At 36.1% G+C, this 576716-nt stretch overlaps 4 protein-coding genes, 4 long non-coding RNA genes and 2 other non-coding genes across 15 annotated transcripts; 6 read left to right on the top strand and 4 right to left on the bottom strand.

Annotated features, from left to right (window-relative positions):
• The first annotated feature begins 83811 nt into the window (after window positions 1–83811).
• LOC116598133 lies at window positions 83812–104586 on the top strand. The gene is made up of 3 exons (XR_004288965.1): window positions 83812–83888; window positions 102792–102795; window positions 104576–104586. It is a non-coding gene; the product is annotated as an uncharacterized LOC116598133 (long non-coding RNA).
• On the bottom strand, window positions 97150–133472 carry LOC116598132. Its single transcript, XR_004288964.1, has 3 exons — window positions 133380–133472; window positions 125341–125535; window positions 97150–97721 (listed from the first exon to the last, which is right to left on the bottom strand). It is a non-coding gene; the product is annotated as an uncharacterized LOC116598132 (long non-coding RNA).
• A 57945-nt stretch (window positions 133473–191417) lies between these two features.
• Window positions 191418–203415, bottom strand: LOC116598130. Its single transcript, XR_004288962.1, has 4 exons — window positions 202736–203415; window positions 199398–199540; window positions 197703–197777; window positions 191418–192487 (listed from the first exon to the last, which is right to left on the bottom strand). It is a non-coding gene; the product is annotated as an uncharacterized LOC116598130 (long non-coding RNA).
• Window positions 203416–229761: 26346 nt separating this feature from the next.
• Window positions 229762–230051, top strand: LOC116599848 (60S ribosomal protein L39-like). The gene has a single exon (XM_032359808.1). The coding sequence runs from the start codon at window positions 229762–229764 to the stop codon at window positions 229978–229980; it is 219 nt and encodes a 72-aa protein (XP_032215699.1). The 3' UTR covers window positions 229981–230051.
• Window positions 230052–246505: 16454 nt separating this feature from the next.
• Window positions 246506–246610, top strand: LOC116600444. Its single transcript, XR_004289649.1, has one exon. It is a non-coding gene; the product is annotated as a U6 spliceosomal RNA (small nuclear RNA).
• Window positions 246611–253088: 6478 nt separating this feature from the next.
• METTL15 (methyltransferase like 15) lies at window positions 253089–443197 on the bottom strand. Of its 5 annotated transcripts, none has more exons than XM_032356439.1 (7): window positions 443096–443197; window positions 437663–437949; window positions 414682–414813; window positions 355014–355150; window positions 293360–293551; window positions 290751–290929; window positions 253089–255357 (listed from the first exon to the last, which is right to left on the bottom strand). In XM_032356439.1, the coding sequence occupies exons 2-7, from the start codon at window positions 437930–437932 to the stop codon at window positions 254912–254914; spliced, it is 1356 nt and encodes a 451-aa protein (XP_032212330.1). In that variant the 5' UTR covers window positions 437933–437949; window positions 443096–443197; the 3' UTR covers window positions 253089–254911. The 5 variants fall into 5 exon arrangements, with proteins under 5 accessions (XP_032212330.1, XP_032212329.1, XP_032212331.1 ...); XM_032356438.1 differs by lacking the exon at window positions 443096–443197 and adding an exon at window positions 440907–441832; XM_032356441.1 differs by lacking the exon at window positions 443096–443197 and adding an exon at window positions 440907–441841 and having other exon boundaries at window positions 255146–255357; window positions 290751–290885.
• LOC116598129 (cytochrome c oxidase assembly protein COX20, mitochondrial-like) lies at window positions 308611–308941 on the top strand. The gene has a single exon (XM_032356443.1). The coding sequence runs from the start codon at window positions 308614–308616 to the stop codon at window positions 308929–308931; it is 318 nt and encodes a 105-aa protein (XP_032212334.1). The 5' UTR covers window positions 308611–308613; the 3' UTR covers window positions 308932–308941.
• Window positions 443198–443248: 51 nt separating the features above from the next.
• Window positions 443249–524905, top strand: KIF18A (kinesin family member 18A). 2 transcript variants are annotated; one of them, XM_032356435.1, is made up of 17 exons: window positions 443249–443361; window positions 453007–453378; window positions 455445–455602; window positions 458951–459055; window positions 460163–460273; window positions 461703–461900; window positions 464413–464589; window positions 465983–466057; window positions 466266–466375; window positions 471308–471470; window positions 476648–476812; window positions 480890–481011; window positions 486016–486260; window positions 515097–515538; window positions 516326–516430; window positions 521869–521969; window positions 524452–524905. In XM_032356435.1, exons 2-17 carry the CDS (start codon window positions 453054–453056, stop codon window positions 524532–524534), a joined length of 2685 nt encoding a protein of 894 aa, XP_032212326.1. In that variant the 5' UTR covers window positions 443249–443361; window positions 453007–453053; the 3' UTR covers window positions 524535–524905. The 2 variants fall into 2 exon arrangements, with proteins under 2 accessions (XP_032212326.1, XP_032212327.1); XM_032356436.1 differs by lacking the exons at window positions 443249–443361; window positions 455445–455602 and having other exon boundaries at window positions 453265–453378.
• Window positions 524906–540878: 15973 nt separating this feature from the next.
• On the bottom strand, window positions 540879–544234 carry LOC116598131. Its single transcript, XR_004288963.1, has 3 exons — window positions 544062–544234; window positions 541999–542189; window positions 540879–541201 (listed from the first exon to the last, which is right to left on the bottom strand). It is a non-coding gene; the product is annotated as an uncharacterized LOC116598131 (long non-coding RNA).
• A 16256-nt stretch (window positions 544235–560490) lies between these two features.
• Window positions 560491–560594, top strand: LOC116600425. The gene has a single exon (XR_004289638.1). It is a non-coding gene; the product is annotated as a U6 spliceosomal RNA (small nuclear RNA).
• The last annotated feature ends 16122 nt before the right edge of the window (window positions 560595–576716 follow it).

Here is a 576716-nt window from a genome sequence, read left to right as displayed (position 1 = left end):
TACCCCTGGGGATAAAAATATATGTTTATAAAAAATAAAAAATTTTTAAAAAAAGTGGTTGGTATGAAAAAAAAATAAAAATAAATAAAATAAAATAATAAAATAAAATAAAATAAAAATGAAGTTTTAAAAATAAAGTCAAATGCAGATTCTAATGAACTATTAAACTCCTAATAGGACTTTTTGAGACAACAGATTAGGGATGTAGATTTCAATTCCTTTTCTATAAAATGCTATGGCTATGTTAATCCAAAATTTGTACAAACCAAAACATCTAATTCTTGTTATGAACAGGAAAGAGCATTGTTTAGGTACTTACTATGTGGCAGGTATTAAAGTAGGTACTAAAGGCTATGGCAGTCATTAGATAGAGTAAGCTCTTTAAGGGAAGGGATGAAGTCTGATACACTTTTGTATCCCAAGTGTCTAGCACCTTGCTCTGGAATGCTTAATGAATAAAATAAAATAGATAAAAATTCTTCCTAGGTTTAAACAACTTGATTATAGTTTTTTGTTATTATTTTTAAGTGTCAGGCAAGATGCAGCTTATTTTTCAGATGGATCTTAATTGGTCCTTGACTCCTTTGACACAAGAAAAGAGAATCTAAAAAGTTGGCAAGATTGGCCTTGGTAAGATACAAACCTCAAGGCATATTTGATAGATCAAATTCTTTTTTATCTTACTTAAAATAGGAGTGTTCAAAAGAATTTGCCCTTGGGAGATTATTATTGAGACACTGAAATGCAGCTCAAGAGGTTGACTCTTGAAAGGACAAGTAGGACAAGCATGGTCCAGCTTTGCTTCCTATGGCAGGTCTCCTAGAGTGCCCAGATTTCAGAAAAACCACTAGAGGTGCCAAGGTGTAGCCCAGAGACCTTGTCTGGAACTGAGAAGATATGGGAAACAAACCTGCAAATTTCTGTGGAAGTAAAGAATAAAAAACAAAATATTGTGATTTTTTAAAGTGGTGGCAGGGAAAGAAGCAATTAAAATATATGAAAAAGCTCAAACATGATATTCTTCTGAAATACAGAATTTTTTAAAGTGGTAAAGCTTTATTGTTGTAAAGAAACTTACTACACAACGTGTTCAATTCTATCTATGTCTTTATCTTGTCCTGAAGGGATATAGAATTGAATAACCACAATGCGATCACTCACTAAGACGTAGGAAACCTGAATCACATAACATCCTTGCCCTAAGAACAGTCATTTATATGTTTAAGATTTTTACCTCATCAATTCCAAAAAGACTTAAAGGAACTTACTAGCTAATACACAATATAACAAATTTAAGAGTTTCCCCTTAATTAAATACAATATCAAGACAAAGATGCTCCTGTGCATTTTTTTTTAAATTTTTTATTTCTTTTCAGCATAACAGTATTCATTGCTTTTGCACCACACCCAGTGCTCCATGCAATCCGTGCCCTCTCTAATACCCACCACCTGGTTCCCCCAACTCTCCACTCTCCGTCCCCTTCTAAACCCTCAGATGGTTCTTCAGAGTCCATAGTCTCTCATGGTTCACCTCCCCTTTAAATTTCCCTCAACTCCCTTCTCCTCTCCATCTCCCCTTGTCATTTTTAAATAGGTTAAGCAAACATTCTGGTATATTCAATGAAATTTGGCTCTAAACATTCTGAAAAATCTGACAAAAATGCAAAAATATTGAGCTATGGCCGTCCCACATTCTGTCAATGGGTAAGAATTAAATCTAGGTAGAGTCAAACTTCTCCTGAAATTAGAATCAAGGAGGAATTTATCATGTAAAACTAGGAAGAGAAAGGTTGCATAATAATAGCATGGGTGCTATCTTTCACCTCTGTTCTAAAAAGTCAGAGAAAGGTTAACCAATGGATAATTTTTATATCAAACCTTTACAAAAACAGAGAGTATCATAAACTAAAAGTATCTAGGGTATCTCTGCAGAATATAAATAATATAGTTCAAATACTTTGCTTGACTAAATAAAGGGATAGAATATAAAGTCTCTACTTCCACAGGTACTTGACAGTTTATTTAAATGTCAGCTACCTCAGGAGAGAATTTGGCTAGTGATAAACTCATTAAATATCTTAATAATTGTCAATGGTATAAAAATTCTATACTATTAATTAAAGACAATGGTAACTAACAAGTATAGAGGTTTGGGGTTTTTTTTCAGTTTATCAAACACTTTTTATATCCATTATCACATTATTTTTTATTATAGCCCTACGATCAGTAATTAGGAAAGTATCAACATCATTCTTCCTTTAGGGACAAAGAAGAAAGGCTCAGAATTGTTAGGTAAGGAATAGGTAAGGAATCTGGTAAGGAATAGTCAGAAATCAAATCCAGGTTTTGAGTTCTATTTTATGTCCCTAAAATTACATGTCCCTTTTACTATGTATTTTCTTGTCATCCCTAGTTAAATATCTATCCAAGTATCATTGTCTTATGAAACAGGCAGGTTTGGTGTTGGACCAGGTAAAAGCCTCATTTCAGCAAACTTTAGTCAACAAGGTGAAAGAAGATGGGAAGAAGGAAGAAGGACATGAAAATATAATTTGCTGGGATATAAACCAGACCCTGCCAAATACTTGTAGACTACTGTAAGAAAGAAAATTGTCCCCTTCTCATTGAGAAGACAGAGTTTTATATCATATAATACAGACCAAAATATTTTCTTAAAATTGCCTAAGGTTATTAAAACTATCCATTTTTCCTTTATGAACTTCATTATCACTTTTGTAATTTTGTAATATATTTTTATTGGTCAGAACCCCTCATAGCACAATGGATGGTAAACCCTCTTGGGGTAGACAAGATTTTCTAATTCTCTTCCATTGGTTAGGAGCAAAGGGAATCTCTGCCATGTGATGAACTCTCCCTCCAGTGCTCGTAATGTAATTCTGACCAGGAAACAGGTGATTATTTATTCCACCAGTAAACTTTCAGAGATGAAGGCACAGTTGGGAATTTTTTGTCCTAAATTTAGATTCTTCTTTCTATATATACACTCATTTATGCTGCTAGGTCTACCAGGATGGGTTAGCTCCAAAAGACAACTCTAAATATGTGAAGCTTGAAGGGACAATAGTTACTGATAAACTGCTCTTTAAGGCCTTTCCTTGCTATGAATAACAAAACCATTTTACCAGTGTCAAAGGATCTAGTCTTCTTAGGAGGGAGTATGGATATCAGGCACATGGAGCCTAGGTACTCCAGTGCTATAATGCTAGAGGATTAATTAAGGATTGATTCATGCATGTTGCTTCAAGACCATTAGGTAGACAAACCAACTAATTTTTTTTTTTCTCTTTTGACAAGGCAAATAGTAGGATTAACAAGGTCAAATGGCTTGGGAATATTTATGAACATTCTCCCTGATAATATGAAAGTCCTTCTGAATATCTAAGAAATCTTTAAACAAAGTCATTTTGGATGATGGAGATTTTCAAGGTATAATCCAGGGATATTATAATTATTTTCCCACACTTTACTGGTGATGTCATCTGAGGCATATGACATCAGTATTTATTTGGAAGAGAAATCATGTAATTAGCTTGATACTACTGAGTGACCTGATAATAAAGTTAAAAATAGATTGCACTAGAAGAGGTTACTGTAAGATTTATAGAGCAATCATTTATTAATGCAATAAAAATTTATTACATGTGTGACTATAATGTATGAGGACCAACCTTAAGTGTTAAGGATACAGAAGTGAGCCAGACAGATGAGTTCTTTGCCCTCACTGAGCCTATGGTCTAGTAGAAAAGACATGTAAAAGCAGCACAGAGAAGCAATGTATTTAGAATTGTGCTGAGTGCTTTCATAGAAAATTAGAAAGGGGCTATTAGCAGATGAGACCTGCAAGACATTACTTAGACTGTGTTTCTGGAGATCTGAGTGACAAGACAGACCTCATTGAAGAGTTCTTTTGAGGGAAAGGCTAAAACAATGAGTAGGAGTTAACTAGGTGAAGAATGCAGGGATGTGCATTTCTCCAGGGGTTCCAGGTCATGCATCAGGGAGGTGAAAAGATGCACTTTCCAGGGAGAGGGGACAGCAGTGTTTGATGACACAGTGGGAAAAGAGAGCAGCTTAGAGTGACTATAAGGAGATTCAGCTGCAAGTATTGCTAGAGCTCCTGCAAGGGATTGTTACAGTTTCAACTGAAGTTGTGGGAGTGCAGGTGGAGAAAAGTGGATGGACTATACAGGACTGGGAAGTGATAGGATGTGAAGGGGTAAGATTCCTAGGTTTTGTATATGAGTAAATCTTTGGAGGGAGGTGCCATTTACTGAGATGGGAAAAAGTAAAAGACACATAGGGCCCAAAAAAAGTCCTAAAAGAAAACTATAACTATATATATGCATGCACACATATTCACACATGTCCACACACAAACTATAATTTTGCTTGGAAAAACAAAGTTATAAGAATATTGTATGCAAAAAGAAGCAATACTAGAATCTTAAAAGTGTATCAACACATAACCAATCGATTTAAGGGTCCTTTAACAAATATTAATGGGTAACTTGCTTTTTAAAGTGCTATTCTAATATGGGTATTTGTTTAAAATTTCTCTAGAACACTTCGAAGTATTCTCAGACTAAAAGAAAATAGGAAAGGACTTAAAAACCCCATGTCAGATACCAGCTTTCCAAATGAAAGAGATTTGGTCTTTCCCCTCTCTGAGAGGAATGGCAGATGTGGTCTGAAAAAGTTAAGATTGATCTGACCAACTAATATTTTTAATTATCTTGGGGTGTAGCTCCCAAAGAATGTCTCCTATTGAAAGTAGCATTTATACTTCAAAAGATTTCACATAACCAGGTAGCTATTTGACAAAATGACCAAGACATGGAAAGTCTTTGGATGTTAGGTGGACTCAAGTTCCTAGAATTTGGACATGAGTTAAAAACAGCAGTAAAAGTTGTGAAAACTTTACAATTTATAGGAACTTCATAGTTTTCATCTCCGTAATCTTATCTGATTATAGCTGTTTTATCTCTCCTGGGAAAAACAAGATGATAAGCTAAAAATTTTATGAAATGTACCTGAATTCTGGAACACTATAACTAATGTACCCCCTTAAAACTTATAAAAAACAAGTAAGTTGAGGATAAAGACATTTTACTCCACACAGTGGATAGCAAACTTGCAAAACCAAGAAACATTTTTTCCCAAGAAATAGCCCAGGCCAAAATTTATTTAAAAGACTGAAACAGATTAAAGGATGACACATCTACAGTGACTTATTAAGGGAAACCCAGGATTTCAAGAGCAAGGTCCCTAACATTAATGGTGGATGCCAAGAAAGATTTAAAACCTACTCTCCCACAACACAGCTGTTGGTGCCTCCATCGTCAATAGTTCTAGGCTAGATGGACAAAAGGTCTGCTCTAAATTGGCAATCCTTATGTTCTTATTATGCATGTTTCATCACTGCTCTAGAAGAAGAAAGACCATCACCACCAACCAACATCTTCCCATTCTGGTGTCATCTAAAAATACCTGCAGACAGTATTACCCTGCAATTACCTCACACTCCTGCCCATCAGCCATAGCCACCTCCTACCTCCCGCTCACTAATAGCACAGTCCTGTATCACCTCCCACTCAGCCAAGCAACACTACTGTAGCTGCTTTAGATACACTCATATCTATATATATAGTCTCATATATAAATATATATTCAGACATATACTCATGTGCACACAAAAATGCTTTTACAAAAGAAAAAGGGAAAGCTAGTTATGTGAAAGTAGCTGCACTTTTTTTTGGAAAAGTTAGTGTGATATGCCATTTGGGAAATAGTTCCTGTTCTATCTATCCTGTAGATAGGCATTTACTAATCCCAGACAGGGGAAGAATTTGGTTTTATTAACCTCTGATCCTTGAACAGTTGGAGTCTCCATTTCCTGAATCTATTTCATTACACTTTATATTTCTCCTTTTAATTATTATAGCATAATAGCATAAACTTAATATTTAAATTTAATATTTAAAGCATAATATAATTTTTAAATCAGTTTGGTACATTAAGATATTTTTATGGATATTGTACTCGGCATTCAAAAAATATCTCTTCTACTACTGTTGCTTTTTACTTTGTTTTCCTTTACGATTATTATTATTATTATTTACCCTTATTATTATTATTACCCTTTATTATTATTATTACCCCTGAGGCATCAGTATGTCATTTGGAGACAGAAATGAGTTGGGCAGAGGACTCAGGAGCAGAAGCAGAGACAAGAATGAAGAGATGGTTGTTCTCTGACAGCAGCAACAGACAAAACCTCTATTAGCACGATCAGAGCAACCAGGGCTTACAGTTGGGAGCAGGCATCCTGTGACTCTTCAACTAAGCTGCACCTAGCAACAAGCCCAAATGAACACCATGGAGTAGCACCTAGGGCTGTGAGGAGTAACTGAGATCACAGTTGGGGAAGCGCTTTGAGGGTGAAAGTGACATGGAATGCAAGGGAAGGTTCTCATTACTGCTTCATCATGTCATCTGCACTGATCATCCAGCAAACTGTAGACTAGGGAGAAAGGACGGGACTCCTTGTCAGAAGCCTGGGACTCAAATCCTGACTGACACTAACTTGCTCAGTGGCTTTGAGCAAATCTCTTTGAATATCTGAGGCTCAGATTTTCCCATCTGGCAATAAATACCTCTCCCATCTGCCCTACAAAGTTACTATAAACATTTAATTAGAATTGTAGGTGAAATGCTTTAGAAAGTGTAGCACAGAATATGGCTGTGTGATTATGACTGAAAAACTCCCCCTGGATACCATCCCTGTTCCCAAACTAAAAAAAGTATTTGCCAGTGTCTCTGCTCTGACCTTGTCTTCCCTGTCACAGTTAATGACACCATCTCAGTAGAATGTAAGCTCCATGGGGGCAGGTATTTGAAACAATGCTAGGCACATAGTGGGCCTTCAGTAAATACTCACTACATTCAAAAAAATCTAGGGGCACCTGGTTGGCTCTGTCGGTTAAGCAGCTGTCTTCTGCTCAGGTCATGATCCCAGGGTCCTGGGATGGAGCCCCGAATCAGGCTTCCCGCTTAGCAGGGAGCCTGCTTCTCTCTCTCCCTCTGCCTGCTGCTCTGCCTGCTTGTGCTTTCTCTCCATCTCTATAATAAATAAATAAAATCTTTTAAAAAATCTATTCAATTGTCCAAATGAGGACTTGTCATCTCTGATGCATTCTTGTCCTTCATTCTAACACATCCAATGAATCACTTCCAAGTGGCTCAGACACCTGTCTACCTCAGTCTCTTCCACTCAGTGATGTGTTGGCAAATGTTTAACAACCACCTCTCAGGGGAACATTTCTGTAATTTGCCAATTTTAGTGGTATAAAAGTTCCCACTATGGCCAATTTCAAGCCTCCAGCATGACACATTGAGTTGGAGAGAGATGTCTACAATCAGCTCTCAGGGCTGGTATGAAACATCTCCAGCTCACCATGGCTTCCACTGTTATCCTAGTCAAAATCCTCACCCCTACAAGTATGGCTTGATTCTTGGATGGTCCTCATTGTACCTCCCATCCATATTCCCTGTAACATGATCTTTCAAACACATAACTCTGATCATGTTGTTCTGCTACTTAAAAGTCTTCAGTACATCCATCCCTCTTGCTACAAAAAATATGCCAAATACTTAGTATGTGAGACAAGGCATTTCCTAAAAATGAAGGTGGCATACTGAGACCCTCTTCAATGCGGGCCCAAATTCTACCCACACTGAACAAAGTTTCTTTAACACCCTAAGCATTTGTATTACTCTCTGTTTTTGCTCATGCTGTTCCTACTTCCTGGCTAGGTACTTTTCTTTCCTCTCCACCTGGAAGACCACCTACATATTCTCTAGGGCCAAATAAAAGATCATTTACTCATCACAGCTTTCTTTGATTATGACTTATTTCTTCTTTACCCTTCACTTACCTATCATCCCAAGCAGAATAAACTTCCTCACACATAGATCATTATATCATTATATCCATAGTCTTAGGATAACAAACATCAAGTTTTCCTACATTTCTCTCATTTCTGCTGGTCTGTGGACTCCTCTAAAGCAGGTACTGTCTTTAATGAGCTCTCAACAGATGTTGAATCACTTAACTGATGTCTTTCAAAGCACTGCTACTCAGGTGCTTTGTGGGTAGACCAGTAGTATTAACTTCACCTGGGGCTTCTCTGGAAAGGCAGAATCCCAGACCTACTAAGCAGAATTTGTATTTTAAAAATATTTTCATGGGCACACTGGAGTTTAAAAAGCTATACTAAAGTTTGAAGAGGCTCAAAGAAAGACAACTTGAATTGAGGAAATATAGCAAAAACACCATTCGTAGGTAACTAATCTCTTAGCATGGGTGAAATAGTTTAAAAGGTGAGATTAGAGCAATGGTTCTCAGCTGAGGACAATTTGCATTTCCCTTTCCCCCATCAGGGAGTATTTGACAATGTCTGGAGACATTTTTGGTTGTCACAGCTGGAGAGGTACTACTGGTATCTAGTAGGTAGAGGTCAGAGATGCTGTTAAATATCCTACAATGTCCCTGACAATGAAGAGCCCTCTCGTCCAAAATGTAATAGTGCAAAGTTTGAAAGCCCTGGAACAGACAAAGAAAAGACAGGAAGCTAATGAAAATACACAAGCATACAGTGATGAATCATCACTGGTGTTGGGGTGGAGCTAGGTCAGCTCAGAGGAAAGTGAGAAATAGAGTTGCTCCTAAATAAATTAACAGAATTTAACAACGAAGGCCAAAAGAGAAGGAAGCAGAAGAGAGCTCTCAGTTTTCTGTTTTGAGTAAATGGAAAAATGGCAGCACTACTGCCAATGCTGGAAACAGCTTTCATTTCTCTTTTCAATAGAATAGATGCATGGAACCAAGACTCAGAAGGATTTAGGCAAGTCACAGTGATCCCGTCTCACTAAACTTACTTACTGAGCACCGAAGTTCTTAGGAGTTGTGCCCTCTAAGACATCTGACCTGATGTAATCCTCCAATAACAACCTTTAAAATAGCTATTGGTAGATTTTCCTGCTGAAGAAACTGAGGTTCAGAGGTTGCCTAACTTGGTGAAGAAGTAACTAGGCCCCAAACCCACAACTTCTGACTCTCAAATCTAATAATCTCCTCTCCAACAGATATAACAAATGGAATTTTATCAGTTGCCTCTGATTCGCCATGACATGGATGACTATGGGAAAAAGCATTCAGAGGCATGTCCTGGGCCATCATCAAAGGATGACATTATCAACTAGAGATGCCTGTCATGGAATAGGAGGGAAGCTGCATATTTATGATGTTCATTCCATACTATGTGAACTCTGAGTCACAGACTGTAGACTCAGTCTTTCATTCATTGTAAGGGCCAGACATACACATTTGATATTAAAATGATTATAGTTCTAACAATTAGTGAAGATTGTTCCTATAAGATCACAAAACCCATACTCTATTTCTTCTTACAACCAATGAAAATGAACAGAAAAAAAGGCTGCATTCAACACACCTATTCATGTCAATTAATATTGATATTATTCACTCTGAAAAATTATTCATGTCATTGAGCAAGCACAAAGCTCCAATCTTGCCTGATTTTATAAAACCTTATTACTTAGAAAATCTTTTTTATTAAGATAAAACCAAAATTATTTTCAATATCTGTCAATAATGATGATTAGAATCATCAGCCAATTGTGGGGTGAGGGGAGAGATCTGAGTCAACATAAAAGAAAGGGGAAGGTTGAAGATATGTTCCCTTTATGCTTCCTTGTCCCCTTAAACTTGCACCCAAATTTCCTGCCTAACAACCCGTATTCATAGTTCTGGACTAAACAAAAATCGTATTTCCTTTTTTTCTCTTTTCCTTGATCCTTCTGGATAGAATTAGTTTTTCTTATCTGGGTTCTCATAGCACAGAATACAAACTTCTGCATAATACACTATATTAATGATTTATTTACATGTTTATATCTCTACTAGGGTATGACCTGCTTTGAGTCAGGGGCTGTTTTGATTCATTTTGTAGCCTTAGCATATAGAGCAACACCTGATTCCCAGTTGGTGCTCAATTAATGCTTATTGAATTCAATTAGCATACAGTCAGTCCCAATAAATGAGTGTTTTAGATTGACCTTTTGCTGCATTTTTTGCTCCTTTCAAATAAATTTCATCCTCCTAAGCTGTTTCCATTGACCTACGCTGTTTAAATTGTTTAGTGAAGAACAAAAAGAGATGGGTATCTGGTTTCTTTCACTTAGCATGATGATTTCAAGGTTCATTCACATTGTAGCATATATCAGTACTTCATTTCTTTTTTGTGGCTGAATAGTAATCCACTTTACAGGTATATCACATTTTTTAAATCTACCTGTCTGTTGATGGACATAAATTTGGGTTATTTCCATTTTTTGAGTATTACAAATAGAGCTGTTATGAATATTCAAGTACAAATTTTGTTTGAACACCTGATTCCATTTATATGAAATATCCAAGACAGGCAAATCTATAGAGACATAAAGTGGATTAGCTGCCAAGACCCAGAAGAAAGGAGGAATGAGGAGTGACTGTTTAATGGGTACAGAATTTCTATTTGGGATGATGAGAAAGTTCTGGAACTAAATTGTAATGTTGGTTATACGACATTGTGAATTAATGCCAATGCTTACATATTTTAAATTTTTTAATGGTAAATTTTATGTTGTGCTTTTTACCACAATAAAATACATATATGTGTGTGGATATATATATAGTGTGTGTGTGTATTAATATTTTACTATATATATACATATATATAATTTTTTTTTAATGGACAGAAAGTCAACACAATTGGACCAGGATTAGCTACCAGGAGCAAGATCCTCTTGTTCATGAAAATCAATTTTTCTTCATATCTGCAGCTCCCCTACATTTGCATGCATAAACTGAGTTACTATTTCTAATGCTGATGATACCCTTTTCTATTGCTTCTGGTGGTGTCAGTGCAACAATTTTGTATAGTAATTTTATAATATATGACAGGAACTCTAACAGTGTTCATGTCATTTAAACTTGGAACACTTCTAAGAATTTATCTTAAAGAAATATTTCACAAGAATAATAGAGCTATGTGCATAAAAATGTTTAGTACAAATATGCCTATAATAACTGAATGCTGAGAGGAAATATTTGTCCAATTGTTATTTAACACATGTAACACTAACATCATAAAACATCTATGGGAACTATTTAAATATGTTAGGGGAAAAGAACAGAATACTAAATTTTTAACTTCCTGGGAATATAATTTATGTAAAATGTATTCCAATGATTGACATTAGAGTTGCACATTGAAATGGAAAGTGTAGTAGGACTTAAACAATGAATCTTGGAACATTGGGAAAAAAAATAAATAATAAAATTACTTCTTTTCTGCCCTTTAAAAATTCCTTTACTCATCTATGAAAAACCCACCGCAAATATCATTCTCAATGGAGAAAAACTGAAAGCTTTTCCGCTAAGGTCAGGAACACGGCAGGGATGTCCATTATCACCACTGCTATTCAACATAGTACTAGAGGCCCTAGCCTCAGCAATCAGACAACAAAAGGAAATTAAAGGCATCCAAATCGGCAAAGAAGAAGTCAAATTATCACTCTTCGCAGATGATATGATACTATATGTGGAAAACCCAAAAGACTCCACTCCAAAACTGCTAGAACTTATACAGGAATTCAGTAAAGTGTCAGGATATAAAATCAATGCACAGAAATCAGTTGCATTTCTCTACACCAACAGCAAGACAGAAGAAAGAGAAATTAAGGAGTCAATCCCATTTACAATTGCACCCAAACCATAAGATACCTAGGAATAAACCTAACCAAAGAGGCACAGAATCTATACTCAGAAAACTATAAAGTACTCATGAAAGAAATTGAGGAAGACACAAAGAAATGGAAAAATGTCCCATGCTCCTGGATTGGAAGAATAAATATTGTGAAAATGTCTATGCTACCTAAAGCAATCTACACATTTAATGCAATTCCTATCAACATACCATCCATCTTTTTCAAAGAAATGGAACAAATAATTCTAAAATTTATATGGAACCAGAAAAGACCTCGAATAGCCAAAGGGATATTGAAAAAGAAAGCCAACGTTGGTGGCATCACAATTCCGGACTTCAAGCTCTATTACAAAGCTGTCATCATCAAGACAGCATGGTACTGGCACAAAAACAGACACATAGATCAATGGAACAGAATAGAGAGCCCAGAAATAGACCCTCAACTCTACAGTCAACTAATCTTCGACAAAGCAGGAAAGAATGTCCAATGGAAAAAAGACAGCCTCTTCAATAAATGGTGCTGGGAAAATTGGACAGCCACATGCAGAAAAATGAAATTGGACCATTTCCTTATACCACACACGAAAATAGACTCAAAATGGATGAAGGACCTCAATGTGAGAAAGGAATCCATCAAAATCCTTGAGGAGAACACAGGCAGCAACCTCTTTGACCTCAGCCACAGCAACATCTTCCTAGGAACAATGCCAAAGGCAAGGGAAACAAGGGCAAAAATGAACTATTGGGATTTCATCAAGATCAAAAGCTTTTGCACAGCAAAGGAAACAGTTAACAAAATCAAAAGACAACTGACAGAATGGGAGAAGATATTTGCAAACGACATATCAGATAAAGGACTAGTGTCCAGAATCTATAAAGAACTTAGCAAACTCAACACCCAAAGAACAAATAATCCAATCAAGAAATGGGCAGAGGACATGAACAGACATTTCTGCAAAGAAGACATCCAGATGGCCAACAGACACATGAAAAAGTGCTCCATATCACTCGGCATCAGGGAAATACAAATCAAAACCACAATGAGATATCACCTCACACCAGTCAGAATGGCTAAAATCAACAAGTCAGGAAATGACAGATGCTGGCGAGGATGCGGAGAAAGGGGAACCCTCCTACACTGTTGGTGGGAATGCAAGCTGGTGCAGCCACTCTGGAAAATAGCATGGAGGTTCCTCAAAATGTTGAAAATAGAACTGCCCTATGACCCAGCAATTGCACTATTGGGCATTTACCCTAAAGATACAAACGTAGTGATCCAAAGGGGCACGTGCACCCGAATGTTTATAGCAGCAATGTCCACAATAGCCAAACTATGGAAAGAACCTAGATGTCCATCAACAGATGAATGGATCAAGAAGATGTGGTATATATACACAATGGAATACTATGCAGCCATCAAAAGAAATGAAATCTTGCCATTGTGACAACATGGATGGAACTAGAGCGTATCATGCTTAGCGAAATAAGTCAAGCAGAGAAAGACAACTATCATATGATCTCCCTGATATGAGGAAGTGGTGATGCAACATGGGGGCTTAAGTGGGTAGGAGAAGAATCAATGAAACAAGATGGGATTGGGAGGGAGACAAACCATAAGTGACTCTTAATCTCACAAAACAAACTGAGGGTTGCTGGGGGGAGGGGGTTTGGGAGAAGGGGGTGGGATTATGGACATTGGGGAGGGTATGTGCTTTGGTGAGTGCTGTGAAGTGTGTATACCTGGTGATTCACAGACCTGTACCCCTGGGGATAAAAATATATGTTTATAAAAAATAAAAAATTAAAAAAAAAAGATTTTCAAAAGTCCCCATTGTTGTTAAAAAAAATAATAATAAAATTTAAAAAAAATAAAAATTCCTTTACTATCCCATCTATTACTCCTTCATTCATAAAGTATTTTGAGCAACTACAATGTGTCAGGCATTGTGCAAAGAGTTTTGGCCACCATGATAAAGAAAGTTAGATTCCCTGCCTTCAACAAGATTTCAGTCTAAGAGAATAGAGTAAATGATTGCAAGCTAATTATTAAATTGCAATTGTGACAAGTGGTCTGAAGGAGATGTACAAGGGGTCTAAGAATATATTCATGTTCCATTTGAGGTCTCTTGGATATTCAGTGTTAATATCTAGTAAACTACTAAATGCAAGTGTCTAGAGGTAAGAAGAGACAGAGGACCTATCAATACAATGTGGAGGATTATTAGTCTTTTGATGGTAATTTAACCCATGACAGCTGCTGTGACTGGCTAGAAAAGAAGCACAGAGAAGCTAAGAAGTTTTAAGAATAAGATTCTGGGGGTGCCTGGGTGGCTCAATGGGTTAAAGCCTCTGCCTTTGGCTCAGGTCATGATCTCAGGGTCCTGGGATCGAGCTCTGCATCGGGCTCTCTGCTTGGCAGGAAGCCTGCTTCCCTCTCTCTCTCTCTCTGCCTGCCTCTCTGCCTGCTTGTGATCTCTCTCTCTCTCTGTCAAATAAATAAAGTCTTAAAAAAAAAAAAAAGAATAAGATTCTGAAGGATTCCAATAAACAGAAGCAGTCTAGAGTGGTTGTCAAGAATAGGGATTCTGGAATTTTGTTTCCTAGGTTCAAATCATCAGCTCTGAGAGTTACTTAAATTATCTGTATGTCAATTTTCTTATCTATTAAGCAAGGATAACTTCTCATCAGGTGTTACAAGGATTTATTGATATAATAAGCACAAGGTGCTGAGATGAATGCCTGGCATATATTAAAAGCCACATAGGTGTTGGCTATGTGAAGTTCAAATATAAGATGAGACTCTCCCAAAAGATCCTGAAAAAGAACCCAAAGAAGTAGAAGGAAAAAGTAAGAAGAGTAAGATAAAAAGACAGTGAAAAAAAAAAAAAAACCAGTGGATTAGAGTGTCAAATATTACTGCAAATTTACATACAATGAGAAATGGAAAACCTACATTTCATTTATGTTACAGAGATGTTAGTGAAACAGAGGACAGGGATGCAAGACTGGTGTCATATAAGGAGGGAATTCTGATTTGTTATCTCCTTTTCCTAACAAGATATAATATTGTTACTATTTTTTAAAGGTGATAGAGGGGTTGGGGGTGGACAAAATGAGTGAAGGGGAGTTGGAGATACAAGCTTCCAGTGATGGAAAGTATAAGTCATGGGAATAAAAGGCACAGCATAGGGGATATAAGTCAATGACATCGTAATAGCATTGTATGGTGACAGATGGAAGCTACTCTTGTGGTGAACATAGCACAACCTATACTGAAGTTGAATCACTACTTGAAACTAGTGTAACATTGTGTGTCAACTATACTTCAATTTAAAAAAAGAGAGATATTAAGGGGGAAGCAAAGAAAAATTCACAGAGTTAAAAGTGACCAGCATTCTGTCATTCTAAAATGTTGTGACTCTGACTATATATTTATTTTTAAAGCGAGTTTTATACTTTCTTATATTTTCATGTTGTTAATTAAAGTCCTTTCATTTCAGCTTTAAGAACTCCTTTCAGTATTTCTTATAAGGCAGATCCAGTAATGATGAACTCCCTCAGGTTTTGGTTGTCTCAGAAAGTTTTTCTCCATTTCTCAAGGACAGCTTTCTGGAGTTCAACATTCTTGGTTGGCAGTTTTTCTCTTTCAGCATTTTGAATATATCATTCCATTCTCTCCTAGCCAACAAAGTTTCTATTGAGAATTTCACTGATAGTCTTATGTCAGTTCCTTTCTATGTAACTAGTTACTTTTCTGTTCCCAGTTTCAAAATCTTCTCTTTGTCTTTGACTTTTCACAGTTTGATTACACTGTGTTCTGGCGAAGATGTCTTTATGTTCAGTCTATTTGAAGCTCTTTGGGTATCATAGATCTACATGTTCATTTCCCTCCCCAGCTTTGGGGAGTTTTCTGTCATTATTTCTTTAACTAAGCTTTCTCTCTCTCTCTCTCTCTCTTTTTCTCTTCTCTTCTCCTTTTGGAAAAAAAAACTTTCAGTCTTGAAAGATAAATAAGATCTGGAGGTCTATTATACAGCACTGTGCCTATAGCTAACAATATAGTATTGTATACTTAAAATTTGCCAAGAGGATAGATCTATGTTAAGTATACTTATCATACACACACAAAAGTCATGATAATAATGATAAGGAGATAGGAAGAAAGTTTGAGAGGTGTTTATGTCCTTGGTGGTGGTGATGGTTTTGTAGGTATAACATATTTTCCAAATTCATCAATTTGTATACATTAGGTATGTACATATTTAGCATGTCAATCATACCTCAATAAAGTGGTTTAAAATGTAAAAAACAAACAAACAAACAAACAAACAAAAAAACCTTCACAGAGAGCATATAAGACAAAGTACCAATATGGCCTCTAATCCCAATGTCACATAGACTACAATAGCATATAAGAAACTACTCATTAGGATAGTAATTGTGATGATGACCTTTTTGCTCTGCCACCAGGCCTAAATGCAAAGGCTTTAATATTTCTAATACCTCCTTTAAAGGCCAGACCCTTAATTGCTATCCTGGCTCTTCCCTAAAGCCCATACAATTCTCTTTGTTAGTGTCCAGCTGATTGAGTTACAGAAGAACTGGACAGATTTATCATCACAATTGCTCTCCCTATAATCCCATTTGGACCAAAATCTGACTAGAGGGAAAGTGTGAGAATTGAGACCCTTTTGTTAATAATGAGGAATGCTTTGGGCTTTTCTAGTTTGAAAAAGAAATTCTAACCACTGATTACCAAGAAATAAAAGGGGTTACAAAAAATGAGAGTAGGAAATAATGGCTCTGATGGTGTTAGTAATGGACAACACTCAGCATAATGGTGCTCGAACCTAAAAGGGCTCTCAAATAGCCTAGGATGAGCAGCCATGTAGAGACAGGTAGTAGCTAGAAACATACAGTCCTGAGTCTCTGGGTGGGGCCTAAGGGTCCAGCGTCAGTAATATCAGTGGGACACGCTAAGGCAAAGTATCAAGCACTAACAGATCAGACTAATCATACTCACTGTGGAAATGGAGTCTAAAAAGGCACAGAGGCACAAGACCTGATCCAAAATTTTCAAAGGGAAAGGAAGGGAAGAGAAAAGAAGATGGAAAAAGGAGGGAAGAAAGAAGAGGGGGAAAGAAAAGAGAAGAAAAGAATTGAAACTACGAAGACCTTAGACTGGCTGGCAGCTTGAGCAGTAGAGAGCTGCTTGTTTATTATTTAACCTGTTTCCTCCTTTGTAAAATGGGAGTGATGTTGATAACTACTTCAGAGGATTGCTGTGGGAGAATTAAATAACATAAGGAAAGTACCTAGCAGATAGGCACATTAGATGCTGGTTTTCTGCCTTCCTCAATGACAAGTATTGCTCCAGCAGCTGCCTGGAGATTTTACACTGCTATTTTTGTTGAGGAAGCCAGATCAACCTGTTGGGCCTACTGAGAGAGAATAAATTTTAATTTTAGAAAAGACTTAACCCAGATAAGGAATTGGCTGCCGTGGCTTCAAAAAACCTAACAATCTGCCCCTGTGGCACTTGGCTCTTCTCAGCTAACAACACTTACCCCTCCCCTGGCACTCCGTTGTACCACAGACTCATGGCAGTAATGTTAGCCTTACTTACAGCCATCCTAAGAATCTCTGGATGAATGGCTTAGAAGTTCAACTTTATGTTATCCTGCTAATGATCATGCTTTGTTCTTACATATAGTGCCCTTCAATTGTGTCCTAATTTTACTCTTCTTATCCTTGGCTTCATAGGGTCTTAGATGAACCAGTAATTTTATTAATTTTCCTGATACTCACACTTCTTTCTTAGAGTTCTATCTGGGCTACAACCTTATCTATTGATATTCATCCCATATTATCTTACTTCATCATCATGGCTGATTGGATCAAGGGCAAACACTTGCCCAAGACTGGCCAATTACATTTCCTCTTCTATGCATTTGGAATCTAGATGCTAAAAGCTTACTATACTTTGTAGCAAGCCAGGCAGAGAGGTCATACAGAGCAAAAATTGGGGATTAGGGGAAGTGCAAACCATTTGTAACAAATGAGTAGAAAAGATCAATCTGCTGGGAGAGAGGATGAAAAATCTGCCTAGAGAAAGTGATTCCAGAAACATAGCAAGGGCAGAGGGAGCGGATGGCTGATGATTTTCCAGATCTCTTGAGGCTTGGCTGTAATTCCAGCATTTTATTTATGGATAATTTTCCTATGACCACACAATGTGCTCCCTTGTTCTTAAAGTTATATGAATGTATCTCTTTTGTTGTTATTTTTTTTTCAAGACACCAGGCCCAGAATCCTATCTTTTAATCAGTCTTGGGGTAGAGTGTCTCCTGTCTTAACTCCACCTCCCACCTGCCTAGAGCAGTTTCCTTCCAAAGGCAGCTATTGGCCTCCAGGTGAGAGGTTTGCATCTATCTCCAGACCTTTTATTACAGAAACTGCCCACCTCCTAGATTTACTACTGTTGTCTGCTATATTGATCATTCCCTACAATAAGGCTACGGATGATGAAGGGTGGGATCACATTTTCAAAATAAAATGGAAACTGCTGAGAGTTTTCAGAATATAAAAAGAGAGGATATATAAACACACACATACACATGCACTGTAATTTTCCCATTCAGGAGGGAAATGTTGAGAATTCCAGTACAGTGGCTTTAGTTCTAAGTCCAGGTCTGCCACATCCAAAATAACGTGACTTTAGGCAAACACGGCCTACAAAAATTCAGCTTCTTAGTCTTAAAAACAGGAATATTACCCATCCCATGATTTTACTGGAAGGATTAAATGAGAAAATGAGTACAAAAATATTCTGTGAACCATTCTACGCTGCACAAAAATAAAACACCATAATTTTCTCAATAAGAAATATAGACCTAAGACTCAAAGACCTAAGATACTATTTAAGTATCTCAAATAGTAATACCAGTAAGCTCAGAGGCTTACATTTTTTATTGAGATATAACTGACATATAACATTGTATAAGTTTAAGGTGTGCAACTTATTGATATATTTATGTATTGCAGTGTGATCATCACCATAGTGTTAGCTGATAACTATATCACATTGCACAACTACCATTTCCTTTTTGTAGTAAGGCAATTAAGATCTAGTTTCCTAGCAACTTTGAAGTTTATAATACATTATTGTGACTATAATCACCATGCTGTGCCTTAGGTCTCTAGAAATGATCTATCTTCTAGTTAAAAGTTTGTACTCTTAAACAACACCTCTCCATCCCCTCTCCTCCTATTCCCCAGTAACCACCATTCCACTCTCTATTTCTGAGTATGGCTTTCTAAAATTCTACATAAAAGTGAGACCATATAGTATTTGTGTTTTTCTGTCTGGCTTATCTCACTTAACATAATACCCTCAAATTCCATCCATGTTGTCACAAATGGCAAGATTTCCTCCTTTCTTGTGGTTAAATAATATTCCATTGTATATATTAGAGAATCAGTTGTAGATTCCTTAAGGGAACCACATTTACTTTGCAAACAGCAGAGACTCTCTCTAACCTTCACCTTCACAAAACATCATCTTCAATGACATATCAGCCACTGCTATTTTGCAGTTTACACTGAAATGTGGAGTAGGGAGAGAAACTGAGCTTCTGTACTGATACGTAATATTCCTGAACCAAACAAACTACGTAAAAATGTATTTATGAAGTTTCATTAGGCAGTGATCTCTACGACCTGTTCAGTTATTCATGCATTAATCCAAAAAGAATTTTTCAGTGGCTTAAAGTGATCTCAGCTCCATAATAGGCATAATGAGGAAGAGAAGGAAATGATACAGTTCTTTTCCTTAGAGAGCTTTTGCTCAGAGTGAGAAAACAAGATGAATTCACTTTAATTCAGCATTCATTCAGACATTCATCACTCATATATTCAATCACTCAATCAACTAATATTAATTAAGATTCTACTCTGTGCTAAGAGTAAACTGCTTCAGCTAGAGAGATTTCTTTAAAACATCTCAGTTCCTATTCTCAAGCAGCTATTAGTATAGTCAAAGACAGAAGTAAAGAAATAATTACAATTTCTTCTTTTCTTCCTGTTCCTTTCTTTCTCTCTTTCCTTCCCGCTTCCTTTTTTCCCCTCTCTTCTTCATCTTCCTTCCTTTCTTTGTTCAATGCAACCACTATTTTTATAGCACCTCTACTATTGGACAAGCACAGGGCTCTGTGCTTGTGATCAACAGGATAGATAAATGCAAGAATAGGCTGTGATAGCCTCCAAGATGGCCCTAAAGATCCTTACCTCCTGGCATTCACACCCTGTCATGCTTATCTGTGAAACCAATAGGATATCATGGAAATGATGGTTTGTGACTCTCAAGATGGCTCTTAAAGGACATTGTCATTTTTATCTCACCTTCTTGGATCACTTGCCTGAAGCTAGCTGCTGTTTGGTACAGATACTCATGGTTAGGGCCACACAGCAAGATACTCTGGCTTCTTGCCAAGAACTAACAGTAATAGGCTAGGCATGTGAGTGAGCTACCTTGGAATCAGATCTTTCAGACTCACTGAAACCCTGAGATGACTGCAACCCCACCTGACATCTTAATGGCAACCTCATGAAGACCCCTAAGCCAGATATGCATGGAAAATACAGACGTTAGAATATAATTAAAAGTGTGAGTAGCAGGCACATTATGAGATAGACCATTGTAGAAACAGGAACAGAGTGCACACATAAAATCATGTTCCCCAACTGAGCTCAGCAAAATTGAAGAATGCATCATTGAAGGAGGCAGAGTTAGGTCTTGATAACTTAGTATCTGTCACATAGTGAGACCCCCATATGTAAAGATATACAGTTGTGAGGAAACTTGGCAGCATGCAGTTTATAAGAGCGTCCACTGTTTTTGAAAGGAGAGGAAATAAAATTGCTCTCTAGGCATTAAGCAATGACAGTCACATATTTTGAAATGGGGTTGAGATATTCAAAATGAACTTTTAAAGAAAGAATGACTCCCATATCTATGAAAAGACTAAGAATATTAGCATATATGAAGAAACAATCGTAGGATGTTCCCATATGATGAGTAAGGCAGTAAAAGGTCAGTGCCTATCTAAGTCTTGTCTACAAGTGTGGGGAAGGGAGGATGTCACCAGGCTACTACAAGTACCCTGTCTGCCTCAACAGTATATCCCAATAGCAGAGACAGTGGAGACAATGGTAGATACAGCAGGTTATCCAAACTTGAAGTTACAAAGCACATGAGAAGTGTATAACTTACCTCACAAGATTATATGACTATTAAGATTTCATTAAAATGTAAAGTGTGGATTATAAGGGTATAGGTCTCATATAGTTGATATGACAAAGTGCTCAGAACAGTATGTGGCACAAAGTAGATGCTTATGGGAACAAGATGAGTCTAGGATGCATCTTTGATCAACGGCTCATGTGAGTAGGTAGGTAGATAAGGAAGGGAAAAAAAAATAGGAGCAAATATTTCAAGATGATGACGTTGAGGTGCCTTAGGCTGTCCAAATATATAAGTTTAGTGTATATATATACATATACATATGTATGTATATGTATATGTGTGTGTGTGTGCGTGCGTGCGCACATGTGTGTGACTCACTAGTGTCACATGTCACACTCTGAAAAATCTTTTTTCAGAAGAGGTAGCTACTATGGAAATAGCAATTACTATAAATAATACAGTTTACAGATAAAATGAAGACCCTAATCAAGGAATATAGTATCAACCTCATAAGACTATTATAATGCTTGAATAAGACAGTATACATAAAAACATTTGCACAGTGGCCTGGTATAGAGTAAGAACTCAGAAAATGTTCATTATTAACACTCTTATTATGGTTGTGTTGTTATTAATGTGCTTTGCCTAAGGTTAGACAGCTGTTGAATAGGAAGACTGGGATTCTTTTTTTTTTTTAATTTTTTAAATTTTTTTCCATGTTCCAAGATTCATTGTTTATGCACCACACCCAGGAAGACTGGGATTCTAATCCAGGACCATTCAATTGCAAAGCAAAGGCTTATCATCACTGTGAGCTTGTAGGTCTGTGGTCCCTACAATGTAGATAGCTAGGAACAAAGTCCTCTGAAAGATATACACAGACTGAACCATACAAAGACCTTAAAGTCTTAACATTTGTAGCTGGACAATCTGGCTGAAAAGAAAAGAAGTATTCAGTGTGGGATGAAGATCGCCTTGACTAGAACAATGAATCATAAGCTTGATTTTAAAATTCAGCTGGGTGAGGGGAGCTGGAAGAGTGCCCTAGGCAGGAAAATCAGGGTGAGCAAAGTTCTAAGGTGTGAAGGAATAGGAGACAGAGAGATGATACAGAGAAGCTGTGCTAGAAAGTGTCAGATCCCCAAACAGATTTGCAGACCAGTTGGATGCTAACCTAACTATTCAAATGTTCTACAATCAAGCCCAAGGACTACATCTAGGTTTGATTTGGAATGAAGCTTCAGTTGTCAAAAGGAAAGCAGCCAGAGCTGTGTTTGCTGGGTGCCGCTTGCAGGAGTTACACTCGTAAGAAATCGTGGGAGGTGCACATGGAACTCCCCACCCACTGGGGTTGATAATCCGAGCTAATTGTACACATTTCCAAAGCCTCCCGTGTGAGAAGGAAAAAATAAAAATGTTCTCTCAACATTTTTGAAGTTCATAAATGTGGCAAATGTTCAATAACTATATTTAACTCCTGTTGCATATTCGCTGGCTCTTGAAATATATTAAACCAACAATTTCAGGCACTTGGCAGGACAGACACTCTTCCCTGCTCCTTTGTCTTCCACCTTTCTAGGAGACCACCCATGTCTACCACTGTTTTGAAAATCTGGCTCAAGATTAACCTGTTTTAAAAGCTGTCCCTTGGGGTGCCTGGGTGGCTCAGTGTGTTAAAGCCTCTGCCTTCAGCTTAAGTCATGATTCCAGGGTCCTGGGATCAAGCCCCGCATTGGGCTCTCTGCTCAGCGGGGAACCTGCTTTGCCCCTCTCTCTGCCTGCCTCTCTGCCTACTTGTGATCTCTGTCTGTCAAATAAATAAATAAAATCTTAAAAAAATTTAAAAAATAAAAAAATTAAAGCTGTCCCTGATGAAGCATCCCTCCCACTGAATTCTTCCTTCCAGTGCTTAGCATTTTGGTGCTGGGGGGGAGGGGGTGTTAGCAGGGGGAATGGAAAAAAATGGAGGAAAAAATGCAGAGTTCCAAACATCCACAGGCAGAAACTCAGAGATAAACAGTCAGAATCGGTTCCCCTTTTATTTGCTCACAGTGAAGCTTATACATTGCTCTAGGTTCTTGCCCCTGAAACTAGGGTCTTTATACCAAAATCACAAAATCATCATAAACCCTAGGTGCTTGTAAGAAATTCAGACTCTTAGGTTCCACTCCAGACCTACTAAATCAAAATCTTCATTTGTACAAGATGCCCCAGGTGACCTTTATGCATATTAAAATTCTAGAACCACTGTGCTAATGTAGACTTACCACACTGCATTACAGTTGTTTGTTTCCTTGCCTATCTCTCCCTACACTGATTTCCTCCAAAAATGAACTGCATTTTATGGATCCCTATAGCCTAGCACCTAGCCAAGTGTCCAGTAAGAAGTAGGAATAAAATAGCTACCACATATTCCATACTTATTATTTGCCAGGTGCTGATATATATATACTTCCCATCATTTAATCTTTACAACAATCCTATGAGAAGGTCACTGTTATTTCCATTTTGCAGATGAAGAAATCCGTGCTCAGAGAGTATAAGTAACTCACGTAAATTCACAGAATTAGAAAGCAATAGAGCTGGCATTCAGATGAAGCTCTATCATACAGCACAAGACCTGATCTTAACCACTATTTTATACCACTCCCCTAGATGCTAAACAGATATTCATGGAATTATACAGCTTTTCTGTGCACAATAACAGCTGAGTCTTTGCTTCTTCCTGTCATGAAGCGAAAGGACTAGGGCTGCAGTTTTAATTTGCCATGCAGTTTCCAAAGTGCAGAAACATCATGTCTGCCTTCACAGAAATGGCCTGTAACTATACTAGGAATTCTGCACCCCCCACCCTTCTCCTCTTGGAAGATCTGCAAGTGTTAGTAAGCCCTGCAGACAAGCAATCCGTCAGGCAGAAGGCAGCCCAGAGCCCTTAAATAAAACATTCGCGCAGCCTTCCGCGGAGAGCACGGAGACAAATACCGCGGATGTGAAAGGTGTCGCTGGGATTACCAATGACGTGCTAATGGCTGCTCAGGCAATCTCCGTGCCTCCTGCGCTCTGAGTCACCCGCTCCCTTTGGAGCCTGCGCTCACGTCATTAAGGGACTGAGAGCTATTCACACATCACTGACTAAAGGCAAGCTCGAGCCGGGCCTGCACCCCACTGGCCCTCTCCAAAGGACTAAGGTCATGGGCAGGAGGCCCTGGAGCTTTTTATCATGGCCACAATGAAGAGAGAAGGAAAGACAAAGCTTTCTCTCTTACTCCCATCCATTCTTTTAGCTGTACTTTTGCAAATACGAACTTTCCTCTTGTTCTGGAATACGTTGGAAATTCTTTGCAGGGGCCAAGCAGAATCTTCAGAAGGACAGTGTACTTTTGAGAGTCATTCTAAAAAAACTTTCTGATGTTATTTTAATTCCATAGACATTTCATTACTAATCAACCCTGGAGGTTTCAGTTTCTAGAATACATACACGCATTTCCTCTATTAGATTCTTTGTGTGACTGGTTGAATTTATTGTAATTTCCTTTGTTTGTTCTTGCCAAAATGAGAGCAATTTAAAAGGCTAGGAAGTTTAGTGTAATATATCCTGCAACCACATTTTCCACTACCCTAAGTCCTTTGAAATAAAACATCACTTGGTTTTCCCACTATGCACCTCTCCCTGATATAAAGTCACATGTGTGCTATGGTCATTTTGTTAATACCTGTGACACTAGATATTTCCAAGTCAACTTTTAGGGAGTCACAACTTGGCAAATCTAAAAAGTACTATATGTAGCTGCGATTTATAAGTAGTTTGAGAACAAAGATCAAATCTCAAAAAAACAGCATGGAGTAGAATATTTTGGGGTAGGGGAAACAGGTAACAACTACAAAATTATTTTTTCCTGAATAAACCAGAATCTGTTTGATGGCCACTTTTACCCTTTCTCAAAAATAATCTATTGATTTATATAAATTTGAATTCTTCAAAGGTTTTACCTTAGAAGATAATCTTCCTGATTGGCAGAAAATAAAACTATTCATTATATAAAGCAAACGGGTTGGGAATACATTTTAACTCAATTTACTTTTTATGCTAATATCAAAATATGTGAAATTAAGCATTTAGTTAACAAAGAAAATATCACGCTGATCAGTTATCAAAATGACTTTTAAAAACAGAAAATTTTTTTCTGGATTTCTCAAGCTCTGATAGCACTGATTGCATTGTTAAAGCAAAGACGATCATGGAGTCAAGAGGGGGAAAAAATGGCAACATGTTTCCCACTTGTTAAAATAAGAGCCAAGTTTAATATGGACACATTTTCCCTAGTGTGATCCACAGAATATCTCCTTTGTAAAAATAAGACATCTCTTTGAACAAATACAATTTTAATTTATAAAAGAACTTTTACAAAGGCATAATGGGATCAACCCTGCTTCTGATCATGGGGACACAATCAGTTTATTTAAGGAATTTGGAGAATCTGGTATGTTGAAGAGCCATAGGGCATCTTTTATTATATACATCGCAATTTTGGATCTTTAGGTTGGTTTAAAAAACAAACACATATACATCCAGATTGTAAAATTCAATTCTTTTAGAGTTATGTTTATTACAGAGGATCACCAGAATTTATGTTCCATTCTGTTTTCCCTAGTGATTGATAGGTCCTGAGGAGAAAGTCATGTTAACATGCAGCTTCAGACTGTTCTGATGTCAGCTTAAGGGTGATGCCCAAGTGGTTGAGTCAATATGAGAGAGTGATTTTGTACAACTCACTGGTTGCAATAAACTAATTTGAAGAGGGTCCTTGGAAATACACTAGGATGATGGGAAAATGAAGAATCAACAAAGTTATCTTGACATGGGACACTAAAGCATAGCTACTAGAAACTCAGGACACTTGTCCTCTCTGAATACCTGAGAAAGAAATCACCACCAAGTACTTACAATGTGTGACAGAGTTCTACACTCTTATTCCTATAAATGTATTAAATCCTTTCAATAATCCTGTAAGGAAGAATTATTATTCGCATGTTCCTTGTGAGTATAGAAAAGCAATTCACAAGTCATTGGTAGTAAATATCTCAAACCTACTTTGAGGAATGTGCATGTATGTGTGTGTTTTTGGGTATGGAACATGGGGAGGCTGTTTACAGAACTTCCTGGAAGCAATTACAAATGTTTCTCTTGATAAGAAACCAATTTTATTACAATAGTTGCCTAGAACATTTTTTTAAACTTATTTTAAATACATTAGCTCAGGAGAAGAATTTTCTAGCTGCTTAACTGTAAATAAATAAATAAATAAATAAATAAATAAGAGGCACCTGGGTAGTTCAGTTGATTGAGTGTCTGATTCTTTTTTTTTTTTTTTTTTAAAGATTTTATTTATTTATTTGACAGAGAGAAATCACAAGTAGATGGAGAGGCAGGCAGAGAGAGAGAGAGAGAGAGAGGGAAGCAGGCTCTCTGCTCGGCAGAGAGCCCGATGCGGGACTCGATCCCAGGACCCTGAGATCATGACCTGAGCCGAAGGCAGCGGCTTAACCCACTGAGCCACCCAGGTGCCCCTGAGTGTCTGATTCTTGATTTCAACTCAGGTCTTGATCTCAGGGTTGTGAGTTCAAGTCCCACATTGGGCTTCACACTGGGCATGGAGCCTACATAAAATAATTATAATAATAACTGAAATTATCTTCAATCTATTTTGTCACTTACCATCTTCTCTACATGTTTTATATCTATTCTTTTAAATAGGGAAGAGGAAGTACCTGGATAAGCAAATGCACCTATATCTAGTCAGAGCACCAATAAAAAAAATTAGATAAAGAAACTGATTATAATTGAGACTTTGTAATAAAGCGAAGTTAGGTTCTATTTAACTCTGCCCTTCATATCTTAATGATGCTGCCAAAGGTTATGCTCTCTGAGCATCAGTGTCCCCGTCTATAAAATGAGTAAAAACATAATATTTATTCATGGAATGATTATAAGAATAAAGAGAGATATACTTTAAAGACATTGTGTTGTTGCTTGATATATGTCAATCTCTTCTTTATTGTTTGCTGGGTTGGTTGGTTGGTTTTCTTGCTTGTTTTGGATCCAGTGGCTGCCAAGTCCCAGAACCAGACCTAAATATCAACCTATAATATGGACTCTAAGAAAAGCAGATCCTTGACCTCAGTGAGCTAACATTCTGGAGAGGCTCTCTCTAAATCAGAGTTTCTCAAAAAATGTCACTATTGACATTTTGGGCCAGATGATTCTTTGTTGTAAGGACTATGCTGTGCTGTGTACTTATCCTTGGCCCATTAATGCCAGTGGCACCTCCCTTCCCAGTATGACAACAGACATTGATGAATGTCCCCTAGGAGGAGATTAGGGACAAAATTGCACCTGGGTGAGAACCACTGCTCTAACTCCACATACCAATAAGTAACTGATATCAGTGAAAGCTCCCTATACTATTCTTGGTCCAAGCCATCCAAATTTCCTGGTTCCAAAATGAGTGCTAGGCTATTTTTGGTTTCCTGGAAAAGTTTATGACACAACATTTTCATAGAATTCAAATAAGGTCACACTCACACAGTTGTGAAATTCAAACCTTTCCCAAGCAACTAATTATTTTCAGAGGAAAAAAAAAAAGAGTATTAAATTCAAATGTTTGGGAGGCTTTGATATCTATCAGATCCACTAATGAAGACAGTTTAAAGGGCACTGCTGTACACAATATGACTTTTGCAGGAGACATCTTAGAAAAGCAAGTATCTTGTGATGACTGGAGAAAATGTTTTGCCCTCCCATCTATAATGATCCATACATACCCTTCACCTGGGTTCCAGAAGTTTCACACAACTTAACATGTTATCAGTCACCTGAAACTAAAACAAACAAACAAAACTAGAACAGAACACCTTTGGAAAATTCCTCCATTATTTAGGATCATTTAAGTGTGAGATGTATAAAGTGGGTTTTCTCTCAAGTGTCAACTCACATCAATTGGTAGTGGCTGCCTGGAGTGCTGGGTTCAGAGAAGTTCTAAGACCACACCCATTAGCAGGAAAAAAATGTCATGTTTGATTAGTGAAGTCTAGTCTGTCCAATGAATAGAAGAATATATGGTATATACCTGTTTTTTGCCATCCTTGATCCAAATACCTTTTCCATGATGGTGCCCATTATTTACATAAACTGGTTAACTCCTTAGGTGATTTCTAAGAATAGAGTTGCTGTATCCAGTTATATCCAACTCTTCAATGTTATAGATGTTATCTTACTTGTTTCTGTTGAACGACTTTTATAAGATTTTTTTTCTTTCTAATGTATTATATGAGGACCAAGTAAAACTAAGGCTCATATCTCAAGAAAATGATTAAGGGTAAGGTAAGGCTTCTCTCATGATTTGTTGACCTTTCTTCAGCTTTTCCTTTTAGAGACTGGTATAACCTAAGGATATAGATATACGCTATTAATATAATTTCTAGGTCCTCTAGGTTAACAGTGTTTTATTAAAGTCTTTATATCCTTTCCTTCCATTTAATACTTACTTACTAATTTATTCATTTAGTAAATATTTAAGGTCATCAGTGTACAATTAAGATGCCATAGGATTGCATCAGATATGAATTCTTCCCACAAGAATTTAAAATCTGGCAGAAGAGATAAGAAATGAAGACATTGTAAGGTTAGAAAAAACAAAATAATAAATACCACTGCAGAATTTTGTTTTTTTAAAGTATAGGGAGACCTGAAAAGTTGAGATTCATTTCCAGGTGGGAAATCAGCAAAGAGATTGCCTTTGAGTGAGCCCTAAGATCCCGGTAAGATTATACTGGCAGAGATAGAGGACATAGTAACAAAGAAGACATTAGTAAAAGGACAAAAGTGGGTAGTTCCGGGGCATAGATAAAAAACAGCAAGCAGTTCTGTTTGAATGGAACACAGTATTAAAAAGGAAGTAGGAAGAGATAAATTTGGAAAGACAGAGTAGACTCAGACCTATACTGAGTCAAAAATCAGGGTAGTTACACAGATAAAATTTCAATTATACTTAATTGGAAGAGAGAGTTGGGTCATAACCCCCTTCTTTTTGTGTTCATGTCTCATGAACACGATTCAGCTGTTAGAAGAATGGGCTGTTTGCCCATTTACCAAAGGAAACCAAGAATCCTCCACTATGCTGACAACAGTATTATTTTTATACACTGGGAGTGGCCTTAAGAAAAGAATGGATTCTCTTAGCTAATTACCAGAGACATTATTTTTAAGTATACTATATAAAAATAGAAATCATTCTGTTTGGCACTTATTCTTTCATTTTAAATGCAGACTTAAATGTTAAATAACTCTATACAACAGGACAGTTTTTCAGCTAGCTTAGGGGACATTTGCAGTCTGTTCTTAAAAAATGGTAGAACCCGTTTGAATATTCTTCGGGGAATATTCTGAAGTAATTTTACAACTAAAACAGCTAGAAGATAAAATGGTAATAACTACCATTATTGAGAGCTTACTATATGACAGACATTGTATTTTTTTACTTATTCATTCTGTAAGTATTACCAAAATAGCTACTATCTAGAATATGCAGTGCTAAGAACTGAGGATAGAATGGCTGTCTAGATTCCAGAGCATAGATTCCACTAAGTGAGTTAACTGAATGATCAGAACAGTAATATATAATTACAAATTAATATAGCTATAAAGGGACAATAACAAGATGCTCAGAAAATTCATTAAAAATGAATCTGACATAGGTTATGAGGTAAAGAAAGGGTGAATCGTGAAGGTCAGTATATGAAAGAAGAAATAGCAATGGGAAAAGCATTCTGATCAAAGGAAACACAAAAGCTCTGAGGCGGTAAAGAGCATGGGATGTTTGAAGAATTCAAAGAAACTTTGTGAGTTGGAAAACAAAGAGAGAGAGGAAGAAGAATGCATGACAAGAGACAGGCAAGGTGAGACAAGTATGGATTTAGGTATAAATCTATGAACAAAGAAAAAAATGAAAGTTTAAGAGTTTGGGGAGTTTAGAAGAAGGGAATGTGATCAGATTTTCATTATAAGCACATTATTTTCACTGTAACATAGAAATAGAGAAAAAGAAGACAAAGGTGCTGGTGTGAATTCTCCTTCCAAGGCTATGATAGTAACCTGGGCAAGAGCTGAGGGTCTAAAGTTAAGAAGAGTGTAAGAGACTCTAAGGGAAAAGATGAAGAGAAGTAAATAGCTCTGATAGGTAGGTGGTGACCTTGGCAGAATCCGGGGACAGGGAAGATGGAGAAAGTGACAGCGCTTAAGGATGAGGTTCGAGAGTACACTACTGGAAATATGATGATGCCGGCCATCTCTAAGAGACAAGAAACAGTCAAAGTGGTCCAATCTCATAAGGAAGGAGCAATAATCTCCTCATAGGTCTCCTGTCATATGGTGTGGTTATGAAGCCCATTTTATAGAGTAGAATCTGAGAATTCTATAATAAAAGTACCTTCAATTTCTCTATTTCTAAATGGCAGTGCCAAGATTGGAGCCTAGGCTTACATGACTCTAAGTTTTGAGATTCTTTTAGATTAATATGGTGAGTTAGGGTTTTAATGTGCAGACCTCTGGGATCTTGAGCAATTACTTATCTAAATTCTTGAACAGACAAAAGCATTCTTTAGAATAAGAAGTGCGCATTAGTGGGGAGACGGTCTACCCCATTTTCCTGAATCTACTTATATGTTGAAGAAGAATAACTTAACACTGCTTTTTCACTTATATAGCATGTTGCAATAATTACTTTAATGCACAACTCTTTAGTCATATTTAGGATTTTATATAGGAGCCATATCATAGTCGATTTCTTTTCATTTTTAATTATTAAAGTATAATTGACATATAATGCTATGCTAGTTCCAGGTGCACAACATATTGCTTCAACAATTCTATAGATTACTCATTGTTAATTTCTGATTGCATACTCTGATGTGTGTTTGAAGATCAGTAACCTGTACGGTTGCTGGTTGTTAGGGTAAGGTGATCTTTTCATGTAAAACCTTCAATTGCACAAATCCACATTTAGTAGTAAAACTGTAATACCAACTGTCTAATATAGTCCAGGAATTAAATTGTTTAAAATAGTGAAGCAGTAAGCTGGAAAACAAAGAGAGGTGGGGAGAAGAAGGTGCGTGAAAGATAAATGAGAGAAGGCATGGATTGTGGTATAAATCTAGGAACAAAGAGAAAACTGAAATGTTTATTAAACATTCAATAAATATTGAAAGTATTATAAAGAAGTGTTATTACTATTACTATTAGTAATACTACTACTACTACTATCAGTAGTAGTAGTTATTTATAAGATCTGGGTCTGGCTGACCTCTAGGTTGTTCCCTTATTGGAACTGTCTTCCCTCTAGAAATGCCCTATTGTTTTCCTCTATCTACCCATTCTTCTTTTTATTCAAAGCCTAGCTTAGACTTCAGAAAATTCTCTAAAAGACAAATCTCATATTTTAAGTCCTTTTAACAAATACGTGTGTATTCCTGTTCCAAGTGCTGAGTAGTACTTCAGTCAACAAAACAGATAAAATTGTAGCACTCCTAGATCTTACAATCTAGTGAAGAAAAACGGTCACTAGATCAACAAATATGTAAATAAATACCATCATTTGTTGTGGAGTATAAGTGTTCTTTAAAAAATAAACAAAGTGAAAGATACAATCGGTTGTGGTGGTATGAGGGTGCTGTTTTATCTAAGGTAGTCAAGGGAGGTCTCTTGATTACCTGACATTTGAATAGACAACCAAATGAAGCTATAGCGTAAAACAAGTAGAGAGGCAGATGACGGAGTCTGTGTGTTTGGTTCCAGAAACAGCAGGGTGGTAGGCATGATTGAAATAACAAGGAAAAGAGAAAGAGGTGGGAGATGAGGTCAGGTATACAGGCAGAGCCAGATAATGGGCGAAAAAGGACACTGACAGTTATTCTGGATAACATGGGAAGCAACTGGAGTATCCTAAAACAGGAGGAATATAATCTGAGTTGTTTTATATTTAAAATATAATCACCCTGGCTGAAGTGTGGATAACAGACCATAGGAGAGAAAGGGTCTAAACAAGAGGTTGTACAATATCGAGGGAATACATGGTTTTGGGTCATCTCCAGAATGATAGCATTGGGAGTGGTGAAAGATGGCCAGATCCTAGATACATTTCAAAGATGCAGAGAGATTGCTTAATTGATTAGATGCATAATAAATGTATAATGTGAAAGAAAGACAGATAATATGGATTGAACCATGGTTTGGAGGCTGAACAGCCAAAAAAAAAAAGAAAATTGGGTAGCAATGTACTGAGATGAGGAGATTGAGAGAGGGCAGTTTTTAGAGGGAAAAACAAGAGTTCAAGTTTAACATTAAGATGTAGGTGGCTATTAGAAATGGAAGTGTAGATGTCCAAAAGGTGGTTGGATAGAAGTGACAAATTCAGGGGAGAAGTCAGGGCTGAAAACATAAATTTGGGAGTCATCACCCTAAAGGTAGTGTTTATAGCCAAGGACTTGTGTAATCAACTAGATGTGAACCAAGAAGAGGTCAGAGGAGCAAGCCTGAGGCACCCCAACACCGGGAGCTGGGGAAGAATAGGCACAAAGGACACTGAAGTAGAAAGAGAACTAAAGAGAGTGTTATCCTGGAACACATGATTCAAGAAGTAGGTAGAAATTAATTTTTTTCAAATGCTAGTGATGACAAAAGAAATAGTTCTAGGTCTGAGGGCCTCAAATTTTAAGTGTCACTTTTCTATATGATTTTTTTTTACTAGTTCATAGAGAATCAATTTCAAGACTCATATCTAGCAGCCATTGGGCCAGCTCTTATTCACAAATATATTTTGTTTAGCCAGCTCAGATTTTGTTTGTTTTTTTAATTTTTTTAATTAATATATAATGTATTACTAGCCCCAGGGGTACAGGTCTGTGAATCGCCAGGTTTACACTTCATAGCACTCATCATAGCACATACCTTCCCTAATGTCCATAACCCAAACACCCTCTTCTTCCCCCTCCCCCCTCCCTCCAGCAACCCTCAGTTTGTTTTGTGAGATTAAGGGTCTCTTATTGTTTGTCAGGCTTTATTTTAAAAAATTTAATCTCAAAGCCTTGATGTTGGTCATGTGCTCTGCAATTAACTAAGGATCGTGATGTTTTGTTTAAAACAGGTATATGTTTCTGGGTCTTGCAGGCATTTATGGTAATATCACACACACACACCAAAACACATTAATTATTGTGCTTAAACTTACCTCCTCATAAGGTAAATCCAAAGGTATGCCCTTTGAAATTTCCCATTCTGTCTACTTCTGTGTCTATGGCCGAGAGAGTTAGGGACTCCAAGAATATTCTATGTTCTAATTCTGGCATTTTGAATATGTTGCCATATCTGGCAAAGGGAACCTTGCTGATGTGATTAAGTTTAATTGGTTGACCTTAAAATAAGGAGATTATCCTGGATTATCTAGTGGACCCAATGTAATCACATGAGTTCACAAAAGCAGAAGAGGAGAGCAGAAAGAGCAGTCAGAGAGCTTCAATGTGTAAGAGTTTGCTTTTGCAGGCTTGAAGATGGAGAGGGCTACATGGCAAGGAAAATGTGACCCCAGACATACAACAACAAAAACATCTGTATTATGGCAACAATTTGGATGAACTTGTCAGAAGATTGTGCCCCAAAGCTTCAGAAAGGAAAACAATCTTGCTAATACTTTGATTTCAGCCTTTGAGACTCTGAGCAGAGAATCCAGACAGGTTGCTAGATACTGGACTTCTGACCTATTGTGAGACAATAAATGTATGCTGCTTTAGGCCACAGAGTGTGTGGTAATTTGTTACACATTAATAGAAAATTAAGGATTTAAAACAGTATCTTTAAAGTATTAATATTGAAGTATATCTATGGTTCTCCTCAGTCCATATTTTTTCCAGAAATACTGCTTAGATCATTCTATGTGATTTTCATCCTCTAAATTAAGAACTCTTATCTGTACCATCTAAAAACATATAATTTACTTGTTTGGCTATTTAATTCTCATACTATTTACATTTTCATGTGTGTTTTTATAACTTCTGTTAAACAGACTGAGTTTCTTGAACACAGGTGACAGGTCTTCTATCCTCAAAATTACTTCTGAAAATCTGATTTGGTCAGGTCACAGCACTACCTAAATTATTGTATGGCTTTCAAATGTCATTAGCATAAACAAAGTTTTCTGGGTGTAACCAATAGAGATGGTAGAACATAACCTGGGTCCCTCCTACCTCTCTACTTTCGACTCATAAGACATCATGGAACCCTCCTGCTGGATCTCCAGCCACAATGGCCTCATCTCAGTCTCTCCCCTCCTCCCCCAAAAGATTAATTCTACCTAATTTTTATTTATATTTATTTTTAAAATTAATATATAATGTATTATTTGTTTTAGGGGCACAAGTCTGTGACTCATCAGTCTTACACAATTCACAGCACTCACCATAGCACATACCCTCTCCAATGTTAATCACCCAGCCACCCCAAACCTCCCATTTCCCTCCACTCCAGCAACCCTCAGTTTGTTTCCCAAGATTAAGAGTTTCTTATGGTTTGTCTCCCTCTCTGGTTTTATCTTGTTTCATTTTCCTCTCCCTTCCCTTATGATCCTCTGTCTTGTTTTTCAAACTCCTCTTATCAGTGAGATCATATGATAATTGTCTTTTCTGACTTATTTTGCTTAGCATAATACCCTCTAGTTCCAACCTTGTCATTGTAAATGGCAAGATTTAGGGTTTTTTTTAAGACTGCTTAATATTCCATTGTATACCACATCTTTCTCCATTCATCTGTTGATGGACATCTAGGCTCTTTCCATAGTTTGGCTATTGTGGACATTGCTGCTATAAACATTCGGTTTTCACTTAGGATCGCTACGTTTGTATCTTTAGGATAAATATCCAGTAGTGCAATTGCAGGGTCATAGAGTAGCTCTATTTTCAACTTTTTGAGGAACCTCCATACTGTTTTCCAGAATGGATGCACGAGCTTGCATTCCCACCAACAGTGTAGGACAGTTTCCTTTTCTGTACATCCTCGCCAACACCTATCCTTTCCTGACTTGTTAATGTTAGCCATTCTGACTGGAGTGAGGTGGTATCTCACTGTGGTTTTGATTTGTATTTCCCTGATGCTGAGTGATCTTGAGTACTTTTTCCTGTATCTGTTGGCCATTTGGATGTCTTCTTTGCCAAAATGTCTGTTTATATCTTCTGCCCATTTCTTGGTTGGATTATTTGTTCTTTGGGTGTTGAGCTTGATAAGTTCTTTATAGATTTTGTATACAAGCCCTTTATCTGATATGCCATTTCTAAATATCTTCTCCTGTTCTGTCAGTTGTCTTTTCATTTTGTTGACTGTTTGCTGTGAAAAGCTTTTTATCATGATGAAGTCCCAATAGTTCATTTTTGCCTTTGCTTTCCTTGCCTTTGGTGATATTTCTAGGAAGAAGTCACTGCAGCTGAGATTGGAGAGGTTACTGCCTGTGTTCTCCTCAAGGATTTTGATGGATTCCTGTCTCACATTGAGGTCTTTCATCCATTTGGAGTCTATTTTTTTGTGTGTGGTGTAAGGAAGTGGTCCAGTTTCATTCTTCTAAATATGGCTGTCCAATTTTCCCAACACCATTTGTTGAAGAGACTATCTTTCTTCCACTGGACATTCTTTCCTGCTTTGTTGATGATTAGTTGGCCATAGAGTTGAGGGTCCATTTCTAGGCTCTCCATTCTGTTCCATTGATCTATGTGCTTGTTTTTGTGCTAGTACCATACTGTCTTGATGATTACAGCTTTGTAATAGAGTTTGAAGTCTGGCATTGTGATGTCCCTGGGTTTGGTTTTCTTTTTCAACATTCTTCTAGCTATCTAGGGTCTTTTCTGGCTCCATATAAATTTTAGAATTATTTGTTCCATTTCCTTGAAAAAGTTGATGATATTTTAAGAGTGATTGCATTAAATGTGTAGATTTCTCCAGGTAGCATACATATTTTCACAATATTTTTTTTCTTCCAATCCATAAGGATGGAATGTTTTTCCATTTCTTTGTGTCTTACTCAATTTCTTTCATGATTATTCTATAGTCTCATCTCTCTTATTGGCTTTGAGGGTCTTTGCACATGTTCTGTTCCCTCTCCCTGAATCCCTCTTCCCTCTCCTCTCTGCTTGGTAGATTCCAACTACTCCTTTAGATCTTAACTCAATGGTCACTACCTCCTTTCCTTACATCTTTTACTAGGCCACTGAGCCTTTTTATAGGTTATCACAGTATCACTCCTTCCTTACTATAGTTGGAATTTAATACTTGAATCTGAGATAATCTGATTAATGTCATGTCACCCACCAATAAATTCCAAGATGTCAGCTACCATGTCCATTTTTGTTCTCTATATATTCTTAGTGCCTCACAGGGTGCCCGGTACATAATAGTTGTATTAAGAAATTATTTCGCAATTAAGTGCATATACAGGTATGGTAGAATAATGTCATACCATCAAGTTAGTCATACTCTCATCTCTGAAACCTGTGAATACATTAGATTATATGGCAAAGAAAAATTAAGTTTGCTTATTAGCTAAACTTAAAATAAAAGGATTATTCTGGTTACCATTCTCTACATGGCTCAGTTGGTTAAGCATCTGACTCTTGATTTTGACTCAGGTCATGACTGCAGGGCTAAGATCAAGCCCTGCACTGGACTCTTCTCTGAGTGTTGAGCCTGCTCAAAACTCTATCTCTCCCTTTCCCTCCACCACTTCCCCAACCCCTTTCACCCTTTTTCTATCTACCTCTCTCTAATAGGAAGAAAAAGTTTACCCTGTTTCATCTGAGTGATACCATGTAATTTACAAGGGTTCTTAAAAGTAGAAAAGGGAGGCAGAAAAAAGAATCAGAGAAAAATGTCCCTAGAGAAGAGCCACGAATAAAGATGCAATGTTTTGGGCTTTGAAAAATGAAAAAAGAGAGGTGGAAGGTTGGGAAGATGGTGGAGTAAAAGGACCCTGAGCTCACTCAATTCACATTTAAAACTAAGTATCATCCATATTCGAGTCAATAAACCAAATAGTGATCTGAAGACTGGCAGAAAAAAACTCCACAACTACAGACAGAGAACCTGTATCTGAAAGGTTAGGAAGGTCAAAAATGTGGAGGGAGGCTGTCCACAGAAGGAAGGGAGCTGTGTATGTGGAGAAGACATAGAAATGAGCCCTTGCATGAGGAGCTTACACAGGGAAGACTAGTACCCATAACATTTGGCTTTAAAAATCAAAGGGGCTGAATTCCATGCAATTATAAAACCAGTGGGACTTGGAGCCTGGAATTTTAAAACTCAGCTGACTCAGCACAAGGTGAGCTGAGAAGGTGAGTGATAGCTGGGTCACTGCCCTTAAAGAAACAGCCTGCACAGAAAGGCAACATAAAAATGGCAGTTTACACACAATGCTGGGGGCAAATGAGAGACAGATATGTTCATACTGATTTCAGAGCATGTTGGGGGACTTCTCCAAAAACAAGGGAGATAGAAGGCACATTTTCCTCCCTCACTCCCAGCATAAACACAGAACCACCTGCAGGAAGCAATGATGCAAACACTTATACCTAACCATCTAGCATGTACCATGCCCATGAGTTCTGAGGTCTCACCCACTCCAAGTCTGCCAGCTTTGGCCCTGAGCTCAGGGAAAATTTTATTTAAACTGTGCATGTGCCCCACCCAGCCACCGTACCATGGCCAGCCACTATACCCATCTATCACCACACAATATGCCTAACCTCATACCCCTATCTACACTAGTGTGTAGCCCCAGAGAACCAGTGCTTTGGGTAATTTGACATATAACTACAGACCCAGTACAAATGTTGCTAATGCCATTACCCCACTCCCAAGTTCCCTACCAAGCTTGAGGTATTAGAGGTGGCCTGCCTGGGTCCCACTATCACCACAGAGAGCAAGCACAGTCCATAACTGGTACAGAGTCAGTGCAGACAACGGCACTTAAAGGAAAAGTGACTAAGATACAACAGCAGGGCATAAGTAACACACATAGGATATTCTCCTGAAGTTCAGGTTCTGGTGAAGAGGGGACACTGCACTGCAGGGCACTCCAGACTACTTCTTCATTAACTCACTACTTTCAAGAACAGAAGACATAGCTGACTTTCTACATACACACACACACACACACACACACACACACACAGGCACAGAAAGGCAGACAAAATGAAGAAACAGAGAAATTTATTCCAAAAGAAGGAATAGGACAAGACCAATGGCCAGAGATCTAAGCAAAACAGATACTACTAACAAGCCTGATAGAGAACTTAAAACAATGATTATAAGGATAGTCATGGGACTTGAGAAAACAGTGGAAGACATGAGTGAGATCCTTAACACAGAGATAAGGAATAACATAACAGAGATAAAGGGCTCAATAAATGAAATGATAAACATGCTTAATAGAAGCAGAGTAATTAATTTGTGACCCAGAAAACAGAGTAATGGAAAATAATCAGCTGAACAAAAGAGATAAAAAAGAATTATGCAACATAAGACTAGATTGTGGGAACTCAGTGATTTCATCAAACTTATTAACATTCATATAACAGGAGCCCCAGAAGAAGAGAGGGAAAAGAAGCAGAAAATATATTTGAAGGAATAATAGATTAAAACTTCCCTAATCTAAGGAAACATATCCAGATCCAGGAGGCACAAGAACTTTCATCAAAATAAATGAAACAGACCCACACCAAAATATATTATAATTAAATTGGCAAAATATGCCGATTAAAATTTTTTTTTTTTAAGTAGCAAAAGAAGTCAGTGACTTACAAAAGAAAACCCATAAAGCTAGCAGGAGATTGTTCAACAGAAATTTTGAAGGAAAGAAGAAAATGGCATGATATATTCAAAATGCTGAATGGGAAAATCTGCATCCAAGAATACTTCATCTAGCAAGGTCATCATTTAGAATAGAATAACAAATAAAGAGTTTCCCTGACAAAAACTACAGGAGTTCATGACCACTAAATTAGCCCTGCAAGAAATATAAAGGAGATTCTGAGTGGAAATGAAAGACCAAAAGTGACAGTACAAAGAAAACACAAATACCGAACTTTTGTAGCAACATGGATGGGACTGGAAGAGATTATGCTGAGTAAAATAAGTCAAGCAGAGAGAGTCAATTATCATATGGTTTCACTTATTTGTGGAGCATAACAAATAGCATGGAGGACATGAGGAGTTAGAGAGGAGAAGGGAGTTGGGGGAAATTGGAAGGGGAGATGAACCATGAGAGACTATGGACTCTGAAAAACAATCTGAGGGGTTTGAAGGGGCGGGGGGTGGGAGGTCCGGGTACCAGGTGGTGGGTATTATAGAGGGCACAGATTGCATGGAGCACTGGGTGTGGTACAAAAACAATGAATACTGTTATGCTGAAAATAAAAAATAAATTTAAAAAAACCCACAAAAGCAGTAAAAATGAATATTTCTGTAAAAAAATCCATGAAGAAACTCACTAAAAAGGAGATATAAAATGTAATAACATATATCTAAAACATGGGGAGGAGAGTAATAAAGAATAGATTCAAACTCAAATGACCATCAACTTAATATAGACTCCTGTATGCAGTAGAGGTCATATACAAACCCAATAGTAACCGTATACCAAAAACCACTAAGAAGCATTCAAATAATAAAAATAAATCCAAATGTATTACTAAATAAAATCAGCAAAACATGAATGAAAGACAAGAACCAGAGAAAAATCTTCAGAAACAATCACAGAAAAACAAAATAACAATAAATGCATTATATCAATAACTACTTCAAATGTAAATGAGCTGAAAGCTTCAATCAAAAGGCATAGAGTGACAGAATAGATAAAAGAAAACAAAGCCCCTCTATAGACTACCTATAAGAGACTCATTTTAGACCTAATGACATCTGCAGATTGAAAGGGAAGGGAGGAGAAATATCCACCATGTTAATGGATGTTAAAAGAATACGGGAGTAGCCATACTTATATCAGACAAAACTGACTTTAAAATAAATATTGTAACCAGAGACCAAAAAAAGGACAATAAGATATAACAATTTTAAATATTTGTGCACCTAACATATAAGCACCAAAATACAGAAAAAGTTAATAACAAATGTAAAGGACCAAATCAGTAACAGTAACAACAATAGTAGGAGACTTTAACATCCTACTTAAATATCAATGGACAGATCATCTAAACAAAAAATCAACAAGGAAACAATAGTTTTGATGACAGATGGAACAGAAGGATTTAATAAATATACTCAGAACATTCTATCCTAAGACAGCAGAATACACATTCTTCACAAGTGCTCATGGAACATTCTCCAGAATAGATCACATATTAGCCCACAAAACCAGCCTCAATAAACGCAAGAAGATCGAAGTCATATCACACATCTTTTTTGACCACAACACTATGAAACTAGACATAAACCACAAGAAAAAATTCTGGCAAGACAACAAATACATGCCGGCTAAATAACATGCTACTAAACAATGAATGGGTCAAACAGGAAAGCCAAGAAGAAATTTAAAAATACAAGGAAACAAATGAAAATGAAAACACGGTAGTTCAAAACCTTTGGGATGTAGCAAAAGTGGTTCTAGGAGGGAAGTTTATAGCAGTAGAGGCCCACCTCAAGAAACAAGAAAAATGTCAGATTAAACAACCTAACCCTACACCTAAAGAAGCTAGAAAAACAAAAACAAACAAAACCCAAAACAAGCAGAAAGAAGGAAATAATAAATATTAGAGAAGAAATAAATGATATAGACTAGAAAAAAACAAAACAAAACAAAAAACAGTAGAACAGATCAGTAAAACCAGTGAATCAGTGAAACAGAGCTAGTGATTTGAAGAGTTTAGCAAAATTGATAAACCTCTAGTGAGATTTATCTAGAAAACAAGAGAAAGGGGGAAAGAAATAAGAGAGGAAAAATAAAACCAGCATCATAGAAATATAAGCAATTGTAAGAGATTATTATGAAAAATTATATGCCAACACATTGGACAACCTAGAAAAAATAAATTCCTAGAAACATATAAACTACTGAAACTGAAACAGGAAGAAATAAAAAATTTGAACAGACTGGTAACCAGCAAATAAATTAAATCAGTAATCAAAAAAACTCCCAAAAAACAAAGTCCAGCACCAGATAGTTTCATAGGCAAATTCTACCAAATATTTAAAGAAGAGTTAATGTTATTCTTCTCCAATGAGAAAAAAAAAAAAAAAAAAAAAAAAAAAAAAAAACAGAAAAAGAAGGGAAATTTCCAATTCATTCTATGAGACCAGCATTATCCTGATTCCAAACCAGATAAAGACATGACTTAAAAAAAAAAAAAAGGAACTACAGAATGAACATAGATGAACATAGATGCAAAAATCCTCAGTAAAGTACTAGCAAACCAAATTCAATGATACATTAAAAAAAATCATTCACCAAAATCAAATGGGAGTTGTTCCTGGGTTGCTAGGTTGAGTTGATGTTTGCAAATCAGTCAATGTCATACATCACATTAATAAGAGAAAGGATATGAGGTATATGATCATTTCAAAAGATGCAGAAAAGCATTTGGCAAAGTACATTATTTATTCATGATAAAAAACTCTCAACAGAGTAGGTTTAGAGGGAATATACCTCAACCTAATAAATGCTATATATGAAAAACCAACATCTTATATCATCCTCAGTGGGGAAAAACAGAGCCTTCCCCCTAATATCAGGAACAAGACAAAGATGCCAATTCTCTACTTTTCTTCAAAATAGTACTGAAAGTCCTAGCCATAGCAATTAGACAAAAAAAAGAAAAAAAATCATACAAATTTGTAAAGAAGTAAAATGTTCACTATTTGCAGATAATATGACTCTATATATAGAAAACCCAAAAGACTCCACAAAAAAAAAAAACCTGTATAACTGATATACAAATTCAGTAAAGTCGTAGATACAAAATCAATGTGCAGAATTCTGTTGACTTTCTATGCACCAATAATGAAACAACAGAAAGAGAAATTAAGAAAATAATTCCATCTATAATTGCACCATAAACAATAAGATACCTTGGAACTGAAAACTATAAAGCACTGATGAAACCAAAAAACTGAAAACTATAAAGCACTGATGAAAGGAATTGAAAACAACACACAGAAATGGAAAGACATATCATGCTTATGGATTGGAAAAACAAATATTATTAAAATGTTTATACTACCCCAAAAAATATACATATTTAATGCAATCCCTATCAAAATACCACCAGCATTTTTCACAGAGGTAGAACAAAGAATCTTAAAATTTGCATATAACCACAAAAGACCCTGAATAACCCAAGCAATCTTGCAAAAGAAAAGCAAAGCTGGAGGCATCACAACTCTGGACTTCAAGTTTTATTACAAAGTTGTAGTAATCAAAATATATGGTACTGGCACAAAAATAGACACATAGATCAATAGAACATAGTGGAAACCCAAGAAATAAGTCCACAACTCTATGGTTAATTAATCTTCAACAAAGCAGATAAGAATATCCAATAGGAGAAGGGCAGTCTCTTCAATAGTGTTGGGAAAACCAAATAGCAACATGGAAAAAAAAAAAAAAGTCACTGGGTCACTTTCTTATACTATATACAAAAATAAATTCAAAATGAATCAAAGACCTAAATGAGAGACTTAAAACCATAAAAATCTATAAGAGATTTTTAGAAGAGAACACAATACAGATATACCCTCTCAGTAACTTTTTTCTAGATATATCTCCTGAGGCAAGGGAAACAAAAACAAAGATAAGTTAATGGTACTACATCAGAAGAAAAAGCTTCTGCACAGCAAAAGAAACAATCAGCAAAACTAAAAAGCAACCTACAGAGTGGGAGAAGATATTTGCAAATGACATATTTGATAAGGTATTAGTATCCAAAATATATAAACAACTTTACATAATTCACCAGCTAAAATACAAATATTTTCATTTTAAAATGGGCAGAAGACAGATATTTCTCCAAAGAAGACATCAAAAAAGAAAGAAAAAGGAACCCTTGTGCATGTTGGTGGGAATGCAAACTGGTGTAGCCACTATGGAAAACAGAATGGAGGTTTCTTAAAAAGTAAATAGAACTACCCTACAACCCAGCAATTACGTTACTGGGTATTTACCCAAGAATACAAAGAAGTAATTCAAAGGAATACATGCACCACCATGTTTATAGCAGCATTATTTACAACAGCCAAGAGATGGAAGCAACCCAGCTGTCTACTGACTGACCATTGGGTAAAGAAGATGTGATGTGTATATACAATGAAATACTATTCAGCCATAAAAATGATTAAATTTTGCCATTTGCAACAACATGGATGGATCTAGAGAGTAAAATGCTGTCAGTCAAAGAAAGACAAATGCCATATGATTTCACTCATATGTTGACTTTAAGAAACAAAACAAATGAGCAAAGGGATAAAAGGAGAGAGAGACAAACCAAGAAACAGACTTTTTAATTATAGAGAACAAACTGATGGTTACCAGACAGGAAGTGAGTGGAGCGATTGATGAAATAGATGCTGGGGATTAAGGAGTGTGCTTGTGCTGAGCGCCAGGTGATGTAGGGACATGTTGAATCACTATATTGTATACCTGGAACTAATAGAACACTGTATGTCAACTAACTTAAATTAAAATAAAAACTTAAAAAAAAAAAATGGGGAAACAGGGCCTAGATCCAAGGAATGGGGCAGCCTCTGGAAGCTATAAAATGCAAGGAAATTATTTCTTTCCTAGAGCCTCCAGAAAGAACACATCCTTGCCAATGCCTTGATTTTATCCTAGTAAGACCCATTAACCTGCAGAATTTAAAGATAATGAATTAGTACTAAGCCCCTATGTTTGTGGTAACTTGTTACAGCATCAATAGGAAACTAATACAGTAACATAGACTATTGCTTTGCCCACAGAAATTCAATACAATTCCTGATTGACTTTAGCTCAAAAAATATTTATTGAGTAAAATGGAATTGTTAATAATTTAGCATACTATGACAAAATATATGTAATTTAGAGTTGGAAAAATCTTTTAAAATATTACCTCTAGCCTCTTTCTCATAATGCAGATGAAAAATTGAAGTTCAAGGAGATAAGGTAATGAGCAAAAAATGGCTAGTGGGAAAGCCTCAGGGAGACCACCTATGTTTTAAGATAGTGAGAGGAAAAAATGGTCAAAAGAGAGGAGAAACAGCTTTGGATAATCTGTTCTACATATGGTGATCTCGAGGAATAACAAATAGTACAGCATTTCTCTGCCTTGCAGACCAAAAGTCAAGGAGGTCTCTACCCAATTTTTTAAAAGAATACTCAATAAAAAATACAATAACAAATAACAGATTGGCTGCAAGAGGAGAAAAAGTACTCTTTGAGTAGGATTCGCCACATGGGATTAGTGGCTGTCTCATTATCTGTTGCTTGAATTAAAAAAAAAAAAAATTGCTCACATTATATAAATAGATACCTTTACTCTTTGGAACAAAATTATGTGTGTTTTGGGTTGTAAAATGAAATACTGAAAAGCCAGAGTGCTGGCTCCTATGCTACTAACAAGTATCAGTGGTTTCTTTTGCATCATAATATACTAGGCCATTGGTTCATGTCAATAGTGTGACTTGCTTTTTGCAACAGAGTTTATTTTAAGTTGTACCAAGACCTAAATACATGTCTTCTGTTGCTAACCAGATCTAGAGGATTTTCAACAGATAAACAACAAGCTGGTACAAATTGAATACACAAATAATTCATAACATCAGTGCCTTTGATGTCAGCATTGGACTTCATTTACAAATTGTCATGAGAAGGAAAAGGTACTGGTACTTTCAAATAGTGGACCTTCTTAAAAAAAAGAGCCATGGTGGAATATGAATATTCTAGTTTCATTTTTTTCCTTTAAATCATTAAGATATTTTAGCCCATCCAACTTTAATGGAAAACATAATCCTACCAGAGCACAGGTATTTACAAACCTCATTAATATTACTAAAATTTATTCTAGTTAATAGAAAATGCTGTGCAAGTGCAAATCATCACTAAAGAGGCTGTGTACACATTAGAGAAAAATGACTAATAGTAACATATTGTTCTAGGATGTCTTCCCCCAAGCAATGCAAAAAATATCAACCACTCAGCGAGGCTTTATTTAGTACCTAATCTGTTTTCAAAAGTATCCAAGCCTAAGAATGTAAAAGAAACAGGTGCTCTCCACATTTACAAAAACAACTACTTCTAATGGTTAATGTTTATCAAGAATTTACTATATTCCAAAAAAATTTACCTGGATTAGTCATAATCTTCATACCAACCCCGTAATGTGTAAATTTCCATTTCCATTTTACAAATGAAGAACTATTGAAAAGTTACAATGAAGTCTTTTACCAGAGGTGACACAGTTATTATATTTAGAGTCCATTTTGACTCCAAAGCAAGTGTTCCTTCCACTCACACTGCCATGTCTCTTCAGAAATGGTTCAACACATTGCCAAGAACCATAGGTTTAGGAGGGTGATCATAAAATAACTTCTTGCTGTCTTTGAGAATCAGTAAGAGCATGTTAGTAAAACACCAACAATTCAGATTCAGATGGCTTGGGTTCAAATTCCACTTTCTCCAGTTGGGAAAGTTGTTTGACATGACTCAGATTTTATTTCTATGATCTCACTCATAGGACTTTTATGAGGAAACCCATATGCCACATCAGCTTCCTTATAGTATTTTTAAGATAACACTACCTTCTTCATTGTTTATGTATTATGGAGTAACATATATACAGCACTTAAAATAGAGCCTGACCCATAATTGACACTCTGTGAAGGTTAGTTATTGTTAGTGTGAAACAAAGCATGAGGGGGTAAAATTGACAAGGCTGTTTGATAGGTAACATTGAATGAATAAAACAAACAAACAAAAAAGAAAAGAAAATAATAAGATCAATTGTATTTTTTTCCTTTCCCAAGCTTCATTAAGTATAAGTCCAGTTACATAGTAGTCCTTGAAAATTAATCAGATCAGTTATTGGGCCTGTCTTCAAGGGGCTTATAAATCTATATACATTTACCACTGGGGATAGACTAGAAAAAAAAGAGCTTGTTATTGGTCTCTGAAAACCCAACTAAACCCCAAAATCTCCCAACTCAAGGCCATCTGTATTCATTATCTCCAGCCTACACTTCAATCACCCTCTCTGTTTCTCCTGACCTTCTACCTGAAACACTGGCTTTCATTATCTATTCATATCCTCCTGCCAATCAAAACTGCCACCTTGAAAACTACAAAATCCTTTCCAGTCCATGCAAAGAGACCATTTCCAGTTCTCTCCCAACTGAATCCCTCACACTCAAATGTAGTCCTAAAGTAGTTTGCAAAATACATGTCACTTTTATCCTACATGCCTTCTGATATCAGGGCTCTTTCCCATTGTCCTTTTGCCATATAATGACTAGTTCTTCCAGGCCCAGCTTAAACAGAATTCCTACACAAAGCCTTCTATGACTTGTTAAATCTCACTCCTCTGTGCTCATTCTGTAGCTTAAACTTGTGTCTGTGCTTCACCTATCAAGTTGTAGAACAACTGGTCTTGATTTCTTGTCACAGACAGTCATTAAACATACAATACATGGCTCTATAGTAGTTACTCAGGCCATTTCATTAACTTCTTCCACACTCATATTCTATGCCACAAAAGTTAGAACTTGGCTTTCATATACTACTTAATAGTATTGTTACAGGAAAAAGACTCATAACTTGAGAAAAATCATAATCAGGAAATCAACAAATCATGTTTGAAGTGATTTCTATCTTTCTACCTCAGTTGTCTGAGGCTCCAAACTTCATACCTAATTGCAGGAAAACAATACTGATCTAGACATAGGTGACTAGCTTCTCTTTCTTTCTTTTTTAAAAATTTTATTTATTTATTTGAGAGTCAGCACATGAATGAGGGGACATGGTTCAAGGGAAGGGCAGAGGGAGAGGGAGAAGCAGACTCCCCACTGAGCAGGGAGCCCAACTGGGATTACATCTAGGACCCTAGAATCATGACCCCAGCCAAAGGCAGACACTTACCTGACTGAGCCACCCAGGTATCCCAAGTGACTAGATTCTTAATTACAAATCTCTTTCATATTCTTTCTATCTCCTGAACTGTGTTGTCTACAGTGATAGTACTGAGGAGATAATCACTAAAAAGTTGATTTATATTATCCACCCTACAGTTGGTATCATTGGAGACAAAAATTCCCTGTGCTTAGAAACTAGAATTCCAGAAAGGCATACAAATGCACAGATGAGTGAGCAACTATTACAAATAGAAGACTTTGGGGAGCCATTTTTAAAAAGGATTAATTCTGAATACAAAAGGAAATTACCCTGAAGAATAAGTATAAATGCAGCATGAATGTTCTGTATATAAAATGAGCACATTTTATAAAAAAATTTAAGGAGCAATAAAATCCATCCTTACATTTTATTATTTTACAACTATCTTTTTATATGATAATAATAAGAATATGACTTCTAACCATTGTTTAGCTCATTCATATAGAATTATCTGGCAAAGAGTGGCAGAAGTCAACTAAGCAAAAGTGTATAGGTTTATGCCTCATAACACATAGAAGGGAATCTCAAGTAAATTCTTCCAACAGAGAGGAGGAAACCTTTTCTAACTTCTCTGAATCTTCAATAATTCATGGTGACTTGCAAATTAAAACTATGCTCTTTTCCTGTTCAGCTGTCTGGTCTAGTCCAAAGCAGATTACAGGGTAACCTTCCAGTATTTCTACTCTCAACTCTTAAGGAGAAAGCAAAAGAATATATACATAAATAGGCATTTCTTTATCCAGTTATTTACTCAACCGGTATCAAGCATTTCTGAAATGCAAGGCAGTGTACCCAGTCAGTAAGAATGATACAAGGAATATTAAAGGTAAATAATAGTTAACAATTACTGAATGCTAAGAACTTCATATGAATTATCTTAAGTCTTGTGACAATCCTTGAGATATTGGCATTTTCCTTATTTTCCAGGTAAAATGTAAGGAATCTTCCTAAACTTCAGAAAGATTAAATGACTTTCTCAATGTTGTATTACTTATAAAATAGTAAATCTAAGATTCAAATCCATGGATGTCATATTACAGGTAAGAGGTTTCATGGAAGAGATAACACTGCATCAGGCTTCGAAAAATGAACAAGTACATTAGTCAGATTATATTAGGATATCCTGTGATATCAAACAATCTCAAAATCTCAACTATAATTTCTTTTTCTTCTTGTATTACAAATCCACTGTGGCTCAGCTGGATATATTTTTTTTTAGTTCTGCAACTAGTTTGATAGAACATGTTCTATTAGAACATATCTGTCTGAAGACAGAGAAAAAAGAATAATTGAGATATCACCTTATACCAGTCAGAATGGCAAAGATTACAAGACAGGAAACAACAAATGTTGGAGAGGATGTAGAGAATGGGGAACCCTCTTATGCTGTTGGTGGGAATGCAAGTTGGCGAAGCCACTTTGGGTAATAGTGTGGAGATTCCTCAAAAAATTAAAAATAGAGTTACCCTATGACCCTGTAATTGCACTACTGGGTATTTACCACAAAGATACAGATGTAGTGAAAAGGACCATATGCATCCCAATGTTAACAGCAGCAATGTCCACAATTGCCAAACTGTGAAAGGAGTCAAGATACCCTTCAACAGATGAATGGATAAAGAAGATGTGGTACATATACACAATGGAGTATTATGCCTCCATCAGAAAGGATGAATACCCAATTTTGTATCAACATGGGTGGGTCTGGAGGAGATTATGCTGAGTGAAATAGTCAAGCAGAGAAAGTCAATTAACATATGGCTTCACTTACTTGTGGAGCATAAGGAATAACTTGGAGAACATTAGGAGAAAGAAAGGAAAAGTGAATTGGGGGGGAACTGGAGGGGGAGATGAACCATGAGAAACTTTGGACTTTGAGAAACAAACAATTTCAGAGGGGTGAGGGGTGGGGGGATGGGTGAGCCAGGTGGTGGGTATTAAAGAAGGGCACGTTTTGCATGGAGCACTGGGTGTGGCACATAAACAATGAATCTTGGAACACTGAAAAGATAAATTTAAAAAAATAAATAAATAAAAGAATAATTGACAGAACCATAGAATGGTTCATAAAGCTGCTACAAAGAAGTGACTTAAGGAACCTTCATTCACGTTTCATCAGACAAATCAATTTACAAGTCAAGGCTGCTATCAATGAGGCATGGAAGTAGAATTCTCTTCTAAAGAGAGACAGCAGTCCTTGGGAATTCTATTATGGAAGGTTAGAATTGGGAAATAATATTCTAAATAGAGGAATATTCTAAAGTTGACTCCAATCTCTATAAAAAAGTAACTACTTAAGTACATAAAGAGAGTCAATATGAAGAATTATTTCAGAGGTTCAAAAAAAGACAATGGTTTAGGAATATTTGCAGCCTGATGTGACACAGGATTTTGTTGTTGTTGTTGTTGTTTTAATTAATTTGCCAGAGAGAGAGAGCAAGCACAAGCAGGGAGAACAGCAGGCAGAGGCAGAAGCGGGCTCCCCACTGAGCAAGGAGCCCAATGTGGGACTTAATCTCAGGACCCTGGGATCATGACCTGAACCAAAGGCAGATGCTTAACTGACTGAGCCACCCAGGCATCCTTGACACAGTCAGTTTAAAAGGGGAATTAGAGGGCAAAAGAAAAGAGAGACTGACTTAGGCTTGCAGAATAGGAAATTTCTCCTCTCTACCGTGTGCTAAATGTCTGGTAATAATAACTATACAATTTAGCTAGGAACACTTTCTAAAGAGATCTTCTCTGATCTACTTTTACGACTTTGAGTGGGGCTGGGCATCCAAAACCACCTGTCTAAGCTTAGATCTGAGTAAATTGGCCACTCACTATCCACAGCATTGAAGTAAGAAAGGCAATTCCTCTATTAACACCATTTTCCTCTAAAGCAACCTACACAGCTGAAGTGATTTTCCCTGGTGAACAACTGAACCCCTGAAGGGTTGAAATTGCCTTAAGGTCACTTTCTGAGTTTGATCCTTGGATCAAGAATAAAACATAGGCTGTTTTCTTTAATTTTACAGTGAGCTCTCACTTTCAAGGAGACTTCATCTAAGTTCTCTATACAGTGCTACAGCATCCTGTGAATACAGCAGAAATGTTAGGCAAACTGAAATTTGGTTCTGACATCAGATAAATCTGCACTATCCACCTGATGACCAATGACCTGGGACAGGCTTCAATTTGTCTCTGTATGTTAACAGCTTCTTTATCAAAGTCAAGACTCTTGCCTGGGGCTTTTTGAATCTCCTTCAGCAGCGTAGTTATATTTTAATCTGACATATGAGAAACCAAAAAAGAATAACACGTGTCATTAGAAATTCAATTGGCCTCTCAGAGCTTTCTGTGGCCTCATGAGAGCGCAGCAGAGCTGAGACTGAAGGCTATATGACCCGGGTGCCATTTTACACTTTCTGGTTACTTACGAAAGAAGCGCCTGAAATGTGTGCTGCTCTGTGGAAGAATAGCTAAAAATTAACCTTCCAGAATCTCTGCATGATCCAACAAGAGTAGAAACTGTTTCATATAAACCTCGAGGGATGAGAAAGCAATATTGGAGAGAAAACCAAGTGCCCAGGACACTGGACTTTTCACCAGCACTTCTTCTAAGTCTGAAGGGAATTGCTTTATATGTTACAATGGTTACAGACCACAGGGGGAACCTTTTCAAATTCTAACCCTTCCTTCAGGTTTATCAAACAAACAAAGCCTTGGCCAAACATAGATAAATAAATAAGTAAATAAGTGTTTAAAGAATAAAAGAAGTGCTCTCTTAATCTGAATAAGGCCCTCCGAGCCTTATTTATAGATGCGTGTTCAAATCAGAGATTATTGATGTAGGGGCCTACTTAGCCAGACGGACTCCATCTCGGTTAAACAGCCATTTTGTTGTTTGTGCAGTAAAACTTAAACTGGCCCTGCCCCACCCCCCAGGAACTTACTTAAAAGCAAGTCTGGGAAACCAGTAAAATATGGTTGACCAGTCCCTGATAACAGATAAATACAAGGATGGGTCAGGTCAGGTGGAGATAACAGAACCCATAATCCAAGGACGAGTCAGGCCAGTTGAAGACAATCTCATTGGCCAGGCTCAATCACATGGCCTTTGCTCTATAAAAGCTAGTCTGTGACACTGGGTAGAGGGGGTCGCTCTCTCTGTAAGAGATGGCCCTGGCCGTTCGGTTTGATTTTCAATGTTTGGTGCGAAATAAAGCTTTGCTTGAGCTTCGCTTTGTATCAGTCTCGCTCCTTTGATCATGGACCCCATCAATTGACCCATGCAGTTGAATTAGAAACTCTGTAGCCTTGACTTGAAGCAAACCTTGGAAATACCATTTCGAATCATCTTCAGGGATTCTTAGCAAGCTCCAACCCGATGCATTTCAAACATTTTTCTCTGTGTCCCTGTGAATGATGGAGAAAAGGGAGAGCCTGGGTTGGAAGGTCTTACTCATCCTGCCTCCCCAACTCTTCAATCAAGAGTGTACTGCTTTTACAAGAGTGTACTACTTCTATATGTATCACATATTCAACTTCCACGAAATGTTTCTCTTAAAGAATTCTAGGGCTTTGGGAGAAAAACAAAACAACTTGAAAACCTCTGCTTGAAGTAGGAAAAATTAAAGAGAGAGCTTAAAATGGAAACAGGTTCTAGTTTCCCTTAGTCCACCAGGTCTGTTGGGAGCAGGGAGGGGTGGGAAAGTACTAAAATGATTCTTGGGAGAAAAGGCAGCAGAGCAGGAAAGAGGAAAGAAAATGAACTCATCACCATACTACCCTCACTGCACACAAGTTGCCCCTGGCAGCAGCTCAGAAGGGGCTCACTCTTTGCTAAATTGTAGGTAACCAGCTGGGCTTGTCATGCCCACTTAATAGCAGTACTTTAAGAAAGTGTTGTCATTTCCTTGTCAGACTCATTTCTCTATCCTCTATTATCTTTTCAAAATTGTATTACAAAATATTATGAGCTTCCTGTATCAGACACTTTGGGTCTTAGTCACTCAATTATTAAAATTGTATGATTTTTTAAATTGCCATTATGTGTGGGCTGTCTTTACCAAAGCGACAAAGCAATTGAGTTAACCCAAATGGTGCTATGATTGCAGGATCAGAACATGGAAAATTATAGTGTTGGAGAGAAACAAAAAAAAAAAAAAACAGCTATTTCACATCAGTGCCAATAAAATCCTGGGAAACTCACCATGACACCATTATGCTAGGCAGAGCAGAGCAAATGCTCACAACATATTACCACGCTGAGTAATAGGAAAACAATGCCATTTAAGGCTGTTAGTTCTATACCAAGTTACTCGTCTCTGGTAACGTGATGTGCTCCGCATTCCACAAGAGCGACTCTGACCGCTGCCAGCCACTTTTCAAAGCACCTGTGTCCATCACCACAGTCTCCACGTACCTGTCATCACAGCTGCTGACATCCAGGATTGGGTTATCTACTTCTTTTTTTTTTTTTTAATTTTATTTATTTATTTGACAGAAATCACAAGTAGACAGAGAGGCAGGCAGAGAGAGGAGGAAGCAGGCTCCCCACTAAGCAGAGAGCCCGACTCGCGGCTCAGTCTCAGGACCCCGGGATCATGACCTGGGCCAAAGGCAGAGGCCTTAATCCACTGAGCCACCCAGGTGCCCAGGTCCTCTACTTCTTTCAGTGGACAATCATAAGCAAAACCCCAGAGAGACTGGGTTGTGAGGGATTCTTCCACAGGCCAGACTGGCTCTGTGATATCAGCTCGCTCAGCTTGATGAGCTACTGACAAGGCGCACCTGAAAAGGAGGGTGACTCCTCGGGTGTCTGCCCAGCAAGAGGTTTTTCAAGAAGCCAAGCAAGATTCCTGTTTCCCAGTACAGACCATGTTCTCATCATTTAGGGTCCTATCTCCTTTGTTTCTTCAACATAGATAACTGGCTAACTTAATACCAACTTGCAAATTCAGCCTAACTCCCACATCTAAGGTCGATCTTGATGCTTGTCAGAGAAAATGACCTACAATAACCTGGGCAAGGAGCTTAAATTCAGATGCCCAGAGGGACACATGGCATAAAAAAAAATGGAAAGATATTATAATAACTATGATAGTAGGGGTAGTAGAAACTGTGGTAAACCTGAGAGTCTATGCTCATCAGAAGGCTGCAGCACAATGCAGCTCCAACAGACTCTTCCAGAACAAACACAAGACCAGCTTTGCCAAAGCTTCCAGTTTGTTTTTGAAGATATCAGAAATACAGATTTTTTATATAAAATAGGACTTTTTAAATGGGCAAATTTTTTTTTAAACAAAAACATGTTTTCCCACTGTGTTAGTTTCCTATTGCTACTGTAATAAATTATCTCAAATGCAGTGGTTTAAAACAACACAAATGTATTATCTTAAGTTCTTCAGGTCAGCAATCCAAAATATGTCCCAATGGGCTAAAGTCAAATTTTTGGCAAGGCTACACTTTTTCTGGATGCTCTAGGAGACAATGGGTGTTCTTACCATTTTCTGTGTCTAAAGATTGCCTAAATTCATCAGCTAATGGCTCTTACCTTCATCCTCACGACCAGCAATATTGCACCTTCTAATCTCTCTGATACTCTTGTTTTCTTCTCATAAGGACCCATGAGATTACATTGGGTCTGACTGGAGAATCTAAGATAATCTCCCTGTCTCAAGATCAGAGTGCCTTTTGCTATGCAAGTTAACACAGTCACAGGTTTGGTGTGTTAGGACTCTCAGAGAGTCATGATTCTGCCTATCACACCTGCAGTTTGCAATGGTCCAGGCAACTTAAAGTGTTCAGAGATTTGGCCTCACATCAGCCTTGAGCTGGTTCTTGTGCCCTGTATAGCACACCTTCCTACCCTTAAAACATCATCCAGCCATAAATATCATAAAATTATATTCTTTTTTTTTCCAAGATTTATTTATTTGAGGGAGAAAGAGAGAGTATGCACACAAGTGTGGGGCAGGGGCAGAGGGAGAGGGAGAGAGAAATCCTCAAGGATTCTCCCCGCTGAGCATTGGGTTCAGTAAAGGGCTCAATGGGGGGCTTGATCCCAAGACATGACATCGTGACCTGAGCCAAATCAAGAGTTGGATGCTCAACCAACTGGGTTGGATTCCTGGGCCTGACAGAGTGCCTCAAGGATAAAAGAATGGGATACTCAGGGAGGCTGCTCCGAGGATACATTTTTCACTGCCTTCACCAGAAAAAGAAATTGACTTAGCTAGGCTCAGATTTTGACTCCATTTATGGAACAGAAAGTATTCCAACAATGGCTTCCAGTTGAGGGACGTATCTCTTCCACCAAATGCAACACCTCCCAGGACCTCCCTGCTTATAGCAAAAGCCTCCCTGTCTCCTTCTCTCAGAGGAAATTGGAAAATGCAATAGCCAAACAGGGGCCAGATTTCAGTGGACACAGAGAAAAGAGAAATGAATATCGCTGACATTGGGTTATGTTTTCTTTTTAGAGCGGTGACGAGTTTCCAAAACTTGACGCTCAAGGCCATAGGTTAAATTTAAAGGAGTTGTAGATTTCCAGGCTTTGATAAAGGCCATGGAAGAATTTAACTTTGCTTTGTGATAGGCGGTGGGTCATCCTTCCTGGCAGAACAAGAGACTGAAACCCAACCAGAGACTACGGCCGACACATCTTTTTTTTTTTTTTTTTTTTGTCTTTATTTTTTTTTATTTTTTTATTTTTTATAAACATATATTTTTATCCCAAGGGGTACAGGTCTGTGAATCACCAGGTTTACACACTTCACAGCACTCACCAAAGCACATACCCTCCCCAATGTCCATAATCCCACCCCCTTCTCCCAAACCCCCTCCCCCCAGCAACCCTCAGTTTGTTTTGTGAGATTAAGAGTCACTCCCTCCCCTATCCCTGGCTTCTTCTTCCTCCTTCCTCTTTCTAATTCTCTTCTCTGAGAACTGCTTCATGTCTTCCTGTGAGAAAGGAGTAGCTACAAAAAGGGAGTATTTGTATTTTCTCCATTTGAGAGTTAGTTTTGTTAGATGAACTTTGACCTGTAGTTTCTCACCCAGAACATCGTTGTGCTTTCCCTAAAGAGCCTGTGGGACCCTATGAATAATGGATACTGGATCCAGCCCTATGTCCACAAATAGCAGAGACTGTGCACAGAAGTCATAGACGGCTCGACCCTTTGCTGCATCTGTATCAAAGACATGTTTGACCGCATTGTTTTACTAAACTGTCAACATGTAAACAATCAAGGCATTTCACTGTAAAATTCAGATAATCAGACTCTCCTAAAGCAATCAGGTGATCTGACATCACCGGACCCACATTCCTGCAGGCTGTATACTTCTAGCACGAAGTAGTGACTGGCCTTCTAAACAGGCACAGTCTCTCCCATTTTACCCAACTACCTGACTAGCCCAGTAGACATTTGAGTTTATAACCCATGCAATATAATGTAATAGTTAAATATTTGTCATTGGGCAGGACTAGGTCTGATTCCTCACACTGTATGTAACAGATCTCTGAGGCCATTGCTGAAGCTGCTGGTAAGATAGCACATCTTATTTCTACACAGTAGGAAACTCTAAATTCTTTTATAACATTTGAATATTCTCGCCCTGAGGATTCTAAAAACATGCGGACCATTGCTTGGTGCTTTAAGATTGCCTTGTCATCTACAGATTAGTGATTTGAAATTATTTCTCTATCCAATTACACTTATTACATCTGGCTCACCTCCACCGTTCCACGATGTAGCATTGTGAGTGGGTGTTACTTTTTCAGTTTAATACTTGCAAACTCATGGTGCGGCCGAGATGGTCATTTAGTGCTGAAGGATACAATAACAGAGCCAGGTCACCTCACCTACACCATTCCTGGTGTCAGATTCCTGGGGTATGGATTCCATTTCAGACACCAGCATATGCTCAATACCACTTTCAACACAGTCCTCAGGTTGGGCAGGAAACTTATCAGTGCCGTATACATATTTAAAATTAAAAAATAAAATGTTTTCAAGAAACTGTTTATTGGGCCATTTTATTTTCAGGATGCACAGGAAATGTTGGTCTTACCAATTTGAAATAAATGTAATTGACCTTTTAAACACAGAACCTGAGTGATTTGGATAAAAGAGAAACAGTTCGGCTTAATTCTATCAGCTAATAAAAGCAGAATGTCCCTTCTAATAATTATTAAAAGACTGGATATACGGCGATATGAAGATGGAAGAATTAGTAACAGGAGTCCAGTTACCGTATCCCAGAGTGAGACCATGAGAGAAGCATGACATTGCTAGGCAACGCTGTGCAGTTAAACAAGTTTTCACTGGCTCAGTGTGGTATAGTAGGTAGGAAGCACGATTCAAGAAAAGCAAAGGGGAAAAGGATGCAATTATTTATTTTAATTGGGTGGGGCATGGAGGAAACAAAGGCAGATATAGAAGTTAATCTCAGCCAAATTTTCAGTATATGAAGTGGGAATTCTGGAAAAGAATTCTAGAAAACCTTATTAAACATTTACTGAATTAAAGATTTTTAAAAATTGGGATTGGAGGTAGTAGCCAGGTACTGTGCTTTACATACATTAGATTATGGTAAGAGTAAGTATACCATTTTATAGAGGAGGAATAAGATTCAGAGAGATGTTTCACACACCCAGGATTTGAAAACTAAAAACAGAATAAACCAGGCTCTGAGTACACTCCTTTGTGATTTGAAAGCTCATGCTTTCCCCACTATTATTCTATGCTGGGTTCCTTTATTTAAGAATGACTTTCACATGGGGCTCCTTAGCTTTCCTAAGCCTTCAAGACTTTGATCATAACAGCATATTTTGTCCAGGAAAATGCATTAGTGTGAATGGTCAGTTGTTATCCATCCATCCATCCCTTCATTCATTTAACAAATGCTATCTTCTCTCCCAAGCACAACTTTAGATACAGGAGAAAGAATAGCGAGGAAAAAAAAAAAAAAAATGAGTCCCCTGCTTTCTTATATTGAAAGGGTTTGAGGGACTAACAATAAATGAATCCAAAAAGTAGATTATTGTATCTTAGGTGGAGAGATATCCTATAAAGAAAAATAATATGGGGCAAGTGGCAGTTGGGTTAAAGAGGGTGATCCGAGTCAACTTTTCTGATATATTCTGCGACTAGAAAAGATTATTAAGCTCAATTTTTCTGCTATTACTGTTGTGATTATTTATATATTCATTTAATTGTTCAGTTTTCTGTTTCTTTACTTCTACTCTGAGGAATTATGAAAATATATTTCCTTTTTAACTCCGTGCCTTGGCCTGCTAATGTATTACTCTTCCTAAGTGAATATACTAAAACTAGGATTTCGAATGTTTTGTGAAAGACCTGCTGCACTTGAGTCATCACCTCTTAATTGGTGCCCTGCTTCCACTCTTACCCATTACTGTCCATTCCCCACACAGCAGTCATGCTCATTTAAATGTAAAAATCAAATCATAACATCCTTCTGCAGGAAAACTCCTGATGCTGTCCCATAGAACTTAGAAGAAAATCTGCTTTCCTGAATGTAGGATCATGGTCTGGCTTCTACCACTTCTAAAACCTCATTTGTACAACCTTTTCCCTGTTACTTCTACTCTATCATTACGCATGCTATGGTTAGGGTTTTATTGTAACAATGGTACATTATTGAGCTCAATATCCAAATCAGTCATCTTAAACATCCTTTCAAATATTTTCTCTTTCTTCTCTATTCCAAGAACAGACAAAGAAACCCCTACAGAATAAAATTCTAGCTGTTTTGACTAGAATTCAGAATTCTACCTTTACAACTCTTTCCGCCTTCCTCCCCTTTTCTCGCCACTCAGACTTACGTGGAATACATGACTTATTTACACCTCACAATATTCTCCTTTATTCTTTTACTTCCATCTCTGAAATAATTACTCACTCTTCTGCTACTCCCATTTCCAATTATGTATACCTTATCTAAATTTTTAAAACCTGGCTCAGCTATCATCTCCTCCAATATAATCTTCTTTGATTCTCCCAAAGGAGCTGAAACTCTTCTTCATCTCTCACATGGTACATTTCAGTTTCTAATTTCTACTGCAGTTTTCTATGTTTGTCTTATTTTTTTTTTATTTTTTTCTAACAGTCCATAAGTTTCTTGTATTAGGCAGGGTAAATGATAGCTGTTATGTTAAATAATTCTATAATCTCAGTGGCTTAACAAAATGAAGGGGTGTGTGTGTGTGTGTGTGTGTGTGTGTGTGATATACCACAATCCAGTGTGACTTGGTAGGGATAGGGCAGAAGGGAGGTGGGGAAGGAGACTCTGCTCTTCTCAGTCATTTGGATTCAAGCTGTTCCTTCCCTCTGGTGGCAGTATCATTTTGGGGGCCTTGGAATCCTCTACTTGATCCTCTGAATCTCACTGGAAGAAAGAGGAGAGAGCATAGAGAAACTGTACTCTTGACAGCCTTATTCTAGGGGTGACACATCACTTCTCACTTTCCATTCATGACCAGTGGTTGCATATCTTCACCAAAGTACAGGTGAGCTAAGAAGGTAAGTTAGTAGTGTGAACAGAAAGAAGTGGAAGTTTGTTTAGTGAACATCTAGCCAGTTTCTGCCACAGGCTGCAATTACAGAGTCAATCAGAATCTCCCAAAGACCTACTGTAGTGCCTTGAACTGTAGTGCCGATATCTACCCCCACCATGAAAAGTGAGGATTAATATGGCGAAAGGAGTTGGCAATGAAGCTTTCTTTCCATATCCTCTAGCCTTGCTTACCCTGTCAGTTTCAGATTTCCCATCCTTCTGTGTGGAGAAAATTTGAATTATAGCTTTCTGGTTTATTATACCCTCTTGTTATAAGCATAGAGTCAGCACCATATACAAATATTCCCTGAGCCAGATCTTCCCCTTGTGCCCTTCTGCGGTGCCTGAGCCAGACCAATTATATATATAAATATACACACACACACACACACACACACACACACACATACACATACACACACACATATATCAGTCACTTGTGTTATGATATCTAGAGAAAACATCACACAGATTGTACTCCTGTGAATTACTAAAATGTGATGAAATTGAAAATTAATTAAAAATTAACTTTAAAATATTTGTAACAGCTAAATACTACTAACCTACTCTTTGATAAAGAAGAAATCATGAATGAGGTGCCTGGGTAGCTCAATTCATTAAGTGTCTTACTCAGGATTTTGAGTCAGGTCATGGTCTCAGGATCAAGCCCTGTGTGGGGCTTCATGCTGGGCATGGAGTCTGCTTGGGATTCTCTCTCTCTCCTTCTTCCTCCACCCCTCCCTCTACCCTCACTTGCATCATGCTCTCTTTCTGGGAAATTAAAAAAAAAAAAAAAAAGAAAAGAAAAGAAAGAAAGAAGAAATCATGAAGGGAATTTAAAACAATTTGAACAGAATGGCAATAAAAGTATAACATGTCAATATTTGTGGAATTTAGCTAAAGCAGCACCTAGAGGAAAATAGATAACTTTAAATATTTTAATCAAGAAAGAAGAAATATGACAGAAAGGAAACAAACAAACAAACAAACAACAACAAAAAAAAAAAAAAACAGCTCAAGGGATGCCTGGGTGGCCCAGTTGGTTAAGTCTCTGCCTTTGGCTTGGGTTATGATCCCAGGGTCCTGAGTTCAAGACCAATGTAGGGCTCCCTGCTCAGTGGGGAGTCTGCTTCTCCCTCTCCTTCTGTCCTACTCATGTTCTCTCTCACTCTCCCTCTCCTAAAATAAATAAATAACATTTTTAAAAAGGGGAGAGGGGGGCGGGCAGTCCATGATACCAAAAGGGAGCCACAATGAGGAACACTTTCAAATCAACATGTATAAGGGTCCCATAAGCTACTGGACACTATGGAAAGTTTGGACACTATGGAAAGTAGCTGAGTATAAGCTATTTTGCTCAAAAGGGCTACTAGCCAAAGTAAAGTATTGTCCAGAAAGATGTTATAAGGTGTATTTCTGAGAGGTAAGATGGGAAAGGTCAAAACATGCCATAGCAGACCAAGTATCCCCAACCAGGACCCAGTGCATTGGGAAAAACCTTGCAGAGCTTCTGAAAGATTATATAGGGGTATCTCTATATATATAACAAAAGCCAACAATTAAGGCCCTTAACCTCCTATAAGAAACCACCAGCCAGTAGAATGTTAAAACAACATCATATAACAAAAGCTTCTGAGGTTCCTAGGTGGCTAAGTTGGTTGAACAACCAATTCCTGATTTTAGTTCAAGTCACCATCTGGAGATTGTGGTATGGAACTCCATCTGGGGCTCTGTGCTCAGTGCGAAGTCCATTGGAGATTCTCTCTGTCTCCTTCTGCCCCTCCCTCCACTTGCTTGCTCTCTCTCAATGAATGAATAAAATCTTTTTATTAATTTTTATTCTTTCATTTAGAGAGAGAATGTGTATGAGAGAGAGCTCAGGAGCAGGGGGGGAAGGGGGAAAGGAAGAAGCAGAGGAGGGAGCCCTATATGGGGCTTGATCTCAGGAGCCTGGGATCATGACTTGAGCCAAAGGCAGACTCTTAACCAACTGAGCCACCCAGGTGCCCAACTGAATGAGTAAAATCCTTTAAAAAACAAGTGAAAAGCTTTTGTTTTGGTTTTTAACTTTTTCTCTAATCTCTCCCTCCCTATGCCAATACCAGAGAAACTAGAATTAAAATAGTAAGGAGGGAGAAGTGTAAAAGCAACTGACACTCCTCTGCACCCAGGCTGTGGCCTGAAAGGTTACCAAGAAGGTGAACACTAGAAGAAAGTGAAACTGAATTTTTAAACTACTCTAAACAAGACTGGACTTTTTTATATGTGAAAGTGACCAAGAAACAGTGGGAGCTGCCATAGATGTTATTAAAGGATAGGAAAGGGGACAGGGTGGAGAATGTTTGAAGGAAGCAATAGAGAAAATAACAATAAAACTTCTTCATGTTTATATCCTGCAGAAATCAGACTGTTCAGTAAACCAGTTTTTATTAAAGACAAATGATCCAAGCATTCAACACAAGAGCTAGGAAAAAGAAAATTGCAAAAGAGTAAATCCAAAGAGAAAAAGGAAGGTAGTAATAAAAATATTAGAAAACAATGAAATTAAGAATAAGAGGAGGAAAAATATATTGTTAAGTAAACCAAGAATGGGTTCTTTAAAAGAATAATAAAATAGAAAAAAAAAAAACCCTGACAAATTTGTGGGAGCAAAGATGAAAATAAATAATTTTTTAAAAAGAACTAACTGTAAAAAATGACAGAAATTTTTAAAATTATGTAAAACACTATGAACAACTGAACAACCATACTGAATTACATTTAAAAATATAAATGAAATTACTAAATGTCCTGGAAAAGATACAAAATGTCAAAATAGGCATATGATGAAACAGAACTCTTGAATATACCAAACTCATTAAAGAAATTATGATAATAATTTTTAAAACTTCCTCTTCCACTATCCCCCCAAAAAGCATTTTAGACCAAGAGAGTTGTGTGGGTGAGTAAGCAAACTTTAAAGAAACAGATAAACTACCAAACTTAAGTTATTGCAGAAAACATAAAAGCAATAAAAGTTATCCAACTAATTTTGAAAGGCTATAGTATAACCTCTATATTTAAACCAGAGTAATTTATAATAAATAGAAAATCTGGGTCAACCTTATCTATAAATATGAATATGAAAATCTGATTAGCTAACTAAATTCAACAGCATAGTTCAAAATAAAAAAAATAAGGCAAGCAGTGTTCATTTCAGAAATTCTTGGATGGCTAAATATCAACCAAGAATTTAATTTACTATATGGTTAAATATCAACAAGGAATGTAATTTACTATGCACTTAAGATGATAATTCTTATAGTCACTTTAATAGATACAGAAAACATTTGATAAATGTAATACATTTCATTTTAATTTAAAAAATCCTCTTAGAAAACAAGAAATAGGAAAAAAAAACTGCTAACTTGATAAAAAATAATGATAATAATAATAGTCTGCCAAACTAGACCAAACATCATTCATATTGTAAAATTTTAATTTATATCTTTTGAGGCTGGGAGAAGAAGAGTATGTACTATCATTTCAGTTGTTTAACATGGTCCTAGAGGTCTTGACTTACATAATAAAATGGCAGAGGTGGGGTAGGACAGGAATTAGAAAGGAGGATACAAAAATGATACCATTTTTTAAAGACTTAACAAATAATATATGTACAGAAAAGCCAATAAAATCAAAAGGCAAACCATTAGAACTAATAAGATTTGACCAAAGTAGCCAGAGACAAAGTCAATTCCTCCAAATCAGTAACATCCATCTTTGTCAGTAATAAGCACCAAACAATACGGCAATAAAAAAAACCAAACATGTATAGGAATTAAACTAATAAAAGCACTCAAGTCTTCTGTGGAGAAAATATTTAAATTTTTTTAAATGACTTCTCTTGCTTCCCCCCCCCAAAATAAACGTGAATATATAGAGAAGTAAGTTTCATTCATTGAGATAATAGCACTGTAAACATGTTAAGTCCCCCAAGTGTTATATAAATTAAATGTAGTTCCAATCTGAATAGCACTGAGAAATGCAACAGATTTATTCTAAAATTTGTAATGAAGAATAAACATCCATGAATAGATGAATAATTGGTAAGTCATAGTAATCACAGTGTGGTCCTGGTAGGGAATTAACAAATTAGAACAATGGCATGTGATAGAAACCTAGACACAGATCCCTTACTAAAAGAATCTGCTATACAATAGAGACAGCATCAAAGATCAGGGGAGAAAATGTGAATTATTTAGAAAATGGTGTCAAGAAAAAATAAGTCATATTTCCCACTTCAAACATTACATAAAAATTAAACTCCAAATCAATTAAAGACCTAAATGACAAAGGCAAAATTATAAAATTATAGAAGTTGAAGTAGGAAATTATTTTTGTTACTGTAGGATTAGGGAAGGATTTCTTTAAAAAGACTATAAATTACAGGCAATCAGGAGAAAAACTGATGAAATTACATAAAAATTAAAGATTTCTGTTTAATGAACATCATTGTCAAAGTTAACAGATGGGTGACAGACTGAGAGAAGATATTTGCAATATCAAAATCTGACAAGAGATTAACATCCAAAAAATACAAAGAACTCCAGAAAATCAGCATGAAAACCACAAGAGACACAATGCTTAAATGGTCAAAAATTCAATCTATAGAGTTCATGGAACATGGTAATAAAGGATTAACTGAATAGGCACTCAATCTTACCAGCACTTAGAAGAATCTTGAAAGCAGTAATGACATACCACTTTTTATCCAAAAGACTGGTACAAGTTAGAAAGATGGATATGTAAAGTGTTACTGAGAACATCACAAATGAGAAGGATTCTCATTGCTGTAGGGTATATCCACTATGAAAAGCTATGTAGGTTATAATTTAGCAATTCAGCTCCTGAGTATATAGGCCAGATAAAATTTTACACCAAGTCCATGAACAGACATAACCAAATTGGGTAACAACATAATTCTACCCTATATTTAGACTAATAAAACTGATATTTTGAACAGTCCTAATGACCATAACAGTTCAGCTCTGTGGTCGTAAATATTGGGTTCATTCTCCATTCTACAAAATACCCTCAACATTCCCTCAAGAGAAACAATTTTATCATCTCATCTAATCATAACATCAGTCTCTATATCAGTCAGAATAGAATAGGTTTGTTCATTTGTGCTGTTTGTACACTCTGTGACATGCTGGCTCTGATGATAGTAATCACTCTGACTCTAGAACCTAGGCTGACAGAGCTAGAATTATCTGGAACATTGCCAGTCATAGAGATAAAGGCAAAGCACATGCTACATATGTCTCCAACTGGAAGTGGCATGTGTCACTTCTGCTCACAATTCATCAATCACAGTAACATATATAACTAAGTCTAAACTTAAAATTGTAGAGAAGAATAATCCTCCATAAGAAGGTCAATTAATATTGATGAACAGCCATAGTCTACCATAGTGTATATTCATTGCTGCACCATTTATAACAGTCAAGGAGTTTTACTTTGTCTGTGTGTCTACCAAGAAGGGGAATGAATGAATAAACTGGGATATTGCTTCATGTAGTCTTCAGAACTGATGCAGGTTTCTCCCACTATCTGAAAGTAGAATGTTCCTATGAAATCTTTTGCAAACTAAAACAGCATAAAGCAAAGAAACAATTATCATCTCATAAGGGCAAAATCCTCTTCAGATTTCTTTCAGTTAGTGAAAACAGGTACCAATGTAGGGATTTTTGGTTTTTTTTTTTTTTTTGGCAAAAGCAAAGTGGTATAAATAATAGGAGATAGTAGGAGATACCTGTAATATATTTCACTATATCAATGAAAAGTGATATATTTAAGTACTAAGTTCAAATTTTTAAAAAGAAATAATCAGGAATTAAATTTATAATACAACACAATGTTTGTGTTTTAAAAAAGTTATTAATGAAACAACAAAAGATGTTTTTCAAGGACAAACATATATCCAAATAAACATATGGAAGGTCAATTGAAAGGAAATACAATATACCCATTAGATTGGGATGGGTATCTATGAGGAATAGGGAAAGTAAGTGGATGTTGAGTGACTCATAAGAATAACAAACAATAAAGTAAAATAATAAATAGTAATAAATAATGCCTTACAATAATTGACGGCAATGTACCGTGAACTGAATATGTCAAATCAATTCTGTTCAATAGGTATTCCTTAAGAAAGACTTGTAGGTCCCCTTTCAAATACATGACTTAAGACAGATAATTTCACATATATACCTTCTCGACAATAAATTATCAGATGTGTTCTTGTCTCCATCAAACTCTTAAGGAAATGAGACAAAAAGAGTGTAGGATTTTTTTTTTTTACAGGACAGAGGAGTGTCATAAGATGCCTGGTATGGGAAAGGTATTTAATAAATGGTATCATTTTTTATACCGACAGTGCTTTGTTATATATGTTATCTTATTTAATCATCAAAGTAAAGGATATTAACTATAGTTGGGTATATCAAGAAGCTAATGGAAAGAAGTAGTAAGTGAATTGTTCTAAATTTACACTGACAGTTAAGAACTCAAGTTATAATAAAAATTCTCAACTTGTGAATACTTTTTTAATCTCAGTCTTAGTTGACAAATAAAAATGAAAATGTTTTAAGGGAACACCATGATGATAGACATACATACCATGAAAAGAATCATCCTATCTAGTTAATTAACACATCCATGTTACACAGCTCACTTCTTCATATATGTATGAATACATATTTGCTAAGAAGATTTAAGCTCTGCTCTGTTAGCAAACTTCAATTATATAATACATTGTTGTCAGCTACAGTCATCTATCAAAATTCTACTGACACTTTTTACAGAAATAGAAAAAACAATCCTAATATTGGTATGGAACTATAAGAGATTCCAAATAGCCAAAACAATCTTGAGAAAGAAGAACAAAACTGGAGGCTTCAGACTTCCAATTTCAAACTATATTACAAAGCCATAGGAACCAAAACCATATGATTTGGTGGGAAAAAAACCACATAGATCATTGGAACAGAATAGAGAGTACAGAAATTAACCCACACATGTACACATGCATGGTCAGTTAATTTATGACAAAAGGATATAAGAAAATACAAAGCAGAAAGGATAGTGTTTTCAGTAACTAGTGTTGGGAAAACTAGACAGCCATATGTAAGAGAATACAACTGAACCCCTACCTTACACCATACAGAAACATCAACTCAAAATGTATTAAAGCCTTAAATGTAAGACCTGAAATTGTAAAACTCCTAGAAGAAAATATAGGGGATTAGCTCCTTCACATTATGTGGGCAGTGAGTTTTTAGATTTAATGCCAAAAGCAAAGGCAACAAAAGCTAAAATCAATATGTAGGATTACATGATACAAACTTTTTTGAAGTTTTAGAACTCAGTTTTTGAACTCATTTTTATCTAGCCCTCATTTGACTCTTAATACTCAGTCTGACACAAGAAAAAAGAATTCCTTATAGCTCTAAGGGGAATGTGGTTTGAGTCTGAGATTACAGGAGCCTATAGAAAGCCCTTAACCCTCAGTTCTTCACATAGTTACATCAAGGACAATACAACTATAGCTAGTAAATTGACTGGATGGACAAAGAAACAACATCTAGAACTTTTCTTTTTCTACACTGTGTAAACATTGTCTGAAAATAGTTTGTTCCAGTACAACTTCTCACAGGCACAGTAAAGGCAACATGGTTAAGTACTTCACATACCTCAACTATTACCACATTTGTAATAGGGGGAGAAAAGTGAATACTGCAAACCTTTCAAAGCATGGTGGCAAATTTAACAATAAGGAAACGTTTTCTTCAGTATATAGTAGATACCTTCAAGGTGACATCTACATTAAGATGTTAGATTAAGTGGGCCAGACACAACACTATGGAATGGCATATAATTTGTAAGGAATAAAAGATAAAAGCTATTACATTATGTCAAGCTGGGAAAGATTAGTTGTTTACTGGAGCAAGAAAGAACCTTAAATTATAAATATATAGGAGAGTGAGGTCAAGGCAGTAAATAGTTCTACTCAACTAGCCACAAGTGCTGAGGAGCAACCGAAACACTGTAGGTCCAATTTAATACCTTTAAATATGCCACCAAAATCTCTACTAGAGATTGCTCTACTAGATCAATCAGGAGTCATAAAACTACAGCCTATGATCTGTTTTATAAGACCCATAAGTTGAGAAGGTTTTTTTATATTTTTAAAGTGTTGCTAAGAAGGGGAAAAAAATGGAATAGAAAGAAAAGGGGAGGAAAGAAAAGTGACACAGACTTTTCCCACAAATATGATTCATAAATTATAAAATATTTGGTACTTAATCCTTTACTGAAAAAGTTTGAAGACCTCTGTTCAAGATCAATGAAAGAAGGGGCATGTTTCTAGGTTGGCAAGAAATAGCATGAAAACCCTAGAAGACTAACACAATTGTACAATTTTATTTACCCAAAAAACAAGGTTCAACAACCTATACCAAACTAATGTGCTTGTTTACTAAGTAAACTTATTGATTTTTGGGCTACAACAACAGAGTTCAGTCATTGTCACAGAGACAGTATGGCTTAGGACAGCTCACATCGTCACTATTTTGACTATTTAATATTAAGTTTTCTGACTTTGAAATAAAGGACAGTAGTAAGGCTCTTGCTATTCACTCTGCAATGTCCTTTTTCATACTGGTAGATTCTGCTCCTCAGAAGCAAGGGACACATCAGCCTTTTCTAAAAATACTTTAATCATGGTGGCTATTTTTCCTTTAATGGTTTGTTGTCCTTCTAGCCACTGCTGTTTTGTGCTCCATCATGTTGCTCTAGACTTTGCTACTGGAAACACAGACAGTTGTGAAGACACAATACTTACTGACACAAACATAAGGCATGCTGATCCCATGATTGGTAAAATTCAACCAGTTATTTCTACCTCAGACAATAACTGATTAATATCTTTTGGTTGAAACATTATATAAGAGTTGAGTTGAATAATCCCTCTGTAAATAAATGGGTGTAAGAGAAATATATACTATAACAATATGATCACCTTTTTTACATTAATTTTATTGAGGACATTGCCATTCATGTAGTATAATTATATATTGAGTGTCTCCTTTCAGGGTTTTTTTTAAGAGGACACTTGAGACAATGTCCCCTTTTCAAGCTGTGTCTGGTGAAACATGGACCCATGTACAGTTTTCCTGGGCACTCCAGAGGACAGATTTCTGGCAACTTCTAAAGCACATATTGCCAAGACCAGCATATTCTCTACAATCCGGAAAGCAGCAACTCTGCCCTCTCCACAAGGCCTGTATCTCATTCCTGAGGGGAAAGAAGGTGGTACCTTCCTTAGGTACTCTCTCTCAGCCATAGGAGTAATGGCTGCTCCTTATATAAGTTATTCCTTTGTTTTTTGGAAGTTATTTTTATTTCTTACTACCCAATGTCTTGTTACTTCATCCTCCGGATAGAGCTAATAATATTTTATCTTGAACTTTCCCTGTTAAAATTACTGGGTGGTTTCTGCCTCTCTTCACTAGACCTAGACTAATTCACCTCTTGTTTCTTTGACTATTTGTTTATTTAGAAAATTAAGAGTTAAATTGTGTATGTATCCACTTACATACATCCACATATACACTTGTATAATGTATGATTTAATAATAGAAATATGTTCTTTTACACATCATTATATATTCTATAATCTTTAGATAAATGAATTATTTTTCAAATATTATTTATTGAGTTTACTAAACACATTTAAACAAATGCATCTATGAAATTATGCTAAATAATAAGTAATAATTATTATAAATAAGTATAAGCAATTAATTATAAACATACCACATTAATATGTGTTTAGTTTTAACTACCAATCCCTGAAAAGTTGATAATCCAGGAATGACTATTTCAGGATTTTAGTACTACCTCCAGGGCTGCCACATTGCACAGCTGGCTCTTGTGCCTTGAAGTCTGGTTTTATTAAAGTCTTCTGACTCATTGCCGAGGCTCTTTCTAACATTGAGCTCACATATGCTCTTACCACCCGCGTTGTGCTAGTGGCACCTGCTATGGCTGCCTTGACTACATCCTTCTCATCTGCATGAGCAGTTCTGTTTCTTGCAGGAAACCCTGTCACTTAGGCAGGAAAGGGAATGGATTTCTCCAAGGATGCTGGAGGAAAAGCCATCTTCAAGGAGTAAAACAAACCCTCTTCTATGGTGTTTCTTGTTTCTCCTTGAAATATATTCCCTGGCTACAACAAAGGTGCCAGCTCTCAAAACAACACTTTTTCCTTTCTTTTTTGTTTTGCCCCCCCACCCCCGCTATTGACTCTAGGAAAGGGAGTGCCCGACAACTGTTAATATCACCAAATTCAGCAGTAGCATAGTTGGAAGTTCTAAATCTTGTGTCTGAGAGAAGGCATCAGAGGAGTTGGGTAGTCCTTAATACATCTACATCTAAGTCATAAATTTATTTATTTTTTTATTTTTTTTATATATATATATATATTTTTATTTCCAGCATAACAGTATTCATTATTTTTGCACCACACCCCGTGCTCCATGCAATCCGTGCCCTCTATAATACCCACCACCTGGTACCCCAACCTCCCACCCCCCGTCCCTTCAAAACCCTCAGATTGTTTTTCAGAGGGGCACATGCACCCGAATGTTTATAGCAGCAATGTCCACAATAGCCAAACTATGGAAAGAACCTAGATGTCCATCAACAGATGAATGGATCAAGAAGATGTGGTATATATACACAATGGAATACTATGCAGCCATCAAAAGAAATGAAATCTTGCCATTTGCGACAACATGGATGGAACTAGAGCGTATCATGCTTAGCGAAATAAGTCAAGCAGAGAAAGACAACTATCATATGATCTCCTTGATATGAGGAAGTGGTGATGCAACATGGGGGCTTAAGTGGGTAGGAGAAGAATAAATGAAACAAGATGGGATTGGGAGGGAGACAAACCATAAGTGACTTTTAATCTCACTAAACAAACTGAGGGTTGCTGGGGGGAGGGGGTTTGGGAGAAGGGGGTGGGATTATGGACATTGGGGAGGGTATGTGCTTTGGTGAGTGCTGTGAAGTGTGTAAACCTGGTGATTCACAGACCTGTACCCCTGGGGATAGAGTATTATGCCTCCATCAGAAAGGATGAATACCCAACTTTTGTAGCAACGTGGACGGGACTGGAAGAGATTATGCTGAGTGAAATAAGTCAAGCAGAGAGAGTCAATTATCATATGGTTTCACTTATTTGTGGAGCATAACAAATAGCATGGAGGACATGGGGACTTAGAGTGGAGAAGGGAGTTGGGGGAAATTGGAAGGGGAGTTGAACCATGAGAGACTATGGACTCTAAGTCATAAATTTAAAACCAAGTCCTAACTCATGATCAAGAACAAGGATATACATCTCAGCATTTTTAAATAGAAAAAAATAGAAATACATTAAATGTCCTATACTAGTCAATTATTCAAATAAATCAGGCTTCCCTCCACAATACACTGGCATACCATCATTAAGAATTAGGTCACAGAATAATTTATCAGATGACACAAAGAAATTATTCTCATGTATTATTAAATTAAAACAAAAGCAGTAAACACAAATTTTATTTTTTTAACATATATATACCAACAGACAAAAACATGTACTCAGACCACCCATATAGGTGAATAAAAAAAAAATGGACAGTTGATTTCTCTGAGTAATAGAACTATGACTGTACTACTGTACTACCTTGCTTGTGCTTTTCTAAAGTATTCAAGCTCTCTTTAATAAATTTGTGTTCTTTCCATAGTTAGAAAAAATACCTTTAAAAAGGACACAAAAATGGTTGAATTAAGTCAAAACTTCCAAATTCCAGAAAAATCATAATCCTTGATATAGTTGTGGAATAGAAATGCATTCTTGCTTGCTTTCTTGGTATTCATTTTAATAACAACACTTCCTGATCAAGATTGGTTGCTGACCTAATGGAAGCAAAAAGCAATTCCATAGAATCAAATGTTTTAATAAGTTAGTTTTAGTTGATTAGTTATTTAACAATATAAGTCTCTAAGAGTACGGCCAGCATGGGGATGGTTTTAGCCACCAGATGTATGGATTAGGTTGGATAAACGATGACAATGATGAAGATATAAGATAGATGATAGATGATAGATAAATAGATAGATGATAGATAGATAGAGATAGATAACATATTTATCATGGGCTTGACAAACAGTGAATTAATTTTTTTTAAAACCGTCTCTTCCATGGAGGCAGTGTTGCATTTACCTAACTTAAGATTTTCCTTATCGGTAAAGGGGAGATCAAAATAGCTAAGGAAATGAGTGAATGAATACTAATACATGGAAACAAAATACAAAAGCATTTAAATTATTCCTGATAGAAATTTGTGTTTTGGGTTTAAGAAGACATACATCATTCTCTTTTACTATTTGCTATTTGACTGACTGCTTGCCTAGAAACTAATCCTAATTTAGCACCTATTATAAAAATGTCAGATATTCAGTGAAGCATTTGAGAAATAACAAGTTACAATTATACACATATGTAAAAAGTATTATATATTATTGCTATTCCTATCGTTATGATTTTTGTAATTGTTACTGCTACCAATTATATATATAATATATAGTCATATGCATACATACATATATAATAATAATATGGTGGTTATTATTACTGCTACTACATTTACCATTTGTAAATGTTTACAATATGCCAGGTATTTTGGGTCATCTGGTTAGCTCAGTAGGTTAAGGATCTGACTCTTGATTTTGGCTCCAGTCATGATCTCAGGGTCATGAGATTGGGCTCTGTGTTGGGCATGGAGACTGCTTAATATTCCCTCTCCTCCTCTCTTTTCCCCTCTCCCTGCCTCTAAAAATTATTCCAGGTATTTTGGTAAGCCCATAATCAATATCATCTTATTTAGTTTTCTCAACTTTCCTATGATGTAGGCATTATTATTAGAAAAGGAAACAGGGTCGGGAGAGAGTGGCTGGGCTATGGACATTGGGGAAGGTATGTGCTATGGTGAGTGCCATGAAGTGTGTAAATATGGCAATTCACAGACCGTACCTCTGGGGCTAATAATACATTATATGTTAATAAAAATTTAAAATTTAGGGGCGCCTGGGTGGCTCAGTGGGTTGAGCCGCTGCCTTCGGCTTAGGTCGTGATCCCGGGGTCCTGGGATCGAGTTCCGCATCGGGCTCTCTGCTCATCAGGGAGCCTGCTTCCCTCTCTCTCTCTGCCTGCCTCTCCATCTACTTGTGATTTCTCTCTGTCAAATAAATACATAAAATCTTTAAAAAAAAATTAAAATTTAAAAAAATTTTTAAAAAGGAAACAGGATCAGAAAGATTGAGTGACTTGCTGAATGTCACACTGTAAGTATCTGAAGCAAGTATTCTTGATTCCCAGGTCTGTTCTCTTTCCACTATCTTAATATACTGATTTTCACGTAGCACAGTGTTTTGGGGGTGGTCTTGAAGATACTCAAACTAGCCGCTTAAGTCTCTTAAGCCCAAGGATATGAGGATTGTTTACAGAAATGAATTACCAAGAACACTATCAACATTGAACCAACAAAAGAATTAAACAAAGGGAAAGATGTGGTGAGAAATATAATCAGACTCTGCTCTTACTTACCAGATCCATGAGAGCTAGAGGGGGATAGTGCTTTTATAATCATTTTTGATTCCAGCACTGGTAGCACAGAACTACCTAGTCATAAATTGTTTTGTGAAGTCAGAAGTCTCTTAAAGAGATAGCTGTAGACAATCCTTTCTGCCCAAAGCAGTGAACAGAGTAAACACCATTATTGAGTGAAAACTGTGAATACAGTTTGAATTCACCAATTCCAGTTGTAAATTTTCTTTTTAATATCTGTATAAAACAGGGAAATCACTGAATTAACAGGTAGAAAACTAGAATTCTAGGACCAGTTCTATATATTGCTGCAATCCCCTTGGTGTTCATATTTCTCCCTTTTCAATGGTAGTATATAGATCTATTATATTTATTTTAATGATTGTTTTTTTACAAGAGTCCAGTGGCACAGTGAGCTTGGAAATGTTTTGAGGAGTATTAAACATTGTGGGATATGTGTCAATTTGGAAGACATTTTTTTTTTATTACAAATAATTTCTTCAGTAGGGGTCAACTTTTCAAATAACTTTTATTTGAGTGTTCCTTTTCCTATTACAAAAATAATACATCTTCAGGGTCCAAAGTGTCAAAGTTATAGGAAGAAATAATTAAAAGTCCCTTATGTAGTGGCTGGCTGGATTGCCTTGTTTTAATATGTGAGAGTCAAATGTGTGCATCTCTTCCCAATCACATGTCCATTGATATTGTGCTGGTAGCTTGAAATCAACCATGGTGAGATTATTTACACCACGGAAATGGGCAAATGTTACAAAGCAGAGCTTTCTTTCCTGAAGAACCAATTGTTAAACATTTATCAGCATACTACTGCCCATAATCCTAAGGCTTTGTCAATTTGGTGACTCTTAAATCAGATTGCTATCCTTGTAGCAAGTAAAAGAATCAAAAGAGATTAAAAAAAAAAAAAAAAAAGAACCAGATAGTCTGTCTTCAGCCTTTAATGTGCCATCATCTAACAGAGAAGGTAAAAAGTATCTGAATAAACAATGAGAAAATATGCTTTATGAGCCCTTCAAGGCCTGCATTGGCTCAGGTCCTTTGCATTAGTTGGGTATGTGAAAGGGTTATACAACCTGTGGGTTTTCCTCCTTCCATCCTTCCTCCCAGACACTCCCACGCTCCCTCCCTCTCTCTTCCCTCCTTTCTCTCCATCCCTCCCTTCCTTTCTCCTTCCTTCCTTCCCTGCCTCCTTTTTTTTCTTTCAATATCTTCCCTTCTTTTTTAAAGATTTTTAACCATAAATGCCACCAGTCAGAGGTCTTTAGAGGTTTTGCCTATGCCAAAGTTGTTTCATTAGTGTCTCATTCTTAATGAGAGCATTTCTGATCTTGGCATTGATGGCCAAGAAATAAGGTTAGAAGCCTTACCTTAAACATTTGAGTTCCCTGTTCAAGCTCCAGATTATGTTTTGTTCCAAGACACTATTTTGGTGGCAAATAGGGCCTGGAAGTGCCACCCCAGCTTGCCTTTTATCCCCTTATTCTATGAAACTATGTTCATAGCTGTCACCACCCCCAGAACATCAGGAACTAATTTTCCAGGGATTTCAGAAGTTCAATGAGGACATTTGAAACATAAGACTTATTTTCTCCATACTTACCCATGTTCAGTCCATATACACAAACTTTAAAATGACATTTTGTCCACCAGAGGGCACTCATATTGTTCCAAGTATAGAGCTAAGAATTATGAGATTTAAAGAGAAATCTTAGAGTCAGAAATGAAATAACGCCCCAGGACTACTTAAGTCTTCACTAAATCTAAACAGAAGAATAAAAGTAAATTTTTAAATTCCATTTTATTTCCTCTTCTCCTACCCCTTCACCCTCTTGCCAATACACACAACACAAAACACAAAATATTTTCAAGTATATTTATAAATTCAAGAGGGGGGAAAAAAGAAGAAGAAGAAGAAGAGCTCAGGATGATAGTCTGTATTCCACTTGTTCAAAGTGCTAGCTTTAGAAGAGGGTATATATTTTTTTTTAATGTGGGAGTGCAGAGAAATATCAAGAAATTGGCTTTCATAATAGTACATCCTTGGTGCTTTAAGATGGTACGTCTCAAGTTGTTTTCCATTGTGGAGCTGATGAGCTACACGCTTCAGATGAAAGGACTCCTGCTCTTGTCTTGGAACTTTACACTTCTTGGGCACTAGAAAACCAGAGGCTGCCACAAGACTGTGGTCTATTGTGTTGACAGCCTCAGCCACAAGTTATTCTAACTTCTCACGAAAAAAAACAAAAAACAAAAAAAACTTGTGATTTCTGAAACATGTTATGTAACTCATTAGTGGTTTCAACTAAGTGCTGTTTATTGATCTTAAACTTTCTCTCTCTCTCCTCAATGCAAGTCGACTTTCACCTATGTCTCCATCTTTTCCAAACATTCCAGCATTATGAATCCACCAGTTAGACCTTAGCAATTGCTCAGTTTAAGGCACTAGATCTGAAGTAAGTAGTCACTCTCATTCGTTTTGTTACCATGTCAAACATTGGTTTCATCCGTTTTTATTTCTCTACAGGGACATTTTTATGCAGATCTTTCAAAATTAGACCAATAAAAAGATCCATTAAATTATATCCGCTTCAGAATTGCTCACCAAAGAAAAGTCTCAATTTCTTCTCAATTTTAAAAAGTTGTCAGTTATATTGGTCTGAAATTCTCCTTTTTGAGAGGGTCTTTGCCTGGTTTGGGGATCAGGATAATGCTGGATTCATAGAAAGAGTCTGGAAGTTTTCCTTCTGCTTCAATTTTTTGAAACAGATTCAGGAGAATAGGTGTTATTTCTTCTTTGAAAGTTTGGTAGAATGCCCCGGGGAATCCATCAGGTCCTGGGCTCTTGTTCTTTGGGAGGTGTTTGATCACTGCTTCAATCTTATTACTAGATATTGGTCTATTCAGGTTGTCAATTTCTTCCTGATTCAATTTTGGGAGTTTATAGTTTTCCAGGAATGCATCCATTTCATCTAGGTTGCTTAGCTTATTGGCATATAACTGTTGATAATAACTTCTGATGATTGTTTCTACTTCCTTGGTGTTCGTTTTGATCTCTCCCTTTTCATTCATAATTTTATGTATTTGAGCTTTCTCTCTTTTCTTTTGGATTAGTGTCACCAATGGTTTATCGATCTTACTGATTCTTTCAAAAAACCAGATTCTAGTTTCATTGATACGTTCTACTGTATCTCTGGTTTCTACCTCATCGATCTCAGCTCTAATCTTGATTATTTCCCTTCTTATGTGTGGAGTTGGTTTGATTTGTTGTTGATTCTCCAGTTCTTTAAGGTGTAGAGACAACTGCTGTGTTCTGGATTTTTCAATTTTTTTGAGAGAGGCTTGGATGGCTATGTATTTCCCCCTTGGGACCACCTTTGCTGTACCCATAGGTTTTGGATCAAAGTGTCTTTATTGTCATTGGTTTCCATGAATTGTTTCAGTTCTTCTTTGATCTCCTGGTTGATCCAAGCATTCTTAAGCAAGATGGTCTTTAGCTTCCAGGTGTTTGAGTTCCTTCTGAACTTTTCCTTGTGATTGAGCTCCAGTTTCAAAGCACTGTGATCTGAGAACATGCAGGGAATAATCTCAGTCTTTTGGTATCAGTTGAGTCCTGATTTGTGACCCAGTATGTGGTCTATTCTGGAGAAAGTTCCATGTGCACTTGAGAAGAATGAGTATTCTGTTGTTTTAGGGTGGAATGTTCTGTATATATCTATGAGGTCCATCTGGTCCAATACCACTGATGAATATGGATGCTAAGATTCTCAAGAAGATCCTAGCAAACAGGATCCAACAGCACATTAAAAAGATTATCCACCATGATCAGGTGGGATTCATCCCTGGGCTACAAGGATGGTTCAACATTCGCAAATCAATCAATGTGATAGAACAATTAATAAGAGAAGAGAGAAGAACCACATGGTCCTCTCAATTGATGCAGAAAAAGCATTTGACAAAATCCAGCATCCATTCCTGATTAAAACGCTTCAAATTATAGGGATAGAGAGAACATTCCTGAATTTCATCAAATCTATCTATGAAAGACCCACAGCAAATATCATCCTCAATGGGAAAAAGCTTACATCCTTCCCGTTGAGATCAGGAATATGACAAGGATGCCCACTCTCACCACTCTTGTTCAACATAGTATTAGAAGTCCTAACAACAGCAATCAGACAACAAAGGGAAATAAAAGGTATCCAAATTGGTAATGAAGAAGTCAAACTCTCTCTCTTTGCAGATGACATGATTCTTTATATGGAAAACCCAAAAGACTCTACCCCCAAACTACTAGAACTCATACAGCAATTCAGGAACGTGGCAGGATACAAAGTCAATGTACAGAAATCAGTGGCTTTCTTATACACTAACAATGAAAATACAGAAAGGAAAATTAGAGAATTGATTCCATTTACTATAGCACCAAGAACCATAAGATACCTGGGAATAAACCTAACCAAAGAGGTAAAGGATCTGTACTCGAGGAACTACAGAACACTCATGAAAGAAATTGAAGAAGACACAAAAAGATGGAAGACCATTCCATGCTCTTGGATCGGAAGAATAAACATTGTTAAAATGTCTATACTGCATAGAGCAATCTATACGTTTAATGCTATTCCGATCAAAATTCCACTGGTATTGCTCAAAGAACTGGAGCAAATAATCCTAAAATTTGTATGGAATCAGAAGAGACCCTGAATTGCTAAGGAAATGTTGAAAAACAAAAATAAAACTGGGGGCATCACGTTAGCTGATTTCAAGCTTTACTACAAAGCTGTGATCACCAAGACAGCATGTTATTGGCATAAAAACAGACACATAGACCAGTGGAACAGAGTAGAGAGCCCAGATATGGACCCTCAACTCTATGGTCAAATAAACTTCAACAAAACAGGAAAAAATATACAGTGGAAAAAGACAGTCTCTTCAATAAATGGTGCTGGGAAAACTGGACAGCTATATGTAGAAGAATGAAACTTGACCATTCTCTTACACCGTACACAAAGATAAACTCAAAATGGATAAAAGACCTCAGTGTGAGACAGGAATCCATCAGAATCCTAGAGGAGAACATAGGCAGTAATCTCTTCGATATCAGTCACAGCAACTTCTTTCAAGATATGTCTCCAAAGGCAAAGGAAATAAAAGCAAAAATAAACTTTTGGGACTTCATCAAAATCAAAAGCTTCTGCACAGCAAAGGAAACAGTCAAGAAAACGAAGAGGCAACCCACGGAATGGGAGAAGATATTTGCAAATGACAGTACAGACAAAAGGTTGATATCCAGGATCTATAATGAACTCCTCAAACTCAACACACACAAAACAGACAATCATATCAAAAAATGGGCAGAAGATATGAACAGACACTTCTCCAATGAAGACATACAAATGGCTAACAGACACATGAAAAAATGTTCATCATCACTAGCCGTCAGGGAGATTCAAATTAAAACCACATTAAGATATCACCTTACACCAGTGAGAATGGCCAAAATTAGCAAGACAGGAAACAACATGTGTTGGAGAGGATGTGGAGAAAGGGGAACCCTCTTACACTGTTGGTGGGAATGCAAGTTGGTGCAGCCTCTTTGGAGAACAGTGTGGAGATTCCTCAAGAAATTAAAAATAGAACTTTCCTATGACCCTGCAATTGTACTCCTGGATATTTACCGCAAAGATACAGATGTAGCGAAAAGAAGGGCCATCTGTACCCCAATGTTTCTAGCAGCAATGGCCACGGTCGCCAAACTGTGGAAAGAACCAAGATGCCCTTCAATGGACGAATGGATAAGGAAGATGTGGTCCATATATACTATGGAGTATTATGCCTCCATCAAAAAGGACGAACACCCAACTTTTGTAGCAACATGGATGGGACTGGAAGAGATTATGCTGAGTGAAATAAATCAAGCAGAGAGAGTCAATTATCATATGGTTTCACTTATTTGTGGAGCATAACAAATAGCATGGAGGACATGGGGAGTTAGAGAAAAGGGAGTTGGGGGAAATTGGAAGGGGAGGTGAACCATGAGAGACTATGGACTCTGAAAAACAATCTGAGGGGATTGAAGTGGCGAGAGGGTGGGAGGGCGGGGTACCAGGTGGTGGGTATTATAGAGGGCACGGATTGCATGGAGCACTGGGTGTGGTGAAAGAATAATGATACTGTTATGCTGAAAATAAATAAGTTTTTTTAAAAATTTTTTTAAAAAGTTCTCAGTTAAACCAGCTTGGAATGATCTAAAAATCCAGCTATTTAGTATCTTGGTAGTACAAACACTTACCAAAAATACTTCACAAAAGGAAGAAAAAGCAAAATAATTTAAGGGTTTTTGGTTTTTGGTTTTTTTTTTTGTTTTTTTTTTTTTTGTCCATTTGGATTACTGATGGCAAACTAATCATCAGAGAAATGCTAAATAAACATTCATAAGCTTGACCTTTATAGCATTGGCCCAATGTTGCCAAGTACTGTAAAGCTTTGAAAAAATTGACCCTTTGGTACTTCCAAGACTGAAAGCAAAATTGGACCACCTTGCCCAATTCACATCTGAGTTCAGTTTGTTCTCAGAAGAGTTTAACCCATCTTGCTGAGTTGGTCTCAATTCAGATGAGAAAGCAACAATGTTATATGAAGGAGCCGAAATAGGTGAATATCCACTTAAGTCTTCCCTTGAGGGGAAAATGTAGTTTATTATGTTTGGATGGTCCTTATTTAATTGCCTGGTATTAGGGAATCAGATAGCTGGCGAGAAGTCTTCAAAAATAATGTACATTATTACAAAGGCTTCCAACTGAGTAGGATTAAGCTGAAGAGAATTAACTCCTTTTCCAATACATGAGATGAGATACAGAAAGAATTCCATAATTCAGATTTAATATGAGAAATACAGTATAAAAGTTATTATTTCATATGGGTATAGAGAATGGAAATAGCAACAAGATTAAGAAAAATGCAAAAGGGCCATGATTTACACTGAATTGTTGTGTTGTGTGTGGTTTTTTCATTTGTTTTTTCACTAGTTCTTCTCAAGAACGTGGCTGGTGGCAATTACTCTCAGAGTATGAATTTTTGTGGGTACATCACCTTCAAGTTTGGAAAGATTTACTGAAGACAAGTCGTTATCATAAGACACACTGCAACTTCACTGACTAGGTTAAAAAAAATAGCTGAGTAGTCATCTATTTATTAAATAATAGTAATGATAGTATGAAAATAGTACCACATGCATATCCACTGCCTTTTTTTATCTTCCCAGTGACCTAGTTAGCATCTACTCCTTCTGTCAGATGTCAGTCCAATTATGAATCCTTGGGGAGAACTTCAAACACTCTGATTAAATCAAATACCCTCTTCTCCTGCCCCCACCTCCAATCCCATGATAAGCTTTCAAAGTATCATGACTTTCTCCTTACAAGAGCTGGCAAACTTGCAACTTTATATTTATTTGTGCAGTTCTTTGACAAATGTTTATTTTTTTTTTTGCTCCTCATAATGTAACTTCTCAAAAATAGACTGTAGCTAGTTTTGCCCTCCACTGAGTCACTAACATCTCAAACAGTGCCTGGCATGCAGGAGGTCCTCGAAACTTACTTGATTATTTCTTGAATTACGAATGAGTGAACAGGTAAGGCAACCATGAGATTGATGCCATATTACAAAGCAGTTAGTAGACTCAGAATATCGAGTCAGTAAACTCAATAGAACATGGCCATTTAGTAACAGAGCTAGGTGGGACTTAATTTCTCATCCTATTTTCTTTTCCTAGTGTGTCTTATGAGAAAAAACTTTAAACCAAAGCATAAATGACTCAAATAAATTCAACAAAATGTGGAAACTAACTAACCAAATTTGTTTTACAACCAGGGTAGTAAAATAAATCAAGTGTTCTCTGCTACTTGCACAGCCATCAGCGATATTCTAGGTGAATGATATTTGCAAAAGAGGGTTAAACATCCTTCAACCAAATAAAAATGCCTCCTCAGAAAATGGATACTTACTTTTTAAAGGAAAGGAGAAAATAATTATATCTTATAAAATCTGCACCTGCTTAAACTAGGTATAAAAGCAGATGCTTCCTAAAAATAGGCAGATCAGGTAAACAAGAACAAGGGTTTTTATTTTCTTTGCTGTTCCTTAACAATTACATACACATTTAGTTTTCATCACTGATAGAGCAACTAATGGAGGAGAAAATCATGACCTAAAAAGGAGAATTAAGTTGCATGAAACCTATATGAAGCTTATACTAGTTTCTAGTTTTCTTGGGCTGTCATAACAAATAATACAGACTGGATGGTTTAAACGTAAATTTGTTTTCTCACAGTTCTGAAGGAAAAAAGTCCAAGATTAAGGTGTCAGCAGGATTTGTTTCATCTTAACCTTTCCAACTGGCTTGCAGATGGCCATCTTTTCCCTGTGTCTTCACATGTTTTTTAGCTCGAAGTATATCAGTGTTGAAGATGGAGAATCTTGAGTGTAGTGATTGTGACTCATTATGGGTCAGGTAGTATCAATGAGATTATCAGATGACTTCTCATCAAAGTTATGAAGGCCAGTAGGCAGTGGGATGATATATTTTAAGTGCTAAAAAATATATTAAAAGAAATATGTGGAAATGCTATGACAAAATGTATGCCAAGAAAATTAGACAACCTAGATGAAACAGACAAATCCCTAGAAAGACACAAGCTACGAAAAATCCTCCCATAACCTTTAAGCCCTTTATATTTTTATCCTACATAACAGCCTCATCTATCATCATGCCCCTTTTAATTTACTGTATCTCAATTACTCTGGCTCTCATTTAGTTCCTAGGATCAGGGAGTATACAATTGTTCTATAATTGTTCTACAATTTTTACTTGTTGATTGTTCCCTTTTATCTTTGAGGACTCATTTAAATTCTATTTCCAGAAAGACTCTTGAGCGCCTTATAATTAATAAGTAACTATTCATTAAAATAATACTAACTGCTTTACCAAAGAACATTTATTTCACAATATCTTTTCCTCACATACTTGGTTGGCTTCTAAACTAGTTCCAATCAAGTTTCATGTTCCAGTAAACATGTCCAAAGTTTTTACCTAGGTGAAATTCTCAAGACTGATTTAGGTTTTTGCTTCCAAGTTCTCAGGGCAATCTGTCTGAAATTAATAGCAGATATCTTCAGGCCACCTGAAATCAAAGACTTGGTGGGAAGGTCACATACCTTTAATCTGATTTTTTCTCCAAGGTTCTGTGTAAATTAGCCACTGTCATTCAACACCCCTTCAGATCTCATCTGTTATAGTTTGGGGTCTCTCTCAAAAGGCAAGATTTTTTTAGAGTATCCAAAATTTGAGATTTTCATGATTTCCTTGCTTTATGAAAACTGCAGTTTTTTATCTGGATTTATCTTTATTTTTCTAGTAACATCTGATGAAAGATGGAAATGAAAGCCAATTTACATGATCATTCTGAATCTTTCCAACTACATACCCTAGAACAGAGTTTCTCAGCTTTAGCATCATTGACATTTTACAACAGATAATCATGTTATTGCAGCGATCTATCCTACACACTATTAGTTAACAGCATTCCTTGGCCTCTACCCATTACAAGCCAGTGACACCACCCTCATCTCCAGTTGTGACAAAAATGTCTCTAGACAATACCAAATGTCCCATGGTGTGCAAAATCACCCGTGATCAAGAACTGAAACTACAGGCTCATTAGGTCCATCTTCTGCCTTCAAATTATCAGAAGCAATATCTTTACCAAATTTTTGCTCAAATTTACAGCATGAGACTTCATTTTTCCAGCCTCTTAGAGTTTTTTGACTTTCTAACACATTACTGAGAGGTCAATATCACCTATTTAAAATATTTGTCATAGATAGCACTGTGTTTCAAGATTCAGAGTGAGTTTCCAGATTAGTCACCATAATTCTAGCTTCAGAATAAACAAATACCAACATTATTGTGGCTAAGCCCAATATATATTAATTTATTACATGTAGCAGTGCGATTCTGGCATTTGATGGGTGGCCTTCTGTGAGGTTCAGAAACCCAAGCTGTTTTCAGTGTGTGGTTCTGCCATTTTCAACATATAGCTTCAAGAGTCACCATAACTCATGTGTTTCAAGCCATAAAGAAAAAGATTATGGAGCATTATATAAATGGGATTTTATGGACTATTTTGGGGAAAAAAATAGGTTTTATTATCAGCTTTTAGTGTCTGCTACTTTTACTCATCCTGTCATTGTACCCTTTATTTTTTTCCTTCATGCTATTTATTAAATCTACTATAAAGTAATTATTTGAGCAGCCATTGGTTTATTATCCACCTGACCTCAAGGGCAATATGCTCCACAAAGATCAGAATTAAAACTATTTTGTTTGAAGCTTGCTCAGTTCCCAACATCTAGAAGAATTTTTGGCATTGAGTACCTTCTTAATAAAGACTTACTAAATGGATGAATAAATGAATTAATAAATGGATGAATGAATTAATGATATATATGATCCTTGATTTGGATATGACCTACTAAATCTTTATAATAGCATATTATTCTGCCAGACACAGATCCAGGCATTGGTTAACAAGAGATAATGACTGGCTGACCTAGAGAACAGAGGAATATCCTAATGATGGAGGGTGAGGATGGGGATGTTAGCAAGCAAAAATTAGAATTCAGTGCAGTAGCGTAGAGTTTTCTCTCCTGAATTCATTATCTCATGCTTACCCGGCTTATTAGAGTACTTAAGCTGGTTCTGCTCTCCTCAACTATAGTGAGGGGGAAAGGGGTTATGTAGTCTTCAGAGCCTACCTCTTACTAATTGTATTGGTTCCTGAGGCACCTTCTGCCTAATTGTGATAGTTAATTTTATGTATCACCTTGGCTGGGTCACAGTGCCTAGATATGTGATCACACATGATTCTGGATAGTTCCATGATGTTGTTTGTTTGTTCCTTTTTTATGTTCAGTTAGCCAGCACATAGTACATCATTAGTTTTTTTATGTAGTGCTCAGTGATTCATTAGTTGCATATAACACCCAGTGCTCATTACAACACTTGCCCTCCTTAATACACATCACCTGATTACTCCGTCCCCCCACCCTACTTCCTTCTGTAACCCTTGGTTTGGTTCCTAGAGTCCAGAGTCTCTCATGGTTTGTCTCCCTCTCTGATTTCTTCCTGTTCAGTTTTCTCTTCCACCATTTTCATCGACATGGTTGAAACTGGAGGGAATTAAGCTAAGTGAGATAAGTCAAGCAGAGTAAGACAATTGGTTTCACTCATGTGTGGAACATGATGGTGTTGGAACATGATGGACTTTATGGTGGGCAGAATGCTCTCCATAATGTGGGTAGGCTTCATATAATCAGGCAGAGATGAACTATGAGAGACTGTGGACTCTGAGAAACAAACAGGGTTTTTGAGGGAAGGGAGGTAGGAGGTTGGGTGAGCCTGGTGGTGGGTATTATGGAGGGCACGTATTGGATGGAGCACTGGGTGCTCCATAAACAATGAATTCTGGAACACTGAAAAGAAATTAAAAATAAATAAATAAATAAAAATTAAAAAACAAACAAACAAAAACTAAAGACTGATTACTCCTGAGCAAGAGGGAATTCTGCAACAGACAGCCTTAAGACTTGAACTCCTTGCCTCTTTGGGTCTTCAGCCTGCCAGCACAGCCTGCATATTTTGGACTGACCAGTGTCCATAAACATGTGCGCCAATTACTTAAGATAAATCTTTTTCTAAATACAGATTCAGATATAGATATATAGAATAAATATACAGATATAGAGTAGATATAGATGTACATTTTATTTTTCTGGAGAGCCCAATACACTGTTCATGTACGTATATTGATTCCAGACTTCATTCTAGGTAATAGGATCATCCCTATATATTACATGAATACCTACTTTCAAAGAGTTTGCATGGACTTGTATTCATGTCTGAAGTAAAAAGAGGTCTTTAAATCTGTGGGAATTAGATTTCACTTATATATTCCCACATTTATTTATTTCACTTGGTTTTAAGCCCCTTGAGGGCAAATGCTGTATCATTTACATCTTTTTATCCCTTGTATTCTGCCCATAATAAAAGATTTTTTAAGTATGTTAATTAAAGAAATGAATGAATACATGAATATCTCAATACTTATCTGCTAAAATATAGGGGTTTATCACAAATCATTTTTCTCATATGGCTAAAGTAAGGGAAATCCTGATGTGATCCCCCACCAAATATCACCTTTATCTACATTCCCACATTTCTGATTACTTTCAGTATGTTGTGATTGTGTAGAAGTCTTTGAGGGTGTCTCCTTAGAGAAAAATTTAGCCAGCTAAAAATATAGGGCTTGCACTTTTTTCCTCCTGTTGTAACAATATGGAAAGTCCAGTGGTAAATATCACATAGTGTTTACCAGCATGGGCTGACCTGACTTTAACCTCTAGCTCTGCCACGTATGAGTCCTATGACCATTCAAGTCTTAGCTTCCTCATCTGTAAATGGGGATAATAATAATAAAACTACATTATAATGTTGGTGTGAATTAAATGAAATCAAGCATATAAAGCATTTATCAAAATATCTGGCCATAGCAAGAGTTCAAAAAACATGAACAATTAATAGCTGTTATTGTGTCCTAGAAAGGTGCCAAGGTCAAAGTCAGGACATCAGTCCAAATAGTATTTAATCAAAATGTAAACTAGTAATAAGAACTGCACAGTAGCCAATGTCAAAGAGGTTACTGCCTATGTCCTCCAGGATTTTGATGTTCATCATCATTAGCCATCAGGGAAATTCAAATCAGAACCATATTGAGATACCACCTTTCACTAGTCAGAATGGCAAAAATTAACAAGACACGAAACAACAAAGGTTAAAGAGGATGTGGAGAAAGGGAACCCTCTTACACTGTTGGTAGGAATGGACGTTGGTGCAGGCCATCAAAACTCAGCCATCAAAAAGGATAAATACCCAACTTTTGTATCAGCATGGATGGGACTGGAGGAGATTATGCTAAGTGAAATAAGTCAAGCAGAGAAAGTCAATTATCATATGGTTTCACTTACATGTGGAGCATAAGGAATAACATGTTGGACATTAGGAGAAGGAAAAGAAAAGTGAATTGGGGGAAATCAGAGGGGGAGATGAACCATGAGAGACTGTGGACTCTGAGACACAAATTGAGGGTTTTAGAGGGGAGGGGGTAGGGGGATGGGTGAACATGGTAGTGGGTATTAAGGAGGGCATGTATTGCATGGAGCACTGGGTGTGGTACATAAACAATGAATCTTGGAACATTTAATTAAAATTAAAATTTTAATTTTAAAAATAAAATTAAATTTAAAAAAAACTGCACTCTAATGGCAAATCAGAAGAAATTGAGGAAACTAAGGAATCTGAAAAATTAGGATCTGAGTGAAGTAGGCAAGTGGAAGATGGTATAAATGAGTTCTGAAAACTTCTTTTGTCAAAAGGATCTGAAATCTATCACTAGGGGGACTTTATTTGAACAAACTGGTTTATCTAAAAAGACCAGAACTAGATAGTGACAGTAACCTGGGATAGCTAGATTCAGAGAAATTATGTGTTATGTGTTAATATTAATTCCAAACCCTATACATCCCCAGATATTCCTGTATATATTAAGACCCAGAGCTTCCTTGCCTTGTATGCTCTCAGTATCTTATCAAAATATTAATGATACAAGTTCATTTTACTGGCTCATTATTACATACCTGTCAGTCAGGATCCCATCAGGAAACAGATGATACACCCAAACTAAAAAAATATATATATATTAAAGATTTTATTTATTCATTTATTTGACAGAGAGAGAGACACACACACACAAAGAGAAAGGGGGAATACAAGCATGGGGAGTAGGAGAGGGAGAAGCAGACCTCTGGCTGAGTAGGGAGCCCAATGCAGGCTTGATCCCAGGACCAGGGATCATGATCCAAGCTGAAGGCAGACATTTGATGACTAAGCCACCCAGGCACCCCTCAAACTTGGAAAAAATAAGCAATTTTAATAAAAAGATTCTTTTTTTAATTGATTTTTTATTTATTTTCAGCATAACAGTATTCATTATTTTTGCACCATACCCAGTGCTTCATGCAATCCGTGCCCTCTATTATACCCACCACCTGGTTCCCCCAACCTCCCACCCCCCTGCCACTTGAAACCCCTCAAATTGTTTTTCAGAGTCCATAGTCTCTCATGGTTCACCTCACCTTCCAATTTCTGCCAACTCCCTTCTCTCTAACTCCCCATGTCCTCCATGCTATTTGTTATGCTCCACAAATAAGTGAAACCATATGATAATTGACTCTCTCTGCTTGACTGATTTCACTCAGCATAATCTCTTCCAGTCCCGTCCATGTTGCTACAAAAGTTGGGTATTCGTCCTTTCTGATGGAGGCATAATACTCCATAGTGTATATGGACCACATCTTCCTTATCCATTCATCCGTTGAAGAGCATCTTGGTTCTTTCCACAGTTTGGCGACCATGGTCATTGCTGCTATAAACATTGGGGTACAGATGGCCCTTCTTTTCGCTACATCTGTATCTTTGGGATAAGTACCCAGGAGTACAATTGCAGGGTCATAGGAAAGTTCTATTTTTAATTTCTTGAGGAATCTCCACACTGTTCTCCAAAGAGGCTGCACCAACTTGCATTCCCACCAACAGTGTAAGAGGGTTCCCCATTCTCCACATCCCCTCCAACACATGTTGTTTACTGTCTTGCTAATTTTGGCCATTCTAACTGGTGTAAGATGATATCTCAATGTGGTTTTAATTTGAATCTCCCTGACGGCTAGTGATGATGAACATTTTTTCATGTGTCTGTTAGCCATTTGTATGTCTTCATTGGAGAAGTGTCTGTTCATATCTTCTGCCCATTTTTGGATGTGACTGTCTGTTTTGTGTGTGTTGAGTTTGAGGAGTTCATTATAGATCCTGGATATCAACCTTTTGTCTGTACTGTCATTTGCAAATATCTTCTCCCATTCCGTGGGTTGCCTCTTTGTTCTCTTGACTATTTCCTTTGCTGTGCAGAAGCTTTTGATTTTGATGAAGTCCCAAAAGTTTATTTTTGCTTTTGTTTCCTTTGCCTTTGGAGACATAGCTTGAAAGAAGTTGCTGTGGCCTGATATCGAAGAGATTACTGCCTATGTTCTCCTCTAAAATTCTGTTGGATTCCTGTCTCACGTTGAGGTCTTTTATCCATTTTGAGTTTATCTTTGTATACGGTGTAAGAGAATGGTCAAGTTTCATTCTTCTACATATAGCTGTCCAGTTTTCCCAGAACCATTTATTGAAGAGACTGTCTTTTTTCCACTGTATATTTTTTCTTGTTTTGTTGAAGATTATTTGACCATAGAGTTGAGGGTCCATATCTGGGCTCTCTACTCTGTTCCACTGGTCTATGTGTCTGTTTTTATGCCAGTACTATGCTGTCTTGGTGATCACAGCTTTGTAGTAAAGCTTGAAATCAGCTAACGTGATGCCCCCAGTTTTATAACGATTCGGGGTCTCTTCTGATTCCATACAAATTTTAGGATTATTTGCTCCAGCTCTTTGAAGAATACTGGTGAAATTTTGATCAGAATGGCATTAAAAGTATAGATTGCTCTAGGCAATATAGACATTTTAACAATGTTTATTCTTCCAATCCAAGAGCGTGGAATGGTCTTCCATCTTTTTGTGTCTTCAATTTCTTTCATGAGTGTTCTGTAGTTCCTCAAGTACAGATCCTTTACCTCTTTGGTTAGGTTTATTCACAGGTATCCTATGGTTCTTGGTGCTATAGTAAATGGAATCGATTCTCTAATTTCCCTTCCTGTATTTTCATTGTTAGTGTATAATAAAGCCACTGATTTCTGTACATTGACAGAGATAAAGAAGGACACTACATAATTCTTAAATGGACTATCCACCAAGATGATCTAACAATTGTAAATATCTATGCCCCCAATATGGGAGAAGCCAATTACATAAGAATACTGTTAATCAAGATAAAGAGTCATATTGATAGGAATACATTAATAGTAGGAGATCTTAACATGCCTCTCTCAGAAATAGATCATCTAAGCAGAAAATCAATAAAGAAACAAGAACATTGAATGACACATTGGACCAGATGGACCTCATAGATATATACAGAACATTCCACCCTAAAACAACAGAATACTCATTCTTCTCAAGTGCACATGGAACCCTCTCAAGAATAGACCACATATTGGGTCACAAATCAGGACTCAACTGATACCAAAAGACTGAAATTATTCCCTGCATGCTCTCAGATCACAGTGCTTTGAAACTGGAGCTCAATCACAAGGAAAAGTTCAGAAGGAACTCAAACACCTGGAAGCTAAAGACCACCTTGCTTAAGAATGCTTGGATCAACCAGGAGATCAAAGAAGAACTGAAACAATTCATGGAAACCAATGACAATGAAGACACTTTGATCTAAAACCTATGGGTACAGCAAAGGTGGTCCTAAGGGGGAAATACACAGCCATCCAAGCCTCTCTCAAAAAAATTGAAAAATCCAGAACACAGCAGCTGTCTCTACACCTTAAAGAACTGGAGAATCAACAACAAATCAAACCAACTCCACACATAAGAAGGGAAATAATCAAGATTAGAGCTGAGATCAATGAGGCAGAAACCAGAGATACAGTAGAATGTATCAATGAAACTAGAAGCTTGTTTTTTGAAAGAATCAATAAGATTGATAAATTATTGGCCACACTAATCCAAAAGAAAAGAGAAAAAGCCCAAATTAATAAAATTATGAATGAAAAGGGAGATATCACAACGAACACCAAGGAAGTAGAAGCAATCATCAGAAGTTATTATCAACAGTTATATGCCAATAAGCTAAACAACCTAGATGAAATGGATGCATTCCTGGAAAACTATAAACTCCCAAAATTAAACCAGGAAGAAACTGACAACCTAAATAGACTGATATCTAGTAACGAGATTGAAGCAGTGATCAAAAACCTCCCAAAAAACAAGAGTCCAGGACCTCACAGATTCCCTGGGGAATTCTACCAAACTTTCAAAGAAGAAATAACACCTATTCTCCCGAATCTGTTTCAAAAAATTGAAGCAGAAGGAAAATTTCCAGACTCTTTCTATGAAGCCAGCATTACCCTGACCCCCAAACCAGGCAAAGACCCTACCAAAAAGTAGAATTTCAGACCAATATCACTGATGAATATGGATGCTAAGATTCTCAACAAGATCCTAGCAAACAGGATCCAACAGCACATTAAAAAGATTATCCACCATGACCAGGTGGGATTCATCCCTGGGCTACAAGGATGGTTCAACATTCGCAAATCAATCAATGTGATAGAACAAATTAATAAGAAAAGAGAGAAGAACCACATGGTTCTCTCAATTGATGCAGAAAAAGCATTTGACAAAATCCAGCATCCATTCCTGATTAAAACGCTTCAAATTATAGGGATAGAGGGAACATTCCTGAACTTCATCAAATCTATCTATGAAAGACCCACAGCAAATATCATCCTCAATGGGAAAAAGCTTGCATCCTGCCCTTTGAGATCAGGAATATGACAAGGATGCCCACTCTTACCACTCTTGTTCAACATAGTATTAGATGTCCTAGCAACAGCAATCAAACAACAAAGAGAAATAAAAGGTATCCAAATAAAAAGATTCTTGATTGCTTGGTGCTCAGTGTAAAGCCTGCTTGAGATTCTTTCCCTCTCCCTCTGCCCCCCCACTCATGCTCTTTCTCTCTTTCTAAAATAAATAAATAAATCGTTTAAAAAAAATTAAAAAAGGATTCTTGGCCAAGTTGTGGAAAATATAGAACATATGGAAAAACCACATGGGGTAGTGCACTATCCCAAAGTAACTGACAGAGGATCACCATCACCAACCCCAGGCTTGAAGAGACAAGATGGGACTGCCACTTACGAACCTGGGAAGATAGAGATGTGGGTGGAGGACAATCAACGGAGAGAAACACCAAGTCTGAGGATTTGAAGGAAACTGGAGTGACAATATCAAAGTAATGACCTCATTTTACTCTTTGTCTCCTGCTAATGGGTCCAACCAAACCCAACCAGAAACCAGAGTTCAAGAGAGTCCAAGATCCTCTCTGGCATTCAGAGAAGGATGGAAAAGGATAGAGAGTCAATCTGGAGGGTCCGCAAACATCAGATACCCAGCATGTTGCCCTATCTTCATAAACCTCTGGCACGCCTACTTCATATGGCTGCTTCAAGATAAAGCCAACAGTCTTCTTTAATATACTTATCCACCTCACAAACCTGTACCCCCAACTCTCTCCCATCAGGGTGGAAATTCTTTTGCATCTGGTACAGTGTTATTTGGGCCTTCTTTTTTCCCAGCTAGAACACCAGTGGGTACATGCCCCCAGGCTTGGGGACAGGCATTGACATGTCAGAATTAGCTGGACATGTCTATGCTGAGACCTCCATGTTGAGACCTTCATGATACAATAAAAGATGGTAAGATGTACTTAGCACTGAACAGTGACTGATTTCAGTGGAGTCTTTCTTTGATAAGTTAGGTAAATCAAGAATCTGCAGGGCCTCAGGATTCTGAATGTCAATAGTTATTGTACAAAAGTGTATAAAATGTAACTCTGGTTTTATTTTACGAGGTTGATTATTTGCATCCTGGATAAATAGCACTTTACTGCATGTTCCATGTTAATAACATCTGACATTTTTTTTAAAAAAAGGTTTTTGATCATTTTGTAAACCAGCTTTGAAATTCCTAGTTCTCAATACTGGCCAGAACCCAAAATGGAAACTGAGAACAAAGAAAAGAAACTGTTTTTATAAATCAGAGGCGGCAGCTTCAGAAATCATGAGAGAGGTCGGAAAACATTTTCAGACTGGTTTTACAACTCCTGTTAGCCTGGTTAATTGATATTACCACCCAAATGTACCTTGACTAAGCTTTGAAAACTTTTGAAGTTCACCTTCCTAAATGAATACAATTCTAAACTCCATGAAGAATGCTAAGTGTTACTCCTCCCCAATAATAAACTGAATTGAAATTTTATACGATGTTGGAAATTCTTAAGTCAAGTTTGAAGAATCACCTTGAAGCCATTAATTACCAGATAATGCTTAAACCAAAGAAAACGCTCATCTATACAGATGAATAAAAGAACTCACAGGGTGGCCTACCACTAAATTATTTTCTTGGGACCATTGTGAAGGCAATGTCTCTTGGATGGCAAGTCTGGCAGTAGACACAATGAAGCTATTTTCAGTCATGTGGGCCCCAGGTGCCTTTATAACTCTTATCACTCTCTTGCTCTCCCTGGCCTTCACTCAGACCTCCTGATCACTCAATTCTCTCCTACTTTAAACATTCCAAGGCCAGAAGACTTCCTTATCTGTTTGGATGAGAAAGCTTAAATGCTTCCTATTTCCCTTTCCAGATAATATGCTAAAAACCGTTTGGTGTTTAACTCCAGTTTGTGACTTTTAAGAGAATCGGCCATGATGGAAAGGCCTAGACAAGGAATCGGGGAGTTTAGGTTCTGGTTTTAATCATGCCATTGTGACATTGGCTATTGTGACTTTGGCGTCACCACTTTATCTCTCTGAGTCTGTTTCCTCTTCTGCAATAGGAGGGTGTTGCATTTCGTTGGTGACTTCCATGCTGTTTTTCAGTATTCGTTCAAATGAAATCTTACACGAAGTTCAATATGCCAAGCAGAAAAAGAGCTTCTTTGGCTTGAAGGAAATGTGACTTCTACCAATCCTGTGCACCTGACCATTACACTTCCCTATATCTTTTAAATTCACCTGGCATTCAGAGTATGATCTTTGGCCCATGCATTCAGCTCATGATACCTGAAGTTATTAAAAAGCAGAACTCTACAGGGAGGAGGTGAGTGGGGCAATGGATGAAACAGGTGAAGAGGATGAAGCCTACAATTAACTCCATGAACACTGAGTAATATATGGAAGTGCAGAATCACTGTATTGTACACCTAAAACTAATATAACACTGTATGTTCACTATGCTGGAATTAGTATTTTTAAAAAACAGAACTCTACAAGAGTATTGTAATAGTGTTGTATAATGACAGAAGCTAGCTACACTTGTGGTAAACAAGGCATAATGTACAAACTTGTAGAATCACTATGTTGTACACCTGAAACTACTGTAACATTGTGTGTCAATTATACTGTAATTAATAAATAAATTAAAAATAAACAAACAAAAAAACCTCCAATAATTTTTTTTAGACCAAAAAAAAAAAAGAAGCAGAACTCTGGGCCCCGCCTCTACCATCTACTAAATTAGTCTGTCTGGTTAGAAGTAGGGCTCAGCAATATTTAAACAAGCATCTCAGGTAAATCTCGTGAACATGAAAATTTGAGCACAGCAAAGCACACTGAAATGCTCAGGGCCAGGTATTTCTGAAGTCTTTTTCTACTTCAACACTCTAACTTTCATTGTTAATACTTAAGTCTGACAAATCCCTTTGAAATCTGATGAAAGCAATAAATCTTCTGAGAAAAGTACACACACACATACACACACGAGCACAAAGTATTCACACATGAACACAGACACATACATGAAATTTGCCTAGAATTTTAGCAAGTTTAAATACCCAGTTATGGGGTGACTGGGTGGTTCAGTTAGTTAAGTGACCAGCCCTTGATTTCAGCTCAGGCTGTGATCCCAGGGTTGTGAGATTGAGTTCTGCTACAGGCTCTGCACGGGGCTTGGAGTAGATCCTGCTTAAGATTCGCTTTCCATCTCCCTCTGCCTCTCCCCTCTATTCCCCTACCCCACTTGCTCACTCTTCTCTCTTTCTCTAAAGACAAAATACCCAGTTATGTACCTTCCTGATGTCCATCCATGAACACTATGGGCCCATAGTTAAAACCACTCTGACATCTATGACATAACAGTGATATTTCAGGGTGAATGTGGCGATTTATTAGAGAAGGAGCCCTTCTGGGATTAAATCAAACTCTCTTGACTGCTGGATATTGCTCTAAATCAAAGCTTCCTCTGATTTATAACCTCTAAACCAATTTTGAACTTGTTCAAAATATTTGATTTTTTTGTTTGTTTCTCTTATTCACCAGGATAGTGTCATCCTGAATTTTCCTCAAATACTTCACTATAGGTATGAGGATGAAATTGCTAAACTAGCTGATACTTCCCCAAGATTCTTGATATAAGGACTGTTCAGTTCCTAATTGGTTTGCTTCCCAAATTGCATGCATAGACATTCTCACGATGGAAAAAGAGGGTCATGTCTTCCAACAGGAATGATGTGGCCACCTCATTTTTGGAAGCCCAGACATTCTTTTCAGAGGACCAAGGGTGAGCATGGAACTAGTTTTCAATCTGCCAAACAATAAAACTGTGTGGTGGCGCCAAGCACCCCTATAAAGGGCTGTTCCATAAATATTCATGGACCATGACAAGGAACATGATGGTCCCTCCTCAAAAGTCTGTCTCCATTTTTCACAGTGCCACCCAAATATACCATATGATATGTTGGAGTGGGAACTCCAACATATAACATAGGCAAGGCTCTGTACTACCTGCATGATTTCTTTGTGCTTTTTTCCCCCTAAACTTTCTCTTGCAATTTGAGTGACTCGGGCTTTCATTCTGCCTTTGGCCAGACCGCAAAAGCCCCCCTCCAAATCCACTCCCCCACCTACGTATTCCCAGTCAATAGGGAACCACTTAACGACATGAACATTAACTAATTTGAAATTTGCTTTTCATCCCAGCACTAATAGGAGAAGAAGAATGTGTTTGTGTTTGCAAGTTTTCCATATGGGTTAAGTAAAGATTGTTTGCTCAAGTTTGAAGCTTGGAAAAGAAAGGAAAAACAAGCCCCATGTCTCATCTTGTCCTTTGGAGGTAGGCAGAAGAGTCATTGTTCCCACTGCAGCTGAAACCTGTGGGCTGAGACACCAGTAGAGTCTCTTCTCTGAGGTTTCTAAAAAAGTTTCCCACAGACTTATCCTTGTCAGCAACCGTGGCAGGCTATTGTGTTTTGCCTTTCATTCCTTATTTATTGCTAAAAAAGGTGGTAATGACAGCTGAGAATGGAAAGAGTGGCAGGAAAGGAGTGAAACATAGGAATGAGGTATTGATATAAACAAGAGAAGTTGCTAAAAAGGGAAAGGAGTCCCTTGTCCTCTAAAAGCTCAAAGTGCCTTTCCTCATCTGGCAAGACTGGACCAAAAGCAAAATTATTTATAAAGGCAAACAGATAAGAAAAATTACTAATCCAGGATGCCAGGTATACCCCTACCTCTTCCCACAAACAAAATGTTGCCTTTTAATTCTTTGGAGTTAAAACAAGGCCCAGAACAATAAAGAAAACTATGTTTGAGGGCAAAAATCAGGATATATAATATGGAAGCAGGAGCTAGGATTCTGAAAATACAACCCCACCTTTCATAATCTCAAAGAAAAAAAAAAAAAAAACCTGTGGAACTAAGGGTTCTCTCCACTCCTTAGCTGAGCCATGGCCAAACTAAGGATGCTGCTATTGATCAAGGGCTTATTAGGGGCTCTAGGTTTTTGATCTTGGCTTATGTCTTTAGTGAGATATGCATCATCTTCCATGCTTCTCCTTACACTATAGTTTTTATAACAAGTCAGCAGCCTCTATTCTGAATGCAGTTTTAGCCCATTAGTAAAAAGAAATGGCAATGTAGAATGAAAAGCTCCAATGTCTCCCCATCACCAAAATAACAGAATCCTAGGTCTTCAACATGGTCTACATGGACCACTACAATCTGCCCCTTGCCACTGTTCCAGATACAAGTCCTAATATTTTGCCTCTTAAACCTTAGGTTAAACAGTTTCAGAAACTTTAATTTCCTCCAAATGACTGTGCTACTTTAGGCCTCTATGGGTTTTCCTATGATATTTTAATTCTCCTCTTACTCATTCTTTTGTTTGTACCTAACCCCACCTGTCAATATAGAACTCAGGTGCCATCACATCTAGGAAGTCATTCTTAGCATCCCAGACCACTCCTTGATGTGGAATTAGGCACCTGTGAATGGTATCCTCAAGAGAATTACCATTTTATTGAAATTACTTATTTTTGTGTGTATCTCCTCTATTAAAGCACGGGTTCCTCAAGGAGAAAGATGATGTCTTATAAACTTTGTAGCAAGTTGTCATAGATAACCTGGTTAAGGAAAAGAGCAACCATGTGCCACACACAAAGGTATTACTGTCTTCTATGGCCAAAGTTGTAAAAGTAAAAGGCCTGGTGCCTTCTTTGTGTTAATGTCCATTAGAGGGCCCTAAAGCAATATAGCTTGAAACTAATGTGTGCCAGAGTGTGGTAAAATTCTTGCTTAACTTCTAATTACAAAACTATCTCAGCCTATGCATCAAACATGTGTCCAAAGTTTGGGGGCGGGTGGTTAGGAAGGATGGAGTGGGGGAAGGGGATGGAGTGGTTGATGTTTTTACCAGGAACAAGTTCAAAACACAAGCTCACTCTAAACTCATCATCATTTCTGTCCTCCAGCAATTAAAACTGTAAGTGTGTGTATTTTATCATGCCTTCAGTTGTAAGTAATAACAAATTCAAATCCAAATCAACCATATTTAAATGGCAGAAGGAACTTCTTGTCTCATTTAAGTGAAAAAAAGTAGGACGGGGTTTAGGAATGGCTTGATCAGGGATCTGGCTCTATTTCTTAAAATTCACTTGTCTCTTCCTTCCTACATTTGATAGCTATATCCAAACATCTTCTCTTGTGGCTATAGTGGCCTCAGAACTTGTACCTGTACACTATATCTTTCAAAATAAGACAGGGACCCTATCTCTTCTCTAATTATAGATAAAATAATTCCATATTCTGACTTGACTAACCTGGTCAGGTAAATGGCATATGTTCATTGGTTTAGACCTATGGTTATTGCTAATACCTGAGCATAAATTCTTTGCCAAATGGGATGAAAGAATGCTGACTGGCTTTTGCTAATCAGGGCCCAATCAATCTGCAGAGTAACCATGTAATAGGTGAGGAGTGAAGCAGACCTTCAAGGGTAATTACAATGTCCAGTACACTAAGTCAAGGTTAGCATGTCTGGCCCCTCTCCTACAGTCTCTTCAAAGACATGCTTCATGTCTTCATATAGGTAGATCCCATGCTACCACACCCTACCAACAACTCACTAGACCTTGCTTCGCTGCCTTGTGAGTAAGAAATTATCCCTATTTCACTGCTGAGGGAATTGAGAATGTTTAAATCAAATCCCCCCTTAAGATATTACAGCTAATAAGCAGTACACTCAGGGTACAGACACAGCTCCACCTGATTCAATTCCATGTTCTCATGCCCCATATGATGTCTCCAACCCTGATACAAATATAAGCCAAAGTTAGATGTTATCACCTCACCCTGGCTTACCATGTTAAGAAATTTCCCATCTGAACAGTGGAATCTGCTTTGTTTTCTTATTATATGTATGGATAATATTTTCTATAAGTACAGAATCCACAGTTTAAGTCTGGAAAGAATACATTCTGGGTCCTTGTGTCTACGAATAATCATGTATTGAATAGAAAGTGTTTATGGTGGATGTGAGGGTGCACATGGATATATGTTCTATTTTCTGGTTATCTTAAAATCTTAACAATAGATGGCTTGCATGGCTCTCTTTAATTTTGAAAAAGCTCCACAGGTCTATGGCATATGGCTAGGCTCCCTCCAGAAACACTCCAATATGTCCCATAAAATCATCCTGGTGTTGTTACACAGTGAAGACATCTGCTTGTCTAACTTGTCATTTCCACATTAGTACCTAGACATACACACACTTAACACAGTCCTTGGAGAAGGTATCTTAAAACCTTCTTCGCTTTTTAACTCCATCATCCTCAAAGGTCTGGGAAGTTAAAAGGTATGTTCATATTATGCAAGTATTGAATATGACTAAATGCAAGAGGTGATAGTGAGATCACCTTAAATTTCCTACTCAACTTGCCTACTTAACAGCCATAACTTTGGGCAGGTTATTACCCTCTCTAAATCTTCATTTCTCTTATCTGTAAAACAGAGATAATAATAATAATAATTATTATTATTATTATTTTATATGGTTGTCATGAACACATTGGCACATTGAAAACATTTAAAAATGTTCACTGCTACTATTATTATGATAGATATTTGTATCTGTATCACCCTTATGATTATTAATTAGAATTAGTATTTTACTCAAACGACCAAATTCATTTTATTTCCTTACTGTTGGATATCAGTTGCATAAAATTTCCATCTACTTAATATACTGCCTTTGGGAATCTAACCTTTAATTTAGATAAAGGTCTGTTTTCCTCTTTCATATAAAAGAAAAATAAACAAACAGACACAAAACATATTTTTTAATATCTTGGATATTTACTTTCTGATTTATGCTATCCAGCACTGTGCTTAAAGTTTTTCTTCCATTTCTTTTTTTGTTAGCTAAAGTAGCAGATCTTCTTACAATTTCCTTTAGTAATTACTTTTGGTACTTACCAGGTCTAAGCAACTAAGACACAGACCCTATAAAGAAAATGTCATCTCTACACAGTCAATAGACCCAGGTTTCAATGGGCTTAACCTGAAGCTCTGGTCTGCCAAGCACTTTGGTGTTACATCCCAAGGGCCCTGGAGCTAATGAAACATGTTGCACTCCTAATATCTACTTAAGCAAATTGAATGTGGCCATCCAAGAAAATTACTCCGTTGTCATGGTAACTCTTTTACTACTTTAGGTCAAGAAGAACAGGAAAAAAAAAAAAAAAAGCTGGCAGCAAACTTTACAATCTAAAATAAAGTTGTGGGAGGTATGAGGCAGAGGCAAAGACAAGTGAGGGATTTAATTCAATATGGAGGAAAACACCTGAGATACAATGAGCTCCCCATAATGTGCTCCCATTCACCATGTTTAGACATAAGGTTGGGGGTGTCTCAGCAATAGGTTCACAGAGTGTGAAATATGGAAAAGCTCTTAGGGTATCTAATCTGAGCCCCTCATTTTACAAATAAAGAAACAAGCCCAGAGGGGTAGGACAACTCACACAAGTTAGCATACTAAATTACTTGGCCCACACCAAAGCAGAAACAAGGTCTCCTGCTTTCCTTCCCAAGTTTCTTTTATCATTATATCCCCAGCATTTAAGTGCATAAAAGAACTATCCAAAAGACCTTTAGGAATCTTTGCTATTATCCTAATATATATATTTTAAAGATTTCTGCATTTATTTAAGAGAGAGAGAGAGAGAGTCAGAGAGAGACTGAGAAAGAGAGAGAAAGACAGCATGAGATGGGGAAAAGCCAGAGGGAGACAATCTCTGGGACTCCAGGAGCATGACCTGAGCTGAAGGCATTCACTTAACCAACTGAGCCACCCAGGTGCCCCTTTGAAAATTATAAAGGATTGATTCAGTGCAGAAGAGGAAGACAGGTTAGTCTTAAACTGATTCCAGGACTGGCCAGTTACTGAAAAGTTGGAAAGATTTCACTCATCGTACATTAATTACACATTGGCACTATATTAGGTGGATCCCAGAGATCCATGATGGAACCCAGAGATCACAGATGATATAGTCAAATAAGTTAGGCCACTCATGGTTCTCGTAAAAGCAGAACACTTCTTATGTTTATGCTTAGAGTCAAGAGTCTGAAAATCTCCACTTTCAAGAAATTTATTCTTCATTTCACAAACGTTAGAACATACGGAAAAGTTATGGTACTAACAAGCAACAGACATGCCCTGATTTTAATTCTATGATGCTATCAATACAAAGAAAGAGTAGAAATTGTAAAATAAGTAAAAGAGAGGAATTTTAATGTCTTTATCAGTGAAAAGGTAATACTAGTTGGTTTAAAAAAAAAAAAAAGAGGACCTAGGATATTAAGCTAGTACATAGCAGCAAACCAATAACATGGAAAAGGACCCTTCTATGTACAACATTTCTAAGATGTGTATGTAGGTTAACATCACTGTATCATGTCCATCTTGATCTAATACTACTCCATTTGTTGGCCAGACCAAAAACAGGTACTTCAGTCTTATCCCTTAATGGTGCTCCTTGCTTTTCTGATTGAACTTCTCCCCAGCTATCCCTGGATTCCAACTGCTGGCAGAGGAAATAAGTCTTGGTACCCCATTCTTAGGCCAGCTTTTCCCAAGATCAACAACAATCTGATGATTATTCAGACTTAAACCCAGAAGGACTTGCAAGAATTGAGAGGGAGCCTATTATAAAAGGATGGATTATAAAAGGAAGTGATTAAACAATAAGACTACCTTATAGAGATGTGGAAACATCACACCAAAAGAAAATATGACCCTGCCATGGTACTCTATAGTGGATTCAATTTCTGTAATCAGACTATCACCTGGGCAAAAACTAATGTTCTTTGGATGGATGGAGAGGTAGGTAGCTAGAAAAGAACAAAGCCATGGGTACAAATGATAGTGTTAATAAATTCTAAAACAAGGATAACTTATGGGCACATTCATCTAATCAGTCACTCACAGAACCAGTATTTGTTGTGGAGTTACTATGTACCAGATTCTATTCTAGGTGTTAGAGTTACAGTCGACTGTAACTCTCTTCTTCCCAGTGACTCTTCAAAGAAGCCCTTAGAGTTCACAAATACATAATCTACTGTCATTACTCAGTCACTCTTTTGTAAGCCCAGAATCTACAATATTTCATTGACCACACCAAATGACTTATGGAGCCAACCAGACAGCAGAATTCAATTCAAGTTGGCAAATACTGAGCTTCAACATGTACTGGCAACCACCTGTGATACCTCATGGTACCCTCATGGACTTTACTATTCTGTAAAGAAATGATATAATATGAACACACACATGCACACACACATACATACACATGTATAAGAGACAGAACAGTAATGACATCAGAGAGCTACAAAGAAAATGTTCTCAGAACTCAGAGGAGTTAAAAACATCCTGTGAAGGAACTGGAAAATGCTTTATAAATTAGTTTGTTTTTGTTTTTGCTATTAAAGAAAGGAATTGGCAGGACAGAAATGGCTCAAAAGAGCATTCCAGGTAAAGAAAAGCAGCAGGAAACCCTGGCTTATGTTTAAAGGTCAGCAAAACTTTCTACCTTCAATGCTTTTTTAGGAAAGATGGCTGCGAATGAGGCATTTCTACACTCTTGTAATGATTTTCCAAGTCGAAAGTTTTGATGATAAGTTAGAGGTGGCAAGACCTATTTGAGAATTTGACAAAAGTAATAGTTCTGCACTCCCCCAAAACATACTTAGTCCCCAGGTAAGAAGTTCCAAGTTAGACTCCTTCCCAACTCCTTTAAAAACTTCAGCTGCCACTTTTCCAGGAAAAGTCACGTCAGCTAACTTTCCATCTGACTACTTCTACTAGACATAGATGTGACTAGCTTTAAATGAAACTGGAAATGGACCTTCCATTTGTTCTGCTGTAATTAATACAAGTCAGACTGCTTAGATTGGTAAGCACAAACTGAACTGGAGGGCACTGAACCCCCCCCCCCCAGGAAGGTTCTCCAGTGAATGATGACAGTGCCACACTGGCCAGAGAAAGAAAGAATTAATGCATGCTACATGGCAGCAGCTTGCAAGTATGAAATTGCTACATGGCTCCTTAAACACTTGAATTGGCTGAAAATCAAATGTGTATTCACAAACATGTCCCCATTGTATACAAACATTTATACATCTTGATGACAATCATCTGAATTCAGTATTCAGACTTTACCAACATCGTTCTTTTCTGCTTCTTACCAGAGATCACATACAGACTTGGACCTTACCTAACTAACAATATGAGCAGGTTATTCTCAATTTAGTGTTTTGCCAGCAAAATGGTTAGACTCCACCAGAAGACCTCCTTAAGAGATTGTAAACTATTGTTCTATGGGGCATGTTGGGCCCAGAGATTTATTTTATTTAGTGCATAATATTTTTTTAATCTTAGACTGTTCTTAACATTTTGAAATCAGGTAACTCCATATTAAAATTTAAATTGCTGAGGACTTTTTAAAGAATCTGGAGATCTGATAATAATGAGCATAATTTTACATAGCAATAATCAGTTTAAGATGAATTATGACAAGGGAAAGTGTAAGGTTTTATAGGCGAGGTAAACACAACACCAGGCGAGTTAAGCGCAAGGCAAGATTTATTAAAGGCACTCTCTGGGGACACCTGGGTAGCTCAGTGGGTTAAAGCCTCTGCCTTCAGCTTAGGTCATGATCTCAGGGTCCTGGGATCGAGCCCTGCATCTTTCTGAGCTTTCTGCTCAGTGGGGGGCCTGCTTCCCTCCCTTTCTCTCTCTGTGAAATGAATAAATGAAATCTTTAAAAAAAAAAAAAAAGGCACTCTCCAGCGAAGTTTCAGGGCTCAGGAGAAGGGGAGCCAGGAAAGTCATGCCAGGAGGAGGTCAGCACTCTCAGGCAAGGTTCCAAGACTCAGGAGGAGGGAGCTGGGAAAGTTCGTGCTGGGAGGGAGTCAGCAGGGTCTTTCATCAGGATAAGGCAGGGCATGGGTTCACATCCATACATGGTAAGGTATTTGGTGATGGGAGGGAATGGGGGAGTCCTGATACTCCTGTTTCCTGCATAGGTATCAGGTTACTTATGGAGAAGGGACCTCGGCATACATCCTTTTGGCAGGAGAGTCAAGGGTTAAGGAAGGGGAGGGGGGTGGCCTGGAAGATGGTGGCCTGGTGGTCATTTCTATTTTTCCTCCTGCATTCCCAGAGCCTCAACAGAAAGAGGCAAGATGGTGGAGGAATAGCAGATTGAAATGATGTCAGGTCATAGGAGTTCAGCTAGATAGTTATCAAACCATTCCGAACACCCACAAACCCAACAGACTGACAAAAAGAAGAGCAGCAATTCTAGAAACAGAAAATTGACTACTTTCTGAAAGGTAGAACATGTGGAGAAGTGAATCTGAAGCGCCAGGAAGATAAACCGCAGGGGGGAGGGGCTGGCTCCCGGAAAGCGGCAGAGCAGTGGAGCACAAAATTAGAACTTTTAGAAGTTGGCTCCACTGAAGGACAATGCTCCAGAGGCTAAGCGGGGGTGGAGCCCTCGCGGGGACAGCATGGTCTCAGGTCCCACAGGGTCACAGAAGGATTGGGGGTATCTGAGTGTTGCAGAGCTGCCAGGTATTGGAGCAGGGAAGCCAGCTACAGAGACAGAGTCAAGGAGCAATCTCTCAGTTCAGGATTACCTTAAACCATGATCTGCAGCACAGTCGGGCCATTGCTCTTTAAGCAAGGGATCCCACAAGTGGCAGATCTGGGGAGACTCACCTTCTTCCTCTGGAGGCAGGAATCTGCTGAGTTTGGAGATTCCAAATGGGGCGGTGCGTCAGAGACAGAAATGCTCAGTCACAGGGTGGGTGAGCACAGAGCGTGGCCAGAAACCAGGGAGACGGGAGGGATTGACCCTTTTCTCTGAGGGTGCACTGAGGAGTGGGGCCCCGAGCTCCTCCAGGCTGGAGATTGGGAGGCCGTCATTTTCATTCCCATCCTCCAGAGCTCTACGGAAAGCATTCAGGGAACAAAAACTCCCAAAAGTGAACTCGAGCAGATTTCTTAGCGTGGCCTCTGGCAAGGGCGGTGCAATTCCACCTCAGGAAAGACATTTCATAATCGCTGCAACAGGCTGCTCCCCCAGAAGATCATCAAGAACATCCAGCCAAGATCAAGCTCACTGATCAAGGAGAAGAGAGGAACTCCAGAGAGAGGCGAAAGCAATGCATGGAATTCATGGCTTTCTCCCTATGAGAAAAGTCGCAAAGTTAATTAAATTTTTAATTTTTTTTTCTTATTCTAATTTTTAAAATTTGTCCCCTTTCCTCTTTTAACATTTTTAACTAGTTTATCTTAATGCCTTTCTAAAAAAATTTTTTAAGCCTTCATTATTATATTCATATTTTATCCTTCATTGTAGTTAACCTTATTTTTTGTATACATATAGGATATTTGTTTTCGTTTTTGTTTTTGTTTTTTTAATTTTGGAATACAATTTATTCTAATAGATCACAATATGCCCTAAATCTAATACAGGGCTTTGTTGTAGTCTCCAGCCTAAGCACATTACCTCCACCTCTTTTTCCTTCTTCTTTCTTTTCCTGAGCAACTTATCTTATCAAATCCTTTCCTAGATTTTTTAAAATTTTTTTCTGTACAGTCATATTCCATCCCTTCATCATGTTTACCCTTATTTTTCTGTATATATAAGGTTTTCTTTCTTTCTTTAAAATCTTGGGAGGTAGTTTATATTAATAAACCAAAATACACCCAAAATCAAGTGGGTGGCTCAGGTCTATTCACAAAAAAAGAAAATATATTTTATATATATTTTTATATATTTATATATTTAAAAATATAAATATATATAATTATTTATTTATTTTAATATATATTATATATATATTTTCTTTTTTTAATTATTATTATTTATTTTTTTTTTTTAACATATGTCAGCATTTATTTTTATTTTTTTTTAATTTTTTATTTTTTATAAACATGTATTTTTATCCCCAGGGGTACAGGTCTGTGAATCACCAGGTTTACACACTTCACAGCACTCACCAAAGCACATACCCTCCCCAATGTCCATAATCCCACCCCCTTCTCCCAAACCCCCTCCCCCCAGCAACCCTCAGTTTGTTTTGTGAGATTAAGAGTCACTTATGGTTTGTCTCCCTCCCAATCCCATCTTGTTTCATTGATTCTTCTCCTACCCACTTAAGCCCCCATGTTGCATCACCATTTCCTCATATCAGGGAGATCATATGATAGTTGTCTTTCTCTGCTTGACTTATTTCACTAAGCATGATACGCTCTAGTTCCATCCATGTTGTCGCAAATGGCAAGATTTCATTTCTTTTGATGGCTGCATAGTATTCCATTGTGTATATATACCACATCTTCTTGATCCATTCATCTGTTGATGGACATCTAGGTTCTTTCCATAGTTTGGCTATTGTGGACATTGCTGCTATGAACATTCGGGTGCACGTGCCCCTTTGGATCACTACGTTTGTATCTTTAAGGTAAATACCCAATAGTGCAATTGCTGGGTCATAGGGCAGTTCTATTTTCAACATTTTGAGGAACCTCCAGGCTGTTTTCCAGAGTGGCTGCACCAGCTTGCATTCCCACCAACAGTGTAGGAGGGTTCCCCTTTCTCCGCATCCTCGCCAGCATCTGTCATTTCCTGACTTGTTGATTTTAGCCATTCTGACTGGTGTGAGGTGATATCTCATTGTGGTTTTGATTTGTATTTCCCTGATGCCGAGTGATATGGAGCACTTTTTCATGTGTCTGTTGGCCATCTGGATGTCTTCTTTGCAGAAATGTCTGTTCATGTCCTCTGCTCATTTCTTGATTGGATTATTTGTTCTTTGGGTGTTGAGTTTGCTAAGTTCTTTATAGATTCTGGACACTAGTCCTTTATCTGATATGTCGTTTGCAAATATCTTCTCCCATTCTGTCAGTTGTCTTTTGATTTTGTTAACTGTTTCCTTTGCTGTGCAAAAGCTTTTGATCTTGATGAAATCCCAATAGTTCATTTTTGCCCTTGCTTCCCTTGCCTTTGGCGTTGTTCCTAGGAAGATGTTGCTGTGGCTGAGGTCAAAGAGGTTGCTGCCTGTGTTCTCCTCAAGGATTTTGATGGATTCCTTTCGCACATTGAGGTCCTTCATCCATTTTGAGTCTATTTTTGTGTGTGATGTAAGGAAATGGTCCAATTTCATTTTTCTGCATGTGGCTGTCCAATTTTCCCAGCACCATTTATTGAAGAGGCTGTCTTTTTTCCATTGGACATTCTTTCCTGCTTTGTCAAAGATTAGTTGACTGTAGAGTTGAGGGTCTATTTCTGGGCTCTCTATTCTGTTCCATTGATCTATGTGTCTGTATTTGTGCCAGTATCATGCTGTCTTGATGATGACAGCTTTGTAATAGAGCTTGAAGTCCGGAATTGTGATGCCACCAACATTGGCTTTCTTTTTCAATATCCCTTTGGCTATTCGAGGTCTTTTCTGGTTCCATATAAATTTTAGAATTATTTGTTCCATTTCTTTGAAAAAGATGGATGGTACTTTGATAGGAATTGCATTAAATGTGTAGATTGCTTTAGGTAGTATAGACATTTTCACAATATTTATTCTTCCAATCCAGGAGCATGGAACATTTTTCCATTTCTTTGTGTCTTCCTCAATTTCTTTCATGAGTACTTTATAGTTTTCTGAGTATAGATTCTGTGCCTCTTTGATTAGGTTTATTCCTAGGTATCTTATGGTTTTGGGTGCAATTGTAAATGGGATTGACTCCTTAATTTCTCTTTCTTCTGTCTTGCTGTTGGTGTAGAGAAATGCAACTGATTTCTGTGCATTGATTTTATATCCTGACACTTTACTGAATTCCTGTATAAGTTCTAGCAGTTTTGGAGTGGAGTCTTTTGGGTTTTCCACATATAGCATCATATCATCTGCAAAGAGTGATAATTTGACTTCTTCTTTGCCGATTTGGATGCCTTTAATTTCCTTTTGTTGTCTGATTGCTGAGGCTAGGACCTCTAGTACTATGTTGAATAGCAGTGGTGATAATGGACATCCCTGCCGTGTTCCTGACCTTAGCAGAAAAGCTTTCAGTTTTTCTCCATTGAGAATGATATTTGCGGTGGGTTTTTCATAGATGGCTTTGATGATATTGAGGTATGTGCCCTCTATCCCTACACTTTGAAGAGTTTTGATCAGGAAGGGATGCTGTACTTTGTCAAATGCTTTTTCAGCATCTATTGAGAGTATCATATGGTTCTTGTTCTTTCTTTTATTGATGTATTGTATCACATTGACTGATTTGCGGATGTTGAACCAACCTTGCAGCCCTGAAATAAATCCCACTTGGTCGTGGTGAATAATCCTTTTAATGTACTGTTGAATCCTATTGGCTAGTATTTTGTTGAGTATTTTCGCATCTGTGTTCATCAAGGATATTGGTCTATAGCTCTCTTTTTTGATGGGATCCTTGTCTGGTTTTGGGATCAAGGTGATGCTGGCCTCATAAAATGAGTTTGGAAGTTTTCCTTCCATTTCTATTTTTTGGAACAGTTTCAGGAGAATAGGAATTAGTTCTTCTTTAAATGTTTGGTAGAATTCCCCCGGGAAGCCGTCTGGCCCTGGGCTTTTGTTTGTTTGGAGATTTTTAATGACTGTTTCAATCTCCTTACTGGTTATGGGTCTGTTCAGGCTTTCTATTTCTTCCTGGTTCAGTTGTGGTAGTTTATATGTTTCTAGGAATGCATCCATTTTTTCCAGATTGTCAAATTTATTGGCGTAGAGTTGCTCATAGTATGTTCTTATAACAGTTTGTATTTCTTTGGTGTTAGTTGTGATCTCTCCTCTTTCATTCATGATTTTATTTATTTGGGTCCTTTCTCTTTTCTTTTTGATAAGTTGGGCCAGGGGTTTATCAATTTTATTAATTCTTTCAAAGAACCAGCTCCTACTTTTGTTGATTTGTTCTATTGTTTTTTTGGTTTCTATTTCATTGATTTCTGCTCTGATCTTTATGATTTCTCTTCTCCTGATGGGCTTAGGGTTTCTTTCTTGTTCTTTCTCCAGCTCCTTTAGGTGTAGGGTTAGGTTGTGTACCTGAGACCTTTCTTGTTTCTTGCGAAAGGCTTGTACCTCTATATATTTTCCTCTCAGGACTGCCTTTGTTGTGTCCCACAGATTTTGAACCGTTGTATTTTCATTATCATTTGTTTCCATGATTTTTTTCAATTCTTCTTTAATTTCCCGGTTGACCCATTCATTCTTTAGAAGGATGCTGTTTAGTCTCCATGTATTTGGGTTCTTTTCAAACTTCCTTTTGTGGTTGAGTTCTAGCTTTAGAGCATTGTGGTCTGAAAATATGCAGGGAATGATCCCAATCTTTTGATACCGGTTGAGTCCTGATTTAGGACGGAGGATGTGATCTATTCTGGAGAATGTTCCATGTGCACTAGAGAAGAATGTGTATTCTGTTGCTTTGGGATGAAATGTTCTGAATATATCTGTGATGTCCATCTGGTCCAGTGTGTCGTTTAAGGCCTTTATTTCCTTGCTGATCTTTTGCTTGGATGATCTGTCCATTTCAGTGAGGGGAGTGTTAAAGTCCCCTACTATTATTGTATTATTGTTGATGTGTTTCTTTGATTTTGTTACTAATTGGTTTATATAGTTGGCTGCTCCCACGTTGGGGGCATAGATATTTAAAATTGTTAAATCTTCTTGTTGGACAGACCCTTTGAGTATGATATAGTGTCCTTCCTCATCTCTTATTATAGTCTTTGGCTTAAAATCTAATTGATCTGATATAAGGATTGCCACTCCTGCTTTCTTCTGATGTCCATTAGCATGGTAAATTCTTTTCCACCCCCTCACTTTAAATCTGGAGGTGTCTTTGGGCTTAAAATGAGTTTCTTGGAGGCAACATATAGATGGGTTTTGTTTTTTTATCCATTCTGATACCCTGTGTCTTTTGACAGGGACATTTAGCCCATTAACATTCAGGGTAACTATTGAGAGATATGAATTTAGTGCCATTGTATTGCCTGTAAGGTGACTGTTACTGTATATGGTCTCTGTTCCTTTCTGATCTACCACTTGTAGGCTCTCTCTTTGCTTAGAGGACCCCTTTCAATATTTCCTGTAGAGCTGGTTTGGTGTTTGCAAATTCTTTCAGTTTTTGTTTGTCCTGGAAGCTTTTAATCTCTCCTTCTATTTTCAATGATAGCCTAGCTGGATATAGTATTCTTGGCTGCATGTTTTTCTCGTTTAGTGCTCTGAAAATATCATGCCAGCTCTTTCTGGCCTGCCAGGTCTCTGTGGATAAGTCAGCTGCCAATCTAATATTTTTACCATTGTATGTTACAGACTTCTTTTCCCAGGCTGCTTTCAGGATATTCTCTTTGTCACTGAGACTTGTAAATTTTACTATTAGGTGACGGGGTGTGGGCCTATTCTTATTGATTTTGAGGGGCATTCTCTGAACCTCCTGAATTTTGATGCTCGTTCCCTTTGCCATATTGGGGAAATTCTCCCCAATAATTCTCTCCAGTATACCTTCTGCCCCCTCTCTCTTTCTTCTTCTTCTGGAATCCCAATTATTCTAATGTTGTTTTGTCTTATGTTGTCACTTATCTCTCGAATTCTCCCCTCGTGGTCCAGTAGCTGTTTGTCCCTCTTTTGCTCAGCTTCTTTATTCTCTGTCATTTGGTCTTCTATATCACTAATTCTTTCTTCCGCCTCATTTATCCTAGCAGTGAGAGCCTCCATTTTTTATTGCACCTCATTAATAGCTTTTTTGATTTCAACTTGGTTAGACTTTAGTTCTTTTATTTCTCCAGAAAGGGCTTTTATATCTCTCGAGAGGGTTTCTCTAATATCTTCCATGCCTTTTTCAAGCCCGGCTAGAACCTTGAGAATTGTCATTCTGAAATCTAGATCTGACATATTACCAATGTCTGTATTGATTAGGTCCCTAGCCTTTGGTACTGCCTCTTGTTTCTTTTTTTTGTGTTGAATTTTTCCGTCTTGTCATTTTGTCCAGATAAGAGTATATGAAGGAGCAAGTAAAATACTAAAAGGGTGGCAACAACCCCAGGAAAATATGCTTTAACCAAATTAGAAGAGATCCCAAATCGTGAGGGGGGAGAAAGGGGATAGAAAGAGGTTCAAAAATGAAGAAAGAAAAAAAAAGAAGAAAGAAAAAAAAGAAGAAAGAAAAAAAAGAAAAGAAAAGAATTAAAAAAAAGAAAACAAATAAGAAAAATATAAAAAAGAAAAAATATATATATTGGATAAACTAGTTAAAAAACGTTAAAAAAGAAAAAGGTAAAAGTTAAAAGAAAAATTTGCCAGAAGGCGAGAAAAAAAAACAAAAAATGAAAAAGAAAAAAATTAAATTAACTGCAAGACTACAAAAAATCACAGGGAAAAAGCCATGAGTTCCGTGCTTTGCTTTCTCCTCCTCTGGAATTCTGCTGCTCTCCTTGGTATTGAAACCGCACTCCTTGGTAGGTGAACTTGGTCTCGGCTGGATTTTTTGTTGATCTTCTGGGGGAGGAGCCTGTTGTAGTGATTCTCAAGTGCCTTTGCCCAGGCGGAATTGCACTGCCTTTACCAGGGGCCTGGGTGAGTAATCCGCTCGGGTTTGCTTTCAGGAGCTTTTGTTCCCTGAGCGCTTTCCGCAGAGTTCCGGAGGACGGGAATACAAATGGCGGCCTCCTGGTCTCCGGCCTGGAGGAGCCAAGAGCCCAGGGCCCCACTCCTCAGTGCGCCCTCAGAGAACAGCGCCCAGTTACTCTCGTCTGCCTGACCTCCGGCTGCGCTCCGAGCTCACCGAGCCTGCAACCGGTTCAAGGTAACACCGAGCTGTGAGCTTACTGTCGGCTCTGTCTCTGTAGCCGGCTTTCCCATTCCAATACCCGCAAGCTCTGCGACACTCAGACACCCCCGATCCTTCTGTGACCCTGCGGGACCTGAGGCCACGCTAACCCCGCGTGGGCTTCGCCCTGGTTTAGCCTCTGGAGTGATGTCCCTCAGCGGAACAGACTTTTAAAAGTCCTGATTTTGTGCGCCGTTGCTCCGCCGCTTGCCGAGAGCCGGCCCCTCCCCCCGGGGTCTATCTTCCCGTCGCTTTGGATTCACTTCTCTGCTGGTCCTACCTTTCAGAAAGGGGTTGTTTTTCTGTTTCCAGAATTGCTGTTCTTCTTCTCTTCGATCTGCCGATGAATTTTCAGGTGTTTGCAATCTTTAGATAAGCTATCTAGCTGATCTCCGGCTAGCTGAAGTAGTCTCAGGCTGCTACTTCTCCGCCATCTTGACTCCTCCCCCCTATATTTTTTTCTTTTAACCCATTTTCTTCTCCCCCCAGTTTGGGGTCTCCTCTGATTTGGTTAGTGTACATTTTTCTGGGGACTTTTCCACCCTTTTAGTATTTTATTCCCTCATTCATATATTTTTATCTGAATAAAATAACAAAGCAGAAAAATGCATCACCAAAAAACAAAACAAGAGGCAGTACTGACATCTAGGGACCTAATTAATACAGACATTGGTAATATGTCAGATATAAAGTACAGTATGACTATTCTCAAGGTGCTAGCTGGGCTCAAAAAAGGCATGGAAGATATTAGAGAAACGCTTGTCTGGAGAAATAAAAACCCTTCTGGAGAAATAAAAGAACTAAAATCTAAGCAAGTTGAAATCAAAAAGGAATTAATGAGGTGCAATCAAGAATGGAGGCTCTTACTGCAGGATAAATGAGGCAGAAGAGAGAATTAGTGATACAGAAGACCAAATGATGGGGAATAAAGAAGCTGAGTAAAAGAGAGACAAACAACTATGGGACCACAAGGGAAGAATTTGAGAAATAAATGATGCCATAAGACAAAACAATGTCAGAATAATTGGGATTCCAGAAGAAGAAGAGAGAGAGAGGGGAGCATAAGGTATATTGGAGAAAACTATAATATAGAATTTCCCTAATATGACAAAGGGAACAAGCATCAAATCCAGGAGGTACAGAGAACCTCCCTCAAAAATTAATAAAAATAGGTCCACACCCCGTCATCTAATAGTAAAACTTACTAGTCTTAGTGACAAAGAGAAAATTTTGAAAGCAGCTCAGGGCAAGAAGTCTGTAACATACAATGGAAGAAACATTAGATTGGCAGCAGACTTATCCACAGAGAGGTGGCAGGCCAGGAAGGACTGGCATTATATGTTCAGAGCACTAAATGAGAAAAATATACAGCCAAGAATACTATATCCAGCTAGGCAGTCATTGAAAATAGGAAAGATAAAAAGCTTCTAGGACAAACAAAAATTAAAAGAATTTGCAAACACCAAACCAGCCCTGTAGAAAATATTGAAAGGGGTCCTCTAAGCAAAGAGAGAGCCTAAAAGTAACAGACCAGAAAGGAACAGAGACAATATACAGTAACAGTCACTTTACAGGCAATACAATGGGCACTAAATTCATATCTTTCAATAGTTACCCTGAATATAAATGGGCTAAATGCCCCAATCAAAAAACACAGGGTATCAGAATAGATTAAAAAAAAATGCTGTCTGTAAGAAACTCATTTCAGACCCGAAGACACCTCCAGATTTAAAGTGAGGGGGGTGGAAAACAATTTACCATGCTAATGGACATCAAAAGAAAGCTAGGGTGGCAATCCTTATATCAGACAAATTAGATTTTAAGCCAAAAACTGTAATAAGAGAGGAAAGACACTATTTTGTACTCAAAAGATCTGTCCAACAAGAAGACCTAACAATTTTGAATATCTATGCCCCTAACATTGGGAGCAGCCAATTATATAAATAAATAATAACAAAATCAAAGAAACACATTGACATTAATACAGTAATACTAGGGAACTTTAACATCCCCCCCTCACTGAAATGGACAGATCATCTAAGCAAAAGTTCATCAAGGAAATAAAGGCTTTAAATGACACGCTGGACTAGATGAACATCACAGATATATTCAGAACATTCCATTCCAAAGCAACAGAATACACATTCTTCTCTAGTGCACATGGAACATTCTCCAGAATAGATCACATCCTGGTTCACAAATCACATCTCAACCAGTACCAAAAGACTGGGATCACTCACTGCATATTTTCAGACCACAATGCTCTGAAGCTAGAACTCAATCACAAGAGGAAAGTTGGAAAGAACTCAAATACACGAGGCTAAAGAGCATTGTACTAAAGAATAAATAGGTCAACCATGAAATTAAAGAACTGAAAAAATTCATGGAAAAAAATGAAAATGAAAACACAACTGTTAAAAATCTGTGGGACACAGCAAAGGAGGTCCTGAGAGGAAAGTATATAGCCTTTCTTTATATACAAGCCTTTCTCAAGAAATAGGAAAGGTCTCAAGTACACAACCTAACCCTACACCAAAAGGAGCTGGAGAAAAGAAAGCTTAACCCAGCAGAAGAGAAATAATAAAGATCAGAGCAGAAATCAATGAAATAGAAACCAAAAATCAATAGAACAAATCAACAAAACTAGGAACTGGTTCTTTGAAGGAACTAATAAGATTGTTAAACCCCTGGTCAGACTTATCAAAAAGAGAAGAGAAGGACCCAAATAAATAAAATCATGAATGATAGAGGAGAGTTCACAACCAACACCAAAGAAACACAATTATAAGAACATATTATGAGCAACCATACTCCAGTAAATTTGACAATCTGGAAAAAATGGGTGCATTCCTAGAGACATATAAACTACCAAAACTAACCAAGGAAGAAATAGAAAATCTGAACAGACCCATAATCAGTAAGGAGATTGAAGAAGTCATCAAAAATCTCCCAAAACAAACAAGAGTCCAGGGCCAGATGTCTTCCCAGGGGAATTCTACCAAACATTCAAAGAAAAATTAATACCTATTCTCCTGAAACTATTCCAAAAAATAGAAATGGGAGGAAATTTTCCAAACTCATTTTATGAGGACAGCATTATCCTGATCCCAAACAGACAAAGATGCCATCAAGAAGGATCATTACAGACCAATACCCTTGATGAACAAGGATGCAAAAATTCTCACCAAAATACTAGTCAATAGGATCCAATAGTACATTAAAAGAATTATTCACCATGACCAGGTGGGATTTATTCCTGGGCTACAAGGTTGGTTCAACACCCACAAATCAATCAATGTGAAACAATACATTAATAAAAGAAAGGACAAGAACCATATGATCCTCTCAGTAGATGCTGAAAAAGCATTTGACAAAGTACCGCATCCTTTCTTGATCAAAACTCTTCACAGTGTAGGGATGGAGGGTACATACCTCAATACCATCCAAGCCATCTATGAAAAACCCTCAGTGAATATCATTCTTAATGGGGGAAAACTGAGTTTTCCCCTAAGGTCAGAACATGGTGGGGCTGCCCACTATCACCACTGCTATTCAACATAGTACTAGAAGTCTTAGCTTCGGCAATCAGACAACAAAAAGAAATAAAAAGCATCCAAATCAGCAAAGAAGAAGTCAAATTCTCACTCTTTGCAGATGATATGATACTTTATGTGGAAAACCCAAAAGACTCCACTCCAAAACTCATAGAAATCATATAGGACTTCAGTAAAGTGTCAGGATATAAAATCAATGCACAGAAATCAGTTACATTTCTTTTTTTCTTTTTTCAAGATTTTGTTTATTTATTTGACAGAGATCACAGGTAAGCAGAGGAGCAGGAAGAGAGAGAGGGGGAAGCAGGCTCCCCACTGAGCAGAGAACCCAATGTGGGGCTCGATCCCAGGACCCTGAGATCATGACCTGAGCCAAAGGCAGAGGCTTTAACACACTGAGCCACCGAGGCGCCCCAATCAGTTTCATTTCTATACACAAACAGCAACACAGAAAAAAAGAGAAATTGCGGAATTGATCTTATTTACAATTGCATCCAAAACCATAAGATACCTAAGAATAAAACTAACCAAAGAGGCAAAGAATCTGTACTAAGAAAACTATAAAGTACTCATGAAAGAAATTGAGGAAGACACAAAGAAATGGAAAAACTTCCCATGCTCATGGATTGGAAGAGCAAATATTGTGAAATGTCTCTGCTACCTAAGGCAATCTACACATTTAATGTAATTCCTATCAAAATACCATCAACTTTTTTCAAAGATATGGAACAAATAATCTTAAAATTTATATGGAACCAGAAAAGACCCCAAATAGCCAGAAGAATGTTGAAAAAGCAAACCAAAGTTGGTGGCATCACAGTTTCAGACTTCAAACTCTTATTACAAAACTGTAATCATCAAGACAGTATGGTACTGGCCAAATACAGACACACAGATCAGCGGAACAGAATAGAGAGACCAGAAATGGACCCTCAACTCTATGGTCAACTAATTTTCAACAAAGCAAGAAAGAAAGTCTAATGGAAAAAAGACAGCCTCTTCAACAAATGCTGTTGGGAAAACTGGACAGCCACATGCAGAAAAATGAAACTGGACCATTTCCTTATACCACACACAAAAAATAGACTCAAAATGGCTGAAATACTTCAATGTGAGATGGGAATCCATCAAAATCCTTGGGCAGAACACAGGCAGGAACCTCTTCTACCTGAACCACAGCGACTTCTTCCTAGAAACACCATCAGAGGCAAGGGAAGCAAGGGCAAAAATTAACTATTAGGAATTCATCAAGATCTAAAGCTTTGCACAGCAAAGGAAACAGTCAACAAAACCAGAAGACAACTGACAGAATGGGAGAAGATATTTGCAAATGACATATCAGATAAAGGGCTAGTATCCAAAATCTATAAAGAATTTATCAAACTCAACACCTGAAGAACAAATAACCCAATCAAGAAATGGGCATAAGACATGAACAAACATCTAGGCAAAGAAGATATCCGAATGCCCAATAGACACATGAAAAGGTGTTCAAGATCACTCAGCATCAGGGAAATACAAATCAAAACCACAGTGAGATATCACCTCAAACCAGCCCAGAATCACTAAAATTAACATTAGGAAACAACAGATGTTGGTGAGGATGCAGAGAAAGGGGAACCCTCCTACACTGTTGATGGGAATGCAAGCTGATGCAGCCACTACAGAAAACAGTATGGAGGTTCCTCAAAAAGTTGAAAATAGAGCTACCCTATGACCCAGCAATTGCACTACTGGGTATTTACCCTAAAGATACAAATGTAGTGATCCAAAGAGGTACACACACCAAAATGTTTATATCAGCAATGTCTATAATAGCCAAACTATGTAAAGAACCTAGATGTCCATCTACAGATGAATGTATAAGGAGGATGTGTATACACACGTGTGTGTGCACGTGTGCGCACACACACACACACACACAATTGAATACATGCAGCCATCAAAAGAAATGAAATCTTGCCATTTGCAATTATATGGATGGAGCTAGAGGATATTATGCTAAATGAAATAAGTCAATCAGAGAAAGACAATTATCACATAATCTCTCTGATACAAGGAATTTGAGAGGCAGGGCAGGGGGTCATGGGGGTAGGGAGGGAAAAAGTGAAACATAATGGAATTGGGAGGGAGATAAACCATAAGAGACTCTTAATCTCATAAAACAAACTGAGGGTAGCTGGGGTTAGGAGGTAGTAATAGGGTGGCTGGGTAATGGACACTGGGAGGGTATGTGCTATGGTGAGTGCTGTGAAATTGTAAGCCTGATGATTCACAGACCTGTACCCTTGGGTCAAATAATACATTATATGTTAATTTAAAAAAAATTGTAATAAAAGCCTGGCCCCTAAACACATTTGAGTCTAAGACCCCCAATCTAGATACTACAAATGTAATATAGTACTTAGGAGTATAAGCTATGGAATTAGGCCTGGCTGAGTTTAAATCTTTACCATCTTCCGACTGAATGAAATGAGTTATTAATTCCCAAGATGCTCAATTTTCTCATCAGTAAAATGTTGATGATATCTATATTACAGGGTCTCTGAATAAAGATAAAATTAGACTATGCTTTGCACAATGCTCAGTATGTCATCACCTGGCAATAGTAGTTGAGGTATATTGAATTGCTTTTCATTAACAATAATTTTTCCTCCCTGGAAAAGGATCATATATTTTTTTGCCCTTTAACTTGGGCTTAGTCATATGACTGGTTTTGGCCAATGAAATGTGAGCATAAGTAAGGTGTGTCACTTGCAGTGGAGTCCAGTTTGTACTTTATCACACAGTGCACACTGCAACTGATGATGGTGCAGATAGTGGCTCATCTAATGCCTGAGTCCGGGAATGAGCTCAAGGACAATGTGAAAGAGAGTCTCTAGCTGACTCTTGACAAAGGAGAGTGAATGAAAAATAAAATTTTTTTGCTTTAAGCTACTAAGATTTCAGGTGTTTCTTACTGTAGCATAACCTAGGCCATCCTGATACCATAGTGATAATAATAATAACAATAATCATTATTATTATTACTTTGATCATCACCATCATTATCATAATTATGGCTGTTACTGAAAGTGATTGCCCTTCCCAGGTCCTCCTTTCCTATATTTTGAGGTCAAGACCAGGAGACACAGAACGTGTGCTCTTTTCTTTGTGGTCAGCTGCTCTTCCCCCTCCCTATTCTATCAACCACTCTGAATCCCCTTACTGGCTTCTCATAGACCCCAACACTCCCAAGGACTGGAAGATTTTGAGAAAGGGGAAAACAAAAGTCATTCCTCTTTATACTAAGATTGCCTCTCCCCTTTCACTATGAAAGTAACCTATTTTATTCATATTGCACAAAGATGCGCAAAGAAAATGCCAATTGTTCCTACATTTAATTTCATCTTTCTTCTATACCTCTAGGAGGAATTTATCTTTAGTCAAATCCAAGAAACTCAGTCTGATACAATGATATAAACCAGGAATTGGCAAACTAGGGTCTATAAGCCCACAACCTATTTAAATAAGTAAAGTTTTATTAAAACACTATATATATTGTTTATGGCTGTATTCATGCTACAAGGACAGAGTTGAGTAGCTGTAAAAGAGTCTATATAGCTCACAAAGTATAAAATATTTTCTATTTAACTCTTTGTAGAAACAGTTTGCTGGTTTCTAAGAAGAAATTTCTTTTAAGTAAATTATCAGTCTCTTTGGGATAAAATTCTCAGTATTTCAGATTACTGTCTCTTCACTCCTCTCCAAGATGGTATCTGGTTTTTAGAGTGTTTGTGGTGCCTGTGACTTCATGATAAAAGGAGGAGGTAGTGGATGTGGCACCTTCAGGATTTTTGTTTATATCTACTGAACAGTAATTTGTATTGATTCCTCTCTGGATTAATGACCACAGACACAAGACTAGACTTACTCCTCAGTGTTTTGTTGACATTCAATGCCAAAGTTTGCAACTGGTAAAACTCACAGTGTGTTCCCTTCCCTGGTCAGGGTGTGGTATCTTCCATGCTGACTTAACTACTGGTAATTTCACAGACTCCATCAAGAGCCAGCTGTTACTCCCATGAAGTCCTCAACTATAGGACCAATTTTTCTTTATGCCAGGAATCCCTTCTGGCAAACCCCCCAGACAAAATTTCCAGTAACCTCCATATCCTATCTCAGGGACATGTGGGAAATTCTGGCTCTTACTGAAGCTTCATGGGAAGTAAGAATAGTTTGAGAGGGCTACACCCCAGTTTTTCCCTCCACTTAACCAAACTGTGATGCTTAGTTGCAAGAGGGATAGATGGTCTATAAGGAATTCACCTTCTGCCCTCCTAAGTGAAGAGGGAGCAGAAATCTCTTACCCTTCAGCATTCCCTCCTACCCCTCTAACATTCTTCTCTCCCCTGATATTTCATTCTAAAGGAGGAAGACTGCGACACATGGTTAACCATCTGCTGCTTCTACTTCTCTCTTTCCTCATCCTCTTCAAATCCCTCTAACTGATATGAGTATTTCCACCTGGATCTTCCTATATATTAAGGATGTCTGTAAAACTCCATTATCATACCTACCAGGTTAGACTCTTAACATACTAATAATTAATAGGCAAGATGGGGAGAAAGTGAAGATACAAGATATTCAGTATATTAGTTTCCCTCAACAAACTCGGGCATGAAGACCATTGTATTGTTAGAGCTCTGAAAAATCCTAATTGGGATGCCAGATGCTGAATTTTATCTTTCTTTTCATTCTTGCTGAAATACATAATAGATGTAGCTCTTGAACTTACTGGAGAGAAAGTCATATACACTGAAAAGTGGAAGAAAAGAGCACATTAAAAGCATTTAAAAATATTGTTCACATTACACATGCACAGGATCAAATCCATTTGAAGAGACCAGGCATCCATGAAAAACTTAAAAAATTAAATATTAAATATGGAAGTCCTACCACCAATGCAGAGGGATCATATTCAAGCCTCCGTTTTAATCAAGGTTTTTGGATCACCCCTAACCCCAAGATGTGGTCTAAGTATTTTACAAGGTGAGATTTTCGTTCAAGTAAATGGGCATTTCTTAGCCCTTATCTCCCTATCTTTAAAATGAAATAATTGTTATGCTGGAAATAAAAAAAAAAAAAAAGAAATAATTGGATCAGAAGCTGATTGAGGTTATTCTTGGCTCTAGAATCAATTCCAGAATGAGACAAGGTAGAATAGAACAGTGTTGGGGTCTTACAGCCCTGGATCTGAATGCTCTCTCTGACATTTAGTAGCTGTGTGTAACCATTCACAGCCAGTACCTGAGCTTCTATATCATGGGTCTCGGTTCCTAAGGGATTAGGAACTCACAATTGTATTTGATTATTTCCTCCCATCCAGACCACATTGGTTTACATTATGGGCTTGCCACAGGCAAAAAGTTAACAATCCCAATCACCCTCCTTTAAACAAAAATATATTTATTACTTCTAACCAAAAGGACAATTGTTCTACCCAGAATATCACATGTATCAACAAAGTTAAATTCCAGTTTGGCAGACTGTCAGAATCTCATCAAACACCCCTCCTTTCTTATCTTTCCTATACGATTGTTGAAGCCCCAGTTCCCAGACTTGAGGCATGTAATGAACTTGGAGGCTGAAGCTTTCAAGGGTCCTCCATATTTACAGTTCCTGATGCCTGAAAAATCCCCAAAATGTCTTTCTTTGTGATCATGTTATGATTTCTCCAGACTGTGAAGTCACAACTCAATATGATACCTGATCACTCATTCAATGACCACTCCAAAATTATTTTGTCAGGTGCTAGAAAGTTGGGAAGCGACAATGATGTTAAGTGTTTTAAAGACTTCAGGCCATGGGAAAAATCTGGGATTGGCCACAATTTTGATCAACGTCAAATCTTGGCATGGAAATTAGAAGATCAGTATCATCCAAAGACTAAAAAGAACTAAAGGAAAAATAGTTTTGTTTTTTTTTTTAACCTTTGCTAAAGTATTCCTAATATTTCTTCAGGCTAGAAATCACCATTTACATAGTTAGTTACAACGACCTTTTTATTATTAGGGAAAAAGAAGTATGAAAGTGCCACACCTAGAAGTTATGATGACAATTTTCATGTACACGTGTATGTATGTTCATTAGAGGTCTGAAACACTCCTCAAGAACTATTATCCTTTGTGACCTTCAATACAGACTTTCCCACTTTACCCAGCAGAAGAGGAAAAGAAAAGGCTCAGGGTCAGGAGGAGTGGGGAGAACATCTGTTATACTAAAGGAGGAGTCCAAGGGCAGGGCAGATTCAACAGATCTCCTTGAGACTATGGGATGGGTGTGAATCTGAAGCAAGGGAGAATGCCAGAGAACATATGAGGGGCAAAATAACATATACCAGGTCTCATTTACTATTAATGCCAAGCCTATTAGTTAGGAATAGATAAGTTATATAAGTTGCCCATGGTCATATAGCAGAGTCAAGATGCAAAACCACACAGACAGAATCTAGACCGAGCTTCTCTACCACTCTCTCTACTCCCTCCACATCCTAGAATATGGAATGCATAAATCGTAAGAGAAGAAATAAGAAGTAGCTAAGATCAGAAAAGTTGAGAAATTGAGTAAAAAAAATTTAAAGCAAGACAGTGCAGAATGTAGGCCATGCACAGTATCTAGGTATCTATGAATATTCTTTGTGGGGACCTTCCTGTATCACAAAGACTCTGAAGTGGATTAATAATTCGGATGTTGGGTTTTTCACAGATCATTAATCCAAGAACTATTGCCTTTAGTAAAAGGGTAATGGGAAGTAAGCAGCTCTTACATATAAATAAATCTCTAATTAATCAAGATAACTGGACCAAACGGGGAAATTTTAGTGAGGTCAGTACAAAAAGAAAGGACAAATAGTCAGGAATGAAATTTTAGAGACTTGAGAAATTATCATTTCTTTGATAATCACCAACATAGTTGCTCAATTTTTTAGGATATAGACGTAATTCCATAAATACTATTGAGTGCATCTGTTAGATATTTAAGTTTCAGGCTATGTATGAAAAATAAAAAGAAGTGATTGTCCCTGGACTCAGAGGGCTTATAATCCAGTGAGATGCATATATCCATAAAGAAAACAACCAAATTTATATGTTTCTTTAAAAAGGGGACATGTGAGGGTGTGCCTAGGTGACACAGTTGGTTGAGCATCTGCCTTTAGCTCAGGTCACAATCTGAGGAAATTAATTTTGCTTAGCAGGGTGTCTGCTTGACCCTCTCCTTCTGCCCCTCAACCTGCTCATGCTCTCTCTCTCTCTCTCACACACACACACACTTGCTCACTCTGCTCTCGCTCTCTCTCTCAGATAAATACAATATTTTTACAAAATAAATAAATAAAGAGGCACCTGGGTGGCTTAGTCATTGGGCATCTGCCTTCAGCTCCCAGGGTCCTGGGACTGAGTCCTACATCAGGCTCCTTGATGGATGGGAGGCCTGCTTCTCCCTTTCCTGCTCCCCCTGCTTATGTTCCCTCTCTTGCTGTCTCTCTCCCTCTTTCAAATAAATAAATCAATAATCTTTAAAAAATATACATACATAAAATAAATAAAAGGTGGACATGTGAATGCATGTTCAAAGTGTGTAAACTGTCATTCTTTCTCTTTTTTGGGCACTGATTAAAATTAAGTTCCTCTCACCCCAACACATACCCTTATACTACAGTTTCCATGGGGACTGAGAATTTATATTGTGTGACAAAATGTCATTAGATTTAAGAACCTTAAAACACTAATATTTGCATCCATTGGAGTCACCAGGAGAGGTGGCTAGGGGTAAAAAACTAAAGATAACCGAGTAACATTCACACCACTTTGTAAAGATTTGTCCTTTCTCTGAACTCTAAAACACAATTTAGCTCTTTATCATAGTGTCCTTCTAACTGTTCCCCAGTTGTTAACTTTATGTCCTCATCCCCAAACTAGGTTACAAAAGTCCGAAGAGCAGAGACTGAGTCTTCAGCTTCCCCTGTATTACCCTCAATAAGCCAGCTCAATGTCAAATACAGAGGCAGTGTCTGGTACTGACTCCCTTGAACTGAATGGGAAAGATCTCAGTCAAGAGAGAAGGTTCAGAGGTATTTGGTAAGTAAAGATTAGGATAGGTTTTGCATTTTACAGCCTCACATTTTGGAAATATCTGAATTTTCAGGGAAAGGTATGCAGATAGCACAAATCAGAGATAAAGTTAAAGGCAGCCTAGAGAGTCAGGAGACTGGATGAGCCTCAATTCCATGCTTATATCATTATTTCCTTACATTTATTTACAATGAGTATATATGTTTCCCCTTAGTGATGTTTCACCGTAGAAACTATTAACCCAGGCGACACACAAACCAAGAAATCAAAGTGTTCACTAAATACTCACTGATCCCTGTAGTGTGTCCAGTAGGGAACTGATTATGTACACATAAAGCTCTCTGGTGGCCACAAAGGGTAGCTAAAGCCACAACCCCTGTCCTTTCGATACCTGTGGGATTTAGTGGTGGCTCAAATAGCCCCCAGGATAGTCACCTGTGTTTCCCTCTGTCTTTTGTTCGCTCATTGATCATTTATTCTCACAGTATATTATTGAAACTCTAAGATATGACAGGACCAGTAATTATGCCATGTGTCTAAATAACACTAATGAAAAGTGTGGCACCCCTCGTGCATTCAGAAGCCAATGTTTGAGGAATTTGGTGAGCCATAAAGAAGGGTAGAGTCCAAAGGAGAGAAAGTAGTGCTATATTTGGGCTCATTTCTCAGCAAGGATCTTTTCATGCTTAAATGTATTTTTCTTTTTCACTGAACTTTCCCACATAATCTCTTCTTTAGGCCTGGATTGTGCTTGAGTTTTTCTTTAACTAAAGACAGCAGAGATTCTGGTATGAGGGCCTCACTTAGCTTTCAGAGAGATGGCATGTTATTAGACAAGACTATGGGATTTTTAGCTTTTCTCCTACCCTCTCTTTTGCAACGGACTTGTTTCGAAGTTATCTGAAATCCTTGACTTTTCAATGAATAACTAAAGCATATAAACAGTCTGAGGGGTTTGAAGTGGTGGGGGGTGGGAGGTTGGGGGAACCAGGTGGTGGGTATTAGAGAGGGCACAGATTGCATGGAGCACTGGGTGTGGTACAAAAGCAATGAATACTGTTATGCTGAAAATAAATTAAAAATAAATTAAAAATAAATAAATAAATAAAACATATAAGCTGGTATAAACTTTCAGACACTGACTTGGCAAGGGGCTGTACACTATAATTCCTCACAATTGGATGGGATGCTAGAAACAATGTGGAGGAGGGGTGAGCTGGTAGTGAATATACCCATTACTAATATGCTCATCACCTCAGCATCTACATCAGGGGAAAGCTAACAAATTAGAGGGACCAGCCAGACTGTAGTTACTAAAGATTCAAACCCAGTCTGTCCTTTTCCTTCTTTATCCCTTGCTGTCTTCCCACAGCCCATGTTCCACCCCTTCTGAGCTAAGGAGAGTGTCTCAAATACCTTTCATGAGATATTACCTCTTTTGTATCAGTTCTTCCTTCTGTCTGTATAAACACCTCCCTCAGAGCCTTAGCATATGTCATCACACTGCTTTACAAGTCTTTACTTGGCTGTCCCTATGGTTTCTCTTTCCCACTAGCCTAGGATGCTCATGAGGATATGACCATGTGGTAATCACTCTGAAGCTCTAGAATTTAGCACAATGACTGACACGTAACAGATGCACAATGGATATTTAAAATAAATGATCTTATGGGATTCCAGGGTTGCACAGTCAGTTAGGCATCCCACTCTTGGTTTTTGGCTCAGGTCATGATCTCAGGGTCCTGAGAAAGAGTCCCACGTCGCGCTCCCTGCTCAGCATGTAGTCTGCTTCAGACTCTCTCTCCCACTCCTTCTGCCCTGCCCTGCTGCTCACTCTCTCTGTCTCTCTCTCTCAAATAAATAAATTTTTAAAAAATAAAATAAATGAATTTATAATAATAATTGATATTTGTTCCACACATACTGTGTCAGTTACTGTGATAAGCATTTTATACACATTAATTCATTTAATCATTACAAAACCCTATGAGATGGAAACTGTTATCTTCCTCATCTCAAAACCTTCTTTGTGACTCAGTTTTCTCTTCATAGAAGGTGATGACAATAGGACCTATAAAGATAACTAAGGCACAGAGAGGCACAAAATGAATTGTTCAAGGTAATTGCAAGAGTCTGGGGCTGAATTTGAACTCAGGCCATTGGAACACAGAGCCTAAGCTCCTATTCACCACACAGCACTGAATGAATGAGAGTGCTCAGGCCCCTCTGAGATCCAAGTGTCTTTTCACAAAATAAACTCAGAATGATGTAGTTAAAAACCATCAGTGTTTTAATGATGTATTTTTTCTTTTTTTAAGATTTTATTTATTTGACAGACAGAGATTACAAGTAGGCAGAGAGGCAGGCAGAGAGAGAGGAGGAAGCAGGCTCCCCACCAAGCAGAGAGCCTGATGTGGGGCTCGATCCCAGAACCCTGGGATCATGACCTGAGCCGAAGGCAGAGGCTTTAACCCACTAAGCCACCAGGCACCCCTTAATGATGTATTTTCAATACTAATTTGACATCTAAAATAATAGAATTTATAACCAAAAGAAAAACAGGAACTCCTATTGTCCAGTGGTTTTCAAATTTTCTTGGCAGTGGGACTTCTCTCAGGCAAAATCTTTAGGAGAAGCTCAAGAGGTAAAACAAATGGCAGTGATTAGTTGAAGTGGGCTAGGGATGGGGAGTTTGATATCCCTACTTTAAGACCTCTTCCCCTTCTTCATGGGTGACTTTAAGCATCTCAATACAGAAGTAGATGTAGATGTAGAACATTTAGATCTTACTGCTCTAGCCCAGATCCCTTCAATTAAAATATGAGAAATAAAAGATTCTGAAACACTATACCATTTTCCCAAGGACACACAGCCAGTAAATAGCAGAAATCAGGTGTTCTGGCTCCAAGATCAGTGTTCTTTCCCCTACATCATGCCAATAGAATTGATTCCCAATCCTAGTTTCATGCTACCAGAGGCTGTCCTAGTTATCTCATACTGCAAAGGATGTAGCAAAATTCTCAAAGCAAAAGTGGTAATTTACTTTAAAATTTTGTAAATGCCATATTTTTGGTGTTGACCAGGGAATGGGACAAACTTCATATAATCAAATGATAATAACATAGTATCAATGCTAAGGTATTGCACATCTAAAAAGGTTGAAGTCCACAGTAATATTCAACCATGCAAATTACACCCACATATTCAGACTCTGACCTTGAACAACTAATCCTTAGCAAATCCACAATCCATTAGTTTTACACAGTTGTATTTGGTGGGAGCAGTGAGTGAGTCGATGTTTTTCAAAACAAGGTGATGAAAGCCCAGTGTTTACTGTACTAACGTGGGTTCCTCTCTGCTCAGAATTTTCAGAATTTTAATAATAACCAACGTCAAATGTTTAATTTAAAGCTAGAGCACACTGGTTAAGAAACTGCTAAAAATAATCTGCTTCATATTGATGGCTTTGGCTTTGTTGACTCATAAAATGTCAGGGTTGAAGAAAAATAACTAACGGAAGCTTCAGCTGTGATTGTACCTTTAATTATTGATGCTCCATTCTTAGTCTTCAGGCCCAAAAGCTAAGATCCGAAGTGCTGGAAGAGAGGTCACATGATGAACTAAGCATGGGGTGGCTCACTCTGGATTCTGTCCACAAGACTCCCAAACTTAGCAGCTCACAGTAAAAAACAGTGTAGTCCAAATTTCAACTGGTTTCATAGGATCCTTCACACTGGATGGTAAAAAAGGGGGAGGGGCACAAGCTGCCAGATCTGAGAAGTAGAGAGAAACTAAGAGATGTCTATGTCCTTAACACAACCAAATGTGAAGATCTGTGCTTGTAAATCTAGGAGATCGGTTTCCACATTCTTCCCATTAAGAGCAAAGTCTTCAGAATCACCCAGGAGATTCAAAACCCATTACTGTTCAGATGGAACTGTTTGTTGGGGTTGAGGACCAGCCAAACTGAGTTCTAGTGCTGGTTTTGCCTTATGTAATATATATATTACTAAATCTCATAGGGTGCCTCCCTCACTGTATGCCTAACATAACTAAAAATCCTTACTGACCTTACTGAGGCCAGACATTGTGTTGGGTGTTTTACATACATTAAATTATTTCATTCTGTACTTACATAAGGGACTAATGTTTTTATCTTTGTCCCCAGATAATGCTAGTCAATTCTGTGAACCCTGTACTCATAAAGCGAAAAGCCAGACTTGATTTCTAAAAATCACAAATGGCAACATGACATAGGCTTTCCAGGAGGTATCAACATGCAGGTGAATCACGAATTGCTTATGACAATGGGAATAAGTCAGCATTCAAAGTATTTTTTTTTTGTCTCCAGTTCCTTTTTCTAAAATTTATCAATTTCTGACATTTTCACGCAGCAAGAATATAAAGTCAAAGGAAACCTATGCACTCACCACCCCCCACGGGATCTGATTCAATGGTTTACAGCTTTGAGGTACAGCAGGCAGACAGAGCCTTTGGACATTTCGAGAGCAGTTAGAGAAGCGCCTGCCGCAAGATGTGCCTCTCAACTCTGCTGGCCTAACAACCCAAACCCAGACCCACCATGGGGTGGGAAGGCATCACAAGCTGCTTCATTGTGCTTCTAGAAAGCCAGAATAGAGAGGGTGGTTCTGAATAACAAAACTCAGACCAGCCTCAGAAATATTTTCATGTGACACCAGTGTCAGCTGCACATGGAATTGCTTCTCCCAAAGCAAAAAGGAGTTTGTCCTGGACCAGCCACACTCTTAGGCTCAGACATATTTCTTCCATTCATCACCCATGCAATCAACCTTTTCTGAGAGCCAACTTGTACCAGCTGACTGGAGGCCTATACCTTATACAGCAAAATGGGGAAATGGGGAAAGTGTTAATAACTTACATGGTACCAGGTGCTAAATCCTATATGAACAAAGAAGAATGGAAATGAAGATAAATTATGGGTGGGGGGGAAGGTCCAGAGGAGTTTCCCAGATCAGTTTGCCAGATTTGGAAAATCAAAAATAGAAGGTTCCAGTTAAATTTGAATTTCAGACATACAACAAATACTTCTTAAAATATAAGTATTTGGGAACAATATAAGAAACACTGATACTTTAAAACAATATTTGTTATATATCTTAAATTCAAATTTAGCTAGTGTCCTATATTATATTTGGCAATATTCTTCCCAGAGGAAGTTGCCTGATTTGTCTTGCTTTGGGAAAAGGTTGGGAGATGTTATATCCATAGACTTGATTTATTGAGGATGAAATAGAAGTGTACATAGGAGTGACCTGACAGACTCTGTCCCATCCTTGCATCCTGCTGATGCCATTTAACCTTGACCTTCAGGTTCAAACCCACCCAGGTTCTGATCCTATTCCTCTTAATCAAAAGAGTCAGTAGGACATGTGATTTAACATCACTTATCTTGCTCCTGATCCTGCTCAGTACCTGGCATGACCAAAATAATTTTTTGAGCTATATGAATAAGTGAGGGTCTGAGTTACTACCTAGGTTTCTTCTTAATTTTTGTGCCCAAGTTCAGGAAAAGGACTCCTGCTAGAATCAGGCATATGATAGATACTTGATAAACACTGATGTTTAATTTCAGCATCATGAAGAAATGGACCAAAAGGTAAAAGGTTTGGCCCCAAGTTTGCATCCTTACACAACTTCTCCCACTCCCTAACCTTTGGTTCACTCATCTGTAAAATTACTGAGTCAAATATATAGGTGATCTGTCTCCCTAAGCCCTTTTAAGTCATCTGAACTGTTTTGCCTATGTGTATACCCATGGCCAGCCCTAGGTATTAAAAAAATTCATAAAGCTGTTCAATTTCCCTTTTAGGGAGGCCAAGATTTAATGTGTTAAGATAATATTGAGCAATAACTCATTGGGAAGTTATTTTTGCTAAACTTAGCCATGTTTTAATTTCATAATTCAACACAAATCCTTCCAAATTTCTAATCCTGGGACCAGTTTCAAATCCTTGGAATTTCTCTATCTTTATAATGCCCCAAATAATAAGCAAGCCTTTTGACAAAAAAAAAAAATCTATTTATGCATAGTCTTGGTATAAATGCTGCTTCTTTAGCCTAGCTATTTTAAAAGGCAAACATTTTTCTCTCAACAGACAATTTTTTTCTCTGTTAATTTTCTTCAGTTTCTTCTTCTGTATATTAGAATTAACAGGCAAATTATGGCTGAAGTTTTCCCCTCAAAGTGTATTCAATTAAATTAGTGGTACTTGACCTTAACTGCACTTTAAGAAACACCTGGAGAGCTTTTAAAATGACTAAGGACAAGGTCTCACCTTAGATAAATTAAATTAAAATCCTGTGGGGGGAAGGAACCCCTGACTGGCCAGTGATTCTAAAGTACAGCCAGGATTGAGATCTACTGAATTAAGACACCAAAGTTGTTTCCATGGCATTATGACTATACGTGAGGTGAATAGTAGGTCATTCAGTCTGGGAGTATTATGGAGAGATGGATTGGGGGTGGGGTGGGGTGGGGTGCTGGTTAACACAGAGGTAACTCTAAGGGTCTAATTCCACAGAGGACACTTATCACTGTGTAGAGATGAATATTCAGAGAGGTCTCTGGGGTTTAGGAAGAGAAAATTCTAAAACTACTACACTTGCAATGCCACATGAGCACGTAAAAGAAGAACTTGACATCTCCTCCCATGGACCAGATTGCAGATGCCCTTTCAAAAACTTCTTTCTGGGGTGCCTGGGTGGCTCAGTCAGTTAAGCGCCTGCCTTCAGCTCAGGTCAGGAGCTGGCGGTTCTGGGATCAACCCCCACATTGGACTCCCTGCTCAGTGGGGAGTCTGCTTTTCCCACTCGCTCTGTCCCTACCCGTCCTGCTCATGCTCTGTCTCTGCCTCTCTCAAATAAATAAATGAAACCTTATAAAACAAAAAACAAAACAAAACAAGAAAACCTTCTTTCTTAGCCATCACATCTCAATCCCAGAAAAGGTAAGTTCAGTCCTTCAAAACACCTGATCTTCCTCCATCCTTATCCATTGCAAGCTTTCTTTGACTTTACCTCTTCTTCTTCATTCTCTTTCTCTTCCTCTCCCCAGCACCACTGCAAGTGTTTCTGAAAGGAGGAGGAGGAAAAGGCAGGTGCAGGGTCGTCTGCACAGAGTGACCAGTAAATAAAAATCTGCTTTTCTTTTTCTCCTGGTCTCATTCTGGGGGCATTCAGAGAGCTAACAGTTATTGAGCACTTACAGTGTTCCAGCTTGAGTTTCTCTTCATTTTCTTATCTTTGTCTAATTCTTGCTGCCATCCTCTGCAGAGTGACCAATATTATCCTCACTTGGCATTTGAGGAGCCGGAGGCTTCGAGAGGTAAGAGTATGTATAATGTCACACACCGTATAATCATCAGAATCTATGTGTATCTTGATTGCTACTTCCTCTATGATCAACACCTCAACCTTTGGTGGAAAGTAACACCTCTCTCTGGGCTTCCACAGCACTTAGTTTCCCTTTTAAGCACATGCCTTGTTTGGCTTCCTGTGGTAATTTGTGAACCTCTATACATATTTACTCTGTGAAGGTATTGACTATGTCCTATGTAAGTATGTCTTCAACATCAGCACATTTGGTATGGGGCATGGGCAATAAACACTAGGTGAGAGCTGAATGTATCTGGGAGTGAAGGAGTGTATGCTTAAATAGCTGACTATTTCATTTAGCAATTTATGGTCTCAAGTGCCGAGGAGGCTTCTGAGTAAAGGATTTGATATCTGGAAGCTCTTATTTTAAACTTACAAGTTCAGGGGCGCCTGGGTGGCTCAGTGGGTTAAAGTCTCTGCCTTCGGCTCAGGTCATGATTCCAGGGTCCTGGGATCTAGCCCCACATTGGGCTCTCTGCTCAGCAGGGAACCTGTTTCCTCCTCTCTCTCTCTCTCTGCCTGCCTCTCTGCCTACTTGTGATCTCTCTCTGTCAAATAAATAAATAAAATCTAAAAAAAGTAAAATAAAATAAACTTACAAGTTCAATTAATTAAAGATATCCACTGTAGAGGAAGGGGCTGGGGCACCAACCAAGCAGCCTGTACTGGAACTGGGTTTTAAAGGCTCTAAATTTGGGGAAGATCTTATACTAGCAGCTGTCCAAAGTAAGAAGAGCTAGCAGAATCAGTCCAGAAATGGCGAGTTGATTTTGTCTCACGTAAATCATTCACTGCAAATGGTAATGATTGCTGGAGGAGCTCGACTGGGAATGATCTGAGACAGCACCCAGCCAGCAACAGAGTACTGTGTTCGATTAGCAATGCCTACCCTGGGTAAGGGAAGGGGAGGGAGGGTTGTAGCCTAAGGAGGGAATAGGGAGATCAGGCCTAGGAATATCCACAAATACCATCTCATGGGGTCAGAGCTATCGAGAATCCGATGAGGTATCCAGGTGTGTATGACTGACTTAATGTATCAGGAATCAGAGGGAGCAGAAATCATGTGCTAAGAAGGACTACAGAGCCGGGCAGAACACAACCACAGCCTCTGCACCTCAGACTTGCATATTCCAGGGCCCACCTCAGAACTGTGAATTCAGTGCCTCACATGGAGAAGCATGGCAGCATCAATGAGGACGTAATGAAATTAGTTCAGTCAGCTTTAGTGGGTGTAAATAGATTAGATCCTGTGGAGAGCTAGGCTGATACTCATTTAAATTAATTCCAGATGAGAAAATAGAAGTGACAGAAAACAACACAATGCTCTTACTGCAAAACTCAGTCTTGTGTTATCCTTTAGAGACAAAAATGTTTTTAAATAAATGCAAGAATAGAAAGTCCGTGCCAGAATTCAAATAATTTGTTATCACTTGGTTTGAGATCACAGTGATTAATATTTTGAATACATATAAGTTAGTTCATGAAATGTGCTTCATTTGAAACCTCTATTCTCAAAACTAATATTTTTAAGGAGAGTAATTTTGCTTTAATTGGAGTTGTTAACCTCAAAACATTTTAAGACTTGTTCTTGAAGAGGAAGTACAATTCATTGCAAAGATATTGGTGAAATGAGCATATTTTCATTGCTAGGTTGGAAACCCTTATATAAATAAGCATATAAGTGTAGGACTACCAGTCAAAGTAGAAATTGCTTGTTGTACTGTCCTCAGTTGGACACTAACCAGAGTTTAGATGTTATGATTCTCCATTGTAACCAAAGGAGTTAAAAATTCTGGCTTTCTTGAGTTACAAATAAAGATAAGTTTCTCCTTTCTCATGGTTCCAATCATCCTAGTAAATGTGTCTTCCTTTTAAACTGTAGACAATTTATCAAAGTTTCCACAATTTCACCCAATTGGACTGTGCAGAGTCACAGAAATCCAAGGAAATGAGCTGTATCATGAGGGAAAGCAGAGGAGAAGATAAGACAGGGGGAAGAGAAGTGGGTGGGTGGTGATGGGGCATTCAGTAGGGCTGGATCCGATACCTGTGCCTTTGGTGCTGTGTACATTCTAAGATACTGGTTCTTTCTGTAACTTTATTTTTTTTTTCTATCTGATTGTATTCTCTCTTTTATTTTTCTTTCCTTTCTATTGTTTTTTTTAAAATTTATTCATTTATTTTTGGTTTTGGGTCCCTTCTATTTTTTTTTTTTTTCGGATTTCTTTTTTTTTTTTAATTAATTTTTTATTTTTTATAAACATATATTTTTATCCCCAGGGGTACAGGTCTGTGAATCACCAGCACACAAAATCAGGACTTGTAACTTTATTTTTTAAAAGATTTTATTTATTTGTTTGTCAGAGAGACAGAGAGAGCACAAGCAGGGGGAGCAGCAAACAGAGGGAGAAGCAGGCTCCCTGCTGAGCAAGGAGCCAGATGCAGGACTCGATCCCAGGACCCTGGGATCATGACCTGACCCAAAGGCAGATGCTTATCTGACTGAGACACCCAGGCATCCCAACTTCCTATAACTATAACATAAACTTTTTTTCTGTTAGAAAAATGAGACCCGTTAATTGTATTAAAATTTTTAATAAAAATATAGGAACGCAAAGAAAACTACAATCATGTTACCATTTGTGGCTACAGAGTAACTTAGGCATACAAATTTCCAGTCTTTAAATGTATATAATACATATAGTATGTATAATAAATCATACTGTATACACTGTTTTTAACCTATTTTTAATTTGAAATGTATCATAAGTATCTTTCTATGTCAACAAATATTTAATGTACTAGGTTTTCAATTTCTGGATATTACTCCATTGAGTTAATGTACCACAAATTACTTAATTATGTACTTGCTAGCAGTTAGTTATACCAGTTTTCACTATTATAATTGTTATAATAAATGTCTCACAGCAAAATCTTTGTGCAGGTGCATGATTAGTTTATTAGAATACATTTTTTAAAGTGGAGCACCTGTTCCAAAGAGTAGGTGCTTTCTTCTTTTCTACCATTTTATTTATTTATTTTTCCTTTTAAGATTTTATTTAAATTCAAATTAATTAATATATAATCTATTATTAGTTTCAGGGGTGGAATTTAGTGATTCCTCACTTGTATATAACACTCAGTGTCCATCCCAACAAGTGCCTTCCTTAATGCCCATCACCCACTTACTCCACACCCCACCCACCTCCCTTCTAGCAACCCTCAGTTTACTCCCTATAGTTAAGGGTCTCTCATGATTTTCCTCCCTCTCTGTTTTTATTTTATTTAATTTTTCCTTCTCTTCCCCTAGGTTCATCTGTTTTATTTCTTAAATTCCACATATGAGTGAAATCCTATGGTATTTGTCTTTCTATGACTTATTTCACTTAGCATAATACCCTCTGGTTCCATCCACATCATTCCAAATAGTCAGATTTCATTCTTTTGATGGCTAAGTAATATTCCATTGTGTGTATATACTACATCTTTTTTATCCATTCATCAGTCGATAGTCAGTTGGGCTCTTTCCATATTTTTGGCTATTGTGAACATTGCTGCTATATACACTGGGGTGTAGATGCCCCCTCAAAGCACTATTTTTGTATCCTTTGGCTAAATGCCTGGTAGTGAAATTGCTGGGTCACAGGGTAGTTCTATCTTTAACATTTTGAGGAAACTCCATACTGTTTTCCAGAGTGGCGGCACTAGTTTACACTCCTACAAATAGTTTAAGAGGGTTCCCCTTTCTCCACCTCCTCACTAACATCTATCATTTCCTGAGTTGTTAATTTTAGCCATTCTGACTGGTGTGAGGTGGTATCTCTCTGTAGTTTTGATTTGATTTGTTTTTCCCAAATGGTGAGCACTTTTTGAAGACTTTTGAAATATGACAACATATTTCCCACCAAAAAAGCTGTGAAATTTAATACAGTAAGCATTTCACTGCAATTTCACCAAAACTGAATTTTTTGCCATCTTAAAAAAAATTATTTTACCAGTATGATAAAAGGAAATGGCACTATATTTCCCTCTTAATTTTCATTTTCTGTGTGCCTTTTTAAAGGTCTATTTGTGCATCTATTCTTAGTTTCCCATGCCTATCTGTCTAGAACTCACACTGAAGAATGTGGCCACGGCTGACTTAGCTTGAAGCTTTCTCACCTCCTTTCTTCATGGAAAAGCTGATTCTTCCTGACGAGGTGAACAATGCCCATGTGCAAACTTCAAAGCTGAATGGATAAAGAGGGATAAGTTATCACCTACAAAATCCTGGCATGGCTAAAAGACATTCTGAAGATTCGTTAGGGAGAAGACAGATGAGGCTGTAAAAGTTCTTTCTCTCAGAGAGGCTCCCAGCTTGGATTTATTGCCACAGACAATGAGAGGTTACTTACGGTCAACCAGATAGATGGCCTAGAGGGCAGATAGTCACCCTGCCACCAGAAAGGTTCAGGCTTCATTAACAATCCTGGTAGCATTGGGTGAAAAAGAAACAGCAAAAGCTCATTCTCGTTGGCACAGACAGGAGAAAATCACAGAAGTCCTCTCAGTATCTCCAGAGCCCACTAATTTCTCTATAAAGTGGCTGATCATCTGCTTGAACCAATAATCTAAGAAAGGCAGAGAAAAAAAAAAGAGAGAGAGAGAGAAAGAAAGAAAAAACACATTCCCTATCTCTTCATCTGAGAAGCCATACCTTGCTGGGAAAAATTAACACAGGAGTAGGTCCATTAGGCTTAGCTCAGTCCCCAGTACCACAGAGGGGTCCCATGGACTTGCCCACACTATCCCCCCAAGTGGCTAGGGATAAAGGAAAACTCAGAAGTCAGAGTCCCTGGGTTTGAACCTTCCTTTACCATATCCTATAGATGAGGTCATGGACAAGTTATCCCCTCCCCTAAACATTAGTTTTCTCAACTATAAACTTAATGATACTTTTCTCATAGTGTTTGCTGTGAACTGAGTTGTGTCCCTCCCAAATTCATTATCTTGAAGCTGTAACCCCAATGTAACTGTTTTTGGACATAAGGACTTTTTAGAGGTAGTTAAGGTTAAATGAGTAATAAAGGTGAGATCCTAAGCTCACAGGATTGGTAACCTTATCAGAAGAGGAAGAGTTCTCTCTCTCTTTAACCATGCACATGCACCAAGGAAAGGCCATGTGAAGACACAGTGAGAAGATGGACAGCTGCTAGTCAGGAGGAGTGTCCTTACCAGATCCCAGCCATGCTGGCACGCTGGTCTTGGACTTCCACCCTCCAGAGCTATGATATATAAATGTCTGTTGTTGAAGCCACCCCATCTATGGTGTTTTCGTGTGTCAGCCCAAGTTGACCAAGATTGTGTTGGTAGGGGAGAGCTAAATCACATTTTGTATAGGAAATACACATCACTTATTAAGTATTCAACAAAGCTTACATTTCTTATTTTCTACCCCCTATCCTCCTCATAACCTTGTCACCAAGATATCTGCCCAGCATGTATCAGAGTTTCCAATATTATAATTTATTCTGTTCCTAGCACTTCTTACTCCTCCTCTGACCTTAATGTTTCTATCCTCATATTAATAAATAGTCTGAATTTCTGAATGTTCCCTCTTCTTGGCCATTTAGTTTTTATGTTCTTAATGCTGAATCGCACTTGATCTTGACTAATGAATTTGTCATTGGTAAGAAAAGACGTCTAGTACCTTAGAACAGTGCCTGGCACATAGAGAACCCTGTAAATGTAGTTATTGTCATTATTATTATCCAGCATCGTGACATTATAATTAAACTATTTTTCTTTGCTTTGCTACCTTTCAATAAGTGTAGGCATGGTTAGTCATACTTTCCTCCAAATTAACGACTGAAACAAGAATGTGCATGCTAGCTGTGGCCCTTTGGTGTGTGTATGGGGTGGGGGCGGGGTGGGAGAAAAAAATTCCTTTTTGGACTACAAGATATCACAGACCAGGAGAAACTTGATACCAGGACGTATCACCAGAGCAAGGGAGAATATGAATAGAATCCTATAATCCCTCTCCAGTCCTCAGCGTTGCCCTCCATTTGCCTGGGAGAGAAAAATAAGCCATCAGAGAATCTAAGACTCATGAGCAGATGGAGCACAGACATGGGACACAGGACAAACAGCTGTAGATGTAGTCAGTAAATGCTGAGGCAGGACACCAGACTCTTTAGAAACTCCTTGCCACATATTTTGGCAAAATCCTGCTTGATGTCTTGAGAATGAATCTCATCTTCTGTGTCTCTGCGTCTCCATTCAGAACTACTGAGTACCCAGTAAAAGAGCAGGGGTTCTGGTGAAAAAGAAGAGTGTTGATGGGAGCCAGCAGAGACGTTGGCAGGGTCATTGTGAGAGTGTCTATGATGTTTTGAAGCAAGGGAGATAGAGCCAGGGTGCAGAGTCAAAAGCAAATCCTCAAAAGGGACTTCAGACTGGTTGGCCTAAGTAGAGACTAAAGAGAGAATAGAGAGGGGTAGACAGCAAAGGAGTTGGAAACCCCACACAAGAGCATACCTCAAATTGCTCAGGGTTGAAATCCATGTGGGCTAGGCATCCACTGGGGCATTTCTTCTCTTTAGTACTCAGTGCGTATTATCAGGGCAGTGTCCTTCGAGTTGTATTAGGCTGTATTATAATATAATAATAATAATTATTATTATTATTATATTTATTATTATTATTATTATATAATATTAAGCCGTATTGCCTAATGGGTGAGAGAGTTAGCTCTGAGACAAGACTAAGTTCCTATCTCAGCAAAGATAATAAGCAAATTACTCAACTTGTGCCTTGATTTCTTTGTATATAAAAGAGGGCAAAAGATAGTATACAACTAATAGGGTTGTTTGTGAGAATTAAATAAAGTACAAGTAACATACTGAATAATTCCAGATAATATGTGTTCTTCCTGTTCTCCTCCTTCTCCTTCTTATAATCATCATCATCATCATCTTCATCAGCTCAAATATCACTAAGTCCTAACAGGGAGGATAGCTAATTAAGAATAAGATTTATAACCTTGCCCTTATTCAGAACATCAGTTCTGTCATCTAGCTCTCACTTTTCAAATATGTACCAATGTGGCATTTTGATATAGCCTACAAATATAAGTACCAATTGTTGTATACTTATACTTTTCTTATACTTTATGTATATATACACATATATATATACTTATACTTTACTTATACTTTATATACTTATACTTTATATAAGATATATATGTATCCTCTATATGTGTATATATATACATATACATGTACATATAAAATCACATTTAGTCTTCAAAAAAATGTAAAAAAATGCCATTATTTGCTCTAGAGTAGGGGCCAAGAAACAACAAATTGCTGTCCAAATCCAGCCCACTGTCTATTATAAAAATAAAGTTTCATTACACAGCCACACCAGTCATTTATGTATTAGCTATAGTTATGTTCATGCTACAGCGGCAGGGTTGCTTAGTTGAGATAGAAGTTTTCAGAAAAAGTTTGCTAATTCCTCCTGCAAAGAGATAAAGACATTGAGATTCAAAAATAAATGTAGGGTCCAGGATCATGCAGCAAGCTTCAGAGAAAAGATTCAAACCCAAGTCTGCCTGTCTTCAAGCTCAGTCTCTCAATCACTATTATACAGTCTCCAAAGTTACTAGTTTTAATGGAAAGGCCAAGAGGAAGTCTCTAAGGCTTGATGAAATAAGCAGATGGAGCTTTGAACATCAATCAGTCATCTAAATATCTGACATCAGGCCCATGAGTCAACAGCATTTCCCGCCATTGCCACCCACTACATAGCCTGGCTGTCTCCAACCATCTTGCCAAATGCCAGGCAACATGGAGTGAGCTCAAAGCACATATTTCCCCTTATGCCCACTGCATTGCTCCAGCAGCACAGTTCTTTCTTTTTGGTGTCACACCAAAGAGATTCCTACTAGTGGTCCTTCTGCTATAGCTGATACATTTTCTGATTTGGGGCTAGTCAGCAGCATTTTTACTTTCACATGGGTATGCCCATATGTGGACAGGAAGAAGAGGGAAAAGGAGAGAGGATGATTCCTGTTGGGTCTCAACATGGTCAGTTATATCAGTTTAGCTTTAGATTAAATTGTCCAGGATGACAGCAACGTCTTAGAGCTGAAGCTAGAAGGTCAGCAAGCTATATTGGAATGAGATCTGGGCCATGAGTTCAAACAGTGTCTCTTGAACTTAAGAATTACCAGAAGAGCATTTTTTAAAAGATCTATTTATTTATCTTACAAAGAGAGTGAATGCACATACACATGCATGCACACAAGTAGGGGGCAGGGGCAGGAAAGAATCCTCAAGCAGATTCCCCACTGAGCAGAGAGCCAACGTGGGGCTAGAGCTCATGACCCATGAGATCATAACCTGAGGAAAAACCAAGAGTCGGATGCTCAACAAACTGGGCCACCCAGACACCCCAGGAGAGCATGTTAAAACATCAGTTCCTGGGTTCTGTCCCCAGAGACGCTGACTTTATAATAGGCCCTAAGATTCAGAATTTCTATCAAGCTCCCAAATGATGCTGAGCCACATTTTTGCAAAGCACTGAGCAAAAATGAACTGGCTCTGGCCAGTGGCATGCCATCTGAAACCTGAGCAAGTTGCTAAAACTTCCTGGGCTCTACCTTCCTCATCTGAAAAAATGAAGCTGATAAACTAATAACCAATGCAAGAGGAGACTAACTCAGAAGCTGTTTTAATATTTACTAATAATGAGAATTAGAATTTCCTGAGTAGTTCTTCAGTACAATGCCAAGCACTGTACTAGGCACTTTACACCACATATTATCTCTGAGGTCTTCATAAGAACCTGCCAAAAGAGAAGTATTATCATCATTCAACAGGCAAGGACCCTGAAGAGATACCTTGTCTAATATCCACAGCTAGGAAGTACAAACCCTGCAATTCCAACCCAGATTTGAATGTCACCAAAGCATGCTTTTAAATCTCCCAAATAGGTATAATTAGTCTCCTATCTCTACCTGAAATTGTTTGTGTGGTAACTTCTACCCAGTGTGCAGGAGAAAGTTGAGCTCCTGACTAGAGGTAGCAGCCACAGCCTTCAGCCATCAGGCAAGTAAAAAACAGCTTCCCCACTTGCCCTCTGTTGATGATGCTATTTGATGGAGTGTTGAGACCAGTGATTACCCACTCTAGAAAGCAATCATTCCATCCTTTATCCTTCAATGACCAGCAGCAGGGGTGCCTAGGGCTGAGAGAGCTTGCAGTCAAGGGTGGGGAGGAAAAAAAAAAAAAAACAACTTTCAAAATCCAGGGAGCTCAAATGAACACCTCTTGAGAAAATATATTTCAGAATTAAACGTTTAATGCTGGGTTTTCACTTTGTAACAGCAATGGGCTGTGGAAACAAGTGCCAAAGAGCAGGAGGAGACTTGCAGCGACCCTCTCCAATAACAGAAAATTATTTGTTGCTTCCTAAAGTGGTATTTGAGCCCAGCGGGCTGCACTTAAGATGTGACTGGATAATGGCTGTGTGACACACCCCTCTAATGGAGCTGTCACACAGATACTGCCGAGCAGCCTGAGCTGTGGCTTTGTGCTGTTTAGGATGATGGTGATTCCCCTGGCTACTTTAGTAACTTTAGGGGATATTATGGTGAGGTTCCAGGAAAAAGGACCCCTCTCATTTAATGCATGGGATATCAGAGAGCAAAATCCAACTACATCACCAAAGCCACAGATAGAGACTTTGTGGGGATATTGAGTGTGTTCCCCAAAATTGGAGCAATTGAAAAGCAAACCCATCAACAATTCTGTGCTGCCCTTTGTGTTCATAGGAAAACCTTTACATCAAATCCCTGCCGATAGAAAAGAGGGTGTATTAGTTTCCTCTTGGGCTACAACAAATTACCACAAATTCAAGGGATTAAAACAATGTACATTTATTGTCTTATAGTTCTGTAGGTCAGAAGTCCAAAACGGGCTTCCAAAATCAAGATGTCAGCATGGCTGCATTTCTTCTAGAGCCATTTTCTACATGGTTATGGGTTATAGACCCTAGATCAATTCTTCTAAACTTTCAAGGAGTACATAAACTTAGCTGACATCTGGATTACCATTTTATCAATAATGTGACATTCTTCCCCACCAGAACTACCTACTTTTTAGTTCATTCCTTAATCACTCATTTTCAAGAAGATTGGAATTTCAAAAACATTCTGACATTAGCAAAGAAGACCCATTCCTTCTCGCTCTTCTTCCTGTCTAAACATTGCTTCTTAAGCAGGTAAGCCCTCACCCCATTTGCCACAAGTCTCTGCTCCCATTAAAGGAACAAAGCTTCAAGGACCTCTTCAGGGACTAAAATCTATGCAGCAGGGAGTTAGTGTGCAAATTGGACCAAGTGTCTCTCCTTTCTTCTGAAACCACTGCAAGGTGAAAAGCTTACTAACAAGAAAGCGCATCCAAAGTCCCTGCATAGGCTTCAAATTACAATTGCACACAGCTTGCAAATTGGAGTTCTAAAATCTTAAAAGTCTCAAAATAGGGATGAAGATGTGAAACAATAATATATAATCGCAAAGCCATACCACTGACTGACTGTATTACTCTTTCTCAGTCTGCTCTGGGAATTAAGACTGAGGATAACTCTGCTAAAACCAAAGGGTTACTAGACTGAGTGGTATGCCGGAGTCAGTTTGGTGTTAAATTTCCAGGATGTTGACAAACTGATTGTTATGCATAACTATTATTAAAATTTTTATTATATAAATTTATAATTAATGTTAAAAACAAAGTCAATAAATCCTCAAAACCCACCACTCCTAATGATTTTATTATGTTTGATATAATATGTGCTTTTGAGATTATTTACACCTACGATAGCTGTAAAGTGGAAATACTTTAATGGTATATTACCAGACATCTCTTCCTAAGCCTACATTCAGTGCTATCATGTTAGTAGCTTAAAATCAGCCACGGTGGGCATATCCACAGCATTGAAATATAAGTCAGGGCTTGATTTATTGTTTTGCTGACTATCGAGACTTAAGAATGTGCTGGAGAAAAAGTTAATAACACAGATTGCACTTTAACAGCATGTTATGTCTATAAGTGTTTGAGAAAATAATCTCGCTATACTCTAAAACTTTTATCAAATTCGGCAAATAAGCTGTAGTCATCACTGAGAAATGAATAAAATTCCAACATACTTCTTCTGTATTACTAGTTAATGGAAATGAAAATACCAGGGAGCATTCATGTCAGAACTACAGTCATTCATCAACTGAAACCACAGCGCAGGTAAGGATGAAAGGGTTTAGCAAAAACAAACAAACAAACACTCTGTGAGAATTAGTTCCCAATATAGAATTTTTGACAAAAATATCATATATTCTATTATTTGTAATACACGTACTTGATGTTGCTAAAATTTATAACAAATATGTATATATGTACCGTATATATCTATACCTACACATACTCTTCTTCATAGAGCTGGGGACTAAATATTTACTGTCACGCTAAGTTACAAAGATGAAAGCGAATAGTCTCAGGCCAGTCATAACATTCATCGTTAAAAGAGACATGAAGGTGGACCTACATATGGGTAGAGACTAGAGGCAAATTGGATAGAACCTGTATTAGAATTACTAAGAAACCTTCTGTATACAAAGCAGGCAGGGTTAAAGACTACAAGAGAATCACTTTGAATAAAATCTTTTGAAGGCCCAGCTAAGAGTGCTCTTGAGAAAACCAACTATTGTAGAAAAGGAAGCCAATGGGAACTGTACAAAGATTTTTCAGTTTTTAGTCTCTAAGATGTCTCTTTTCTCTTTGGATTCTGTCACTCTTACATGCTTTATCCTTTTGAGTTTTCTGGCTTTCCCTCCTCTCTTTGTCCTACAAAACATTTATGGACTTTATATCCTGTGAGGGCAGGGCTCGTATCTGTCTTTTTCATCTTGTTAACCCTAGCACTGAGCACAGTCATGACATGTAGGAAGTATTAACAAATATTTATTTAAATAACGAATATTTAAAAAACAAAATGGAATCATGACCCTTTTTTTTTTTTTACTCGTATTTCAACTAATTATGGGTGAAATTTTGTAAGGACATTATGAAAGCAAACACACACACTCTCTCACACACACACATGTAAAGAGAAATAAGCAATATTCAAAAAGGTAGAGCTTACAAAATACAAGTTTACATTCTTATGGGAGGTAATAAGAATGCCTGCCAAGCACAAGGCCACTGTTCTGTTTTCATACCTTGTCTGAACCTCATCCATGTGTCATCCACTGGCAGAGCCATATTGTTTTCTGACTCCTAGGAGATAATCTGATGCAGACATTTACAGGTCAAAGGTAGATCAAAACCCAGGTTCTTTTTTTTCTTTTTCTTTTTTTTTTTCAGAGCCATCCATGGCCTCTCTGAGGCCTCCCAAGAATCCACAGCTCCTTTGCAAGGTAGCAACAACAGTGTAGTGAACTTTCTTCAAGTTACCACTTTCACTTCACTTTTCATGGTTTTTATGTTCTTAGGGACAGGGGAAGTGAAGGAATGCCAGGTAGCTACTGTGAGTATCCAGGAGCAGAAAAAAACTGGAGTGCAGAAGATTTTCCCAGGCATCCCAACCACCAAAAACAGAGGAAGCAAATATGTTGGCAAGTTTGGGACATGAAAACATTTGAGACAAATATACGAGGCTCTAGAGCTGGGTAGAAATTGAACAGTAAAGAGTGCAAACAATAGAGACAGAAGAAAAGCAAGAGAGCCAAGGTAATTGCCATGTTCGAAGCCATAGGTCCACCTAATACTCGTGTTTTATTACCTCTGTTTGAATGACGTGGTGATAGTCTTTTTAATTTAAAGGCATGAAGTCTGATAGACACAGACTCCTCCATAACCATCTCTGTGAGTAAGTAGTCTTTAGCTTTATAACTTTATGACATAAACTGAATTGAAATACATGTGGTCAACATTTTTACCAAGGCAAGAGAAAGGTTATTTCTTCATAAGATATCTCCTTAGGTTGTACAGAAGTTTTGCTTTCTTCCAAAACTTCTATTCTTCATCTAAGTATTAAGATCAAAGATCAAGGCTTAAAGTAGTAAAATTTTAAGTTTTTAAGTTTAAAGCTGGGATATAGATAGTTCGGTCATGGCAATAAATGGGTAAAAGATAGAACAACTTTGAAAAGAGAATTTAGGATCAGGAGGTGGTGTGAATACATGAGACACCACCAACATATAAGAACTGAGTCTTCATAGAGTCAATTACCAGGGGTTGCATTCCAAAATGGAAATAAAATTTCAAGATAACAACAGCTTAAGGATGAGCTACAACAAATTCCATAAAGGAAAATTGAAAATTAAAAAACAAAAAGGCAAAACAAAAGAAAACAAACAAACAAACAAAAACCCACTTTGTAACAGAGTTCAAGGACAATGGGTGGATCAAGATGAATATGGAAAATTATGGAGGGATAAGATTTGTAGAAAACTGTCTCAAGACTGATTAAAAATGGGGTGGGTCTTCAATGGACGAATGGATAAGGAAGATGTGGTCCATATACACTATGGAGTATTATGCCTCCCTCAGAAAGGATGAATACCCAACTTTTGTAGCAACATGGACGGGACTGGAAGAGATTATGCTAAGTGAAATAAGTCAAGCAGAGAAAGTCAATTATCATATGGTTTCACTTATTTGTGGAGCATAACAAATAACATGGAGGACAAGGGGAGATGGAGAGGAGAAGGGAGTTGGGGGAAATTGGAAGGGGAGGTGAACCATGAGAGACTATGGACTCTGAAAAACAATCTGAGGGTTTTGAAGGGGCGGGGGGGTGGGAGGTTGGGGGAACGAGGTGGTGGGTATTAGAGAGAGCATGTATTGCATGGAGCACTGGGTGTGGTACAAAAACAATGAATACTGTTACGCTGAAAAGAAAAAAAAATTTTTTAATAGGGTGGCTCTTCTAGTGACGTCATAGAACACCTCAATCTCATAGGTATTTTTTTTTAAAGATTTTATTTATTTATTTGATAGAGAGAGACAACAGGAAAGAGAACACAAGCCAGGGAGTGGGAGAGGGAGAACCAGGCTTTCCAGTAGAGCAGGGAGCCCGATGTGGGGCTCAATCCCAGGATCCTGGGATCATGACCTGAGCTGAAGGCAGACGCTTAAGACTGATTTACCCAGGCACCCCAAATCTTGTAGGTCTTTAGCAGAAAATATATTTGCCAGAATGCTATAGAGGATATTCTTATATTAGATGAGGTACGAAATGAAGGATGTTATATTATTTTAGTGGCAAAACACAGAGTTCCATTCAGTCTAATGCATGTTATAAAAATAATTGTAGCAATAAGGTAAGGAAATATTGCCAGATTTTCATGAATAGAAATTGAAATATGGCCATACCTAAGGAAACTGGAGCAAAAATTAATTCTGTACTTGTTGAAACTCTAGGGACCTCAGCAGCACAAGTCTGGGGATTTTAGTCTCAGGTAGGCTGTCAGTAAAGTGGCTAAGCTCTCAGCTACCATCTCTGCCTGTTTCTCCTTCTGTCTCTTGCTTCTTGTATTTCTACCTGACTTCCTTTTCAATCCCAGTCTCTGCTTACCCATGGTTTCTGCTTCTTCAAGAGTCTAACTTACTCATAACTACTCACTCATGTCTGTTATGGTCCTTCTCTAAGTTCCCACTGCTTATAATGTGATTTGTTCCATAGCACAGAAAAGTGCACAACAGAAAGGAAATTGATTGTCTCATAAAAATTATTGTTTAATTGACCTTTTAACACTAAGCTATATCATATACCTCCAGTTAGCTTAAGGTTTGTCTATATTTGGGTCAGATCCTTACATCTGATCCCAGCAGCTTTGTTCAGAGTAGAATGAAGTTATATGGTAAAGAACACAGCAGCCCAGAGCTGGACACTCAACATACTCTGTAGACAATCTATTTTCTTTTAGGAAAGAAGGTGGATATTTTGGTTAATTCATTTAGAACAGTGGGTAGGAAGAAAATGGAAACAAAAAAAGTCCCTAAGATTTATGTCAATTCTCAGTCTATAATTCTGACACCTAGGAGTAGCTATGCAAAGAAGATATCAAATCAGAATTCTGGTGGTCTTGTTAGAAACACCACTATTGCCTTACCTGCCATCTGGGTCATTTTGACAGCAACTAAACACTAAAAAAGTGAGGTTTTGCTCATAAATGATGGAAAGCATTCCCTTTGCCCAGGGACCAAAATAAAAAGACAATATGCAAGCCCAGCAGCCTGACATTTCTGTCTGGGTAATATTTCAGATAGTGTGAAGAGGGGGACAATGGGCTGGGCCTGGCACATGCTCTCACACTGAGACAGCAAGCCAGGAATATTTTTCCTAGAAAGCAACCCAGTGGGGAGCCTCTGTGAAAGAGAGAAATATAAATTATTCATTTTCTGTTCTTTGTCTACTACCCCCAGCAAGCCTGGTTTTGCAGAGGCAAACAGAGCACAGAGGAAGGTATCGGGACAAGTATCTTGTACTATGCCCAGCTGAAGATCACTGCTTTCTAATGAGTGTGCATGCACAGCAGACTGCAAGCAGCCTGGATGGTAGCAAGAAGGGAAGACCGTCACTGGTCTGACTGACAGGCAGACCCACAAATTTGTCATGGCTCAGCATTTAATGAATGGGAAAAACACTTCAGTCCTGTGGAGTTCTGTTTTATTAGCTATAAAAAGAAAGAAATCAAAGAGTATGTTCAAAGAGTTGGTTCTGGAAAAGCACGTTACCAAGACTGGAATTCTCTCCCATCCAGCCAGCCTCCCTGGTTCTTGGGTCTCTCTTTAAGTAAGAGAAAATATCATTTAGAGAACTGCAACCTTGGGAGTCTTCCCAAAAGAGCACTCTTCCCAGACCATAACACTGGAGAGAGTGAAGAAATTAACTCTTGAAGAATGACTTCTGCCTGCAAAAGGATCTGCACCAGCAATGTCATCACTGCAGAAGGGTAAAAGAAGGTGTCAAACCATGAAGATAATTTCCACAGCAACACCATGAGCTATGACAGATGAAACCTAGGTAAAACCCAGGTCCTGTTACCAAAGTGATCTTTTTTCCCAGTTTTCTATTCTCTTGCAGTTTAGAAGTAGGACTGGAATCCTTGGAATAAATAAGTAAAATTCTTGGATAAGTGGGTGAAGAGGATCATGCATGTTTCATCTGACAATTCAGCTTCATTCAAGGCAGCCTCAAGTCCTCCACCTACTTTGAGACCATTGCTATAGTCCCGACACTGACCTTCGACAGTTTCTTTCTAGCAGGTTTGGTATCCCTCTACACCTACCAAGGTCCCTGTTCAAATAAAGTCTTGTCCAGGTAAGTACAACTGCTATCTCATCTTTAGACTTCTTGCTAAACCAGCTCCAGTTGAAAAATTACCTCTGGCTATCAATACAATCTGGTTGAATAAGACAGCGGTGGGGGGACATGAAAGACATCTGTCTCTTATTCATCCGTATTACCAGCTAATTATGTTGCCTTTATTACCTCCATGTGTTAAATATGAAGCACTCAGTCTGAGACCCAGGAGGATCAATGATCAAATATTACCAATAGTGGGTATAAGAGTTTGACATTGTATTGACACAACAAACCATCCTCTCTCGTTTGACATGTTCAGGTAAAGCTCATCATTCATTGCCTAGCCAAACCCCACATACCAGAAATTTCTAGGTCAATAGCATTTTCAAGTTGAATATGAAATTTTCTTATAAAAAAATGTGGTGCTTGCCTGAACTTTTACACAGTCTGCTCTTCTCTTGGCACAGGGCTTACCAGACTACGTCATCTTTGAATGCCTATAGATTAGATCATACATTTTGTCATAGCTTGATCTCTTAGTAACCTGCCATCTACCTTAAGCCTACCAGGCCATTTGTGAATTTTCTCCCAGAAAAGCTGGATTTTGGCAGTTGGGTCACCCCCAGCTATCTTTAGGAGCTTACTCTCTCAAGTACATGCATATACCCAGATTTGCGAATATTTATTTCTACAGTATTTTGAAGCGAGGGCTTGCTCGTATTTTTCAATTGTGTCTTAGTGGTTTGTTTTATAGAGGCCCCTGCAACCTCTAGTTCTCTTACTATTATCCCTAGAAGTGCTTCTAACGTGTAATTGTAGAGAAAAAAGATGATACACTTTTTTTTAAAATAACATAAATTCATTTATTAAAATTAACCAAATGTAATTAAATCATACTTGTCCCACTACCTAACAGGAACATAAATATGCATTGTAGATTGTTAAATGTAATCAAATTTATTCTTTTGTTATTTTTTGGATTACAGAAAGAATAATGGAATGGCTGTGGAATTTCCAATGATTGAGGAAACATTAGTATTTATCACAAGAGGAATAATATAGGATGAGGAAAAATAGCAATAAATATTTACAAATGAATCCCTAATTCCTAATAGAAAAGCACAGAAAAGTTGTCAGTTTATTCATTCAATAAAAACTAAATACATACATACATATATATACGTACATATGTGTATGTATATATATGCACATGTACATGAGTGCATCACTATTGTGTGTGTGATAGTACCTACCCTAGAGCTCACTGCCATTGGAGAGGACAGATAGGGAAACAAGCAACATATTAGAAGGCTCCAAGAGTCTTCCACAGAAAGAGTGGAGGCACAGAAGAGAAGATGTTAATTTTGCCTTGGGGTGTGGGAATGGGGAAAAGAAAAGGGTGTGGTATTAAAACTCCAGAGAGGGGCGCCTGGGTGGCTCTGTGGGTTGAAGCCTCTGCCTTCAGCTTGGGTCATGAGCCCAGGGTCCTGGAATCAAGCCCCGCATCAAGCTCTCCACTCAGCGAGAAGCCTGCTTCCTCCTCTCTCTCTGCCTGCCTCTCTGCCTACTTGTGATCTCTGTCTGTCAAATAAATAATAAAATCTTAAAAAAAAAAAAAAAAACTTCCAGAGAAAGTGGTGCAGAGTAGTCTTGAACAAGACACTAATTTTCATAAAGCAGATGAAGATGGAAGGCAAATACTCTGCCAGGCTATAGTCTGTAGGGGGTTCATCAGCAATAGATGAGTGGGAAGGTCAGTCAAAGAACAAGATAAACTTAACAAGGCAAAGGTGAAGTTGCAGAGAATCATTAATGCCAATCTTTGCCTTTGGTGAAGAACCTTGTATTCCATTCTTGAGTAACATCCTGGGTCCTAACTCTAAATGGTCCACTGTTGTTGCTCCAAATTCCATGGTGAGACACATCCTGGGACCTTCTCTGATCTCCAAGAGGAAAATAGCTGTGATTACTCATACCATGAACATGTCCAAGTCTACCATAAATGCAGAAGCAGAGCAGGGCAGCACATCTGCCTGCTATTGGTCATTACAAACAAGACAGGTTAAAGACGTAATAAGTATTCCTTGACTGATGGACAGGAAGACGCCATCATAAGATTTGCTTGCACTAGAAACAGGAAGCCCTAATTAGCCAGGACTGGTTTAATATGTAGCACTTATGACATTGCAATTTCAAACAGCATTTCCACAGGGTTTCATAACTCTTCTTGGTGGTACATTATTATTTTCCAGGCACTCCTGGGAAAAATTAAAATTCAAGACCAATATGCTTTCCAGAAAAATCTATTAAAGCATTAAAGGGAAAGCAATTCCTAGGTGATCTATGCATTGAAAACTAGTCTATAGTAACATGTAGACAGATATTGCAGAGCCATCTCAGGGCCATCTTATCTCATCTCATTGAATGCCAATCACATCACCTTCATCCACTAGCACTACATGCTTTTCCTGGAGGAATTTCAGTCTATGGGCTCCTTCCTCATTTAGATCTCGGAGCATCTTTTTTCGTTTGTCTGCCTGCTTCATTCATTTATTTCCCCACATTTACTGAAAACGTATGATGTGCCAGGCTCTGTGACAACTAGGTAAACAAATCTAGAGCTGGCCCTCTTAGAGCTCAAAGTCTGAAGGGAAAAATAGATCTTTAAGGAAGAATTTACATTTCCTGCTGAATGTTCAATCTCCAGACTTTTCTAAGGCCATTTCCTGTTCATTCTTTTTCTTTCAACCACAAGGAGAGCCTATTTCATTTTGCTGTTGCCTACAATATCTTCTCTCCTCTTTACTATTTCTGTAATATTTTCTTTGCTTTTTGGAAACTATATCCAATATCTCCTTGAGATTTTCTCAAGAAGTAAAAGGGCCTTTTACTATCTTACTTTTAAAATTATCATTATAGACCTGATATAGACAGCTTTCAAGAACTTAACCTAAGAAAGACCTGGGAGGTCAAGGGACAGAAGTGGGAAGGATGGGGGATACTTTTTAATACTTGGATCAGCCTGCAACATTATAATCCCAGGCTTTACTGAAGATGTTAGAGATTAAACAAAAATCTCTGAAGAGAAGGACGCAATGCTATAACAACCACATTTTCTAGTTTCTATAGTTGATTCTTTAACATCTTGAGGCTTTGCTGACTGTGGAGGGATTGCCCCTCCCAGGGTTAGCCAATTCCTAAACACAGTAAAAGACTTGCCTTCAAGCAAGCCTTTTATAAATAAACCAACCAATCCAGCACCCACACTCCCACCACCTTCTTTATCATGCTCACACTCAGCCACCATCCTCTTGCTCTACTCCTCCCAAAGCCAGATCACAGTCTCCTAGGCCCAGCTCTTACCATCCAGAGCCCATGAAAATTATCCAAACTAGCCAGTCCCAAACTTATTTACCCTGCCTTGCCCATTCCTTCCCACAGAAACCACAATAAAGGCTCTTACCCACATTGTCCCCCCACTCCCTCTGCCTCTTGACCTGTCCTGGTGCTTTCCCATAGGAACCTCATGATTTGGCATGCACCCTCCTCTTGGATCTGTGAGTAGAACAAGTAATCTTTTCAGAGGAATTGGTCTCCTATTTTTGGCCTTGCCATCATTGCATTATAATAAAATCTACATTAAAGGAAAGATTCTTGAACTGAGATGATTTCGTTAGACTTTTTCAACTGGGAATGACCCAGAGTTTTCCATAGTCCCTGGGCTTCCTCTAAAAGAACGTAAGTCTTCAGTTTGCCTCGTAAGAATGGGTTTTATGGTGGCCATGTACCTCTCAGGTCTCTTAGGAAGCATGATGGACTGCTAGTCCAGATATGGACCCCATTCCATCACTTTATTTGCATTGAGGTCATACTTCCTATGTTCTATCCCCAGCTACTAACAGAGGAATGAACAAAACAGGGACATTAAGGCAGGCACGTTCCTAGGAGATAAAGGACTCCTCTAATGGGCAACTTTGGCTTGAGGACTCCGATTATGTTGCCTTTCATTCAGACTACACTATAGTCTCAGATCCTTCCCTCACTTTCCTACCTTCCTCCTCTCCTTCACCCAGGGTCAAATGTGCATCATGTTCTGCCAATTTAACCAGCTTTCCCTGGCTCTCTTCCCATTTTCTTTCAGTTGTTTCTCTTAGTCAAATTCTTGTTCATTTAATTCTGCATTAATGTCTGTTTCTCAGAGGAACTAAAATAACACAAGTATCAGACCAGTAAGAATTGGAATGATTCCAAAACAGCCCATCTTTGTCTGCTTACCATGAAGAGATGAACTATACAAAACAAAAAATCAGTGCTAGAAACTGGAGATTCATTCAGCTCCATTAGAGAGTCAATCAATTATTAGCTTGGAGTTAATTAAGTTCTAGTCAAGAAGGCATTCAAAATCTCCCACATGTATGACTTTTTCTTTCTTGGGAACAAACTGAGACTCCTGTGTTACAGTCTATTCTTAATGCTGAGGTCTTTTAGGAGAATGAAAAGAGAGATAAAAATAAAGAAAAGGAAAAAAAGGAAATAGTAACTCTAACAAAGTAAAAAAAAAAAAAAAAAAAAAAGCATAATGCTGTCCAGGTGGTCCAAGGATTTAATTTCCATTGTCAGCATTAAGTGATGGGCTCAGAATCCAATGACCCAGCGATTAGGCTCTGACCCATACATTTTTAATAATGGCAGGTGTCCCAGACATACCTTTTATTTCCACAGGCCAAATTCCTGCAGCCACCATCAGGTAGGAGGCTGCCCATTTGAGATTATATCAGCATGGAATTTATATCCTGACCAAGAATAGTGTATACCAGATAAATCAAACCCCAGCAAAGGCTTCAGCTTCCTTCTAGTCTTCCCACCCACTATTCCTCCTATTGAGGGCACCATTTTAAATAATTGTATTATTATTTATAAGGTAGGTGGCAATGCATTATTATTTCACACTTCTACCTTGGTCACAGGTGACTGACACAGGGGAGGACAGCTTTTTCAAGGTCAGTCAATAAGTAGGCCAACTGGAAGGTTATGAGGTGGGCTCATTCAAGAGTTGTGCCCACGAGGATGAGAGCAATAAACCATACTAAATCAGATCTAACTCTGAACTTTGAATCTGAGAGGGAGAGTAGTTTAAATCTGGAGGAAACATTAAAAAAGAAGCAGATTGTGCATGAAAAGATGGGGAAATGGTGGCACCTCAGCCTGGGGAAGAACCAAAAGTGAGTAATCCTGCTGTTAGAACTGTACAAATAGCCAAAGACATCTTAGTTCCCAAACTACTTTTCCATGTAGCCTGGGTGTGTGATGATTCCCATATTCCCTTGAGGCCTTGGCATAGTAATAACTTATTCTTCCACGTAGCACTCCTTCCTACACTTATGGATTCAGAGTGAGACTCTGTTCCTTGAGAAGAAAGAAAAAAAAAATAGAAAGTCAAACAGACTACACTTACCTGGGGAAGAAAAACTGTCAAAAAAAAAAAAATGAAAAGAAAAGAAAAACGACATTTCAGTGCTCTGTCCTGTAGATTATGATTCAGGAGGTCTGGAGTAGAAGATGAAACATACATACTTTTTTTACAGGCTTCCACATCATAATGACAATAAGCCAGATCTAAATGCCATTTCACCAACACAATGACTAGTCAAGTCAGACTCCACAAATAAAAGGTTCATCAGAAAAGTATACACACACACACACACACACACACACACACACACACAAAAGAAAGAAAGAAAAAGAAAAAAGAAAAGTATACACGATGGAGGAGTGGAAGGCTGCATGCCTCCTGCTCCCCTAAGTAAATGAACAGCAACATATTTGTCATAAGTGTCGTCTTTAATAATTTGGTGGTTTGAGTTGTTACACACAGAATGGATTCCTAGAAAAAGGTGACACAGTCACAAAAATCAAAGGAAGGACTCATTTTCCAACAAGTATAAGAATACTGTGACGACAACTGTACAGATTATTCCAAAGGGGGACAGTCACAGGAAAGGTAAAGTCTGTTTCATCACTGAAAGCTCATGTGCAAATTTTAAGTAAATCTAATCATCTGAGGCTCAGTGTACAAATTAGACAATTAAGGGGCCTGAGATTAGGTAGATGTAAATTCAAATTTCAACCCTGCTCTCTATATACAAGACGTATGACTGTGGGCAATCTGCTTAAGCTCTCTCGGCTTCTGTTTCCTCACCTAAAAAGTAAGAATAGTACTAGGATCTTTGTCAGAGTGCTTGTTTTGAAAAATAAAAGTGTTGAGTTATGTAAAGCATTTAAACGTATTAAGTGCTCATTAAATACTGTTTTGCTACTGCTGTTGTCATTATTGCTAATGCACCCCACCATGTAAAGTTAAATAGAAGCACTTCTTGCATTTGAGGTATTTGTCCTAAGGCTCCTTCCTGTCCTGCTTCTCTCTCGGTTCCATATCCTTTCATCTTGTTCTTAGCCCTGTTGGACTAGATGTTTCTCTCTGATACCTCTGGGATTCTGACTTTAGAATTCCCTCATGGAATCTGCTTTAGATGGAGCCCAACTAATTTCCTTAGCCTTCTGATACCTCAAGGAGAATACCTCAACCTGTATGCCTCTGGAAATCTAACACCAATGTGGCCCATATGAGCCCCTATAAAATTAAGATTCTAAAACTGGGTAAATTACAGTTTTATCAGCTGATTGATAACTACTTTATTAAATGCTCAAAAGCAGTTAATCCCCCAAACTGGTGTCTATCAATGATGAGCTCCCAGGCATGCCATGATTCTCAAGCTTCAAATATCTGATATAAATAAGGGAGTAAATGCTTATAAACAAATCTATGATCAAGTTCTATCCAACAACTCTATTGTTAATTATGGGGACCATTTCTGTCATTCGTGGTCTCAAGTTAAATTGTTTTACTTTTTTTGTTGTTTTTTTGTTTTGTTTTCTTGTTTTTACTGGAGAAACTGTACTTCTAAAAGGCCATATTTTCTCAAAGTTTCTATTGCAAGCCTATGACTAGCAGGAATCCCAGCTGGACATTCAGTCTCTTTCAACATTAGTCTCTTTCACCAGATTTGATCTGCCTCTCCTGAGCTCAAACTTACGTCATTCAGAAAAATCATTCAAATAGCTTTTGCCTCAAAGTGTTTCATTCAGAGGTTTCCCCCTCCCCCTGGCCCCACAGAGAATGAGATTTACTCTGATTAGCATAGAATCTAGCCAGTCCTTTTCCTATGATCAAGGACAATTTTTCCCACCTGCCTTGGGAGGTTTTTAATCTACCAGCTGGAAACATTTTCTCTGAAAACAACAATGTTAAAGTCTACAAAGGTGGTGGTGGTAGGGGGGGTTATAAAGAAATATCTAGCACTGCCTCAGAGAAGTTTGTGTTGTATCCAGACCTTGATTTAGAATGTGTTGTGTTCTGCTCCAGAGATAACAAAAGCTTTGTCTGAAAAGCAAACCCTCATGATGGGGGAGCTGTAAAGCCGTTACCCTAGGTGAAGTGAAGGCTACAATTAGAAGCATACAAAGCACAGAAGTTCTTTCAACCATTTGTGCTCAAACCTTGCATCACAACTCAAAGTAATGATTAATTTTTCTACTGAGTCAGACTATAAAGGGGAAATTTTCCTGAGCATAAAAATGAATATTTTTTTTTATAACAGCTTGTCTTTAAAGATGTACCACATCTTCCAGTATTCATGCCCTATGAGATTCCCTCCCCTTGAATCTGGGCTGGGAATTTGATTCCTGAAACAAATAAGTGAGAATGCTGAGACTGGGTCAGAATAAGCCTTGCAGTATCTGCCTTGGTCTCTGCTATGCTTATGCTGGAAAAGTAAGCCTCATGTAACAAGTCTGATTTGTAAGTGAAAAAGCCATCTGGGATGTCCAGCTCTGTTGAGTCTTCTGATGCCTCTAACCCTGGTGACATCTGACAGCAATACATGAGAGGAACCAAGCTAGAACTACACAGCTGAGCTCATTCGATGGACAAAAAACATGAGCAACAATAATAAATTGCCATTTGAAGTCACTAGGATTAGGGCAGCGGTAGGCGTAGGTGGTTACACTATGGGAAATAACAGGAAAAACATTCTAAAAATTTAGGGGTACTAACTCCAAAGATTACATAAAATTAGCCCTGTATTATTTAGGAATTTTTACTTGGAAATGTGAGAAAAACATACTGACTTAAACAACAAAAAGGGGAGTGATTGGTTCAGGTAACTGAAAACCTTAGTCATGGGTAATTCTGGCCATAACTAGATCTCAGTCCTCAAATGATGTAGTAGGAAACTGAGTGCATCCCTTCACCTTCTGCTCTTCAGCTGGCTCAGCTCTCAAGCAGGCTCTTGCCTTAGCCCCCAATGGCACTATGTTTGAGGCCTAACCTTCAGAAACCCCATGGGATAGAGCTTTTCTTTCTGGATGGTTCCAATGAATATATAGTATTGTTGGAGACTGGCCTAGTTTGGGCCACAAGCCCATTCCTCCAGCCAGAGATGAAATCAAGACTTTTTTTTCATAAACAGAGACTAAAAGTGAAAAAGGGAGCCCCCGAACAAATGAAGTGCTCATGTTAATGAGGCTATGACTTCAGGTTTAGTGGCAGGAATCCAAAATTTAAAACAACTTTGAAAATCAGTTTATTTCTTTCTCACAGACAAGTTCAAGCAATGAAGCACCTTGCTTCCTTAAAGACATCAGGGGCCCAGAATTCTGTTATCCTAGTGCTTTGCTATTATTAATACACAGGTTCCATCTCTTAACTTAAAATGGCTGCTGTAGCTCTGTCCACCATGCCCATGTTCCCCCGAGTAGGGAAGGGGAATACACAACGGTCACACATTGAACTTCTGTTCATATCCAATTCACTAAAACTATGTCACTTGACCATGCCCAGCTACAAGAGTCAGGAAATGTAGTCTTTATTGATGGCCTTATGTTTAACTAAAATTCTTCTTACAACCTAAGATTTCTGAGAGACAACTAACAGTCCCTAACATCCACAGTTACCAGTAGAAAAGAGAATGAGCACTGAGTAGGGAAACAAAATCATTCATCGCATGCCACTTGGATGGAATTTTTATGATTCTAAGGTATTTTTACAATATGGGATTGTTTTTTCCTTAAAAATAATTAGCAGTGGCATTACTAGTATTAATTGTCCTCTATGTCTCTAATTAGAAAGACTACATGTGATTTGGGGTATTTTTAAATTTTTTTTCTTTTGTTGTTTTTATTATTTTTTGAAGTTTGCACCTGAAAACTTTTAATTAAAAAAAGTACACCACTTTCCTTGGCAAGCTATCCCCTCTTTAGAACAATCTAATTGTTGATTTTTTTTTCCATGAAAAACTTCTCTTTGCAGTCACATAGCTTGTCTTATCACCACTAAAATATAAAGATAGCTGAAAATTAGAGCCTGACAATTTTGAATTTCTATGAAAGAAACAGTGAAACCATGTTTTTTAGATAAATATTAAAAGCTACCTACTCACTTCTAAGGAGACAAAGAATAGATAAAACTAAAGAATACAAGGTAAGTTAGAATATGTTCATGAGACTGACACTCAAAATAAGCAAATGTTGTTGTGTTTTAATAGAGGCTACAGATCTTTTCTCTCTTTTTTAGAAAATATTACAAACAAAATTGAAATTCCTTATTCCATTCCCCTGTCTCATTCTTCTCCCTTCCACCCTTGATGCATCCCACTTCATAAATTTTGTGTGCCTCAATACACATTATAATACTTTTTCTAATAATAATAATCATGATAGCAAACGTAGTGCTTCCTCTGTATAGACATTCATATAAGAGTTATATAAATATGAACTCATTTGATCATCATAATACCCAAAAGGTAAGTATAATAATTATTATTATTATCTTCATTTTACAGATGGAGAATTAAAATCACAGAGAGATTTAAAAATAACTTTCCCAAGGTCATACACCAATAGTGGTAGAGCCAGTAATCAACTCCATGCAAGCTGACTCTGGATGGAGTACATGCTTTTAGAATTACTAGTACAAAATGGCCACATGCTTCAAGAAAAATAAGTGGTATTGTTTTGTGCAAGCCTTTTTTCCAACTTCAATAAACGTTACCATCTATAGCCCTTTGCAACATAACATCTCCATGAAACATTTTTTAATATTCTTATTAACATATATAGACATGGTATTCATTTTAACTGCTACGCAATATTCCTTTGTATACTCAAAACACAATTACATATTTCTCTATTTTTTAAAATGTTTCCAAAAAGTTGCTGTCTGACAAAGTACTAATAGGTTAAATGAACATTACATTTTTATTTTTTTAAGAGAAGATTCAGTATATATCATATATCTTCAAGGCACATGTGTTGCTGAAAAACTAATTTCAAAACAAATGAATTGAAGGAAAAATATTTCCCATAGTTATCCAAAAAAAAAAAAAAAAAGCAAAGCAAAAAAACCAACACTGATTGAAAAATATCATGTCTAGCAATAGACACTTTGACTCTCTGTCCTGGAAGTTGGGACCAATCCAAGGCAGTGAATTATTCTCAACCAAATCAGAAGCACTTTGCTATAGACTAGAAGAATATTTTACACAGTAACAAGTTAAATGACCATAACTGGTAACAATTCTGTTATTTTTATTGTAATACCAGTAAAATTTAACAAATATTTATTAAGTGTATATAATACATTAGACTCTGTCCTAGCAGTATATAATAATCTCTGCCCTCAAATTTAGTGGTGGAATGTCAAGAACAAAGAAAAAAATAATGCACAGAATAAAGATGTCCCTTGGGAATGTGCTTAATTCAAAGCAAAATTTTTCAAGTATAGCTATATAGAGCAAAGTTACCCAACGTATCTTTCATGAAAGTGAAGAAAATTTAAAAAAAAGAAGGGGATACTTCTTGGTCAAAAAACTTTGGGGGATACTGAAACAAGCAAAGTTTTAACACATTTTCTCTTTGCATAGATGTAAGTTTTAAATGTGGAAAATATTTTAAAGATTTAAAAAAAAAAAAAAAAAACCTTTGCTTCCACCCAAGAAGGGGATCCAAATAATTTTGAATTCAGGAATTTGGTAAGTCTGTGTTAATTCAATTGGTAGTAAGACAAATCGGGTAAACTACCCCTACTAAACAGTGCTTAAAATATTATTGCCAAAAAGATATGCCACATACCATAGAAATGTAAGATCCCTCACACATATACCCATCCATTCCTAACTAAACTACTAAACCCATAAGCTGGATAAATTTGGAAAATAATGTTTACTATATCATTCTTTAAAAATCTTTAAACAGATCCTGGAGGTTTCAAAGGGTTGCATTATGTTTGTAAAGTGGCAGAAATTAAAATCAACTCTTAATCTGATTTTCCCAAAAACTGCCCTTTGCCTCTGACACATTAAAATTGAGCTTTGGGGATCCTGGGTGGTTCAGTTGGTTAGGCATCAGACTCTCGGTTTCAACTCAGGTCTTGATCTCAGGGTTGTGACATCGAGCCACATGTGGGGCTCCCGCTCAGAGGAGAGTCTGTTCCTCTCCCTCTGTTCCTCCTCCACTTCCTCTCACTCTCTCCCTCTAAAAATAAGTTAATTAATAAAATGTTTTAAAAAATAGACCTTCAACTAGGAGTGGCAGTTGGGATTCAATCTTTCATTCAAGCACAAAACACTCATTGATCAAAAGATATTAAGGTATAAAGAAGGTACATAAGGTGGATCCCTGGAATGTTATAGAATGATATGCAAATTGTGTGCTAAGACTGTGGCCAATAGGAACACCCTTATCACGAAGTTTCCTGTGCTCACTGTGGAATTCAAGTTGTTTGCAAAGGTCCACAATAATCCTCTCTCACCCTCCAGAAAACCTACGCAAGGGGCATTCAGAGAAATTTCAGTATTTCAGCAATTATTCCTGAATATATTATTAAATAATAAATACTTTGCATATAAATAGAATTTCTTCACAGGCTTATGGACAATCTCTTGGTCTCTTAAGATGACACACACTAGGCTAAGACAATATTATATCAACATTTATTTGATAAACCAGCTAAACTAGGTGTCCTGACATGCTTCACTATCCCAAATTTGGCATGTTTGTAGCTGTTCCGGGAAACAAGATTGTTTTTTCATGGATGTGTGGCAATAGTTTTGATCCTGCCTCTTCATTTCTCCTCTCATTGTGTTTTTAATACTGAATCTCTGGTGTTCTTTCCCAGGAGTTACCCTCAACCCATGAGGAACTATCTCAATGACAGATTTTATAATGGGGAAAAAAATCCTAATAACATTTGTTCAATCTCCTTATTTTATATAGTATGAAATTAACATGAAGAAAAGGGCAAGGACCTGTCCAAAATTTCCACAGCCAATTTGAGTCAGGGATAGGACTGGAAAGCATGTCATTTGTATCAGTGTGAGGATGCACAGGGATATTAGAGCATGAGGTTGAAATGTCTGGGATGTCATTGAAGTTTTATGTTGAGATTTTTCAAGGTCAAGCATTTAAGGGGGAGGGTCATGTACCACTTGCAAATCAGGCAGTCCTATAGTACAAAGACCATTTCCATTTATTCAGAATGATGAAGTGCAAAAAATCAGTATATACATTTTGGAAGGGAAATTCACATCACTGGTTCCTCTTCTTTTAAGTCACAGCTAAAATGTCACCACCTCAAAGACCCCTTCTTGGACAAGCTATTAAGAAACTCCCTATGACTCTGTACCATCTTGCACCCAGAACATTGATTTATTTCATTGCTTATTTTTGCTTCCCCTGGCCACCACCCCCTGCACTGAAGGATGCAACTCTTCTGGTCTATCTTTACACCATCATGTACCTGGTGCCTAATTAGCATCTGATTCAGAGATCACACTCAGTACCTGAGTGGGTGAAGCCAAATCCAGACAGCAAATGAGAGGAGAGGGGACAACATAACTACAGATCCTCTGTGATTTCTGTGAGTGATGCAAGAGGAGCAATGAGGACTTTCAGAGAAAGAGGCAAAGACCTAGCAGAATGTGAGCAGTTGAGAAGAGGTTAGATTGGAAGGCTCTCAAGGAGGATTAGACATGAAAGAGTGAAGTGGTGGTGGGCAGAGGGGCAGTCCTGAACATCCTGTTGGAAGCCAGTGAGCTGAGCTCTTCCTGAGGCATTTGAGTACCAGTTGCCTACAGGGGTGTTACGCAGCTTGATCTTTGTATAGCATGAGAACAAAAGTGTTCCTGAAAGACCAAAATCCTCTTTTCAAATATTTATGTTCCCTCTAGCCAGTCCCCTCATTCCCACCCTCCTACTCCCTGTCATTACTGCATGAGGCCACTGTGACCAAAAGAAGAAGTCTGGAGGGTCAACCTGCATCCAGCCATATTGTGACTTCCCTATAGTACCTCTTCCATCAGCTGCTCTCTGCAGTAACTGGTAAAACCAACTGGTGCTGGTGATCATTTAAAAAGTTACCTAGGTAGATCCTTAAAGGCTGCATGCCAGTCTAAGAAAGGGAAATTTCAGGCCAGGTGACCTGGGGAAAAAACAAACAAACAAAAAAACCTCATGTATACTTTCCCCCAAGAAGGATTTAAGGTTTTAAAAGCATTCCCCCAGGGCAGAAAGTACATCAGCTGGGGTAGTTTCTGCACCCCCTCCTCCCCAGCAGTCTAAACTCCAGGCATCCTGCCTAGACGCAAGCCTCAGCTTCGTCAGCATCTGAACCACTGAGCATAGACATTCCTGTTTTACCCACCTCCACCCGCATTTCTTCCCCAAACCAGCTCCTAAAAGGATAAACTAAACTTGTGGCAGAATCTTAAGGTAACAATCTGCAAATAGCTGAGGGTGAATGAGGCTTTGGAGTTGTGGAAAATACATAGATAACTGGGCACCATATAAATGCAAGGAGAGAGCCACAGCACCTTAGCTGGATGGAAAGAGTGAGGTTGGGGGCTGAGACTGGCTTTGGAACACAGAATTACCTAGTTACTGGAGACAATCAGCCTCCAAGGCTTTCTAGCCTATTCTGCGAACTTCACTAATATAAACCAGTAATATATACCACACTATATATACCACCACTAATATATACCACACTATATATATACCACCACTAATATATACCACACTAATACACACCACTAACATATACCACACCTTCACTAATATATAGCACACAGTATATATATACTAATATATGCCATATATAAATATACACATACATATATATAATATAGTGTATATACTACTAATGAATATATTCACTAATATATATTGGGCTGAATGCAGTGTGCCCAAGGTCTCTGTACTTGTCTTATTAAGGATGCCGGGGTTAGGCCTAACCCTATAAGGGTTAGGCCGATATGCATGCAAAGAGGACTCTTTTCTCCATTTGAGGGACCCATCCTATTTCCAGACTCTTTATTAAACTGAATTTGTTTTTTTTCTGTGTGTTTATCTTAGAAAGAGGTTTTAGTGGAAACCTATTGTATATCTGCCAGATGCCTTCCTTTAGAAACAGTCTTCCAATCTTCTCATCCCCAACTGCTTTCTGCAGGAACTTACATACCTCAACCTGCCCTCTGACACTGGCCATGGTTGACTGGTCCAGGTATAGACACCAGACCCAGACAGAGCCAATGTTGTGGATCTAGCTGTTCCCAAGGCCCAGCCATATTCATATTCCTGGGTTCCTTAAGATACTACCTTTTCATCTAATCTAGCTAAAGTTGATTTTCTGTCCCTTACATAGAGCTCTAATTAACACAGGAAAGAAGGGATAGAGGGAACCAATGTATATCTTTCATGTAATTTTAATAGTGAGTAAAGATGTTTGAAAACAGTGGTCCCCAAGTGGGGATAATTTTGGCTTCTTAGGGGACATTTGGCAATGTCTAGAGATATTGCAAGTGTGTACGTGTGTGTGTGTGCATGTGTGGGTGTCACAAGTGTGGGATGTGGGTGCTACTGGCTTGTGATGGGTAGAGGCATGGGTTGCAGCTGAGCATCTTACAATGCACAACCAGACCCCACAACAAAGAATTATCCAGGCCAAATGTTAATGGGACTACTGCTGAAAAACCTTAGTCTAAAGAAAGTCATTCATTCTATCAGTTTTCCTTTTATTTATTCAACCAACATTTATGAACCATTTGTAATGTTTTAAGCACTAAGTAGCTACTTAGGCATGGACAAGGGAAAAACAGACAAATTGACCAATAATTACTGTACAGTGGGGCAAGTATGCAATATTGGAGGTGTGCATAGTGGACTGAGACAGCTCAGTAGTAGAGGATGGGAGAGGATCGAAGAAGCTTTCCTGAAGAGATGATTACTGAGCTGAGTTCTATAGGGTAGGTAGTGTTGGATGAGACAGAGGAAAGGAGGAGGAGAGAGAAAAGTTTTCCATTAACAGAAACACAGGTAGCTGCTCAAATACCCATTTATCCACCCATTTAGCATTCACGCATTCCATAAATATTGACTGAGAAAAGAAGTATGAATGAATAGTGATTAAGAATACAGACTCTGGATCTAGACTTGTCTGGCTTCAAATCTCAGTTCTGCTACTTCTCAGCTGTGTGATCTTGAGCAAGTTACTTAAACTCCTTATGACTCCACTTCCTCATCTGTAAAGTATCTGATAATTATAAGAATTTTCCTTCTGGGATTACTGTGTGCAATAGTGTTTACTATTATTATCTTTGTTATTCCGTGCCAGGCACTTCCTAGGTGCTGGAGATAGAAAGGTGAATAACATAGGCATGATCCCTGCCCTCATAAAGCATATACCCTACTGGGAGATATGTAGGTGAGACAAAGGGAGAAGTATGGAGTATACTAACAAATTATAGAGAAAGGAGAGCTATATATTAGTAAACAGAGACTAGATTAAATCAAGGCACCAAACAACTCCCAAATCCTATAACACCAAATTTATAACACCAAATTGGTACTTCATATTTCTGCTAGATGGCATGTTTTCTCAATCAGGGATCCAAATGTACAGAACCTCCAAACCTGGATTTTGGCAGTTGCCTTGAGAGATAAATGGAGTATGGCTAATCACACACTGGCTCCTAAAGGTTCCTGCCAGGTTGTGACACATACTACTTCTGATTATATTTCACTGGCCAGAGAAAGACCCGTGATCACAACATACTTCAAGATGGTGGGAACGTGCAACCCAACCAGGTGCCCAAAGGGAGGAGAATGAGAGCACTTGCAAGCTGCCTTAATGGTGGTCACGACCTAGCATCACAGGGTTGGAGAAACTTCCTTTAAGAAGTGACATTCTAGCTGAAAGCTCTTAGTAAAATAGGAATTAACCAGGTACAAGATGGGATGGAATAATTCCAAGCACATTGTTGAGAAAACTGGCTAGTCAGAGTGCAAAAGTGAGGCAGTAAGAGAGAAGACTGAGAGGTTGTCAGGCCAGACTGTGCAGGACATAGCACATATATATCAAGAATATGTTTGAGATGTAGTGATCCAAAGGGGCACGTGCACCCGAATGTTTATAGCAGCAATGTCCACAATAGCCAAACTATGGAAAGAACCTATATGTCCATCAACAGATGAATGGATAAAGAAGATGTGGTATATATACACAATGGAATACTATGCAGCCATCAAAAGAAATGAAATCTTGCCATTTGCGACAACATGGATGGAACTAGAGCGTATCAAGCTTAGTGAAATAAGTCAAGCAGAGAAAGACAACTATCATATGATGTCCCTGATATGAGGAAGTGGTGATGCAACATGGGGGCTTAAGTTGGTAGGAGAAGAATCAATGAAACAAGATGGGATTGGGAGGGAGACAAACCATAAGTGACTCTTAATCTCACAAAACAAACTGAGGGTTGCTGGGGGGAGGGGGGTTGGGAGAAGGGGGGTGGGATTATGGACATTGGGGAGGGTATGTGCTTTGGTGAGTGCTGTGAAGTGTTAAACCTGGCAATTCACAGACCTGTACCCCTGGGGATAAAAATATATGTTTATAAAAAATAAGATATTAAAAAAAAAGAATACGTTTGAGAATTAGATATGTATTTTAGAAGATAGTTCTTATTGTGATATATATAATGGACTAAAACAACTAGAAAAAATGTGGAGATACCAGTTAAGAGACTCTTGCTGTGATATAGTCTGAGCCGGGGAAATGCAGGTGAGGAGAGAGAAATACACAAATCAAAAAAGCATCTCAGTGAGGGCAGGGGGAACAAGGATGCTTGTCAGGTTTCTGATTTAGCAAACTGCAGATGGTGGTACTATTCACTAAAGGGAAAAAATAGTATGAAATGAAAGATGAAGGGTTTAGCTTTAGAGAGATTAAGATGAGAGGCTTCTACGTTATCCAAATGGAGGTGTCTCATAAGCCAATTTATAGGTGTGGAGCTCAGAAGAGAGGCTCATTGAGTAAGAAAAATAGAGTTGGAGTCATCAGTATATGGAATTTAATTGAAGATAAAGGAGTAAATTGTTCAGTAAGAATGTGCAGAGTAAAAAGAGAAGACGGCATAGGACCTCTAAAGAACACCAACATTTAAAGGACAAGAAGGAGAAGAAAGTCTCAGGGAGGAGACAGAGAAAGATGGCTGGAATACAGGGAGGAGAAGAACCAACAGGAGAGACCAGGACCAAGGGAGTAGAAAGAAGAGAGTGTTTCAGAGGGGAATAGTCATGAGGGTCCATGTTGCTGAAAGATTTGGATAAGAACAGAAAATGGACAAGTTCTGATTTTAAAAAATACCACTTAGAAATTGGCAAGAAAGAGTTCCTTGTCCATGTTTTCAAAAGCAGTGTGAGTGTAACGGTGAAGGTAGGAGGCAGATGACATTAAAAAGATGAGTAAGCAGAAGAGAAGAAATAGATCCAATGTGGCCAGATCTTCCAGGAAGCTTGGTAGTTGATTAAGAAGGTTGAAAGGTATGTTTTATGTCAGGACATGAAATTAAAACAAGGACATTCTTCTTGTCTTCAAGGAACTTGAAATCCAGTAGGAAATGAGGATATATCCACAGAGAAAAGCAGTAAGATAGGAGGGACGCTGAGACAGATAGTTTGGACTTCAGACAAAATAATTCTCATTGGTGATCGACCGCTGAAGGGGAAGCCTCAAAGAAAAAGTAGAACTTGATCTGGTCCAAGACAGAGGAGTTAAACTTAGGAGAGGGCATTCCTAAGAGTGGGAAGAATGTTATTAGAAGCACATGCATGAGATAGCATTTGAGGAACAGAAAGAAGTCCAATCGGGCTGGAGCAGAATGGTAGATTTAGAAAGGATCCACATTTTATAATTTTCAAAGTGTTCCCTGGGGGAGCCCCAGAGTTTCCACAGAGATGTTCACAAGTAAATTTTCAAGATCAGATGATGATAAAACGTGGCCCATGGGTAAAATCCAGGCTGCCAGCTATTTTCATAAATTATGTATTATTAGAACACACCCATTTGTTTTCATACTGTCTATGACTGCTTTCCAGAGTTGAGTAGTTGAGACAGAGACCCATAAAGCCAAAAATATTTAGTATTTGGCCCTGTCAGAAAAAGTGTGCCAACTCCTTTCTGTCTTCTTTCTGTTTATACAGTTAGAGATTTTTTTTTAATTTACTATCATCATTATTGGTAGAAATATTTGTAAAATACTTTATATGGTCTTGCACAGAAAAATGATGACAGTGTTATATGAACTGAAGTTTCTGTAGCTTTCCTTAAATAGAATGAAATAAATCCTTATATTCTTTCTTTTCTTCTAAAGTCAAATATAATCAAACATGATTGAACTTTGGTGAGACAGCTCCAGCATCTCAACCTAGGTTGTAGTACAAGAATGACTACAGGAAATCTCTCTGTGTTCACCTGTATCAAGTCTTACTCTCTTTCTGGCCCAAGGAATACTTGCCTGCCTAATCTTGCACTTTGAAATTATGTAGTTAGTTGTACCCAATGGTAGGGATGTGTGTGTGTGTGTGTGACTTCTGGGAAAAGCACTTAACTGTCAGGAGGGAGACTCTCTAAGGATAATTTCACCCTGCCATGGAATTCAGTGATAAATGTGAGAGTCAAGTGACCAGTGTGCAGTAGGCTTAATTTATTAGCATTCACATGGATATAAGTAGCCCAAAAGAGCCACCCAGACCAGAAGTAGTGTTTGTATAAGGAATTATCTTTTGTGGTGTGAAGTCCCAAAGATTTTGGTAATATTTGTTACTGCAGTATAAACCTATCCTATAAGGACTAATATAATGCCCTAAGAATTACTTACCAGCATAAGAATGCTTTCCTCCATGCTCTATGGTCCCAGACTCGTACATTAGAACACTAGATTAGAGAATCTAACTTTCTGCTGTTACCATAACTTGACAGAACTCTCTACCAAGGGGTTCTACTCTCTCCAAGCCAAGAGATGTCTAAGTTGTACCAGTCAGATATTGTCTCATTGAAGTCTGATGTTCAAGAGAAATAACTGAAAATGATTCACTTTATGAGACTGCCTGAAGAGCTTACCATTTACAGTGAGAGTATGCTGGGGGAGGTGCCATGTGAGTGTGTATGTGTATGTTTGGTATGAGTTATTCCATTAGCTTCTGTTGCTCGTAACCAGAGAGTTCTACCTGATACTCTCCCTTGCAACATTTCCCCAGACCTCTCCTTGCTACACATCCTAGATTTCAAAACCACAAGAAGTTGAGGAGTTTCCACAGCTTGCTATATACTAGGCTAAATATAGATAGATAGATAGATAGATAGATAGATAGATATTAGTATATTGCTATGTACTTTCTTCTACAAGCTTTTAATCATACTATTCTCTTTTCTCATAACATTCTTTCTTTATTCCTGGAAAATTTCAGTTCATCCTTTAAGTGTAATTTAAATAGAGAATGGAATATTTCTACTTCAAACTCTTCCCCAGCCTTAACGGGAAAAGTGAAGTGTCCTTGTCTTTGTGTATCCATAGCAACTTATACATCTTTCTAACTTACAATATGGTATCATAGCTGGTGATTCACACATCCAGCCCTTCCAGGAGATGCTGAAATCCTCAAGGACAGACAAGCAAAGTTCAACAAATATCTGTTGAATTGAGTGAACTGAATCACATCTAAAAAGATTTATTTTCTAAAAGACGGCTCTCACTTTACTTATTTGCTTATTTACTTGTTTGTTTATGTGTTTTAAAATTTCTAGTCCTGTGCTCCTTTGAAAATTGGATCTGATTAATGCTTTATAGAGTTTGGAATTAATAACTAATAAGATGTAGAAAGCAAAAATAGTTGTCCCACTTCTCTTCCTTCTGTGCTTCTGTGCTTCTCTTTTTCCACTGACACATCACATTTTGATGTCATTTTTTATTTCTTTACAAGTTCCCTTGGTCTTAGCAGAAATATGCAATGACCCATTATGCAATGAGTTACATTGTATAACAAACAGGATTTCCCTCCTCTCTTGAGACAATGTGAAAAAAAAAAAAAGAAAAAAAAAACCTCATGAAATCCTTAATAAGGCTGCTAATGTGAATGAAGGCCAAGGATTCAATCCCTTAGGAAATTCTGGAGATGGATACAGTTGGGCTCTTCTTGGTAAATAGCTAGGAAATTATTCAATAAAAACAAAACATAAAGAAGAAAATGCCAGGGGTTCCTATCTTCCTTCCTGAAAAGATTGATCCAAAGCTCCACTTTGCAATTGCTCAAATGAGTTCACTTCAATCAGAGGACCAAAATGCTAATCAAAACTAGGGGGAAATAAATGGAATTGGTTTTCTCTGTATTATTTAATGGTGCTTGTCCTATCTCAACTGCTGCCCTTTCCCATTGACCAGAGTTAGAAAATATTTCTTTGGTATTATATGTCCCCATTCTTGAAGGAGAAAGTAAAATGATCTTTCTCATTTGAACTCTTAAACCCCAACTTCCCAACTTTAGCATACAAGGCCCTTGACGATTTTCTGTAGCCCCAACTTGTATCCTTTCCCACTATCTCTACCATTCTACTCCAAAATCTAGCTACTCTGAAATTTTCCAGTTTATCCAAATATTTTTTTTTGATACTCATACTTTCATGCCTGCTGCATCCTTTACCTGGAAAACCTAGTCCCTTTTATTTAGCAAGAAAATCCTCTCTACACCATTTACTCATTTTAAACACTTAGCCTCCTGCTCCTCTAAGTATCCACAGTACTGTAAACACATCTTCATGTACTGTGTAATTTATCTTTTGGTCAATTTTTCTGTCCTAGACCCTGAGCTCCTTGAGAGCTAGGAACATTTACCAATCACAGTTCCCATATAATAGATACTCCATTATGCTGGATGAATTAATAATTATTCACTTCCAAAATAATTCTATGTAAGGTCGTTGCCAAGGGCAAAGTAAATACCCAGTTAATTGTACTAACATTGGGGCTAAAATGTGTTTATTTAAACTTTTCTTACTATGGAAAATAAATTTATCATCTTCATGGCCCACAGAAAAACACTCATTGACACATAAATAAATAGGTTTCATGGTATTGGAGAGAATTTCATTGGTCTTTGCTTATGCCAGTTAGAAATCATAGTATCTGGAAATTAACACCAACAGAAACCAAAAGAAACTTCTCTATATACACACAAGGGCATGAAACAGCTAATCTATAAAACCATTATGGACACCAAGAATACATGACAAGGGATAAACATACACTTATCTCCAACTGGTTCTGTTTAGGGGAAGAAGAAAAATGAGGTCAATGACTTCACTCAAAAAGCTATTCTAGGTTAAACCTTTCTAACATGAGCATAGATAGAAATTGGTTATTTCAGCCCAGATTCCAACAGCTTTAAAGAGCTTTTCTCTTTAGAGGTTAACATTCATTTATGGGATCTTTCAACCTATACAATTTCCCAATTTCTAAAACTGATCATAGGAACAACTTGATTCCAAAAAGAGATAGCACTTCAATAATAATGGTAAGATAAAGAATAAGGAATTTACTACAAACTACTTTGCTGGCCCTGACATTAAAAAGCAATATGACATTGTGGAAACATAAGCTTTAGAAAGACACAGGTTCTAATCCTGGCTCTATTTCTTCCTGGCTCTCACTTTCTGCCTGGGACAGACTTGGGTAAGATTTTTAACCCCAGCAGACATCAGCTCTCTCATCTGTGAAACTGAGATTTTAAAAAGAAAAGAGATTTTTAAAAAATACTTTTTTAAAAGTATTTTAAAAAATACTAAAGTTGATATTGTAATACCTAACACAGTTGCATATCAAGTAATATATACTCATTATATAAAAGTATACTCATTATTTAATTAAAATTAATTTAATTATTTTATTACCATTTTGGATACAGAATACCAAAGTACATGGGAGACTTCCTATTGCTCCTGGTAAAGATGCAATAGAAAAAAAAAAATGTTAAGGAAGAAGAGCCAAGATAAAGGACAGGATAGAAACCTTCGAGGTTAAGAATAAAAATATGCACATCTCAGTAGCACTGGATCATGGGAAGGGTATGTATGTATGTATGTATTTTGATGGGCAGCAAAGCAAAATCTGTTGAGTGATAGCAAAGTGATAGTACAAAGCTCCCAAGGAGGGAGGGGATCCAAAAGGTTTGTCCCTATTTATGTCTTTTAAAAAGATTTTCTTTATTTATTTGATAGAGATAAAGAGAAAGAGCACAAGCAGGGGGAGCAGCAGGCAGAAGGAAAGGGAGAAGCAGACTCCCCACTTGGCAGGGAGCCCAATGTGGGGCTAGATTCTAGGACCTGAGATCATGACCTAAGCTGAAGGCACACACTTAACCAACTAAGCCACCCAGCTGCTCAGGAATGGTGCTTATAAACATATTCGATTGGCTAAAAAATCCAGAAAGACATAAATAGAGACTATATAAATGAATGAATTTCTGAACATTTCACTTGACTTTTTATTCCACTAATGGACACCCTTCCTTTCCTACAACAATAATCCTCCAAAAAGTCCTGCAGGTGTAGTGGTGTAAAGAAAAGAGAAATATATTTTTCTAGCCACAGATAGTCATGCAGTTGGGATGGAAACACCTCTGGATAGACGTAGGTTACATGTTGTTTTGAATAGTAGCAAAGAAATTGCAAAGCAATCAACTTGTGGATACAAGTGAGACAGTATTCCAGGACTTTCATGAGGTGACACATTTTTTTCTGTTGCAAGGCCCTAGGCAGTTGAAGAACAAAAGTTTTCAAGAAGAGAATGCTTCCCACCATGCACTCTCCTATTATTTTGTCTTGAAAAACATGCAGAATGAGTAGCAGTATGAATAATTCCAGGCTTTGCTGGGGGAAAAAAAAACTAGGTTCAAATTCTTCCTAAGCCAGTTGGGATGTACAAGGTATGGGGTAATCAGTATCTGAATTCCAGTGAATAGAATAGTAACTACCTCACAGAGTTATAGTAGAGGTTAGGTAGCATAATTATGTAAATTATGTATCACAGCCCCCTAATACATAGTAAATCCTCAATAAATGGTAACTATATTGTTACATGGAAGAAAGAAAGGAAAGAAATGTGGTAATTTGTCCATTTCTGCATTTGATACTAAAAGAATCCCACAGAAGACTGAAGATGAGGCATCACAAAAATGAATAATCTGATACCTAAACTCAGACCAGTTTCAGTGAACCCCAGTGACACTAAAGGATGCACTTTCCACAAAGGCCAGCATGGAATACTGGGGGACTGGGGGACTTTCACTGGATGCAACTTTAGAACTCCCTTACTTCCTCAGTGGGAAATATGCTTTTATTCTTTTGTCCGTTCAGGATGAAGTCTTGACAGGTGGAAGCCCTGAGCTGGAAGAAGGTTTTTCAAAGTTTCTATAGTCCCAGCAACATCTCTCTGGAACTCCAGTGTAATTGACATATATATATTTATGAAAACTGTCACCTGAAACTAACATCCAGGTCTAGATACAAATTCATATCATGATGCCAGCCCATCTCGCTTCATTGTTGTCAGGTTATGTTTTAATGATCAAACATCACACTTGCCAATCTCTTGCAGCTGTGTAACAATCCTCAGTCTGGGTATATACAATCAACTATATCCTCCTTACAGACCTAAGGGGAGAGTATGGCAGGCCTGCCTGATGAAGCCTTAACCACCTCAGCTTTATGGGCAGCTGAGGCACTTGGGTTCTACAGGACATCTAGTAGAAAGAAGCCCCAGATGTGGGGATAGAGCTCTCCTCAACCATGTGAGCTTTGAAGTCAAGCAGCGTCTATGAGCCTCAGTTTCCTTGTTTATCAAATAGGGATGAAAATGTTTCCCTATATCAAACTTTCAGACTGGTTGTGTAGATCAAAATATAAACAGAAAATTTGTGCAGGCTCAGCATAAATTATAAAATGCTAAGGATTATAATGATATAAGCAGTATTATCATTATTTTTTTCTTATAGGGGTTTAAAAACATATCTTAGACGTGTTTTAAAAAACACAATCTTGCATTGAAAGAGCAGGATCAGACAAAATTGAGGATGGGATGTGTTTATGTGGGTCTTCTTTAACTATCTAGCAAACTCATTGGCATGCTGAGCTTCCAACTCAGATAATTGTTTTTGAATGGGTAATTTTTTGTCCCCAAAGAGTCCCTGTCAGAATGATAAGAATGATTTTGGCTCTCCATTCTTCCTACCTCAGAAAATCTGTGAGTGCCAATATCTTCTCAGTGCATTTCTATTTTGCTTAAGCCAACATAATTGGCTTGCAGTTGAGAACTCAACATGGTATATTGGAAAGACCACTGGAATCGGGCAGAGCTGGAATGAAACCTAGGTCCATTATACTAAACTTGGACAAGTCACTTAAACTCTATAACCCTTAGTTTCTAGTGTCCCCAACTCACAGGGATTGTGTAGATTAAATTAGTATGTGAAAAAGTACTGGATAGACTGGCTGGCATCTAAAAGGCTTTAATATATCATAGTGGCCTGTGTTCTCCGAATTAGTGGTGCTTTCTGGGTCAGAATCTCTAACACCTTTGAAAAACCTAACAAAAGTATTGGGTTTCTGAACCAAAAGATAATGTGCATATACGTATCCACAAAACATCCTGCATATAATTTCAGAAGTTCTTTAGATCCCCTGAAGTCCAAGAAGGGGCCCAACAAAACCTTGATTAATAATTCCTGTGATGGGTGGCCACTCGAGACATAGAATTATTTTCATTTTGAGTGTTAAATACCTGTTTTGTCTCTTTGTGCTTCAGCTATTGCTAATACCATCAAGACTCAATAAAAGCCTCTACTTTTATAAAGAATAACTACTTACAAAAGGTTTCACATTCATCATATCATTTGATTTTCAGGAAAACCCTGTGAGGTCTGTATTATTGTCCTATTTTACAGACTGGAAGAAAAGTGTTTGTCTGTCTGTCTGTCTTTGGTTTTTGTATTTCTCCATTGTAAATAAGCCTCATGAGCACATAGACTGTGTTGTTTCAGTCTCCATTGCTTCATCGACACTTTATCTGGTGCCTGGAACACAACATGTGCTCTGTGTGTTTGAGATAAATAAAGGGAAAATTTAAGAAGAGAACTCTCATTTCCTGAATAGTAAGACTCAATACTTTGAGGCTAAAACAGGGCAAAGCTAACTCTATTAGAACTTCCCTGTGAACTTAGCCCATTGGAGATACAATGAACTCCTGACAAATGTTGTTGGATAAATAGATGAGTGAATAAAACCTGAATTCTATAAAGTGAAACCCTGAATTTCAACAAAAGGTTTTTGTTTCTTTCATCTATTACTGCCCAAAACTTAGGGGCTTGAAACAGCCATGTCATGTTGGGGGATCAGGAATTAGGGAAGGGCTCAGCTGGCTGGTTTATCTCTGAGCCACATGGCATCAGCTGGGGTGAAAAGGACTGAAGGATTCATTTCCAAACTAACTTCTTCACTCACTTGTCTGGGCCTTTGCAGGAATAGTTGAAGGTGGTTTCAGCTGGGCTCCTCTCCCACTCCATGCAGTGTCAGAGCCTCTCCACTTTATCTCTCTAGCAGGGTAATCAAGCTTCTTACACAGCACAGGCCTCCACAATCAAGTAGCAAAAACTACAGGCAAAGTAGGTGTAACAGCTCTAGCTCTTGATCTAGCTGAAGCATTGTCAGCTCCATTGTATTCTCTGTGGCTCAGAGTGGGGAAATTGATCTCATGTCCTGATGGGAAGATAAACAAAAAATGTAAAGTCACTGCTAATCTGCTACAGTTTCCTTAACCAAGACAAGAAGCTCAGAAACGTTAAACTATGGAGTCGTTGCTTCCTTCAATCAGACTTTCTTCATGGCATAACTTTCACTCTCCAAATATCAGTAAATAATTCTATAAACCCCTACATTAAAATTCTATGAAACTTGGATGCATATCTGAACTAATTTCCATGCTTCAGTGAACATGTCTCAGGGGTAACATAGGAGTGTCTGTGTTCTAGTTATTTAAAGTAATTCAAACTTCTCCAAATCTGGTGGGATCAAGCAGCCCAAAATATCATTACAGCTAAAAATTTACTCTACAGTAAAGTGTCATTACAAATCAACCCTGTGCTATCCACCTCCTGGGCATGAAAAAATTCAGCACCGCCACTTTCAGGATATTTTAGCATCTCAACAGGGAGTACGGCTAAGTAAGAGCTAAAATAGCACAATGATCCCAGATACCACACAGAAGAAAGGAAATACAAATAGCACAAACAAGCACAGGGCATCTCGGACGATTCCAAAGAAAACCAAAGTTTATTCTCCACATTTGGTTCTAGAGGCTCCTTATTTTAAAGAATTTTATTTCTGATGGCTTTAGCCACCCCCACTCCCACAAATTCACATTAATTCCATAGGCAGGAGGATTATTTTCTCATTGTGTCATGATCTTAATCTCTGCCTGTCACAGTTATATTATACATGTATTTTCAATGACCCAAGGCTTTACTACCAAGTGATTAAAAGGAGGAGCTGGTTAGCTTTGTCAAATGCAAATGTAGACGTGGATTGTTAGGCCATAGGAACTTTCAGTATAAGGGCTGAGTATATTGGAGAAGAAAACATTTCCTAAATGTAAGACCTGCCATAACTAAGGTAGATTTAGACTATAAGGACCAAGGAGAGAATAAGCAAGATGGGGTGGGTGGAGTTTACAGATCTTAACCCTAGAGAGGAATGTTGAGAGAACTTCTGTTTGCTGGTGGGGCACAACACTCCCAGTCCCAGCTTCACACTCTCTCACTCAAAGCATCCACTGGAATGCAAGATCCATGGCGAGCAAGATTGGGGTGTTTTTGTTCAGTAATGTATCTTAGACACCTAGAACAATACCTGGCATGTAATGAGCAGTCAACAAATATTTGTTCATTTTTGACAAATGAAGCTCTTGAGGATTGCCTTAAAGGAATCTAGGAAGCTAATTGAATGTGGGCACAGTTACTAGGGATCTGTTCACACAACAGTAACTCTGTCTGTGGCTAAAGAGAACAGAGCCAAGATACCAGCCCACACTGAGGCAGCTCTCAGGGTCCTTGCCCAGTGGACAGTGTCTAATGGGGACTTTTTAGTGCTAAAAAAGCAATCCTCCAGAGCAATCCCCAGAGAGGATGCAGGGAGAAACCCTGTTCTGTGAGGAAAGTGAGGAAACTGAGGAAACAGCACAGTTACAAGGCTACTGCCACCCTCTCATCACTTGGACATTCAGATCCCAAATGAAGGGGACAAGGGGACACCACATAGTCTATAGTGTAATATGTGACATAATACCAAGATTTACTCTATTCAAAAGGGAAGAGTAATGTGAAGAACATCACTATTTCCCCTCTTTTTCTTTTGGTTGATGTTGAAACTGGGGGCTATGCCCCAGTCAAATGGAAGGGGTGGCCATGTGTAGGTATGAGAAAAAAGCAAAGACTAACATAATCCATCTTAACCTCTAAACCTATCGTTCCATAGTCTTTCTCCTTCTGAGATAGTCTGAAGAATTTTTTTCAATAAGAAAATACACCGTATTCAGTCTCTAAACTTCTTAATGCATCAAGAACTGATTTGAAAAGTTATCCATGGTAAGTTCTGCATCAGAAGAGTCACAACATAAAACTAGAGAAGAAAAACCTCTCAAAGTCCAAGCAGACCACAAGCTAAAGATATCTAGTCACTGCTTCCCATGGTACCAAAAATAAATAAGTAAATAAATAAAGTTGGTGGGGGAGGAGGCCAAGGCCCATGTCTTATTCAGGGCTTTATTACTAGCATGGCCAATAGGATGAATTTATAATGAATGGAGTTTGGCCTTGCACATGCAAGACACTGTCTTAATGCTGTCAGAAGTCTTGTTTACCAAGTGGTGTGTGGGTAACAGATGCTGTGTTCCTTTTTAGGCACTCTGTTGCCCCCTGGAAATTTTTTTGCATGCCTAATCACCTGACTCTTTGCCAGCCTGCTATCCTCTAGCCTTCTTTCACTGCGTTTTGTAAACCTCCTGAGAGAACTACATGCATTAGGGCCCCAAATTAAGAAGAATAACGTGAAGCAGTTTGAGATGCTCAAAGTCAATCAAGGAAAAGCACAAACTTAGAGAGCAGGATATACAGTAACACACACGCATAGAAAGAATTCTGAGAGAGTATCCAAGCAGTAACAGAGGTGAGCAGAGCAATTATAAGTGATTTAAAAAATATTCCTCCTTTATTTTCTTTTTACATTTCCCACAAAGAACACATATTATCTTTATATGGAGAAAATATCAAATTGAAATATATATGATCCCATTTTTATTTTTTAAAAAGATGAAGTATGTGCATGTATGTGTTTGCTTTTATATGCATAGAAAAAATCTGAAACTCCAGATATCAAAAGTATAAATATAAGTTTTAGGAACGTGATTGAGGATAAAGAGGAAAAAAGGAGAGAAACTCTACCTCTTTTCTTTCATTCTTCTGTAATGTTTGAATTTGTATTTTATAATAAATATTATTTTATAATAAAAAAGAAAAAAGTAAATAGAAAAGATACTCTAAATTGTCCTTTTGGTAGTCAGATCTATGGAAAATGAACCCAATGATAAAATGATATATGCCATTGCTGTGATCGTATGTAGTTACTGACATGACAATTTAATGTTATAATGCCATAATTGCTATTACAACAACATTTTACATTGGTATAGGTTTAGTTCTTTTTTTTTTTTTTTTACTTTTTAGGTTGGACTAAAGAAACAAACCTGAGAGGCAAGTGATAAAATACAGTTCTCTAAACATAATGAAGGGCTTATGGCTTACTGTGAGTCCTTCCTCAAAACAGGATGAGAAATAAAATTATAAGACTTGCTCCTGAAATAAGTTAGCTGAGTTATAGGGAAGACTTCACATAGCGAGGGCAAGTAACACCATGTGGGTTAACAAGAAGCACACACCGAATTACTTTTCCTGGAGGACTTTAAAAATAGGCTGATGTATCTGGGTGAGTGGAAATGTGTTTCTGCTGAAGGCTAAGCAGATGAACTTGGTGACCCCTCAAGATCCCTTCTGGTCCTATGACTCAGGCTTATGACCCTGGCTCAGGCACAAGAGCTCTGCTCCACCCAAATGGCCTAACCTTACTTCAGTGGCTGCTGCTTCGCTATGGACACAAATGCTCCCTATGTCCTGCTATATCTAGAATCCTCAATCCTAGCTCCCATCTGGATAAGGAGTGCAATATCAATATCTAGCAAAAAGTTGGTGATTCAGAAGCAAACTCAAAACATGAGGTCTACAAAACCCAAGTTGAAAAGCATACTATAAGATAACTGGCTTGCAATTTTCAAAAAATGTCAATGTCATGTGAAAATAAAAGTCTGAGACACATTGCAGATTAAAGGAGACTAAAGGGACATGGGTACTACATGTAGCACGTGACCCTATACTAGGTCATATAATGTGGGAAAATGTTATAAAAGACATTATTGAGCCAAAAAATGAAGTTAGAATGCATTGTACTAACATTCAATTTCCTGAATTTGATAACTATATTATCATTATAGAAGAAAAAAAAATCCTTGCTCTTAGGAAATAGGCACTATATAATTAAGTAAAGAGATCATAGATAGATGATAGATACATAATAAAGTAAATATGACAAAATTGTTTAAAGTTGATAAATATGAAAAAGGGTCTACAGAAGTAGTTTTTTTACTAATCTTACAAGTTTTCTATCAATTAAAAATTATTTTAAAAGGAAATATTTTTAAAAGTGAGCTCTAATGTTCGTACTATGAGTTAGGAGTTTCCCTGCCAGGGTTCCTGCTCCCGCATCTGTTCCTAACCACGAGGAAGCACAGCCATCTTGGCCCACCTCAGACACTTCCTTCCTTCCCACTTGGTCCTGATTTCTGGGAACACCACGGTTCTACCTCTAAGCTTGTTTTTCTTGCTCCTCTCATCACATCTCGAATGCTATCCCTTCAAGGTCAGGACGCCTACCAGTTATTCAATCCTAGTCCCTGTATGGCAATCCCACCTGATGCTGCTCACATCCTGACATGACAGCTGTCTACCTTGCTCTTAGCAAAACTCCAACTCTTCCTGGCTTGTCCATTCTTGTAAAAAGAAAAAAAAAAGATATAATTTTCCTTATATTCTTAGGAGTTCAGCTAGTTTAGTAAGCCATAAAAAAGTGGCTTGCTTGAATTTCATGTCCATGCATGGTAATGCTAGGGTGAGAAACTTAACCTAGAAAGGGAGGTAAGTTTGGAGGGGAGGATAGGAACTAACATTTATGAGTGTCACCCTCACACTAAGTGATTTATGTACATTATCTTATTTGATCTTCACAACACTTATGCAGGGCAGATTCTATTATCCCTATTTTGTGGATGAGAACATTAAGACTCAAAGATATTAAGCAACTTGTCCACATTCATGGTTACTGATTGGTTAAGTCATTAATCAAACCCATGTCTTTATGTTTCCAAGTCTTGTGATCTAAACAGCTTCACTACATGGCATCACAATTCTGTCAGCATACAGTAGAGCAGAACTATCTGTACTGACTTACAATTAGTGATAGCAAATAAACTCTGAACTAATTTACTTAAACTTTTCTTAAACTCCAGTAAATGCAAGCCACTTTATATTGGTCTTTCATTTACATCTTCTATAAGGCTGTTAATAAAATTCAACTGATTTAGGGGAAAAAATAATCTCTTTATTGTTAGTACTACCAGTGGAGGTACTGGTCTATTTGTTTTGAAAAGCAACTTGACAATACATAGCTATAGCCTCAAAATGTTTATAATCTTTTTCTTTTTCAAATTATGAAACTTAAAAATGTTTATAATCTTTAACCTAGCAATTCCTGGATATGCATCTATTACTGTAACTATGGGGAATGAATGACTTGGTGTACCAAGATACTCCCTGAAGTGTTATTAACAATTCTTAAAATAACAGCCAAGGGGCACCTGGGTGGCTCAGTCATTTGAATGTCCAACTCTTGATTTTGTCTCGGGTCATGATCCCATGGTCCTGAGAGCGAGGCCCGTATCAGGCTCCACACTCAGCACCATGTCAGCTTATCTATCTGCCTCTACTCTTCCCCCAGCTCACACTCTGTCATTCTCACTCTTTCTCTCTCAAATAAATAAATGAATAATCTTTAAAAATAAAATAACAGTCAAAATGTCCAATATTAAAGGGATGAATAAGTAAATAATGGTTTTTATCAGTGTATAGTAACAATGCAGTCATTGAAAATTACGTTTATAAAGTGTAATAAAATGAAAAAATCTGTATGACAATTAAAAAAAAGCCAAAATCTAAAATTAAATTTAAAGAATGCTTGCAGCTTGGGGGAAATGGTCTATATTTTAAAAGACTGTGTCTACCTGCTGATTGGAGAATAGATTTCAGGCTGATAGATCAACCACTTATAAAATTACTGCATTAGTCCAGGGGAGTGTTGGAGGTGGATTGGATTCAGGTATTAGTGTGGGAAGTGGTAAGAATCTATCAGATTATCTTACATACTCTGAAGTGGAGCTGACAGGATTTCCTAGCAGATTTATTTTGCGGCATGAAAGAGTGGAGTTAAGAATGCCCTCCAGCCTTTTGGCTCAAGCCACTGTAGTTTCCGTTTTCTGAGATGGAGACACCGAGGAGGAAGAAGCAGGCTGGAAAGTGCAAATCAAGGCTTAGATTTGGGGCATGTTATCTTTGAGGTACCTGTTAGACATTCCTATGAGAATGTTCTGGGTGGTTGGATATAGAACTCAAGTTCAAAGGACAGGTCAGATTTATGGATGTAAATTTGGGAACCGTCCTCTTAAGGGAAAAATGACACTGAAATGTGACTGGATGAAATCACTAGGAAGAGGGTGCAGATAAGGAGGAGAAGATAGCCAAGCACCAACCCAGTTCAAATAGAGATTAGGAAGATGAGAAGAAGGGAGCAGAAACAGAGAAGTAGCAGCTAGTCAGGTGAGAGAAATAAGAGTGCCACACCTCAGAAGTCAAGTCAAGTGTAGGGTATTACAAAGGAAATTGTCCATGGTGTCAAAAGCTGCTGATGTTTAAACAGTGATAGTTTGTAAGAGGTAGGACTTAAGTGTTACTTTGTTTTGTTTTAAATTTTCCCTTCCTAATAGATATCAGAACAGTGGTTGCCTAGGGTAGGGAAGGAGGTCATGGAGATAGATAGGAAAGGGCTATCAGGGAGCTTGCTGGGTGATGAAAATGTTTTATATCTTGACTTGGGAATGGGTCACACAGGTGTGAACATTGTTCAAAACTAATCAAACTGTACACTTAAGATCTGTGTGTTTTACTATGTGCAAATTACACTTCAGCAAAAAATAAAAATAAATTCTATTTTTCACATTTCTGCATTTTCTAATATTATTATAATGAACATTCATTACTTTTGTAATAAAAAATAAACATTTAGAAACGAAGGTTGGATTACTGCATATGTCAAATTTCTTTGAATTGTAAAGGTAAGAATTAGCAGGATATTATTTCTTCCCTCAACCAAAAACCAAGGTAAATAATAATTGAATACTGTACATAATGAAAACTTTGCCATGGATTTCCCAGGGGAAACTTACCTCTGCAAGTAAAAACCCAATTCTTATAGATAAACCAGGAAAAATCTACTTCTTTACAGGTCAAGTCTGGAGAGTTCAGGTGGTAAGTGATTTTTGCATTTTATAAATGCAAAACAATGGAGATTAATATCAAAATGTAGGTTGTGTCCTTCAGTAAGTCAGCTAAATTCTGTATACGAGTTTTCTCCAAAGTGGCAATAATGCTCTCTGCCATGTGACAATCTCATGGTCTTGAGACAATTCCATGAACTAATGACCATGAAAGCTATTTGGAAATTATAAAGAATTCCACAAGATCAAGGCCTGGGAAATACATCTGGGGCCATAGGAAGTTCCGTTCATCTTAATAAACTTACAGAGATGTGCACTTTGAAGGTAGGCTTCCAAACCTCCTTCTTTCTTGGAAAATAACCCAAAATAATTGCCCAAATAACAGTGAATCTGAAGAATCAGCTTTCTACAGTCAGCACATTTTTGCAGTACAATGATAAGTTCATAACCTGAGAAATTGTTGAATGAACCCCCATTTCCTTTTTCTGTATCTTCCGCCTATTCCAATTCTCATTAGAATGAGAGTTTTTTCTTATAAGTTAGTTAAGAAGGAAATGTTCATTTATGTAAAGCATATCCACTTCCATATACCTCCAGTGAAATCTCCTCTTCCTGCAATCCCACCAACTTGCAAAACATACTCTTTCCCGTGTACAATGCACTTGAGCACATTTCTATAATACCCAGAAATTGTGTTTGAAGGATAGAAAATAATTAGCATTTTCTAGAATAGAAATCTGGACCAAGAAATTAGAAAGCAGACCAGAATAATACCAAGCCACATGGTAAGGGTCTTATCATATAGGCAAGTGGATATCATTGAAGGTTTTTTAAAGGAGCGGTATAATTAAAAAAAAAAAAAGTGATGTTTTAGCAAGATGAATCTGTGTTTGGTAAGCAGAATGGATTGAAAGGAGACAGGTAATAGAAATCTCCCAGATGAAAGTCTATTGACGTGGTTCAGGCAAGTGGAGGTGAGGTCGTGAGAGCAGTAAGAATAGAACAGAAATAGGAAAGTCAGAAATAGGATACAGTTGTGAAGAAAATGAAAATATGGTTTAGGGCATGGTGAGTTTAAGGTGACAGTGGGATCCAAACAGAAATGTCAGGCATATACAACTGAAAGTGCAGGACTAGGAAGTAGAAGAATGGCTTGAAACATAATTATTTTAGGAAGAATATTCCATCGATGCCATCATAGGTCTGTATAGCTGCCTTTGCCAAAAGAATGTAATGAGTTTATTTAATAACATACTTAACCATTTAATATAACAGAAATATCTTTTCAGCATGTAATGTTAAAAATTACTGAGATGCTTTATACTCTTTTTCCCATACTCTTCAAAATGTTTTTTCCACAATCTTCAAAATCTAGTGTGGATTTTGCACTTACAGAACATCTATCTCAGTTTGGACTAGCCATATCTCAAGTACTCAGTGGTTACTAGCCTATGGACAGTGACTACAGAGTATTGTATAGTACAATTCTAGATGACCCCTTCCCACTTCTCATAGCTTAGCATCCATAGCAGAAAGCTGTATGGGAAGGAAAAACTGATTGCCAAGACAGAAAATGTGAAAAGGTGTATAAAAGTAGGTTTGTCTATGTACATATATGTGTGTTGGTATTCATGTGTACTTGTAATGACATTTATTGAATTTTTATTATATGCCAGGCAATGAACTTAGAATTTTACATATACTAATACGTTAAAACAGCTGAAGCTACTTGCTGGAGTAGGTACTATGAATATTATTCCCATTTTATGAGTTAAAAAATAGTCTTCCTAAGATTAAGTAACATTCTCCAAAATTATGCAGCACTGGAGTAACTTTGAAAAAGTTATCTTATCCCAGAATCTTTGTACTTAACATACATGAAATTTGTAGGATTTAATTTTATTTATTCTCTTTTCTGCAAAGAGCTAAATGCCAGTGCTATTATTATCTAATAACCCATTGTGAACAACTTTTCATATAACAAAATGATATTTTAAATTATGACTGTAGTGATTGTGCACAAAATATACAGATAAATAATTTATTTAATCATTTCGCCTTCTCTGCATCTTGGTTTCTTTCTCATAAGTGAGGCTTTTGCATTTACAACAAAATAACTGATCCACCAGTTCGATTGGGTATGCAAAAAGATACAATGACATATATGTTGAAAACTAGATTATCATTCAATTTCCCAGGCATGGATTTCCATGGGGAATAGCAATATAACTATAGCACCCTATCCCACCCCATAATATTTGTCACAGTTAGGATCCTAACTTGGGCATCTAAGGGACCTGGCAAAAACCTCTGTCTCTGCCCAACATAGGCACAGTTGACAAATACAAAAGCTCTAGGAGCAGCCCTGAAGACAGATACCCCAACTAAATGCCAAAAATGATGCCAAGTCAGAATGTTCTCTTGTATCTGTCAAATCCACAGGTGGGCAATGAACCGACATGCTCTGCTAACATGTGGCACGTTTCCAAACCCAAGGCTTCTCTTCCAATTGAGAACCAATTAGGCTGAAAGTACTTAACGATTAAATCCCTCCTCTTGGTATGTCCACAGTCCTATAAAATTCCAACAGATAATTGCGGTAGGAGTAAAAGAGATCAAACTTAACAGTGCTTATAAAACACATCTCCAACTACCCAAGGCTATGTGATAGTAGAAGAATTATTGAATACTCAATGAGTACCTTTTCTCCTCTACCTTCCATTGGTCCCATTATCCCACAGTGATAATTCTAAATTGCTTCAGAATAAACTGATTGGTTTGGGAATGAATTCTCCTGAGATCCCATAGAGCAGATCTTCCCTACGTAGCCCCTTTTATCTTTGTTGTCTACCTTCGAGGTACATGTGAGCACAGTGAGTTATTATTATTTTTATTATTATTATTATTATTATTAACAGCAACCTGAGTGAGAGGATTCTCAGAAATATATAACAAATGATGGGACCCTCCTGAGATTTGCTAGGAAAGAAGTGGCCTTGCCAACCTCCATTCATGCCTTAGTCCTTTGGAGATTTCAATTGTTCCCTCCATGGATCTTAAAACAGTTATAAATTATAGCAAAAGAGATAGTGTTCACCCAGCCAGGACTCTAAACAAGGGCCTAGAGAATTCTAGCAAAGGGTAACAAATTCCTCTTTTCTATCTCCACTGGATCCTACAGAGACATTTAACAGCATTTATAGCACCTTACAGAATTTTATTTTTTTACATTCTGCACACACACACACACACACGCACACGTACATGTGTATAAATACAAACAATAAATGTTTCTAAAAGTGTGGTCTATAGACCACCAATATCAGAATCATGAGTGTGAAGGATTGACAAAATGGCTTCCTGGAATCTACCCCAAGCTATCCAAAATAGAATGTTTGGAGAGTGGGGAGTGGAATTCATTCAGACAGTAAAGTTCAACAACCATGGCTTTGAACCCTAAGTCTCTCAAGTGCAGGGAATATGTTTTAGCAGGAGAGAAGATATTCAGGGTCAAAGGAAAGACTTTTGAGATCTCCTGAGTTATCCCACTCAGGACACAGATTCTGGTCCTTTCTGCCCCATTTGGCCTGAAAAAAACTCCAATATCCTATTTGTCCTGTAAGGAACTCTGAAATATTTCACTTTGAAAATAAAGCTCCTGGTGTGCATAGTGCACAATTTCTCATTCTCACTGTCTGGAAAAAGGTCTTTGAGCAAGAATGAAAACTAGGATAATAATAGAATTGAGTTCCTGGGCTGTTTTTTAAAAAATTACTATTAGAACTAATCACAAAAGAATTTCCTAATACAATGCAGACTGGAACTTCTTAAAATAGAAATAATGAATTCAGATTTATTTTCAATTCATTAATTCATTTACTCATTCACTTATTCATTTATAATTCAATAAATATTTAATAAGTACCTACCACATATGGGCACTGATAGAATGGTTAAGGATAAACAAGATAGACAAAGTTATTACCCTTGGATGGTATACATCTGGTTCATTTATTCACTCATTCATTTATTTGTTAATTTCACTTGTTTAACAAATTTACTAAGCATGATTTGGAAGCAACTGCGAGGCATTCTGTCATGCAGACATGAGAAGAACATCCATCTACTGAAATGACAGGAGAAGGCAAATATGCCTACCTACTATATGAGGAAAAATATAACAGGATGAATGTTTTTACACAGTGGGCTTAAGAAATTGAGAGGAAAATGTCTGAACAGGTTGAATAATATCTAGTTAAAAATTTAGTCTATGTTGCATCCCTATATGTGCATCTTCTTTTTCCATATATTCACTCAATTACTCATTCTAAATATTCATTAAACACATAATATGTATCAGCTGTCATACTGGGTGAATATATACACACAAGATCCAATCTATACCACTGAAAACCTCAGGGATTGAGAGAAACCAGGAGTACATGTCACATGTGCCACTTCTGTTCTCCTCACTCATGGCTAAAATCACTAATTAACATGTTACTCTTTCCTGCTGAGCTTAAATACAGGCTCTGGAAGTTCTAAAACATGGAATTTCATGTGGGCACTTAAAAAAAAAAATCAGTGTAAGAGATACTTGAAGAAGGGCTGAGACTTCCCAGTGAAAGCCACTCTGGATCATGCAGGTCCTAGCTGATTTTCCAGTGAATCATAGACATAAGAGCACTGATGCATTGAGCTTCGTTCAGATCTGCAAAATCCTTTGCCAATCCATAGACTTGTGAGAAATAATACGTAGTTGTTATTTTAAGCCACTAAGCTTTGAAATGGTTTGTGAGACACAATAGTAAGCTGACAAAGAATGTGGTGTTACATTTCGGTTCTGCTATCACTAAAACATAGCATATGTGACATTGGCTTTGGGTCAAAGAAGTCTACAGAGGCTGGAATGGTGAGAAAACGTCTGAAGGAGACTAGGAAAATGGCAATGCATTTCATACAGTGATGAGACAATTGGTAAATCTGTCACCAATTGTAACTAAGAAAAGAGGAAATGTAGTGATGAGCTTTTGGATTTGAGCAATGAGATTTCTAGGCAAAATGTTGAAAGTGGGGACCATTCTTGGTGGTCATATTTGGTAAACTGTTGTAAGAAGGAGAAGTTCTAAAGAAAAAACTACCTACATCATAAGCAAAAACATAGGAAATAGAGAGGGTTTGTGATTTTCTGGCAGGGAACGTCAAACTATTCTTCATCACTAGCCTCCCTCGGGAGCAGAAAACTTCTCACAGTAAAATATAGCTTCGGGACAAAAGATGAAATCACAGGTGTGGTTATCAGCCCCTTTGTAAATATCTGTGAAAGAATTAAGGCAGGACTTGATGTAATGAGAACTGGGTATTATATGCAACTGATGAATCACTAAACTCTACCTCTGAAACTTAAAAAAGAAAAAAAAAGAATTAAGGCAGGCTCTAAGAATTTCTCTGCTATATAAAAAGGCTTATAAGGGTATTAAAGATGTGGCTTTTAGTTCATGGAGTAGAATCACATCATTTTTAAAGGAAATCTATTTTTAATTTTAATTTTTAATTCAGTTGGGTTGGCAATGTTCTGTCAGTATGGACTAAAAGGAATTGAGACTGTAGAAAAATGTCTCAGAATTGTGGAAAGACCTTCATGCCACCAAATCTTTATAGGCAAAAAGCAGGAATATGTTCCAATATTTTCTTCAGAAATATCCCAGGAGGGTGGAAATGAACAACAGGCCAGAAAGGTGACTCAAGAGCCATGGAAAACAATGGACAGGGAACCATTCCCAGGGAACCAAACTAAATAAAGTCTGATCAAAGAACATTCTCTATCTCCAGAGTAGGGGACACAGACAACATTTGCTCAGAAAAAGTTCAGAATTGCTATGAACCAGTGACTTCTATGTAGTTCCTACTCTTCCCCTTTCCAGATCAGACAATTTATATGGGTCATTCTCTTCTCATTTCATTACTATATGGTGGGTGTGTATAGGTCAGTTGACTTTTTTCTCTATAGTATATAACTTTCTGGCTCAAGAAGCCTTATATAAACCTGAAGTAGATCACAATACTCTAGCTTTTAAGCATAATGCCAGGACTTGGGATATGGAAGTAAACATATTTCACATATGACAGCATATAAGTAATTGTGGCCAGAAAGCAGACAATGGCAAACTGTTTGGATTAATGGCCCTAAGTTTACACACAAACACATCCCCATATCTATGTTTTTGTCCATGTTTTCTCACTCTAACTCTGGTCTTGACCAGATGAATTCTTTTAGCCAATAGGAAAAATCTGACACCAGTAGAGACTCAAAAAAGATTTTATAAATTTCTGCCTTCTCTCTTTTGATTCTTAACACTGCCATTAGAACATGCTTGGGCTAGTCTCCTGGAGGGAATGAGAGACAGGTAGCAAAGAGCCAAGTGTTCTATCCAAACCTATAGTAAATCAAGCCATCTCTAGCCAATTTGCCAGGGATTAGGAATCCCAGTGGGATTAGAGAAGCAAATGACTGCTCTGTGAAACAATGAAAGGAAAAAACCTCCTGGTCTGGTCTTATGATCTAGTGTGGAAGAGGAAGAATGAAAATGACACATCAAAGATGGTCACAGCCCAGTCATTAATTTGCTTAAAAACTTTCAATGGCTTAGTGTATATTATATCCCTACTGAAGTGAGAGTTCCATGAAGGACTGGGTCTTTAAAAATCATCATCATCAGTGGAGAGTCTGCTTCTTCCTCTCCCTCACCCTCTACCCTTTCTTCTCCTCACACTCTCGCTGTCTCTAAAATAAATAAATAAATAAATAAATAAATAAATAAATCTTTAAAAAAAAAAAAATCAGCAGCATGGGCGCCTGGGTGGCTCAGTGGGTTAAAGCCTCTGTCTTTGGCTCAGGTCATGATCTCAGGGTTCTGGGATCGAGCCCCGCATCGGGGGGTCTCTGCTCTTCGGGAGGCTGCTTTCTCCTCTCTCTCTCTCTCTCTGCGTGCCTCTCTGCCTACTTGTGATCTTTGTCAAACAAATAAATAAAATCTTTAAAAAAATCATCGTCATTATTCTCAAAAACTAACACCTATTGAATACTTATACTTTGTATATGTCAGGTGGTGTACTGAAAAACTTAACCTTCATTAATTGTCTTGCTTGCTTTTTATGACAATCCTGGAAAATAGGAACCAATATTACCCCATATTACAGCGGAGGAACTGAAGTCTAGAGAACTTAAAGTGACTTGCCCAAGGTCAGCCAACTAGGACAGAGTCGAGTCAGAGTTCAAACAAAGGTCTGTCTCTGACTTCAAAGAACTTATTCTTAAATGCTATCTTATTCTGCTTTTCTCATTGGGATACTTATTAGTTCTTCAGCGTCAACTCAGATTTGGCACATAGTAAATATAATACATATTTGCTTAATGAATTAATGAAAAAAATGAATAAAAGTATAAATGAATGAACAAATAAGTAAGAGAATGATAGTACCAACGACAGAGAAAAAAACTGAAAGGAGGACCTTCAAGAGTGGTAAAGAGACTTTGGGTGTTGTTACAATAATAAGAAAATGACAGTCATATGGTATTTGTCTTTCTCTGACTGACTTATTTTGCTTAGCGTAATAGCCTCTAGTTCCATCTGAGGGGAGGTGGATGGAGGGGTGGGGTAACTGGGTGATGGGTGTTTAAGAGAGCACTTAATGTAATGAGCACTGAGTGTTATATTCAACTGAAGAATCACTAAACTCTATTCCTGAAACTAATAACACACTGTATGTTAACTCAACTGAATTTAAATTAGAAAAATTAAAAAAAAAAAGAAAATGATAATTCTTCTAGGTAGTCAAGAAGGAATTAAGAGAAAGAAATTTGGGGAAAAGTAAATAAACATTAGTTTTTGGCATGATCAACCAGGTTATTTACACAGGTAAGAATGACCTTTGCATATCTGGAAGCAGAAGGCAAAAAAATGAAGGAAAAGGAGATCACCCAAGTGAGCCAGTGGAAAAGCTCTGGTGTTTGCTGCTGAGAAAGTGTATTTCACCAAGGTGTAGTCAAAGATGACCATCTTATAAAGCATTCTTCCCGAAGTAAACCTGCTTCCATGTGCACTGACCCTAATTAGCAAGAACAACTGAGAATTCATTGATTATGTCCCTAGATGTACTTTCATTGTGCCAGAAACTTCATATACATTCCATAATTTAATCCTTACAGAAACACTCTAAGATTGATATCATTCCTTCCATTGAGTGGATGCAGTTCAAAGAGAGAAAAATGTGGAGATATTTAAACTTAGATCTGTCTAACATTAAAACCCTTTCTTATATTCTTATTTTCTGCAAACAGAACTTTCAGGCCACTAACTGAAAGAAAAAATTTCCTCCACAACTGTATGATCAATTAATCTTTTAGAAAGCAGGAAAGAATATCCAATGGGAAAAAGCCTCTTCAACAAACAGTGCTGAGAAAATTAGACACCAACATGCAAAAGAATTAAATTGGACCACTTTCTTATATTTTTGTGTATGTACAAAAATAAATTCAAAAAGTACTGAAGACCTAAATTTGACACATGAAACCATTACAATCCCAGAGAAGAAGATAGGCAGTAAATTCTCTGACACTGGCCATAGCAACTTCTTACTAGATATATCTCCCGAGGCAAGAGAAACAAAAGCAAACAAACAAACAAACAAACTATTGGGACTTCTTCAAAATAAATAGCTTCTGTACAGCAAAGGAAACAATCAACCAAATTGAAAGGCAATCTACAGAATGGGAGAAGATGTTCACAAACGACTTCTCTGATAAAGGATTAGTACCCCAAATAATCAAAATATATAAAGAACTTATAAAGTCCAAACCAAAAAATGAATAATCCAATTAAAAGATGCACAGAAAACATGAGTAGACATTTTTCCAAAGAAGACATCCAGATGGCCAACAAACACATGAAAAGATGCTCAACATGACTCACCATCAGGGAAATACAAACCAAACCTTCTATGAGATATCACCTCACACCTGTGAAAATGATTAATAACAATAAAAGAAAAAACAACAGGTGTTGGTAAGGATGTGGAGAAAAGAGAACCTTCTCACACTGTTGGTAGGAATGTAAACTGGTACATCAACTCCGCAAAACAGTATGGAGTTTCCTCAAAAAGTTAAAAAATAGAACTAGCCTATGATCCAGCAAATGCACTAGGAGGCATTTATCCAAGGAATACAAAAATACTAATCAAAAGGATATATGGCCCCCAGTGTTCATCGTAGCATTATTTATAATAGCCAGATTATGGAAATAGTCCAAGCGACCATTGATAGATGAATGGATAAAGAAGGGGTAATACACACACACACACACACACACACACACACACACGCACACACCACACATATGCACACAATGGAATTTTACTTAGCCATCAAAAAAGAATGAAATCTTGTCATTTTCAGCAACATGGATAGAGCTAGAAAGTATAATGCTAAGCAAAATAAGTCAGTAAGATTAAGATGAATACCATATGATCTCACTCACATGTGGAATTTAAGAAACAAAACAATCCATCACAGGGGAAAAAAGAGAACAAAAAAACCAGGAAACAGACTCTTAACTATAGAGAACAAACTGATGGTTTCTGGAGAGTGGAGGGGTAGGGGGATGAGTTGAATAGGTGGTGAGGATTAAGGAGTGCACATGTTGTGATGAGCACCAGGTAATGTATGGAAGTGTTGAATGACTAAATTGTACACCTGAAACTAATATTAAAATGTAAGTTAACTGATTGGAATTTTATTTAAAATTTTTCAAAAAAGAAAAAATAAAATTTCCCCCTTTTGCCTTCAGTGGGCAATGTTAAAGAGCAAACACTTTCTCCCTTCAAATAAATTTCCAAAGAGACAGAAGAATTATAAACATGTAATGTACACAATAGCCAAACTCTGGGAGGCACCAAGATACTCTTGGACAGGTGAATGGATAAAAATGTGGTCCATATATACAATGGAATATTACTCAGCATCAGAAGGGATGAAGACCCACCATTTGTATCGACATGGATGGAACTGGAGGGGATCATGCTAAGTAAAGTAAGTCAAGCAGAGAAAGACAATTATATGGTTTCACTCATATGTGGAACATAAGCAATAGCATGAAGGACTACAGGGGAAGGGAGGGAAATCTGAAGGGGGGGGTGGAAATCAGAGGGAGATGAACCATGAGAGACTGTGGACCCCAGGAAATAAACTGAAGGCTTCAGAGGGAGGAGGTTGGGGGATGAGGTACAGGGTGATGGGTACTAAGGAGGGCACATGCTGTGATGAGCGCTGGGTGTTATACGTAACTAATGAATAATTGAATACTATATCAGAAACCAATGATGTACTATACAGTGCCTAACTAAACATAATTTTTAAAAAATGAATGGTCATTTCCAGTCAGTTGAATGATTGTGTAATTACTGGTCTTTATACTTGACTCCTTAAAAGGAAAGAGATTTACCCAACTTTGATTAAACCACCATAACATCTGAAAGACTATGTAACAGAGAAATAAAACAGCAGCAAGTTGTTTTCTTCTCCAACTTTGTGTTTTTATTCTTTTCCATTCTCAATTGTTCTCCAAGCTGCCTATTTTGCCTGTATCAGACTATAGGGTTTGACTAAGAATTTGGTTGTCTCAAATATAATCCCCTGAGTGGCACAAAAAGGCATTCTCCATGAAATGGATGCCAAGTCACATAAGGTTTTTGAGTGGAAAGTTGGAGTCTTTCCTGCACCCATAGTTATGTACTCTGGTGTTAAGGGAAGGATTTCTCCATTCCTAGTAAGAGCTGGGAGGGAGTCAAGAATCCTGTGATGGCCACCCTGTGGAGACACAGTTTGCTTGTTTTCCAATAAGCTGTTAGTCTGACTCTTTCCTGGAGTGTCACTATAGACTTCACTGAACATAAGTATTTTCATTGCTGTATTTAAAGTATTGTTATAAACAGATAACTTCTACTAGTGTTCCAAGGCCTTTCTGACTTTTGGCCTTCTTTTTCATTTAAGGACATGACTTACGTCCCCTAAGACCGTGTAGTTTTTTGAGGGCGGGAGCTCTCTAAACAGAAGTTTGTGTGGTGGCAAGATGAAACTGAGAAAGGAGTCTCAGACTGAGGGATTTATGACATAAAGTAGGGTAAAGAAGGAATAGGAGGCAGATCCTGCTACTTTCCTGATAGGCCACCAGGGGTACAAACCATGCAGAGAAAAGGTAGCAGTCCAGGCAGGCAGGCAAGCAGTGCCATCAAAAATTCAGGCAGGTAGAATGATGATCATTCCAGACAAAGGTAATATAAATAGACAGCATCAAAGAAGGAGCATGGTCCCAAAGGGCCTGAGCTTTAGGAATAGGACTCTAGCCATCAGGATACCAGAAGGGGTCAGCTAGTGACAAATACTGGCCCCATTTTCAGAAGTACTAGGGTTCTAGGAAAAAATAAAAACACAAGAGAATGAGATAAGAACTCTGGCAGTGAGATCTGACCTGAGCAATAGGGAGGAGTTGAGCTTGTCAAGGCAATCATACTAGATTAGCAGAGAACATGATGTCCCAAATCCCTAAAGCAGATTCAAGGCAAGACATCTCCCAGAGTCTGTGTGGGTACTCATCTTGTCTCAGAGAGGCATCTATGAGGTTTAGAGGGATTAAGCTAGTCCTTATAGTGATTTGTAGATTATACATTTTGTATTCTACCACAGGTTCAAGTTCAGAACCCTGAGCATGTAGAAGACACTTAATTATAATTTTATATAACTAAGTGTATTCTATGTGCTAGGTACTAATCTAGGTGTGTGTTATCTCATTTAACTACATCCTAAGAAGTACATATTATCATTCCCACCTAACAGACAAGAAATCCCAGGCAGAGGCAGATGAAGTAATTGCCCGAAATCAAGCATTTAATAAGAGGTAACACTGGAATAGATATAAATAGTTTGACATCCAAACCCAAACTTTAAACTCTATTGCCAATCTTGGTCATACATTTTATAAAGCTACCATTTGCTAAATTTATATGATGTGGCAGATATAATGCTAGGTATTATAGGTATCATCAATACCCTTCAAGAGCTTAGGTTATAGTAGGAAGATAAATACATGAAAGATAGTAACACTTACTTTTGGGCCCTGATAGGAGACTAGAAGTTGCTATGACATCATTCATGCTAGGACCCAATACTCTCTAAAGTGAGACTTTCTGAGGGAAGTGATGGAAGACAGTGGTAATGAAAGAAAAGGAGGGAAAAGAAAGAAAAAGAACAACTTACCCAAAGCCCCAGAAGAAAGGAAAATCATGATTTCTTTGAAATTACTGAAAGACACTTGTGCAACATGAAGGTAGGTGATGCAACATGGGGGCTTAAGTGGGTAGGAGAAGAATAAATGAAACAAGATGGGATTGGGAGGGAGACAAACCATAAGTGACTCTTAATCTCACAAAACAAACTGAGGGTTGCTGGGGGGAGGGGGTTTGGGAGAAGGGGGTGGGATTATGGACATTGGGGAGGGTATGTGCTTTGGTGAGTGCTGTGAAGTGTATAAACCTGGTGATTCACAGACCTGTACCCCTGGGGATAAAAATATATGTTTATAAAAAATAAAAAATAAAAAATAATAAAAAATAAAAAAAAATAAAAAATAAAAAAAGAATATACAGGGAGGTGAGAGGAAAGGATAAGCGAGGTCACCGGAGAAGTCCGTAGAGCCCCATTGTGTAGAGCAGAGAGGCTGCATTCAGCAGTCCAGGCTTCACCCTGACAGAAAAGCCAGGAAAGGATTTCAAAATAGAGTAACATGACCAGATGTGCATTTTGGGAAATGATTCTCAGTTCTGTGTGGAAAGAAAGGAGAGATGGGTGGACAGAAAACCAGTTCTTGCTCTTCCTACTCCATGAAACAGGCCCTAGTTGGTTGAATTGCTCTGACAGCCCATCTGTCCCTCAGTCTGCTATTAGGGCCTAGAGCCCAGAAGACAGCCCTGGAGGCCAAGTCTACCAGCAGGAACGCTATCATATGGGCACAAGGACTGGTTTTCATTTAATGGCTTTTTTTTTTTTTCCCCATGCTTTTCATGGCCCTGCATGTTCCCATCCTAGCCAGGCAACCTCCTTTGGTTTCTGAGACTCCATGCCCAGCTTTTCTAGCTCTGACAAGTCGTCTACAACCCTCCACTGCTACTTTGGTAACTGTAAACATATGTTTTCTGTTCTCCCCACATCCCTGCAGTAGAGCCACAGGTTGTGTCTTGACGCAGAGATGTCTGGAATGTTTAGTATAATCCCAGTCACACAAAAGTTCTTGGCCTGGGGTGATAAATCATACCTTCCACATCTGTCAGGGGAAGGATTCAAAGGGTGCATCGTTTCTTCGGTGTGTGGCCAAATGGTTTTCTCCCAGCATGAAACAAGCCTATTTGAGGCACAGGTTGGCAGGGGTCACTTCCTTTCCTATCACACACATTTTAACAACCCAGGTGCTCATAGGATATAAAGTTCTATGGCTGATAAAAAGACTCAGCTTTGAAGAGCCTTTGTTAATGCTTTTCGGAAGGAATTACATGTAGAGAATTCTAATCATTGCATTGAATGTATGCCATTATTTGTGTTTCTACCACCTTCTTTGTCACATGTACATACCTTTGTACACTTTCACCCCATCTTTTCCTCCATGCAGAGAATCAAAGAGGAGAGAGGGGCCTATCGTTGTTATCTACCTTGGGTACCTATAAACAAAACAAGAGATGATAATTTTAGGTCTTTCTCACAAGGTCACGCAGCCTAGAAAAGGAAAAGACAAATGTTTAGAAAGAATAAAACAAGCAACAGGCTAGACATTTTTACTTTTCTCTGTAAGACTAAGTCTTTTTTTTTTTAACTTATTAGCAAGATTAGACGACTTTATAGCCATTATGACTACCAAAATGACACAATGTTAGCATTACATCAAAATGACAGATGCAAATGCCAGTAGGGAGAACATTCTGAACAGTATAAGGAACTCTAAAAATGCAAAGTATAATGGCTAGGTTTTTCATTAGCTCCATAGGGCTATGACATTCTACCTCTAGTCGATATTCTATCATCCATGATCAGAGTAGGCCTGATGAAAAGAAACATCTAACTTGCATGAAACTCAGTAATGAAGCAATCTTACTTTCCTGAGAGAGAGAGAGAGAGAGAGAAGAAGGAAGAAAGGAAGGAAGGGAGAGTGAAAGACAGAAAGCAAGCAAGCAAACAATAAAGAGAAAAGAAAAATAAAGAGAGAGAAATGGGGCCCCTGATAAAGCAAAGATGATATAATAAAGCTCATGAACTTTATGCACATGGAAATGCTCCTGGGGCTCACACTTAGAGTCCATTTGCTTATATTTTAGGCACAACTTTAATGAGCATGATTGTCTAGTTTCCCAGTTCCAGGTATCCTGGAGGCAGCAGGTCACCAGGGAGACACACACTGGCAGCATCAGAAAGTGACAGCTGGCAGCCTGAGACTTGATGACAGGAAAACTCTGAAAAGTTGATACCAGAACTCCAAACCGGAACCCCTACAGGTTCAAACACAGAGCCCTGAACTCAACAGGCTCTCTTACAGCACTTTAGAATAATTTATGATTGAGTCATCAGAGCGAGATCAAATTAGAATGTTATATTTAATAAAGCAGAGAAGTATACATATATTTCCAAAGATGTTCACCAGAAATAGTTTAAATGAACCTATTTTTATACATATGAACTTTGTAACCAGAACAACTCATTTCCGTAATGTTCTAGATAGGTAGCTGACATTTTACTGTATATTGGTTACTTCTCAGTTTTAATCCCAAGCCACCTGCCCTTCTTGATCCCCTAGCCAGGAAGCCATGATTAGGAAACGCAGTGTGTTTATACCAGTACTACCCCAAGCTTAGCAAAAGGAGGTTTATAAATTTACTGCTACCCGCCCCCAAAATAAAATCACACATTACTACCCCAGTGCTACATACATGATTCCAGACTAAACTGTGTTGCTGCCTGATGCCAATAATATGTAATACATGTCACTATATGTGCTGATCAAGTTTAAATCCAATTTTAGCTAGCCATTTAAGAAGATATGATTCTAATCTAACAATCCAAGCTTTTTGTGATTTGATTTGTCTTTGAATCCCTTGTACTGGATTTCTCAAGAAATCAAATTATTATCACCCAATAGAACTGAACTCTTGAACCTAGAAAAGAAAGACAATAGACTAGCCTAGAAGATGGAGCAAGTAATCTACATAAATGATATTCTGCATGATTCTTTTCACAAATGTTAACAAAGGAAAAATCAGATCAAAACCAGAGCAAACTTGAGGTTATTCTACTGTGCAGATGGTTAAGGTTTCTAGATATTATCAATACTTGAAGTAAGAATGAAAAGGAATAAAATAAGGCAGAGGGTAGGTGTACAAAACCCAGAAACACCTTTCCCTTGAGGATAGCATGCCAAAGTTTTGAATATAGTGTCAAGGGGGATATAACCGTTTGGAGGTAAGCTTTGCAAAGCCATTCATAAAAAGTCCCAGTCAGTGTTGTAGGTTGGAGGAAAGGAGGCATAGCAGTCTGAGCAATGCTGCAGGGATGAACAACCCCAAAATTTCAAAGCTTAAAACAACAAAGGTCTCTTTCTTTCTCGTGCTACATTTTCACTGCCAGTCAGCTGGGACTACGCTATATGCCGTCTGCTCTCCTCACTCCGGGATCTAGGGTAACAGAGGAGCTGTTATCTGCTCCTTGCGGTTCACAGTGACAGAAAGAGGGAGTAGCAAAGCACATGTGGGCTCTTCAAACCTCCACATGGAAGTGACCGTGCTCATTTCTCTCACATTTTATTGGTCCAAATAAGTCACAAAATGAAGCCTGACTTTTAAAGGAGTAGGAAGTACTCCTCCTTCAGGGAGGAGCTTCAAATATTGATGTGTGGGAATGCAGTCACTACAGGCAGTAGGGGAGAAATGACAAGCTGTCCACCAGAGGTCAGGGCTTTTCACATGAGCATCCATAAAAATCCTGTGGAAGGCTTATTAAAATGCCCTGGCCCCACCTCCATTCTTCCTAATTTAGTTATCCTGGATAAGCCCCAAGAATGTGCATTTCTAACAGATTCCCTGGTGAATCTGATGGTGGCAGTCCATGGAGCATACTTGCCGGAGGACAGACACACAGCTGTTGCTGGGAAGTAGGTGCCCAGACAGATGCTCAATGTCCCAGCCCACCCTTGCATCCCCATGGGGCCGAAGGACTAGTCCTCACCAAGGAAATATGACAAGTGATGTGGGTCACTTCTTGAAGGAAAGTAGTTAAAAACCAAAGATCCCTTTCTCCTACTCCCTTCTCCCATATACTTTTTACATGTCGATGACCAGAGCAACATGGCAGCTTCTTCAGTCTGAAACATGGACCCCTCTGACAAGAAGCACCTGCATCAGATTACTACGGGAAAGAGAACACATTTTTATCATGCTAAGCCACTGAAATTTGGGGGTTTGTTTGTCAAAACAGGTAGTTTACCTTAGCTAACATTGGAGAGGATGGGAAGAAGGTTAAGAGAATCTTGACCACGCCACTGAATACTGCCTCTCCTTCAGCTAAATGAGGGAAACCTCTCCTGCCTCCTTAACTTCTACAAATGTCATTTTCTTTGATCCCTCATAATTATATCTCTTTTTTTCTCTAGTCCCTGTGGTATCATAAAATTAAAAAGATTAGGATTAGAAAGTAGAAGAACTCAGAATCGTTTTAATTCCTGCCTAAGGTCCTAGCTATAATTCACTTGTTTACATTTTCGTCATTCATTTAACAAAACCTTACTCAGGGCCTATATACGTATGTCTAAAAGATAGTCCTGCCTCCAAAAATGGCATAGGCATTACCTCAGCCCCTCCCATGATCATGGCAGATATCAAAAATCAAAAAAAAAGTCCTTTTTCTCTCTGGGTTCAGGGAAAGCCTCAGAATACTTTACAGCAGAATGCTCCAAAAGCCATTACAAATAAATCTATAATGGTGGTTTTATCATCTAAAAAAATCAATATATATCTAAGTTGTTTCTATTTGTTTCTCAAAAATGGGTTTTTCAAAGAGGTTTGGTTTCATGTGGTCACTGATTTCAATCTAATTCTAATATATTTTCCCGAGTAATAGAAACTATAAAGACCAAGCTACATTTGCCACTAAGTTTCCACATTGATTTAGGTTCCACTAAGCAGATACACCTGCACAAAACCTGAAATGCAGAAATCAACACTGTGGGATTATAGCCTTACATGAAGAGACTGGACTGCCCAGCCGGTATCACTACAGAAGTGTTTGATTCTCTTGAGGCAGCTGTGAGGAAGGTTCTATAGGTTAGTACCTAGCATCAAAACTACTGAACAGCAGGTGTCTGTGGCAGTCAGGTTCCTTGAAACAAGTCCCTTGGTGTGGCTTGGCAGCTCATCAGGCTGCATTCTTTCTGAACAAGCAGGACCTACCCTTGTTTCCATCTTTAGTCTAGGTGAAAGAATCTCTTAATCTTGGCCCAACACTTCACAGGCTCTTGCGCTGGCCCTCCTCTGGTCATCTCCTAAACACTGAGTGAGGAGTATGTGGAGCCAATGAGACATACTTAACTGGAGCTTTAGCCCTAGACTGTGCCCTGGAAATCATGGACCCACATTCCTTACCTAAAATGGCCCTGAACTTGCTTCCAGAGTCTGTGTGGGTCTCTTTCCTGGGGCTCATTCTCCTGAGAGTGAACCAAACCACCACTGTGGGCACCTTTTGGTCTGAGGGTGGCCATAGGGCAGCTGGCTTCCAAGGGTATAGACAGAGCTTGTATATGTGGGTTACAGCGTCCACACATATGCTAATAAGAGTCCCTTGCAGCATAGAATGAAGCCAGAAACAAACAAAAAAACAGAAGGGTGGGAAATCTGGGTTGGGGACTTGGTCATGCTTTTCCCATACCATTATGCTTTGGTGAGGAACCCAAAAGAGTCAAAATTTTAAGCTCTATCTTGATCTCCCAGGTCATTTAGGAGGTAACTTTCTCAAAGTGGGAACATAGCATACATTTTATTTAACAAACTGAAGCTGATGTTTAACTTTTAAGTACTTAGACATGTTATGTGGGTATCAATTTGTACTTTTGCCCCAGATCCCACAAATTTTAGTAGCATAACTACTCAGTTCTCTAGCCTCTGACACATTCTGCAAACTACCTTATGCTCTGTAATAAACCTTCTGCCTAAACTACCCAGAGTAAATTTTGTTCTCTAAAACCAAGAAATCAGTTGTTATAATTCCCTAGATGCTTAGAAAGGGATGATATTTTCCTTTTGTTGTAGACAAATACACATCAACTCCAAAAATATGGAACTCTTCCAGTATCAACCATAGCTTGGATTTGTTGTGAGTGACTCTTCCTGATCCCAAGGCTCTATACTGTAGCAGCAAGAGTATTGATGTTGAATGAGAGTTTAGGTTGGAGACCCAGCTCCAACACTAACCCAGTGTGCACCTTGAACAAGCCATTTTTAACCTCCCTAAACCCTGGGAGGTTTATGTGTGTATACGTGTACATATACTTCATTGGATGCAGATCTAACATTGCCATTTCTAATGCTGAACCTAAAGAAAAGAGTTAAAAGTAGCTGACACCTTAGGTATTCCTTGTGGTATATTCTCCGATGCTTTTTCTTTTGCTTACTTCAGAAACATCTGCTCCAATCACTTCCCTCTGGAAAACCAATTCCACTGTCTTAACTTCTGGCTCCATTAGGAAATATTTCTAGAAAGTCATTCAAATGTTTCCATTTGTCGATTCCATTTTGGTACTTCAAGTTCTAACTCCTTATGCTACAGGAAACCATTTTCTTCCTTACTTGCTATTTAAACTCTTCAAGCGTTTGTCAAGCATTATTATGTCATACTCACCCTACTCAGGGACTTAATCACACACTCCATGCACTTCAAGACATATTCATTTTCTGGAGTATCCAATGACATGATCTGCAATAGCAGAGATAAGGATTCAAGCACTTAAGTTCCTCTTGGGTTTCTTGACTTTTAGAATATTAAGGAATTTTTCAGAGTTAGTCCTATAGCAATGGAAGTTTCAAATAGCTTTCATAACATGATGTATTTTCTTTTCATTATGCTTTTTAGATTAAGAACCTACTACAACAGTAGCCTATGCTAACAGGAAGATAAGCCTTCTGTTTCTGGCTCAGAAACTTGGAAAAGGGAACATTTCAAAAGTCATTTTATTGGCATATTTCAATCAAATGCCTAAAAATCCATGATGAGATGAGCAAGGACTGCATTAGACAACTTCTATTTTTTAAAGATTTTTCTAGTTTCCAATGGTCTCTACCAGATGGTCCTGTAAACGTCCCTCCCCACAAAAAAAGTAACTATCAAAAAAAATAATAATAATGATACTGTTATGCTGAAAATAAATAAATAAATAAAAAGAATTGCAGAACCATTGCAACATGGCATCAAAAGGTTAAAACTGCATAGAAACTTTGGGTAAAATGCTTTATATTTTAGAAACAATTAATACACCTGTAGGTGCTGTGGCAGGGAGCTTGGGCATGTTGGCCCCAGTACTTGTCTTTTTTTGGGCTCAGCTCTCTGATAGAGGGACAGACTGAACCCTACAGTCTGTGTTTCCCAAGATCCCAGATCAGCTGTTTTCTGCCTAAGTTTTGACAAAGAAAGACAGAGACCAGAGATTGAATGTGGTGGGAGAGAGCAGCCAAGGCACTTCTCCTCTCTACCTACCTGAGAAGGCAGCTTCTCAGCAATTGCTTCTCCTCTATGGCTCCAGCTCCTTGGTTTCATTGTTTGGCAAATTTGTCTTAGCTTCCATTTAATAACCCCCTGGGCGGGAGTACTGTTACATGTTTCACCTTTCTAGCCTATAGATGGTAGTGGTTTCATGCTGCTTAACTCTGTTTAACTCTGTTACTTCAGCTCTCAGAAATTCCATCACCTATTTGATAAATTCCCTGAATTAAATTCACTCTGTTGAAAAGTCTTTAAGGTGGTTTCTGCTTTCTTGGTTATACTCTGACTGATAATATAATGGACTGACTTTTGAAACAATGCACATGACTGTTAGTGCACCAATAAGAATGTTAAGGAAGTGGGATATAATAAGTCACCTTATAGATTTCTCAGGACACTACATGAAATGAAGCATAAATTGTGGGAAAACTGCCCCAGCAAGAAGACTAAATTAGAGGCATCAGTAAATTCTGGGGACTTGATTGGCCTTTTTCTTTATTTTTTCTCTCCAGGTAAAATAATGTGTAGGTGAGCAGTGAAAGCAACAGTAATCACTGACCTATTTACAATTCTGACTTTGTGCCAGTAGGTCTATTATTTAGTATAGTCTGCATTAAGATGTTCACTAGAACATCTCAAGGAAATATCTGAAAACATTACGTCTGGCTTGTTAACAAAACAAGTGCCAAATATGAAATAAACCAAAATCACAAAAACTTTTGCCTTCATTTTGTTCTCATTCTTTCATTTACTCAATGAGTACCTGTGATGTGTCAATCACTCATCTACATCCTACAATCCCTGAATAAAGAGTAAAAAAATAAAATAATCCCTTACCTGTGTGGAGCTTATGGTCTGGAGTGGGTGAAGTGGCTATTTAGACCGATAGCAACCAACAGGGTGAAAACCGTCATAGGATAGACAGTCAATCAACACTTAGATTTTTTTTTTCTCTAAGTTATTTCTGTCAATGTTAAGACCTAAAAGGAAAACAGAGATTGTTGTCTTACTTTCTAATAAACAGTTGTAAAAGTGTGCTGGATTTGAAGTTCTACAAGTTTTGATTTGAGTTCCAATTCTTTACTTTCCTTATTATTTAAATTATCATGCTTATGAAAGATCACTCATATAAGCTCCCTGAAGTAATATTAAAAATAGAAAAATGTATTGAGAATAGAGATATTTAAGTTTGGAAAACTGAAATTAGTGAATAGCTCTCATTTTCTTTTTATTTTTAATTTCCAGCAAATGACCATAATGTGACCATAATAAATGACTGTTGTTGGTGTTCCAAATTTGAGGGATTTTAGGTCATTAATTTTTCAGGTATATTTTTCTGTTCTATTCAATCTCTCTACTACTGTGGCTCCAATTACAGTTTCTTTAGACCAGTTTATATGGTCTCATGGGTCACTAACAATATATTCTTTCTTTTCTTTAAAATATTTTTTCTTTCCATTCTTCAAAATAGATAATTTTCCTATCTTCAAGTTCACTAAACTTTATTTTTTTTCCAATTTCCAGGTTGGTGTTAATACAATGCAATCATTTTTTTAATTTTTAAAATCAATTTTTAAATTTTAGACAGTGCATTTGTTAGTTCTAGAATTCCATTTGGTTCTTTTTTACAGTTTCCATTTTTCTGAGAAGATTTCCCATTGTACATTTCCTATATACATCTTCCTTTTTAAATTCTTAAATATATTTATAATAGCTAAGTTTAAAATTAGTGCTGCTAATTCTAACATCTAAGTCATCTGGGATTTGTTTCTTTTGGCTGCTTTATTTCATAATTATTGGTCATATTTACCTATTACTTTATTTATCCAGTACTTTTTAAAATGTTATGCAAGACATTTAAGATTACATGACACAGGGGTGCCTGGGTGGCTCAGTGGGTTAAAGCCTCTGTCTTCGGCTCAGGTCATGATCCCAGGGTCCTGGAATCAAGACCTGCATCAAGCTCTCTGCGCAGCAGGGAGCCTGTTTCCTCCTCTCTGTCTCTGCCTGCCTCTCTGCCATTTTGTGATCTCTGTCTGTCAAATAAATAAATAAAATCTCAAAAAAAAGATTACCTGACACATATGCACATATATGTATATATACACATATACATTTAAGTTAAATCACATTACAATGAATGTGATTATTTCATCTTCCTTTAAAAGCTACTAAAAGTTTTGTTCTGGCAGACATTAAAATTCCTCCTTCTTTTAAAAGTCTCATGAAAGTCTCATTTTCCTTCAAATATATCTGACCACCTTCCTGTACCATAAAAACTATCACATCTATCCCCAAGAGAAAAGAGTCTTTACAAATGATCAGCAATTCAAAAGTCATAGAATTTGAGATCCATTTCATCCTTTTATTTCAAGGGTACATCTATGTGGAGAACCCACCATACAAATTTGCATATATATTATTTCATATTACTTATAAAAATTATCTCCTATAAGAAAGTAACACAAATCTTTTTTGAAGTGTAAATAGTCTTTCCAAAATCAGTTTTAAAAAACATCCTGGTTTTAAAAACATCTTAATTGAGAAAAAGAACCATAATTCTAGGGAAAGAGTATTATTACCTTCATGGAGCCTAGAAGAAGTAAGAACAATAATTTGGAGGGTAAAGAATCAAAACTATTTGGTAATCTCTGTTTGGATGAAATATGTGTAAGGACTATATCAGCCCATATTTGAACAGGTGTGTTTTTCCAGTTTGAGCTGAAGCTGTGAAACCCATATATTCAATAGTATTTTTGTTTTCTTTTGATTTAAACAAAAACCATGTTTGTTGTAAAATTTCTTTTAAACACTTAAAAACATAAAGAAAAATTTTATTCTTCTCAGAGATAAATAACTGAACATATTAAGTAAGGTATGCCCTTTAAGTTTTTAGGTGTGTGTGTGAAAATATGTGTTCCTATATATAATAAATTACAAAACTGGAATGATGCCCTCGACATGATGTACCTTATGTATATCACTAAAACATATCATGGTTTTTCCACATCATTAAATGGTCTTTGATAAATGTGATTTTTTTATAACATTTTATTGTATGGACAATTTACTTATCCATCACCCTATTACTAGAGATTATATTATTTTTGATATTTTATTATCAAATAAGTTAAATAATTGTCCCCATATATAATTATTTCCTTTTAATAAATTTCTGAAATGGAAATGGTGGGAAGAATGGAAATAAAAATAGCAGTACATCAAGCCAGTGTAATGCAGAAAGAAAACCTTGAAAAACAGAAATGGAGAGTGGTTTTAGTTAGCATTGTTTTCATAACTGAATCGAAAAGGAGGGCATGCCAAAGCAATAGGCTTTCATAAAATAGTTGCTCTGTGTTTCAAACAATCATTGGAAAACGGGAGCTGAGACTGAAGACCTGTAAAGTTAACAGCAGAATTTCTTATCATATGTGCTGCGGAACATAGATTGTGTGGGATTTTCATAAGTGTTACATTAGGGAACTGTTCTGAGGTGTGATGACTTTGAGAAATACAGATTTAAAGACAAATAAGATTTTTGCTATTACGTTTTACTGCAGGACTTCCCAGAACCTTTAATGTTCTTGTATGCTTTTTAAAACCCCAAACAGAAACTATAATATGAAACATTTCCCAAATTTATTTAGCCACAGAATCTTTTGTGCACGAAGTATCTTGAGGGAAAAGTGTTCTGTGGAACACCAGATTGAGCAAAAGTACTTGAACAAAATTGAGGAAAAGTAAATTATAGTCAAGGCCAGTGGAAAAACCACATCAGATTATGTTAGATTAAGTTAAATTGTTTTATGACATACACTGAATGTTTTGAAATCTTGCTTTCCATTTAAATTCCTTATCTCTTTAAAAATGCCTCATGAAAAAAAAAATGCCACATGAGCTGTGTTCTTGTTTTGTTAGTACATAGCTCTACACAAAAGTGGACTATGAATTTTTCTCACCATGACATGTTTTTCTGGAGGCCATAACATATAGTGATAATGTCCCAACCTACGAGTTAAAACAGAGTGGTAGGTTGTGCCATTAGCTAACTTGTGACCTTAGAAAATTAACTCAGGCTCCACGAAATTTGCATGGCAGGACATAGGTATACAATAAATTGTTGATTCAACGGATGATTGGATCCTGATGTTCACAAACTTTTCAGTCATTCTCACCTGGTATTATTCATGGGCTTTAGGAAGATCGAATCAGCTTCTCTGTGATTGGTCTTATAAATTTGAAGCTCTAATGGTAAACTTTTTCTCAATTTAAGATCCACAGCATTTTTAATAATGATGTTATACTGTAAAGACATAAGAGGAAGACAGTTATTCAACTTCCCAACAATAACTAAATGTTAAATGTATTTCTGTCCTGCCTTTTACCTAAACAGATATTTGTGTCCCGGGGATCAGGCACCTCGCTCAGCCACATTTTCTGTATAAACTCCGTAGTTCTAGGTTGGCCTACGGTTTATTTGTCTCACAACAGAAATATTTAACCTGCGGTTAATAAGCTTCAGGGAGCCTTTGAACCTGATGAAATTGTGTATAAACATTTTCTCTTTATGTGAGAATATTCACCTTTCTGGAGACACACCCCATGGAATAGATTTTCAAATGGCATTTTCAATCCCTCAAAAAACTTACTGCTTACAGATTTCTTAAGGTTTTGAAGAGGTACCTGAAGAATAAAATGAGGCACAAATTAATGCTTGAGTTCAAAATGCTGGTCTAAGTTACTGCTATAGTAATTTACCCATCATCAGAATAAGTGGGAGTAGAAACCTCAGGGTACAGAAATCAGCATGATCACAAAAAGGAAAAAAAACTATTTAGAAAAAAAAGCTTTTTTTTTTTTTTTTTTTTTTTTTTTAAAAGAGGCATTTTCTCTTCCTCTTACCTTCCCAAGGTCCCAACCCCTGCATGGAAAACAAAGCAAAGCAAAACAAAACAAAAAAAAAACCCTGTAGGAAAAATATCTTAATGATACATTACAAAAACTGCTAATAACCAGATAGAAGTGCCCTCATTCACAATATGAGATAATATTTACCCATTTATTAGCTATGCTCCTAGAGACCTTAAAAAATCTTTTCTATAGCATGGTCCAGTGTCATCAGAATATCTATGAAATAGTACACAGTGATTGTAATTTTATGGAAAGAATTTCTTGGAAAGCCTGCCTGTCGGATAAATTAGCTATCTTTAACATAATCCTGATTAATTTTGCCATGTATTATCTTCTGCATGTTCTTGAGCTCAAGGTCCCAATTTATTAACCCCTATTCTAGATTTAAAATCATACCTATATCTCCATGCTCCTCTGAATATTATTGTGTGATAGCTGATAATTGTCTAGTACTTAGTATGTGCCTCACAAGAAAGCCTGAGCAGATACAGAGATGGTTTACATCTGAAAGTTACACTGCTTTAAAGCAGCCTCAAAAGAAGCAGCAAAGCACATGAAGAGTCAATGTTCATCTTCATGCTCATTCATTCTTTCATTCACTCATTCATCTATTCAACAAATGTTCATCAAGCCTGCTCTCTGTCAGGCCCTGTTCCAGGTGTTGGACATAGAGAGGTGAATAGGATACAATCTCATCAGCGGTAGGATAGGTTGGGAAGAGTTTGGAAAGACAGTGTGACAAGTACCATTGACTGAACCCAAGTTCCAGAAGCAAAGAAATGGGACTCCTAACCCAATCTAGGGCTTCTTGGGAAAGGTAACATTTAAGTGGACACTTGAATAATGAATGGGAAGTAACCAGGCAATAAGCCTGTTTTAGACAGAGGAAGCAGCAGATGCAAAGGCCCAAAGGCAAGAGGCATATTTGGTGAGCTCCCAGTAATCGTCATCAGATTCAAGGTGGGGGTAGTAGTGAGAAAGGACAATGGAGAAGTAGTAATTAAGATACAGATTTGGAAAGGTCTTGAATGACATTTAAGGATTTAGACTTTGTACTGAAATCAGGAACACTGGAGAATATAAATTGGGGGAAGGAGATGAATAAAAATATTTATATTTTATGAGTATCTCCCTGGCTACAGAGCATAAAAGGAGTAACAGAAAGCCAAGGAGATCAGTTAGGAGGCTGTTTCAGCAATCTAGACATGAGGGAAAGAAATGCATTGGAGAGACATTTGGGAGGGAGGATCCATGGATTGAATTGACTTGTTGCTGCAGTGAGGGAAATGGAAGAGGCAGAAGGAATGATATTATTCCATATTCTGGCTTAGTTAGCTATTAGATAATGGTGATATTCCCTAAAACAGGGACCAGACAAGAGAAAACAAGTCTGTTCACAACTTTATTGACCTGGAATCTTGCATATTTTATAGAAGTTCTGGAAACTACCAAAGCAGGCTTGCATAGGCTTTGAAAGATTGCATGCAAAGAAATTGGATGCTTGCCCTAGGTAAGAGTTAAGCATATCTATTTCAATTTCACTGATAACAAAACAAATGAATCAACATTTACAATAAGATAAAGCTTTACTTCATAGTTTAAAATTATAATTTTTTTCCATAGAGACCTTGAATCATATTGAAAGTAAGATAAAAGATGTTACAGTAGTAACCTCTCTGCACTATCCTGGAAGTATCTTCCTATAAGAGTGATTTGGCCTATAAAGTTCATGAATTACAAGGGAACGGAATCTTCTTGGTTTTTTGGGGGGAGTTTTGTTGTTGTTGTTGTTGTTGCTTTTAGTCTCTTTTAGCCAGCTAAGATGAGGATTAATATCTTCATCAAAGCCAAGTAAGAGCTTCCCTCATAGTTCAGGAAGGACCAAGTGAAGTTTTGAAGAGCTCTTGGGATTCATTCAGCTCTTTAATCCCCAAATATAGCATAGGTTGCCTTGTAGAGATTTCACTGTTGCTGCAGTTTACAATTCTCATTGCAAAGACAAAGTTTAGAAAAGGACATTAAATAAATGAGATAGCAGTCACCAAAACAATTATTCAATAAAAGAGCAGAGATAAAACACAGTTGGGTCAACAAAAGGAAAAACATAAATCAGACAAAAGATGAGAGAGGACTAGTGAGTTCTCTTCTCTCAATTTGAAAAAATGAAAAGATTTTTTTTTTTAAATCCTGATGACAATTAACTAAAAAAATACATTAAGGAATTAATTCTTTAGGGAGGTCTACAGGTAAAAGCCCCCAACAGATCTCCCCAGGCATATATTCTTAGGCAGAAAGCTATAGTCAGCTGATTCTTCCTCCAGGCAAGGAACAATAATACCAATGAAAATAATTGATTCCCTAACTTAGGCATTTCTTCAAACCAAAATCATTAGTATGGCAGTCTCACTTCCACTTGAAATCAGTCAATTTTTGTCAAAATAAAATAGCAACACACACCGCTGGGCATGTCATTTACTTGTGGGGAAATTTTGCCAAATAAAAATCTATTGTTTGCTGTAATGCAAATTTGTTAGCTATTTTTAAAACAGAGATTGGTAATGACTTCCTCTTGACAGCTGTTCACACACAGAGATTTTTGCTCATCTTAGTCCAGTGGAAATCTTGCAGTTGAAAAGACTTCAAATAAGTCACTGTTCTCAAGTGTTTTCAATTCTGTTCAATTCAGTGGTGAATGAAGCTGGTTAGGAGGGAAACTGCTTGTCTTTCCAAATTTAGTGTTCTGAAAACACATTGTTGTAGTTAGTGAGCATTACATGAGCCATCTAAATTTAGCAAACATTTTCATTCCCTTGCCCAAGCCCACCCACAATAGTGGATGGAACTTAGATTTCATCCGCACTCTTCTGGATAATGTAAACCCCTTGGGTTCTAGGAAACCTGCTGAGCAAGAAAGCTGAATGCAGAAATGGCAGAAAAATATGTAACTTTCAGACTTAAAAAGAGGTTGGGGGGCAACTAAGAATACATTGACTAATCCCAGTTGGCTTTTAAACTCATTGTCACCCTCACCACATTAGATCTCCTTTGTTTGCCTGAGGAAAACCTGGAAAAATGCCTAATTATGGGGAGCAATCTTGCTCTTCATCTAAGGAACTAGCCTTCAGCACTCACTGTGCCCCTCCTCTGAGCTGAAGGTCAGTCCAGGATATCATTGCTCCCCTCCATGTTGATGACTGTGAGGGCAGTCATGCCTAACAATTTGTAGGTATTTAAGGGGTAATTTGGATTACAGAGGTTGAATGGAAACTGCCTTGTATAGTATAGGCCTTCTGCAGGGAAAAGAAGAGAAAACTTGCTTCATAAAACACTATGCATAGTAGGTTGTCAAGTTATGGTTGAACAAATAAATTGTGGCCATTTCTAAGCAAAAGGCCAAATCTATGATTCTGAATCAAAACTGCATAGCAATTTTTCTCAAACTTTACTGCTTAAGTACATTAAAGAACGTGAGGAGGAGGAAAAAAAAAAAAGAATGATCTAAGATTAAGCAAAACCAGGTCACTGTAGGAATTTCTTTGTAGTAACATATCCTATCTTAAAAGCTCAACAAATTTTATACTCTATACTATAGTATATAAACATTTAACATATGGCTTCAGGTACCATCCTGCCAAATAAGTTGGATAACATGGCAATCTGTCATATTCTCTGTCATGTTAACTGAAGAAACGTTTAGAAAAAGCCTTTGTAAATGACATATCTACCTTGAATTTATATATTCAGTGTTTGTGTAAATTACATGTAATTTTTTTAAATTTTATTTTTGGAATTTCGTTAACAATCAGTAGATGCATTCTGATGTTTTCAAATGACTGGAAAGATTTCATACCTTAATATATTGAGTTCTGTATTAGGGGAGAAAAGCATATAATAAATAAACTAAAGTAACTTTGTATTAACCACTTGGCATGTATCTGTCACTACTGTAGTATAGAATTAGTTATTAAAAAAATTGCTATCTGATATTCTGACATATGTGATATGAAAGTAAATATTTTTTAAAAAGCCCTCTTGGGGGCGCCTGGGTGGCTCAGTGGGTTAAGCCGCTGCCTTCGGCTCAGGTCATGATCTCAGGGTCCTGGGATCGAGTCCCGCATCGGGTTCTCTGCTCCGCGGGGAGCCTGCTTCCTCCTCTCTCTCTCTCTCTGCCTACTTGTGCTCTCTCTGTGTCTAATGAATAAATAAAATCTTTAAAAAAAAAAATAAAAATAAATAAAAATAAAAAGCCCTCTTGGGACTCAAATTAATAAAATTATGAATAAAAGGGGAGATCATGACTAACAGAACAGAAATGGAAACAATCATCAGAAATTATTACCAATAGCTATATGCCCCAAAGTTAAGCAACCTAGAAGAAATGGGTGCACTCTTGGAAACATATGAACTTCCAAGCCTGAAAAAGGAAGAAATTGACAACTTGAATAGACCAATAAATGAGATTGAAGCCATGATGAAAAACCTCCCAAAAAAACAAGAGTCCAGGACTGATGGATTCCCTGGGGAATTCTACCAAACATTCAAAGAAGAATGAATATCTATTCTCTTGAACCTGTTTCAAAAAATAGGAACAGAAGGAAAACCTCCAAACCCTTTCTAAGAAGCCAGTATTACCTTGATCCCCAAACCAGGCAAAGACCCCATGTAAAAGGAGAATTTCAGACCAATATCCCTGATGGATATGTATGCCAAGATTCTCAACAAGATCCTAGCTAACAGGATCCAATAGTACATTAAAAAGATTATCCATCATGACCAGGTGGGATTTATCTCTCAATGCAAGGCTGGTACAACATTCACAAATCAATCAATGTGATAGAACAAATCAATAAGAGAAGAGAGAAGAGGGGGAAGGAGCAAGATAGCGGAGGAGTAGGAGACCCAGATATCATTAGGTCCCAGGAGTTCAGCTAGATAGTTATCAAACCATTCTGAACTATAAACTCAACAGGAGATTAAAGAGAAGAAGAGCAGCAATTCTAGGAACAGAAAGCTACCACTTTTGGGAAGGTGGGACATGCGGAGAAGTGAATCCCAAGGGCTGGGAAGATAGATGCAGTGAGAGAGGCTGGATCCTGGCAACTAAGAGAGCAGCAGAGCACAAAATCGGAACTTTTAGAAGTCTGCTCCACTGAGGAATGTCGCTCCAGAGGCTAAGCCGGGGCTGGAGCCCTCGTGGGGACTGGGTGGTCTCAGGACCAGTGCGGACACAAAAATACCAGGGGTGTGTGTGTGTGTGTGTGACAGAGCTCCAGGTATCAGAGCAGGGAAGCTGACTGCAGAGATGGAGCGGAGGAAAGGGCTTTCAGCTTGGCGTTACCTTAAACCATGATCTAAGGCGCATTGGGCCACTGCTTTTTCCATCGGGGAAATCACAAGCAGCAGATCCGGGGAGAATCCCTACTTCCTGCTCCAGGAGGAGTGGCACTGAGGTGCTGCAGGACTCTGCTGGGTTTGGAGAGTCCAAAAGGGGCTGTGCGCCAGAGACAGAAACATCCAGTCACAGACCAGGTGAGGACAGAGCACAGTCGGAGACCAGGGAGATGGGAGGCAGTGACTGCTTTTCTTTGAGGAAGCACTGAGGAGTGGGGCCCCTAGCTCTGAGCTCCTATGGGGCCAAAGATTGGGAGGCTGCCATTTTCATTCCTGTCCTCCAAAGCTACATGGAAAGCATTCAAGGAAAAAAAGCTCCTGAAAGAGAACCTGAGCAGATTACTTAGCCTGGACCCTGGCATAGGCAGTGCATTTCCACCTAAGGCAAAGACATTTGAGAATCATGGCAACAGGCTCCTCACCCAGAAGATTAGCAAGAACACCCAACCAAGAACAAGGTCACTGATCAGTAAGAACTATGGAACTCCAGAGCTAAGGGAAAGCAACACATAGAATTCATGGCATTTTTTTTTCTCATGATCCTTTAGTCTTTCAAGGTTAATTTTATTTTTTTCTTATCCTATTCTTTTTAATTTTCCCTCTTTCCTCTTTCCTGTTTTAATGTTTTTACTATTTTATCTTAACAATACCTTTTTATTTTTTAATTTTTTTATTTTTTTAGTTTCTTTTCAGTGTACCAGAATTTATTGTTTATGCATCACACCCAGTGCTCCATTCAATATGTGCCCTCCCTAATACCCACCAGCAGGCTCACCCAACTTCCCAGCCCCCACGCTTTCAAAACCCTCAGATTGTTTTTCAGAATTCATATTCTTTCATGGTTCATCTCTTCCTCCAATTTCCCTCAACTCCCTTCTCCTCTCCATCTCCCCATGTCCTCTGTGTTATTTCTTATCCTTCACAAATAAGTGAAACCATACGGTGGTTAACTCTCTCTGCTTGACTTATTTCACTCAGCATAACCTCTTCTAGACCCGTCCATGTTGATACAAAAGTTGGGTATTCATCCTTTCTGATGGAGGTATAATACTCCATAGTGTATATGGACCACATCTTCCTTATCCATTCATCCGTTGAAGGGCATCTTGGTTCTTTCAACAGTTTGGCAAAAGTGGCCATTGCTGCTATGAACATTGGGGTACAGGTGGCCCTTCTTTTCAGTACATCTGTATCTTTGGGGTAAATACCCAGGATTGCAATTGCAGAGTCATAGGGAAGCTCTATTTTTAATTTCTTAAGGAATCTCCACACTGTTCTCCAAAGTGGCTGCACCAACTTGCATTCACACCAACAGTGTTTCTCCACATCCTCTCCAACACACATTTTTTCCTGACTTGTTAATTTTGGCCATTCTAACTGGTGTAAGGTGGTATCTCAATGTGGTTTTGATTTGAATCTCCCTGATGGCTAGTGATGATGAACATTTTTTTTTCATGTGTCTGATAGCCATTTGTATGTCTTTATTGGAGAAGTGTCTGTTCAAGTCTTCTGACCATTTTTTGACATGATTATCTGTTTTGTGTGTGTTATCAATACCTTTTTAAAAATATTTTTTAATTTTCAGTGTTATAGTCATATTCTATCCCTTCATTGTATTAAACCTCATTTTTTGTATACATACAGGTTTCTCATTCTTTAAAATTTTGGGATACAGTTGCTTCAAGTAGATCAAAATATACTTAAACCTAGTGCATGGATTTATTCTAGTCTCCAACCTAATCACAGTCTTTCTGCTTTCTTTTTTCTTTTTTCAAATCCTTTCAATTCCTTTTTTAAAATCTTTTTAAATTTTCATCTTTATAATCATATTCCATCCCTTCATCAGGTTTACACTTATTTTGTATATATGTAAGTACTTCTTTCTTTAAAATGTTGGGAGGGAGTTTCTTTTAATGGACCAAAATACACTCAAAATCAAGTGTGTGGCTCTGTTCTGTTCACCAGTCTATATATATATATTTTTTTCTTTTTTTCCTCCTTTCTTCTCCACCCAGTTTTGGGTCTCTTCTGATTTAGTTAGTGTATATTTTTCTGGGGTTATTGCTATCCTATTAGTATTTTGTTCTCTCATTCATCTATTCTTATCTGGATAAAATGACAAGGTGGAAAAACTCACCGCAAAAAAAGAAAAAAAAAAAAAGAATGAGAGGCAGTACCGATGTCTAGGGACCTGGTCAATACAGACATTAGTAATATGTCAGAACTAGAGTTCAGAATGATGATTATCAAGGGGCTAGCTGGGCTCCAAAAAAGCATGGAAGATACTAGGGAATCCCTTTCTGGAGAAATAAAATCCCTTTCTGGAGAAATAAAAGAACTAAAATCTAACTAAGTTGAAATCAAAAAAGTTATTAATGAGGTTCAATAAAAAAAATGAAGGCTCTTACTGCTAGGAAAAATGAGGCAGAAGAGAGAATTAGTGATATAGAAGACAAAATGATGGAGAATAAAGAAGCTGAGCAAAAGAGAGACAAACAACTATTGGACCATGAGGGGAGAAGTTGAGAGATAAGTGAATACCAGAAGACAAAACAATATTAGAATGATTGGGATCCCAGAAGAAGAAAGAGAGAGGGGGGCAAAATTGGAGCAAATTATAATAGAGAATTTCCCTAATACGGCAAAGGAGCAAGCATCAAAATCCAGAAGGCACAGAGAGCCCCCTCAAAATCAATAAAAATAGGTCCACACCCATCATCTAACAGTGAAACTTACAAGTCTCAGTGACAAAGAGAAAATCCTGAAAGCAGCTTGAGACAAGAGGTCTGTAATATAAAATGGTAGAAATATTAGATTGGCAACAGACCTATCCACAGATACCTGGCAGGCCAGAAAGTACTGGCATGGTATATTCAGAGCACTAATGGAGAAAAATATGCAGCCGAGAATATTATATTCAGCTAGGTAGTCATTGAAAATAGAAGGAGGGATAAAAAGATTCCAGGACAAACAAAAATTAAAAGAGTGCAAATCCAAACAAGTCCTACAGAAAATATTTAAAGGGTTATCTAAGCAAAGAGAGAGCCTAAAAGTAACAGACCAGAAAGGAACAGAGACAATATACAGTAACAGTCACCTTACAGCCAATACAGTGGTATTTCAATAGTTACCTTGAATGTAAATGGGCTACACGTCCCAATCAAAAGACACAGGGTATCAGAATCGATAAAGAAAAAAGAACTATAAATATGCTGTCTGCAAGAAACTCATTTTAGATGCAAAGACACTTCCAGATTTAAAGTGAGGGGGTGGAAAATCATTACCATGCTATTGGACATCAAAAAAAAAAAGCTGTGGTGGCAATTCTTAAGAAGATAAGTTAGAGTTTAAGCCAAAGACTATCATAAGAGATGAGGAGGACATGATATCATACTTAAAGGGTCTGCCCAACAAGAAGATCTAACAATTTTAAATATCTATGCCCCTGACATGGCATGGGAGCAGCTAACTATATAAACCAATTAATAACAGAATCAAGAAACACATCAACAATAATACAATAATAGTGGGGGACTTTAACAGCCCCTTATTGAAATGGATGGATCATCTAAGCAAGGGATCAAAAAGGAAATAAAAGCTTTAAATGACACACTGGATCAGATGGACATCACAGATATATTCAGAACATTCTATCCCAAGGCAACAGAATACTCATTCTTTAGTGCACATGGAACATTCTCCAGAACAGATCACATCCTGGGTCACAAATGAGGTCTCAACCAGAACCAAAAGATTGGGATCCCTCATATTTTCAGACCACAATGCTTTGAAACTAGAACTCAACCACAGGACGAAAGTTGGAAAGTACTCAAATACATGGAGGTTCAAGAGCATCCTACTAAAGAATGAATGGGTCAACCAGGAAATTAAATAATAATTTAAAATATTCATGGGAACAAATGAAAATGAAAACACAACATGTTCAAAATCTATGGGACACAGCAAAGGTGGTCCTGAGAGGAAAGTATATAGCAATATAAGCCTTTCTCAAGAAACAAAAAGGGTCTCAAGTACACAACCTAACTCTATACCTAAAGAAGCTGGAGAACGAAAAGCAAAGAAAGCCTAAACCAAGAAGAAGGGAAAAAATAAAGATCAGACCAGAAATCAATGAAATAGAAACAAACAAACAAAAAAACAGAACAAATCAATGAAGCTAGGAGCGGGTTCTTTGAATGAATAAATAAGATTGATAAGCCCTGGGCCAGACTTATCAAAAAGAAAAGAGAAAGGATCCAATTTAATCAAATCATGAATGAAGGAGGAGAGATCACAACCAACATCAAAGAAACACAAAAAATTATAAGAACATATTATAAGCAAATATATAACAGCAAATTTGACAATCTGGAAGAAATGGATGCATTCCTAGAGACATATAAACTACCAAAACTGAACTAGGAAGAAATAGAAAACCTGAAAAGACCCATAACTAATAAGGAGATTGAAGCACTTATCAAAAATATCTTCAAACAAACAAAAGCCCAGGGCCAGACAGATTCCCAGGGGAATTCTATCAAACATTCAAGGAAGAATGAATATCTATTCTCCTGAAACGTTCCAAAAACAGAAATGGGAGGAAAACTTCCAAACTCATTTTATGAGAACAGCATTACCTTGATCCCAAAACCAGACAAAGACCCCATCCAAAAGGAGAATTACAGACCAATATCCTTGGTGAACAAGGATGCAAAAATTATCACCAAAACACTAGCGAATAGGATCCAATAGTACATTAAAAGGATTATTCACCATGACCAAGTGGGATTTATTCCTGGCCTGCAAGGTTGGTTCAACATCTGCAAAACAATCAATGTGATACAATACATTAATAAAACAAAGAACAAGAATCATATGATCCTCTCAATAGATGCTGAAAAAGCATTTGGCAAAGTACAGAATCCTTTCTTGATCAAAACTCTTCAAAGTGTAGGGATAGAGGGTACATGCCACAATACCATCAAAGCCATCTGTGAAAAACCACAGCAAACATCATTCTTAATAGGGAAAACTTGAGAACTTCTCACCTTAGGTCAGGAACATGGCAGGGATGTCCACTATCATCATTGCTATGTAATATAGTACTAGAAATCCTAACCTTGGCAATCAGATAACAAAGAGGAACAAAAGACATCCAAGTCAGCAAATAAGAAGCCAAAGAGTGAGAGCACTCTTTGCAGATGATATGATACTTTATGTGGAAAACCCAAAAGACTCCCTCCAAAACTGCTAGAACTCATGCAGGAATTCAGTAAAGTGTCAGGATATAAAACCTATGCACAGAAATCAGTTTCATTTCTATACACCAATAGCAAGACAGAAGAAAGAGAAATTAAGGAGGTGATCCCATTTACAATTGCACCCCAAACCACTTACAACTGAACCCCAAACCATAAGATCCCTAGGAATAATCCCAACTAAAGAGGTAATGAATATTTACTCAGAAAATAATAAAGTACTCATGAAAGAAATTGAGGAAGACACAAAGAAATAGAAAAATGTTCCATGTTCATCAAGCTCTGTTACAAAGCTGTCATCATCAAGACAGCATGGTACCAGCACAAAAACAGACACATAGATCAATGGAACAGAATAGAGAGCCCAGAAATAGATCCTATGGTCAACTAATCTTCGACAAAGCAGGAAAGAGTGTCCAATGGAAAAAAGACAGCCTCTTCAATAAATGGTGTTGGGAAAACTGGACAGCCACATGCAGAAAAATGAAATTGGACCATTTCCTTACACCACACACAAAAATAGACTCAAAATGGATGAAGGACCTCAATGTGAGAAAGGAATCCATCAAAATCCTTGAGGAGAACATAGGCAGCAACCTCTTCGACCTCAGCCACAGCAACATCTTCCTAGAACATCGCCAAAGGCAATAGAAGCAAGGGCAAAAATGAACTATTGGGATTTCATCAAGATCAAAAGCTTTTGCACAGCAAAGGAAACAGCTAACAAAACCAAAAGACAGTTGACAGAATGGGAGAAGATATTTGCAAATGACACATCAGATAAAGGACTAGTGTCCAAAATCTATAAAGAACTTAGCAAACTCAACACCCAAAGAACAAATAATCCAATCAAGAAATGGGCAGAAGACATAAACAGACATTTCTGCAAAGAAGACATCCGGATGGCCAACAGACACATGAAAAAGTGCTCCATATCACTCGGCATCAGGGAAATACAAATCAAAACCATAATGAGATATCACCTCACATCAGTCAGAATGGCTAAAATTAACAAGTCAGGAAATGACAGATGCTGGTGAGGATGCAGAGAAAGGGGAACCCTCCTACACTGTTGGTGGGAATGCAACCTGGTGCAACCACTCTGGAAAACAGCATGGAGGTTCCTCAAAATGTTGAAAATAGAGCTACCCTATGACCCAGCAATTGCACTATTGGGTATTTACCGTAAAGACACAAACGTAGTGATCCGAAGGGGCACGTGCACCTGAATGTTTATAGCAGCAATGTCTACAATAGCCAAACTATGGAAAGAACCTTGATGTCCATCAACAGATGAATGGATAAAGAAGATGTGGTATATATACACAATGGAATACTATGCAGCCATCAAAAGAAATGAAATCTTGCCATTTGCGACAACGTGGATGGAACTAGAGCGTATCATGCTTAGCGAAATAAGTCAAGCAGAGAAAGAAAACTATCATATGATCTCCCTGATATGAGGAAATGGTGATGCAACATGGGGGCTTAAGTGGGTAGGAGAAGAATGAATGAAACAAGATGGGATTGGGAGGGAGACAAACCATAAGTGACTCTTAATCTCACAAAACAAAGAGGGTTGCTGGGGGGAGGGGGGTTGGGAGAAGGGGGGTGGGGTTATGGACATTGGGGAGGGTATGTGCTTTGGTGAGTGCTGTGAAGTGTGTAAACCTGGTGATTCACAGACCTGTTCCCCTGGGGATAAAAATATATTATATGTTTATAAAAAATTAAAAATTAAAAAAAAAAAGAATATACATTCTGCTCTTATTGGGTAGAGTGTTCTGTATATGTCTGAGATGTCCAATTGGCCTATACTGCTCTTCAGTTCCTCTAGTTGTTCTATCCATTATTGAAAATAGGACATTGAAATCTCCTATCATTATTACTATCTACTTGTATCTTAAATTCTGTCAATATATGCTTCATATAATTAAGTATTCTGATGTTAGTTGTATATATAATTGATATATCTTCCTGTTGAATTTATCTTTTTATTATTATATAATGTTCTACTTTGTCTGTTATAATGATTTGTGACTTAAATCTTATTTTGTCTGAGTTAAGTATGGCCACCCCTATTTTCTCTTGGTTACCATTTGCATTGAATATCTTTTTCAATCATTTAACTTTTAGCCTATGTGTGTCATTATATCTAAAATGAGTCTCATAAACACCTTATAGTTGGATCTTGTTTTTTTTTAATCCATTCAGCCACTCTATGTCTTTAAAGAATTTAATCCATTTAAATTTAAAGAAAAGATTTATTATTGCCATTTTTTCCACTATTTCCTACATGTCTTATAGGTACTTTATCCTTCTTTTCCTCTCTTGCCTCATTCTTTATGTTTTAATGATTTTTTTTGTGGTAATAAGCTTTAATTCTTTTCTCATTTTCTTTTGTGTATTTTCCATACATTTTATGTGTGTGTTGTTACTATTGTGATTACATAAAACATCTTATAACAATCTATTTTTACTGCTAACTTCTATTACATACAAAAACTATTCACCCTACATGACCTTCCTGGTTTATCACTGTCATAAATAACATTATTTGTATATTTTGTGTCCATTAATATGATTTTATGGTAATTATGCTTTTATATTTTAAATTCTATACTGAAACCAAATGTGATTTATGCACCACCATTACATTATTCTGTGTTTCTTTATATATTTACCTTTAACATGGGTGTATGTTTTCATACGCTATCCTATTGCTATTAGCATCCTTTTGTTTCAACTTGAAGGAGTCCATTTAGCACTTCTTGTAAGGCAGGTCAAGTGCTGATGAGCTCCCTCAGGTGTAGCTTATACAATTAGGTCTTTATTTATCCCTCGTTTTTGAAGAACAGTTTTGCAAGATAGAGTTTGCATTTGGCAGGTTTTTTTTTTTTTCTTTCAGCACTTTTAATTCATCTTCACATTCCCTTCTGGCTTATAATATTTCTGCTGATATACTTGCTGAAAATCTAATGAGAGCGCACTTATATGTGACAAGTTGCTTTTCTCATGACTTTCAAGATTCTTGTTTTGTCTTTGACTTTTAACAATTTGATTATAATGTGTCTTGGTGTAGGCCTCTTTGGATTTCATCTAGAGTTGTGTTTTTTTCCCCCCAGTGTTCCAAAATACATTGTTTATGCACCACACCCAGTGTTCCATGCAATACATGCCCTCCATAATACCTACCACCAGGTTCGCCCAACCCCCTCCCCTCCAAAACCCTCAGTTTGTTTTTCAGAGTCCACAGTCTCTCATGGTTTGTCTCCCCCTCCGATTTCCTCCAACTCACTTCTCTCCATCTCCCAATGTTCTCTGTGTTATTCCTTATTCTTCACTAGTAAGTGAAACCATATGATAATTGACTCTCTGCTTGACTTATTTCACTCAGCATAATGTCTTCCAGTCCCATCCATGTTGATACAAAAGTTGGGTATTCATCCTTTCTGATGGAGGCATAATACTCTATAGTGTATATGGACCACATCTTCCTTATCCATTCATCCGTTGAAGGACATCTTGGTTCTTTCTACTGTTTGGTGACTGTGGCCATTGCTGCTATGAACATTGGGGTATAGATGACCCTTCTTTTCACTACATCTGTATCTTTGGGGTAAATGCCCAGTAGTGCAATTTCAGGGTCATAGGATAGCTCTTTTTTTTTTTTTAAGATTTTTATTTGTTTATTTGACAGAGAGGGAGATCACAAGCAGACAGAGAGGCAGGCAGAGAGAGGGGGAAGCAGGCTCCCCACTGAGCAAAGAGCCGGATGTGGGGCTCGATCTCAGGACCCTGAGATCATGACCTGAGCTGAAGGCAGAGGCTTAACCCACTGAGCCATCCAGGCACCCCTAGCTCTATTTTTAATTTCTTAAGGAATCTCCACACTGTTTTCTAAAGTGGCTACACCAATTGGCATTCCTACTGACAGAGGGTTTCCCTTTCTCCACATCCTCTTCAACACTTGTTGTTTACTGTCTTGTTGATTTTGGCCAGTCTGGTGTAAGATGGTATCTCAATGTGGTTTTGATTTGAATTTCCCTGATGGCTAAAGATGATGAACATTTTTTTCATGTGTCTGTTAATCATTTGAATGTCTTCTTTGGAGAAGTGTCTGTTCATGTCTTCTGCCCATTTTTTGATGTGATTATCTGTTTTGTGTGTGTTGAGTTTGAGGAGTTCTTTATAGATCTTAGATATCAGCCCTTTGTCTGTAGTGTCATTTGCAAGTATCTTTTCCCATTCTGTGGATTGCCTCTTTGTTTTGTGGACTGTTTCCTTGACTGTGAAGAATCTTTTCATCTTGATGAAGTCCCAAAAGTTCATTTTTGCTTTTCGTTTTTTGCCTTGAAACATATCTCGAAAGAAGTTGCTATGGCCACTTCCTATGTTCTGCCTATGTTCCTAGGTTACTGCCTATGTTCTCCTCTAGGATTGTGATAGATTCCTGCCTCAACATGAGTTGAGGTCTTTTATCCATTTTGAATTTATCTTTGTGTATGATGTAAGAGAATGGTTGAGTTTCATCCTTCTATACATAGCTGTCCAATTTTCCCAGCACCATTTATTGAAGAGATTTTTTTCCCCCACTGTATATTTTTTTCCTGCTTTGTCAAAGATTATTTGACCATAGAGTTGAGGGTCCATATCTGGGCTCTCTACTCTGTTCTGCTAGTTAGAGCTTTTTGAGCTTCTTTAATTTGGGTGTCCATTTTCTTTCTCAGATTTGGGAAGTTTTCAACTATTAAATCCTCAAATAAGCTCTGCCCCTTTTTCTCTCTCTCCTTCTTCTTTTTCTCTCTTCTCTTCATTACTCCTGTAATGCATATACAGTAGTCCCCCATTATCTGCAATCTAGCTCTCTGTGATTTCAGTTATCCGTGGTCAACTGCAGTCTAGAAGCTGATGATCCTTCCTCTAATGTATGATCAGAATGTCAGTAGTAGCCCAATGTTATACTGCAATGCCCACATCATTCCTCTCACTTCATCTTATCACATAGACATTTTATCATCTTATATTATCACATGAAAAAGAAGGGTGAGTAAATTATAATATTTTGAGAGAGAGCTATCATAGTCTCATAACTTTTATTATATTATATTGTTATAATTATTCTATACATTATTATTTTTAATCTCTTAATGTGCCTAATTTATAAATTAAAAGTTATCATAGACATGTATCTATAGGAAAAAGCATAGTATATATAAGGTTTGAACACCCCATGGAACACCCCATGGATAGGATTACTGTTTGTTCCACTTGATGATGTTCCATAACTCCCTTAGGCTTTCTTCCTTTTTCGTCTTTTCTTTTTTCATTTTTTCTCTGACTTGATAATTTTAAATGATCTGTCTTGAGTTAGTGAATCTTCTGTTTGATAAAGTCTACTATTGAATTCCTCTAGTGAATTTTTCATTTTAGTTATTGTATTCTACTTCAGAATTTTTGTTTGGTTCTTTTTTCCCTAAATTTCTATCTCTTTGTTGACATTTTTTCATGAATCATTTTCCCGATTTTCTTTAGTTATCTATCTGTGTTCTCTTGCAGCTCATTGAGTTTTTCGAGATAATAATTTTTAATTCTTTAATAAGTAAGTCATAGATTCCCATTTCTTTTGGGTCAGTTTTTGGAGATTAATTTTGTTGCTTTGATAGGGATATATTTCCTCATATTCCTTATTACTTATAATGTGAGTATTTTTATTTTATGGCATTGTTATTTTTTTTCTAGGATTTACTCATTTGACAAAGCAGCCACCTTTCCTATTCTTATGGATTGGATACATACCAGAGAAAAATATTACCCAATCAGCCTGGCTAGAGATGCTGAGGCCTCTCAAATCTTTTCTGGAGATGCATTTTCTCTGGGCTTATATATGTCATTTCTGAAATAGAGAGGTTTCTTTTTCAGGAGCTCATAATCTCTTTCTCCCTCTGGCATATTTATGTACACCACAGGTTTGCTGATGTTGCAATAAGTCATCAGACCCTTTTTTTCTCAGAGGCCCCCACATATCCAAATATGCCAATTCTCTGTCAGTACTCTGAGTTAGATAAGACATAACCAGTCCCTCATGCAGTCTTCTGAAAAGTCAGAATGTTGGGCACATATTCCACATTTCTTTCTCTTCCAAGGAAAAAGTAGTAAGTTGGGCCTTTTATCCCAAATGCAATAAGCTATGTCAACTTGGGGAAGGACTATCACAGGTAAAATACAATGGCTTTTCTTACCCATTTCAATGTTTTGCTTTTGCCTGAGGTCCTATGCTGCCTTAACTAGGTTCCTGAGTTCTCATAAAGGCCTTTTGGTATATTGTTGTTAAGTCAGGGTCTCTGTAGAAGAATAAGGTCTGAGGATTCCTATTTCACCATCTTGCTCTGGCATAGTGTTTTTGGAAAATTTGTGTTTGAATTAAGACTGTAGCTCCAATTAAGCCCATGTAGCTCCAATTAAGCCCTCCCCTCATGCCTCCCCTTGTATTATATGGATCCTTGAATGATAACGAATTTTCTTAGAGGCTTCTCTAGATGCTCTATATCCATATATTTTCCAATCTTTGAAAACCCAGTATCAAAATACCGCTCACAGGAGGCCTCACTACATGAGTTTCACCTTTAGGAGGGAATGGTTACTACTTCATGAATGAACTCATTCAGTTGATCCAGGTTTCAGAAACTGAATTTTTATTATTTTTTAGACTAAACTGTAATCTACTTCTGTATTGTTTCTACTCATTGCTTCTATTCCTACTCTAAAGAGAAATTCAAGCTAATTGGCTTGAGTTTATTATTGTCGTTATTGCTGCTATTTTGTTTTAGTTGCATAGGACAGTCCTCTATTTAAAAATGGATACAATTGGCACCTGCCTGGCTCAGTTGCTTAAGCGTCTGCCTTCAGCCTAGGTTATGATCCCAGGGTCCCAGTATTGATTCCCACATCGGGCTTTCTGCTCAGTGGGGAGCCTGCTTCTCCCTCTCCCTCTGCCACTCTGCCTGCTTGTGCTTGTTATTTCTCTCTCTTTTTCTGTTGAATAAATATATAAAATCATTTTTAAAAGATCGATACGATGACTCACTCTAGTTTGGTCTGGTCCTAGATCAACATCCCTCAAGCCCCCCCCCCTTTTTTATTTTTGCTGTAGAGAGAGAACCTACAGAGAGGTGAGGATGAAGAAGTATTTGGGAGAAAGGATAATTTTTTTAAAAAAGATTTCGTTTATTTCCCAGGCCTTTTTGTCATATGAACCAAGACTTCCTCTCTATCCTCGTGCCCTCCATGGACGTTAGTTTGCTTCTGTCCTTCCTAACATTTTCTTTAAAGGACCCCAGAATTAAACACAAGATTCCAGGTGGTATCTGACTAGCATAAAGCAAGGGGGAACAATCACTTTCTAGCATGAACTCATTATGCTCCTGACAATGGGATCCTTCTTTAAGTAAGGGTTTTGTTCTGTTTTGTTTTTGTTTTTGTTTTTTTTAAGCAGCAAACTCAGGTTAAAAAGTTTTTTTTTCCCAGTTCCCCATATATTTCTCACAACAAATAACGCACATTCAAGTCTTCCATATTCCACACTCAATATGATTTCCACATTTCCAGACTCAGAGTCCTAAGTGAGGAATGTGATTAACATAAAAAAACAATAGGGTTTATTACTTTACTGATAGCCAACAGACTCTGATATGGAATATTCCCCACCCAGTTTTCCCCTTTCTTTTTCCTTGTATTTTTCTTAATATCACCATTGTGATTCTTTCCTCAGTTATTTGGTGGGTACAGTGTTTTGTGTAATTTATTTGTTTAATACTATTTCTATTTGACTTTAGTGAAGCTCCATAAGAAAAGGAATTTGGGGGGAAAAAAAGACAAGGAATTTTGCTTATCTTGTTCATGGATATACCTGGTGCTTAGCATACCACTTGGCCATTGTTGATCATCCTTACATATTTATTGAATAAATGAAAATGCTCCCTCCCTCAGATTTCCTCTTTTTTTCTTCTATTTTTCTTTGAATGTTGTTTGTGTTGGTTGGGTCTTCCTGGAAGCTGACACTGAGATGGAATTTTGAGTGTAAGCAGTTTTGGAATAATGCTTGTGAAAGTTAACAGTAAGAGGAAACAGAATTGAGCAGACAGAGCCTCCAATAGTCTTGTCCAACCCAATGATGAGCTATAGCACAAAAGCTACTCATTAGAAGTGTTCTGTGATGGGAAGAAAGAGCCAAGCTCCAGTATCCAAACTCTTGAGAGCTAACACTCTGGTTTGGTCATATTTTCTGGTATGTAATAAACATTAAGTAAATATTTATTAAATGAAATAGCAATACAGTAGGACTCTATGCTCCCCTCCCTCTGCCCAGGAAGGAAATATGTGCTTTAAAATGGGGTATGATCCTGGTAATGTATCATTAGAACCTCTCATTAAGAGGCAACAGACACCAAATCTAGTCGATATATGAAAACAAATGTGGGGCTGGATATATTTTAAGGATAAAGAGATGTGTTAAAGATTTTGAAAGGTCTCACAGATTCTGGAAAGCCTTCTGTATCTCAGGCAGAGTACCTCCTTCATATAATGCCCGAGTTTCTCTCTGTAGTTGATTAATTCCATTTCTCTACAGATTGGCTTTCTCCATTTCTCTTGTCCTCCTAGGGAAAGTGGCTATCCAACATCTCCTGAGTTTATATTGTATGGTTACAATACAAACTACAACCTGATTCTTAGTTCCAAATACCAATTCCAATGAGAAAGATGAGGATAGAGACTCTACTTTGTTCACTGTGAATCATGTTTTTGGCTCAGTTCCAGTTTGCCATGGCTGAGGAGTGAAGTGAGATCATGGGCAAAGTGGTAGAATCATACAGTGGAAACATGGCTGGTGAGTCCATCTCGTCTTTATGACCTTGGGGAAGCAGTTCTAAGGGAAGAAAAATAGAAAGTGAAAGAATGAACTTCTGGACACCTGCAGATGGGCTACAAAAAGACATTACTGTGACTATATCCCTGGAAATCTTAAAGAAGTTTAATGATGTGGCTTAGATATTCCCTTAGAGGCAAAACACTCTCATAGTGTCTCTTTCAGCTCCTTGGCTCCAATCATCCTTCCCTCTTTCTCCTGAGAGGTGAGCCTTTATTCTATGTCTTTTTTTTTTTTAAAGATTTATTTATTTAACAGACAGAGATCACAAGTAGGCAGAGAGGCAGGCAGAGAGAGAGGAGGAAGCAGGCTCCCCGCTGAGCAGAGAGCCCAATGTGGGGCTCGATCCCAGGACACTGGGATCATGACCTGAGCTGAAGGCAGAGGCTTTACCCACTGAACCATCCAGGCGCCCCTTTTCTATGTCTTTTAAGAACATCTCCAGAGTCAAAGGACTAAGCCGGTAAAAGGAAGACAGGCACAAAGATCAAAAAAATTAAATTCTCAGATATTACCCAAGAGAACTGATATTAATAAGGCTTGGATGTTTATACCTATATAAGTCACTCATATAATTAAAGTTGCTTCAGTTAGGAGAGCAACTGATTCTGTATATTTAACAGAGTTGTTCTTTTAATTAAATCAGTTTTTCAAAGAGCATGCTGTATACAGTTTTTGTTTGTTTGTTTATTTCTTTTTTAATGAATTTCAAAGCAGAAAAGAGTAAATAAGAATTTCTTATACATGTAAGTTTAAAACTAAAATTCATGACGTGATCCCAACAAATATTTTTGCCATTCACTCATTATCTCATTTAACAAACACATCTCAAGCATCTCCACAATGTTAGACTCAGTGCTAGGTTTGGGAGAAACAAAAGTAAATCACATAGTTTCTTCTCTTAAAGACATTAATACATTGCAGAGATGGTCACATACATAGGTAATTGCAAGACATCAAAAAGTACTACAATGAAACCACATAATGGACTGAAGGAATCCAGAGGAGACAGTAGCAAAGATTAACCTGAAGTCTCAAATCTGGATCTCCGAAATTCTAGGTGGAAGTGTTGCATTTTCTACCTCAGATCCAAAGTTTTGCTTCTCAGTTCCAAATACCAACTTTAGCATGAGGCATTTCTTCCTTGATTAATTTTTCATTGTTATACTTCATGCTTCAGGCAAAGTTGTAAGCCTAGAGTATTGCTTTTTACTGATTCTAGTAACATTACCACAAACTTAATGGCTTAAAAACAACACATTTCATTATCTTGCAGTTTCAGGAGGAAGTATAGCATGATGTGACTGCATTCTCTGCTTAGGGTCTCACAAGGCTAAAAATCAGTTTTCAGGCCCAAGATCCACTTCCAAGCTCCCTGGCTGTTGACAGAATTCAGTTCCATGTGGTTGTTCCAAGTAGGCTGATGCTCAACATATGGTCCCTTTTATCTACAAGCTAACAACAGCATATAGCGTCTTACTTATGTTTTGAATATCTCAGATTTCCCCTTCTACTTTAAAGGGATGATGTAATATCCCTATCTTAAAATTCACTGATTAGTAACCTTAATTACATCTGTGAAGTCCCTTTTGCAATGTAACATAACATATTCATGGGTATACCACCAGAGAGAGAAGGTCACAGAGCCAAAATTCTGCCTATTATACCAGACATGTGTATATTACTTCTCTCTTTTCACTGGTTGATTTCCTTTGAATCACTATAAAAAGTGACCATTGCCTTGGAGAGAGGATCCACCAAACCCAAAGGCAATGCATAATAAAATGAAGATTTCTTTGCACTAGGTCAGATGATTAAGCGACTTATTCCTAATTTGTGGTTTGGTACATCCTCTCTAGTTATCATCTAGTTAGTAAATGTAAAGGCTGGTAATTGAGCTGTTTGATATTTATTGAGTACTTAACATAAATCAGACACATAAATTAATGTAATCCTCACAACCCTCTTATGAAATAGATTATTACTGTGATTATTTGACAGAATAAACATTAAGATCCTAAGAGTTTAAATAATTTGCTCAAGTCTGTATAGCTAAGACAGGAAATCCTGAGATGTGAATCCAAGGCTTCGTGGCTTGAGAGCCTAAATTTCTGACTACCATCCAATGTTGTTTCTCCTGGGAACCAGAGAGAAACTTTCTTTTATATATAAACTAGGTGGGATAGAAAAAAGATGGAGAAGGACACACACACACAATCTCATGGAATTCTCAGAAATGTTCTATTTGATTATATATTCTCCATTTATTGAGAAGGAAACTGAAGCTCAGTTAGGTTAATTTGCTTTGCCAAGATCAAAGAGCCAGAAGTGTAAAACTACAAATACAGAAAAGAATACATGCAAAGGCCCAAAGGTGGGAAAGAGCTTGGTGTTTTGGAGAAGAGAAAGGCAGCTAGTATGCCAGGAGGATAGTGAGTGAAAGAAAAAGATGATATGAGATAAATTTTTCAAGGTAGGGAGAATCTCAGTCATGGTGAGGATGGAAGCTGGAGGCCATGTTATATATTTTTTCATTTGATCCTCGCATAAATATGTTAAGGATTGGGTGCCTGGGTGGCTCAGTTGGTTAAGCAACTGCCTTCGGCTGAGGTCACGGTCCCAGAGTCCCGGGATCGAGTCCTATATCAGGCTCCCAGCTCCATGGGGAGTCTGCTTCTCCCTCTGATATTCTTGCCTCTCATGTTCTCTCTCACTATTTCTCTCTCAAATAAATAAATAAAATCTTTTAAAAAAATATGTTAAAAATTAATGTTTTTTTCTGGCAATGAAGAAACCAAGGCTCAGGGAATTTAACCAACTGAATGGTGGCTACTATTAAACTACCAAATAGTTCCAAAATGCTGCACAAATGAAATTCTTCAAACAGAATTTTTATTTTCAGGCCTTTGGATTGATAGGGTCCAGAAAATTCCAAAATCTATTAAAAATAAGAATTTTCACAAAATCTTTCAAGAGAACCATCTTCATTTTTTTTTACAACTTCAATATTGTTTTTATTACATTTACAGTTACATCTGGTTATTTCATGCATGAATAAAGAACCACATACATTGCTACATCACAAATCTCTGTTTTAAATATTTTGATAACTGTATTTCCATACAATTGGCTTCCTTTGTAATCCCTAATTTTTTATGCATTTATTTATTTTAATTGTGTTCATTAAGCCAAAAACCATTAGTTTTTGATGTAGTGTTCAGTGATTCATTAGTTTCATATAACACCCAGTGCACATCACAACACATGCCCTCCTTAATACCCACCACATTGTTACCCCATCCCTCCACCCCACTCCTTTCGGTAACCTCAGTTTGTTTCCTAAGGTCCATCATCTCTCGTGGTTTTTCTCCCTCTCTGATTTCTTCCCATTCAGTTTTCTCTCCCTTCCCCCAAAGTCCTCTGAGCTATACCTTATGTTCCACATATAAATTAAATCATATGATAATTGTCTTTCTCTGCTTGACTTACTTCACTTAGCATAATCCCCTCCAGTTCCATCCATGATGATACAAATGGTGGGTATTCAACCTTTCTGATGGCTGAGTAATATTCCACTGTGTATATGTACGACATCTTCTTTATCCATTCATTTGTTAAAGGGCATCTCGGCTCCTTCCACAGTTTGGCTGTTGTGGACATTGCTGCTATGAACATTGGGGTGCATGTGCCCCTTTTTTCACTACATCTGTATCTTTGGGGTAAATACCTGGCAGTGCAATTATTGGGTTATAGGGTAGCTCTATGTTTAACATCTTGAGGAACCTCCATACTCTTTTCCAGAGTGGCTATACCAGCTTGCATTCGAACCCACAGTGTAAGAGAGTTCCCCTTTCTCCACATCCTCACCAACACTTATTTCCTGTCTTGTTAATTTTTGCCATTTAAGGTGGTGTCTCATTGTGGTTTTTTTTTTTTTAACTTTATTTTTTCAGTGTTCCAGGATTCATTGTTTATGCATCTCATTGTGGTTTTGACTTGTATTTCCCTGATGGCTAATGATGTTGAGTATTTTTTCATGTGTCTGTTAGCCATTTATATGTCTTCTTTGGAGAAGTATTTGTTCATGTCTTCTTCCTATTTTTTGACCGTGTTATTTGTTTTTTGAGGGTTGAGTTTGAGAATTTCTTCGTAGATCCTGGATATGAATCCTTTATCTGAATGTCATTTGCAAATATCTTCTCCCAGTGAATGAGTGGTGAAACTACATGGCTACTCCCATCCAAAGTTGTTAACTGAAAACAGGTTCAGGGATAAGCAAAGACTTCTCAACCAATTCCGCCCTGTGCTAAGCTTGGCCTCCTTGCACAGGCCTGCAATCTGCACAGCATTTTTTCATCTGTGTTGTGAAGAGGTGTAGGCTAGGTCTTGGGACACCTCTAAGAGTTCAGACTCTAAATCTTAATTTGCAGAGAAAGGAAGTAGACTTAATGTAGATAATATTAAATTGCATCACAAATAATTATATTATCTATACCTTATATACTCATAATTTTCATCTACAGAGCCAGTTTCATTCTTATAACCATGAAATCTTTTTGAGGGAAATCAAAGCAGGGAAAATAAGTGACTTGCTTCATGGATCCAGATGAAATGAGTCTTCCAGCAGAGCTTATAAAACAGGCTCTCTTGAGCTTTGGCTTAAGAGCCTTTCTAACCATTAGCTATCTTTATTTAAGATCTCTCAGTCCTGCCTATCATGACAACTTCAGTTGTACCTTTCCTGTCATGCCTAATACAAACATTATATGACTGGAATATTGTTCTGTCACATTAACCTGTCTTAAGTTTATACTTAATGATACTCAAATGCAGGGACACACATTGTTATACTGATGAAGACTCTTTACTCCCTTACACTTGGACAGTAGGCCATGGATGTGAAACTCTTTCACATACACCCATGATCTCATTGACTTGTTAGTGAGGCAGATACTATTATAGAGAAGAGCTAGGAAGAACTTTTCAGATGTTCATTTTGCTTATTTATTTGTGTTGATGAATGATTGTTTCTGAATTCATGGCTTTAAGTAGTCTGCTTCACATTCCATTAAGTTTAACAAGTAAAACAGATTCTCCTTCTACTGCCCCACTCTCTATAAGGAGAAATTAATGGAGCTCATTCCATTTTCCAGAGTGGCTAAATTTCTCGAATTCAGGTAGCATATCCGAGAGTGAGTGATCTTCATAAATAAATGCTGCTTGGTAACCAATGACCTAATGTCATACTATAATCTTTAAGTAGGGAATGTTTATGAGTGGGTTTATAGTTCCTACCTCTCAAAACTTAAGTTAAGAAATTTAATTGTTATTTATTCCCCTAAATAGAGCATAAACTCCTTGGGGACAGTGCCCAGTCAGTGAATGAACACCTATTGATCGTTTGACAGCATCACTTTGTGTTCTATGTTTGTGCCTTTTAACAATGTGCTAACTAAAGTAAAAAAGGAATTCCCCAATTTGGGTTGGATGTGAATAATAAAAAGATATAAGGGCAAAAACAAGTAGAGAAAAAAAGGAGCGATTACCATTTAGAAAGAAAGGCTCTAATCCAAAAACCTTCAAACCAAGTAATTTTCTTCTAGTTGGATTTTACCATGAGAAGGGCAATTGTTTGAGCACAGTTGGGTTGATTCAGTGTTTAATATCTTAATATCTTGTAGACTATGGGTGGCCCTTTTGTTAATGCCAGATGTAATTCTATAATAAAATTCTTTTTATTAAACACATGCAAATTGTTAAATAGGAATTCTACCCTCTTTGCTCTTCCTTTTTTTTTTTTTATTTCTTTCAAGTGTCTCTGCAATTTTCCTCTTGCAAATGAATAGATTTCTAAATTTTGACCATCATCCTTAAATTAGAAACAAAAATTTGTGGTCATATTTAAAAATAATTCTAGGAATCAAGTTATGGTGATCATCTCTATTTTTGATGTAGGCATTGTTTCTTATTTATCTATAATTCTGGAGAACACAGTAGGGATATAACAAATGCTTGAAAAATGAGTACATATGAAGGGAGCAGAGAGGAAAGGCTGGAACTTGTTTCCATTAGCCTGACTAACATTGGTGGTTGTCCCCATTGTAGCAAAGAAACATTTCTAAGGACAAGAAAACAGGGACTCCGGGGTGACTCAGTGGGTTAAAGACTCTGCCTTTGGCTCGGGTCAGGATCCTGCGGTCCTGGGATCGAGTCCCAGGGTCCTGAGATCGACCCCCACATTAGGCTATCTGCTCATGGGGGAGCTGCTTCCTCCCCCCTCTCTCTCTCTCTCTTTCTGCCTGCCTCTCTCCTTGCTTGTGATCTCTGTCAAATAAATAAATAAAATCTAAAAATTAAAAAAAAAAAGGAAACAACTCTGCAAGCTGTCCATGAAACAAACCATTGTGCTCAAAGTACCATCATTTGATAATATCTTCTGTGCTATCCTGTACTCCTTATGTTATCTTTACCATTTGTATCTTGTTTAATTTTTTGATTAACACCTTTTCCTTAAAAATATTTACAAAGAAGCAAAGACAGTTCTGATATAAATGACAAAAGTGGATGCCCACAGACAGTGGAGATTGACTGGGATCTTCTAGGGAGATGAAAACATTCTATGTCTCAATGTGGTATATATATTTCTTAAAACTCATTGAATTATAGGCTCAAGGACTGTGCTGATTAAAGTATGTGACATTTTCCTCAATTAAAAATGTATTTAAAGTTTTCTCTTTTTCCCCACCATCCTGTTGTGTGCTGCTTCCTGTTTCTGACTGTGTCTTCTCACAAGACTTTCAGGACCAAGCGATTCCTGGCCAAGAAACAAAAGCAGAATCATCCCATTCCCCAGTGGATTCGGATGAAAACTGGTAATAAAATCAGGTACAACTTCCAGAGGAGGCATTGGAGGAGAACCAAGCTGGGTCTCTAAGGTGTCCCACATCATGAGATGACACACCTAATTGGCATCACATATTTAATTAAGCTCCTTGAAGATCATGTATTCTATTCCATCACCCTGTAAACACTTCTGACCTGGCCAATAGATACTTTTTACCAGGGAAATGATTTTTCTGTTACTATTTTTCTGCACCAGTAGGTTGTTTTGGTAATAAATGTGAGACCTTTCAGCTGTTAAAAAAAAAAAAGTATTTAAAAAAAGTTTTTAAAGAAAAGAAATAGATCAGGTAACTAAAATACATTGACAATTAAAACAAAACAAAATAGTGTTATTTCTAGATAGATACTATTCTTTACAGAAGGTTCTGAGCCTAAAGCTGCTCTCTTTTTAAATATTTAAAAAATTATAAACAATGTTAGCAGCTATCTCTCTCCCTTTCCCCTTTCCCTTTGTTTCTTTCATTTCTTTAAAAAAAATTAGCATTTTTCATTCTGTTTTTCCATAGCCATGAGTCACACCTGTCAAGGTAGGTTGCAGGCCTGTGCAAGGAGGCCAAGCTTAGCACAGGGCAGGCGTATTCACAAAGAGGGTGGTGGCACAGCAATATCAGAAGATTGGCTACATCCCAAGAGATTGATCAAATAAATAAATATAACAAGAACAATAAGATTCAGGTTTCTCATTACTGGGAAGAGTTACAAATATGGTAAAATATAAAGCTTTTATAAACCCACCTGGCATTGGATTAGAATTGGATGTACCAGAGTGAGATAATAGTTTCCATTATAGATAAAGAAGTAAGTATAGATGTAAATGTGTGTGTAGTTCCTTAGCTATCCGCTGAAGGAGCCTGAGATCAGGAGCATCCTACTAATAATGAATACCTAGTGCTTATATCTTGGTGTCAAATGCTAAATGAATCAGAGCTCCTTGAAAAAAATGACTGAATCGAGGGTTGGGGCTTATAAAAAACATGATGAACCTGGATCATCTTTTGTAACAGAGAGGAAGGAAGTGCTCAAAAAAGGATGAGGACATGTCAAAAGAACACAGAAGTAAATTTGAGGGGCCTCTAGCTTGCTAAATAAAGGATAACTGTAACTTTTAAATAAATGATAAGAACAATCTCTAACTTATTGAATTAGTAGGTACCCCACTGATATAAATAAATGAATGACTAAATAGTTGGAAGGAAGAGAAAGTTTCTTCATATAGTGGAAAGCCTCCAATTAAATGTAGAAGGAATAATGGTTTTAGAAAATCACCATTTGGTAATAAGGGTAGTAATAATTAACCCAGGCAAGAAATTTCAATGGATACTAGCTATAGGTGAAAGTGAGGAAAGTAATGAATTTTTTACATAATATCAGAGTACATTGTTATTTAGAGATGGAACAAAAAGTAGAGAAACCAGGTAGACACCATCTTGATAAAGTAGTCAAAATGAACAACACTAGTAATGGGACAAATAGTCATCATGTGCAACTGATTAGATATAATGAGAAGAGTATAGTGTGACAGTCTGGCCAAAAAATATATAACAGGTGTAATAATGGTTATATATCCAATAATGAAGAAACATTGGATGAATCCAAACTTTAAGACACTCTAAAAAATATCTGGCCTATCTTCAAAAGTGCCAAGATCATGAAAGCTAAGTGAAGTATGGATGCAAGAGGAAGACACGCTCTAAATTCTTCTTACAGATGTCAGGGAAAGCTTGCCAAAGGAGATGACTTACATGTAGTCTTGTAAACACTGTCATATAAACTAGAGAGGGAGTCATTTTAGGCAAGGAGATAGTATTTTCAAAGGTGTAGATTCTCAGGTACTTGTAGAGAGCTGGGTGTACCTGGAGCACAGAGATGGTAGAAGCAGCCAGGATGATGAGGTGGGGCCAAATGATAAGGGCCATTTCCTTTGCCTTCTTTTGCACAGTATTATGGACACATAGTTTGAGGAACTGAAAAAAGGCATCTGAACAGTAGTTTGAGAAACTGAAAAAAGGTATCTGAATTGATGTATTAGTCCAAGGTCTCTGAAAACAGATGCAAAGACAGAATTAAATGTGCAAGTTTATTAAGAGAAATGCCTGCATGAATGGAAATTGAAAGGAAGTGAAGAAGTCTGGGAGAGCCATCAGGCTGTGATGTACATCTGACCTGAGTGAAGGAGAGGTAAGGAAGTTTGCATGGAAGTTTCAGTAAAAACCTTTGGCTCAAGAAATTTCTTGATGCGTAAGCTTGGATTCTTAGTCAATTATGTTCTCTGTAGTAGCAGAAAACAAGATATATTCTCATGTGTACCACATTTCAGTTTTGGACAATGGAAAGGATTTAATTGGGAGGAGTGTGAAAGACTTCAAGAATTAAGTATTTCACTTTTGTTCTTTTTAAATTATCTATTTTCTTTTAGTTATGAAGGAATCAGGACTTTCTGAGCCATGAGCTATGAGCATACTAAGCAATCTGCTGTTAATAAACATGGACACCTAATTCTGGAGAGCCTACCAACTTGCCCTGGCTTCTTAATGTAGTTGAGTTTTCTGTTTATCATATTTGGCCCATCTGTGGAGGCTAACTGAAATATCACATAACCTTCTTTTTTTCTGAAAAAAAATTTTTTTTGGATCCATGATGGTAACACAAGTTGTTTTACACTGAATAGAAGCTGGTTAGTATTATATATACCTTTCAATACTAAAATAGGGAAGTATATTTTATTTACATTTAGTAGAAAAATATTTTTCCCCTTAAACACTAAGTTCATGTTGCAGGGAAAAGTTGGTAAGAAGGAATAGCAAAAGAGATCCTTGATTTTGAAATCAACTTATTTTGAGGTTCTGTTGAGTTTGCAGTATGAATTCATAACCCAATTTCAAGTTGCTTTAGTCTATTCTTAATTGCAAATTTCCTAAACCTTATTAAAGAAAGGAAATGGTCTTCTAGACTCATTTTATCAGGTTTGGAGTCCCCTCATTCTTTATCAAGTGCCTGAAAAGTTCTCCAAATTGTATAAGTAACAACTATAAAATATGACTCACAGCATTTTTTTCACTGAGTAACACAATTAACACTGTAATATTATAGCCAGTATTTTGAAAAAAATCTTATTAACATTTATTAACTGCTAGCAGAGATTTTTTTTTAACTCTAAGAAAAAGATTCAAGATGTCTATTATAGCTTTTAACAAATTTAACAATGTGCCCTTTCCTCAAAGTATGATGTGTCTGTTCCAAATGATGCCATTTAAAAACATAACAGAGTATTTCACTGGGTAAAAAATCGGTGGCTAGGACAATTTTGGGAATTATATTCAATGGCATGAAAATTGTTATTCCAAAAATGAATGCATACAAGAAATAACTTAACTGAAGAATAACACTAGAGAAGTGTCTGTAAATAGTTGCTGCATAAAAGCTGTAGTTTGGTAACTGTTCTTCAAGATTATTCAGTTAAATATTCTGCAATACCTGAATAAGACAGCAATATTTTATGAGTGGTGAAGGGGTTGGGGAAGGAAGATTCCCATCCCCTCTTTTTAAAAAAAATAATCATTTTCCAGATACTTATCCAAGGGATACAAAGTGATTCACATGGGCACCTGCACCCCAATGTTTATAGCAACAATGTCTACAACAGCCAAAATATGGAAAGAGTCCAGATACCTATTGACAGATGAATGGATAAAGAAGACATGGTATACATACTCAATGGACTATTACTCAGTCATTAAAAAAAAAAAAAAGAAATCATGCTATTAGCAATGACATGGATGGAACTAGAGGGTTTTATGCTAAGTGAAATAAGTCAGTCAGAGAAACACAAAAACTGTGATTTCACTTATATGTGGAATTTAAGAAACAAAACAGATGAACATAAGGGAAGTGAAGGAAAAATTTAAAAAGATGCAAATTGAGAGGGAGGCAAACCATAAGAGTGAACTCTAGGAAAAAAACATAAGCGTGAACTCTAGGGGAAAAAAAAAAAAACTGAGGATTGCTGGGGAGGAGGTAAGTGGGGGGGAAGGGAAAATTAGGTAATAGACATTAAGGAGGGCACTTGATGCAATGAGCACTGGGTGTTACACGTAACTGATGAATCACTAAATTCTACCTCTGAAACTAATAAAAATAATCATGTGCTTTAAATATCTTCCACTATAACCATCATTCCTGGCTTTATATATGCTGTGGTTATTTGTTTCCTAGCCAGGAATGCATTGATTTACCCAGAACATATACTCATCTTTTAATGCTGATCAGAAGGGTAACCCTGCTGTAGTCAGCCTGAAGCAAATTTTAGAGTGGAAGCTAGCATGAATTAGTTTGATTTTGGATGTGGTTACAAAGATCTTTTAGTTATTTTATTTTTAAAGCTGTTCTGTACCTATTCCAAATTCATGGCCCTCTAGGGAAGAGGAATGAAAAGACGTAGCTTCTTCCTGGCCAGGTCACTACACTCTATGATTTTAGGGGGTATGGCTGACATTCTTTCCAATGTGAGATGCAGTACAAAGGAAGAAAATAAACTGTTTATTCATTTCTTTCTTCCCAGATGATATTGGGGGAGAGGATTTTTTTAAAAGGTGAAGAATTAATCACTGCTATAACAAAGCCAGACGTACATAAAGATTGGCATTTATTCTGGGCTTAATATTGTGCTCTCCAATATGGTAGCCACTAGTCACTGGTAGTACTGTGTTATTGAAATGTAGCTACTCCAAATTGATAGATGATCTAAATGTAAAATACATAGCAGATTTCAAAGACTTAGTACAAAAGAAGAAATAGAAAATATCTTTTTATTTTATTTTATTTTATTTTATTTTATTTTATTTTATTTTATTTTTATTTCCAGCATAGCCTATTTTTCTACAGAATTTAAAAATTGTATGATATACGGGGCGTTTGGAAGGCTCTGTCATTTTAAGCTTCCGACTCTTGGTTTCAGCACAGGTCATGATCTCGGGGTTGTGAGATCGAGTCCCACATCGGGCTCTGCACTTAGCGTGGAGTCTGCTTGAGATTCTCTCCCTCTCCTGCCCCTCCCCACCCTGAACGTGTACACGCACGCTCGCTCTTGCTGAAATAAATAAATAAAATCTTGAAAAAAAAAAAAAAAAAAAGAAAATATCTTATTTTTAAATATTGATTACATGTTGAAATATATTGGATATATTAGTTTAAATAGATTATGCTATTAAAATTAATTTGAACTGTTTTGTTCTACTTTTCTCAAGGTGATTTCTCAAAATTAGAAATTACAATGTGGCTTGAATTGGTAGATTATATTTCCATTAGACAGCACTAGTCTGGAATATTTGATTTGCTCATGTCCTCAGGAATGATTTTCCTCTCTTCTGTTCTTTGTGCCTAGCACAAAACTGCTACAGGGGCTCAGATTAGCTTTGTTGGGACACTGAACAAGTTGGCTGATACCCAAATTAGCATCCTCAAAAACAATGTAGGGAGCTTGAACCATCCAGGAATGAAGGAACCAGGTGAAGTTAAAGGTAGAAATTGTCAGCCTTTATCCTTAAATGTTTCACAGGGTAAAATCTGGGAAATGTAACTTGAACTGACATGTTTTTCCAGTGGTAGAGTCACTGAACAGGAGCCCATGATAAACATTAGAGGATTTTATAATCCCTTGATATTATACAAAATTAGTCTGTGTGTGCCTTCTATAGAGAAGATCTAATTTTAATTAGATTCTCAGAGACTACAGGTTCAAAAATATTAAGGATACTAAATCTATTCTTTTTTAAGATTTTTTAAAATTTATTTGTCAGAGAGAGATCACAAGTAGGCAGAGAGGCAGGCAGAGAAAGAGAGAGAGGGAAGCAGGCTCCCTGCTGAGCAGAGAGCCAGATCCAGGACTCAATCCCAGGACCCTGAGATCATGACCTGAGCCAAAGGCAGAGGCTTAATCCACTGAGCCACCCAGGTGCCCCCTAAATCTGCTTTAAAAAAAAAAAGATTTATTTATTTGAGAGAGAGTGTGTGTGTGTACAAGCAGGGGAAGGGGCAGAGAAGAGAAAATATCAAGCAGACTTCCTGTTGAGCACAGAGCCCAACATGGGCTCAGTCACACCACCTGAGCCAAAATGAAGAGTTGGATGCTTAACAAACTGAGCCACAGAGATGCCCCTCTGAATTCTATTTTTTAATCAAATTATTTTTGTTTATGTTTTCACACTGAGTTGTATAAATTCTTCACCTATCTTGGATATGTGGATAATGGATATTAATCTCTTATCAGATATATCACTTGCAAGTATCTTTTCCCATTCAGTAGGTTGCCTTTTCATTTTGTTAGTGGTTTCCTTCACTGTGCAAAAGGTTTTTATTTTGGTGTAACCCATTTGTTTTTGCTTTTGTTTCCCTTGCCTGAGGAGATATATCTAGAAAAATGTTGCTCAAGCCAATGTGAGAGAGATTACTGTATTATCTTCTAGGAGTTTCATGGTTTCAGATCTCATGTTTAGTTCTTTAATCCATTTTGAGTTTATTTTTATGTATGGTATGAAGAGTGGTCCATGTATGATATAAGACAGTGGTCCAGTTTTATTCTTTTGCATGTAGCTGTCCAGTTTTTCTTGTTTGTACATTCTTGCCTCCTTTGTTGTAGATTAATTGACCATATAAGCATGGGTTTATTTCTGGGCTTTCTATTCTGTTCCATCGATCTATGTGTCTATTTTTTGTGCCAGTACCATTACTGTTTTGATTACAACAGCTTTGATCTTTAGTTTGAAATCTAAGATTGTGACACTTCCATCTTTGTTATTCCTTCTTAAGATTGCAGAATCTTTTGGCATTCCATAAAAATTTTAGGATTATTTGTGAATAATAATATTGGAATTTTGATGGGGTAGCACTGGATATGTAGATTGCTTTGGGTACAATGGACATTCAACAATATTGGCTCTTCCAATTCATGAACATGGAATATCTTTCCATTTTTGATGTCTTCAATTTCTTTCTTTAATGTTTTATCATTTCCAAAGTAGAGGTACAAGTGTTTCACATTTGGTTAAGTTTATTCCTAAATATTTTAATAGACATTTTTCCAAAGAAGATATACAGACGGCTAGCAGGCACATGAAAAGATGCTCAATATCACTCATCATCAGGGAAGTGCAAATCAAAACCACAATGACTTATCACTGGAAGAATGATTAGAATAAACACACACACGACACACACAAGAAATAACAGTATTGGCAAGGATGTAGAGAAAAAGGAGCCCTTGTGCACTATTGGTGGAATGTAAATTGGTGCAGACACTCTGAAAAAGTTCAGAGTTTCCTAACCATAAGTGACTCTTAATCTCACAAAACAAACTGAGGGTTGCTGGGGGGAGGGGGTTTGGGAGAAGGGGGTGGGATTATGGACATTGGGGAGGGTATGTGCTTTGGTGAGTGCTGTGAAGTGTGTAAACCTGGTGATTCACAGACCTGTACCCCTGGGGATAAAAATATATGTTTATAAAAAATTAAAAATTATAAAAAAAAAAAGTTCAGAGTTTCCTCAAAAAACTAAAAACATAAATACCATGTGACGTAGTAATTCTGTTACTGGGTATGTACCCAAAGAAAATAAAGACACTAATTCAAAAAATTACATGCATCCTGTGTTTACTGCAGCATTATTTACAATAGCCCAGATAAGGAAGTAACCTAAATGTCCACTGTGGACATATATAATGGAATATAACTCCACCCTAAAATGTCCATTGTGGACATATATAATGGAATATAATTCCCTAAAAAGGAATGAGATCTTGTCATTTGCAATAACGTGGATGGAACTACAGGGTATTGTAAGTGAAATAAGTCAGACAGAGAAGACAAATATCATATAATTTTATATACATATTGAATCTAAAAAATAAGACAAATGAACAAACAAGAAGCAGAAGTAGACTGATACAGAGAACAAACTTGTGGTTGCCAGAGGAGAGGGTGTGAGGGATGAGCAAAATGGGTGAAAGGGAGTGGGATGTACAGGATTCCAGTTAGGGAATGAATAAGTAATGAAGATGAAAGGTACAAGATGGAGAATATAGTTAATGCTATTGTAATAGTGTTGTATGTGACAGATGGCTGCTACACTTGTGATAAGCATAGTATAGTATAGAGTTGTTGAATCATCCACTATGTTGTACACCTGAAACTAATGTAACATTGCATGTCAACTGTACTCCAAGTAATTAAAATAAATAAAATATATAAAAGGAATCTTAATTCTAGAAAATTATTATTTATTAGGAAAATAAATAAAAGGAATCCTAGTTCTAGGATGAAATGTCTCATTTGGGTGGAACATTTCACAATTATTGTAAGGTACATCCACGTCTATGAGTATCAGCCTTCTTAATAATGTGAACACGTGTACATCATATCATGAAAATGAAAGTGAACAAGAACAACCAACAATAGGTGTAAGACAGGAAGACTACTGACGGCATTAAAAGGAAAGGTATTTGGTGTTGATTATGTCCCAAGACACTAAGCTGTTGATGATACAGCACAAACTTCCTATAGCTCTCACACTAAATGGTTAAGTTATAAATCCAATTCTGCTTGGAAGAAGAAAATTTCATTTACTTATTCATTCCTTTGTGCTCTCAATATTTTAAGCTCAATTACAGAATTTAACCCATTATATTCTAACTTCTCAGAAATTATATAGCTGTTTCTCAGTTTATAATGTGGCTTTTCAAGAATAAGGGGCAAAAATTTCTTTTACTATTTTACCCCCAGCACCTAGCAAGTGGATGCTCAATGGATGTTGAGTAAAATAATAAGTTAATGGTTGTTGTCTGACTTCTACATATCTCAGAATAAAAGGTGAGCTGTGAAACAAATACAGCTGTAAAGATTAAAATTTAATGGAGAGCTAAATAGAAGGCTAGAACTCTGTAGTTTTAGCCAAATCAACCAGATTCAGCATTTGACTTTGTTCAAATTTCACAAATTAAACTACCTGTAGAAAGACAGCACACAGATTACAGCTGTGATCCACTTTTCCCAGGCCTAAACAGTGCTGATTCATTCACCACAGTTGGTTTGCAAGTGAAGGAAACAAACTTTTAAGTTAGAGAAATGCAAGCAGTCTTAGATCTGGGAGTCATCAGGAAATGTTTGATATTTTAAAGAACTGACTGAAAGTAAAACAGGTTAATGTGACATTTCAAAGGGATTTTGAAATTCAATAGCTTTCTCTAGCAGCTGATGTTTATTCTCTGGTTGTAAGACAAATCTTGAATTTCTTCAAAGGAAAAATGATAAATTCTAGAATAACGAGATAGGTTCAACGTTCACTATAGGTTTTCGTTTTTGTTTTTGTTTTTCCTTCTCCATGATCCCTACCCGCCATGAAAAATATATGTGTATATACATAACAAGAAATGGGAAAACAATCTGGCTGGCTCTAAAACATGGTTTTCTTCATCATCAGAGGGTTTTCTGTGTGAAAATAATTTTATAGATAAAGAGGTAGATATGGTGCCATTAAAAAAGAGAGAAAGTAGAATCACAAAGAATATGTGTACATCCAAAAAGAGAACATATTCATTATTTACCATGCCATCTCAGCACTGTGAAGAAACATAAGATGTTTGCCATTATTTAAATGAAAGTTCCGTGGATTAGACAGACCCTCTCAAATGGATGTTTCCAAATCTGGTTAGAAAGACTAATGACAAAGACATGTGACCTCTACTTTGATAAATTTGAGGAACTTATTTTATTGCTTAGAAACTAGATATGTATGGTACAATTGTGTATGTAAAGTAATTCATAAATGTTTATTAAGATCATGAAGACCATACTTAGGTGAATTACTAAACAAGGAAAGTCTAAGAACATATTTTAAGGAATTATTAAACATTTAGATGAAATGAAATAATTCTTAAAAGTTTCTATTACAAACCTGTATTGATTTAATTATAAATAAGAGAATGTCAACCAGAAGTTATTTCATTTAAAAAAAGAAAAGTGATAGGGAAGAAGGAAGGAATATAGTATGGTATAAAGTCCAAGAATAGTTGCACATTGGGGTGCCTAGCTGGCTCAGTTGGTAGGGCATGTGACTCTTGATCTCAAGGTTGTGGGTTTGAGCCCCAAACTACGGGCAGAGATTACTTTAAAGTAAAATCTTAAAAAAAAAAAAAAAAATGGGTTACACAGTCAAATCATGGAAAGGTCAGGGATACAGCTGGGCTTCCAGAAAAAAATGAGGTCTGGAATGAGAATGTTCCCAGGAGTAGCTCTCTAATTCCCATCTTCTAATTGTCTCTCTGGAATTTATACTCAGTCTTTTTTTACATGGTGGAAATGAGTACTCTTAAGAAGATAGGAATTGGTGGGGCGCCTGGGTGGCTCAGTGGGTTAAAGCCTCTGCCTTCGGCTCAGGTCATGATCTCAGGGTCCTGGGATCGAGCCCTGCATCGGGCTCTCTGCTCAGCGGGAAGCCTGCTTCTACCTCTCTCTCTGCCTGCCTCTCTGCCTACTTGTGATCTCTATCTGCCAAATGAATAAATAAAATCTTAAAAAAAAAAAAAAAGAAGATAGGAATTGGAGAGCTTAAAAGATAGGAATTGGAGAGTTACTCCTGGGAACATTCTCATTCCAGATATGTTGTTCTGGAAGCCTAGCCATATCCATACCTTCCATGATTTGATTGTGTAACCCATTTCTTTTTTTAAAGATTTTATTTTAAAGTAATCTCTCCCTTCAGTGTGGGGCTCAAACCCACACCCTTGAGATCAAGAGTCACAAGCTCCACCAACTGTGTGAAATTGTCTATGCTGCCTAGAGAAATCTACACTTTCAATGCAATCCCTATCAAAATACAATCAACATTTTTTGCAGAGCTGGAACAAACAATACTAACATCTGTATGGAAGCAGAAAAGATCCTGAATCACCAAGGAATTGTTGAAAAAGAAAACCAAAGTTGGGGGCATCACAACGCCTGACTTCAAGCTATATTACAAAGCTGTGATCATCAAGACAGCATGGTATTGGCACAAAAACAGACACATAGATCAATGGAAAGGAATAGAGACCCCAGAAATGGACCCTCAACTCTATGGTCAACTAATTTTCAACAAATCAGGAAAGAATAGCCAATGGAAAAAAGACATTGTCTCTTCAATAAATGGTGCTGGGAAAATTGGACATGCAGAATGTCCAATTCTGGACATTCAGAAGAATGAAGCAGAACCATGCAGAAGAATGAAGCTGGACCATTCTCTTACACCATACACAAAGATAAACTAAAAATGGATGAAAGATCTAAATCTGAGAAGGAACTCATGCAAACCGTAGAGAATGTAGGAAGTAACCTCTTTAACATTGGCTACAGCGACTTCTTTCAAGATATGTCTCTGAAGGCAAGGGAAACAAAAGCAAAAATGAACTTTTGGGACTTCATCAAGATAAAAAGCTTTTGCAGAGCAAAAGAAACAGTCAACAAAGTTAAGAGGCAACCCACGGAATGGAAGAAGTTATTTGCAAATGACATTATGGATAAAGGACTAGTATCCAAGATCTATAAAGAACCTCTACAGCCCAAGACCCAAAAAACAAATAATTCAGTCAAGAAATGGGCAGAACACATGAACAGTCCCTTCTCCAAAGAAGACATACATGGCTAACAGACACATGAAAAAATGCTCAACATCACTAGCCATCAGGAAAATACAAATTAAACCCATGAGATACCGCCTTACACCAGTTAGAATGGCAAAAATTGACAAAACAGGGAACAAGTGTTGGCGAGGATGTGGAGAAAGAGCTCCTCTTACTCTGTTGGTGGGAATGCAAGCTGGTATAGCCACTCTGGAAAACAGTATGGAGTTTCCTCAAGATTTTAAACATAGAGCTACCCTATAACCCAACAATTGCACTACCAGTATTTACCCCAAAGATACAGATGTAGTGAAAAGAAGGGGCACATGCACCCCAATGTTCATAGCAGCAATGTCCACAACAGCCAAACTGTCTAAGGAACCGAGAGGCCCTTCAACATATGAATGGATAAAAAAGATGTGGTACATATATACAGTCGAATATTACTCAGCCATCAGAAAGGTTGAATACCCACCATTTGTATCAACATGGATGGAACTGGAGGGAATTATGTGAAGTGAAATAAGCAGATAAAGACAGTTATCATATGGTTTCACTCATATGTGGAACATAAGGAATAGGACGGAGGACTACAGGGGAAGGGAGGGAAAATTGAATGGTAAGAAATCAGAGAGGGAGAAAAATCATGAAAGACTTTGGACTTTAGGAAACAAAATGAGGGTTACTGAAGGGAGGAACATAGGCAGATGGGGTAACAGGGTGATGAATATTAAGGAGGGCACATGTGGTGATGGGTACTGGGTGTCATACGCAACTAATGAATTGTTGAACAGTACGTCAAAAGCTAATGATGTATTATAAGTCAGCTAATTGAACATAATAAAAAAGAGTACAGTTTTATATCTTTCAAACACTGAAGAGAAACTAAGAGTTTCCTTTCTCAATTAAATAAAAAATTTTAAGAAAATAATGCATTATTCCAATCTAGATTGGAACAGTCACTTGCAGCTAGGATTAATCTAGTTTGCATCGAAGTCCTCCCCTGGCCTAATCAACTGTGACAAGAACACAGCAAGAGATTTGGGAAGAGGAGGTGGTGATGGAATAACAGAACAGATTGCAAAGTAACCATGTAGATGAGAGTCAGCTCTAGAAGAGGTAGACAGTATGCTGGAATATCTCATACAAATCCCATTACTTTACAGGCCAGTAAGCAAAGAGATGAGTTTGTTTATTTTAGCTTATATGACAAACTGGCAAAACAGCCAGAACTCAACAAATGAAAATAAAAAGATAAATATTGATTGCTTTGGCCATAAGTGGATTAAGTGTTATATATACATATTTACATTTAATATAATCACCTGAAAAAACCACTTCAGTTTTCAGTGAGAAAAGTGAGTTTCAGAGATTAAATAAATTTTTTAAGGCTACACTGCTATTTAGCATCAGAGCCAGGATTTATACACAGGTCCATCAGATTTCAAAACCTGTGCTCTTTAAAAATAATACTACTAATAATATCAACTAGGTTGTTTTTATAAAATGGATATGTGCTTATTATAAAGAGTCACATTGAGCTAGGTGAACACAGAATGAATAAACACCCAAACTCTTCCACCCAGAATTTAACATCATTAACAAAGAGTATCTTTCATATATCACTGAGTAAATAGATCAGCAAAATATCTTTTACAAAAAGGACACATCTAAAGATTTATCTTATTTTTTTTAATGATTTATATTAGAGAGATGGAGAGAGAGTAGGAACAGAGGCAGAAGGAGAGAGAGAATTCCCAAGCAGACTCCACACAGAGCAGAGAGCTCAATGTGGGGCTGATCTCCAAAACTTGAGATCATGACCTGAGCTGAAACGGAGAGTCGGCATGGACTGCAGCATCCAGGCACTCTTGATGAATCTTATTTTTAAATAAAAGCAGAACATTTCATTTTACTTGAATTTAAATGAAAAGAAATTATAGCAAAGAACTGTTGAATCTTTTTTTTTTTTAACTACAACAGAACCCCTTAATGACAATTATGAAATGTATAAAAAGATTGGGATTTTTTTTTTTAAGATTTTGTTTATTTGAAAGAGAGAGAAAGAGCACAAGCAGGGGGAGTGGCGGGGGGGGGGGGGAGAGAGAGAAATAGATTGCCCACTGAGCATGGAGCTTGATGCCAGGCCTTGAGATCATGACCCGAGCTGAAGCTAGATGCTTAACTGACTGAGCTACCCAGGAACCCTTGAGGTTGGAATATTTTTAAAAGTCAAGCAGAGAGAGTCAATTATCATATAGTTTCACTTATTTGTGGAGCATGAGAAATAACACGGAGGACATGGGGAGATGGAGAGGAGAAGGGAGTTGGGGGAAATAGGAGGGGGAGATGAACCATGAGAGACTACGGACTCTGAAAAACAATCTGAGGGTTTTGAAGGGGTGGAGGGCGGGAAGTTGGGTGAATCTGGTGGGTATTATGGAGGGCACGTATTGCATGGAGCACTGGGTGTGGTGCATAAACAATGAATTCTGGTACACTGAAAAGAAATTTTTTAAAAATAAAAAATTATAAAAAAATAAAATGAAATGAAACTGTTTCAAATTTTGAAAGTATTGACTCCTTGCTCTAAAAATAAAGAAATCGGTGCACTAATACTTCCCTATAAAATGACCTCTTAACCTCATAATTTTGGTGAGTTCTGTTAATTTTACATTTTCAAGACTTAAGCTTGTTTTCTGTTCTGTAGCCATAACCATGCTTGTTTGTTCTTAGATCTGCATTTACAAAGATACAAGCAAGCTTATCCAAGCTTATCACAGTGTCCTGCACCAAAATTTTCTGTTGCTGATTTTTTAAATTTTGTTTTTCATATCTTGGTTTGCTTTATTTAATCATTAAATAGTTACCGTTCTCCAAGAATAGCTCAAATGAGCCATATTCCTAGAGAATGCCTTCTGCCTTTGATTTTGGTTCCCAACAGGTTCTAAGATTCTGTTCCTAGTACATTTTTGAGGTTTACTGAACCTGTAGTTTAATGTCTTTTATCAGTTTTGGAATATTCTCAGCCTTTCTCTCTTCAAATGACTTCTACTCCTTTTTTTTGTCTCCCTCTTTTCTCCTTTTGGGATTCCAGTTACACATGAATTAGACATTTATTGTAACTCCTGTGTCACAGTTTTTGTATTTTCTATCTTTTGTCTCTCTATGCATTATTCTGGATATTTCCTTCTGAAATATCTTCCAGTTCATGACTTATCTTTAGCTGGGTATTATCTGCTCTTTTCAGTTAATCAACTGAGTTCTTAAGTTTGAGAACTACATCTTTAAGGTGTATATTTTCAGTAATTTTTTATTTCCTTCAGCATATTGATAGCATTTGTCTGCATATCCCATGAATACTTTTAAATTATCTGTATTTTTCTTCCTCTTTTAAAAATCATCCCTTGTTGGGGCACCTAGGTGGTTCAGTTGGTTAACTGTCTGCCTTCACCTCAGGTCATAATTCCAGCGTTCTGGGTCAAGGCCCATTCTGGGCTCTCTGCTCAGTGGGAGCCTGCTGCTCCCTCTCCCTGTGCTTGTACTTTCTGTGAAAGCACCACTTTCATTACCACTCCCTGTGCTTGTACTTTCTGTGAAATACATAAATAAAGCCTTTTTTAAAAAGTCATGCCTTGTCTCTTCATGACTGGTTATTTTCTGGTTCAGTAATGGACACTGAATAAGAAAAATTACAAAAGTGATTTGTGTGCAAGATTCCCCCCCACCCTCAGAGTATTTAAAATTGCTTTGGTCACATTTAAGAAGTCTAGCATCTAGGATCGATTTAATCCAATTTCAAGGACTAAGATGACTTGAAACTGAGTTTTAGTTCTTAATCAAGATCCAATTCGATTCAAGTTCACCTGCACTCCTCCTAAGACTGCCAAATGTTCTGTTCCCTTTCTCGGCTGCCTCTTCTGGAATTGGCAACTGGAAGTTACAAATTCTGGGGTAAAGTCTTTGAGTTTCCTTCTTCTCACAGATATTTTTCACTGTCTTGCTAGCTTTCTCGTGTTTTCAAATAGGTATCTTATTTAAAAATAAAAAAAAGTACGCTCTAGTTCCATCCACGTTGTCGCAAATGGCAAGATTTCATTTCTTTTGATGGCTGCATAGTATTCCATTGTGTATATACACCACATCTTCGTAGGAGAAGAATAAATGAAACAAGATGGGATTGGGAGGGAGACAAACCATAAGTGACTCTTAATCTCACAAAACAAACTAAGCGTTGCTGGGGGGAGGGGGGTTGGGAGAAGGGGGGTGGGGTTATGGACATTGGGGAGGGTATGTGCTTTGGTGATTGCTGTGAAGTGTGTAAACCTGGCGATTCACAGACCTGTACCCCTGGGGATAAAAATATATTATATGTTTATAAAAAATAAAAAAATTAAAAATTAAAATAAATAAATAAATAAATAAAAACAAGAGTACTTTTTCTAGATTTTCTAATTATTCTTAGTGAGATGGTTGTTCTAAGTTATTGTCTGCCATTACCAAACCTGAAGTCCTGATTAGTAAAAATTCTGATGTCAATTTTAACATCCAGGAAGACTCCAATCTCTGTTCCTCCCACTGTTATCTTGGCAAGATACCCAACTCTCATCTGTTCCACAGATGATCATGATGTGATTTCATAGTACTGACTTCAATAAATGTAGTCATTCATTCAGACTACCTACACCATGAGAATAAATCCCATGAGACATGGCCTGGCTTGATGGGGCAGAGGAAGAGAATCTATCTAGTGAAGGAATCAGAGTGTTAGAGAAATAAGGCTATAGAAGGAGTGATTTTGGAGAATGCCATGGAGAACAGGTTTTTATGGAAGCACAGATCAATATTTTCAAATACTGCAGAGACAAAGTAAGTCAAAAGGGAGATTAGGATATTGAGTCTGGTCATCATTGTGCTTACTTCAGCAACACATACACTAAAATTGAAATGATAGACGAGATAACCATGGCTCCTGTGTAAGGATGACATGTAAATTTGTGAAATGTTCCATTAAAAAAAATTGACACCACCAGTAATCCTTAAGAGAATGGTTAATATAGACAGCTATGGATTGGAAAAATGAAAGACAGGTGAAGAATTGGGAGGTAGCATAGACTTTAAGGCGGCAAGTAATGAATCAAAACAGAATGATGGGTGCAGTATTTTGGTAAGGAAAACAAAGTCAGGGAGAGATTTTAGCCCTTGTTTGACCTTTTTTTTTTTTTAAGATTTTGTTTATTTATTTGATAGAGAGAGGACAGCGGAGGGAGCAGTAGGCAGAAGGAGAAGGAGAAGCAGGCTTCTGGCTGAGCAGTGAGTCTGACATGGGCTCACCCGACAGGTTTGATCCCAGGACACCCAAGTCCTTGTTTGCTTTTAGCCTAGGGCACTTTTGAGTATGTTTACAGACTGAAGGAAAGATATTAGCGGGAACAGATTAAAGACTGGAGGGATAAGCAAATTAGTTGATCTAAGTCCCAGATAAAGTAGAAAAGGAGCAAGTTTAATCTCTCCACTGAGATGTAGGAGTACAAAATGAGATAAAGGATGAGATTTATAAGTGCCAAGATGAAGATAAGGAGGTGGGAATTACAAAGATTCAGTTCTGTAGTATCTGTTTCTATGGTGCTGTAAAAAAGGTCATCAGCTCATTCTTAGTATAAACAGTTCCTTACCTTTCTCTAGTTATTTTCCCTTTAACATCTATAACACACATATTTAGTCCTTCTTATTGACTTTAAAGTGCAGAAGTAAGAAATTCTTTTATATTTTGATAGCAATCTTCTATTTCTTATTTCACAAAGTACTGGTTTCCTTTCCCCCCTCAAAAGAATCTTAATTTAAGGACCATGTAGATTGGTTACTCGCTGATATGGAAGCATAGGAGGACAAATACTTTCTCCAACATAAATGAAGATCAAATAACTATAGCAACTGGTTCTTTATTTCCCCCATTTTGGGTTCTTATAGGTGGGAGCTCCGAAAGAGCAATAACTGTGTTTTATATACCATGTCAATATATTCCAAACACTAAGGGTATTAAATAAATAATATATGGGGATAAATTTTCCAAATAATAAAGCTGACCATAAACCAGTCACAATTGCTGCTAGTAATGCAGAGGCTGAGCTTAAAATTACCACAAATAAAGCATACATATCCTTATCATGATATCCAGAAATTGAGTTATATTTTGGTAATTACAACTTTCAGTTAACTCATAAATATTTATTATTTTCTATTTGATTCATAGCAACTTGATGAGAAAATACCAGTATTATCCTCATCTTAAAGTGAAATAAATGAGGATTCAAGAGATTAAAGAGCATGCCCAAGTTTATATATCCTACTAATATATGCAGACCTGGAATTCAAACATGTTTTTCAGTCCAAAGCCAATGATGTAATTTACAAAGTTATACAGCCTCCTCCTCAATTTAGCACCTATAAGAGTTGGATGATAACATTTTCCCTTGTGCAAGAATAAGGAATCATACTCTTTGGTAGTTTAATAATGCAAATTTTCACCCTGTGCAAGGCAGACAAGTATATTGTCCAAAGCATAAGGATGGAGTTTAATGGACAGAAGCAATTATTCAAGAATGAGAAATGGAGCCTATCTTATTGTTTGATTTTACCTTTGCATTTTAGTGCCAAGGCAATGATGTATTTTAATAGGGCATAAGCTAATAATGGTAGAAAACTTGTTCAGTATTTAAGGTAAAGAACTGCTTAAGGAGATATGACATTACCAAAGAGGCAACCTTCTACTTTGAATATCAGAGCATTAAATTTTATTTCTTTATTTTATAGTCTAACAATTGTGGTAGATTATATAAGAAAAGAATGAGGCTGCCCAAAGAGTCTGTGAAGAATTTTAAGGTCCATCTAAATAACAGGAATTATGAACTATCACCACTGAATCTTAAATAATTAATTCTATTGAATTTTTTAATGGTTTGGGAAATTTATGCCATAACCAGACTTATAAAAAATAATTTATATTTAAACTTTCTCTTAGTATTTCTGCAGATCATGCTGTGTGTTACCAAACATTAGTTGGAGATAGTAGCTATAAACAGATGAAATTTGAGAAAATAATATAAAAATAGTTATGCTTGTTATACAATCCAGCCTCTTTAGAATATGATGCTGATTTTTTTACAAACCATGCTTCATTCAACATGGAACATATGGCATTGTGGTTGTGAGAAAAATATATCTCTGATCAAGATTTCTATCACTAAATTTATATTTATGAGGCACTTCAAAAAAATTTTTATTCTTTAATACTTACCCCTTTCTATTATAGAATGTTGCATACACACAACTAATCTATTAGATTGATACAGCAATCACAAAAACTCAATAGAAAAGTAGCTTAATTAAAATAATTACACAATTTTGACCATAAGCAATTTTAGTTAATTCTTATCCATTACAAAGATTCTAACAGGTAGGTCTTAGTTTGTGAGATTACATGCTAATATTGCCTCATATTTCTTTTTCTACAGTGAATCGGAAACATAAAGCCACCTCAGCTGGTATAAGAAATTCACATACAATGTGAACAGAGAAAGGGAAAGGGAGTTTAAAAACAAGAAGAACAAATCAAATGCTTCATTTTTAATGTTATTCTTTTACTATATAAGCAAAGCAAATATGTTTAGGCCAGGGTCTCACTGAGAGGAACTGTTAAACTAGATATTCTATAAACATGGGCAAATGGCTCCAAATAAATCTAAAATATACAGTTTTTAAAAAATAAAAAGAATATCCGGGGCACCTGGGTGGCTCAGTGGATTAAAGCCTCTGCCTTAGGCTCAGGTCCTGGGGTTGAGCCCTACATAGGACGCTCTGCTCCGCAGGGAGCCTGCTTGGTCCTCTCTCTGCCTGCCTCTCTGCCTACTTGTGATCTCTGTCAAATAAATAAATAAAATCTTTTAAAAAAATTAAATAAGTAAAAAGAATATCCAGTAAAAGATTTATACCCCAAATATATAAAGAATTTACTACAATTCCATACCAACACAAATAATCCAATTAAGAAATGGGCATAGAAACTTAATACACCTTTGCCAAGTAAGATACACAGATGGCTAACAGACACATGAAAAAATGCTCAACATCTCTAATTAGGGAAATGCAAATCAAAATCACAATAAGATACTACCTTACACCTGTCAGAAAGTCTGGTATCAAAAAGACCAGGAATAACAAGTGGTGGTGAGGATGTGGAGAAGAGGAAACCCTCATGCACTGTTGATGGAATGTAAACTGGTGTAAAAACAGTATGAAGTTTCGTCAAAATATTAAAATAAAAATGCCACACAACTCTAATTCCAGCACTGTATATTTAACCTCTCAAAATGAAAACACTAACTCAAAAAGATATATGCATCCCTATGTTTACTGCAGCATTATTTACAATAGCTAACTTATGGAAGCAACCCAGGTGTCCATCAATCGATGAGTGGGTAAGTAAGATGTGGTATGAAATCTTGCCATTTGTGACCATATAGCTAGAACTAGAGGGTATTATGCTAAGGAAAAAAAGTCAAAGGGAAATAAGATATAATTTCACTTTTATGTGGGATCTAAAACACAAACCAAAAACAAACAATTAAAAATAAAACAAAATAAGACAAAAATCAACCCAGAAACAAAATCATAAATACAGAGAAAAAACTGAGTGATTTCCAGAGGGTAAGGGATTAACAGGATGGGTGAGTTAGGTAAAGGAGATTAATAGGTACAGACTACAGTTACAAAATAAAAAAGCCACAGGAATGAAAAGTACAGTGTAGGGAATATAGTCCATAATATTATAATACTGGTGTAAGGTGATAGTAACTACACTTACTGTGGTGAGTGTAGTGTAATGTACAGAATTGTGGAATCACAAGGGTGCAAACCTGAAAACAACAATGTTAACTATACTTCAATTTAAAAAGTTAAAAATGTCAATCACCTTAAATTGAGGAAATTTATTAATTTAATGGATAATATAGTATAAAAACTAAATTGAGTAAATTTATTAATTTAATGGATAATATAGTATAGTATCATGGATAATATAGTATAAAATGGATAAAATAGTATAAAATTTAATGGATAATATAGTATAAAAAAAGGAGAGAAGTGAGAAGTGTTTTTGATTTCTTCCTAAATAGTTTCTTAAAAAAGAAAAGTTTATTTATATAAGTAATCTGTACACCCAACATGGTGCTCAAACTCATGACCCCCAAGATCAAAAGCTGCATGCCCTTCCAACTGAGCCAGCCAGGACCTCTTCCCCACCAAAACAGTCAGCTTTAAATACATGCTATATAATGAATATAGACATATTTTTTAACGAACTAAAAGTGTGGATAAAATATTTTTTATTTATTGTACATTTTGAATGTTCCATTAAGAATTATCTCACATTTTGGAATGCCCGGGTGGCTCAGTCAGTTAAGCATCTGCCTTTGGCTCAAGTCATGATCCCAGTCCTGGGATCAAGTCCTGCATTGGGCTTCTTGCTCAGCGGGGAGTCAGCTTCTCCCTCTCCCTGCCACTCCTCCTGCTTGTGTGCACTCTCTCAATCTCTCTCTGACAAATAATTTTTCTTTTTTAAAGAGCTATCTCATTTTTTTGAATGAGAGATCTGAAATGAAAATTGCTTTTTTAGAAATCTGTAGTGTAGACTCATTATTTCTACTTATTTAAAAACAAAAATCCAGAAAAAATAATCTGATAAACCTGTGAAGTATGTAATACTCTACAAGACCAAGGAAAATACGATTTTCAAATATTTGGATTTAAAAAGAGATTTAAAAAACCTACATAAACATAATGTATTCTTTTAAAAAATATTGGTTGTAACATAATAAATAGTTCAATTCAAATGACTTTGAGCCCAAAGCATATACCATATATTACATGAAATAGAAAAGAAATACAGATAAAATTCATGCCTCCCAAAAGACCCTACAAAGTCCAAATATTATATAGTAATAAACAATGTTTAAAACAAATTGAATATATAAAAGTATCAACTCATAAAGGTTATAAAATTTAATTTCTTAATTAAATTTTTATGGCATTGATGGTATTGATGCTATATTAAAATGACTGGTAGAAGGCAGTCAATAAGAACTTCAGAAATGTAAAACAACTGCTTGTTTTATATTCATTATATTTTATTGGAAAAGAAATACACATTCATTTTAATAACAAGTGTTTATTTTCTGTATGTATTGTTTGGATTCACAAAAACATTTTCCAGCATTAAGCATTTAAAATTCATACATTATTTTATTATACATTCTACAGCAAAGACTAAGAAGCAGACTAGAATGATTGCAGTAAACAGCCTAATTACAGAAAATAACTCCTATATTTTTCCATTAAAACATTTTAAAACAATTTTGTTTTTATTGAAGAAAGGATTTTTTCATGCATAATCAAAATTTTTTTCTATCATGGTATTAGGTTCCCAGGGCTGCTGTAACAAATTACCACACACTGGGTGGCTTTCAACAATAGAGATGTATTCTGTCATTGTTCCGGAGTTGGAAGGTCTGAAATCTATGCATCAGCGAAGTTGTTGGTTCCTACGTAAGACTGTAGGAGAATCTCTTCCATGCTTCTCTCCTAGCTTCTAATGGCTGCCAGTAATCCATGGTGTCCCCTGGCTTGTTGATATATCATTCTAATGTCTGCTTTTATTTTCATGTGCTATTCTTCCTGGCATCTCTGTTTCTCTTTTCTTCTTCTATTTCTTCTTTTTTCTTTCTTTCTTTAAGATTTTATTTATTTATTCAAGGGAGAGAGAAGGTAAGAGACAGAAAGCACAAGAGGGAGGACAGTCAGGGAGAAATAGACTCCCCAGTGAGTGGGAAGCGCAATGCGGGGCTCTATCCTGGGGCTCCAGGATCATGTCCTGAGCCAAAGGCAGATGCTTAACCAACTGAGGCACCCAGGAACCCCTCTCTTCTCGTCTTATAAGGACACCACATATATTGGATTAAGGACCTGCTCTGCTCTAGTATGACTTCAGCTGAACTACTTACAACTGTAGTGATCATACTGCCAGATAACTTCTGAGAAGAACATGCAATTTTTTTTGGAGGGGCGGCAATACTACTCAACGCAGTGCAGTTACTTTCCATTTAACATTAAAGAAAAAAATACCGGGACGCCTGGGTGACTCAGTTGGTTAAGCAGCTGCCTTCGGCTCAGGTCATGATCCCAGCGTCCTGGGATAGAGTCCTACATCGGGCTCCTTGCCGATCAAGGAGCCTGCTTCTCCCTCTGCCTCTGCCTGCCATTCTGTCTGCCTGTGCTTGCTCTCTCTCCCCCTCTCTCTCTGATAAATAAATAAAATCTTTAAAAAAAAAAAAAAGAAAAGAAAAACATCCCCATACTATACAGGATCCAAAAATGACAGATGAAATAGGTTAAATCATTGCTGAATATAAGAGTGTATAAGAGCGTGATCTCTTATTTTCTAAACAGATACTTGGATGGGAATGTACCTTTGGGAATCTTTCTCATTCACAAATATAACTCATATACTAGAGAAAAAAACTTTTTTTCCAGAAAGATTCAGTGAAGCAACCTAGGTACGTTCATTTTTTTTTTTTCTAATTTGAGGATACTGCTCCCTAGAATATTTTCTAATTCTGCACAATTAGAAATTCTACTGCAGAATTGCTCAGATTTGAATAAAGCCTATAAAGTTGCAAACAAGCTTGAGAACTTGAATTAAATATTACAGAGATAAAGTAAATCTAAGGTGAATTCAAGTATTTAATTCTTATCCTTTGCCCATACTTATGTTGATATTTTATTCACTTGTACTCACCAATTCATAATCTGTCACCATAATTAAGGAGATGAATTTTTCCTATATTTGAATAGTTTACTAAGCATATTAATAGTATAGTATGATTTTAGGGATAATCACTTAAGAAAACAATCCTTTATCAACAAACCTTTAATCAACATGGCAATATACCCTTTGACTAATTAAATCTATTATTAATTCTTCAAGTCATAATTCAAGCATAATCCAGGTCAGACCCAGTTTCCTTCAGTAAGTTAAATTCCTACTCGATGTTCTTGCAGTACCTCGTACTGCTTCTTTGTAGCTTTTACCATGATGTTAATTTTATATTGATTTTTGTGATTATTTAACTACCATTACTCTTCTCCACTAGATTATATACTCCATAGGACTGGTACTGTGAGGTATGTATATTTTATTGACCTTTGTTTCTCTGACTAGTTAGTACTTGTTGAATAACTAAAAAATTAGAAATGCATATTTACATATAAAAAGTTGATATATGAATCATGAATCAATCTCATTAATATGTTAAAGAATCGCTTACCAAGTGAATATCTCCTAAATAAACATTTTACTATTACAGTTACTACTGGGTAAGTAATAACATTAGGGGCACATTCATTTTAATATTTTTAATATATCATATACTTCTCTATTTCAAATAGACTTGGTTGAATTATTTTTGAATATCTCAATTAAAAATGCAGGATTCAAATGATAATAGATTTTATTATGTGTCAAAGGCATTCTGGGATATTATTAATATAAACATAATTGACTTTAAATATACGTTTCATGAAATATTCACCATGAGAGCTATTAAAGCAATTCTTCATTTTTACATTGCAATGTAAAAAAATGGTATATATCATATTATAAAATCCTTTTAAAACAATGAATACTATAAAATCAAAATTGACATTTAACAGTATGATGCATCTTAAAAATATTTGAAAATTTAAAATTTGCATAATTCCTATATTTAAGAGGACTATAGTACTACATAATTATTCTTAAACAGAAATTAAAATTCCTTCCATGATCATTACTAATTATTTGATCAACAGAAAGTCTGTTGCAAATCTGAATATCTAAATTCAGAATTTAAAGCATGCAGATACAATTATAATCTTTTGACAGCTTGAATTTACATATTTAGATATACACACATAATACTCTTCCTCTTTTTAAAAAAATTTCCTGATTAGAGAAAGGACTGCATTTCGAAAGTTAAATATAATTACAGTTTTGAGATGCTGATGCTCCTTTAGTTGAACTTTCTGTGTCATGCTAACATTTCTGACATTTTCTTTCCAAGGAAAATAATGGTAAATACCCTTAATTTCCACATACATGTAGTACAACTCTTTCTATATATATCTCTCATACTTTCTTATATGAAGTTGTTCAGTAATACCACATTAAAAAGAGGGAGAGAAACTGTGAAGGAAAAACTTGAAGGATCAAATGATGAAAACTTTCTCATAATTTGATAGCTGCTCTAAGCTTGGCTGAGCGTGCTCTGGGGTTCTCCTGTACATCCTGATCTTCTGGAGTAAGTACTTTCTTGTGTATCAATTCCCACATTAAAGGGGCCCTGCCTATCAAGCCTCCTTCCTTGTTTTCATGACCTGGCCCCAGCTGTGATGCTTGTATCACCTTCTGTCTAGCACTTAAGTTAAACCTTTCTGTCATGCTTATCCCAAGCAGAAATCGTTTGACTATTCGATCCTCTAATGAATGGAAGGAGAGGGCAACAAGGCGGCCACCGGGTCTCAGAAACTTCTGAGCTGTCTTCAATCCTATGTAAAGTTCATTGAGCTCATTGTTCACAAATATTCGAAAAGCTTGGAAAGTCTTGGTAGCAATATGGGTAGATCGTTGTAGCAAGTCTTTCCGTGCAAAAACAGCAGAGGGAGGAAATGCACCTATGAATAGATTTTGTAAAGAGGAAAAGAGGATGGGAAAAATTAATATTTTCCACTGTAAATCTACCGGGTTGTGTGTGCATATTGTTAAGAAACCACATTTCATTAGAAAATTTGGCATTTCATCCATTCTTCCATTTTATTTCTAAGCACTCTATCAAGATATAAACTATTGTGTCAAAAACAGCTTTTGTAACTCTTAAGAGTAACTGGAGTAGAGAAGGAGTCAGACAAATATTTGAAAATATAACAATTAAAAAACTTCCCAACTTAGGTGAAAAATATTAACTCACTAATATAAGAAGTTCAGTGAACTACAAATATAATAAAGAAAACTGTATCTAGGTAGATCATAATCAAACTACTACAAGCTAAAGGTAAACAGAAAAATCTTGAATACAATAAAGAAATATATTACATAAAGGTGACCAAAAATAGGATTAACAGTTATTTTCTCATGAGGACAATGGAATCTATAAGATACTGGAATAATATTCAAAGTGTTGAGGAAAAAAAAAACCAAACTGTTTTCCAAGAGAGCTATCTAAAACTATTTTTCAGAATTAAAGGTTCAAAGACATTTTGAAATAAATAAAACATGAGAGAATTCATTGCTAATATGTCTGCATTCAAGAAATGCTAAAGGAATATACACAGTGGAATACTATGCAGCCATCAAAAGAAATGAAATCTTGCCATTTGCGACAACATGGATGGAATTAGAGCGTATCATGCTTAGCGAAATAAGTCAAGCAGAGAAAGACAACTATCATATGATCTCCCTGATATGAGGAAGTGGTGATGCAACATGGGGGCTTAAGTGGGTAGGAGAAGAATAAATGAAACAAGATGGGATTGGGAGGGAGACAAACCATAAGTGACTCTTAATCTCACAAAACAAACTGAGGGCTGCTGGGGGGAGGAGGGTTGGGAGAACGGGGGTGGGGTTATGGACATTGGGGAGGGTATGTGCTCTGGTGAGGCTGTGAAGTGTGTAAACCTGGCGATTCACAGACCTGTACCCCTGGGGATAAAAATTTATGTTTATAAAAAAAAAAAAAAGAAATGCTAAAGGAAATACTTCATGTTGAAATAAAATGATACCAAATGATAAACTGCATGTACAGAAAGAAAGAGACTATAAATATATCTATATAAATATCTATATCTCTCTCTATGAATTCTCTTAATTTCTTTAAAAGGCAGGACTCCTTAAGTGAAATTATAATATTTTTTACATTTGTATACATTACAATATAGGTATAGATTTGTACAAAGGATTAGAGTGGCTAAGTGGAACTATATTTTTGCAAGGTTCATATGTTGTACTGAAAGTTAAAGTTGCATGTTTTGGTCCCTAGAGCAATCAATAAAAGTAATGCAAAGAAATTAAGCTAATAACCTCATAGAGAATAAAAAGAATACACACAAAAAAATATTGCTTACCATGAATGATGGCAGAAGAGAACAAGAAAATAGAAATGAGACAAAGAGAAGATGAACAGTAAAATGGCAGACAGTAAAAACCAAGGATATCGACTACATTAAGTACAAATGTACTAAATACTCCAATATAAATGAGGTTATCTGACTAAAGAATAGCAGGACCTAACTATACATTTTCTACAGAAATTTACAGAAATGTACTTTATTTTTTATTTTTCTAAAGATTTTATTTATTTGACAGAGAGAGCACAAGCAGGGGGAGCAGCAGGCAGAGGGGAAGGGAGAAGCAGACTCCCTGCTGTCCTATGCAGGGCTGGATCCTGGGATCCTAGGATCATGACCTGAGGCACTCAGGCACCCCAACAGAAATATACTTTAAATATAAAAATACAGATAAGAGTAAAAGTGAGCAAAAGGCTGTGAAAAGATACACCACGAAGACAAGCATAAAAAGAGAGATCATATTAATATTATAAAAATCAAACTTTTAAAAAGGAGAACTCCTATACCCAAAGAGAAACATTTCCTATTGAGAAAAAGGTCAATACAGCAGGAAGATACAACTGTAAATGCATATGAACCAAATAACATAGGTCTCAAAATTGGACATCTCTGAAAAAGACAAACGTTTATAAAAACAACTGATTTTTTTAATCAAATTGTTAAGTTAGTGCAATGGAGAAAGAACAGATTTTCAATGGAAGTGACTATCACAAATGAAGATGAACTTCAACTCTTACTGCACATTGTTCGCAAGAGTAAACTCTAAACCTAAAATACATATCTGACAAAACTCTTAGCCAGAATATGTAAGGAAACCTCACAACTTAATAAGAAGCCAAACGACCTGTATTTGAAAATTTGAACAAACACTTCACAAAAGTTATATAAGCAAAACATATGTAAAGATGTTCATCAATAGTCATAAAAATGCATATTAAAACCACAATGAAATACCACTACACATCCATTAGAACTGCTAAATCCTAGAAAGAAACAAATTACTAAAACTGACCCAAGAAGAAATAGATAATCTGAATAGAATGATTATAAGTGAAAGGATTAAGTCAGTAATCAAAAGCAACCCACAAAGGAAAAGTCCAGGGCCAGATGTCCTCACTGCTGAATTCTGCCAAGCACTCTAATAATTAGAAACATTACTTCACAGATTCTTCAAAAAAACGGAAGAAAAGGGAACACTTCTCAAATTACTTTATGAGGCCAGTATTACTATGAAACTAAAACCAAAGGCATTACAAGGAAATTACAGGCCAGTTATCGCTTACGAATCTAAACATTAGAATCCTCAACAAAATACTAGCAAACTGAATTCAGCAACATATTAAAAGGATTATAAGCCATGAAGAAGTAGGACAGTCATGACCAAGGATGGTTCAACAGATGAAAATTATTCAACGTAGTATGTCACATACATTGACAGAATGAAGGAAAAAACCCACATGATTATGTCAGTTGATGCAGCATAAAGCACCTGAAGAAATTCAACACCCTTTCACGATAAAAACACTCAAGAACTAGGAATAGAAGGAAAGTACCTCAACATAATGAAGCCCATATATGAGAACCCAAAGCTAATATTATACTTAAAGATGAAAGACTGAAAACTTTTCCTCAAAGATCATGAACAAGACAAGGATATTTCTTTTCACCGCTTCTATTCAACACAGTACTGAAAGTTCTAGTCAGAGCAATTGTCTGACTAGACAAGAAAAAAAAAAAAAAACTAAACTAAAAGGCATTACTGATAATATTTGAAGTAAATTTATCTCTGTTTACAGAGGACAGGAAGAAGTAAAATTATCTCTGTTTACAGAGGACAGGATCTTATATAAAGAAAACACTAAGGATTACATATACATGAACACATTTACACAAACCCTATGAGAACAAATGAATTGAGAAAAAGCAGCAGTATATAAAATTAACATAAAAAAATCAGTTGTGTTTCTATCCTTAATAATTAACAACCCAAAAAAGAAATTAAAGAAAATTTGATTCACAATGTCATCAAAGAGTCAAGTACTTAGGAATAAAGCTAACAAAAGGTAAACCTTACATTGTGGAAGCTACAAACAGTGTTTTTTCCTTTTTTTACATTATTTAAGATGGCAATACTTCTCCAAATTGCAATATCTATCAGACCCCAGCTGACTTTTTTATACAAATTGACAAGCTAATTCAAAAATTTCATGGATTTGAAACTCAGAGCAGCCAAATGATCCTGGGTCGGGGAGAGGCGGTGAGGGGAAGAGAATGAAGAAGGAGGATTCACACTTAAGAATTTCAAAACTTTCTAAAAAGCAATGGTAATTGAGACAGTGTGGTGCTGGATTAACAACTGACCCAGAGATAAATGGAATATAACTAAAAGCCCAGAAATAAACCCATAAATCTATGAGCAACTGATTTTTTTTTTTTTTTTAGATTTCCCTTAGTAATTTCACAGAGAGAGAGATCACAAGTAGACAGAGAGGCAGGCAGAGAGAGAAGGGGAAGTAGGCTCCCCACTGAGCAGAGAGTCCAATGCGGAGCCCGATCCCAGGACCCCGAGATCATGACCCAAGCCGAAGGCAGAGGCTCAACCCACTGAGCCATCCCGGCACCCCTGAGCAACTGATTTTTGACAGTTGTGTCAAAGCCATTCAACAGGGAAAGTATGGTCAACTGAACAAATAGGACTAGATGGATAGTCATATGCTAAAAAATGGAGTTGGACCCTTAAATCACACAGAAAAATGAACTCAAAAATGGATCAAAGACATAAATGAAAGAACACTATAAAATTATTAGAAAGAATTCTGTCTTAGAAAGAAAACACAGGGATAAAAATTAATGACTTTGAATTTAACAAAAAAGTCTTAGCTATGACACTCAAATCACAAGCAATAAAAGAGAATTATACTTCATCAAAATTAATTTTGTTATTCAAAGGACACCATCAAGAAAGTGAAAAGACAGGGGCGCCTGGGTGGCTCAGTGGGTTAAGCCGCTGCCTTCGGCTCAGGTCATGATCTCAGGGTCCTGGGATCGAGTCCCGCATCGGGCTCTCTGCTCAGCAGGGAGCCTGCTTCCTTCTCTCTCTCTTTCTGCCTGCCTCTCAGTGTACTTGTAATTTCTCTCTGTCAAATAAATAAATAAAATCTTTAAAAAAAAAAAAAGAAAGTGAAAAGACAAGCAAAAGAATGGAGAATAAATTGCAAATCATGTATCTAGAATATGTAGAATATATATCAATGGAACTAGAATACGTAAAAGAAGAAAATTACAGAATGATGCATGTATGATACTATTTACATTTTAAAATATGCACATCAAAACAGACAAGCTTTACCTAGTTTTCAAGAATAGGGATGAACAAAAAATGTTGATTTTTAAATAAATTAATAAATATAATTTTCCTTAGACTTACTCCATTGGCATACAAATATGATATTAATGTTCAATTAACTTATACAAGAATTTTCTTTTTTTTTTTTTTTTGATTAATCATGTCTTAAAAGTTTTGTTCCTAAAGAATATTATCCCATAGAGATGTAATCCTTGTGGTCCAGATATCCTATGGATGAAGATTAGAGAGTATGGCTGCAATCCTGGCTCTTGAGTCTCACTGGCATGCTTCTTACAGGAAAGTAAATTATATAAGGCTGATACCTTAGTTCACATTTTAGCAACCTTTAGGTCCAGTAGTACATTAAGACAAATTTGATTAATCTTCTTAGAGAACCTGGATCAGAAATGAAAGAAATAATATCTTACTTATACCAGAGAGCTGAGAACCTGGCTGTCTTAAGTTAACCAAATCCACGGTATGGGCTCACTCTTTTCATCCACAAAAACTGCTTTGCTGGAAGGCTCGAAAATGTTAGATGTTAGACAATTTATCGACTAACAAGCAGGTCTCTCAGAAACAAAACATCAAGTCAAAGCTAATTTGCTAATCAATCTCCCCATCTTTTACAGAAAGAGTTTTGGTTACTGAGAAACGTGTTCTACCGCATCCTAAGAGCTAAACAAATATGCAACTCTTCATATTTTATAGCGTTGACTTAGAGGGTGCTTCAGCAAGGGTGTATTCCTAAAGACTTGCATGATTTAAACCTTGCATAATTCAACACTAATTTTCTCAAAGAAAAAACGTATTATAAAATAAATTTCAATTTACTTTTTTTTTTTTTTTTTGTAAAATCGGACATAAACATCCATGGAGCACATGAAGCAACAAATAATGAAGCATGTTTCTGCTTTAATGCTTTAAAATTTTGTTTTATAACATTATCTCTAAAATTTTGCAGAAATTAAATGGATGGATCAACATGGTAATTGCTTAGCATTCTTGGCATTTTATCACATTTCAAAGATATACATTTGAGGATGTGATTATTAACAGCACTAAATTAGCCATACCTGGCTATACATTAACCAATTTAATGAAATAACAGAAAGGCAGAAACTTAATAGTATTTGCTTGATATTATCAATGATTGTCTTTTAAAAAAATAATGAAAATAGAAAATGTTAAAATAAAATAATATCTGAAATCACCATGTAAATCCTAACATAAACAATAGCACTGGTTCATTTGACATAAAAAAAAAAGTATGGTAGGCATTTCTCTTTACCAGCTAAAATGACACCCTCCTGTGGCAGAATTACAGTTTATAATTCATTTAGCCAGCTAGCTGTGAAACTGAGATTCCTGGCTAGTTGTTTGAATTGAGGGGATCTGTTTTTATTTCAAAGTATTTCATATAAAGTGAGAATTTATTCATATTTCATGATGCAACTTCATGTTTATATCATTAATATTCATTTAAATATATCCACACTGCCTATGAATCTGCAGCTGAAATATTAACACCACTGTGATCAATTTTTTCTTTATAAGGTCTAAGTAAACCTTGCCAATGTCATATAATGAAGAAAGAAAATAAGTGCTTCCCATTTTATTTAGAAAGGTCCTGAAGATAATAGGGTAACTCCAAACCATGAAAAGCTTTTCTTCTGGGGCTTTTTTATTTTTTGTTTAGGGAATCCTAATCTGGACTCTGTGTAATGGGTTTCCTCGATAGAATTTCCAGATGTGGTCCTATCAGCTCTGCAAGTCACAACTTCATGGACCAGAAGATGATAAAGGACTGCAATGAGCAATGTGTTCTGTGGAGCTTTTTGATGCTGCTCTGTAGATCAAAAGTACATTTCCTGCCTTATTTTAGATAAGCTCAATTTCTAGGGATACCCTTCCTTTATAAACTGGCACTTTTGTTTCTGTAATTTATGGGAAGAAAGGTAGACAATGCAGATTTTATAGAATGAAATTAAAAAGAAAAAAAAACCAAAAGAATTTAAATGGCATATAGTAATGGAAATTAAAATAGCAAAAAAACAAAAACAAATGGCAATGGCAATGGTACAGATAGGAAAGAAGACAAGAAAAGACAATCCTACTATCAAGGATTAAGCAAGGTGTTTTTGTCTAAATTAGAAAGTTTAAAGATAATCAGTAAATGGCATGGGCCTATTAGGTAGCAAAAGTGGGTTTGCTTGTGTAAGTTACTGGTCAGAGAACAAGGGACAGAGATCTCCTAGGTAAGTAGAGACTATGTGGGGATATCTGCTGGATTCTAAATTAGGCCAAAGGAAGAAAAATATTAATGAGACCTGGGCCTTGCCCTTGAGGAGCTCACTGTTTTGCAACCTTTCTTTCTTCTTCCATCTCTTTCTCATATCCCATATCCTCTTATCAGAGACAGAAATTGGTCCTCTCTACTCTTCCACTTCCTGATTTTAGTCACAGATCTTGTATGGCTAATTCATTTGATTAAGGCATAGTAAGACAGAAAACATGGACTCATTCTGTCTTACATAGTAAGACAGAAAACATGGACTCATTTGATTTGGTGCTTAGAGAAAAATCTCTTTTTTGTGTTTTCAAGTCTACCAGTGGACTTAGTCAATACGAGGCCAGTGTATGAGTTCTAAGTGGGAAGAGGTGTGCACTTGTCACACTCCACTGCAATTACCAGTTTATTTGTCTGTCTCAGTACCTTGACTTCTGAATGGGAGCTATTTCATGATCACTCTTCATATCCCTTGTACTTAAAAGAAAAGCTTGTGATCAGTCATCTGTGGAGTCTTTGAAAAAAATAAAGATGCCTGGCTCCAGCCCAGACCTATGGAATCAGTTTCAGGGGTTTATTACACAGTAATCACTACTTACAAAAACCTTCACAGAGGATTTTGATTGCAGCCAAGATTAAGAACTACTATAGTAAACACTCAGTAAATGTTTGTTGAAAAGATAATAAATAGATAATGAAAAAAATAAATCGATAAGTGAATAAAAATCCAGGATCATTATTACAAACAGTTTCTTTCATATCATTAGATGGATGTATGAAGAGTATAATGTTCAGTCACATCAATGAATGGCTAAATGAAGAGGATTTTTTTAGTCACAGAAAACATCATCAACTGAATTTTCAAATAATGTCATGAAATGTCCTACTTTTTGGCCAAATGTGAATGTGGGTACCGAATTACGATTTTAATGTGGTAAATGAACTCTCGAATTTGCTAGCAATTTTGTTATCTCGATATAACTATTTCTTTGTATTTATTTAATGATATTTGATACTGGCTGGAAATATTCTTAATGAATCAATTATTTGCACATGCAACAGAGCATCTGCAAATAACTTTAACATCCAGAAATGCAAAACTGCAAGCCTTTATTAACTGAAATAAGCCAACATGCAAGATGAACTTTTTTGCATAGTTCATTTACAGGATAAAATAAGACATGAGAATGTAATGGTCATCAAGACCTTCAGCGACTTCAGCTCAAATTTTTTCCACAAAGATTAGTGCACAATGTTGTTGAGATTTTCTGTAACGTTTTATTTCACTTAACACCTATGAAATCCAAACCACAAGTTTTCTCAATTCTTCAAAATAGCAGAACTGTTTTCCTCCTAACACTTTTTTTTTTTAAGATTTTATTTATTTATTTTGAGAGAGAGAGAGAGAGCAAGAGAGCACAAACAAAGGGAGAGGGGCAGACAGAGAGGGAGAAGTGGACTCCCTGCTGAGCAAGGAACACGATGTGAGGCTCAATCCCAGGGTCTTAGGATCATGACCTGAGCTGAAGACAGACGCTCAACCGACTGAACCACCCAGGCACCCCCTAATAGTTTTTTTTTTAATCCTTTTAATACTTTATATAATAGCAAAATTATGTCAGTAAAACTGACTACAAAAAAGAATTAAAACATGACATTTAATAGCAAGGTGTTTTCAAGTTAAGTACACTAAGTACACTTCAAAAAATGTATACTTAGGGAATCTCCACAGTGTTTTCCAAAGTGGCTGCACCAACTTGCATTCCCACCAACAGTGTAAGAGGGTTCTCCTTTCTCCACATCCTCTCCAACACTTGTTGTTTACTGTCTCGTTAATTTTGGCCATTCTAACTGGTGTAAGGTGGTATCTCAATGTGGCTTTGATTTGATTCTCCCTAATGGCTAATGAGAAATTAAAAATAGAGCTACCCTATGACCCTGCAATTGTACTACTGGGTATTTACCTCAAAGATACAGATGTAGTGAAAAGAAGGGCCACCTGTACCCCAATGTTCATAGCAGCAATGGCTGCAGTCGCCAAACTATGGAAAGAACCAAGATGCCCTTCAACAGATGAATGGATAAAGATATGGTTCATATACACAATGGCGTACTTATGCCTCCATCAGAAAGGATGAATACCCAACTTTTGTATCAACATGGACGGGACTGGAAGAGATTATGCTGAGTGAAATAAGTCAAGCAGAGACAGTCAGTTATCATAGGATTTCCTGTATTTGTGGAGCATAAGGAATAACATGGAAGATTGGGAGATGGAGAGAAGTGAGCTGGGGGACATCGGAAGGGAAGACAAACCATGAGAGACTTTGGACTCTGAGAAACAAACCGAGGTTTTTGGAGGGGAAGGGGGGGATTGGGTGAGACTGACAGTATTATGGAGGTCATGTACTGCATGTAGCACTGGGTGTGGTACATAAACAATGATTTTGGAACACTGAAAAAAATTAAAAATGTATAAAAATATATGTATATTAAATTCACTAGGGGGAAACGAGTTGTAATTTCAACTCAATTTTACATTAGTTGGTACTTAGCTCTCACAGTAATGTTGAAAAAATTCCTGACATAGAGACTGATCCTAGCTGTTCAAGGACACTGTTAAGAGTTTTGCCTCATAAGAGTCACACCATTCTCACATTCCAAATCAGGTTTGTTGTTGCAGGATTTTTAAAGTTTCAGACAGTCTCATATTCTTACTTTTTCCTTTCTCTCATATCAGCTATTTTTGATGGCCCTGTGTCTGAATTGCATTGAGAACCCCACAGTTTCTCACCAATTGTACTGCTGTCACCCTAATCCAAGCCATCACCACCTTCTCCACACAGCCACCAAACCAGTCCTTTTCATATAAAAATTAGATCATGTGATTATACTGTTCAACACTTCTGGTGTCTTCCTATCACATGAAATAGCAATTGAAGTTCTTACCTTGGCCAAATGTGTCTATATCATATGCAGGCATTGCTTTCTACCACCCCCATTTCTCTGATCTCACCTTCCTGACCTTGAGCTCTGTCAGGAAACATGGTTCTTAACTGAACCATGGCATGGTCCTGCCTAGGTTCTTTGACCTGTACCTTGAAAATCTGCCTTCATATACCTGGATGGCTTATTCCCTACTTAATTCAGGTCTCTTCTTAAACACTACAGAATTAGTGGTGCCTGAGTCGCTCAGTTGGCTAAGCATCTGCCTTTGGCTCAGGTCATGATCTCAGGTTCCTGGAATTGAGCCCCACATTGAGCTCACATGGTGCCCCACATGGGCTCCCTTCCCCCTCTCTCTTTGCCCCTTTCCCTTGCTTGTGTATTCTTTCTCAAATAAATAAATAAATAAATAAATAAATAAATAAATAAAATTTTTTAAAATCACAGAATTAGAAAGGTTGTCTTTAACTACTCGTTATGAAAAGTAGCATCCTGTCACTAAAGTCCCCTACACTATTTAATTTTTTTCATAATATCTTAGCGGGGACAAACATTTACTTGTTTACCACCTGTCTTCCTCTACTAGCCAATGTGCTCAGTGAAAACAACTGTTTGTTCACTGCCATATATCCTTTGCACCTAGAAGAGATGGTGGATTTAAAGAATGACTGCATTTGTACTTTAAAGTTATAAACATAGTCATTGTTTATAAAAGCAAAACCAAAAACAAAAGCAGGAAGAAATACCAGCTGTGGATGCAGTAAATCATTAATGTCATTACTCTTTAAATCCCTCCCCAAGAAGAAAATAAAAGATATATTTTATAACTTTTTCTTGATAAATATATATGACACTTTGTATATAAATATAACTAAGGATATATTTGTAGGGAGGGAATGATCTGCACAATAACCTGCAACTAGCTTTGTTTACTTATCTCACTTAAAAATTTCAGTTGTACAGTTGCATTATACTCCATTTTGTACATTCATTAACAAATGTTTGTGGTGTGGAGCCAGAACAGTAATTAAACAGAGGCAGTCTCTACTCTGGTGGAGTTCCTGTTGCTATCACAGCAACATTTAGGATGTTCTCTATTTTTGCTATCACAAAAATGCTGCAGTAAACATGTGAATTACACATTTTAAATTTCTGCATGGGAGAAAAACTCTACAAAGACAGACAGCAACATTGTGGGAAAAATATCTGTAACTATTTGAGCCTATGATAGTAGTCTATAGGATTAGAGTATTTAGGTCAAAGACATCGATACTTCTAACTTTACTCTCTCAATAGATTTTACCAGTTTATTTCCATCAATTGTACAGGAGAGAGCCTCTCCCCCCATCTACACTAGTACTAAAACTAGCACCCTTTTTAACCTTAATTAGCCCAAAATAGTGAGCAAATGATAGTTTACAGTTATTTAATTTATTTGCATTTCTTTAGCAATTAGTAGAATGGGGCATCCTTTCAAATATAATGGCCATTGGATTTCAGCTATGGATTGACTGAGCAAACCTTTTGTCCATGTTCTTATTCTGATATTGTTTTTTCTTTATTGATTTATAAGAGCTATTTATAAAATAATGATATTAACCATTTTCTCTCATGTATAGTTGCAAGTTATTTTTTGGGGACTGTGACTGTCTTTTTACTTTGTGGACTTTTTTTGCCATAAAGAAATTAAAAGAGTATACAGATTTTTTTTCATATCGTTTAGATTTTATCAAGTTTAGGAAAGTTCTCCCCACTCCAACATTATGTAGATTTAATCAACTCTATCTTTCCTGGTATATTTCTAGTTTTATTTCCTATATTTAAATATTTAATCCATAGAAAATTTATTTTTAGTATGTATGAGGCAGGGATCTAACTTCATCTTTTTGAAAATTATATAGACAACTGTCCTATTAAGTTGTACATTATTTCCCTACTCACTTCAAGTACCACTTTGATCATATATATTTTGACACAAGTAGAACCTCTGGATTCTCAACTGTGTTCCAGTGATGTATTTCTCTATTTTTTTTTCCAATACCAAATTACTATTGTTGTTTTTCTTCCCCAGTATGTTTTACTATCAGATGATACAAACTCTCCTAACCTCACCATTATCCTTCCTTAAGAAATTTCCTTGGGTATTCTCATGGATTTATTATTCTAAATTAAATTTAGAAATGATCAATGAAGTATACAACAAATATTTTGATTAAAATTGCACTGAATTTCTAAACTGATTTGAATAAAATGTACATTATCATAAAATCCATCTAGGCAACATAGTATTTCCATTAGTATTTTACATGTCCTTTGTTTAAAGTTTAATAGTTGTCTTCACCTAAATTATGGTCAGGCTGTTTGTATGAGTACTATGCTTACACATATGCACTTTAAACATCCATATGGAAAAGCATAAGAAATGACAATACTTGTATTTACACCACATCCTGTAATAGAAATGGTACTGGGCTATGGAAAGGAGACACTACGTTCAATGATCAGATCGTTTACTTTTTAACAGCTGATTGATATGGGGCAATAACACTGAACTTTAAATTTGCTTTCCCACTAAAACATGAGATAATAACACTTTTCACAGGATTATTATAAAGATCAAATAAAGAAAATGTTCAGAAGCACATCCTCTGTATAGTCACTTTATGAATGCCATTCATCCATTGACGTACTTACTCGTTTCAGTTGTGCAATGGAGTAGGTGAGGAGGGGATGTGATATGTTAATTTGAAGATTCTACCAAACTAATTATATTTTCATCCTGGACTAATAGGAGAGTAGGTAGGGTAGAGGGCTATTGAAAACCTCTGAAGCATTTGAGTAATAACTCATTGGATTTAGGCATTAGATTAAAAGACTTCAGTATCCAGAATGAAGTATAAAATGTTTCTTTCATACAAATTAATGGTGCAATTCTAAGTTTACAAAGTGGCATTTAGGCCTTAAGACTATGAAGAGAGCATGGCATAGATATGAAAAACCAGGGATACCTGGGTGGCTCAGTTGGTTAGGCATCTGCCTTCAGCTTGGGTCATGATCTCGGGGTCCTGGGATCAAGCCTCTACTCAGTGGGGAACCGGCTTCTCCCTCCTCTACCTCCCTGTCATGTGTGGTCTCTCAAATAAATAAAATCTTTTAAAAAATGAGAAATTATTTAAAACTTACTTTCTAGTTTGACCTTGACTATTTAATGATTGATGTTAAAAACTGTAAGAGCCCTATCTTAACTAACCTAAACCTTCCAGGTTGCCTTACATTCACCTGGCCAGATTATGTCCCATTATTAAACTTTTAGACTTCTTTTGCCATCCACATATACAACTTGTCTTCTGGCATCTTGAGCACACGATATTTTTTTGTGTCCACTCTTTCCTTCTCCCTTTGCTTTAGTTTTCATGGAGCACCTTTCTGCATTGGACATCTTCTTTCTTGAGCATACTTCCACAAGGATGAACTATATTCATGAATCATTTTAAATCATGCCCTTTGTTTTCAGAAATCCAGGACCCAAATTTATTTAGTCCATTTATTAGTTGTGTGGACTCTGAGGCTAACATAAATTTTTTCAATTAAAATTGGCATCAGCAATATTTGGTAAAATTCAGTAACTGCATCCTGAATAATGCATCATTCATTCAGACAGTATTTATTATTCGCAGTATACTAAACATTGGGGATTAATGTTTATGAAGGCATTGTAGTCCCTGTGCTCAAGAAATTCAAACCCAATGAGAATGATATGTAAATATTGTGAGGAGGACTAAAAACAAGAACTGTACACACTATTAAGGGAACAAAAAGAAAAAAAAAAAAATCTTGACCACACTGTAGACAGCATTTTCCAATCTACTGTTCTGGGGATAGTGACCTTGTTAACTATATAGCACTTTCACTCCCCAACCAAATATCAAAAAGTCTATTGGCAAGTAATGTCTGAGAAATGCAGCCAGCTACACTCTTCTGGAGATTCACAATGTCCACTAACGTGGTAAAGCTCTGAATATAACTGCTAAAACTTTGTTTACCTAGCACTTCTAAACTTTCTGATAACAACCTTAATTTTCAATATCAACTACCCATTCCATAGCATTTGTTTTCTGGGTATGAAAATACTTGAAGCATGTTTGGTATTAATTATGCCTTACATATTTTAATTATGTCATTAAGTCCTTATAATAATTCTGAGACAAGAGGTAGATATTCTTATTTCCATTAAAAGGTATAAAACTGAGGGTTAAAGGTCATGTCCCAACTTCACAGGACTCAAATGGAAATTGGCATTTTTAACATGAAGCCTATCCCTACAACCATTTCTTTTATAATACAGAATGAATCTAACTCCTCCAGAAGAGAGGGAAGGCCAGATGAGCATTAGTTTTTTATTTGTTTTTTGTCTTTTTTTTTTTAAACTCAATTTATTAGATAGGTGTTTATTTAATAGATAGGTGTTTCAGTTTCCTGAGGATGTTCTTGAGTTTTCTTGTCTTTACACGTGGTCAAAACAAAGCAAGAATTTTAAGATGGTACATTCACCGATCCATCCCCTCTCCTTTTCCCTCATTAGAATTTAAGGGAGTTAAGATGAAATCACATGGCTCAGAATGATTTCCAGAAGCTCTGATTCCATGTCTAGTGCTTTATATAACAATCTCATTTTCTGGGAGAAAATGAGGGTAGAATCTTTACTCTAAGCCTGAATAGCCTTTTACTGAGACATGTTGTAATGGAACCCAAATCACTCTGCATCAAGTTGCAGGAGTTTGGTTTTCTCTCCACTTTTCCCTTGGGGAGATATGCATTGTTAGGCCTAAAGACAGCACATCTGGTGAAGGCGGCAACTGCCCTGGTCTCTTACCCTGGGAACGGTAATGAATACCTTAAGCTTTTGTCCTTTTCATTCTATTGAAAATAACATATTGTTAGCTCAGGTTATTAGACTGTAAATTTGCCTCTTCTTTTCATCAGCTTTCTTGATAGGGTGTCTAAAAAAGAACGTTACTACTGCTGGCATTATCAATAAGACTTTTGGACAAGTACTGATTACATATTTTTGATTAAGAATCTAGACTCATCCAATGCAATATGGACTGGGCTTTTCCTGACTCACTTGCTAGGAAAGGAGCCCTTTATAGTTGTTTTTATGTTCCAAAAATTAGTGCTTAATATTCTCTTGCTAAGCAAAATGAGGGCCCAAGTTTATATACAATTAGCAAAAAGGGCTCTGTTGGCTAAAATCTTGGATAATTAAACCCAGCTCCTTTTATTTTTTTCTTTAAAGCTTCTTGAGAAATATTGTAACATTTAAAGATTTTCTATACATTTGATATTGTGGACTTCTTATAAACACAGTTTTAGCAATGACAGGGCAGTGATCCTTGCTCTCTTCATAGTCTAAAATGCCTTTCTCCCTCTTACAGTTTATGTCTACTCATCCCTAATACTCACAAATGTGGCATCTTCTCCAGGAAGCTTTTGCAATGATCTTTTTATACCTGTTTCAACTATAGCCATTCTACATTATTGGTCTATTAACATCTACTAGACTGTAAAAGATCCAAAGATATTTTATTCTCTTCCTTCATATCCTCAGTCCCAGGTCTAAAGCCTGGTTCACAGCAGGCGGTGAAGGGAAAAATCCACTAAATAAGAGATATTCTTCCAGTCCCAAAGATCAAGATGCACCATAAACTGTATTCTAAGTGTGGAGATTCATGAACACCCTAAAAACTTCGTAAGATTTTGTGTGTATATGTAGTTTTATGTGGAGATAACCCAGGGTTTTCATTGAATTCTCAACAGTATCAGGGACCTCAAAATAGGTAAATCACCAGTGAAAACAAGGTTTTCTGAGTTTTATAATATATTTTTATAAATTTTTACAATTTACCACCTTTAATGATACCACCAAAAAAGTCTCTGCCTTCATTTAGTTTTATTTTGTTGTATTTTTAACTCCAGGAATACGACCACTTAACATCATCAGAAGCAGAGACAGAGAACCTCCTTCATGTGTGACAGCAGAAGTTGGAAACTCTATCAGTGAATACTCAGTTTTCTGCTGACTCACAAAGGATTTCATATTAAAAGTAAGAGGAAAAACTTGCTTAGTAACAATCTGCACTACATACAATAATAGAACACAATTTGTATGGGGAAGCAGTAAGATAGATTTCATTCATAAAAAAAACTCCATGCTTCTGGCTAGATAAATGACTTGAAGTCCCAGAGAGAAATTTTCATTTTTAGTTCTGGGATACCCTTATGCTACTTACACTTTTTAAAATTTAATACATTCACATGTTCAAATGTATTGAGATTTTTAAGCTTGTGAATGAAATTAGCAACGTGCTGTGGCTGTCAACGTGATGCATTGCAATTCCCCCTGAGTGGTAGGGTTTAAAAATTAATTCAGCTCTTGCACCTGTTTGCCGGCATTCGTCTGTTGAATTTCCATCACATTTAATAAGTCTCTGTGACGCAACTCGTGTCCTTTTGCCTGGGCTCCTATAATACAGTGTTAAATTCTCACCCATTTGAAATTCAAGTAATATTACAAATTTCAAACTGTTAATTAAAATCTGTGAACTTCAATGGTTCTGGATAAAATTGGCTTTACTCAGTGAGGTTCTTTTTAAACTTCTTCAGCGTCTCATCTAATCCCCAACTCCCACCAGGTTAAGTCTGATGATAACATGATCTCACTATGGGTGGCTGAGGCTTATAAATCCTCCTACAACAGGGAAAAAAAAATCAAGTTATAGGTTGGAGCAAAAAAAAAAAAGAGGAATACTACCTGCTGAGGTGAAATAAGAAACGTGGCTCAGAATTAAAGGAAAGGATTGCTATTTTTCATGTATTACTTTTGAATAAAATGCATTATACTTTAATACTCTACAATGTAATATAATATAATATAGTATAATACGACAATTCCGTAGAATCTAAGTCTTAAAACGCTGAGTATAGATGGGATATCTCAAAGTCAACCATGATTCCTTTTATCTGTTTAGGTGATCAACGTTAAATTTAATTATTGAATTTTTAAGGAAGGACTGAGGCCTATTTGCCAAATGCCGTGAACGCAAAGCAGAAGTCTAAGCAGAAGGTTCTAGCATACTTAAGACCTGTAATAAGATACTTTATGTGAAGTCAAGAGGGTGTACAGTACTGCTCTCAGGGTTGGGCCATTTACACTTCCCAGAGTTGGGAGACAGTAACAAGAAAAGGTACGTAACTATGTTCTTCTTTTCCTTATTAGGTCAGCACATACTCATAGTTGATCTGTAGGCTCCAGAGAAAGTTGCCCGCCCTCCTGTAGCATACTTAACCTGCAATGGAACACTTCTCAACTGTATTATAGTGAACTTCAAAAGGTAACTGTCACTTCCACTGAAACATAAACTCTAGAAGGCAGGGACTGTGTATTACTTTCAAAAAGTAGGGAGTGTGTATTAGCATCATTTTTTTCATAATAGGCTTGTGGAAAGACTAACACACTATCTGACTGAATTCAAGAATAGAAAATTAATTTCTTCAAGGACCAGTAGCATACAGATTTTAATTAAGTCACAGATGACAAATATCTTGTTTTCTACCACATCCAAATCCAATACTGAACCACACTCACCCATCTTTTATTTTTCTACCTGTTCCATCCTACTAACTTGGTCTAGGAACAGTGCTTTGACTCTTGTCCAGGGAAGGCTTTTAGTTTCTAGAAGGATATGTATTCATTTTGAAAAACAATGTTTCAAGGATTAACGTCACATACGTGTCATTAATTTCACTAGGGATTTAGACTAGAAAGGAAGTACCCCTCTCCTAAGATCCCTTAAATGTGTACAAAATTTTATTATGTGATTTTTAGTAATAACCTTAGATATATGCCAAATATCTAATAATAAGGATATGATTAAACAAATTTGAATATCTCTTACAGACACACAGTGTAGTGCCATAAAGGTGGCATGATATCAAGTAAAAAACAGTTAAAATTATATACATTCAATCATTTCAACTGAAAAAATGTGAGAATAAAGAGATAAAATATATAAAATTATAATCATGTTATAGTGGTAGAGTGGCATCACAGGCTCTTGAAGTTTTCACTTTAATTTCTTAACAATGCTGTATACATGACTTACAAATGGCAATGCTTTATAACAGAGAAAATCTTGTATTTTAATTTTAATTTTAACAATTAAAACAATTAATTTAATTTAATTTTAACAGAGAAAATCTTATATTTTCTCTGTGATCACGAATTTTACATATTTTTTTACATGTATGTGTGACGTAGTTCTATCAACAACTAGATAAGGTAAATTCTTTGTACTGACTAGCATTTATCAAATGCTTATCATATGCCTACCATTAAGGTAGACAGTTTCAAAATGTAATTTCTAATTATAAGTTAGAAACCATTATGCTTATCTTTTTTTTTTTAATATTTTATTTATTTATTTGACAAAGATCACAAGCAGGCAGAGAGGCAGGCAGAGAGAGAGGAGGAAGCAGGCTCCCCATGGAGCAGAGAGCCCAATGCGGGGCTTGATTCCAGGACCCTGGGATCATGACCTGAGCCCAAGGCAGAGGCTTTAACCCACTGAGCCACCCAGGCACCCCCCCATTATCCTTATCTTAGAGAAGAGTGGAACGGTTATATAAGTTGTCCAAGTTTGCACTGGTAAGCAGCAGAGCTGAACTCTGAATCCTGGTTATTGTATAATTCAAAATTAATTTCTTTTTCTATTACTCAGGGACACATCAGAATACACTGACATAAACCCAGACTAATAATGCGAAAGTGATGAGGCATTAACAAAAAAGATTAATAAAGATAAATGGGTAAGCGATATAGTAATACATGTTGGCTTGATGATTTGAATCTGTCATCAAAGTCCATTTCTATCTAAAGAGTACAGAGATAAAGTCAACAACTTAAAAATCCTCTTTGCTAGATTACCTTTCTCAGCTTGAGTTCCTGAGACAGATACCTGAAACACACAGGTCTCTAAATTAATGCTTTCCAGTAGATTTTACATTGATGTCAATATTCTTTTTTTTCTAAGGAAGAAAATGTAGTGCCTTTAATATTACTGCAATGTATGCTGGGTCTAAAACAGTTCATTGAATAATAATAATTAGGCAACTGAAAGCTCCATTCAACAATAATAATTTATGTTATTATTAATAACAACCCACTTTCTCTTTTCAAAATCCATAGAGCCTATTGTGTGAGGTCTAACTTGTCACCTGGCTAATGAGATGCTGATGCACCTTGAATGAGTTGGCAGCCAGCCCATCCTTAGAGTTCTTTAATATGATGAAGAAAAAAAAAGGTACAAGGGTAAAATGACAGCAGGGAATAACGTTTTCAACAACAACAACAAAAGGATGCTTTTCCCCATCTTAGCCTTTTCTCACATTCTCAAGGTTCAGGCTCCCAGTGCCTTGACTGCTACATTGCTGCCTGCTGATATCTTAACCATCCCTTTAAAGAGTAAGACAGCTTTGTGTACAGAGAGTCTTTCCTGGTGAATCCATTATAAAAATTTTTATAATATTTGTTCTATTCATTCAAATGCATCCACTCACTTAATTATCCACTCGCTCATGCACTCATTTTTATGTGTTCATTCAACAAAAGATAAAAAATAAATAGATACCTACTAGAGATGGATCTCTATTGGGCATTTAAAATACATTGTCTGATTTAGTAACCCAGGAATGCTGTGAGGTAGTTATCATCACCCGTATTTTGCAGATTAAGAAACAGAGATTCTGAGAAGGTAATAAATGCCCAAATTTACAAAGCTGGAAAATGACACAGGCAGCTCAAATCTATGTGACTCAATCGTTCTCGCTCTCCTTAATCCAGTCTCCTGACTTCTTCAATATATTCTCTAGGAGATGTGTGCTGAGGCTATTCAGGTAAATTAGATGTGGTTGCTCTATCCTTGTAGATCTCACAAAGTATTTAAGGGAGACAAAGTGTAATGAAGCAAATGTTCATCCGGTATATAAAGAGGAGGTAAAGATCAGATATATTAATATACCGAAAAAGGGAGTAACTTCAGGAGGATAGTGAAAAAGAAAGTTCAGGAAGGATCCAAAGTAATGATATATAAGAATAGTCCTAAAAGAAGCAGAAAGATTTTGGGGGATCTGTGGGGTGTAAGACAAGACATGAAGAAGGACACACCCTGCAGAGGAAGATCATATACAAGAGGAGAGAACTGACAAAGCACAAAGTTAGTCTGAATGATGAGAACCCAAACGGTCAGCCGTTTGGTGCAGACATGGAGCACTGCGGTGGGGAGGGCAGTAGAGAAATTAGGTTAAAACAACAAGCAGAAGCCAGATCACGAAGAACTTTGTTTCATGATAAGGTGTTTAGATTTTGTCCTATAGATTTTAGTGAACGTATTAAGAATTTTATGGAGGGGTGTGTTATTACAAAATTATTACAAAAAGCAAGGAAATTACAAGTCATATTTGGGGAAAAAGGACAGAACAATTAGGTAAGAATATAGGAGGAGATGAAAGAGAAATGTGAAAACAATGGCACAGGCCAGAGAATGGACCCAAATACATCAAACTTAGGAACCTGGGATCAAATACATCAGCAATGGAGAGCCAGTGAAAGTTTATGAACAAGTAAATTACAGGATTAGTAAAACTGTGATGTCTTAGGGGATGGGTTGGATGTTAAGAAATGGACCAAAGCCCACTCAAAATTTACTTAAGATTTAAAAAATTAAGGAAATGTAGGGATCACAAATAGTCAACTATAGGAAATACCACTAGACTTTAAGGGAATTGGAAAGCTAGCAGATAAGCACTCATTCTACACCTGTGTTTATGTGGGCATTCGTGTGTGTGTGTGTTTGTGAACATCTCTTCCATTTTCTTGACACCTGTTCTTTCTGCAAACTTATTTCCTTCACTCTGCTCTTGGTTTCCAGTTCTCTTAACTATGACTTTCACCTTGCTCTGGACTGACAGAAAGGCAAATCTGGTCTCAATTCTACATTCCTAATACCATATAATTATACTTTCTGGGTTTTGCAGCTCACATTTTTGAGAGAAGTATCTATTTTATATGACTTAAATCAGTTGCTTCTGGGGTGATCTGGTATAAACATGGCTGCCTAGATCCAACCTTTTTCTTGATCAGGTATCAGGAATTGGTAGGGTTCTGGGCAATTCTAAGGGAAGAGAGTATGGTCTGGGCAGACACTCCTAAATATATGTAACAAATGGATTTAAGGGGAGAGAATGAAAGCAGGTAAATCTCTAAGGAGGCTACTATAATACTATAAACAAGAAATAAAACAGCGGTGGTGGTAGATATGGAAAAGAGAACTGGAATAAAAGCTACAATCAGGGAAGAATTTAATAACTAATCAATGGAAAACTGTGGGGGTTGGTGAGTGTCAGAAAACGATTCAAAGCTATCTCTGAAGTTTCCAATGCCAGAGACTAGGACAATGTCTGTCATAATTTTATAAAATATTACAGACTGGATGGTTTAATATACCTTCCCTTTATAAGAAAATAAAATTGGGACCAGAGGAAAAAAGTGACTTGCCTTGAGTCACAGTCAATTATAACAGTCAATTAGTAGCAAAACAGGAGTTAAGATGTCGGGAGATTGGACTTGCCCAAGGAGTGGTGATAAAAATCTGGACCTTGGGTAGGGTAGAGGGAATGGTGCTGCAAGATTTCCAAGAAAAGAGGCAAGACGGTATTACATGGGAAGAGTTGAAGATGCAAAGTGAAAGGTACCTATGTTAGTAAAGCGAAGAAAAAAGAAATAGAAATGGGCACCACATGATAAGAGATAAAAGTGGAAGCTGGTCAGGACTAGAACTACTCATACTCAGGTAAGTATAGAATGTGTAAGAAATCAAGTTAGCTGGGAACCAAAAATAGTGAAAAGGAGTCTTATTAGTCACCAGTGGTGGTGTGAGTCAGAAGCCAGATTTGCATGGTCAGTCAGCCAACTGGAAGCAATTGAATGGTATCCAGGTATTACCATATGCACAAGCCCAGGAAGTGAAAATGGCTTTGGTGGAGAAAATTATGAATCTGGTGGAGAAAATTATGTAATTATCAAATTACACATTTTGAGATTGGGGTGAAAAACAAGAAATTCAGGGAGATACCCTGCAGACCACTGGAAATGTGATCTGAGCCAGGGCCATATCTGTCTATCTACCTGTCTATTTATTTATCAGATAACCTACTAAAAGTGACACTCTAGAGAGACGAGAAGACATTTCAGTGTAAGCCTTATATTTGGTGGGTTAGGTGGGGGACAGGATAGAAAGAATCTCAAAATAAGAAGATTAGCCTTGGACAGTAGTGGTTTGGTTGCCACTGGAGATTTGGGGAAACCATAAATTTTTTCCTGCTCTGGTAGCATATTAGAAGAATTGTTATACAACAGTCATACAACTCCTTCAACAAAATATTACTGAAAAAGACACAAATTACATGGCTCATTTTGTTTACATAGGTAGGTGCATTATTTTAAAGGGAAAAAAACCCTCCCCACTAGTCAGCCAAATTCAAGAACAGCTCTTCTTTAAAGCATTATTTAAACAATTACAATCCTGAGGAGATATCTATTACATGATTGGAACCCTACTAAGCAGTTCTTTAAGCTTTGGTCTCTGTGCTATTACTATGTAAATCCAATGGCAGCCATTTTAAATGGAACTAGTATAAAACTCTGCCAAATAAGGAAAAGCTAAGGATAACTATGGCACAAATTAAATCCTTTACTTTAGGAAGCCTGAATTCCAGGCAAAGAGAAAGAAAGATGGGCTGATGAGAAAAGAGAGAGAAAGAGAAACAACTGGCAAAAGAAACAGTAAAACACATAGTAAAAGATTTTATAAGTAGAAGCCATGAGAAAGTAAAAACAACAAAGATCCGAGTAAGCAGAAACTAGTAATCCTAGAAAAAAGTTAGTCATAGAAACTAGACATAGAGAATAGCCAAACCAAAATAATGGTAATTTACTAGAACACAGAGACAAAGATGTTTTCTGTTGAGGCTGCAACATGATAGTTTAGTTGCAAAATTGTGTATAATTTTGTACACAAATTTGTACACAAAGTGAACAACCACTTGAGTTTTCTTCCAGTCTTTCAGAACCCTCACTGTAGAGCTCAGATATCTTTTTTATTAACATGAATAGCTTTATAATAATTACTTCTTATTATCACATATAGCTTATAATAACCCTTTATTACTCAAGTCTGCCTAAATGTGTCTTTGGTTTCTATAACCTCGGGAGCCTAACTTTTTGCATAGCAGATAGATGATCAGGTGGAAAAGAGGAAGGGAAAAAGGAAGCAGCAAGTGTTAAACCACCACAATAAAGCAAGCAGAGTTCCTGAAGGGGATTTGTGTGTATGTAAAACCCACTGAAGACACATGCTCACATTGTATACATTATGTATATATGTGTTTGTGTGTATAAAGTCAGCAGATGAAATAAATAGGAAGAACTGGAGATAACAAATGAGCACAAATATGAAATAACTACATATATTTACTATATTTAAAATAAATTAAAATTTAAAATAACTGATAGAGACTACAATGAAAGAATTAGAACAACAGTATTCTTAAAAAATAGAACTTGTAGGAATAATTACTTACTACTTTAAAAATTCAACAAATAGGTCAAACAGCAGATTAGCTATCTCTTTAAGACAGTGTTAGTGAGCCAAAAAAGGATTTTACCTAGACTAATACAGAGAGACAAAGACACAGGAAATATGAGAGACATGGTGAGTAATCACTGCTGCCCAGGTGCTAAGAAAGTAGAGGAAATAAATATGGAAAGAAATAATGTCTGATATTTCAAGAAATGGAGAAATATTAAAGAAGTTCATTCTGTTTCATTAATGACCAATAAAACAAAATCACAACTGAGCACATCACAATTAAACATCAATGATAGGAAAATCTTAAAAGGTAGCCAGAGAAAGAAAAAGACCAACCATAAAACAATGACAATTAGACTTTTCATCAACTATAATAAATGTCAAGAGGCAATGAAATATTACCCTCAAAGTACTGAGTGAAAATAATCATAAACCTGTTGACTCTATACTCAACTAATTATCATTCAAAAGCGAGGGCAAAATAAAGATATATTTAGACAAGGTATGAGAATGTATCACTCATAGATCTTCACTGAAAATATAAAAATATGTACTTGGGTAAGAATAAAACTCCCAGAAAGGAGGGGAAATCATATGCTAAGGAAAAAAAAGTAAACATTTTGATATATACAAATAAACACTAACTATGAAGACCACCATCTAAATAGGGGAAATCATTTTTTGTTTTAATTCTTAGAAGATGAAAATTTTGTCTTAATCCTTTTTGTAACTTCATTATGCCTACCACAAAGTGGGCTCACAATAAATACTTGTTGATTAAATGAATATGTAATGTATATATGAAACATGTCTCATCTCAATGGTAGGTCAAAGCCCATGCTTTGTTAATGAGGAAACTGAAAATACAGAAGACTGGCCCAGTATTGTATGACATACTGAACTTGATTTACCCTTTAGAGAAGAGGAAAGAAATTACAGTGTCAAGAAAATTATGACAGTTTCTCTTATATAGGTCTGACTCTACCTAACAATAAAAAATGCCTATTTCTGAAAACACCAGTTGGTTTTAAGACTATTAGCTGTCTCTGGTCTCATCCACTTTCTAAATATCACAAGAACTACAAAGAACTGGACATTGCTTTATTCATTTGAGAAACAGTAATTAAATATCTATTATAAGCCAAATGCTGTATCAGATCTTATGGATATAACAATGAAAAATATATATCTAATTCTTACTCTCAAAGAATTAGTAGTCCAGTTGATAAGAAAGACATTAAATGAATAATTATGTGTTACAAGAATGTAGGAAGTCAGCAAGTATTTCCTATTGCTTACTGTGTGCTATATGCAAATATAAAGGGAAATATATGGTCTCTGATATATAATATGGTTGAAGAGATCCCAAGTAATTAAAAATATGTGAGGCAATATATAGTCACATAAAGACTAAATGGGTAAATAAATTACATGTTTCGGAAATGGAAAAACTGCTATACCCTTGACCAAAATAAAAAGATGCAGAAAGACACAAAAAAGTTACATATATAAAAGATATAAGAAATTAATATAGATTACTTTTATTTTTAAATTCCTAGGGTTTTTTTTCCCTGATATTCCAAAATTTTTCAACTTTGGCACAAAACAAAAGATAGAAGAAAAAAGAATTTGGAAGTATTTTTGTTAGTTTTCAGTTACGATTAAAGCCTAGACATCAAAACTATTCTTTCATTCACTATTTCCACCCCCAGCCCTAGAAATATAATCTTTGATCTTTATCAACCTATTAACATTTGGGGTTCTCTTTCTTTGACATTCTTCTGGGATGATTTAAACATTTAAACTTTGAAAATGAAAGCAGATGCTTGTCTTCAAAAAAATGTTCCCATCATATAAATTTAATGGCTGATGTCTGAAACCTCCTTTTAGGAAAAGCACTGCAGACTGTTGATCCTCTCAATACTTTAATATGAAGTAAAGATATGTTACTATACCTCCCATTTAGACGAGATCTGATACATCTCAATCTCAAAAACAAGATGGTAGTACAATTAATATAGAAGACTGCCTGATCTTAATTCTTAAATTGAAAGCTCTTGCAAATATCTAGTACCAAATTGTTAAGAGTTCTGAATAACTAGTTACATGAGCAAATAATCTTTCTTCTTTTTTAACCAATAAAGATAAGGACAAGATGGTCCGGCTATTTATACACATCTTTTCAAAATTAATACCAATGTGATCACTGCTACGTGCAGAACATACAATACCAGCAGATCACTTTAATTTTCACAAGTACATGGAGCAATGAAGTAAAGGGGTGCATTTCCCTTCTCTGGCTCCATAGAAGGGAGTCTGAAATTCAGCTATAATCAGTAACACTTAGAGAACCTGATTATGCAGAACTATGGTTCTAAACACCTGACCCAACTCAAGGTCACAATTAGGGAGTAGGTACCAAGATAATGGGAAAGAATTCCAGGGATTTAGAATTCTAGTCCTGGAACTGGACCCTGAATTGCCTGTCTTCTACTTTCCTCAGCCCTCTGAAAGCTTACCTGCTTTTTCATTTATTTATTCATTTGTTTTTTCACATCTGCAGTTAATGAGTATCTACTGGGTAGAAGGGACTTTTCTATAAATAGCCATCATTTCTCCTAAAAGACTCAACCAAAGGTCTCCTTTCTGTAACTTCTACCTAATCCCTCCCCACAATAACTCAAACCCTCCTGCCACATCAAAATCAACTTCTCCCTGTTTAGGTTCTCCTACCTTTTTTGTTCATGACTCTATTATATACAGCATTTATCACAGGGTAACAAAGTGAGCAGCTTTTATGACGGTCTCCCATATGAGTATGTGAGATCCTAGAAGACTGAGTTGTCAGCATTCTCTATCAACAGTTCATACTGTACCTTAAGCATAAGAAAAGATCTAGGGTAGTGTCCTAAGTAAGGGCACAGGGTCTAGAGTAAGATTACTAGCTTCTAATTCCAGCTCCACTTGACAAGAGACAAGTTACTTAAGATTCTTTATGCTTCAGTTTACCTATGTGTAAAATAGGAATAAAAACAGTACTGACCTTACGGATTTTTTTTTTTTTAAAGATTTTATTTATTTGTTTAACAGAGAGAGACACAGGGAGAGAGGAACATGTTGGAGGCCACGGCATGGTTGGAGTCGTGGCTCAAACCAGACCCTGACTTGTGTCTCCTTTGAAACGTGCTCACGGTCCCTGTTCGGGCGCCACTTGTCCCAGCAGGCACGACAAATCGACCAGGAACGTGAGGGTAAGAGGATGGTGAAAAGAAATTAAGAGACAAAGAGATGGGGGCAGGAGGGACACTGAGGATGATGTCCAACAGTGCCGATTTTATTCCACATCTTGCAAGCATTTATAAGTCAGATCACAATAGAAGGAGTAATATATCAGTACCTAGTCAGATGACCGCAGGTTTCTATAACAAGTTTACATTAACTACAAGCAAACCTCGTGATGCCAGGTAGTCTCAGCTAAAGCCATTAGCAAGACAATCAACCAGGAAGTAGGTTATGGGAGGTACAGGAACAACAAGGAACAACTAAGAATTCATGACTCTGACCACATTGTTCCCTTCTGTAAGGGAGAGCGTGTGGGAAGTCCCGTAGGCGAGCGCACGACACATAGCACAGACCCCTTCTCAGTGTTACTCAACTTTCCCGTCCTTAACCTTGTCAAGGTATCCGGATCCGGACTTTAAAGGAGACACAAGTCAAGGCCTGGTTTGATCCACAACTCCAACAGGAACACAAGCCGGGGGAGTGGGAGATGGAGAAGCAGGTTTCTCACTGAGCAGGGAGCTGGATGTGGGGCTTGATCCCAGGACCCTGGGATCATGACCTGAGCCAAAGGCAGACGCTTTAATGACTGAGTCACCCAGGTGCCCCAGACCTTACGGATTATTGGTGAGGTTTGAGTTAATACATAAAAATAATTTAGGATAGTGTCCCGTATGTGCTCAGTGTAAGTGTTAGCTGGCATTTATTGTTATCATCATCATCATCATTCAATAAGGGCTGGGTCACCGTCACTTGGGATTAGAGCAATCCTTGCTCCCCACTTGATACTTCAAACTGAGAATTGCCAGATTTTTTTTAGAAGGAAGAGATTTTCAGGTTTTTCTTTTTTTTTTTTCTTTTTTTTCACATTTCATTCTTTTCTGAGTTGGGCTTCTTGTACAGAATGTCTCTTGGAAAGATTACTTATTAAAATAAGAAATAAGTTTACTTACAAAATGTCATTTGATAATTTAGTTGGCATGAAGTTACCATACTAATGTACACAGTGTATAACAGATTGAACTCAAGAGATTTAAACGACAGAATAAGTGCATTATCATAGACAGTGACAATGACAACTATGACTCACAGGCAAGCCATCCAAATTTAACTATAGGTTTGACCATACCATTTTCCACCAGAGTGACAACTGAACTCTCTGACATCTTCATTTACTTCTTAATCACCGCAATGTTAGTATTCAGAGTGCTTTTGGGGGAAGATGGAGGAAGCAACATGTAGGTTATTAAAACAATAAAGGGATGGCAAGCTAATCTCACTAACTTCATCGGGAAACAGTTCCACTAAAATTTGATGGCAATGACTATTGCTTAATGAATGCTGCACTTTATTTATTTTGTACTTTGAATATTTCTCTCCAGATGAACAAAAAATTTGCTGGAAAAAGATGATTTCAGATACAAACTGAGGTATAAGCTATTATTGGTTACTGTGGAAAGATAAACCTTATATGTACCAAGGCAGCAAAAGATGATTTTTCTTTTTTCTAAAAGTCGCATAATCCCTAAGGGAAGAGCAGGTTGGGATGAAGCAATTAGCTTATCACAGATCACACTGTTTGGCTGTGGACAGGTAATCATTGGTATAAGACCACAGTCATGGTTCTGATGAATGTACCTGTTTGCTCCCTGGATTACCCCAGGTCTGGATGGAGAGAAAAAGAAAAAACTTACAGTTGGATTTGCACTTTAAAATTCACAGAGAATTTTCTTATATACCTCTCATTTATCGGTCATAGCAAGAATTAGTTATTCTTCTTTTCCAGATGAGGAAATAAGGATCAGAGAAAACAAGTGATTTATTCAAGTTCACAAAGCAAATAAATAGCAGAACCAAAGAGCCTGAGAATGTTTGATCCATGTCCCATAGAATTTCAACTTATTCCTCAAGTTGTTTTAATTTATATTGAATACTTTGATTCTTGGGTCTCCCCCCTCTTCAGTGTTAAGGGCAGAGTACAATTGATTCTCTGTAATACCTAGCAACTTATACTTTTTTCCCCCTGAATTTTCATTTTTACTTTGGCTGGGAATGTACACATCTTTTTATTGATTTATTTGTTCAACAAGCATTCATTAAGCTCTGGCCATGTACCCAGTTCATGAGTCAGAATAAAGGTTACATAAAAGTTTCAGTCAGGGAATAATAAGTCTATATATTTACTCAACAAGAACCAAACATAGCTAAGAAGCTTCCCCCCCCAACTCCATTCACATTAAAACATTGATATTGTAAGCCTTCTGTCACTTCTTGATTATCAGTGCACTGATTATCTATTTTTGTGAATCGGAATCTAAATCCCAATGATCTGAAAAGTCATAGGCATACTTTGATTTTGGCATAAGCTGAAAACTGTGAGTGAATTTCAATATTAATTTAAGGAAAACATAGTAGGGTTATGAAAAAAGTAACAAATGATCATTATAATAAATACTATTTTTTAAAAAGATTTTACTTATTTATTTGTCAGAGAGGGAGGATAAGCAGGCAGAGTGGCAGGCAGAGGCAGAGAGAGAAGTAGGCTCCTCACCGAACAAGGAGCCCAATGTGGGACTTGATCCCAGAACTCTGGGATCATGACCTGAGTCAAAGGCAGCAGGTAAACCAACTGAGCCACCCACGTGCCCCTCATAAATATTATCTATTTCCATTTCAAGATGAGAAAGAGAAGGCCTAGAACTGTTTGAGTTTACATAGAAAGCAAGCTGCAGAACCAGGACTTGAAGTAAAATCTCTTCATTAAACTAAATTTAACTTAATAATTAAGTTTCCCTTGATGTATCCAGAGGATGGGAAGAGCAATGGAATATGGAATAAAATACGGACAGCCTCTTGAGAAAATATTCAGAGGCAAGTCTAGAACCAATGCCATTTTTAAGACTATAACATTCAAACATACATTAATTCTAGACCACAGCCATTTTATTTTTTATAAAATTACTTAAATCTTCTTTTTCCTGGAGAGCTTGAGAGATTTTAATATGTATCATTTCCCATTATTAAAAACTCTTAATAAAAATATTTCATTAGTTTACTTTTTCTTCACAGCACCTCTAAAGATTAAGAGAGGAAAAATACCATTTCAGCCCTAAAGATGAATATATTAAAGTACTGGGAAGGCAATGTGCTTTTTCTAATTTACTTGGGTATATCAGTGTTAGTGTTATTGAAGCATATTGGTATGACCTCTAAGGCTGAACACCAATTTTTTAGTTATAGTGATGTTATTTCACTGAATACCAGCTTTATAAAAGCAGAGCCTTCCTGATTGATGTAATTTGTTTATTTTATATATTAACCTTAAAAAATTATTTACCAAATGCTTTCCAAGGGCCAAAACCATGCTAAGTGCTGGGGGCACAGTCATGACAGTGCCCTCACAGTGCTTATCATCTGGAGCAGGACTGTCTAAAAAAAAAATAATGTGATCCACATATATTACTTAAAATTTTCTACATCCTCCTTAAATAAGTAAAAAGAATGGGTATAGTTCATTTTAATACTGTATGTAACCCAATAATTTCTAAAATATGATCATTTCAACACAGAATGAACATATAAATTTTTGAGATACACTAAATTCTTTTTTCAAATTAAGGTGTGTATTTTATATATATAACAATTCAATTAGGAAAAGCCACATTTCAAGAGTTCCATGGACACATGTGGCTACTGGCAACTGTACTAAATAGTATAGGTCTAGGGGAGAAGTTAAATAGGAAGCAAGTAATAGAAGTGAAAGTGCTATGGCAGGGAAATGCAGTGCTATAGGAGCATGGAGAAGAGCATCTCAACTAATCTGCGTAGAGCTAGAAAAAACTTTCTTCTAGAAAAAACACTTCAACTACGCTCCAAAGGATGAGCTGGCATTAGCTACATGAAAGGATAGGGCTTGAGCCCTTTGGTGTTAATGTTAATAATACACAGGGCCCGTAAGTGAGAGTGACTCTGGTGTGCAGGAAAGACGAGACTACAGAACTTTACTACAGTTAGAGCAGAGATTACTACGGAGAGCAAGAAAGATGAAAATGAAAAGAGAGGTACGAGCTTGTCCATGAAAAGCTTTACAAACCATGTAAAGGGATTCAGATTTTATTCTAAGGAATTCATCCTTTCTAAAGACTTTAGGTCTCTATATATGGAACTAGCAGTTTCAGACTGAAATGTGCTCCTCTTCATGGAAATACAAGGAGCAGTAAGACAGATGGAGATGACAAGGCTAAAGCAAGATGATCATTTATTAGTTTGGTTCCACATTAAATTAGTCCCCTCAGGTTATTTTCAAGTTTTAGATTTCATAAATCTAACTTTTTAGTTATAACCATATTAGAACATAAACTAGGCTTAACAAAGTGCAATTTGTTATTTATGAATTATTTTTGGAGGGAAAACTAGCATGTATTAGATATTAATATTAAAATTTCTGACTATATTTAGTTCTAAATAGTGTGTATGAATAGTGAAGTCCCACAGGTTGTTTAGGAGTTATAAAGTACTAATCTGGTAATTCACCAAGTAATTCATGGTAATTGTAAGGGTCCTGTTCCAATCTGCAGCCTCAAGCCTGTCTTAAGGTACTCATATGATATGGCAGAATACTGGAGCTGTAGTTACTTGTACTAGCAAAAGGCCCCAGGCTTTAGGTCTTATAAATTACAACTTAATCACTTGAATTATTATGTAATTCTACTACGTATACTGTGATTGTTAGTATAGTGGCCTCCCTTGTCCTAATGGATTATTAGCTTTTTGAAAGTAAAGTAAGTGACTTAGTATTTCCATCAATATATACATTTTACTCTGTATCAGGAACTGTAGTATATATCTCAGAGTGCTTGATAATCTTGAATATACTTAGTATGATTTTATTAGAACCAGAAAAGATGTCCAAATATAGTCACAGCATACTACAGCCTGCCAAAATACATGTTTGTTAAATAAAGATACTGCGTAGGAACTGTACCAGGTTGAATAGTTTCCCCCAAAGTTTGTGTTTACTAGGAACCATGAATATAACTTTATTTGGAAATAGGGTCTTTGCAGATATCATCAAGATGAGGACATTCTATTAGGTTGGGCCCTAAATCTAATATGACTGATGTCCTTATAATAACAGGAAAATTTGGACACAAAAACAGGTACAGGGAGAATCCCATGTGATAGTGGAGGCAGAGACTTAGCAATACCATATACAAGCCAAGGAACATCGAGGATTGCTGTCAGCTGCCATACACTAGGAATAGTCAAGCAGGCATTTTCCTCTAGAGCCCTGCTGCTCCCTTGACTTTGGACTTCTAGCCTCCAGAACTGTGATAGAGTAAATTTCTGTTCTTTTAAGCCATCAAATGTGTGGTACTTTGTTACTGCAGCCCTAGGAAACTAATATAGGAAACTAATACTGGGCCCTCTACTGCTTTCTACATTCCCTCTGTGAGTCGCTCTCTTAAGGGACCTCCATTTAAGGGACTTGACAAATTAATCCCTTTCTCTGTTCAACTGTCCAGGGTAGTATTTTACTCTGAGCATTCCTATATAGTCCTGCTCCCACCAAAAGAGCTATACCCTTATAGCCCAGCCCAGAGCACTTACTTTTGCCATCAATTAATTTCATCAAATATTACACAAACTGGTGAAATATGAATGCAAAACGAAAGACATCTGCTGTGCCCATGAAAACTAATGACACTTTGGAGACTCTGATAAAGGTGAATTATGTAAAAAAAAATCAATCAAATTAGATGTACCTGAGGTAATTATGAAAGACTGAAAAATTATGAAAATCTAGAAAATATGTTCAGATTGATTTGTAAGTCTCTTTAAACTATAGCTTCATTTTAATAAAAATAAAATCAGAGCTTATAGAAGGCATGCCATGGGGTGTGGTTTATGTAAGAATGGACTTTGTAGAACTGCAATTAAGACTCAAACATCTCCATATATATATATATATATATATATATATATATATATATATATATAGGATCTATAATTCTCCACATGTACTGACTTTTTTATTACTCACAAAATCAAAACTTCGGATTTACAGTATAAGTAGATCTTCGGATCTACAGTATAAGTAGAAGAACTATGTTTACTATACTATGTTTTTATTCAGTCACTTACCAGTCAGTAAACTTTTTTTTTTTTTTTTTTTTTTTTTTTTTTATTTGACAGAGAGATCACAAGTAGGCAGAGAAGCAGGCAGAGAGAGAGAGAGGAGGAAGCAGGCTCCCTGCTGAGCAGAGAGCCCGATGCGGGACTCGATCCCAGGACCCCGAGATCATGACCCGAGCCGAAGGCAGCGGCTTAACCCACTGAGCCACCCAGGCGCCCCAGTCAGTAAACTTTTTGAACAGAGGCTCTAATCGGCTCTCCATTCTACTGCTAGTACTCAGTATAATGCCTGGCATATAGCAGCCTCTCCCAAAACAGTTTTTGAAAAAAGGAGTGCAAGATGCAAACCCATTTTATTTCTGTTTTTTCCCTTTTCCACAGAATTATATAATAAATAAATTTGTATTGCTATGGGCTGATATGAGCCATAAAAATGGACTTATTATGGGGAACTCAATCTTTTAATGGCATTTATTAAAGTCTACACATATATGAGTATTCTCATTTTTATGATATCATTTCTCATAGCCTTCATAAGTTTTTCACATCATACTCTTTCTGAAAATACTTAAACTGTTTCTATTTACGTCTTGATTTAATTTCTGTGTAATTCCACAGTGTCATTACCCCAAGTTTGCAGATTAGGACCCTGAGACAAAAGAGTTAACTCAATATCTTAAAGGTAAATTCCCAGTTATGCCTCAAATTCATGAGCTTCCAAATTCTAGATTAGTACTGGCTTTGCCATTAATTAGACTGTCTACCTTGGAGGAAACTACTGACCCTCAATGAGGCTCAGTTTCTTCAGTTATCAGATGAGGTTTTTTGACTGGATGATCTCTAAGATGCCCTTAGCCCTAAGTCCTCATTTTCAGCAGCAGAAAATTCTGGATTTTCTCATATATAAACATATGGGAGACAGAGAGCAACATATACAGCTAAAGAATGACAGAAAGGCTAAGGTAAGGTAGTAATGGTTAGTGAGTACACTAACCAGTCTGCTAGCACAAACTTTTTGGGAAAAAATACCATGGAATATTTTATGATCATAAAAGCCACAAGAATTTTGCTCTTACTTGACAACAGGAATCTCAGTGTTAAGTTGGAAGGGTCTTGAGGTATGTATAAAGCTTTAAAAATTTAAATACTTGGTCAACTCTTTATATTTTATTATCCTAACTAAGTAAAATATAGGGTTATCAAATTATATCATAAAGCAATTGCTATATGATCTCTAAATATTGATTTGAATAAATTTATAATCAAGTTTTATTCCTTAAACTATAGATAATATTAAGACAGAGGCAACCAATATTAGGTTCTTTTTAGAAGCTACACAATTATTCATTTTCTCTACCTCTTTAGCTACTTAAGTAACTTAATAGAAGCCATTGAAAAGAAATCCTAATACAGTCGGTAAATAAAAATGATGTAGGGTTTCAGATGGCCCAACAAGATGAAGAATTTAACACTGGAATTCTGTTAAATAACTGCAGGAGTTGTATTTTTGCCTTGGAAAACTTTCATCATGGAACACAGCTGTGAAACAACTTTGGCTTCAAACAGAAAGGCTATAATAAAGCGCCTCCTAGCTAGACTTAAGTTCAAGAGGTTTATGGTGGCAAACAGCAGAAAAGATGAAATGTTTCAATAAGCCCCTCAGGCTGATTTAGTTAGCATTCACAAAATGGAATAACCTATACATCACATACCCTTTGTTAGCTGGTTGTTTAGAATAGATGTATGAGTCACTGGATTTTATTTTAGCAGTTGGGCAATGCAATTCTCCTTTTGCCCAAAATATTAAAATGCAGAAATGTGAAACTAAGAGAGGTAATGTCAGATCTTATACAGAATGCTTATCAACCACTGTGATGGATCAAGACATTCTTCTGCACTTGTCATTCCACGTTTCACCTTGGTAGGCACAAATGATAAATTACCTCTCATAAAAAAGCAATCTATTGCTCAACTAATCAGCAACTACAGTATATTTTCTTAAATTGTGTGGGGGAGAGGTGTTGGAGGGGGGAAGCTTGCAAAACCAAAAGAAAGCCGGTAGGGAAAAAAGGATACGCAGTATTCAATCCTGCATGATTTTTAAGTACAAATGAATCCCTCTGGGAGTTTGGGGGATTTATATATATATATATATATATATATATATATATATATATATATATATATATATATATATATTTTTTTTTTTTTCCTCTCAGACACTGTTCAGAATTAATGAGGGTACCTGCAACGATGCTGGCAAGCTGCTGGGTTCTGGAGATGGGGTAGAGGCTGCGTGCCTGAACGATTGCTGAAGCGATTTTCTTGGCATGCTTCTCCTCCCCGTATGTTCTCAGGATGGATGCAAGTGCCTGTTGATCTAAAGCATTCACAACATCAGCTGCGGTGGGCATGTCAGGGTACCTACGCACAAGAAGAGCCAATTAGTTTGCTGACGTCAGTTTTCATTGACAAGAGGTGAAACTTCAGAGTATTGAAGTCAGGCATACACACACAGTCTAAGGGAGCATCTGAGGTTTTTAAAGTCAGAGACTGAAATCTTCAACAAATGAAACAGATTTTCCATTTCAAATACCCATCATAACAGCAACAGTGGATTGAGCGTGACATTCGTCAAGTCAAGGGCAGCAGGAAATTAAAATATTTTACTAACCTTTAATTCACAAAGAAGTTATTATTACTAATGCAGATTTCCCCTAAACTAAAGTAAATGTTTGGATTTAGTTTGTTCAAAATTTAAATTACTGTTTGATACATATACAAGACACTGAATGATATCTAAATGAGCCTACACCTCAGGAACTTAACTAATTCTGAGATTATAAATAACTAAGTACTTATATGGGAGCATAAATTGAACTTAAAAAGTCTATACAAGAAGATATTCCCAGTCAATTTCCCTCACCTTCTATAATCTGAGAGTTGTTGGGGAAATTGGGATAGCAGAGACTAAACTCTGCTATAAGATTCCAGTGATAAATGGCAACAGGCTAAGAAAGCCCCTTGCATCTACCTTCATTGCAGCGATCTATCAGCCTCCAGGACCTGACTGGCCTTATTTTTTGGCTTGGACTCCCTCATCCCATAACACCACCTGGATAAGTATTGCACATATTTGCAATGACTGACTCTCCTTTTCCATGAATTCATGTGAATCTACTCCCCCTTTCTGAATGCCATATACTTTCTTCAGATCTGTTCATATCTTTGATTCGGTTATACCGTCTATGCTATCTACCTGGAAGCCATCCTGCTTTTTAAGACATACTTGCTCAACTCTAATCTCATCCATTATGTATTGACTTAGAGTTTAATGCTCAAGGGAAATTTTATTTTCAGGTTCTTAGGGGGAAAAACCTCAAGAACCCTGATTCACAGACTACAATTTGCTAAGAAGTCTTCATATTAACAATATAGGGATTTACAACCATTAACTAGAAGCTATGTTCATCGTATTTCAGAAGGCATTCTCCTTTAACAAGACATAGGAACAGCAGAAATTTGCTTGACATTTTATTACCTCTGCACAACAACCTCAATCTCCAAACATGAAAGGATATTTGACCTTTACTATTAGTCACCGCTTTTTAAAGGATTTTCATTATTTTCTTTTATGATCACATTCTTCATTCTATGAATGCCAACTTGTGCAAAAGAAGGTGTAAGACTTAGAACAAAAAGGTTCCAACAAGTATGGGTCACAATCCAAGTTACCAGGTCATATCAAAACATGGGGAAAAGGCTATATGTGAATAATTACCATTGAACAAAGCATTTTATGGGAAAGAAGTCAAAGTCAACTCATTATTAATTTTCTGACTTAAGCAGGACATTAAATTTCTTATGTGCAGGTCCTTCCAATAGATTGGAAGATATTTCAGAAAACCTAAATTTGTCTCAGTAGAAAGGTTTATGCAGGTCTAGAATTGCAGATTAGTGACAGTAACAGAATGGTTTGCTTATTTAGACATAAGAAAATCTAACATTCCTCTTAGAAGGTAAGCTTCCCAAAAGTAGGAGCCATGATACATAATTTGGTGGTCGTGGTGGGGCATGAAATGAGGAAGAAAAACGTGGTTAAGCTTTGTACTTACAGACTATTCTGTCCCTAAACCAGTGTTAGGCATAGAGACAAGTGGTAATCTAAACTTTAAAAATTAATTTAGATTTAAAATGACTCATCCTACAGTTTACCAGAATGTAACCCTCTTTGTGTTATAGGTACCTCTTAGAATAATGGAGAACAAACCAGTATTTCCAGGGTGGTGAGGAATGAAGAGGAGGTGTAAAGCTGTCCTGTACATAGCACTATGTTGGTACGGTACTATAAACTGTAATTTCTCTAGGGAACATTAAACCAAAGTAACTGTACAGGACAGAGACAGGACAAAACATACAATTGCTGACCTCCAGAATCTTGCATTTCATGCAGTATTCAAAAGAATATGTGTTAAATATAATCCTTTTACCTCTCACAAGAGGCATAGTGGGGCCTGCATAAAAATGGACCCATTGTTTCAGCATCGCATTTATCAATACTGTTTATAGTCTAAAAAAACTCATACTATATCTATAAAAAAAGATTATCAGTATGGAAGTTATCTTCTTCACTATTCTGTGTAAAGACAGCAATGATTTTCCTTTTAGAATCTCAAATCTAAAGAAACACTAAAGTCTATAATGAGTAGCAAACAAAACTGATTTATTATGTATGGATAGTGTTAGGTGTGGGCGTGTGATGGGAATTCTGCAGTCTTAAGAGGAAATTAAATCCAGAGCGTTTCTGCAAAATTGATTTCTTGTTGTGAGGAGAAATGGTTTATTGATACTCACCTGCCACCATCCATTCTCATGTCCAAGGGCCCGTCCTTCCGAAGGGAAAAACCTCTCTCAGGAGCATCAAGTTGCATGGAGGAACACCCAAGATCCAAAAGAACTCCATCCAAAGTTCCTGGCTGCACTCCAGCTTTCATTAATAAGGCTTCTGCCTGGCTGAACTGGCCTAGCATAGCTCGGATCTGTTTACTGTGAATAAATGCAGGAGATGGAGAAAAGACTTTGTTATATTAAATTCGTAAGGTGTATGATCAATAGAAGGAAGCACAGTCTATTATTAGCTTATTTAACCAATATGTATTTTCTAAGGGCCAATCACATGTTTGGTACTATATAAAGATATATGGAAATGGAAACTTTACATCCTTGGTTTCAATGCCAGAGGTGCTTTAATGTAATTTTATTTTTTCTAACAAACACAGTTTATTGTATATTTCTGTGAAGGTATACAATAAGTTCATGGATTTGTAAAATTCTTTTTCCAGACCATTCATATTTCTTTAAAAAAAAAATCCCTTATTCATTTGCACAAAATAAACTTTCCTCTTTTCAAAAAGAAATCTTAAATTTATGGGTCAAAAAAAGAAGTACACATTATTTATCAAAAGAATAAATTTAGAGATAACAAATGCTTGTGAGGATGTGGAGAAAGTGGGACTGTGTACTGCTGCTGGGGATATAAATTTGTATAACTACTATGGAAAATAGTATAGAGCTTCCTCAAAAAATTAAAAATAAAACGCCATAGGATCCAGCAATTCTGCTTCTGGAAATACATCTAGAGGAAATGAAAACATTCTGTTAAAGAGGTATCTGCACCCCCATTTTAATAACAGCATTACTTATAATAGGCAGGACATATAAACAACTTTTCATCAACAGATAAATAAAGAAGTTGCATATATACACATAAACACACACACACACACACACACACACACACACACACACACACACACACACAATGGAGTATTATCCAGCCATTTAAAAAAAAAAAAAAAAAGGAAATGTTGTCATTTATGATAGCAAGGATGGACCTCGAGGGCATTATGCGAAGTGAAATAAGTCAGACAGAGAAAGACAATTATTGTATGATCTCATACGTGAATCTTAAAAAGGAAAGAGAAAGAGAGAGAAACCAAACTCATTAAAAAAGAGAGAGAGAGATCAGATTTGTGGATACCAGAGACAGGAGATGGGGTAAAGAGAATTGGATGAAGGTGGTCAGAAGATATAAACGTCCAGATAAGTTAGTTAAATAAAAAAGGATGTAATATACAACATGACAACTACAGTTAACACTGCTGTATGATATATATAAAGTTGTTAAGAGTAAATCCTAAGAGTTCTCATCACAAGGGAAAACATTTTTTTATATGTATATGAGAAGAAGGACGCTAACTAACATTGTGGTAATCATTTCACAATATATATAAATCAAATCATTACACTTATATAAGTCAAATATATAAACTTATATAGTATGATACATTAATTACTATCTCAATAAAGCTAGAAAAAATAAACTTAATAAGCCAACTTAAGTACAATAAATAATAAACAGGGATCACAGAAAAAAGATATGTCAAACATCTTCAAGCCAAACACTTAAGAACCATATTTTTACCATAACTTAGGATGGGGTGCTGTGCAGCTGCACACCTGATGCATGAAACTACGCTTAAAATAAATGCCTTCTTGCAGAAACAATGTGTTATCTTTCAGCAGGCACTTTGAAGTGAATGGAGCATTCAAAATCAATAGACAGGCAAGAAGTTGGAATCACCTTGCAGCTATACTAATTCTCCTTCCTACACAAAGTGAGATGCTGCCTGCAGGGTTCTTCAGAAGCCTTAGGGCAACTGGTATGCATTTTGGATGGGGAATGGGAAAAGAAAAAATGGCAACTCTCCCAAGATCTCATTCTCTCCATCTACAGGTGGGTAGGGTGAATTTGGATTTCAACAGGGGAATTCATATTTATGATATTATGTTTAAGGAGAACTTCATTGCTCATTGGTAATTTTTTCCCAAACTCTGATGGAGAAACTGATTTTCAGATTCACTCACCAAAAATTCATGGACTATCTCCTATATATCAGACATTATGTTAATTGTTAATATAAAGATGAATAAAGCATGGCTTTCTGAGCTTTGAACTGAAAGAAATATATAAATGAATAATTTGTGAAACAACCTGATGGGTGCTAGCAGTAGAAAGATAAATTGTTATATCTGTATTTGGAAAATATACAACAAATGCTAATACTAAACACTGGGAACACAAATAATAGAATACTGGGATTGGAAAGCAACTCTCAATTCACTAATTCCAATTATTTAACTGATTGAATCTTTTCCCTCTCCACCATCACTGCTGGGGTGTGCTGGGGTAGAGGCAGGGAGAGTCACTGTTTTAACCACCTCCCATTTTCCCCATTGGTGAGGGTGGGATTCCCATTCTAGGATTATGGAAATGGTTAAAACATGGCACTTGGCCACCGGACAGATGAGACTGACAGTTTATTAATCACAAATCCTTACAACTCTTACAGCCCAGGGGAGGAGGGTGAGGAAGGCTACATGTGGGTGGCAGGAACAGAGTAGGCAAGCAGAGGCTATAAGAAGCAGGTTTTATAGTTCAAAAGAACTGTTGACCCTTGGTTCTGATGGGAGAATGTGATATGATTGGCATGTCTGAGTAATTTCATGGGCAGGGAATTGAAACCTGCTACTCAGGGAGAAGCAGATATTTTTACTTATCCCTTTGATAATAAGGTTCCTTTGGCTCAGTAAACTTATCTGTGGGAGCACTGTGCCGGGGGGCGGGTAGCTTGTGGTTGGGACAATGGAAGGTCTCTCATTTTTCCTACAGATGTCAAGAATACATAATACTGGGCTTTAATTTTAAGGCCTTACACGAAATTCTCCAGCTCATGTTCGAACATTCCCAATAATCAGAACTCACTACTGTTTCTGAGCTGTTTTTTAGTTGCTAACTATTTCCTATTTCTATATTTCTATATTTTCCCCTTGATATGAGTCCATGTAAAACAACCAAAAACCTACAACCATGGAAGCCTTTCATATATCTACTGTCATTTTAAGTCATTGTAAGGGATATTTGTTGGCCACCTCTTGCTTGCCAATCTCTGTTCCAACAGGACCTCAAAATTTGAGCCATGTTATTTGGGAGAGACTGATTATATCTCTAACTGTTTCATTATCTACTTATTTAACCAAACACTAATCTCAGTGTTGCGGTGCAGGTTATTTTATAAATGTGGTTAATAATCAGTTCGCTCTAAGTAGAACATTACCTTTAATAATGTGGGTATGCCTCATCCAATAGGTGAAAGGCTTCCCAAGAGCAAAAACTGAGGTTTCCCAGAGGAAGAAGAAATTCAGCCTCAAGACTTCAATATCAGCTCCTGTCAGAGAATTTCTAGCCTGATGGCTTGCCCTAATTCAGACTTGCCAGTATCACAACTGTGTGAGCCAATTCCTTAAAATAAATTCCCTTGTATATTTATGTATTATGTCCCTCAATATCCCTAAGGATTCTCAGGAGAAACAGAACCAGTAAGAGATATACATTGTGTGTGTGTGTGTGTGTAACTTCTGCTGGTTCTGATTCTAGATAATATACTCACTGTATTTTCAGAAGGTTTATTATAAAGCAATGCATCTAAATTTCAAGAGGGCTTTTAATTTTAATTTTCTTTTAAAATTTAATTTAATTTTTTCAGTGTTCCAAGATTGTTTATGTACCACACCCAGTGCTCCATGCAATACGTGCCCTCCTTAATACCCACCACCAGGCTCACACATCCTCATACCCCCTTCCACCCTAAAACCCTCAGTTTGTTTCTCAGAGTCCACAGTCTCTCATGGTTCATCTCCCCCTCTGATTTCCTCCAATTCACTTTTCCTTTCCTTCTCCTAATGTTCTCCATGTTATTCCTTATGTTCCGCAAGTAAATGAAACCATATATTCGACTTTCTCTATTTGACTTATTTCACTCAGCATAATCTCTTCCAGTCCCGTCCATGTTGATGCAAAAGTTAGGTATTCATCCTTTCTGATGGCTGAGTAAAATTCTATTGTATAAATGGACCACATCCTTTTTATCCATTCGTCTGCTGAAGGGCATCTTGGCTCTTTCTACAGTTTGGCGACTGTGGCCATTGCTGTTAAGAACACTGGGGTACAGATGGCCCTTTTTTTCACTACATTTTTATCTTTGGGGTAAATACCCAGTAGTGCAATTGCAGGGTTATAGGGCAACTCTATTTTTAATTTTTTGAGGAATCTCCACACTGTTTTCCAAAGTGGCTGCACCAACTTGCATTCCCACCAACAGTGTAAGAGAGTTCCCCCTTCTCCACATCCTCTCCAATGTTTGTTGTTTCCTGTCTTGTTAATGTTTGCTATTCTAACTGGTGTAAGGTGGTATCTCAATGTGGTTTTGATTTGAATTTCCCTGATGGCTAATGATGAATATTTTTTCACGTGTCTGTTAGCCATTTGTATATCTTCTTTGGAGAAATGTCTGTTCATATCTTCTGCCCATTTCTTGGCTGGATTTTTTTGTTGTCTTGGTGTTGAGTTTGATAACGTCTTTATAGATTTTGGATAGTAGCCTTTTATCTGATAAGTCATTTGCAAATATCTTCTCCCATTCCCTAGGTTGCCTTTGAGCTGTTTCCTTTGCTGTGAAGCTTTTTATCCTGATGAAGTCCCAATACTTTGTTTTTGTTTGCTTTTGTTTTGTTGCCTTTGGAGATATGTCTAGCAAGAAGCTGCTGCCCTTTCAGTCTTTTTCATGGGCACAGCTGCTTAACCAACTGAGCCACCCAAGTGCCCTATGGACACAGCTGCTAAGCTTCCTCCATTACTGTATTTGTGCATCTTTGTCAGTTGTTGCAGATCTAAGTACAATTTCTGCCCTACACATTTACTACAACCCTTTAAGATCCAGGTGTTACCTTTAACCACAGAAATCTTTTACTAGAGCAAAACCTCACACAAGCCACTATTTCACAGTCTTAATTCCTTGGGTTTTACAGCTATTATCCTGTTTGCTAATATACTTGTAAAATTAAAAAAAAAATAAATCTTATAAGGAGTTCTTGGGTATCCTCAAACGTAACAGTTGAACACACAACATTCATACAGTTTTACACCTGACTATTACTGTATAACTAAAATGTAATCCTTGTGGTACAAAACTCAGTTTAATACACAAGTATGAGAATATCATATGGTAACAAAAGTAACCAAGTGTCAACACGACAAAATAAATCACGTGTTTAAGGCAGAGTTTTCTGATGCTGCACCAGTTACATGTTTCTAGAATTAGATTGTTCTCAGAGTCAAAAAGCCATCCACAAAGCTTACCAATTAATCTGTCGAAAGAAAACTCAGCCTTAACTTCAGACCCTGGGGACATTATTTCATATACGCAATTAATGTGAGGCTAATTTTACTGGACCGGCACAATCCCCTTTTCTTTCTTCCCTTCCTTCAAATTTTAATTTTCAGTATTTGTGCATATATATTTTACAAGTGTTATAAAACAAGTAACCAAAAAGTGTGACTTAGCCAGGGACGATCATGATGGTCACAAAATAGAGGCAAACCAGGACATTTAGCCGTTATTACAAACGCACGATTTGTTCAAATCATCATTATTTTCATTTGTCCTCACCTCAGACTCCCCAGGATGTAAGCAGAATATTGCCTGTGATTCAAAGCACATGCTATGTGAGAACTGTTCTTCAATTCAAGCCCAGGAAAAGGCAAGATGCTTAGCAGTAGAAGGTCAACAATACCTTGGTTGCTGGAAGCCATTTTTTAGTTTTTTTGTGAAGATCTTAATTCTATCAAGTCATCTGCACTTAGAATACAAGTTATGGGCTGTTATAAAGGACTACTATGTAGGTAGTGATGTAAGAGTAGCTACAATTCACTGTGTATTTGATTTAGGATTGACCATAGAACTTTCTCATTCCTCTTACTGCACAAGAAGTTTAATAATAAGGGTTAAGGATAAATTCCTCTACAAATTATTAAAAGTGGATCCAACTCACAGGTTTGAACAGGGTTGCTCTTAATGTGAGTACTGTCCAGCTTGGTTTTAAAACCCCCCAACTCCTATGTTTATAAAATGCTTAATACTAAAAGGTACTTTGGTTTCCCATGGATTTGTAATTTTCAGTTTCATGGAGAGAAGACTTATTTGTGTAGAATCAAAACAATTTAAAACATGTGAAGTCTGAACATAAATTTTTAAGAAAAATTTTGAATTTGGAGAATAACTGAGATAGGCTAGGGAAGAAAAACTTCACTATTATACTTTTCCTCTTAAGATTTTATTTTTAAGATTTTATTTATTTATTTGACAGGCAGAGATCACAAGTAGTCAGAGAGGCAGGCAGAGAGAGGAAGAAAAGCAGGTTCCCTGCTGAGCAGAGAGCCCGATGCAGGCTCAGGACCCTGGGATCCCAGGACCCTGGGATCATGACCTGAGCCGAAGGCAGAAGCTTAACCCACTGAGTCACCCAGGGGCCCCTCCTCTTAAGATTTAATACTCTTCTACTTTAACCTTAACCAGTAATACTAAATAAATGCTTTAAATGGTTATATACCTCTATCCTCAAGTACAATAATGAATTCTGCTATAGTAAACAAATATACAATCCAGACATATACAACTGACAAAAACCAAAAAATGGTCCATGAAAACAATTAATAATGATGGTCTTGATCCTTTCCAAATTATCTAGCTTTTGCAGTGTGGCAGATTACCCCAAAACTTAGTAGCTTAAAACAACAATCATTTTGTGAGATTAAGAGTCACTTATGGTTTGTCTCCCTCCCAATCCCATCTTATTTCCTTTATTCTTCTCCTACCTCCTTAAGCCCCCATCTTGTATCTCCACTTCCTCATATCAGGGAGATCATATGATAGTTGTCTTTCTCTGATTGACTTACTTCGCTAAGCATAATACCCTCTAGTTCCATCCACGTCATCGCAAATGGCAAGATTTCATTTCTTTTGATGGCTGCATAGTATTCCATTGTGTATATATACCACATCTTCTTGATCCATTCATCTGTTGATGGACATCTAGGTTCTTTCCATAGTTTGGCTATTGTGGACATTGCTGCTATAAACTTTCGGGTCATGTGCCCCTTCGGATCACTACGTTTGCATCTTTAGGGTAAATACCCAGTAGTACTGGGGGGGGTGGGGTTATGGACATTGGAGAGGGTATGTGCTATGGTGAGTGCTGTGAAATGTGTAAACCTGGCTATTCACATACCTATACCCCGGGGGTTAAAAATATATTATATGTTTATAAAAAATAAAAAATTAAAAAACAACAACAACAACAACAATCATTTATCAGTTCATATTCTGTGCTACAGCAATTTAGGCCGGGCTCAACTGGGTGATTCTTCTGATAGTGGGTGACTGTGTTTAGTTGGTCTCAGTTGGCCTCACCTACATGTTGGGAAGTTGGCTGGGGTTAAGATGGCAACTGGACCATGCATCTGTGGCATCTTGCCAGTTAGTCCAAGCTTTAACTTCGAATGGTCAAGTTCCAAAAGTAGCAAGGTAGGCTGACTCCAATACATAAGTACTTTTTAAGTTCCCGATATGCCCCATTTTCTAATATCCCATTAGCCAGAGCAAGCCCATAGCTCAATCCAGACTCAAGGGCTGTTAGAATTCAAAGGTAGACTAAGGGGCTAGGGTTTGATTCCAGAAATACAAATCTGGGCAGAGATCAATAAGGAGTCTGTGCCATAGAGGTCTGGTAAGAGCTAATACATGATCATCTGGGAGTGAGTAGCAGGTGGTAGTAGGGGGTCTGTAAGAAAACAATGGTAGAATTAAAATTAGAAAGTGGTAGAATTAGAATGCAAACACAGGAATGAGTTAAGTTAACATCATGTAAATGTGGCAGCAAATAGGAGGGCTCTAACTGCAGGCCAGACTTTTCCTAAAAAGAACAAGTTATCTAGTCCTGAAGAAATTGAAGTTCTAGGCAGGAATATGGTTAGAAAGTCAGGCATAAGAAAGTAAGTTTAGAGATGTAATTAGAACTGACCAATCACTAAAATCAACACATCAAGTCAGTACTAGTAATAAACACGGATCATATGAAGTAGGGTGACAAGCAGAGCAATGTAAAGCAGAAGTTTCCCCCCTTCACAGCACATTTTTTTTTTCCTTAAGATTTGTTTTTTTGTTGTTGTTGTTGTTTGAGAGAGAGCGAGCCAGCGAATGCACAAGGAGGAGGGGCAGGGAGAGAGAGAGAGAGAGAGAGAAACTTAAGCAGGCTCCATACTGAAAGCAAAGCCTGACTCAGGGCTCCATCTCACAATCCTGAGGTCACGACCCAAGCCAAAACCGAGTCCAATGCTTAACTGACTGTGCTACCCAGGAGCCTCATGAACTAACATTTCTTTAAAGGTGCCAGGAACAGTACCAAGACACTTAAAGTTTGTTATACTGAACTTAAAGTGAACTGAATCCAGGGTTCACTTCATCATAAATCTTATTCATTTATTTTGTGGTACTTGGGGATACATCCTGGGTAATAATGTCCCATAAAAGGATAAGAAGAGCAAAATACAAATAACTTTTTTTTTTTAGGAGGTTGGTCTGCTTACTGTGGATCTAAGTCCTTCTCACATTACCATCAACATTATTTCATGTAAATCCCAATGTACTACCTGTTTTTCAGTCATTAAATTTTATTCATCTGTAGGCACTAAGCAGGGGCCATGGCTACCTTTACCAGTTCATTAGGCCTCCCAAGTAAGGAATTCAGAAGGGAACCAAAACCCTTCTATGTTACACATAGCTTCTATGAAACACATAGCTAACTTGAGCAACTGTAAGGGCAAACATTGTGGGGTGCTTTCTGTGTGCCAGACCCTGTGCTGTATACTTATCAAATCATTTAATGCTCCTGATAACCCTAAGAGGTCAGTGACATTATGGCCCACAGTCTGCGGATGAAGAAATAAGAACAGAGAGTATAAGTCATAAGACTAGGAAGTGGTAGAATAAGAATGCAAACACAGGCTAGTCTTGCTAGAGTCTTTGCTCTCAACCACTACACTGTAATACCTATCAACTTTCTATTTATTTAATACCACTTTAGATCGCATTCCTCACCATTATGACCTTGTCATGATTGATTATCTGCCTAGTTTGTCTGATTTTTTTTATTAAAACATTTTAATTGTTTTGGGGGCGCCTGGGTGGCTCAGTGGGTTAAAGCCTCTGCCTTTGGCTCAGGTCATGATCCCAGGGTCCTGGGATCAAGCCCTGCAGCAGGCTCTCTGCTCAGTGGGAAGCCTGCTTCCCCTCTTTCTGCCTGCCTCTCTGCCTACTTGTGATCTGTTAAATAAATAAAATCTTTAAAAAATTTTTTTAAAAATAAAACACTTTGCCTTTAATAATTTCCATCTCTTCATAGCTATAGGTGTGTAGATTTAGCACCCAACAAATATTTGCTGAATATCTACAAGGGGCTGGACACAAGAATATAAAAATGAACAAGAAAGGTATATGCACAAACTTCAGTAAATTACTGAGATCATTTATTTCTTCTTAAAACAGTAGTAGAGTGGGATGAGGACACTGTATCATAACACTTATGTTTAAATCTTGGCTCTGCTACTTACCAACCCTATGGTATTGGACAAGTTATTTAATTTCTCTCAGTATCAGTTCCCTGTATTTCACAGTGTATAAGGTTTCCCCCTTTAATACAGCAGAGTATGGTAGAAATACCTCAACAAGTTCTGGACTCAGACTAAATCAGATCAGCTTTCTAATTTTCTAATTCTTTATCTAATTATTTTTTAATTTGACTATGATAAGTATTATTCCTCTTGACTCTCACAAGTCATCTACATATGGAATACAACTTATTGGTCTGTTTTACTATATAGGACTAAATGCACTAATATATACTGAGCCTGGTGATGTAAGAGTATTTTATTTGACTGTGTATTTAAATAAAGATTGAACATATAACATCAAAATTCTTCTAACTGCATACTGTCTAATAATTCTGGAGCCCGATTCTTCATTTGTACTATGCAAACAGAGCAATTCCAATGTCACAGAGCTTTTGTGAAGAGTATTTTAATTAATATACATGATAACACCTACTAAGATGCCTAGGCATAGAAAAGCCCTTAATAAATGCTATCTCTCTCCCCCCAAGCTCCAACTTTTCTTCCCTTAGATACTCTTATAATTTGGTCACTGTGCTGCCAATTGATAGCTGAGAGCAATGGCAAGGATTTCCTTCAAGGCCACCAAATGCAGAGCATACCAGCCATGATCTTTTGACCAAAGATCTTTTTTTTTTATTTTGTCCAACCTCTCTGATGTGCCTCTATTGGGCTATATTTCTCTTTCCACACCATGCCTATTAGAGTTTGAGAACTGTTAACATTCTTTTTAAAGTTTTTATTTAAATTCCAGTTAGTTAACATGCAGTGTGACATTAGTTTCAGGTGTACAATATGATTTAATTCTTCCACACATTACTCAGTGCTCATCACAAGCACAGTCCTTAATCTCTATCACCTATTCCACTCATCCTCCCACCCGCCTCCCCTCTGGTAACCATCAATTTGTTCTCTCTAGGTAAGAGTCTGTTTCTCGGTTTGCCCCCCCCCTTTTTTTCCCCTTTGCTCATTTGTTTGGTTTCTTAAATTCCACATATGAATGAAACAATATGGTACCTGTCTATCTCCAACTGACCCATTTCACCCAGCATAACACTTTAATTCCACCCATGTCATTGCAAATGGCAGGATTTCATTCTTTCTTTGTGGCTAAGTCATATTCCATTGCATGTGAGTGTGTGTGTGTGTGTGTGTGTGTGTGAATCACACCCTCTTTATCCATTCGTCAGTCAATGGATAATTAGGCTCTCTCCATAATTTCACTATTAGATAATTCTTCTGTAAACATCAGGGTGCATGTATTCCTTTGAAATAGTCATTTTGTATTCTTTGGATAAATACCTAGTAGTGCAATTGCTGGATTGGAGGGTAGTTCTATTTTTAACTTTTCAAGGAACCTCTGTACTGCTTTCCAGATTGGTTGCACCAGGTTGCATTCCCACTAACAGTACAAGAAGGATCCCCCTTCTCTACATCTTTGCCAATATCTACTATCTCTTGTGTTGTTCATTCTGACATGTATGAGGTGGTATCTCACCACAGTTCAGATTTGCTTTTCCCTAATGAGAAGTGATGTTGAGGAAAACTGTTTGCTTTTTGATATGTTTATGTTTACCATACCACAGAGCTCATTGTAGACATATTTATAAATAATCTAGGATATTTTGATTTTCATGTGAATTATGATCATTTTTAAATATTAAAAGAATATTTCCATATACTGTATATATTTGGTTTGATTGTGTATTTGATGCCCTTGCTCAAAGATCACCTTGCTCAAAGAATATTTCCATATACTATGGAAATGGAATGAAAAGACATTAGTTTTGCTTTGCATAATTTGCTCAAAATCTTTGATAGCATTATTTTTACTGACCATTGTCTTTCCCTTCAGGAAATACTTCTTAAAAACTGGATTTAGCCATTCAATCACAATTCATAATGCACTTTTTTTTTTTTTTTTTTTAACGAGAGGGAGAAACGGGATGGATGGGGGAGCAGAGGGAGAGAGAGACTCTTAAGCAGGCTCCATGCCCATCAGGGAGCCTGACACAGGGCTCGATCTCACAACCTTGAGATCATGACCTGAGCCAAGATCGGGAAGTCAGACACAACGGACTGAGATAGCCAGGCACTCCCATGATGTACATTTTAGAATAATGTTCATTAGAAATGATAAATATAATTGTATTTGTATCTCTCAGTAACTCTTTTAACATTTATTCACTGGAGTAATCTCCTTCTGTTCTGGAATAACAGCTTAGCAGGCCTCATAAGTTTTCCACTCATTAATATGTTATAGCCCTATGGCTATTGTGAGTTGCATATATATAGCCAGCTCAGAAATTGGACTGTCCAGTGCTCAGTTACAAAAACAAACAACAAATGAATATTTACTGAGCAACTACCAAATGTCAGGCACTGTTCTATATTACCTGTGATAAGTAAATAAAACATAAAATTCCAATGACTGCAGAGGTTATATTCCAGAGGATAAACCGATCAATATATTTGAAAACATCTATTTCTGTCTATAGCAGTTTAGCTTGATGAGGACAACTCTTCCACTGGAAAAAACCTAGGAAACCTGGTAATTAAATTATCTGTTTGAAGGGATTAGAGAGCTACAAAAACAGCTAAGACTTGAGGAGATAAACGGGTAGTCTAAACAAGTGAGCCTGACATTGAAGCAGTTCTTCTCCTGAAGGCCATCGTTTATTTGCAAGTGGAAACCAAAAGGCTATGAAACTAAGCAGAACTTTTGGCAACCTCATAGGATGAAGGAGACAAAGACTGAGTTTACAGTCCATTGAGTGAATATGATCAGGTAATAACCCCAGAATTTTATTTGAGACCCAAAAGAGCTAAAACTGGGTGAAAGACCAAAATAAGTCACACAAAGACTGAAATAAGGTTTCAGTCAGTTAAATTCATACTGCAAGAAAATGATACGGTGTTAGATGACTTGCCCACCAAAAGCTACAGTAAATGATAACTGGAAGAAGATACCTTTCAGACTCTAAAAATAGGTCCATGATTTTTCAAAGACAATGTGTGAAATCAAATAAAAAATTACTAGATAGACTGAGAGATAAGCCCAAATATCAATCTTAATGAATAGATAATAGAAATAGACATACTGGGTACAGAACAAAATTATTATTATTTATCTGTATAATTATTATACAAAACAAAGTTATTAGAATGGCCTTAAAAATAACTGATGTGCTTAAGAAAAGAATGGTTAATTAAGTAATATGAACCCAAAAAATGCCTCTACAGAAAATAGTAAAACAAAAATCAGGCCAAATGGAAAACAGATCAACACAATAACTGAAATTAAGAATTCAATAGGTAAGTTTAAGAATAGCCTAGAAAATAGCCCAAGAAAGGATTAGTGACATAAAAGATAGTTTAGTGGAAAGTATTAAGACTAAAAAAGGCAGAGGAAATAATTTGGAAAATATAGAGCAGAGCACAAGACATGCAACATGGTTAAGGAGATCTAACATATGCATAACTGGAATTCCAAAGGAGAGGAGAGTGAAATGAGGTAAAAACAATGTTTATAATAACGAAGAACTTTCCAAAATGATTTAAATTTCAAGTCACATAATCAAAAAGCACAATAAACTCCAAAGAGGATATACACATAAACAACTCCCCACACCAAAAAAGAAAACCAAACAAAAACTAGGACCATCATAGCAGAATTTGTGAAGACAAAGGGAAATTAAAATATTAAGAACAGTCAAAGAAAAAAGATATATTGCACCCACAGGAGCAACAGTCAGAACTGAAATAATGAAAGCCAATAGACTGGCAAATTTCTTTCAGAAGTGAAAGGGAAATAAAAATATTTTCAGTTAAAGAAAATTGAGATAATTCACTACTACCAGACCCCTACTAAAAGACATACATACTAAAAATCGGTTTTTTTTAGGCAGAAGGAAAATAATCTCAAATTGAAAGAAAGAAAATGCATAATGGAATGAAGATCACTGGAATGTTTAAAGATATCAGTAAATCTAGATGAATACTGACTGTATAAGAAATAATTTCTGGTGACATCAATATATATGTAAAGTGAAATATACAATAGTAACAAAAGAGGCAAGAGTGTGACAGTCCTTGCAACTCCAATGTCCAGAAAAAGTATCAATTTATATTTGATCTTAATAGGAAATTATATATGTTGTGAACTCCAGAGTAACCTTAGAAAGAATGGTAAAATGATATATAACACATGAGCAACCAGAGAGAGAAGACAGAATATAATTAAAAAAAAAAAAAAAAAGAAAATAATAAAGGAGAAAAAAAAAGTACAAAGAACAGATTAGACAACTAGGAAACAAACAAGAAAATGGTAGGTAGGTACATTTAAACCAAAATATAACAGTAATTATATTAAATATTCTTAGACTAAACATTTAAATTCAAAGCAAAGATTTTCAATATCCATATGCTACATATAAAAATAAAAACTTAAGTGTTAGGACACAGAAGTAAACAATAAGGGGAAAATGTCATGTAATTGCTATACAAAAGAAAAGTTATCAAATAGAGTAGAGAGAAATAGTAGTAGAAATAAAGCTATTTTATCTCAGGGTTTTGGGGGTGGGAGGTTGGGTGAGCCTGGTGGTGGGTATTACAGAGGGCACATATTGCATGGAGCACTGGATGTGGTACATAAACAATGAATTCTGGAACACTGAAAAGAAAATAAAAAATAAATAAAAATTTAAAAATAAATAAATAAAATAAATCTAAAACAAAAAATCTATTTTATCATGATAAAAGGACCAAATCCACTAATATGACATGTCAATTATAAATCTGTTATATACCTAATAATAAAATTTCAAAATTATGTAAGTAAAATTTGATAGAACTAAAAGCAGATAGATACATAATCATTAACTGTAGAGTTTTAAATATCATTCTTAGTGGGGCACCTGGGTGACACAGTTGGTTAGGCATCTGACTGTTGGTTTCAGCTCAGTTCATGATCTCAGGGTTGTGAGATCGAGCCCCACACTGGGCTCTGTGCTGAGCATGGAGCCTGCTTAAATAAATAAAATAAATATCACTTTTAGTAAATACAGAATAAGAAGACATATAGAAGACTTCAAATACACAATTATCAAGTCTGATATAAATGACACATTAAAAACTCCCCACTCTAAAACTACACAATGTATTTTTTTTTAAGGTACACTGAATATGTAAAATATAGACTATCTGCTGGACTATAAGATTAGTTTCATCAAATTTCAAAGAACTGATATCATACAGAATATATCTTCTAAACACAGTGGGACTTAACTGGAAATTGATAATAGGAAAATAACTACAAAGTCCTCAAATGTTTGGAAGTTATGTAATATACTTGTAAATACTCCAGAAAAAATGGATATAAGTAAATATTTCTAAACTAAACAATGAGGAAAACTATAGCATAACCCACACCAATGAAAATGGAACACATCAAAACTTGCTATATTTTATTCACCCACCGGAGCCCATGGCCGCCGCGCCAGACTCGGCCGAGCCCGCCAAGGGGAAGCCCTTTAAGCTCCTAGGAATTTTAGATGTTGAGAACATTCCCTGTGCTCGGGACTCAGTATTGTATGGTTCATTAGGATCTGTTGTGGCTGGCCTTGGACATTTTTTATTAACTAGTAGGATTAGAAGATCATGTGATGTTGGAGTAGGAGGATTTATCTTGGTGACTTTAGGATGCTGGTTCCATTGTAGGTATAATTACGCAAAGCTAAGAATCCAGGAAAGAATTGCCAGAGATAGAATTAAAAATCAGATTCTACGAAAGTACCCACCTTGATCCTGAAAGAAAACAAAGCAAGAAAAAAAAAAAGAAAAGAAAGAAAGAAAACAAAGCAAGAGCGGCAGCTGAGCAGGGTCTCAAGCATCAAAACCCGACGGTGGCTGCAGGGGTCGCTGCGAATCACATGGAGGGTCGCCAATCACCCTCGTGTGTGCGTGTCCCCCAGACTTTCAGTCACATAAAATTAAATAAAAGAAAAAAAAAAACTTGCTATATTTTAAAAATCACACTTGAGAAAAATTCACATACTTGAATGCGCATATTTGAAAAGGTTGAAAACCAATGATCTATGTATTCATTTTCAAAAATTAAACACCAAAAGTGAATTAAATTCCTAAAAAAGGTGGAACATTCCAAATAGCGAAAGCAATTATACACATAGAAAAAACATACAACAGAAAAAATTAAACAAAGACCAAAAATTTCTTCCTTGAAAATACAAAGAAAATTGTTTCACCCTGTATAAGGATGATCAAGAAGAGAGAAAACACACATTACTAATATAAGGGATGAAAAAGAACATGTCATTAGATCCTATGACATTAAAAATGTTATAGGAGGGCACTGTTAGTAATTTAGTAAAAATAAATTTGAAATTTAGAATAAATGAAGAAAAAATCCCAGAAAAATCCTAATACTTAAAACTGACCTCAGAAGAAATGTAAAACTGTTCTAAAACCATTAAGAAATTAAATCTATAATTATAAAGCCTCACACAGAGAAGACAACAGGTCTAGATGACTTTGCTATGAATTCTTCTAAACACTTATAACATTAATATTATATAAACAAAAATTCCACTAATATTATATAAACTCTTCCAGAGAACAGAGAAAGAGGGAAGATTTTTCAACTCAATTTATGAGTCAGAATAACCTTGGTAAAAATTCAACAAAGATATTACAAAAAAGAAAAACTAAAGGCCAATCTCTCTCATGGACCAAATAAAAAAAAAATTGACAAAATGTGAACATACCAAATCTAACTACACATATGAGAGGATATCACCAGGTTGACAGCCAATTGGCAAGATCCATGAAACAGTTGAGCATGGAGTACTGAAGCTAAGGAGAGAGGTCAGGACTGGAGAGAGAGCTTTTGTAATTGTATTAGAATAGGAAGGATTTAGTAGATATTTATTAAATGAATATATAACAGGATTTTAAAATGGAAGAACTCTTCTGGTCTCAGTTTCAAGCCAATATTATCAGGAGATGGATAAATGATACTAAAAGAAATATTAAATAAAAATGCAATTTTGAGGGCCCCTGGGTGGCTCAGTTGGTTAAGCATCTCCCTTCAGCTCAGGTCATGATCTCAGGATCCTGGGTTCAAGCCCCACATAGGGCTCTCTGCCCAGCTAGGAATCTGCTTCTCCTTCTCACTTTCCCTCTGAGTGCTCTCCCTCTCTCTTTCTGTCTTAAATAAATAAATAAAATCTTTTAAAAAATGCAATTTTCCCAAATACATGGCCTAGAGAAGGCTTCATTATATTTGGGCCGCTCAATGGGATGTTTCTCTATTAATAAAGAGATTCGAAAATGCATGAAGAAGTTCTAATAAGGAAATTTTCTTGGTAAGAACTGCTTTGTTTCTTAATTTTTTTAGCATCTCACTTTATTCTTTTTTTCATGATATTTGAACACTGAACTCTGATTCTATATAATTCTCTCTCTCACACACACACACACACACACACACACACAAACCAACCTATTTCTTTTGTGCTCACCCCCATTACCCCCTATATATGAGGACTGTACTGTTTCAGTCCTTGGTGATCATTTCTTCTTCTAGGCTGCTATAGAGCTTACTGATAATTCATTTGGCCCTCAGTATGTGCTACTTTCTAATGTCATGGTATGCATCCTGCTTCCTCAGCAATAAGAACCTAAATCATTTGAGGGTCACATGGACCATGTCATATACATTTTTGTAACTGCAGCACCTAAAAGATTATAAATGTACAATAAACATTTTTTTGACAATGAAGGTGGCGGTAATATTGAGAGGCATTAGTATTTTTGAAATGCAAGAAAGATGAGAACATTAGCATAACTAACTCAATGTTGTTGTTTTTAATCATACTTAAATGTGATAAAGGACTAAAAAAGAGATGTAATATACAGAGTATACTTAAATAGGCTTTGGAGAGGATAAGTAGTTCTGCAGTGTGTATCCGATAAGTACTTAACTAAATTCAATTGTTATGTGGACAGTAAGTTTTAGACACTTATTTTTCACATGCCTAAGAGCTATAAGAAGCATTATAGAACTACCTTGTAACCACAATTTAAGAGTGCATTTTAAGTTTCTGTTCACAATTATCTTGCACCCTCCAATATCAAAGAAAAAAAATGCTAGCAATGTTCTATTAAGAAAAAATAAAATAAAATTCACAATTCATACCAACTAAAACCACGGAATTAGTTAAATTTAATTAATTCAATAAAAAAGAAAACCTCCAAGTGCTTTACTTTGAAAGGTGGTATTACAGTCACAACACTATTTAAACAAAATTCCTTTTTGGGGTATTCTTTTTTCCCATCTGGGCACTTTTAAAAATCCCAGAAATATATAGTGAAATTTATATGAAGTCTGGTCTTCTCTGAGTAATAGTAATTACAAAATAGTCAGACTAAACTCCTTCTTCTGTGACTTCTATGTCTCTGGGTTTTGCATGCTGGATAACCTCGCTCCTTTCATACGACCCTCACATCCAATTTTCTAGAAAGTTTAATATGAGGATTGGAATAAAAAGCATCCATTTCTCTGAGGTATTACTTTCTAAAATTTACACTTTCTGAAGTAGTTCAGATGAATTCAGCCTTTAATCACCATGCACATACACTGCCAAAATAAGCCATTGATTCTATCAGTTATTCGGGGAATTTTATCACGACTGAAACATTAATAGTTTTGAATGGTTGGCATTGTTGATTTAGGATGGTTGGATGACTGCCTGAATCAAGTCTGAAGGGGCCAGATGATTTAAGCTAGAGGTCTCTAATTAAGGGTGAATATCACAATCATCTGGAGAGTGTTTATAAATTATGGATGTTTTACTACCGACCTAAAGAATCAACTAAGACAAGCATGTTACAATTCGGGGATTTTCCAGATGTATTCTCACTCATAGCCCTCTTTAAGGTACAATGGTACAGCCAAAAAGAAAAGAGCCTTAGCCATGTTTATCAAGGCCATGAGGACTGGTAAATTCTTCAGGCTGATAATAGCTTTTGTAAAGCTTTATAAGTATATACAACAAGCGTAAATTAAATAAATGGGAAATATTAAATGCTATTGTTATAGTAAAGGCCAAAGGTTGCTACATAAGGCAAAGGACAGCAGCTGTCAGGAACACTGAAGCTTGGGAAGTAGGTGTATGTGTCACCCCTTGAAGAGAGAAAAGAGAAATTCCACTTACTGGTGGAAAGTAATAAAGTCAGCCACACAGAAGGAAGTGGATGGGGGTACTCACTACCCTGCCTTCATTTATCAGCTGGCCCTAACTCTAGTAATACTGAAATTACCAATTCCTACCCTAGTATCTTTTGATGGATGGACTTTAAAATGGCACCTCAAATTCAGTTTAAATAAATAAAATCCACTAAATACAGTCAAGTATTATAAAATGAAGGGAAAAAATCTATAACAAAAGTCAGCATTGTTTTTCCAAATGAAGGTAACAGTCATTATTAGCTCAAATTCAGACCATGAAGTCTGGTATTCTAATGTTTAAATTAATGTACCTGTTTATCTATTCTATATCAGTATTCATTTTACTATAAAACAATGCTTAATTATAAAACCATGTTTAATAAGTCAAAATGATGCTCTAGAAGGCATATCATGTTTTTCCTGTAGTCTTGAATACTCACTGGGTAACACTGCTGACAACTATTAGCATATTAAAATGATGTATCCAGAAAAAAAATAATAATAAAATGATGCATCCAGAGAAGAAGAAAGCCTATTGACTTCTGTCCTGTTGATAGTTCTCATTTGCTTAGAAACTCAGTGTGGTCATTATATAATATAATATAGTAAGAAGATTATGGCAAATAACTAATGTTTTTAGTCTAAGGAAAAAAAATATAGCCTTTCTGGTCTCTTTAAAAAAAAAAAGTTCATTAAAGATTAAAGTTGATAGTGTGAAATTTTAGTGAATTTTCATTGCTTTTTTTAAGTTCAATGGGAGTAAGAAAAATTCATTCTCTCTGTAAATGCAAATTAATTAGCTGGGTGTGTGTCAGAAGGAAATTTCCTTGAGCCACAATTTTTTTTCAGTGTTCCAAGATTCATTGTTTATGCACCACATCCAGTGCTCCATGCAATACGTGCCCTCCTTAATACCCACCACCAGGCTCACCCAAACCCCCACCTCTCTCCCCTCCAAAACCCTGTTTGTTTTTCAGTGTTCACAGTCTCTCATGGTTTGTCTCCCCCTCCAATTTCCCCGAACTCACTTCTCCTCTTCTTCTCCCAATGTCCTCTGTGCTATTCCTTATGCTCTACAAGTTAAACCATATGATAATTGACTCTCTGCTTGACTTATTTCACTCAGTATAATCTCTTCCAGTCCCATCCATGTTGACACAAAAGTTGGCTATTCATCCTTTCATAGTTGGCTATGCCTCTGAGGGAGGCAGAATACTCCATTGTAGATATGGACCATATCTTCTTTATCCATTCGTCTGCTGAAGGGCATCTGGGCTCTTCCCACAGTTTGGTGACTGTAGCCATTGCTGCTATGACATTGGAGTAGAGATGGTCCTTCTTTTCACTATATCTGTATCTTTGGAGTAAATACCCAGTAGTGCAATTGCAGGGTCATAGGGTAACTCTATTTTTAATTTCTTAAGGAATCTCCACACTCTTTTCCAAAGTGCCGAACCAACTTGGATTCCCACCAACAGTGTAAGAGAGTTCCCCTTTCTCCACATCCTCTCCAGCGTTTGTTGTTTCCTATCTTGTTAATCTTTGCTATTCTAACTGGTGTAAAGTGGTTCTCAATGTGGTTTTGGTTTGAATTTCCCTGATGGTTAATGATGATGAACATTTTTTCATGTGTCTGTTAGATGAACATGATGAATATGGAGGCCAAGATTCTCAACAAGATCCCAGCTAATAGGATCCCACAGTACATTAAAAAGATTATCCACCATGACCAGGTGGGATTTATCCCTGGGATGCAAGGGTGGTTCAATATTTGCAAATCAATCAATGTGATAGAACAAATCAATAAGAGAAGAGAGAAGAAACACATGGTCCTCTCAATTGATGCAGAAAAAGCTTTTGACAAGATACAACATCCGTTTCTGATTAAAACGCTTCAAAGTGTAGGGACAGAGGGAACATTCCTCAACTTCATAAAATCTATCTATGAAAAACCCACAGCAAGTATCATTCTCAATGGGAAAAGCTAAAAACCTTCCCTTTGAGATCAGGAACATGACAAGGATGTCCACTCTTGCCATTGTTGTTCATATTTTTTAGTGACCTCTCTCTGAAAAGGCTTTCTGTAACTTTTCCATTGCTGAGTTTTAGTCCTGTAACTACTATGTATTCTTTCCAATTTTAAAAGAATATTCAAATACATATTAACAGGAATAATCTCCCAAAGCAAGGATGGATTTAGTTCAGATATATCTTGAGTGCTGTTATTTTGTAAAAGGATGTTAGGGCAATTAACAATTCCAATTCAAATGTGGAAATACAATGTATAAAATAATCCCCATGATCTAATTTGGGGGGGGTGGGAGTGGGGTCAAATTAATATTGCCCAATACCAACACTCTCCTGGTCTACAAGATTTTACTTCCTACATTATTAACTTAAAATATATTAATATGAAAGATTTTTAAATGCCATACAGGGGCTGCCTGGGTGGCTCAGTGGGTTAAAGCCTCTGTCTTTGGCTCAGGTCATGATCCCAGAGTCCTGGGATCGAGCCCCGCATCGGGCTCTGTGCTCAGTGGGGAGCCTGCTTCCTCCTCTCTCTCTCTGCCTACTTGTGATCTCTGTCTGTCAAATAAATAAAATCGTTAAAAATAAATAAATAAATGCCATACAGTATGCTAAAGTTTATATTTCTAATACATTTTATAATATTAATAAACACATAGGATCCAAATAATTAAAAGGATTTTAAGGAGATGACTACTATGCTAATTAAGTAGATTTTACCATCAAAGATTATTATTATGTTCAGGTACAAAATGTATTTTCAACCACTAAATATATTTATATATGTGACAAATAAATTAAACTATCCCAAAATCTGGAGGCTAATGTGGCTCTAGGTACATAATAATCACTAGTTGTTGGCCATGATAGATTTAATCAATTTTGAAATGTTAATATTCTTCTATGCATAGATACATATTTTTGATATTTTTAAGAAAATCAGTCTACTATCATTTTCTGAATACTTCTTTGTGCCAGGTACTATGTTAGATACTGAGGTAATAATGGGAACACATGGTCCCTACCCTCAAAGATCTCACAGCAAATAACAGTACACAGCTTTATTACTCACAGAATGTTTTACCTTAGATGATCACATTTTGACCTTCATCACAATCCTGTAAGGTATATAATGTAAACCCTTAGTTTAGAGTTACTGAAAAGTGGGCTAAGAGAGTATTTTTCTCCTACATCTTTCTCTAAGATTATTTAGCATACCAATAGGAGAAGAATGGGTGCTCAAGAAATATTTGATAATGAGTGACTTGCTCAAGGTCACATAGCAGTACCAGTAAAGCTAAAAATTAAACTCAGGTCAAGTTAATTCTAAGACCAAGATGTCAAAGTCCTACCATAGATAGTTTTGAGAGGTTGTTTCAGGACATCTGTTTGCACATCTCTCTGATGAAACTGATTCAACAACTTCTTAATATAGTAATTCTTGAACTATGTATACATTTTTTTTAAGGTGGAATGGCATGCCAGGAGAATAAGTTTATTCATTGCTCTAGTTTTAGCATCTAACCTAGAAGGGGAGGAGGCAGCAAACAAATGGAATTACAGAGATCTAGCATCTATGTCACCAATATGAACGGTTAGGTCACAGGCAAGTATTATCAGACTGAAATTATCAGCCTTATAAAAAAAAACTTATTTGTATACTCAAGAACAGGAATAATACAAATATCAATCTTGAATCAGAATTAACCTGGTTGGCCTCATGCTGGCATAACTAGATTTCCTTGAAAGTACTATATATCTCAACTTTAGAAAGTGCAACAACAGTAAAACATGAAATAACATGATTTTGTAGTAAGTACTAAAATGAACTCATCCGAATTTTAGTGTAATTATTTGGGTTGTTCCATTTGTGTTTAAGCGAGTTTTGCAATAAATATTTGTTGAAAGTCTATTTACAGGATTGGTGGGCTGGATGCCCAAATGTCTACAAATATTGTGTCTTTGCTAAAATAATTTGTATAACTGAGCCTGTTTAGTCATTATAAAATACCAGTGCTAGATTTAAAACAAACAAACATCTAAAACACCAGGAAACTCATATTCAGTAATTTCTGGATAATGACAGCTAGCATTTATTGATCTGTCACTATGTGGCAGGCACTGTTTGGAGTACTCTCCTTGTATTAAAACATATGATCTTCAAACACACCTGAGACAGGTACTCCTATACTCCCCCCATTTTACACACGGGGAATCTGAGGTAGCAGAGCTAGAGTACTTCTTGAAGCTTCTAGAGCTAGGGAGTAGTAAAGATGGAATTCTAACCTAGGCAGTCTGGTTCTAAAGCGGGTGCTATGCCATATTGCCTCTGCAGACAGAGTCCAACAGCACCCATGATGTCTTCCTTTTATAGAGTTATTAGTATTTGCCAGAAATTCAACTAAGGACACTATGTTTGTTATTTCATTCAATCCTTATAAAAGCAACAATCTTTGGGGTTTTTATACCTATTTTACAGGTCAGGAAACTGACTCAAAATTTAGAATAACCTGTTCACTTTAAGAGGTCATGGCAGGTTGAGATTCTAACCCTGTCTACTCTTTGTTTCTAATGCCTCTACTTTTAATCAATGTGCAGTATTAGGATGGTTTGCAAGAAATATACTTTTGGAGTTGGACCTCATCTTACACATTTTCCACCTCAAAAGAGTTTTGGTGGGTTTCAAGGTGAAAAAGACGGAAATGAAAACAATATATAACATGCTGAAAGGGTTACCAATATGGAGCTCTCCTGCTAAATTTATATATGATGGTGTTCGGATTTTCTGAGGAAAATCAACCCATTCCATAATATGTGAGGAGTAATAAGGAGATGACACATTAAAAAATAACAGTAATAGTAATTAATGAATTTGAGTTTTCACACTTGGACTTTGAAAAAGTTAACTTTCTTTTCTCAGATTAAATGCAGGCATCTCCTTAACTGATACAACTGAATTATTCCACAAACACAAGTCTGGCAAAGTTTTACACGTTTTAAGAGCAGCTAGGTCATTACATAAAAAACTCAAAAAGATTTCCTCTTCTTAATTCCAAGTGGTGGTCCCATCAGATCTAATTTGAAATGCACTGGCAGAGCTTGCTTGGCATATAAGCTGGTGCTTGGCTGGCTCAGGAGCCAAGGGACTTTAACTCCATGGGTGGATGCACAGCGCATATTTTAGTATCTCTGGGGGGAAAAAACAGACAAACTTGTGCAGAAGGAAGACCTGCTTGCAACTGATTATATTACATTTGTACAACATGGTATTGCCCCATCACTTCCAAAGAATCTACAACTGTTACTAAACAAATGAAATGCTAAGGAGTCCTCTTAAAATAAAAGCAACATCAATAATGCCAACAAACATGACTACAACTATGCAGCTAATCAGTATCCACAGCTATAGTAATAAAAGACAATTAGTAATACGTAGGTAATGCCCTCCTAGAAAACAGTAATCAGTCTTAGAGTTAAGAAAATAAAACCATAATACTTGACTTCTGAGAAGATACTTTTAAAAGGCTTTATATGCATAATGTTAGAGGATTATACATAAACATGTAAACATATATTTAAGTATATATTATACATCTTGGGAATATAAAGCATATGCATATTATACACACACATATATATGTGTATTATATATAATTTCTTAGTTCTAAGAGGAAAAGAAATCTAATTGGTCAAAATCAGTCATAAAATTTTAACCATGTTTCTGCAAAAAACAGCAGTGCCAAAGGGTAATGCATCGCTAATGGTTTCCAGTGGAATAAATAGCTACTCTGACGTCAAAACTTTGTTACACTCCAATAACTGGCTCACTTGGGGTTTCAGGTACAGCAAGTTACATGTCAGTTTTAAATAAAGTTATAAAAATAGAATGCCTGGTGAACCATATTGTCGCTATGCAACCTGATATGTTATGATTTATATCCAATAAAATGTTAACAAAGGTGATAGATATACCAAAATAGTATCTGGTGGTTTAGGATGCCCTGATCCTTAAATTTTAGATTTAAAAATGCTATATTTTACTTTGTCTGGACCTACAGTGGTACACAGCTGAGTTATCCACTGTTAGCACAGTATCAAATTAGAAATATTTACATATCTCAAAGACAAAGTGATTCATATACTGGTAAATCTCCCTTGATAGGTATAATAATGATATTTTAACCAGGGACTTAGAGCAATAGGAACAATAAGTCTACAGAATGCCAAAAAAATGGGGGAGGGTTATTATATTAGTTCATATAGGACTAATCAGTCATTTTTCAGAAAGGATATTGCTCAAATAAATATAGGAATTTCTATCAAAATACAGCAATTATATTATCTTACCCTAGGACTAGACTTGAAACTATAAGTTGAGAACCCCTAAAAGATGTGCTCCCCTATATATTATATTTAACAGCTAACTGACATAGTCAATTTTATTTTAAAGTGAGTGCAAATAAGATCTTAGAAGGTTTGAACAATCCATTAAACAGAATGCACAATCAGAATGGTAACAGTTTTTCTATACCAGTGCCTTGCTACAGACTGCATAGAGGGCATATTTGTGTAAAGAAAGGGAATTTGTTTCAGTCAAAATATTTACTGAAATAATATCAAAACAATATATACTTAAGTGACTGATGAAGACAATATATACTTAAGTGACTGATGCAAGAAAATAAATTGTAGTGTTATTCAATTATTATTTCTATATGAAAATAGAAAATATTTTATTCTTATATGTAGACACTTATACAAGTGTTTTATCCATAAAATAACACAGAAATCTATATATATGTATTTATTCTATTTCCTTGTTTTTGCTTACTTTGCATGAGAGGCAAGGAGCAGAAGATTTAGACAGACAAATCTCAGGGCCAGTATCTACCAAATACTGACTTCAGTCAAGTTAGGTAAGCTCTATGAGTCTTCTTCCTCTGTATATGCAGAAATAATAATTAAATTAAATAATTTACATAAAGTCTCTACAACAGTGATCCTCACATGTAGTGTTCCAGGCACTGTCCTAAGCTACCGAGAATCATTAGAATTCTGATTCATAGAGCTGATACTCTTGTAGGGGTAGGGTATGATAATACACATTTTAAATAAGTAAATTATATAGTTTAATAGGTAATAAGTGACATCAAAAAATACAAAATAAAGTAGGAGAGAGTAAGATCAGAAGTACTGGGGTTATGATTTTAACGAAGTGGTTAGGCAGGCCTCACTGAAAAGATGGTGTTTGAGCAAAGATTTGAAGAAGGGAAAAGAAGAGGGAAGAACACTCCAGGCAGAGGAAATAGCTAATGCAATCGGCTAAATTCAGAGGCATGCTTGGTAATTTTGAGGAACAGCAGGGAAACCAGAATGACCAAAGCAAAGTGACAGATAGAAAAAGGGGAGGATACACATTGTAGGGCTTTGTAAGCTACTTACAGTGCTTCAGGTTTTGTACAATAGCTTCCATTGCAGAGATTTTTGTTTTTTTTTTTTAATTCCTTTTTAAAATTTTTATTTTGTTTAATTTCAGTGTTCCCGAATTCATTGTTTCTGCGCCAAACCCAGTGCTCCATGCAATACATGCCCTCCACAACACCCACTGCAAGGCTCACCCAACCTCCCACTCCACCCCCCCAAAACCCTCAGTTAGTTCCTCAGAGTCCACAGGCTCTCATGGTTTGTCTCCCCCTCCAATTTCCCCAAGTCCCTTCTCCTTTCCTTCTCCTCATGTCCTCTGTGTTATTCCTTATGCTCCACAAATAAGCAAAACCATATGATAACTGACTCTCTGCTTGACTTCTTTCACTCAGCATAATATCCTCCAGTCCTGTCCATGTTGATACAAAAGTTGGGTATTAATCCTTTCTGATGGAGGCATAATACTCCATTGTATATATGGACCACATCTTCTTTATCCATTGCAGAGTTTTGAGCAAAGCAGTGGCATACCTTAATTTATGTTTGAAAAGTATCATAAATGGTTGATGTGTTGAGAATATATGGAAGAGACAAGAAGGTTGGGTAAGAGATTATTGCAGTGATCCAGGTAAGAGATGGTAGTTAGGACAAGGGTGGGTGGTAGCAGTAGAGGTGGTGCAGACTAGGTAGTCATAATATATTGCGGATTTAGAGGCAATGGGATTTCTGTTGGACAGATTCAGGGAGAGAAGGAGAAATCAAGATGTCTATAAGGACTTTAGCCAGACCGATTGGAAGAATGAGGAAGGCTATAAATAAAGCATGTCTGGGGTGAAAATCAGCTGTTCAACTTCAGTCACATTAAATCTGAGATCTCATTATATACACAACTGGAGATTCAAAAAAGTATTTAGGTATACAACTCTAGAGTTCTGGAGAGAATATTAATATGAAGATAGCATTTGAAGCCACTAGACTTGTGAATCTGGACAGAGAAGAGAACCACAGAACTCCAACATTAAAACCAAGGAAGGGAAGCTGATGAAATTATGATTGACAAGGTAAATTTATTTTTAAAATTTATTAATTGCAATAATAATATTCATTAGGATGCTCACCAGATACTGTATTTAGAGCTTCATGCATCTATGTCTAGACTCTAAATAGAAGATAATGAAGAAAAGGCCTAAAAGATCGACAACTTTATTTACTCACCAATACTTTCACGCTTTTCCCAAGAAAAGTTCTCTAACCTTTCAATGAGGTGCCAGCAAGTGTGCTTCTACCTTAGCAAGGTATAAGACTTCATCATCACATTTCACACAATTCTAATTTGGCTGGATAATTAAGACCTTGCTAAGATAGGGAATTCACAAGGGGAAGCGGGAGAGGAAGAATGCAGGGAATGAGGATCATACCTGCCTATGAGTCATTCAACAGAACTTAACCCGAACTTAAGACAGACCTTAAAGTACATGTTTTGATTAGCCACCGTTTTCTATAGCATCAGCCATCTTTGGTAATTTGTACTTACTCCCATCACATACAGAATTCATTTCACAACTGACCAAGAAGTCCATGGGGAAAAGCATTTGGAGGTCAGGTATTAAGAGATCAAAAATGGAAGGAAGTATACTCAATAAAGTGCATAACATAATAAGAAAAAAAAAAGGAATAACCTAATAAGAAAAAGAAATTCAGACATAGATTGACGTGCTCAAGAACATTAAAAATATTAAAATCTCATAATGTGTAAGAAATTGCACATCCATTTCCTTTTTGTGGATACAGTTCTAAAGTTTCACATATGGGAAGACAGGAAGACTAATATTTTGAAGACTCTCTTTCTTCACTATGACCCTGAAGCCAAAATAGCAAAAAAGGGTTCTGGATACGAAGGAAACTATATTACTTAAACTGGTTGAGAGAGTGTAAGCTCTTATACAGATATGGTCTAACATATTGTTATGGCTCAGCAGAAATAACATATAACTCAATACCTGCCCTATTAAATGTTATTTAATCCAAAGAGATTATACCAAATAGGACCCAGGAACTTTGATTACCAATTTTTTATGTCTAATCTCTATTATATCTCACTCCTGGAAATATCATCTTTGTGAAATCAACCACAATACTTTCTCACCCCAGGAGAACTATGATAGTGAAGTGGGGGGAAAAAAAAAAAAATATATATATATATATATATATGCTGTGTGTGTGTGTGTGTGTGTGTGTGTGTGTGTTACAGGGATTGCATAGTCAGTCATTCACATTTTGATCATCTCTTAATAGACTGCAAGCTATTTAAGGACAGAAAATTTTCTATACACCAGCTCATCTCCATAATATTCTGGGCAGTCAAGATTTATTACATAAATGTATTAACCTGCTGGTTTAATGTGTGGCATGCTTTTGTTGAATGGTCTTCTAATAGACAGGTAGTATAGTATAGTGGTTAAGAGTATAAAATTGAGCCAAATTACCTTGGTTTAGATCTGGCTCTTCTACTGACTACTTTTCTGTGATGTTGGAAAGTTGTTTGACTTGTGTCTTACCTGTAAAAACACGGAGTAATAGTAGCCTATATAAAAAGTTACTATAATGAAGATTAAGTAATACTGTACAGTATTAAGAACACTATCACATAGTACACACTACATAGTGGTCATGATGGTGATGATGATGATGATGATGATGTCCCATGTATCTTCAATGCAGAAGAGAAATAAGAACATGTTCCTGCCCAATGATGTATGGGGTACCTATGTGAATTTCAAACAAGCAATCTGTCATTGGTTATTGGGAAGAGCCATAATGGACATATATTCTAATGCATGTGCATGCATACACACAAACACACAGATATACAATGTATCTGTCTCTATACCTATCTATGATTATATATTTATATATGTACTATATATATACATGTATGACATTATCTACCTATCATCTCTTATATATACCCACCTATCCAACCAGCTTCCCAATCACCTTTATAAGGCCATATTCTCTGAGACAGAAAGTAATGCATAAAGGGGGTATCAAGTTTCAAAATGATCTAGTAAAAAATAACTTGTTTCTGATGGGTTTAGAAAAGTAACACTGAAATTTTAACTAAAAGCTATGAAAGGTGCAGAATTTGGGGAGTTTACTTTGTTGGTCTGGCATTTATTTCTACAGACTCATTTGTTATCTACTACCACTCCCAAAGATGAGATTCACTGGGGGTTCTAGAAAGTAATGGATAAAATGATAACAGTGATAACAGAGTCTAGGGTTTTCATTAAGGTAGGACACAATTCCTGAAATGCAATGACTAGAACACTTCTGTTGAAAAATGGCAGGATCATTAAATTGTTGCATTGGCCCAGGTAGGAAAAGAAAGACATCTAATTATAGAAGTCAAACATTTTTTACTCCTGCTTCTACAAGACCTACAAGAATTATTAAGAAAACCAGGCAATGCACTCCCTTTGAAAATGGTTGTTAGTTAGGAATGGTAATATGAAATATATATATATTTATTTATTTATTTTGAAAAGATTTTATTTTTTTATTTGACAGAGAGAGATCACAAGTAGGCAGAGAGGCAGGCAGAGAGAGAGAGAGGAGGAAGCAGGCTCCCCGCTGAGCAGAGAGCCCGATGCAGGGCTCGATCCCAGGACCCTGAGATCATGACCTGAGCTGAAGGCAGCGGCTTAACCCACTGAGCCACCCAGGCGCCCCTGAAATATTTATTTCTTTAATGGTAAGTTCAAGAAGAGGCACTTATGAAAAACATAGCCACATTCTGAAAAAAAAAATACTATTTTAATTATTTTAAATAACTGTGATATACAAAATAGGGTGCTTCGAGTATCATTTTGTTTTGTTCTTGGAACCAGAGAAAATACAGGTCTAGGTTAATTGGGATTTACTATAGCCTGATTTTCCAACAAGGACATAAAAATATCAAGGACTCAAATATTCAAGAAATCCTCAGATGTCATATTCCTATCAAGAAACTGTGAAATACCTGATTTTGTTTATGCATTCCAAATAATGGAAACCAAACACCTGGCCTTTACACCTCCACTCTCACATCCCACAGCTGTGGCAGGTTTTCCTTTTAACTCCATGAAACTTGTTAACAAAATGAAACAGGGCCAGAACTACCAAGCAATAGGTCTTAACACTCAAAATCAGGTTTATTTGCCATCTCTCTTCTATAGCCTATAGTTATGGCTCAACCAAAGTAAATTACGGATATTTTTTTTTTGTGATGCCTAGATACGAAGTGAGCCTGCCAGCCAACAGTCTATAATTCCTCCAGGTTTTAGTTGTATAACATATGTTTTCATAATCCGGGGACCCCCACATTCTTCTCTACTTTAATAAGAATGTTATTGGCTTTGATTACAAAGGTTTTCCATGTCTACAAAGTTTTAGTTCCTCTTCAAACCCATGTGTATGGTTAACCGTAGGGAGCCCGAGGGTAGCACTTTCATGCTTTAGTCTTCTCTGGGAATCAATCAACAACTGATCACCTACCATGTCCCAGGCAACAGAGAGAAGAGATAAATAAGGACAACAATTTCATGCCTGTAAGGACTTATAAATACAGTGAGGGAGAAGAAGATAAGCATTTACACACACAAAATTTACAGAATTATTCTAGGTAATGGTAAGTGTTATAAAGAACATAAAACAGGGTAATGAAGAATAGTGATGGTAGAGATGATAAGGAAAGAGGTTACTTCCACTTTAGATGAAGGAGAGGCCTTCAGCTAAAAGGGTGAAATGGTTTGGCTTGAATGATAAGAAAGAGAAAGCTACACAACAAAGAATGTGCTGATCAAAAGGAATAGCAAAAGCTAAGTACCTGCTATGGAAATGAAATTGATATATCCTTAGTACAGAAAAGACAGTATGGCTGAAACATTGTGAACAAGGAAGAGCTAGGGGAAAGATAAAATTGTATAGGCAGAGCCCAGTAAAGGCAGACAGAAAAGTCTGATGGCTTTTGCAGTAAGCCTGGGCAGAAATGATGCAGTTACACTAAATGTACAGCAGTAGAGATGAGAAGTGGCTGAATTAAGAAATATATCTTGGAGTAGTCAAGAAGTATTAGTGAGGGAGAAGAATAATGGATGACTTCTTGGTTTTTTGGCCTAAGCAACTGGGTGCCAACTGCTGAGACAAGAAATACATGATGATTTTGGTGGGGGTGAAAATGTATTCTAGGTTTGGCTATGTTGAAGTCGTGATTTCAAGTAGATGACTGGTCTAAACCTGAACTGAGTTTAGGAAAAAAGGTCAGGGCTTGAGAAGAATTATAGAGCCATCACCAAAGAGTAGACCAAATTATGGAATCAAATTCTGAGGATGTAGACAGAAAAGAAGGCCAGAGACATTCTAAAACTAGAAGTCTGGTAGAGGAAGAATAGATCAAGAAGTGTATTAATAAGGAAAACCAGTGACTCTGAGGTCACAGAAGCCTAGAAAAAGAATTATATTTAAAAGGAAGAAGTGATTGTTTCAGTAAAGTGATGAGGACAAAAGCTTGATGGGAGTGGTTTAAGGAGCCAATGGTAAGTAGAAAACTGGAGGGAGTGAATACGGACAACTTTTTTAAAGGAGTTTTGCTGTAAAGGGAAGAAAAAAAAATGAAGCAGAGCTGTAAAGGAATTTGGGGTCAAGAGAGAATTTTTTAAATTGTGATATTAAAAAGCTTGTTTACTGGTGAGGATGTCCCATAGAAAGGGAAAGACTAATAATGCAGGAAAAGGAAAACTTCAAGAACAAAGTCCTTTGAATGTACAAGCTATTTTATTAAAAAAAGGTACTTCTCCATTAAACTAAAGGGAAGCACAGTGGGTAGGTACAGATACAGGTAGGATGGTGGAGCTGATGGCAGAAATATGAAACAGCTCATATTTTAGTGCATCCTTTTTATGAGTAGGGGGCAAGGTCAGTGGGTGAAAGAGAGGGAAAAGGAGCTAGAGATTTAAGAAGAGTGGAGGTATGGAAAGAGTTGTCTAAGAGAATGGAAATTCACTGGCAATAATAATTGACCTTTTGAAATTAGTGATGCCATTTTTGTTAGCTAAGATTGTAATACTTCCCCTCTCCTCTCACCAATGCTTCTATTCCCATTCCCTACTATGTATCCTCCTTAGCTCTTATTGATAACTTAATATATATTTTACCTTCTACTAGAACGTATGTTCTATGAAGGAAAGGATTTTTGTATTTTTTGTTCACAAATGCACTCCAAGCACTCAGGGCATAACTACCACATAGAATATTTTAAGTATCAGTTAATTGAATGAATCTGTATTAATAAATTTGAAATTTATCCAGCTACTTCAATTAGATTCCTTTCTCTGATAAAGTTGTTACAAGTGTAGAGTTAGGTGGATTTAAAAAAAAATCAGGGGTTTTGTGAGGCAGTATGATAGAGGAAGAAAGGGAAAAATATGAGTAATGACTTGAAAAGGATGATGAACACCGATAAAGAATTATAGTCATTGGACATTAACTACAAGTTGGAAGTCACCAAGACACGGAAGGACAGAGAGAGTATTTCAGTAGGGGATCTAGAAGGACAGAAAGTGGTTATCAGAAAGCAGAATGTTTGAAATGAACATTTAAGAGATCTAGGGTATGATCATGTGAATAAATGGCTGAGGTAGGATAGAAGAAAAAAGTTATTAGCATTAAGGAAGCCTAAGAACTGAGGTAACAGGGTGTTGAATGTAATTCACCTGTGGAGACTAGTTAGTAACATTATTTCTAATGTTGATTCCTGGAACACCAGGTACCTAGTGTATATAAAGCATCTAGGGTTTTGTCAGTTATTACAAGGAAAGTCTATTACAGCATTATACTACTTCTGATGGCATAGGGACTCTCAGAGCCCTGGAGTAATGACTCATGTAAATAAGAAAACTGATGACCAAGCAAGAATAAAACTGACCTTCAACAATTATTTCAGAGAGAAGTTTATGAGTTTGGAGTTAGTTGAAAGGCTTGGCTCTTTAAAGATAAAAGCTTTATTTATTATAAAATTTATGGCAATGAAGGTTACATGTAAAGAGTGAAGACAAATTCTGACCAAAATAGGAAGTTTCTAATTTGTTTAGAAACTTCTAAGTTTCTAATTGACGAGGCCAAAAACTGATCATTCCCAATTACTCCTCCACTAGAGAACAGCAGACAGAATGGGATAGGAGAATTTTGCTCTCCCTTCAGATTTGATTCAAATATTCCTCTAGTTAGTAGGAATACCAGGATCTGCATTACTGAGAAGCAAATGGGAGGTCAGAAAGTCACAGAGCCTTAAAGAACAAGTTATACTTGACGTCTTTGTTTAAAAGGCTTTGTTTAAAAGGATGAAAGAAAAATACAGATCCGATCCTTTTGACTCAAGAATCACCCTTTCCCCAAAATATCTGCAGAAACCCCTGAAACACGCCAACAGCAAATAATGCAAGTGGGATAGGAAAGTGAAGAGCAAAACTGACAAGGTGGTGACCTGAAACATTTTATTAGTGATGCAGAAATAACAATGTTTTGAATGCTATGGGTAAGTCAAAGGTCACTGATAAGAGAAAAGATCTTTTTCTGGCAGGTGAGAAGCAGAATTGAAGGGGATTTTCTGGACAAGAAAACCAATGCAGAGGAGGTTGCTTTGGCCTTTAAATCAATAATTAATTTTGCCACATCAGCCATGCATGCTGCCCAGAAAGTTACATAGTTAGATCCCTCTATCCCTATACCTTTATGAGCAAGAAGCAAATGAAGCAACTGATGTCGGAGAAACATCATTTTTTAAAGGAAAGTAAGTTTTAAAATACCTCATTAGTGTCATACCAAATTAGTACAATATCACATGATAACATCATTTGTTTAATAGGGCAGGGAAGTTAAATTATACAGCATATCTAAGTGTATAATGATGAGCATTACCTGTTTAATGAAGTAAAAAAAGAACTTACCTATTAATGAACACTTACTGAACCCCTTACAAAATGCAAAGCAACAAGGAAATACAAAGATTTAATGCAAAAGAGCACAAACTAGGTGGTGTACAAGAGAAGTATTTCAATTTTTAGTTAATTATCTAATAGTATGAGGATTGGTAGAAGTAGCAATTCTAAGTTTTATTCAACTAATAATAAACCTTCAAAATATATGAAGAAAAACCTGATAGAACTAAAAAAAAAAAAAAAACAACATAGAACTGCATGAAAAAAAATCAACAATTATAGTCAGAGATGTCAGCATCCAACAAACAAACATACAGACCACTGGCAAAAAAGCCACAGACTTTATATTAGGGTGACTATAAGTTAATTTTTTTACTTCTTTCTTTCATTTAAAATGTTTCCCATTGGTTTATATTACTGTTGCAATAGAAAAGTAAGCTGAAATTAGGAAAGTTATACATTAGTTAGCTTCTCTGGCTTACCATCTGCAACTGATCCATTCCCAGATGAAATGCCTTATTCTCCAATTTATTCATCGTCACACATCTATTAGATCCTTTAATACATTGCTGATTTAAACAATGAGGATTGAAAAAAATCCTTGTACCAAGATATTCACATGTAGTAGAAGAGACAAACAGGTAAAAGCTCTATAATACAATAAATGCTTTGAAAGAGAGAAGTAGTAGATGCTAAGGGAACACAAGGCAGATTTGTGATCTGGACTTGGGAAGCCAAGGAAGGCTTGCCAGAGTAGAAGGAGTTTAGTAGGTAAAGCAGCAGGAAAGGGGCTCTAGATACAATCAACAGAAGAGACTACAGACTGGAATAAAAGGAGAGGGGATAGGCACAGGGTGGCAGACGGGCTCACAAATGGCTTTCAATTTCTGACAAAAGGACTCTGAATTTTACCCTTAAAAGATAAGTAACCCCTGAAGATTTTAAACCAGTAAGCAACCTGATGAGATTTACAGAACAAACTGCTAAGTATTCTGCACAATCTTACGGCAGTTTTCAACTAAATACAAATTACCAAGAGTTTGATAGGAACTATTGTCGAATTCAAAAATACCATTTTGAACAGGTTAAAAAACTAATTATTATTATAGTTACCTACTTTAATTTACTTTAACTAGCCATTGTTGGTTAAAATAAGCTGCTTAACAGCTTTCGTTTGATTATATTTCTGATTGATTTCAACCCCTCAGGCGACTTGTTAGTAAATGATTTGGGAATGAAAAGTGACGCAAAAAAAGCTTTGAAAAGCCCTATTAATTGTTAACTCACTTTACCTTTAAGCCACCTGCTGTACCTCTAAAAGTTGATTACGGGACAAAGACGTCAGCAACCCAATAAGGAAAGAATGAGTTTTTAGTTCCGGATTTGCAGCATGGTATTTTCTTTTCCCCCAGGAAGCTCTGTTCAAATTACCAACCAATCTGAAAATGTTCTCAGGTTCTGGCCTTATAGAAAGCTTGATTTATGGGTCAAATTATAAAAGATGCTAACTTATATTTATACCATAAAAGTAAGAACCAACTAACCTCACAAACCAGTGAAGGGTTTACATAAATAAGCACACTTCTTTTGAAAAGTTCCCTTCCATGAACAAATTTAATATCCTGCGAAATTAAGAAAACCAGTCACAAAAGAAAGTTAAAACTATATTATTATAAATCGTACAACTGTAGCAATATGTACCACAATTCAAAATATGCATATTTTAAACACATATTCCATCTTCAATAATTTTCCTCCTGAAAAATTATAGGCATGTACCAAATTATATGAATATGTCCACTATGGACAACTTAATGTAAAAATTATTAAAGCGCTCTTTTACGTTCTCTTTTTCTACACTAAGCCTTAGAAATCCGGTATGTATTTTATCCTTACAATATATCTCAATTCAAAAGCCAAATTTCATCAGAAATTTTTGATCTGTATTTAGATTTCATAAAGTACAGTTGAAAGACTAGATTCTCATGCCCAAGGTACTCCAAAAACACTTAAGTTTTCCAAGTTAAAAAAAAAAATCTAATTAAATCAAGTACTCAATTTCTAATTTAAATTAATTAAAATTGAAAATTCAGTTACATACATGACCCTTGTGTCAAGTGCCCAATAAGCTGTCATACAGTGGCCAGTGGCTACCCTATGAACAATGCAGTCCTTGAAGATGGCCATTCTCATTCACAGAGTGAGTGCAGCCATGTGTATCACTAAGATCATGTGTATCTTACCTTGGTAGGAGATGTGAGCTAGAAGTCCTGAAAGGGGTCCCATAACAATACCATAAAAACCCTAGGTCAGCTTTTCCTGGTTTTCACGGTAATAGAAGTACTATTGGCAATAGTTATAATTCTATTGATCATGCCTTTTGGTCTACATTATGTGGTAATTAAACTGCACATACTATTTGCTAGGTACTTTTAAAATCATTCAATTGTTTATTAGCTCAGTTTATCCTCTTAACAATGCTATGAAGTAGGTGAGAGGTTAACTTCCTTAGTTCACTGCACCATTAAGAGTTTCAATAATTTTTTCGCAACAACCCCAGGACAAAATAAATATTCATAAGTTCTGCTTTTAAGTAGTTAGGGCCAAGCAACTTAACAAGAATTTATGTCTTTATAACTTAGAGCCACTTTATAATTTAGAGCATTAATACACATTAATTTAAAGAAATATTTCTATTTTATTCTTAGTCACAATTACTAAAGATACATGTATTCTTGTTAGACAATGTACAAGTTTTAAAATTTTGGCATCAGAATGAACACTACCAACCTTACTTACTTCCATATCGCCCTTCATGTGGTACTTTTTTTTTTTTTTTAATCATACCTACTGAAAATCAAACTTTGTAAAGATAGGATATCAGTGAAAGAAATAATGCAAGATGTAATGTTGAAACCGGGAACTAACTTAAACTAGTGGGTTGGCTATATACAAACAGGTGATGAGTATCATATTTCCCTTGAAAATTTAAAACATCCTTTTGTGGTCATGTTATACAGCCTTCTTGGTATACAGTTTCAGAAGTGGAGAGGCAGTTAATTACTCTCATCATTTTACAAATGGGGAAATGGGCATGGGGATTAAATAATTTTCCCAAAGTCTCACATGAGTAGGGGTAGAGCTAGGTTTGAATACAAGTTGTAATGGTTCATTAGCTGTGATTTTTAACAATTCTGTATTTCTAATTTTCAATTGAGACAGCCCAAAATATGAAAAGCTAGATGAGTTAAAAAGAAATATCATCTAGCTCGACATCAGTTCAGGTCCTAGACCTGACTGTCTTCAGATCCATCTTCTGACCCCCTGCTCTGCTTTGTATTTCAGGGGGGCTAAATGCTAAAGGCTGCACTCCCCAGCAATCTATCAGGGCCAGCCAGTAGAAGATGCTGACAAAAGATCAGAATGCGAGAGGAAGAGAGAGGTCAGGGTATCTCTCCACTTCCTCTCATTCTCTGTTCCATAGCTCCAGCTATAACCAGGTGACGGTTCTTGAGCTCTAGTACTACTTCCTTGCTCTGGCCCAGGATTAGTCATGACTTCTGGCCTTGCTAACCTCTGGAAAGCCTCCCTGTTTGGCTTTTCAGCTCTTCAATTATTGTGTATATGTTTCCTCTCTAGCACAGTCTTCTTTTGTCCCAGAACCTTCTGGCACTAACTAATATGCTTTCCAATAAGTGTGAAGTTTGAATAGTAGATACAGTAGTTCTCAAACCTGCATATATAGTCAAAACAACCCTAAGGAGCTTTTAGAAATGCAGATCCCTGGACCAGAGTGAAAATAAAAATTAGGAGTTAAAACCTAGGAATACATATGGGAGGTGAGGGGAGAAGCAAACAACCACATAAGAAATCACTCTCAATAATCTTATGTATCTGGAATCTCAACTACTTAAATCCCACAATCTAGGAAAATAATTGTTATATTCATTCTTATGTAAATAATATCATGTTAAAATTCAGGTAGAATAAAAAAGATCAGGATAAGAAAAAAATCATTATAATAAATGGTACTTTTAAGACTAAAGAATAACAATAAAATAGATACCCCTGCATATACTTACCAGGCAAAGAAACAGAAAATTATCTTGATCCTCTGCAATCTGATTTCTTTACCTAATATTAAGATATAACCAAGATCCTGAATTCTGCACTAATTATTCCCTTGCTTTTCTTTATAGTTCTTTTTTATTTTTTGCAATCTATGACTACATTACTAAATATTATCATTTATTTGCTTGCTTTTTAATTTTTTTTAAAACTTGTTTTGAATTGGCTGTCCTAGCCTTTTCCAACTAGTTGAGCTACCCAACTGAGCAGCAAATTGGTCAGTAAATATCAGTGGTCAGTAAAATTGATGATTTGTGCCTTACTGTATATACTTTCACATAACCCATCTGGAGGTCCTGGAATGCTATCCTTAATTTGAATTAAATGTTAATATGAATAACTCTTCTTAGGTATTGAATACTATAACACTGGAAAAAGGAAGAAGAATAGAATAAAAGAGTTTTTCTCTCAAAAAAGTAGTTGAAATGTCAATAGTATGATATACATATTTTATTAAATGAGGTAGGAAGATAAGAATCTTTGATCACAGAAATTGAAGGAAACAAACACATCTGTTTATGTTTTTAGATATTCTTTCCCACCTGAACTACTTTAACTGCACCGAACAACACATTGTATTAACTTCTATTACCAAGAAAGAAAAGGTGTGACCAAAAGAAGTCATACTTCTAACCATACCACTACTCCTACAGCTAACTGAATACTCTGCTGTAAGACCTGCTGGGAGACATACACGTATACCAGTGATGGCACCAAGATTCCATATGCTTGAGGAACTCCTCTTTGGCATTTACCTTCAAAATCATTTTAAAAATCCTTCTAGAATACCAGTTTTAAACATACTATTCTTACCCTCATGCTGTTTTTTCTTATTCTTCTATTAAGACACAAAATTACATTTTTCCTCCATAAGCTCTTTTATTTTAAAAAAGATTATAAAAATACATGTGGTCATTCTTGGCTATGAACTTTAATCTGTATTATCCCTTTCAAAAGAACAAGCAGTCACTCAAGTAACAGACGTTCATGTTAATGAAATTATTGAAGCAATATGATGTCTAAAAAACAGTATAAGAAATTCAATGTTTGCCGGTAACCAACTCTTACAGAAGGTAGGGCAGGATGTTGAGATTTAGTACTCTGCCAGAATAGTCTATCCTTCCCCTTTATAGCAGCCTCAATGAAACCCCTACAGGGTCTACAAAGAACACTTTGAACATCACTAGTCAGATCAACTCTAGAAGTCTTTTTCCCTAATTCTTCAAGACAATTATAAATATGTATATTTTATCATTTGAAATTAAAATAGATATAGAAAGTTCAAATAAGGTAAAATTGGGGTTTTGTCTACCAAAACAAGAAAAGACTTTAATGAAAATGAAAAGTAATACTACAATGGATAAACATAAAAAAGGAAACTATCATATGACTTTGTAATCTGATGATATCCTTTTCTTATATTTGAAGAAATGAGCATTTTTATATTCTAGAAATAGTGTTCTCAAAATTATCATTGACTAAGGTTTAGTATTTGGAGTCTATCCTTTAGCTCTCTCTCTCTTCCTAGGATAATTTTTGTGTATTAATGGTATATTTGAACTATTCAAATTTAATTCAAGAAACAAATTTTGAGCATTGAAAAAACAGAAGTGAAGATGACATCATTTCTGCCTTTGAGTTGCTCATATACCAGAGTAGAAATGACGCAAAGCATGAGAGGAAATCAATAAATCTAAGTATAGTAGCAAGAATTTTAACATGAATATTTAAGAATAACTGACAGGTACATGCTAATAACATGTAAACATATATATAGATCTTTTATCAAACACCTAGATCAGACATTCTCAGAATTCTAATCAAGATCAGAATTTCAAACAGTTTCATTGATATTACTTTAATAGCCCCCCCTATTTCTAGCTTCCTTGCTTCTGCCCTTGGCCCCTTGAGAGTACTCTTAACATAGCAACCAGAGTTGTGCTTTTAAAACATGTCAGACGATGTCATTCATTCCTGTGCTCAAAAATCTGCAATGACTTCCCATTTCACTCAGAATAAAAGCTAAAGATCTTTCAATGGCCTACAAAGCTCTGCAGGATCTGTCATCTGAGTACCCACTCCACCCCATCCTACCTTGCCCTCCCACCATTAGCTTTATAACATCATCTCTTACTCTTAATATCTTACTTGCTCATTTTCTACTCCCCACACAGACTTCTTTTCTTTTCCTTGAACATACTGGGTTATGGTGGTATAACCGTTATGCCTTCACCCTATCCTGACTGCTCCTCTGCCTCAGTGCTCATCCTTGCAGATCCACCCCATGCTAATTTCTCAACTTCTCTGAATCTCTGCTCAAATGTCCCATTCTGGTTTGTTGTTTTTTTTTTAATTTAACTTTTTCTCAGTGCTCCAAGATTCATTGTTTATGCACTACACCCAGTGCTCCACACAATACGTGCCCTCCTTAATACCCCCTTCCAGGCTCACCCAACCCCCCACCCATTCTTCTGGGATCTCACCCATGAGATCCTGTTTACCCTATTAAAAACTGCAATTAGGTTTTTCTCTACTCCCCTTTCTCCCAGTCTCAATCCCCTTTCTCTGGGTTCCAGTGGTTTTCCATAGCAGGCAGCAATTTCTCACTTGCTAGACAATTTAGTTATTATATTTATTATAGGTTCTGTCCTGCTAGAATTAACTCCCATAATTTGTTTACTGACTTAGGCACTGAGAAAAGTGGCACATTGTCAGTATTCAAAAAATATATGTTAAATAAATGAACAAATGACTGTTGCTAGAATAAAACAATATTTCAAGAAAATGTTTCCAGAGTATTTTACTGTTTTGAGAAATCTGATAAGCTCTTTAAAAATACATCTTTCATTTACTGACAACCATCCTGCTAAATAATTCCATTTGGCTTTAATTTTTTTTTTTCAAGTTTGGAATACATCAGTAGATTAAAAAAGAGTTTTCCATTATCTAATTTCTTACTCAGGTATTGTTTAATCCGTATCTTTCTAACTGCTGTTCCAGTGTGCTTGGAATCTTCAAAGAATAGGAAGGAACCCAGAAAGCTGGGGTAGTTAGAATGAGGTGGGCACAGAACAGAGTAATGACATGGTCTAATTTGTTTTTAAAAATTAGAATGACTTGTTATGGCGCTAAGAATAGGCTATAAAAATATTATAATGGCAGAAGCAGGATGACCAGTTGGGAGACAAAAATCCAGGTAAGAAATGAGAGTGGCATGAACCACAGCAGTATCACTAAGGTGGTTTTTAAGGATCATATTTTGAGTATATTTTGAAGGTACAACTAACAGGATTTCCAGACAGAACTGTACTGGCATATGAAAAAGACAATATTCTTTTTTTAATAAAAATTTTAAATTTTATTTTGTCTGAGCAAATAGAAAAGAATTGTACTTAACAGATGCTTGGATTCAGGGCAAAGCAAGTTTTAAGGGAGAAGATCAAGAGCTTTGTCTGGATGTGTTAGATTCGAGATTTCTATTAAATAGCCAAGCGAAAATGTTAACTAAGCAACTGGATGGGTAAATCTAGAGATAAAAATACAGAGTCATCAGTGGGTAGATAGTTTTTAAAGCTCCGAGACCAGATAAGATTACAGACAGGATGACTGTCAACAGGAAAGAGGCCTGTAGAATGAGCGCCAAAGAAGCACAAAGAGAAGGGGAAGATGAGAAGGAACTTGGGAAGGAGGAAAACCAGAAAACCCAAGTAAAAGTCTGAAGAAGAGGGATGTGGTCAACTACATCACATTATGCTCTTGGTTCAAATAAGATGAGGAATCAGAATGGTGCACTGAATTTGGCAATGTGGTCTCACTGGTACTTTTTTTTTTTTTTAAGATTTTATTTATTTATTTGACAGAAATAACAGGCAGAGAGACAGGCAGAGAGAGGAAGGGAAGCAGGCTCCCTGCTGAGCAGAGAGCCCCATGCGGGACTGGATCCCAGGACCCTGGGATCATGATCTGAGCCGAAGGCAGAGGCTTTAACCCAGAGCCACCCAGGCACCCCAACACTGATATCTGTGATAGGGTAGGGTTCTTGCAGAGTTGGGTTGTGGGGCAGCTGAAAGTCATCTGGATGAATCCAAGAAAGAAAATGGAATGAGGAATGCAGAACAATGAATACAGACAGATGATGAAATAACTAAAAAAGAAAGCAAATACACCACTTACAAATTTGTACTTGGATGTTAGCTGGGTGACTGACTACAAATTGACTACAGCATATGAAGCAACTGTTAGAGTAACAATAATTAACGTTTGTTTAAATAATTACACATTAGTTTCTTGAAGCCTATAATACCACATTTATCAGGAAGAAGATGAGGTGACTAACATATAAAGGAACGTGCCCCAAGTCAGACAGTTAATGAGGGAGAAAAATGAAGGTAGTATTGTATTCCAAAGACACTTTTATCCTTTAGGTTAAAAAAAAAAAAAAATCAGCCATAGTCTATATGTGAGTATCTGGATGACACAGGAAAAAAAAAAAAAAAAAAGTTTTGTGGCTCAGTTGATAAGGAAACAATACCAGATGTGATCATTTATATGAACAAAATTGTTTTTTAAATATTTTTTTTTATTCCCTACACTATATTTTCTTGCTTGATTTTAAAGAATATTACCTGTATTACTATTCAAAGTCTCGGTCTTCATTTCATTATTAGTATTTATACTATTTAACCAGTAAGGCAAATACCTTGTGTCCTAATCTAAAACAGTGAACTCAGAAGCAGAGAATAAAATGGTGGTTGCCAGGTACTGTAGGGAGGAGGAAATGGGGAGATATTAGTCAAAGGATACAAAGTTGCTGTTATACAAGATCAGTAAGTCCAAGGGATTTACTGTAAAGCATATAGCCTAAAATTAACAACAATATATTATATACTTTAAAATTTGCTAAGAGGGTAAATCTTACGTTAAGTGTTCTTATCACACATTAAAAATAATAATACGGTGGAAAATAAACTTTTGGAAGTAATGGATGTGTTTATGGCATAGATTGTGGTGATGGTTTCATAAACATGTACTTACCTCCAAATTCATCAAGTTATATGCACTACATATACACAGCTGTGTGTCAATTATATCTCAATAAAGTAGTTTGTAAAAATAAAATACTCTGCATTCTAAAATCAGATACAAAGGAGTATTCTTGCTTCACAATGTGTTTCATTTTTGGTATTCGCAATATTTGATAATATGCATAAAAATTTTTACAACACTAAAAATAAAACCACACTCATGATACCAGATGTGATTTCTTGATGTGAGAAATTTAAATTTTTATTAGGGGTGTAATAAGAAATAAAGACTAATTTTGGTTTTCACTTCAATTCCTTTCTTATAGGTAGGTAACTTTTTGAAAATCTAAGCTTAGACGAGTTCTTATTCTATTTTTCCCCAGGAAGTATACACTGGTACCTTAATAAGGGGGGAAAAAATGGGTCAAGCCCTGTTAGATATTCAGAGTGTAGGTGGAAATCCTTTGACGAGCTTTCTGGGGATGCCTCTAACATGGGAATTGCTGTTGAGATTCCAGGGGAAAAGGGTAAAATTCTGTCAGTAGCAATATCTCTTACAAATAAACCTTTTCACACCCACTAAAAAGAAGGTTAGAAAGATGCCTGAAATCTAGCAATTAACCAATATCATTGCAAAGTCTTAGTGCAGAAAATCCTACGCTGAGCCTACACATTGCACAAACTGTTCCTTTTAATATACCCGCTTATATGAAAAATAATTCTTCAAGATATAAAATAAGTAAGGATGTTAATACAAAAAGTATTCTCTAAATTATTCTATGCATCCTAATATCTTTAATTATTATATAATAATTTATGTCATGTAGTACTGACATTTTTTCATTTAAAAGAGATTATTAATTTTATCTATAGGAGTTTGACATCTTAAATCTTAATTTTTCAGTTTCAGCAAAAGGGAAAAAGACTAGCATTACTAGAAAAGAGAATAAAATGTCTTAGAACATATAGGATCTAAATACCTTTTGGTAATGGGACTATGTATATTTCCATATAGGTTCCCTAGATGTGCAGGCTTCAACTGGAAATAAAAGTGATAACTAGTTTCTCCATAGTAAAACTGGTAGTAAGCACTCTTAGCTCATTGTAAAAGAGAGACAATCAGAGTTTATTTTTCTAATATTTCTTAATAAGTATTTAGTCAGTAGATGAATCTGTACTTAGCCATTAAATTTTCTGTAGAACCTAGATCTAAACTACCGATATTTCAAACAGTGGTTTGGAGATTTAGAAGGGTTCTATTTACATTGTGAAATGGAAAGCAAGATAAACTCAGCAAATTATATCTAATTTTGACTTTTACACATTTGATACAGATAATGGAAAATCATCACCCATTCATTTATCCACTTATCCATCCATATTAATCAAGTACCTACTTGATCTACTACAGAATGTGGAAGATACAAAGTCAGGTAAGACAGAACCATACTTTAGAGAGCCTATAATATATGGAAGTAAACCAAGAGAATTATGTTAAGAACTTGGAAAAAGTTGCATGGGGTGTGATGGGGGACAGAAGAAGGACATTAAATCAAACTGGGGAGTCACTGGTGAGCTCCCAGAGGCCACAGTGCTTAGTCTTGAAAGATAAGCAGGATAAGTAATACTCCAGGTAAATGAACAGCTTGTAGACACAAAGTAGGACACAAGATGATGGGTTTATGTAAAAGCAGCTATTTGTTATGTTAATAAGTACTCCTCCTTTTCAAAAATATTTGCAGTAATGGTATTTTATTTAAATAACATAGAATCAGGGGCACCTGGGTGGTTCAGTCATTAACCGTCAGCCTTCCACTTAGGTCATGATCCCACAGTCCTAGGATAGAGCCCCGCATCGGGCTCCCTGCTCAGCAGGAAGCCTGCTTCTCCCTCTCCCACTCCCCCTGCTTGTGTTCCCTCTCTCTCTGTGTCTCTCTCTGTCAAATTAAGTAAAATCTAAAATAAATAAATAAATAAATAAGTAAATAAAGAAATAAATTAATAACATAGAATCAATTCTTCCATGATATGAAAGCTTATTTCTGGGGAATCTGGGTGGCTCAGTGGGTTGAGTGCCCAAATCTTGATTTTGTCTCAGGTCATGATCTCAGTGTAGTGGGAGTATTAAGATTCTCTTTCTCTCCTTCTCCCTTTCCCCCTCCCCTTGAGTGTGTGTGCTCTCTCTCTAAAAACAAATAAGTAAGTTTTTCTAAAGAACAGTTTACTTCTGTAATATCTAATACTTCTGGGTCCTGACCCTATTTGCTATCATAAACACCTATTTAATATCTGCCATTCTTTTTTTTAATTTTTATTTTATTTTTTTAAAATTAAAAAAATTTTTTTTAAGATTTTATTTGTTTATTTGACAGAGATCACAAGTAGGCAGAGAGGCAGGCAGAGAGAGAGGGGGGAGGAAGCAGGCTCCCTGCTGAGCAGAGAGCCAGATGTGTGGCTTGATCCCAGGACCCTGGGATCATGACCTGAGCCGAAGGCAGAGGCTTTAACCCACTGAGGCACCCAGGCGCCCCTATTTTATTTTTTTAAAGATTTTATTTATTTATTTGATAGAGATCATAAAGTAGACAGAGAGGCAGGCAGAGAGAGAGAAGGAAGCATGCTCCCCGCTGAGCAGAGAGCCAGATGTGTGGCTTGATCCCAGGACCCTGGGATCATGACCTGAGCTGAAGGCAGAGCCTTAACCCACTGAGCCACCCAGGTGCCCCAAGTTTTTTTAACATATAATGTATCATTTGGCCCAGGGGGTACAGGTCTGTGAATCATCAGGCTTACACACTTCACAGCACTCACCATAGCACATACCCTCCCCAATGTCCATTAACGCAACCACCCTCTCCTTACACTCCCCCCACCCCCACTGCCGAGCAACCCTTGGTTTGTTTTGTGAGATTAAGAATCTCTTATGGTTTGTCTCCCTCCTGATCCCATCTTGTTTCATTTTTTCCTTCCCTATCCCCCAAACCCCCTACCCTGCTTGATAAAATAGGAAGGGATTATATTGTTCTTTTTATCCCATTACCCCAATATTCTGTATTCCCAGAATATGATTTAATACCTGCCCCAAAATAGGGTTTCTTGAAGTACATTAAATGAATAACAAATAATAGTAGGGAAAATAAGAATAGATATTCCAAAAATAATTTAAGTTTGGATTTAGAATACATTTGGTAGTATCCCTTCTAAAAGATTTATCTAACTGCTCTTATTACTACTTTACCTACAGAGGCCTCATCTTGGGACTTCTGAGCATTCCCCATGCCAAGCCTATTTCCCTATACACAGCAGGCACTAAAATGAATGCTGAATTGTGTATTAAATTTAGATTGTATTCTCTCAGGAAACAAGAATAAAATACTAAAGCAGATAATCTAATCTAGCAGCTGTTTGTTTCACTTTTACTTTAAATATTAGACAAAAGTGGGGGTGTAGAAAATAGGAGAATTATGCATATAATTACAGCAAACTTATTTTGATTTATTTAGTTTATGATAAAGAAAATACAACTATTGTTTTCATTCTTTTAATATCTCAGAAGCCCAAATATAAAATTTTCTCATATGTAATAAAATATCTCTAAATATATATTGTTTATTCAAGATAAAATAAATGAAGTCTTTCTAGGTATAGTCATCCTTGTGCTGAACAAGCTGCTATTCTCATCCTGGTACCATATGGATACGTTCAAATGACGTAGGCAATAAAAATGGATTATCTTAAGTTTGTGAAGAGGTAATTCATTTTCTCATAGTTATCATAATATCATCATATCATATCATAATATGAAATGTGATTTACATTTCAAATATACATGTTGACGTCCATGAATCAGTTTTGTAAACCTTTAAGTCAAATATTCTAAGTGAAGAAATTAATCTATAACACCACTTAGGAATGGGTATAGAGGTGTTAATTATACAAACCTTCAGTTAAGTTTGTAATGTCAGAAAACAAAAACCGAAGATTTCATTTGAAATAAACACTTGCAGACTCTGTCTCTCCATGCCAATTATGAGCTAAATAATAAACAATAAGAACTTAAATCTAAAAGTAATGAAGAAGGCTCAGGAATCAGCCTTTCAGAATTTTCAGGTTTCAGAACAAGAAAGGACTAAAAATTAAATGTTGGAAAACCTTAACCTTCTCAAATGAGGTAAAAGAAGGTTTTGGGAAGGCAGAAGCATATGAATATAGAAGGAGAGAGCCAAAGGACAGAGACACATAGAAAGATCTCATTCATTATTTTAGCATTAAGCTAAGAATTGATAGAGAAATCACAATCAATATAAAGTCAATCAGGGGGGCTAGAGGTAAAAAGGAAGGCAATCATATAACTCAGCAGAGCAGTGTTTGGAGCTGTGACAGACATAGTGTTCAGTATTTACACTATAATGAATCTGTAATAAAAGACAGATTCCAGAACACTGCAAGGTGAGGAAAGCTAGATGCAGTGTCCCATACTGGCAATTTTAGAACAACTCTAATCCATGCATGTTAGGAAACCAAGGAGGTGAAGGCAGGAAATAAAAGCCAGTCATCATCTTGAAACTTTCCATACTCTATAACGGCAATAATTATTAGTGTAATTATGTATTATCTTACATAACAGTTATAGCAAAGCAACAATAATAGCTAACATTTATTAAATAATTTTAAGATAAACAACTTAATTGTATAATCTTATTTAATCCTCATAGCATACCATTAGGTTTCAACAGTACCTCATTTTAGAGATAAAATAAACTTCAGAAAGTTTAGGTCACATATCTAAAAAGCAGAAATAAGACTCCAAACCAGGACTGCCTAATTCCAAAATCTAGACTGCTTCTCCACCAGTGGAGATGGACATTTATCATTTGTCAGATTCACATAGGACCACAGAAGGAGGATCCAGAGATAAAGAAGGGTCACAGACCTTGTAAATCTGCAATTTCTGGTAAGAAAAAAAGTAGCACATCCAAGCAGGGATAAGTAGAAAAAGTTTAATGAAGAGACTACAGAAGTATGAGTAGGTTAAGGAGAGTCAAAAGGGAGGTGAGAAGCACCCTAAGCTAAGAGGAGAAAAGGCAAGGACAGGGAGTGACAAGTAAAATCCTACAGAGCCAGAGATGCATCTAATGGGTGCCCTATGAACAATGATCTCTGCAGAGAAGTGTAGCCACTGCTGATGAACACTCTGACCTCACTCTCCTCCGTCCTCTCATTTCCTGCCAATGCCTCCCATTTGCTGAACTCAACCAAAAGCCAGAAGACAAGGAAGCCTGGGAATAATTACATAAGAAGCTTCTTTTCTGGGATTCAATGTAGACAAGGGTGGAGGGAGAGTCTAGGGACAAATGAAGATTGTCCAGTACACCTGGTAAGAATTCAGAAGATTAAGGGTTGACTTAAAACAAACAAACAAACAAACAAACAAACAAAAATAAAAACAAAAAAACGGAGAAAAGCAATTCTTTTAGTCAACTTAGAATAAAGTAACTTCCCTAGCCTGTTCATCACCCCTTTTTCAGGGTACTATTCCAGTTCCAAGTCAGAAGAAAAGTTAACTTTCTGTCATAATGTTAAGTGTTTTTGATCACAGACATCATGTGAAACATTATTCCACTCCCAACCATGTGTCCTCTCCATTTTCAGAGTCGGTGTCTAATATCTTACACCCTATTTCATTCATGGCAAGATAGGCAAAATATAGGTTAAGAATGGCAGTTTTGAGTGCCTGGGTGGCTCAGTGGATTAAAGCCTCTGCCTTAGGCTCAGATCATGAGCCCAGGGTCCTGGGATCAAGCCCCGCATGGGGCTCTCTGCTCAGAGGCGAGCCTGCTTCCTCCTCTCTCTCTGCCTGTCTCTCTGCCTACTTGTGATCTCCGTCTGTCAAATAAATAAATAAAATCTTTGGGGCACCTGGGTGGCTCAGTTTGTTAAGCGACTGCCTTCGACTCAGTCGAAGGATCCTGGAGTCCAGGGATCGAATCCCGCATTGGGCTCCCAGCTCCACGAGGAGTCTGCTTCTCCCCCTGACCACCTCCCCCTCTCATTCTCACTCTCTCTCTCAAGTAAATAAATAAAATCTAAAAAAAAAAAAAAAAAAAAGAATGGCAGTTTTCAGGGGGTTCTAATTCTATAAATTAAGTTTTCCAAACAACAGAATCCTAAAAGATATAACTGCCTTGCACACCACTGGTTTCTGTTTGTGTGAACCATAAACAAACACTTGTTAGCTTCCATGTATATTTCAAGCACAGAGCCAGGTTCTAGGGATATGGATATGCATTAAAGTTTCTGTCTTCAGTGAATATTTAGTACACAATGTGAATATGTGGAATGTAGCCACAGAGGAAAGTAGTTTTCAAAAAATTTTGATCAAGATACACAGTCAAAAATATGGTTTCACTATAAATCCCATATACAAAAATACAATATATAATTAAATAGGTGATGGGGATTAAGGACTGAAAATGTCGTGATAAGCACTGGGTGACACATACGGAATTGTTGAATCACTATCATGTATACCTGAAACTAATATTACACTGTATGTTAACTAACTGGAATTAAAATAAAAATAAGAAAATAAGATATGTGTGTGTGTGTGTACGCATATATTATCGATGCATACATATACACATTCCACTGAAAACAATACTTAAACTTAACTTCATGTGATATACTTTATTTCCTATTCTTTTCTATTCCATTCCATAAAATGCCAATCAAGACCAATAAAAAGACTTCATGACTCACTAAAAGGATATACTAAACCCAAGACCCAATAAAAAGACTTCATGACTCACTAAAAGGATATACTAAACAGTGCTCTAAGTCTAACCCTCAGCACAGTCCTAGGAGGTAGGTACTATTATTATCGCCATCTTAAAGCTGAAGAAACTGAAGGAAAGAGAGGTTAAGTAACGCATCTGAGGTTTTACAGTGAGTAAACGGCAGAGCTGGAATTCAAAAAAAGCAGCAGTCTATGCATGTTTCAGAGCTCTATGGTGAACAAGGAAGAAAGAGCAGTCAGCTATTAAAGTTGCCAAGTCTTGAGGGAGAACTGAAAGATCCTACTGCTGATTAGAAATAAACAGTGAGGGAAAAGTAATGGTTAAGTAGAACTAGTGCATGGGTTCATTCACCCAATAAAAATGTATGTTTCCCAGGTGGTGCTGTTGCCCTAGAGAAGAAAAATAAGAGGTGGGACAGATTCTGGAGTAAAGTTAATTACTGAAAGTCTTCTGTGAGAATGCAAATACTTTATAGACTTGGGAACATGCAGGACTGAATTTACTCATTCTTTGTCTCCTGCCCTATAGTGGCCAAGTCAGATGTGTGTGAATTCTTGAATGCTCTTTTAAAACTTAGTATCACAATATTAAGTCAAATTTCACCTATAAGCATGCAACATAATTTTACCTTGGAATGAAGTCTTTTATTTATTTATTTTTAAAGATTTTATTTATTTATTTGACAGAGAGAGATGACAAGAAGGCAGAGAGGCAAGCAGAAAGAGAGGAGGAAGCAGGCTCCCTGCTGAGCAGAGAGCCCGATGCAAGGCTTGATCCCAGGACCCTGAGATCATGACCTGAGCCGAAGGCAGTGGCTTAACCCAATGAGCTACCCAGGTGCCCCGGAATGAAGTCTTTTAATCTCTTAGAATCCCATTAAAATGGGAAGCCATGGACTACTCAGAACAAAGTAGAATTTCTAAAAAGATGATCAGAAAAAGGAAATCTTCAAGGCCCAGCTACCACCAGCTTTCATATAGAGTGGAAATTCCTAGCCTTTTAACTGTTCTCACTAAATCTTTTCTGATTTCACCCTCTTCCTACCCATAGTCTTTAGGCAGCATAATCTATTAAAAATGCAAATACAGTCATGTCAGTTTCCTGCTTCAGCAATGGGTACCTACCCCTTGCTCTTAAAGTCCAAAATCCCTAACAAGGTGTTGTATGATCCGGCTCTAGTTTACTTCTCTATCTACTCTGCCCCTCTCTCTCATCCATTCACACTATTCATTTTATAGTCCCTTCACTAACATTCTCTTTCCTGCTACAGATCTTTAAGTATTCTGTTCTCTCTACTACAAGTGCTCACTCTTGGTCCATCTTCACCTGACTAACAGTCACTCATCCTTCAGGTCCTGTCTTAAATTCACATACTCAGGTAGGTTTCTAGATATTCTAGACTAGACTATAAAATATTGCTCCTAGAACATACTATACTCATTCTTAGCCATAATCACAACTGCAATTAAATAACAGTGAAATTATTTTTTTCTTATCTATTTTCCATTTACATCATGAGCTCTATGAAGGCATGGACTATGTCCTCAACCCCTTGGAACCACTAGAAGAGCCAGACTGCCCCAAAACTACTTTGTACAATACATGTTTTCTCAAGCCTTGGAACTAAATGTTTAGTATGCCAGAAAATAACATACTTTCACATTCCCAAACACCTTCATCCTTCAAAGCAGATACCTCTTTGGTAGAGGTTATATTTAATATTATTCAGTGGGGCAAAATATAAGATCTCATTTTAGTAATGATTATACTGACAAAAATACTGAAAATAGTGACAGACCATCAGCAATAGTTCAAAACAGTCTAGTTAATTTTTCCAAGTTGCTTTTTTTTTTTTTAAAGATTTTATTTATTTATTTGACAGACAGAGATCACAAGTAGGCAGAGAGGCAGGCAGAGAGAGAGAGAGGAGGAAGCAGGCTCCCTGCCGAGCAGAGAGCCCGACGCAGGGCTCGATCCCAGAACCCTGGGATCACGACCTGAGCCGAAGGCAGAGGCTTTAACCCACTGAGCCACCCAGGCGCCCCCCCAAGTTGCTTTTTTAATGTTTGTTTATATTTATAAATATTATTTCACTTTGATGGTGCATTGCAGAACTGACCTCCTATGATTAGTATGACTAATAACAACTGTGTCTTATATCTTACTCTGGCAATCTAAATTTTAGGTAGATAGGGCTGTTTAAGACAGTGTATTCCTTTACATGAATTTTACACTGGCCCTGGAGACAAAATTCCCAGGTATGAATACCAGCTCTGTTAGAGAATATGACTAAATTGTTTCTAGTATAATATTGTAGAGTGGTAGAAAGAACACAAGCAGCAGCAAGCCTGAAGCCACAAGGTCTAGATATGCCTTTGCCCTGGCTTCCTGTGTAAATTTAACCAAAAATAAGAAATGGTGATTTAAAAAAAGAAAAGATAAATGGTAAATTTCAAGTGCCAGGAAACAGACTATACAACTTAGAAGAGATCTATGGGTAATTTAGAATAGATTATGTCATACAAGCAAGTATATTTGTAACTCACCCAATTTTTAAAAAGATATTTATTTATTTATTTATTTATTTATTTATTTATTTATTTAAGAGAGCGCATGAGCAGAAGGGGCAGGAGGAGAGGAAGAGAGAGAATCTCAAGGAGATCCTATGTTGAGCACTGAGTTCTACATGGGGTTTGATGCCACAACCCCCATGATCGTGACCCAAGCTGAAACCAAGAGTTGGATGCTTAAACCAATTAGCCACCCAAGCATCCCTGTAACTCTCCAATTTAATGACCATGGAACAAACTTTAATTTAAAAAATGGAGGCCAGCTATTGATACCTATTTAATCTTCTCTGAAAGCAAGCAAAACAATCCAAGTTCAAATAGTATCAATAACTAGTCAAAAAAAAAAAAATCTTACACAAATAGTAAGAACTACACAAATAAATACATGACCAAGATGGGGCCTATGAAAAAGATCCTGGAAGAGAAAAGGAAAACTCTGTACTTAAGATACAGAGCAAAAGCATTCTTTCAAAAAAGATTTGTTACAAAAAACAGAATTGGATTCCATAAATTTCAAGAAAGGTCTGCTGGCTATTAAATAAAACAGAAAAATGAGACGACAAAAAGAGAGGATATAAAAAGGAACTGGCAGAAAAGATCAGATCAACAAATTAAATATGGTTACAGGGAAAGATAGTTTCCAATACATGAATTAAAACTTGACCAAGAGTCAATAAAAATCACCATCAATACTGTAGAAACCCAAATCTGTAACAGAAAATAACCTTAAGGAGATGAGCCAGAATAGTGAGGCAAAGGAAAAGTAGCAGAAAACACTGAGAGAAGATAAAGGTCATGCAGAAGATAATACAACTCCAACCAACAAATAAAAAGTGCTCATGTGTTAGAAAGCAGAAGAAAGAGTGGGGCTTGACAAAATAACTCCTACATGCAAATTAACAAAAATAGATGAATTAGTAATATTTCTTAGAAAAATTTGTGAATATCAAAAATAGTCACGAAATATATCTAATAAGCATCCAGCCTGGTGGGCAGAATGAGAAATTACCTCAAAGAGGAAAAAAGAAACTGGGTTGACCTCAGACTCCTCCACAGCACTAAATGTCAAAAGAAAAAGAGTAATACCCATAAAATGACCAAAATGCTATGTTAAATCATGCTATTACCCATGTAAGAAAGTGTGAATAACAGTCTCTGTAGACAAAGGTAGAGGTGTTTCCCTTTTTCATATTTCTAGCAAAACTACTTAAAGATGTATTTATTTGAGTAAGATATGAGCCTACATGAAGAACTCAAAATAGGACTTGTAGTATAAAAAGGCTAGTGGTGGGGTGCCTGGGTGGCTAAGTCAATTAAGTCCTGGACTCTTACTTCAGCTCAGGTCCTGATCTCACAAGTCCTGAGATCAAGGCCCCCCCTGGGGGGGTTCTCTGCTCATCAGGAGTCTGCTTGGATATTCTTTCTCTCTGCCCCCCACCCCTGCTTGTGCGCACATATACACATGCTCTCTCTTTTCCTTTTTCAAATAAATACATAAATCTTTTTTTTAAAAGGCAAATGGAATACACTGAAATGAATTAAATGGATTGAACTGTAAATAATTATTTTAGATATGATTCCAAACTGTGTAAATGCTAACTAATAATTATCATAATAGTAGATATTAATGAATAAATACAAGAAAATAATTTAAAAGACAAACAGTGGGGTGGGGAAAAAAAGTAAAATAAAAATGGGAATATGATTTTCTTCTGCAGACTTAACCCAAAAAAAACTGTTTAAATATGTTTAATCTTTTAAAAAAACCACTAACATCAGGGGCCCTTAGGTAGCTCAATCAGTTAAGTATCTACCTTCAGCTCTGGTCATGGGATGGGTCCTGGGATGGAGCCCTGCATAGTGCTCCCTGATCAGTGGGGTCTGCTTTTCCCTCTCCCTCTAAACCTCCCCACCACCCCCCAACCCCGACTCATCTTCTCTCGCACTTGCTCTGTCTCTCTTAAATAAATAAAATCTTAAAAAACAAAATAAAACACTAACATCAGCCACTAGTAAATGAAATGAAAAAAATAAAAGGTATGTCATCAAAATTGGTAGAGAAAAGGGAAACTAAACAACTATGCTGGGACAAAATAAATTTTAAAAGCCAAAGAAAATTTCAGTGAAACACAAAAATAGAAAAACATCAAACAAAATGACATAGAAAATGTGTAAGTATATCCCGAATTAATTATCCTTTTACAGAAAACATACTCAGATTTGTTTACAGAAAATACATCTGGTATTCGTTGTTTATAGTAAGGCATCTAAAATAATATAGCATAGAACGATTTAAAATAGCAGTAATATGGACATGGATAAGACCATAGTAGAGTTAGCATTCTTATAAATTAAGTAATAATGAAGGAAATACTCTCCAATCAATAAAATTATTTTTTAAGATAGTTTAATGAAATATGAATGTGATAATAAAATATAAAAAATAGGATTTATAATGTTCTGCATGTAAAATATATAACATAACAATATGATAATATATAAGTATAATCAAAATTTGTGAAATACACACTTAATGCATAAAATATGCTTCCTTAGATATTGATTCTTTTACTTAGATGAGATAGATTCTAAGCATGTTATGCATTTTGTTAATAGGAAAAGATGCTCATGAGAAATGGATGAATATCCTTTTCCGCATATCCTCACTTTTCAAATTACTGTCTCTCCAGTCTCATAAATATAAAGCATTAACCATTATTATTTTCATTTCATTTCCCTCATCACTGCTATTGATGTTGAGCATCTTTTCATAACTTAATCTTCTACAAATGACCCTCCCCATAACTTTTGCTCATTTTCCAAACTGGATTTTGTTATGCTATCAATTTTAGAAGAACTCTTCCTACATGATAAATATTGATGGGGTTGCAGTCATGCTACCTCAAGATACAGCACCTTGCACGATACTGAATATTTTAAACTGAAGGAACGTGAGAAACAGCACATAAAGGAAGAACTTGCTGCGCTTCTCCTAAAGCAGGTCATAAGACCCTCATGTGAGAGATGCCCTCCCTATATGCAGAGGAAAAGAACCCTTATCATCTCCAAAGATGAAAGTAAGAAGAATCTGAACAAATGGGGCTTACTAGTTTCCCCCAGTTTACTACACTTAGTTCATAACACTTGTTCTACCATATTCTTCCATAACATTTCACTCTTCATCAAACCTAATATAAAAATAATCAGGTGAACCATGTCTTAGGGTCTTCACTTCCTTATGGAGCACATAAAAAATAAATGTGTACGCATTTTCTCTTGTGAATCTGCTCCAGTTGAGAACTTAGGAGGGTAGAGGAAAACGGTATTTTCCTTCACTGCAATGTCAATCCTGTTCTCATTCTCTATATTACTAATATTTCTTCTCCCCAATTAACTGTCTGGAAAATATTTTTATTTTTGCCTACTTCTAAAATTTTATGAAATATTAGATATTTCTAATATTTAATTTTATAGATTTGTGATTTGTAGTCTTGATTAAGAAACTTACACTTAGATTGTCTATATAATGTCTTCAATTTTATTATAGAATTTTTTTCAATTTTTCATATATTTTCACTCTATCTGGAAGTTATTTTTGAATCTGACTTAAAATAGGGGTCCATTTCATGTTCTTCAAGTTCAGTGAGCATTGTACCAATACCATTTACTTAATAATGCACTATTTTCTTAAAAAATTGAAATATCTTCCCCTTCTATTAAATTATTTTATAGTATAGCATAGGTATTATTATTTTATAGTATAGCCATAGGTATTATTCTTTCAACTTTCAATAGCATATATCTATTATATTGTTGAATCTGTATCTGAATTCTGCCTTTCACCAGTCTACTTACCTTTTCTCATGTCAATATTATACTGACTTCATTACAGTGATTTTACAGTATGATCCGACATCTAGTAAGGCAAGTTTCCCCTCACTTTTTTATTTCCCCTCAAAAATCTGTCACTCCCCCAACCATATATATTTCATATCATATTACATAAATTAAAAACAAGGATTTATCAGTTAAACCAATTAAAATAATTCCTGGATGAACATTAAATTTGGGGAGAACTTTTTTTTATAAAATATGAATTCATACTACCCCAAAACAAGATTTCTCTTTTGTTCGATCTTGTATGTCCTTTAATAAAATTAGAAAGTTTTATTTTTTTTAATTTGTAACTGTGCCTTTCTTGTAAAATTTATTACTAAATAGTCTAAGTAATTCTCGGTACTTTTTAGAGAATGAATTTTTTTTCCTATTTCCCTTCCCAAGTATTTACTACAAAGAATATTTTTAAAATTTTACCTAGCCATCTTATTGTATCAACTTATTAATTTTACAAGCCTTTTGGTCAAATGATTACAAGAAAAATATCTTAATTAGCTTCTTCTATATGCCAGATCTTCCAAAAATACTGATTGTAGTATTTATAGAGGCTAATCCATGTTTACATCCTGATTTTGACTCAAATTGTTATAGTATTTCACCATTTGGGAAAATAACTGCTGTTTGTCCTTAGCTGATAGAATATTTTACATTTAAATAGTTATATTCCTGTTTAACATAGAGATTTTAGTATTATTATCTAGCTGGTTACAGTCATGCTTACCAATCTGTCATTGATTGGCTGGCTGACCTGGAGACATCTCTGTATTCTTTAGGTATTATTCTTTTAACTAGGCCATAGGTATTATTCTTTCAACTAAATGATACATGAATTAGGTGTGCTAGTATTTCCTTTTGCATTCTACATTTATATTCTTCAGTGAGGTTAGACTTTTTCTCTTCTTTTATACTACTTCTAGCAGGATTAAGTATAAAACTATGCTAGACTCAATATAGAATGAACTGAAAAAGCTTTACATTCTTATCATGATCAAGAATAGTATAAAAGGCAATGCCCTTTCCTATTTTTTTTTTAAGATTTTATTTATTTATTTGACAGAGATCACAAGTAGGCAGAGAGGCAGGCTGAGAGAGGAGGAAGCAGGCTCCCTGCAGAGCAGAGAGCCTGATGCAGGGCTCGATTCCAGGACCCTGAGACCATGACCTGAGCCGAAGAAAGCTTAACCCACTGAGCCACCCATGGGCCCCACTCTTTCCTATTTTTTAAGATGTAGGTAACAACTGCAAATCTTGTCATGGTGCATTGTTCTATGTACTCTAGTTACCTTTCCTGTCTCTTCTCTGGTAATGACCTATTAAAGTTTTATAATTATTCAGTCAATTTTAATAATTTATATTTCCTAGGACACTATTCATTTCATTGATGTTTCACATGTTACCATAGAATTATGGTTGTATTATCTTATGATTAAATTATCCCGTATCCGTGGTTGGTGTCCTCTTCAATCATAATCACATGTTTTTGGAATGATCACTTGGATTTCTTTATTCTTTTTTCTTTTCAGTTGCTTTCATTCTGGTTTTCATCCATACTAATTCTTCTTGCCTTGTTTTATTCTATTGTTCCTTAAGTAATTTATTATACTTGGCAAACAATTATCTTCCAAAGAACTAAAAACATTTCAATAAGATTTGAGTCAAGGTAGTATGAAACTTAATAAAATGAGGTTATTAGGCTTAAAAAAGAAGAACAAAGCCAAAGGAATCACAATCTCAGATTTCAAGATATACTACAAAGCTATGGCAATAAAACTGTATGGTACTGGCACAAGAATAGGCATATATAGCTCACTGGAACAGAACAGAGATCCCATAAATAAACCCATGATTATGTGGTCAATTGTCTATCACAATTTTCAATAAATTGTTTTGGGGAAAACTGGAGAGCTATTTTTGGTGTGCCAAAAATGAAACTGGACCACTACCCACAAAAATCAATTCAAAGTGGATGAAAGACCTAAACGTGAAACCTAAAACCATAAAACTCCTAAGTTTCAAAGTAAACAAAGGAAAGAATCTCAGACATTCACCTTAGCAACATATCTATTATGGATATGCCTCCTCAGGCAAAGGAAACAAAAGCAAAAATAAACTATTGGGATTACATCAAAGAGAGAGGAACTAAAAGCTTTTGTCAGCAAAGGAATTCATCAACAAAACAAAAAGGCAACCTCCTGAATGAGAGAAGACATTTGCAAATGATGCATCCAATAAGGGGTTAATATCCAAAATATATAAAGAACTTATAAAACTCAATACCAAAAAACAAACAATCCAATTTTAAAATGGGCAGAGGACCTGAAAAGACATTTTTCTATGGATGACATACAGAGGGCTAACAGACACATGAAAAAATGTTCAACATTACTAGTCATTAGAGAAATGAAAATCAAAATCACAATGAGATATCACCTCCCCCAAGTCAAAATGGCTAGTATCAAAATGACAAAACATAAGAAGTGTTGGGGAGGATGTGGAGAAAAGGAAATGCTCCTGTACTGATGACAGGAAGGTAAATTGGTGCAACCATCATGGAGTATGGAGTATGGAGATTCCTCAAAAAATTAAAAACAGAAATATCATACAGCCTAGTAACTCCACTGCTGAGTATTTACTCAGAGAAAATGAAAACAAATTTCAAAAGATATATGCTGCTCTATGTTTACTGCATTATTATTCATAATAGAAAAGTTATGGAAGCAACCCAAGCATGCATATATATATATATATAAAAAATAGAATATTACTCAGCCATTAAAAAGACTGAAATCTTGCCAATTGGACAGAACTGAGGATATTAATTGGATAGAACTGAGGGTATTAACACCAAGTGAAATAAGTAAGACAGATAAAGACAAATATCATACGGACTTCATTTATGTGAGGAATCTTATAAGTAAAAAAAGAAAAAAAATGAATGAAGGAAAAACAGACTCCTAAAAACAAAGAAAAAACTAGTGGTTGCCAGAGGAAAGAGGGCTGGGAGGATGGGTAAAGTAGGTAAAGGGGACTGTGAGGTACAAACTTTCAGTTACAAAATAAATAAGTGATAGAGATGAAAAGTACAGTATAGGGAATAGAGTCAATAATATTTTAATAATGCTGTATTGTGACAGATGCTCACTATACTTACCAAGGTAAGCATTGAGTAATGTGTAGAAATGCTGTGTATACCTGAAACTACTATAACATAGTGTTCACCTATATTTCAATTTAAAAAGAAAAGATTATTAGGTGATGAGATCCCAGCTTTATCTCTGTTTATTCATATATGCCTTTTAGCAAATTATTTAACCTAAGCTAATAGTTTCTACAACTATAAACTGAAAAGAGAATATAGTCTCAAGATTCTTGAGACACCTGATAAAACTGATAAAATTTTAAGCTCCTTCTGAGAAAAGGAGGCTTTCTGAAGGAATAAGAGACCTTGGAAAAACTGAACTGGAACTCACTGCCTTTAGAAATAATAATATCTAAGAAAATCAAGTTTTTCTATGATAGTGAAATATAATAGAGATCTATATTCATTCTATGAACACTCAGGTCATAATCAGGTGAACTCTTAAGATGTTTCACCAATATGAATGCCTTAGAATTATAAGAACTTCTAAAGAAGATGAATGCATGTAAGTTACATTACAGAATAACAGAGATGGGTGTTTTTTTGTTTTGTTTTGTTTTGTTTTGCTTTTTAAGTATCACATCGTTAAACCATATCCTCATATTTTTCTTAGAAGAAAAAAACCTGGGGTCAAGTGGATTTCAGGCACTCCCACTAAACCCTGTGATGTTGCAAACAAAAATCTAGGTGTCTTTATTTAATTTTTATTGGGAGAATTAATCACACTGATAGATTTGCAAAGAGTTTGGTACCTGAGAGGTTGAAAAAGACTATTCTAGACAAGTAATTCAACTTCCTATCTTTAGTCTGTGATTAAACTTTTCCATGTTCATACTTTTGCTGCTTCACCAAACAGACTTTTTCATTATTGGACAGTTACGACTACCAAAAAACTCTGGTGTACATCAAGTCAAAATCTACCTCTAAAATTCTCATCTATTTTCTTGATTTCAGACTATGAAGCATAACAGACTAATTCCTTATTCTTGAAAACAGCCCTATACCTGTTTGTGGGTAGTCAACTTAGCTCCAAGACATTTCCCTTTTTCAGACCAGTAATTTTTAAAACAACACAGCATAATCCACTATTCCAAAATTTTCTCTAAAGATGATTTAACAACTCATGAAGACAATATTTTCCATTTTTAAAAGGTTCCACAGTGAAAGCTCACCTAATTCTTGTCAGAGGGATATAGAGTGCTCTAAATTTACCTGTGAATTTCAAAAAGAATTCAGAGAAAACAACTGCATTACATTGATGTATGTGACCTAATGAATTCTGCATTATTCTCACATATTTATTTACTTTTACCAGTAAATTCTTAGAAACTGTAACTCCTAAATTCTTTAAAAATTATTTCTTAAACTACTGTCAAAATATTACCCATGGATGGACATTAACTCATGTTCAAATTTTAGCCATAAGTCATTTTTTTATTTCTTTTTATGAATTCAGGAAAGATAAAGGCAGTAATATCATTTTAAGTGGTACTAAAAACAATATTTACATTAATTCCTTCAGGGGAAAAAAGAGAGAAAATATGTAGCAGAGTGAAGTATAACAACATACAAGGGAGAACAAATTCCAAAATGGTAAACCCAGCTCTATAAAACTCAGCACCAAAATTCAATAATTATACAAGAGAATTACTTACGGATACAATTCTGAAAGCTGTTCAGCTATTGCATAAGCTGCTGGGTCTCTGTCTAAGGCATACAGAGTAATGTCTGACTCCTTCTGTAGAATGGCTCTTGTGTGTCCTCCTGAACCAAATGTCATATCTAGAAAAATCTGGCCAACACAGAAAAATAAAATTACTACCTAAGCATGAACAAAATATTCTTGCAAGCTACCTTAATTTCTAGAGGTACATATTGATTTTCCGAGCTGATAGCAATTGGAAAAACAATTAAAATTATTTTGCCTAGAATTCAATTTGTTATACATGAGACCTGGATCAATTATGAGTGACCAGTCTGAAAGAAATGGTCAGAGTATCAGTAAAATGATCATCTCTGGCATAGGCTGGCCAATTTAAGACAAATTTACATTTTCCTCCAAAGGTCAAACTGGCTACAGAGTTATGCTGCTAGCTTTTTAATGCTTTCCAGCACCTGGCTGATGATAATATTTCCAACAATTTCTCATTATTTGGAAATAGCTTACAATTAGTATGGCTCACTTTATCTCAATCTCTCTAAATGGCTTTGTATTACACATGAAGATATTCAAGAATACAAAGAAAGAATGAGAGAAGGAAAGAGATACAGGAAAAAAAGAATGAATATACCTAACAATAAATAATCACAGGACAAATCCTTAAAAATCAAAACTGGAAAAGGCTCAAGGCTTAAGTCAAAAGAGCTAGGGTAAATTCTAGCTTTGTCACAAGTACCTATATATTTTTGGGAAAGACACTTAAAATCCCACTGTTTTTAGATTTCCCCAGGCTTTGAAAAGAAAAAGAAAGTCAGAGGGAAAGAAGATACCATCAATACTTACCTAACTGGTAAGGTGACATATAATTGGTCATCTAAACCATGACACTTGAGAGTGTAAGATCTGTAAGTAATAATTTTGCCAGGATAACAGTTTATAATCTACAGGGGTGGCTTCATGCTTAGATCATTCTAGAAAAACAGTAAGGCTAATTGGACTTGAATCTACTTCTTGGCTCTTTTACTGGGTCACACTATAAAGAAAATAGGTCTCAGTTGGGCAAGAAACCAGACCTGGACCATTAGAAACATATTTGTGAATAAGTTGATTGTGGTTGATTTGGAAGTCAAGACACTCTCAGTGTAGATTAATGTGCCCTTTAAATAAACTTCACTGGTATTATGAAAAGAAAAATAATCATTCCAATAATATTGAAGACTATGAAAAATGACATATGCTATACATCAAACTATTAAAAATATATAAACTTGTAACTTTTTCAAAGTTAATGTGAACACTGCACAAGAAGACAACTTCTTGAAATGGATCTGAACATTCTCCTGCCCTGAAGGCTACAAATTATTTCCAGGAGAGTGGTTAGAAACAAGACACAAGTACGCTTTGATTTTTTGCTACCAGTTACCGTGCTGAGACCCATCCTCTGAACAAGTCCTCAAAAATGTTAGCCTGCTATTTCAAGAATAACATGGAGGAAATTTTCTGATCAAAACTTAAAAGAGGAGGGATGTAAATTATGAGAGATGTAAATGTGGTGATAAACCACAAGCACTGCTCTTTAACATAAGTATGTTAATACAACTAAAGCTTGCACTTCTGTCACTGTCAGCACAAAAGACATGGCTATACACTCTTTTCAACATTACAGATGATAATGTTAAAACAACACTTGAAACTTACCAAACTTAATACCCAAAGAATAAGTCAATTAAGAAATGGGCAGAGGACATGAACAGACATTTCTGCAAAGATGACATCCAGATGGCCAACAGACACATGAAAAAGTGCTCAACATCCCACTCTGGAAAACAGTATGGAGGTTCCTCAAAAAGTTGAAAATAGAGCTACCCTATGACCCAGCAGTCGCACTACTGGGCATTTACTCTAAAGAAACAAATGTAGTGATCCAAAGGGGCAGGTACACCCGAATGTTTATAGCAGCAATGTCTACAATAGCCAAACTATAGAAAGAACCTAGATGCCCATTAAAAGATGAATGGATAAAGAAGACATGTTTGTGTATATACATATATATAAATACAGATATAGATATAGATATATGATGGAATACTATGCAGCCATCAAAAGAAATGAAATCTTGCTATTTGCAATGACGTGGATGGATCTAGAAAGTATTATGCTGAGTGAAATAAGTCAATCAGAAAAAGACAATTATCATATGATCTCCCTGATATGAGGAATTTGAGAGGCAGATTGGGGTATCTGGTGCTTAGGGAAGGAAAAAATGAAACCAGATGGGATCGGAAGGGAGATAAACCATAAGAAACTTTTAATATCACAAAACAAACTGAGGGTTGCTGGTGGAGAGTGATATGGAGAGGGTGACTGGGTTATGGACACTGGGAAAAGTATGTGCTCTGCTGAGTGCTGTGACGTGTGTAAGCTTTACGATTCACGACCTGTACCACTGTGGCAAATAATACATTATATGTTAATAAAAATAATTAGAAAAAAAACCACTAGAATTTCTTGCTTTTTTTTTTTTTTAAAGTAGTCCAATGTGAGGCTCAAACTCATGACCCTGAGATCACAATCCAAGCTGAGATGAAGAGTCAGACATTTAACTGATTGAGCCACCCAGGAGCCCCTTCGTATTATTTGTATGGTTGTTAGGAGTATATACTTATAATCTCAAAATCAAATAATTTCCATTCTGAGTCTGTATACTTATTTTATGTATCAATGAATAAGTAAAAATCTCCCACCTTACCATACTTCAGTTTAAAAATTTCTAGGGGCTTAGCATAATTTAAACAAAGAACTTTTCCAAGGCAGAAATAGAAATTACTTTTTTGTTATGCCCCAATATCAAGTCTTGCTATAATTCTGTATTTTAACTGAGAGTATAGAAAATAAAAAAATTTGCATATGATTATTTTATCTCAAGCCAGGAAAGTCCCAATTGATAATTAAAAAGAAAAATTCTCATCATTAAAAATATTCTGGAAAATGTAAGATGATTATAATTTACATGATTATTTTTTAATATATCATGATTATGCCCTTGGAGATGTACTGACAATCAAGGAAGTTTCCATAGGAAAAAAAATAATAATTATAACCAGTCAAGTGTACCACAAAGCAAAGCTGGAGACATGGATTTATAAAACTACAAGTGAACCCCACCATATGTCCTAGGTTAATAGGTTACTGAAGCCATCAACAAGAATTTTGAAAATTCTAATATACATTGCTCATTAATTTAGGCCTTGTGAATCAACCAGCACTATAACTGAAAAGGGAGCCAATTAGTGTCTCCCTTCTCCTGGGTCACTAACTTGATGTAAGACCACATTTTAAAATTTGTACTAGCTGACAATAAAATAATACTGGACAAATGCAAAAGAACAAATAAATCTGAGTGTTACAAATCAATACTTCTATGGGTCTCATCTGCATGAATTCATATATATATATAATGTTTCAAACATAAAAGGAACTCTTTCTTTAAAATTACCTGATATAATTTATCTAATACATAAAACCAATATTTGTTACCAAGATTTTATTCTGACAGTCCCACTTCTCACTTGTATAATCCTAACCAAAGTATTTTAACCCTCTGAGCCTCAACTGTTTCATCTAAGAAGGGGGGATAAAATGTACCCCTATTTACTTCACGGATACATAAAAATTATCTTATTTCTCCCTTACAACCACTAAATTGGTGTTATCAGATGTACACATACATAGAAACTAAGATTAAACTAAGCTAGTAAGTAGCAAATGCAGGAACTGAATACAGGTATACCTGGCTCTCTTCTGCATTAAATCAACAAAGCCTATATTTGCCCAATACCTTATAATTTATTGAGCATTAACAGTTTTCCTACTTGGTCCAACAAAAGCTCTGTAAGTAGGGACAAGTGGCTTTCTCTCCATTTTTGCAAGTACAAAACTCAGGTGCAGAGAGATAAGTGACTTGATTAAGATCCTATAACAAGCAAGTGAGGGAAAGAGAACTCTAAACCATGTGTCTCCAACTCTGAATTATTTGTGCCTTTTCTGAAAGAAATAAAGAGAAGAAGGGAGGAGTGAACAAAAGAAAGAAATTAAAAAGTGGATGACATAGAAAGAATTATGGTAGAAATAGCTTTATAAAAATTATATAAGAAAACTTTGTTTTTTTTTTTTTTATAGATCACCCATTCCACTGGAATTTAGGCTCTCAGAAACCATGTCTTAATCTTTGTGTAGCGGGACAACTCTTGAGATACATGTGTTTCTCTCTTTTTTTCTTCCTCTTCTCTCTCTTTCTATTTTAAGTAGGTGCCTAGGTATTTAGAGCTTTAGAAATGTATATTCCTTGAGGATTTTTGCATGTCACAAAGAAAAAAGTATCTTTCCTACCATCTGGAGAAAACCACTTTCCTATCAGTTAATATTAAAGAACAACAACAAAAAAGCTCAGAAAGAATGCTAGTTATCCTGGGTAGGTTAGTATCTTTAAGGAAAAGAGAGAGAGAGAGATCTCACTGAAATTGGATAGAAGAGAGATGGGAATAATGAACAAATTCCAGGAAGGTGCAGGACTAATGAAATGACTGACAGATGATAAGATCTCAAAGCAGCTGTCTATATGAGGAACTGAAGGAGGGTGGACCCTCAACACAGGGTTCCCAGTGATACCAGAGATTTCCATACCCCTCTTTGGCACAGGAGCAGCAGAACCTCTGGTCCTAGAGGGCCTTTACTACAACAAAAGGCATCTCAGGAAGAACTAAGTGTGGTATGAGATGAGTAGTAAGATGAAGGGCTTCTGCATAGCTCAGTTGGGGTAATGAGAATGACCGAGATTGATGGCTTCTTAGCACAGGGAGATTGGGGCTCAGAATCAAAAAAAAGTGACTTAAAAAATAAACATTTGAGGGAAGATGCATAACTACAGTTCTCCAACTCTGATTCCACTTTAACAGCATCAGTGTACAGCAGTAGATGCTTAGTAAATATTTAGTGATGTAATATGAAAAAAGAGCTCAGCTTCCCAAGGTAGCTATGATAAAGATACCAATACTCATTTGTGCAAATGAATTTAGAAACACTCCTCAAGATACAAGACTCATTACCATAAGACCAGATAAAATAGTCACAGGATATCTAACTTTTAGAAGTCATTTAACACCAATATATTCCAGGTATTACAAGCTGTTTCATTAATGAACTTTTTCAGAACATTAATAATGATCTGATATTAATAATATTATGTAACTCTAATGCACCATGTTTCTATCTGTTTATCAGAATCCTTTACATTTGAACTAAGAAACTGAACATTTCTTATTTTAGGCAGTTCTTTGAATCAAATACAAATAAATGACATTTTATCCCCATGGTCTTCTAAATATAGAAATGATTAGGTTCTACCTTGCACCATGATGAGTCACACTTGAATAGTTGAGCTATAGCTGTGAATCTGATAATGAACAGGGTACAGATGCAGAATTTCAGAGCTTAGAGGGACATAACACACTATTTATTCCACCTCCTCATTTTACTTATGAGGAGACCAAGGCCCCAAAAGGTAGGTAGCTAAGGGCAGAGCTAATACTGAAATATAAATCCTATGCTCTTTCCACTTCATCTCATAATATTCCTCAACTGGAATTATATAATCACACTGAAATAAACAATTATTCTTTGAAAAAAAATTTTTTTTCTTAGTGAAGGTAGACATATATGTGGGAACTTTGCACCTTAAACCTCCAATACAGTTGAAAACAATCACTGTTCTACCACCCTAAATTGTCTTAGGACTTTATGATGATAAATTTGTTGGATCTAATTCCAAAGATAATTATGTTGTATACGTAGTCTCAGATCAATACCCATCTATTATGTATAATAGCAATTGGTGATGACTGACTTCTTGACAGGTTACAGTTTTAAAATTGACCTTAAAATTAAAAGCAAAAAATTAAAATACTTAAAATCATAGGCCCATGGGTAGTTGGAGCCAGAAGAACCCACAGAAATAATCCAATTTAATTCCATTAATATATACTGTTCTGTCTTTCTGGAGTATACTTAGCACTACTTTTACACCTCTCAGATATGACATTCTTTAAAACCTAGCTAAGGAGAACTGAGAGAAATCAAGGGATTTACCCAAGATCATCCTGCATAGACTAGATAGTTAAATGATTTATTTTTCCTAATCCAACAGTTCTAATCATCGAAATTTTCACAGTAGAACAACACTGTTAAAATTGGACATGAAAACATTTTTAGCCATGAACAGCACGAGGGCAGATCTTTCAATTTCATTTTCCTAATGTTGATTAGTCATTTCCAATCTGTGCAAGATTTTTAATAGTAAGTTCTCATCTGAATTTGGAAACAATATGGCCTGATTTCACTGAAAAATTTCTTCCTATGAATATTTCCTTTTCTGGCAATTACTAGTTTTGAATATTTAGAATTGAAGTGTTTTTGAAAGAATTTTGGAAAACTTCACCTATTTGCAACAGGTTTCATTTTGAAATACTGACATGTCTCAGGCATATACTTAACCTTCTGCATTTTTTTTTCCAGAGGTAAATTAAAATATATGGCATTAATTACTTATCTGTATATTTACTGAATATTCAGTACAGATAAGGTCATAAGAGGTAATAACTCTTGAGATATTAAGTTATGGGCCTTCCAGTTTGATGAGGGAATTAGACATGTACACAAATAATTACTAGTAAAAAGAAATCAGCAATATAAGAAAAGCATATACAGCATTTCAGGAGGAGTGAAAAAAACATAGGTATTTCAATCAGTAGTGAGACGGACGAAATTGGAGTAGGTTACAAATCAGCAGGGCCATCAAGGCTGGACAGAAGTCAGAGAGCACCCTTTCTTCTCACTCTTCCATATTCCCCAAATTCAGTTACCTACAGCATCTTGTTGATTGTACATAAATATGCCTTAAATTTTTCCACTCCTATTTTAAATTCAGGACCCCTTATTTCTTTGCTTTACTACTGCAATAAGTTCACACTCACATCCATACCTCAGTCTGACTTCTAATTCTTCTTGCTACACTATTAACAGGATATTTTTTCTGAAATAAAATTGTAGAATGTGACATTCCTGCTCTCAGAAGCTCTCCAAAGCTACATGACACAGTCTAAATTTCTAAACATAATGATTAATAGTCTTAAGATTCTGGCCTCTGCATTTCTGTCTAATATTATCTTCCACTCCTTACACATGGATTTTATAATATATTCTCTAGCCATTGAGTTATAAAATATAACAAAAGCACCTATAATTATCAAACATGCTAAATAGTCTCATGTCTTCTCTACCATTTTGCTGTTCCATCTCTCTCAAATTGAATTCTCAAACAATTATGAGAATTCTAATATGTGCACATCTCTATTCTTACAGTTAGAAATACAAGAGTAGGCCAAAATAGACATGGCCCTTGTTCTCAAATAGTTTTCAGCTGGAGGCCTTAGTATCTTTAGTATTTCCATTCTTTCTTTCCATAATATTCCTCTGCAAGATGCCCTAAACATTTGTGTCCTGGATGCCAAACATTGCATGACAGAGAATATAATTAATAAATATCTACTGAATAAATAAATAAATAAAAACAGAGAATGAAATCTTACCAAAGGTGTAGATGTAGGAAAGAATATGATATGTAGAGGGAGAACAAGTTTGACTAGAATGCAGGATGTATTACAAGAAGAGAGTAATAGAAAGAAGAAAAAGGGAGAAAACAAGAAGAAATTAAAAACTTCCATGTATGTGCCAGATACTATTATTTGTTGCGATACGTTCCCTGTGGCCATCCTAGAAGGACCCCATAAAACAATGTAGGAAATAATGCTGGAAGGTAGTGTGAAGTCAACTCCTGGCAGTCCTGAAAGGCCAAGGTAAGTAATTTGCATCCTATCTCCTAGATAATGAACAGCTCTAAAGACTTCTGAAGTGAAAAAAATAATGTGACTGCCAAGAGTATTAGATGGATGACAGCTTATGAGAATATTGTGGTGACTTGGTATAGAGCAAGCACCCAGGTAAGAGGACACAAAGCCCGAACTGCCAGTAGAAATGGAGAGTAATAATGATAATAAAAATGTATAATAAATTTACTGAATGCTTCTTTTACACCAAAAATGGCACCACACATTTTCTCTGCATCATTCATTCATTTTATACATAGGCAGAAACACACACACACACACACACACACACACTCACCCACATTCATTTAAGTTAGTGGGATTCTCAAAACCACACTTTGAGTAAGTTACTATTGTTATTACTATTCTACAGAAGAGAAACGGGAGATTTAAGAGAGAAGGTTCGGTGGACAGTCTGAGGTGCAGCTAATGAATGTTGGAGAGAGATTTCAAAAACAATTCTGTCTCTTGAATCTGTACTCCTAACTACTTACCTTCTCTGTAGAGGTAGAACAGACTAATCTGATGCAGTGAGTGGAGAAGTGAGAAGTAAGAACCGACTGCAAAGCATGCTATCTGGTAACTAAGAGTATAGGACACAACATTTATTATGCAATTATTATGTGCCAGAGCACATTATGCCACACACTTTACAGATTTGACCTAATTTAATTCTTACAACAGACTTATGGTACATAAAATAATTCCATTTCACAGATGAGTATATCAGACTCATTTACTTAGGACAACATAAATCGGCAGTCCCATTAGAGAAAGAGGCAGAAATAAGCATTTCCTTCTCCTCCTTGCCACCTTGCTACTCTGCCTCCACCATCTCCCAATTAGTGTTAGAAAGGCCAAGGAACAACTTCTTACTCTAAAAGAGAAAAAATCAGAAGTATGAGACGATACAGGCACCTTGATAGAACAAAGGTGTTATGAATTCCATGTGGGAATAGAGTAACTCTTTGTAGGAAACATGAAACAGTGAAGTGAGGGGGCACCGCGGAGCAGAGATTTTGAAGAGAATAATAATTATAAAAAGCTGGAAATCCAGAAATGTAATAGGGCATTAATCCATAGTGGGAGGAAGAGGTTTTATTTCCTAAAATACTTAAAGAACATTAAGTTCTAACTATTTTTAAAGTTCATCTTTGTCAAAAACATTGATACAATTTTTAAAAAGTAAGATAAATTGTTTCCATTATAGATCTAAATTATATTATGCAGCCTTTGGGACTCCTGCACCCCAAATACAGTATACCTGGCACACATTTACAAAAAGCAACAGAAGGATGCACCTTGATATAATCAGTGAGGCAAATGTAAGAAAAATGAGCCAGTTATTTGGACATGATATGATATATATGATATATTGGATATTCTGACTTAAAAAAATCATTAGAAGAAGTTATCTGGTTTATAGTGTCACCGGAATGTTTATAATTGCTAAGGTAAGCTATTGTTCTACCACTGTGTACTGAATCATACAAACCTATCACCGACTTCTCTCAGGCTTTACTTATGAATCTGTCTAATCTATTGACAGGCAGACATTTGTCAAACTGATGCATCTACAGACCTGAAATAAATCAGAACATGTAACTCGGAACATAGAAGGCTACCAACATTATAGTCAACTAACATTCTGAACAAACATTTTTCCTACCAAACCCCTTGATTTATTATTGTCTTGTCAAGCTCTGTTGAGTATCCATCTGCTACACGCTTATTTTGTTTTATTTGTAACTATTACAGGGGCTTATGTAAAATGAAAAGAAAGTCTCAAAAGAACATAAAAGTTATACCTCAAACAAAACAATCAATGCATTGCAATAAATTTATCTCTTTTCCCCATGTTAAAAAGAGTATTGGTGTTACTATGACTCATTCTCCCTAAATTCTACAAACATTTCATCTTGTAGTTTAAATTCCATCCTATCCACAAAAGCCTCTACGTGTTGTAACAAAATTTATTTTTTCTCTTCTTTGTAAGTATGTTCACTTACATTAAATTAAATTAGAGTATTCATCTTTCTTAGTGTTAAGCAGGTTTGCTCTTATCTGTAACATGGATGAATTTCAATCATAAGACCCAACCATGTACAATGAACTGACACTTGATCTGCTCACAGATACAAATTTTGTACAAAGTTTGAATTAGCACAAATAGCTAAAAATAATATGGCAAGGATGGTCTCAATTAGCTTAATTTCACGGATGTTTCTGGCCCAGACAATGCCAATCTGTCAGCATCATTTTTATTAAGAAAAAAAGTTTTTAATCTACACCATAAGGAAATTCATATAACATATTCTAGACACACTTTCTCTGAAAATGCCACATAGGTATTCTCTTATTAAATTATTAAAAATATAGATTATTTATAGTATTGGGAAAAATCGTGTGTAAATAATAGGATATTGAGCTCTTTAATCAGTGTGTTCATCAAATGTTCTTTTCAAACTTTTTTTTTTCTTTTTTCAGTCAGGGGGACACAAGTCATTTTACTGAGGGCAGCTTCATCATGGTTCCAATACTGAATTCTTATCAGCATTAAAAAAAACCAACGATGGTAAGATTTTCTACTATTTGGCCTCTAAATAACATTACCTTTATACAAGTCAAAGTATGTATGTTTGTGTGTATATACATACATACACACACACACACACACACCTATATATGTGTGTGTGTGGTGGCATCCAATCCACTGTGTGCACATGGGTGTATGTGTGCACATATGCAGGCACCTGTGTATGCAGGTGTATGCACATATGCAGGCACCTGTGTATGCACCTGTGTATGCAGGCACATGTATAAAAGCAGGTGACTAGAAGCTGCCATATTATTTAACTGGCTTAAATATGTGACTCAAGGTGGGACAATTTTTAGACTCACAATAGGGTACATACTACACTACCATGAATCCTTGCATGGAGTTAATGATAGAAAGTAAAACTTAAAGAGAAAGAGTTTCATAGGTTAGTAAGAAGGAAATTCATCAAGTGTCTTTAACATAATTCAAAATAATTAGAAGAGGCAGATTCAGTAAAATATCTAAATACTAAAATATCTAAATAAGATTTTTTTGTGTGACTTTCAAGTATTATATGAATTGAAAAATAAGATATAAATGAGGTAGCAGGGTGTAAAAGAAGGAGACTGAAGATCAGTATATCTAGTTTCTGGCCCAGACTCCACGTTTTAATTGCCATAAATCTGGGCAAGTAACTTCACTTCTCTGAACCTCTACTTCCTCATGTGCAAATGGAGGTAAGTACATGCCCCATCCACATCACCAGGTTATTAGCATATGGAAATAAGACAATATGAATAAAGGAAATTTGCAAATGGTGTAGTGCTATTTATATTATTATTCAAATCTACTTTAAAAAATGTTCACAAAAGGCCTAAATTCCATAGTAATTTATACTAAATACAAAAGTGATTTAGCATACAAAAAACTGCTTTATGGCTTCTGAATTTGAAAAAACAGTAACAGAACTTTCAGCTGGCAGATGGTCTTTATTTTTTTTTTTTAAAGATTTTATTTGTTTGTTTGACGGAAAGACAGCTCACAAGTAGGCAGAGAGGCAGGCAGAGAGAGAGGAGGAAGCAGGCTCCCCACTGAGCAGAGAGCCAGATGCAGGGCTCAATCCCAGGACCCTGGGACCATGACCTGAGCCGAAGCAGAGGCTTTAACCCACTGAGCCACCCAGGTGCCCCAGGAAGATGGTCTTTAAAAGGACACTCTCAATAATGTACCATTTTTAGGGGAACCTTGGTGGCTTAGTCAGTTAAGCAACTGACTTCAGCTCAAGTCATCATTTTGGCGGGCCCTGGGATCCAGCTGCATGGGGCTTTGTACTCAGCAGGGAGTCTGCTTCTCCCTATACCTCTGCCCTTCTCCCCACTACAACCCCGCTCATGCTCTCTCTCCCTCTCTCTCTTTCTCAATTAAAATCTTTACAAAATAATATTAATGTAAAAAAATAATAATGTAACACTTCTCGAGGGAGAAATTTCAAAGAATTTTAAATGGAATAAAAATCACCAGTGCTATATCTGAAATAAGACAATTTCATATTTCTTCTGTCTTTGGTATGACTTTTTTTTTTTCTTGGAAGCTTGAATGAAGACAACTTAATTAGTTTTTCTGTTTTGTTTTGTTTTGTTTTAGCATCCAACAATTTATTAGTTGGTAAAACACCCAATGCTCATTACAACACGTGCCCTCCTTAATACCCATCATACGGTTACCCATCCTCCCACCCTCCCTTCTGTAATCCTCAGTTTCTCAATTTGTTTCCCAGAGTCCAGAGTCTCTCATGGTTTGTCTCCCTCTGATTTATTCCCATCCAGTTTTCCTGACCTTCCCCTATATCCTTTACTCAGATGTCTTTGGTATGTCTAAAAGCTAAGAAAATATCTCCAAATTATCTTTTAATTGAGCCCAAATCACAGCTTACCAGACGATCTAGATGATCTTTAAATACTTAATCCTTAAAAATTTTCTTGAGTTCAGTGACACACAATGTTACATTAGTTTCAGGTATACCACACAGTGATATAACTTTTCATTATTGTCTTCTAAAATTTTATCAGACTACTAATCACAATTTAGAGTGTATAAACAATCCTATCTAGGGACAATGAATTGGGCAGTGGTGCAAATCTAACTGCACCAATATTCTAACATATTACTCGGAACAAAGTGTTCAAACCTTCTAAAATTTTAACTGACCCAGAAGATTTTATATAACTTTCAAAGTAGCCAGTTGACTCAAAGGAAGAAATACTCATACTAAAATGAATTAGCTAATTATCCTGACAGTAAAGAAAAATGACACACTTATTGTATAAATTTTATATGAAGAATGCAAAATTTTGGAGTATAAATTCTGGATGGAAATATAAGGACTAATAAAATATATTCCTAGTTTCCTGATGGACATGCAGTCAGTCTACTTCCACAGACCAAACACATATCTACAAAATGACTTTATAATAAGAAAGAAAATTCCAGGCATGCTAATAAACATCAGTGTATAGTTACATGGCAGTACTAACAAAGAATAAACTAAGATGTCCAGAAACAAATACCATTCTATGTAGTCACGGTCTGAAAAGTCTCCTTCATTAAAGATGGCCCTAAGTCAAGCCTGGATTATAATTAGCTAAGTATAACAGAGGGGACAGGGGGCAGGGGACAGAAAAAATCTAGAACAAAATCAGAATAATATTATTCTTGAATCATTAACTGATTTAAGTGTATGAAATACAAGGTTTATAGTAAGCAACAGACTAAAACAGCTGAATGTTAGACTGTTTAACCTTTCTTTCTAAGTCTGCTCTCTTAGTTATTAAATGGGAGTCAAAAACACTGCCATTACAGTATTATAATGAGGATTAAATGAATTTGTGTGTATAAAGTGCTTAGAATACTTCCTGACACACAGTTAGTGTTCAAATAATAACAATCACAACAACAAAAATAATGATTATAATACCTATTACTTTCACTGACAAAAAGCATAACAGGCAAGAAGCCATTGAGTGACAGACAGGACTTACATTGAGATAACAACAGATGGGGAGGAAAGGGTCCATAGGAGAGAAATGACATAAGGAATGCCACCTAAAGAAGTATTCATACGAACTAAAGCTTAACTTGGATATAAACACTAAACTTGGAAGAAATGTTAAAATCGTCACAAAACTTTCAAAACTACTTGTATAAAAGAATGACAGTACTTACCAAAAAGACAGTATCATCAGAGGAGATAATCTGTTTTTCAGAGAATTAGATCCTCTCAAAATCTGACCATCTCAAAATTGGAAGCATGAATTTATAAGCAAAGGCATTTTTTTTCTAATACTCATGACCACATCTCTATTTTATCAATATAGTTTTATATCTAAATTAATGACAAGAACAGGTTTTATGTATCTATTCAAGATCACTAGAAAAAAATGGGAAATATTATAGTTAGACCCTTCTATTATTACCACTAATAATAGTAAAAAATTATTAGATTCTTTCTATATGCCAAGCAGAGGGTCATTTGCATAACAACTCTGAGGACGATGTTACTATTTCCATTTCACAAAGAGCAGTAACTCACCTAAACTTGAATGGTTAATAAACTACAGACCCATTTGAAGGCACCACAGCCGAATATCCTTGGAGTTTATGCTCTTAACAAAACCTCCTATAATTTCTTATAATTTGTTTTTGAGCAGCACAAATAACAGACCACGTCACTCTTCTGCTCAAAGCTTTCTGATGGTTTCTATTTGACAGGACCCTTCAAAATGTGCCCAGTACACCTCACCCAACTTGTTTGACTTCATCTTCTATTCCTCTACTCCTGGATCACTCTATTCCAATTACAAGAACCTTCCTACTGTCCCTCAAACACAATTCCAGTCGCAAAACTTTTGCATTTAAGTGTCCCATTTGCCTGCTCCACTGTAGCCCACATATTCAAGGCTGGAGGAGTTGTTCTTTCTCCTCTTTGAGGTCTTTGCTTAACATTCTTAGTAAGCCTGTCCCCAATAAAACTATTTTTTTTTAATTTTTTTTATTTTTTATTTCCAGCATAACAGTATTCATTATTTTTGCATCACACCCCGTGCTCCATGCAATCCGTGCCCTCTATAATACCCACCACCTGGTACCCCAACCTCCCACCCCCCGTCCCTTACTATTTTAAACCGTAACCCTTTTCCTAACCACTGACATTCAGCATTCCCTATACCTCTTTCTTGTTTTACTTTTCCTCCATAGCACTTATCTTAACTAACACAATCTAATTTATACCTTTCTTTTTTATTATATTTATCATCTGTTTCTCACCACTAAAAGGCAAGCTCTAAAAGGGTACCTATACTTTGGCATCTCTATACTGCGATAGTACCTGTCACATAGAGCTGAATAAATATTTGCTGAATGTATACATGATTGAATGAATATAAATATATTAGTAATAAAACAAAATTTGTTTTCAAAAGAATAAAGGGGAAAAAGGAATCGGAATTAATATTTATTCAGCATCTAATGTGTGCCAGGAAGTCTACTGGGTGTTTAGTATACTCACTACTCATCTAATTCTGGGAGACAGAAAGTTCTCCTTTTTTATAGAACAGCAAACAGACTCTGAGGTTAAGCAGCTATTCCCAAAACAAACTGTAATTAGTAATGAAGCCAAGTTGTAAACAGTGGTCCTTGATTCTGAGGGTCCATAGCTTCCTGCTTTATCTATCACCCTGCTTCTTGTAAAGTATTTTAGGTAGTAGCTGGGATTTACATATCTAATCTAGCAGCAGTCTTTAAAAACATTTGCACGTGTGCTGGTGCAACCATTCTGGAAAACAGCTTGGAGGTTCCTCAAAATGTTGAAAATAGAACTACCCTACGACCCAGCAATTGCACTACTGGGTATTTACCCTAAAGATAATAACGTAGTGATCTGAAGGGGCACATGCACTCGAATGTTTATAGCAGCAATGTCTACAATAGCCAAACTATGGAAAGAACCTAGATGTCCATCAACAGATGAATGGATAAAGAAGATGTGGTATATATACACAATGGAATACTATGAAGCCATCAAAAGAAATGAAATCTTGCCATTTGCAACGATGTGGATGGAACTAGAGGGTATCATGCTTAGCGAATTAAGTCAATCGGAGAAAGACAACTATTATATGATCTCCCTGATATAAGGAAATGGAGATGCAACATGGGGCGTTAAGCGGGTAGGAGAAGAATGAATGAAACAAGATGGGATTGGGAGGGAGACAAACCATAAGTGACTCTTAATCTCACAAAACAAACTGAGGGTTGCTGGGGGAGGGGGTTTGGGAGAGGGGGCTGGAGTTATGGACATTGGGGAGGGTATGTGCTATGGTGAGTACCGTGAAGTGTGTAAACCTGGCGATTCACAGACCTGTACCCCTGGTGATAAAAATACATTATATTTTATAAAAAATTTTTTTAAAAAATCTCAAAAAATAAACCATTTGCACGTGTAAACCTCATCATATTCATATGGAGGGACGCAATTACAGGTAACTTTTCAAATCAATTGTACTGTGATAATTAGTTTTATGTGTCAACTTGGCTAGGCTATAGCACCCAGTCATTTAATCAAACGCTAGTCTAAGTATTGCTGTAAAAATACTATGTGGATGTCGTTAGCATCTAAAATGAGTTGTCCTCAAGTAAGTAAGATTACCCTCCATAATGTTAGTGGGGCCTCATCCAATCAGTTGAAAGGCATTAAGAGCAAAAACTAAGGTCTCCTGAAGAAAGAGGAAAAGCTACTGCAACACTACAGCATTCACCCCTGCATGAAATTCCAGCCTGCCAGCCTACCTACCCTACAGACTTCAGACTTGTTAGTCTCCACAAATGTGTGAACCAATTCCTTAAAATAAACCTCTTAATACATATGTATCCATTCTATTGATTCAGTTTTTTAGGTTCTGGAGGACTTGACTTTCAGAAATACTGCCTAAATGTCTGAAACAATAAGTCGGACAAAACAGAAATTCCATATGTAGACTTCTAGCAATGCTAGGCATGTAGCAGGTGACATGGGTTAAGTATGCATGAACAAAGAGATGGCTTACTTCAAGAAGAAAGAAGAAAGCAAGTCTATAAAATATTTAAAATATTACCTACCAGGAAAAGCTTTAAAGAAACTTTAGATTGAGATTAAATATCTTGTTTAATTTTTACAGCATTACCAAAATTCATTAAAGTTATCAAGAATTAGTGTTAATCTACATCTTAGATTCACTATAGGCTTCTTTCAGCTGTTCTTTACTACAGGTATTGGTATAAGGTATAACTCTCAATATAAATAATTCAAGAGTCTTAATAAAGTGCTGGAAAAATACATGAGAGCCCTTAAGAACACTGAACATGGTATTAGCAAAAGGGGTTCATTTAGAAAAGGGTCTCCTCCACTCTAAATGACTTTAGGAGAGTCATTTAATAAGAGTGAGTCCTAATACTGTTGTATGGAATAAGGAGATAATTCATATGAAAATGATTTGTACACTATAGATCACTACACAAATATTATTTTTGCCATTAAACATTTGATGGTGGCAATAACAGCATGACATCTAATTCTATCTCATATGTGTTTAGAAATGGTGTTTTCAACCCAAATTTAAATAAAAACTTGAAGAAAAAGAAAAAAACGTAAAACAACTGTCTTTCAAAAATCATAAACCAAAAGCTAGAAAATTAAGTCAGACAGTCAAAATTATTTATTTCCTATGAAAAATAACTAAGAAGCTTTAAAGTCTCACCGTAAGAGGTCTACTACCACTCTAAGAGTTCAACTGCAATGGGAATCTCAAAAACCTAGATCATGGTCCCTATTCTTGAACAGTTCATAAAACCATGTGGTGGACTTCCTGTCCCTCCCAATTTTTACAACCCCACATTCCCAAAAGGTATGGATGGAGTATTTGAAGCAATAACCCAAAGTGATATAAATATTTTCAAAGGTAGGAAGGTACTTATATGCCAAATATAAGCATTACTGCAGGGACCATTTAGGTTTCTAAACAATAACTGTAACAAGCAAGTTAAGTGTATTCTTAAGCACTAGGGCTATATTATGTTAGGATACAGGGAACACCTTCTTAAAACAAAACAAAAACTGTAAATTGCTATAAATCTAGTAACAAAAGGAAGATAGTCTTCCCAATATACCGGCTTTCTTCTTTTCCAGTGGTGCTTCTGAATTACCTCCATTTATTAAAAAACCAAAACACTCCAATATTTTCAATCCATTCTAAATTAAATCATCTTAATTTGTGCCTTCTGGATTTAAGGAAGAAACATTAAACTAGATGAAAAATCATTTTTTTCCAATCATTCCATCAACCCTTCCCCTAAAAGTAAACACTACCCTCAATTTGCTATCTCCAATTTAGATTTATGTTGCAATAAACATGACTACAAAACAAATTCACCATCATTTAAAGCCTGGCAATCTTTAGTTATACCAAGTTGTGCCTTGCAGTATGTGTTATCATTTGGTGTCCAACAGTATCATTTATGTCTACATAATGCAAGTACTAAGCCTATTTATTTGATAAAGTTCTAAGAGAAATATATATTTCTTAGAACTATATAGTTCTAAGAGAAGATACCACAAGACACCGAAGATAAGATCTTCAAATAAATACTCAAGCCCAAAAAGACATATAAATAAGCAAAGAAGTTTAGTTGCCTATGTTTGAAGTAAAACATAATACTTCAAATGACTTCAGATGGTTTGATTAGTAATTATGAAAAAGGGCTTTAAACATGTAAACACTAAGTATAGCAAAGATAAGTCAGAAGCAGGCTAAAGGGAAATAATAAATATTAAAATGTTAGTCCAGATCAAGAAAATTCTTCTTACTTTTGCTAGAAGGAGAAATTACGCAGAAACAATCAGTACTTTCTGTTAGTTAAGATATCGTACAGTCAGAAGACAATGCTAAGATATTTTCTATTAGTTTTCATGAGGCTTAAAATTAACTTTGCCTTTCAGGAGTTTATCTAATTTCAGCCATGTAATTGTTACTTCTTAAAATACTTCTGTGCCAAAAGAACTCTTTCACAATACATTACTACTTGCTTTTTTATACTCAGAGTTCATAATTCAAATTAGAATATTACCCACAAAGCCTCAAGTATACCACAGATTTATATCCATATAATATTTTATATAAAGACTTTTTAAGTTGTAAAAGTGACTATTATTGACTGTTATACTAAAAACCATTTTTTACAAAAAGATATAGCCTTTGAAAGGTAAATTTCTTAATGTTATACACATAAAGCATAAGTAAGGGGCGCCTGGGTGGCTCAGTGGGTTAAGCCGCTGCCTTCGGCTCAGGTCATGATCTCAGGGTCCTGGGATGGAGTCCCGCATTGGGCTCTCTGCTCAGCAGGGAGCCTGCTTCCTCCTCTCTCTCTGCCTGCCTCTCTGCCTACTTGTGAACTCTCTCTGTCAAATAAATAAATAAAATCTTTAAAATAAAATAAAATAAAATAAAATAAAATAAAATAAAATAAAATAAAATAAAAATAGAGCAGAGGTAATTTTAGATCTTTTTATCGCTTTAAGTCTCTATTCCAAGTTTTTTCTAAGTCCTCCAGTTTTAGCTAATGATGAATTCTGAAGAATACCTGGAAAAGTGCAAAAAAGTTGAATTCTCAAGAATATCTGTTCAGATACCAAACAACAACAACAACAACAAAACTTTTCTAATACAAAAGAGGAAAAAAAAAATCTGAATTACTCTGATACCCAAACTAATGACATCATAAGAAAAAGAAAATTTAAAAAAAATTTTATCAACTTAAAGAGTAAATGTTTGCTTTAAAATTTCAGACAAAATTTTTAGTAAAAGTATTGTCATCAATTTTAAATTCTACTGGTAAGTATAAAAGTATTATATAGTTAGTTCAATTTATAACTTCAAGGATAACTTTAAAACATAAAATTTATTATGATAATTATATGAAAGAAGCATCACTTGCCTTCTGGGAAATAATACAGAATCTCTCTGCTGTCGAGCAAAATTATTATTAGTAGCCTCAATTTTATAACTTCATTATACAGTACAATGTAAATAAAATCTAGGATAATTCTCACTAATGCCACTGTACATCTATAACTTTACTTAAACAAGTTAAAACTGGATTCAGAGTCCACAGTGCTCACCATTACACCATGGAACCACTAAACATGGAACCACTAAAGTTTTAAACAAGTTAAAACTAAAGTTACATGAGCTAAGGATAGCAAATATTGCTTTACTCCACCATTATAAATGCTAAGAAAAAGTTCCCTTAATTTTTTAAATAGATGTTTTAATTGTAGTCACATTATAATTCTACCTAATATAAATACTATTTGTCTTTTCCGTCACAAACATTTACCCAGGTTTTGAAACACATATGTCAACAGATAATTAGTATTTACACACTTCATGTATAAGTGTCATGCTAAGCTCTTTATATAAAAATGTGGCTATGTAACTTCAGGAAGTCACTTTACCTCTCCAGGCCTTAATTACCTAAATGATAAGGCAAGAGGATTAAAAAGGATAATCTCTTCAAGCTCAAAGATTCTATAATTCTAAAATAAACAGGATCTATACATATCTGATCATAAATTCAGAGAGATCTTCTTTACATCTTTAATAGACTTAAATAGACTTAAAATAACTTTGTTATAATTTAACATCATGTCAAGTGCACTGGAAATTTAAATTCAAAGAGTTAAGTAACCAAAAGATTGATAAACGCTTGAAATAATGATTTTTCCTACAATTTCTGAAAATAATTTATCTTAATTTTATAATACACTTACGAAAATATAAATTATTTTTGTTATTGCTAGCTATGGGGGAGGAAGGCTCCTGTGAAAAAGGATTTTATTCATGTTTTAGGATAAATGCAAAAAGAAGCCATCTATTTCACTTTTCCTGTGTCACACATAAGAGGAGAACTATTAAGGGAAATTTAGATGCCAGAGGTCTCTCTTTATGAGAAGTAATCTTAAAATCATCAGTAATAAACAGCATTAAATCAACTTTTGAATAATGATTAATTGAGAAAAAAATCAGAGTAGTCAGTAAAGTATAATCAACATTTAAGAGAAGATCAATTGCATTAATTCAAAATACAGAACACTGCAGTGGGCTCTAGTAAGAGCCCTGAAAAGAAAAAATTATAAATCAATAACATTGCAAATATACATGAAATCTGTTTCAAAGAACTTTGTGGTAATGGCTTCATAACTAAGTGCTGTTGTAATAAAAACACAGCTGATTGTGATCAATTGGGAGTCATTTATTTTATTGAAATTTCCATTACAATGTTATTTGAACAAATCATAAAATAATCTTGTACGACATCCTACTGATATTTAATAAAATGTGAAGTTTACTGTACTGGCTAGCTAATCACCACAGGGAATCATCAAATGGAAATGATTCACGCATGGAGGTTTACTCCTATAATCATGCACCAGTTGTACACTTCAACTGATAAAACTAGTGATGGAGTCAGGTTTTTAACCTGGTCTGTGTCATTTACTACCACTTCCTCCATGCTTAATTGAGGCTAATAAATTGACCCAGATATGTTTACATTTGTCAAAATAAGAACTCAAGGAATAGATATAAGGAGTGTATAAACGAAACTAAAAAATTCAAATTAGAGCTTTTAGAAAATTCCTTGGGAATTATTTCATGGTCTCTTCCTCCATAAATAATATTTGATATTGACTTTAGGCATAATCCTATCTTTATCTGTTATAACATTCTGTAGACTTTGTTTCTTTTTTTGGGAAATAAAAAATGAAGATACACAAGATGCAATACCATTAAATTAAGCACATAAAAATCTCATTTGGTAGTTCAAATTATTAGTGACTTTGCAACAAGGTTTGTATCCCCAAATTTCTAAATGCATGTCGAAGAAAGAAATGAAACTTGGAATTATGAATCAACATTAAATTTTAAATCTCTTGTGGGCTTCTGAAAGAATAAAACTTCAACAATCAATTTACTGGCATACTACTTCAGTCCGTTTATAATACCATCTATAAGCTATACTTTATTACAAGTTTAAATGTGTTCTAGGAAATAAAAACAATAAGCTATATTCCTAAACTACACATTGAACAAATTATGATAAATGATATATCATGAATGCAAACATTAAAAACAAACTAAGATGAATGGGTTACTAAGAAGCAAGTTTACATATTTTTATACTACCATTTATGCAAACAACCACAATTTCTTTTAGGAAATAAATATTATTTTACACTGAAAGAAGTCAGCAATGATATTTCCCAGTGTAAAAAAAAAAGGAACAAAGAATTGGTTATCTATATTTATATCATTAAATTGACTGAGTAAATTATAGTAACAACCATGCTTCAAATGGCTAAAAGGTACGGCTCAGCCAAAAGAGTATACAAAATTTGAAACTAGACAGCTGAATATAAAATCAAGTAAGTCCTAACATCAGCTTTGCTACTGATATTATTTACCGCTTTTTGAAAGACATTTCCTATCTTTCTGTTTCTTCTGTACTTCTTTTTTTTTTTTTTAAAGATTTTATTTATTCATTTGACAGGCAGAGATTACAAGTAGGCAGAGAGGCAGGCAGAGAGAGAGGAGGAAGCAGGCTCCCTGCTGAGCAGAGAGCCTGATGGGAGGCTCCATCCCAGGACCTTGGGATCATGACCTGAGCCGAAGGCAGAGGATTTAACCCACTGAGCCACCCAGGCGCCCCTTCTTCTGTACTTCTATCCAACAATTATTTCTTATGATTATTATGAACTAGTAAGATAACATTCAGGCGTAAGTCAAGAGTCAATTCTTTTAAACAATTGTTTGATATTATTACATCATCTTTAATGCACAGTAAATTAATTTCAGTGAGTGAATAATATCTGATTTGATATTTTCATCCCTAAATAAATCCAAACAAAAGATCAAAGTTATTTAATAATTTACATTGTTAAAAATCACAAATTAAATACCACATATGACTTGGTTTAAAACTTTGTCAGCATATTAAAGTATCTTTCCAATGATATATTTGAGTTTATTTTCAAATAATATATGTGATTCATATATTGTTTAATGAACCAAATGCCAGAAACAGGCTGAGTCAACTATGATATGTCCCAAGTATTTTCCTAGTTATAAAGTTAATTGAATAAAATTTTATGAGATGGCATTCATTATATTTTTTCAAATGCCATAAAAACTAGTGTTAGGAAAGGAAATGAAGAGAATATTAATCTAATTTGGCATGGGCCAGGGTAAGGGGAAACCTAAAAAGAGCAAATAGTAAAGATGAAAAATACCGAAGAAAGCAATGCTTGCCTATCTAAATTATAAACTCAAACACTATAACATTAATATTTAAGTTATAGTCTACCATTTTATAAAAGCAAAAACAGATGTTTTCTGTATATTTGATCACTTGCCTCTGTGACATAAGATAATTTCTTATACATAAAAATAGAGTAAAGCTATTCCCCAAGTAATCAGTTAATTTGCAGTAGCAGTTAAGCACTTTTAAGTAGAAATTAATTTAACTCTGCTGGCAAGCACCTGGACAGTTATCCACATACATGAAATGGTGAAACTATCATCTCTAAAGACCTTTCCAGATCAGAATATATTCCTTTTTCTTCTCTATTATTTTCTAAATCAGAAAATACTTGCTATTTGTAACACTTCAAACAATAAATAATGAAAATGGATTATTTATTATATTAATTAATATTATTAATTATATTCCACTTCCTCCACCCAATTATAAAGTTAGGAACGCTTTTCATACTTTGTTCTATACATGTAAGTTTTCCCTACAAAAAAGTAGCAAATTAAAATATAAAATTATTTAATATATCTACTGTAGCAAATAACTATGAGATAACTTTTTTATTTTAGTAAGATGGGACATTTAGAAAAAAATCTGCATTTATTGTGTGCTTCCTATGTCCCAAGTACTATTTGATATGCTTTTCTGCAATCCTCATAATGACTCTGAGTTATATTTAATTAATATCCCCCACATCCCCAAGCAGCCCTCCTTCATCCTTTCTTAAAGCTGCATGGTCTACCAATGCACGATCTGACAATTCTATTTAAGAGTTTCATGAATAATAAACTTTCAAATATTCTAAAATCTCCAGCTACCTAAGTGAAGACGTGGGCTCAAAGTTCAGCTGGAATTTATTTAGCTGGTCAACAGAACCATAAGCAATGTGAAAATTTACAAACTCACCTCACTGCTGCTCAGAATCACCTCTGGATTTATGGAGAAACTTAGTTACTTTTATACTCATTACTTTTTTTTTTTTTTTTTTTTTTTTTTTTTTAGAGAACTAGCATACCTCACAGATTTCTGAAGCTTTTTACTATATACTTTTGAAAGGTTTCCAGGAAAGATTTAAGATAATTCAGTTTACGCTCATTAAGAATAGTTTTGCTTTTATTTTTTTTCTTCCAAAGATTTTATTTATTTATTATACAGACAGAGATCACAAGTAGGCAGAGAGGCAGAAAGGGGTAGGGTGGGGGGGACATGCTCCCCGCTGAGCAGAGAGCCTTATGCAGGGGCTCCATCCCAGGACCCTGTGATCAACGACCTGAGCCCAAGACAGAGTCTTAACCCACTGAGCCACCCAGGCGCCCGTTTTTATACTTTTATGAGGTTTCTTTCCAAGTGTAACAGTGTGTTCATCCTTTCTGATTGCCAGAATGAAAATATGTAATTGATAAAGTGACTTATTTCCAAAAATACATACTTAAAGATTAACCAATGTGAGTACATCTTCACAGGTTTTCCCATTCTATTCTATTCTATTCTATTCAAGGAATCTCCTTGCTTTTGAGAAGTATGCTATACACATGGATGAAGCTTATTTAACCACGGCATCCCCTCCCTAAAAGAAAGTTTTTAAAAATACTATATTAGAATTGTGTTGAGTAAAATCAAGATGGTTAAGGCAAATAGTAAAGATAAATATACTTCATTTTAAAAGATTTTACATAGAATTTTTATTCCACTATATTATCAAGCTTGTAGGATTTAAAGGTTTGTCCACACTGTAATCTATGCCATTTTCATCCACAATACAAGTACTATATATTATTATATACAATGAAAAACTAGGCAATAATTATGGTTATTTATAATTAACTTTTATGACACCACATGTTTCCATCTCAATGTATAAACCAGTAAGATTATTTTTATTATAAACATAACATCCAAATTCAAAAAATTACCCTTTCAAATAAATTAGTATCAACACTGAAAAAATTATGATGTATAAAAAGAAAAGCAAATCTTATGAATATAAACATTAAGAAATCATTTATTTTCTTGTCGAATGTAAAAGAATCCACAATTATTGAAAATAATACAGAATTCTGTGATACAGTTTTCCTGTATCTGCCATCCCTGTAACATTATCTCTTTAACCCACTCCAATCAGGTGTTCGATCCCAACCACTTACCCAAAGCATCTCCTCATGAAATCACCAATGACCTGTACCTAGACAAAACTCACTTCTTATTTTACTTGACCATAGCATTTCACAGTACATGATTCATTCCTCAAATTATTGTTTTCCCTGGCTATGTCCTTAAATACCTTCCATAGTCTAACTTTTCTTTTATTACCTAGACCCAAAAAGCCAAATGTCATATTTGTCATTTCTACTTGGATTTCTACTATGCATCTAAAACTTAACACAGCTAAAACAGAATACTTGGTTCTACTATATTTAAAATATAGAGATGTGCATACACATATATATTTATGTTATATACAAATGAATATATTATATATAAATGTGTTTTTATATTTATGTATTATGCCTTCCCCAGCAGATCATAAACTCCATGAAAATATGGATGTTTTCTTTTTAACTGTTATATCCTCAGGGCTGTGAATAGTACCTAAAACATAGCTCTATAAATATGTATTAGGTGAATGAATAAATAACATACAGAATTGGAATAAATGATTCTTCACTTTGCTTTTGCCCTAGGCTTAAAAATATGCAAAACAGTTTTAAACCCCAAACCATTAGAGAGTAATAACTGATGAATTGTTTTATTTACTTAATTTGAGAGAGAGAGAGAGCCTACGCAGTGGTGAGGGGCAGAGGGATTTAGAGAAGTAGGCAGAGGGAGAAGGAGGAGCCAACTCGCCACCGCGCAAGGAGCCAGTCACAGGGTTCCATCCCAGGACCCTGAGATCATGACCTGAGCCTAAGGCAGATGCTTAACCAACTGAGCCACCCAGGCACCCCTGAATTGTTTTATTTCTAAGTGCATTACAGAACAATGGATTTCTTTTGTTTCAGAGCGGTCACATTGATCCTCATCAATAGTAAAAATGATGATGATGATGATGATGATGATGAAGATGACAGCTACTATTTAATAGCTATCATGTGCTAGTTACATGTGAAGATGCTTTGCATATATTTAATCCTAATAACAGTTCTAAAAGATAGGTATTTTCACCCTCCCAAATGCAAATGATAGATATGGAAACTAAGGCTCAAGAGTAAGCAAACTGTCCAAGTTCTTTAAGAGATGGAGTTGGAATTTGAGCTGAAATCAGTCTGACTCAAAACTCAATGCTTTTAAAATAAATGTTTTCACTTCTTTTTAATTTTAGTATTTACTTAAACAGGTTCAATTTAATTAAAAAAAAACCTATCAGTCAATGGCTACAATATGTAACACACTGTAGGATAGTAAATAAATAGAGAAATGTGATCCCTGGTCCTGTAGAGCTTATTATACATAATTTAAGCGACACTGGATATAGATTTTAAACCAAAAAGTTTTATTTATATATATGCATATATATAATAAATTTAAAAATAAAAATAATAAATATATGAAGCAGTTACTTTATGTTTTTAAGTATAATTTTCTCTTTTCTTTTAATACCTATTTTAGTATTAAGCACATTAAGTAAAATGTGGTTTAAGAGGGATTCATCATTTCAAACTTCTAATTTATCTCCTTTACCCAGGGACTACCTATTAGGGCATTTTCAACACTCTTTCTCTAGCACACATTTGATGGAAAATGGCTTTCACAAGCTACAAATACCCCTGGGGACCTACTCTGTAGGAAAAGTACAACTGAGTTTGATTCCTAACCAATACTTATTCTTTACCCTCTCACCCCTAAAAGAATGTATATGAGCATATTTGCAAAGTATTAAGTAACCTATTAATGTAACATTAACTTGAATCAGCTATAATTTTTAAAAGTTGAAAAGAGGGGCGCCTGGGTGGCTCAGTGGGTTAAGCCGCTGCCTTCGGCTCAGGTCATGATCTCAGGGTGCTGGGATCGAGTCCCGCATCGGGCTCTCTGCTCAGCAGGGAGCCTGCTTCCCTCTCTCTCTCTGCCTGCCTCTCTGTCTACTTGTGATTTCTCTCTGTCAAATAAATAAATAAAATCTTTAAAAAAAAAAAAAAAAAAAAAGTTGAAAAGATAAATACTGCAAAATTTTGGTAGTAATGATAGTAAGAGAATGCTATTTGAGGAGTATAAGCCAAGCACTGACTTAGTACTTAAATGGATTAATTTTAAATATTATTAGTAACAAATTACTTACAATTATGACTCATCAATATATTCCTGCACATATGTTTGTGACCTTATCTTTATATAACAGATTAGTTATTCATGCCTCTGGGCATGAATATTTTCTTTATAATTTATCGTGCCTTTTGGCCATTTTCCAGTTTCACAGGACAAACAGGAAAGAAGGGAAAATAAATTTACATCAGTCAATACTTTTATCTCTGCAGCTATTCTTAAGAGTTGAGAGGAAAAAAACTAAAGCTAGTAAAAATATGAAAGACTTAGCATGTGTGTAAATTTCACTTATTAATGCTTTTACTTTCTTCACCAACAATAAAAGGAAAGACAGGTGTCAAACACTCAATAGCAATTGTCAGAACTCATTGTTTTTTATTCAAGTCTTAGAGACCACTAGTAGAAGAAAAGACCTACGAAATGAACTAAAATACCAAAGAACTGGGGAAAACTGGTGTTCAAAATTTGTTATTATTATTTTTTTTGCATTGTTTATCTCACTTTCTAAGGCTAATAATAATTTGAAAGTATTCATGCCAATAATATTGAGTTTCTGTCCAAAAACAATAAAAAGATTAGCACCCAATTTTTAAAAATGGGCATATTAAAAGACATACAGACATATAATTAAAGGTACGATTTTATATACAATAAAGAAATGCAAATTAAAACAGAAATAAAATGCTGTTGACAAAAAAGGACACTGAAAACACTGCTGGTAGAATATCATCTGGTAGGTGTTTTCTGGAGGGGAATGAGGTAATACGTACCAAACAAACATAAAATGTTCTGTGCCAAGTAACTGATGTGAATGTAGTAATTACACAGTAAATTAACAATTTTCACTTGTTAATATTCAAATTATGAGTATCAGCAAAAACTAGAAACAAAGTGAATTTCTAACGATTGTCTAAGTATTTGTGACATAATTTATAGCAGAATACTACAGAGTAAATATATACCGTATTTATTTGTATTAATATGAAAAACGTTGATGATAATTGCCACATAAAATGCTAGCTTAAGAGCAGTGAATGTTTATATGTATACAGGTTTTCATACTGGTGTTATCTTGAATAAGCAACCACACTGCCAGTAATGGTTGCTCTTGGTAGAATGGTTGGGCAGGCAAATGATAAACAGAAGCAAATTAGATGGTCAACCATCAAATCATTTCTACCTCTATGGAAAGTAAAGAGCAAGTAACTTGGGTTCATTATTTCTTCTAAAGAAATCAAAAGCACTGAAAATCCCAAATCAAATATGTGATAATACAGTAAAAATTATACGCTTAAATTGTAGTAATGTCCTAAAGTCTAGTCTGACATGCATACAATGAATTCATGAAGGATTGTTTAACATTGTTCTAAATCCATCTATCCATCCATCCACCCAAAGCAATTTACATTATAACCAAAGGTATTCTAGAATAGATATATAGTATAGGATATAGATATCTAGAATATATATCTATTCATATGCATATATGAATATACATATTCATATACATATGAATAGATATATATTCATTCCTTCTTAAGACCTAAAGGTATTCTAGGAGATCTAAATTTCCAGAAGGCTCTATCACTTTTATCACATCAGATGAGGAACTGATGCCAATAAAATCAAGAAAATTAATATAGCAAGTAAAGAAAGCATGTAACTTCAAATGCTTTTGTAATTCATCTCATCATTAAGTGAGTAATTTAATTTTGCAGTTCCCAGGGTTCTAAGTTCCAATTTTCACTTTTCGTTACCTAATCTATATAACCCAAATGTTGTGCCTACATTGCCATATTTCATATTAAATACAGCTTTTTATGTGCACAGAAAACATTTTAGTTGGAGTCTTCACATAACCTGAAACACTTGTCTCAAATAAAACATCTGCTTTGACACCAAATGTTTCAAATTTGAAGACATTTGTTTCAATCATCTTTGTACAAATCAACATTTTTCTTGATTTGAGGCCAAATACTTTAAAATAGTTACTATATATTTTCTATGGAGTGATCTATTCATTAGTAGAAATCTGAACAAAATATATTTCACTTTACTACCGGAACAAAAGTTTGAAATATTTTCACTTTTATACATGCTCTTTCAGAGACTATCACACATTTCATTTCTAAAGAAACTTACCAAATACCTTAGATTAATAATTCAGAAAAAATAACTACAGTGTGAATCAGCTTTTACTTACATAGAACTTTTCCAGTGAGTGTCCTAAATATTTTCCAATCAACTAACTTAATCCTTTTTATACCCCGATCCTAACCTACAGATGAGGAAACTGATACAAAGTGGAGTAGAATAACTTGCCCAAAAACACAGATAGTACGTTGCAGGATCAGGATTCTGATTCTGGTTCCCAACTGAAACTCTTAATGTTACATTACAAAAAAAGATATTTAAATTTTTTGCTATGTACAAAAAAAGTATGAAGAGTATGATTCCAATTCCATAAGAAGTCAATAATCTTATAAACACAAAGTTTGGAAAGGTGTATGTTAAGGGGATTAACAGTGATCATCCCCCAATTAGAGGGATATTTGGGGTGCCTGGGTGGCTCAGCCCAGGTCATGATCTTAGGTGTGTGAGATCTAGCCAGTGTGGTGCTCCAAGCTCAGCAGCAAGTTGACCTGAGATTCTTTTCCTCTCTCTCTGTCCTTCATCCCACTCACATAATTGCACTCTCTCTCTAAAATAAATAAATCAATCTTTAAAATAAAACAAAAACAAAAAACCAGTGATCATTTCTACAGTGATATTTTTGGTCTCCAAACTTCTGTGTATTTTTAAAAGTTTCCAAAATTAATATATATTTATTTTAAAATGTCATTAACATTAGCATAGTTAGTTGTAGGTTTATGATTAATATGGTTATCAAAATAAGATTTCACAAATTTGTAACTTAAAATAAGTATTATTGTTAAAAAATTCAATGTTCCCCATTAAAGACACTGACAAAGAACTTTAAAAATGAAAGATAAATACCCGCTATGATTCTACAGTATGTCTGATACATCACCTTTCAGATCTACAAACCTACATCAGAGGTTTTTTGTTTTTTTTTTTTTTAAGATTTTATTTATTTATTTGACAGAGAGAGATCACAAGTAGGCAGAGAGGCAGGCAGAGTGAGAGGGGAGAAGCAGGCTCACCGCTGAGCAGAGAGCCCGATGTGGGGCTCGATCCCAGGACCCTGGAATCATGACCTGAGCTGAAGTCAGAGGCTTTAACCCACTGAGCCACCAGGCACCCCACAGAGGTTTAATGGCTGCGTAGTATTCTTCTATATCACTTGCCTTTAATTTCTTAAAATAATTTTTTAAATAGTGTATTCTTTAAAAATACTACTTGTAACTGCACCAAAAAGAATAAAATAACTAGGAATAAACTTAACCAAAGAAGTAAAAGACCTGTACTTTGAAAATTATAAAACACTGATAAAAGAATTTGAAGATGACACAAATGGAAAGATAGTCTATGCTCATGTATGAGAAGAATTAATATTGTTCAAATGTCCATATTACCCAAAGCAATACACAGATTCAATGCAATCCCTATTAAAATACCAACAGCATTTTATACAAAACTAGAACAAATAATACTAAAATTTGTACTGTAAACACAGAAAATTGCCAAAAGCCAAAGCAATTCTGGGAAAGAAGGACAAAGGCATACAAGATTTCAAGATATACTATAAACCGGCAGTAACCAAAACAGTATGTTACTGGCACAAAAACAGATACACAGAAATGAACTCACAATTGTATAGTCTACCCATGATAAGGAGGGCAAGAATATACACCAAGGGGGAAAAAACAACCTCTTCAATAAATGGTGCATGTACAAGAACGAAACTGGACCACTTTCTCACACTATATAAAAAATAAACTCAAAATGGATAAAGACCTAAATGTGAGACCTGAAACCATAGAAATCCTAGAAGAGAGCACAGGTAGTAATTTGTATGAAATCAGTCATTGCAAATTTTTTCTAGATAGTCTCCAGAGGCAAGGAAAATAAAAGCAAAAATAAACAATATATTGAGACTAGGTCAAAACATAAGGCTCTTGCTCAGCAAAGGAAACTACCAAAAAAACAAAACAAGAAGGCAACCTACAGAATAGAAGATATCTCTGAAAAGATATTAATATATAAAATTTATAAACAACTTATAAAACAACACCAAAAAACAATCTGATTAAAAAATAAACAGAGGACCTGAACAGACATTTTTCCAAAAAGAACACACAGAAGGTCCACGTACACATAAGAAGATGCTCAACATCACTGATCATCAGGGAAACGCAAAACACAACCAAAATGAGGTATCACTTTACATCATCTTAGAATGGCTGCTATAAAAGACAAGAAACAAGTGCTGCAAGGCTGCAGAGGAAAAGGAATGCTTCTGCACTGTTAGAATGTAAATGGATGTTCATCCAATAATTGAAAATAGAAAAGCCATATGATCCAAAAATTCTACTACTGAGAATGAAAACAAAGATACTAATTTGAAAAGATATATGCACTCCTAAGTTTACTGCAGCATTATTTACAATAGCCAAGATATGGAAGCAACCTACGTAACCATCAAAAGAGAAATGGCTAAGGAAACTGTGGTCTCACTCTCACTCCATATAATAGAATATCATTCAGCCATAAAAAAGATGAGCCCGTGCCATTTGAGTGAACATGGATGGACCTAGAGGGGATTATGCTCACTCAAATCAGTAGGACTGAGAAAGACGAACACCACAAGATTTCACTCATAAATGGAATCAAAAAACAAACAAAAAGCAAAATCAGACCTATAAATACAGAGAACAAACTGACACTTTCTGTTAGGGGGTGGGGAGGTTGAGCAAAACAGGTAAAGGGAAGTAGGAGTTACAAGTTTCCAATATGAAGTGATTAAGTCATAGAAATAAAAAGCACAGCATAAGGAATACAGTGAATGATACTGTAATAGCAGTGTAATAGGACAGATGACAGCTAACTTGCGGTGAACACAGTAGGATATATAAACTTGTCAAATCACTATACTCATATAGGAAATAAATAATAACAATGCACATTATAGAGGGAAAGTAGAAAAAAGCCTCATAAATGTTTCAAATCTAAATTTTTCAAAGATTTCAAGAGCCAAGATAAGAAACATCTAGAGAATCTTTCATCCATGAAGTTTTCAAAACACGTAAAATGACACTCACATCAGACTTAACTTCAACTCGGATACCACTTATCCAATCCTTGAACTGACCCGGAGATTTCACTCTCAAACCTACTCTCTCCTCTCCACCATAACAGTGACTGCTTTAGTTAATTCTCAGAATCATTTTCTAGATGATTAAATAAACATTTTTATTAATTCTACCATTTATTCTCTTTCTCCATTTTGAGCTAACCATCATTTTGCCTTCTGAAATATCTTCTTAATAAAACAAACTGAAGCATATCATTCACCTATTTAAAAAATCCTAGAGATTTCCTGTTGCCTATAGGTTAGAAGTCCAAACTACAGTTGTTCTTGAGGAAGGGGGTTGAGAATGGAACCGTGGATGTTTCTTAAAGGGAACTTCAACTATATCTGTCAATGTTTTATTTAAAAAATAAAATAACTGGAAGGAATTATGGTAAGCAGTTAACTTAGAGGGATGGGAATATGGGTGTAAACTGTACTACACTTTGTTTTTCTGCATTTTAAAATTCCTCTTTAAAAGAAACATCTCTGGTGGTGGGGGTTACCTGGGTAGCTCAGTAGGTTAAGTTTCTGACTCTTGGTTTCTGCTCAGGTCATGATCTCATGGGTTGTGATACTGAGTCCCACAGCAGACTCTATGCTCAGTGGGAAGTCTGCTTGAAGATTCCCTCCCTCTCCTCCTCCCCCTGCACTCTACTTCCTCCTCCCTGTCTCTCTAAAATAAATAAATCCTTTAAAAAATCTTCTTAGATCACATATGGACTCTCAACTCTATGGTCAATTAATCTTCGACAAAACAGGAAAAAATATACAGTGGAAAAAAGACAGTCTCTTCAATAAATGGTGCTGGGAAAATTGGACAGCTATATGTAGAAGAATGAAACTCGACCATTCTCTTACACCGTACACAAAGATAAACTCAAAATGGATAAAAGACCTCAACGTGAGATAGGAATCCATCAGAATCCTAGAGGAGAACATAGGCAGTAATCTCTTCGAAATCAGCCACAGCAACTTCTTTCAAGATATGTCTCCAAAGGCAAAGGAAACAAAAGCCAAAATAAACTTTTGGGACTTCATCAAAATCAAAAGCTTCTGCATAGCAAAGGAAACAATAAAAAAAAAACAGAGGCAACCCACGGAATGGGAGAAGATATTTGCAAATGACAGTACAGACAAAAGGTTGATATCCAGGATCTATAATGAACTCCTCAAACTCAACACACACAGACAATCATATCAAAAAATGGGCAGAAGATATGAACAGACACTTCTCCAATGAAGACATACAAATGGCTATCAGACACATGAAAAAATGTTCATCATCACTAGCCATCAGGGAGATTCAAATTAAAACCACATTGAGATATCACCTTACACCAGTTAGAATGGCCAAAATTAATTTTTTTTTTAATTTATTTGACAGAGAGAGATCACAGCAGACAGAGAGAGAGAGAGAGGGAAGCAGGCTCCCCGCCAAGCAGAGAGCCCGATGCGGGACTCGATCCCAGGACCCTGAGATCATGACCTGAGCCGAAGGTAGCGGCTTAACCCACTGAGCCACCCAGGTGCCCCGGAATGGCCAAAATTAACAAGACAGGAAACAACATGTGTTGGAGGGGATGTGGAGAAAGCATAACCCTCTTACACTGTTGATGGGAATGCAAATTGGTGCAGCCTCTTTGGAGAACAGTGTGGAGATTCCTTAAGAAATTAAAAATAGAACTTCTCTATGACCCTGCAATTCCACTACTTGGTATTTACCCCAAAGATACAGATGTAGTGAAAAGAAGGGCCATCTGTACCCCAATGTTTATAGCAGCAATGGCCACGGTCGCCAAACTGTGGAAAGAACCAAGATGTCCTTCAACGGACGAATGGATAAGGAAGATGTGGTACATATACACTATGGAGTATTATGCCTCCATCAGAGAGGATGAATACCCAACTTTTGTAGCAACATGGACGGGACTGGAAGAGATTATGCTGAGTGAAAGAAGTCAAGCAGAGATAGTCAATTATCATACGGTTTCACTTATTTGTGGAGCACAGCAAATAGCATGGAGGACATGGGGAGTTAGAGAGGAGAAGGGAGTTGGGGGAAATTGGAAGGGGAGGTGAACCATGAGAGACTATGACTCTGAAAAACAATCTAAGGGTTTTGAAGGGGCAGGGGGTAGGAGGTTGGGGTACCAGGAGGTGGGTATTATAGAGGGCATGGATTGCATGGAGCACTGGGTGTGGTGAAAAAATAATGAATACTGTTATGCTGAAAATAAATAATAAATTTTAAAAAAAATACCATAAAAAAACTTCTTAGAAGAACAAAATTAAAAAAATACAAGAAGCATCACCTGAATGACTGATTCTAAAAGCAAATGAAAGGAAGGAGATTATGCTTCTAATTGCCCTACCACATGACTTATCAAATTCATTATTATTTTTATAACATTTTTTCATATCTCAATTATAATAGTAATTATTTGGATTTAGTTTACATACATGTCTAGTTTTAAACTGGACTGTGAGCTTCCTCAAGGGTAGGCGAGGCTGAGGGTGCAATTGTTTATTTTTTCTTTTAGATATCCATGCCTACGCTTACAAGTGCTCAATAAGTAAGTGACAAAGGGAAACAGAGCTGGGAACAGGATGAGAGGGAAAAAGGAGGAGGGGAAAGAGAAAGAAAAGGGGAAGAATAAAAATTGATGTCAGTATAACAATCTTTTTCCAAATGTAGGAAAAACATTGAATTTAAAATTTTAAAGAGTTTTCATTATTACCTTCCTCTTACTTCAATTCTAAAAGCTGGATTGGCACATTACAATCTCATAGAACATAAAGGGTTTTTATAGATGGATGCTAACAAACTTTTCTCCATGTTTCCCAAGACTAAAACAAGGATATAAAATCATTTAAAAGTTAACTTATGTTGGATAAAAGAAAATCTAAGCAGATCACCATGATATTAAAATAACATCTAAGAAAGATTCTAGGGTTTTGTTATTATAATACAAATTTGACTTTTTTTTTTTAATATCCAGCATCAAAAAAAATTTCCCATGGGAGTAAATATCCTTGTATGGGCTTTCTTGGTAAGACATATCCTCCATCTCCTCATAAATAAGCTGCAGGGACCAGATGATCCCTTCTGCTCTCATTTCCTGGCAATAAATGACCTAGATTTAGGTAATTTTATGTTTCTACCTGGGATTTTCAGATAGCATTACTACCCTGAAGGAGTGATGCTAAGTAAGAGTCAGGAACAGTTAAAAAATTATCCATGTGACGATAAAAATCCAAGTGTGGCAAAAGTGTTGAGAACTTAGCAGCAACAAAAGGATTGAGAGTCCAATGGTACTGGAATTAATAGCTAGACTATTTAGTGACATGATGCTGGTTGTATTTGCCACTGCTCGGCTTCCCTTGATTTCTGCCCATTTCCTGAACCTGGTTCTCCAGTGCTTCTACTGACTGTGAGACCTGTTCAGTTTTACTTCAGAAAATTCCTTTTCCTCATGAGATGGTGAGGGTCAGATTCTACTGCTTGCAATGAAGAGTCTCGACTCACAGACTTACCAAAACTTACGAACCTTCACTCCTGCCTTGATAATTAGTCATTACCATTCGTGCTGTAATAAGCAAAGATCTTTAAAGTTCCTACTATTTAATGATTGTGTCTTTCAACAGCAAAATTTGTTAACTCAGGGTAGAAAAGAATAAACACAATCAAAAGGTTAGGTCAGAACCAGGGTATAGAGTGAAATATGTACTCACTTTGTTCATAGATAAGCAGTATTTTAAATGCTTGTTTCAGTTTTAGGCCAGTAAACAAAGGTACAATAGTGACAGTATATGTGTGTGTATGTGCAATAAATTATTAAAATAAAGTACCAAGGAAATACAGTAATTTCATTTTGGCAAAGACTGATCCCCAAGGATAACTAATGTTTCTATTTAAAGAGATCTATATGTGATATTTTGATGTCTGCATTTTCTTCAGACTCCAAAATTACCTCTAAAATTCATATTTAATTTTTAAAATAAATTTAAGCACACCAGGAAAAAAATGGGGGCTTGGTTCTTAAATAACAAGCAACAAACATGCAAAACATGCAAAAAAAGCTCCTCCTAAAATGGTACAAATTATAATCTGGAAAATACAATTATCACTCTTTCTAATAAAAGAGAAGATACGTTGGTTGTGGCAAGTTTTTAACTGGAGGTTCCTACTCTAATGGATTAAGAAAAGGCTTCCAGAAAATAGAAAGAAATGCACATTGAAGAACAAATAATAACTCACTAAATTTTAGTTAAATGTAATTTAATTCCCAGGAAATAAGCCACTTGTGCATCAGGTGATTAGGTGAAAATTATATAAACAAAATTATTCTACCTAAGTCATTATTTATTATTTCCTCACTAAGGGTGAGGGAAAAACGTCTGCATATGCTATGTATATGATGATTGTATATGATAATATATATAGTTTTATATACAGTTATGTTAGAAAAAACATCCTATTAAGATGAGATAACCAAGTAACAGCATGTGGAGAGAGTTATGAGAGAAAAAAATCTGGACAGATTTCAAATGACAGCAAAAGCAGTGCTGCTGTGGAAAGAAGTTCTGGCAAAAGGTACAGAAAGATGGGCACGTGGGAAGACAGCCATGAAGCCTGACAGAATTCTGGGAATACAATAATAATATTTAAAATTTATGCCATACTTTTTTTTTCTTCAAGCATTTTACACACAACTAATTAATCATCAAACACCCACATGAATATTTCTCTCTTCATTATCACACCCAAGAATGACGAGTTGCTTCTTCTGGACTACATAGTACAAACCATACTTAAAACTCCTTCACTTTCATGCTGAACTTTTCTGTAATATTTGTTGTTTCATATAGAAATAATTTAATCATTCCTTTTGGTGTTTTCAACAGATCCTACTGCTCCAAACAAATCCAAAATTAGATTGCTTATTTTTGATAGATCTCCTTTGAGAATGACATAAGGATTTATTAAAAGAATGGCTACACCATGGTTGCTAAGGCTCAAATTCAATCTAAATAAAGGATATTAAAGTTCAAAATAGATATTTCACAAATAAATAAAGTATTAAAAATTTCTAGAAAGCCTGAAGAAAACACACGTTTGGGTAATTTTTGTGAGTTTTATAATATTACTGAATGATAACTTACCAAGGACTTACTGATCACCAAAACCAATGACCTTTTAAAATGCTCGGAATCCCGTGATATTAACTATTGTTCTCTTGTCCTTGGCCTTCCATGACAGTGTAATGTACTCTAATTTACTCTATTCACTAACTGCTATTTCTTATTACTGTTGCCTCCAAAATGAATGAATTCAAGACTTCGTCATTGAGAAAATGGGTTCTAGGGCCAAACTGCCTGAATTTGTTTTCAAACTCTGCCACTTACTAGCTATGTGAAGTAAGGCAAGCTTTCTGTGTTGTCAGTTGTTTAATGTGTAAAAAGAGGATGTTGATAAAAATTTTACCTATTTTATAGGGGTTTGTGAGAAAAATATAAGAAAATGTATGTCAAATAGATGTACAGTGCATGGCACATGATAAATATGAACAAATGTTAGCAGTGATGATGATGATGTTGATTTTTATTGTTAGTAGTATCCCCTTATCTGTAATATTTTCTAATTTTATGGCTTCAATGATCCCTGCTTTGCAAATGAACTGCAAAACTAAATCTTGTTGATGTAACCTTTTTCTGGAATTCTAATTCTCATTTTCAACTTCTTGCTGAATATATCTCCATTACAGTGCCCTGCCAAAAGGACAAACCCAATAGACCCTAAACCAAACTCATCACCACCCAAAAATTATCACTCTCCTATGTTCCTTTTTTCATGAAGTAGAAGAATAAATACAAGTCATATTTTCTATTCTATTTCAGTACTCTATCACCCTATGTCACAACCTGGACAATTATTTTAATATTACACATAAATTAAAAATAAGACCCAATCACTGTCTCCAATTTGATAGTACATAATTTGTCTTCTTATGTGTTCCTACTTTGGCTAAAGGTATTACCCTTTTGCTTAAATAAAAAACTAATAAACATAGTCTGCTATTATTCTAACATCACACTTGCTATTCTAGTACTCATTTGTACATCAGCTCTTTCAATTTCCTATCTTTCTTGTATGGAATGACATATGATCTACTCCATCTCATAACTCCTAATATTTGCTATATCATTGTTTTCAACATTCACATATTGTGATTCTTAATATTTACTACGAATTGGGCTCCTGGGTGGCTCAGCTGATTAAGTGACTGCCTTCGGCTCAGGTCATGATCCCGGAGTCCCAGAATCAAGTTCCACATCTCGGCTGGGAGTTTGCTTCTCCCGCTGACCTCTCCCCTCTCATGCTCTCCCTCCCTCTCTATATTAAAAAATAAATAAAATATTTTAAAAGAAATACTTACTATAAAATAAATAAAATATTTTAAAAGAAATACTTACTATGATTTATTTTCCTTTTAAATTTCTCCAAATTGGGGGCACCTGGGTAGCTCAGTCAGTTGAGCAACAGATTCTTGATTTCAGCTCAAGTCATGATCTCTGGATCCTGGGATGGAGCTCTGCAAGAGGCTCGCCACTCAGCTGGGATTCTGCTTGAGGACTCTCTTTCCCTCTCCTTCTACCCCTCCCCTAACTCACACACGCATGCACATGCACTCTTTCTTTAAAATAAATAAATCTTCAAAAAAAGTTTCTCTAAACTGCAGTTAGTATATTACATTGACTTTTTTTTATTGTGTGTATTTGGATATATATTCAGGAGAAGAGATGTTACAAAATATTTATAGTAAAAAGAGATGGTAGGTATGATAGGATTTAGAATCACTGTACTAGATGAAGAGCTACATCATGAAGTTTTATTGCTTTGCAAGATTTATTAAAGGGAGGAATGTTCTAATATTAGTTTACTTATTTTAATATTATGTCTATTTGGTACATTCTATATATGAGGAATAGGGCAATGTTAATCATTACCAGTATCATACTATTTTACAAATGCCTGTATCACACATTACAAATTCCTAGTATTTAATTATCGCAAAAACTTCACTAACCATATTGATTTCATGTGTACAAATTCTATGACATGATTAAATATATCAACTCCTATATTAAAAAAAAAAAGTTTTCATGGAGCACGTAGGTAGCTCAGTTTAAGGTTCCAACTCCTGATCTCAGCTCAAGTCTTGATTTCAGGGTCTTGAGTTCAAACCCTGTGGTGGGCTCCACCATGGGTGTGGAGCCTACTTAAAACAAAACAAAATTAAATTAAAAAAAAAAAAGAAGCCAGGGTCACATTAAGAATAAATTCAGCAGATCAGTATATAACTATGCACTTTTATTTATAAAAGACATCAAGGAAATCATTCTTAAACAGATTATACAAGAATCCTAATTCAGACACGTAAGCCAGGTCATTAATTTTAGAATCATATTATCTGACATAAGCAATTTTGAAAATAGTCTATTAGACTGATATGAAATGAAAGATGTCATCATTTCCTCTTCGACCACTTACCAAGAACAGAACTGTAGAATTATTATACTTTTCATGAAATAAGAAAATAAGGATTTATAATTTTAGGAATATGTGCTAATTATCATTTCTCTTACATCTATCACAGATTAAACATCCATGTTTTTCAGAAATAATTTAAAGGGTCTGTTTTGCAGAATCTTGATGTCAAGGATATTTTCTGTTCTTTTCTGTGTTTGAAGACCATTATCTTCTCAGTGGCACCAGCAGATTTGCTGACTTATACTACCATAGAATAAAACAGTTGTCCATATTATCATTTGTAAGTTTTTTAGTAGATATACTTAATTTTATAAGGTAAGAGAGGAAACAAATTTGCCCACAAACAAGTTTGACAAGTTACAAAAATTATTTTTTGGAGTTTTCATCATTTATGAAAGTGACCTGTACAGATGTTTTTTGGTTGTTTTATTCCCTCCCCCTTCCCTGGGAATAAAGCAGTGGGAATTTTTAACACTTCAAAAGAAGAGTAAGAGTGACTTAAATCATCTACAAAGTGATAAAAAAATGTTTATGGGCAAAGATTTTTATCTACTTGAAAAGGTTATTTTTGAAGATTTCAGAGATTCTACTGTAGTAAATATCCATGGTCAGGAAGAATTACAGTAATTTGCACTAAAGATACACTTTCCTAACACATTGAGATGTGTTAATTTTGAAATCTTAAAAACATGAAATGCATTTATGCCATCATAGAAAGATGAATTCTTAGCCATTCTATCTATTTTGAAGATAGAAATGTTTCCAAGTTATATATGTCTTAGAAATTTCAAGTCTTCATCTCTTCCTTCTTCTCTAACTGGGTACTCTCTAACTTCTCTAAATGGGTACCTTTTCAGGAGTATATCTTCTAAAAAGTACAAGGGATAAAAAAGATTTTCTCTGAGTTCTCTTCCAAATCTAATTTCCTACCCTAGGGTACACTCTAGACCCTAAAGAGTAATAACACACATGGGAACATACAAGTATTTCCCAGCAGACTACCCTTCTTAGAGGAAATTTACACATATACATATGCAGTCTTCAAATTTAGGCATACCAGTTTCTAGTAATTCAAATTTATCACAAAAATGAAGACCACGCTTCCTGATATAATCCTGGTAAGATATTTAGTAACAACCTTTAACATAATAGTTAACACTAACAAGTGTTTATTTAGTGCTTACCAAACTTTGTCTAAAGATCACTACCAAATACAGTATCTCATTAATACTGTCCTCTGAGAGTTATTGTCCTCACTGAACTTAAGGACACTGAGGCACAGAAAGAATTCAGGATTTGAACTCAGGCAGTCTTTCCCCAAGCCCCACCCTTCTCTTCATTGTCCTTTCTTCCTTGGCCTTTACTCAGATTTCCAGCTCCTATCATTATGGTCTCACTACCCCCACCATCTCACTCTTGTTAAGAGCATCTATGAGCTATTCATTCAAACAGAACCACTCCAGAAACCTGGCAAGGGAGGGACAAAAAGACAAAGTAAATTCTGGTAAATTAAAAAAGTTAAAGAGAGAAAGATGTATTACTCAGACTATAAAGTAGCAAGACCTATGCTTTTTGATAGATCTAGAATGGGCTCTAAAGGCACTTTTATTGGGATAAAGGTAGCATTCTCTAAGGTTGATTACTCTGTACCATGCAAGATAACATATTCAGATTAATAGTAGAAACCATAGCATTTTAGACTTAGGAGATATTTAAACCACCTAATCCAATTTCCATCTCTGCCCCCCTCTCTCCATCCCCAAAAGAAAGAGGCTGAAATGGTAAGTGAATGTTAGAAACATTAGGTGATTTTTTCTAAGCCCTAGCAAGCTGCAGCAAAACCAGGTAAAGACCCGATTTCATATTCTTACTGGAAGGCAGTACATTCTACAAATCCTTATTATTGGGGAATTACAAAATACAGTACAATACTAAGGCACAGAAAGACTTCAACAACATAAAGGAATCAGAAAGGAAGGAGCTAGGATTGGTTTTTCCTACAAAATGCTACATTAGCACTGCAGACAACTAGAGATCCATGCTACCCTTAACATGGGTTTCATATATTTTTTCCTGTGTTCTCAATTCTGATCCTGCTAGAATAAATGCCATTAGAAGAGCTTCTGTCTATCTTTTGTGGCTTCTTACTTTTCAGCAACCTTAACATGGCTCTCCCTTCCACAGAGGGCTGGATGAAATTTGCCTAGTCTTGTCTCACAAATTCACTGGCAACCAACAAACTCACTTAAGTCATTCGCTAAAATCATCCCATAGTGATACAGACACCGATACAAATACACAGATTAGAATGAAGTTCCTTTGCGAGGGAGAAATAGACTGTGTATGTAAGAGGGAGTTAAGAGAAGTAGCATTTTTTGAATATATACTACATATCAGGCATAAAAATTGGTATTTCACACATTATTTCATAAAATGAGCACAACGACCCATGAAATAATTCTTATTAACCCGGTTTATACATATTATTAAAGCTTAAAGAAAGTATTTTTCCAAAGTAACATAATACGAAACTACAAACTTCTGAGATCAGAAATCTTCATTTATTTAATATCAAAATCTATACGCTTCGTATACACATTTGCAATAAGCCATTGTGTGTCTACTTCATTCCATTAAAATTAATTCTAGAAGGAAAACTGAAGCTTAGTTTCTCATACAAAATAAATAAAATAAATCCCATGAATATAAAGTAACTCATGTAAGATTACATAAGTTGATGGCAGGACAGAAACGACTAACTATTCACATTCATGGTGAACTGGTTACCCTATAAGGGAGGTATTATTACTATCCAGTTTGTTTTTTTTTTTTTAAATGAAAACACTGAAGCAAAGGGAAGGTAATGGCTTATCTAAAATCATAAAGCAAGTAACAAGAGGAGGAACAGAGATTTGTCCTCAAATAGTCTGGCTCCACAGCCTGTGTTCTGAACCGCTATACTAGAATTAGTCTTTCAATTCAAGTTGGATCTCCTAATTCCCTTTCCAGCTCCATTTACTGGCAACCAAATGAACAAAAATGTCTACCTGAAATTAAGATTAAACCCTGCACTCATGAGTTATGCATAAAAGAATCAATAATGGAAACATCAGATAAGAACCTTAGCTTGAAAATTCAAACAGTTCCATTATTTCAAGTGATATTAGATATTACACCAAAATGCAAAGGAGTCAATTTATAGAGATAAACCGAGCATCAAATTTTAGACTATAACTTTTCCCAGCACTACTAATTTCTGCACTTAGCTCATGCTTCCAACTCTACCACATGGATGTTTGTTAAACGAGCTTAACGATTAGAGCCTGTGTCCAGAATCATTCTAAATTGGGACCTTAATTGTTTCTGTTTCATGAGTCAGTGGGTGTAATATTTTATCTGTTGGATTTTCTAAATGCCAGTTCCATCATGTTCTGAGCACACTCTTTTGCCCACTCAGTAGACTGGGTCACCAAGACAAAACTTTGAGATAACAGGAAAATGAAGTTTTCTCATTCTCTGATTTTTCTTATAAGCAACCAACAGACTAATATCTTCCTGGGCTCCTCTCTCTCTCTCTCACTCTTTCTTCCTCTCCATTCCTCCCTCTCTCCTTTCATCTCCTCCCTTTCCATTTAGCCAACCCCCAACTGTATGAATCACACATTAAAATACTTCTTTTTAAAAATTATTTTTCAAAATTAAAATCCATCCCCTAAAGACTGTGAACTAAAAAAAAAAAAAAAAAAAAAAAGTTTCATAACTTTTTTCCCTTTTGCCCTGTGTGAACTATCAAACTATAAAAAGAATGTGATGTGACCACCATTTGGCTACCACTAAATATATACACAAAACTCACTAAAAATCAACTGGAAAGAAAAATTTTGTATCCTGAGTCCCACTTCTTTCTCTGTTATCCAGTTGGAAATGAAAAAGGAAGAGTGGAGGTTACAAGACATTTTGGAGATCAGCTTAGGCATAATGCTTATAAACCTGAAGGGAAGCAGTAGCGAGATGCAGAAAACCACTACCACCTCCACCACCACAACACATACACACACACACACACACACACACACACACACACACGCTTTGAGGCCATATAAAACTAATTCTATCATTTCTGTGTTCTGTGATATCAGGGCACTCATTTCACTTATCTAAACCCAAATCCAGTTATCTAGAATATACATAAAGTAACAGGTGTGGCCAAGGGGATTTAGAAGGAAAATCTAAAAGTCTCAGGAAATAAAAGCAGTACTATAGACTAACCAATGTTATATATAGTATGAATAAACCAGACACTCATGCCAGGGGCTAACCCTCTCTATCTCAGAGGCAAATAATTGTACTTGATTATTGAAATGTGAAGGAAGAAGGTGGGACCGATAATAACAGGGGTTAAAAAATAGATATTAAAGATTCATTTTCAGGGGAAAACTCAAGAAATAAGGGTCTTAAAGAATAGCCATAAGTTCAAAGTTCACATGCGATTCTAAACTTTGTGGGGCAAAGGCAAACTGAAACTTATAAGGTGCAGAAGGAGGGGCAAATGGGCTCAATGCTGGGAAAATACAGAGTAGGTATGACCCAGTTTTAAAGAGGAAACCAGTAAGAAAACAATTATGAAGAATGTAATAAACGTTACCCTGAAAAAAAGAAGAGCGAAATAAACAGTGCAATAAATGCCATCATGGAAGAAAGAAGGGACAGAAGTATGTATAGAGTAACAAAGGCATAAAGACTATCACAAGTCTGACGTGAGAGGCAAGTAGAGCATGTGGCAGAACAGCAGTCTGAAGACATAAAATGGGCCTAGTGGTAAAGGAACTTGTACATTTGCCAGGAATCTATAGACCACTAAACTGAAAAGTGGTATGATCAGATACAACATTAGATCCACGGAACAGCAGAGTGGAAGATGTATTGAAGGTAAGTGACCAATTAAGAAGTTCTTGCAGTCATCCTGGTAAGAGATGAGAAGGTGGTGATGTGTTCTAAAGTGGGGAGGTGAGATACCAAGCAAAAGAATGGGTTTTGAATTCAACTACCAACCAAAACAAGTAAATTATATAGTATAATATTGAAAGCTATAAGTTTGTTTTTAATTCAGATCCAAATACTTGTTTTGAACATCAGGTCCAAATATTTGTCATGTGGAAACAAACAATTCCTTCCAATGAAAAGCTTTTATCCACAAAAAGCGCATCTCAAACAGGGAAATCTTTTTTATTATCTATTTTTTGATCGCTGTTCTTCTGTCTGAACAGATGGGAAATTCCTCCTCCTAATCCAACGGAGGGCAGAAACTTCAAATGGTAAGAACTTTCTGGCATGGGTTTACAAAGAGTGCTTAAATCTATTCCAACAACATAGTGTGGGAGTGTATCAGCACAGGTTCCAACAGTTTCAGGTTTATCATTACCTTCTGAGAATACCTTTGATAAATAATGGTTATAAGAAAGTAAGGCTAATGCCTCAACTCTCTTGAATAGACAGGAATTATTCTCTGCTGTTTTTAACATTCAAACCCTCATGGGAAGGATTCCTAAACTGCTGATCACTATAAGTGATAGAAACATATTCCATCCTTTAGAGTGAAATTATATAAATGTCAGGGGTTTTGTTTAGTTTCCCCCCAACCCCGAGGAGGCATACTATATACATGTAGGAAAAGAATGTAATTTTTTAAAATCTCCACTTCAAATTTGGTACAAATATTCCCAAAGAATCTTTTCCAACTCAGTATCCTTACCTTTTCTTTTATTTTTCTCTGTCTCCTCCTTCTCCATATCCAAAATAACAGATACCTCTTTGTGTGTTTGCTTGTGGAAGAAGTTGTTAGTGAGAAGATACTGATCAAATTCTTTGCTCCCATAATCTCTCTCACACAAATCCACCTCATTGCCATGGCCCACATAGAAATAATAACAGGGAAACAGACAGTAACAGAAAAGAGAAGGCAAAAGAACCACTAAGAATGAAACATGGACCAAGCTGAAGAAAGATCAGTACATACTGATATAATACAATTACTGAATTGGAAGGTATCTTAAAAATCTTCCAATCTCACTACTTTGTTGACAATCTAACACAAAGGAGCAAACTATAGTAGATTGGAAGGCATGAGAAGACAACTGAGACGATTAAGCCTTTCCAACTTAATCTGGCAAGGAGTTTAAGACTGCCTGCTCAAGAGATGTTATCCTGGGAAAGGACAGGCCTGAACTGTGTATTTGAAATTGGAAGAGGCTGCAATGACTTCAGGTATGCAAGGAATATAAAAAGTATCAAATATGCTGAGCGAAATAAGTCAAGCAGAGAGAGTCAATTATCATATGATTTCACTTATTTGTGGAGCATAACAAATAGCATGGAGGACATGGGGAGTTAGAAAGGAGAAGGGAGTTGGGGGAAATTGGAAGGGGAGGTGAACCATGAGAGACTATGGACTCAGAAAATCAATCTGAGGGTTTTGAAGGGGCAGGGGGTGGGAGGTTGGGGTACCACGTGGTAGGTATTATAGAGGGCACGGATTGCATGGAGCACTGGGTGTGGTGCAAAAATAATGAATACTGTTATGCTGAAAATAAATAAAAATAGATTTTTTTTAAAAAAAAAGAACAATTAGGTGACGGGGAAGCTAAAAAAGGGTGTTTAAAATATAAGAAATCTTATTAATGACTGACTGACTTAAAATGTAAATGACTTAAAGTCAATGAATGTAATTGTAATTAAAGTTTATTTGGTAAAATAGAAAATATATGATATATGTTTAATGTAAAACATTTGTTTAAGGTAAATCAGATCATGTTCACATTTATAATGATATGCTTAGTATTAAAGATTTTTTTTCATTTGATTTAAAAAAAATTTTTATGAATTTTTTAAAAAGTATCAAATACTGCCCAATTTATTCCTCTAAATTCTTCAACTGACTCAATGAGCCATTTCCAATTGCAGGCATGTTTTCTTGCCTCAGAATTTTATGTATTGATTCTCAATTTGAAAAACACAAATGCATTTTAAATGTACCTTAAGGTACTGTTTTTGCTATAGTGCTCTTTTGGTATAGATCCTTCTTGTGTAAAATAATTTTTCTACTGCAGGCAGATGAATCCTCAACATTTATTCACCTCTTTGGTTCTGGTGGTCCATCAGAAACAATACAATGAAATAATAGCTCTCCTTAGCTATCCTCAATCACTAGTTGCCCAACCCGAAAATATCATATATTTTAAATTGAGGATAATACTTTTTAATAATTACCTAGCTCAAATCAGTTATTTTATCTATGAAGGCATAGTAGCCTAGAAGGAAAGGTGATGGGTAAAGGGTTGGGAATAGAACCTGAGTGGCCTGACTTCCAACCTAGAAAATACAAGCTGCAAGAATGGCCCTGTGGTGGTATGTCTGCTACCCAGCTAGGCTTGCTGGACTAGAACCGATTGTCCGGTTTCACCTCCCACCCCCAAAACTCCCCTCATCACATATCTCAGCTACATCCATATTCCAGTACTTTTTGTCATCATATTATTGTCATCGCCGTATGTACCAAGCACTGTTTGTCAAATGTTTTATGAACAATGTCTAATTTAATCATCAGAAAATCCAATGACATAGGTTCTTCAAAGTAGAAAAAGCTAAAAAAAAAAAAAAAAAATCAGAAAACAGACTGAACCCTAACAGATGTGCTGGTAATGAAGCATCAAGCTTCCTGAAATAAATTCAAGTTTCTGGCTAAATACATAGCTCAATAGGAAAAATGAAACATATTATTCCCTTACTCAAGAGCGATCCTAGCCTGGCAGTAAAACTGCTAAACAATCTGGCACCAGTCCACATACCTAATCCCATTTCCCACAATCTTAATGCAGTATTATACTTCTCTGGGTCCCCTTTATATGCAACGAATGCTGTAAACTATGACTTAATGGGTTTTTCCTCACTGAGATCACAGGGTACTTAAGGTGTAAGCTACATGATGGCCACTACAGTTTTAGAAACTCACCACAAACTCGAGAATACTTGCTGACAGGAATGATCACTACAGGCATAGCTACAAGTACCACAAGTAAGAAAGGAAGAAACTGGAAAACACTGCAATAAAATCAGTATACCTGAATGCTAGATGATTGAAAAAACATGACTGGCCAACCGGAAGATTGGTAAAAAATTAGTGTAGCTTATGCATAAAAAGCCACAGATAGGCTCTTTTGTATAGACGTGCTAAGAAAGGGATCCAGAGGCAATATTACTAACTAAAATGTAGTATATAATTGGGAGTAAGAGTGACCAAATATTACATGATTAAATAAATAATCCTGGTGTAGAACAAAGAATTGATAAATAAACTGAGTCCAGATATTAGGGGGAGGGCAGAGTAAAGGAGAAAGAGGAGTGGAGGGAAAGGCAGGGTCAGGATATAAAGAGATAAATAAGAAAAATAGCAGGGAATAGAAATTTACTCCTCTTCAGTGAGTCCTTGGAAGATGAAAAATATCATACCTTTGAAGAGATCAGCATAAGATATAGGATGAAACTCCTATAACCTACTACTGACCTCTAGATGTCATAAAATGCAAGAAAATGTAAAATAGACATTTGTAATTTATACATTAGCAAGAATTCTCTGGATGTTTAGAACCTTAATAAAACTTCAAACACCCAGTTAATAAGCTTCAAATGTCACAATTTTGCTAGCAAAGAGGAAAACTATACACTAAGACACAACTCAAGAAACTAAAAAGATAAAAAGGATAAGGAGTTGGTAACAAGGTGTGGCCAATCCATAAAAATAAAGTGAGCTTGGGTAGGAAATCTGAAAAAGAAAAATCTGTTGACCTTCAGAAATGTTAGATTCTCAACTGGTGATACCCAGGCAAGAGAGTGTGTAATCCAGCATTTCCCAAAGTTACATGCAGAGTAGTAAATTCTTCAAGCACAAACAAATAAGAAAGAGGCAGAGTGCAGGAGATTCTTCGGGCAATGATAAGTTAAACAAAGTTAAAAATATTTTTTTTTATTTTGGCTAAAATTCTTACATGCTAGTGTACAATGAGAATCTCCAAGAGGACAGATTATGCTGCGTTTCTAAAACTTAGTTGACCATTGAATCTTTAAAAAACCATCTCATTAGAACAGACTTAGGGAAAAATGAAAGAAAAACCAAAAGGTTAAATGGCTGCCTTTGTTCTTGAACATTTCTAAGGAGTGAGAAGAACAAAGACCATCTACTATATTCCAACAAATCTTAAGATCATACTGATTATAAGATGCAGCATTGAACTTATGTATTATGAAGAAAAGATGCTGCCAATTAAACTGACATGTCATCAACTGTAAAATGTTTCTCAACTGCAATGAAATAACTTCAAAAGTAATGGTTAGGAGGAATGATTAGAAAATGTGTAATTCATTTACTGTTATATAGACTGTCTACTGAATAACTAGAACAAATACTTTTTGTACATCTTCCTTTGGCATAGTCCCCAAATCTGGCATGAGACAGCACACTAAAGAACTGCCATAGACCGCCTCAGGTGTTTACTGTACAGATACAGCGAAGGACTTTCAAGAAGTTATTAACTTGCAGGGCTTCAAGTTCCACATCTGACTATGGGTAAGTAAAATCTCTTTCTTTTCTTCCCCCTCCCCCTTTACTAATTTATCTTAGCATTCTATCATCTCCACAGAACATATCTGATCTCTTCAGCTAAAACTTCCTCCTGGTCTTGAATTCTTGTTTAATCTTCTGTAAACATGAAGAATACCTAATCAATGTCCCCCTTGCAAAATCCTTCATACAAATGAAAGTACTTTCAAACAAATCTAAGTACAAGAAAGAAAAAGAAACTTTCAAGAACATGTCATATTTAATCAATTTATTAAGGTCAAATTAATGCATGTAAAGAAATCTATGCAAGACTTTCAAGTTGTTTTTACCAAATCAAACATAGTGTTTAGTTGGAGAGGGGACTCTTATTTGACAAATCAATATACTATTACTGTATGAACTAATTTCTGTGGCGCATAAAAGATTTTTCTCATGACCTGATAAATTAGCAAGCCAAAAAGAAAATGAATTATATTGAATAATTTTTAAGGGAAAAAAGGCATCAAGCAAGGGAGAAATTAAACACAAATGACACAAGGTTCATAAAAGGGCTTTAACAAAATCAACATGGTAACTATAGGTCTAGTCAACAGATTTAAAAAAAAAAAAAAAAACAGAAAAAAAGAAAAAAAACATAAAGCCAAACAAAAACCTAAATACTAAAGAACAATTAAGCAAGTTGCCAAAAGACAAAATACTTTGGTGGGATGTCAATCAGTAACACTGAGCTGACAACTGTGCCTTAATTAATTTTGAAACTGTTTCCAATTAGTTCGTATAGAACACTAGAGGCTTCATGCTGCCTATGACTCAGTGCACTGACTCATCCACCAAAACTTTTCTTACAGAAGAAATATCCAAGCACCCGCCAGGATGCAAGATCAAAAGGAAAGAAGGTTCACCAACCTTCTTAGTTAAAGGCCTGTGATAAATTTAGATGACCGGAAGGATACAAAACAACTTTCCAGAAAGGTTTAATAGTCAGAAATAGATTGAAAAGTTTGATTTGTTAACAAAACACTGAAAATATATTACTTTAAAATCAGTTTTGCAAATATAACTATAAAAAATGCTAGTTTTTTAAAACTATCTAGAGGATATAAATAACTAATATTAAAGTGTTCAATTAAATATACCTATTCATTATGTGAAACCATCCCATCTTCCTAACTCTTTGAAATATCAATGGAAATAAAATTTAGATATGAACAAAAGCCTAAAATCATCAAAATATATTTAGTCCACGGGAACTTTCTTAATTTTTTTTCAGATTTACTTTATCCTTAATGTGATCCAAGATTACTGACCTTTCTGGAATTAATATAAATAAGTGCCTTAAATGGTTCTTCAAAAAAAAAAAAAACCTACAAAACATAATAAAAAAAGAAGGCAAGTAACTAGCTTTCCTTGCTTTTAGTTTAAAATTTACCTCAACCTAACGCAAACATTTTATTAAATCATAGAGTTATAACAAAGGCAACTATTTTTAAAATACTTAAAACTGCTCTGAGGTTGGGAGAATGGGTAGAAGACCAGAGAAAAGAGGAATGAAAGACTCCTGCCTACAGGGAAGACAAACAAGACCCTTTACTCACAAAATAGAGACTAAGAGCGGAGGTGCTCCACAGGCCACAGCCAGTCTCAATATCCTGGAGAGCCTAGAGGATCTAGTGAGAGAAGTCAAAGTTAATAGAAGAAGTCAGCTCCCAAACAAACAGCCAAAAGAGATCCATTAGGCTGTAGATGTCTACATGTAATTTTTAACGCTTTGTGATTCAAAGAAAATCTGAGATGAGTTACAAAGATAAATTAGCACAGAAAGTAAGAAAGTAAAGAAATGGAGATAGGAAAGGGATTAAGGTGGTAATAAAGATGGAAGAAATAAAAAAGTATAGTTAAAGTCAGTAGTAAGACTACTAATCAAAACACAGAACACAGAATGTTTATGTCCTTTGATAAACGCAGCCAAATGAGTGCCCCAGAAACCAGTGCAAAGAAACATGCAGACATCTCAATCACCCCATCCACAAAAAATTAAATACCCACATGTACACACATACACAAGTCATAGTTGTTCAAAATCAGTCTTCCTACTTACTACATCTTGAAAAAGATTCCCTATCAGTCCTCATAAAGAAATCACAATACGGGGCACCTGCGTGGCTCAGTGGGTTAAAGCCTCTGCCTTCCGCTCAGGTCATGATCCCAGGGACCTAGGATCAAGCCCCGCATTGGGCTCTCTGCTCAGTGGGGAGCCTACTTCTACCTCTCTCTCTGCCTGCCTCTGTGCCTACTTGTGATCTCTGTCAAATAAATAAATAAAATCATAAAAAAAAAAATCACAATAAACTATATTCTCCTACATCCCTAGAAGTGGACACAACAATGGATTTCAAAGCTGTGTTACCTTTCATATCCCTTGATATAAGTAATCTATGGAATAACATGATTCAGTAAAACCAATTTTAAGAAAATGAAAATATAATACAAGTATAGTACAGTCCTTCATAAATTTTATTTCCTCCAAACTTTTTACAAATATTAAATGGCAAAGAGTTCAAAGTCATAATATAAGGCAAGAACCTGGATTATAGCTATTTTATGTTGTTTGTTAAAGAGAAAGGCTATATATTTTACCAGTAAGAGAAACAGGAAATATGGTTGATATACACATATGAAACCTAATGAGCCGTATGAGAATACCTGCTTAAATTAAACAAGTGCTTAATGAGTTTCATTACATAAAAGGTAAGGTAGTGCTTACTAAGAATACAATGGTGAATTTGTCCTCCACCCTCCCAAGGCTAGAATATTGGGGACTACATGCAATTAAAAAATCACAGCCATGATAAGGGGAAATAAGGTTCAGTGCTAACTGGAGAAGAACCTAACCTGGAAATGAAATGTCAGAGAAGAAACCATTTTCAAAGAAACCATTATCTAAGCTGAGACTTGAAGCAGGAGTTAGCTCAGAGGTTCCAGTCAGAAGTCAACACTTCTAGGCTCACCTTCTTGATTCAAACCATTAAATAATAGAGCTATTTAAGGATCAGGACACTCATTTACTCAATGACAAGCAAAATAATCTAAGCCAAAGGCTTCAATTTTTACTTATATGCTAAAAACTCGGTGATGCAAAAAAAAATCATCAATGTGTCATTGTTCCCAGAAGTGTTCCCTGACTTACCTGTCCTAAGCCAGCAAAAGAACATCCGACTTTGTGTTCCTAGTTTCCCTACCCTCCACAGCAAGGAAGACCCTATGTTGTCAAATCAGGAAAAAATAACATCAGTTAAAATAATGCAGAGAAAAAAAATAAGATAAAGGAGGAATAAGTGTAAAAGTTGGCCTGGATAGGAGGAGAGGGTCAGCTTCTTCAGGAGTTTTGAATAAAGGGGTGGAAAAGCAGCTGCAGACGGACAGAAAATAGGAAGACAGAAAATAGGAAAGGTATCAGATAGTACTGTTGGGAATCAGGAGTCCCATTCACAGTTTTAAGAAATGCATAAAGGTTTTGCGTTATTTTGAAGCAACTGTTTTTTACTGGACTGTGTTCTTTTGACCACAACACTCCTCAAGGACTACATCACACAGGTAAGGACTTCATAAGAAATGCATCTGACAAACTTTTTTGTCTCATGTTCATACCTCTCCACTAAGTTTCCAAACAATGCAGCTAACTAGCTCTGGAAAATCCATTTTGGCTGTTTAAAAAGGATCTAACGACACATCCAAAACAAAATACAAGATCTTCCTTTAAAAAAAATTGAGTCTTTATCCATCCAGTGACAAGGCTGAACAGCTTCATTAACAGCTCCTTTTAACTCTTCATCTCTCCTATCTGACTCCTCACAACATTCTGCTTATTTTAAATACAAAACCTCTCAGATCTGCCCACCTCTCTCCATCTAGACTGCCACCACACTAGTCCAAACTACCAATACCTCATGAGATCAATTCAGTTGCTTTCCAACTGTCTCTTTTCATCCACCATTGCATAACCATTCCCAGGCTACCACTTCTTTTTCTTTTTTTTTTTTTTTTAAAGATTTTATTTATTTATTTGACAGAGAGAGATGACAAGCAGGCAGAGAGGCAAGCGGAAAGAGAGGAGGAAGCAGGCTCCCTGCTGAGCAGAGAGCCCGATGCGGAACTCGATCCCAGGACCCTGAGATCATGACCCGAGCCGAAGGCAGCGGCTTAACCCACTGAGCCACCCAGGCGCCCCAGGCTACCACTTCTAATTCATTCTCCACAAGGCAATCTGAACATTCTTTACAAAACCCATATCCAATCTAGTTACCCCACAACCCTCGATAAAAAACGTTTTAATGGATTCCCACTGCTTCTTATTTTATTTTTTTTTTAAGAGATTTTATTTATTGGGGCACCTGGGTGGCTCAGTGGGTTAAGCCTCTGCCTCCGGCTCAGGTCATGATCTCAGGGTCCTGGGATTGAGCCCTGCATAGGGCTGGCTGCTCAGCAGGGAGCCTGCCTCCCCCTCTCTCTCTGCCTACTTGTGACCTCTCTGTGTCAAATAAATAAATAAAATCTTTAAGAAAAAAATTTTTTTTAATTTATTTGCCAGAGAGACAGTGAGAAAGAGCATGAGAGGGGAGAAGGTCAGAAGTAGAAGCAGACTCCCCGTGGAACTAGGAGCCCGATGCAGGACTCGATCCTAGGACTCCAGGATCAAGACCTGAGCCGAAGGCAGTTGTTTTTTTTTGTTTTGTTTTGTTTTTTAAAGATTTTATTTATTTATTTGAGAGAGAGACAGTGAGAGAGAGCATGAAAGGCGAGAAGGTAAGAGGGAGAAGCAGACTCCCCATGGAGCTGGGAGCCTGATGGGGGACTCGATCCCCGGACTCCGGGACCGTGACCTGAGCCGAAGGCAGTTGCTTAACCAACTGAGCCACCCAGACGCCCCGCAAAGGCAGTTGTTTAACCAACTGAGCCACCCAGACGCCCTCCCACTGCTTTTTAAAATAAAGACCAAAATCCTTACATAGTCCCAGGCCTAGCATTTTCCGATCTCTCTACCTTCCTTTCTTTCCATCTCTTCTTTGTTGTCTACCCTTAGCGACACTGGTGGTCTTCAGGTTTCTCAAAATTATTCTGCTTCCTCCTACAACTGTATTTCAAATATTCTTCACTGTCAGGAATGCTCTTTTCTGTTCTTTAGATCTAAGCTCACAAGCCCTTCTCAAAACCCCACACTAAATCTGAAGTCTGTTAGTTATTCTCACAGCAGTGCATACCTTTCCTTGATGACAATTATCACAGTTGAAACTCTGATTTATTTGTGTGTATTACTTCTGCATTCCTGTGCTGCATAACGAATTACCCTCAGTTTAGGGGCTTAATACAATAAATATTTATTACCTCACAGTTTCTATGGGTTAGGAATAAAGAAACAGTTTAACCAGGTGATTCTGGCTTGAGGTCTTTCACAAGGCTGCAGTCAGTGTCAGCCAGTATTACATTCATCTGGCTTGTTTGAGGCTGAAGGATCTGCTTCCAAGATGGCTCACTTACCTAGTGCTAGGTGTTAGCAAGAGGCCTTAATTCCACCCTGTGGCGACTTTAGCATCCTAATGGCATGGTAACTGGCCTCCCTAAGCAAGCAAGCAATTTAAGAGACAGCAAGGAAGAAGCCATTATTTCTTTTCTGAAAGCTTCAGAAGTCAACCACCACCATTTCTATAATATCTTACTGGTTACACTGGTCAACCCAATTCATTGCGGGAAGGAACTACAAAGAGCATGGGTACCAGGAGATGAATATCAATGGAAGCCGTTTCTAAACTGGATATCACAGTGTGTTCACTATTTATTTTTTTATCTTCCCCAATATATTAAACTCCAGGACCTAGACTGAAGGGCTTAATCTGAGTCATAATTCCCAACCACAAGGTGCCCTATTTCCTGCCATGTTCCAGAAACAAGACTTTAAAGCACTCTACACCTGCCTCATACCTTCTACTCCCTGGCCCACTCCTCTAAGAGACATTTTTAAAGTCAATTTTTAACATCCCAAAAAGAAAAACTTAAAAAGTTACATACCCTAAGATTTTTTGTCTTTTTCTTAAATCAGATGACACTTAAGTAATACTCCCAGTTAGGATTTTGTTATTTATGACATGATATATTTTAGCAAATACCACATATTAAAACTTTTTATTTTGTAAGCTGCAATTAATTTCCTTATGCATCATTATTCTGATAAGTCTATAGACTTCCAAATCTGAGAAAATGAAAATTAAAAGTTAAAAAATATACCTTCCCTTTCATCTTTAATCTTGCTGATTTCTAGAATCAGTATTAATTCAATATTTTATTCAGATAAAACATGGTAAGATTATAATACACAGTGAGGAAATAGAAAGATCTGAAATTTGATTTTCATAGAACTCTCAGGAATTTGTCATCTGTGGCAAAAACAACAAACAAGCAATCAAACAAGCAAACAAAACACTACCATGTATCAAAGATGAAGAAATAATTCTCATCTAATATACCACATGCCATACCAAAGTGAATTTCAAAGGACAAATGACTGAAAAACTCACTTTAGGGTAAATATAAACTCAATTATAGTTTATGAAAATCTCATTGGGGGAAGCCCTCATAGAATGAACTTAAAAGCAGCTGAAATTAATTTAATTGATTTAATAGATTCATTTTCAAGATTAACAAAAGCCCATGATAAAAAGAGAAAGACAGCAAGAACAAATTATTTCCTACCAGTTTAAAACACAGCTAATGTATTAAGGCTAAGGGACACGAATAAATTGGATTTTATGAAATATCTAATTTTCTCACATAAAAATGATATGTATTTTAATAAAGAAGAAATGTAACTTAATAAAGAGATGCCACCCATGCATATAATTGTGATATAATTACATAGTGCCATTTCAATCAGGTAGGTGACCATCAGTGCTCCATTTCAAGACCATATCAGTTGCTGTGACCTTCATAGGAAAGAATAAAAAAAAAGTGTCCATTTTTTACAACTCTGGCTTATCTGCAGGGAAACCCAAGAAGCATAACAATTAATGTTAATCACAATGATTTTCTTGGCATGGGCATTTCTCCCAAGAAACAGACTGAAAGTAGGAATAAATTTCACAAAGCATGTATACTTCAGGAATTACTTCTAATCTTCACTATTAAGGATAGGGTTTTACTTCACAAAGAAGCTATAAAAACCTCATCAAACCTCACTTATTCCTAATCATTTTTTTATCATCCTAAATTTTATTTAAAATGGAAATACTGTTCCATATTACAAAAGTTATCTAATTTAAAATAAGTGCGATATCTAAATAACACAACTTGAATTTAATCTTTCAAAAGCAATACTTTTGATTAAGATCCCCAGTAGTAAACTGCTGCAAATGAGATGATTCTTCCAAAATAACAAAAACTGTTAAAATTGGACAAAGGTGACACTATTAAAAATTTATCAGTTTGAACAAAAGATGAAACTGCAATGATTCTACTGCATTTTAGTACAACTGGATATATCTGTAAGCAAACAAATTCAGTGATTACAATTTTATTCAATACATTTACTGATGTCAAGAAAAAATGAGAATAAACGTTTAAATGGGAAAGATAAGGCATTCATACTTGTCTTCATATAGAAAAGGTATGCTTGGAAGTTAGCAGAAAGGAAGTACTAATGATGAAAACATATCGACTAATTGAATTTAAATATAAAAAAACTTTAAAAAAAAAGGAAGTAAAATGCTAATGTAGCTAAAAGACAAATTATGCTGAAATTACACTCTTCACCAAATCTAGTCAAGAATTTTTTCCAGGTCATTAAGTGTTAACATATAACTTGGCTGCCGACTACATATGGGCTGGGGATCTCTTGGAGGAAGGAGTTAATGAAGTCAGGAGTCTAAGACGGTAAGAAAATTTTATTACTTTGCACATTTCAACTTTTTATCAAGATTCTACTTGATTTTCTGCCTCATACCTCTATCATACTAGGTCACAGTGCAAACACAACCCTTTTCCTTGATCCAATCCACATGCTACTCTGCGCCTTCTTTCCCCTAACCCAGTGGTGCCCAACAGGGCCATTTTGAGATGTGCTTAGGCTGTACAGAGAATCAGAGGATGCCACTGGCTTTTAATGGATGAGGTACAGGCATGCTGTATGTCTTAAAATCCACAGCACAGTGCTGCAAAAGAACCCAAATTCTATATGACATATAGCTCAGGAAGAGGGTGGAAGAAAGGGAAGGACAATTAAGTCCGAGAAACTGAATTTTAAATTACATATCACACAGTACTTTTTGCAAGAATTTAATATACAGTGAATTATCTAGGAATGTAACTATTGTGTAAATTGAGAGCAACATTACCAAGAACAGCTTTCCATATCAGAAAATCAATTCATATTTAGCAATGCCACTTGTCATATTTAAATGGTCAATAATCAATACGATATCCCTTTGTCAGTCTGCATCCATTCTGATTGTAAATACAAACTCTGATACTTTGACAACATGTCCATCTCAAATCCAGTAACCTTCACCTCTTATGCTCAGTTACTGGATCTTCTCATAAGCTCAAGATGTTCTAATTCAACATTTTTAAATCAATTACCCTAATCTTTAAGCACAAGTACTCCAGTTCTCATGGGTACATAAGAACCAAAGTTCTTGCTCTCTTTCTCTCTCTCCCTCTCCATACTACTTATTCACTGCTTCATCCCTCATGTTTTATTGAGTGACCTCATTATCTTTATGGTTTAAATAATGCCTTGCAGATGACTCTTTAAATTGTTACTTCTTTTTTTTTTTTTAAGATTTTATTTATTTATTTGACACAGAGAAAGAGAGAGCACAAGCAGGCAGAGTGGTAGGCAGAAGGACAGAGAGAAGCAGGCTCCCTGCCGAGCCTGGTGGACTCAATCCCAGGACTCTAGAATCATGACTGGAGCCAAAGGCAGACACTTAACCGGCTGAGCCAGCCAGGCGCCCCTAAATTGTTATTTCTAATCTGGTCTCCTCCTTACTTCAGACTAATCCAGTCAACTCCCTTCTTTACAGGAGAAACTAGATGTCCCTGAGGCACCTCAGATATCCAAATAAAAATTAATTCATCATCTTTCCCCCAAACCTGATCTTCCTCCATTATTCTCCATATCATGTAGCAGCACAATGCTCCATCTGATTACTCACACAAAAAATAAAAGAGTGATATTAATCCACAATCCACAGCCACAACCACTCATTTTTCAACTCGTCATCCACATACTAATTATATTGTTGTTCTTGTTCAGATACTTATAACCTTTTATCTAATATAAAACATCAGCGTCCTTGCCTACAAATTCACCCAATATATACAACCATCTGAGGAGCCTGTAAGAAAATGGAAATTTAGCCAGGTTTTTCCTTGCCTTATGCTCTTCAAAGACTCTTCATTGCCACAAGAAAAATCTCCATGCATTTTGATCCAATTAGCCTAATGGTATTTTCTGCTAAAAAGATGACTAAACACAAAAATGTTGAGTTCTCACTGAATACAAAACAAAGGAGGGACACACATAAGCATACATATACACACACACATACACAAGTAGCAAATAATCTAATCATAACTACTGACAATTAACATATTAGCCAGACAACTTAACAGGTGATTCTTCCCAGAATATTTTCATTTTATAGAGACTCCTATTTACACTTAATGGTAATAAGTACTTAAGATACAGAGATTGGAGAAAAGTCATTCCAAGAGAATAGACAGTATTCAGTCAGTTCTGGCAGTGGAAAAAGAAAAATGGTGGCATGCTCAAACTTGGTAATTTGAGAATGGTGGTTTAATTAAGGGACTACTTACAAAGACATAGAGTTTAAGGGACAGTGCACAGTTCCTGGGGATCTAGCTTCAAGAGACCTTACCATCCCTAAACCTGAAGGTCAAGAGGAATAAGGATTACCAGTGATTATCAAAGAGGGTTAGTTATACAGTGAGGGCCTCCTGACAGGAAGATAGCTTTTAGGAAAGGATACCATCCAATTCAAGGCAACACAAGGGAGGGTCTCAGGGGAGTAAGTCCTCTGACTTCGCTTTCCCCTCACCTCTGATCTCCAGCTGGTATCTCCCATTTGTGTAATCCAACCAAAAACCAAAGGGCAGGGGAGCCAGATGATGTAGTTGGGAAAGGTCAAGCCTCCCAGGACACAAATAGGGTAGAGAGGGATAGAGTGGTTCTGGAAAGGTAAACAGAAGAAATCCAGTCCATCTATAAAGTTAACTCTGATAATTACAAATAATCTGTGATAGTTTATAAAAACCCTTAAAGAGGATATAATTACAGGAATCTTCCTTCTCCATATTAGGAATTGAGGCTTCGACAATCAAGTGATATTTCCAAGTTCACATTATTAGGCTGGAATAATACATGTAATAAAAAGCTAAGTCAGGTGATAATTTCCATTACACTTCATGAGTTCTATAAACTTCCATCAAACAATAAACTACTCAAGCCTCCAAAAGCATAAGCATCTTTCCAAGTGTTTCTCAAATGCTACCTTCTCCATGATGCATTTTCTAAAGAACCCTATTTAACATAATTGCTCCTTCCGCTAATTTGAGTAACATACCTTTCCTTATTTTTTTTTTTTAAGATTTTGTTTATTTATTTGACAGAGATCACAAGTAGGCAGAGAGGCAGGCAGAGAGAGAGGAGGAAGCAGGCTCTCTGCTCAGCATGTGGGGCTCAATCCCAGGACCCTGAGATCATGACGTGAGCCGAAGGCAGAGGCTTTAACCCACTGAGCCACCCAGGTGCCCCATGAATAATATACCTTTCTTATAACACTTATCTTTTCAACTAGTATTACTATTATGGACATCTACATAAGGCTTATTCTCACCTGTTGAATTATAAACCTGGGAGAACTTTAAATCCATCCCACACATACCACTCAACACATGGCTGCCTTAGTGGTGTGGTCCTTAAGTGAGAGAAAACCCACCTCTTTTCTCCATGAATTCCAAAGCTACTTCACCTGAGCTCTTTCTCCAACTCTAGATTTAGATGATCAAATTGTATTCAGTGCCTTCTTAATACTTGTATTTCACAAACATAAAGTAAGCCTTCAGTTAAGATAAAATATTCTGAGTATTGATTATCCCCTCTTTGTTTATTCACCCCCAATTCTGGTAACCCCTACATCCCCAAACACAATGCTAGACACATAAAAAACATTCAATACATACTTACTGGATTGAGTTTATAAGTTTTTATAGAGCATACAAAAGAACTATAAGTAATCTGATGTAACTTAAATATTGCCCCCCTAGTCATTATGTTAGAAAGAAAAAAGTTCAAAAATAAATAACAAAGTAGATGAGTGTGCCTTCTGCAATCTAACAAAACCAGTATAATAAAATGGGGGATGGGGATCTGGGTGCCTGGGTAGCTCAGTCAGTTAAGCATCTGCCTTCAGCTCCCTCTGTAACAAAGGAAGAAAGAAAGAAAGAGAAAGGGAATTAAGTAAAGAAATAAAACTGGGGGGAAATCTAAACAATTTCAAATGTTCAAGATAACTACAAATATCTATTCATAGACATGTTAACCCAAAGTCCACTGACCTGCTGTGTAAATGAATTGAATCTAAAAGAGCGCTCATTTCTGAGTCAGGAGAATAAATTAACATAACAAAAAGGAAAACCATCAAAGGCTAATTGATGTATTTTGTCAATTTAGTGTTTCTGTACTGACCTAAAACACCATTAGTACTACTTTAAATATAGTCTAAAAAATTCTGTTGATAGTCAACACATTCCCAAATCACCTAAGATAATTAAATAAAGCATCACCCATAAAATGTGAATGACCAGAAAATAATCTAAAAGGACTTATAGTCTTCCCACTCACATTTTAACAGGAAATCATATATCCCTGAATTCAGTAAAGAGAAAATGCAAAGTGAATGCATAATTTCTCCTCCTTTTTGAACTTTTACATAAAACATCAGAAAACAAAAGCACAACCAAAGATTCATATAACATGTCCATTGCAAAAAAAAAAAAAAGTTAGGTTTCTATCTCTAGCAGTAATATTATCTCATGGAAAATCATACAAAATATAACATGTCTAATTTTTAAGAATATTGAAAATGTTTATAGCAAGCATACACATTTCATGTTAATTTTCAGCAACTGACAATAAATTTACAAAAATCACACTCCCTGAATGCCTCTCTTACACATCATACAAATTCCATTTTCAAGTTTGAACATTAAGTACATATGAGATAAATTATTCTTATTTTAAATATTCTTATTGACTAAAGTGTGGTATATAGTAGTGCACCTAATAGCAACATACATTCATTTAGAGATTAAACTATTATTGCTAGTTAATTGGTTTTCTACTCTTAAATTTTTTTACTTATTTACTTTTTTTTTTTTTTTTTTTTTTTTTTTTTTTACCCAATGTATTCAGTACTATCAATACATAAGTATGGAAGCAAAGTTTATGCCTTGATTAAAACAGTTACCATAGGAAATGCCTACAGATCATTCAATGGAAAGACACACAGGAAGAACCTTGCTCTTCTTCATTAGGTATGAATATTTTATATAATACATCAAGTGGGTCCAAAAACACAAAACTAAAATTCACAACTTAAGCAGGTATTCCCTGTTACTCATTTTAAACCAAATCCTCACCAGTCTCTGAAAGGTAATAAGCCAACTAATAGGCTGAACATTAGCTATATTGAAGCTATAAACACATGGAAAGAAATACAGCAAAATTCAAATAATGGACCAGAGATTGGTAACCTCCTGTTCCAAACTGGCAATTCTAAACTGTCTGGGCAATTTCCTTAGAATTCCTTTTTATAAATAAATGTGTCCAGATCAGTAGTGATACAGTATTAGCTTGATTAGTTGGATCTATGTGGTAAAGTTTATTCAACATAAAACAATTATCAATAAAAAGCTTTGAAATAAAGTCATTTTACAAGATTTAGTTTCTATATGAAATACAATAAGGCATATATTGTAGCAAGTGAGTGTTTTGGAATTTGGATGAAAAACTGTTAATTACAGCAAGGGAAGAGTTAATCCTTAATATAAACAAGAAAACAGTCCAGGTATTGAAGGTGTTACAAATCATTTTTACCTTTTACTTGAGCTATTCACAGTGCCAGACAACAACCTCTTCCTTCAAATCCTGGGCTACTAAGCCAAAAGTGATGAACTAGATAAGATTAGGTAGCCATTTATTCCAATTTAGCTTTACATACCTACATACCAACTTCTCTAACCCATTCTTTTTCTAACTCCTAAATTCTTTTGCAGCTTTGACATTCAATGTAAGTGTTAACCAAGAATTTATTTTATCTGCTTTAATAACCATATCTAATCTTGAGAGTTTAAATATCACCTGTGTGGTATATTCAATCTCCATGTCTAGTTCCAACCTCCGGTCTTTCATTTCTGTTGGTGAACATTTCAAATGAAAGCCCCACGTCTTCAAACCCAATTGTCCCTCTTTCCAAAGTCTACCCCCAAATGGATTTCAAATCCAGGTTCCATGCTAAACCTGAGGGCAATGACAAAGAGGAAAGTATCAAGGTTCCAGATCTCCCACAGGATAATGTTCCTGTATCATTAACATTCCTTAGACATTCCATCATGTTCTGAAATTTTGCCTCCCTGAGCAAATGTTGCTTTCGCATACTTTGTTTTGCCTTTGTACAAATAGTTCTATTAGAATTCCCTTCCTCTCATCTACTTAGAAAACTCAGCTACTTCAGAAAAATGTGTATCCACCTCATCTTCTCTGAAATCCGAGGCAGAATTGTTTCCCTTACTATAATCCCAAAGCAATCTATACATATCTCTACTATAGAATACTTTATTCCAGAGAGTGCTTTTATCACACACTGCTTTTTGGATCCCCATTACCTAACACAGTGTCTAACATAAAAATGGTATTTTAATAAATGTCCTGTGTTTTTTACCTCCTAAATCTCTCTCGTTATCTGTCCATTCCTCTCCAACTCCACAACTATCAGCACTCATAACTTTTTATCTGGATGAAAGCCTCATAATTGGTCTGGACCAATCCATGCTCAAGAGTGTAGACAAAATGATCTTTTAAAAAAGGCAAACCTAATTATCCCTCACCTGCAACTCCCTCTCTAGCCGCACCTTTCACTACCTTACCTAGGCATTTTCAACTTACTTAGTGGCTTCCTTATAAGCCTTCATTCTCATCATGGTTCCACCCAGCATAAAACCTTCACACATGTTCTCCTCTCTGCTCTCTTTAGTGTTTTTCGCTCTCCTCTTTACCTGTTTAATTCTTGAGATTCTTGGCTTATAATTAACTTCCCCCTTAGCCAAGCCTCACCCAAACTCCCTGACTTGTTTAAATCCTCCCATTAAACGAGTTCATATCTCCAAATATTCTTTCAGAGCAGTGGAAATTTCACATTCATTTGGATGATTATTTGCTAACTGCCTGTCTTCTCCACCAAATTACAAACTCTTAGTAACTAAGGTCATGTCTAATTTTGCTCCATATTGTACCCCAGCACCAAAAGCTCTGTACCTGCTATTAGTAGAAACTATATATATTTATGAATATATACTTACTGAACAAGGGAAGGGTTTCATTGTCACACTGAAACTCAGACTTTACAGCTCACTGTCATTTCATCATTCCTCCCTGTCTTTTCTTCTCTTCATCCGATTACTTGCCACATCTATCTCTTTAACATCTCTCTCACCAGTATCTTTCTTTTTAAATTTTTTAAATTTTTTATTTATTTGACAGAAGGGGAGAGAGAGAGCACAAGCAGGTGGGGCAGCAGGCAGGGGGAGAGGAAGAAGCAGGCTCCCCACTGAGGAAGGAGCATGATCCCAGGACCTTGGGATCATGACCTGAGCCGAAGGCAGCTGCTTAACCAACTGAGCCACCCAGGTGTCCCCTCTCTTACCAGTATCTTTCTTGTTATTCCTCCATTCAGTAATTATCTCAACAATATATGTGCCAGACATTGCCTTCAAGATTGAAAATAAGTTTGTAAAAAAAAACAGCCAGGAACTTATAGTCTAAGATCCTGCGGAGGTAAGGTATGGAAGTGGGGCAACAGACAGGCAAGACGAAAATTAAATATATGCCATGTTAGTGATAATGCTGAGGAAAATGGCAAAAAAAAAAAAAAAAAAAAAAAAGGCAAGGAAAGGGGATATCAAATATTGGGGACTGGTATTTGAAATTTTAGACAGAGTGGCCAGGGAAGGAATCTCTGAAAAGATGTCATTTAAATAAAGACCAGAAGTAAGGAAGTCAGCCATGTGGATATCTGAGGAATGAGTATCCAAGGTTTTTTGACTCAGTAAATGTGCTGTCTACTTTACCTAGAAGCTCCCCAATTTGCTTAGATTAACTCTATGGGGGAAAGTTACTGGAGAAGATCTTGTTGTAAGTCTGCATACAAGGAAATGAGCACCAGCAGAAAAGATTAAAAAAAAAAATCTAGAAATACATAGCCATGTAGGGATTTAGGTAAGGGACAAATTAAGCCACTAAAAATATTACTGTTAAACAAAACAGGAAAAGAACAGGTATTCAAAATTACTACCTTAAGTCAATTAGGAAAAGTTTAATTTAGATATATATATATTCTAAGGTAAGTTTACATTTTGGAAACATAAGATTTTAGAAGACTTTTACTCAAAATCAACACAAAACAGAATTAGTGAACAAAAACAGTTATAGGGGCGCCTGGGTGGCTCAGTGGGGTAAGCCACTGCCTTCGGCTCAGGTCATGATCTCGGGGTACTGGGATCGAGTCCCGTATCGGGCTCTCTGCTCAGCAGGGAGCCTGCTTCCCTTCTCTCTCTCTGCCTGCTTCCCTGCCTACTTGTGATCTCTCTCTGTCAAATAAATAAATAAAATCTTAAAAAAAAAAAAGTTATAGTACGCAAAGTGGTAACTGAATATGCAATCACTCATTCAAAATCAAACATAACTATTAGCAGTAGTTTACTGTTTTCTCATTTAAATAGTTAATTCTCATTCTCCCATTATCACAGAAGTACAGTGAAAAGGGTCAGAGACCTGTTGAACACTGTGGTTAACCTCCTAAGAGAGAAATGCAGTACTGAATACTATATAAAATGTAAATTAATATCTACTTTTCATATCACAATGCAAATGAATACCTGCCTCTGCCTATCATAAAATCTCCTGCTTTATAGATACAATTATGTATTATTAACTCAATTAGAGTTTGCTTCTATTTCAGCAAAATGAGTATCTATAAACTGGATTAACTTTGATCTATCATTTAATATTCATTTTGTTAACAATATTAGTAACAGTTTCCCATCATGAAATCTAGGCTGACTCTCCCTTACCTTCGACAGGAAACTGTAAGCTATATTTGGTGGGTACCAGATTATATTCTTGCTTCCTCAAATGGAAGAAAAACATGTACCTTGCCATGCTCTGAATGTGTGTGTCTACTTAGAATTCTTATGTTGAAATCCTAACACCTTAAGATGATGGTATTAGGAGGTAGGCTCCTTTGGGAGGTGTTTAAATCATGAGGATGGAGCCCTCATAAATGGGATTAGTGCCCTATAAAAGAACCTCCAGAGAGATGGCTAGCCCATTCCACCATGTGAGGACACATCAATGTGCCAGCTATGAGCCAGGAAGAGACTCTTTGCCCTACCATGCTGGTACTATGATCTTGGACTTACAACCACCAGAACTGTGAGAAATAAATTTATGTTGTTTATAAAGCACCCAATCTGCTGGGTTTGTTATAGCAATCCAAATGGACTAAGACATAGTCAGCAGGTAGTCAAAACATATTTATTGATTAGCTACAAACAAGAACATTCTGATTTTTATGGTTAAATCTTCAGAAACTATATTTCTGGCAAAAGTCATTCATTAATCATTTATAAAAACAATTAGTTTTTGGACTTTTTTTTCCATATGTAATTATAAAACCACTGTGTCAAGTTAGATAGGTTAGATGCAATGAAAACTTCAGAACAGAACACACAGAAAATAAAACGAACAAATTAAAAAATGTTAGTTTTAGATAGAAACCAATTGCAAAACAGTTCAGAAATAATACATTCAGCATAATCAAACCCCAATAGTGTCAATCTACGCGTAGGAAGTTTTATAGGAACTGAAGAATGTGACACTAACACGGCTTCTCACTCATAGCTTTCAGAAGGCACAGAGTCACCTTAAGCAGAACAGATTAAATGTCCCTGATATAAGGTTCTCAAAGAATTTCTAATACTTAAATTGATTAAGTCCTGAAATAATTATTTTTTTGTTTTGTATGTTATGAATCATGCCTCTAAGCTAAAGGCTTTTTCACGGAAAAAAATATAACTTTAGAAAAATCTGGGCAGTTTCTATTACTAATATTACAAAAATAAATACTAACACAAAAAAAATTACACATTCCTTTCTCAAAGGTATCTCTATTCTTACTTCTAAAAATCTTATTTTGTATTTAAGTTCTAAAGTAGTCCTTAGCAAGATTAATTAAGTACTGAGCAAGAATTAAGTCCTTAGCAAGAAAATTGGTTTCGTGTTCATTAAAATGATTTGATATTCTGTTAATTTTAAACTGAAGCAAAATCAAGGTATTTTGGTTGTTGTTGTTACTTGAAACATGCATTATACAACATGTAGTGTCATTCAGGTAAGGATAGGTCTACTCCCACATGCTTCTACACATCCATTTACAAACACATATATATCAGTGGAAGAACATGTTACTTGAATGATGGTTTATACACAGTGTAGTTTTAGTGAATTAAGCATATTGCTATTCCCATATACCTCAACATAATGTGTAGAAACTTTTAATGAAAGAAGATGATACTTGAAAGATGGATTACATACAGTGGTTATTCCCACACAGTATTCCCATATGCTTCAACATATGTTTACAAACATCTGTATCTTCATGGCACAAAACCAAACACATAGATCAATGAACAGAACAGAAAACCCAGAAATGAACCCACAATTATATAATCAATTAATCTCTGGTAAAGCAGGAAAGAATAGCCAATGGAAAAAAAGACAGTTTCTTCAACAAATGGTGTTGGAAAAACTGGACAGCAACATGCAGAAGAATGAAACTGGACCACTTTCTTACAACATACACAAAAATAAATTCAAAATCGATGGAAGACCTAAATGTGAAACAGGTAACCATTAAAATCCTAGAGAAGAACACGGGCCATAGCAACTTCTTACTAGTTATGCTTCCTGAGGCAAGGGGAAAAAAAGCAAAAATAAACTACTGAGACTTCACCAAAGTAAAAGACTTCTGCAAAGCAAAGAAAATAATCAAAACTAAAAGACAACCTAAGGAATGGGAGAAGATACTTGCAAAGGACATATCGAATAAAGGGTTAGTATCCAAAATATATAAAGAATGTATAAAATTCACACACCTCCAAAAAAAAAAAAAATCAGTTACTAAATGGGCAGAAGACACGAATAGACATTTTTCCAAAGAAGACATACAGATGGCCAACAGACACATGAAGAAGTTCAACATTACTGATCATCATGGAAATACAAGTCAAAACTACAATGAGATATAACCTCACACGAGTCAGAATGGCTATACTTAACAACACAAAAAACAACAGGGTTTGGTGAGGATGTGGAGAAAGATGTTCCATTAAAAAATGTTGGTTTCACAAGTATGGTTCAAAAAAAAAAAAGTACCTTAGTGATGATATCCTACACCGTGGAAAAGTTAGTCTTCATAGGCCCATTATGAAGGTCATTTTAAAATAGGGGTGGGGAGGGCGCCCAGGTCGTTCAGTGGGTTAAGGGTCTGCCTTCAGCTTAGGTCATAATCCTGGTGTCCTGGGATCTGCTCCTCCTCCAAACCAGCCTGCTCAGCGGAGAACCTGCTTCTCCCTCTCCCTAAGACCCCCATAACCCCCACCACTCATGAGCTCATGCATGCACTCTCTCTCAAATAAACAAAATCTTAAAAAAAAAAAAGTGTAGGGAGGCTGAATTTAATTCTTTCATGGTTTCTGCTACAAAGGTCGAATAAAATCAAACATAAAGAAGCCTAGGGTCAAGGTGTCTCAGAAAGAAGTGAAAACCCAAAGTTGGAAATTCATGAAGTTTGTTTCCCTTTTCAGTATTAACAGTATTATTTCCCTTTTCAGTATTAACACTGTTCCTTCAAATTATCCTGTTTCTGGGGCGCCTGGGTGGCTCAGTGGGTTAAACCGCTGCCTTCGGCTCAGGTCATGATCTCAGGGTCCTGGGATCGAGTCCCACATCGGGCTCTCTGCTCAGCAAGGAGCCTGCTTCCCTCTCTCTCTCTCTCTCTGCCTGCCTCTCTACCTACCTGTGATCTCTGTCAAATAAATAAATAAAATATTAAAAAAAAAAATTATCCTCTGTTTCCTTCCCTGGACCCTACCCTTTTCCCTTCACCTTCATTTCTAAGCCTCAGTCACTTAATAAGCTCTAGTCAATTTATCCTATACCTTTCTTAGAGCAATATTATCTCTATCTCCTGTCATTCAAAATACAGTTTTCTTGCCAGAATGAAAGGTCAATCTTGGAACAATCTCTGAAAACCCCAAAGAGCTGACCATTGAGATGGGTCAGGACTCCCGTGCAGAGTGTTGTGATGGCAAAAGCAGCATAATATGCTCTAAATAACTGATACTAACATAGTCCATAGTGTGCTCGGGAGACTAATATTCAGCTTGGATATAGGCCAAACTGGCTGACCTCTTTGATTAAGGGACCTAATACAGGTCCTAAAAGTCTTACAGGCTAACCACTAGATACCTAAGAACTAATACTAATGGTGGAGGTAAAAAGCATACTGCATAATATGATCATTAGCTAGAAGCACCCAAATCCAACCAATATCCTTTATTACTACATGGTTCCAGTAAAACAGAAGTACTGGAAATATTTTCTTTCCTACTTTCTACATTTAAGATGATAATTTGTACAAAAGACTACCGAGATCAGAACTAAAGAGCACAGACAATAATATATGAAAGTGCTGTGCCAATAATAAAATCTTATACAACTTTATGTTATTATTATTAATACTCCCCCCAGCAAACATTGGCCTCATGTGGAAACCCTCCATTTTTATGAATATATTCAATATCCAGAGTTAATTTCTTTTGCTTCCCAGAAAGAATATATATATATATATATATATATACATATATATATATATATATATATATGCAAAACAAAAAGTCAGGTTTTATCCAGAAACTTAATGATAAATACAGAAAAATACTGTATACCACTCAGAGCAAATGAATATGACAAGGATAAAATATATGCTTAAGTTGGCAAGAAATGGGACATAATAATACCTCATACAAACAAGTAAAAAGTTTACACAGAACAAAAGAGAAAAAAAAACTATAAAAAATACACATAAACACTTTCCAAAACAACATTCATCAAAGTAAGTAAAACCTTTAAATGCACATTACCTCCTCATAAATGCTAATCGTTTCACCCAAGGGAAACAAAAACTAGCACTCCCAAAAAAGAAGAAAGAGAGGGTTCACAGAACATTACAAAAAGATGAGTCATCATAAAGTTTTGAAACTTAGTTTATTATAAAATAACATGTTAAGTATGCAACTTACAGCTCAGTAGTTTTTATATGAGGAAAAAGTAGTGAAAGAAAAGTAAAATGTTAAGAGAACTTACAAGGTCAGTGTATACTTCCTATCACTCTATAACAAAAATAATATGGGACTTAGAAAAACAATAGGAAAGAAAAGAACCACTGGACCTAACCTCTTGGGATAACTATGATTAGACTATTGATTAAGGAGTAGTGCTGACTGACCTAAATAGAAAGTAACCAGCACCCTGGATGACTCATGAGAATGTGCTTTGTGAACCAAAAAATATCACTTGTTTCTCCTCCGTTTTCTTTGAGCTTCCCTTCTAGAACGGACCGCTGCTTTCTTCCTGGTTCTCTAATTTACTGAACTAGAAGAATGGTTCTTAAATAAATTTCAAAAATCAGTACATATATCTGACTTTTGACATAGAGGAATATCATTTTTTACAACCACAGAAACACATGTATTTGGGGGTTATATTTGGACCAGTGATTTTTATTTTTTTTTAAGATTTTATTTATTTATTTGATACAGAGAGAGAGAGCACAAGCTGGCAGAGAGGGAGAAGGAGAAGCAGGCTTCCCACTGAGCAGAGCGCCTGGGATCACGACCTGAGCTGAAGACAGACGCTTAACAGACTCAGCCACCCAGAAGCCTCTGGACCAGCAATTTTTAAAACTGTACTTTTTGATTACCTTTTAAGTTGAACTTAAAATGAGAAAATTTTAAATATATTTTAGTGGTAACAATGTAATAAAGATTCAGATTCTGGACTATAAAAAAGACCAAATTATAAGAAGACAATTTTTAAAAGTCATTGGATAGGCAAAGCAATCAAGTAAGTTATTGCCTTATTTATCCCATACCCTGTATTTATAATTTGCTTCTAAACTCTAATGACAAAAATTATATTCACTGATAAAAATGCACTAATTCACTTATACAAAAGCAAGAATATTCTCATGGATGTTCAAATTACTGGGAAGGGTATATATACATTCAAGAAATATACGTGCTTGTTAAAGATATCAATATGAAAATTAAATATAATTATATACATTTATTTACATAAACAGTTATAAAAATACATATATGTAAAATAAATATTTTCTTTTTTTTTTTTTTTTAAAGATTTTATTTATTTTTCAGAGACAGAGGGAGAGAGCGCGAGCGAGCACAGGCAGACAGAGAGGCAGGCAGAGGCAGAGGGAGAAGCAGACTCCCCGCCGAGCAAGGAGCCCGATGTGGGACTCGATCCCAGGACCCCGGGATCATGACCTGAGCCGAAGGCAGCTGCTTAGCCAACTGAGCCACCCAGGCGTATTTTCAATAGTATCATATCATTATGCAAAAATAAGCATAAACAAGTTACTTTCCTTTTAGTTTTAAGTGAGGAATTTTTATTAAAAACTTTAAAGTAATTGTTAAGGAAAATAACATTTTAGGTAAGACTGAGTAGCTCATTTAGCTAGAAAAACTTTATTTGCTTATATATATACGTAGCAAAATTCTTAAAAGTAGCCGGAGAACGAACTCCTTTCTGCATCAATTCTCCACATTTTTTATAACAAAGATATGATCAAACATTTTATAAATTAACATTTACTAGAAACATACCCATTAAAGAAAATACATCAAATTTACCAGAGTGTTCCATATTCCCATATGCTCTACCCCAAAACTTTAAGAGGAAATTCTAAACTTGACACTCTGAGAAGATGGAATTTACTAATACACATTAGCATTTTCAAAAACTGTAAATTTTATTAAAAATACTGGATAAAAATTTTTAATATATGATCAAAGACTAGAACTCAATTGTCTGTTTTGTGTTTAATACTGTTAACTCCTATAAGATTTTAAACACTTTAACAACAGTATGTAAAATGTTCATCACATCACCAGGTAATGTAGCAATCTACAAATGCTTAATAGCCCAAGTAAAAGGTAAGAAAATAAATATCAGTAATAAAATATTACATATAATACACACAAAGTTAATCATGAAATCCAATACTAACGGGATTTTTAAATATATATTAAAGACATACTTTACAAGTATACATGGAAAAATATCTACAAGTATAAAATCTGCAAAAGAAAAATAAAAAAGCAACAATATTCCTTTTACTTGAAAGCTTCATATAATTATAAAACAATCTATTCATAGAAACCATCAAGTAATGTAATTACGTTTTCTTCAAAAAGATAATTTGCCTTAAAATTCTGCTAAAATACACCTAAGTAAAAAACTTACCTTTTAACCACTTTTAAGTATACCTTTCAACAGTAGGAATTAAATACATTCATAATGTTCAACCATCTCCATATCCATCTACGTAACTTATTTCATCTTGTTAAACTGAAACTCTATACCAAGTGAACAGTAACTCCTTGCCCCCTACTCTTCCCATCCCTTGGCCACCACCATTCTACTTTTAGTCTCTATAATTTTGACTACACTAAATACCTCATGTAAGCAGAATCATTTAAGTCTTCTTATGACTGGCTTATTTCACTTAGCAAAATGTCTTCAAGACTCATCCATGCTGAGGAAGATAACAGAATTTTCTCCCTTTTTAAGGCTGAACAATACTCCATTGTATATATATGCCACATTTTGCTTATTTAGCATCCAGGGAACATTTTAGTTAATTTCACATTTTAGCTATTGTGAATAATGCTGCTATAAACAGGTGTGCATAAAAACTGCCAAGAGACCATTCCTTTAATTCTCTTAGTATATACTCATGAATGGAGTTGCTGAATCATATGATAAGTAGAGGAACCATCTTTTTGTTTTCCACATCAGCTCTACCATCTACCATTCCCACCAATAGCACTCAAGATTCCAATTTCTCTATGTCTTTACCAACACTTGTTTTCTAGGTTTTTTTATAGTAACCATCCTAATGGGTATGAAGTTGTACCACACTGTGTTTTGATTTGCATTACCATAATAATTAGTACTATCAAGAATATTTCATTCACGTATCTTCTTTAAAGAAAAGTATATTCAAGTCCATTTTGAATTGGGTTATTTTTTGTTGGTTGAGTTTTAGAAGTTCTCTATATATTATGAATATTAAACCCTTATCAGATATATGATTTACAGATATTTTCTCCCATTCTGTAAGTTGCCTTTTTACTCTGTGGATAGTGTCTTTTGATGCACAATTTATTTTTTTTTAATTTTCATAAAGTATAATTTACCTTTTTCTTTTGCTACCTGTGCCTTTGGTGTTATATCTAAGAAATCACAGCCAAATCTAGTGTTATAAAATTTTGTCTTGTGTTTTTTTCTAAGAGTTTTATAGTTTTAGGTGTTATATTTCGGTCTTTGGGCCATTTTGATTTAATTTCTGTATATGGTGATAGGTAAGAGTCTTATTTCATTCTTTTGCATATGGATATCCAGTTTTCCCCATGCCATTCTCTGAAAAGACTGTCCTTTCCCTATTGAATGGTCTTGGTATCCTTGTCAAAAATCATTTGCTCATATATGTAAAGGTTTATTTTCGGGCTCTATGGTCTATTCAATTTTTTTATATTCCTGACCGTATGCTACTACCATGGCTTTGATTACTATAGATTTATAGTAATTTTGAAATAAAAAAATATGAATCCTCCAGGTTTATCTTTTTAAAAATTATTTTGACCCTTTAGGGTCCCTTAAGATTCCATCTAAATTTTAGGGTGGGTTTTTCTATTTCTTCAAAAACATCATCAGGATTTTGATATGGAATGCACTGAATTTGTAGGTTGCTTTGTGTAGTACTAACATTAATAATATTAGATGTTCTAATACATGAATACAGCATGTGTTTCATTTTTTATGTCATCTTTAAATTTCTTCCAGCAATATTTTACATTTGTACATTTTCATTGTACAAGTCTTTTATTTCCTTAGTGAAATTAATTTCCTAAGCACTTTATTCTTTTTGATGCTATTGTAAATGTAACTTTTTTAAAAAATTTCCTTTTCAGATGGTTGGTTGTTCATGTATGGTGATTCTTGAGCATCGACTTTGTATCCTGCTACTTTACTGAATTCATTTATTTGTTCTAACAGGTTGGCTTTTGGAGGGATTTCTGCTTGTTTGTTTTTTGTGAAATCCATAAGGTTTTTACATATAAGATCACATCATCTGCAACAGAGATAATTTTACATCCTCTTTCTAACTGGGATGACTTTTCTTTTTCTGGACTAATTACTCTAGCTAGAACTTCTAGTACTATCTTGAATAGAAAGGGGTGAAAGCAGACTTCCTTGCCTTCTTCCTGATCCTAGAGGAAACACTTTCAGTCTTTCATCATTGAGTATGATGTTTCTGTGAGTTTTTCATATAAGACTTTTTTTTTTTTTTAAAGATTTTATTTATTTATTTGACAGAGAGAGATCACAAGTAGGCAGAGAGGCAGGCAGAGAGAGAGGAGGAAGCAGGCTCCCCGCTGAGCAGAGAGCCCGATGCGGGGCTCGATCCCAGGACCCTGAGATCATGACCTGAGCCGAAGGCAGCAGCTTAACCCACTGAGCCACCCAGGCGCCCCCATATAAGACTTTTATTAAGTTGAGATAGTTTCCTTCTATTCCTTGATTGTTGTGTTTTATCATTGAAGGATGCTGAATTTTGTCAAATGCTTTTTCTGCATCAGTTGGGATGATCATGTATTTTTTTCTTCATATATACTTTTTTTCATATGTTATATATATATTTCATTCTGTTGGTATTACAGATGCCGGTATTACAGATTAAATCAATTAAATTTTGTATGTTGAACCATCCTTGCATTCCTGGAATAAATCCCACTTGGTCATCACACATAGTCCTTTTAATATGCTACTGAGTTCTGTTTTGTAGTATTTTGTTGAGGATTTTTGTGTCAAGTTTTATAAGGGATATCGGCCTATAGTTTTCTTGTAGTGTCCCCTGGTACCAAGGTAATTCTGGCCTCACAGAATGAGTTAGGAAGCATTCTTGCCTCTTCAATTTTTTTAGGGTAAGAAGAATTGAAATTAATTATTCTTTAAATGTTTGGTAGAATTTACCAGTGAAGGAATGAGGTCAAGTGTTCTTTGTCCGCAGATTTTTTTTTTATTACTGATTTAATCTCCTTACTAGTTACAGATCTATTCAGGTTTTTTTATTTCTTCATGATTAAGTCTTGGTAGGTTTTGTATAGCTAGGAATTTGTCTAGTTCATCTAGGTTATCCAAATTGTTGACATACAACTGTTCATAGTATTCATATATAATTCTATTTCTGCAGAATTGGTAGTAATGTCCCCATTTTTTCTTTTTTCTTTCTTTTTTTTTTTTTTAAGATTTTATTCATTCACTTGACAGAGAAAGAGAAACAGCACAAGCAGGGGAAGTGACAGGCAGAGAGAGAAGCAGGTTCTCCATGCAGCAGGGAACCTGATAAGGGGCTCGATCCCAGGACCCTGGGATCATGACCTGAGCCGAAGGCAGATACTTAACCAACTCAGCCACCCAGGGACCCCCCATTTTTCAATCTTGTAATTGAGGCCATCTCTCCTTTTTATTAGTCTATCTAGCTAAAACTGCCCATTTTGTTGATCTCTTCAATTTGCCTTCATTAATTTTCTCTATTGTTTTTCTGTCTTTCCCTGGGCTATTTTTGGATTTAGCTTGTTCTTCTTTCTCTAGTTTTTTACATTATAAACTTAGGTTGTTGATGTGCAATTTTAATTGAAGTATAGTTGACATACATTATATTACTTTTGGGTGACAACAGAGTAATTCAAAGTTTATACACATTACAAAATGCATTTATATACATTATAAAAGATTTGACATCTCTCTTGTTTTTTAATGTAAGCAATTATAGCTATAAATTCTCCCTTTACACGGATTTTGCATAAGTTTTGTTATGTTGTCCCATACGTTTTAGTATGTTATATTTTTTTTTTCATTCCTAAGTATTTCCTAATTTCCCTTGTAACTTCTTCGATCCATAGGTTGTTTAGGAGTATGTTGTTTAATTTGCGTAAATTCATGAGTTTTCCAGTTACCATATGATTACCTTAATAAAATGTCCCACACAGGAGTACAAGGTGATGGGTATTAAGGAAGCACGTGTTGTGATGTGCACTGGGTGTTATACGTAACTAATGTATCATTGAACATTGAATCAAAAACTAATGATGTACTATATAGTGGCTAACTGAACATAATAATAAAAAAAATGTCCCACATGCACTTGAGACAGATGTATATGCTATTATTAGAGTGTTCTGCATATATGTTAGATTTAGTTGATTTATTGGGTTAAGTCCTCTATTTCCTTACTAATAGTTTTCTGATTATTCTAGAGACTATTGAGTGTGGTATTAAATCTCTAGCTATTATTATAACACAATGTTTCCTTTCAATTCTGTCAGTTGTTGCTTTTATATTTTGATGGCCTGACACTAGATGCATAAATATTTGTAACTGTTATGATATGTCTTACTGTATTAAACCTTTAATTAACATATTTATCAACATAAAATGTCTTCTATACTCTAATTAAAATTCTCTTACTACCTCAATTTAATTAAAAATTAAGCTGAGATTTCAGGAAGACCGTTTTATTTGTTTATTTTTTTTAAAAGATTTTATTTATTTATTTGACAGACAGAGGTCACAAGTAGGCAGAGAGTCAAGCAGAGAGAGAGGAAGCGAAGCAGAATCCCTGCCAAGCAGAGAGCCCAATGCGGGGCTTGATCCCAGGACCCTGGGATCATGACCTGAGCTGAAGGCGGAGGCTTTAACCCACTGAGTCACCCAGGCGTCCCTGGAAGACCATTTTAAAAAAACTATTACATTTTATAATTTACCTGTATGAATCCAAATTATGCCAAAAAAAAAAAAAATCACTGATGTTGATTTCAAAGTTTTGCATTCAACAAAATGCCTATGTTCCATAACTGACTTTGTAAAAAGTAAATTATATAAACAAATTTATACTATGTAATGCTGTTTTTATCTGTTTTATATTTGGGATGGATTGTTTATTAGAGAGAGAGAAAAAGAATTCTGTTAAAAAATGCATGAAAGAATATCCTATGGCTATACCATGGTACTTTCTAGAACAGCTTTCTAGAACAGAGAAACATCAAACACAGGTCTTAACTAGGGAACATCAAATGAATTAAGGGAAAACTCTACACACTATAACAATTTTCAAAATTCTAAGCAAAATTTTGGGTCATTATATAATTCACATATATCTCATGGCATCATGAGAGTAATATCTGGCATTATCCATGCCAGATGGAGAGCACCAATTATTCTTATTTTTCTCTACATTCAGTGACATTAGGTTGGTAGCTTGAAATGGGCCATAATAGGAACATGTATATCATAAAAATCTGCAAAAGAAAATACATCAAGATTTTGTTGTTTCTTTTTTTTAATCTATACCCTACCCTGACTCTCAGACCAGGTATTAAATATTTACCAATATAACACTAAAATATCAAACTGCAGATGGTATTTTGATACAGAGGTCACTTATATTACCTACATGATTTTTAGGTAGAAACTTTTTTTTTTCAAATAAACAATGGTAAAATGCAATGTAAGATAAAAGTTTACTTCAAAGATACCTGTATTTTTAACAGAAAATAAAGGAGAGGAAATACTGTATCTTACACAGTCCATTCCATCTGAAATCTTAATAGTTCTTCCTTTAAAAAAAAAAAAAAAGGCATCTACCTGCAGAAGTTATGGCATTGATCCTGTCTCTTAGAAAAGTTCTTAATTTTTTCAATAATTTGAGGTCAAACGAAATAAATTAAACTCTTAATCTCTGTGGTCAGTCAGCCTTCAATATTTAAAAAGACAAAATGTATAGTCACAGGATTTTCTCTCTGATGTTTACATTAAAGATTATAAAGATTTTCAAGTAAAATATTGTTACTGATCTTAAGAAAAATCCATTATGCAGAGGATAATTGATTTTTTTATAAAGAAAATTACCATATCTGGTACCATGATAACTTGAGCAAATCTAGTAATTATTGAAATTAATGTTAAAAGTTAGAGTATCAAAACAGACAAGATAATTATTCTGATTATGTATAAAACAACCTTACAACCTTAGTCTGATACTTATCATAACTGATTTTGCATCAGTTTAGATATCAGCTCATTTTCTCAGTCCTCCTATCTGTTCTTTCACCAGGATTCTCCAAATATTTCATCAGACTGGGCCTGCCACACTGAGGTTGGAATCATATAAAAGCTTTGAGCCCAAGAAGTGACCTCAGTACCCAAAGGACACTCCTTTTTTTTGTGTCTCACATCTGTCCTCCAGTTAACTCTTTTATTCATTCACTTAAAAATCATTACAAACCCACCATGTTGTAGGCCTTGTGCTAGACACTGGAGATATAATGGAAAGTAAGAAAAACATGTCCATGACTTCATGGGGGACAGTCCACTAGGAGAAATGTCCACTGAACAAACAATCTCATAAAAAGTTATATTTATAAATTATTAATGCTATGAAAGAAAAGTATATGACTCAATGAATGTGTAATGGGAGACCTGGAGGCTTACAAAAAATCCCCTGAGAAAGTGAAACCTGACTCAAGACCTGAGGATGGTGATGAGGAGAGTTCCAGAGTGCAAAGGAAACAGGACTTTCTCAATTCCAGACATGTTGGTTTCACCTTTCCTGAACTTTCATTTCCACCTTTGCTGTCTCTTGGAATTTTTCTCCTGAATTTGACTGTATCTAGCAACCAAGTCCAACCTATCCTATCCCTGTATGTTACAACACCTAATGTTTATTGAGTTCATACTACTTGGAAGCTATCATTCTAAGCAATTTATGTACGTGAACTCTTCTACTCCTCACAGTGACCATGAAGCAGGACACATTTCCATACTTTACAGATGAAGAATCTGAGGCACAGTCATGATAAGATAAATGCCCAAAATTACACAACTACTGGTACTAGTTCTTGAATGTCCATTATCTTTCTCATAACTTCTCACTCTTATAGAAACCCCCAGGCACCAAACTAAACTGGCACCAGTACTAAGCAAAGAATACCAAGTCTCCTATATCCAGCAACCATCTTCAACTAGGAAGGGTCATGCAATTGACAAAGGTGGTCTACATTAAAATATCTCCAGGGACAAAAATAATTTTTTAGAATAATAAATATTCTAACAAAAAGCTATTCACCCAGATTATGAAATAATGAAAACTGGGATACTAGAAAGGGTTATAATTTATTTCATTCTCTCTGTACCACCCAAAGAAGAGGAAGATAAGAAATTTTTAAATTTTCTTTTAATCCAAATTTATAAATTTTTCTCATGTATTTGCAAAATTGAATTAATATATAGTAAACTGGCTATGATGTAGGAGAAATTCCCAAAATTATTTTCTTTTGGTAAGCAACTTTTAAATGATAAAAAAAGAAATAACTATTAAATGACCAAGGCCTCACTGAAAACTACATATAGATATTTTCTTAAAAATTCTTGTTATGATCAAAAGTTTCATTTGTAAATTCACCATTGAAGGTGATATGAAAAACAGTAATTAAGCGGGTGATTGATACAAGTGAGTGTATGACTCATAGTTTACAAAGGAAAATAATTTTGGGGAAAAGGCTCAGGAAGAAAAGAAGCAAATAATGGGTTCTGGAAGAAATCAAGACCTTTCCTGTCCAAGAACTGTCACCAGTTTTTATTACTTGAAGATTAAGGGAATAGTGAATAAAGCTGTCTGCCAGACAGCAGGAAAGGTAAGAAATAACACTGTCTCTAAATGTGCCTCACATGAAAGTTTTCAGAAATAACATTCATAAAATTAAACTTTCTATAAAAAGTTACTAGAAAACCCAACTCAAATCACACCAATGGAAATGTCAAAATAAACCAATATTACATTTGTCAGGAACTTGAACAAAATGAAACTTCAGGATAGGTCAAGTTATAGAATCATCTAATTTTATTCCACTGGGTTTTAGAACAAGGCAGATCCAATACTGATTTATAGGACATTTTGTAGAGTTGGTTTGTTTTTGTTTAGCTCTTTTTCTACTTCAAGGTTAGTGTAAAATAATATTTAGTTTTTGCTACTAGGATTCAGCAAATTTGTATGAGCTTTAGTTTCTGGCTCCAGAAGTCAAGTTCAAGCCACTGAATTCAGCTCCACTCTTTTACTAATTGAACCTCCCCTCTCATATATATCTCAATTACATCATATATATATTTACATGTACTATTTTTTTTAACACTCACATTTATGTATGGGTATTAAGTGCTATCGATGTATTATTAATCTTCACAGAAAATGAATAGAATTTCATTTTAAGTCATATTCAACAAGAAGTTTTATCCAATTTTGTATTTTATTTACATTTTTGTGTATATTTTAGAGTCCCTACTATATGACTGCATTGAGCTGTTTATGTGTATAAAACACATAGATGGTTTATACATATAGATGTTTTATACACATAACCTAATTTAAGAATACTGAGGTTACCTTGTTATATATATATACTGCCTACAGATAAGGTAAAAGAATATTTTTGTGATGAAGCAACCTAAGTCATATCATAATGGCTTTCATATGAGCAACATCCAGCCGTTTCAGCATATTTTATGCATGTAGTTTAGAACTTAGTTCATGAAAACTGTCTGAACCAACATAAGGAATTCTCAAGAAAAAATTAAAAGCTGTATATGTGTATGTATGCATATGCATGTGGGTTAGATGATCGATTCAAACCTAGGCAGTCCAATTATAAAATCTTTGCTCTTAACTCCTAAGCCACTGTATCCTGGAAAAGAAGTAAGGTGTGACTTTTAGAATGAAAGTAACTGATCTAGGTAATAACAGTACTTCTAAAATAAGGAAGTGTATTTCTGAAGTCAGTACACTAACTATCAGTATTAAGTTATAAAAACACATTTGATGAATATTTACTATGATAATGATTTTTTTTCCTTTTGTAAATGTGCTTAATTACCAGAAAGTTTCTAGCTTTGTCTTTTTGGATATTATTTCACCTAACATTTCTTTATCTCCTTTCAGAGTTTAAAGCATTTCTGTATCTAAAACTTTATATAATCCCACCAGCAACACTATAAATAAGGCAAGTATGATGGTTAATTGGATATGTCAACTTTGCTGGGCCCCAGTGCCCAGATATTCCATCAAATATTATTGTAGATGTTTCTGTGAAGTTTTTTTTTTTTTTTAAGATGAGATTAAAATTTGAATTACATACTGACTAAAGCAGATTACCCTCCATAATGTAGGTGGGCCCCATCCACTTAATGAAAAGCCTTAACAGAACAAAGACTGACCTCCTTCGAACAAGAAGGAACTCTGCCAGCAGACTGCTTTTGGCTCCAAACTTCACTTCTTACCTGGTCTCCAACCTGCCAGCCTACTGTGCACATTTTGGATTTACCAACTCTCTTTGAGATTCAATTCCTCAAAATCAATCGTTCAATCTCTGCTCCTCCACATAGGTGGGTGTGTGTGTGTGTGTGTGTGTGTACACACATACGTATATAAACACACACACACATATCCTGTTGGTTCTGTTTCTCTGAAGAACTCTGAATCAAATAGCAAGGTAGCTGTAAAGTCTAACAACAAGAGCAGGAATTCAGATCCTTACTTTTGTCTCTTTCCTGAAAAGATACCAAAATTATTAAAAATCTATGCTAGAACTCAGTTTTCATACCCAAACCACTCAACCCATGTCATGTTCTTTTAAAACTACTATTTGACAAAACTAATCAATTCTGGAAAACATTATGGCAGATCCTCAAAAAGCTAAGTAAGCTAGTTACCTTATGACCCAGCAATTTCACTCCTAGGTATATGCCCAAGAGAAGTTAAAACATATGTCCACACAAAAATGTGTGTATGAATGTTCATTACAGCATTATTCACAGTAGCCAAAAAGCGGAAACACAAATGCCATCAGATGAAAAGGATGAGGCATAACCATAAAAACAATGGTTCAGGGAAGAAAAGAAATGAAGTACACATGCTACAACTTAGATGACTCTTGAAAACATGCTAAATAATACAAAGTGAATGCAAAAAGCCACATACAATATGAATCCATTTATAGGAAATGTCCAGATAAGGCAACTCCATACAGACAAAAAAAAAGATTAATAGTTATCAGGGGCAAGGGAAAGGGGTCAATGCATATCGAATACTAATGGATATAGGATTCCCTACTGGAGTGATGAAATGCTCTTGAATTAGATGGTGATGACTATACAACCTCATGAAAAGACTAAAAACCACTTAACTGTACACTTTAAAATTCTAAGTACTAACAAAAGTAAATATCTCAATTTTTAAAATGTTAAAAAAATAACACTAATCAACTTACCTGGCCTTTTTGCGGTGCCAAACAACGAACAACTTCATCCACCATTACTGGAATATGTAATTTAGCTATAGCTTCGAAATCTCTATCTTGAGATCTGTGTTTCTCCTGAGTTCCAGTTTGATCTGTTTGTTCCTGGGCTTCATATTCATTATTTCTTTGTGCTGTATCATGTATTTTTTTTGGCCAGACACCTAAATTAAATATGCCAGATTCCAACCAGCATGAAAGAAATTCTTTATAGATTCTACAAAAATATGGGTACCGAAGCATTCTGTAGGTCAACAAATCTAGAAAAAAAAAATTAAAAATATCATGATTGTTGGATTTTTAAAATACATAGTTTTATATAACTTTTTAATATGGCCTGAAAAGCTCTAAGACCATTAACGTTTTAATGACCAGGGAGGCAAAAATTGATTATTAAGTCATCATTTTTCTTAAATATACTTTCCTAACTTTAAAGAATGGATTCAGTGCATTAGAACTACTTATTTGAAAAAGCTGTCTGGAGGGGGCTGGGGGATGGGATAACACAGTCCCTAAGGAGGGCAGGTGATGTAATGAGCAGTGGGTGTTATATACAACTGATGAATCCATGAACTCTACCTCTGAAACTAATAATACACATATGTTAATTAATTGAATTTAAGTTCAAAAAAAGCTGTCTGGATGATTGAAGGGATTACGAATATCCTATTTCAGGTTCAGGTGGTCTTTTATTTTAAACTCATTTATTTGTTTTTCTCATAATGTTAAAGTTTCATCTTCATTTTAACTTTGTTTTAAAAATTGTCCCTGGAAAAAGATATGCAAGTTTATCCAAAAAGAAAGGAAGGTAAAAATCAGTTTGTGAAAATCTTGCTGACTTGTCTTAAATATTCTCTAACGAGATTATTTCACCATGGCCTCTATCAGAGAAGCTTGTTCCAATTTCAATTATAACTTTGTAAATGCTCAATTGAGCATACTTTGGCATGCTTTATGTGTTCCCTGCCCACCACAAAACAAGCAAATAAATAATTAATACATTCCTTAACTTTCTCACTTGTGTTCCTTTTGATTCTGCAATCTGCAACTCTTACAAATTCAAAGGAAAAAGTATTTATGAAATACATTAACAGAAAACCTTTTGGAAACACTATGCTTTTTATATATTAGGTTGTAAGCAACGTTTTTAATACTACTACAGTAAATACCAAGTTAACATTCTTCTTCCTTCCTTATAGATTATGATTAGTTATTTAAGAATAAGACCCATATCTTAATATCCACAAAAGCAGATGCACACTAGGTGATTCTTAAGTGTTTTCTGGAAAAAAAAAAAAAATGGATGGATGGGTAAACTCTAGATTCTACAGAATTAATATTTTTGTCAAAACTTACTTTAGGAAATTTCACCTGCCTGACCGACTGTACCAAAAACCACATTCTCAAAATGCTTCAAGAAACATAAATACTTCCCCAACCAAAAAAAAAAAGAAACAAATATCCTACTTAAATATACCTTCCCCTCCTTTTGCAATAGAAATGAAAAATAATGTTGGAAAGTTGATCACATGTAATGACTAGAAAAGAAATACATTTATATTATATAAATACAATACCGCAAAATGTTACCTTAAGGAAATGCCAACTTTACCTATAACATAATCCACAGAATGATGTGGCAAATGTGACATGGGAAAAATATAGGGGGAAAAAAAGGACTGCATATAGATGTTCGAAGTAATATTTTGGATATTCACTGGTGACGAATTAGCCAAATTATTAATTATGCCTCGTGTTTCTCAGAAAGCTTATACAAAGTAAATCCAACTACCCTCTAACCTAGTGTTTCTACCATTTTTCAAAATAAAAAATGACATTTACTAGGCACTTACTAAATACTACTAAACTCATTCGATCCTTACCACAACTTTTAGAGGTAAATAGTATTACTATTTTTATTTTACACATGAGGAAAACAGAGAAGTAATTTGCCAAAAGATCATATATCTAGAAAGCCATCAGCCTAGAACTGTAACTCCAGCATTCTGTCCCCAGAGCCTGAAATCTTATCTGAGTCTCTATGCTACAAACATAGACCACTGGCTCTATTGTATCCATGTAATTGAATGGTAGTTTAATTACATTGACTATATATTTGTACTATCTCATGAATTAGATTATTTTTTCTGTAAAGAGCCAATATCCTATTGCTTGGTCCTACTCCATTTGGAAATACAGTGTAACAGGGGACATGCAGTGTATAGTCCTAACTAGTGGAATCTGGAATATTTAAGCAATCTACACTATATGTCCAGATATAAATATGTGAATCAATTCCAATACAGGAATCAAAACCACATAGGAAAAAGCAAGTAGGACAAATTGGGGGAGGGGTGTTTCATTTTATTGAACTCTTTTGCATTCAATTTCTATGTATTTACTCAACTGTGTTCCATTACAAAGCCTAAAGATTTTACTATGCACTAACTGGCTACTAACATGGGTCAACATGGAGAAAGGACTTCAGTAATTTTCCTCTTTGGCTGTTTCCTGAATACCTCCCTAAGAATGGAAAGAAGCAAGCTCTAAATTAGGGAGTTCCATCTCTTTAGGTAGTCCTGTCTCCTACCAGATAACTGAGAGCACTCCTGCAGTCCGCTCTGAACCAAGCACCCTTGATGATTTAGGACAGTTTAAGCTTCCTCTGGTCGCAGGAAGGAAGCGGAGAGTCGGGAAACAGGACCGCTAGAGCCAACTCGGCGGTTTCCCTAGGTAAATCATTTAACTTTGCCAGCAAGGTTCAGTTTACGCCGTTGAATCGAGGGAACTGGCCAGGTTACCCTTTTCATTGTGGGACCAGGAAGGTGAGCGAGTGATACCTTTCAAAGTTACTTGCTCAGCGGTGCTACCAATTACCACCATTGCACTCACTTAGCCTTCCCTCCGGCGAAAACCATTTGAAAATTTAATTCCTAAGGCCAAAAACCCAGCCTGGAGGCTGGGAGCCGAAGGCATAGAAAGTGAAAGAGGTTCTAAAGTTAAGGAAGAATGCTTCCTTTTGCCTAAGAATTATACTCGGAGGAGGGAAAACTGTTCACAAACTTCGGAGCTCAGGACGAATGAGTGTTCAGGAGAGGAAGCGGGAGCGGGGGCGTGTTTTCTTTGTCCAGGGCGAATCCGGCGACCTCTGAAGTTCCCCCAAAGGCATGGGGTGGGCTCCCAAGGAGCTCCCGGGACTCGACCACCTTCTCCTCACCTGAGGCACGAAGAATTCGCAGTTGGTTTCTAATTCGGGCCAGCGACGACCACTACGGTGCCAGAGAACATGAATTTGCCGCACGTCTAGGTCCCAACCTTGGGGGAAAGTTGCAAGGACGGACAAATCGGGCCCGCGTCCGCCCCAGCAACAGAAAACCGTCCGCCTTTCGTTCCGCTGTTTGCAGGACCCAGCTAACAAAGAGGCGTTGGGGTTTTTAAACAGTGTTCCTGGAGGGGGGCAGGAATAAGAACCTACTACTGCCAGGTTTAAATTTACTTTTACATTTTTTTTTTCTTCTTTAATGTCTGAGGCAAGTTTAGATCTAACTTTCCATTTTATCATTTCCACTTTATTTGGTTTATTACGAACTTGTGTTAATTTCTGTCTTCTATTATAACACAGCATTAGTTATACTCCACTTTCGAACAAAAGGTGGGGATTTCTGTCTCCTTTAGCACTTCATGTTTTTAAGATTTGGGTTCTTTTTCCTTCATTTCATTCCAAAATACATCAGTCTCTTATACTTTCTGCTATACTCCTCTTTTGCCAAACTAAACAGAAGCCAGTTGGCACCGTGATGGCATTGACGGTAACATTAAAGTTACTTTGCTTTACCTATACAATTCTTTAAGAATATGGTCTTCATCATATGATCTTAAAGTTAAATGTAAAATAAATGCTTAGATTAAGTGTGGAAACACCTGTTAGCAAGCCATACAACGTGTGAGTATCCAAAAAAATGATACCTAAAACACTTCTTATTCACCAATAATCAATGCAATTTTACAAGAAATTCATTTATTAAAATGCCTATTTTCAGAATAGATTAAGAAAGCATCTGAATATCACTTAATTTAGAAAGTATTTCTGAGACAAACACCTTAATTCTGAATTGGCTGGTTTGTACAGTTAATAATAAATAATTTACTTTAGAGATTTTCTGAAAACTTCAGTTTTCTTCTTCAGTGAAATAAATTGTGCCTACATCTCATGGACTGTTTTGATATTTAAATTATAAATTTATAACTTTATAAACTTTATAAATTAAATAAACTTTATAAATTAAACATTTATAAAGTTAACAAAATGCCTGGGACACCAATGGTAAAGTACTATAGAGTAAATGCATATTTGAAATAAAATAAAAAGGCTTCTCAGTTTTATTACCAAAGTCAGCACCACACAAATACCTATTGCATTAGCTAAGATATATGTCATATAGCCAGCAGTTAGTATCTTTATTGATGCTCTATCCAGAGTTCAGAAACAATCATATCACATGCATCGTATACAATACACAGTGCTTCTGATCTTCTTCAGGAGGAAATAGATGTCGACATTATGGAGGTTTTCATACATTTTCTCACTTATAATACTCTGCAGTGCGTTGTGCCATCCTATTATGGTAATAAGCTCCATATAAGAGTATAAATATAGCCCAAGAGGGCCGGGGTTTTTACTTATGCTATTATGTCCCTAAAGTCTACAATCAGTAATTGCTGATGGATACAATAATGTTAGTATAAAGAACAATGACATACAGTTCATACTATTAAAAATATCTTGACGAATAAAGACGGCTTAGCAAACGTATTTCCCTTTTTTTTCTGGTATTTTTTTCTTATTAAAGTGTACATTTTGAAATCATATCTACAATCTAAGGCAAAAAACTACTGCATCCAGTAATGAGCTAGGCCAATAAATTTAAATAAATTTATTCTGTAAAGTCCTCATTAGAAATGTAAAAAGACCCAAACGCCAAATAGCTACATAGGCAGCAATTAAGGGAGTAGGCCTGGGAGTCCTGAGAAATTAAGACTGGGGCCTCAAAACAAAAGCCCTGGACGCTCAGTTAATTGAGGCGAAATGACCCTAGTTTGATCCAGTGTATGTGGCTAAAAGGAACAGGTCCCTCACCTTCCAGAGCATAGGACCCGTGCCTTGGACGCTTCACTACTCAATAAAGAAAAGGAGAATATAAAAATATAAACATTCAGAACCCATTAACCCACAGCCAACAGGCTCCACCTCTCCCGCAAGCAGACGGCACAAGCCAACCCCTGCCCACTCCCGTCTCACTCACACCCTGAACCCTGGGAGCGGGCCTTGTGCCCGCGGGTCTGGAGGTGGCCTGAAGATCCCAGGTGGCTACCTCCCACCTGCAGCTGCGGTCTAGCTCCGCCCACCTCGGCCAACGCCTCCGGAAACAGCCGTGCGCGTTGCCTTGGTGACGCGCCACAAGGCCGCTTCCACTGAGCTGCGCGGCTGAGACTCCTGGCGCCAAGCAGTAGCGCACCACGGCAACGTCCGACGTGATGGCGTCACGAAATCGGTAGCCAATGAAAGGAAGAGCTGAAAAAGCTGGCTTGGGTTTGAATCTTGTGGCTGAGTTTGAATCGTGGAGTGGCGGACATCGTAGGGAAGTGTTGCGGTAATCTTTGCTGGAGCGGAGGTGAGTGAGAAGCACGCGAAGAGAAACCTCTCTTTTCGTAACGCTTCTTTTGATGACCCATCTCGCTGGAAGCGGAAGGCTACTCCGCCTGAGTAGAAGACGGGCTGCGCTTGTTGACAAACGCGGAAGGGTGGAGGGCTGGGGGGTGGGGGGTGAAGGTAGTTAGGGTCCCTGGGGAGAAAGTGAAAGGACGAAGGAACTGGAGAACCTGCTGGAGCATAGCTCTGCCTCATCAGGCGCCCTCGACGGCTCCTCAGGAAGGACAGAAATCTCCTGCCTTAAATTCTGAGAAAGTCGGAAGTTTTAAAAGGCATCCTGGCCCCTTTCCCAGCCTGGCAGAGCACTTTAACTGCCCTGCGCTTACAATGTAAAGTTTACTCCGCACTTCTGATTCAGAGTGTTTTGTTTCAGATACAGATGTAAATGTAACTCAAGGCTTAACTATCAAAAAGGAGTTTGAGTCCAACTTAAAAACTTTTTGTCCCGCAAGGTTCTGCTGTGAGCCTGGCAAAGATCCGTCGAGAACCTCCTCTGAGCCCCAGATGTAGAATCAAGACAAGACTTGCCAGCACTGCCTAGCGGGATTGCCAAGACTCAAGGTATCGAAGCGATACTGCTTGGCAAAGTGCTTTGCAAATGGAAGGGACTCTTGAACACTGAGAAGTCCTTCTACTGTCTTTTCTTAGTTTCTGCCAAGACTCTTTCAGGAGCTCTTTAGGCACTCAGTTACAGAGAGATCAAGGCCAATTGCTGTTTACGAAAAGAGGTTATTTGACCAGAATTGAATAATTTTGTTATATAATACATAGTTGAGGTTATTTACTATTAATGATCGAGTAGAATGTATTAAGCATTCTACAAGTTTTAGTTGGTAGTTGTTATTCCATTACCTTCACGCTTCTCGCCTTTGATTCTGGAAAGTATTTGTGAACTTTGATACTAGGGAATATAAGAACCATAGACTAGATACTCCTTGTTACTAAGTTTCTATTACCTTGAAAGAATTGTCTGTTTCAGTAAACAAAGATTATCTTGCCTTTAACAGCAGTAAATTAATCTCTTCTGTTACTAAACAAGTATTTGAAAAACATAAAATTTTCACTTTAAAAGTGGGTCTTGTCAAAGTGTATTGATACCCTGAATCGATTAAGGTACACAACAAAATCACTTTTATGCTGTCAACTCTGAAATCTAGGAGGAAAAAATAGCCCAGATGTTAGTGCCACTCTTCACTCCATTTGAAAATTCTTTCTTCCCTGATGTTCTTAATGTAGTAAAAGCACTGGCTCTAACACTGAATTTAATTCCAAAGAGAGGTGTTAAGTTGTATAGAGACTATAAATGATAGTATGTGGAGGATAGTTCCTGTTCCTAAAAAGTGTTTGTTGAACCTCAATCTAATTCAGATTTAAGTATGAATTTCTTAAATTCAGATTTAAGTATGAATTTCTTAAATTCATACTTAGAACTGTATAACTCCACATTCAAAATAATTTGTGCAGCATTTCTGTTCCTTTGAAAATATTCTGTTCTTATCCCAGTAGAGCATTGCTGTTGGGCTTTGGATTTAGACCTGAGTCTACGTTCTGGCTTCTCACTTACTAGCTGTATCATCTTATTTATCCTTAACTAAGTTTGTGTTTTTGTAAAGTGGAGACTCTTATAAAATATGCCTTATATGGTTGTTTTAAGGATTGAATGAGATGATGAGTGTTAAATGTTTACCATAATGTTTGGCATAGAGAGCATGCTCAAATGATAATCATTGTTGTTCATTAGTAGTAGTTATCACCTTACTGACCTAATTTAAGACTTCTCAATAGTGTATATGCTGAGAATAGATAACTGTTTGATATCCCACAAGCAGAGAGAAATCATACTTTCAGTTTTATTTCAACATTCATTCAAGAGCTCCTCTGCTGGGCCCTGAGGTTTCTATCAAAAATAGGCAAATATGTATTTTTAACTTCTGTGAGAAAATTTCTGGAGACTAATATTTACAACTGAAAGAGTAGTCATTTAAATACTTCCGATTTACATCCAGTTAGTCTAAGTTCAAATCCCATGTCTTATGCTTCCAATAGTGTGACGTTAGCCAACCAATTTAATCTAATTACAGTTATTCCTCTGTTAAATAGAAATTATTATAAATACCTGTATCATAGGATTGTTATGGGGATTAAATAAATATGTAAATTGCTTAGCAATTTCTATATCTTTACTAAGCATGCAATAGAAAGTACTCCATAAATACATGTTAAATGAAAGATTTAGCTTACGGTAAATTTTAATAGTTTTTGTTTTGTTTTGTTTTGTTTTTGAAGTGAAAATAATTAGTCTTGTTTAAAATCCAAATGATACAAAAAGATATATAGTAGAAAATAAGCCTGCCTGTCACGCATACTTCCATATTTCCCACACCGTGGAACAACTGATTCTATCAATTTCCTGTGTTCTTTTCCTAAAAGAGCTCATACATATACAAATATGTATGTCTTTTAAAAATTCAAAGGATTGTATGCCAAGTCTTCTATTTGGCACTTATTTTGCACATTTATTTTGAAAATCTGCATTAGTTCATTCATTCATTTATTAAACAGATATGTACTGAGTCCTAAATATTGAACAAGCCCTGTTCAAGGTTCTGGGATACAGATATAGTCCATATTCTCATAGTGTTTATATTCTGGAGAGGAAACAAATAATAAATATGTAACCAAGTGATACATATTTTCTAGTTAGTTTAGATGCTAAGAAGAAAAATAAAGCTGGTAAAGGATGAAAGAGGAAAGAGCAGGGTGACACTATTTGGAATGGAATCTTTGGGGAAATCCTGTGTGAAGTGATATTTGATCAAGGACATGAATAACGAACTGAGATTAAGATTTTCAAATATCTGAAAGTAGTGTCTTCAAGGTAGACTCTTCAAAGAAGAGAACGTGCAAGGCCATGAGGTTAGAACAAGATGGAATATTTTAGGAACACTAAGAAGGACAGTGTGACTGAAGCAGAATAATTATGAGGGAGAATACCATTTGAAGGAGGAGATATTGGAGAGGTTGAACCTATTGGACATCCTATGGAGTTTGCATTTTATTCTTATGCTGAGAACTCATTGAAGAGTTTGGAGCTGGGGAATGACATGAGATATGTAACATAATCTGATTGCTCTAGAAGAAGGCATCAGTACATGCAATCAATGAATTACATAAATTTATTATTTTACTTGCTTATAATTAGGAGTGAATCTTTAACTTTAATTGACTTATATTTTATCTTGGATGAACAGTAGCTGCTTATATTATAAGTTTAGAATTTGTCTCTTCAACCTGGTTTATATTATCTTGCCATTATTAAAGAGAATTAGGTTTTAACACTTCTTCATTAAATATAGCAGAGGAATGAGTTTTTCTGTGTGAGTATCCCGGAAAATTAAATATTACCCTTACTAAGTGACAAGGTTTTTTAACCCCCCTCAGTGATTATTATAAAACAAGATCTTCCATTTTCCTAATTTTGTAAACCAGAAACCAGGCACATTATTTAACATTTTTTTGATGCCTCAGTATCCTCATTGTCACTGCCAATTACTGCTAGTCATTATACTCTACTAAGATACGTTGATTCTTTCAGAGAAGTATATTGTATGTTTTCCTCTACTCTAAATGGGTGAATTGCTTTTTTGGGTTCTGTGTCTGCTTTTTATAATTTATTAATTTATCCATTAATCAAGTATTTGAGAATTTTCTATATACCGGACTCACTATGAGAGATTAAGGATGTAACAGTAAAAACATATAGCTCCATTAGCTGTTATTTCTTGTCACTTTCTTATACCCTTTTTCAATCACATGTAATAATCATAAAATATTAGAGCTAGAAACAGACCTCAAATAACAGAGTCCAATCCTATCACTTTATAGATTAGCAACTCAAGCCCCTTCAGTATCTCCTTCATTATTCTCTTTTATGTTTTACTTTCTCTATAGACTAGACAAATACCTTTCTATTATAATGAACAATGGTGTAGGAAGTGTTCCATCTTTAATGTTTTAGTCCCACCAACGAAACCCTACCAGCTTACTATTAAAGAAATACAATTAGGAATAGATATGACAAAATTGGTCAGAGACTGTGATACTATCTTCTGAACAGTCATCTGAACAGAATTTTTTTAAAGATTTTAGTAATTTATTTGACAGAGAAAGAGACACAGCAAAAGGAGAAAACAAAAGCAGGGGGAGTGGGAAAGGGTGAAGCAGACTTTCTGCTAATCAGGGAGCGAGACGTGGGGCTTGACCCCAGAACCCTGGGATCATGACCTGAGCTGAAGACAGACGCCAAATGACTGAGCTACCCAGGCACCCCCAGAATTTTTATTTTATTTTATTTTTAACTAATCTCTATACCCATTGCTGTGCTCAAAGTTACAACCCTGAGATCAAAAGTCATATGCTCTACCCACTAAGCCAACCAGGTGCTCCTGAAAGGAACTTTTGAATCAACACATTATTACACAGGTAACAATATTTAGGCTTTTCTTTTGCTCCTTCTTACTAAACAGGGTCAAAGAATTTATTTTCTGGGGCGCCTGGGTGGCTCAGTTATTTGGAGTCTGTCTTCAGCTCACGTCATAATCTCAGCATACTGGGATTGAGCCCCCATCAGATTCCCTGCTCAGATGGAGCGCATGCTTCTCACTCTAGCTGCTCCCCCCCCCAAGTCCTGCTTGTGTTTCCTCTCTCGCTGTGTCTCTGTCAAATAAATAAATAGAATCTTTAAAAAAAGAAGAAGAAGAAGAAGAATTTACCTCCTGTATGCCTTATTCAGCATCAGATAGATGTCCACTCTTTCACTTGGCCATGTTAGGAAAGAAAACTGGCATTATGTATTGATGTAGGGAAAACTTCATTAATCTCTGAAGACATTAGTATATTTGAAGATAGACTAATTTTTCACAGTTTGGTGATCCTGTTGACCTTAGCTATTTTTATTAAGAAAATTATTTTCAGTCATTTGTTTTGAAAAAGTCCAGATATATGTGGTACTTTAAAAATTAAGATGGATGTCTTTCTTAAAATTTGTAACAAGTTGTAAAACAAAGTTGTATTTGAGATTATACTACTTAAATTCCTTTATATCATTGTCAGTATTTCTCCTTGAAGTATTCCTTGAGAGAGACCTATTGCCTTCTAAAATACCTTCAGCAATTCCCAATAAACTTCAAAATAAAACCTAAACTTGATGGCCTTGTATTCATGAACTTTCAAATCTGGCCTCACTCTTATCTAATTATATCTTCTCAATGCAACTTCTCCTTTCCCTTTTATTCTGTCCAGCTGCATTAGGATGCAGCAAAGCTTGGGACACCTGGATGACTCTGTGAGTGGAGGTTGCAATTCTTGATCTCAGGGTCATGAGTTCAAGCCCTAAATTGAGTGTAGAGATTACTTTAAAAAGAAAAATGTTTTAAAGAAGACTGAGCTAAATTGAGCATCTCTTTAGATGCTGTAGATAAAATTGCAATTAGCTAAAACTAAACAGCTAAAAGAAATGAGGTTTAAGCAAATTGACCATGCAGCCTGTTATGTCCTCTGCACAAGCTGTTTCTTACCACAGGCCTTTGGACTTGCTGCCTAAAATACTCTTGTTGCAGAGAGTTTTTCAGTTTCTGTAGAAAGTCACTCAGCTAGACAAGCTTTTCTCAACTGCCCCACCTAAAATAGGAACCCCCATGTATACTCTTGCCCTCTATTCTAGGATCCAGAAAAATTCTTACCTCATAGAAGGCACTCAATAAATATTTATTGGATATATAACTGATTTCCCACCCTGAAATGCTTTTTTATCATAGTTAATAACTAACCATCCTTCAGCTCTCAACTCCTGTCACTTCCTCTAAGTTCCCCGCCATGATAGTCTTATGTAGGACTATTAGCCTTTACCTTACCAGCTCCTGTCACAGTTACACCTTTACATAATTGTGTCATTATTTTATTAATACCTCTTTGCCTCACTGCATTGTATATAATAATAATAATAATCGTGGCAAACACTAAGTGCATATTGTGTGCCAAGCAGCGTTCTAAGTTCCCACCACAGCTCTGTGAGGTAGGTATTATTATTAGTCCCACTTTACAGATGATGAAATTGAGCCAAAAGGAGGTTAAGTAACTTGCTAACACAGTCAGTAAGTAGTAGAACTGGGATTTTAACCTAAGGTAGCTGGCTCCAACATCTAATAGTTTGCATATTGAATTAATTACTTAATTAACAAGAGATCCCATCTAATCTTTAGATTCTAAGGTCTATTTCAAAATAATCACCTGAAGTCCTCTTATACTTGTTTATCTATTTCATTTGTGTGTATTTTATCTATCATTGGGATGTGAAAAGTCTATCATTTAAGGTCAAAGCATTGCTCAATATTCCTGAGAGCTTTTAGACGTGTGTTTGGAGATCAGTTTTTGGTATAACAAGGAATATGGGATGCTGCCAACCTATAATAGAGGTCATAAATGCTAAACATCTTCTAATACATGTAACAGTCCCAAACAAGGAAGAATTATCCTACCTAAAGTGCCATCATGAGCCCATTGGGAAACACTGAAAAGATGAATCAGCGTCTTTGGCAAGAAGAAACAGGAATGGAGGTAGATAGGGAAGAGGGTAGATAGGCATTCATTGAATGCCTTGATACACTTAATACTTTTTTTCGCTTTTAGCCTTCACAGTGCTTTGAGGTTTCTTTTATACAAATAAGAAACTGGGATTCAGTGAAGTTAAGGAAGTCGTCTGAGGTCATAGAAGGGAGGTATAGGTGCTTTGTGGAACATAGAAGCTCAAGAATGAAGAAGAGCAGAGTAGTAATTCATCTGGTACTTGACTGTTAGAGTCCAAGTAACCATCCTTCCTTCTTCAGTGTTCTATTTTTGGAGGACAGAGTCTAAAAAGGGAGTGCCATGTCCAGTGTCTCCTGCTTTTAGATTACTTTGGCTTTATTTGAATTCTTTCCAAAAGTGTATGGTTTTATGACATATTTTAGCTTCATTATTGTTGTTATTTATCCCATTTAAAAAAAAAAATGGGGGCACCTGGGTGGCTTAGTGATCTCAGGGTCCTGGGATCGAGCCCCGGACTGGGCTCTCTGCTCAGCAGGGAGCCTGCTTCCCCCTCTCTCTCTACCTGCCTCTCTATCTACTTGTGATCTCTCGTTCTATGTCAAATAAATAAAATCTTTTAAAATTTTTTTTTTAAATTATAAAACAAAATGTCTTTTTTTAACCTTTCTTCCGCCTCCACCATACCATTCCTTTGCTTACTTTTGCAGTAGTATCTCCTGTATTCACAGAGTCTTCTCTCATTCAGGTTTTTGTCCCACCATTCCCCCAAAACTGTTCTTCCCATTGACTTCTTTGTTACTAAATCCCATGGTTACTTCTTAGTCTGTACTTTACCTGTTAGCAGTATTTAACATAATTTATCAGTTCTCCTTGATTTAAAGATTCCCCAAAATCTTAATGCCATTTGAAGCATTAAGACTCTGAGAACGGACTTTACTTTTTTAACTTGGGTTTCAACTGCCTTGACATTTCCACCTGGATGTCTATTAAAATACTCAAATTTAAGAAGTCTAAATTTCCAACACTCAGATCAAGAACTTTGGAGTTGTTCTTGAATCCTATCTTTCTCTCATAGTCCATATCTATCAGGAGAATCTATTACCTTTACCTTCAGAGTATTTCCAAAATCTGACTACCACCATGGTCTGAGTTGAAAATATTTCCTATCTGTACTACTTCAGTGTTCTAATTAGTCTCCTTTCCTTACAGTATGTTATCTACACAGCAATGAGAATGATCAGATTATATCACAAAACAAAACAGAACAAAAAAATCACACACAAACACAAGACCCTGGTAGATCTCTTCACCTAAAGTATAAGTCAGAAGTCAGACCCTGGGCTTCTACTTTGTTTCAAACACCATAGGTAAACTATATAGTCACAGCAAGGCTACCCAAAAACCTAGCTTTCACTTTTGTGAGAGTTTCAGCATTATATTAGTTTCGCTTATGGTAATGAACAGCAAAAGATCTCTCAGAATCATCAAGGTAATAAAGAGAGAAACTTGGCTCATGAACTGTTTTCAGCAAAAGTGATCTTGGCTGCAAGTCTCTTGGCAGTAGAAATTGATATACCTAGGCTCATCTCTACATGTATCTCACAAACCCATAGGGTTAAAAATAGTTCCAAGGATGCATTTAGCCCAGGTATGAAGTTGATGAAGATGGCATATACACCATGGTGTATTCAGAGATCCTAATCTGCTCTGTAATGATGTAAGTCCAGGGTACATCAATGATACTAGGTTTAAAAATTATGATCTGGGGTGCCTGGGTGGCTCAGTGGGTTAAAGCCTCTGCCTTTGGCTCAGGTCATGATCTCAGGGTCCTGGGATGGAGCCTGGCATCAGACTCTCTGCTTGGCGGGGAACCTGCTTTCCCCCCTCTCTCTCTGTCTGCCTCTCTGCCTACTTGTGATCTCTGTCTGTCAAATAAATAAATAAAAATCTTTTAAAAATAAAAATAAAAAAATAAAAATAAAAATTATGATCTGACTCTCAGATTTCTTCACATAAAAATAAAAAGTAAAGATAAACAAAGATCAATAGTTTGGAAACCACAACTCTCCAGAAATTAATTGAGAATCTAAAAGTTTTAACTAAGAAAAAAAAAAATTTAAAACCTTTTAGATTTTCTAATTTATTTATTCATCAAATATTTATACAGTCTACCTTGTGCTGGGCACTGTTTTAGGCTCTGGAAAAACATAAGCAAAACAGATTTTTAAAAATATTCATGTCCTTAAAGAGTATATAGTTTAACTGGAATAGAGAACACAAGAAATAAGTAAGAAGTATATATTATTTGAAGATGGTGCTTTGGTAAACAATAGAGCAGTATAAGGATAATTAGGGATTAGATTGGCAGTTTTAATAAGAGTAGTCGGGAGGGCAACATTTGAGCAAGGACTTGAAAGAAGTAAGAGTCATGCAGGTATTGAAGGAAGCACGTTGCAATGGAGAGAGTGGTTGGTAGAAAGACCCCATTAGAGTGCTTGGTGGGTTAGTTGGAATGGAGAGAGCAAGGCAAAGATCATAAACCATGAGGTGAAAATGGAGACCGTTTAGAAAACTTCAGCTTGTTCTCTGAATAAAATAACCATTGGAAGGTTTTGAACCAAGGAGTGAATTATGTGTGTCTATGTGTATACATTTAAATATATTTCCAGGTCGCCTGTGTGGCTCAGTCGTTAAGCATCTGCGTTTGGCTCAGGTCATGATCCCAGGGTCCTAGGATTGAGTCCTATGTTTGGCTTCCTGCTTGGCAGGAAACCTGCTTCTCCCTCTCCCACTCCCCCTGTTTGTGTTGTCTCTCTCTCTCTCTCTATCTCTCTCTGTCAAATAAATAAAAATCTTATAAATATATAAATGCATCTATTTATTTATTTATTTCCAGGTAAGTGGAATAGAATTAATAGGAATGGAATAGAATTAGTACCATTTTTTTAATGAACACTATATGCCAGTCGAATTATATACAATAGAATTTATATTAATACTTTACTTTCCTTTTTAATTGCAGAGAAATATTCAGGCATTCATACAAACGGGGAAGAAAGATAATCAACAATGTCTGTCACTGAGGAAGACCTGTGTCACCATATGAAAGTAGTTGTTCGTGTGCGTCCAGAAAACACAAAAGAAAAGGCAGCTGGATTCCATAAAGTGGTCCATGTTGTAGATAAGCATATCCTAGTTTTTGACCCCAAACAAGAAGAAATTAGTTTTTTCCACGGAAAGAAAACTGCAAATCGAGATATTACAAAAAGACAAAATAAGGATCTCAAGTTTGTATTTGATGCAGTTTTTGATGAAACTTCAACTCAATTGGAAGTTTTTGAACATACTACTAAGCCAATTCTTCGTAGTTTTTTGAATGGATATAATTGCACAGGTAATTGTTTCAGTCAGAGTTTAATTTTTCCATCTGATTTCAGTTTTACATTAGAATGGACATCTACTTTGCCCATTCTAAACATAATCAATTTTAAGGTGCATATTTGCTAAAAATTATAACGTTAAATAGGATTTCACTGTAAATAAAGACTTTCTTTGAAAATTAGGCTTCATATGTAACATATAATTTGTGTAACATATATCATAATTTTTATGATCCTGATAGACAGTTATCTTTTCAATTTTCCTATGTTATTAAACCACATGGGTATTTCAACCAGATTTCTCACAATTTGTATTCACTAATATTCCCTTGCTTACCTATACAGCTATCAATCCCTGGGGAAAAGTTGGACATTTCTGAACACTGCAAGTTTCTTTACAGAATGATTTTTTTTTTTAATAGTACCTTGGAAAAAAAGCTAAAAGCCCATGCTAATTGAGTATCATATGTTATTTTAGTATATCTTTAACCCAGAAAGCATCTCTGGTGCTCTGGATAGATCTATAGTAATTTGCCTTTCAAAATGGCCATGTTGATTTCCTAGAAGAAGATCCAAAGGCCAGTTAATTCAACACTTAAAAGGTACCTAAGACCATAATTTATATCTTATTTTTGTAATTACCACCATTTACAATATTTTCTTTAAGATGACCCTAAAATTGTAACATGTTTCACTTTCACTGACTCATTCAGTTTTATTATAGAAGACTTACCCTCTTGGTCAAATAAGAATAGAATGTGGTTTATTGATTAGAATTGCTATGATTCTCATTTTTAAGTTTGTATTCTTTTCCTCATTCATGAAACTCCATACTATTTACAGAGATTTAAATTTTTCTTGACTCCAAATCAAAAAAATCTCCACCAAACTAATACTGAATCTGTTTCCTCCTTAGCTTTATTTTGTATTACTATCTAGCTGTCTTAAGACTTCTTATTGTACTACTAGCTTATATAAAATGAAAAGAATGAAATATGTCAGTTTAATTGATTCCACTGAAAAGTATTTTAGTAGTTAATCTTTGGTTTAACAGAGCGATTTAACTTATAAAAATAGTTTTACCTGTAATAATATGAGAACTTAATGGTTTTATATTGTGTCAAGTATTTGCCATAAGTAATTCAGAGTAGCTTTTTGTTTCGTTTTGTGTTTGAAGAACATATCACTTTTATGTTATACTGGAGAGAATCATGGAAACGAACTAATTTGCCTAAAACACAAATTTCATAAGGAAATTTTATAAATGACTTCTATTGGAATTCATTATTCAGCAAACTTGTAGTTTGTATCTGCTTTGTGCCGGTGATTTGCTAGTTATGAAGGATACACAGCTTCAGCCTTAGTGGAGCTCACAGTTGGAAATATAATGTGATACATGTTAGAAGGATATATAGCATATACTGAGGGCTCAAATGAGGGAGTAGATGTTTCTGCCTGTGACAGAGAAGACATGGAAAAGTGACATTTATGCTGAATATTTAGAGCAGGTTTAAGTATTCCAGCTGGATCAAGTAGAGGAAGTCTTCAGTGGAAAGGCAGTGGCATAAGAAAGAAACAGCACATGCAGAGAACCTCACACAATCTAGCATCCCTAGACGACTACAAGGAACAAATAGGCTGGAGGGAGTGCCTAATAATATTCCAAGGCAAAGAATACAAACTTTCTCATGTAGGACTGTTGAACAATTAAGATTTAACATATTCAGATTTTGTTTTCATTAAAAAAAAAAACTACAAAATTCTGATAGATGGATTAAAGAAAATTGAGACGAGATAAGGAAACTGGTAACTGATGAATCAAAATTTGAACAATTGGTGTGGAGGAGAGGGAGGGAGCAGAGGGGAGGATAGTACTGTTAACCAGAATACAGAATATAGGAGAAGAGTGGATTTGTGCTAAAATTCCCAGGTTTTAAGGATAAGACTCTACGTTAATTTTGGATCTCTTGAGTTTAAAGTTATGTTCAGAATATTCAGATGGAACTATCCACTAGACAGTAGATATAGTAATGTTGTATATCATAATAAAGAACTTTGATCCCTTTTTATAAAAACTCAGTGCTTGCATATGGTGCTACTGGAGCTGGGAAGACCCACACGATGCTAGGATCAGCTGCTGAACCTGGAGTAATGTATCTAACAATGTTAGACCTTTATAGATCCATGGATGAAATTAAAGAAGAAAAAGTATGTAGTACTGCAGTTTCTTATCTGGAGGTAAGTTGACAGAACCGTTCTTTAGGTTAGTCAATAGTATTGAGAAACCATTAAGAAGTTCCGGGGCACCTAGGTGGCTCTGGGTTAAGCCTCTGCATTCAGCTCAGGTCATGATCCCAGGGTCCTGCGATCAAGCCCCACATCAGGCTCTGCTCAGGAAGGAGCCTGCTTCTCCCTCTCTCTCTGCCTACTTCTGCCTATTTGTGATCTCTCTCTGTGTGTGTCAAATAAATAAATAAGTAATTTTTTAAAAAAAGAATTTCCATGGCCCATTCAAACTTCTCTGTCATTAAGAATTTTCTTATGAATATGTAAAATCATTAAAATTCCTGCTCTTAGGTATTTGTTGCACATCTTATTCTTTTTTTTGTTGAGTATTTTGTTTTGGCCTAATTTCTGATTAGTAAAATTAGCAAAAAGAACTTCCAGATACCCTTTACCCAGACTCATATGTTAACATCTTACTACCTTTGCTTCTCCCTCTATGTACGTGTATTTCTTTCTTCTGAACTGTTTAAGTTACAACAGGATATTTTCTTAAATAACCACTGAATAGTATCCAAATCAGGAAATTAACAATGATAGAACACCATTACCTAATCTATAAATCTTAATAAGATTTTGCCAATTACTCTGATGATGCCCTTTATTGAAAAAGAAAATCTAAGATCATAAATTGCATTCAATTGTTATATCTCTTTAGTCTCAATTGGATTTTTTTCTGTATTTTATGTCACTGTCATAAAAACCCTAATTTGGGACGCCTGGGTGGCTCAGTTGGTTAAGCAGCTGCCTTCGGCTCAGGTCATGATCCCAGCGTCCTGGGATCGAGTCCTACATTGGGCTCCTTGCTGAGCAGGGAGCCTCCTCCCTCTGCCTCTGCCTGCCATTCTGTTTGCCTGTGCTCGCTCTCTCCCCCCCTCTCTCTCTGATAAATAAATAAAATCTTAAAAAAAAAAAAAAAACCCTAATTTGGTTAGTTAGTCAATGGGTTATGCACATGCAGAAACACAATGGAAGTAATGTTGAGTTCTTATAGTATCATATCAGGAGGCTGGTATAGTTAGTCTGATTACTGGCTGTGTTAACTTTGATCTGTTCCATTATGTTGCTTTTGGCAGAGTTAGTGCAGAAACTATAAAGATACTACTTTACCCCCTTATTCCTCAAATTTTCATCTGTTACTATTGACATCCACTGTTGATTCATGCCTAAATCTATTATTATTATGATGGTAGATAATAGTGATATTTAAATTCCATCAGTTCATCTACATTTATTCCTTGGCTTTCTACTGTATGGAAGAACTTTCCTTTCCTTTATTATATCAGTGTGGATTCATAGGTTCTTAACATTATTTAGTAGCTTATAATCCTTTTCCGTATTTATTTATATGCTCAAATTATGCTGGATTTGGGCAGTCAAGGCTTCTTCATGCCGTCTCTTGTGTCCTCATTCTTTGAGGACTTCTGCTCACTTAGTAATAGGTGACATTTGACAAATCAGAACTAGGAGATAGGCACACCAACTTTATATTCAGATAGTGTTTCAGATACCAGTAAAGAAACAAATCCATGATTTTACTGCCTATTTGTGGTAGCAGAGAAAAAATTTCTGGTAGTCCCAGCTCTCTTGCTGACAACTTTATAGTTTGGTTCCTACTGAGAAAGCTTCTTCACATTTCAAAAATTGATTAAGGTGTGTATGTTGCTAAAAATTTTCTTGTGTACAGAACTTGGAAATAAAAAAGAAATAAAACTCATTTTCTATAGTTAAGTTCTGAAAAAAATTGCTTTGAACTTAATTGGGTAAAGAATATGGCACTATTCTTTAGTTTCTCCTTATATCCTTTTATAACTGGGTGAATTTTGAAGGTTGGTCATTTTTATAATGTGTTTGATTGTTTTTTCTTTCTTTTAATCTGCCTTCATTTTATTAATGGTTAGGCAATGTCTAATCTCATCATTTTCCACTTGGGCTGTGCACAAGAGTTGGCTATGGAGCTTTTTAAAAATAGACATGCCGAGGCCTCAACCCTTGGACATTGTAATTTAACAGGTCTGGATTGTGACTGATGTATCTGTGTTTTTTAAAAGTTCCCAGGTGATTCTGATTTGTAGACTGGCTTGAGAATGGTTGTTCTAATTTTGTATTTTGTATGATTGAAATGGGTAAGAAGTATTTGAAAAGTAACTACTGCTTTTCAGGAAAATAACAAAAAATTGTATCTTCATATTTTACTACTTTAAAAAGTTTGTTATATTTTAAATCTTACATTAGAAATGGTTATCATTCAGTAGAAAATCTTACCAGCAATGAAGTATCACTACAGGCTATTTATTAGAACATAACTTACACGATAGCCTTACAAGATAGCCTTATACTTACAGGCTATCTATTAGAACATAACTCTCACACGTGTATAACTTACACGAAATAATTCTTAAAGCCTAAAACTGTATGCTTTTTTAAATCTTATCAGTTGTCATTTGGTTGGCAAGTAGAAAATTAAGTACCTTTAATAAAATCATCAAATCAGATCAATAGTACTATTTCTATGCATTGTTTATAGAAATTACTTTAAAAAATTGCTGAAAAATTACTAAAAAAGAAATTGCTTTACAGGAATTACTAGGAAAAAAAATTACCAAAGACCTACAATACAGATGTGTTTTTAGTGCCATGTAATAGAGTGAGGAAATCAGGACTCCCATCCCTACTGTGCTGTTACTTTTGTGACCATGGCCAAATTACTTAACCTCCTAGGGCCTTAGTTCCTAAGAAAGTGGTGGGGGAGGGTCCTGTTATAGGACTTATTAAGAATTGCATATTAGATTTAATATAATTAAAGGATAAATGAAATAAATACTTTCGATCCTTGAGTATGGGTTTTAACTCTTCAAGTTCTAAAATTTAAAAAGTTTCGGCTATTGGGAGATCATGAAATAATAAACTATCTTCAGTGAGAACCATGCCACCTCCATATAACTTACTGGAATTTCCGAAGACCATGTGTCCCAATATATTTCTAGAAAATAAGAGAAGGCAATTCAAGCTGTCTTATTACTATTTCACCATAATCGTCAAGTTAGGAATTATGGAGAGAGGGTGTAATGACTCCACCTTTAAATTTCAGTTGGAAACTTAGGTAATTAAACTCTTCTGTTTTCTCAAATGGTAGGAAATTAATGGCAACATGAGATAGAAGGAGTGAGATGGTGCAAATAAGTTGCTGCTTATGTTTAAGATGTAATTCTAATACAACCTTAAATCAGCAACACGTGTGATGTTGTCACTATTATTTCAACCTCCGTGCTAAAGCAGTTTTTTGTTTTGTTTTTCCTTAAGGTATATAATGAACAGATTCGTGACCTCTTAGTAAATTCAGGGCCACTTGCTGTTCGGGAAGATGCCCAGAAGGGGGTAGTCGTTCAGGGGTTGACTTTACATCAGGTATGTTTATAAATTTTTTTTTCCTTATTGTAATAACAAGTGTGGTTATTTAGCCATTTATTCATTTTCTGTTGTGTTCAAGAAAGAAGAAAAATAATAAAGTGCAGAGTTAAAAGAATCAGAATATACCTTCAATATTGTTTTCCTTTGAAATAGTTGAATGAGCCTTTCTTTTTGTTGTTGTTTTTGGGTAAGGGGCTTGGGGGCTTTTTTCTTTTTTTAGTGAGAGCGAGAGCTCTAGGGGAGGGGCAGAAGGAGAAGGAGAATCTGAAGCAGGCTCCACACCCAGCACGGAGCCTAGTGCGGAGCTCAGTCTCACAACCCTGAGATTATGACCTGAGCCAAAATCAAGAGTCTGACGCTTAATTGACTAAGCCACCCAGTCACTCTAAATGAGCTTTTCTTTTAAAAATCTTCTTGCAAATTTAATACTCTATATTCTGCTTAATATGTATATTTTGTCTCCTCCAAAAGATAAGATTCTATATTTTATTTCTCATATAACACCAGACAAAGTAACATTGATCCTTAAACAACATGGGTTTGAGATGAACAGGTCCACTTATATGCAGATTTATTTTTATAAATACAGTACACTATACAGTGGCTAACTGAACATAATAAAATACAGTACAGCACTGTAAATGTATTTTCTCTTTCTTATAATTTTCTTCATACCATTTCCTTTTCTCTAGCTTCATTTATTGTTAGAATACAGTATATATTATGTGTACTATACAAAATATGTATTAATTAACTAGTCATATAATCAGTAAGGCTTGAAGTCAACAGTAGGTTATTAGCAAAACCTTTGGAAAGTCATAAAGTTCCATGTGAATACTTAATTGCCTGAAGGGGAAAGTTCTGTCAGTGCCCTGACATTCTGTCAGTACCATTGTTCAAAGGTCAACTGTATATCATTTGCTTAGTTCTATATAGGAAATACTTAATGGGATGCAATTTGTAGAATGCATTTTTACCTTTAATTTTATCTTTAGAAGTCTTTTTTTCTTGTTGAGAATTTACTAAAGATTTTAAAGGTAGATGGCTATTTTTATGTGGGTTGTTTTTTTTTTTTTTTTTTTTTTTTTAATTAAACTTCTCTAGCCCAAATCCTCAGAGGAGATTTTACAGTTATTGGATAGTGGAAACAAGAACAGGACACAACATCCCACTGATATGAATGCCACATCTTCTCGTTCTCATGCTGTTTTCCAGGTAACAGACCATTAAAGTATTGCTCTTAAAATTGAATTTAAAATAAAGGCAAATTCATGTGGGTTAATTTTCATATATGCAGAGAAAATCCTTTCAGCTGTGGACTTCTTCCTCAGCATTTCCTTTATTTTGGAGCTTTGAGAAGATTTTATCAAGAATATTCAGAATTGAGGATATATAAATCAGAAGTACAAATTTTTACTGTGTGAAGATACAGCATAATAAGGTGGTAGCATTAAAGGGTGTTTTCCCTTGTGTTTTTAGAAGTGAAAATATTTAATCTTTCCTAAAGACGTTATATTCAGAACAAATCTTCTCTTTTGGGGTATAGATTTACAGAAGCAAGAGATTCTGATTCACTTTTTTAAAAATTTCATCATAAGGACCTTGCAAGTAGTTGCATTCTTTAAGGACATTGATTGCATTGACATTGTATTTCTTTTAGAAATACAATTCCAGAAAGTGTTAAAGCATATGTTAGTAGCTATTATTTTCTGTGGTTTCTAGTCCTGTTAAAATCCAAATTATTTTATAGTTTCATTCTATATTATACTCATGTAAAGCAACTTACAGTAAGAAATTGATATAGTAGAAAGAATTCATATCTGAGACAGTCAAGTCATTCAGAAAGTCACCAGTCCATAAAACTTTATTAATCCTTTCTGTTCTTTCCACTGACTCTTCATTTATCAGTAGCCATAAGAGAAATGTTTATCTGTGACACTGAAATTTCCCCAGAATGCGTTAGACCCTGCCCTATAAGAAATACTAACAAAGATCTTTATAATGGAATAATCTTAACCAATCTCTTTTAAGTTTGCCGCTTAATTTATTTCAGTTGAACTACAAAGTAGCATTCAATAAATGATGCTTTACTCTAATGGACTAAAAATGAGAAGTATATTTTACTAATTTTTTATATGAGACACTTTCTTAATTATAGTGACATACAATACTTTTGGGAATTAGAATACACTTAGTCTTCAATTTGGGTCAACATTCAAATTCATCTTTCCTTTAGGAGCAATTTCTGGAGACATGCAAAGCTTTCTGATCATTGCCTTTAGTTTTTGGTTAGGAACATTATTTCTAGACTACCTGTGCCCCTACCACCACCTCCAATAAGTCTGTGATCTGGCTCAGGGGTTACCAGAACACAAATGGCAGTTGTTTTGAGCCTCTATCAGATCAGAAGTTATTTGCCGTTTGGTACACATATAGGAAATCTTTTCATCTTCAAAGTTTTTTTTAATTTCCATAATTATTTCAGATATTCTTGGATATCAGTCAGATTATTAAACTTGTTCAGTTTGTTTTTAAAATGAAAATAATTTTGATATTATATTCTTTTAAAAATAAAGTACATGTTCCCTTTTAATTTTCTTAAATCATATCCTCATTTTTCCTATTCTTCTATAATTTCAAAAAGATTTATTTGCGGCAACAAGACAAAACAGCAAGTATCAGTCAAAATGTACGAATTGCCAAGATGTCACTCATTGACCTGGCAGGATCTGAGAGAGCCAGTACTACCACTGCTAAAGGAACCCGATTTATAGAAGGCACAAATATTAATCGATCACTCTTAGCTCTTGGGAATGTTATCAATGCCTTAGCAGACACAAAGGTAGGTACAATATGTTTATTTATTTTAAGTATTTTGAAATAATTGAAATATGTGTAATTCCTAGGAAGATACTACTTAAAATAATTTTGCTTCAAAGGTGTGTTATAAATCAAATTTCAAGAATGTATTAGTAATATTTGTGTTCCAAAGCAAAGACTATAGGAAGCCTATTATATCAAAAAAAGCTATGTTTGGGTTTGGTTTTAATTTCCAGTTTTATAATCACAATTTGTTGAAAGAAACATATTGAATATCATATTGATAGATTTTATGGTACTTTCTCATAACTTATGTTAAATCTGATTATTAAAGTGGCCATTTAGTGATCACTACACAACAAGCATAATTGAATTGGGATGACTACAAAAACTATATTTTAAGAAAACTAAATTTTGTTTTGATTAGTATTTTATATACTATAAATTTGGGTTAAATAGTAAGTGTTTTGATTTTTCTTAGGAAGAGGGTCTTAAGATATAAAATATAGTTAAATCACCTTATAGGGTAATGTATATTAGACACCTTTGGGGTATTTAAAAATATTTTCTATCTACTCTATGCCAGAGTGCTTACTAGAACACAGCATATTTGACAACTTTTGTATTGGTAAAAATGACTTTTTTTTTTTCTTTTAATTAAAATGCGATCATTAATTTAAATTCAAGCCACATTCAAGCTTTAAGAAATCTCTATATTTAGGAAAATAGAGGTCAACGAGTGCTAGGAAAATGTTGTATTTTGAATTAATAAAAGTATATTAAGATGATTTGGAAAGTCTTTTTAAAGAGGCAAAAGGCAAGTTCCTGAAATCACATAAAGATTACAAAAGCAAGATGTCTTTCATATTCTAGGTTAAAATCTCAAACATCTAAGTGGACAGTATGGTATAGAGACTGGTTTTCTCTAAACTTAAGCCATTTATAGAATTTTTTCCATACCAACTTAATTTTTTTTTTAAGATTGTATTTATTTATTTGACAGATAGAGATCACAAGTAGACAGAGAGGCAGGCAGAGAGAGAGGAGGGAAGCAGGCTCCCTGCTGAGCAGAGAGTCCCATGTGGGGCTCAATCTCAGGACCCTGGGATCATGACCTGAGCCGAAGGCAGAGCCTTTAACCCATTGAGCCACCCAGGCACCCCGATTTTTTTTTTAATATTTTATTTATTTATTTGACAGAGATCACAAGTAGTCAGAGAGGCAGGCAGAGAGAGGAGAAGGCAGGCTCCCTGCTGAGCAAAGAGCCCGATGCGGGGCTTGATCCCAGGACCCCAAGACCATGACCTGAGCCGAAGGCAGAGGCTTTAACCCACTGAGCCACCCAGGCGCCCCCTGATTTTTTTTTTTAAAGATTTTTTATTTATTTATTTGATAGACAGAGATAACAAGTAGGCAGAGAGGCAGGTAGAGAGAGAGGAGGAAGCAGGCTCCCTGCTGAGCAGAGATTCCCATGCGGGGCTCGATCTCAGGACCCTGGGATCATGACCTGAGCCGAAGGCAGAGGCTTTAACCCACTGAGCCACCCAGGCACCCCATGGCATCCCGATTTTTAATAATTAACTCCTATTGAGTCATTTATGAGTCCATGTTTAATACATGTCTTGTACTTGTGAAATCATTTTAAGTTAACACCAGCAGTGCTCATTGCACACTGGAAAACACTTTTAGGATGGAAAGTATAGTACTACTAGGAGCTAGGATACCTAGGGCCTATTTCTAGCTCTGAGTTATCAGCCATGTTACCTGAAATAGTCATTTCACTTTTTGTTTAGCTTCCATTTTTCTCTTCTATAATGTGAAAGATTTACACTGAATAACATAAGATTGCTTTTAGCTTAACATTATAATATTCTATTTTTATGGAAGTTGTGCTTTTTGGAAATTGTTTTTTACTTTAAAATCAGAGCTGTGTCTTTTAAGTAAAGGAAAACCTAGAAATATTAAGTTTTCTTAGAACTGTTTTGTCCTTTCAGTTGAATTCTCTGTAAGATTGTATATAATTTTAATTTACTTCATATCCATATTAGTTAATTATTTAATGAGAGAAACAGCTTTGCCATGCAGAATTCTTATTATTCCTAAGGTAGATTTGAATAGGGCATACATTACTTTTGTATTTTGATTTCTTTTTAAAAAATGAGTGGAGTATTTTTATATGAACATATTTCTGATAAAAGTTAATATGGAAAGATTTTGTTAAATATACCCCACTCAGTTTTCCCAGTTGTTAATATCTCACATTTATATGATATACTTACCACAACTGATGAACCAATATTGATTTTTTTTATTAACTAAAGTTTATATTTATTTAGATGGGAATATAACCTTTAAGTAGGATACTTGTTTTATGTTTCACTCAGTAGTTCCATAAGATTCATTATCATTTCGATCACCAATTATATCGTAAGTCTGCGCAGAGTTGGGCAGTGCTTAAGTTCTAGAGTGAAGTGATAGCAGGTTTGCATTTAAATGTGGAAAATGACATAAGAAATCTTTTTTTGCTCTTTCAGAGAAAGAATCAGCATATTCCTTACAGAAATAGTAAGCTCACTCGCTTGTTAAAGGATTCTCTTGGAGGAAACTGTCAAACTATAATGATAGCTGCTGTTAGTCCTTCCTCTGTATTCTACGATGACACATATAACACTCTTAAGTATGCTAACCGTGCAAAGGACATTAAATCTTCTGTAAGTTTGTTTAGTCTGCCTTTGTTGTAAGGGCATTGGATGTATATTATTTTTATAACTAAAAAAATATTAATTAGAGTTTTATTTTTACTAATGAATTAGCAAGCAAGTTTAGAAATGTCTTTATTAGCTTGGTTAATTGAACATTAACTTGGACAATTAAACCATTAAGCATTTTGCTTACATATATAATAGATACTATTATTTATCTTTTGAGAACCAGGGTGCTTTAGTGCCTTTCTTCCTAACCTTCTTCATGTCATGGCAGGTGATATTTTGGTGGCACACTGGAATAACTGGTCAGGGCTTTAACACATTTGTTATAGCCAAGGATGATGTTGTCTGCTTTAACTAAGCACCAACCCTTTCTATGTGAAAACTTTGGACATGTTAGGTAATCTCTCCAAGCCTCAGTCACTTCATCTGTAAAATAGATGTATCTGCCTTAGTTTGTAAAGTAAATAGCCCTTTTAAAATAATTCATGATATTGATATAACAAATCTCTTTATAGCTCTAACAATGTAATAATGACTGGTTGGGTCAGTATTTTTGCCAGTAATTTGGGGTGATTAAGAAAATGTAAGTCAATGGTGATATATTTTTAAAATCACAGGATCTTAGGGTCAGAAAAAACGTAGAGTTTAAGTGGTGTGATGACTTGTGCTGCTTACCCCTCTGCTACTCCCACTGTATGAAGCTGAGCGGGTTATTGTCTTTCTTAGAAAGATGTTCATATACTATGTATAATTAACTGGAAAAGGATATACTCTATGGGCATGCAAAGCTTTTCATATGTTTTTCATGTAATCCTTACAGCAACCCATTGTGGAACGCTCTACTTTAGAGTTGAGGAATCCTATGCTCAGAATTTTAAGAACCAAATTCTAAATCAGTTAAATGAGAAGTGAACAGGGCCTCGAAATCAAGTATTTGAACTTCTGTTTAATGTTCTTTCCGCTATTCCATAGCTGCCAAGGAGCCCATACAATTATAAAAAGAATAAAATATAATAACGCAATAAAAACTAGTTGAGCTTAGAAATTGTTGAAACTTAAAATTATCTCTAAATTTCTTAGAAGTCAGAGGAAAAAGAAAGTGGACAACTTTAATTATAATGTGAAGAATGCTCCGTAAGTTCTTACACCTTTTCTCAGATAGTAAGACAATTTCTTTATAATTTCATTTATTTTATAAATGTGCTCAGTATATCCTCTTGTCATAGATTTTGAACATGAGTGTAATTGATCGTGAATGTCACATGACTGTAATTGTCACAAATTCTGAATTCATAGAACTGAATTAATGAGAATATGTCATTTTTCTTATATATATATATAGTTATGTGATTATTATCTCTTTATATATGCAATCATAATTTCTATCTTTTAACAGTTGAAGAGCAATGTTCTTAACTTGGACAATCATATAACTCAGTATGTAAAGATCTGTAATGAACAGAAGGAAGAGGTATGTCTACTCTTTACATTTTATGCTCATCTCCCTTAGTTACTCATTTATGGGACTGTGCAAACCTAATTGCCCAAAAATTTGACGTTTTTTCCCATTACAGTTGAAAATCTGGCATGTTCGTTTCACAGCTAAAATTTTTCTGTGGTCACGTATAAAAGAGACAGATAATTTATTTCATATTTTAACTAGTGTTTCTCTCTAATAGATCTTAATGTTAAAAGAAAGACTAAAAGCCTATGAAGAACAGAAAGCCCTTACTGATGAAAATAACAAAGCGAAGTTGATTTCAAACCCTCAGGAAAAAGAAATTGAAAGGTAAAAATGACATTAAGATTTCATTTTGAGGATTTTAGGGTTTTAACATTTAGTTAGATAGTTTATGTTACCATCATTTGTTGTTATGTCTTTAGCTATATAGTCTCCATTGAATTCAAGAAGCCATTGACTGCCCTTTACATTCTGCACACTTTGAAGAGCAGATCATTTTAATTATGATTATGTAATTGTGATTGTACCAGGACTGAGATATGATGGAGAAAGTAAAGCGAATTATATCACTTATGAAATTAGTGTTTTAGCAGTTTTCATATTTTTCTTCTCAGGTGTCTTATTCCATTCAGGCTGCTGTAACAAAATACCACAGACAGGTGGCTTATAAACAAAACAAACAAGCAAAATTATTTCTCACAGTTCTGGAGGCTGTTAGTCCCAAGATCAGGGGGCTGGCATAGTTGGGTGAAGGCATTCCTTCAAGCTGAAGATTTCAATCCTTGAATCCTCACATGGCGTCTGGAGAAAGATCTCTCCAGAGCCACCTTTTCAGGTTACTAATCCCATTGATGGGGATCTCTGCCCTCAGGAACTGATTACCTCCCAAAGGCACCACCTCCTAATACGTCACCTTGGGTGTTATGTTTCAGGAATTTTGAGTAACGAACATTTAGTAATTTGAGTAACAAACATAGGAATTTTAAGTAACAAACATTTAGGCAGTCTCATCTGGCATAATATCATTGTTCATATAGTTCATGTAAATTTTATCTACCCTTTCTTAACTATGTCTAACTCTAATAATTCATGTATTTTGTTTGTTTAGTTAATTATTTGAAGGGAAATCTCTCAGTGATATAAATTAATACAGAATTTTGATAGATTCAAACTAAACTTTCTAGTAGGTAAATTTTAAAAAAAGAAAGTTTTTAATAATACAATATTCACAAGTACTTTTCCCTTAAGTAGTTAAGAGAATTTTCCAAACTGTCCCAATGAAATAGTAATTCAAAAGCTATGACTCTTGAGTAGTGCCAAGAAGACAATAAGAAATTCCTGGATCAAACAAATTTGGCAATTACTTCTTATTTATTTAAAGAATCTAGGTGATTTCCAAAGTATGTCAGTTTATTAAAGGCTCTGAGAGGTCTTATAATAAAGGAATCTCCAAACTTGATTAAAGTTCAGTGAAGTTGAACTTACTTTGCATTCTCCAGAGCCAGTGTTCTGTTATTACTAGTATGAGAAACTAACCACAACTTAAACCAGTGATTTTTCACACTGTTATAGAACTCTGGAATTTTACCGGTATCTTGATATACATAAAGAAGACTAATCAATAGTGACTTTCAACCTACTTTCAGATTCAACAACTTTTTTAAAATTGGATTGTATATTGAAGTTTACGTAAAATATTCTTGGTTTGAAAAAAATGTTTCTTGACTCAGTTGACCCCAAATGCTTAAAAATAAATATTTCTAATAATAATGCTTTAGTTTTATAGATGGCTTAATAGTTTTATGATTTTTCAGGACACATGAATCTGATTACTCCAACAATCCTTTGAGATTTGAAGTGGGATATTGTTTTCTCAAAGATAAGACAAGGCCTATAAATTCTCTCTTTCAAGTCTTTTTTTTTTGTTTTTTTAAGATTTATTTGACAGAAAAAGATCTCAAGTAGGCAGAGAGGCAGGGAGAGAGAGAGGAGGAAGCAGGCTCCCTGCTAAGCAGAAAGCTCGATTCGGGGCTCGATCCCAGGACCCTGGGACCATGACCTGAGCTGAAGGCAGAGGCTTTAACCCACTGAGCCACCCAAGAACCCCATCTCTTTCAAATCTTAATCTTTTTCTTCCATACTGTGCTCTATTTTACAAGTATATTGGTATAGTACCAGAGCTCTGTCTATGCTGGAGATTTTCTATAATGTTTAAGTTATTTTCTGTTAATCCCTCCAACAACCCTTTGTCAAAATAAAATTATTGCATTTATGATGCTTTTTGTTATATCCCACCAATCTTACAGTGACTTTTATTTCATTTTTTCTTAAAGATTTTATTTATTTATTTATTTATTTATTTGAGAGAGAGAGAGATAGAGAGAGCACGCACGAGAGCGAGCACAGAAGTAGGGGAAGCAACAGGCAGAGGGAGAAGGAGGCTCTCCATGGAGCAGGGAACCCCATGCAGGGCTCGATCCCAGGACCCCAGCCAGGATCATGACCTGACCTGAAAGCAGTCGCTTTACCAGCTGAGCCACCCAGGCACCCCTTATGGTGACTTTTAAAAAATAAATGAAGTAAAAGTCATTCCTTGTTACACAGTTTACCTTATCAAAGAAAGTTTTGAACTGGCATATTATTAGTTGTTGTTGGTTTTCATTTTGTTAGTCAAATGTGGGATTGGCCCACATGCAACCAGATATTCTTTTGTTGATATGTTTAAAAACAAATTTATTTTATTTATTTATTTTTTAAAGATTTTATTTCTTTGACAGAGAGACAATGAGAAAGAGAACAGAGGCCAGGGGAGAGGGAGAGGGAGAGAGTGAAGCAGGCTTCCCACTGAGCAGGGAGCCCAATGTGTGACTCCATCCCAGGACCTTGGGATCGTGACCTGAGCCGAAGGCAGCCTCTTAATGACTGAGCCACCCAGGGGTCCCTAAAAACAAATTTAAAGAAAATTAAAGTCATCAGCTTCTCCAACTTGGATTCTTTGCTTACATTGCTTTCATGGAATCGTTCAGCGCTGCTTAACCAGATCTAGTTACCATCTGAAACCTTAGTAAACTTTTCTGCAGTTGATAGCTTCAGGTCATTGAATCATTCCTTCTGATAAAATGATTCAAGAGGTCGGCCTGAGCTAGGAAACAAAACAGTAAAAACTTTAGAGTTTTTTTGTGCAACGTATTATTTAATATAATTTCCTTGTGTATTAAAAAAAGCTGTAATGATCAGCTTATATATCGCATAGCCTTTGTCATTTTCCCTCAAAAGTAACTATGTCCCGAAAGAAATACATAAAATATCTTTTATCACAGTTAGCCAAAAACAAAACAATATATATGATATATATTTCATATCATATATATGTGAAATATATATGCATCGTGTATGATATATGATATCATACATTATGGTATCATGTATCATACATTATGATATGTGTTATAAAGATACGTGAAATACCTTTATGATAAAAGATAAAAGAAATATCCTTTATCATAACAAATCATGCTTTTACATAGAACTTTTTTAATACCATGAATTTGCAAATTCTTTCTTAAACATTTTTATGTGGTTTGATAAGGTGAAAGGAAGAATATACAGTATTTCCTGTCTATCAAAGCTATTTAGAAAGATAATATTCAGGAAGAAGTCATAAAAAGAAAGTACAGTTCTTGATACAAAGTAACTATAAAACTTGTGACTATATCAAGAAATTGTAGAATTTAATATTCTTGATGTATCACCTAAAATTATTGGCAGAGATTTTTATTACCAGTTAGTTGAATGTTTTAAGTGACTAGAAAATAGTTATTAGTCAATCCCTTAAGACTCTTTATTGTTTTAAAATGATAGTTTTTTTTTTGTTTTATTTTGTTTTTTAAGACAATCTCTAGAAATCTTTGATACTTCCTTTTCTTCCATCCTATTCAGTAAACCCCACCAACTAAAACAGTCTGGACCATAAAATCACAAAATTGACAAATACTTAATTCTGTCCTTGGATAAAGAATTAAAAAAAAAAAAACCTAAGAAATTGTCTTTGAGAATAACCTAAAGATAACTTATCAATTCATTTACTGGCATTAGCGTGTTGTAATATAATAATACAATGAAATTGCAGTGTCCGTACATACTTCCTATGAAATATTTATCAGTTTGACAAAACTGCAGTAAAGTCGATGTATTGTGGTTTATAGTCATTCCCAATAGAGTTTCATTAAGAACTACTGACGTAAATTGGCAGTGTTTTTTACCACAGATCCTTAAAAATACATCTAAAATTCTGGCTGAAGAACATTTATTTTTAAATGCATATACTTTGTTACAGTTTTACTTTAAAGGCTTCACAGTTAATTTTTCTTTGAGAGCTTTGCCTGTATGTGATGGACCTGATCTGTGATTTAAAAACATAAGTACGTGTTTATAAAATTAGAATATGGCTGTGACCAATGTTCTGCTGACCCTGGAGGATGCAGAATTGCAATTTCCTCTTGGGCCTTGCATGAGTTTTTGGAGTTTGAGGTCTTTATGCATTTGGAGGAGATAGGAGTCAAATCCCCCAACTTTGATTCTCCAAATCTCCATCTCCCTTTGGAGGAAGGACACTGGAGTGGCTTTTTCTAGGTTTACCACATTACGAACTTGGTTGTTTTGGGTCCTGGCAGTGTCAGCTGACTCTTAGCCAGGCTGTAGGGGGTACCTAACCGTATGGTGTGTTTTCACTGTAACAAATTCTAAAACTAAAAACTGGCTATCTCACTTTCCCTAGGGGGCCATGGAGACACCATATGATTATGCCACCCACTGCTTGTTTCTTCACAGTTAGCCAACATCAAAACAACGCACAGTACTGTGTTGCTTTGGGGGCCTTATTAATTGGGATCGTACAGATTCAAATTATCATCCTTTTCCTGCAAACATAATATTTTATTTCTGCTAATAAGTAGCTGGATTACATAGACAAAATAGAGTATATGATTTATATAATTATGACTTGCATAGAGAAGCCTTATTATACTTATATCTCTTAATAGTATGATCTTCCCTAGAGGAGAAAAGAAGTACAGTATAAATAAAGCTAATACCCTTTTCCAAACATTTTTTGTAATTTAATAGGGAATAGTCATATCCTATTCACTGTTTGTCATTGAGTCTAATTCTATGAGTATTATATATTTCTCTTGTTCATTTTTTTCTTAAATTTATTTCACAAAATTAGTGAGATTCTATAATGTGTTTTATATCTGGTAGATTTCAAGAAATTCTGAACTGCTTGTTCCAGAATCGAGAAGAAATTAGGCAAGAATATCTGAAGCTGGAAATGTTACTAAAAGAAAATGAACTTAAATCATTCTATCAACAACAGTGCCACAAGCAAATCGAAATGATGTGTTCTGAAGACAAAGTAGAAAAGGTATTTATTTATAATTAAATTTTAGATATGTAAACACATGGAGACTTCTAATTCTATAAATGTGATAGGTAATGATTTAATTACCCATTCACTACAAACACCTGGAAATGCTGGAGGAAAAGTATCAAACATTGTTTTAAATTCATAGTTATGTGTGCAAGACAGAAAATTAAATTCCTAGGTGTCAGAAAGAAAAGGAAAACCAAAAAACCAAAATCTCAGTTGCAACTGTTGCTTCTGTGAGGGTTGATGGAATACTTAACTTGAAGTTAACACACTCATTGTTGGGCCCAAAAGTCAGACAGTAGGAGTGGTACACCCTGGCTGCAGGCAATAATTTACAACTTAGACCAATCGCAGATCTTTTTTTCCAGGAAAGAATATTTTATCGCTGACATTGTTAGAATTTCCATTGCATGGTGTTTAGAAATGCAGACCATCTTTTACTCATTTTTATTATTTCATGCAGTAATACACTGCCCTCCTTCCACGCACACAGACCTCTCCCAATATCCTACCTTTGATGTATACCACTTCTTTGGTAAAGGACCAATGGGAGACAGGGAGTTAGAAATGGCAGACCCTGTGTAAAGCTGGAAACCTCAGAGGCCTGTACTCTTCATATTGGTAGTACACCATGAAGAAACATCTTCCTCTTGATCTCAGCTGAGGTCTTGATCTCAGAGTCATGAGTTCATACCCCCATTGAGCTCCATGCCCAGCATGGAGCCTACTTTAAAAAATTTCAAAAGAAAAAAAAAATGTTAAAAACTGCCATTACAGATATTCTTTCTAAGGATTTGAGGTTTGAATTCTTATAATCCATATGTTTTAGTTAGTAAGTCCTTCAAGTGAGAAATTAACATAGAAAATGATATCAGAGGAATGATAATCTTTGGGGAACTGGGCAGAGCAATACAGAATCTGCCTAGTGAAACAGACCCCTGGTTCAAATCACTAATGAGAAGCCACTGTCCAAAATTTTAAAAGCACATGGTAGGGCATCTGGGTGGCTCAGTTGGTTAAACAACTGCCTTCGGCTCAGGTCATGATCCTGGAGTCCCGGGATCGAGTCCCACATCAGGTTCCTTGCTCTGCGGGGAGTCTGCTTCTCCTGCTGACCTCTCTACTTTCATGCTCTCTCTCTCTCTCTCAAATAAATAAATAAAGTCTCTTAAAAAAAATAAAAAGCACATGGTAAAACAGTCCACCATAGCCAAGTCAGCAGATTTGGCAAATAATGTCAGAATTCCTAAAATTTCGGACACTTGAGCAATCTGATAAAACTATAAAAAAGACTGAAGACCTCAAAAAAGGAATTAATGATAAAGGAATAAAACATCAGAAGAACATCCACACACAAAAAGAATATAAATGAAACTTCCAGAAATTAAAGCTTTATTCACTGAAATTTCAAAGTTCACTTTATAGGTACAGTGCTAGGTAGTCTTTAAAGTGCTTTACATGCATTAACTCAATTCTCATAAAACCCTATGAGGGATGTTATATTATTATCCTTATAATCAAGATGAGGAAACCAGAGCACAAAGAAGTCATCTTGCACAGAGTCACACAGCTCATGGTGTCAGACCTATGATTTGAACTCAAGCAAGTTGATTCCAGAGCATATTACCTCTATCATTTTCTCTGTGTTAGATAAGATGAAGAGAGTCAAAACTGGGAGATCTAAGGAAATCATATCAAATAAAGGATAAAAAGATAGCAACTTTGAACAACATGTTGTTGCATGAAAGACAAACTGAAAAGTCAGGCATTCTTCTTATAGTTATTCTGAAGGAGATATATTAGTGTAAAAGGAGAAAGGATAATGTGCAAAGTTTCAGGCTTAGAATTTTTTAGGACTAACAAAATGTTAATAAGATGTAAGTTCAAGAAGCATGAGAGCTAAGCATGATCATTTGAGGTGCCCCTGAAAGCCTTCAAAATTTAAATAGTGCTTTAAAAACTAGCATTTCAGTTTTTTCTCAGACTATGATTGCAGAGTATGATATGCTACGAAATTAATCATAAAGTATTCATTAATATATCATTGATGCCAGTTTATCAGTAGCTATTAAACTATCCTATTAAAATTAGTTATTTATTGAGTATGCATTTATTATTCCTTATCTTATTGAAAATGCCTTTTTTAAAAACAACTTTAATAAGATTTGATTGACATACCGAAAATATGAGTACTTACTAAAACAGAGTAGGAGATGAGTTTGGCCGGGTTTTTTTTAATTTTTTGTTTGTATTTGTATTCTTCTGCTTACTGCCTGTTTTCAGTCTACTTCCCTTTTAGAATTTCTTACTTTTGGTCAGTTAAATCTACATATTCCAATTCTTATAGCTATTCCTATGATTCTAGGTAAACGAGATAAAACCTCATAAGTGTATTGGTTGTAGTTAAATTACTTGAAAAAAATAGGAAGACATCTATAGAGATTGAGGTGTTTTTTGTTGGTTGCAGTTTTCGTTTTGTTTTTTACATGCTAAAGTATGACTATAGTTTTACTAAGCTATCTGCTAGGGCAAGGAATTTTTTTTTTTTTTTTTTTTAAAGATTTTATTTATTTATTTGACAGAGAGAGATCACAAGTAGGCAGAGACACAGGCAGAGAGAGAGAGAGGAGAAAGCAGGCTCCCTGCTGAGCAGAGAGCCCGATGCGGGACTCGATCCCAGGACCCTGAGATCATGACCTGAGCCGAAGGCAGCGGCTTAACCCACTGAGCCACCCAGGCGCCCCTAGGGCAAGGAATTTTATATCTCTCTTGGATCCCCTCCAAAATGCTTTATTATCAGAAGCGCTAAAAGAATCTCGTAACATTGATTCAGGCATAAATGATTCTAGAGTATAGACTCTGAGATTAGAATTAAAGTGAAACTCTTGGGTGATTTTACAGCCATATAAAGGTAATCTGCAAATTATTTTTAGCCAAATAATGAGTTTAGCATGTTAGCGGTCCTTTTGTACAAAGCAGTAGTAACATCTAAATTTTAGAATTTTTTGTGTGTTCTCACTCAAGAAGTTTTGTGGTATTCTGGTGATTTTGTTAATAAAATATATAAAACTCTTTTGAAACCTTAATGGGAAGCATTTGCTTTAATGTCAGGGTTTAACATGCAAAGTTTAGCATTTATCCCCAGACACTTATTTGCTATTTATTTCAGAACAGTTATTCAATAGGAGTACCCATATGGAAAATGTCCCCATAGAGGACCATCATAAAAGATACATTTGTTGGACTTTCTTTTTTAAAGATTTTATTATTTTGAGAGAGAGAGAGAGACTGTATACATGCGAAGGGAGGAGGGGCAGGGGGAGAAAGAGTCTCTTCAAGGAGACTCCACACTGAGCACAGAGCAAGACTGTGAGATCACAACCCAAGCCAAAATCAAGAGTTGAACACTTAACCAACTCAGCCACGCAGGTACCTTTTGATGGACGTTTAGAAGTAAAAAATCAAAAACATACTTTTAGGGGTTTTCAGTGTAAATCTTTTTGGCATTAAATATTAGCTGCCATGAGAGCCTCAGAGCATTTCCTGCCCTGGTTTCTAAGAGTTTGTAGAACATTTATAAATGTTAAAGCAAAGTAAAGATAATTTGATATAACTGTCTTCCTTCAGGCAGGTACACTACTCTTACGTTCATTTTCAGATGAGGTAACTAAAGATCCAGTGAGATTAACTTGCCTAAATTTTCACAACTGCTGAATAGCAGAAGAAAGTCAAGAGACTACATATCCTACCTTCTGTTATAGTAGTGGGTCTTAACTTTTCAGGTCTCATTACCCATTACTGTTTAAAAAAATTATTTAGGAACTTAAAGAACTTTTGTTCTTATGAATTCCATCTACCAATATTCCTATATTAAATTTTCAAACTGAGACTTAAAAAATGTATTTATGTATTAATTTTAAAACCATTAGCTCATTGCATGATAACATAAGTAACACTTTAATGAAAAATAATGAATTATGTTTTCCAAAGCAAACAAAAAGAGGTGGTGAGAAGAGTGACATTCTTTTACATTTCAGCAAATTTCTTTAAAGCCTGAATTTTCCCAAAAATTAAAATATATTAAAGAAGAACTTATCTTTTAAGAGAATAAATAAGGCTTTTGACCAAGTACAGTATAGTCCCTGATCCTTTTTTCTTTCATATAGTTCCTACTCCCAAAACCAGTTACAGGTGCTTTTTTCTGATCTGGGGATCTTTTTCAAATCCAGCCATCATATCTTGTGATTTTTGAGTTCAGTATCTATTTACAAATAGCCCAGAGAGATCAAGCTATTCAGCTCACTGTTCCATGATAGTGTCCAAGACCCTTGGGGTAAAAAACCAAAAGGCCAGATCTGTGCCTACATAAAATACCAAAAATATTGAGAACACCCATTTTGGGTCCTGAACCAACCATCAGTTAAAATCGGATATTTATGAGCTGTTATAAGCTCCATTTTCTAACACTTGCACCAGCCTATCTAAAGCATTGTAGGCAATATCAGAGCAATTATTTCTTCACATCTTTCAAGTTGGAGGAAGGGAAAGAGCAGGATGTGCATCTGCTTTAATTTTGAGTAAAGAAATGGGAATTATCAGACCTTGTATGAACTTTTCAAATGCAGCATTTAAAGAAATGTATTTGGGACGCCTGGGTGGCTCAGCTGCTTAAGCAGCTGCCTTCGGCTCAGGTCATGGTCCCAGCATCCTGGGATCGAGTCCCACATCGGGCTCCTTGCTCAGCAGGGAGCCTGCTTTTCCCTCTGCCTCTGCCTGCCATTCTGTCTGCCTGTGCTCGCTTGCTCTCCCTCTCTCTCTGACAAATAAATAAAATCTTTTTAAAAAAAAAAAAGATTTAAAAAATGAATAAATAAATAAAGGAATGTATTTTAGCACACACAAAAAGCTACAGTCTTCAACTGTTGTAATTCCTAAAGCCATAAACTCTCAACATGTAATTTTATAAAAATGACTCACAGCTCAATTTCCTATTTTCCTGCAAGCAGGAGTATTGTGGAGATTTCAAAGGGGAAATAGCTTTAAGTACAAAAGTATAGCCTAACTTAATAGACTGCAGTTGCACCCTTATGAGAAAATTTACCACTTTACTAATATCACATACATCAAATATCATAAAAATTAAACTGACTATTAAATGCGTTATTTTTCAGGCCACTTGCAAACGAGATCATAGACTTGCAATGTTGAAAACGCGTCGCTGCTACCTGGAGAAGAAAAAGGAGGAGGAATTAAAGCAATTTGATGAGAATACTAGTTGGCTCCATCGTGTAAAAACTGAAATGGAACGCTTAGGTCAAAATGGTCATATTCCAAAGGTATAGATGTGTTTATGTATTCAGACTCATTTGTAAGAACTGAGCTCTTTAAACTTATTGTCTTTGTCATTGGGTAAATATTTCTCATAAGACAACTATTGTTCCCTCTCTCTGAGATTTAGTTGACTCATTTTACCATTTCCCTTCACTCATTCTACCTTCTGCGTCACTAATTCTTCAATAAATTTGCCTTTTCTTTACTTCATGAAGAGTAAAGTTCTTTTAAGTAAAGTTATTCTGAAGCAATTACAACCTATTATGAGATAGCTCTTAAGTTAGAATAAAGTAATCAAGCTGTACTTAAGGATTCATCATTTAGGTAATTTCAATTTGTTTTAATAGTTAAGATTTTGTGGAAAAATAGTTTTAAACATGGCCACCCTTACTTGTATCATAGCTAACAAAAGCTGATTTGAAAGTTGTATGTGTGTATGTCATATAAGTACTAAATTGAAGATATTCCACCTAGAAGAGTGAAATATTATAAAGAGTAGTAATGGGTAATGATGGTTAATGGCTGAATCAGATAAGAATTGTGTTTATCCACATGGTTACAGAAATCTGACTTTTTTATGCCTTTACCAGTCAGGGCTTTATTTTGTTCCCTGACAATAAGTCTTGAGAATATGCAGTTTATTCCTAATATAGTACCTCCAAAATGTCATCAGTGTCATTATTATACTTCTCATTTCATAGTTGTCCTATCATTATTCCATCTTTAGTCTCAACTACACACTTAGGCCAGAAGAAGAGAGAAATAAAGTGGGAGGGTATATCTGTCTTGGGAGAGTAAAAGCATTTCAGGAAATTCCTGGCAGGCCTTTCTTATTGGCTAGAGTTGTCACACAGATGTCCCTAGCTATAAGGGAATATAGAAAGGTGAATATTTTTGCTGGACACATTATCACTGTGAACAAAATTAGAGTTTTCTAAATAAGAAAGGAGGGGAAAATGAATATAGCATAAGCAGTAAGTAGACACCTGCTACAAAGTATCTAATTTTGATCCAGATATCTATTACTTTTTTTTAAAAGAATAACTTCAATACACTTTTTTTTTTTAAAGGAGTGTCTGAGTCTTTACCTGGATGATGCTTTTCTGAATTTCAATACTATGTATTAGCTAATTGGTATCTAATCCTATGGAAGTTTCAAATTTCTAAAAAAACCACTAGACTGATTGTCAATACAGGTAAAATAAAGTATAATATATTCAGTAGCAAATGAGTGCAGGTTGTCATGGTTAATACTCAAAGATAACAATTTTTTTTTTGTTGTAACTGAAAAATATTACCCAGTGCATCATGACTAGGGAAATGAATTCTCTGGTTGGCTAGCAATAGCTACAAAAGGCCATTCCTTTAGCGTTAAAACTCAGACTAGGGAGGGAGAAGACTAAAAAGACCAGTCAATGATGACAGTCACGGTAGTGAAAGGAGCAGTGAGCAACAAGCAGTAGATACCCTATTTGCTACAAAGAAAACCAGAGATAAATGAAGATGGAATAAGTCTTTAGTATGGAGATTTATTGAGGGTTAACCAAAAACTTTCATTTCTCACTAGTTTTACTTAGATTATACTTATAATTTACTTGTATAATCAAAATTCTAATTTATAACCAAATCCCAATTACAGAAGTACTTAACTTATTTAGCATTAAAGAGGGAAAAAGGTAAATAAATAAATTGTAGAAATTTACTGCTTTGCCTTTGCTGCCCCATACTTACCATAAGCTCCCAATTTAAAAAGTGTTATGGTATTCTTTTTAGTATTATTATAATAATTGGTAATTTGTTTTTGCCTCTTTGTCTACTTAGTAGCATTTATAAAGTTAATATTTGGGTTATTTTCAATAAATTTACATTTTTACAATGAATTTACATTTCAATAAATTTACAATATGGTCAGATTTATTTTTTCTAGCAATCTGTCTTCTGTAACTCCCTTAAGCAAAACTTTTTCACACCTGACTATGAACCTAGAATTTATTTTTAAAGTCTTTTTAATGAATTTCATCACAAATGATTTAAAAAAACAATAAAATTAAACTGCTTCCATTCCTACAACCCTAATTTAACTTTCAATTCTTTTTACCATGGATGTTTTCACAGCTAATGTAAGAAAACAGACATTATTTTGCAGAAGAACTTACCACAGTCATATAACTCTGGACACAGACTCAGTACTGTGACTTTCAAATTGGTACTCTTCTTTTTATACCTTTTCTGCAATATCTACCACTTGTGCTCTCAAATCTGTTTACTACTTTCTGTTTCCCCCTGCCACTACCTTTATTCAGAACGCTACCCACCATTATTGGACTGCTACGTTTGGTCTTGTGGATTCCACTCAAATTCCACTATAATGAAAATGAGCCTTCTAGAAAGTAACCCTGATCATATTAATCATCAGTGCTTTCTGCCTGATGCAAACTCTGTTATGATTTCCCAGGCCTGAGTACCTCTCATTTTATACATAACCTCACATTATATTTTTCACTTTAGCCATTACTAACCTACTTGTAGTTCTCAGAATAGACCATGTTCTTCCAATCAGATTCTATCATGAGTGCATCAAGATAAGACAAGACGCAAATTATAAACTTGGCTTTCCAAAGATGACACACAAGCCAAGGCCTATTGTTGACTAATATAATTATATAATCAAGTCTTGTCTTTTTAAGAGACAGGTAATTCAAGAAGATAAAAGAATAAGATTGTCAGGGGAAATATTAAAGAAAGGATTCTTTTTTCAAGAGAAAAGGAGGCATGTTTGGCAAATATGTTTAGACCATTAGGATCATTGAATCTTAAAACTGGAAAAAACTAAAGAGATCATCTAGTTAAGCTCTTAAATTTTAGTCAAATAAACTGATCTCCATAAAGACTATATTTTTAGCTTCAGGTAGCATTTGTGTTCTGGCTGAGACCATTTCTTAGACCACCTGATTCAGGCCAGTGCTCTTACCATACCATTCTGACTCCCTAAAGAGGGTGAAAATATAGTCATAAATCATATGAAGAAACAACCCCCAACTTTACTATGTCTCAGATACATCAAATGATATTGTTTCCCATAGTGCCTACCACTGGCATAGAAAGTATTGAAAAAAAAAGAAGAAAAAAATTTTAAGCTTTTAGAAAATCAGTGGTCAATTGGTAAGGAGTATTGAAGAATGAAAATGGATTTGTCATGGGGAGGAAGCTTTCTGACATAGCTCTTCTGTTTATGAGATTGCTGTCACAGTCCCTCAGATGTCCAAAAGATTTCATTTCCTTTCATCCTATTGACCAATATTTTCCCAGTTAAGGATTCTGAGAATGCTATTGGATTATCCCTTTCACACTTTAGTATAACCATGTAGCTGACATTTTCCTACTTAAGGTTTAGTAGGTTTAAGGAAAGATAAATAATTTTAGGGAGTAGATTAGAGAACACTTGCAGCTAACCACATGTGGTTTAGGAAAATGGGAACCTATAAAAGACTTTTCATACTTCTGCTCTAGGATGAAGCTTATACCAGATTGGGTGAAGGCAAGAAATTTTTATTACATGCAACTCCAGAAACTGAGTACAGGGGCTATAACACTGGAACAGTTTGATGTACCCACTGTCCTGGTTGTGAACCCTACATTATAAGTAGACAGAGAAACTAAACAGATAAATGAAATTGTTACTGATTGATACTGTGGCAGAGACTGTTGGAAGTGCAGAGTATCCATCTTTAAATATAATGCTCAGGAAAAGCCCTGAAGAAATGACAGTAAAGCAAAACCTGGTCATATTCATATCTTCACAGCTTTATCAAGAAGTTGGATAGACCAAGAAACTATCATCATAATAAAATTTGTTCTAAGTTCCTAACATTAATTTCTGAGAAACTTAAAATTTTCCTTGCTTGTAAGTTAGAGACCACTTATACCAGGATGTTTATTTCTTAGATCATTCCTAAATATTATCCTTTTGTATATAAAAAAATAAAACTATTAGCACCAATATAAAATATTTTTTGTTGAAAATTACTTAATTTTAACATTCTTAAAGGAATCTGAGGTATAGTTTGCATTGTTTTCCCCAGGAGCTCAACAAAGATCTTCATTGTCACCATTTGCACCTCCAGAACAAAGATTTGAAAGCACAAATTAAACATATGGTGGATCTAGCTTGTCTTCAAGAACAACAACACAGGCAAACTGAGGCGTAAGTGCATGGATTTATCTATTCTATAAATTTTAATACTTACAGACCTGAGGAACCTGAAACATAGAAGTTGTTTTCCACTGCCAGAAAATTTTTTTTGGTATAGGATAAATTACTTTTAAGTGTTTACCAGTGTCAGAAAGTATACAGAGTTAGAAAACATTGAGAAAGTATAAAATATGTGTGTCTTCTCTTCCAACTAATATTTTTAGTATTCTATAGTTTTGAAAGCATTTTTCTCTAAAAATTTATTATTAGAAGCAATTACTATTATAACAGCTAATTTTTTAAGTGGCAGTTTTTAAAGTATTTATAATTCCAGAATGATTTTTGTCAATAAAATGAAGTTACTAAAAGTGTATATTTTTTAACTTCAACTGTCTCAATTTTTATGTGATGCTATAGTAGCTCTCATGCTCTACTAGCTCATAGTAACATCTTTTGAAACATAATGTTAAAAAAAAATAAAGTATAACGATCTTTATTTTTGTTACCTGGGATATGTCAGTCAACTCTTTAGTTGTCACTTTCATGCTCTATAAAATGAAAAATATATTTATCTAAGGGTTTTCTGCTAGTATAAAATTTTACTGCAGTTCTAGTATTCTCAAATAACTAGTAATTAATTTTCCATACTTCTGATGTAAAAGAAGTCACATTAGGATAGTTACTTTAGAAAGAGGAAAAGGAAAGGAAAAATTTAGGGAGATATTCTTCTGTGGTTAAAAGCTCAACCTAATCTTAAGCTTTCTAGATCTCTACCTAGAACAGACCATGAATATTCATTTACTAACACTCAAGCCACTGGCAAGAGTTAAAGTATCAAAGAAACTCATTACTATATCAGACAAATAGATTAATACATTTAAGGTAAATTTTAGTTTCAAATGGGCAAAAAGATTCTGACTAACTCTTACTGATTTAGCAAAATGCTGAGCCAAAACATTATAAACAGAGGTACTATACTATAGTAGAAAGAGTATGAGTTTTGGAGTTGGTCTTGCATTCTATTTTATATTAGCAGTATGACCATGCATAAATTATTTAACCTCACTTAACCTTAGTTTTCTTAAGTGCTAAAATAGGTTATAATACTTTCTTTAAAAGATTTTATAAGAATTAAATGACAAAAAAAAAAAATAAAGGTGATGAACTATCATAGCCTGATCTTGTACAGCAGAGGCAAAAAGTGATATAATATACCTTTAAAATGCTGAAAGAAAAAAATTTCTAACCAAGAATCTCTACCCAGCACACTTGTCCAGAATTGAGAGGAAGAGATAAAGAATTTTCCAGACAAGCAAAAGCTAAAGGGGCTCATAAAACTGGCCTTATGAGAAATATTAGGAGACTTCTTTAAGCTGAAAAGAAAGGGTGCTATTAGGTAATAAGAAAACCTGAAGGTATAAATCTCACTGGTAAAAGTTAATATATAGTAAAGGTAAAAGATGAATTACTAGTAAAGCTAATATGAAAGTTAAAAGAAAAGTAGTAAAAAATAACTTTACAATAATTAATGGATATGCAAGATAAAAAAATCTAAAATGTGTCATCAAAAACATAAAATATGGATTTCACTTCTATGTAAAATCAAAAAAAAAGAAAAGACAAAAAAGGTCCTAACCAAAGCAATTAGACATGAACAAAAAAAAAGAAAAGAAAAAAAAACGGAAAAGAAAAGGCATACAAGCTGGAAAAAAGACCTAGAACTTATTATTTGCAAGTGACATGACACTATATATATATATATATATGTATATACATATATATATATACACACACACATACATATACACACACACATATATATGTATATATATGTATATATATTGATATATATGTATATATATTGATTTTGTATCCTGTGATTTTACTTACTTCATTGATCAGTTCTAGTAGTTTTGGTGGTCTTCAGGGTTTTTTATATATATATACACACACGTATATATACATATATATTACCTATATAGAATATTAGTATATTCTATATACTAATAACTGTCAGAAAAATTAAGAAAGCAATCCTATTGACAGTTGCATAAATAATAATAGATACCTAGGAATAAATTTAATTGAGGAAATGAAAGACCAATACACTGAAAACTATAAGACATTGATGAAAGAAATTGAAGAAGACACAAATAAGTGAAAATATATTCTGTGTTCATGGATTAGAAGAATTAATGTTCAAATGTCCATATTGTCCAAAGCAATCTGTGGATTTAATAGAGTAATATTATTCCAATGGCATTTTTCACAGAAATAGAACAAAAATTCTAGGAGCGCCTGGGTGGCTCAGTGGGTTAAACCGCTGCCTTTGGCTCAGGTCATGATCTCAGGGTCCTGGGATTGAGTCCCGCATCAGCAGGGAGCCTGCTTCCTCCTCTCTCTCTCTCTCTCTCTGCCTGCCTCTCTGCCTACTTGTGATCTCTCTCTGTCAAATAAATTAAAAAAAAAAAAAAGAAGAACAAAAATTCTAAAATCTGTATAGCACTGCAGAAGACACCAAATAACCAAAGGAATCTCAAGAAAGAAGAACACGGAGGTGTCACAATTCCTGTCTGATTTATTTCCTTCTAACTATATTACAAAGCTATAATAATCAACACAGTATGGTATTAGCTTAAAAACAAGCACAGAGTATACTGTATGTTGATTAATTAGAATTTAAATAGAAACTTAAAACAAAAAGAAACTGCACTATTATTAAGAAACAGGGCGCCTGGGTGGCTCAGTGGGTTAAGCCGCTGCCTTCGGCTCAGGTCATGATCTCAGGGTCCTGGGATCGAGTCCCGCATCGGGTTCTCTGCTCCGCGCAGAGCCTGCTTCCTCCTCTCTCTCTCTCTGCCTGCCTCTCTGCCTACTGGTGATCTCTCTGTGTCAAATGAATAAATAAAATCTTATAAAAAAAAAAAAAAAAAAGAAACAAAAAGCAGGGGCGCCTGGGTGGCTCAGTGGGTTAAAGCCTCTGCCTTCGGCTCAGGTCCCAGCGTCCTGGGATCAAGCCCCACATCAGGCTCCCTGCTTATGCTTTCCCCCCCTACCCACCCCCACCAGCCTCTCTGCTTACTTGTAATCTCTGTCAAATAAATAAATAAAATCTTAAAAAAAAGAAAGAAAGCACATAGCTTAATAGAGCAGAATAGAGAGCACAAAATAAACCCACATGTATATGGTCAATTTATGGCAGAGGAACCAAGAATATACAATGGGGAAAGGACAGTCTCTTCAATAAATGATATTAGGAAAATCGGACAGCTACATGCAAAGAAATGAAACTGTGACCACTATCTTGCACCATACCTAAAAATTAGCCCAAAATGAATTAAAGTCTTGAACATAAGACCTGAAATCATAAACCTCCTAGAAGAAAACGTAGACAGTAAGTTCTTTGACATCAGACTTGGAGATGATATTTTGGATTTACAACAAAAGCAAAAGAAACAAAAGCAAACATAAGTTAAATTAACATCAAACTAAAAAGCTTCTGCACAGCAAAAGAAACCATCAACAAAATAAAAAGACAACCTTTCAAAGGGACACAAAATTTGCAAATCATCTCTAATAAGGGGTTAATATCCAAAATATATAAAGAACATACAACTCAATAGCAAAAAAGGAAACAATCTGATTGGAAATGGGCAGAAAATCTAAGTAGACATTTTTCCAAAGAAGACATACAGAGAGCCAACAGATATATGAGAAGATACTCAATATTACTAATCAAGATAATGCAAATCAGAACAATGAGATAATCGTTTTGTACCTATGAAGTATGAAGAAATGTAGAGTAAGCCTTGGGAAGAGAGAGACTTCTAGAAAGACAAAAAAGTTCTTTGTTAAAATTTCTTTGTTCTCTCCTCTGGACAGCACATGATTCGTATAGGTGCTCAATAAATAACCTTTTTTTTAAATTGACTTTATGCTTAATGACTTTTCCCTATAGTTGTTGCCTCCTTGGCTTAAAGGGAGTACTCCCTACCTTCAACAAAAAGAAAAATGTCACAGACTATTTATTTGTACTACTATCTAAATATTTAAGACTCTGGGATAATAAAGCAACTATTTCCTTGCTTCCTTCCTTCCTTCCTTGAGAAAATTATCCTTTTCCCACTGCCCTACCCATACTTGAAATGATTCTATTCTCCTGGATGTTCTGAGTCAACTGAAACAACCAGGACTGAAGTATTTCAAGGTCAAGATGTTTGACATCTTCCTTGATATAAAACTTAAGAACCATTGACTGAGTGTATAAATTTGTAACTGTTGAACTGCAGCATTTCTTCAGTGAATGTTTACATGGAGGACTAATACATAAAAAGATACATTCAATACTGCTCTGACTGATAGCAATAGAAAAGATTTTGAATCAGAGCCAGGAAACCTGTGCCCCATCAATTCCCTTTACCCACCATCCTTGTCCACAGCTCTTCCTTCTAGAACTCCTTTGAATGGCTTTGACAACCATTGCTTTAACTCATGAAGAGCTAACCTCAAGGAAAGTTAACTGTGGTTCTTTTGAAATATTACATACCTGAAATGAATCTCATCATTGAAGAGTGTATTTTTTCATTTTTCATTTTAATTCCATGGTACTTAGTATCAGTAACAGTAGTATCTTTGTTTTATAAATCACATTATGTTTTACAAAAACCTTTTATATGTATTTAACTCATTAGTTCTCACAGTAGTCTCCTGGTGTAAGCAGTGACTATCTAGTTGTACCCCAAGTTATAGAGGAGAATCCTCAGTTTGTGTATTATCCAAGGTCAGATGGAGGCAAATGAAGACTAGCTGAGAATATGACCTGATGCTTATAATTCCCATCCAGAATTTTTTCACTCTATTCTTAATGTAGTGAGAGTATGTTGAGGCATTCTAAAGAAAACATGTACAGCATGTCATTCTAATGATCTGCTAATACTTTGGATGTTATGTAAAACTATAATACTATATTTAAAATATAATATTTATCTCTCTTTTCTTGTGACCTTCTTTATATAGAGTATTGAATGCTTTACTTCCAGCCCTAAGAAAACAGTATTGTGCATTAAAAGAAGCTGGCCTTTCAAATGCTGCTTTTGAGTCTGACTTCAAAGAAATTGAACATTTGGTAGAGAGGAAAAAAGTGGTGGTTTGGGCTGACCAAACTACAGAACATACTATAAAGCAACATGATCTACCAGAGATTTCTGTTCTTATGACCTTTCCACAACTGGGACCACCAGTTCAATCTGCTGCTCCTTGTTGTAAGTACAGCTTTTCTTGTATTAAGGAAATTATAAGGTTATTCCTAAAGATTAGCCTCCTTTATGTATCAATCTACAGAACCATGAATTTTTTAAATAGGTTTGGCTGTTTTGTGAGAATTAAGGGGAAAATTAGTTTTAGAATAATTTTGTTAATCACTATCTTTCAGAAGTTTAAGAGCAAGTATACTTGATGCTCTAAATAACTAGCAATAAAATCTTTAAATTATTTTACCCATTTTTGATGGAATAATTTTACCTCCATCCTTCTTTAAAATTTAACCTCAATTAAGGATTAAAGATTATAATTACTATATTCTATAATACATAATAATAATAATCTATTCTTAAAATCAACTAACCTAGAATAAGCTATATTTTGTTGCCATATCACTTGTTATCTCTCCTGTCATAAAAGTGTGCATGGGACATTTTAATTGCAAAACTAACATACGATGTTGATTAAAATAAATTCAGACAATGTAGAATTACATGTAGAAGTAGAATGCCTTCTTCGACTTTCCTTAGAACCCAATCTTGTGTCCTGTCTCAGAAATAAATAAATTTAGCAGTTTGGTTAACTTTGTTATGTGTGTGTGTGTAATATTTGTATTACATAATCTAACTCTAGCTTTTTTATTGGGTTTCTCATGAAAGCTAGCACATTATATATGTTGATGTACAACTTTTTTATTTGTTATTAGTTTATTTATTTTATTGTTAGGGTATATACATGAAGAATCTACCTTATTTTTTTTTTAATATTTGTGAGAATCCAGACAGCAGACGTTCCATACTTTATTTAACCATTGTTCTGTTGGTGAACAGAGCATTAGAAAGCATGCTTGTTTTCATATTTGTGCATGTATACCAGATTCCTAGAGACTGATTTTTTGGAATACAGGACAAAAATATGTTTAAAAATTAATCTGTCAAAGTCCAAAATTTTCTTTATGCCAAATGTGCATAAGATACCTCTCTCATCTTTACTTTAACCCAAAATAATAGCAGCAACACTGAACTAGTGTATATTCTTTTTAACTTTGCTGCTCTCCTATTTCTAGTGACATTACTTCATCTTCTCGGAGGCATCCTCTTTACTTATTTGACTTGGTGGAGTTTATTTGTTGTGCTTTAGAGTTTTCCTTCTGGTTAAAACTGCCTCCTGCTCTACTCCTTCACCTCTAAACTTTTCTGTCTAACTGGATGTCTAGATCTTCCAAAGGCTTATTCCTTTATTTGGAAACTTGTTTCCAATGTTGTTAGTAGGAGGTCTCCATTTTGTTTAGAGAGCTTTAATTTACCCTACAACATCACAATCAATTGGTCAGTTAAACTGATTGTCATTGGTAATTACCTCATAGTCTGTTCACATTCCTTTTTTCTGAGTTTACGGATATGAAAAAAGCATTTCTCGTATATATCATAGCTGGGGTCCTGATTTTCTCTTCTAGCTTTTCTGTTCATCTGATCCATGTGATTTCCACTTCCAAAAATTACTGTTTCTTTTTTTTTTTTTTTTAATTTGACAGAGAGACACAGCAAGAGGGGGAACACAAGAAGCAGGGGGAGGGGCGCCTGGGTGGCTCAGTGGGTTAAGCCGCTGCCTTCGGCTCAGGTCATGATCTCAGGGTCCTGGGATCGAGGCCCGCATCGGGCTCTCTGCTCAGCAGGGAGCCTGCTTCCCTCTCTCTCTCTGCCTGCCTCTCCATCTACTTGTGATTTCTCTCTGTCAAATAAATAAATAAAATCTTTAAAAAAAAAAAAAAAAAAAAAGAAGCAGGGGGAGTAGGGGAGGTAGAAGCAGGCTTCCCACTGAGCAGGGAGCTTGATGCAACACAGGGCTCCATCCCAGGGCCCTTATGACCTAAGGCAAAGGCAGACAGCTTAACCACTGACTGAGGCACCCAGGAGCCCCAGTTACTCAGTTTCTGATGTTAGCAGCTATTGCTTTTTTCTATCACAAATACTATGTCTATAGATTTTAAGAGGAAGATAAGGCAAATCTCTGTAGATCTGTGTATTTGATGTAATTTCTTTTAGTATGATCCCTTGTCAACTGTCAAATACTTGCTTTGTTGCTTTTTCCTTTCGATGTTTCCTGTTTCATTGTAGATTTTGTTTTCTATTTAATTGTATCTCTTTTTTTTTTAAGATTTTTATTTATTTATTTGAGACAGAGAGAGTGAGCAAGTGAGACAGAGAGAGCACAAGCAGAGGGAGAGGGAGAAGCAGACTCCCCGCTGAGCAGAGAGCCCAATGCTGGTAGGCTCTATGGCAGGATGGGAACCTGAGCCACCCAAGTGCCCCTTGTATTTTTTTATCTTTATTTCTATTTTATCTTTCTGTCTACTTTTAATAGGTTTATGCTGCTCTGTCCATTTAACTGATAAAGATGTTTGCTCATTAGCTTTCACCTGACCTTTCGAATTTATGCAATAATGTCCCTAGGTTTCCCTCTAAACACAGCTTTAGCTTCATTTCACAAGTTTTGATACATAGTATTTTAGATTATTATTTAGTTCAAAATATTTTCTGACTTCTGTTGTAATTTCTTCTTTGACCCATGGAGCATATCTTTTTTTTCTAATCAGTTTTTATATAAAATTATACTTTTGTATTGAGCAAATTTCCATCTGAATTCAGGTTTGGAGAAATACTTAAAATGAGAATCATACTTTTAAGTGTCATGTAGGCATCCAATGAGAATAGTTTCATAAAACTGTTAGTTTTGATTTTTTTTTTTAGTTTTTTTTTTATTCTTTTTTTTTTTTTTTTTTTTTATTTCCAGCATAATAGTATTCACTGATGCCTCCATCAGTTTTTTTTTTTATTCTTAATATCAAGAAGCTATGGCAAATTCCATTCTATTTTTTGTTTATTTATAGCTTTATTGAATTATATTCAGAGAAATTGCCTAGTATGTAGACTCACTTTATTCCTAGCACATAGTAGGCTGGTGTATATGTTTCAAGTGTGCTTATAAAAAATGTATATTTTGTAGTCATTTATTACAGTATTCTATATAAGGCCAAATTGGTTGTGTTCTTTAAATCTTCTTCTTACAGACTTTTTTAATTCATGTTCTATCATACACTGAGGAGACCTATTAAAAATTCCCTCTATTACGTGGGATTTTTCTATTTTGTATCAGTTTTCTATCCCATGCTAACAAATTAACACAAACATATCAACTTAAAATAACACTGATTTATTATCTCAGAGCTCTGTAGGCCAGAGTTATAGCAGGCTCAAATGGTTATTCCACTTAGACTTTCACAAGGCCAAATAAAGATGTCAGCCAGTTGGATCTCTTATCTGGAGGTTCTGGAGGAAGAATGTGCTTCTAAGCTCATTCTGGTTGTTAGCAGAATTCAATTCTACGCAGCTGTGGGGCTGAAGGACCCCAGTGGTCCTTCTCAGTTTTTTTAGAGGTCTCCAGTGTTCCCTGGAACATTGCCCTCATTTCATCTTCTAGCCAACAAAGGCAGGACAGCTCATTCTCATGCTCTGGATCTCTCTCATCCTCCCTTCTGCTTCATTTCTTCTGCCTAAAATTAGAGAAAAGTCTCTGCTTTTAAGGGTTCATTTGATTAGATTGAGCCCACATCTGCAAAATCCCTTTTGCCATGTAATGTGACATAGTACTGTCAATTTTTGGTTCTCATACATTGAAATTATATTATTACATCTGTATATTTCAGAATTCTTACATCTTCCTTTTCTTATAAAATATACTTAATCCAGTCACTTTTCTTAGCCTTAAGTTTACTTTAATATTAGTATAGCTATCCCACTTTTCTTTGGCTCATGTTTTCATGGTTCATCTTTTTTCTGATTCCTTCACTGAAACCTATAATCATGTATTTCAAAGGCATCTCATAAACATCACATAACTGGATTTTGCTTTTTGTTCTGTTAATCAGTCTTTATCATTTAAAGTATTCTTTTTCTACTTGATGAATGTATTGATACTGGTTTTGAATCTGCTGTCTTGTGATTTGCTTTCTAATTGTCCTGCTTATTCCATATTCTTTTCCTTTTTAACTTTGTTTTAGAGTGACAGAGGGATATTCCATTTTTTTCACCTCTGAGCTTAGAAGGCTATAAACTGTTTTTATATTCTTTAAATTGTTACCCTTAGAGTAACATTCTGAATCCTTGCTTTATCAAAGTCCTTTATCAAAATCCTTTGCTTTATCAAAGTTTATCAAAGTAACTATGTTAACTTTTACCCTCAGACAGTGCTGGAAACTTAAAAATTTTTACCTGAGTTAACGCTTTCCCTGACATACCACTGTTATGATATATTTTATTTTTCTCTATATATTAAAGCCATAAAATGGGTTTTATTGATGTTTGTACAGTGAATATTCACATTTATATTTTTTGTTCTTCTCCATTTTTTTCAGCATCTCTGCATCTCCATCCAAGATAATTTTTTTCATCTAAAGAATCTTTTTGCATTTCCTTTACAGTAGATATGCTGATGATGGATACTCTTACTTTTTATATGTCTGAAGCTGTATTTATTTTACTTTCTTTCTTGAAGACTTTTTTGCTGGGTATAGAATTACAGTTTAGTATTCTTCCTTTTCTTTAGCACTTTGAAGATACTATTTCATTATCTTATATGTCTTTCTTATTGTAGTTGAAGTAAGCTGTCATTCTAAGTATTGCTCCCTTGAGTGTAACTTTACCTCTGACTTCCTAAAATATTTTCTCTTTGTCTTTGAGTTTTAGTAGTTTTGCTATATTGTGCCTATGTAATTTTTTTTTACTTCTCTTATTTGGGTCAGAACTTTCAGAATTTGTGTCTGGATTATCTTTCATTAGTTTTGTGAAGTTCTTAACCATTATATCTTTAAATATTGCTTCTGCTATTTTTGTTCTCTCCTCTACCTCTGGGACTCTGATTATATTGCACAGTTCTTTCTCCTTGTCTTATCCGTGACTTCTTTTACTCTCTCCTTCTTTTCTTTGTTTCTTGTCTCTCTGGAAATTTCTTTTCACACATTCTTTAGTTTACTTTCTCTTTGCAGCTATGTCAAATATTTCTTAAATCATCAAGTTCTTAATTTGTTATATTACAGTTCTAGAATTTCTGTTTGATTCTCTTTTTTTATGGTTTCCATTTCTTGGCAAAAATTCGCACTGAACACAATAGGTGTAATTATTTTAAAGACTGTCTGAGGTTTAAAAAAAAAAAAAAAAAGACTGTCTGAGGTTTCCAGGTCTGGAGCACTCTGCGTATGTTTCTCTTATCTCTTTCTGCTGGTTTTCGTTCACATGGCCTCATTTTCTTGAAGGCATACTAATTTTTATGTATTAGATATGTATTTGCAGAATTATTTATAGAAATACTTCAAGACTTCTGATAATAAAGTCTTCTTTCAGAGAGGATTTTTTGCATTTGCTTCTTCTCAGTTCCTGGTGGCATTAACAATCTAGAATCACTGTAGTCCAGTTTCAAGGATTGCGATCATTTGAAACTACACTGCAACTTCTGCTAGGGCCTGCCTATGTTGTTTTACCCTCTAGAGTGTAAGCTGTTTAGGTTTCTAACTCAAAGCAAGGAGGGTTTATGAAGAACTTTGTTTAGTGGGCCCTAACTTCCTGTTTCACACCCCAGTTCTACCAGATTCTCAATGTTCCTAAGCTTTTCAGACTCCCTTCAGGATCAGCAAAAAATCTTCACAGGGAAAATAACTGTAATGCAGAGATTACCTTCTAGAGCTTCCTAACTTTCTCTTGATACTTGCCTATAATTCTTCACAGTTTCATCAGCTCTTCTGTGACTTCAAGCATATATTTTTTTATATTTTGCCTGGACTTTTTTGTTGCCTTCAGTGGAGATTGGTCTGAATTACCTACTCCTCTACTATTAAATTTCCTTTGTTCCATTTTTATATTAAAATAACTGGGAAGCTGAAGATATATACTTATATCTTCTTTTTCTTTAATAAAGCATTATTGTCATTAGAACTAAGCTAGTTGAGATCTTTGAAAACTTAAGATTATTTTCAGATTCTCTCATACCTTTTGGGCCTTGATTTTTTTCTTTGTAATGTATTCAAGATGTTGGAGAGGAAATAGGGTTTTAACACCAAGATCGAGAAATACTGACCACCTGATGGTCATTATTACTTATTTAAAAATTCATATTTCACTTGCAGTATAATTGCATAGACTATATGTGTCAACAGCGAAACATTTATTTGGCTCCTAATTCCTTTTCATAACACTTTTAAAAGGAAAAACTGTTAAAGTCATATTATATTTTATAAATATATATTTCCTTTTAAAAGTGTATCAGAAGGTGAGTTTTGTTTTTAGTATGTTTTGTTCTTGTTTTTTTGTTTAATATTTTGTTCACATTTCATAGATTAACTATTTGCTTGGTGTGTCTTATTTATTCCAAGAAATTATGTTATGTTGTAATCACTATGAATAGAGAGCCAAAGATGAATAGTGGGGAAGGAGCATGGGCTATAAAGTGAGTCAACTTATAAATATTTATTTTTCTTAGTCTTAAAATACTGAAATAATTCATTAAAAAGGCACAAATAGTGAAATTTGTTTGTATTTCTAAAAATATGAAGCAATACACAGATATCATATATTGCTAAAATTATATTATCCATAGTAGTCTTAATAAATATAAGAAGTAAAATTGAAGAGATTCAACTTATTAAGCAAAACGTGAATCAAATGTGTCTCATTCAAATAAGCTTACATGTGTGTCACTGACTTCTTTCCTGTACTCTCATAAACAAGTAAAAAGTGATTTTGTTGTCAAATTTCTTTTTTGTTTTGGTTAAATTTCAAAAATACTAAATGCTGTGTGGGTGGTATTTCAGTTTTGAATTCAGTTCTTCTGTTTGTTTGTTTGTTTGTTTGTTGTTTGTTTTTCTGGTGCAAAAAAGACCTTTAAAGAGTATTTAAAGATCAGCAGCAATCTTTTTTTTTTAAAGATTTTATTTATTTATTGGACAGAGAGAAATCATAAGTAGGCAGAGAGGCAGGCAGAGAGAGAGGGGGAAGCAGGCTCCCTGCGGAGCAGAGAGCTCGATGTGGGGCTCAATCCTGGGACCCTGAGATCATGACGTGAGCTAAAGGCAGAAGCTTAACCCACTGAGCCACCCAGGTGCCCTGAGCAATCTTTATATTTAGAATGTGTGCATACTGTACTTTTAAAAGTCTGATGAGATTAACCATAATTAATCTAATCTGGACTCTGCTAAGCATTTAGGTTTAATAAATTTTATTATTATAAGTAGTATTGCAGTAAGGAAGTATGTATATTTATCTTGGTGCTGTGGGGTGCCTGGGTGGCTCAGTGGGTTAAAGCTTCTGCCTTCAGCTCAGGTCATGATCCCAGAGTCCTGGGATCGAGCCCCGAATCGGGCTCTCTGCTCAGCAGGGAGCCTGCTTCCCCTTCTCTTTCTGCCTGTCTCTCTGCCTACTTGTGATCTCTGTCTGTCAGATGAATAAATAACATCTTTATCTTGGTGCTCATGTCTAGTTACCCCTATGATAAATTCCTAGAAGTAAAATTTCTAACTCAAGCAATAAGCACATTCTTTTAAAGTTTATGATATATATTGCTTAGTAACTTCTACCTCCCTTCCCCATGTGATTATACCAATTTTAACTCCCATCATCAATGTAAGAAAATGAGATCCTTTCTCCTTTTAGTTTTACCAGATTTTGATGTTAAACTGTCTTCACTTTTTAATTTTTAGAAAATTATTTTCAAACATACACAGAAGTACAAGGAATCCTGTAATGAACCCATGAACCCATCACCTAATTTTAGGAATTATCTCATGGGTAGTCTTAAGAACACGATCTGCTTTTCTGCACCCTATCTATATCTGTAATGTATTATTTTGAAGGAAATCTCAGATAGAATATATATCTTCCATTTTCATCTTAGTGTCTCTAAAAGAAACCAGGATGTCTTTTTCATATCTAATGTCAATTAATATCTACTTAATCAGTGTTTATATTTCCCCCACTGTCTCATAAATGATTTCTTTTTAACTTCTTCCATCAGCATACAAACAGGGCCCATACCTTGTCACTGGTTGATATATCTGTAATCTTTTTCAATCTGCGGTTCTCTCTCCCTCTTTTGTCTTTGCAAGTTTGTTATTGATTCTCTACTAATCTCAGTCATAAATATTATTTTCTTTCCATTTTTCCTTTGTTCACTAATATAGCTGAATTTTTTTTTCATCAATTTAAGGATCTATTTTCTTTTCTGTGAATTATCTAGCAATCATTTGAACATTTTTCTGGCATAGTCCTCTTTTGTAAAATTTGTCACATATTTATAAGAGCTTAGGATATGGATATTTATTCATTCAACAATATTCATTGAATTTCTACTATGTGCCAAATACTTATCTGAAGCTAAGGATACATCAAAGTACAAAACAACCCTTTTTACCTTCTTGGAGTACACATTCTAGTGCTGGAAGAAAGACAATAAATATAATAAGTAAATTAAATCGAATCTTAGAAGGTTGTACATGCTGTAGGCAAAGAAATGAAGAGGTCAGGAATGGGATGGGAAAGAGATTGCTACTTTAAATAGCATGGTTAGTGTACGCTTCACTGATAAAATGTGAAGATGCTCACAAAGTTAGCCACACGTATATATGGGAGAAGACTCGTTTTCAGGTAGAACAAGTAATGTAGATCCCTAACACAGGCTAGCATATTCATGGAATGGCTAGAAGGACATATAATTGGTAACAAAAAGAAGGGAAAGATAGTAGAGAGTGATGAGATTACAAAGATCAAGGAGAGGAAGGCAGATCAAGTAAAGCCTTGTAGGTTATTACAAGGACTTGGACTTTAGCTCTGAACAAATCAGGAGCTATATGGCATGATCAGTGGAAAGAAGTAACATACCTCCATCATGTTTTCAAGATCCTTCTGTCTGGCATGTTGAGAGTAGATTATAGTATTGCAAGGGTGGAAATGGGAGACTACTGCCATAACCCAGGTAAAAGATTGTGATAGCTCAGAACAGGTTGGTAGCAACGGGGTTGGTGAAAAATAGTCAGATTGTAATATGTCTTAAAGGTAGAACTAGCAGGATTTTATCACCAATTGGATTTGGGATGTGAGGGAAAGAAAAAGTCAAGGATGACTCTTGAGATTTTTGAATTTAGCAACTGACAGAAGCAAGTCACCTTAAAAGAGATAGGGAAGACTTCAAGTAGAGCAGATTTGTAGGGTGAAGGTGGCAGAAAACTAAAAAGTTCAATTGGGGCATTTAAATTTGTCTAAGATACACCCAAGTGACGATATCATGTAAGCAATTAGATATAAGAATCTGGAGTTCAGAAGAAAAGTCTAAACTAAAATATAAATTTGAGAGCTGTTAACATTTAGATGATATTTAAAGCCATAGGACTGGATGAGATCATCAAAGGATATTAACTCTTTCCTCTAAGATGCATGCTGCAAATCTTTTCTTCAAGTTTATCATTCACGCTTATCTTTGAGATGTTCTTTTTAATAATGAATTTTTTAAACTTTTATGTCATATAGTAACTTCATTATTTTTTTCTCTCTGCCTTTGGAATAATTCCTCAGAAGGCCTTTTTATCTTTTTATCTTTTAAAATTTTAAATTTTTTTTTTACTTTTATTTTCTCCTAATTTATTTTAATGTAAGAAAACATGCAAGAATCAAAATTTTTTCAGAGAGCCTTATATTCTTGTGTAACACATTGACGGTCCATCCTTATAGTACCTTTGTTTTAAATACAGTAAATAGGCAAATAATTCTATTAGATTTCTACCCTATTCTTTAGCTTGTCTGTCCTAGAACTAGTAATTATTTTCATAGCTGATACTTGATAGTTTCTTTTGATAGAAAGTGGTGCTAGTCCCCCTTCATTATTCTTTGGGGTTGTTTTGTTTTATTTTGTTTAAAGTAGACTCCATGCCCAATATGGGGCTTGAACTCACAACCCTGAGATCAAGAGTCACATTCTACCAGCTGAATCAGCCAGGCAACCCATGTTATTCTTTGTCTTTAAAATGTTTTTGGCTATCCCTGACTAAGAAGTGAATGTTAGCACAACTTTTTCAATTCTTAGGAAATAAAATCTTTTTAAAAATTTATAAATTTTGTCTCCATATTTTTTCACTATCAAATCTTTTCACTCTAAAATAGTTTCTCTTATTCATATTTTCTTATATGTTTCTCAGCAAAGTTTTTACAACTTTATATATATTTTGTACATTTGTTATTAAATCCCTTTAAGAATTTTATATTTCTATATATTAAATATATGTTAAATCCCTATAAGGATTTTATATTTTATATTTTTTGTTATATGGATTATGTTAACTTTCCTTATATTAATAAGTCTGTATTGTTCCATTTTTTTTCAGTGTTCCAAAATTCATTGTTTATATGCCACACCCAGTGCTCCATGCAGTATGTGCCCTCCTTAGTACCCACCACCAGGCTCACCCGACCCCCGCCACACCTCCCCCCTCCAAAACCCTCAGTTTGTTTCTCAGAGTCCACAGAAACTAACTTTTTAAATTTTGTTCATTTTAATACTTTACTCATGTCAATACTTGATTTTGAAATAGATAGTTATTTGACTTGAAATCTTTGCCTCCAAACTAAATGTCTATTTACTTGGAGTAAAACATGTACCTATTTTAGGTCTGGAAAACAGAAAGTGCATTCACTGAGTGCCATGCAGGATGGGGGTGCTGGCAGCAAGGTTTATTTATGGAACTGATAAAATTTCTGACATTAAATGAAAAGTCAAGATTTCCTCATTATCCATCTGGAAACTCACATTTAGTAATATTTCTGTCTCTAACCTTTCCTTTTCTTAAATTTTATACCTCATGTTAGTGGTTTTTATCTTAAAGTACAATAAAAGAAAAGATACTAGTAGAACCAACGTCTTTTATGTTGTAGAGATACTATGATTGAATATAGTTCCAATGTAAATTTGTTTCCCCTAAAATTACTTGAGTAGAAGGAAATGTCATTTAAAAAACAGGAATGTCTACATGAATTCCTCATATAATAAATATGAAGCAGCAAAAATATTATAAACTAAATCTTCCATGTTGTTTCCCATTTGGCAATAAAATTTAATCATTACCGTCATGTTTGTAGCCCTAAATACATTTCTTTTGGCCCTTATTCTCCCTGTAAACAAAACAGTGTTCAGTTACTCATTGGTAACTGCAAATATTCATACAAATTAAAAGGTTCTTTGCATTGTTTTTCCCCCCATCTTAAATAAACATGAATACTAGGAAAATCAGATTGAGTGGAAGCATGGTGTCTGCTACAACATGAAGTATCAAAAGGTTATGGGTGATTTATTACTCAGAGCGTTGAATTAATTTAAAGGACTGTGACAATCTTTTTTTTTTTTAAGATTTTATTTATTTATTTGATGGGGAAAGAGAGTGAGCACAAGCAGGTAGAACAGCAGGCAGAGGGAAAGGGAGAAGCAATCTCCGCTGAGCAGGGAGCCCGACGTGGGGCTCAATCCCAGGACCCTGGGATCATGACCTGAGCTGAAGACAGATGCTTAACCAACTGAACCACCCAGGTGCCCCAGGACTGTGACAATCTTTTTTTTTTTTTTTTTTTTAAAGATTTTATTTATTTATTTGACAGAGAGAGATCACAAGCAGGCCGAGAGGCAGGCAGAGAGAGAGAGGAGGAAGCAGGCTCCCTGCTGAGCAGAGAGCCCGATGCGGGACTCGATCCCAGCACCCTGAGATCATGACCCAAGCCGAAGGCAGTGGCCCAACCCACTGAGCCACCCAGGCGCCCCTGTGACAATCTTTTATTACATGGGAAAATGTAGTCTCTCTTTGTAATATTTGTAAATAGCTGTAAATTAACTGAACAAGCATTAATACTACAGTAACCACAGTAGTGTCATATGAATGCATTATAAAATGTTTATTATTTGGTTAATCAGTAGAACCTTAAGGTTACATATCTTTTAAATAGTTTAAAATTCTTTCACCTGTATCATTTGCAACTGAATTCCATGAGTCATAAGGCTGTTAAAAGGAATCCAGATTTATGATTAGTACAGTAATTGTATCAATCATTTGTAGCCTAGAAGTGTTTATTGAAATGCATATATTAATATTTGATCTCACTTTAGAACTTCGCCAACTAATTTTAATTTTGCATAGTTTCCCAAAATACCTCCTCACATACATATTAACGTGAGTGCTAGCAAAAGAAAAGTCCTTGCCATCATTTTGTACCAAGCCTCAATTAGATCTAATCCCATTCATCACTGTCTCCCTGTCATGAACCCTGCTTTGCAGCCTGTGACTCATGTTTGCTAAATACTGCATTCTGCTTTTTACACTAACGTGTAGCTCTGTAAATCTTTTAACGTTTGCGGTCTTAAGCTTTTGATAAATTAGTTCCTCTGGGTAAAATCATTCAGGACACATGATATGGCACATCAAAAGATGACCCCAGAAGGCCTGCCCATTTTTTAAGAGAGGGATTTTTAACTCATTAGTGATAAATTATCTAGTCCCTTTATTTAAAGGAACCCTCTGTGGAATATTTCAAAAAGTTATAAATAAAAAATAAATATAGACCCTTTGTACATAAGAAACTGCATGAAAATTGCCAGTTCATAGTTATGTTTTAGAGATTCATTTAAAGCAGCTAAAGACGGGATAGAATGATATTTCTTAATTCAATTTATGTAAAAACACTTTGAGAGATTTTGATGTAAAAAATGAATAATTATAGTAATATCTAAACTAGTTTCTATTTCTCTTGTTTCTCCCATCTACAGTCTACTCTTCACATGAAAATCATCTTCCTAATAAAGTGCAGACTGCTTTCCCAGTCCAATGCCAAGCTGCAGACGTACTTTTCTGCAGCACTTGGTGTCCCAAACATCCTCTTAAACATGTTTCTGTTTCTTGCCTCTATACTTTCCTAGCTTTTCCCTCACTCTTGAATACTGCTTCCCTTGCTCCATCCCACATCCTAGCCTATTAAAATCCTTATCTTCACTGAGAGTCCAAGTCAGAAACTACCTTCTTTATGAACCTTACCTTTCCTGAGTCCTCTTTCCTTGGCCTGCATATACCCTTGCATTTCCACTGTATTTTTGTATTTGACTGTTAAAGTAATTACCACACCTCACCTTCCCTCTTTCCAACAAACTATAACTTCATAGGCAGTCAGAAACTGTGTTTTCAGTAATTCATTTTCAATTTTATTGCTCCTTTCACTAATATTTTAGCCTTTTTATTATCTTAGCATTAAATGCTCATTTATTTTAATTTGAAAAAAAGTCCTGCCAAAGGAAATAAGATATCTTTCATTCATTTCTATTAATATTTTGTTCTAATAGTTGTTGGACATTTTTCTGAAGCATGCATATATAGGTTGTTTTTATTTATTTATTTATTTATTTATTTATTTATTTATTAAAGATTTTATTTATTCATTTGACACAGAGAGATCACAAGTAGGCAGAGAGGCAGGCAGAGAGAGAGAGAGGAGGAAGCAGGCTCCCCGCGGAGCAGAGAACCCGATGCGGGACTCGATCCCAGGACCCTGAGATCATGACCTGAGCCGAAGGCAGCGGCTCAACCCACTGAGCCACCCAGGCGCCCTATAGGTTGTTTTTAAAATATTGAGATCCATTATACAATTGATAACCAGCTTTTTCCTCACTGAACCACTTCTTATACATACATTTTCCTCTCAAATATGAAAATAAATCATTTTTAATAGTTGTATATTTACCTAATCCCCTACTAATGAACATTTAGTTTGTTTTCATTTTTTTTGCTGTTATAAACAACACTCCACTAAATGTCTCTGTATTTCACAACTTGTCTTAATTATGTCCTCAGGCTAAGCCCCTAAAAGGTAGAATAGCTGGATCAAAGGTTATATACTTTTTCAAAGTGTTTGATATGCACTGTTAAGTTAGTCTCCGGAACTATAATAACTATAGTGTACCACTATACATGGATAATGAACATGAGTATTTTTAGTGTACTTTTGTCCAGTTGTAGTTCATTCTGAATTAAGTACCTGTTCATTTCCTTTGCTTTATTTTTCTCTTACTTATCTTATAAGAATTCTTTTTCGATAGATAGATGGATAGATAACCAACCACACGCACACCCATATCTACACAGACAGACACATATACAAGAGCTCTAACCCTTTGCCATGTATAATATTTTTTCTTTTATTCTTGGTGATTTTTAATTTCTATGTAACCCAATTTTAAATTATAAAAATGCTTATATTTCATTCACACTTAATATTTTTCTGATGGTAGCAGTCAGAAGATAGAATCTCAGTTTGCGGGTGATGAAATTGTGTATTTCCTCTATTCTTATTTTTGGATCTGTGGAGGAAATTTTATATTTTTAATTCTTCATTACTTTGTATATCTTATTTTCTTTTCCTGACTTGTGTCTCTTCAGTAAGAGACTTCAGTTCTGTCAACAACAATTATGATTGATATTATGACTTTGAGCATGTGACTTTCTTGCTGTGAATAACAATTATAAAATAAGATAGTTTAAATAAACATAAGATAATCTAATACTCAGTGCTGGTTCTTTGTGAGATGATCCTAACTGTGACTTTCCCGGTGCTTTGTAGTTAATTGGGAATAAGGACCACCATGTTAGAGTGGAAATTGAGTTAGACAATATAGATTGCTAAACTATGTGATGTCTGTGACACAGGAATATCACAGTTTAAGTAAGGGTTTATTTTACTTGGTTCTTTCATTTTTTGCTACTAGGAAATGTTTAAGTTTTCAATTACTTTTCCTTTATAATAGGCATTTGGTTTACACTAATAATTCATTTATTTAAGGACATTTCTTATGATAAAAAATAATAGTAATAATCAAAAGTAAAAATGTACCATGTACTTGGGTAGCTCAGTCGGTTAAGTGACCAGCTCTTTTTTTTTTAATATTTATTTTTATTTCTTTTTTATAAACATATATTTTTATCCCCAGGGGTACAGGTCTGTGAATCGCCAGGTTTTCACACTTCACAGCACTCACCATAGCACATACCCTCCCCAATGTCCATAACCCCACTCCCCTTCTCCCAACCCCCCTCCCCCCAGCGACCCTTAATTTGTTTTGTGAGATTAAGAGTCACTTATGGTTTGTCTCCCTCCCAATCCCATCTTGTTTCATTTATTCTTCTCCTACCCCCTTAACTCCCCATTTTGCATCTCCACTTCCTCATATCAGGGAGATCATATGATAATTGTCTTTCTCCAATTGACTTATTTCACTAAACATGATACCCTCTAGTTCCATCCACGTCGTCGCAAATGGCAAGATTTCATTTCTTTTGATGGCTGCATAGTATTCCATTGTGTATATATACCACATCTTCTTTATCCATTCATCTGTGGATGGACATCTAGGTTCTTTCCATAGTTTGGCTATTGTAGACATTGCTGCTATAAACATTCGGGTGCACGTGCCCCTTTGGATCACTACATTTGTCTCTTTAGGGTAAATACCCAGTAGTGCAATTGTTGGGTCATAGGGTAGTTCTATTTTCAACATTTTGAGGAACCTCCATGCTGTTTTCCAGAGTGGGTGCACCAGCTTGCATTCCCACCAACAGTGTAGGAGGGTTCCCCTTTCTCCGCATCCTCACCAGCATCTGTCATTTCCTGACTTGTTAATTTTAGCCATTCTGACTGGTGTGAGGTGATATCTCATTGTGGTTTTGATTTGTATTTCCCTGATGCCGAGTGATATGGAGCACTTTTTCATGTGTCTGTTGGCCATCTGGGTGACCAGCTCTTTGACTCAAGTCATGATCTTCAGGGTCCTGGGATCAAGCCCTCCATCGGGCTCTGCACTCAGCAGGGAGTCTGCTTGAAAAATCTCTCTTTCCCTCTCACTCTGCCCCTACCCCTTGCTCAAGTACACACATGCTCTGTCACTCTCTGAAAATAAATAAAAAATCTTAAAAAAAAAAAAAAATATGCCAGCATTCTTGGAACTACCTTTAGGAAAATTGGCATATATGTATTTCTTCTATTGTTCACTGAAATTCATGCCAGATGACTTATAACCAGCTTCTCCAATTTACCTAATATTTCTAAACAGTATGCTTAAACTGCTATTTTATCGATTCATCTGTTTAGATTTTTACTTCTTCTCATTCTGATTGATGAAGATTTAGCTCATTTCCTCTTTCCTGATCTGCTAATGTATCAGGGTATTTATATAATATGTAATTATCATGTTAAGCATTATTATAGCTTATTATTATATATTATTATAGAACTACTATGTGCTAATTATTAAAATATTATTGTGTAATATTATAGAACATATAATACATCACTATCTTAAATATACCTGGCATATTAGCAGGATCAGGTAAGACGTGGCATATCATTCATATATATATATATATATATATATATATATATATAAAACATACTTAAGCATATATTAATATATGTAACATTTAATCATAGGACCTCCTTAAGGAAATTTTTATAATAAAATATAAATATTATTTTTAAAAACTTTTTAAGATTTTATTTGTTTTAGAGAGCAAAAGAGGGTGCTAACAAGGGGAGAGGCAACAGGAGAGAGAGAATCCTGAGAAGACTCCTTTCTGAGCATAGAACCCAATGTGGGTATTGATCTCACAACCCAAGATCAAGACCTAAGCTGAAATCAAGAGTCAGATGCTTAACAAACTGAGCCACCCAGGTGCCCCATAAATATTATTTAAAAAATTTTTATTTAAAAGCATGCTGACATTTCTTAAAACTCCTTTATGAAACATAGATATGAGAACACTCTGTTTTTGCTTTCTACTGGAAATGTTTCAGATTCCTCAACAAAATCTGTGGAATAGGCTTCTTGGAGAAATGAAACATTTAAAAGATAGAAATAATGAAGGAGACTAGATTGTGCTCACAGGTGAACTTAAATAACTTAAAGGACAATACAGCCAATAAATATATTTTTAGATGTTTCTCTTCACATACAGCCATTCAGTTCTCTAATGTCTTTTGCATATACTTTTTTATGAGACTATTCTATATATATTATTACCAAAATCAAAATATTCAGCTTATTGCTTTTATTATACTGCCATAGTTGATCATATTCCTTAAAATCCCAAAAGTTTGGGGGAGAGATAGCAAGTGGGAGATTAATTAGTTTACTTCTGAATTTTTTTTTACTTCTTCATTAACCACTTAACCAGGGATCAAATATTTATTCATAATTTCTTTTAACCACTTAGCAAATGTAATTTAGTGGGGCAGGCAAATAATTCCAATTTCATAATGATTTTCACTGTTGTTATTTTGATTTTTAAGCCATGGCTTATATTAAGAGCATACTTTATTCTGTATAATACTGTACAAACTACACAAATATTAATGTATGTAAATTATAATCCAGGTGATATTGTGTTCGAATCTGGACAATCACAGATGAAAATTGTATTTTTTTTCCATCTAATCTACAACTTCAGTGCTTTCATTTGGAGTTCATTTTAAAAGTGGTTTTAATACATAAAAGTCTTTTGAAAGGCTTCTAAAACTTGGCAGTCTCAACAAAATGTTTCTATCTGACTTCCTTTTTAAGTCTCTCTATGGACTTACAGTAAACAAACTTTTTGAAGCGGGAATCTCTAGCCATAATGCAAGAACAGATGAATAGAACACTAACCACTTTATCCTGAAATGCACATTTTCAGTTGTATATAAGATGCCTTAAAGCATCATATAAATATTTTAAGATGTTTCGTAAACTATTAATGGATAAGTATTACAAAAACTAGGATTGGATTCTTTAAACAAAACTTGCTGCAAGGTTTAGAAGAGAAGCTCTTCTATATCTTTCAGTAGCCCTGTCTCTCATTACTTTTAAAATCCTGTTTTGGGGCGCCTGGGTGGCTCAGTGGGTTAAGCCGCTGCCTTCGGCTCAGGTCATGATCTCAGGATCCTGGGATCGAGTCCCACATCGGGCTCTCTGCTCGGCAGGGAGCCTGCTTCTCTCTCTCTCTCTCTCTCTCTCTCTCTGCCAGCCTCTCTACCTACCTGTGATCTCTGTCAAATAAATAAATAAAATCTTTAAAAAAATAAATAAATAAATAAAATAAAATCCTGTTTTGAATTGTAGCATATAATTATTTTGAAAAGTTATGTTATTTAATCACATAACCTCCACCACCTCTTTCCTAAACTAGAAGTTTATCAATAAATCTTTAACGTTGTATATGTATTTTTGTTAAATTTTACTTTTAAGAAAACTTTGTGATTCTAAAAAAACAGCAATCAGGTGCATTATATTATTACTTCATTATTAGGTACCTTCAAACTATGTGAAGTGTTAATAAGCCTAAAAAGATCATCTTCAATATCAGGATAACTTTATTAGACCCTTATAAGTAAACCAATTCCAAAGTTATTTTTCAGTGAACAATTCCTCTCCAGGTAGTTCCCAGACTGTTTTAGAATTTTATAAACTCTGGTTAAGTTGAAAATAGTCTAGAAAGTTTGCTGATCCTTAAAGTGACATCCTTTTTGTTTAGTAATCTGAATATTTCTCAACAAAAAGAAATTAAAGTATATCTTGCTGTCATGAAATCTAAATGTGAAAGTAAAGATAGGTATCACAACTATGGTAACTAAAGCTGGAGATCTTAAGGACATTTAAAATATCTGAAAACAAATTGATTAAATCCATGTCCTTATACAGAAACCGTCTTTTACTTCTTAGAGATTTTGCTGTCCTAAACAATATTTTTATTTCTGCTATTATTTTTTATAAACTTTTGGATATATCAAAATTACATTTGTTGCCATTCAGATTTCACAGGCAGTTTACCTGTTCCCTGAAAAAAAAGAATTTTGTTTCCTTCTGGAACTCATGACTTTAAATCTATTTCATTCATTACTCACTATATTGAATGATTTATTTCTGATGATTGATTCACATTTTTATTAACCCTCTTTAAATTTTACCAGTTGGTAATCATTCTCCCTTGTTTTTTGTTATATGCCAGGGAAAACAGGAGGTGGGGAGTGAGGTAGGGATAAACCTATAGAGAGTGGTCTAAGAAAAGATCTCTTCTACCTTCCATAGGCCTAGAATGCTCTTCTCTTTGCCCATTCCGTTCATGTTATTTGCTTGCATTATTTCAGTTAGACTTTCGAATGTAAAGCTTCATTGCTTTGGCTAGACTTTGGTAGACTCAGAGTCCATAGATTTTGAGTACAGCTTTCCCAGAATAAGCAAGATATGTGTTTTGGTCTACTTTTTCCTTTACAGCCTCAGAGCCTAATTATATTATTTTCCTTAGAAGGTTGTAGATGTGTGTCCATGTGTGTCCATCAGCCTCCCCCTCTTTCTTCTCTCCCCTCTCCACCTGCTTTTAAAATTCAGTTTATATATTTATAAAAGTAATATGCATCCATAGTTGAAAAAGCTAACAGGTACTGTCATATTTATGGAAATATTCTTGCCATATTCATTCAAATATTCATTCCCAATTCTTACTCCCCTTTTAAAGATTCTATTTATTTATTCGACAGAGATCACAAGTAGGCAGAGGCAGGCAGAGAGAGAGGAGGGAGCAGGCTCCCTGCTGAGCAGAGAGCCTGATATGGGGCTCGATCCCAAGATCCCTCTTATTCCCCTTTTAGCTGTGTTGTTTGTTTTTTTCTTTTAATTTCCAAATTACATTTTTCCAATATTAGATATCATCTGCAAATTTTTTATTTTGGACAATAACGACTTCATACCTTCACATGATACATACATTTCCTCCCCTACCCCATCTCAGTTTTTTAAAAGTAAATGTGTGGAGTGTTTTTAAGAAAATATCGTTCACTGTTATACTAAAATAAAATATGTAAATTCTTTCTTTTTTTTTTTTTGAAGATTTTATTTATTTGACAGACTGAGATCACAAGTAGGCAGAGAAGCAGTCAAAGAGAGAGGGAAGCAGGCTCCCTGCTGAGCAGAGAACTTGATGTGGGGCTCAATCCCAGGACCCTGGGATCATGACCTGAGCCGAAGGCAGAGGCTTTAACTCACTGAGCCACCCAGGCGCCCCTAAATTCTCTTTCTTGTATTGCTTTGTGGTTTCCATATGTAGTATTTGCTTTTTTTTTTTTTTTTTTTTTTAGATTTTATTTATTTATTTGAAAGAGAGGGGGAAGCAGGCTCCTTGCTGAGCAGAGAGCAAGATGCGGGGCCTCGATCCCAGGACCCTGAGATCATAACCTGAGCCGAAGGCAGAGGCTTAACCCACTGAGCCAGCCAGGCGCCCCAGTAGTATTTGCTTTTATTCCCATCCTCTTTCTGATTCTCTCTTATTTTGTGGAACTACATTCTCCAGTAGATTCTTCCATTGGGTCCACAGGAAGTAAACCTTTTTAAGATAGTGCATGTTTTGCAATATATTTTCTTGTTATTTGATTAGGTTTAGAATTCTAGGTTGGAAATAAATTTTTTGAGACCTGTGAAGACATTGCTCCATTGGTTTCTAGATTCCAGTGCTGTTGTTAACTGACATGCCATTTTTATTCTCCATACTTTATGTGTGACTTTTTCCTCCCAGGAAGATTTTGGGATTTTCCTTTTATCCTTAGTTTTCTGAAATATCACAATGATGTGCTTTGGTGTTAGCCTTTTTTTTTTTTTTTAAACCTCATTATACTAAATAGTCTGGGCCTCTCTCCCTGAAAAATCTTTTATCTTTTCACTCTGAGAAATGTTCCTATATGTATTTATGCACATGTATATCCCTCCATATATACTTTTCTTCCCTACTTTCTGTTCTGTCTTTGGACACTTACTAATCTGATGTTGAATCTCCTGGATTGATCCTTAATTCTTTTATCTACCGTCTAGTACTTACCTCTTTTGGTTCTGGGAGATGTCCTCAACTTTATCATACAAGCTTTCTTTTGAGTTTTTTCTCCCTCTCATATTTTAAATTTCTAAGAGCTCTTTTTAGTAAGTCAGGGTTTCTTTCCATAGCACTTTGTTTCTATTTGATGAATGCAATATTTTTTCATCTCTCTGAAGATACTAATTATGATTATTCTAATATACTCTTCAATTTCTACAATGTCTATTTCCTTTCACTTTTTTTTCTGTATGTAGTTCTATATTCTATCATGTTGAAAGACATATCCTCAAATATCTGGTGACCCTGGTTATATTTTGTGTACATAGTTAGGTCTTTCAGCTTTGATTTTTGGTGATATCCAGAAACGGTCAGTTTGGGGGAGCCCGAAAATGTCAATACTTAGGTCTTTTTATTATTAGAGTTTACCTATAAAGAACTCTGATTTCACATTTAGGTGATGTATAAGCCCAACACCAGTATATTGAAGAAGTAAGAGAAAAATCTGTATGCATTCATTATTGAGAAATTATTAAAAACCGCTAGTGTTAACTGTACATGTTGGCCATAAGTCTCAAGTTGTCCAGAGAGTAACTTGTGTCTTCTAACAGGGTGACCAAGGAACAGTCACCTATCAGTATAGGTGATAGTGATGGGGTAAAGGGATTTTGAGGGGTACAACTTCCTTATGCAGACTTTCAGTCAGTTCTGGTTTAGCTTGACCCTATACCTTAAAAGACCAGAGACTTTCTGAGGCTTGAGAGAGCTGGATTTTTATTCACTTTTGTCCCATTTCTTACACTGCTCATTTAAAAAAAAAATTTTTTTTGTTATTTATAATTTTAAAGAAGCAATATATATTTATTATTAAAAGTGGTCAAATGCTTAAAGAAGAAAATAAGATCACTCAGAATTTTTCCAATCATAATCTATGCTAATATTTTATAGATTATGCCATATTTTCTTCTGCTCTGTTTTCTGTGACTTTTCCCCCCTTTTTTGTTTACAGAATCTGCATGTGTATGCTTTGATTTGTTTTGGGTGAACTTTTTATTTGTTTTAAAAATTAGGACCATGCTTAAGTAGAATTTACATACTACTTAATTTAATGAGTATTAATTCATAGATTTATGACTTTAAATAACAATGAAATTGTGAATGTCACATGTTTTATTTATCCTTACCCTAACTGATTTAATTCTCCCTATGGTAGAGATTCAGTCTTGTGTAGGGGTGAAGAACATGCATCTGGGTTATCAGAAGGCCTAAGTCTGTATGCCATTGTTTTATATTATCCTTTTACAGATCCAATGAAGTTCCCTCTACACTTATTATAAGTACTTAATATAACTGATAATCAGTAGAAATTAAGGTCCAGAAATGGGGTGTTGGCAAATGCATTCCTTTTCATGGATCTAGCAGCCTGAGAGTATAGAACAGGAACCAGAGCCATAGGTAGTCTAAGCTAGAAACTTCGCCTTTTTGCCTAAGAGATTCTCATCTGTATATGGTGTAGCCACCAATGCTGGGAGCAAGGCCCAAGGGTTTGGGCACTTTCTGGTCAGTGTTTCTTTCAATACTGAGACAGCTGGGCCAGGACTGGATTTGGGGGTCTCTTAGTGCTACTGCTAGTATTCAGATATTACCATTTTACTGTATCCTGTAGCTTTGTCTCACCTTTTCTCCTTTTACCTCACTTACTCCCTCATCCCTATTCCTTACGTAGGGGCTCTAGTAACATTTAGCCAGTGTCTTTTTCTCAAGTCCCAGGGACAGCACTGAACTGAAGTGGGGGGATATTTTTATGTTATTCTTCCCCCAAGCCTCCCTTTATTCCAATTCTAGCTACATAGCATCCTTCCTAAAGTCCCCAAATATCCTGGGGTGCAGATGATATTCTTCCCTTATTACCAGTATTAGAAAACGTTTCCTCCTATTTTTGTTACAGTATATGGTGTTTTAAAGGAAATCTGGAAGGGAAGCTAGATGTCTCTCCTCAAGTTACTATCTTGGTTAAAGATGATTCGTCTTCTGCAAAGTTAACCTTCATAGCCCTTCTTATACTACGGGTGTTTCTAAAGTAAAGTGACATATATGAGGCGAAGCCAGCCAAGTAACTGTTCCAGTGAGAAATTTTTCCAAGTATTCAATTCCTTTCTGTCTTCCTCCCCTATCCAAAAGAGAAGGTTCTCATAGCATGTGTATCATGTGTTATATGATCAAAATGCACTCATTACAGGACCATATTTTGCATTTTGAAGCCTCACTAAATATGGATTAGAAGACAGTAGCTGCTTTTTAAGGAAGTGAATGCACAATTAACAAGGTATTAAGAGTGGAGCAGCCAGTCTTTATATCTGAAATCATAGTAGATCTATGCCTAGAACTGAAGATAAATCCATGTCATTGGCTTGAGGGTATCTAGAGATGAATTTGCAGAGAAAGTGGAGTGCTTAACCTAAACAAGGGTGCTCTTCCTGTATTATGCTGTTAACTTAAATCTTTCCCTCCCTTCGCACAAATTCCTAGGAGCCAAAGTCCATTTTCAGTAATTTTCTTTCTGCCACCCTTTTCTAGAACCATTCCTACTTAGCCTCTCTCCCTTTCTTCCCTTTTCACCACTCCCCAAGCATGATGATAACAGCCATCATCTCTGAATAAGTAACTGTATTCTCAAACCCCAGAGAGTATCTGCTGCTCAAGTCCATGAACATGCAAACTAGACAGGGAAGGAAGCAGATTCTAAGACACCTGCATTTACTTGAGTCAGAGCTCCTCAGTAGAGTACAGGACCTCAAATGGAATGAGTGGGCTGGGGAAAGGGGGATGTCAGTAACAAGAGAATGTAAATTTGAGGAAATGACATTTAGGACCTTTCGAACTTTTCTGTAATTGCTCATATAAAATTGGTTCATGGTTTCACTGAAAGCTGTCCATTTCTGTTGATTAAATTATGCAAAATACTACAGCTTTGTGTGAACTTATCTTTGGTCCTGGTTGTTGGGCAGCTGATCACACCCATGTATGTCACTGAAAATGTTTTGAATCTACTTTATGTAAATTTAATCTGTTTATTTGATTATAACAGCCTTCCCACATCAATCACTACTATTAGCAGTCTAGTCCAGGTTCTCATTATGTTTTGCCTTAGCTATAGCTATAATGTGTTACTGATTTCTTTGTTTCCTCTCTTACCCACTTATATTCTGTTCTCTACACCATAAGCAAGGCAGTCTTTCTTAAAAACATAAAAATCAGATCTCATCATACCCATGTTTAAAATAATCTTCCACAGATATCCCTTTGCATTTGGAATATATCCAGATCTTTGTCTTGTTCATAAACCCTAACACAGGCTGGCCCCTTTTGATCTCTTTAGTCTCTTATTTTTTCTTCTCTCTCTGACTCACTACACTTCAATAACATTAGCCTTTTTCCTTTTCCTTGAGTTCAACAAATTTATTGTTGCCGTCAGGTCTTTGCTCTTGCTATTTCCTCTGCTTCTTTCCCCAGCTCTTCATAGAACGGACTCCTCCACAGCCTTCAAGTCTCAGATCACACATCTCACCTTTAAAATCACCTTCCCCCGCCATCTAATTAATACCCCCCATCTCCCATCACTCTGTTCCATTTGTTTTATTGTTTTTCCAACTCATTTGTCATGATTATCTTAATTAAGATAATTTATTTTTCTGCCTTTTCCCCCCAAAATGTAAGTTCTTAGATGTCTTGTTTCCTGCTAGATTCTCAAAACCTATCAAAGTTCTGGAACACATGGCGGGTGCTTCATACTGAGTGGATGAACAATGACTCCTCTTTATGCCGATACAATCCTCTCAGTTGTTTCTCTTGTGCCACAGCTGATGAAAACTTTTTTTTTTCCTTTCATAATTAAACATTGTTCCTAGATTGAAATTATTAGTAGTGACTTCTTCTAAATGTATGGACAATATGGTTATTGTTATTATCTGGAAGTAAATTTCAACATATTCACATATATGCCATGAATCATAATCATTTCAGGTCAGTAGAAATGCAATATACCTACAATCTGTTAGAGAGTTAAAGTCCCAAAACCACTTTTTCTAGACCATAAGATACATTACTACCCACTACCATCTATACTCAAACATTATGATGTAATGGGCTGTTTTTTTAGATGAAAGACCCAGGGGAGAAGACTTGCTATCCTCCCAAGTGGCAACTAATCGTTTTATTCTACTTTTTAAGAGCCTACCTTACAACAATGCACTTAAATTCTCTATCCTCTCCTGTGTGACACCCACATTACTGAGGTATTTTATTGACTATCATCATCTTTTAGAGTCCCTTGTTCTTAAAGTCTGTAACTACATGATTCCTTTTCTCATTTTATGAACTTTTTTTTTTTTTTTAAATATTTAATTTATTTATTTTTTTTTATTTCCAGCATTATAATCTGCCTTGAGGTTCCTTCTTTATCATTCCCACTCTGTAGGCCCAAGAATCATAGAATCTTGTTAGATAGTATTTTCTCAGGCTGAATCAGGGGAAACTACAACTACCCCAAGCCTTGTCTTCTGGAAAGTTACTGTACATCCTCTAATGGAAAAGTACAGCAGATCTCTTTTATAGACATAGAGCTAGCATACTCAATATTCCTGAAAGCCTATTAAAATGTACAGTACTCCTAACCCAACACTCCAGTTTGCCATACCCACTTAATGTACTCTATTGCCTAACTAGCTAAAGGGGAATGATTGTTTGTTATATAATTGTATTTATATATTCTGGAAATCATATTCAAACTGAAGTATCAGTTTATGGTGTTTTTTTTACTTTCCATGGATTAAATGGAGACATAATCCATTTGTAGTTACAGTAGAGTAACTGTTGAGTTTGTATTTAAATCTTTAAATCTTGTTTTTGCTCAGGTTATCTGCTGAAACTTTCTGAGCAACTAGTCAGCCTAAGTAATCCTGAATTGACCATCTGTTTTCTGCCCCCTTCTTATTATTGTATGTATCTAATAGTTGAAGGGATAAAAAGAAAAGAACCCTATGGATTTGTGTTTTGCATATGCTGTATTTTTGTAGCATCTCTTCTTCCAGGCTCAGGAAAACAATGGTGTGAATCTGTATTAACTACCCCATCTCCATGTTTCTCCTTCAAGTTACCAAATTTATCCTTCCTGAAGAGCAGAATTATGGCTAGAGATACATCTTTTTAACATTGCTATTGATTTTACTACAAACTGTTAATCTAATTATATCAAAATTTGATGTTGGATGTATATTCATATTATCCCAGAGAACAGGTGGATATTTCTTCAGTGTCTTATGGAAGACCTCCATTTCCATGGTTTTGGGGGGTTTTTTTGTTTGTTCGTTTGTTACAAAGAGTAGGTGGAAAGTGACCCACTATCATGGGAATTTGCCCAATGCCACTCCAGGAATTATCCCTCTCTAGACACTATGTACAAGAAAAATAGTGAATCTGGAAAATCCTTATGTCTTGAGATTTCATGTTCCATTATGTTTTAAGTTTAAAATACTGTTATGAAGCCTGCATTTTCAAAGAACACTTAGGTGTGTGTGATTTAGCAATATGTTTGTTTATATTACAATTTATCATCAGCCTTGATAAACTGGGTAACTGATAAATGGAAAGTGAGACATTGTTTGAAATGTATCCTTTTAATGATAACTGTGGTTTAAGTATTGATAGAATACTGGAAAGTAAATTACAACTTTATGTATGAAAGTATTAATGCTAACAGTTGAAGCATATTTACATTTCTAGAGCCTTTCTTCGAACCCTAGTTATTTTATAGATATTGTCCAATCCTAGAAAATTCCATGTACATGTGGTATCCCCTTTTTTGGGGGGGGGGGTATTAATGCTCACACTGCTTAAATGAGTTGTCCAAGGTCACTCAGTGAGTTGTTGCTGAAGCCAGAAATAGAATCCAAGTCTCCTGACTCCTAGTTCAGCTCTCTATCCTCGATATAGTTTTCTATCTTCTATATACCCCTGCTGCCTCTCAGGGGAAAAGAAGTTAATCTTCCAGCTATTAATAGCCACCAAATTGGTGGTAGCAGCACAGTGGAGAAAAGTAACTGTCTTTACACTGCAGCATTAGTATAAAAATATCTGGTAATGGAAAATTTGACAAATGTCATGTTAAAGGGAGTGGAAAATTATTTTAAGATCTGGATCTCATTTATCTAGTTCTCAGAAAAGTAAAATTCCTTAGTAGAACAGGGATCATATTTTTCTTCCTGTTTTTCAGTTGTTTTTCCTAGAGGGTAATTGTCAACCTAGCCATAGTAGAGCCTGTCATGAACTAACATAATAATAATAATGCATGTTCTGTTGGTGATTGTTATTAAGTGTATTTTCTAACTTGGTTGAGAGTTTGAATTGCTTTATTGAAATACATAACAATTATTCAGCTTTCAGTGTTATTTAAGTTAGTATTATATCATAAAGCAAATCTAACATCAGTTGGGAAATCTTTTGCATGATTTAAAAACATAGGCAGAAATATACATTGTAGTTTCTTTCCTGGCCAGTACACTTGAAGCAAAGTTACTTCATGTCAGGCACCTGAAGTCACCATGAATGAAACAGGCAAAACATAAAAAGTTAACTAAGAATTACAAGATTAGCGTACTCGAGTTGATGAAGTTTATTGTTAATCTATGCAATCAATCATTGCTTTATATATTTTTTTTAAATGTTTGAGAGGTAAATATTTAAGCATGTCTAGATTGTGGGAATTCAAACTTAAGTTTAAACAAAACAATTTGTCTCTTAATTTTGGACCAAGAAATAAGAATTTCCCTACTGATGATCTCTGGATATCATGTTTATGTTAAAGTCACTAGAAGTTTTTAATCAGAAGAATGACATGATCAGAATTACGACTTAATTTTAAGTGTAGGAGAGCTAGGATTGGTGGAAGTTGGAAAATGTGAGGAAATGGTAAAAATTGGTTATTTGGACCCATGTGACTGAAAAAGTAGTGGCAAGAGGATAATTATGAATAAAAGTGTATTTCTTTAGAGAAATATATACATTTACTAGATGAAGGGAGATAAGGTGGCATGTTGAAGAGGTAGTAGGGAAATCATTTTGAAATCAGAAGTTGTAGGATAGGGCTAAGAAAAGTTCATTAAACTTGGTGACCTCTTGACATTTGGGAGACTTAACTTGTATAGAGTGATGAGGTTCATGCAAGAGTACTCTGACCTCTTCAGCTTATGTTCATTTATCTTAAGGTTTTAATCTAATTTCTGAAAAATCTATGAATTGGGTATGGCATAGGAAATAATCAGAATGCTTAATTAACCACCGTACCTGAGATCATAACAAATTTCATTTTTTCATCCACATAGAATTTTATTGGTCATTGCCATTCCTGTTAATTTAGACTAGACTTCCACTCAATTAACAAATAACTGGTGATGTTTTTAATAGAATAAGTTACTAATCTCTGTTCTTATGGTTGTTGAATACTTTTTTCTTATCTGAAATCTAAAACATAAAAACTTGGAAGAAATTGCTTATGAATTTTGTTAGAATTTGTTGGAAAATTGTTTTCATGATTACCCTAACCTCAATTTTGCTATATCTACAAATTAGTATTGATATTAGCCATTTATTATTTCTGTTCTAGAATATCTTCATAATGAGCTCATTAACGTTATTTGAAATTATTATCAATAATCTATGTTTTTGTTTTTCTTTCCACCTTTCTTTTAAATTTTCATCAGTTGACAGAAAATGTACTTTATTATTTATTATTATTTATTATTGTTGTTGTTGTTGTTATTGTTGTTTACCTCATAGGGTTATTGGAAAACTAGGTGTCATTATTGAGATTCTTTTTAATTTTATTGAATAGGCACATCTTCAGGCGAATCTAATCTACTTAAAATTCCTCCACAAAAAAGAACCCGAAGAAAGCTCATGCCTTCTCCCCTGAAAGCAAAACATCCGCAGAAGTCTGCACTGTCTGAAAGTTTGCAGCTCAATGATTCTCTGAGCAAAGAACTTCAACCTATTGTATATACACCAGAAGACTATAGAAAAACATCTCAAAATTCATCTGTAGTGACTTTATTAAAACCATCATCACATACTACAGGTTTTCAGACCACCAGCTCAAGTGTAGACAGTGATAATTCTCTGAAAATGTTATGTGAAGTAGATACTCCTCTCAGCAGGAGAAAAGAATATAGACAAGAAGATTTGGACTCTACATTTACTATATGTGAAGACACCAGGAGCTTGAAGAGTAAATTACCTGAACAAGAATCACTGTCAAACGATAACATTTTACAAAGGTACAAAAAAGAGTATTTGCCAAGTATTCATTTGTTTTTGTTCTTGTTTTGTTATTTACATAGCCTTTAAACCATAGCTTCCTTTTTCTTCTTTAGTTATATTTAAGGTCTATTTCATGGGTTAAGTATGCAATCTTGATTACAAAAGTCAGTGTTTTACCTTCATTTAATCTTGTCTTTCTAAATATTAATCCACTAACACAGTATTTTAAGGCCTTTAATTTGATATCTTAGTTGATTGACCCCTCAGTAGGCTAGAAGAAACCTTAAGATATATTTAGTTGTTCTATATACTCCAAAGTTAGATGATAGAAGCCATCATCGGAGTATTACTATGTTTATTATTGTTTATTAATATGTTCACTAAAGGAAATCTCACATTTTTTTATTGACGTTTAGCAAATCCCAACATACCCTGAATCATCATATTTCCAAGGTATGGTTGACTACATGTCATCCAAGCAAACATTCTTCTCATTTTGTCTCACTTCTCCTTTCATATCCTGTACACTTCATCTGTATAGTAACAGGTATTCCAAATATGAGAAGAATGATACGTTCACCTTTCTATGCTATTGGGATGCAGAAATCTCTTTTGAGAGCAACTCTTTCTATGATATAAAAAGGAGAAAAGAAAACCCCAGGGCGAGTAAGAGAGGATCGAGAATAATACTTTTCTTTATATATTCATCTGAAATGGTATTCTAATTATGAAAGTGTATGCCCCCTTTTTCTCCATAATACAAATCAAAATTACTCTTTTTATTTTTTATTATCTAATATACAGGCTTGCCTCTTCATTCTCAACTAAACGTCCTCTACCTATACCAAGCATAGTACCATCCTACATGGCAATGACTGTTACTGCCAAAAGGAAACGAAAATTCACAAGGTACAATTAACCATAAACGGTGCTTACATAAGATCATCTTTACACTTTGTTTCCTATAGCTCCTTTTTATTTCTTGTATGAAACTGTGAACTCATGTTTAAATGTACATATAATTAATTGCTCTGAATGCAGCACTAGATTTTTATTATCAAAGGGAGATCTTGATAAAGTCCAAGTATTTTACTTGATAGTTACAAAAAGTAATCTCTATCTCAGATAATTAAAAATAAATTGAAAAGTCTTCTGGCCTCCAAAAATGTCATTTAATTTTAACTTTTCTTCTGGTGACTACTTTTACTCATTTGGTATTTTTCTTTTTGTACATTAATGAATTTCTTCAGTCCTAAAATTGTTTTACTTTAATGGATTTTGACATATGACTAAAGTGTAATGGGTGAAGAGACTTATGTTTCTGGCTTTGACAATATAGCTTATATGAGACTAAACCACCTATCAAAAACAGTTACAGAATGTGATAAATACAACCAACAGCTGCTTTCAAGGCCCTGGAGACCAACCAAGACAACCAGGACCTGAAGGTCTAAGATCCAGAGGAAAGGAAGACAAGCTGTAGAGAGCCAAACTTTCTTTGCCTCGTTTTTCCATTTAGTATTTGCAAACTCATGGCATCAAGTAAAAAACCCAAGCACAAAATGGAAGCCTGCAGCTATCAGCAGTCTCCCTGAGTTGGGAAAACAAAATAATTCTGTCTATACCTCTTGTCCTTAAGATATTTGCCACATTCTGAACTCTGGTATAAGAGGCCAAGAAACAAAGCTGTAAGAAGCTAAAATATTAATCAGAATTTTAACATTCTCATGGGACTAGGATACAAAAACTGTTCAGGGATTATTGAGAAGAAGAGATGCTGTTGAACCCCCAGGATTTTATCTCAGACCCTTGAAGGCCTGTGCTCTAGTAGTAGGGCAAACCGGAAATAAACCAGTTCTTGAAAGCCTGAAAAAGACCTCAGATTAACTCAGTCGCTTTTGGATCAAGGTGATCTATCTGTTCTGCCTGCTAGCCAGAAGAAAATTAAATCACTTCTGGAGAAATATAACAACTAGAACATCTACAGTTTTGGGGTCTTTTTACATGTTTAACAAGTAAGCAAAAATTACCAAGTATTCAGTAGACAGAACCAAATGACTAAAAACCTATATCCATAAGTGATTCAGATAGTTAGAATATCAAGTAGGGACTTTAAAAATTTAACTGTGATTAAGTTCAACAAAATAGTGGCAATTTCCCAAAGAATTGAATTGTATTAAAATGAATCAAATGAATATTCTAGAACTGAAAAATTAGAATCTACTGAAATTAAGAATAAATAAATATTTAATAGATTAGATACAGCAGAAGAGAGTTTAGTGAACTGGAAGATAGGTTGACAGAAAAATATCTAAACCAATGTACAGAGGGATAAGACAGAAAATATGAAGGAGAGTTAAAAAAGATATGTGGGACCTAGAAAGGTCTAGCATGTACATATTTTGAGTCCCAGAAAGAATGAGAAAAAGAATGAGGGAAAACAGTGTTTGAGGAGAGGCTGACTAATAATTTTCCAAAACTGACAGAAGGTAACTAATCACAGATTTGAGAAGTTCTGCAAACTACAAGCAACATTAATACGCAGAGAAACATACCTAGGTACATGACAATAAAGCAGCTAAAAATCTAAGACAAGGAAGAATCTTAAATATAGTGAGTTATATGATATGAAGTCCATTATATAGTCTTTGCATGCCACAACACTGAATGCAACGACAAGACATAGTGAGTGGTTATATTGCAAAATGGCTCTGACTTGCTTTAACTCTTTTTCTTTGACATGTAATTATGGGGCAAAGAGTACCAGATCCTAAGATAGAATAACTCTTACTATAAATTCCCTATTTTTCACCATGAACCTGTTCCTATCTGGGCTCATCTAAACAAATTTACAAATGGTCTACTTGTACCACATAGAGTATTATCAGGTGCATTTAGAATCTGTCATTTTCCTCCAAAGTACAGCAGAGTCTTGGAATGCAGATTTAAAATTAGTAGACTGATTTTTTCAGAATACCTCTAACTAATTCCATGACATTTAAAATTCTATATTTTGCTATGACACAAATTTAAATGATGCAATTTGTCTGGCTCATGTATGGATATCAGTCACTTAATGAGTGACCATAAATAACCATCACCATCTTGACACTAATTTTCATTGTGTGGATTGTGTTATTCTTTCATTAATTAGTGTTGGTGACTTTTCTGGTTCTTCACAATTCTGTTGTGTTAACTAAGATGTAGCAAAATCTTATAGCTAAGAGCAATTTAAAATGTACACATAATCATTATAAAAATTAAATGATTTTTCAAGAAATGTCTAGGTATGTAAACTGTATATTCAGAGTGGTTTTAGATGAATTAAAGAGCTTCCACATGAGCAACTAATATTGTGAAATAATATTAAAGGACATATAAAGAAAGTAAGATTTCTCACAGCCTATTAATTGCTCTATTACATTCCCTCTGGTACCAATAATTAGATCCTGCCATTAACTAAGGTTAAAAGAGATTAATGCTAGAAGTGTACATAATTACATTTTTTTTTTAATCTTCCTTTTCCCCAATTAAACCTACATGAGTTTGAGAGTAATAAACTCTGGTATTTTCCACTTAGCACCTTTATGTACACATTTAGGGGTGTGTGTGTGTATTCTAATACATTTTTTTTAGAAGGGAAGTCTCCGTGTGTATCATTATTTTATTTAGTTTGTATCAGTTTTTCTCTCTGAAAAGAAATTTGGAATCCAAAAGCACTGGGTATTCTAAAAACCTACAGAATTCAATTTTTTAGTTACTACTTAAATTGAGAATATTAAATTTTTAATAATTTTTATTCATTTAATATCACTGTAATGCACTATTTTAACTAAATCAGCCTACCAAATATATAAATATAATATATCTGTATGTAAAATTTTATTTAGAAATTATATTAATCAAAGTTTTGGGGGGTTGTTTGCTTTGTATATTTAGTTAGTTGGTTTCTGTTTGTTTCATAATCTTTCATAGCACCCAGAAATGGGTCTCAGACTTGTCACACATTTTGGGTTTGTTTTGAAAGACATTTAAAGGTTCCAACTAGAAATTATCTCAACTAAAAGAATATGAGATGCAAATGTTAATTAAGCAAAAACATACAATTTATATAAGGGAACAAAAGGTTAAATTTTAACTTTCGTTAATAGAGAAATATAATTTGGCACATAAGTAGAGAAGTCTTTAAATTTCTTCTTAATATAGTCTTTAACATAATTTGAATTTTCACTCATACCAATTTTAAGTCTTACTTTATGATCCAACATAAATCTAAAATAAATTTATAACATGAGTGTTAAACATTTCACCAGTGGATTATCTTATCTAAATCCTAAAAAATGTTTGCATGTATTTTACATATATATATAAATATACAATTTATTTTATTGGGCTTTGTTTTCATTCCTAGAAACATGAAGTTTCTTTCAGATATATTTATTCAAAAGCCTAACTTTCAAGTAAAAAACAATTTATTAGTAAACACTGATGTTCTAGAACTAACTAAAGTGAAAAATCATTCCATAAAATAATAAAAATAATTTTAATATATATTGTTGGGAAAACTAACGCCTATCAAAACTAACTAATGACAATGATCTCTGTTGTCTTTAAGATTTATTATTTATTTGACAGATCACAAGTAGGCAGAGAGGCAGGCAGAGAGAGACGAGGAGAAGCAGGCTCCCTGCTGAGCAGAGAGCCCGATGAGGGGCTCGATCCCAGGACCCTGGGATCACGACCTGAGCCGAAGGCAGAGGCTTTAACCCACTGAGCCACCCAGGCGCCCCCAATGATCTGTATACTTAAAGAAAAATCACCAAATGACCCAAAAAGAATTTTTGCCTTTGCTGGTATATATGTTATCCAAAAAGGGTGTTTAGTATCCAAAACAGAATTATTGTAACTTAGTTTTGCACCATTTAAGAAAAGAGATTTTCTACAACTGAGTTTCCTTGCTTTCATAATACTAGTACTTTTTTGTTACCATTTTAGGTAGATATCATTTATATTCTTGAACAGACTAGGTAAAATTACTGCTTGTTACACCTAATCATTTTTCTTACAGACTCTAGAAAAGTTGAAATGCATAGATTGAATTATTTTTGCCAGCATTCATTGTGTTCATGCCTATTTTTTTTTTTTTGCTATCATATTAAATTGTCATTTTCAACCTCTTTGGATAAAGGTAGAACGAATTCATCTTCTCTGTATTCCACAAACACACCCACATCACTTTACCATGCGGTTGGTTACCATAAGAGCTGATTGTTGCCATAAAAGGGAACCCTCCAAGTGTTAATGCAACTGACAATCAAATTAGTGTTAACCTGTAAAATTGTATATGATATCTTTTTTAATCAGAAACTCCTTAAAATTAGATTATTTGAATCAGTATGGAGAGGGGATGCTCATTCTTCCCAACCCTACCTGTTAAAATTTGATCCTCTTTGGGTTTAGAAGGTTTGGACTGTTATTTTTCAGGGCCCAGATCAAAGGCATCTCATCCACAAAATCTTTCAGTTGTTTTTTTGGTTTTTTTGTTTCTCTACTTTTAGAATCAGGAACCTATAGTTTGAAACCTTTAGCATTGTGTTTTACTTTACATTATATTATTTTGTGTATTTGTCTTATTTTTCCCCCTCCCCACCATATATTCATTATGTAAGTTTTCAGAACAGGGTTTATTACTACCTAACTTATTAGTATATCCTATAACGTGAGATCATAGTAGTAGGCGTTTAGTAGTAATATGTGAACTGGAATTGAGTTGGAAATTTGACCCTTTAGTATATGAGATTGATATAATTTTTTTAAGATAAAACATGAAAATAGGTCATTCTTTCCATTTCATTTTCTATAATTGTAGTAATCAGAGAAAGAGTCTAAGCCTATTACCATGCTTTGATTTGAAAACAAGGTTTTCAAACAATCTCACTTGTTTAGATTCTCCAGATTAAGGTTCTCACTCCAAATTTATAATATGAACTTAGGTTTTTCACCTCTTGCAAGATGCTTTTTATCTCTATGCTTTGGATAATAGTATTGGTTTATATTCTAGCAGAGCACCCTGAAAATGTTTTGTTACAGAATTGCTACATATACCTACAATCATAATCTCCAATTTGAATAAATATCATTAAAATCAAAACAAATTTCCCTATGCTCCAAAACTGTATTTTAATACCTCCAATTATTTTTATGGGATTTTGTAACTTATTATTTTATTATTTCACTTTCTCTTTTATCTTTATTGCATATAGAATATGTATTAAAACTTACCAAGTAATGGGAAAAAAAGAATTTACAAAAAATCTTTTACTAAAATAAAAAGGTTTTCCTTACAGTTCTGCATCATTAACTGGCGAGGTAAATTCTGGATTTGCCAAACGCATTCGACAAGATAATGCAAGTGAAAAGGATTTACAAGAAAATAGACCAACAATGGGTATGTCTCAGCTCTTAATTTGATATTTAATAACATGATTACCAAACATATGTATACTACTTTCCATTTTCTTACAGTATTTTCATTAGAATCTCCTTTTATCCTTTCATCACATTTATTAGATGTTAAGTGTGATTATCCATGTTACAGATAAGAAGAGTTAAGACCCAAAATAGACAGGCACCTGGGTGGCTCAGTCGTTAAACATTCTGCTTTCCGCTCGGGTTGTGGTCCCAGGGCCCTGGGAGTGGGAGGCCTTGTTCTCCTCTGCCACTACCCCTGCTTCTGTTCCCTGTCTCACTATCTCTCTCTCTCTCTCTCTGTCAAATAAATAAATAAAATCTTTTAAAGAAAGACACAAAATAGAAAATGCCTGAGATCATCACACAGATAGTTCATGGTGGAGCCTGACTTGTAACTTTACATTCTGTATCCTTTTTGTTGTCCATATTGCCTCATACTGCAGAAGAATTCATAAATAATTTAATAATTGAAATCATTAGCTAAATATATTATTTAATAGGTTAATGATACCTATGTTTTACAGATAAATTTTATCTACTTGAAATTTTCCTCTTATTATTTTTAATAATTTGCCCTCTGACTCATTTGTACAATTATGACCAGGCTTCAGCCTGTACCTAGTTAGAGTCATATTGTAACTCCTGTTATCAAGTTGAAAAAGATGCTGATGGAGATGACTACATCCTCTCAATTGCAAATGGCGGTGACATGAATCTATAGTAACAAAACCACATCTTTAGTGAAGTTAGAGATATATAGCACAAACCAGTTTCTGGGCTTTGGTGTCCAGACCTCTGTCTCTCTGACACTATAATTCCTAAGACTTCATTTAAGAAATATTTATTTACTATGCACTGATATGTGCTAGTTTCTGTGACAGATAGCAAGATCATTAAGACCCAGTTTTTTTCTTCCCTAAAGGAAATTGTAATTACAGCAGTTGGAATTTAAAGGGGTTTCATGAGTTAATGAGTGTTTCTAAGAATAACATGAAAAAGCTATTGCTATTTTTTTCTGCCAATGCTCTTTCATTAGAGTAATATAAAATTTCTCAATAGTTTTGCCGAACTGGGTTGGTAAATCCTTACTTCTTGTGGTAGCCAGTGGCATCCTTAAGTTTAGTGGAAATGCCTTTTGTGCAATTTTTAAAAATCAAATAAAAATGTCCTGAAACATAAAATTTACTATGATTATTTTGTTTAGCACGCCAAAGTTAGTAATGTTTTAACAATGTGTATGTGCAGTTGGTATGGCTATGTACTACCCCATTGGTCTCCTGAAAAAAATCCTCCACTAAATCATAATTGTACAACCAAATAATAAATTTGTGATACTTCTCAAATAGAGATTTGGTTTTTCTAACATGCGTATTTTCTAAGAATGGTGTAAAGTGCATCAAATATCTCATATATAAAGAGAGATGAATAAAATAATTCTACATAGAAAGAAGTAGGAGTTGATACTAAACTGCAATGCTTGCCAAAGGACAAAGAAGAGCTAAAGCTACTTTAAAAGATTATGTATTGTTAAGGATAATAGAGCACCTAGAAAGAGGTATTAGTTTAAGGGAAGGAAACAGTTTATGTATAATAGGATATTCAAGTGAAAATGCCTATATATGCAAGAGGAATTACTAGAAAAAGGAGAAAACTGAGACTGTCTTTCTTAGAATATGTTCAACTGAGTTCTCCAGCTAACAGTGTACAAACAAACAAAAAAAAAGGAACATCAGTGGGAAAGAAGGTAATTGCTATTTACTGAGAAATAAAATACTGTCAAGAAAGTATGTGGCTCTGAAACTAAAACCTAATGTGACAAGAAAATGGATAACAGACAAAACTGAGCTATAAAGAAGTCAGTGGCACCTGTTTTAACAACACTTGATTGAGCAGACAATCATTGTAAGCCTGAAGAAGAACCAGAGGAATGGACATTTGAGAGGTGGCAGTAAAAGAAATAAGAATAGTAAAAGAAATAAGGATTAGCACTTAAGGAAGTACTAGATGCAAATTATACTCCTAAAAATAGGGAAAATATGGAAGTTTAGAAGCCTTAGGGAAGTAATCTGTAAAATGAGGAAAAAAGTGATGATGCAACAAAGAAAGAGAACAATGCTAGTAGAATAGTCTTCATTAGTTCAAAGGAACTAAAATTAAATGTAATAGTTTATTCAGTGATGTTATTTGATACCTGCCAGGGTGGGGGTGGGGTGTAAACATGTGCACACTAAAAACTCAGTAGGGAGTATGGAGAAATGAATTTCTACTTTTAAACCAATGTTACTAATGTTTGTTTCATGTTATATTTTAAATCCTGTTCATTAACAACTATGAATTTCAAGAATAAATTTTTCTTCTTATGGATATAATTTTAACAAATTTTTATAACTTGAATGAATAGTGAGAATTCTTTTTGAATACTTTTACCATATTTATATGTCTTTTTATTTCTTCTCTAGACTATAAAAGAAACATCCATAAAATAAAGCCAAACATGGTTAGAAAATTTGGAAGAAGTATTTCAAAAGGAAGTCTAAGATAAGTCACTTCAAAATCAAGGAAAATGGAATCGACAAATCTCCTTTCAAAAGGATTTGTTGCCAGTGCCCTTTCAGAAACTTATTTAAAACGTTTGACAGAAGACCATCTGAAACCTAAGTTTACCCAAATACCTTCAGCAAGCAGAAAATAAAATTCTTTGTTTCATTCTTTTGTCTTCTAAGCAAATATTAAATTTCAACAGAAAAGTTTATGTTTTAATAAAGTTACTAAAATATTTGTTACCCTTTATAATCCGTAAGTAGGCTTGGAGGGATGTCAGTTTTACTATGCTACAAATTGATTAGGACATTTTAGAAAATAGTGAGTTAAATTATCCTTATTGGGTTTTTTCTTAAAGAGAATTTAGAAGTGGACTTTACTTTCCAAAAATACTTTGATGTACAAATGTACATATATGTGCCCACAAAGTTGTAAAGATTATTTAAGTAGTCTTCATGAATAAAATACTAATATTGTTCCTTGCTACTCAGTATATTAAAGATAAAGATTTTACAGTGTTTGCTTTTCTGTTTGTTAGTACCCCTTACATACTTTCAACTGTTATTTTATATAAAATGTGAATTTCATAGATTTGTGTTTCAGATTAGATCAGGATATATGCCACTAGAACCAAGTCTGAAAATGATCCATTTATTCCTACTGATAAAGTTTTAATCATTCCTTCTCCTATAGGAAGTACACAGAGCTGCAGTGAGATTGTATTGTTCACCTGCCTTGTTTGACCTGTTCTTCTTCTGAATGCAATAAATATTTGATTAAACGTACCTTGAATTTTATGTGGCCTGGGAACTATTCCACTTAAGCAAACAACCACTTAACAACCTAAACAGCTGAAACAACCTAAAAAGTTGGAACATTTTAGGCCTTTTAATTTAGTCATGTCTCTCAAGTTAAAATCTGGTTGGGAGATTATGAGATGCAGTAACAGTCTTTGAGGTTCCTTCTAAGTCTGGTAGTTCCTTGTTTACAGATGTGCACACAGAATCTGTCATAGGGAGAGCCACCATACACAATTTCCTTGGGGTCCCTTTGTCATTAAGCCATTGGCTTAATGTTGTCTGGGTTTTTTTTATTTTATTTTTTAAATATAAATTCAATCAATTAATATATAATATATTATTTGTTTCAGGGGTATAGGTCTGTGATTCATCAGTCTTCCATAATACGCAGTGATCATAACAACACATACCCTCCCCAGTGTCTATCAGCTGGTTACCTCATCCCCCAACTCCCCTCCCCTCCAGCAACCCTCAGTTTGTGGAATTTAAGAAAGAAGGCAGAAGATCATAGGGGAAAGAAGAAAAAATGAAACAAGAGGAAACCAGGGAGGGAGAAACACCATGACTCTTAATCCTAGGAAATAAGCTGTGTTGAGTATTTAACATTTTCACCTGTTTTTCCTTTCCATCTGTTTTAGGAAATTATGTGTTTCAAAAGATATTCTTGTACCAGGTACTGACGAATCTGGCTAACAAGATTCAGTGACCATACCTCATGGTCTGCCTCATACCATAAGGTGTGAGTGACTTTTTCCCCGCTTCTTCCTCCCTCCTCCCCTCTGTCAACCACCAGTTTGTTCTCTGTATTTATGGGTCTGTTTCTGCTTTGTTTGTTCTTAAGATTCTGCTTCATTTTGTTCTTAAGATTCCACATAAACAAAAGTCATATGGTATTCACTTTTCTTTGTCTGACTTACTGCACTTACCATAATACCCTCAAAGTCCATCCATGCTGAGTTGAGATGGCAAGATCTTTTTTATGGCTGAGTATGAGTGAGTGATTTTCTCACATGCCATTTTTATAAGCTAGCCATTTTGCCTTCTGTAATAATAATGCATTTGTAATGTATCCATGTTAAGGAGAAAGTAAGGGGAAGAAATAAGATGGGGAAATAAAACTGTTGAGTATATGAATAAAGATAAAATATACATATTTAAACTAGAACAATGCTATTCAGTAAGTCACCATAAAACCGTTTTTAAGTGAACTTTATTCATGTAAAAAGTAGACTAAGCATAAGTAAGTAGCTAGTGAATTTTCACCAAATGAGCACATCCATCCATGTAAGCAGAACTCCAATCAAGGAAGAGAAAATTATCTGTATCCCAGAAGCATCCCTTGTGTCCCACCCCCTCTTCCTTCCAAGGGTAACCACTATTCTAACACCATAGATTGATTTTAACTAAAAGTTTATATTTTTATTAAAAAATAGTGTTTGAGAAAGTGACAAGAGCTATAAGCAGTAAATATGTGCTCCCCCCTTATTCTCCACCAGTGTCATTCCTCTTGTAACCACTGCTGATAATTTAGGCGCCCAGACACCTGACATATTTTAATCATACAGCAACTTGTATACTTTTTTTTTTTACAAAAATTGTATCATACTATTTATACTGTTTTGCAATTGGCTCTTTACTCACGTTTGAAAGCAGCATGGGCACCTTTGTAAAATTTTTAAGTGTGAATTTCTCTTTTTTTAAAGATTTTATTTATTTATTTATTTGAGGGAGAGAGAACATGAGAGGGGGAAGGTCAGAGGGAGAAGCAGACTCCTGCTGAGCGGGGAGCCTGATGTGGGACTTGATCTCTGGACTCCAGGATCATGAGCCAAGCTGAAGGCAGTTGCTCATCCAACTCAGCTACCCCTTAAGTGTCAATTTCTTAAGTACTACTCTCACGACTAATCAGTTTTATGTGGGAAATTAGATCACTGATCGGAGAGGAACCTCAAGGATGTTCCATGTCTTTTCACTAACACTGAACACCGGTTCTGAGACAGTCTTATTTTTATATCATCGTGTCCAGAGTATGGTCCACACAACATGACTTACTTGGGATATTCTGCCAAGAAAAGGGCATCAGGTCCAAGAAAGTAATAGTTGTAGTATGGCTTTAGTCAGTGTTCTTGATTATTAATTGCTGTAAAGTTATCAGGATTAAAGAATAGAGTTAAATAGTAGGGATTTAAACTCTTAAAAAAGGTATTGACTAGTTTGAAATAATCTCTTTTGGCACAATGCTAACTCCACTAATCTTTCCATTAATTTTTATTAAATTAAGACCTTATTAAAAGAGTTTAGTTTTTATAAAGTAATATTTTAAAAAGGGAGTTTATGTTATGATTTCCTACTTTTTAAAAATAGTTGGAGAAGTTATTCTCATGTGTCAGGATAGTGTATTAATTTTGTATACCTGCCAAAAGGCAAGTACAATACACACCAGATATGATGACCAATCGTTCTGCTGTAGCAGGGTATATGTGTTCCTAAAAATCACTGTGCTGTGCAGAACTATGCCATAAAAACACAGGGCCTGTGTGGGAAATGGGGTTAGGGGACACAATACTCGAAAGCATTGTCATTGACACAATAAAATATTGGAAAATAATATAAACAGTAGCCCAGTTTTGCACAAAAAATGTTGAAGAAATGCATAAATAAATGTGGCACTTTGAAAAAAAAAAAGTTAAGTTTGCTTGTAAAAGTGGGCGTTGAAAAGTTGCAACTTTTAAGTTGATGCGAACTGTCTGAAGGAAGGTGATCCAAAATTAGATGGGTATTTATAAGACCAGATGTGGATGGCCATGCCTCATTGTTCTTGTGAGGTGTGTGCATTTTTTGGTACTCCTGTATAGCATGGTTCAGCTGGATAGTTTTTTGTGTTCACCTAGTATTTCATCTGGATGAAATATCATCTGGATGAAATTCACACTATGCTTCAGTTGTACCCCTGATCTCTCAGTGGCGTTGGAGCAAATTTGTATTTTCAAGACAGTTAAAGCAGAACTTATGCATATAAACACTGAATTTATCATTAATAATCTAAAAAAGGATTAATGTGCATAAGAAATAAATTTTGTTTTAAATTATCCTTTGGGTTTTTTCACATTTAAATACTTAGAAATTAAAAACTTAAAAATTAAAAACTTAGAAATATCTAAGATAACTGCTCAATTAGAGCTTTGGTGTTATTAGTGATACAAGTTCTAGAATCCGGACATTTTAACCATGCCCTGAGAGAAACTTCCAGTCACAAGCTTTATAAAGCATCCCATTTTGAGAAGGGGCCTTCAATCAATAACTTTTAATAATAGTCACGTTTTGGGGGACATATGATGTGATAAGTGTTTTAAATGCATTTTTCACTGATTCCTTACACAAACTTTTAAAACAGATGGTACAAATCCACAACCCCCCCCCCATACACAGTTCTAAAACTTAATAGATTTTGAAAATTCGTTTTTTGTTTTTATAATTTGGGACAATAAAGCCTGACTTCCACTAAATGTGAGACTAATGACTGTATTTATCCCACTCGGAGTGAACATTGAAAGGTTTTACTGCATTATGGTGTGTCGGCCTAGATCTCACTAAGGGTGTTATATATAAGTACCATATTGTACTATATTGCCTTTCTTTAAAAAAAAAAAAAAATTCTTGAATTCCCAAACTCCTAGCCACAAGTATTTCAGATGATGGTTTATAAACGACATACATTTATTTTTCTGCTTAAGAAAAAACAAAAAGGCACCTGAGTGGCGCAGTCAGTTAAGTGTCAGACTCTTGGTTTCAGCTCAGGTCCTGATCTCAGGGTCCTGAGATCAAGCCCTACTTCAGGCTCAGCGCTGAGTACCACGTCTGCTTAAGGCCCTCCTTCTCCCTCTGCCTCTGGCCCCCGCACTCCGTGTCTGTCTCCCTTTCTCTCTCTCTCTCTCCCATCCCTTCCTTTCTCTCTCAAATAAATAGTTTAAAAAAAATTAAAAGTCAATTTTAAAAAGAAAATTGGAGCACCTGAGTGGCTCAGTCAGTTAAGTGTCTGCCTTCGGCTCAGGTCAAGATCCCAGAGTCCTGGATTTGAGCAAGTATGAGGCTTCCTGCTCAGCAGGGAGTCTGCCCTTCCTCTGCTGCTCCCCCTGCTTGTGCTTGCTCTCTCATTCTCACCCTCTCTCTTTTAAATAAATAGACAAAATCTTTTTTAAAAAAATTAATTTGCCAAAAAAAAAAAAAAGTCTCACAACTGGATGGTGGCAGAATTCCGATTTTCAACCAAGGCTGGTGCAAAAGGGTTGCTGTTAACCCTGGACAGTAAACACATTGCCTTCATCTGTAGTGGAGCTAATACTCTGCATATGGATAACTACAAAAAACATCTACTACAGAAAACAAATTCCACTCCCATGGTCACCTGTGATGAGGTAATTTAATTTGTGGATGAAGGTCAGCAAATTGATTTTACCACAGATTGGGTGGAAAGATTTACTCAATGCATTTTATAATTATAGAATTATAATTTAGAATTTTGAGTAAATTAGATTCAGCTCAGTGTTTATATTAAAAACAAAATTTAAGGTATCATTAGTAGAGTATTAATAAAAGTCTTAGTATCACTGAAGGCATTTATGGATTGATTTTTCAATCAACTGCATGTTGTTGCATATTCACAAATTGCTCCTAAGTTTTTGACAACTACTTAAGGTAAGATATGTTACAAAATCACTGGTAATATCCTGAATCATTTTGTGTTAAGATTCCACACTCGGGGCACCTGGGTGGCTCAGTGGGTTAAAGCCTCTGCCTCCTGCTCAGGTCATGATCCCAGGGTCCGGGGATCGAGCCCCGCATGGGGCTTTCTGCTCAGCAAGGAGCCTGCTTTCTCCTCTCTCTCCCCCTGCCTGCCTCTCTGCCTACTTGTGATCTCTGTCTGTCAAATAAATAAATAAAATCTTAAAAAAAAAAAAAGATTCCACATTCAAAGTCTGAAGACACCCCTTGGACACTAAAACCAAATATAATGTGTGTTTCAGGAATCAGCACAGGACAAGTTTTTTAACTGTATATGCAGAGTACTAAGTTTTCCCTCTCCTATAACTTCCCCCAAAAGGCAGTAGTTGACAGATAGTCCATACTTCTCAGAGTGAACATCATTTAACAAACCACTCAAGCCTCGCAAATGGCAAGTTCTGCAGAACAGTCACTATAGGGATTAGTCTGTCAGGTTAAGAGCTGTCAAGAAAGGTTAGTTCTGAGATCGAAGACAGAAGAAGCAGATAGAAGACAAAATAAGCTAGGAGTTATCATTTAAAAATTGGTTTATTCTCATACTTTCAAACAGATGGATTGTGAAAAATGTCTTTGTTATAATTAAGAAGATTAGTGGCATGAGAGGAAAGCAGTTCTATGATCAGGACTTTGGGCAGAAATACTACGTCCTCCCCTTCATTTCTCATCCAGGCAGAATGTTCTTACCCTCTGTAAGCCACTTCTCAAATATGAAATGTTGGGGATCCATTCTAATACCACCACTCCCTGCACATATCCCTTTCCCGTTCTCCTTTTATGTGATTATTTCAGAATCACAGTTTTTTTTAAAATTTATTATTCCCTCCTGTTCTTCCCAATAATAATTAATAATGTAGGTTTTTAATTCCCACCCTAATTCTTACTTAGTTCAAATGCTACTTGAAAATGTTCTTTCATTCCAAGTACATCCTCCAAATTTTTCGTATCTAATAAAACAATCTGCTTAGGGGCACATAGGTGGCTCAATCTGTTAAGCATCTGCCTTTGACTCAAGTCATGATCCTGGGGTCCTGGGATTGAGCCAGTTGGGCTCCCTGCTCGTGGGGAGTCTGCTTCTCTCTTGCCCCCACTCATGCTCTCTCTCTCTCAAGTAAATAAAATCTTTAAAAAGAAATTAAGTCTGAAAGATCACCACTTGACTGCTTTTGCATTTTCCTCTTTGCCTGCTTCCTTTGCTTTCTCCAAATAAGTCTGCCAGTTTATTTCACTTCCCCATTCAATTTCAAGACAGCCAGACTATTTTGTTAGTCCCCAATTAGCTCTGCCCTACAGTTTGAAGAGAATCTCCTCACTCAAAGTACATCCCTGGCAACCAACAACTCTTTTACTGTCTTGTGCTCTGTAGCTACCTAAAATGGCCCCGACTCAAAAAAGTCCCCAGCTACCACTGAGCTTAATAGATAATCACAGTGGGGTTTTGCCAATAAAAAAGGTATTTTCCAGGTTGGAGAACGTAAGTGGGTATTTTTAAATCCTGGAATCAGTGTTTGAGGGCTTCTTTTTTTTCTCAAAACCTCAATTTAACCTATTTCAGCTATTCATCATTTTACCTATGAAATGTTAGTTTTCTGTATGATTTAGAGACCATGGTAAATTTCTGATTTTTTGTTATCAGCTTCACTTCTACTGCAATGTTGTTGAGATTAATTTTGCCCATCTTGACATCATGTTTCTGGTAGGTCTTTACTTAATTACTGAATTCTGTTCAGTCTTTCTAGACTTTACATTTCTCTCCCCACAAAATACACAAATTTAAACCTATAACCACTCCTCATTATACTATATAAATATTCAAATTTTTTGCAAGTTAGATTTTCAAGTATTTATACCTATCCACAGAGTTGTCCTTGTAACCTTTTAGTAGTATAGCAGAAATCTGTATTTTGCCTGGCCCACCCTAACCTGTGTTTGATGAAACCATCTCATTTTTTCTTAGGGAAACCACTCTTCCTCAGTAAGGTCCTAATGGAGCTGTTTCTTTGTATATGTGTGCAGGCACACATACACACACGGGCACACACATTCTCTCTCTCCCTCAGGCCCTCACAACCCATCAGTTTTCCATCTTCCTGACCAAAAATGATCTGTTCCAAGAGGACATTCGATCCAAAATTTAGAGTTTTCCCTAAGAATGAAGAATCTGTTTCCTCCCTGGGTTACTACTGGATCATGTAAGCATAGATCTCTGACATCTTCCCCAGCTTCATGGAGAATGAAGTTAGCACAGAAAGGTGAGCAGAACTGAAAAAATGAGAGAGAGAAAACTCCTAGAGGCATTGCCTGAGCTCCTTAATCCAGGTTTGCCTGAAGGTAGATGAACCCTCTGGACTACCCAGTTCTATAAACTGATGTATTCCCTTTATCACTTGAACCACTTTTTTTTTTTACCTTTTATTTTTAGATATAGATTCACATGAAGTTGCAAAATGGTAGAGAGGTCCTGTATTCTCTTCACCCAGTTTTCCCTAAGTGTTCTTCCTTAACTATAGTACCATATCAAAACCAGAAAATTGACATTAGTACAAAATGTGTGAGTAGTTCTATGCCAGTTTATTACTTGTGCATTTTCTTTTAACAAAGACATCATCACCAAGACCTCACGTAAGTTACCCCTTTATAGTCAAACCCTTCCATCATCCCTTACCCTTGGCAATCACTAATCTGTTCTCCATCTCTATAATTTTGTCATTTTGAGGATATAATGTAAATGAAATTAAACAGTATGTCATCTCTTGAGATTGGCTTCTTTCAGTCAGTTTTATTGTCCTTGAGAGGGACCCAAGTTGTATGTATCAATAGTCTATTCCTTTTTTATTGCTGAATAACATCCCATGATGTAGATATACCATAATGTGTTTAACCATGCACTTCTTAAAGAACATTTTGTTTATTTCCAGTTTGGGGTTGTTAAAAATAGAACTGCTATAAACAATTCAGATACAGGTTTTTGTGTGTTGAAACACTTTTAATTTTCAGTCACAACTAAAAAAGTTTTGAATAACAGAGGCAGAAAAATGACAGAAGAGAAAGAAAAACTTTCTCCATCTTTATGTATTTCTTTATTTGCACATAAAATAGAGATTTTATGCAACATTTTCTCTCTCTAAATGGAAGTAGGGAAGTTCTTCTTCCATATTCTTAGTTCTTATTCCAAATTCTGATCTCCCTGCCCCCACCACACTCCAAGGAGAATTCATTTTATCTAATTGGAATATAGTAAAATCCCAGTATCCATTGTTCTACATTGCTCGACTGTGTTGGGTTAAAGTGTAGAATGTTTTTACACTGCTTCATTTTTAGCCTGGCCTCTTGTTACATGCAATAAATAGCCAAGGTTGGGACACAAGCCAGGAGTTTCACTGTCCTCTCAGGATTTCCATTCTTGCTCTTTTTCATTCAAGTAGCTTTGCAGAGATTGTGTTCTTCGTGGGACCGGTTAAGAATTCCAAGATTTAAACTTTGCAGAAGTTATAGAAAGCTCAATACTCTATATATTCTGTATACTCAATATGTATACTCAATAATACTCAATAGTCTTGTTCCCCATCCAGATCTCATGTCTACTTCTTAATTGGTTTTGAGCCTAGCGAAGAGATGTGAGGGGTGAGTTTCTCCCAAACTTCCCAATATAAAATGGTTACATGTATTATATGACCTCTCAAAGACATTAACACACTTAAGTGCTTTCCATAATTAGCTGTAATCTCTTATTTATTATATCATAGTGATCACTTAAATTCTAATCTATGTTTACTCTATACCCTCTCCCTCTTCTATAACATATAGATATGAATATGGATATACACTTACATATAAAACTTCGAGCATGGTCTTCTGAGTTCCTGAATTAAATGATTCCCATACATAGCTGATCCATAACTCTATTATTCAACTCTACTTGACTTCATCTTTTGAGTACCTATCTTCAAATTTCCTTCCTCAGTTCAAACACATTTACTCACCTTTATTGTAATGAACAGTGTTGCAACCCTTTTTACATTTTTTACATTACTGAAATGTACAATTTTTGCATTAATGTTTTTCATCTACTTGTAAAATTCCACCAATGTTCCCTCATAAACATTCTTCCACCTTTTCCTAATATGCTTAAAAAAAAAAAAAAGCCAAGAACTGATAGCAACAAAACTTGGTTTTCTCTGCCTGGCCATCACTGACACATGAGCAGCAACACCAGGAGAGAAAAGTTATCGAAAAGAGAGATGTGTGATGGAGAAAGGTAGAAAATCCATTGATAATTATAGTAACATAAGCCCATGTATTTTGGCCATCTTTCACATGGATTTTTCCAAAATTAGTATTAACTCTGAGCTAACGCTTCTGCCAAAGTCATCTATTTGGCTGTTAATTTGATAAAGCTACCCTGAGGTTCTCCCACTAGAGTATAAATCATTCAAGCAATTCGGCACTTTCACTACCAAAGACCAGAAGTTCATGACCTTAGCATTTGCTTTCAAAGCCTCCGATGAAAGAGGCTTCCCTCTTCGTTACCTTTTTTTGTTTTGTTTTTAAGCAGTGACCAAGCCTAATTAGCTCTGTGTGGTACCCAGACAGCCAATGATCTTGACTCTGGAAGAAATGTATTGTTGCTATTCCCCATTTCATGGGAAGACTGAAAAGCCAAACCTTGAGAACAAATTGATCTAGATAAACTCCTTGGAGGTGAATTTTAGTGCTTCTTTTTCACCAACACAATACTTTTGGATTCATGTAACAGTGATTTTTCCCTGGGAGACTGCTTCCTTGTGTGTGACTCTAATTTTGGAGGCTGTACTGTGTGATGAACTTTTGGTTTTATTTAGTAGTCATCATAACTCTCTAGATCAACTCATGCTCCCTTCCAAAAAAGAAATGATGGATAACAATTCGTGATATTAAACATTTTTTGTAGGTATCAAGTAGGTTTCATCATCTTTCTTTCCCACTATTGGAAGTTAAATTTTAACTAAGAGTGGTGGGAAGTGATGGCTGTCAGAATTAGTTGGAACTCATTTCAAAATTCTCCATCTGTCAGTAGTTCAGCATCATTGCTCATAGGCCCAAGATGATACAGTTGATTGCATAGAAATGACATTTCCAGGTGAAACTCATTTACAAAAAGTAAACTAATTCCCAGCAATGACCTTAATGACCATTAAAGACAGTCCCTCATTAACTAAGAGTTAGCTGCAAAGGGAAGATGAATGTAATCAGTCATTTGGCATGAACTAGATATGAAATTTTTCTAGTTTTTTCCCCCAATTCATTTAATGCTCATTTAGAAATACGCACCCAAAAGGACTTGATATTTAATTCTTTTATAAACTGTAAACACATCACAGTGGTATTTGGATATCTTACAGACTTTGTCTGTAAACAGAAGTTGCTTCAAGGCATATTCCAGATACTTGCTGGTACAAAATTTTAGATGCTTAACAAGTTCTTCAAATGAATGCCAATAATTTTTAACATTTGGATAGGAAAAGCACATGTGGTATAATGAATGTTATAAATGTTTTCCTTTTATAGTGGCCGTTACAAAGGCTATCTATAGAATTCAAAATAAATCCTGAATTATAGTTAGTTTCATGATGCCTAGAAAACTACCTGAAACATGTATTTAAATAAAAACTTAAGATTCTACATCCTAGCGTATTATCTAATGCCAGATGGAACATAACGTAGTATTGCACAACTTAGCATGAATCAGCAATCCAAGTGGCTTGGATTTAGACTATTTTTCAATTAGAAGTGTCATTAGAAAGAAAAATGCTGGTGTTGGGGGAGGGGAGAAAACCTGTTCCTGAATAACCAATTCCTCAGACCATTATACTGATGAAGTCAGTTATAGCATTAGCACACATGTAGCAAAATGGACCCTTTGTATTCAAACATGTCTATTTGTGAAAGGGCCAATTAGCCTATCCACAGGTGTACATTAAGAAGTATTCATAACTGCTTGAAATGTCAAAGTAAATTAGAAGAAGTCATTGATGCAAACATGAAACTACCTATACTTAAATGAAAATAAAAAGCAGGGTAGAAAAATATCCATTGTAAATATTCATGAGGCAGACTTTGAAACCTTAGGTTTGCAATTATAAAATTAATTGACATAAGGTTCAGAAATGTCATTTAGGTTTATTTCACTTATCTATAATCAGACCTATAGTCTAATAGGTTTATATATCCATCAACATTGGGCAGAACCCACTGACTTACCTCTAAGTAAGCCTGCATTTCTTAGGAATGAGCTGCTTCTATTTAGAGTATGACAATCAGGAAAGAAATTATTTCACTTAAAAAGAATAAATCAATGTTTCATTTTAGGCATGTGATGTTCAAGGCAATGATACCCCAAGCTCTATGAAATTCAAAATCCTGTCGCTTTTGTTCACCCTCTACCTAACACAGTACCTAATCCTGTGTTTTCCTGTGCTCAAGAAATCCAACAGGAGGCTCTATTATGGTTCATGTTTGGCATTTCCCAGAGGGATGCAGACTGTTTAATTTAAGGAACACAATTCCAATGCTGTATAAATGGCACAGCAATTTTTTAAACCAGCAATACAAAAACGATTTATTTTTTACGATTATCTTTTAAAATATGTTCTGACTTCTGCAGAGTGGCCTGGGTCATATGTTCTATATCTCTCAGGTATTGAGTGAGTCATATAACCTGAGAAGTGTATGCCATTTTTTCCCCTCTGTGTGGGCAGAGGGATATGTGGCTATGCCATTCTTGGCAAGGCTTTCATTTTAGTCCTAAACACTGAGATTTTTTTAATAATAACTTCTGTTGAAATTTTTTAAAAAAGTACTTCTTAACATATTAGACTCCTCTGTAAAGTCAAGATTATTAAATAATCACCTAGAATTATAACTGTAATTGTTTACAGGGTATTTTTAGCTGAAAGTATTATTTTCTTTTGTTGAATTAAAAATCATTCTACACATCTAATACAGGTCTTTTATTAATCCTGTATAAATTTACCACTTCAATTTGTTTGAAAGTCTAGGTTTTATACTATAGGTCCATTATCCTAGGTCTACTGACTCATAAAGAAAATAAAATCACAATTATAATATGTAAGTGAAATGTTTTATTTTTTTGAGTAGGAATTAGATGAAACTACCATTTTCTCTAACTGCCTGGTATAACCTCAATCGGAATTAAAGAACTGGAGTGCTCTGGTTATTTGAATTTGGGATTTCACAATTTCAAAGAAGTTTTTGATTTAAAGCTTTTTGTTTATTTTGACACTCATTGTTGAAAATTGATATTACAACCTTAGAGTAAGAAAGAATGTTGGGATTTTCTCCTCTAGGCTTCCATACAGTGCTGGAATCCCAGCTATGGTGTTTCGGCCTCTTCCTGAACAATTTAATAGGAAGTTAATCTCTTGGTAAGATAGTAACACTCCATTAATAGAATACTTTTTAGAAAGTTCTAATTTATGTTGCATTCAATTTGGCCCATTGAAACTTTGGTCCATCAGTTCTAGTTCTGTTCCTGGAAGCAATAATATCCTTTCCTCCCATTTTACCACTTATATGTAATGTAAAATCTGTTGTGTGTTATCATTAGCCATTATTACAAGTACTTGATAACACCATTGTGAAACATCCAGTTACTGATTATTTGCATATGTTATGTCAGTCAGAAATGTCTTTAGCTACAAGGGAAAGAATACCCAACTATAACAGTTTAAGAAGTGAGGATTTACTTTCTCACCTAACTAGAGATCTAGGGATAACTCATTGCTAACGTTTATTCAGCAGTTCGGAAATGCTCAGGAATATTCTCCGCAATCCTCTAAGTCTTTCTTGTCATTACTTATGTTCAAGGGAAGAAGAAAAGGAAAGTGCAAGGTTTTCCCCAGATGCATCTCTCTTTTTCTCAAGAAAGCAGGAACTTTCCCAGAAATACTTGAACCAGACTATATGGCTTATTTACCATTTTGTTTCCAGCCCTTAACTGACTGTGGCCCCAGCAAGCAATCGCTAAGTGTTAACGAAATTAGTACATGAATGAATGTCTTACCTCAGCATCACATATGAATAAAACTCTGGCCTTCAAAGAATTCAGACTACAAGGGAGATAATTACAAAATCAAAATACAAAGCAATCCAAAAGCTCTCACTCCTCTTTGAAAGAGAAAAGGAGACAACCTTAAGGAAGAATCTAAAGTGAAGCTGGTTTAAATGTTATTGCTTGCTTGCCAGTAATTTCAGTCTGACAAAAGGGGCTCCAATGGTACACATTTCATGACAACTGGTCAATCAATTATATTGACTATTGATTGGAAATATTTTTATATCAAAATAATAATAGTAAACATAAGGTAAATGATCAATAAGTTCTTGTAGAGTCTTCGCTGGTGAAACCTCAAAACATAAAAGATGAAAAGAAAATATGAAATATTTGCAAGGAGACAAAAATCCTGGGATCTTGTTAAAAATGCAAAATCTCAAGCCTCACCCCAGATCTCCTGAATCAAAATCTGTATTTTAACAAGATCCCCAGACAATTTGTAATGTGCACAGCCCTTCCATCTTTCCTTCCTCCACCATTAATTTTTCTTCATTATACGTTTTATTATATATTATTTTATTATATTAAATTATATAATTGTTATAGAATATGTTCTGTTCTTTTGCATAATCCTACTAAGGACTCCCAATATTATTACTATAGTTATGTAGATACCATTTATAAAGAACTAAATAGTATGACTTGATCTAAGGTGAAGGAAATGTAATACTCTATATCAGAGTTTACACTATTCTATTTGAAACACAATTGACATTTGAAGCCAGATTGTTCTTTGTCCTGTTCATTACAGGATGGCGAGCAGCGTTTCTGGCCTGTACTTACTAGATGCCAGTAGCAATCCCCACTCCAGTTGTGGAAGCCAAAAATGTTCCCAGACATTGCCAGATTTTCCCAGGGAGCAAAGTAGTCCCCCGTTGAGAAACAATAGTCTACAAGAAGACTTTGCCTTTTGACAGAGAATCTTCCCAGCAGCTTCTTTTAATTTCTTTCTACCTCTTCCTTTGCTTCTTGATTCATATCTAGCCACCACTATTTATTATATTCCATGTATTTTTATTTAGCTGGATTTTTTTTTTTTATTTTGCTATTGTACCTCCTTGAGTAATTTTTTTTTTTTTTTTTTTTTTTTTTTAAGGAAACAGTGTGTGGACAGTAAACTTTCTGAGTTCTTATTAGTCCAAAAGTGTCTCAACTTTGCTCTTACTACTGATTACTAGTTTGGCTGTTCATTCTATATTCAGTATCCTTTCCTCCCAGAACTCTGAAGAAATTACTTTACTGGCTCATACCATGTTGCTAGTATGAAGTCTGTACCAACGTTTATCATTATTCCTCATGTATTTGTATAAATCTACCTTACTATAGTTTGACTTATTTGAAATTGCCAATATTTGACCTTTTTTTTCCTACCGAGCAATAATTTCATATGGTTCAATCTAATATTTGCTTTCTATTTGTCTGGCTCCTTCTATGCTTCTCTTTCCCCTCTTGGTCTTCTTCCTTTAGATTATTTTTATTACGATTTCTTCATTACTTTGAATGCATATATTCCTTTCCTATTGGTGACCACACTAGAAATGACAACACGCATCACTGACTTACCAAAGTCTAGTGGTACTTGGAATCTACCTCCTTCCAGACTAGACAAAGATCATCACACACGTTTGCTCCTTTTACCCCCTCCTGACTTACATGCTTTCACTTCATGTATGAATTTGTTCTATACATTAACTCTCAAACAAAATTCTTATTATAATATACAATGTTTATTTAGCTCTATTCCCATCATTGTATGTGTTAGTTGTTTTCCTTTCCTCCTGTATCTTGCTCTCACCAGGGATTCTTTTCCTTTGGCCTGAAACCCCCCTTAACACAATACCCCATGTGAATCTATGAATTTTTATTCATCTAAGGCTGTCTAATCCCACTATGTTATTTTTTAAAAATTTGAGATATAATTGACATACAATACTGTAATAGTTTTAAGGATATGTATGTACATAATGATTTGATGCATGTATATACTATGAAAAGATTGCCACAAGTTTAGTTGACATCCATCACCACACAGTCACATTTTTTTTTCTTGTGATGAGAACTTTTAAGACTTTTTCAACTTTTTTTTTACTCCTTTAGTGACTTTCAAATACACAATACATTATTGTTAACTATAGTCATTATGCTGTACATTAAATCTCCACAATTTGTTCATCTTATAACTAGAATTTTGTACCTTTTGATCACCTTCACCCTTTTCACCTTTATTCTTGATGTGCATTTGACTAATGCTAGAATTCTGGGCAGACTAATAGTGTTCTCTTTCAGCGCATTAATGCCCTCACTTCATTGGTTTCCGTTTTAGCTCAGGGGATCCTGCTGCTGCTCTTTATCTTCGGCTTTTTACACTTTTACTATATTTGGGTGTGGATCCCTTCCCTTTCTTTTCTCTTCCTTTCTCTGTTTGGAAATCACTGGACATTTTGAACCTGTGGATTTTACCCAGGAAGTTTTCAAGGAAAAATTTCTAACTACTGTATTTCATCATCGTCGTGACACCATCAATCATAACTTGCACCATTAATTTATGTCACCAAGAAAAGAAAAAACAAACTCACATCCAATTAAACTCTGACATAACACCTTTGTCATTTAAACTGTTTATCTTATATTTGTAGAAAGTCTTTTTATTGGACAAAAGCATATGTGTTACATTCCATGGTTCATCCTTGTATTAATCAGGGTTCTCCAGAGAAACAGAAAGAGTAAGATGTTTTTGGGTGGGGGACGTAGAGTGGGGAGTGTGCATGTGTCTGTGTAGACAGACAAATTTATTTTAGGGAATTGGCTGTGTGATTATGGAGGCTTATGAGTCTCAAATATAATGGCAGAGGCCAGCAAACTGGAGACTTCTGAGAAGGGTTATAGTTTGAGTCCTAAGATAGTCCTTCTTCCTGGGGGAGGTCAGACTTTTCAGTCTGTTCTAGTCAGACTTTCAGTGTTTTGAATGAAGCTCATCTACAATATGGAGGACAATCTGTGTTACTCCAAAGGGTAACCTTTATCCAAATCTTATCTAAAAACACCCTCACAGAAGCACCCAGAATAATGTTTGACCAGGTATCTTGGACACTGGCCCAGCCAAGTGGACACATAAAACTAACCATTGCAATACCCAATAAGAAAAATATAAACAAAATAAATTAACCTCCACAGGTATTCCTAAAACTTTTTCCCATAAAGAATCTGAGTCTTCTAAATCACTTTTGGGCTACTCCATGTGCATAATTTTCCCTCAAAGATTCCATTAAGAAACTAAAAGCATTAATGGTGGGCTCCTAATCTGGCTTTGAAATTATACAGAACTAGCCCACTACTGACTTCTCCTTGGAAAATGTCACTAAACATGCCTGATCAATCTCATTCATCCCCTCCCCATAACCATTTGTTTTCTAGTGGGTGGAAGGTGTGCTCCAATATTATCTCTGGGACTTTCCGCCAAGCCACTGACCCCCTTTCTGAAAGTTTTTATGTTTGCACTTCTGATATTACATATGCACAGGCAATGATAATTGATAACTGCTGCCTAGCTTCAGTAAAAAAAGTAAGATGCCATCAATTATATGATACATCCTGATTTCAGAAAAGGTAAAATGTGGGGGCAAAATGCAACATAGCATCAGTGCAATAACTGATAATCTCTGTCTTTTCTTTGTCTACTCTTCTGGGGCTCCAGTTAAACCTATTTATTTAAGTATCTTTCTCCCATACTTTCCATCCTTTCACTGCTGCTACATCAAAACTTGGGTCCTTACCTTTGATTATATTTTGGTCCTAACATTTCTAGTTGATTCTTTTGCAAATAAACAATGTCCCAGTTTTTATAGTCTCCAGTTACTTGTTGAAATCTTTGTTTGTCTTCTATCTCCAGGAGTATTACAGGTTGTTTTTTGCACTTACATTTTATGAGAGGACACGGAACCTTTGATAAGTGACTGAAGACACTCTGTGGAATGAAAAACATATTGTATGACTTGTAACTACATACAGTATACTATAAATACCCAGAATAGATCATAAAGCATTAGTGCTATGAATTTCCTGATCCTCTCTGACAAAGAAGCAGTAGAGAATAGTGGTTACAAGCAAAGTCATTTAGACAGACATGTGTTTGAATTCTGGCCATGAAAATCTTCTCTGAGTCTTTCACTGTTTATTCATAATAGTGATAATAATAAAAATAATAATTATTATTATACCGATAATAACAGTAGTGATCAAAAGAGTTGTGTTGGATCAGGTTAAAGGAAATACCAATCGAATATGTAGACTAATATGGCACCGGGCTCATAGTTCACATTGAAATAATTCACTGCCTCATTATTAGGGAATTGGTGATAATCGACCCCTTTCCTAGAAAAGTCTGTGTTTCCTTCAGGAATTCCATACTCAGCACTGGTACTGGTTCTAGTACTGGTACTAGGAAGTTTGCTGTTTCTTTGGAATCTTTCCACCATGTCTTGAACTTTGTTGTGCATTTGCCCAAAGGTTTGTACAGAAAGTACATCTTTAACTTCTAGGGCTTTATGCATTGATGCACAGCTGGGGAGCCTTCCTTTATTCCATCCTGCTCTGCAAAATGCTGGCCATGCATCATGCTGCAGCTTTCTATCTCTCTAATGGAAGTATTCTCATCTGCAGGAACCTTGGCAATTGAGAGGATAGAGAGAAGGAAGAGAGACTTGTGAGAGAAGTTGAAAAAGAACATAAAACTTCCATCTGGTAATACAAGTCACTTCCTGTGCAGGCTCCAAATCAGAAACAGATTTTCCAATGCACAGAAACAAGGGTGCTGAGATAACTCCTGAGCCATTCCACGCACCTGACCCCCAGGGGAACTCCCCAGGTGTTTCTATTGTGCTTTTTGTTTATACACACATTTCAAATCCCCAAGAGGAAGGGAGCATGTGCCCACCAGTGTAACTTGAGAAGATTATATGGGAGCGCTAGGCCATCACAGAAACGGAAAATGTCAGCTGCTGTGTGGAAGACTGGGCTTAATGCCGATGAGCCCCAGGAGATGGTTTACTTGCTGTTTAAAAAAAAAAAAAAAAAAAAAATTAAAAAATGCAGAATCTTCAAAGATGATGTCATCCTCCTATTTGCCTACTTTCTCCTTAAACTGGACTACAGACAAGTTTCAATTAGTTGGGTTTGGGATAAGAAAAATGTAATTTCTATGAGGATAGAGCTTATGCCTCATTTATCTCTGTGTCCCCAGGGCTAGCCTTGTGCCTGCAATATTATTGCTGCTGCTTAATGCATAAACAATGGTATTGTTGAATTTGGTCTACTCCATATGACTTAATCCATGACTAATCCATGTTGGAAGGGAAGTAACAACTCATGCTTTGTTAACCCCCAATAAAACTTTCAATGAAGAAAAAAGTGAAATATTTTTAAAAATGCTACTCAATAGTGTCAAGATATTTATTACTGTTATCATTTATGTGACTTGGGACCTTAAGCAACTCATTTCTCTTCTCCGTTGGACCTGTTCCATTCCCAAAATGTTATGTAGTAAAGATTAATATTGTGTGAGAAAATTGTAATTCTCTCTTTAAAAAATCATATTCAGTTTAATCTATAACATAAACACAGATACTGGTTCCAGCCCTCTTGGAGCACAGTTCACTGTGATATTTCTTTCTGTTACAAATGTTTTTTCCCAGGCCTTGCTTTGGTAATAATCACTGGGAAATACTTAGTGCCCGGCTATGTGCATAGCACTAAAAAGAATGTGACGATGGTCATTTGGGGGCAGAAATCAGATCCCAGTTATTATTAGCCTTCCCCCATCAAAGATTAATCCCCCTACCTTTGCTCTGGGCCTCTCCCCTTCTGCCTGCTCCTGAAACCTCTTCTATCAGGTAGACTAACACTTGCCTCCAACAGTTATCACTCTCCTCCAGGCTCCTTTCTCATAACGTGGTTCTTTAGTTCAGTGATCTTTAATGAAATACCTGCCATATGCCTGACACAAAGCTGGGCACTGAGAAAGACATGAAGAACACTAAGACATTGTCTTGCCTTCCAGATTCTAGAAGTTCACAATATAGTTCAGAAGCTTGACATGTAAACATAATATCAGAGACAGTAACAGAGACATCTGAAAGTTGCCATGGAGGTAAATATGATCGAGTATTCCACCACAGAACTAAAGCAGTGAAGTAGTCTTAAATCCTTTGTAGCATCTGGTGGGATATAAACACAAACAAATGTGTGAATGAATCTGTGCTCTGAGCACAATCTAAAATCCTACCATTGAATGCAGCACAGTAAGTCAGTTAAATTCAACAAACTTCTGCTGAATGTTTGTGGTTTCCAGATCTATACATGACAAAAGACACTGGTGTAGCCCCAAAATGCTCATAGTGCAGGGGAGAAAAGTGTGGAATCCATGTGTGTTTTCTGGCCAGGAATGGGGCCTTGGGTGTAGTATTGGGGAGTTAAAAGGAGGAAATCAAAGCTACCATTTATTGAGGGCTAATGAGGTTCCAAGCATGATCATTTAATCCTCACATCTCTATAAGGAAGGTACAAGCACGTTGCTCCCCAGGTTCCCCCCAAAAGAGATCAAAGCCAAACCTACATTTCAAAAAGCTAAATACAGTTTTTATTGCCTCCCAATGCAAGATGTTTCTAGTACAATCTCTTCCCTTCAAAGATGGGGTGACTAATAGGGGGTGTTGTTTGGACAATGTATTTTTATTTTGACATTTTAGTTCAGACTGGAAAATTGGTCAAGAACACACTTATTAAGTGTTGTGTGAAATAATATCTAATCAAGAACACACTTATTACTTAAGTGTTGTGTGAAATAATATCTACAATGTTCAAAGTTGCGATCAAAAGCATAAAATTCTTTCAAACTCAAAGTTAAAACAAAAATACAAAAAAAAAAAATTCCTTCATTTCATGCTGTGTTAATATTTCACTGTGTGGCCATAGATGAATCAATCTCTCTCTCTCTCTTTCTCTTCCCGTCTCTGGACCTCTGTTTTCTCATCTGGCCTATGAAGAAATTGAAATAGTATCTTAAATCATTTCTAAGTTCCCTTCATGTGATTGAAAGTTTGTAAGTAGTAAGTGGTGTTGTTTTGTTTGTAAGTAGTAGGTGGTGCTGGAGGTTTCTGATCCCCCAAGTGGTATGCTGTAACAATTATGGTAAGATATTAGACATTGCTTATCAAAGAAGTGATCTGGCTGTGACCAGAATAAGGAAGCAGTGGCAGCCCTTCCTAGTGAAGAGGGGAGCAGTGTGCACTCATAGCCAAGTCCTAAAAGGAATAGCAGCTGCCATCATACTGAATGACAGCCACGTGCCAGGCACTTTGCAGACTTCATCTCATTTACTCATTGTAAGACTCTCTGAGAGGGCTGTCTCAGATGCAAAAACACATGTCCAGACAAGTTAAATGACTTGCCTTAAGGTAACACAAATGGTAATGCACAATCATCCACTAATAATTCGTACTCATAAGACATTCCAAAGGGGTTGCCTTCAGGGGTTTGCCAGGGGTAACCCTGGCACCTCTCCCCTGAGACACTATGCTAATGTGACTAATTCTGAAATCCTCTAGGAGGCAGGGATTATACGTACCCTCACCTGTGACCCTCTGCCTGCAAGCTTGTATACTAGCGCTGTGCCACCTCCCCTAATCACACCAGATGGGATCACACACTGGGGCCACAGAGCTTGCTGACATGGATTCACTGGTCTATGCAGGGTTCTACAATATTTGAGCCACCACTTAAAAATTAGAAGATTGTACATAAAGATGCAGATTTACAGCTTCTCTTTAAAAAAATCTGAAGACCTGGAAACAGAGTGTACTTTGTAGCCTGGCAACAACCTGGAATCAGGGCTGCTCTCTGCCTATACTGCACCTTCGCATAAATTAGAAAAAGGTGTTACACTGGGCAGATGGGGGCCAGTGGGCTCACAGCTTAGGTAAGAAGAGAGCAGCTGGATTTCACCCACCTCCCTCATATCCAGCATCCTCTTGCACCATTGTATGTGGCAATTCTAGCCAAGCAGCTCTTCCTGCAGATGAGACACACCCTCTCTGGTCAATACAATCTCTAACATTCTCTTAATCCTCCCCAGCTCTGAAGCCCAGTACCAATTAAACTCTGAAAATCTATGGATTCTCAGTATTTTATATGCATTCCACTTCACTCGTTTCTTTGATCTCCTAGCCCCTGCAGATTTTTTTTTTTTTTCATTTGCAACACTTACTCTAATGAATTATGGCAGGGTAGCCTGGTGGCTTTCGTATGTATTTGCAAAAATACTCAAAAGACATAGAATGGTGAACAGGGAGGTATAGGCTAGAGTTGTCAACTAAGGAAGAAGTTGTGCCCAACCATTTCAAAGTTTCCAGTTGTGGACTTAAGTTCCTCTATTCCATTGGCTTCCTTGGACTTGCAAGACTTATTACAGTGTCTGTGAGCCAGGGGCATCTCCCCTGTTCACCTCATCGGCTTTGCCTCAGACTCACAGCTCAACCACTATTGATTCATTCTTACCTTCTCATAAATGCCCTAGTGTTTCCTTTATTGCCCTCTTCTTATTCCTCATGTAGCACTGGCTCACACATCAATGTCAAAGCTGCCACATTTGATTATTCCAACTGGATGCTGCCCTTTCCTCAGTGAAGGAAGAAAGCTTTTTGCTCAGTTTTGAGCCCAGAGCACCCTGTTACAGATTGAACTGTGTTCTCCAAGAAGATATGGGGAAGTCTGATGCTCCAGCACTTTAGGATGTGAGCTTGTTTGGAAATGTGGTCATTGCAAATGGAACCATCAATATGAAATCATACTGGAGTAGAGTGGGCCCTTCATGCAACATGGCAGGTGTCCTTATGAGAAGCGACAGAGAGACGTAGAGAGAACACCATGATGACAGAGGCAGAAACTGAAGTGATGCTTCTATACACCAATGAATACAAAGGGTTGGTAAGAATGGCCAAAGCCAGGAGAGAGAGCCATGGCATAGCTTCTCCCTTGGTACCTCCAGAAAAAACCAACCCTGCCAACACCTTGATTTTGGACTTCTAGCCTCCAAAACTGTGAATGAATACCTTTCTGTTATTTTAAGCCACCCAGTTTGTGGTAATTTGTTGTATAGCAGCATAGCAAACAAGATATTCAACTTCATCAGAATCAGTGTAGGTCTGGCAGCCCGGGCTGGACAGGTAAAGAATGTGGTTGGCATTTGTTTCAAAACGACAAGGTCTACCAGAGACCCCTTGGCATCAGCCTTTGTTTGACAATCTAGGTGAACTGAGCAGATTAGAGATGGTAATTTTTTTTTTCCCCTGTGTGTTAAACATAGAAAAGTGTTTTATTTTTTCCTAACTCACTGTGTGCCACCTCCATTTCCCATCCCTTCAGCCCCCAACATCTTGCTGGTAGTGTGTTGAGAGCAATATTTCTCTGCGTGGACATTCTGACTCACTCTTTTTCAATAACACCCTCTTCCTTGATAAATCAATACTCTGACCAAAGTGATGGTACATTAAGGTCATTAAGCAAAGTAGTCATGGCAAGAGAAATGAGATGCAGCTTTGTTTCCAAGGTATTTTTTCTTTTGGTCTTATTTACCTGGATAATGCAATAGAAGTACAGCTTCTAAAAACCAACTAAAGGGAAAACTGACTATACAGAGCCATGATGATGGAGCACAGAAACCAAGCAAAGGTACAGAATGAGCTCTTATAGGAAGACATAGGTTGTCTTGGGCAAATCACAAATCTGAGAGGGCAAATCCCCTCTCAGAACTTCAGTTGTCTCAGGGATGGAATACATCTTCTCTTTCCTGAATCTCTGCTATAGAGTTCTATGACTCTCTGGTCTTTAAAAGAAAAAAAAAAAAAGTGGCACTGTCCAAGTAATATCCAAAATCCTCAAGCTTCAGGTTTGTACCTTTTCAAGGGGTCGTTCACTGAGGATATGACTCTCTTTGGATGATGGCTTTTGTAATTCTTCAGGCATACTATGGACATTGACATACCACGCCTGCCTACCAGAGATACAGAGAGGCTACAAATGACATTGTCACCAGAGACACACAGAGTTTCCAGTAACATTTCAAGGAGGATTGCAGAGAAAATCTATTAGGTAAAGAAATTTGAATACATATTTCATGTTCAGTCCTTTCAATTCTCTCTGTCTCCTCTTTCTCTTATACTTTCTTGGTAAAATTTATTTTATTAAATTTTATGGAAAAATTATAAAATGCAGGGATGCCTCAGTGGCTCAGAAGTTAACTGTCTGACTCTTGATTTCAGCTCAGGTCATGGTCTCAGGGTTGTGAGTTGGAGCCCCATGTCAGGCTCCATGCTGGGCACGAAGACTGCTTAAGATTCTCTCTCTCCCTATCCCTATGCCCCTCCCCACTGCTTGTTCTCTCTCCCTCTCTCTCTTTCTCTCAAAAAAAAAAAATTATAAAGTGCAGATAAGCAAAGAGAAAAAAAATGAGAAACATGCATAATCTCATCACTGGAAATAAATACTATTAGCACTTTGGTATTTGCTTTTGGATGTGTCTCAATGCACTTGCATGAGTGTATGTGTGTGAAATATAACTTCCAAATCAACCTTGCAGAGGAATATAAGTTTTTTTTTTTTTAAAGATTTTATTTATTTATTTGACAGGCAGAGATCACAAGTAGGCAGAGAGGCAGGCAGAGAGAGAGGAAGAAGCAGGCTTTCTGCTGAGCAGAGAGCCCGATGTGGGGCTCGATCCCAGGACCCTGGGATCATGACCTGAGCCGAAGGCAGCGGCTTTAACCCACTGAGCCACCCAGGCACCCCGGAATATAAGTTTTTATGAGCTTTTATGAACCCTCAAAAAGGTTTCAGGAGCACAGATCCTTCTAGTTAGAATATACTCACAGATCAATAATATATTTAAATTAGTACCAACAGCCCTATATTTATGGAGTCTCTGAGAAGAACAATTTATAGTGTTGATCTTTTTAAGGAGACCAGACAGTCATCTCTAGGCAGGTCATCTGTGGTTTGGGATAACCAGAATAAGTGGACAAATTTTCCACATTTTCCTACAAGACCAAGAGCCAAAAGGAGATTTTAGTTCTATCATTGATTGGACATTTTTTGAACATCATGAATAATCTCATGGTCTCATATAATCTCATACTGTTGTTTGAACATATGTCCACAAATTCTTTGATACTCTGCCCTCCAGGTGGTAGAACTTAATTCCCCATTCCCCAAAAGTTGCAAGATACAGGTAGTAAGACAAATACCATAATAGGACCCTAAATTAAGATTTTCTGGCTATTAAAGAAAATATATATTTTTTCTTTAATAGCTATATTTAATATATAATTATTATATGTAAATTAATAGTTATATATGAATGGATATAGATTTATAATATATAATATATAAATAGTAATTATATATATGTATTAGATTTTATTGTTGTCATTCCTCGATGAAAGAAAACCAAATCATTCATTTGCAAAAGCAAAAAAAACATTTTCTATTACCACTTTTAAGGTAGAACAATCATGTAGGCCTTTTATTAACTCATTAGTGACCAAACAAGAAAGGTTTCAACTTTAAAACATACAGAGAGGCTGTCGAGATAGATGATCCTTATAAGGTTCTTTATAAAAAAGGTATCATGGGCACCTGGGTGGCTCAGTTGGTTAAACATCCCAGTCTTGATTTTTGCTCAGGTCATGATATCAGGGTTGTGAGATTTAGACCTGAGTCAGGCTTTGCTCTGGGCATGGAGCCTACTTAAGATGCTCTCTCTTCCCCAACCTGACCCCCCACTACCCTGCCCTACTCATGTTCTTTCTCTTAAAAGAAAGAAAGAGAGAGAGAGAGAGAGAGAAAGAAAGAAAGAAAGAAAGAAAGAAAGAAAGAGGAAGGAAGAAAGGAAAAGAAAGGAAGAAAGAAAAAGAAAGGAAGAAAGAGAAAGAAAGAAGGAAGGAAGGGTTTCATGTCTACAGCCAAATTCTCAATGAAGGCATTCCTGCAAGGCAGGAGATAATGTGAACCCACTAGTTTGTTTCATCACTATCTAAGCTGATTCTGAGAAAATTGTCTTGAAGAATGGTAAAGAATGAATAGTTAGGCACCTAACTTTATCATACCTCTCTCTTACTAAAAACATTTCAGTGATTATTACCTACAGGTTCAAAACTGAATACTCTATAGTAGAAGAGCAATGCCTGAGAGTCCTGCTAGAGGAGTTCACCATAAGTTATCCATTTGCCACCATCTGCCAAAAGTTTGTCTTTTACTGACTTTTGGCTATTGACAGGCATCTAGTAGACTTTTTCTTAATTTTTAATTTTCATTCCAGTTAGTTAACATATAGTGCAATATTAGTTTCATGTGCACAATATAGTGATTTCACACTTCCATACATCACTCAGTACTCATCATAACAAGTGTCCTCCTTAGTCCCTACCACCTTTTCAACCTATCCCCCTCACCTCCTCCCCTCTGGTAACCATCAGTTTGTTCCTGTCATTAAGAGTCTCTGTTTGCCTCTCTGTTTCTTTTTTTCTTTTTTCCCATTGCTCCTTTGTTTTGTTTCTTAAATTCCACATATGAATGAAATCATATGGTATTTGGCCTTCTCTGAATGACTTCACTTAGCAAACATAATACTCTCTAGCTCTACCCACATCATTACCAACAGCAAGATTTCATTCTTTTGATGGCTGAGTAATATTCTATTGTGTGTGTGTGTATGTGTGTGTGTGTGTGTGTGTGTGTGTGTGTGTGTATAGACACACACACATACCACATCTTCTTTATCCATTCATCAGTTGATGGATATTTGGGTTCCTTCCTTAATTTAGGTATTGTTGATGATGCCACTATAAACAGCATTGGGCATGTAATCCCTTTGAATTAGTATTTTCATAACCTCTGGATAAATCCCTACTAGTGCAATTGCTGGGTCATAGGGTAGCTCTATTTTTAACTTTTTGAGGAACCTCCATTCTGTTTTCCAGAGTGGCTATACCAGCTTGCATTCCCACCAACCGTGTAAGAGGGTTCCCCTTTCTCTGCATCCTCACCAACACCTGTTGTTTTCTGTGTTGTTAATTTTAGCCATTCTGACAGGAATGAGTTAGTATCTCATTATAGTTCTGATTTATATTTCCCTGATAATGAGTGATGTTGAGCATCTTTTCATGTGTCTGTTGGCCATCTGTGTGTCTTCTTTGGAAAAGAAAGGGATGGAAGGAAGCTCATGGGACCTGAAAAGGAACCTAGGAAGGCCGGCATGGCAGAGAAATGACTTGGGATGCTACTAGGGTCCTCTCAGCACCAGATGATATGAATTTGACCTGGAAAGGTAACAACAGGAAGAAAAAGGTTAATGGACATTATGCAACTTCTTTATTTATTTTTTAAAAAATTACCTATTGAGTTCTAGCTTCTTGGGATGCCTCAGTAAACAACAACAACAACAACAACAACAACACACACACACACACACACATTCTACCTTCACTATATTTATAGTCCAGTGGAGAGAGACAGATCATAAACAATTAGATGAATACATTTTATGGTATTTTAGAAGACAGGAAGTACTTTGAAAAGAATACAGAAGGGTACCAGAGATTGGGAATGCAAGAGGGCATATAACAATTTTAACTGAGCGGTCAGGGAATGTTTGTTACAAAAGGGAAATCTGGGCAAAGCCTAAAAACACGAGGTAGTCAACCATGTCAGTATAAGCGAAGGCTCTGGTCATTCAGAGGGAAAGTCCAGAGCAGGGCACAGCAAGGAGTTGAGTGAGCTGGGGGAAAGGGGTAGGAGATAAGTTTAGTGGGGTGATGCGGGGTCTGGCAAGCCACTGTCGGTGCTTTGGCTTTTACCGTGAGGCTAACCAAGAGTCACAGGAAGGTTCTGAGGGAGGGATGACTTGATCTAACTTAAGTTTTAAAAGAGATACTATATCTGGGGCGAGGATAGATGTAGGAAGCCAAGTTTATGAAAGAAGACCCATAAAGCCATTTAATTAATCAGAATCAAGTACCAGGAACTGCTTTGTGAATGGCTTCTTCTGAGCTGGCCAGAGAAGATTGTCACAGCATGAAGCTTTGACAGAATGGCTCTTTCCTGATTTTCCTGGTTGCATGTTTTCTTCAGTGGGTCAGCTGGATGACAAAACAATTCCTGGATGTCCTGGTGACCAAGCAACTGGCTGTCTTCTGTGCCCAGGCCTCAGTCCTATGGTCATGTGTGTGGCTGTTGTATTTTTACTTTCTTTCAAGACATAGGAGTTTCTTAAATCTCTTCTGTGGCTTTTTTCTCATGGCAGAGACACTCATAGTGGCCTCCTACCTTTGCTACTAGGACTGGAGGAAAGAAGCAATAAGGCATTTATCTGGACAACTCCAGTCTGTCTCCTGGATTCTGTTAAAGTGATTCCCAGCACTGTCATGCTAGGGAGAGGCATGTCCTCTTAACAGTTAAAGAGGGGTTAAGGAGGTTCAAACCAGCTCATCCCCAGACAGGCCTTCAGAGCAATACAGTCCAGTAGTAGAAATATAAAGCAAACCATACATGTAACTTTAAATAGTCTAGTAGCTTCCCTCTCTCTCTCTCTCTCTCTCTGCCTGCCTCTCTGCCTACTTGTGATCGCTCTCTGTCAAATAAATAAATAAAATCTTTAAAATATATATAAATAAATAGTCTAGTAGCCACATTTTAAAATGTAAAAAGAAACAGGTGAAATTAATTATAATAATATATTTTATTCAAGTCATATCTAAATTATTTTGGTATGCAATAAATACAAAAATTATTAAGGAGATTTTAAAATTCTTTCTTTTTTTATAGCAGATCTGGGGTGGATTTTATATCAGATCTGGGGTGGATTTTATCCCTCCAGGACATCTCAATTCAGACTAGCCCATTTTTTTTTTTTAAGATTTTTTATTTATTTATTTGACAGACAGAGATCACAAGCAGGTAGAGAGGCAGGCAGAGAGAGAGAGAGGAGGAAGCAGGCTCCCTGCTGAGCAGAGAGCCCGATGCGGAACTCAATCCCAGGACCCTGAGATCATGACCTGAGCCAAAGGCAGAGGCTTAACCCTCTGAGCCACCCAGGCGCCCCAGACTAGCCCATTTTAAGATCTCAATAACCACATATAACTACTGTACTGGATAACACAGGTCTAGGCAGACAGATCCCAATGCTGGTATTTCTCTAGGTTGGCTAGTACTGCTGGCAACCCTTTCGTGCATTAAGTGCTAATGATCTGTAGAACTTTGATTTATGAAATTGGAATTTGGTAATATATGATAGAAGGGAAACAGAAACACCTTGATTACATCCCACTCCCAAACTCATTCTGTCTTCTTTCCACACTGAGAACAAATATAAGTGAGAAAAGGCATTGTAAACGGAAAAGAGTTTTGCCCAAGCTTATTACTATGATTACAACTACTGACTCTCTTTGGAGCATACACATTGTTCCTGCCACTATGTGCTTCAAGAGTGAAAAGTACCTGAAGAGCGTAAAGTCTTCTTATGACAAGGATGATGGGCTCATTTCAGGGTGTGAGCCCCAAGAAGATATGAAGCTCCAACCTGGGGCAAATGGAACTTTATTTGAACCAGGTTCTCTTTAGCTGCTACCATCAGGGTAATTTATGGCTAAGGTTTAGCATGACCAAGACAATTTGTTTCCAGTCCCCTTCAAGGGTCTCCATAATTCCTGCCAATGATTACTAGTCCTGGCTGGAGAAAATCTCTCCAGTGAACACAAACAGCAAAAAGCAAGAACTTGGGCTTCAGCAGATGTTGGCACTAGGTGAGGTGAAGTCTGGGGTAGAGGAAAGATAGCAGAGAAGTGTCTTTCTATGACTTGTACTTCCCCCTAAAGTCAAAATCAGGTTGTCGAATAAATCCAAGAACAAAGTGTTAAAATTGCCAAGCAGGTCAAACAAATACAAGGATGTTGAGGGCGGTAGAGGAAAGAATTAAGGACTTATACGGGCATTGTATGGGGCTATAAGCATCTTGAAGACAGGGCTATACGCATCTTGAATCAGTTTTGTAACTCTCTTTGGTGAGCGTATGAATGATAGAACTAGTACCTTTTTAGTATTGCATAACCCAAGACAATAATTGGTCTAAGCCCTTGTACCTTTCACAAAGCCAGGTTTTAGAATTCTGAAGATTGTGTAATTGGACCAGATGAACTTTAAAGTCTTTATGAGACTCTATGATTCTGTAATTTGTCTGGACATGTGCTAGTGAGTATCAAATATCATTCAGCTTAAAAAGTGCTTTAAGTTTTGAGGTAGCTCTCCAAACAACTCTTGTCCATTTTTTCTCAGCCCATGCTAGCCCAAATGCTGGGCACAGATTAGTATAAATACGAGACTCTACAGAGTGAGGACAATTGTTTGTGGTTATTGCTGGAAGTTAAAACACTGAATGAGGGAGCCCACGATATTGGGAACAAGCCTGGAATCTTTGTGCCATAAGCACTCACTAGAGCTCCATGGGCCCCGGCATTCATAACCTGGCCAGATGATCTGTCAAAGACTTTTTACATGAGTTTAAGTGGAGAAGCTGCCCAGGGCCACATCTTTGTCCAAGTTGCTGTGACAAATATCTTTCAGGGCTATAATTCCCCAGGCATTATGTGGGCTGCTTTTCCACATAATTTTTCTCACTCCAGGTTCTCCAGGCACAATGTAAATATGTGGGGTGGTTCATATGTGGGGTGGTAGCACTGAAGACCATCAAATTCCAGAATGTCCAGAACACTCTGAGAAGCTCCACAGAGAAACCATTGCTTTGAAAAGTGAGCAGTTGACAGGCTAAAGGACAGGCATTCCCAAAGGTGGGCAGGGGGGATATATTTTTCTCTAAGCTCTTTCTCCCCACCCAATCCACCTTCCCCCTAGAGTAATTGCCCAAAAACCAAAGTCAGATCTAGTCACTCCCTAATTCACAAATCCTAAATGGCTCCTAACACCTGCAGAATGAAATATAAACACCTTCACGAGGGATTTCAGGCTGTCACTGTCCAATGGCAGGCCATCATTCCAACCTCATATCATGTTACATCCCTCCATGCACTCTGGGTGATACTCCAGTCCACTGGACATCTCATCATTTCTTAAATTCTTTGTGTATTTCCCTGCCCCACACCCACATCAGTATTTGGGGCTACAATGCCTTCCTTTGCCTTTCTGGTCCACCAAAGTTTTTCTTATCCTTCACTGGCCCATTCAAACAGCAGTTCATCAGCTACCCCTGTCCCTGCTTACATTTTATTATTGCTCTAATTCTGCCTTTGATTAGAATTCATTGTGTAAATGTCTGTTCCTCCCTCCTTTGTCACTTTATTTTTGAGGACATGGACCATATCTTATTAATTTTTGTTTTTCCAACAGTTACCATTACATAGTCCTGATCACTGGAGGTGGGCAGATAATGTTTGTTGGATAAAGGAATAGGGAGATGACCTAGGTTCGTTCTTAAGCTAGCACTCCACCTGGCATTGGTGGGATAGGATTTGTAATAAACACTTCACTGCTAAACAAGAAGGAACTGTTTGGAAGAAGGTCTTTGGGGGAGAAAGAGCCCTGGAGCAAGATTCAGAAGACTTGTGTTTGGATGTTTCCTGGGAAGGCAAGGGGGTTGTGGGCTGAGACTGCAAATGACTTCCCACTCTCCATTCTCCCCTTCTCTCTTCTCGAATAGAACATTCACATTTTAACTGAGCTCATGGCTCTCCAGCTGAAGACTATGTTGCTTAGTCATCCTTGAAACCAGGTATCAAAATTTGAGCCAAAGCAGAGTGAGTGAAACACATGAGCAACATCCAATATGTTCTTCAAAATGAAAGGAAAGCCCTTCACCTCCTCTCCTCCTCTCTTTCCTCATGGAGAAATGTGGAGTCAGAGTGAAGTAGCAATGTGCATTTGATCACATGGATGAAGGCAACTGCCTAGGTTCTGATGGTGTCACCTGCTCCATCCGCAATCCTCCCTGCTCCACAGTAGGGAAATCTTAGAGCTATCTTTGATTCCTCATTCTATCAAAGAAAGATCTCCAATCCATTAGTAAATCCCATTGGCTCTACGTTCAAATATATCCGGAATTCACTGACTTCTCATCACTTCTACTGGTGCCAGCCGACATTAACTGGATTACTACAATACCTGTTTATGACCTCACAGCATTTATCCTACTCCCCTCTTTCCCCACTGCCAGTTTGTTTCCACAGAGAAGCAAGAGTGATTCTTTAAACTACTAAGTCAGATTAATCCCCTCACCGCTTCCAAACCTTCCCAATGCTTCCTACCCCAGTCAGAGATGAAAAGTCCTAGCAAGAACCCATAAGGAACTCCATGATCTGGGCCTTGTATCTCTCTGTGTTTGTCTACTGCTTCCTCCCCACTTCTCTGCTCCAGCTGATTATAGCAGCTCCTTGCTGTTCCCTGTATGCTTGTACTGTCTAGTCTCGGGGCCTTTGCATGGTTGTTCCTCTGCCTGACATGATCTTCCTTCAGATAGCCACATGGTTAACTTGCACACCCAAAGTTGTTTGAATGTTAGCTTCTTAACTAAGCTTACCCTGAAAATTCTATTTAAAATTGCAAACCCACCTCCACCCCCATCCTCCTCATTACCCGCTTGCTTGTTCTTAGCACTTACGCTTTCCAACCGACCTTACAATTTTTATTTTTGTCTATTGTCTATCCCCCTCCCACAAGAATATAAGCTAGATGTGGGCAAGAATTTGTATATAGATCTCCATATTTTTCGCCACTTTATCTCCTGTGCCATGGTAGATAATAAGCACTCAATAAATATTTGTTGAAGGAGTAAGAATCACGAGGATTCTGCAGTCCCAGCACCACGGAGCTGTTATATCATTGGATGGTTCTACAACACAGAAGTACGTTTCTGCTTTTGTCAAGTTGGGTCTTGGCTATGGCAACTGACTCCATGTCCTGATACAAAAGCTAAGAGCTTGGGCTTTGGATTTGGGAGACTCCACTCAGTCCTATCACTCCCCTGCCTGCAACCCTCATATAGCTGTCTATCACAATGAAAATAATTTCTGATTTTCCTTATCAGTCAACAAATCAAACCAAATCTATCTGTTCTGGCCTCTGACTTCATCTTCCACTTCTTCACATACTGTTCTCACTCATGTCTTGTTTCTTCATTAGGGCCTTTGCACCTACTATTCCATCTGCCTGAAATACCCCTCCCCAGCCCCTGTCCCAGATCTTTACAGGACTGCCTCCTTGTCATCCATTCAACATCCACCACCTCAGAGAGGTCCTTCTTGGACATCCCACCTACAAAGAGAACCTTGGCATCCCTGTCCCAGTATCCTTCTCTACCCCTTCACCCTGTTTCTTATTCATGATAGTGCTTAACGTAATTGCTCATTAAAATTCTCATTATTTGCCTGTCTACATTGGGAATTGGGAGTTTTGCCCAGCAGCACCCATCCACTGTTGGTTGAAGTTTGCGTCTGTGAGTGGTAATTCCTTGCTCACACCTGAGATGCTTCTAGGCCAAAAACAGAAAACAAAGATGTTTAGGTGCACCTTTGAGGTGAGACACTATCCGTGCCAAGTGATGGAAACCCTCAGGGAGCAGCTGAGCTGAGAAGTTGGCTGAGTGGCCATAAAGGAGCATTAGAGGCTTCTGATAGATAACATTCTCTCCCCATCCTCCCCTCCCCATAGATGCGTAAGCTTTGTGAGAAGGGACTTTGTCTGTCTAGTACTCTTTTCTTAGTGCATACATCAGTGTCTGGCCTTAGCAGGTATTTAGCAAATGCTAGCAGAATGAATTCATTAAATTCCATAGACTTTTCTTTGTCTTTTTCCCCACCTGGAAAAGGTGAATCATAATCCAGTTGATCTTGAAAGGTTGTTGTGAGAGTCAAATCTAATAAAACATGGAAGATGTTTAGCACAGGAAAAGACCACAGAAAATTTTAAGCTGTTATGATTCAGCTGGGTGATTTTGATCTAGAGAAGATCACTTACTTCCTCTAGGCCTTGGTTTTTAAAAAAATCACAGTTTTACCTTTTTTTTTTAAATTTTATTTTATTTTATTTTATTTTTATTTCCAGCATAACAGTATTCATTATTTTTGCACCACACCCCGTGCTCCATGCAATCCGTGCCCTCCACAATACCCACCACCTGGTACCCCAACCTCCCACCCCCCGTCCCTTCAAAACCCTCAGATTGTTTTTCAGGGTCCATACAGTTTTACCTTTATCCAAGTTGGAATAAGAGCAAAATGTGATGGTATGTATGAGTGACGGTATTGTATAGATACACACTATGATTCTCACTCACTGATCCTGTTTTGTTGCAGGGATTAGTCCCGGGTGGGCAGGCAGGCAAAAATCCCTGTCCTCATGAGGCTCCGAGTCTAGTGGGAGAAACAAAGAATAAAATGAATCTATATTATTAGGAACCAGCTCTGAATCTTTGTGTCCTAGGCAATCACTTGACCTCTGTGAGCCTCAATATTTATAACTGGACTCGATAATCCACCAAACCCTATGGGCTCTGACTTTTTAATGTGAACTTAAGTGGAGAAGCTACCCAGAGAATGCAGTTTGCATAAAGACTTTACAGAGAAGGCTGGACAAGCTGAGTATTCTTGTTAAATTATACCGTTTACAAACCAGGATATGCTAAGCAATGCTATGACAGCAAACATCTCCAGGTCTCTAGACATTAAAGCTTTATTTCTTGCTCACACTACATATCCACTCTACTTTGTCAGGGAGCTCTTTGATGTTGGCCCCTTTCAGGGAAAAAAGCTCTACCACTTGGAATGTCTTAAGTTACAGAGGTGAGGAATAAAGAGGGCTGGAGAGTCACATACTGGCAATTAATTGCTCCCACTTGAAAGTTACATGTCACTTCTACCTACATCTACTGACCAGTTATATGGTTTTACTCAACTGCTAGGGGACAGGGAAGTATAATCTTCCCATAGACTTGAAAGGGGAAGAAAATGCAGATGAAATGGAAATTTCTACTACATTTTATAATCTGTTTTTTTCACATGAAATATCACAATATTATTTATAAGATGGTTAATATTTTAAAATATTTGGGGGGGTTCCTGGGCAGCACAGTCAATAAAGCATCCGACCCTTGGTTCCGGCTCAGGTCATGATTTTGGGGTCCTGAAACTGAGCCCTGTGTCAGGCTCTGTGCTCAGCAAGGAGTCTGCTTGTCCCTCTCCCTCTGTCTCTGCACCGCCCCCCACCAAATAAATAAAGAAATCTTTAAAAAAATAAAAATAAAAAACTTTTATGGGCGCCTGGGTGGCTCAGTTGGTTGGACGACTGCCTTCAGCTCAGGTCATGATCCTGGAGTCCCGGGATCGAGTCCCACATCGGGCTCCCAGCTCCATGGGGAGTCTTCTTCTCCCTCTGACCTCCTCGCTCATGTTCTCTCTCACTGTCTCTCTCTCAAATAAATAAATAAAATCTTAAAAAAAAAAAACTTTTATTATGGGAAATTTCAAATACACACAAAACAGGGTAGGATAACGAACACCCAGATATCTATCACCCATTAGCACGCCACTATTTTTAAACACTGAAAAAGTTTCCATTGTACAAAGGAGCTTCTTATTTATCTAAACTCTTGTGTTGGACATTTGGGTACTGCTAAATTTTGCCACTATAACTCATACTGCAGTGAACAACCTTACTCACACGTTGTCACTTATTCATTTCTATATGATAAAATCCCTTCTAGTGACAACTTTCAGACCTATCTTTCTGCCTACCAACTGACTTCCTGGGTCATAACTCATTCCCAAAGTAACGCAGAGTCCTAGGATAAAGGGAAGGACAGGGCAGCAGGTCCTGTCCAAGCAAAATGTTTTAGAATTTTGTTTTAAAGATTTTATTTATTTATTTGACAGACAGAGATCACAAGCAGGCATAGGCAGGCAGAGAGAGAGAGAGGGGCAAGCAGGCTACCTGCTGAGCAGAGAGCCCGATATGGGACTCAATCCCAGGACCCTGAGATCATGACCTGAGACAAAGGCAGAGGCTTAACCCACTGAGCCATCAAGATGCCCTGTTTTAGAATTTTTAATAAAAAGACATATATAGTTCATATATAGACATATATATATATAGACATATATATTTCAAGGAAAATATGATTAATGCATACTTTATAGAATAAACTAAAATATAATTTAGTGTTCATTGGCAGCTCACATACTAAAACTGGACCAATACAGAGAAGATTAGCACAATCCCTGTGCAGGCTGACATGAAAACTCATGCAGTGTTCCATATTTTAATAAACAAATAAATAGATAAATAATAAAAAACTTGTGGTTGAAGACTTCAACATCTCTTAAATGATTATTTAATGAGAAAAATTCTGAATTTCTCCCCAAAGCTTCCATTCCCTAATATATAGCCTCTTATTGGAGAAAGTACTTTGAGTCAGGACCTTGCAGTTTGACAGAAAGACACAAATCCTGGTTTTAGGCACACACTATCTATAAGCTGTCCTAAGAGTTATTTGAGTTTTTCCAAGCCTCTATATTTTCCATTTGTAAACTGGCAATTCTAACTCACAGGTTTGTTGTGAAATGTAGGTAACGTGGTGTTTATGAAAGCATCCATGACCAAGTCTGGTATATAAGGAGTGCACAATAAAAATTTCATTTTCTTTTTTTATCCTTTTTTTCTCTTTTATTTTAAGGTTATACTCAAGGTATGAGAGTAGCAGTGATTTTGAAGAATTTTCATTGTATAGTTCTTAGTGAGCAGGTACTTCTTGAGAGTATGCCCAGTAATCAATAACATTGTGTTGAAATTAGTGTTTTTCCATGATACCAAAACCAAATTTTGGAAAATTCTTTCAGGTAAGCCCTTTCCTTGGAAAATTCCCATTCCCTCATCTGCAGCGGCCAAGTGCTATTTACCCCAGGACCAACACCTTTCAAATTATTTTCAATGTTAATAAATGATTTTCATTCATTTCCTGTTTTCCTCTGTTCACCAACCTGCCAGCAGTAGTCACATGCTGACCTTAAAATAACGTTACTGGTAAACCACTGATTCTGATTATTAGTCGGATGTCTGTAATTGTGTTACATAGTCAACCCAGTTGGAAATGAACAGAAATGCCTCCCAACATCTAGCTGTGTGAATTGGAGAACGCAAGTAAAGCATAGGTTTAGAAGGGCCTGAAAAGAAGGGTATCATAAAACTTGAAAAGATGAGTTCAAGTTTGGTGAGAATAGAAGGCTCTGTTTTACTCTCGTCATATTCTCCAGAGTGGCTGGCACACGGCAAGCACAGAATAGGAGTTAATAAGTACATCTGGGTTGAGATGATGCCAGGAAGGGAGCAAGTGTTATCCTTCTCCAAATTCAATTTTGCTCCAATTTTTTTTTTTTTCAAGAACCTTCCTATTTTTGGTAATTTTCACCATCTGGGGTTTCTTTTTCTTCACCTGTCAAAATTCTCTTTGTATTTCTTACTCTACCTAGTGACAAAGCTGGCCTTACGAGAGTTCAGGAAATGTTTGTTGAATGAACAAAAGGTACAGAAGATCTTCTGCAAAAGATACAAGAAGCTAAACTTGGAATGTTTTGAAAGAGAGAGATTGAGAGGGTGAGAGAGAAGGATGGAATGAATGCCTGCCTTCGTGTGGGGATACTTACATGTATGATTTTAAATTTCTCCTTTGCAAGGTGAGACACCAGATCACTGTTGAACTAAGATGTATACTCATTATTCATAGCTTTCTGATGTTGAAACTTAATTAAGAAAATTCTACAAAGCATTCAAATCTGGTTCCTCAACAGTGATTTTGATGACTTGAGTTGTGGGTTTTTTTTTCATCCTTATTGCTTTCAGATATACATAAATCTTTTCTCTCTCCATTTTCCCCATGTGTGTGAAATGTGATACTTTTCAGTATTCTTGGGCTCTTTTGGAATCCAGACTTTTCACTTCCTCCACATCTGCTACGAAACTGAATATTGATTAATGTGACCCACAAACCTAACTGGTTAATTGGGGCCAATGACCAGTTCCTCTTCTTAGATTTTTTTTTTTAAGAGTTTCTATCATCTTGTCCATCTCTCTCTTCACTGTGCTTTGTTGTTGTTGTTGTTAATGAAAAGATTAAAGGAAAATTATATCAGCAGTAAAGTTCTCAAACACATCTGAGGCGTAAATTCCAAGCCTTTTGACCAACATTAACCCAGACTATCTCACTAATTTTAAGACAAAAATGTTTCTAACCTTGCCACTTTTGCCCTATAAAAATTACAGAGAAACATGAAAACATATAATACCTAAACACCTCCAGAAGGTAGTGCCCATTTCTTTGAAAGTCTCACATATGACAGAGAATAATTAGTAATAAAATAGAGCTATCACTCAGTGATTCCATAGGACAAAAATACACTTGAGAAAAAAACTGTAACCCTCAAGGGTCTGATATTCTGATTTAGACTGGTAAAAAGATGGTATCAAGGGTAGATGCCAAGAGGACTGGGAGACCAATTCAGGTCATATTATTACTTTTTCCCAAGCAGAGTAGGAAAAACAGAGTCCTTGGTTACAAAATCCCAAGGGGTGCTGTTTACATAGAATACAATGAAACCCTCCATAGTTTGTACAACATAGAGACCTGCATGTATGCAAGCAAATGAGCAGAGGCTTCCTCTAAAGCAGCCACTCCCATAGAAAGCCGTAGTCCCAAAATGTCACCTTGTTAAACTTTGGAATTCCTTAAAGGTCTGTGTTACGTTCTTTGGAATATCCTTAATAACTGCAAATAATCCTTCAATGGTGGACTTGACATTTGTAAATATTAAAAATCTTTAGGTACCAAATCTCATATAAATCATAGAACCCAACAAATGTCACTTTTTTGGTTAAAAAAAAAAAAGAATTTTGAGGCATTTAGATATAATTTTTCCATGTGACTGAACTGATTCTAAATGTTTTTTCCCAAGCAGACAGAAGAAGGTTAGGAGCAAAGGAAGCCTCAATAAAATAAGCATGTGGCCTCCTAATGGCATAATTTTGAGGATAGCAATGGGAATTTGGTTATTTTATATTTTTTTCTAAGTCTTGTTTTGTTAATATTACATACAATATCTAGTTTGAGTGTCCATATTGGTCCTTGCTCTCCTCAGAGATGAAATGAGAAAAATATACTCTAAGGAGACTGTTTCAGAGAATGTGTACATTACAAAAAAAAATGCTCTGGAGATTTCAAATGACAATCCAGAGAACTTCTGTCTTGAGACAAAAGACTTGATCCCCTATGCTGACCCTCTTACATGTTTATCAACACTATGTGAGACAATTCAATATAACCAATTCAATTCACAGAAAGGATTACGGAAAGGGAGCAATTAAAGAGTTAACATGATTCCTAAGCAAGTTGCATTTTACACTTCACCTGTTGATTATAGAGCAGCAATTCTGCACAAGATTTCCAATTATGGGCAAAATAATCCATCAACCAACCTTTTCCTCTTGATCTTTTAGGTTTCATAATGAACCCAGGGACTAATAAGGACGAACATGTTAGACTTCCCCCCAAACCAAAATACCACCTCTGCTTTAGAAAGAAAAACCACAAACTCAGAAAATAGAATCAGTCTTTGCATACAGCACAATTAGTTCTACCAACTGAGAAGCCTCCTTACTTCCCAATTGCTTCTATTGCAGGTAGAATCTATTAAGGTTAATCAGAACCCCCGGGGGATGGAATGGGTAGGGTACATGTGTCTGTCTTGTGTTGGCCTGTTATTGTTAATGGTGCTCACAGGACCATGGGAGGCAGTGCCGAGTGATCCCTTTTATGTCTAGACAGATATTCATAATGAAATAGACATCTGGCTCTTGAAGTTAACTTCTTAGACTGGAAGTATTTTGGTTTACAAAGGCCCAAATAAGAATGGATGACATTGTCTTGGGTGAAGCCATAGAGACTAGGAGGAAAAACGAGCAGGGAATGGGGAGAGGGTAAGGAGATCTCCTGCTGAAAGTTAAAATGACACCTATGGCAGAGTAGTGACTATAATAGGAATCTTGTGTGTTAAATCATATTGACCTGGAAAGCATTCTTCAAATCCAACTTTCCCAGACACCAAATAACCTGCCTTGATCTTCTTAATGCCCCCGAATGATTGTGAGTTTGTCTAATGGCTTGTTTTTCTTTGGCATTCTTAGGACACTTGATTTTAGCTGAAGTTAGAGCAAGGCTCTGGAGGTTCACATTACACAGCTTCCATGACAATTTTATGAGTTTCATTATAAGCAAAGTTGGACAAAGAATGGACTCTTGTTTGTTTGTTTTTTTTCCATGTCCCCCCTTCCCAATTTTCCATACTGTGGAATGACATTTGAAAGGAATTTCTCATGACTAATCCATTAATGGATTAGTCTATCTGTTAATGAAAGTGCATCATCTATTGGTTGGCCAAATTTAATGTCTCTACATTATCTAGAAATGAGGTTGTAATAGAATAGAACAAGTTGAAATAGAATGTGATGAAGAAATACTTTCTAAAAACTCCTTTCTTTTTTTTTTCCTGTTTTCCTCCCCCCTTTTAAGCATTACCATCATCTGCCTGCCAGGTGGAACTTATTTGGATAATAGAGCACAGATGTACCTTGTTGTACTCAACAGATGAATTCCTGAAAAGCTGCATTTGATAGAAATTTTATAAATTAAATCATATTTTCCTGTAGACTTGCATTATAGTAACAGAAGCCATTATCCACATTTGACTGATCTTCAATTGGCAGAGGCCTCACACTTGGGCTTCAGGTTTCTCAGCCAAATCTCTTATGTCAAACAGTTAATGATCTGGAAATAATAAGCACTTATGTGAGCTAGGGGAGCACTATACTTAGAGGAAATGTGATTGCAGTCCTCTGAAAGTAAAGAATCTTTATTTCATGAAGTGAATTTTCACTCATGGAATCTTAGACTCTCAGGAACATTACAGATGATGCAGTGCAAGCCTCTCTTTCTTGCAGAAGAGGAAACTGAGGCCATGGATGTTTATTCATCTGTGACGGCGTGCAACATTATATGGAGAATCACATTTAGACTTTGGCAGCCTTAAATTCAAATGTTCTCTTCCCAGTCTACTAGCTGTTTGGCTTTGGGCAAGCTATCAGAACTTGCCTATCTCAGTTCCTTCATCTTTTTTTTTAATATTTTATTTATTTATTTGACAGACAGAAATCACAAGTAGGCAGAGAGGCAGGCAGAGAGAGAGGAGGAAGCAGGCTCGCCACTGAGCACAGAGCCTGATGTGGGGCTCAATCCCAGGACCCTGAGATCATGACCTGAGCTCAAGGCAGAGGCTTTAAACCACTGAGCCATCCAGGTGCCCCAGTTCCTTCATCTTTATGACATAGATGGTATTACCCACCTTAAAGGGTTGTTGTTAAAATTAAGTTAGGTAGTGTGTATAAAGGGATAACATAGTGCCTGGAACACAGTAAAATCCGGATGAATGTTTGTCTTCTCATTTCCATTTTTTGGATTTTTTTAAATGATCAGTTTTTTTAAAAAATGCATTTCTTTTTAAATTGTAGTGATAGTAATGCTTGTTACTAGAACTTAAAGAAAGTTAAAGAATATAGAATAAAAATCAAATAATCCCTTCTCCATACCCCAAGCCCCTTTCCCCAAACCTCTTTCTAAACAAAAGTACCATAAACAGTCTGGTTTGCTTTGTATCCTTCCAGATTTTTTTTTTTTTTTAGGTGAAGCACATCCTATATTAACATCATTCTGAGAAACTTCAAAGAGTCTTTGTATCAGTCTATTGTCATAAAAATGCTGTGTAACAGAACAACTGCAAAATCTCAGAGACATGCAACCATTAGTATTTATTTCTTACTCCTACTTCTGAGGATCAGCTGTGTGGTTCTGCTGGTGTTAGGTGCACTTGTCCAGCTGGGTACTTAGCAGGAAGTTCCTGCCCAAGACTGCTCTAGAGGTGCTGGTTGGCTATGGTTTCAGTTCTGGTCTGTTGCATCTGTATCTCATTCTTGTGAGACCATCAAGGCATATGGCGCATGTTCTTCTCAGGCAGAGGTTGGAAGTTCTCTGAGAAATGAGTGGAAACTAGTGCTGTCTCCTGAGGACAATTCCCAACGGGCTCACTTTTACTCAGCATAAATTCCATTAGCCAAGGCAAGTCATCTGGTCAACCTCACCAAAAGTAAGAAGGGAAGTAACTCCATTCCTAGAGAAAAAAAGCTACCAAGTTACATGGCAAACAGCATGAGCAGAGGAAAGAGTGAACAGTGGGAAACAACAGTGCAGTCCTCTACAGTCATAGCAAAGGGCAAATCCATTTGAAAACAGAACATATAACTCTTGTTTCTAGAGCTCAAGTATATAAACTCCTAGTGGGCAAAGACCATGATTGTTTTGTTCCTTGTTCTACTCCTGTCAAATTTGGAGATTGGCGGTGGCAGGGATGGGTGGGTGGGTGGGGGAATTGATATTGAGTAACTATTTGTTGAATGAAGATAGAGAATTCTGGTCCAGGAGAGTCCAGGAAACAAAACCAGGAATACTAACCTCAAATATTATTTGTATGTGTTTGTGAAGCTCTCTCTTTTCCTTCAGACATTAATACCACTTATCAAAATGGGAAGCTGGCAGCCAGTATTTAGAGCAGGCCAGAGGTTCTGCAGAAGGCCCTCTGTCAGTCAGCACAATTTTTATGCCAGTATAAACCTTTGCTTAATTGCTCTGGCCCGACCATCTAAGAATTAATGACAAGCCATCAGTAACATGTGGAAATATAGAATGAACACACAGCTTGCCTTTAAATGTCAGCAGCGTGGCTATGGTGTTGGCCTAAAATTTAGATATGGTTCCAACCCAACTGTCCTTTATAATTTGTTGTGTTAACAGACAGAAACAGTAAAGGGAACATTGTGGGGTCACCTGAAGGGTGACCATCCCACTGAGGCTGTGGAAAGGACCTGTTTCTGAGCAGGGAGGAAGGGAGGCTGGCTGGGAAGGCTGGAAGCTGGTGCCTTGCCTCTAGCACTTGGTGTTGGGATCCCAGGGAACCGCCTTCATCCTCTTCCATTCCTCTCCCCCACTCCCCTCAGGTTTACCTCAGGGCCATCCAGTCCTCTTTGTGTGTTATTTCACATTATCTTTCAGATAATCATAGTGTATTTATATAATTAGCCTAATTGTGGGTAATTGTGTGCTGGCACTGTGTAATTATGAAACCTAGCCTCCAACACTGTGGCACAATCTGTAGGCAAGAGACACTGTACATGCAAAGCAGCCACTTGATCCTCCTTCTCATTCAGGGACTTTTTTCCTTTCAGGGTGCCAGAAAGGAAGAACGGGCCTCTTTGTAAACCCATTATCTGCAAGACAAGGTCCCTGACAAGTACTTCGCAGAGTTTTGGCACTGGACTGGAAGTCAAAACCATGTGTATGGGGGATGTTACATTGTCTCTGGAACTGGCAAAGCTTTCCTTCCTACAAAGAAGCAAAGGGGTCAAATTGCAATCTTGGGGCTGATGCCCTCACCCAGGGCAGTCTCATTGAGGGTGATTCTGAACTAAGGCTTTTTATCTATGTACTAAGCCATTCTTAATATAGGCTAATTAGCATTAGTTTGAAGATGATGAGAGGGTCTGTCCTCTCCCAGATCATGTCTGGTATCAGTGCCCACAAATGCTATTGTCTAGACTTCATACTGGCCATAGTAACAACTCTGTGCCGAGTGTTTAAAATCTGCCAGGCCAAGCACTGTGCTGAACATTGGCATGTATTATCTTATGGAACCTTAATACTACTCTTGAAGGGTAGGTGCTATTGTTATTCTCATTTTACGGATGGGGATGATGAGGTTCCAAAAGGTTAAGCAAGTTGACCAAAGTCCCACAGTCAGTGGGTATCTTCACAAGTATTTGCATCTACATTCTCTTGAGCCCAAAGTCCTTTCTCACACCACGCTTTGGGATGGAGGCTTATCCACCTGTGCACATCTATTTGTAATATTTACTCACATGCTTACTTTACTTGGCTGCTTGCAAGGTGGTTGGGGATGGAGGACTGGTGTGAGTGGAGGCAGGGATCACATTGAGAGGACACACAGGTCTTGATGAGCACTAGGTAGCAACTGGGGGAAAGGATGAAAACGAAGCTTTCAAGGAGAAGATAATGCAGGTTGAAAAAAATCAGTTCTACCAGCAGCCAGACTTGGTGTTGTGTGTATAAGACTGAACCATAAGCTTCCCCAGAAAGTCTTCTTCACTGGAGCAGCACACTTCAATCTCAATCACCAACTGTCGGAAAACTCCTGGAACTCCAAGAGATACTCAATGGATATTAGTTAAATAAACAAAACTCCCGGGTGGAGGGTAGAGTAACAAAATCAGATGATCACAGGGTCCAAGTGGTTATGAAAGTGAATGATGCTGGCCAGACCAAAGACAAACAAATAGCACAAAGTAACAAATCTGATTAGGATGAAGTCCCAGAGGGTATGTGTGACTTTCCATAAGTCACAAACCTAGTGAGTAGCAGAATTATTAATAGCACCTGGGTCTCCTGACCTTCTGTCCAGTATTTTTTTTCCATTACCACTGCTATTTAAGCTCACAGATGTGTATTTCTTCCACCCACCATCACAGATCTGTCGAATTTAATGCACTGCTTTCATTTTACTATGGGGAAACCAAGCCCCAGAGAAGGAAAGTGGCTTGCCTAGGATCATATAGGAAATAAGTGGCACAACCAGGCTTCCTGGCTATCAGCCTAGGTCTCTTTCTATTAATCATGGGGTCTCATATGTACCCAGAAAGTACTCTGACTTTGAGGGCAGCTGAAACTCTGTGAGAATTCATGCGGCTGTTTTTCTGCCTGTAAATCGGGAATTTTTTATTACAACGGGGGAAGTAAAATACTGTTAACCCAAAAGTTATATTTATATTGAGGACGGCTGCTTCATAGCATCAGAGAATGTTAGATTTGGAAGGGCCTTCGGAGAGCAAAAGATCTGCCACCCTCATATTACAGATGAGGAAAGTGAGGTGTTTTTGTTTGGAATTAATGAGGAATATTTTTGTCATTTACGTAATGGTCCTTCAATGCCATTCAGAAACTAGAGAGGATGAGACAAAGAATGGAAGCCTAGAAGACAGAAGGTCCTCTTCATCCCCTGCAATGAAGTCCTTCTTACTCACCAAAGCCCTTTTCTTCTGGAGCACTTAGGGGAGAGTAATCACCAAGGAACAAAGCTTCCAAAAGTAATGCTAACAGGAGTCGATGATGCCCACTGTCTTTGTTCCTGTGTATAGAGGCAAAGAGCTTGTCCTCATAGAGGATGTTCTTCAATGCTTAAGAGAAGGTGATCATTCCAGGAAGGCAGAGCCTTGAGCTACACTTTGAGAAGAAAATTAGAGAAGGAGGCAAATTAGTAGCAAGTGCTTCTACAAGCCCTCTGCATTATAAAATTGTCAGCTGAGAATCTTGAATGGTAAGACCTGCACTGGAAACTCAGGAGCCCATGGGCCAGAGGGTATAAAAAAGAAGGAATTGAGAGTATTTGTCTCATCCCATTGTAAGATTCAGTGATTTTAGCACTATCAGCTTTTCTTTCTTTTTTTTTTTTTTTCAAGAGAAGCTAAACATCTGACTTTTAAAAATTAAGACCTAATTACATTTTTAAAAATGCAGCGTAGGGCAAAAACCAAAATGAAATCCCATACCTGAGGTCAGAGTTGGCTGCTGGCTTGCCGTCTTAGAATCTCAGTTTTAGAGCTTAGCTGAGCTTACCAACCAGAGCAGAGGTGGAGTCCTGGGGGCCTAAGCTGGGACAACAGAGCGAGTTGTGGGGGAAGTTCACTTGAAGCCTCCGTAGACAGACAAACTGTTTTGAAGATGCAACTCTTCTTTCTTCTTTCCCTCCAGTAAGAAAATATAATATCTGTGCTGGAGATGGTGTTATTATACAGAAAGGGCCCTAGCTTAGAAGACAGGAGTAATGGTCTTAATGCTTCCAGGCTTTGCTTGATGACCTTCGGTAAATCATTCCTCTCTCTGACACTCCAGTCCATAAAGTGAGGCCCTTCCGGGGCCCCTGGCTGGCTCAGTTTGTTAAACCTCTAACTCTTGATTTTGGCTCAGGTCATGATCTCAAGATTGTGAGATCGAGCCCCAGGTCACCTAAGATTCTCTTCTTCTCCTTCTGCCCCTCTTGCACCCTTCTCTCTTTCCTTCTCTAAAAAAAAATAATAATAAAAATAAAAAACTTAAAAAAATAATGAGGCCCTTTATCCTGCCTTAATTGCCTCACAAGTTTATTGGAGATCAAATCAGATAATGCTATAAAAGAACCTGGTAACCTATAACATGCTATACAAACAAAAGAGAGCCTTAAAAGTCTGTGAATTCGCTTTTTATATGAGAAAATGGGGATACAATGAAAAAAGCACAGATTTTGCATCAGATAAAGCATGTGTTCAAATTCTGGATTCCCCACCACCAGCTATACTGTCTTGAGCAATGTTTCTCTGTTTGAAGTTCAGTTTTCTCAACAAAATGGGATAATAGTGTTTTTCTATATAATGCTTTTGTGAGCATTAAATGACACTATATATGTAAATAATAAACATAGTATATCAGTGGGTGTTTGATAAACATTACTTCCTTTCTAAATATATCATTAGAATTCACTCACTGAATGAGTTAACTAAAGGGTAAAGGTATTTACTGGAACCCATGAGTTGGAATATTTTTTGCTTTAAGTGTCAGAGAGTAATTCTTGAATGACTTAGCCTCTGGTTTGTGAATGAATATAATCATCAATAAATATCCATCAACAACAACAACAAAAAAGAATTCACTGACTGATTGATAAAGGCATAGCTTTATAAAAGAGAATTGGTCATTAGTAACTTACCTTATTCTGAAAGGACATGATGTTGAACAACAAAAAAAAGGATTTAGTAGATTAAAAAAAATAAAAACTCAGAAGGAAATGAAACGTAGTAGGAGACCCTTGTGGAGAGGCAGTTAGAGAAAGCTTTAGCCAGGAGGTGGCATTTAACCTAGTCTCTTGAGCATGTGATGACACTGGGGAGCCTTAACTGTGGGGTGATGGCAGTCAACATTCTAAGCAGAGGGATGGGCAAGGGCAAGACCCTGGAAGAGAGATAGAGCAAGCTATTTCCAGAAAATAGAAGGGTAGGGATCTAAAATATAGATCCTGGGCTAACTGAAGGGAGTAGGGACAACCAGAAAGGTAGCCAAGACTAGTTTGCATTCCTCAGGAGTTTGCTTTATTCTGTGGGACATGGGATGCCATCCAAAGGTTTGACACAGGGAAAAAACATGATTAGACTCACTTTGTAGAATGAACTTTCTGGTTGGAGCATGGAGGACAGAAGGGAGAGGAGCTGTAGTAGAGGCAGAGAGACCTTCTAGGAACCTGGGGAACTAGGGCCATGGTTTGGAAAAGAGTGGAACCAGGGAAGACTGGATAAACTAGACTGGAAAGATTAATGCTGCCTTTGAATTATACCTCTGTAAGATGGAAATTTTTGATATATTATTTCTGGGGGAAATATTTCCTTTTCCCAACTGGACTACTTTAAAACCATCATCATGCTGGTCAGTGAAGAAGAATGTAGGAGGCTTTAACCGGCTTCTTGAGTAGACCAATTTTTATTACTAAGATGGTTGACCAGGGAGGCCAGTGGTAATAGATTTCATCTTACTAACTTCTGTCTGTGTCTCTCCTTCTGGTAGCCTCTTCTGAAGTAATAGTATGTGACTACAATATGTTCCAACATTCTAAACAAAGTCAAAATGATTTTATTTTACTGTGAACCTTAAAGCAATTGGGCATCATTAGGAAGACCAAAAGGGACTATATTGAAGTTTGATTTTAAAATGTTAACATCTGTTCTGGTCTCGGGCTTTATTGAACTTTCCAATGAAAGTTCAGATGAAGAAATATCAAACTAAAATGAAAGACCCTGAATGAATAAGATAACTTTGTATCCTTGGAAATTCTGGAGAAAAATTCTGTCTTCAGGGATAGATAAAAAGAGAAGCGTTAAGAAGATTTTTCTACACTACATATCTGAAGGGCTCCATTTAGGGTTGCTCTGTGCCACTTAATTTTGTTTTAAAGGGAAAAACTTTGCCCACCTCGTTCTTAGGTTCCAGTTCCCAAGCTGTAGCAATCAGAATCCAATACAAAACAGATGGCCGCTGGAATGGAGTAATTTAGGAGGGTTTAACAAGGGGATTATTACAAAGGTTTGATGGGATTAAGGAAAACCAGCAAGAGATGGTGAAGCACCTTGCACCTAGTAACAGCCCTTGGCACAAATGTTAGGAAGAAGAAATAGATCCAAAACTTCTTTCAGTCAAAACAAGATCAGTTCTTCCAATTTAGTATGTGAATGGTCTCTCACATGGACAGAGAGGGTTGGTATTAATTAACTAATACTCAAGATATTCGAGACCAAACAATAAAGGCCTTCTAGGTGCTAGAGCCTGGGCATACCTTTGCATTAGTTAATATATTGTTTTATCATTATTCTTTAAAGCCAACAGCAATCTTTACTTTGGATGTTTACCTCTTAATCTTTTTCTTTTCAAGAGTTGAAGGGAGAACAGAGCTAATCTATATTTTCCCCAGAAGAATATAAGCTTCACAAGGACCTTTGTCTTTATTGTTTCCACCATATCTCTAGCTTCTAGCTCATAATAGACCCTCAATATGGATTTCTTTGTGGTAAATGAATGAAAGACTTACGTTGGGGGGAAAAAAAAGTATTAAGAAGTCAAGAGACCTCTTGGAACCATGGCAGTTGAAACTTTCTTATTTATAGTTCCCAAAGATGTATGTTCAATTTTTTATACTCTTTTTGGGAGTTTAAGGAGCTATGTCCAGATAACATCTAGAGATACTGAGTTTTTCCAAAATTGCCTCCAAAACTTTGGCCCTGACCCCTATCAGAGATGTGCCTGTGGATGTGCCATCTGGAAGGCAGAGGCTGAAGCCTTGGCTCTGGGGCCATGGCTCCCAGGGGAGGAGAGTTGAGCATTGTTCACCATGTAAGAATGCCAGTGTGTTTGTCAGCTCCAGCCTGAGGGAAGTGTCCTGCCTCAACAGTTAGACTACCCGTCTTTCTGGGACCTCGAACTATTTTCCCTTTGTGCAGATACTATTTTAAGTTTCACTGAAGATCACATTATGTGTTTCATCTGGATTGATAGTTTAAAACCTCGCTATTTGTTTTTAGTCTAGTCAATGATTAAAAAAAAAAGATTGGATTCAGATGGTTGGATTTGGTTACCAATTCATCAAATTACAGGTATTGATTGCAAGTTACTACACCTTAGCATCTGATACCCTTAAGATGTTTAAAAAGGCACTATCTCATTTCTCTAGGGGCTAGCATTCCATAGCAAATGTATTTTCCAGCTAGTTGCTTCTCAGATAAGCAACATTAGAAAAATATTTAATGAGAGTCATTTATTTTTATTTTTTTTAATAATAACATAAAATATGGTGAAAAAGTCTTTAAAGGAAAAATAAACCACTTATAGTTCCCAGACTGTGTTTTTTCTTACATCATGTTTCTAAAATTTGTTGACCTACACGAGTATTTTACATAATTAAAGATCACACGGTTATAAATTTTCTCTTTTCATACTAATCTTATGCTACAAATATCTTTTATAATCTTATGTGTATTTTAATTTACTTACCTAACCTTCTGTGTTGGACAAGTAGGTTCTCTCTCCTTTTTTTAATTTAATTTTTTTAATGTAACCTGTACCTCCAATATGGGGCTCAAATTCATGCCCCCACGATTAAGAGTCACATGCTCTACTGACTGAACCAGCTAGCTACCCCCAAGTAGGTTATTTCTAATTCTTCTGCTACTGAGGTGAAAGTAGAAAGAGCATGTTAATTCAAAGTTAAACAAAATTATTCTGTTAAATTATTTCCCAAAGTTAAATATACAGAGAAGGAATTGCTATGCCAGATGAGAAAGATTTGAAATTTGATAGTCTTCTGATTGCTAATGTTATTCTGCTCATCTAGGTAGTTGTCCTCTCTCTCACACTGCTCTAGTTGTATGCTATGGGTAGATCTTACTTGGGTTCAAAACATCTGCCACTGAGTATGTGTTATTAACATTTTCCCATATTTGGTTTGAGCGAGTGAGAGATATATTGTTGTTAAGTCTCATGTATTATATTAGAATAATCTAGCCTGTGCTGACTGATATATGTGCAAATTTGTCTGAACAAACTCCCAAAGTGTATTTGGAGGAATAAAGAGTATTAACATTGTTAATGACACTTGATATGTGTACTGGCTGGCTAGCCCTTCAAACATACTGTGTAAAAACTTTTCAAAACCCAGTGACTTAACACAATGATCATTTAATCTCATGGATCTGCTGCTGAGTACATCCCAGCTGGATTCAACTTGGCTGACTCTACACATCTCTCCTGCTCCTCCAACAACAATAGGTTAACTTAGGCATGTTTTTTGGAGATGGCAAAAGGCATCATAGGTCAGGATTACTGCCACTAAATCACTCTGCTCTGAGTTTCATCCACTTCTAAGCATACTCCACTACTCCCGTTGGCTGCCCTGGCCTTGGGCCTGGCTGTGAGTCCCAGGACTGGTGGGAGCAAGTCTCCAATGGTGGGCACCCCATGGAAAGCCAAAGTCAACAAGGAGGGCATGCACCAGGCACTGAACTTCACCCATACCACAGACTGCAGGAAGTGCACACCTGTAAGCAGTTGATGACTGAGATGAACTACTTCATAGACATGGAGATTGGCCAAACCAGATGTACCAAGTTCCAGCCCAACTCAGACAGCTGTCTCTTCTATGACTAGTCGCACCTGAAGAGAAAAACGCTCTGCTCTTTCCAGATATACACTGTCCCTGGCTGAGCAAGACCTCCTTGGTGAAGCCCAGTTGCCAGAATGCATAGAGAAACTGTGATGGGCTAAGCCCCTCTGGCCCCATTCTCCCACCTCCCTCCCCCTTGTAGAGCTCCTAAGCCTTGGAAGTGTGGCCCTGCCCAGGTGGACATCCCCCCAGTATGCTGATCCAGTAGACAAAAAGAGAAGTGTTCTTGGGCATTTTTGAACAGCTAAATGACCGTAATTCCTTTCTTTTAATTGCTTTCCAGATGTGCCAGTATGCAGTGCAGTTGTTCTCCTCTTTCTCTTAATCAATAAAAAGTAACATGAACTAAACAAACAAACAAACAAACAAGCAACAACAAACATCATAGGTCGTACCCAACTACACAAGCACATTCATTGCGAACCCCTATTCCTATCATCCTTGCTAATACCCCATTAGTGGAAACAATTCACATGGCTGACCCTAATGTCAAGATCAGGGGCATGCACTCCACTTCTAGAAGGAATGACCAAGGAGAGGGGAGAAAAATTGGGACTGATCATCCAAACTATCGAAAAATGTAATGACATAGTGCTTAACCTAAGAGAGTATCAAATCACGTTTCCATAAGCCTGGGATTTTCCTACAATTTTAGTATCTGTAGATGCTATCACTAATGATTTCTTCATGTTCATTTAATGGGTGTAAAATAGTATTTCTGTGTTATTTTACTTTTTTATCTCTCTTTTTTTTAACTTGCTATTTTATTATTTATTTTTTATTGTGTTATGTTAGTCACCATACATCATTGGTTTTTGATGTAGCATTCCAAGATTTATTGCTTACATATAACACCCAGTGCTCCATGCAATACATGCCCTCTTTAATACCACAACCAGGCTCACACATCCTCCCACCCCCTCCCCTCTAAAACCTTCAGTTGGTTTCTCAGATTCTATAGGCTTTCATGGTTTGTCTCCCCCTCCAATTTCCCTCCCTTCACTTTTCCTTTCCTTCTCTTAATGTCCTCCATACTGTTCCTTATGCTCCACAAGTAAATGAAACCATATGGTAGTTGACTTTCTCCACTTGACTTATTTCACTCAGCATAATCTCTTCCAGTTGATGCAAAAGTTGGGTATTTATCCTTTCTGATGGCTGAGTAACAGTCCATTGTATATATGGACCACATCTTCTTTATCCATTCATCTTTTGAAGGGCGTCTCGGCTTTTTCCATAGTTTGGCTATTGTGGCCATTGCTGCTATGAACACTGGGGTACATATGGTCCTTCCTTTCACTACATCTGTATCTTTGGGTTAAATATCCAGTACTCCAATTGCTGGGAAATAGGGTAGCTCTATTTTTAATTTTTTGAGGAATCTCCTCACTGTTTTCCAAAGTGCCTGTACCAACTTGCATTCCCACCAACAGTGTAAGAGAGTTCCCCTTTCTCCACATTCTTTCCAACATTTGTTGTTTCTT

The sequence above is a fragment of the Mustela erminea genome, chromosome 9 (assembly GCF_009829155.1).
Source record: "Mustela erminea isolate mMusErm1 chromosome 9, mMusErm1.Pri, whole genome shotgun sequence".
In the NCBI taxonomy this organism is placed as follows: Eukaryota; Metazoa; Chordata; class Mammalia; order Carnivora; family Mustelidae; genus Mustela; species Mustela erminea.
The sequence above is the reverse complement of the archived record's forward strand: the minus strand, read 5'-3'. Positions and strand labels throughout refer to the sequence as shown.

Excerpts from the sequence above, each read along its gene's own strand:
- LOC116599848 (XM_032359808.1), top strand. The coding sequence starts at position 229,762 with ATGTATTTAAAGTTTTCTCTTTTTCCCCACCATCCTGTTGTGTGCTGC.
- LOC116598129 (XM_032356443.1), top strand. The coding sequence starts at position 308,614 with ATGGCCGCCGCGCCAGACTCGGCCGAGCCCGCCAAGGGGAAGCCCTTT.
- METTL15 (XM_032356439.1), bottom strand. The coding sequence starts at position 437,932 with ATGCTTCGGTACCCATATTTTTGTAGAATCTATAAAGAATTTCTTTCA. Across the intron at positions 290,930-293,359 it reads ATGAGAATGGATGGTGGCAG|GTACCCTGACATGCCCACCG; the intron begins GTGAGTATCAAT and ends TCTTGTGCGTAG. Across the intron at positions 255,358-290,750 it reads GCTTGCCAGCATCGTTGCAG|GTGCATTTCCTCCCTCTGCT; the intron begins GTACCCTCATTA and ends ATCTATTCATAG.
- KIF18A (XM_032356435.1), top strand. The coding sequence starts at position 453,054 with ATGTCTGTCACTGAGGAAGACCTGTGTCACCATATGAAAGTAGTTGTT. Across the intron at positions 460,274-461,702 it reads GTTCTCATGCTGTTTTCCAG|ATTTATTTGCGGCAACAAGA; the intron begins GTAACAGACCAT and ends AATTTCAAAAAG. Across the intron at positions 471,471-476,647 it reads CTGAAGACAAAGTAGAAAAG|GCCACTTGCAAACGAGATCA; the intron begins GTATTTATTTAT and ends GTTATTTTTCAG.